General features: G+C 35.8%; 1 protein-coding gene, 2 long non-coding RNA genes and 1 other non-coding gene across 5 annotated transcripts; 2 read left to right on the forward strand and 2 right to left on the reverse strand.

Moving 5' to 3' along the window:
* Window positions 1-107,395: 107,395 nt before the first annotated feature.
* LOC117720306 (small nucleolar RNA SNORA48) lies at window positions 107,396-107,539 on the reverse strand. Its single transcript, XR_004608317.1, has one exon. It is a non-coding gene; the product is annotated as a small nucleolar RNA SNORA48 (small nucleolar RNA).
* Window positions 107,540-170,270: 62,731 nt separating this feature from the next.
* Prr16 (proline rich 16) lies at window positions 170,271-445,477 on the reverse strand. 2 transcript variants are annotated; one of them, XR_004608212.2, is made up of 3 exons: window positions 445,032-445,477; window positions 276,795-277,697; window positions 170,271-171,530 (listed from the first exon to the last, which is right to left on the reverse strand). XR_004608212.2 is itself a non-coding variant. In XM_034517635.2 (2 exons), exons 1-2 carry the CDS (start codon window positions 445,188-445,190, stop codon window positions 276,942-276,944), a joined length of 915 nt encoding a protein of 304 aa, XP_034373526.1. In that variant the 5' UTR covers window positions 445,191-445,426; the 3' UTR covers window positions 275,244-276,941. The 2 variants fall into 2 exon arrangements, 1 of the variants encoding a protein (XP_034373526.1); XM_034517635.2 differs by lacking the exon at window positions 170,271-171,530 and having other exon boundaries at window positions 275,244-277,697; window positions 445,032-445,426.
* Window positions 399,680-406,535, forward strand: LOC143434399 (uncharacterized). The gene is made up of 3 exons (XR_013103870.1): window positions 399,680-399,904; window positions 401,357-401,409; window positions 406,216-406,535. It is a non-coding gene; the product is annotated as an uncharacterized LOC143434399 (long non-coding RNA).
* A 33,287-nt stretch (window positions 445,478-478,764) lies between the features above and the next one.
* Window positions 478,765-481,679, forward strand: LOC143434312 (uncharacterized). Its single transcript, XR_013103721.1, has 2 exons — window positions 478,765-479,175; window positions 480,814-481,679. It is a non-coding gene; the product is annotated as an uncharacterized LOC143434312 (long non-coding RNA).
* The last annotated feature ends 95,037 nt before the right edge of the window (window positions 481,680-576,716 follow it).

Below are 576,716 nucleotides of genomic sequence, written 5' to 3' on the forward strand. Positions count from 1 at the left end.
TTTAGGTTTGCAATGCCTGCCTACCTATTCTACCTTGTTCACTCAGCCATTTCTCTGTCTGAATAAGCCAAGCTATAATAAGCTGGATACTGTCTTGAAAACCACTCCATAAATTAAATTCCACTTAAATCAACAGTTTAGTTCCTTTAAATTCTAAGCAGTCTTTCAACAGTGCAAATGACAGCACAGTTAAATAAATCTGCCCAAAGCAGAAAGTAAGAAAACTCGATTTTTTCCTAAGGAGTAGTGGTGTCAGCATCAAGCTTCTCTGTTTGTAATATTTCTTTGTTTGATTTTGTGCATGTGTGTACCTGCGTGAGTTTATATGTACCATCTGAAAGGAGTTCCCTGTGGAGGCTAAGAGGACAACAGAGCAGAGCTAGAATGTTGAGTCATGTGATACAGATTCTAGGAAAGGAGCCCAGGTTCTCTGCAATAGAAGCAGGTCTTCTTAATCTCTGAGCTCTCTGCCTCCAAACCCTCATATTTCTTTTCACTGAAACTGTAGAGGTATTTGGTGAGTAAAGCTGTGGATTAAAAAAGGGAAGAACACAAAGAATTAAAAAAAAATAGCAATTAGTATTTCTCCCCCTTTGCTATTCTGCCTGTCTTCAGATGATTCCCTTTCTTCTTGATTTTACTTTTTGTGCTTTATGGCTAGAATTCTAAGGAGATGTAACTCAAGGCAAGAGAGCAGGAGGAGCTGTCAAGAGAAGAATGGAACCTAATGACATGAGTTGAGACACGGTGAGTAGCAAAATGAACAATCCCTGAGGATATTTCCAGACTTCCTGTATACCACCATTAAGCCTTTTCACTAACAAGCTCTTTGAGTTTTCCTGTAGCCAGGCAACTCAACACCGACAAACCATGTTTCTAGAACTATGACCAACTGGCCAGTTTGCTTTGCTCATATCTATAATGTCTATACAAAACTCCCAATACCAATAAATAGAGTGAAAATGTTTTAAACAAACAAACAAACAAACAAAAAGACCAACTGACACATATTTTGTTATCTCTTAAAATTTTTAATAATTTTGCCGGTAACTATATTAATAAAATTCTAATATCAAATTCTCCGTACCTTTGTTGAGGAACAAAACAAACTGGAATTTCAGGTGATAATGACTTGAAGAGACAACTGACTAGATGAAAGAATGGGAACTGTTTTATAAATTTTATAATTATTTGCATTCATTTAAAAGTAAATATTCAGAGTAAATATTTGGAGACATGTGGGTGGCTAGGAAGGAGCTGCAATGCTCCTTCTGCAGAAGCAAATTAGGTATTCTCTTTCTAAACATTACAACTGTATAAATGGTGAAAAGTGTATTTCTTAACAACCTTTCAGATATATCATTAATATGTTATTGAGATCTAGTTGCACCCCACTCTTAGTTACTGTATCATGTATAAAACATTGGATACACATCCTGGACCTTGCCCTTGGTGAATTACAAGCAGATTTTAACTGTATTTTGAATACAAATGCAGAGTTATCTATGTGGTAATATAAAGTACTTCATCTGTCTATACCACTAATGAAGCAGACTGATAAGTAGCATCATAAAAATACTCCATTGAAGTAAAAAGGGCACCTACTGATAGATTTATCAAAGTAAATCAAGGTCATGTGAGCATATGGTATTCTAAAATATACTAGGCCTAAGAAATTACCAGGCATTCTAATATAAGGAAAGGAGACATCATCTACCTGGATCAGATAAAAGGAATAAAACAGAGTTGCATTGTCCATGAGCCCCACTGATCATCCAATGTATGTGTTAAGAAACTGGCATTTGAGGTACCCTATTTGAACTGTAATCTATCCATCCATAATTCATATATCTCCAGTTATTAGATTTTACTTGTACTTTAGCTAGAAAATGAGTTACAAATAATGTTATTACATACCCATTTCTGTGGGGCATGGATGTGTTTCATGTGGAGGGAGCAGGTTCGGGAAGAAGAGAGGACTCTACTAAAGTGAGAAAAAGAAGCTGAATCTTCAGAGTTGACTACTTCCAAAGTTGATTGAAAACATAAGTAGTATTCATAATTAAACTACAAAATCATCTCTTCATGTAAAAACTGACAAGTTGAAGTTACAAAAATACTTCATTGAAAAAAATTAATATGTCAGTATCTTAGATCTCTAGCTGTGAAGAGATGCCATGACCAAGGCAACTTTTATAAAGGACATCCTTTAACTGGGGAGGTTGCTTACAGTTTTAGAGAGCTAGCTTGTGATTATCATAGTAGGAAGCAGGCAGGCACCATGCTCATTCGGTAGCTGAAGGTTTTACATGCTGATATGGAATCAGCAGGCAGACAGAATGACAGAAGCCCTGATGTAAGGCCCATACCCAGTGACATAGATATCCCAACAAGAACAAAGCTCCTAGTCCTTTCCAAACAGTTCACTAACTGGAGAATAAGCATGCAAATACAGGAGCCTATGGAGGCCACTCTCATTTGACAATCAACTACTTGAAATTTCACATGAATGGGAGTAGTAGAAAAGTATAATATATTGTGCATGTTTAGGGAATTTAAAGATTTTGAGTGCTATGAACATATGTTTGCAATAATCTTGAAGTCATTTTTTCCATAAAGGTGATAGGTTTACTTTTAAAATTGTGGTACTATAGTCTGTTATTTCCATTGTCCTTTAGGCCAGATGGCACACACCTTACAAGCATTGTTTTATATTTTTACAAGATTTTGGTCTCAGTGTTTAGCTTACAGGAAATTTGTAATTTGAATAGCTTTCCAAATGTAAGATGTTATTTAAGCAGAAAAGTGTATGACAGTCTGAATCATTCACCGATTATTTTGAAGTCCTTTATGTTTAAATGAGCAAGCTGTCAAACAAAACCTTTACTTGCAGCTGTGAGGTCAATTCTGCTCTGTTTCTGCAACACAAGACAGGATTTTAGAGACTGAGTTGCCTTCATCTCAAAGCTTTTCTAATTTTTCATTAAAATCCCAGGAGTTATTCCTTCCCTTACATTGTGTTGAGTTTATTATTAAAAATAAAATAAGTAAGGGAATTTGTCTACTCACACTCCTCTGTCTTTTTTTTTTGTTTGTTTGATCTTTGTACATGTAATATATTTTAATACTAAGGTGCATAGAGATTTAGCTAAGAAACTTAGAGGTCATTAAAATCACACACTGAAGGGAAGCAAAACTTGGGCTGTGTGAAAACCATTAAAAATGTGTTTCATTGCCTTGCTTATTTTATTAATTTTTATTTTTTATTGTGTTGATGCTGAAACACATTATAATTTATTTGTTTGTTTGTTTGTTTTAATTAATTATGTTACAACCAAATATCAGCCTTTCATTTCCTCCCAGTACCCCTTCACACAGGTCTCCCCACTCTGGGTGTTACCCCTACTACCTACACACACGCCTCGTATATCAAATCACTGGAGGACTAGGCACATCCTTTTCCATTGAGGCCAGATAAGGTGGTCCATTTAGGGGTACATGATCCACAGATAGGCAGGCAACAGGCTCAGGAACAGTTCTTGCTCCAGTTGTTGAGGACCCACGGGAAGACCAAGCTGTTCATCTGTTACATATGTGCAGAGGCGTAGGTCCAATTCACTCTTTGGTTGGTGATTCAGCCCCTAAGGGTCCAGGTTAGTTGGGTGTGAGTATCTGTATCTCTTTCCATTGGCTGCTGGGGAAATCTCTCAGAGGACAGTTATGCTAGCTTCTTGTCTGCAAGCATAACATTAAAAGTGTCAGGGATTGGTGCTTGCCCATCGAATAGGTATCAAAGTTAGGCCAGTTATTAGTTGGCCATTCCCTAAGTCTCTGCTCTGTCTTTGACCCTGCATATCTTGTATGCAGCCTACATTTTGGGCCAAAGGTTTTGTTGGTGGGTTGCTGTGCTTATCCCTACACTGAGAGTCCTGCCTGGCTACAGAAAGTGGCCATTTCAGGATCCATATCCCCTACTACTTAGAGTCTTAGCTAGAGTTGCCCCCATAGGTCCTTTTGGGTCTCCCCACATCCCTGGTCTCTAGCAAGTCCTAGAGATTGCCGACCCCCAAGCCCACACCACCAATCTCCATCAATTCTCCCTAAATATGATCTACCTCCATCCCCATCCCCTCTTCCACCCAGTTCTCTCCTTCCATTGGGCTCTGATATCTACTTCATTTTCCCTTCTGAGAAAGATTCAACCATCCTGCCTTGGGACCTCCCTGTTTTATATAATCACAGTAGATCTGTTGAGGTAAAGACATGACATTCATGTGCTAAGAACCAGGTGTGACATTCATTTACTTATGCTCTTTTTATTGAATTCCCTGATCTTTTCACATAATTATATGACCATAGTCCTTAGTGCTAGGCAATTAAAAATGACCAAGGTTAAACATCATTACACAGGAATATCAAAATGTTTCAGCTTTACTTCCTGTGTCTTTGTTAACACACTAAATTTGTAAGTAAAAAGGTGTTACTGGGATTCCTTTCATGAGTTCTTAGTCTCCTTAATTAAAAAATAAATCAGAGGTAAGTTTGAAGACAATTTTATTAAAACTTGAGAGAAACCAATAGAGCAGGTAAGCTGTAAATTTTGGAAGAGAAGGAGAGAAGAAGCCATGCCTTGTACAATGGAAGGTTGGTGAGCAGCACAAGGTGGAAGATGGGAGACTGAACTTCAGAGCAGGAGAAGGCCCAGCATGTAAAGGAAAGCATGCCCAGATTTGTTAGTATCTTAAAGAAAAAGAAATAAAAGGAAGCTGAAGAAGGGGCTCCGCAGCTTGAAATTCTTGATGCTTCTGACGATGGTAAATAGTGAACCTTAAAAAAGAAAAGAAGGAGGACGAGGAGGAGGAGAGGAAGGGAGGAAAGAGAGAAACAGATGGAGGAAGAAAGGAAGGAAGAAAGGAAGCAAAGAAGGAAGGAAGGATATGAAATACTTAGAAATCAGAAAAAAACTGCTAGTCTGTATTTTGCAGTCTTTGCCCCACTTCCTTTAGAAATTTGCAAACTGCTGCAAGGAAGGGAGGGGCTTCTCAGAGGCAAACTAAATCATCTCATCAAGTAATGGGTAATACCTTTCCCATCTACCCGTAAATGTTTAAAGGTGAATCATTCTCCTGAAGGAGGGGGCTCAAAATGTACTACTGGTAAGGCTATTGACAAGCTCAGACTGAGTAACATTTAAAAGCAGACAACAGTATATAAACTTCTATGTATGTTGGAATTCAGATCCATGGGCAGAGCACAGATTCTTTTCTTTTGATCTTGAGTAAATACATTTACCTTAATAATCCTAAGCCAAGGCCAGCAACTTCTTGCTATTCAGATGGTCATTTAAATCCTAAGCAGAAATTTATCTTTCCAGGCAATCAAAGAAAAGGTACGTAGGGTCCCAAATTCAGGAGGGAGAAAAATGTCCTCAATTTTCACCAACCTTGATAGCAGGCATGAAAGGCAGGAACTAAAGGAAGGGGAAAATGGTGCAACTGACCTAACTTAGAGTTTATAATACCATGTGATAAATGAAAGTATCTCAATTTACTTTCCTTAAAATATAATATACTACATGAAAATATAGCTAATGAATAGAAGGAGGAGGAGGAAGAACAGGAGGAGGAGATGGAGGAAAAGGGGGATGAGGAGAGAAGAAGGAAGAAGAGGGAGAAGAAGAAGAAGAAGAAGAAGAAGAAGAAGAAGAAGAAGAAGAAGAAGAAGAAGAAGAAGAAGAAGAAGAAGGACATTTGAGATTACAGAATGAAGAAGTTTGAGGTTACAGAACTTTGTTAAAACCCAGAAAGAGAAAAATGCTTCCTTCTTGAAAATCATGGCTATTTGTATATATTTATGTGCTTATAAAAACATTTTATAACTTGCTGTTATATGATTTTTTAAGTTGAAAGGATGGATATCATGTTCACCTGGTCCTGATTTGCGTCATAACTTTCTATGGATTTCTGACTAACCAAGAAGATACTATAATAAGAATTTTTTTGTGTGTGGAAAATTATCTAGGAATTGAAGAGAAGTCCTAGTGGTTACGGCTACTTGCTGCTCTTACAGGGGAATTGGGTTCAATTCCCAGCAATCATATATCGGCTCATAATTGTTCATAACTCATGCTCCTGAGAACCCTCCTAAAAGTGTCAGGCACACATATGATAGTATCACATACACACATGCAGGCAAAAGACTCAAATGCATTTTAAAAAGAAAAAGCAGTTTTTTTTTTTTTAATAAAGGAAACATTTAGGTAAACAATAAAGACACATCATTAGCCTATTCAGTAAGGGTTAATTCAAAGGACATTTCAGTCACTTTGATGGGAAAAACAGCCCAGAAAAGCAATGTGTTCTAGAAACTAAGATTACTATAAAACCTATGTAAACATGTAGGTTGGCATTAGAGTCTCTTGGGACACTTTTAGAGTCTCCCTCCTGTGCACTGCGTTTGGATCTATTTGTGGTATTCACACCAGGAAACAAAAACTTGCTTCACATCTGTCTTTTCATTTCTTTCTCCGTAAACTACTTCCCATTGCAGGTGCCTCAGAAAATTTCTTCTCTCACCTGGGTCCCTTACTCCTTCCTTATGTTCATGATAAACATCACTTTTCCATAACAGTGTTTCCTAATGTCCATAATTACTTGAGATACTTGTTTTATGCTTCAATTGAAAATTATGATTTTATTATTTAATACTTATGGTAACGATAATTAATTATTGTTATAATAATATATTTTAATGTCATTTCACAATCTAATTTACTAGGAGTTCATAATTATGACCCTCATTTCTTATGACACATATTACTGGATAAGTTTACCACACTCTCTTCTCATTCTTCTTGTTCTTGTACTTGTTCTTCTTGTTCTTCTTGTTCTTGTTCTTCTTCTTCTTGTTCTTCTTCTTCTTGTTCTTCTTGTTCTTCTTGTTCTTCTTCTTCTTGTTGTTCTTGTTCTTCTTCTTGTTCTTGTTCTTCTTGTTCTTGTTCTTCTTGTTCTTGTTTCTTGTTCTTGTTCTTGTTCTTCTTGTTCTTGTTCTTCTTGTTCTTGTTCTTCTTGTTCTTGTTCTTCTTCTTGTTCTTCTTCTTCTTCTTCTTCTTCTTCTTCTTCTTCTTCTTCTTCTTCTTCTTCTTCTTCTTGTTCTTGTTCTTCTTGTTCTTCTTGTTCTTCTTGTTCTTCTTGTTCTTCTTGTTTTTGTTCTTGTTCTTCTTCTTGTTCTTCTTCTTGTCCTTCTTCTTCTTGTCCTTCTTGTTGTTCTTCTTGTTGTTCTTCTTGTTGTTCTTCTTGTTGTTCTTCTTCTTGTTGTTGTTGTTGTTGTTCTTCTTCTTCTTCTTCTTCTTCTTCTTCTTCTTCTTCTTCTTCTTCTTCTTCTTCTTCTTCTTCTTCTTCATTTTCAATTCTCTTATTATTATTGTCATCATTATCATCCTACTAATACTACTTCTTCTTGCTGTACTTGAAAAATACTGAGTTCATACCAGACATAAATTCTTAAAGGTCAAACTTCTATGTTGTCCATGATTTATATAAATACTTGAATAAATCTAAAAATATATATTTATATGTGTGTAATCAATAGCATTGGTATACCTTTAACCAGAAGAAACATACATACAAGGGATAAAATAGTTCTTATAGCTTCTTAGCTAATACTTATGAGGTATCAGGCAGTGAGTTTACATACATTTGGTTTAGAAAAGAGGCCCCTTGAAGAAGAAAATAAATTCAAAGTTAAGGAAAAGACTACCCAAAGAGAGAGCTCTAGAATTAAGATCCTACAGCTAAACTTATACATCTGTGAGATTTTGCTTTTAGCCAAGATTGACAAATACAATAGATACACAAACAAACTTTGACTATTCATGGTTGTGGGACCAACTGTTTCCACATGAAAATAAAAAGTAAAACAATATGTTTATCATTTGTCATATAAGTGGATCAGAATTAAAATAATAAATCACATCAGTTCATATTCATGCCTTAAAATAGATTCTTATATATGACATTGAAAATAGTTATTAAAATAGGTAATTTAAACTTCACAAAAATTAAAACTCTCTGTAGTTTAAAGACATCATGATGAAATTTAAAAATTCCATTTGCAAGATAGGAGACTATGTTTACAAACTACACACCTGATGATGACTTAATATATAGGATATAAAAATACATATAAAATCAAAATTAAATGAGAATTCAATGTATATGAATGGAGAGCAGGCTTTAATAAATATTTCTCAAAACCAAATAACCAATGAACAATCACAGAATGCCTCTACATTATCAGTCAAAACAACAACAGCAAAACCAATACAATAACAGAGGCCATGAAAATAAAGCAGAAGAAAATAGAACACCACCTAGAAAATTAAAAACAGCAAAACAAAGCAACAACAACAAAAATGCCACCAAATTGTAACCAAATAAAAGCACACAGAAACTATGAACTTGGTTATATATTGACCAACTACACCTGAACATGTTATACCCAGAAATACCATAATACTATTAAACTCAAAATGCTAACAAGGACAGAAAAGTCAGTGCTGACCTGTGCAGGCACTACTGGGCATGTTGCTTTAGTCTCTGTGAGTTCATATACACTTTGCTCTTGTTGATTTAAAGGACCTTGTTTTCTGGGTTTTCTCAGTCTCCTTAGGGTCTTACATCTTTTCCTTCTCCTCTTCTACAGAGTTCACAGAGGTTTGAGGAAAGATGTTTAATGGAAACAACCCATTTAGGGTTGAGTATTCCAAGGTCTTGCACTCTCCAATTATAACTAATGGAATATATAACGGCATTGTAACTATTAAATAGTTAAAAGGGAAAAAAACGAAGGCTGGAGCTCTAGCTTTCTGACAGAACCTTTTCCTAGCATTTGATTTCCCAGTTTGAAAGAAAAGAGAAAAATGATTCAAGAACACAGTCACATATGAAAAGAGTGAAAATCACAACTACACACATACATATACAGACACAAAACACAAAAACAAAACAAACATACAAACAAACAAAAATATCATTCATTAGTCCTATAAAAGACTAATAATGTATACTACAACATAAATTAACCTTGTAAGCACTTTGCTAAGTTGAATAATATGGAAAAATAACCACACCAGTTCACATGCATAAAATATTGCAAAGAAATGAAATTATAGACACAGAGTTACGTTAAAGGTTAGGATGGAGAGGGTGAGATCTTCCTTAGTGTGTACAGACTTTCTCTTTTACTGAGGAGAAACTTGAGAATGGACCCTGATGGTGGCCAAACAATTTTGTGAATGTGATTACTATTATTGCACACCAGCAATCCCTAAAATGTTGCTGTTTTTGCTACATATTTTGCAAAAGCAAATGTGTGAAAAGATAGACAAACATTTAACATTGTATCAAAGTATTAATAACAGAGATTCATTAAAATGTTTCTCCTGGCTGGAAAAAGCCAGATAGGAAGAAATGCCATTGCTTACACTTCATCTCAGGAAAAGTAACTGGCTTCCTTATTCTGAGCCCATAGCCTCATAGAGTTTGAACAACTAGTTATATTCATAATTTTCTTTCCCAAAAAAGCCAAGTAGTAGAGGGTATATATTAACTCAAAATGAGGTAATACATAAAATTTATTATAATTTGATAACATAAAAATTATCAAAATACCTTAAAAGTAGATATATTTTTATTGATTGACTAATACACCTACTGTGTGCTTTATCCACATTTGTTTTTTATTTCCTGAAAGTCAATTGATAAACTACCATTTATGGAAAAAATAACTAGATGATTTAGCATTTTGTTTGACATAATTTTGGCTGAAAAGCTAATTCTGTTACCACTTCTCAAGAGCCTCAAAATCATGTCAATGACTCTTCATCAGTTGCCATTGTTCATTTTAACACAACTTGAAAACTTGAGTCTACTTGCCTTGCTGAAGTTCATATGTGTCCTAAGAGTCACATTTATGATTCCAGGGGACTTAATTGCATGTTAGGAAAAGTTCTGAACCTTCTTAGTTGTTCTTACTGGAGATTTTGTGGCCATGCTTTGCCTCTGTGCATGCTCTCTGGGGTTTAAATTTCTCCCAAGAGGATGGAGAATGTAAAAGCATTTTACGGTGGAAACAGAAATGAGAGGACCAACAGCATACATGTGTACAGGATTTATAAGCATCAGTGTTTGGATATCACTGTTATGGTTTGTATATGATCACCCCAGGGAGTGGCACTATTAGAAGGTGTAGCCCTTTTGGAATAGATGTGGCCTTGTTGGAGTAGGTCACTCTGGGTCTGGGCTTTAAGATCCTCATCCTAGCTGCCTGGAAGTTAGGATTCTGCTAGCAGCCTTCAGATGACAATGTAGAACTCTCAGCTCAGCCTGTACCAAGTCTACCTGGACGCTGCCATGTTTCCACCTTAATGAAAATGGATTGAACATTGGAACCTGTAAGCCAGCACCAATTAAATGTTGTCCTTATAAGAGTTGCCTTGGTCATGGTGTCTGTTCACAGCAGCAAAACCCTAACTAAAACATTCACGTTCAAAGCTTTGCCATTTTCATATACTCCTTGTTGATATTGCTCATTTCAGGTTGTGTATTTAGTACACATTATTCTATGTACTTGACACAGTTTTATTTATCAGATAACATCTTAAATTGCCACTCATTTTTCTTCCTGATATACATTAACATTAGCTAGAAAAATAATGCCCAAGGCTTCATCTTCAACTGTCTCATGTGCTGCAAGCTACTGCAGGAAATGCTGAGCACAGTAAATACCAGCAACTGAGGAAGAATGTTGTACCAGCAGAGTTAGTGATACAGGTACAAGAGGTCACCATGATAAAAACTACATGGAAGTTCCATTGTTTTCAAGGACCAAATCAATCATAATTTTATATCAAAGGGAAATGCTTAAACAGCTATGAATGCATTTGGTGTTTTTTGTTTGTACCCAGAAGTCTCTTAAAACCAGCAAAAAAGAATGACGCTGTTCCCTGGAATACAGCCATGCTTAGTACATCCAAAGTCATTTTAGTTGAATGAGGATAAAAGAGTAAAATTGAGTAATAAAGAAACAGTGGAGCTATGGCTGGGGTTAATGAGGAGCAAAATAAGATGTGGTTTTGGTCATTTCCTCTATCAATCTGTGAAAACTTTCTCGTGCCTCTCTATAGCTAAATTCTGCTTCATATGCAAGCCTGCCTGTATGCCTTTCCAATTTACTATTTACCGTCACCCCACCCTAGAGTCGACAAGTTCCTGAGACCACAGAATAGGTTTTAGTCTAATGAATTTTCCTCACCTGGGATTGTATTTAGTACCTGGGAGATGTTAATGTCTATTGAAAAAGTGACTTAAATGTATTAAAAACATGATCCTACATGCAAATCATTTTATGACTTAGTATTGATGATGTGGATAAATAATAATAGCAATGGAATACACAGAATTTCTTATATAATAGACATGAGACACCTGAATTAATAAAGATTTAAGAAAGGGCAGAGAAAATACTCTATAAACATATATAAGACTATAGTTCTTTTTGCTAAAGTGCTTTTAATAATAAAAACCTCACTAAACATATCTAACTCTGAGGTACTGCATACCTCAGAGACCTGATACAAGGAAATAATCACCTAATCTATCCCTAGAAATAAGCTTTTATCTTCTCATCAGTGAGGGTTTCTTTACAGTGTGATATTTTGTCCAATGGGATTTTTCCTGATACAAGATTTCTAAAAGGATACACATAGTCAGTTTCTTTTAATAAAACCCTACTTGTCTTGGTGCTTTAATCATATTTGAAACAATGACTTGTTATCCCGATTAATCACAATTAATTGAAAATTAATTAATTAATTGTTATCACAATTAATAAGAAAAGCTAGTTTAGTCCTGTTACTATGTTTGTTTTGGCTAATAGAAGACATAGTAAACAAAAAATCTTAACGTACACAGGTAAATGTTTTTGGTAAGTACCCAAAACGAAGCAGGCACTGATGGAAAATATCTGGGGAAATATCTCAGACAGAAAAGCCAAGGAAAGGATTTTTGAGACTAAAGATAAACCCCAGGGCTAAAAAACAATACATGTAGTAAGTCAATTCTAGGCAAAATAAAAAGTAGTTTAAAAGCCTTTGGATTGAAAAACTCCTTAAATTTGTCTAAAATGTTGCAGAAGACCAGAAAAACTGCAGGCTTATGGTAATAATTGCTGTCTGCTCTCTCTGCTGATTTGTTTTGTTGTTGTTTGAGGCTGTTTGTTCTGTTTATGACTCTCAAAGGAAGACAAAAGATATTTGAGATGAGTTTAGAGAAGGAATTCAGGGCCAGACTTTTCAGGGTTATTATAGGAAGTAAGAAGTTTGGCTTTCACAGTAGCTCTAATACACAACACTGAAATGATCAGTGATCACAACAGAAGCATGCAGGTGTAGTCTGGATAAAGCCCTGTGCTCTAAGGCACAGCATGATGCTTACAGTTAAGATTATTTAACACTGAAAATATTCTGAGGGGATTGAGTTTCTATGTTATTCACACATGCATAACAGACAGTGAGATGATCATTAAAAATCATTCTCCAACATATTCCTGTGTCTTTACTGAAGCTTTATATTGCATAGCTTAAATAAATAAAGATTTCATCTGTCGATTACACCATGGTAATGGGGGGAAAAGAAAGGAAGGAAAGGCAACCAGAGACGTTGTTAATTAAAACTGTGTCAGGTACTGGAAATGAATGGGTTGAAAAAGAGATAAAAGGGGCAGTATAAATTCATTAAATTAGGAAAGTAATGGCATTCTATACAAGGATGAAAGCAGAAGTAGCACTGCTTTAAAAACTAGACATATTTATGAAGTCAAAATTAGATAAAGTTGATGTTGACAATAACGTCAGGTTTCTGGCTTAATTAGTTCCATATGCATCACATACTAAAAAAAGAGAAAAATAAAAAAGAACAGGGATATTTTCTGGATAAACAAAGCTTATTTTTGCCCATATTAAGACAAAGATGTTCCTAAAATCTTCATGTTGTAGATGAGATGTGGTACTTGGGTGTAGATTCAAAATTTAAAAGAAAAATGGGACACAAATGCAGATAATGTGAATCACAATCACTTGAAAGGATGAGAAGTGGTTGATATAGTAGTGACTCATAACACAAAGGAGAGAGTCTGCAGAGGAGGACATGTCATGTTACAGCTAGTGTTATATCAGGGTGATTAAGCAATACAAACTACAAAACACAAGTCTGGGAAATTGAACAGAACATGGAACCATGCTGGTCATTCTAGTATTCAGACTATTGACAGAAGCAGATCCTACAATAGAAAAACACATTTGGGAAACAGGAAGATATTGTATTTCAGGTGATCTGAATAAAAAGGATGCTATGTGAGTTACATTCTACTTTAAGAATATGAGGAGTCCAGAAGGAAAACACTGGGTTATTGAGGTGCATGAAATTAGACATCTCAGTACGAGTAATTCTAGAGAATTCCTTTGTAATAGTCAAAGTCTAGAGAAAAAAAAATGCTTGGTCTGGAGGTTTAGTATTTGCAAGGAAGAGTGTTCTGTTCTGTTTGGAGTGTCTGTTTGAAAGACACTAGTGCCATGTGGAGAGGGGAATTCAATGATATAGGAAAGAATTGGGGGCAGTGATATAAAGTAAAATATTCTTAGGAGAACAATAGCAATTTTGTTTCCAAATAAACTATTCCCAGATGGAAGTTCATCATTTTGCCTCTTTGAAAACTAATAAATAAGTAGCAAGTTATTATAAAATATATGGCTCATCATTATAAAGATTTCTGCTTGGATGTTCAGTGATGCGTCAAGCCTGTTTTTGTTTGTTTGTTTGTTTAAATTTGGGGGTTTGTTTGCTTGTTTTGTTTTCATGATATGGATAATTCTTTAACTGAGGTTTTTTTGGCCCAGGCGGGTCAATATGGTAACCAGGATAAGTCATTACACATGAAAACCTCCAAGTACAGGTTTTACATAGTGAAAACAGAAGAGAATTTGCAGGTAGGGTTTTAGTGAATGGGTATGGGAGTATTAACAAATAACTGAGATAAAGGAAAACTGTATCCATATGTTAATGAAGGTTTGCTTTACATGGATATGTATATTTGTCTGATCCAATAGTCACTGTATTTCATTCTTACTATTGTCAGACACTATTTGTTAAACTTATTTTAAGAAGGGTGTATTTAGACTTTTAAAAGGCTTTTATAGCTTTGTAATACATGCAAGTATTTGGGTCAGTTCTAGGTTGAGGGTCTAGCAAAAAAAAGCCAGACAATAAACAAAGTTCCGTGATCACTCCCATGATCAATATTTCTAAGGGCTTATCAGGATGACCAAAATATCTGAGCCTACTTCTCCATCCTAGCCCAAAGTCATTTTCATGTCTTTATTATATTAATAGTACCTAAATACATAACTTAAAGTTTGTAATTAGAGATTATTAGACAAAAGCCAAAAATTTGCTTCTAGCAATAAATTTAACAAATTATTTCTTTTAAAATGACAACTACTTTTGTAATTAACATTAAAAATAAATATCACATTATAAATTATACAATCTAGGAATGTTTTTTTTCACATTTATCCATCAAAATATTTAAATCTCATTGGTCTGGTGAGATGACTCAGTGGATAAAGGCACTTGCTAGGAAGCCTGGAGGCTTGAGTCTAGACCGCATACAGGTGACAAGAAAGTTTCTATTTGTGCAAATTTTGCTCTGATTGACATATGTACACCACAGTAAGTATGTACATATACACAGAACATACACTAAATAAATGTAATAGAAATTAAAAATTAAGAAACATAAATCACAATGAGTATTTACAAAACCAGTAGAGAATACATTGTACACTGAACATATAAGCTACACAAAGATTGCTAAGGAAGTTGATAGTGAGCTGTTCACCTCTTCTTACCTATGAACAATAGTCAGGATGAATGGGAACTATAAATAACTTCATAAAAAAGAACAATCAAATTATTAAATCATTCTTGATTCTAGTTTTTTGTTCTTTTTGATTTTCACCTGCATAATAAATATCAAATTTGAATATATTTTGCACTATTTTGATACATCTGATCTGTCAGTCAATAAGGCATAGCTTGTTACTAACATTTCCTCCTTGTAAAAGATGCTTTGACATTGTCCACACTAGCAGTTGACATTCACAATAGGATGGTTATGACAGGAAGAAATATGCTAAAGTTTACTTAAGCTCAAATGTTTTACTTTGCAGGAGGGGCTTAGAACATCAACAGCACTGTGGGCATGTTTTGCCATCTTACACTGCCTATCCTCGAACTTTCATTTTTATGCAGAAAACACATAGTTAAGTTAGGACATTGTTTCCAAGTTCTGCATAGGCATTCACAAAGTCCAATGTCAGATTCAGGAAACTTTCATTTACCTGGAAGAACACAGAATGTATTAGGATCTGCATTTTGATCATTTAAAAGGTAAACAATAATATAAGCATCCAAATACCATCAGCAACCAGAGAATAGTTCTCTGTCATGCTGTTCCTCTGTGCCTTGGTACTCTTTGAAAGCGTGCATTCAGTGTGCAATGGTTCTGCTCTACCACTTCTTTCCCATAACCACGAAACATAACTCAGACATCTTCTTCTCATTATGGCAAACCTCTATTCATACTATTCATACTAAGTGCTTCAGGCTCTTCATCTCTCTTTAATTGTATTTTCCTGCATTTTCTTAAAGGATTTATTTGTTTCCACTTTAAAGGGCTCTACCTGTTTGAATTTATTTCCTGCATTTCTTTAGTGGATTTATTCACTTCATCTTTAAAGGCCTCTATCATCATTGCAAGATTAGATTAAAGAACAAGCATTTTTCTTATGCTTTAGTAGTGTAAGGATATCCAGAGCTGGTTGTAGTAGGTTAGCTGTGCTATGAAGGTATCATATAGCCCTCACTTTTGTTGACTGTGTTCTTTTGAAGTCTCTTAGCCCTCTGGATGGCTTTAGTCCCTGGATGTTTCTATTGTAGTAGGTATTGGGAGAGGCCTAACCTCTATTATGGTGGTGTAGCAGACCTCTGATGGGTAACCTTAGGTTGTATGGTTCCGGATCAGCAGGATTAATGAAGGTGGGCTGAGAGGTGAAAGAAAGATGGGGGTCCAGCATGAATAGAAGATTGCTCAGGGCAGCTGAGGATGTCCCACCTTCCCAGTGAGTAGGGAAGATGGATGTGGAAAGGAAATTTCGGCTCTTCATGTCTGAGTCATTCATATTGCCTTTCTCTCGTTCTTTGAAGAGTGGCACAACCTCTTTTCATGCACACAATTATTGCTAAGTGTACACTTAATCATTACGCTAAGGCCCTAAGTGGAAGGCAATTGTCAGAGAAACTCAAATTTATATTAGTTGTATGGATGATGGCTAATATTACTGAGTGAGGATAAATATGGAATCCTCAATATTACAGATCTTACATATGAAATAGTTCCTTTAATCCTACAGATACATTGATTAATTCAATATTATAAGCATCCTTAATAGATACATATATTAGGGCAGTAATATTATAAAAATATATGTTCCAAGTTAATAAAATTACTCTCTCTTTCCATTACCATGAATTACAGATAGTTGTACTGATCAGGTCTTTGCAGAAACATTGGACTCTTTTCTTCACATTCAAAGTTGTCTCTGACTGCTACACCATTGGTTTCTGAAAAACTTAGGCTGCCAAAAGATCATGTGTCTCTTTGTAGTCCTATGAACCACATTGTCACTAGGCTTCTATTTAATTCGTCATGTAAATGTTTTAAATGGTATGTCACAAACTGCTATGCCATTCCTCTGCCTTTCTAATCATTGTATCTGTAACTGAGGGGCCCTATTTATCTTTGCAGAAGGCTTAAGAGTTATCCAGCACAAAAGTTCTTCATAGATTGATTGCCTCACTAATGCCTTAATGAGTACTTTCTCAATCCATTTGAACAACATCCACCTTTCAAGAGATCCAGTTTTATACCTAACGGCATTACTTTTCAGTTTAGCTACAATGTATTACCAAGTTATTTCTGTCTTAGGTGTATTGGGGCTACTGGTTTTCTTTCAGCTCATAACTGCTCAACAACTTTAAGGTAGGTATCATACCTAACAATTTCTGCTCTTTGTTTAGCCAATATACTGCTGTTTTGTAATCATTCTTCAGATGGCTCTTACTTGCCATTGAAGAAACTGTAAAATGTTCTGTGGCCAATATCATACTTCCATTTTCACCTGCCTTGCTTGATCATGTCTTCCACCTGTTGACTCTGGGTATTTACATTAACCTTCCTCCATATGTGGTCTGCAGAGACACACCTAGCATGTATCAGGCACTGCACAAATAACTGTATCTACTATTATGATAAATTAGTGAAATTAGGAATGAAAAGTCCCTGCAGGAAATGTAAACCACAACCAGTGAATTGATTTGACAGCATTAAACTAATTACAAGGTAGATTATACTTTTAAGATCAATTTATTTGTAAGGCTCACCATGGTTTCTAAAGAACTGATTTAGTCTGTATTGTTAGTTTGTTTAAGGAGACAAGTAATTAAAGGATCTGAACTTCAGTGTGCTGCTAGAGGTTTCTCACTAACAACTTCTCAGACAGTATTATTTATGTTTACATCAGATTGTGAAGGGAATGCTCAAGAGCTTTCAATGAATCTAAAGATGTGAAGAAATGGCTCAGTGTTTAAGTGTATTTGCCACATTTTCAGAAGACCCAAGCTTGGTTGCCAGCACCTAATGGAATCATTTTTTGTTTGGTTGGTTTGGTTTGTTATTTGTTTTTGTTTTATGTTACTTTGTTGGTTTGTTTGCTTTCTGACACAGGGTATTTCTGTATAACCCTGGCTGTCCTGGAACTTACTCTGTAGACCAGGCTGGCCTCAAACTCAGAAATCTGCCTGTCTCTGCCTCCCAAGTACTGGAATTAAAGGCATGCACCACCACTGCCTGGCTAATGGGATCATTTAACAACTGCTTATAATTCTATCTATATAGGATCGGACATATTTTTCAGGCTGCTACAGGTATCCATTCACATACAAATAAATAAAAATACATATAAAGAATGTTTTTAAAGGAACACAGACAAAGATCATGATTAACTATTAGTGAATCTCATTCAATTCATTCAAAAGTAAGTTTTACTGAGAATGGGAAATTAATTTAGACATAATTGATACATTGTTACTTATTCCATGTTAGATGACAGTCTTATGTGTAAAACTTAAAGTGGAATGTTTGTATATTTTTGGTTAAACTAACCATTAAATGCGTTGTGATTTTGTTTTATCAGTTTTAAGGCTGCTTTATTATCATTTATAGTTATTTCTTACTGGTATAAAATGGACAGTACTGATAAGTTCATATGTTAATCTTCTTTAGTCACAATTTTACTGTTTATGATTCAGTCCTTACTTTTTGTTTGCTTGGTCTTGGGAAGCATCAGTATATGATGAAGCAGTTCTGATCATGCACTTCCTAACCTTGGCACTGTCTGAGAGGGATTATCTCCACAGGTTTAATAAATTCATTGTATATTATTAGATATCATTTTTCTTGTGGGTATAGGATCATGTTTTTTAAAATGTTATTTAGCTCTTGCATTATTTCATAGTTTTATCCAAGGCTGAAGAGACCAGAACTTTTGACATTTTTTGAAATGTAAATTGTGCTTGCTTCTGGAAATGTGTTTGGGCATTTGTCTTTACCAGTCTCTGTCAGTAGTTTACTTGTTATTAAAAAATATTTTTGCTTTATTATATCTGTTCTTATTGAATTCCCAACTTGTCCCTATATAAACTATATATGAAAGCCAACTCATTCTGGACATTTTGAATTTTTACTATGGCTTTTGTTATTATACTTCTAATCATATCACATTGTGATTGAAAATTTACTGTATAAGTTATTGATTCTATGGACTCACTTGTGCATTTTAGTATACAAATCTGTGGTCATGTTTATAAGAACTCTGTTTATTAATTGGAGATACTTTTTTATCAATTGTAGCTGAAATTTTATCCATTATCTTATTTGTTTCTCAGGAACATGAAGATTATTTCTCTGCACTTCACAGTCTTTGAGAAGCGCACATCAACACAGCTGATTCCTCATCTGTTCTCTGCCATCTGCCTTTTGTTTCATAAAGTGTGTGAGGTTCTCTGTTTACATGCATGCATGCATTTCACAGCTACTCTGCCATTTTGTGTTTCTCCTTTTTGGCATATGACAGAATTATAACTACTTGTTCTTTAGACAAATTAATTGCTATGGCATGAACAGCAGGTAGTAGAAATTTGGCCTTGATCGTACTGAGGTTTGAGGCTAGGTCCTTGAACATTCTGGGCAAGCATTCTACTACAGGACTAAATCCTTGGACTCCTTTTTACTTTTTATTTGAGATAAATTATCATTAAATTTCCAGGCTATCAATGAAGTCACTCGGTGGCCTGATGTGTCCTTAAATTTTCAGTCACATGTCTCAGTCTCTCAAGTGGCAGGGGAAAAATTATGGGCCTATATGTCAACTTGGAATAAAATATCTCTAGTGACACCAAGAAACAGTTAAGTTAGATAATACATAGTTCTGTGTTGTTTACATTTTTGCTTATTTCATATATGCAATCAGTATATTTTGATAAAATCCACCTCTGATTCCCTCCTTTCTAATATCTCTCCAAATTTATATGTTTTCCTTAAGTACCAGTTTGATTTTTAACAAGGCCAAAAATCTAGACATATTCCCATTATACAACTCAGTTTTATTTCCAAATAATACTTAATAATACTATAAAAATGCCAGTTTATTTATGTTCATAGGTGCTGTATTCACAATAACCTGTAAATGGAAACAGACCTCATGATGTAGTCCATCACCTGATGAGAAGACACAGAAACATGGCTATGCACATGTTATAACACAATTCAGCTATAAAGAAAAAATGAAATTCATAGGGAGACTGATAGATCTGGAAATTTTTATTCTGGATGGGGTAGCCAGGTCCAGGAGTACAAATGTTTTATGCTTTCACACATATGAGTGCTAGAGAACCTTTAGATAATTCTGTTTAAATCAGAGTGTCATTTGAAGTCAGTCAGAAAATTAGTTAAGGATCCATGGAGGAAATTCAAAGGGAATGAGCTAGACTGGATAAGATGGGAGGGAAAGGACAATAAAGCAGGAAGGATTAAATTAAATAGAGTTGGGAGGGAGATGGCCAGTTAGAAGAGGGAGGATTGGGAGTGCTAATACTAAAGACCTTTGAAAACACCACAAGGAAGCCTACCACTGTAGTAGTTCCTTAACGTTTACATGTAAAAGGGGTACAAAAGTGTTACCCTATAACAGATGGAAAAGAAGAAAAGAAGATTGTGAAATTAAAAAGTTCAGTAATAGGTTTATATTATCTTTTCTGAGTTGTTGAACAATGGGAATCCATAGACCCCCCTCCATGAAACTGTACAGGCCATTGCAAGTGTTCCTGGTTACCTCTTGGAACTCATTGCTAAGATCTTGTTGCTGATTACCTACTTGAGCAATGGAACATGGAGAAACATATATTGTTGCTAAGAGCAGAAAAACAGAGAAAGCTTAAAGTTATACATATGAACTGAAATTATTGATACTACTGTACTCTGCATTCAAGCTTACTCCCAAACTGAATTTCTAAAAGAGTTTGAAAAGCTAATTTATGTTGAGGAGCAGCTTAACTTGTTTCTGTACATTGAACATGGGTCTTTGACATTTACTTTGAAAGGCAGGAAAATAAAGAAGAACATTACACTCCTAGGGACACATGAGAAATGAAGAGTGGTGGGGGCATGAGCAAAGAAGAGAGAAAGAGAAAATACCAGAGCAGTTATTTGAGTAATACTTATGTTAAGCCCTGTGGTATATACTTTTTTATGAAAAATTTTCTTAAAGTAAAAGTGTACACACCTTCCACAGAATGGTGTTCCAGTGTACCGTACCTGTTACCAAAGTCTCACTGCAAATGCTCATAAGTTTTGATAGTCAACTTAAAATAAAAATGGGGAGTTGATTTTCTGTAACTGACAAGCTATGTTCATTTAAAGCTGATTTCATCAGAATCCTTCAACACATTTTAGGAGGCATAATGAAACCAAAATGGGTCATAGAGTAGCGTGTATTAAAAGCTGTGCCAGTCAGATAATTTCTCCAAATCTCATTGCTCGATCATCTCTAAGTATGTAACTAATGACTACATCTGCAAGAATTGCATTGTGGCAGCAGAATTCATATCCAACTATTGTCTTAGGATTTCTATTGATGTGATAAAAAGCCATGTCTATTTCCATGACAAAAAGATACTCAGGGAAGAAAGAGTTTATTTTGTCTTACACTTCCAAGTAACACTCCATTACTGGGGGAAGTCGGGGCAGAAAATCAATGAACAAGGAGGCAGTGGCTGAAGCAGAAACTAGGAAGAAACTATGCTTACTGTCTTGATTGCTTGACTTGCTCTGCCTGCCCTCCCAAACAACCCAGAAACACGAGCCACAGGGTGGACCCACCTCCATCTGATCATTCCACATCATTCATAATCATGCAAATGCCCTAGAGTTACTGACAAGCATTATGAGAAAGGCATTCTCTTAACTGATGTTCCTCTTTCCAAATAACTCACCAAAAGCTACCTTCCACAACTGAAAATAAAATAAGGTTTGACATTTTATAATATGATAGTCTATGATAGGAGTCATAGAATAATGGCTACATAAGACATAAATGATGCTGAGAATGTATTCAATATTTTCCACTTTCTTTGATCCCCAGGGTCTTATGTAAGAGCAGTGGCTCTTGGTCTTAATACCAGTTTTGTCTGTCACTGTCACCAACTCCCATAAGTTATTTTTCTGGTGCCAGCTCAACTTTCCATTCATATGGCACATATTTCTCTACCCTCATTGACTCTAAGAATGGATCAATAACTTGCACTTGAACAGCAGAACATCCCATACTACCTGATTACAGTAATAGCAGTGAAGATATTAACACCTGAGTTGAACAACTTTAATAAGACAAATTTTCCTATGAAAGAGAAGCACTGTATCTAAGAGCATAGTACAGGTAAAAGAGAAGTCAAAAATAACAAAAAGACATTTTGAAAGTCCAGGAGAATAAAATGTATGCACAGGTGGCATTGGCAGCAAATTCCACAAGATAATATTTGCTATGAGATATAAGCTAGACAAAACTTTACTTCTAATACATATTTAAATTATTTAGAGATTAATATTTTCAAATGTTTGTTGTCTATAAATTAATTCACAAATTTTGTATGAAGATGAAGGTTGGGAAATTTGGTTCTTTAGCAGTCAGTATTCATAGGTGAATAGAAATATTACTATTGCTTTATTTTTATTGTAGGGAGTATATTGCAACCTTAAAATTTTAATCTGTGGTAGTCAAATATGTCTTAGTTTCAAGTAGTTTATGGGATAAAAAGAAATTCCACCAAAGTAATCTTAAAATTATGGATTTGTTTATAAAACTTGTTCTGATAGTTTGTAAATTGGACTCATTTTCTAAGATTTTCTGTAAAAAAAAAGAAATTATTAGCACTGTTAAGAAAAATAAATTGTTCTAATTATTTCTCAAGAAGTTGGCTTACAAAAGGTACTCAATAAAACTTAATTGCATTGCTTACTGGAATTTCAACTAATTATTGTATGCACAAGAGATATATATTGAAGTAAGCATTGTATCTTGAAGAATAATTGTTTAAAACTTTTCAGGACTTTGAAAAATCTATGAAGTAATTTGTTTATATGAAATCATAGATATGAATTATATGTCATGAGAATTTGGCTTGCTGTTGTTTGTTACTCAAGACACAAAGATCACTTAGTTTTAAATCATTTATTTTATGAATTTTATAATAAGGTATGAATAAAACTTTCATTTGTAGCCTAAATTGATAATTTTGAGAATGAAAGGTAGTATATACCACAGTCATTCTAGGATTAGTGTACAGGTACCCAAGCAGTAAAAACTTTGAATACTTCATATTTACCATTTAAAATTTTCATAGTAACCTATTTCAGTTTTGAGAATATCTTCTAAGCTTAGTGTGGCAGATTTTCCCATGATTGTTGGCAATGGTACTGAGTTAAGTGAGAAGCCTTGTTGGTCTAAGGGGGGAGTCGCTTCACGATTAATTTTTTATGGGAGAGAGTATTTCATGTGTGTAATAATTTGATGGAGGGTATGTATTTGTTTTATTTTTCATATTTATCCTGCTTCTCGCTGTTTCTTAATTAAAACAATAATAAAATGCACTAATCAGTTGTCCCCATGATAAACATTATCATCCAATCTTCAGACTTGCTCTGTCTGATGGACTATGATGATTATTTCCACTTATCAGTATGACAACTCAGATACCATTACTTTTAGAAGCTATCTGAGGTTGCACATAGCTAATGATAAGAGATGGGATTTGAACCCAGGTTGTCTTATTCCAGATTTTTGAACTTAAGGTGAGAACTAGATAATTTTTGAATTGTGCTTAAGATGTCTCAACCTCTGGTTTATTAAAACCCTTAAGAAATAAAAACTTTAAACTGAATGTTACAGTACTGTAATATACAAATATATTGCTTTAAAAGTTATAGCACCTATGACCATAAAAAATAGAAATATTTAATTATGGATAAGAACAAATTTTAAATTTATATAGAAAGAGGGATTTAAAATTTTTATAGTGTTTTCGGTTTTTTTTTTTTTCATTTTTACTATTCTATCTCATAAATTACATGTTTCAAGCTGAAGAAATAGTTGTAATATTAGCACATGTTATATATTTTCATAGCTAAGCATCTGGTATTATTAAACTTTTTTCCAAGAAACACCTTAATCAATGATACAGGCAACCTTAGAACAGGTGAAAAAGATGTATTCAGAGTGAATGGAAATATATGGGTATAATTGTCTAAAAACATAGCTCTCAAACCCAACTAATCAGAGGATATAAAGAAAGTCGCTGTATACTGACTGAAGGAATCATAGTGAAGAGGACATTACCATTCAGAACAGACACTAACTGAACCTAGGGACACTCAATTTTATAAAACAACTACTACTAGATATAATCACAGGTTAACTTTTGCACAATGAAGTTGTGAAACTCAATACCAAATTCTCTCTTTATGTTCACCAATGCCATAAAAAGCAAAAGAATTAGGTGTAAAAATGGATAGTAATGTTCCACAAGCCATTGAAAATCAAAGCTTGTTTATGAGTTTGCTATTTTATATCCATTATATCAAAGCATAAGAAATGTTTTAATAAGTAGAAATATGGCGCCTACTATATATTACTAATAATTGTCAGAGTAATGAATGGGAAATATATAGATGAACCTCTTAGCCATTTTTTCTTTTAAAATTATTTCCCATAATCGAACATTCCTATATATTTTTGTTTGAAGATTTTTTGACAATTTGCCAAAAAATAAAAATTAAACTCATTCTTGAATATATAACCCATACCCTGGAGTTATTCATGATATTTATACATATGCATTATAAATTATTTTATTCTTACCAAATCCAAAGGTAAAAACAAACTCTGATTCTTCAAAGCTCCATTTTATTTATTTTATTTTTATTGAGGCTCAAAATGTCTTCAAGTGTCTCTTGGCTATTCATAATTTATTCTGAAGCAACAATTTCAAAGGAAAATAGCACAAAAGGACAAAGATAAAGGCAGAATTTTAAAATTTGACAGTGATGAATTTATCTTTGTGACTGTGTTGTTTGCTAACAGAATAGAGTGAAATTTCATAATTGACCTGGGAATTATATTACTAAAACATAACACCTACACATTTTAGTTATTATTGTTGGCTGTGGGAAGTTAACTGAAACTTGAAAACAAAAATTGCCTTAATTAAATTTGTACATTTCAGTGCAAATACATACATTTTAACTTTCATTAAGAAACCAGCAAAGAAAGAATATCTTGACTCTCTATTTTTCTCTAACTTTTCTAATACTTAAGTTTAGATTCTAATCCCATCTCTGGAGAATTCTCACTGTGGGAAAGTTACTTAACTGTCAGTGGCTGAATCTTCTCATTTACAGATCAGAGTAAGCATACTACCTATTTTCTGTGACTGAAATTACAGAGGAAGATAATGCTTTCAAAATGTGTGTCACATTAAATATTCTTAATAGAACTGATATGAATAAATTAGACCAACCAATTTACGTCTACAGAAGAATATAATGAATCACTTATATGCAGATAAACATATGAGAGCCAGAATCTATTGAAATTGAAAGAAACATAATTTGAATTTACATGCAAATGTAGTATAATGTTTCTCTTGAAATCATCTTTACTCATTTTAGGCCAAGCACTGTGTCTGAATCAAAGATTAGATCGGAATGAAAAATCCCGTGAACAATGTATTTCCACTTTTTCTGAGGCAGAGTTTGACAAGTTTGACCTATATGATTGATTTGGAACTTGAAGTGACATTTCCTCCATTGCTTCCCAAATGGGTTATGATTGTAGGAATGCAGCAATATGCATGGCTTTGAAGGATGTTTTTCATCTTTTAGTGAAGTATTATAGTACAAGATAAATTAATTAGAGGCAAGAAAGAAATTAGGAGCTAGAGATGTGGTAAAGTGGTTAAACACACACCATACACTGCTCTTGCAGGTTGCCTAAGTTGAGTTTCCATTATCCACACTGGATGGCTGACAACTGCCTATAGCTTGGGCTTCAGAGGATCTGATGTCCCCTTCTATATTACACACACACACACACACACACACACACACACACACACACACACAAGTTCATGAATTTAACAGAAGGGCACTTGAGGAGCTAGAGTGAGAAAGGGCAGGAGTAATATAGATATAGCACGTGTGTATAAAACGTCCTCAAACAAAACCTCTAGAAAATCCCAGAGACCTGAGATGGGAAAGGCTCCCAGGACTTAAGGGAGATGACCTTAGCCAAAATGTCCAACAGTAGGGAGATGCAACCTGAAGAGACTACTTCCCTTGGTTAGACAGGCATTTGAGTGGAGGGATAGAGACACCAACCCACCTTTAAATTTTTTGACCCAGCAATGTTCCCATCTAAAGTAATGCAGGTACAAAAATGGAGCAGAGTTTGAAAGACAGGCTGACCAATGACAAACCCAACTTGGGCAGCTACCAAACCCCGACACTATTACTGATGCTATGTTGTGCTTGAAGATGAGAGCCTAGTATAGCTGTCTTCTAAGATGACTGAGATAAATACAGATATGCGCAGCCAACCATTGGATGGAGGTCGGAGACCCCTAAGCAAGAGTCAGGGGAAGAACTAAAGGTGCTGAAGGAAATGGTCACCCCAGAGGAAGACCAACAGTGTTAACTAACCTGGATCCCTTGAAGTTCCCAGGGACTAAGCCACCAACTAAAGAGTATGCCTGGACTGTTCCAAGTCCCCAGGCACATATGTAGTAGATGACTACTGCCTTGTCTGACATCAGTGGGAAGGATGAGCCTAATCCTGTAGAGACTTGGTGCCTTAGGGAAGAGGGTCGGGGAAGTACCCTCTCAGAGGAAAGGAGAAGAGGAATAGGTGGAAGAATTCTGGGAGAAGGAACTTGGAGGGCCAGAACATTTGAGATGTATATAAATGAAAAAATTAAATACAAAATTCTCAAACAAAATTTCAAAAAATTGACATCTCACCAGTAATATTTTAAATCTATTACATTTCTATGCTTTCATGTAAACATATTGCTAGTTTTAATGATCCCTTTAATATTAGCATAATTGATCATGTGTGATTCAATACCAGGTGTCTCAGTTAGGATTTCACTGCTGTGAAGAGACACCATGACCAAGGCAACTCTTACAAATGGACAACATTTAATTAGAGCTGGCTTACAGATTCAGAGGTTCAGTCCAGTATCATCATTGGAGAAAGCATTGCAGCATACAGATAGACATGATGCTGGAGAAGGAGCTAAGAGTTCTACATCCAAAGGCAACCAGAAGGAGATTCCATTCTGAAGGCAGCCAAGAGGGAACTCTTCCACTCTTGGCAGACCTTGAGAATTAGAAAACCTCAAAACCTGCCTACACAGTGAAACACTTCCTTCAACCTGCCCACAGCTACTCCAATAAGGACCTACATCTTAATAGTGCTACTTCCCATGGGTCAAGTATGTCTAAACCACCAAATTCCACTCACTGGCCCCCATAGACTTTTGTTCATTCACTTGAGTCTATGGGAGCCATACTTATTTATAACATAATACAAAATTTACTTAGTTCGACTTCAAAATTCCCCATAGTATATCACAATCTTAACAATGTTTAAAAGTTCAAAGTCTCTTCTGAGATTCATGAAATCTCTTAACTGTAATCCCCTATAAAAATCACAAAACAGACCACATACTTCCAACATCACAAGATATACATAACCATTCCAAAAATGTCATAGTATGGAAATACTGTACCAAAATAACACAGAAAACCAGCTGGGCAAAATCTAAACTGAATCTCCATGTCTGATGATAACACACTCTTCAGATCTCTAACTTCTTTCATCTTTGCTGAATGCAACACAATTCTTTCTCTCTGGCTGGTTCCACACCCTTTTAACAGCTTTCCTCAGCTCTGGTATTTCTAACATCTTGAAGTACCCAATGTCTAGTATCCACAAATGATGTTCTGGATCCTCCAAAGGGCTTACGTTGGTTCTCCATCTCTGACTCTCTAGCACTGTAGATATTGGCTGACCTAACTCCACTGATTCTGCTTCTCTTGTTGGTGATCCCATGGTACTGGAATTTCTAAAATGCTGGGGTCTTCCACTGCAACTAGGCTTTACCAATAGCCTCTCATAGACTCTCTTCATGGTCCTAAGCCTCAACTTCTTTGCATGACCCCTTTAGTTCTGAACTGTCAACTGCAATTGAGGCTACACCTTCACCAATAACTATTCCTGATCTCCCATATTGCCAAGCCTTATTTGCACTCTTTCACCCATTAATGCTTTCAAAACCAGTACAACCTGGGTGATTCTTATATATTACCAGGTCTGACTGCCAGCACGATATTTATCTTCTTTGTTTTCTCATAAACACTTCACAGAAGATTTCAGCTCATTGATTCTGGTTTCTTATTAATCACCTTAATTTCCGAGTTCCAAATAACTAGCATCATTTGTCTCATTAACCATTTCTACTCTTGACTCTAAATCCAGAGCCACATGACTGAAGCTGCTGATGTCTGCTGCTTACTGGGGCTGGAGCATGGCCCACCTGTTCTATTACCTCTTTACCAGCTTTCTGTTTTTAATCACTTCATTCACTGTCTAAGCTTGGCTGTCCAGCAACTTGCCCTGTAGACTAACCTTAAAATCAGAGATCTGCATTGCTCTGTTTCCTGAATGCTAACATTAAAAACATGGACTGCCATGTCTGGACCTAAGACTTTCTTTTTCCTTTTCACAAGATTTTTATAAGCTCTGGAGTGTAGTCGATTCCAGATAGAGTGAAGTTGACAATGGAGACAATAGCTATCAGAACTGATCTTTTGTCAATTTGGCACATAATCCTTTCTCCTTATATCCAAATGAAAACAATAACCAGGTCATAATAACTCCTAACATGATATAAGTATCTCTTGTTCAACTGCAAGCAATTAACTTAGCTGAGTGGGACCTTGCATGGAGGTCAACACTTCCTCAATTCCATTTAATATCCTAAAGCACTGAATTTAGCTTCATTCCACTTCCAGGTGCTGCTTTACTCTCGGAACCATACATTTTGTGTTTTTGCTTTTTAAGCTTGTTGTGCTTGATCAAAAGTCTCCTCATAAATGTGAACTATAGAACATTTTGTCTTAGTTACTTTTTTCTTGTTATGTTAAAACACTGAGACCAAATCAAATTATAAACTAATGCATTCAATTTTGGGTTTCTAGTTGCAGAGGATTAAGTCTATGACCTCATGGCAGGGAGCATGGGTAGTGGACAGGCATGTAGTGTGATGCTAAAACAGTATCTGAGAGCTGAAATCTTCATCCACAAACAACAGGGAGAAAGAGCTAACTGGCAATTGAGTGGCTTTTAAATCCTAAAAACAGGCCCCAGTGACAGAACTCCTCCAACAAGGCAATACCACTTAATCCTTACCAAATAGTTTACACTGGGGACCAAGTATTTAAACATATAAGCCTATGGGAGCCATTTTCTCCATTTATACAGATTTCCAGTAATTAAAACTTACTAACAGCCATAGTCCTGCCAGGCAGCCCATTTCCTTGTCCTATGCTCATGTTAGATTCTTGCAGCCCCAAAGGCTCTCTGCTTCTCCCCCTTTTATTATTTCATTAACAAGACTAAGCCTATCTTAGGTCTTTCTGGCAGGAATGCCTTCCTTACCTGTCATGGAATATGCATTATCAAAAGCAATGCACTTCTGAGACAGAGAGTTTTAAATGGATGATGAGCAAAACAAAACACTCTGAGATTAATGGTAACATTCAGGGACTGGAGACGTGGATCAATGGTTATGAATACTTACTGGTCTTCTAGAAGTCTAGGTTCTATCCATGTACACACACTGGCTTACTACCTGCAGTGATACAGCTCATCCTTCTTACATTTTCATATAAAATGTGCTGTGTTTACAGATCGCAGTATTAGGATGATGTTTCACAGGCTTATCATGTTGACTATTGAGTATATTTTTGGAGCTTGTAACATTTATAATGTTCCTCTCCATGTGCTTTGTTTCTCACCATGTTGCTATTGGGTGTGGAAATATGAAATCAATAATATGATGGAGATGATAAGGGTCAACACACAAACAAAGCTCACATATCAATGGAAGTAAATGACAGTTTCCCTGAAGCCAAAAATGAGTGATCATGGATCAGTAAGCAAGATTTAGATTACCAAAATTCTGTGTTTCAAGGCATTAATAGTTTTGGGAGAGATTGTAGTAAGAGAACGAATAAAATAATAACTAAAGGAATTTACATTGGTAAAACATTAGGTAGTTAGAGGCAATCAAAGAAATCCTTGTTAATTTGGATCTGGACTTGTAATATCTTAAATTCTTATCTTAGCCTTTTTAACAGTAACACCTTAATGGTAACTATAACCATAACTGTAACCCTAACCCTAATCTTACCTCTAACCCTAAAACTAACCATAACATTAACCATAATCCTAACCCTGAACATTCCTGAACCTGTCCTAACCCTAACCCTAGCCCTAGCCCCAGCCCCAGCCCCAGCCCCAGCCCCAGCCCCAGCCCCAGCCCCAGCCCCAGCCCCAGCCCCAGCCCCAGCCCTAGTTCTAGCCCTAACACTAACACTAACACTAACTCTTACAATGAGGTGATTTTTTTCCATATTTTTTTGCTCAGAAAAACAATATATAAATATTTCAGAGGAAATCACATGTACTTTGCTTCTTCCTATCAAATAAATGTTAACTATTTCTGCTGATGGAAAAAAAAAAACATATCATGTATGAAATTATAGGGTCTATAGGGTCTGGACTGTTTGAAACTTTAAATGTTTCCAATAGACCCATAATTTAAAATTTACCACAATTTAAAAATGAGAAATACAATAATAATAGAATAAAGCATATTTAGCTAGATTTTTCTCTCCTTTAACTTCTAGACAGCATGTTCTATTATGTTATTACATTTAATCTTAATTACATTTAATGTCAATTACATTTAATCTTAACTGCTGTCTTAAAATAGAACACACACACACACAATGCTAAAACATAATTTCCAAATCAAATAAATACACTTTTCTCCATTGACATGTCTATGATGGTTTAATAAATGGTGTACAGAATATAGTTAAATGTCGACTCCTTATTTACTAGTTATGAACAACAGACTATTTTGAGATGGTAACAACCCCTGACAAGCATTGACTTCACAATTGTTAATACTAATTTTAAGAACTGTAGAATAAGCTGGGATCTGTTAATGAAACTGAAAAATCTTGGCAAGAAAAATACACTACTATAAGTGAGAGTATACATATTTATAAACATACCTGGTACACAGCATCATTGATCTCCCTTATTACCAGTGTTCTAAATCTATTTTTCAGGGTCTCTTGACTATGTAAACAGAAAGTAATATACTGTCCACTTATGGTATGTATTATCTGTGTGGTTTTTTATAAGCTGATTTTGAAACTTTAAATCTTTGATTTTCTCCTATTATACACAAGGCTGCCTGCAAGACTTTCTATTTATAATTATCATATTTGATACACATAAAACACATTTTTCATTTATTTCTGAATATAGCTCAAAGTCTTTATTGTAAGTAATGTGAATCACTGAGTGCATATTGAACAGATACCACTGACTATATATGTATATGTAATATATATATATATATATATATATATATATATATATATATATATATAAATTATTGGCTTTCATGTATATGTGAACACTTGTGGATATAGTATATAAACATGGTTTCAGGTGTATATGAGGTCCACATACCCAACGTCTTATAAAAACTCAAGGCCAATGGCTACTGTCTAAATTCTATAGGGTACTGTTTTGAGACAGAGTTTTTTTTATGAAAGACGTCATTTATATGGATCCCCATGTTTTGGCTAGACTAGCTGTCTTATGCACATTGAGGATCTCTTTTTCTCTATCTCCAAACACCTTTGTTACATGGATACACCAAATTTTTCACATGAGTCTGGAAATCTGAATTCAAGTCCTGATACCTTTACCCACTGAGTTAACTTCCCTTTATTTTATTTAAGACAAAAATAAGCCCCTTTTAATGGGAGAAATATATAGCTAGGAATTAACAAATACATAGATGATATTGATCATCGACCTGCTTTGTTAAGACTTAAGAAGGTGCTTAATTTTAATTTCTACACATTTGATTTTAGGTATTATTCCTTAAATATTTCCTATTATAAATTTTTGTATCACTCAGAGATTTTTAGCAAAACAGTCTGCAGTATATGGCCAGATCATCCTTAAGTAAGCCAGAGGGACAGATTTTTAACATCTATCTAGGCATACTTTAGTCTAGTCAAGTAGTAACACAAAATCAATAGAAAATCACTGTTGTGATGAGAAATGAAATAGATAAAATGCATTAAGCATCTGTAAATTGTTGTTAGACTTCCTTCAGCTTTTACATTCATCTCCAGCTTTCCATATTCTCATCTACCCATAAAGCTAAGTTTGGGCTCATTTTCTGGTTTTCAATTTGGAAGATTCAGTGCTTTAGGTGAGACTATTCAAAGTATTCCAGTTAATATCCTCAGAATACATATTTTTGGACATTATGCATCTCCTGGATATATATGAATGCAACTGAGTAAATAAATTAAAAAGTCCAGATTTGGGAAAAATGTTCAGTCTAATATGTGAAAATATTCTTAATGGCAAAAATTATTTGTTTAAAATGATTGGCAAACATCATCTGTAATCTATACAAATACATAAAAGGAAAGGAATTGACAGAGGGTGAGAGGAAAGATTACTTCCTCTTCAGAAGACATAATGAGTGAACTGACTAGCTCTGTTGTACAGACTAATGAAGTTTCACCAAAGGATTATGAGAAAAAAACAGAATATTAGGGGAAAATGAAGCTTAAAATGACATACCTTGTTTCTTACTTTCCAAGGGAGACAGATCATCTCCTTAGCTCCTTCCGTGCCTCCTGTACTCATGGTCACATTTCGGTCACCAGTTCCCTGAAAGAGAATGTAAAAGAAGCAGAAATTTCACACTTGAAATTACTGTCTTCCTGTTTAGAATGAAAGAAATATTAAATGTTAAATATTAAAATGACAAAATGTCCCATGAAAAGGTACACCTCATCAACATCATCTTCATCATCGTCACTGTCACTTTCCGAGTAGGAGATTCCTTGGAGTTTGATAGACATATGGAGAATTCTTAAAGAAAAAAATAAAAACCTCATTCATAAACTCTGCTTTATGTAATACCAAGTATGGAGAAAGTGGATTTTTTAAAAGAGGTACCACGGAGGGTCATTTAAATGTATACTTACTAAAAAGTATGAGAATAATCTCAACCTAGTTAAATACAGTGGTTGCCTTTAGATAAAGGCATAATAAAGAATTATCTAAAAGTAAAAACACACTCAAATTAAAGAAGTAAAGCAGATTATAAGTATAATAAACTCCACACAAAATTAAAACTGTAAAAATAAACATCCCAGTAACCAGTAAATTACTAGTTCTGTAAGCTGATCAGATGGACTGCACAGCCTGCACACAGAGAGAAACTTGATTCAACTTGTTAAATGACTAAATATAAGACCAGCAGTATAAAAAGAACCCATATCCTACAGGTGTCTTTCCTTAATTGCACTGAGAAACATACATACACAAATAAACGTAAAATACTCAAAAAGTGAGTATTTTCCTTCCAAATTGTCACCATTCCAAGGGAAATAACTGTACTGGTACCATCATTAAAATGTCAAGAGTGAAGAATGCAAGTCTCACCTGTGCCTTCTGGCTGCAATGGTATCAGTCGCACTTTGGTCTTTATTGCTTTTTAGGAAGTGCTCCCTGCCTTATGCAAACACTGATGTCAGCAACACTAACAGTCTCAGAGCTTCCAATCAGCTGCTCTTTCGCCTAAGTAGGGAACATTTACTTTTGTTTCATTTTCACAGAATTTTATGTCAACACATGAAAACAACTCTAAGACAGTGGATCCTTTCCTCACTGATAGTAAATGCTCAGCTTTTCCTAGAAATCTCTAACTCCAGTGCAGAAATCTCTAACTCTATGTGCACTAGACATTCACAGTTCCTCTTTCATGCAGAGTTGATCTCAGCCATTTTCACCAAGTAACTGGGGAAGACAGAAGTTCTTTGCTCTTGCCTACCCATTACATCACAGGTACGTCTGTAGCTTTTTATATAACAAATGGTTGAGATCGCACATGGGTGTTTGTGAAACTGAGAGGCCTTAATGTGTCTTCTGAAACATGACACAGAGCTCACTTTTAGAGTGTAAAATGGGCACCTGTCCTATTGAAGATACACATTGAATCACACTGGCATATTTAACTTCTATGTTTATAGGATGAAATCTATAAGCAGACTCATACAGATAAAAGAAGACCCATTTCATTTACAGTCTTTCTTTGTGGTTGTATGGTCCTAATGTCCTTTATATGAAGTATGATGAATATGACACTTGTTTATTTTCTCAGCATTGGGCCCCCACAGTGAATATCCAGTCCATTTATTAGAACCCCTTTGAGTAAATGTGATAAGACAAACTACTACAGAGGCAAGCCTAACAAGTCACTGATCCAAACCCACATTTAAACCCTAAGACTAGTGGCAAAGAGGACTGTGCTTACACAGGGTTTGCTTAGGATAAGGTATACTCTACAACATCTTCCCTTTCATTCCAGACTTTCCCCAGTGGAGCCAACCTGGTAGCCTCCTTTGTCATTTAGTCTCTGACAGTCACGGTAAAGAAGAAGAACGATTTTGAGTTCCAACTGTAAGTTTTGTAGTATATTACACTAGTGTATTGCAGAGCAAAGTGCACAAGTTCATAGGCTTGCATGCTTCTAAAGAATCAATAATATTTCTCAACATATCCTTTGTTCCTTGGGGTCTCCAAGATGGAATCAAGCAGAGAAACAAGGAGCAACATGATTTTGCAGAGAAGTCATCTATGAAACTATGAGTGGGGTCGGCGGAGAAAATTCAAAGTGTGGGGTTTTGCTTGGACAGTTTCTTTATCAAACTGATGCACCATGCTCTGAAAAGTGGAATTTCCTCACTCTCTACACTGGAATGACCATGTCTACTGAAGTCATTATTCCTTCTAAAGGCTGCTGAATCTTTCAGGATTGTTCTCAAAGTTCTAAAGAGTTTAAAACTGTTATTAAAATTTCTCTACTTTTCTCTCTCTTTTTTTTATTCACTTCTAGGTGCAATTGCAATTCCTTTCTTGTTGTTCTTTGTTATGATTGGTAAAGATAATTCAGAAATCTCTGTAAAACTTGCAATTTGAAGTAAAAGTAAACTATGTAAATGTTTCACACATTTCTTTCCTTGGTGGCAGGTACAGAAGGGGTTAAAGGGGCCAAATGATTTCACTTGTGTGGAAACTACTGCTTTCTAGAGCTTCCTTCTTCTAAGCCACACCCTCACTACCAACTGTGCTCACTCTCTTATATGTGGCAGAGCTGGCTATTGAGAATGTGCTTCAGGGTCTTCAACTTGTATATTTTTCTTTTGAGCAGTCCTAAGCCCTAACTCACCCTCTTCCATCTACTATCCACATCTATTCCCTCACCTTATACTGTGGCTTTCCTGATAAGTATTTCTCTGGAATGGGATACTGATATCAGATCTCTTTTTTATTCTTCGGCTTCCCAGGGATTCCCCTCATACTCCTCACTCCCTGAGCAGTGAAACCTAAGCCATAACTACTTCCTCTCATGCCTTCTTTATTCACTTTCCTAGTCTCTACTCTACCTGGTTGTGACAGGTCTAAGCATATTTTCAGAGTTGTATGGATCCTTTCAAAGCCTTAGTGCAGACAATTATTGGCTTCTTTATTTCCTCATTCTCTTTCTAGGAGGAAAATTACCAACTACCTATGTCTGATAAAAGGAGAATTTTTCTTAGTAATAATCTTGCTTTGTCAAAAGGTTTAAGAAATCTTACTTAATCTCTTTCCTCTACACACCAAGTCCTCTCCTCTTACAGAATAGCAGAATGGACAGACTAGCATTCAAGAAAACTTTCTACCGTCCTCAGTAACCAGCCCGTTTTCTAGCTACAGTGAGTTTAAAATGAAAGCAGGCATATTTCCTATGAAATTCTTTGTAAATAAATAAAGATATGTAGAGAAAATCCAGGTGCCTAGATCATAGATGTGGGAATATTTCCCCCCTTTGGCTGCATCCTCTAATTAATTTCAACAATGATTATAGCTGCTCTGCCCTCTGTCTTCATGAGTGAGCAACATGTAAAGATTCCCAAACCAGTTTTGAATGAAAATGTGTGTCAATGGAAGTAATTCGTGTTTTTCTGCTTAATTAAAACCCCTATTAAAATATTTTCTGGCTTGTTAAAAATCTGTTCTTCATCCTTTGAGAGTGATAGCCAGTGGGATCATTATGACACAGAATATCAGGCTTGAGTTTGGACATCAAGCTATGAATCGTGGCACTTGGTTTCTACTTGGAAAGCAAATTATCTTGCTGTGTTTTAGTATTATACAATGGATTACAATGGCCACCATTTGATGTGTTGGACTGACCCCTTGTCCCTATTATATCAGAAAGGAATACAGTCTTAAGTGCCATCATTCATCTCAAATGGTACAAACAAGACCACTCAAAGTATATTCAGGGGCTCTTTATAATAAATACAATCTTAGAACTGAATAAAACTTGCCCTTGGCATGAGTAAGTTTTCCTAATAAGCATAATAAACACTCTAAAAATAGAAAGCACTTATATTTTCAAGTATCATTAAGTCGAATTCTGTTAGAGACAAAATACTGATGGAAAACATAGTGTTGCTGAGTAGACACCGTGTGGGGAAACTGAGTTCAAGCATACTAATGAAGGGGAGGCTCATATGTCTCCAACCATCTACCTATATTACCACTTTGTCCAGAATCCTATATCTCAAAGAAAGTAGCGGTGTGTCTTTCGAATTTTGTAAAATTTATGTGTGTGTGTCGGGGGGGGGGGTGCACTACACACAAACACACACACATGGAGGGAGAGATAAAGAGAGAGAGACATAGAGGGAGGGAAGGAGAGAGGGAGGGAGGGAGAGTGAGACAGAGAGATGTAGAGAGCTGCTGTTTCAGTGGCTACACGTTTGCATTTCCAAGATTGGCCCTGGCCGCATGTTTCGCCAGATGTAAACATTTAGCTGCGCAGTTGCTAGGCAGATAGGCGTGCCTTAGCCACTGCCAATCCCGAGGCATATTGGGTGGTGAGCGAACAGCCAATCAAAAGTGAATACGTCACTCTAGACTGCACTTAAGCGGGGACCCCTTCCTCAGCTCAGTCTCTCTCTCTCTCTCTCTCTCTCTCTCTCTCTCTCTCTCTCTCTCTCTCTCTCTCTCTCCCTTCCGCCCTTCCGCCCTTCCGCGTCTCTCCACGTGGGTGATAAAGATTAAAAGCCTCGTTTACAGTAACTACCTGTTCTCTGCGTCTCGTGATTTCTCCGCGGACGCAAAAGCGCCAGGGGGGCGCGTTAGAGAGAGAGAGGGAGGCATTTTGTAGGAGTCCTTGCCACATCTCAGTCTTCACTGAGAAAAGGAAAGGATCTCAGCTTCCTTTGAGGAAATAACAATAGAAGAAACGTTCTAACAGTGACTGTTTCTTTGTTGTTCATTTTTCTTGTTGTTCATGTTTGAAGTTATTGTTATTTTTACCACCTAATTATTTTTTAATTTTATTTTTGTTTTCCTGTCATTTCATTTTATCTATTTATTTACACAAGCTTTCTTGTGAAGCTCATACCATCTTCCACCTCATTTACACTTCTGAGTGCTGGGGTTACAAACACATGCAACCAAAGCCTGGCTAGATTTTTCTCACCAGCTAAATAGTTTGCACAACTATTTTGTAAAAATAGTAGACCTCATTATAAAATCTCACAAATTAAAATATTTACTATTATACAGTATGAGCTATATTGTGGAGTATCTGAATTGACCTGATTGATAGATGTATTATTTCTCATGCTTACAGCTTAGTGCTGTGAAAAATCATGAAATCTGTCCTTAATATTTTCAGCAAAATATCTTTCTTACCTATTGTTAACATTCTGTATTTTAATAGATTGTTCAAACTTGTGTGACCTGCACAATTAAAATTTTATGTCCTATTACTGACATCCTCTTGGCACTCTCAAAATCCCAACACCTACAAACTACTTGAACCCTTGATAACCACTACACCATTCTTTATGTCCATTTGATCCAATTTAGATTCTATTTTGTCTTAGTTAGGGTTTTATTGCTGTGAACATACAACATGACCAAGGCAACTCCTATTAAGGACAACATTTATTTGGTGATGGTTTATGGGTTTAGAAGTTCAGTCTACTATAATCATGTAGGGAGCATGGCAGCATCTGTGCAGGCATGGTGATGGAGGAGCTCAGATTTCTACATCTTAATCCAAGACAGTGAGGAGAAGACTGACTTCTAGGCAGCTTGAAGGAGGGTCTCAGAGCCCACCCAACAGGAATACACTTCCTCCAACAAGGCCACACCTACTCCAATAAGGCTACACCTCCTAATAATGCCACTCCCTGGATCAAGCATATTCAAACCACTATGTATGTGTAAGTTAATTATATGGAAGTTAGCTTTTGAAAAGGCTTGTTTTTGGTTGTCGGCAAACATTCTTCAGATTTGTTCACGTCTGTGCAAAGAAAGAAAAAAGTTGATAATATTGAACTTGAGAAAGGTTTAAGGAAATTGAAAGAGTAAAATATTTCCCACTTGTCAAGGAACTAAATTGTTAGTGCTCCCAACACCACCTCTGCTCTTTCCTATTATTTATTTATCTGTTTGCTTGTTCATTTATTAGCAGAGTGTACAGAGGAGTTACCTGGAACTTATACTCCTACTAATCTCAGCCTCCAAAGAGCTAGGATTAGAAGAGTGTGCCAGATATCTCCCAACTCATTATTCTTGTTTACATGGCTCTTGCATGCAAAGTCATCGCATTCCTTAAAAACAAACAAGTTATGCATTAAGCAATATTATGGGTTACTGTGTATTCTAAGGGAAGACAGAGGAAGAGGTAAGGCCGTTTCTAGCCAGTAGGCTGACCCATCCTGTAAGACAATACTTACCTTTAAGGAGCATCTCTCACCATCCAATACAAATCTGGAGAACTCTGATGTTTACCACCAGCACTGACTCTGGGAAAATAAGGTCAGGCTTTGACACCTTCACTAAATTCATATATTAGTAAATATATGAATGATGAAAGAGAAGCACATATTGTTTGATTTTAAAATACTAAATAGAATAAATGAACCACAGGCTTTCAGCATGGAGTCCTTCTGGACCATAAGACCAACCCTCCCTGCATCTTCTTCATCCTCATTGTCACTAATTTTTCTTATTCTTGTGTGGGTCATTTCCTCTCACAGGAAGTTCAGACCTCTCCCACATTTCTCTACTTGTTATGATTCTGCTCCTCCTGTTTTTCTCCTCTTCCTGTTTTTCTTAAAAGATTCATTCCTATCCTATACTGATGTCCTTCTCTTCTGCATTTGAAAAACAACTACAGTTTGACATGCTTCCTTTTCTTGGCAAAGTCATCACTCATTTCAATATCAGTAAAATCTATGAATACTTTAAAAGTCTTGTCTATGCTGTCTACTATCATCAAGTTTTCTTAGCCCTGACTTTCCCAAATTGTCCCTGCTTCCCATTATTTTTGTGTTTTCTATGTTCACATAGAGAACAAAGACTTAGGACAGTGACAATTCTTCTTAGCTCCACAACTTGACTGAGGATAGGGGCTTAACCTATGATACCTATTTACAAGAGACTCTTCTTGGGCCTCACCATTAGGCTCATCAATTGGAGATGTGCCAAAATGCTACACATCAATCTGTCCATGTTTAAATTTATCACTCTCCATCACAATCTTACATTATTAATATTCTTATTCAGTTTTTCATTTACTCCTTAAATCTCAATACTGGCTATAAATATTTCAACAGATGAATTTCTAATGTTTAATGGGAATCAGTAATAGCACACATAAATTAATCATATGAACTAAAGTAATACATAATTTCACTCAAAATAGTCATGTTGGCTGATTGCATAATTAAAGTGATAAAACCCAATCTCAAGTGTGAAAGCTTCTTTGCTGGAAACTTTTTATGGCTTTGTGATTCTTTGTCACCTCTCTCTTATTGTCTACATGTATCTAGGAAAATGATGACTGTGTACTATCAATATAGTGCATAGAAAAGAGGAAGAGCTGACCATAGCATAAGTTTGCAGTATATATGTAGTTTTTACAATAATTTGGTCACCCTAACTTCTTCAAAATTCTAACCCATTTAGTTTCATTTGTGCCTGATATAGTTAAGCTTTAATATTTTGATAAGCAATGTGATATAGAAAATATTTTAAATGTAAGATTTAGTTTTCATTTTAAATAACTTTGTTAAGTTTTATCCAGTGATAATAACCTGGCCCTTTAAGCATGTTATTCATAGTTACTAAACTATTTTAATAGAAGACAGAAAGTGTAATAGTAGCTATTTAAGGATAACATCATGACTGATGAACAGAAGACTAATACATGTTGACATAAATGTTGAGACTGAGAAAGAAATTCACAAACGTTTAGATGTTTTATTGAATTTAACAGAGGAAGATGGCTGTGGTTATAATCAAAGTGTCATTGTCAGGAGGATGACACTTCATGAGGGAACATGTCCTCTCAGATGAATTACAGTCAAATTTATCAAAAGGAAAGAAGTGATATTCATTATGGAATATTGTTTTTATGGTCTCTTAAACAGGAAAAAATATGTTAGCTGTTATATAGAAATATCTCAAAAACCAATGTGATTAGTATTACTTTGATAGTATATAAAGATGTTGCACAAAGTAAAACTATTAGACAATATTTCAAATGAACAAAATTACTGGTCCAGTTTCAGACCCATGCCATGAGAAGAAACTCAACTCTGACACTGCCTGAAGAACCAAAATCCAGAGACTGGATGGCCCTAGGTTTGTTTGGTTGGTTGTTTTGTTTGTTTGTTTGATTGATTGATTGTTTTGCCTGACATACCTGGCCAAAGCAAATAAATAAAAATTTAAAAAGTGAAGAAAGTGATTCTTCCTTTCCTAATGAAATTTTGCTATACTCATAGATATGTGCCTGACACAATCACCATCACAGAAGCTCCATCCAGCAACTGATGAAAAGAGAACCCACAGGCAAATATTAGGCAGAACTCCGTGAATCCTGCAGAAGAGGAGGAAGGATTTTAGGAGTCAGAAGAGTCAAGATTAGCAATCCTGGACTCAACAGGGGCTAACTGAGACTAAACTGACACTCAGGAAACCTGCATGGGGCTAATCTAGGCCCTGTGCATATATGTTATAGTTATATAGCTTGGTAATTATGTGGGGCACAAAACAGTGAGCAGGGTTGTTTCTGATGCTTTTGTCTACTTTGAGGACCCTTGTCCTCCTGTGTTACTTGTCCATCCTCCTACTGGGTGGCTAGTCTTAATGCAACTTGATATGCCATGTTTGGTTGAGATCCTTGAGAGAACTACCTTTTTCTGACATGGAGGAGGCATGGACAGGGAGGGAGAAGGTGAGGAGAGGAAGCAGGAGGAGAGGATGGAGGGGAAACTGCAATGGTATGTATATGTGAGAAGATAAATTAATTTAAAAAGATTAAGAAGGTATCTAATTCAACAATGTTTCTTAAATAGATTCATATCCTGAAATTTTTAATTGTATCAAATTTCTGTTTGATTATTGATACCGGTAACTAGAATATTTCTGGCCATTTGTGTAATTTCATAGTCAAATCACAACTTAAATACATTTCAGGAATATACAGATTTATTGAACAGTTAGGCATACATTACCTGTTATATGTACAAAAAGAAAAAACTATATGATGATCAGTAAATAAAGATAAAATTTCATTATTTAAAAAAATGTTAACAGTATACTGTTAACAATCTTTATATTCCCCAGTCAAAATGATGATTGTTCATTTTTTTCAGAATGTTTCACTAGATTACACTAGCTAGGCCAAGTTACATTGAAGTCAAACCTATTTTATAAATATACATTTTCAGGCTGAGGATTAAGCAGTGGACTACCAAATGATGTGTTCTCCTCTAGGGAGAATAGCCTCTTCTGCTCCCTGGTCCCTTTAGTTGCCAGAAGTTCTTTGTGTAAGGATGAAGCCTTGTGGGCTTCTCTCTGTCATCATTGGCATGTCTGTTGGTGCTGTCCTTGTTCAGCTAATGTGTTGGGCAGCCATCTTTGTGAGATGTTATGGGTGTTGTTTGACATTACTAGGAGACACAGTCTCATAGCAAACTCCTTGATCCTCAGTGTTTTACATTCATTCTGCCCCTTCTTTCATAATGCTCCCTGAACTTTTAGGTGTGGTAGTATTTTATATATGCATCAATAAATACAAGTAACATTATATAGACTAAGCAGGTTTTATTCAGGAATATATATATATATATATATATATATATATATATACACACATATATATATACACAGACATTATATATTATATATGTATACATATATAATATATATAATATATATTATATAAAATACAAATATATATTATATATAATATATATTATATATAATACAAATAAATACAATATGTGTAAATATATGATATAGTATATATTAGTTTACATATAATATATATGTATTATATATAATATAACAATATTATATATAAATATATTTAATATATATTTGTATAATATATAATATTATATATATATTATAATATATATATTTAATATATATTATATAATGTTATATATAATATATATTATGTATTATATGTATACATATATATTATATGTAAACTAATATATACTATATTATATATTTACACATATTGTATTTTATTTGTATTTAAAATATATTATATACTATATATCACATTTATTATATAATGTATATGCATGCAAGAACAAGTAATAAAAGAAAAATAGATAAATTTGACGAAGAGTGGGGAGCCTTAGAAGAAAGAACCAGAAGAAAGAAGTGGTATAACTATATTTTAATCTAAAAAATTTTTAAAAAGAAACATTTCTGAAACTAAAAGTACTTGACAATCAATAATAAATATGTATATTTATGTATGTTCTATTTCTAAAAACAAGAGAAGAAAATAAATGTTTCTGGTGGATATGTTTGATAACATATTTAGTCCCTGTGTAAAGCTTTCACAAAATAAGCATTTATAATATGGGATATGGGACACACTTGCCATTCTATACGTTAGATATATGCAAAAATGGGAGTCACCCCTGCAAAGAAAGAACGCACTACATCTATCTTAGCTTTCATAGAGACTTTCACTGGATATAACTGCACCATTACCCAGTATGCATAAACAGTCTATTACCCAGCTGTGTCTGCCAAATTTTCATTTCCTACTGTCTAGACAGCCAGTCTAAACATGACTTTGTGGTCCCCACTGGGCATAATTCCCCCAAAGACTTCTTTAAATCCTTGGTAATATTAAGGCCACTACAATCTCAGTTTAATACCTTCCAATGCATTAGTTTATGTCCAGAAAAAAACAGAATGTGGGTTTCCTTTGAAGCAAAAAAGTAAAAAGAAGGAACGGTTATTCTTTAGCCTTTAAAAATCAATGATGTCTTAATGACCAATCACCTACTCTCAGACAATTCTCTTGGTGGCTTTTGAGCTGTTCTCGCAGTCAGGCTGAGTAAAGATTATCAGGAAGTACTGTGTTTTCACAAAAGGTACAGTGGTAAAATGCTTGCTGAAAAGGAAATCCGCAGTATTAGGAGGGAGGACTGCTCTTTTTATACAACTTCATATTCAATTTATTGAAAAGACTAAGCATGTGAGTTTTTAATAAAAATTGAATGAAATAAACCTTGTGTTCAGTCTTACCACCACAGGGATCAGTGAGTCTGAGTCAGTTTATACTCACAGTATTAGACATGGGTTAATGAAGTATGTAAATTCCACAAGATGATCTACAAGTTTCCACCGAATTCAAGTAGGGATTCCAAGAAGTGCCTTATATGAATATAACTTAGTAATTATATATATAAAATAACTTATTTGGATAAAAACTCAAAGAAATGTAATGTGTCAGTACAGATTTCAAGTAATGAGCACTATCCAGAAGAATTATTCACAGAAGAATAGGAGATGGATAAACAGGAAATCAGTTAGCCTGATACCACAATGACTTGCAATGATGCACTAAAAATGTTATGAATTAGTTTTGTTATGGGTTCCCAGTGAAACTATGGGTATTTTGTTTTTATATTGTTTGTTTTGTACTGGACTGGCTTGAACCATCCTGTAGAGCCAAGGATGACATAGAACTTCCCTTCTTCCAGTCTTCCCCTCCCAGATGCTTACATTGTATGTATACAACTATGTCTGATCTTGGAGTGCTGATGATGCACTGGACATCACCTATACTAGGCAAGCACCCTACAAATTGACTACATCCTCAGGCTAAAACCAATATGCTAGCACAGATTTCCCACCCCCTAAATTGTTATTAATTTCTTTGATATGTTCAAAAAAGTGTTGGTTTTATTAAAAGGAAGTTAAAGTGGGCAAAAATCAGATATGTAAGTGCCAAAAATGTTTTTGATTTATAAGTGATTCATCTGTCTTTTGAAAGGTATAGCTTACAAATAAATCTTAATTATAAGAAAGAGAATTAGGGATGTAGGCACTTGAGGCAAAGGGGAAAAGAAACATCAACTATTCACCAACAAATCCTGACAAAGTTGTTGTGAAAATGTAAGACAAACCACGTTTCTAACTTGCATTATCGCCACCATATTATCCCCAGCAATCACTGCATAGATTTAAATTTAATCCCCTATAGACTCTTCTTGTTGAAAGCTTCTGCATTCTGGTAGTGCTTATTTAATTTCACATTGAATTCTACTTTCTCATTAAAATATAAGCACAACGCCCTGCATTTAAAAATATTAATACAATGAGATGCGAAGTTAGCTCAGCAGTTAAGAGCACTGGATGCTCTCCCAGAGGGCTAAGATCTGATTCCTAGCAGCCACAAGAAGCTTATAACTGTTTGTAACTCCAGTCCCATGTAACTTGCCCTATTCTGGCCTCCATGGGCACCAGGCACATATATAATGACATACATACATGCAAGAAACACATATCTACATAAAATAAAACTAAATCTTATCAAATTGACATGAAGTTAGATTAACCTGATTCAAAGATTGTATATTTTTCTTAGAAACATACTTACACTTAGACTTTTATTCATGTTTATTTTTATTTTATTCAATTATTTAATCTGCACCACTTATATTTATAATATATACTAATATGGAAAATTTAAAGCTGCCATCTTACCATTAATTTTCTATACTTTTGTTCACAGCTTGCTCCATTTTGGTTTTTGGATTATTTGCATCTTTCTCTTCATTTTGATTTTTGATTATTTTGTGCCATTTGGTATTTCATCTAATAAATGTCTTTGGTTTATGAGATATGCTTACGTTAGATTTGTACCTAGAATACAGAACAGTAATATTTATTTATTATGCTGAGGGATTAAATTATGTTTATCAACATGACTATTTATGATTTCATAATACACATACTAAGTTACTAAAGTATATATTTTAAAATATTTCTCAATAAATTTCTTTTCAAAAAAAACAGAATGAATAGAATTAGAAAACCAGTACCAGTAATCTAAATATACAAGACCATTGTACATCGCAACAATGACCATATTATGTATTATGTACCAAGTAGTATTTACGATCTATTGAATAGTACCCTTGTTTTAAAACTCAAGCTAAATATTTGAAATGTCATGAGACATTTTGGAAGCTGTAGTTCCCTAGCTATATTAATCATATATACAATTTGAAATGAAGAAAAAAACACCAAAACTTCACCAAATAGATGGTTATGATTGTACAAGGGAAGTGAGAGGTGGGATAAAACAGAAATGTGAGGTTCAAATAGAGAAAAGGAGAAAGAAAGAAAGAAAGAAAGAAAGAAAGAAAGAAAGAAAGAAAGAAAGAAAGGAAGGAAGGAAGGAAGGAAGGAAGAGAGAGAGGCAGTTAACTAACTGCCATTTGAGAGGTTGTATGCAAATCTAATATAGTAGAAGTTTCCTGAAATCTATACATCTTTGAAGGTGATCTAAATAGAATTGCCAAATAACACGGGAGATGGGGGAGGAATAAAAACTCAATGTCATAACCTGTGAGTATCCTAAGTGCATCTTCTGATAACATAAATATTATCTGTTCTATATTTTCCTCAGCTTTTCTCAGTGGAACCTTAGAACACAGATTCTCAGACACTTTTCTATACAGAACCAAAGAATAAATATTTTAGGAATCATATCACAGAGTTTTCAGCTTATCTACCCCATCCCTCTCCCTTGCCCTCTCCTTTACCCACCACCTCTCTCTTTCTCTGTCTCTCTTGTCTATGCCTCTGTCTCTCTGTTTCTCTGTCTCTCTCTCTCTGCCTGTGTGTACATTAATAAACTGTCTCTTATGTTTTTACCTTTATACACATAAAGAGTGAATCTCATATCATAGAAACATCTTTTTCCAGTAAATAGTGATTATTATGGAAACCCACAATGGGTCATTTTGTAAATAATAAGAAACTGCAGGATGCTTATCTCTAAATGGGATATTTATATTTTATTCCCTCTTAGAGCTCTGGAACCAGTGCAGACGAGAAGACAAAACAAACAAACAAAACAAAACAAAACAACAACAAAAACCTAAGCAATGAATGTAGTGGATGTCTGGAGCAAAACACTATTTGCCTAACATGAGAGGGTGGTTATATCCTTGAGGGCTTGGTCATTAGCTTCTGAAACAATTTGCACATGCCATGAAACTTGAGAAGTTGCAAACTAGTTGAATAAAGTAGGTAATAAGGAGTTATCCTTGGTTTGTGGCCCTGCCCTTTGGATACCTTTCTGCCAACCAACATGAAAGCAGCCTCTGACACATGCTTCTGTTGCCATGATGCTCCTTTTTATGCTGGGCCCACAATCAAAGCAAACCAAGGACTAAAGACAGAATTCTCTGAACTATGAGCACCAATAAACCTGTCTTCTTTTATGTTTTCCTTATAAAGTATTTGCTCTGGGAACAGAAAGTCACTAATATGTGTCATTTTCAGTAGTAAATGAAAATGAGCATCAATTAATAAATGCATAATTGAACATTGAATTTGGAATGGTAAAACATCCATTTATCCTGCCCTGGCCAAAGTTGCATAAACTATAATTGATAATGAATAAAACTCAGAAACACTCAAATTATAAACATCATAGAAGAGAGGAAATGCCAGATACACGGGGGGGCGGGGGGGGCTGGCATGGCCTGTGATATGTTTAAAAACCAAAGTCAATAGAAGTAAAAGAAATGCTTTAAAATGCTTCCAAACTGAATTTGACCAACAAAATAATACAATTCACTGCAATGCTTGAGTCTGAATTAGAACCTCTCAATGATAAGAGGTTTCCATAGAAACCATTGGTGTAGCTTGAATAGGATTTGAGGATTAAATGTAGTAATGAATCAATATAAAATGTATTTATTTGGGTAGGTCATTGTGCTTACATGGATGTATTCTAAGATATTTGGAACTTTAACTCAGCAATTACTTCCAAGAGATGCAAAAATCAAATATTTTCTCATATGTATGTACATGCATGTATGCATGCTTTTATGTGTTAGGGTCACATGCATGAGCATATATTTAGTAGTCCTAGGATGATGTCATGTGTTTTCCCCAATTTCCACCTTATTTACTGAAGCCAGAGCTTACAATTTCAGCAAAGACTGATAGCCAGCTTGTTAAAAAGACTCTGCCTCTGTCTACCTCATGCTAGAATTGTAGGTGAGTAACCACACCCCATTCCTTTTACATGGGTTCTGGAGATACAAAACCTGGTCCTCATACTTGAGCAGCAAGAACTTTCCTATTGGCCTTCAGCAGCCCAAGAGAAAATACATGTATTCAAGTCATACTTTTTTCCTGGAGATGTGGGACTGAGATAAACTATAGAAATAAACTGTTGGTTTGCTTTTGGGTACTGATGCTACATGACCTTCAGCAAAGCAAATGTACTACTTTTTTTTTAATTTTTAAATTTAAAATAAAAGGTTATTTACTATGTTACTCATTGAATGAGTTTTTTTATTCATATATTCTTAACTCATGAAGCGATCTTAAAACCATGCAATGCGCAGTGTAAAATTTGGGACACTTTATACATTTTAGAGTTAATGATTGTGTCATCCCAGTGGAGCATCATTAACTTTTATTCTCATTTGAACATGGAAATAATCTTCACATGGTAATTAATCAAAGCTACATGAAGTGAAAGTCAGCCTGACTTGAAACCCAAATGTTATAGACGACACCAAGTAGATTACAATTTACCTAAGGACAGATATGTACACTAGGTGATGTATATTTTCTATTAAGTAGATAATTTATTAAAAAATAATGGTATTTAAGACACACAAAAAACTAGAGCAAATTGTACAGCCTAAAGGAAGATAAAAATTTGGAGACCACCCTTTTATGGTGAATCAATCTTGAAACAGTATCACACTGTTAGTCTTATTTAACTAGAGGTATTTGTTTCATGATAACTTTTAACAAAGGAAAGACAGGTCGCAGATAAAATGTGATTAGAAAAGACATACATGGAATTTTAATGCACAAGAATAGAAAGATTGGTAAAGCCCCAGACTGAGTGAAATATGTGCCATTCCAGAGAAGGTCCCATTACTAAGACAATGGAAAGATTATAATTTAAGGAATAGATGAAGAGGTAGAGCATCAGATATTTTCTAAGTGTCACACAACTGTTCTGTGGTTCTGTAATGGTGATGATGTATCATAGTGTATTTGTGAACACCCACAGGCTGTACAACATAAGAATCATCTCTGATACAGACTGTAAACTCTAGGTAGTAGATTATCCTTACAGATTCATCTTCCATAACTCATGTAGCACTTTACTAAAAGGTCCTAATATTAGACAAGCTACATTTGTAACACAGCAGGAGTTATGAGGCATCTCTGTACCTTCTGTTTAGTATTCCTGCAATCCTAATTTAGTTTTCTGCAAATTGTCTCTCTACCTGTCTCTGTCTGTCTGTTTCTCTCTCTCTCTCTCTCTCTCTCTCTCTCTCTCTCTCTCTCTCTCTCTCTCTCTCTCTCTCTCTCTCTGTGTGTATGTGTGAGCTGCTTAAAAGTATCTTCCATGATTGAAATATTCCATCCCATATGGAAGCTCCTTAAATATGAAGATAAACAACTCAAGAATCCTCAGGAAGTTCCAGATACTGATGAGATTCACGATGCTCCTCCATGCCATAGTGAGTAATAAAAAGCTGAAAGTCTCAGACAAAACAAGCTACAAAGAAGACTCCAAGACCAAACTAGCTGCCTGGGAAGAAGCAGAAACTAGCAGAGCTTCCTGGAACAGGTTTAAACCAGATTCACTTTAAAGGGGCAGTCTCAAAATTTTTATCTGCTTTTAGGCTGTACAATTTGCTCTAGTTTCCCAGATTTTGTGAGCTGTCACAAATGCAACTCTCTATGAGTTATTTTTGCCTCTGTAAATAACCACTTAACTGATAGTAACCTCCTAAAAACTATACAGCCAACTAAATTGGATTTTGATGATATCAATACTTTGTGCTGTATGGGCTCTTAATCTAGGATGACAGGACACATGTATAACTTCTCTCCATTTTTTCACCTACCTGTATATGATAGGGCACCAAGCACAAAAAGACTCCCAAGTGATATCAACTATGCCTAATGGAATATCCTTTAATTATTATAAAAAAAAAGCATTAATATTATGAAGGCTGAGGAGATGGCTCATTGGTTAACAGTACTTGCTACTCTTGCAAAGGCCCAGAATTCAATTCTCAACATCCACATCAGGCAGCTCACAACCACTTGTGACTCCATCTTCAGGGGCTATAAAACCCTCTGCTGGCTTCTAACAGCACCTCCATGCACATGTACATACAGGTACACACAGACAAATAGAACAAAATAAAATAATTTTTAAAAAATAAACAAAAATAGAGCTATAGGCCTAACTACTCTCAAGCAAAGCATAGAGTGTGAAATAAGTGATCTAGACCTGTGCAGCTCTAAGAGAGAAGGGATGTATGTGAGACCAGGCATCCCAGTGAAGTGTTGTGTGGAGTATTAAGGGTTTAGTCCATTGTTATTCATTAACATTCAGCAAAAAGACCAGAAGAGGCATGATTTAGATGTGTCTTTAGAGTTCATACTGAAGCGTGTAAAACACACACGCACATATATATATATACACACACATAGAACAGACATACATATATGTATATATATATATATAACAGATATATATATCAGATATATATATATCTGATATATATATAACAGATTTATATAACAGATATATATATATACATATACATATATATACATATATATACATATATATATATCTGTTCTATGTGAAAAGTCTGTAGGAAAATGTTAAGGCTACATAGTGCAGGGAGTTGCAGTTTCAGGTGAAGTCTCCCTACATTTCCAAAGGTTAGATGATCCTTAAGATGACTGGAAGGGGGTGAATAAAATCTGGAGTGTAAAAATTAATAAATAAATAAATGGTAAAAAAAAAAAGGATATATTTGCTTCTAGAAATGAATGTCCACTCACAAGTACCAGCATGTTATGTTATCGCATCAACACATCTATATGAAACAGGGGTAGGGAAGGAGCTTAGGATAATGTTTTAGCATTTCACTCTTTTAAAATATGTTTGAAATATTTGTGAATTTTCTTTCCCATTCAATTTGTATGATGAACTGAGCATAGCTGCAAATATCAATATAACCCCATGTTTAATCTATACAAACGTATATGTCACCATAAATATACTCTTGATTGTTTCCTTTGCATATAGTCATGAATAGCAATCTACTGAAAAAAAAGTCTTGTGAGGTTTTTGTTGTTGTTTTGTTAGTAATTACATACTTCACTACAAACCAAAGAGTTTTCAAAATACTAAAAATGGACACATTTAAACTACATACCTACATAATTTATTTTATATTAGAAATTAAGTGGTTGGCTACCTAGAGCCTTCACCACTAATGATTAGTGTTCAAGGTATCAGAAAGTTCTCTGCACACTACTAAGTGAGGAATGTGAACACCAGCCCAGATATAAGCCTTCAGTCTACAATAGTGACAACACTATCAGGTGTCTAGGTTAGTAATGGCACAAAGCTTATGAGAGTATCTAAATTCAATATCTAATTGGATTTAAGGTCCACTCTATGAGATGAAATCCATCCATGACACTGCTTGCATGACCAAGAACCTGAGACTATATAGACCTAGAACCTACACTAAAACTAAATAGTACTGTTCTGTTAAAGAATATAGCCATAAAATGACTCACAACCCCATTCTGTTGTATGAAGTTAGTACCTCACTTAGCCATCATCAGAGAAACTTCCTTCTGTATTTGATGGAAACAAAGAGCCTCACAGGCAGACAATGTGCAATGAATGAGAGACCTTGGAATAGTCCATCCTATCTGATATGCCTCTGTCAAATCATACCCTTCAGGGCTCAAAGAACTATGAAGAAAGATTCTTAGAGTAATAGAGGGAAGAGGATACAAAGATAAGGTCTTCTGGATACAGAGGACCAAAGCATGTATGAAATCACAGAGACGATGGCAGCATGCACAGGGACTACAAAGGCCTGGGCAAGATAGATCTCAGGAGTGGACACAGCCCATATCACTTACCCAAAAATTATCTCCAACTGATGCCCACTCACAAATGAAATTCGTTCTTTCCAAGAGAGTCTCACTGGGTATACAAGCCACTTAACACCAGGCTCTATACCTAGCAGTAGATGGCCAAAACCAACTAACTCTATTCCATTTTCAAGTATTTTTGGTTTGTTTGTTTTCTCCCAATGGGTTTTTGTCAGCAATTTTTTTTTCTTATAGGTCTTTTGTGTATATTTTATGGTCTCCAACTTTGACTTTTAATGAGATTTGTATAAGCATGATGTGTATGTGTCTGCATCCATGTGTATCTCGTGTAACTTTAGGCTTTTTTTTTTCCTTGTTTGTTAGTTTCTATCATACTTTTATTTATTTACTATTATTAGTGTAGTAGCAGTTTTGGTTCTTGTTTGTAGTCTAATGAGAGAGAAAGAGTATGGATTTTTTTGAAGAAGTTTAATTTAATCTTGTTCTTTAATGATTTTAAATTTTAAACATATTATTGCTAATAATTCTTTTTTTATTTTATATTTTATTTACATTTAAGATGCCATCCCCTTTCCCCATTTCCCCTCCCTAGAAAACCCCTGTCCCACACCCCCCCTTTCTTTTTTGCTTTTATAAAATTTTTTAAATGTTAATCAAAGGATTTATAAGTCTGGTACTGCTCAATCAGAAGCGTAACCCAATACCCAACCTAGATATAAAAACTATCTTTGACTGGTGGAGACCCGTGAACATCTGCCTCCATGTCCCCTCTCTCTTTCTCTCTCTCATCACCTAGCTTCTCCTCTCCTTCATCTTCTCTCCTTACTCCATCTCTTCCTCTCAGTACTCCTTCCCACTTAGCTCCTCCTACATATCACTCTTCCTGTTAAAGTAAAACTTTTCTCTCAAAATACAATTAGAGCATACTTATTCCTAATTGTACCAGTGAGGTACAAGATAGTCCTAATACCCAGTCCATCATTTTGTTGACTAACCAGAACCTCTGTCATCTCTTCTAATTAAAACACTTACTTTTGATCCTGGCTTTTTTGTTTTTGTTTTTTGGCTTTAGAATGAATGTCAGCTGAAAACTATCTACTCAGATCTTTTCTCTCAAAGTAAATAGCCAGGATTGGCTATGAGACTATGGGTCTTCAACCCCGTCAGAAATCCAGAATGACTGAGTTAACTGAAGTTATAGGAAGCACTAAACATAGATTCTAATGGATTTTTGTAGATGGAAAAGAGCAGGAGATTCAGGAGTGGTCAGAAAAGAGGAGGCCGTTATTAAAATATATTATACTTTTAAAAGCCTATTTTCAATAAAAAAAAAAAAACAACTAATTATTTGACAATTCACCTCCTCCTATTTCAATAGCTCCTTAAGTCTTCAACTGAGAACCACGTAATACTGGCCAACATTTTTGTGCATTTCAGTGAAAAAATTACAGGTTACATCCTGAGTTCACACTGAGCAATGTCTCAGGTGTGATATAGAAGTGTTGTGTTGGCCTGTGGTAGAGCAGCCCTCTGATTCGCAGGCCACAACCACATCCACACTGGGAAGGGAACAAGTTTATTATGTAAATTATAATATATTTTGTGGAAAGTCTGTTTAAATATAAATTCATGTAAGTTTAATATATACAACAATGCTATACTCCAGAGCTGTGTGCTTATGCCTGTGGCTTCTGACATATCACAGAGAGAAGGCTATAAAAATTAATAATAAAGGGAAATCCAGTGGACAAAAAATTGGCAACACAAGCAACTTCACCATGCCATTCACTTCAGCAAAGAGTCATCTCCTGCCAGCTCGACACCACATGCCAAGTGGTATGAAACATCTCTGCCTTGAGGGAGTATTGTTTGAGAACTATGTAAAAAAAAAAATAGTAGTACAGAAAGGAAACTAACCAAATGGTGGGAGCTCTACTTCATAATAAACCACCAAATAAACCTTAACTTTGCTTTATAAGAATAATAGATATTAGTACCTTTTAAGATCATAGAGTATTTCTGAATTCAGCAGTTTAGAAATGCTGTAAGATTATTAGGCATTGACAGGTACTAAAACTCTAGTTATCCAGAGTACATACTGTGGATTAAGTGGAATTGGGCTCCGCATCCCTGAACTTAGAGGTGAGAAGCAATAAAGGATCATTACGAATAGTGTGTGTGTGTGTGTGTTATGAATGTGACTAACACAGTATATAGTCTTGGTTGCTGGGGAACTATGATGTTCTCCAATTATAGAAACAAAAGCTTTGGACTCTATCAGAAAATAGACCACAAAAGCAAAAACAAACAAATAAGCATATCAAAAACAAAACAAAACAAAAAAAAAACACCCTGCAATTCTTTCTGAAATCTAATCTATTTCACTTTCCTTCTCTTTCAGACTGACAAAGCAATTCCCCTGACATTTAAGTCCATCGCTGATGTACATAGCAGCAGGTAACATTAGAGAATCACATAATTCTCCTGGGGCCAGATGGATGGCCATTAAATCACTGCTGAGTTACATCTATGTTCATTTTATAGAGATGCAGAGACAAGGCTTATAGCCAGTAACTGTGTATGTTGCTGGCTCTGGTTCAGTAATTCAAGCCTACCCTGTTCCCTGCACAGACTATTCCAAGAGCACACTATTCTGCAGTAGTTGTGTACACATATGTGTCACCTAACAGTACTTTGGAGCCCTTTCGGCTTTCAGAAATAAAATAAGATTCATGTGCAGAAAATAACAAGGCTCACCAATTTCTGCTAAACCCAGAGAATTGCCTTCTATATCTAATTTTAATTGTTTTACAGGTTTTGGTCTTTATATTATGTTCTGTCTTCTTCAGTCTAATGTCAGTATTCGTGAAGTTCTCACAAAACATATTGTGAGCTTTACTAATTATTTGTGTCAATGAAAAATACATAGAGAGTATGGGCTTATATCTACTTGTCCTCAAAGTTGCATATATTCTTCTGTTGTCGCTTTAATCCTTATCCTGTCTTGTATCCTAAACAAACTTTTCATTACCCAGACAGATTGATTCCCTGTTTTCATGGAGATTAGTGTCATTTGTCACATGTCTACCATAATTCAATCTTTTATCCAAGAACTTAGTCCTGACAACATGGTCAGGACTATGGCAGGAATTGTGGTAAATAGAGTGTTCGCAGAGTTATCACCTGCACATAAAGGCATAAAGTATAAAATGCTCACCTCATTCATGAAAAAAAAAAAAAAAAAAAAAAAAAACCCCTAGGTCAGTTCCAACCACAGGCATTTTCTGCAAACTGAGTGATATTTCAAGGAAATGAAGAGAGTTAAAGAAGTGTACACTTGTGATGTAGCTCAGTGGGAGTAAATTTTCCTAGCAGGATGGAAACTCTGAGATAACGCAGCAAAAGCATACAAATGTATAACACGCAGTTTCTATTCTCAAAGAATTTCATAATACATTTGTGAGATATCTGGCACATTTGGCTCTCATCTCTCTCCTCTCTCTCTCTCTCTCTCTCTCTCTCTCTCTCTCTCTCTCTCTCTCTCTCTCTGTGTGTGTGTGTATGTGTGTATGTGTGTGTGTTTGTGTGTTTGTGTGTGTATATATATATATTAGATAAATGAATAGATAGATTTATAGATAGGTACATAAATACAGATGTAGATATTTGTATTTAGCTTCTGAATAGTATTTACTTATAAATATGGTTCAAGAAAATAAACATCCATTTTATACACACAAGGTTAATATTATCTGTTTTATGCCATAAATATTGATAAATTCTAAACTCTCAATACAAAAGTAAAATATGTGACTAGAAATGCTTATTATTTTCCCTTTATTGGCAATGTGATATAGTAAAAGGTATTTGCTTTACTGTGGCATTGAACTTTTTGATAACTGATTTGAAGCATCACAGAATTTCCTGAAGCCACAGACTTGTAAATATTCTTTATTCACCACCAATTCTAATATTATAAAATATACTGCTGAAAACTACTTCTCTCAAAGGAAACTGCCATGTTTTACATGGTTATAGAATATATGAGGTCCTGTTTATCCTTTAAAGAGTCCTGAATGTCTAAGGTGTGATCTTGACAGGTGCTTCTGTAGTGAATCAATGTTAGCAGCATCTAACCTGACTCTTCTATCTTCCTAAAATACCATTCCTTTCTCTAATACCCTGTAAGTGAGTCTTGCTAGTTTAACGCCATTGGATCCCATGAAATATAGGCACAAGCCTGAACAAATCCCCCACATATCTTCCAGATACATTTATCCAGAACTACTGTATTTATCACTCATCCATCCCATTAAAACAGCCTTTACTAACATGTGGCTTTGCTCCATATGCTACCGTTAACTTCACCAGATGGGGCTTTAACAAGATCTATTATAAATTAAATATTATTTTGCATTTAAAGTTTAAGGAAGTCTTGAAATCTTCAAAGCATTTTTTTCAATGTAAAAAGATTTCTTACAAACTTATAAGGTTTATCTGTTCTTTGGAATCTGAAAATGCCAACTCTGTAGCCCATGCTGCTTTATTTCTGAACCCAAACTGATTTCCCAGTGGGACACAACAAACTAATGCACTGACATGTATATTGGCTGATGTAATGCTAGATGCTTTATGCCATTGTGTCACATCTCTTTGTTAAAAATATAAGAACATCATGAGTTTCCTATTTTATATTACAGAAGAAAGAAAAGCTCACAGGACTCTGTGATTTACACTCATCTATTGAGGACTCATTTCTCTAATCCTGGGTATTCTTTTTCACTCTATGGTGCAACATAGACTTCATTTTTAGATCTAACTTATAAGATATAACTTATAAAATATTGGAGACCATGTCAAATAGAATGCCTTAAGACCCAATGGCTCCTATAGAAACATGAACCAGCAATGGGGAAAGAATTAAAGCTAGCATGGGTATGTCAGGTAGTACTTAGCTCCTGGCTTTAAAGTGAACTTTTTGTTACATTATGGCCTCATTCCTAGGCAAGAATGGTTTGTAGTTATTTAGTTATGGCCAATAGAGCACTTTCTAACCTGGAAGGGATTAAAACCAAAATGAAATATGCTTATGAGCTGTAACTGGACCACAGTTGTTCAACCATTAAGCAATTTTGGACTGATGTGCATATCAGCCATTACCAGGAACTGAGATATACTAATTTGATTCTGTGCATATCTGGCACTGGTGAAAAGGTTCAACCAATCATTCTTGTCATCATGATTGAAAAAAAACGTAAAAATGGGAGTGAAAACATACTGCAAACCCATGGTAGGTCTTAGGTATAATAAAAGTGTGACGTGGGCAAAGATAGAATGCAACCGGAAATGCATTGCTAAGGCCAGTAGTCACACTATGGTCACCAGATTCTGAGCACTGATCTATATTTTCGGGAATTTTAATAATAGAATCCATTAACTGAGATACATATGCTTAGACGTTTAAATTAACTTTTCCATTAGCTTACAAAAAAAAACAGGCCTCATTGTATAGTTTTTGTTAACATGTACCCAATAGCACTTCCCTTCTATTCTCCCTATCATTGCTTTGGATTGCAAATTATTCGAAAATCTCAAATTAAAGAAAAAATGCATAATACTTTGCATTTTAAAGTAATCTTTTTGATTTTCATAGATTATAATAAATTGTATCATTTCTCCTTCTACTTTCTCTAAACTGTCCCTTATGCCTCCTTCTTTTTTACCAAACAAGCATGTTAATGTCTGTACTGCTGGAGTTATAATCGTCCTAATAGTTAGTCTTCTCTCTCTCTCTCTCTCTCTCTCTCTCTCTCTCTCTCTCTCTCTCTCTCTCTCCTCTTTCTCTCTCTCTTTCTTTCTATCATTCTTTCTTCCTTTCTGTCTTCCTTTCTGTCTTCCTTTCTATCTTTCTTTCTTCCTTCCTTTCTTCTTTCTTTCTTTCTTTCTTTCTTTCTTTCTTTCTTTCTTTCTTCCTTTCCTTCTTTATTTTTCTTCTTTCTTTTATATCCCAATCATAGCTTTCCCTCCCACTTCTCCTCCTAGTCCTTCCCTTTCACCTCTCTTCCTCTATCCCTCTTTCTCCTCAGAGACTGGGAGGTCTCAGATGAATAGTGACCTTCCTTGGCATGTCAAGTTTCAGTAGGACTAGGCACAGCATATCCTACTGAGCCTATACAAGATCGCCCAGTTAGGGGGAAGGATCCAAAGGCAGACAACAAAGTCAAAGACAGTCCCTGCTCAGGTTGTTAGGAATCCTATATAATGATCAAACTGCATATCTATTACATATATGTAAGGGACCAAGGTTCATCCCATGCATGATTTTTGGTTGATACTTAAGTCTCTGTGAGATCCTATAGGTCCAGGTTAGTTATTTCTGTAGGTTTCCTTGTAGTATTCTTGACCTTTCTGGCTCCTTTAATTCTCCTCCAGGATAACCATGCTGCTATCCATAGACCAAAAGAAGTTAAGTAATAAGGAGGACAAAAGGAAGGATGCTTGAATTCCATCAAGAAGGAGAAATAAAATAGACATCTTGGTAGATGGAGAGAGGGAACTGAGTGGTAAAGAGGTTGGAAAGAAGAAGAGGCATCAAGGATGCAGAAGATGGAGGAAGAACTTGGAGAAAGAACTGGAATTGGTAAGAAGGACATCTCAGGGATAAACTAGAAACTTAGGACAAGGGAAACTCCCAGGCACATGTAAGAGTGACCCTATCTAATAGTCCTAGCAATAGAAGATATGAAACCTGAAGTGGCCATGTCCTGTAACCAGGCACGACTTGCAATGGAGGGATAGGGACATCAACCCACCCACAAAACCTTTGACCCACAATTTGTCCTGCCTATAAGATTTACAGGTATAAAGGTGAAGCAAAATTTAAAGAAATGACCAACCAATGAGTGGCCTAAGTTGAGACCTCCGCCCTGAAAGAGGGTTCACCCCTGACATTATTAATGATGTTCTCCTATACTTGCAGAGAGGAGCCAAGCATAACTGTCTTCTGAGAGGTTTTACCTAGGCTGATAGAAACAAATGCATCTGCAGACAAATATGTGGAGGAGCTGGGGGGGGGAAGCATATGCCCTTTGTTGTTCTTTTTCAAATATATGAACTCTCAATACATAAGTACAACTGGCTAAATATGCACAGTATTATTTGTATGTGTATTTTCATGGGTGAGCATTTGGTATTGAATAGTCAGTCAATTTCTGTTCTCTTCTCTGGGGAAAACTGTTTTGGTATCTCTCAACATTTTTGAGTTTCCTGAAATTCTTAATGATTTTTTCTTATGATATTTTCATAAGTTTTCACCTACCTTATTGTCATTGTAAATGACATTGCCCATGTGACTATAATGTAGACTAAATACTACAGTGTTTCATTCTGCATTTAACTATGTCACCATTAATACCAAGTTGACACCAAATCAAACATAGTAACATTATTATATTAAGGTTTTTAATTTGATCTGTTATATTGATAGAGAAAAGCAATTATTTCATTTTAACTATTTTGAGTTTCACATTTCAAATTGATCCTAATGTCCAAATAATGATTGATTATCAATATGTGAGTAATCTCTTAAACAAAAATCATATTATCTGTTTTTTAAATATAAACATGTACAGTTATTAATAAATTTGAAATGATTGTTAATAGACCAATGGATAATGTATTTTAATGCACCCCCAGCCTTTTGTATTGTCTATGTATCCACCAAATTACCACCCAGACAGAATATCCACTCAGTCATTCATCATCTGTCAAGTTATTGATACTTTTCTCCAGTAAGTTTCTTTTGCTGTTATAATCCAGTTCTTCTGCTCCTTATGCACACAGCTCACACCATAGATCTCCTGTTGTTCTTTTCAAAATTTAATTTGTGTATGTGAGCATGTGTGTTTGTATGTATGTGTGTATATGTGTATATGTGTATATGTGTGTGTGAGAGAGAGAGACAGAGAAAGAGAGAGACAGAGAGAAAGAGAGAGAGAAAGCAAGATGGAAGTAAATGCATTTGCATATTGGGGATTTAATCCCAATCCCTTTGCTTTCATAGCAGATATTCTTACCCAATGAGCTATCTTCCAACCAAAATAACCAAACATCTTCTAAGAAGGTCACATAATAAGCTTATTAGATTGTGTAACATGCAGTAAATGTCATAACTACTATGTTTTGTGAATAAGTACTCTTAAATACTAATTAAATTAGTGCACCTGTGCTCCATCAAAATATATTTACTTATCCTTATGAGAAGATGCCCTATTAATGTGTAGTGGCTTGCTAATCTTTGATTTCACATTTTCTAAAAGAATACTGCAGTCTATTACCAACCAATATTATAAATATAGAATTTTTTGTCAGAGCTCAAAGATTGAACTCAACATACAATTAATTATTCTATCCCTATAAAGTGACTATGATAATTGGATTAATAACCATTAATATTGATTCTTAATTAATAAATGATAATTTAAAATTCATATCTTCTCTTCTATTTTCCCTCATAATCCCACATCTCATACACATCTAATACAAATGTAGAAAAAATTACTTAATACACAAGCAAATCTTTAAAAAACAGAAATATGTGGATTTATTGCTTTTCTTTATATAGTAAGCTAATCACAGTCAATAACCAGAGATAATAGCTATGAAGAAACATAGTAACTTCATTTCCTGCATAAATAAAGCGTAACATATAGACTACTGAATTCTGTCTTCATGCAACCATTGGAATGCAGTTGGTCACAGAGAGCTATCTCTTAAAGCACTTGGCTCATAAAACTTGTATATATGTATATGTGTATATATATATATATATATATATATATATATATATATATATGTAAAATACATATCTCTATGTCTGCTCTATACATTTCTAAAGAATTAAAATCCATGAGAAAGGCTAGGCTGTAAGAAAAAAGATGCAGTTATTATTTTCTTGTAAAGAAATTCTATTTCAATGCTCAAAATCATCCCATAAAGTTCTACATATTTCATGAAGTAGCATAAGCATAGGCATATGTAACAGGCACTTGACCATACCTAGGAATATCAAACTCCAGGTTATTGAGTAAACATTATACTGGAGAGTGTCTCGGGACATGTACCATTGGTGTTACTGAAGGAATAATAACCACTAGTTCTTGGGGAAGCGCTCATTACAAAATGACTCACAAAAACTGAACACTTCTGCCAAAAAATTATATGTGTATCTCATATGATTGTTGAATTGGAAAATTTTGGTTTACCAACAGAAGATAGACTCAAAGGTGTCATTTTTCTATAATGCTTGTTAAACTATAGCTCTGGTAACAGCTAAAAGCTATTAAGTGTCTATCATAGCTGATAATATCTTCTTCCTTAAAAAAAAATCGTCAGAAATATAGCACCAGCCTATTTTGGTGGGTAAGAAGAGTTTGCATTTAAATTGACTTGAAATAAAGCAGTTTTACTATTTTGTGAAACTTATTTAACTGACTGGTATAGATTATGAATCATAAAGATAGTTGTTACACATTCATACAATCATTAAAAGCTGTGAGAAGAAAAAAAGGTTTTGTTCAAAATGCCTAAAAACAAAAAAAAATCATTTTTTCATATTCAACACACAAAATCAAATTTTAACCTGCAGAAAGATGTTTAATTTACCCAGAACATTCAAATAATGACAATATAACTTAAGCTATATCATGAAAAGGTAGGTCTCTAGCCATTCTGGCAAGTTCCACTGTATGATCTAAAAATTAAACACATGACAGTGACGCATAGTGTATTTGAACTCTAGTGTGTTCCTTCAAGAAGAGGAGGAAATGGTGGTTGTATGTTTGTTGTAAACATTTACCATAAATTCTAGAATACCCATGATTGAATTTTGTTAAACTATATGCAAGTACCATCTCACTTTCAGTAGACAAGGAGCAATTTCTGGATGTTGATGTGTATGAACAGGTATTGAATTCCAAAGTATAATATTCACTTGATATCACCAGGTACAAAAATGTTGAGCATACCAATAAAAACCTTAAATTTGAAATCAAAGTAAATTTGTACCATTTAAGAAATTATAACTTTGTCTTAATAACAATTATACATATTTTTACCAATAGGTTACGGCTGTGCAATAAATCCTAGCTAATCCTCCCTGTTCCAACAAAGCCACTATTTTTCCCTAGAAAGACAGCCCAATATTAACCACCTTAGTCCCCAAGCCCAGGAAATAGGGCACCGACTCTTCATTAACTTCTTCAAGCTGATTATGGGTGGTGAGATATTAGAAGAGGGGCAGGGGGGAGAGTAAATTGATAAGCCTCTAACACTGTGTCTTCACTGCATCCAGCTGAAATCCCAGGACATCAGAGGTTCGAGCAGGTCTGCTCAGCTTGCTTGATGAGTAGATATACCTAGGTTGTATACTCCGCAATATACAATTCTCAAAACAAATTTTAGTATCAAGAGAATTTTTTTCTTTGAATTCTGGAATCTAGTCTTCTGGTGGCCTGCCTCTGTCATGTCTAATATATATAATTCTGGGAGTTTCTATGAGGGTGTGCTCCCACCATCCTCCCATTCCAGCCTCCCTGCTCTCAAATTCCCCAACACTAGGGAATCGAAACTTTCAGGCACCAAGGCCCTCCACTTCCACTGATGCCTAACCCCTTACCCCATGCCCCCTCCTTTGATTTTATATTTAAGGTTTTCATTGATAAGAGCTTCTTACTGATATAAAAGTGAGATTAATATTATTACTCTCATAGGCATTGTGCCTATATAACACATTTAGGATACAAGGATTAAACCCAGTTTTTCTTTAATTTTCTAACTGATTTGAGATGATTAGCCTATGAGTTAAGAGCTTATAGCAAATTCATGGCTCTGAGTTTATTGCTATGGTGTTTTCTGTATTTTATTTAGAAATAGCTGAGAGGAGTTAACAGACAACAGTTCAGATTGCCTTATATGGACAGTTCGTTTTTAGACCGACAGAAGTCCACAGAATTGACATTACAAACATTTCTGTATTAATTAATGTTCATTTTGATTACAGACCTGTTTGTTCCTGACAACTTCCTGTCTTGGATTCTAAGAAGAAATTGAGCATTTTTGGAGTTAATCCAGTTGTGGTGAAATAGCCACTAGGCAAGAATTGCCTCTTTTCATCTACAGACAAATTACTGTCCAGAAAAAGACACACTTTTATATTATTATAAGACTGATTATATCTGCCAAGACAGACTAATCAGCCCTTAATAATTCTGCATTACTAGGTCTGTCAGATGATCCTGAGCCAAAAGAGTGAAGATCAGATGCTCCAACATTTTGTAGTATAGGAACTGTCCAGGTGTTCAGCAGTCTCTATAAATTGGCTAAGTTTTAGAAGCTATGCTTTGTGCTTCCCATAATTTCAGTTAACTCAGTCATTCTGGATTTCTGACAGGGTTGAAGATTTATAGTCTCATAGCCAATCCCAGGTATTTACTTTGAGAGAAAAGATTTGAGAGGATGGTTTTCATCTGGCATTCATTCTAAAGCCAAGAAAAAAGCCAGGTTCAGAACTAAGTCTCTTAGGAGAGTTAACAGAGGTTCTGGTTAGTCAACACAATGATGGACTGGGTATTAGGTTTATCTTGTACCTTACTGACACAAATTGGTATAGTTATGCTCTAATTATATTTTGAGAGAAAAGTTTTATTTTTAACAGGAAGGGTGATATGTAGGAGGAGTTAAGGTGGGAGGAGTAAGGAGAAGGAGAGGAGGAGTTAGGAGAGGAGGAGGAGCTGGAGAAAAGGAGGAGGAGAGGAAGAGCTAGGTGACAAGGGGGTGGGGGGGGAACACAGAGGCAGATGTTTGTGTGTCTCTGCCAGTCAAAGATAGTTGATGTATCTAGGTTGGGTATTGGGTTACACTTCTGATTGTATGGGTATCTTGATATTGAGCATTACCAAACTTATAAAGCCTTTGATTAACATTTTAAAAAATGTATAAAAGCAAAAAGAAGAAGTGGGGATGGAATAGGGGTTTTCTAGGGAGGGGAAATGGGGAAAGGGGATGGCATCTGAAATGTAAATAAAATATCCAATAAAAAATAAATTAAAAAAGAAAAAAACAAAAAAATGTTGAGCATATTAAAGCATTTCATTTATTTATTCTTAGCTAAATTACAATGAAATGTTTCCAGCCACACTGGACTCATTTACTCCACCTGAAGAACTTTAAGTAACATGACTATTAAATACCTTTTATCACAAATTTTCTTTGCTTACCAACACTTCTTTCACAAACATTACTACTTCTAAATATTGTAATTCATTGCACTTGAAACATAACATTCTAATTACACATTGCATGATTTTGTGACATTTTTTCCATTAGTTAAGTAAATAATTTTAATGTAAAATGGTATTCTGAAGCATCTGGAAAAAACAAGTATATTATAACCTCAGAGTTAGATGGAAATGCTGTTACATATTTTATAAAGCCCACAATAAGAATTAATATTATGGAGTTATTTGTGCACAGATATAAAATGGTAGCTAGGGCATCAATATAGAACAATAACATATCGAGTGATAGATCACTGCCTTCTGAATATTTGGCCAAGGCATGTAGATAAACAAAAACATTTTAACTATAAATGCATATTTTGTATGACATATAATCATTGTAATAATAACTGAGTAGATATCAAACCATTACATACATGTTTTATTGTGATAAATGTAACAATGGAAATAGGTTTCAATGATAGAAAAAGATGTCAAGTTCATTTCTTCTTTTTTCTTTTCTGTTTCTTTGAATACAGAAAACATAATTTCTAAAGCAATCATTTTGTTAGAATAGAGACAAATTAAGCTGAATTGCTTAAAGAGTAAGTCAACTAGAAGCAAGCTTGTAATAGGAGAATAGTTTAGAGATGTGAAAACTGAGTATTGCTCAATAAATGGTGATAATAATATCTGATAATAGAAGAATTTTCTGAAACCTTACATAGGGAGTAATAGCACAAGATAGTACCCTAATGCTATCTAGCCTAACACCCTTAAAATGTTGAATTTTGTAGATACAGGAATAGTAGACATAGCTGAGTACACGTTTGCTACATAAAAATATGGTGGTTGAATATAATTCTAGATTGTGAGAAGTGAATTACCGTGGGTGGAAAATGAAGAATATGATTATAAGATAATTTGTCTAAAATGAGAGAAAAAATAGCTAGTGTTAAAATCATTAGGAAGTGATGATTACTGGTGCCTAAGTTTGTAATTCTATGTTAGGATACATACACTTTATTATGGGGTTTGTGTGAACTGAGATGAGTATTGTCAGAACTATCTTGCATTGCACAGCAGGAATGACACACATGTAAATTCAGAAAGACTGTACCAACATTCACAGGGCCTCTGTGTTCATGTTCCAGATGGGATCCCAACACTGAAAAGAGAAGCATACACAAACCCCATCCCTAACCCAGAAACTACCTCCACTAGCAAATGAAAAATTAGAATTTTTCTAATGGAGTGTTTCTCCTAGGATACAAAACACTCCTAATGCCAGTTCCTATTCCCAGTACAGATGCCAACAAAAAACTAACTCAGTGACATCATTACAATTCTTTGTCTCAAAATGATTGTTTGTTTTTTTCTCTTTTTTTTTTCCTTTTAAAAGATTTGTTTATTCATTTTATATGAGTACACTGTCATTCTCTTCAGATACAACAGAAAAGGGCATCAGATCCCATTACAGATGGTTGTGAGCCACCATGTGGTTGCTTCTAATTGAACTCAGGACCTCTGGAAGAGCAGACAGTGCTCTTCACTACTAAGCTATCTCTCCAGTGGCTTTGTTTTGTTAAGGTGTTGTTTTGTTTGTTTGTTTGCTTGCTTCCTTGCTTGGTTAGTTAGTTGGTTGGTTTGTTCTGTTTTGGATTTTTGCTTGTTTCTTTTATCTCACATATCTTTTCTGTTTGTATTAAGGCTTCCAGTCTTATATTTTAAGGAATTCCTGTGTGGATGAGCATGCATGTCTCTTCACCTATATACATTTCTTGTGCTTTTTCTTTTGATCTTTTTCTTCTTTTTATTGTTTTGTCATAGTCTGACACATTTGTTTTTGTTTTATATAGATGCCTATTTTGTTTTTTTCTCCTGAGAATAGACATTAAAGGTATGGATGGCATAGATTCTGGAGGAGAGGTGGGGAAGATTTTGAATAAGATGGGGGAGAGAAATATGTAATCAAAATATCTTGTCTGAAAATTATATTTTTAATAAAAGTAAAATAGAGGAAGGAAAATAAATCTTATTCAACCTAATTAAACCCTAAATTATAGAGAATTAAAAATATGATGTATTTTGGGTCTCACTAGTAAAGTAGCAATCATAAAACAAACATAAAATGTTAACAACCCTAAATATAATTAAATATCTTTCAAATCAAAGTAGCAAAGATTGATTTGATAGGAAAAAAATTTATCTGCACCTGAGATCTTATTTAGTAAGTTGATATGTCTTATCTAACATTGGACAAAATTGTATAAAACATAATTTAGTAATAGAAGATATAGAAAAAAGAGGGATTGGTCAGTAGTCAAGAACATGTACTTTTCTTGTAAAGAACAAAAATTTGGTTCTCAACATCTACTATAGGTGTCTTACAGCACTTTGTATCTACAGTTCCAGAGTATGTGATGCCCTATTCTGGCCTCTTCAGACACATGAACTCACATGAATATACCCACCTACAGAACCACACATATGTATAATTTTTAAAAGTCTAAATGCTTAAAACAGAAATAAGAGATATAAACAATAAATAGCAAGTAAAAATATTGAACATACAGTTGCATGGCAATGAAATCTAAAGAAACGATCTACCAACTACAACCTAATTCTTCAGTGATTCAAAATGCAAGATTCTGAAATTTTCCTTAAAGGAAATGTGATATAAAATAATGAGTTAGTTAAGATTTCTAATGAAGTTTAGGCAGCACCATTTATGTAATTTATTCATGCTTCTAATATGAAACACCGAGTGCTTGCAGCTCAAAGATTACAAAAAAATTAGAATAATGTAACTTAGGTAAAGTTTTGCTGCCAAATTAGTTTTTGCTCAATATTTATCTTCCTAAATATTTTGAAATTTAAAAGGTAAATCAAGATTTTTTTAATGTATATGTTTTTAAAACCATCTACATACCATTCTTGGTAAAACACAAATCTATTTATAAAATATAAGTAGATAAAGAAGAAAACCATGGTACAGTTGAGAAAAAAAATGAAAGGGCTTTCTTAGCCATTTTCAGACAAACCTGCATGGTTATAAATATCAAAGGAGAAGAAATGCAAAATAAGGCAAAAGATGCCCTGGGTTTTACAACCTTCACGCTAAAGTAACCTAAAGCTGAGCAGCTGGCATGAAAAGTGAATAAATAAATATGCAAATCTGAATGTGTGAAAGTACATTTTACAATGTTTTAATAAAAACCAATTTATAATAAAAAGAAATGCTTAATTAAATTACGTGTTAGTGTAATAACCTTATAATAAGAGTCACCATAATGAAAATATTGAGAATATTTTATTAACTGCCAAAAAATCTCAACACATTTTTTTTCTCCACTTAATGGATTGGAGATGTTATACTGTGGCTAGTGCCGTAACTTTGCAGTACCAGTTGGCTCAAAATTTGAACATTGTCAAGAAAGATGATTTTTTTTTTTTTAAAGATTTAGTCAGGTCCAACTTCTGGAAGTTAACCCCTAGATTACTGGAAAGTTTTGTGTATCAATGCTTTTCTATACATGCAGGCTTGAACCATGGTCAACTATTGTGATGTTTAGTATTGGTTATCACCTTGAAATAATCTAGCACTACCAAGAAGACAAATTTCTGGGCCTGCATGTGAAGGGCTATCTTGATTAGGCTAATAGAGGTGGGATGATCTACCATGAAAGTGGGCAGCTTCATTCCCTAGGCTTGGATCCCAGAGAACATAGAAAGGGCAAACCTAGTTGAGCATGAGCATTCATCCCTCTTAGTTTCTTGACTGTGGATGAGATATGAGCACCTTCATTCCTGCCTCTGTGACTTCCACACCACAATGGACAATATCTTCACATTGTAATATAAAAGCAAACTCTACATGCCAACATGGGTTTCCCAAGACATTTTAACATAGTGACAAGAAAAGTAATTACAACATAAAATTGATATGAAGATTAGGACCATTGTTGTGATAAATATGACTATTTGTTCTTAGGCCATTGGGATTGCTTTGTGAAAGATGAAAAATTTGGAACTTTGAACTAGAAATGCCCTTGAATGTTTCAAGCAGAGCTTAATGCACGATCCTTGTCAGAGCTTGGAAGACAAGAATGCAGAGAGAAATGCAGAGAGTGGAACCCCAGCTCAGAAAATGTCAATGTGGAACAATGACTCTATCAGGAGCTGAGCTAGGGGCAATCCAGGTTACATTCTAAAAACTAATCTGCTTTTATTTTGTCCACATTTTGAAAACTGTTAAGACCAAACTTCAAACCAGTGACCTAACTTGTTTGACATAGAAGTTCAAAGCAGGACAAGAGTCAGTCTCTTATATGAGCTACTTTTCAGTGCTTAAATTTAGATTTACAATGAGAGGGGCCAAAAGATAAGAACACTGTGAAAATCAGCATAGAAATCTTCGTGAAGTCTAAAATTCCATACAAGGAGAGTCAAGAGGAAAAAGCATCTGCAGCTGTTAAAAAGAAACCTGATGATTTTCAGTGGGAGCATCATCAAAGCACCCACTCGTAGAAATGACTACGTAAAATGGCTACCCAGGAAAGGGAAGCTGCATATTTAGCTACCAAAGTGTATACAAACCTTTATAACATGATTCACTGGGACTAGGCCCCATATAAAGATGGAAGTAAAATCTCATGGTATCATACACACAGCACTGATTTGTAGGCATTAAAGGCATTGCAATGAACAAGTCACAGAGTCCTGCTTCATGGGTTCAGAGAGCCATTGGAGCATGCATGATAGCATCAGCGTAGCTCCAAGGAGACATTAAGAGGCCATTGAGTAAAGCTATGAAGTTAAAGCAGTAGAGAACTCTGGATGTTGGAGATGCCAGTACTGAGGGATATCCACTGAGGATAGTTATACGTCCATGGTAGAACTTCCCAAAAATATCAGCTATGTATACTTATGCTATAGGCAGCAGAGGTGGGAAAGTGCCTATCTTAGCCATCTGAGTTCAGATAATTCTATTAGGAGCTCCAGATGCCAACATGGAGAAGCAGAATTGAGGTTCTGCCCTTCTGCATTTTAGTCTTTCATTAATCAGACAATTCCTTGCGACACTCTGAATCTTTCCATTCAAAATGGGGGCATTTACTCTTTGCCTTTATATATTGGAAATACTCTTTTAATGGGTGAGACATGCTGTTGCCAGGACAAAGAATGATACTGACCTACCACTATTGCTTACCTACACTCTTGATGGGGCAAGCTGCCTTGCCTTGAGTTTTTAGACCTTGTGGAATACAGAATCAAAAAGAGAAGTTATAATGACTCTTGTATTGTTCTTAAATGTGACCAGTTATTCAGACTTAATCATGGACTGGTCTAGAAATCAATTCAATATTAGAAATAACAGTCTTCATTTGAAAGTCTGGTTCTGGACATTTTCAGAGACATATTGGGAGAATAGCTGCAGTTCTCTATGAAGTTATGTTAGAAAGATATAAAGTTAGGGCAGGATCTGGATTTGAAAAGGTTGTTAGCACATGTGTTAAGGCTCTTTTAATTGTCAAGTTACAATTACTTTAGTTTCTTCTATAGCATTTAGTATAAGTTGTGTGATTGTAGACCTTCTAATTGTGTTTGTGTTTTGAAATCCAACATGTCAGTTATGGAGGTCTATCAATCAGCTTTTGTTTTGATGCCCTGAGCATCACAGAACCTTGGAATTCTAAAAATAGCTTGCAAGTACTAGAAGAAATGAAGCAGGCTTTAAGCAGAAGCAAGAGGATAGTGGGCTTGTTTATCACTAGTATAACAGCTTCAATTGCATTAATTGTTAACACCATTGCTTCTGCAATTGCTTTGACACAAGAAGTTAAGACAGCTACTTTTGTTACATCATTTAGCAAAAAAAAATGTTACTAATGTGTTGAGTGTACAAGAAGATTTAAATAAGCATTTAAAAGAATGGATTGATGTTCTTTATCCTATTCTAATTATGGGAAGGAGGTTGAGAGTTTAAGAATAAGGAGCCACCTTGAGTGTCATGCCAAATACCATTGGATTCATGTAAGTTCTAAAATTTACAATGGTAGTCATAATTAGGAAAAAGTTTAAAGATATTTGCAGTGTATTTGGCATAATTTTAATACCTCTCTGGATGTTTTAACTTTACATAGTGAGCTTATGAATTTCAAGAATGCTGCTCTGCTGAGCATTGGTGAAGTAGATACTGCAGATAAGATTACCCATGGCCTGAGGTCAGTATTTCTATTTTGGTCAAGCTTCAAGAATGGCATATATAGCTTGATCATGCTAGCCCCTTTTTGTCCTGGGATTACTTTTATTCCTGCCCATCATGTTAATGCTTATCTTTAACAACATCAACATGTTGGCATCCAAAGTTACATGGCTTGAACCTGAAAATGGACCCCCAGACAGAATTATTAGATTAGCAGGCTAGCAAGCCAAGGACAAGAAAGATTCTGCACAGAGCCTTACCAAACTAAGACAGAAGTGCATTGCTTTGGATAATGAATATTCTATTATGGGTAAGGAAGGCATTCTTGTCAGAATGGCCTAAAAGAGGTTCAGTCTCAATAATGAAATAAGAAAAGGGGAGAAGTGAAGAGTCTTTGGGGCTGCTTGGCAAGAATCTGACATGGGCCAAGGACAAGGAAATGGGCTGTTTGGCAGGAATATGACATTGGCCAAGGACAAGGAAGTAGGCTTCAGGCAGGAATCTGACATTAGGCTCGAACAAAGAAGTAATTTCAGGCAGGAATCTAAATCTTAGGCTAAAACAAAAAAGTGATTTCAGACAGGAATCTAAATTTTAGGCTAGAACAAAGAAGTAGGCTTCAGCCATGAAAAAGACTTTGGGCTAAGACAGGGAAGTTAGCTCAGATATTTTGGTCATCGTGATAAGCCCTTAGAAACAGTGATCATGAGAGTGTTCATGGAATTGTATTTAATGCCTTGCTTGTTCTTTGTATTGCTAGACCCTCAACTTAGAACTGACCTTAATACATGCATGTAATTAAAATGGTATAAAAACAAAAAGGAGGAGAAGATGGGATAGGAGGTTCTAGGGAGGGGAAATGGGGAAAGGGAATGACTTCTGAAATGTAAATAAATAAAATATCCAATATAAAAAGAGATTGTTTGAGTCTCAGAAGAGATCTTGAACTTTTAAATAATTTTTGAATAGTTACAGATTAAAGAGTCTTTTTTTTTTTTTCTGTTTTTTCCAGACAGGGTTTCTCTGTGTAGCCCTGGCTGTCCTAGAACTCACTCTGTAGACCAGGCTGGCCTCGAACTCAGAAATCTACCTGCCTCTGCCTCCCAAGTGCTGGGATTAAAGGCGTGCGCCACCACAGCCAGGTCAGATTAAAGAGTCTTAAGTCTGGAAACTGCTCTTGACCTATTTTCTTTGCCTCAAGCTAGGTGGCTGGGCAGCTTCTGAGGCTTGGACTTGTCTGGACTTGCCCAGTTCTTGTAAGCGGATTTAGGCCCAGTCTCCTGAACTGTCAATTTGAACCCTGTCATGGAGTCAGACTGTCTGTCTCAATATGCAACTACAGAAGTCCTGAGAGTCTGAACCCAGCAGGAAGGCTGGCAGTATCCCTTGCAATGACAGGGAGGAAAGCAATGGTATATCCGAGAATATGAAAAGCAGCTGAGTCTGAGTTTGACCTCCTTCCTCTTTCTCTACTTTCTACATCATTCTTTTTCATGTGCTGTTTTAACCATCAGAACTTTATTTTAAAATTAAAGGTACTTTTGTGAAGAGATGGAGAGTGTGATTAGTACACACTAAATGACTGAATATTATGGCAATTATCAAAAACAATACTGCTCAAATTTAAAAAAAAAAAAAAAAAAAAAGAGTAAGAGTAAAGAGATGACCATAGTCAGGTTCACATAAAAAGTAAAAGGGCCAATGTTAAAAAAAAAAAACTGTCATTAACTTCTTTTTTTATGCTAAAAACAGGAATCATAACAGGAATGCATTTTGTTTCCTAAATAAATTACCTTCTCTTATTTTATATCATATCCATGTCTTGAAATACAATGACAATCATATTCATTATGAAACAGACACACTTAGCAAAATAGAATAAAATCTCTCTCATGACAGAATTCACATTTTATTCAGAAGCACATGTTAAATAAACACATGGACAGTTTTCTGGAAAGTACTAAGTATTTAGGAGGAAAGGGAATGTGGTTGTGGTGGCGGGACAGTGTGGAGTACTAGAGACACTAGGATGACCTCAGAGTGGGCCTGCAAGGCATCATGCTGATGCTAGCTCTCTGTCTGAATAGAGTTGGGTGATGCTGGGTTGTTAATAAGATGTGTTACAGCAGCTTCATTAAGCATTACTAAACAATTACTGTGGCATGAAATCATAAAATGAAAGAAAATCATTTGCAACCTCCATTTTTTTTTCTTTCTCTGAATAGCCTAAGGGAATTACATTGTTTATGTTGTTAAGCAGAAAATGATGGAATAGGTTAGCAGGCTAAATTTGCAATCCTTGGAAGCAAAGAATAACTTCAAATATGAGACTATTAGGTGAGGTAATCAATTAGAAAACATGTCACAGGGGCATCAAGGAATTGTGTGAGGAGATAGAACTTGTGTGGAGAGAGTCCACTTTCTGCTTATTTCTGTTAAAGAGCCCTTCTTTGTAGTCACCTCTGAGTCCCATGTCCCTTGTCACCCTGAGGGCTGCTGTTATGAGAAGTGGGAATGCATCAGACTTCAGAAACATCTTGTGAACAGGCCACTTCACAAACATGTCATGTCCTGCCTCACGACTCAGCCCAGCCCACTCCATTTACTGCAGAACTCGTTGCTGTGAAGTTTCTAAACTGCTCTTTCAAACGCTTTGCTCTCATTTCCAAAAGCACTCCGGAGTAAGTACTGTATTGTGACATCTTCACAGACATCTTCAATGTTGAAGAGTTCTGATGTGGTCTGGTGAGGAAAAAGTGAGCAGGTGAGTGTCTGCTAGTCAAGAGGAGAGGCCGACAGAAAGATTCAACTGGCTGGCCTATTGATTGCCTTATCTTGAAGAGTAATAAAAAGAAATTTCTTCTGTCCCAGAAATACTAGTGCAGTGTAATTGCTTACAGCAACCGAAGCTGACTAATTCACAGAGATTGAAAATAGCAATCGTGTCAGTAAATACATCTAGTCCACAGAATGAGCAAGTGATTAGAGAAAGGGTATTAGCTGGTCCTCCCTACAGAAAGATTAATAGTTGTTAGATCGGGAAATAATATGAAACCTTACATGGTCTGGACTTGAGCAAGTTTAAGAACATGTTCAATAACGTGCAGCTTGTAAAGAGCAGGTTCTTTAAAATTCATATGTCCACCCAGATTCCCCAGGCCTAACTCCTCTGGAGTGGGATGAGATTAGATGGTGGGAATTTAAGAGGTAATTCAGATTAATAAGAACACAAGGAAGGAGACTCAGTATAGGATTCTTTCTTCCTAGCAACGGAAAAAAAAATCTACAGGTTATGTGTGACCCATGAATTATAAGGATATAATGAGGATGCCCATGGGGTAATGTGAGTCCTCACCAGCTGCCAGGTCATCCAAGCCTGAGCTTACACTTTGCCTCTCCACAACTGTGTTGTCTAAGCTACCAGTACAGACTCTTCTGTCACAGCAACATGAGCTAAGACAAACTATTTCTGGAAATGCTATAAAAGAAGTACACTTATTTTAGATAACACATTTCTGCATGAATTGTGTCCCAGGATAAGGGACAATGCATTCCATAGGAACTTAAACCTGAGTGAGAAGCTTACACTCTCATTGACTTATGAAGTAAGAATAATCTTCTCAAATTTTAATTTTCCATCTATTCTGAGTCTAATTCGTGTCACATTTTTAATCATTGTTATTATTTCCATGGCAACTAAGTAAAGGAATCCATCTAGCATGTAGCAAATAGTTAATAATTGATGGAGTTACAAAATAGATACAAAAATAAAGAACACTCAAGCAAGGGAAAAACAGTGGGATCATTAGGTTGACCTCTCTCATATTTTACAGAAATGAAAGCAGAGTCTATGCAGGCAAAAGGTACAGTGGCATTCAGGACAATGTCAGGATAGGACAGTTGTTAGAACTCAAAGCCAATCTCTCACCGTCATTGTCAGGCTAACCAGCAAACAGGAGCTGTGAAAACACACATAGCACTGCATTTTAGGCCTCGATATCCAGGAACCAATCATTCTTCTTGTCTTTGTTATACAAATGAATGGATCTAGGAGCATATGTTAGATTAATGAGACAGATCACCCTTCAGTATATGTATATACCTACCTATAATATTTAGTTATGTATTTGCATGCATGCCGCGGAGGAGGGGCAGAGACAGAGAGAGAGAGAGAGAGAGAGAGAAAGAGAGAGAGAGAGAAACTACCACTGGAGTTGGTTGACTCACAGTTAACAAGCACAATGCCTGTGTCCTTAGTTATACTATATGCAGGGTTGTCTGAAAAGGCAGCAAGAGAGGGCAACAATAAAAAGCAAACTATCTTTGTCTTGCCCAAAGCCATGTAGGAAAGACTAAAGAAAACAAGTAAGATTTTCCAGAGATGGCCCACTATTTTGCACTGTCTGTGATGGGTGAGCTCTGAGGCAAGGCCCCAAGAGACTTCATCCCGTGATTGCTTCTTTTGTTGTTATATCTTTACTGTCATTATTACATAGCCTAATTGATTACTAGTATTTGCCCACCCTTCTGGGTAGATTTTCTGCAGATGAGTGAAGATGTTGTCTTCTGTAGTAACGCTACAAATTGATGGTTTCATAACTCTTAATAGTGATTCTATAGAATTCCTAAATTTATACAAGTAATTTTGAGCCCTCTATAGCATGAAATCTGCAAATAGGGCTCTGTAAACCTTCATGTGTCACCGGCTAATTGCACTATGATTATGAAGTAGGCTTGGAACAAATTTATGATCAGGGGACACAGTCTCTCTAAGTTAGCTGTGAAACCATTATCTGATAAATAAAGGTCATAAACTGGGAATGAACAATTTATTGTAGCTGAAAGGATAAAAAATAAAATATTGGCTGGTTTAAATATACAAAACTTTAAAACTAATGAATCACAAGGCAGATGATTTGCCTCCTAGCAAAACCAAGCTAAACTATGAAATGAGAATTATTGTTTTAAACTTTTAATGAACATATAGAGTTAGAGAATTGATAATGAATGTTAGTTAGGTGATGGAAACACATGCAAACCTGTCTGCTATAACTCCTTATCATTTATAACTTGAACTAGTGTCGTAAACTTGCTATGAATTTTTGGAATGTAAATATTCTTGGAATACCATATGATCATTTATCCTAAGAATGGTATAAAAACTAAGAAAGATGACAAGGGAGAGCCTTTTTCTTATATGGAGCTTTTTTCTTTTTCTTTCACCAATAGAGAGACGAGGCTTTTTTTTTTTTTCTTTCAGAAATAAAAAGGTAAAGGGCTTATTTCCTTCCATAAGTAATAAAGGTTGGAGCTTCTTTTTCATCCAACATGAATGAGGTTTTTCTGCTTTGGTACTTCCTCATTGGAATTCGCTCCTGGGAGCTTTTGTTCCATTCATCAAATGTATACATGCACATATAAATATAGGTATGTATACCTAAGTATGCATGAACACATAGAGATGATGAGACAGGTGGTTGGGCCAGACCAAAGTTTGTGTATGTTTAAATGTGTGAGCGTGTGTGTGTGTCTGTGTGTGCAGCATGTATGTGTGTATGTGTGTGCATGTGTGTGTATGTGTATGTGCATGTTTGTGTGTGTGTGCAGCATGATTGTGTGTGTGTGTATGTGTGTGCATGTATGTGTATGTGCATGTTTGTGTGTGTGTGTGTGTGTGTGTTTGAGTGTGTGTTTGTGTATTCTTCTTGCTTGCATAAAATATTTTCTTTCTGTGTGCATGATTTTCTCTTCCTTTTCTCTGTCTTACAAAGAGTTAAGGAAACTCTGAGGCTTTTTCTGATCAGTGAGAAAGCTTCATTTTGACCCATAGTTTGAGAGTACAGTTGCAGAAGGGGTTTGAGGCAACCGATCACACAGAACACCCTCCCACTCCCAGTCAGCAAGCAGGAAGTATGCGTGCTGATTTTAACTTATCCTTGTTTTTTTCTGCCTGAGGTCTCAGTCCATGTGACATTGCTACCCAATTCAAGGTGTGTTTTCCCACCTCAGTTAAACCTGTCTGAACATGCCCCCACAAACATACACAGAAATGGGTCTACTGGGTGATTATAAACCTAGTCATGTTAGGAATGACAATTTCTCATCATGCCATATGCTAAATAGTTGCTAAGGGTGCTACCCAACTTTAATAATACATTTTCTTCACATTAGTCCGTATTGTGTATTCACACTGCTGTGGGTGGATCTCAGGGCCTTGTATACTCTAGGTGAGCACCCCACCACTAAGCTACATCCTAGCTCTGAAATTAACATATTTTATTTATACTTTCTCTACATTATATTCTGCATACAAGTTGGTTTGGAGAATTCTTGGATATAGGGTAGTACATTAAATGTAAGTTATACTTGAACACATTTTATACATCAAAAACAATTTATACCATGTTAAGCTATTAGGATAGTAAAAGCACCACTCTCGCTATAGAGAACTTGAGCAAATTCAACACAGCTTTCAAATTGGCCTCTACTGTATAACAGTTCATACTGGGAAAGGCAAATTCAGCTGGCCATTCAGCATATGGTTTGTTGAATAAAATTGTTGTTATATAATATTATTTAAAAGCTTAATAGACTCTATTAGAAATATTTTTTTATTTTTCTGTATGTATCCATAGATGCTTAGTACAGGTATTAATATGAATTATTCAAGTTGAGCATGCTGGAAGAATTACTATTATTAGCCACATTTCTCCTCTTTTTTATTCACCATGCTCACTCATAAAAGAACTTGAAATCATTCTATAAGGATACACACACTCACACACACACGTGATCTTACACACACACACAAGCATGCACATTCTCAAACACACACATGTTCACACATACACAGAATGAGTGAGTGGGTGAGTGAGTGAGTGAGTGAGTGAGTAACTGAGTGACTCAGTGAATAAGAGGGAAAAAGAAAAAGAGAGAAACTAAGTGTTTCTCAATACTTGGAAAATTTGGAGACATGTACTTTAGTACGAATAACTATTGTTCAAAGAATGTTTTTTTAACTATCTCACTTCTTTAAAAATTCCTCAAATTTTGAAACTTGATTTTTAAGTTAGTTCAGAAGCCATGTGCTTTTAAAATCATGTAATTTCTTTTAAACATTTATATAATGGAAACAAAATTTTATTTATAGTGGATAACATAGATGGACATTTTGTTTCTGAACTTGAACTCTGAAGATTCCAAAGACTCTTCCACAGTGGCTATATATATTATTTGTAGGGTATATAATTTTATCCTTATGGAAATTTTTGAGACAAAACCCTCAGCTTTTATTAGGTTTCCATGGAGACGGGTGGTCTAGATGATTTGAGCGTCCCAAGCCTCATAAGCATCACTAATGCTGTATCTGAGTAAAGAAAGTTATATTTATTAAATATAGGTGATAGATGAATTTTTTGCTATATGCTTAAAATGAGCCATAGCCAGGTATAATATAATAAAATTAGAATATCCTAAAAACAAAATAAATAAATACAATTTTCTTTGAGTCAGTGCATTCTGTCAATGCTTCTGGGTGAGAAGATATTAATAACCTGAGATAATTAGCCAGGTATACCTGAGTGCAAAAGTGTGTTATAAAATAATGCAGATTTAGCTCTAACCTCTCCCAGGTTACTGCAGACACTTGGAGAAGTGAACTATATTTGTCATACACATTCTGTCAGTAACCCTCTGACAATTGTTCAGAAGGGAGTGCCACTTGAGTCCCAGCACTCTGTGTGATGTGAGCCTGGGATACTGAAACTTTACTTTTCCATTGCCCTCCTTTTTTTGCTAAATTTTCTGTTAATCAGGCCCTTGGAAGCTTCTTGGACCCAACTTAATCTGAAGCAAGAAGGAAGCCTGTGCCTTTCACTTCTATTCTGTTTTTCTCCTTAGCAGCCTGTGCCTTTCACTTCTGTTCTGTTTTTCTCCTTTACTTTCCTCCACACTGTAGCTTAACTCTCCCTACATCACATACCTTATTCCCTTGCAAGGCTGAATGAACATTTAAGTCACTGTTTTAAATATGCAGTCACCTGGAATTATAGGAACAGCAAAACCTCACAAGCAGACTGCTTCACATATGAGAGCATTACCTAGGAGGGCAATGATGCTTCCCGGATCATCTCCTGAGAATCAACGCAAGTAATCAGACTTCTTCAGGCCAACCTGCAGGACCAAAGCTGATCCAAATGCCACCACATCCAGAGTTGCTTACTTCTGAAGCTTTCCCCACTGCTCATTTTGATGAGCTTTGTCACTAGACATCTTTATGTCTTCCTCTCCCTAATGTGTCCTCATCAGGTATGTCTCCTTTCTCTGCTTTTCAGCAATATTCACCTCTTCCTGTGACAGATAACTTGAGTCCATCCTATTGGTGTTAACAAGAGCCAGAGATTTCCCCTAAAATACTCCATTTACACTATTACTTTCTGATTTCTAAGCTGTTGCTTTTCATTGGAAAGGATGAAAAACAAAAGGGAGGACACAAGCATTATCACTGCCATTATTTCTTTAAGGAGAAAAAAAACTCCCACTAGAGCCAATGAGTCAACTCAACTCAGTGAATAAGGGTGGTTGCTACCAAGCCTTATGATCTGAGTTCAATCCCCAAAGCCCATTTGATAGAAGGAAAGAGTCAACTTCAAAACAAGTTGTCCTCTGATATTTGCATGCATACGGTGGTGCATGTGTACACTCACATACATATATACATGAACACACATAAATATAAGTAAATACATGTATTTGTTGCTAATGACATACATGTTGTGGTCCACCTTACATTGTTGATTTGAGCTGCATTTGTCAGAACTTCATAGAAATGAAGAAAAAAAAAAAAAAAAAAAAACAACCCTTCTAGTGGCATGCTGCGGTTTCTCACAACTTTGAGGACTCAGGCTGACTGGCAGAGTGATGTCAGCTGAGACAGATGCATGTGCTGAGGCAAGACCTATGGAGGACACAAGATTTTTAGAGGGGATAAATAGGACTCTACAGTGACAGGGGTGGAGCTAGGCTTGTTAATAGAGCTAGCTATGCAAAGCTTGAGAGTGATCTTCAATTCCCTGAGAGAGGCACAGCTGAGAACTCCTGGCATTCCTCCTTTTCCTTCCTGCTAATTTCTGCCAAGGCTGAGGCCTTGCTGTCTCTGTTGGGTAGTGCCATCCCTGCTGGTTCAGTGTTTGCTATCCCACTACTACTGAACTGGACTGGTGATATATCTGTGAAATGTTTGTGAGTCAATCGAGTTGCCTCCACCAACCTATGAACTGAACTGCCAATTTCCAGACAAGACAGACTGGAGTTGCTCCAAAGAACCATTCCTAAACAGGTCCACTTCCACTGTATCCTTTCTTTTCCACTATCTCTGGTAGGTGGTGGGCTAAAAGGGAGGTTAAAATATTTAAGAACCGTCATTAAAAATAGATTTTGAAAAATTTACAATCTGTATCTAAGATGCTTTTTTCAGGCATATTGAAAGAGCTCAAATGTACAGGTAGTCCTCATAGCAACTGTGTTTGAATATATAGACATATATATTTAGGTATATATTTATGCATGTTGAGAATTAAACTCAAACTCTTGAGCATGCCTCCCTTTATCATCATTTTTTGTATTCATTTTTTTTTAGGATTTCTGTAACATTTTTAAGATATTTAAAATAATTTTTGAGAATTTCATTTTCAATATTTTGTAATCTATTGAAATTAGTCTATTGTAATGTAATTGTGCTGATACATGTAAACATTTTCCTAAGTAGTCTGTTATATCTTCAGTCAATTTTCCTAAGATAGATATTCTATACTGTAGTCTAGGCTAGCTTTAAGCTAAAGATCTCCATGCCTTAACATCTCTGCTACAGGGATTGTATTATTATGCTGACTGTAATTTATTGTCACACTCCAGGAATATATAATTACTTTTCCTTTTTTCTAATATTTTAATAACAAATCTTCTCCATTGTTGCTATAAATTCTAGAAAGGTGCCAAGCCCTGTAAGGGTGCACAGGGCTGTCTCTACAGCATTCCTGAAACTGAGTCTGGTCAGGAAGAATCATAATTTTATAATCTGACTGGGTCACATCAGGAGTTAAAAACAGCCTGAGATATATAGAGATTTTATATCTAATAAAATAAATAAACAAGCAAAAACCACCCAGAAATATTAATAAGGCATTTGGTAGTATGACCATTTAATAATTTAACCATAACAGGTTCTATCCTAGCATATGACTTCCTAACCATGAGCTTCTGTCCATGATTCCGGTACCAAGGAATAAATTTCCTATCATGAATTATTACTCAAATTTTATTAGAAAATGGTTAGTTACCAAATAATAATGAACATGCCACTATTGTAGCAGTGAGAATATCTGTTCTGTTCAGCCCTATATCATGCAGAATCCAGAATGGTAAGTTCAATTTCATTGTATGTAATTGTGAATGTAGGTATTTATGTATGTCTGTATTTATGAAATTTTTATGAATAAAGAAAAAACTTAAATGTGATGGAATTCTGGTTGAGAGTAATCGTAGGATTCAAGGATGTTTGCCTGTGATGATGACTAGATCCATCAAGTTGCTGCTTCTCTGCAGCTCATGTGAACCAACTCAAAATAAAGCAATGTATTTGTCTAGAAAGAAATAAAGATGACACCTCAAAGTAGGTGGAGATTCCATATCTGGACCACCTCTCAAATAAGGAGAAGATGATGCTCTAGAAAAAGACCCTCTCCAGAACAATGGTTTCTCATCTATGCTCTCACCGTAACCAGGAGTATCCACCAAAGCATTCATACTCTCCAACTGTCTTCCCAACTCAGGAAAAAATTAGAGATAGAAAGTTTCCTTCACTTACCTTAGGGTGGACCTTGAGGAAATTTACTTTTCTCACTACTTTCTGTCTCCTGTTGTCACAGAGTGACAATTCATATGAACTTCAGGTTCCAGTAGCATTGTGACTAGTATAATTTCAGAGACAGTTAAGTATCTTGAAGTAAATACCCTTTAATTAGCTTCCACATTTATTTTAATTTGTAATCATATTTCATTGTTTTTGTATCTTCAGATAATAGTACAGTTAAATTACAAGGAAAAACAGTTTTCTTATATGAGTTTGAAATAAGAATGCTTATGCAATCTCCCATTCATTGGTAAATAATTTCAGGAAATTTAATGTTGTAAAATAACAAGATGGCTTAAAATCACATAACTTTATTAAATTTTATTCAGAGTTCTCACTGACATGAAATTGCTGACCTAATTCATTTTATAATTTTTATTTTTTTATCAAAACTTGTAACCTATTTAATCATGTTATCCTTAAGACCCACAGAATTTCATTAAAATGTAACTATCCAAGAAGACTGAACATAGAATATCTCTATATTCTAGTATCTCTGAGAACATGGGAATCTAACTTGGGTTACCTTTTGCTCCCATTATTATAAAATTTTACAACTTTGCTTGTTTGGTAACGCATTTAACAAGACCCTCATATTCACACTCAGTTCTTCAAAACACTCTAGGCTTTTTTTCAAGAAGTTTGATCTTTCTCTTCTTATATGAATCTTATTAAGAATTCTGAATCAAGTCTTTTATGATTGTGTTAGCTGCTACAGTTTTTCTTGAGACAATATTTTGTCTTATACATGCTCAGAACCATGAATAATTACAGAACAAATCCCGGTTATCTATAATTTCCAGAATTTCAAAAAATTGCCAACTTGTAAGAGTCTATTACTTATTTTAAAAAGAAAATCAACAAACTTAGAAGTTACCATATACTTTTGGCTGACATATTTAGTACTTATCCTTAAGAAACTAGTTATAGTCCTACAGAAGACTGCTCCTGCAGTATTGTCTTTCCCCTTACCCCCATCTCCAGTTGAATACACATATCTTCATCTCCAACATTCTCTTTCCAACTCATTGGTTTATTCTAGTCTCTAACTTCAGCGGGTATTACCTGGAAAGACACTAGCCATTTGGGGAAAAAAAAACCAGGTAGACTAACTGTAGCTCTTCAATTCTACCTACAAATAGACCTAACAGATATTTACAGAATATTTCAGCAAAACACAAAAAATATACCTTCTTCTCATAGCTCATGGCATTCTCTCGAAAATTGGCCATATATTCTAAGCATATACTCTCAACGGATATGAGAAATTTGAAAGACGCCCTGAATTTATCTGAGCACCAGTAGATTAAAGCTGAATATCAACAACAAAAACAACAGAAATCTTACAAATTCATAAAAACTGAAAAACTCATTACTGAATAAAAAACAGGACAAGACAGAAATACAGAAAGAAATTAAAAAGTTTCTGGAACTGTATTAAAATAAATATACATAAATTCCAATTTAAGGAAAACAAGAAGGCAGTTATAAAAGAAAAGTTCATAGCACAAAGTTGCTTCATTAAGAAAAACAATTGGACCTGGAATACTTTTAATCCTGCACATCCATTGTATTAAAGCTTGTCTCTAACTACATCAACAGGCTGGCAACCAAAGTACATGACTTGAAACTGAAAATGGACCCCCAGACAGGGTTATTTATTTAACAGGCTAGCAAAGCCAAAGACGGGTAAGATTCTGCAGAGCCTTACCAACCTAAGACAGAAATTGATTGCTTATGATAATGCATACTCCATGATGGGTAAGGAAGGCTTTCTTTCAGAATGACCTAAGACAGGCTCAGTCTGGTTTATGCAATTAAAAGGGATAGATGTGGAGAGCTTTTGTGGCTACCTCGCAGGAATCTGTCATTGGCCAAGGACAAGAAAATGGGCTGCTTAGAAGGAATCTGACATAGGCCAAGGACAAGGAAATGGACTGCAGGCAGGAATTTGACATTGGGCTGAAACAAAGAAGTAATTTCAGTCAGAAATCTAAAACTAGGCTAGAACAAAGAAGAAATTTCAGGCAGGAATCTAAGTCTTAGGCTATAACAAAGAAGTGGGCTTCAGGCATGAAAATTACTTTGGATGTGTCTTTAATTTTATCTTATTATTTTTAATTTTATTTTGTTTCATTTATACATAATTTATTTTTATGCTCTCATTTTTAAACCTTACAGGATATATATATATATATTGGCTTCCAGCTTAGTGTTTCTATGGTGTTGGAACCCGAGCAAAATGTTGAGAACTGCACTAGTCCCTGTTTGGGTGGCCAAAAAATGTCGCAGCCCGAGCAAAATGTTGAGGCCCGGGCTGCCCTGCGTTTGGCGGCCACTGTATCCCGGCCCAAGCTGCCGCTCTGGTCCGCGGGTCTGGGTTCAGCAAGACAGAGAGTGAGGACGGACTCGAAGAATGGAGACCAGACAGTGTGATTCAATCCCGTTTATTCTTCAGTCTCTCTTCTTAGTCCAAATCCCAAGTCCTACGTTCCTAGTCCCTAGTTGTACTTAGTAATGTGTCTAGTTCCTAGCTGTACTCTCTTAAGAGTCTCCCTAAAGAGTATATTTCCTCTAAGCGTCTGATTCTCTCATTTCTCTTCTGTCTGCCTCTCGCCTTTATATGTCTCACTTCTAAGCCATGCCTTTTGGTCACACCTTTAATCATGCCCTTATGTCTTGTCTCTAAATCTGATCTCTACACTTCTAAGTCACACTCTTAAGTTACACACTTTTAATCTCACACACCTTTAATCTCACACACCCAAGGTATCTAAACCAAGATTATCAGAGTGTGCTCAGCTGTTGTAGGCTATTGTAATCCAAGTCTCATGTCAGGGTATATGGCTCAAGATGGCTGCAAAGCTGATAGCTGCTTGCTGCTAAAAGTCGGCCCTCAACACTATGGGATTCCTAAGTATGGGAATGAGAGGGTCTCTGAGTCTCTATCTCTTTCTTGTGCCTTTTCTTAAGCTCTCTTACTTCTGTTGTTTTGTTTTGTGTGTGTCTGCTTTTTGATTCAAATGTGTTTTGTTTTGTTTTTAATATTTTAATTTGTTATTATCCCTTACAAGGCTGTTTGTTTTCTAATGAGAGACAGAAAGACAATGAATCTGGATGAGAAGGAAGGTTGGAAGGAACTCAGCAAAGTAGATGAAGGAGAAACTGTATTCAGAATACAATACAGGAGACAAATTTTATATCAATAAAGGAAAATATCTCTAAAAAGAGGTGTGTTGTATTTTTATTATTTACATTGCAATATTCCATTAAGAATAAAAGCATTTCTGTTTCTGCAATGCCTAATGCAATACAGAAAAATTAATTGAAAAGGTGGGGAGCTCATGGGCCGAACTACTCTGATATACATGATGAGTTGCCATAAACATTCAACATTCAATCAACTAGAAGACAAAGTTTGGTGCTCTACCTTGTCCTCTGAAAAGTATAAAATATACATATGCATCCCCCTGTGCTCACACACAAACACATGCTGACACACATACACCAGTTTATTTTAATTGCTTTAGTTTAATGCTGGATGGTGGGGGGTGCACCTTTAATCCCAGCACTTGAGAAGTAGAAGAAAATGGATCACTGAGTTCAAGATCAGCCTGTTCTACAGAGTTCCAGGACAGCCAGGACTACACAGAGAAACCCTGTCTTAAATAAATATATAAGCAAATAAATAAACAAAATAAATTTATAAAAAAACTTTTATATGTATATATATATATATAAGCTTTAGTTTTAATATATTTAATTCAATAAAGTATTTCATAGTGTTGGTTTTTATTTAATAAAGCTCTATTTTTCCACATATATAGCTGATTAAATCTGTTCATGCATCCTTACCACCAGCTGGGACATCTGTACCCTTTGATGTAAGTTACTTGGGCTCTGTTCTTTGAAACCAGCTTGATAAGTCTATTGTTAAGTATCTCCTGAAGGGCACTCCGGCCAATGAACCATGAATCTTTAGTTTCTCAGGAACCACACCTGGAGTAAATAAACTCATGGTTGAGAACTTCTTCGTTACAGTTTGTTGCAAGAGGCATTGCCAAACAGGAATAGATTGTTAAACTTTTCCTTTTAACCACATCTTGTTGGCCTTGCATGTGGATTTGATTACTGGGTCTTTGTGATTCTTGGGCAACATTAGAGCATCTTTCCTTCTTGTAATACTGGGGTGGTATGACAAAGCTAGGAGATTGGCAAAGACCTCTGTAGCCTTGATGAGATGTTGGACAACAGCAACAGCAACAGCAACAGCAACAATCCAGCAAAACCAAACACCCATGAGATTATAAGAAAAAATATCTGAATATTTTCAGTAGGTATACAGAAACGTGTAGCACATGATGTGCATTTTGATTATTCTTTAAAATTTGTGCCAGAGAATAATAGGGCAAGAAGGTGAAAGAGGAGGTAAGTGAGCCAAGAGGAGCCTGAAAAGTAACAAAAGTAGGAGGAAACATTATGACTCTTTCATTTTTATAAATAATCTGCACTTTATAACAAATATTCTATACATTTTATATTTACTGAAAGTAGACCATAAACTTTTTAACAGAAGTGTTTGTGATAAATATGTAGAAATATATAACTATATTATGGCATTAGCTGTGTATATCTCCTAATTAAGCTATTGTGAATAACTATTCTGTTTTTTTTTCTTTATTTATTTATGTTTTATAGCTAGTCTACAGGGTGAATGCATTACTGGAATAAATAGAGGTTTTCAGAAGAAAATGAGACGAACCAGCTGCATATATTTATAGCATCTATTGCTCAGTAGAAGATTAAATAGCACATACAGGACATACTTTTTTTGAACCAGGAGCTCTGTGTACATTTCACAGAATCCTTGTGGTAATCTCTTAGATTTGTACAGTTATCTCCATAAGCCAAAACCCTCAGCGGGATGTGAATATGGAAGAATGAAATAATGAGTTGGGATTTAAATCTTTTATCTCCCTGATTTTAAAACCAATTGATTTTGATTTGGAAATGCCTTAGCAACCCTATACTATGTGCCCTAGCCTTTACATAAGCAGTCTAATTCAGACATTTACCAGAAAGCCTGCAAATCTCCTGCTCCAGCTGTTTCTTGTTCTGGAAACTGGGTCATCACCTTTGCGTCCAACTTGTACCATGGTTCATAGTGAGCACAACTGCCGTCCACCTGGTATCAATGTACCCATATTCCTATAGTTGATCCCACTATTCTCACGTGCCTGTGGTTTTGGAACTATATTCTGTGCTCTTATCTCAGCATTAAATCTGTGGCTTCATTCTTCATGGCAGTAGGCTCCAGGTGAGGCAGAGGCATGCACGCACACAGAAAAAATCTCTCTTGTCTTTGAAAAGCTGATAGTGAATGATGTCCTTGTTTGTCATCTCTGTGTTGAGTGGACTTTTGTCATTTGCTTATCTAAAGAAAAGTGACCCACGAATGAGGAAAGCAGAACTGTTGATAGAATTAGAAGACAATGTACCTATTATTTTTAGTGCAATTGGTCCCCAATTTGAATGCACCACCCATTCAAGATTTGTCCCATTAGCCCTTTCAAAGAAAAATTGCTTTCCTAAAGTCAGTGTATCAAAATAAAAGCATGGACTGAAGAGAACAAATTCACTTTCAACCTCTTTCCTTTTCTGCCATAAAAGAAAAATTTTAAAAATAAGTGCTATAAAGGTGTATGTGTCTTCTAGTCTGAGGACTTGCAAGAACACTGATTTGTCACTGGTATCTTAGGGTATAATGGATTTATTCCATTTGAAAGAGAAAAGCATGGTGCCTTTCTCTTTCATTCTACAAAAATAATAAAACACATGCTTAGCCAGGGTCTTGCTCAGCATATGCATAAATTTACAATCCATTGTGTTGTCACCTCTACCTTTGCTAATATTGTCTCTAAGTCACAAAATTTCCTTTATGTATTTTAGTCCTTCAAAATCAGATTTCATGTCTGATCATTTATGATTAAGGTTACCAAACAAGACCCCAGCTATGTCCACCCATATCATATTTAATTCAGATTAAACTAGAGTGTGCATCTAAAAGCATACATGTATAAAGTTTATAATAAACATCAGATATGGTCCCATCCCAGATATTTGCCATAAATTTATATGGTAATACAATTTTAACCTAGACAGCTTTTAAGCTTCATTTATTTCCTATGATAGTTTGAAATAATCTGTCTTCAAATAGTCTAAATTCAGTGCATTTTCCTAAAAGAAAACAACCAAATTAGATTATATATCAAATATTTTAAGTGGTCATTTTTCATCTTTTCTTTTCTATTTGCTTTCCTACACCAACCCCTAACACCATATGTTTCTATTCAGCACTCCCTAAAGGGACTTTGCAGCTTGCACATTCTGGTTTTTCACCTGAACTACCCTCTTTGTGAGTGTAAAACAAACTTCGGAGTTCAATCTACCTTTTCTTCATTCTATTATTTCTGTCCAAATGAATCTCTGGCTTACTTCCAAATTTAACACTATTCATATTTAACTCATACTGTGCCGTCCCACAAGCCCTCAGAAGCTCATGCCTATTTTGCATTGTAAGATCCATTTAGTGCATCTCTGAGAGTCCCCAAGTGATTCCATAGTAGTTTAACAGTCCAAGTTTAACATTTTCTATGAGATAAGAAAGAAAGAAAGAAAGAGAGAGAGAGAGAGAGAGAGAGAGAGAGAGAGAGAGAGAGAGAGAAAGGAAGAAAGAAAGAGAGAGAAAGAAAGAGGGAGAGAAGGGAGGGAGAAAGAGGGAAGGAGAGAGGGAGGAATAGAGGAAAAGAGGGAAGAAAGAAAGAAAGAAAGAAAGAAAGAAAGAAAGAAAGAAAGAGAGAGAGAGAGAAAGGAAGGAAGAAAGAAAGAAAGGACAAGAAAAAAAGGAAAATTATTGGTTTGTATCCATGTAAAATTCAAAAGAAATTGCACTACTCCAACACACACTAACACAGCATAAACATTTCTATTCCCAAAAAGTGAAATGACAGCATAGAAGGAGAAAAGGAACCAAATGACCAAAACACAGCAGGCATTAACACTAGTTCCATAGCCAAAACTTTAGGCAATTAGAAGAATGATTTGTAATTCAAGAGGTTCAAACTACTTCATCCCTGTAGTCTTGATGGCTACAACCTAAAATGGTTTATTCTGTGAATTTCCTGAGCAAACTGTCCAGTGACCTAACATCTCTAATTTTCAGTGCTTATTTTCTCTGCATCTATGGCTTCACACATATCTTCATAATCTGTCCTCTCAGTTGCTTGCTAAAGGTTATGTGACCTGGCTTTATGTGACATCCTTTGGTTTCCATTCTTTCCACTGAAATTATGGGGAACATCTACACAATCCTCCAACTCTTGGGTTCTATATCTTGGAGCATTGGCATCACCTAGGCAACCAAGGCCTGTTGCCAGTTTGAATAGTACCGTACCCCGCCCAACTTAGACCATAATTTTCAGTGGTTTCTGAGTTTATAGATGTGTGAAAATCCACAGCAATCTATGGAGCCCTATTCCAAAAGGGAAGCCTGCCTCTCCTTTCTCCCAGCAGTATTTTAGTGTGACTCTTTTATATCCTAGATCCCAAAATTGTAAATGTTACATTTATTTCTTCAGATGAAGCGATGAGATGAGAGCTTTACCCAAGCTGGGTGAATACACAGCTTGAACTGAGCCCAGAGCATTTTCTTCTCTGTATTAACTATGCCTGGGCCTAAGCCTGGAAGCTTTTAGTTTCTGTACAATCTAATTTTCCAAGCTGACTGCTTCAATATGGTTTTTCTCAGTTCGGGACTAAATTGCTCTGCCTGGCCTCGTACTGTGCTCTAATCGTCTGGATTCTCATTCTCTGCCTCATTCAGTCTTCCCCTTTGTCTGGCTTGTTCTCTTTGTAAACTGTCTATGTAAAACTGTCCCAGTAAGACTGAAACACACAAACACATGCACACAACATGCACACACACAGATGCACGCACGCACAAACACACACATCACCTACCACACCACCTTTTTCTCTCTGCTTTTAAGTAGCCTTTCTTCCTCTGCTGTTCTCCTGTGAATTGAGCATATCCTATCTCTGAATCATTCTATTCTGTCTAATCTTTGTCTGATTCATCACTCTGTCTGCTCATGGTTGCTTCCTTCTAACCTTACATTCATTGTTAGGGATTAAAGATGTATATTAAAAACATGTCTAATTCTAGCCATATCACACTGTAATCCAGGGCAAGTTTACATCTGGACTGGATCATATCTTTGGTTGTGATCTCCTGTCAAGGCAGCCATGTTTCTGAATTAGACATGCTCTGTACAGAATGGCTATGTCTCCTTCCTGCTATCTTTTGTATTGTCCTACTTCAAGGAGCAGTAGCTCGTTTTCCTGGGATGCATCTAAACAATTAGTGCTTCATTGCAACAATTTTGTCCAAACTTTAGTACTTAAAGATCTTCTGACCTATTTTTTTCTCAAATGTCTCACTGTAAACATGAATGGGAGCTTGCTTTAAAATCCTCTCCAACGTATTTGCTTTTCTGTATTCCTAACCATAACGCATCATGCTATCAACAAAATACAGTCGAGTTCTTTGCCACAGTACAATATAGTAACTTCTAGTCTACTTCTCAGTAGGTTGTTGCCTAACATCTGAAACCACCTGAGCCTGGCCATCGCTGTCTGCATCCTAACTTGCCATCTTCTGCCCTCCTCCCCTAGAGTCAGTCCTTACACAATGTGTGTCTTGCCTGATTTTCCAAATCCTCACAGAATGAGAAAAACCTGTGTGCTGTATGAAAGCATCACTTGTCAATAAAAATCTGGTTGGCCAGTGAGTTGAGGAGGAAATAAGAGGTGGAAATTCTTTATAGAAAGAGAAACTCTAGATAGTGTCAGGTTCTAGAAGAGATTCCAACTGAACTCTGATGAGTCAGAGGCATAAAACTGAGGAGAGGTAACCAGCCATGTGGCACTTATAGAATAGAACAAATGGGCTAATAATTCAGTTATAAGCCCCTTGGGGAACAACCACCAGCTTTGCCCTAGGCATTTATTCATATATAATTTAGTATCAAAGGCATTATTTTAGAAACTGGGATGTGGCTGGAAAAGTCTGCTTTTACAGAAGTTTCAAAGACTTAGGTAGTTGCAACAGGCACTTCACTTCTCCAGAACCAATATTCTGGGGTACAGGTGTTCAACATGTGCAGCTCTGAAAAACATCCCAGAATAAATAACGATAAGTCTCCAGAATGACAGCATGACTGTATATTGGTTAGTGTTTCTATTGCTGGGACAATACTTCTTGACCAAAAAGCAAGTTGGGGAGAAAAGGCTTATTCGATTAACACTTCCAAATCATAGTTCATCATTGGGGAAAATCAGGATGGAATTGCAAGCAGATCTGGACCTGCAGAGGCAATAACTGATGAAGAGGCCATGGAGGAGTACTGCTTACTGTTTGCATTCCATGGCTTGCTCAGCCTACTTTCTTATAGAACCCAGGACCACCATCCCAGGCATGGCAACACTCCCAATGGGCTGGACTCTTCTCCACTAGTCACTAATAGAGAAACTACTTTACAGCTGGATTTCATAGAGACATTTACTTAACTGAGGTTCCTTCCTTTCTGATGACTCTAACTTGTGATAAGTTGACACAAAATCGGCCAGTTAAACTGGTGTTTTCTAAAACTGTTGAATTATTATAAAAACAAAAAACTAACCTTCTTCTAACTCACCATACCTTCCTCTGAAGCTTTGGTAGGAGCACAGGTTCTGGGATGGGAATATAAGCTTGAATGCTAAGATAAGTGTAAAATAAGCCTGTTGACTCTAATGGGAACATGAGGCAGAGTCAATATTTGTTTTATATACCCTAGACTGCCTCTGTAATTTATGTATGCATTAAAATGTTATGTAAGCATATGCGACAATTGCTTATTGAATTATATGAAAAATGTTTCAAGCATTTGGCTACAAGACTGGAATATATGAAGCACAAAACTACACACAACTATCTGAATGCTGCAGAAGTAGAGTTCTGTGATGTACAGATCAAGAACTCTGAGCCAATGCATAGCACTATTTGCATAATACATTCTCCCAACCTGTACAAATGCTACCTCTTTGAAATGTATTCACTGGTAACCTGAGAAACAAATAGTGGTCACATTAAGTAAACGTTTGTTATCAAAGGAAATTGCAAATTAAAGTTCATCTTTTATCAAAAGAAAAAACATGCAATCAAATGCCCATATCACAGAACTAACCATAGATGGTGAGAGATTTAGAAATATGTATTCCATCTTTATTTGTTGCTATTTTATATTCTAAACAGAGTAATGTAGACTTTATTAGAATTCTGGAATATAAATGGTTTAAATTGAGATTTCAACACTAGCTTTGGAATCAATAAAATGTATGATTCCTGAATCAAAAATAGCTAAGCTAATACACTAAGTTGTTAAAATATTTCCTAACATTTAATAAGTTGAAGGTCATTGAAAAGAATAGGGAAGGTTTTTTTTTCACCATTCTTCCTAAAAGTTTAAAATTGTTTTTATATATGTGTGTGTGTGATAAAGATATAATACATTGCTTTCACTCTGCGCTGAAGTAGAAGTTGCCCATGGTTTTCAGATAACAGTCCTTTCTTCTCTTCATTTTATCTCCCTTCACCATTATGCTAATATAATGTACAATGTATATTTCTCAGAAACCCATCTAATAGCACAGAAGTCTTCATCAGGAATAAAGACACACATACACATATGAGCACACATTCCTGTGTGCACCCATGGACACACATACAAAGCCACACACATGCACGCAAACATAGACAAACATATAATAACTGAAATTACATATTTTTCCAATATTTATTTTAACAAATAGTTCAGAAAACAAGAAAGAATTGGAAATTTCACATCAATAATTTTTAATGCAATTTTATTTGCTATTAAAATATATTTAATTTAATATACAGACTTATACTTTTGCATGCGAATAAACTTAGAAATGAACACAGGTATTATTCATACTTTTATAATTTACATTAAAGTTGATTTAAGCCAAATAAATCAATTTTGCATGATTCTTTAAGGGAAAAAAGAAAATTTCTCACTACTCTTTAGACATCTTTTGAAAAGAACTAGTGAATTGGTTTGAGTACCTTATGACAATGACATTATTGATCAATTAATTTTATGTCATAGTGCTAATAATAATATGGATGTTTGTGATATATTAGTGCACTAATCGGTATTTTTATAATATATACATCAACATAAGTTTTGTATGATTTATTTAAAAATTGTGTTCAGAATAAAAGGCTTCACAAATCAATGAAACAATGACAGCAAATAACGGACAGGATTTTCAAGTACAGCCTTGTCTAAACTCATGCAGAGGATTGCTGATAAATTTTCCAGAGGTTTTAGATCAACCCTCACTCCTCCCTTTCTTCCTTGGTATTCTCAAAAGCAAATAGAAATAGTACATGGTGAACTAACTCTTGCTGACAGTCAGGCTGATGGTGAAGGTTGTATTTCAGTGTCCCCCTCAAAAGGCTAATGTATTGGAGTATTGGTCCTCAGATCGAAGGACCTATTTCCGTTTCTGTTCCTCCTTGTTCCTCTCTGTTTCCCACCTCTATCCCTCCTTCCTTTCTTCCCTTTCTCCTTCCCCTTCCCTCCCTCCCTCCCTCCTTCTCTCTCTCTCTCTCTCTCTCTTCTTATCCAGTGATGTAAATACTATTTCTTGGCATGTTTATACCAGTGATACTGTGTCTTTACACAAGAAGTCAGGAGTCAATGGACATAAACAACCTCTGAATTTTGAAGCCCCTAAAAGCCTTACCACTTTTAAGTAGATTTTCTTCTGTTTTTTTTTTGTTACATCACAATAGGAAAAATTACACAATAATGATTGAATTAATAATACTGGATTTAAAGATTGACATATTTGAGCTGTAATATTTATTTCAACAACATTACAAGAAACTATGGTGTTGAAAATAACAAAAGTAGATTGGACACTTTGGAACATGCTAATCCCAGCACTTGAGAGGCACTTGGCAGATCTCCGTGAGTTCAAGTTCTGCCTGGTATACTAAGAGACCACATGACATCCAGGGCTTGTTACTCAAAGAAACTGTCTTAAACAAACAAACAAACAAACAAACAAAAGCAAAACAAAAAGAAGTAGAAGTTATACACTACTAAGTTACATTGGCCATATTAATTCAAGATTAATTATGACTAAAAACGAAAAAAAAACCAGTATAGGTAAAAATTACATTCTTAGCCACAAGATGCACAGAAATATACATTTACTCATTCATACTAAAGGACTAGTAAAAATATTTTTGTGACAAATTATTTATAACAGATGTGCACTAGAAATAATGCGATAACTGTCAGCAGTAAAATATGCAAGTCAGGCAATACTCATTGAATAAATTACTCTGAAACAAAGAAAACTAACACAAAAAGACCTCAGAAACAAAGAACTAAGAAAAAAGCCATATGTAGAAGTGTATATAATGTGGCTCATGACTGTAATACCAGCACTTCGTAGTCTGAGGCGTGAGGATCATGAATTCTAGGTCAGCCGGGGCTGCATACCAAGACCCTATATCAACAGAAAGCATGTAATGCATAGGTTTATTTAGTTTAAAATGTGTCAGAAGTTAGTAGATGACTTTAAAACCAGGAGACTAGTTAACACTGAGAAAGATAGAGGGCTATTAATAGAGAAGGCATCATGGGTTGTTTGTTTTTAGTGTTAGTAATATATTTTGACCTGAACAGTGGCCTTGCTGAAAATCTCTTGAGTTATACGATTGTAATTTTGGCTACTACCTGTGACAAATAAATTCATTTGTTAGGGTACGTAGATTAGTGACATCTTAAAAGGGGAGATTTGGAGAAGTATTGGGCTCTGCTGACAAAGGTCGAAATCTGGGGCACCTGGACACCACAAGGGAAAAAGTAGAAACATGGAACCACAATGGTTTATTTGTCTAGGAAACCATGTACAAAAACAGTCAATAAACTTTATGCTAGGTTTTCCTCAGTTGTGACATCACCTTTAAAAATCAAAAAGTTTGGTAATCAAAGTTTGGAAGTAAAATTCAAACTTTCGTTTCTGTACTTTAAACATGTGTTACTAGAGCATATATCATGAGTCATCCTGTTAATAATATTTGAGAAGGACAAATCAAGCCAAAACAATATGAGTTAAAGCAAACTGCCAGGAAAATTTTTCTAGAGCACTCTTCAAGAATGACTTTTTTTTTTTTTTTTTTTTTTTGTGGTAAACATCATAGGCTAATTGTGGGTTTAAGTTCAAAGCTAATATCCAGGTGACTATTTTCTGAAAGCCTAAAGCCTCTCGAAGATGACCTGGAATAAGCAAGGTTACCCCTAGTGCACATCTTATAATTCAAAAGATCGCAAGAATACAGGTATTTGACCCACTGCTGATAAAGAGAAAGATATGGGTGTCCCATCTATATAGATTTTAAGATCATCTTTTCCCATTGATGAGTCTAGAGCTGCTGTTCCATCTGCTGTTGGTTCCCAAAATTATACAATGTGCTCTATTTCATAGTACATAAGCACTATGGGATTGCAGAGGAGTGACTATGCTGGGCTCAATATCAAAAGCTGTGAGAAACCTACTGAAAACTCTCAGCAAACAGTAGGAAACCTTAAGGGATTCAGAAACCATGATGCAGAAGTCTCCATTCCATGACACTGATTGAAATAAAATAGATTTAAAGGTAAGATTGCATATTGATCAGGAAGACAAAACTTCTCCCCCCCACCCAAAAAAAAAGATAGAGCAAACCATAACAACAAAAATTTTAATGCAGTCATTATCTTGAATCAGTCACTGTGGCAAGTGTTAAAATAAATCGTGTCACTTAGTTTTCATAAAATTCTTTCATTTGAAATACAGACACTGTGTTGAAGAGCTGGCTCAGAAGTAGTTAAGAGCATTTTCTGCTCTTGCAGAAGATTTGGGTTTAGGTCCCAACATGTATATGATGGTTCAAAACCATTTGAGCCTCAAATTTCAAGAGATCTGGTGCACTCTGCCAGATTCTGTAGAAGCCAGGCTTACATATGTAGCACATAAATACATACACACAGGAAAAACATTCATATCCACACAATAAATACAAAATAAATACACATACATATACATATTTGTGAGTATATTTGCATACACACTATGTGTGTGATATATACATGCACACTATGTGTGTGTGTGTGTGTTTGAGTGTGTGTGAATGGACTAAAACAGATCATAAAATCTAACATGATCATTAAGTTGTCAAAATACAAACTCAGGGAAGATGCAGGATACCTGGGTCTATCTGTTGACTAACCATGCTTCTAAGTTGTTTGTATAGTCCTAAAACAATCTGTGTGGTGTTCCATTAAGTCCAGGAAGGTTTACATCCCAAACATTAAAATATCCGGCTATTAAAGTGGCTTGTCACCATTTCTGTGACTGTGAGCAAGTATTAATCTTAGTATCATATTTTTTTTCATGAAAATAACGTGAGGATATTTCAAGAAATACAATTAGAATTAGTTAAGAGAGACATTCTCAATAAACTTATTAAGCTGTCACAGTTCATACTCTGGGGTTTTTCAGGTTATAATATCCAGAGAAATGATTCCTTGTTCTGTTTTATGGTTGGAGCTGAAAACACTGGTTACTTGCGATTTCCAGTTTTAATTACTCAGCCTTGTTGTTGGTACCAAACACTTACTGCTTTACAGCATGCTATCTATTCCTGCTCCCTCTGCCTGCTGTGCTCTAGATTTCAGTGTGTAGAAGAGCTCTGTACCTTTACTCTCCCTGTTGCTGCTCAGTCATCAATGGGACTGGTGTTATTATAACTGCAAATCTATTTATCACATAAACAAATTTTAAAAGGTCACATGTAGCATGAATTGCTCTGCCACTCTACAGTAAAGGCTTAGAGCCTTCCACAAAATTAGACTGTGTGCCTAGTGTCAGGGGAGTTTTAAATTATTGTTTTTTTAACATTTAAAATCACAGATATGTGTATATACAAACACATAAAGCTATTTTTTGCCACTGCACATCTGGTAGAGTCTGAGTCACGGCTCATTCTTTCTCGGTCAGGCTGGAAGTGTTCTCTAAAACAATGTTAGGCAACATCTTTAAGAATCTGTTCCAAACATAATATCAAAATTGCATAGATAACTAATATACACCAAAGATTAAAGGAAATTTTATAACACAATTAATTATAAGAAAGATAAGATCAGCTACATTTTGTCTATGCTGTTTCTTTTAAAAGAAATATCTGATTTAAGTTTTCTTCAAATTCTAGGAATAACCAAACTTTTTTCTTAGCAAAATGAACATCCAGTGTTTAATGCTGATGTACCATACATCTGGTACAGCTTTTTCTACTGTATGTAAACTAAACATATCTACTTTTTAAAAATCATAGGCTGCAACGAAACATCAAGTTGAAAATACACATTAAGTATTTGACTAACTTTATTTCCAAAATATTCCATCGAGATAAATATAGTACTTAAATAATTGGAATAAATCCAGGCTTGGATAATCATAGGCATGATATCAGAGACACATAAAAATCCTCTCTATCCTCTCTCACCTCTTGTATAAAACTCATGTAACATATTGAGTTCAGAAGAATTGTATTAGACTTACAATGTATGACCAGATACTATCAAATTATTTCAGTTCATTTTTACCCAAAACAGAATAAAATTGGCTTATAAGAATTATTTTTTTTTTAAATTTACTCCTATCACATTGAAAACTCCAGTCATTCCAATAAGATTACTGACATGCTATCTTTTTTGTTACTGTTTTACTTTTTATTTTATTTATGTTCATATTTTATTTTGGGTCAAAACTTGTAATCCAACACCATAATCCTCTTCAATTTGGAAGAGATGTGTATTTCAGTTGACACTTGATCAGATGGGCAGAGAATTTAATGCCATAAATCTTTTCTGTTCAGCTTTTGCTGCTATGCAATGCAACTAACATTTTTTTTCCCCTGACAAATTCTAGACATAACAGCTTTGGATCTAAAGGTATGTATTTTCAAGAAATTTTCTTTCATTGATTGGAAGTAGCAAGAAAAAAAGATACTATTTTAAAGCAAAGCCCCAAGTTTTATCCCCATCCTATTTGCACCAAAGCACAGAAAGAATTATGTGTGCAGATAATTAGATTTTATCTCCATCATTTGGAACTGTAGGAAACGTTCAGGAGACATTGGGTCTGCCTGAGAACCACAACTATAATGAGCAAAACTTTTGCCAGGCAGTGTGATCAGAAGAGTAGTCTCTCTTCTGCTTTGCTGTACAAAACCCAGACAACATTCACTACTTGCACCTTTCACTCAACCCTAATTTGTCTGTATATATAATTATTTGATAAAGAGTTGAAGAAAGATATTTGTAGGAAGCCTGAGTGGATGAATAGTGAGAAGATGAAGTCTTCAATTAATGTGTACTCCTTGATGTGAACATGGTCATGTCAAGGATCTTAATGGATCAGACCTATGGAAGTGGTAAATCCTTCCCCAGGAGACTCTCAGTGCAATGGCAAAGCCTTTCTTCTGATTTGAATCTGAATGTTGACAGTGTTTACTGATGACTGACCAAGTGCATCCAAAAACTGGCAACTGCAACTTCCTCCAGCTGTGTGATGGCAGCCTGTGTCTGCTTCCCTACAGAGACCTCCTACCAAGACTAGCTAGCCCTCCTCCTGTGCTGTACATAATAAACATATTGAGGTTTCAGGCTGTTGCTTAGATGGTGTCACTGTCTCAGAGAAAGCACAACCCACTTGATCCCAGCTTTTGCTCCTCTGTGTCTTTTCTCATTACTCCACTACCCCATCAAGTCAGGTAATGTCCAAACAGACAGAACATGGCAAAGACTATTCTAAATTATTCAATGATGAAAGAGGAAATCAAAGCATATTATTCCACTTTAACAAATGGTAAACCATTTTGTATTGGCACATAAGAGCACTTTGTCCTGAGTATTTAGGAACTTTGGGAGAAAAGCAACTAGAAAAGACTTAAACAACTGAGAATTTTTCTCATCCCAAACCTTATATGCTCTGACCATTCTTGCATTCCACTAGATGACTGAAAAAGCCTACTCTTTTTCAGGTTCACTAAACACATTTTGAACTTAGGGAATATCAGGTGAAGCTAAAAGAAAATGAAATTTATCCTGGAAAAAGGTTTGTGCTTCTTTATACTAAGCCAGGAAAAGTGAATCTTGCAGAATATACTTGTGTATAATATATAAACTTACTTGCTTATATTTTCCCATTAGTATTACTATTATTGATTGTCAATATAGGAAATACTTAAATAAACTCATTGTGGCCTTTGGTTGACTTTATGACACATAAAAACAGTTTTGCATATGGTTTTCATTTTTTAAGGCAAATTTTCTTAGAGTTTATTCTTATTGAATATACTGTACTTACAAATCCACAAAGAAGTTTTTAATTTTAAACAAAATTTCATCAGCCAAAATGTATATGGTGGAAACCTCACATTGACAAATACAATATATATTTCTAAGATGAAAATTTTAATGGTATATATTCCCCCATCAAAGCATATCAGTTCTAAATATAGTGTTTTAAACAAGCTGTTATAATATGAGGATAATTCCATTATAACTGTATTACTGGAAATTTTTAGAGGCTGAAGGCATGCTTAAAACCTTTAATTTGTTCTCAATTAAAACCACATTGTTTGTTCTTGTTTCATTTTGTAAAATACACCTGTAAAAATGAAGGTATTAAAATTTCACTCCTTTAAAATTAGAATAAACCCAGGTCCAGAAATATGCTACTTAAACCACAGAATATGGAATGTTCCAAAGCAATTTGTAAAACTATTGTCCTTATCATAAACCACTTGCTTATTCAGGATATCTGACACTGCCTTTGTAACTTTCCAACAGGCCAGTATTCATCTCACTTCAGAAAAGTTTATGTTTCAAGCAGGTATGGTAGTTATTCAACAGTATTAATCTTCAGAACCTTCTAATAAAGTCACAATTAGAGGAAAAATAAATTCACATTGGTCTGAGTATACTTTAGCTATCACTAGGATGTGCTAAAAACAAAAAAAAAAAAAAAAAAACAAAAACAAAAAAAAAAACCCACCTATGGCTTCTTTTCATAGATGCTTACTTTAGAAGTAATAATTGCTCTCTGAATTAAAGCACTTAGATAAACATACACCAGAAAATGCATGTGCAACACATCCTTTGTCCTTTGTGAAGCACAGATGCTACTTTATAGTTCTGGAAATAACTGGGTGATAAGTTTTATCCACTACTCCATAGTTTATACTTCCTCTCTTTAAAATATTCTGGAAAAAAAAACTTGGCGACAGCACTGTTCACTGTCTGGGACACCCTTCCAATTATGTAAGGTCAATAGCTTGCAAACAGGCAACAGAGCAAGCAACTGCTTTTTGTTTGTATGTCTACAGAAGGAGCCTCTGCAGCTCCATGCTTTGAGACAGCTTGAAAAATGAGAAATGGCCACTCACTTTGGGAGAGTTTGCCTTCTCATACATCAACTCCTGAGACATGAACTGATAATCACATATGGCAACAAAAAAGTGCTGAAAGAACAGAGTCCCACTCTGGGTATCTCCTCTCTGAGATGGTGACAAACACAAAATTCCGATGTAAACTCATCGTGCTTCATGTGGAACTGACTCGTGTGATTTGATTTTTAATATTTGAAAAGCATTTTTTCCTCTCTCCTCCCCGACAGTTTTCTAAAAGACCTAAGAAAAATGGGGCCGAGTTTGTGTGAAGATACACAGGGTGTGTTCTGTCAGCAGTTCATTCTTGTGCTCTGGTAAATTATCAGCTATCTCTTAAATCTTTGTGTGGTTCAGTTAAAGGAATAACAGATGGTTCAGATTTTATGTTTGCTGTTGTTGCAGTCTAACATAACTTTCTTTAAAAACAGACACTGTAGTCGTATATTTGGGATAGTATGTGAGTGTTTAAACAAGAAAATATTGTCTTTACATATTTTTGATGTAACAGAAATAAACTGAACAAGCATCACCTACAAACATCTAGCAAGCTTCCTCCATGAATTTCTGATTGAGGAAAGTATGTGTCATGAAATATGAAACTACACCACGAAGAGGTATGTGGCAGGCAAATTGATAACACCTCCAGAGTTAACCTTCCTGATCGAGGAATAGAAGGAACCCAGAAATAGACACTGCAGTTGATGCTACAAGCGATGCTGCAGGATGAAATTATTGCAGAGAACTGCAGAGGTTTCCTCATTGTAAGTGAGGATGCTATCTAAAGACACTGCATAGAGAGAAAGGAGTACAATTTAAAAGAAATAACTTTGTGGCTGTGGAGTATTAGATATCACTTTAAAACATGGCTGTTTCCTTCTACAAACTAAACTTACCTTTGTTAGATATTAAAGGTGTGTACTAAGATTGTGTCTGTATTCCAGCCAGATAGTACTGTAATCTGCATGGTATATCTGCATATCTTCAGATGTGATCTCTTGCCAGAGCAGCCATGTTGCTGGATTAAAATTCTTCTACTCATTTTCTTTCAAATGTGGCAAGCCTTATCTATCTCTTTCCTGTAGTCAATGAAAACATTGACTGGAATTTACTTTTACATAAGTAACATGATTTTCAAAATCTCTACTCATACCTGGATATTTTTCTTCATTTTATTCCATTTATGTTTAACAGAAGCTTTAAAACTTATTGTCATTAGGGATGGCAGTATCTTAGTGAAGACATGAAGTTAGCTCATTCAAAGTATAGGTGATTATGGGGATGAGATGGCTTAGCAGGTAAAGGTGCTTGCCACCAAGTCTAGCAGCCTGAGTGTGACACACTGGATCCACATGGTGGAGAGAGAACAATGGTTTCTATAAGCTGTCCTGTGATCTGTACACATGTATACATGTCTTCCCCCAAACAAAAAATGATAAATAATAAATGTAATAATATACTTAATAACAAAAGTGTGTTTGATTAAAGATTAGATAAGAAAACTAATATGTTTCCTGCAATGGAAGAAAGAAGAAAATTAGAACATATTTTTTTTGTGGTAATACTTGGAAAGCAAAAATGGGGCAAGGAGTAGAAAAAAAAAAGCAAAGCAGGAAAGGCACTGGGGAAAGATCTGAGATAAGATAACTAGGGGGGAGCAGTACAGAAGACCAGTAAAGGAAGGGACATCTTTCAACTTTCAGGGGAGTAAGTGATGCTTCATATCTACATGGTACTTCATTAATGACTGCATTTATTCCTGCTATCTCAGTGAAATCTTGAATAGCCCCTCCACTCCCCCCCAAAAAAAACCCCACTAATGATTTAAGAGCAGGGTGTATGAGAAAACGTTAATTGATTTTAAGTTGAGGATTGGATATATAGAGAATGGAACAGTAAGATAAAAGAAAAAAAAAATTGCCAAGACCCAGAATATGTGCTTCACACTAATGTTTAGAAAACTCTGCCCTAAATCAATCTGAATTTACTGTAGTATAACAGAGGGACTGTAAAAAGGAAACTGGGCTATTTCAATGCATTGTCAACACTTTGAAATAACATGCATTCTTTCTGTAGACATTCATCAAAGTAAAACTGCATAAAACAAATTCCTGGATTTGATCAGTTTACTTCATTTAGTTTACTGTGCTCAGAAGACAGGGAGTCAAATCCTTTCATTACATCTGCCTGCTATTAATCACTTAAGGTTTATGCTAGATATTTTTGTATTCAGCTGGTGTTCTGGAGGAAGAATGAGACTCAAATCTAATTAGTTTATGTTACATTAGAATTTGCCAGCCTGGGGCTGGAGCGGTTGCTCAGTGGTTATGATCCATTGCTGTATAATCATGAGGACAGGATGCCAGATTCCAGCACCCACTTGTGTCACCAAAGCGCCTGATGCTTCAGCACTGATGGATTCAATGGCCTTTTTCCTGTGAGTGCACATGCAGGTACAACAGTGTACATTTGTAAACATACATGTGTATGTTCACACAAACACACATATACACATAAACACACACAAAGTTCAAAACTAAATTTGTGTGACTGTGGATTTGAAACATTTTAATATTATCTTAAAATGTAAAGAAAAACCTTACTTAATTTTGGAATTATGGAAATTTTGGATTACAGTCGCTTTCAAAATAGGATAAAATTCTTTGTGGTTGTCATCCTATATCTTACTGATAATACTGATCCCTATCTACCCTACTCATATTACTGTCCTCTGTCCACTAGAAATCAGGAACACTTCCAAGTTTGGGCAACAAGAAATTTTTGTAGACATTGCTAAACCTCCCCAGAATAAAGGAAAAATAATATCTGGTTAAGGACAGTTGGATTGCACTAAAGGCATTAAGCCTAAAAATTTACCGTTTTTAAACAGTAATTAACACCCTAATAATAGGCAGTAGAAAGAACACATTTCAAATAGGCACAGTGTCATATTATCAAGTGTTCAATTCTATTAGTGGTGTTCTCATCTACCTTAGAATGACATTCATTCTAATTTCCATGCACCGGCCCATGAGCCAGAATTTGAGGCAGAGTAAGATTAAAACTGGACATTTGAGTTAGAAGCTACCTTCTGTTCTTCACACTTTCAGTAGATTACAATATGTGCTCAAAGACATAGATACGATAAACTTAATAGAATATAGAGAAGAGAAAAATCATAACCACAAAGCTAGGATTGAGGCTAGAGATAACTAAGTGTGTAGAAACTTGTTGTGAAACCATGGTGACCTGAGTTCTAAGCCGTAGCATGTATGTAAAAGATGCGTGAAGTTCCACATACCTGTATCACCTATCCTGGGGTGCGAGCCAGTTGAATCTTGAGGAACTACAAGGCAATCAATACAGGCAAAGGGCAAGTTGCATATTTAATGAAAGTCTCTGTCTCTAAAAACATAAGGTGGAGAAGTGACTGACAGACATTCTGAAGTCTGTCTTTGGCTCACACAGGCAATCTCATCTACACAAACATACAGTGCTTGGGCTCGGGCTTGTGTGCTTGCGCGCGCGCGCACACACACACACACACAAACACACACACAGCGTGCGCGCGCAAACAAAGAAGTAAGGGTAGAATTAAGTATAAGAATAAAACCCTTTCAAAACACAGAAGAGAAACTCAAAGCAGGGAGCACAGTTATACTCAAAGGCCCATGCTGGAGATTGTTAGAATCCAGGTGCAGAATTCTAACAAGAGGCTGTAAGGTGAAAATGAGAAGGGAGATTGGGACTTGGCTCATCCAGAGAAATCAGCAGTGAGATTATTGTCCTCCTGTTCAACAGAGGTTAAAAAATTGCTACTGTGAACCTCTGCCTGTGGCTTCACTCTAAAAATAGAATAAAGGATTTTTCTTTGCAGCTCAGATGTTCCTTGGGAGACTTTTTTTTCCCCTGAAGTTTATCCTTTATAAAAGTGTGTCCTCTCTGTGGTGCTGTGAATGGATTGCAGATGTGCGACAGGCATTTATATCCTTAGCTCTAGTGTCACTGATGGATACCAAAATGGCTTGAGCCTCTGGGCCGATTTCTGGCCATAAACATACCCATTTTATTACATATGTTACCATGTGAAACTTGTTCTAAATGTACACATGCTAAAAGTATCTTTTCATTAAAGCACTAATGCTTCCTTCTCTGAAGTTCTATATTGGAGACTGAGAAGCTCTACAACAAAAATCATATACTGGGAAACTTAAAAAATATTTAGGTCCTGAAAACTTTAGAGGCTAACTGTTCAAGATCAAATGTCAGTAAGCTTGATTTATCCTTAGGCTTCTAACCTGGGTTTACAGTGCCATATTTTCCCCCCAGGGGTGTTTTCGGTAGGCATCTAACTCTGGTGTTTCTTCATGTGGTGCAGTGTATCCATTTCCTTCTTTTCAAAGACACCAGTCCAACTGAAGCACAGCCCACTCTAATAGCCTCCCTTTCCCTCAATCATTTGTTTGAAAGTCCTGCCTCCAAATATGTTCACACCCTGAGGTGCTGGGGTTAGAACTTAAATACCAGGATTTCAAGGTGAGGGGAATAATTTGGTTCTACGGGACCTATTTTCCTGTTTTAACTCTCTGAGTACTTCATACATGTATTCGACAATATATGAATATCTACGCCCCTTATTTCCTTCCTACTACTTCTGCATATCTTCATCAACACCTCTGCCTCCTAACTTCATGCTACCTTATTTTTTTTTCAACTAGACATAAAAATAAAGTTTCTGCCTCTGCTAGTAATAGGCTAAGAAATTGCCGTAGACCTTTACACACATCACAGTGTTTTAAAAGCATGAAAGTAAAACTTGTATATGAAGTAAACACTGATTTGTTGGTAGGTTTTAAGGAATCCATCATGGAAATATATTTACTAAAGAAAGTATGCATTTCCCTGTAAACATTTGGCAAATCAAAAAGGAACATTTGGGGTGTGGGATAGATGGCCTGAGAGTTCTGAAGAGATGGCTGTTCTCTAACTCATTCTATAAACCAGGGTAGCCTCGGACTCAGACATCTACTTACCTCTGCCTCTTCAGTGCTGGGGTTAAAGGTGTGTACAAACAAGCTCAGCTTCCAGTACTTTTTATATATGAACTTAATGCTGTGAACTTGCCTCTTAGAACTGCCCTCACTGTCTCACATTAAGTATGGGTTTTCATATATTGTTTTTATTTTCCTTTAGTTAAAAAGGTTTTAATTTCTTTCTTGAACCATTTTTCATTCCACAGAGAGTTACTCAGTTTACATGAATCGGTAGCTTTCTGTCAGTGGTATTCAGTTTTTATCTTTAATGGTCAGATATCAATTATATCATCGAGTCATTTTATTTTTCTTGTATCTTTAAAACTTGCTTTGTTTGCAAGTCTATGGTCAATTTTTGGAAAGTTTCAGGAGCTGCAAAGAAGATATATTCTTCTGTGTTTGGGTAAAATGTTTCATAAATATGTTTGGTCTATTTGGTTTATGGCATCAGTTAGCTCCAACATTTCTTTGTTTAGTTTTTGTCTGAATTACCTGGCTATTAGAGAGAGTGGGGTACTGAAATCTCCAGCTATTCTGGTGTGAGGATGAATATCTGATTTAAGCTGTAGTCGTGTTTTGCTTTAGTTGTTGTTTGTTTGCTGGTATGTTTTGAACTTAGGTAGCCTTCAATTTGGTGCATAAGTGTTTAGAACGGCAGTATCTTCTTGGTGGATATTTTTTCATATGGCGAGTATATAGTGTCCTCTATGATTGTGACTTAGTTTTGGTTTGAAGTCTATTTTGTCAGATAGTAAAATGGCTTGTTTCTTGGGTCCATTTGCTTGGGAGATCATTTGCCATCATTTTACCCTGAGATAATGTCTATCTTTGATGTCAGTTAAGGTGTATCTCTTCTGTGCAACAAAAGAATGTCCTCTACTTAAATACAATCTATTAGTCTCTGTCTTTTTATTAGAAAATTGAATAGTTAATTTCAAGCATTATCAATCAGTGAACAGTGTTTGTTGATTCTCATTATTTTGTTGTGGTGGTATGGTTTTCTTTCCATTTGTTCATATTGTAGATTCCATTTATTCATTTTTATATATTGAACTACCTGTGCATTTCTAGATAAAGCCCACTTGATCATGGTGAATGATCCTTTTGATGTATTTTTGGATTAGTTTTGCAAGTACTTTGTTGTGACTTTTTGCACCCATGTTTACAAGAGAAATTAGTCTATAACTTTTGTTGTTGAATTTTTTTGTAGTTTAGGTATCAAGGTATCTGTAGCCTCATAGAATAAATTAGATAATGTTACTTTTGTTTCTATTTTATGGAATAATTTGAAAAATTTTGGCAGTAACACTTCTTTAAAATTGTGCTAGAATTCTGTGTTAAAGCCATATTTTCCTGGGCTTTTTTGGTTGGAAGACGTTTAATGACTTTGGTTATTTCACTAGGGAATATAAATCTATTTAAATTGGTTATCCAATCTTAATTTAACTTGGTAAGTGATATCTATTGAGAAAATTCACCCTTTTTTGGTATTTTCCAATTTGATAAAATACAAGTTTTTAAAGTATATCCTTAACATTCTCTAGATTTTCTCAGTGTCTGTTGTTATGTGCCCTCTTTTATTTCTGATTTTGTTAACTTGAATATTCTTTCTCTTCTTTTAGTTAATTTGGATAAAGTCTTGCTGATCTTATTGGTTTTTTCAACAAACCAACTCTAGTGTCATTTATTTTTTTGTATTGTTAGAGCAAAGAAGGTTCAAGGAGATCTTTGTGACCCCTTGAGGAAAGGAGCAAAGATGAAAGAGAGACCATAGATTTTCTGCTACAGAGCTGGGAATGAGACTGGGTAGATTGGATCTGAAAGAAGAAAAGGAATAGTGTAGAGCCACTGTCAGCCTAGTCCTTGCCCTTACAGGAAAGGCCCTTGGGGTATCATGGTAGGCCTGTTGTAGGTTGAAGCTAGAACAAAGCAATGCTATAGAGAGGATATTGGGAGGAAAAGATCTGAGATGGAAAACATGGCAGTAGGGGCAGGGCATGCCAGTTAGCACAGGAGTGGTGGGACCAGTGGCTCTCCCTGGTTCACATCCTCAGGCAGGGTCGCCTGTGCTCCCCTACTACCACTGCTACCACCACCAGGGTGAGCTCTACAGTGCTGCTCAGGTGAGGTGTAGGCCCTGCTCTCCTGAGTGCTGCAGCTGGTGAGAGGCAGAGCTAGCTCTTTCATGCACATGATCTTGTGGGTTGCTCTTTCATGCTTATAACCCTGTGGACAGCTTTTCTGACTATCAAAGGTGGCAAGGAGTAGGGCATCACCTCTATGCTCATATGATTCCCACTGGTCAGGCAGCTGATGGGTGAAATCTTCTGAGAAGCAGGTATCTAATGGCCTGCCTATGCTATGCACTGGAATGTAAAACTGTGAGGATGTGGCATGGCAGTGTGCAGGTCTCTGTCTTCCTCATCCCATGTTGTGCTGTGTAGTGTAGGCTGCGCTCTGTGTATCTATGGCCTGCATATGCTATGGGGCAGAGGGCAGGTCTGTGGGCCTGTTTTTCTGCCCCTCACCACAAATGATGAAGAGATGAAGGTCTCTGTCTACCATCTTCCTCCCACACTATGCTGCCTGGATTTGATTTGATTTGACTCTTATGAGTCTTGGGCAAAAAACAGCTTTGGTCACCAAGTAAGATATAAAACTAGGATGAACAAAGGACTTTTAACTGTTCTGGCCTTGATTGATCTAAGAACAACACCACCAATAAGGTGTCTCTTTGTCCATTGCCAGGGGAATCAATAACTAATTTTTTAATTGTGTTGTTTGATTCCTTGAATTTTTTTTCTATTTTTTGTTTATATCTATTCTAGATACAAACCCTATATCAAATGTTTATGCTAGACCTTTCTTGATTAGTACCACAATCTTGGTCTGAGAAGAGTTACACAAAACACTGATGCGGTACACTTTTCTAAGTTTAGATGCCTAAGATGACAAAAGATCACAAGCAATGCTTGCCCACAAAAAAAAAGTTCTGAAGAGAATTCAGTTTATTCCAACTGATGTCTCAAGACAGGGGCTCTGGTTCTCGGTGTCTCCTTAGTAGGGAAAAGCCAGTCTCTCCTCAGCTCTGAGGAGAACTTGAAAGAGCTCTGCAGCCACAGTCTAGTATAAAAGTCCTGAAGTTCCTTGGAAAGATGCTGCTCTGGAGCTACATTCAAAGGCTTATGAATCTCTACCAAGGTCCTCGAGTGGGTGCAGTGGAAAACGTAACTCAAGAAAAAGTGTGTGTGTGTGCAAACATGATTTTCCTTTTGCTTTGTTCTGTCCTCCAGGTTCTTAATATTGAAGTCATGTTTTTCATCTATGGATAAAAACTTTTTTGGTACTTAAACCGTGTCTGGTAAGACATAGAACATAGCAACAGGTGACTCATTCTCGGTTCTTCTCAGATCATCTCATTGTGTCATTAATTTTGGTCAATCAAGCACTGGAAATGAAAACCCAGATCACAAATCATTAGTTACTTATCAACTTCTGAATCATTTACTCTTATAAAGATAGGAAAAAAATAATGTCCTAATTAACCTATCACCCCTTTCTATTTTTAAAAGTATTTGGGAAGGCAAATAAATCAGTGTATTATCATCTTCATCACTTCAAATGTGCAAATTAAAGTTATTAGATTTAAGAGAAGGTACAATACAGTAATCTTTCTAGAAACCAGTCACAGTATACATTAACTACTGTTTGTAGGTATTTCAGTTACTGTCTCTTAGATACAAGTAAGATAGTATGAATTAACTAGTATATTAATTTTTGTAGTCTAAACAATGAATATAAGTTGTTTTTCCACATAAATGTTGTGTCCAAAGTAGTCATTTCTCTAAGATTTCTGAGAAAGGGTAGAAATTAGATATGAGTTAACCAAGGTAAATACAGATTAATCTTTGTAGCTTTATCTCAGATGATCAAAATGTAGCCAAGCATACTTAAAGTGTAAGTTAAACTCTTCCCACTGTATAGCAAACTCAAACATCACAGAGCTTTTCTCAGTTGCCAAACATGCACACTAACAAAGGATCTGCAGTGTCAAGAGACATTCATTATAGTATCACGTACATTGTAGTTTTGACATTCCCCACTCCTTTTCTGGGCTTTTCAAGGAAGAAGAAATGAGAACAAAAATCTTAAGAGACAGATCTACTCACCACTATTTATAAAGGGAAAAGCCATCATTACTCCAATAAATATGACATACACCTCATAAGTACCCATAAAAAACTCTAAAAATGCCAAACTGTAGAACTGAAGGAGATTCTGCCTCCCTTCAGGTTATCCATCCCAATCTAAGTGGAATGTGTCCTCTACTGTGCTTTACTATGTAAACTTTACCTTAAACTCTCTATGTCTATTAATTGAAGTTCTTTCTTTGAGACAAGAAGTAAGGAGATACATGGAACCTATATTTTCCCCAAGAACTGTGATTTGAATAGGAAAGCCCCCAGTGGGCTCACAGATTTGAATGTGTGGTGTTAACGAAGTGGTGCTACTTGACAGGGATCAGGAGTTGTGGCCTTCTTTGGAGAAAATGAGTCACTAGAGTTTGAGTTTAGGTTTTCAAACGGTCAAGCCAGACCTGGTGTCTCTTTTGTATTTTCCTGCTGCCTGCCAATGCAGATGTAGAACTCTCAACTACCTCTCCAGCAGCATGTCTGCCAGAGTGTCACTGTGCTTCCCAACATAAAGATAACGGACTAAACCTCTGAAAATGTAAGCAAGCCACAATTAAATGCTTTCTTTTACAAAAAGTTGCCATGGTCATGGTATATTTTCACAGCAATAGAACACAGACTAAGATACCAGGTTTCCTTCTGCTCTACTTATTTTTCACTCTTACACCTGGCAAATAGATAATACACTGATTCTGTGAATAGCAGTGTTTGGTGATGATTTAAAATAAGAAACAAGAATGGCAACTGTCTACCATGAGGAAATGCTGGGACTTAAAGGAAGTTTCTACTTACAAAGAAGAAGAGAGGACCATTGGTTCCATGGAACTTGGATTGGAAAGAGTCCTCGGACACACACACACAAACCCAAAACAAAAATAAATAAACAATAAATAAATAAATAAATAAATACTGGGTAACTGAGCTGATTTGTTTTCTTCAAATCCAAAGCAGAAACTAATAATCATTTTCAACTATAATTTGGGCTTTTCTTCAACTTCTCTCATTCTTTCTCTTTCTCTTTCAAAGCATACTATCTCTTTTACCTAGTCTGATACAGCCCTACCACTTTTCCTTCTAAAATCAAGCCGAGACTTGTTGTTTCTGCTTACTCTATAAAGAATTCCAAGTATTTTGGACTTTACAAAATCAAAGGGGCTCAGAACCATCACCATTCTCTCAATGGGCCATCCCTTTAGTATCTCAATGTAACAGTGCCAATGACCCCAGAAGTCACACTTGGTGACAGAGAGATTCTTTTTGAGATCATGTTAGGACTGGTAGGGAGAAACATCCACAAGTGTTTCAACAGTGATAAGCAAAGTAACAACTGTCTCTTTTGTCCCAAGGCAGTGCTGGCATTAGTAATGACACTAACCTATACTGCAGATGCTTTCTTAGTCAGTTGATATTATTACAGTAGAATAACTGGAACTTGGTGGTATATAAAATATTTTTGTTTTGCCAAAGATTGGGGTGGCTGAAAAGTTCACACAGCATGATTCTTATGTCTGAGGGTGGCTCATTAACTTTATTTACAACATGGTACATAATATAGGCCAGACTATCGAGTGGAGTATGTATGCACAAGTTCAGAACCAAGAGAGAAAGCCAAGAAACTTAAACTTACTTTATTACAACTCACTCTCTTGGTAAACAAACCAGTTCCAGAAGACAGATCTACCCCAGAGAGAGTCATTAATCTCTTCTGAGCTACCTTGACAGCTCCATGTTTAAACTTACTCTCTTATGATCCCAATCACTATAATAAAGTTGCACTGGTTCAATCTTGTTACACTGAGCTCTAAGCTTCCAGCGCATGGAACTCTGTGCAGATAAAACCCATTCACAGTGTACCAGATGTTGATGGCCATGTTATGGCTACAAGTATCACATTTCAGGACTTAATTTTCATACAAAAGCCAATGACTATGTGTTCTGCTTGTTTCTATGCAAATCTGACAAATTCTTTCAAAGAATTAAGTTCTAACCATTTTTAGTTCTTGTTATCCCTCCTCAGCTGCCTGATTTAAAGATTTTTGTCATATCGAATAGAAACACAGAGTCAGGTGCATTGTGCTATAACTATGATATAATTTCTTTGTACCAATGACCTAGTTGTTTCAATTATCTTATTGTATAGTTAATTCTAATTCTTTATTAGAAGTGCCTTAATTCTTTTATATAAAAGAAAAATCTATGCCACAAACTATTGATTTTCTAGATCCATTTTAACACTAGGATAAGCATAATTCAAGATCAAGCTGATTACCTCCCTCTACTCCCAGCAGTAGAAGAAGGGAGAATGTTCTTTCCCAGAATTTGTTATTTTAATCTGACCCCCCATACGGATGGTCAGCAAAAATTCTTAAAAGTAAGAAAGTTTAAGTGACAAATTTTAAAAATAATGACTTCAAGAATTTCCCCTGTGCATTTTCTGCATTGCTTCAAGTTGTTAAAGAACACTTCTCATTTTTTACAGTTTTAAAAAATATAAAAAATAAATAAAAGTGAAAAGATAAAATAGCTAGACATAGAAAAAGAAAAAAACATCTTCAAAAGATACGTGTTTGATGACTTCTCCTGAGAGAAAAGGAAAGGATGCTGAAGGCTGGAAATAAACAGAGATTCATGTGGGGTTTTCATAGAGATTTATAGACACTGACAGAATGTCTCTATGCATTGCCTAGCCACTTGCTGTCCACTCACCATAGCCTCTTCATATTCGTGGTGACACACAGGTCCCTACACTACAGGTATAGTGTTTTTCATTCTCTCCCTCTGTTCTTTTCAAGCAAAGTTGTGTCTTTTCTGGACCTGGAATTATATTTACACTGAAGAGAATGTCATATTCCAACCTCTTAGGAGATTTTACATTAACATTGCCCTCTAGGACAGTATGTTCAAGGAAGGAAAAGATTAGCACACACATAATGATAACAAAAAGGCGAATTGACCTGAGCTTTCTGTTCTTCACTAAAATCCCTGGTGCTCTGGGCAATTTGAAAAGCATTAAGAAATAAAATGAGGAATAGAGGTTCTACCAGAGAGATGTAAATTGGAAGCAAATCACAATGGTGGGGAGCTAAAAGGAATCTTAGCCTTTAAGTACTTTGCAGTAATGTCCCCAGCTTTTCAGAGGACTCACATTCTTTGCTTTGTGACTTGGCAATTCCTTGACCCATAAAGGAAACCCAAACTATTAGACCTCTCTTGCTTTTACACTAATTCTGCTTTGGTAATTGAATGCTAATAGAAGTGGCAGGATCAAGGTTTTGGAAACTTTATTTTTCTATTGTCCTTACCATCTTTTTCATCCAATATTATCAGAATATTCCTGGAGAGCATTCCCCCACAGGACCCTAGATGAAGAGAGCTATCCCTCAGATGACCTGAAGGTTGGTCATCTGGGACGATGTAAAATATCATGTACCACTGAGACCTTGCTCTGGACACCTACATGCCTCACTTTGTGAACTTAAGTCAGGTGACACTTGCCAAGTCTGGCCTGGCCATGCAAGGGACAGAATGGCATGGTTCTACTCCTGGAACAGAGCCAACAGGGTGTGGACCTCCAGGACGTGTTGATGTTTGCTGTGGGAATGAGGCTTGTTTGTATAATAATGTACATATTTTCATGTTCCTTCTTCAGAGAACATCCTCTTTGTCAAGGTTAATGACTCCATGATAATCATAGTCCTGGGAGGCAAGGGTGTGGCTAATGTCTCAGCAAAATGGTAGGAGGCTGTGATCTTCAGGACATCCCTTAAGGCTGTGGAAAAGAACACTGAAAAATCAGTCTGGCAGTTCCTCAGAAAATTGGACACAGCACTACCCAAGGACCCAGCTATATCACTCCTGGGCACATAACCAGAAGATGCTCCAACATATAACAAGGACACATGTTCTACTATGTTCATAGCAGCCTTATTTATAATAGCCAGAAGTTGGAAAGAACCCAGATGTCCTTCAACAGAGCAATGGATACAGAAAATGTGGTACATTTACACAATGGAGTATTACTCAGCTATTAAAAACAATGAATTTATGAAATTTTTAGGCAAATGGATAGAACTAGAAAATATCATCCTGTCTGAGGTAACCCAATCACAAAAGAACACATATGGTGCGTACTAACTGATAATTGGATATTAGCCCAAAAGCTCGAAATACCCAAAATACAATTCACAGACCACATGAAGCTCATGAAGAAGGAAGACCAAGGTGTGGGTGCTTTGGTCCTTCTTAAAAGGAGTAGCAAAAGACTCAGGGGAAACAAAGTGTGGGACAGAAACTGAATAAGGGGCCATCCCATGTGCAATCACCAAAGGCAAACGCTGTTGTGGATTCCAGGAAGTGCATGCTGATAGGAGCCTGATCTAGCTGTCTTCTTAGAGGTCTGTCAGAGCCTGACATATTACAGAGGCATATACTCATGGCTAACCATTGAACTGTTCATGGGGTTCCCAATGGAGGAGTGAGAGAAAATACTGAAGGAGCTAAAAGGGTTTGCGGCCCCATGGGGAGAGCAACGCTAAAAACATGGGTTAAAAAATATATAATTTCTCAACTATACAAAACATAAGGATGCAAAATGAACTTTATGTGGGGTAGGTAGATACAAGGGCATGTGAATTCCTGAGTTCCATATCAGCTTGGGATATTGGGAGTTTAGGTCTAAGCCCTAAATGGGGAATGGAAATTTCAGGGTGTGGTCCAACCCAATTAGCTTATTATCTCTGCTTAACCACCAGGACAGGCAGATATATAACTTCTTTTGCAATGTTAACAAAACGTGTGTATTTGCTGTCTCTTTCTAAGAATCAAGGGACTGGAGTCATAGGATGCTGATTCATGGGATAATCAAAAGAGAACTTTGAGTAATGACTGAATTGATATGTAAATTTAAAAACTGGGCTTTTGATCTGAAAGAGATGAGCTAGCTAGAAAGTTTTTGAATAGCAAGAAAAAACTGTCTCAAGCAGAATACACACACACACACTCACACACACACTCACACACACACTCACACAGAGGTCAATCTGGAAAGCTGTCTTGAGCAGAACATAGGTCATCTTATATAACCTATGATTTGACTTTGAGTCATTTGTTTCCCTGTTCCCAGACACCCCTTCTCTTAGAAACCTCTCTCCAAGTTGAAGCTGGTCCTTGGCAGACACCGAGCCCAGTAATCTTAAATCTTTCAACTTATGGAGGAGAAAATTGGTCTCCTGAAGTAGTGGCAGGACATCTAAATCTGAAAAAAAAAAAAAACTTTGAAGATAAGGATTTTATTCTAGGTTCAGATACTTTTTGTCTAAAAAGCTTTTGATAAACCATGGCATTTCTCTGAATCTATGCTTAATTTTTGAATGAATGCTTAATTTTTAATGTTATATATGTATATAACATATATATTAACTATTATAATTCATAAACAACCATAAGGTACCTAGCTAAGGTAAAATGACCAAAGTAAATACTTCCTGAAAAATGCATAAAGAAGTTAACATATGACAAATAGATGATTAAGACTTATTGACATGATGTCTTTGTAGCCTTTTAAATTATATTAATATCTATCAGTTAATAGTGCCCATTCATTTGTTAATAAGTTGCTAATTTTTGATGAGCTCAATCAGAGCCAGAGCCACACTATAGGTGCATTTAGAGGCTAAGTAAATTCAAGCTGAAGGAACTTCAGTAATTACTGAGGTAGCTGAACCCCACAGCAGTTTTTCTTTTTATTAGTCAATAAATAAGCTACCTATGGTTTCTCAGAAAAAACTGTCAACCATTGATAAATAAATTAGTTTTTGCTTCTGGTCACTGAGAAACACTACAGGATGATTCACATCAAAATGTGTCTTTATATCTTTTGATTTGCAACTTGATGAGAAGTTAATTTGTTTGCAGTCTAAGGTGTCTTGGTCCATGCACTGCACCAAACATAATTAACAGTCAGCTGGGTCTCTTATAACAATCAATTTGACCTCAGCTGAAAGGTAAGTAGCCTTCCTGTAAAATCTTTACAAAAAAATCTTAAACATGCCCTGTGGCCTATATTTTGACTCAAACTAATAAACATAGCTTCCAAGATCATAAGAAAGAAATGTATTTGGCTTTAACTTCTCTAAAGGAGGATTGCCTATTTCTGAAATACTTTCTGTCATTAAATACATCAAAATATATACCTTCAATGGTGAGGGAAACAATAAAAGTTTGAAGTTATACCATTGAGAGTCATTTCAGGAAAAAGTAGGTCAGTGTTTTAAATAAGTGAAACCATCCATTAGTCAAATTAAAAAAAAAAATCTGTATTAACAAGACGTGAGAGAAACCAAGAAAACATTGACAACTGTATGAGGCAAAAACACTCTTACCAAAACTCAGCTTCAAGAGTATTGAATTTACTACAAAAGCAGCTCTCTTAAGGTGGTTTCTGTTTACCAGAAACTTCCCTTAATCTGATCCGAAAGCCGTGGGCACAGACATCTAGTTCACTAGTTCCTGGTCAGTTCCAACTTTCTGCATAAGCCTGAAGACCTCGTCCTGCTGACATAAAATCTTTTTCATTTTCACCATTTTGCTCTTCTCTCTGTTGCCCAGGCAGTAGCCTTGGCAGTCTGAGCCCCAATAAACCTTTCTTTTTATTCATAGAGTGGTCTATTTCTGTTTTTACTGTGCCCTTCCTTGTATTGATTCCTTACCCCAAGAGAACAATGAGTTGCCTTTCCTATGGGCCTTGTCCTCCCTAACCAAAACAAACTACCACTTTTTGACCTTTCTGGCTGTGTCATTTGCTTCTTTTGGCTTTTGCCACTCACCACACTCTACTCCAAAATCTTACAGTTTGTTTCTCCAGCCATTTCTTGCCTCCACATACTCTTTCCACTTATCTCTCCTTGACTACTTGGTAAGTTTCACGTCAGAGCTTCCTGTTCTGTTTCTGTTTCTGTTTCTATCATTGGCTCACTGGAGTCTTTCTTCTCTGGCTCCTAGAACCTTCATAAAAAAAAACTTACTCTGGTGACTCAGTCAGCTTCTCCTTTTTATGTCCTCTATGAAGCAGCTAAGGGCCCCCCAACTGGGCCTCTAGGTCCTACTAACCCTGTCATATCTGCTTTCTTTCCAACTTCTAAGAAGCACTCTTACAGGACCCCTGGCTCTGGCTCTCCACACCTTGACTTACCCTTTATCCTGTGGGGCGCTGAGCTATGAGAGACAACCAGGCACCTGGTCGAATAAGCTTTTGAACCCCGGAGACCCCTTAGGACAGAAGACGTTCAGCTCTGTTCCTGGGCCCCTGGCTCTCTCAGCTTCTGCCCTTCACAACCCCTCCCACAGAGAGAGGTTTATGGCCATCGGGTCACAGTAAGAATAGGTAGGAATAGTGCCCCAGGCTCTCCTCATACATATGAGGCATCCCCAAAACCTCAGACCAAGCCAATGGGATCACCTGCTGCTAAAACCTTCACCCACCCAAAACTGTATATCTTGAGCTTAATTGAGAAGTGAAGGCGTGTGCAAGAATCATCCTTGTTGTCCGATAGCTTCTGTTGTGGATCCTCCCCTCTCCTGCAGCGCCTTCAGGGTTCTCCTCTCTCTGCTGCAGAGCGGCAGCAGGGGACCTTCCCTGCTGACACTCTAACCTGAACCACTAGAGGGCAAGGGCAGCAGCAGAGACAATGGCTGTTTGCACCCTGTCCTCTGCCAAGCCGGATATTTTGTGGGACCCCATCAGGAGCTGATTCCCACATTATCCTATATTCTATTGAAAAAAAAAAAAAATGGTGCACTGGGGAGTTTGGGGACAAATGAAAGGACACACCTTTACTCCTGATGTTTATCTTTCCAAATAGCCAGATACAACAGATAGCAGAGGACAACCTTGCCTACAGCTTCTAGCAGAACACTACCTATTAAGCCAGGAGGCCTCTAAGTTCACCTTTAGCCACCTTATCTCTGTCCTCTGATCATACTGGGTCCAGGGCCTCTCAACTTTGTCCCCTCCTAAGTATCAATCAACTATGTTTCAAATCACTCAATATTTAATGATTTCTGCCCTCTTCTCAACTCTGCTACACTACTTCCCAGAGCCATTGTTTCTGGTAAAACCCTTACAGACAAAAGTCCACAACTTTCTATTTCCCCTCTGTCATATTTTGACTATATGTGGTTCATAAATGGAAGCTGAATTATCAGCCCCACTGGCTCTCACCTAGTAGGTTATGCCATAGTCTTGTCTGACCAGGTTAGAGAGTCTACTTCTTCACCACTAGGCCTCTACTAGTGATATGGCTTTTGAAGGTGCTCTCCACTGAGGGAACTGCTAAAAAAGAATTAACAAATGGGACCTCATAAAATTGCAAAATTTCTGTAAGGCAAAGGACACTGTCAATAGGAAACCAACAAATTGAGAAAAGATCTTTACCAATTCCACATCCAATAGAGGGCTAATATCCAATATATACAAAGAACTCAAGAAATTAGACTCCCAACAACCAAATAACCCTATTAAAAATTGGGTATAGAGCTAAACAAAGAATTTTCAACTGAGGAAACTCAAATGGCTGAAAAGCACCTAAAGAAATTTTCAACATCCTTAGGGAAATGCAAATCTAAACAGCCCTGAGATTCCACCTCACACAAGTCAGAATGGCTAAGATCAAAAACTCAGGTGACAGCAGATGCTCATGAAGAAGGAAGATTAAGTGTGGGTGCTTTGGTCCTTCTTAGAAGGAGTAACAAAATACTCAGGGGACCAAATATGGAGACAAAGTGTGGGACAGAAAGTGAAGGAGGGGCCATCCAAAGACCATTCCACCTGGGTATCTATCCCATGTGCAGTCACCAAAGGTAAACGTTGATGTGGATGTCAGGAAGTGCATGCTGACAGGAACCTGATATAGCTGTCTTCTTAGAGGTCTGCCAGAGTCTGACATATTTAGAGGCAGATGCTCACAGCTAACCATTGAACTGATCATGGGCTTCCCAATGGAGGAGTGAGAGAGAAAACTGAAGGAGCTGAAAGGGTTTTCGGGCCCCATGAGGAGAGCAACAATACCAACCAACCAGAGCTCCCAGGATTTAAACCACCAGCCTGGGAGCACATAGGGAGGGACTCATGGCTCCAGCTGTAAATGTAGGGGACGATGGCATTTTCAGGCATAGGTGGGAGAGGAGATTTTTGGTCCCATGAAGGCTGGGCTCTGAGTGTGAGAAATTAGAGGATGGGCAGGTGGGAGTGCGGTGGGTGGGTGGGGGCACATCCTCATAGAAGCAGGAGGAGGGGGGACTGGATAGGGAGTTCCTGGATGGGGGTGAGAATGTGGCAAGGGGATAACATCTGAAATGTAAATAAAATATAAAGAAGAAGAAGAGAGCTAATAACGCTCATCCTTATTCCTGCAGTTTCCTCTTGGCTCCTTCAAGCTTGACTTGTACCAAGTTTCAGCTCCAACAGCTGGTCCTATCTTCATCTGATAATTTAGCAGCTCTGTTACTTGTTGCTAAAGCCACAGGCAGGCTTTTGTAAGCTCCTCCCAGAAGGTTGCCTAGTCATTCCACTCATAACTAGAAAGCCTGCCTTTTCCTTTAAAACATTCTGGCTTTGGCATAACTTTCACTGCAAAAGAGGTACATGGTGCTTGCTTATGATACAGATTTAAGAGCATTAAAAGACAGTTTAAGTTACCTGAATTTCTTACATCAAAGGGCTTTAAAACTTTGTTCTCTCCCCTTTGTTCACTTTTCTGTTACAGAATTTCTGTCTCACTACAGATAAATGTTCATATTTCTATCAGGTTGATAACTTTTCAAGCTGTACATTTGCTGTGTCTCAAAAGCAGGAAACTGCTGGATCTGGTTACAGACACTTGTTAACAACTTTCTCCACAGTGAGGCTCTTCAGTCCAGTATTTCCTATAATATAAATACAACATTTATTTCTTTATCAACTTAAAAAAATTATGTAGGCTTTAAGGAGGATGTGTTCCATCTTTTTGGATATATTCTTCCTTGTATTCTTGACCTCTTAGGCTTTGAGACAGGCCTGGAAATTTAAAGTAAAGAACCCCTAAGCTCTTTGACGTGTTTTCCTAGTCTATATCTGTCCCATCAGATTTCCACTCAGCTGACAGATACAATCCAGGAACCAACTTCAGCCCTGCAACTGCTCCAAAACCAGACAACTCTTCTGGCCTTGATGGTCCTTATGAAACCTGTGAAGCTGTCAATTTGCTGATAGCCATTATGAACTAGTTCATCCAAGTGAAAGAGGATTAAAGCTGGCTCACCAACTTCAGCCACCAGGGGCTGACTCCAAGACTCTCCTATGGTCCCTCTCAGGCCTCTAGCCCTTCTCGACCCTCGGATCTCAGACCTTCTCATAATAATGTGGTTGCTCCCTGTCTTTTAATGTTATTTCAAATAAAAGTAGTTAAATCAGATGCTTTGGTGAAATTTCTCCAGGTATCCTGCCATTGCTTGTCTGTCAGATGGTTCTCCACCTTTAAACAGCATTGCAGCCTTCCTGGGCTCCCATGGTGTCCTGCTTTCAGTTCAGCAGGAAGTAGCCATAACACTTTAACACCCTTGTCATAAACAAAAGGCCACACACTCTCACGTGCACAGGCACACACAATCACTTTTTCTGAAAGCTCAACTATCTTGGGATAGGGTTCCTATTTCCCTACCTAGCTCCTGGTCATCCGAACAGCCTGTATCAGCTCAAAGACCTCATCCTGCTGACATACAAAATCTGCTTGATTTTCTACCAATTTGCTCTTTTTTCTGTACCCCCAGCCCCAGGTAGCTTTGACAGTTTGATCCCCAATAAACGTCTCTACCTGTAGAGTAATCTAGTTTGGTGGCTGGCCTCACTTATAGACTACAGTTTTAGTCTCAACCCCATAATAGCTTCTCTGAGGGAGGTACTTATCAGAAAAGACAAGAAAGCAAATCTCCAAGGACTACTTTGGGTCCCATGACCAACTGCCTGGCTGGTTTCTGTCACCAGTTCTCACCAGCAGGCCACGGTTCCATTTTACAAAGGAGATTGTAAATTCAAGGCCTTGAACAAGCAAGTCTTAAATACTTTCACTAGAACAAATTGGAGGAACGCTGTGGGAGATGGCAGTTTCCTTAAATTAATTCTAGGTACATTCTACTCAGGAGTAATTTAGAGGGTGCTTGCTTAAATTTACATTCACAAATACTGTGGGGAAAAAATAATTCAAATAGAATTCATTGGTGTTAATAAAGTCTCTGCTTTTCACTCCTCACATCAAGTTCCTTCTAGTTTTGCGTTTAGAAATGAAAATGGGTAATGTACAGATTTGTATCTTTTGACATTCTGTTTAAAGATAATAAAGAATAAGATCAACACCAGACACCTTCTCCAGTAAAGAAAATGCTTATGTCAATCTGCATTGCTAAAACAGTGTTTTCAAAGTAAGATGAAAGACTCCTAATTTCCCTTAAGGCCTTGGTCTTCTTCCCTTTTAAAACCTGATTTGTTTATTGCTTTAGGGAAATAAATTTGTCCTCCATAATATGACACTCCTGAGGAAAAACCTAGAAGACTTGAATGGATTTGAGCAATGGTGCCATCAGCCCTGGAGAAAGTCAACTAAGGGGTGGAACTAAGGTCTGAAAAGTTCCAACAATTTACCAAGGAGAACTGTGAGTTTAAACTCCAGACAAAGAGCTGCCCCTGGCTGTGAATGAAACTCCAGAAAGGAATCTGTCTGAAGAGACTGATTGGCTGATTAGAATTTCAGTACAGTAGAGAGATTGCAATACTGCAGGTCCAGAGGCTAATTACCTTATCTTGGGCTAAGTTCTTCCCTCAGGAACAGCCATTCCTTCCCCACCTCTGTATCAGAACGAGCATGGCAATAGATAAACATTTTAGAATCTATTGCCTTAGCAGGCAACTACCATCTACCAATGGAAAAGCTAAGACTGTCATCAGATTGCATCCTGAGCCTTTAGAAAACCATCCCCCATCTCCAAGTGCCTGCTGCTCTGGTGTACCCATCAATTTATTTTAAACTTACCTGTTTGTGACTTCCTCTGTTCTGTAAAACCAGAAAAATGTTCTGAAACTGCTTCCATTTTGAAACATGAAAGTTAGGATCAACTAAATCTGTGCTCCCAGGGCCATGGTCACTTAAAATGACTCCAGAATAAACTATCCCTTATTCAATTAAGATGAGCGCTATGATTTTTGCACCGACAAGTCCCTACAGTTTACCGAGAGAGGTGGGTTCTGTCCCTAGCTACAGCATGCTGATTAATTGCCCGGCCCTTGAAACCCAAAAGGGTTAGGGCTTGGTTATAGATGTTCTTAGAGGTAATTAAATCTGTATAGAATTTCCTTTTCAAGCAGGTGCTCCTGATGTTAAGAAGTGAAAGCCACACCCAGCTCTGCTGTCAGTTTCCAGAAGCAGTTTCCAAAGTAGGCCACAGTAAAACTGAAGTAAAAGTGCGGGAGAAAGTAAGCCAGCTGCTGCTCCGTGCAAGCTCCCTGGCAACAGGTCTGAGACGGAGAGTCCCACCTTGGTGTGGATGTGAAGGGAACTTAATGAAATGGAAGAAGGTGGCCTGCATCTTCAGACATTAAGGAGGACATTTGCATGCTAATGTGAAGACTGGGCAGGAAGAACACAGCTGAAGTGCTGTGAAGCCCTACCAGGCCAGTCTGTGTTATGCTTCCCTGGAGAGCGATATGGAGGTGTAAAGATGCCTGGCAACCTGGAAAGAGCTGCGTTTACTTATGCTAATTATCAGTGAGAGGCCCGAGTTCACTGCTCTTGAGAAGGCGTGGAATGACTATGGCTGGTTGCCTCTCATAAAGCACTGCTGTGTGAGTCGACCCTCCCGACCTGATAAAAGTTCGGGGAACTGAAAAGTAACTTAAGCTTTGTCTTCTTCAATCTGTATTTTACTAGTATAGTAATCCTCTTTTACCTGCATGGGATGGATCACTGGAACTAAGCATCGGACCAGACATGCACATTACACAGCATTGTACATTATACACCACCACACATCATAACACTGTTGGGGATAACATTAAATGAGGGCTGGGGGGAGGACTGTAAATAACTGCTACCACAGTTTGTCTGATAACTCTTGAGAACCACGTGCTTCCTGAGCTGGAAGGAAAGGCATGCGTGGTAGATGTCTTGGCAAATTGGATAACTTAAAGACAGGAGAGGTGGGGAAAAAAGCATAGACTTAATCGTGTTACTTAAAATGTCGTGTCATTTAAAACTTATGAAGTGTTTCATTCTGGAGTTTTCGATTAAATATTGTTGGCATTGTTGACTTTAAATAAGACCAATTTAAAAAATCCTTAACACACATTTCTCAAAATGTTAGTTATCTTGTCTTCTCTGTCATAGAGACATAGCCGGCTGAGCAGAATTTAGAGAAAATGGTCAGAGTTTGGCAGGTCAGAATCACATGTTCTTGGAAGTGGTGTAGGGAAACCACCTTAGGCCTCATTTGCTTACAGTCTGATGTTGTTAAGAAACTTCGAATAAAGAAGTTGCCAACAGCAAGACTTGACTCAATAGCTTTGAGGTAAGAGGAAGAGATCATATTCCCTTCTGCTTGAAACAGACACTGTAGAGAAATTTCACAGCCCTGCAATGGGCTAGTGAAGTATGACATGGCCCAGGTGTTGGTCTAGGTGAAGCCAGCAATGATGGTTGCCTGTGAAAGTTAGGAATTTACCCTTCTTCTGAGACAAGGACATAAAGTAGAACATTTGTGATGATTCCTTTCCCGAGGACCAGCCAAATTACAAGAGACTTACCTGTATTAAAATCTCAACAGCCGGGGAGATTTTCTCACACAGAGAGAGAAAATATCTAGGGCAGATTTTTTTAAAGTAAAAGCTTCTAGGAAGTTGGGTGTGGCTTATAGTGAGGGGCAAGTCTGTCCAGAGTATACTGAAGCTGAAGAGACATTAAGGTTGCCTTTGTCAGAGGACAGATTTGGATGAGGTAAGATGATGTCAAAGGAGACTGCCATGTGGAAACAGGAACTCTAGGCCTTTATCAATTTACTCAGTGACTTGGGAACCCAGGAACCAGGCTTATGTCTCAGTATTTGCCTGCCTCTGTTCAGCCTTTGCTTACTGATCTTGATTGAGCAGTTTTTGTCTCTAGGTAAACTCAAGGCATTGTTGTTTCGGTAATGTTCACAGAGTAAATAGTTCAGGCAGTCCGTCAGGTTCCCAGTCAGGATCACACGGACACATGAAATTGGAAAGCATACTCCTAATTGGCTCCCTGTAATCAGCCAGGTCAAGCCCTCTTGCTGTTATTTAGCCAAACATAATTAGCAGAGACAAGAAGGGCCTGACTCCTGGCAATAATATCTATAGATGTTCAAACTGTACCTCTTAATTAATAAAACTTTAAAGTATAAATTGTTGAAGAACTATTACAGAAGTGCTTTCTTTTTCTTTTTTTCTTTTTACTTTTTATTGCTTTCTGAATCACCAAAAGCATTCTCAGACTCTGGCCAGCATCAGGAAGAAGACAGAAAAGGAGAAAAAGGAACAAGATATACCTTTCTGAATCAGACATGAAGACAAACGCATGGCAGCGCATGGGGCTGCACTAGCAGACAGAACTTCTAGGAAAGAAAAGAACATTATTTTATAAAGGGGTTAGTTATGTCTTTCTGTCTCCATAATGTGGCATAGATGATACAGTCTTCCTAGGATTGCTCTCGCCTTTCTGAGAGGTAATCCCTTAGCCAAGGTATTGTTAGGTCTCCAAGGCCAGGAAATTCCTTCTATTGACAAGAAGGACATTCTCCTTAATGAGTCTTTACTGCTACTGCTACATCCTTCCCCACTGTGCTGGTTAGGGACTCACAATCCTTTACCAAAGCCTTCAGTCCCCATCAATATTCTCTATTATTTTACTAAAAAGATCAGATTCCTGTAGCTTAATATGTCCTTTAAAGGTAAACACTTGGCTCAGCAAGTTGAAAGTTATCTGAGTATCCCTTTGTGTGGAATATTAGTCTCTTTGCAGCGTGTGCACACTAGTGTGTATTGGTATGGTATGATTGATTAAATAGTACAAGAGGAGAAAATGTGCTTTTAATTTGCAGGCTGTGGCCGAGCTATAGTCAGTGGTAGAACGTGTATGTCCAAATTCCGTCCTAGCAGTCAGACAAGCAAAATAATAAATAAATAAATAAATAAATAAATAAATAAATAAGAAAACTAGCCGGGCGGTGGTGGCACATGCCTTTAATCCCAGCACTTGGGAGGCAGAGGCAGGCGGATTTCTGAGTTCGAGGCCAGCCTGGTCTACAGAGTGAGTTCCAGGACAGCCAGGGCTATACAGAGAAACCCTGTCTCGAAAAACCAAAACAAAAAATAAATAAATAAATAAATAAATAAATAAATAAATAAATAAATAAGAAAACTAAATGGATTTGGAAAGTATAAGAAATTCAATAGGTAAAATATAATTTATAACTTGTATGGGGAAATGGAATTTAAAGTAGGAAGAGCCCAGCACATTGTCTTTGGTTTAACTTTCGGTTTATTTCTAAAATGGTGGTTTTCTAAATGAATTTTTTATATTTTGAAATTAAAATATTATTACATCTTTTCCTTTTCCTCCCTCCAAACCATCCTATGAACTATCTCTTCCTTTGCTCACTCTCTCTCACTTTACAGTCTCTAGTTCTTGAATTTTTGTTACTGTTAGTATTCTGTCTAAATTCCACCTCCACAGTTACCTGGCAATAGCCAGGTATGCTCCTCCTCACAATTACCTGGCAACCACCAGGTAGGCCTGGCCTACTATAAAAGAGGCTGCTTGCCCCCCTCCTCACACTCTTAATCTCTTACTCTCTTACTCTCTCTCTCTCTTTTACCCTCTTGCCTCTCTGTCCCCTCCCCCCCTTCCTCTCTCTCCACGTGGTCATGGCCGGCCTCTACTTCCCTTCTCTCTTTTCCTTCCACCTTCTTCTCTCCACCTTTGCCCTATCTCCTGAATAAACCTCCTCCCCCTTGGAACCATGTGGTCTGGAGTGGTCTGTTCTGAACCGCAGTTGGACTTCTAACAACTAACAGTTACTTTGCCATGCAATCTTCTAAAGGAGGGAAGTGTTTAACAGTAGTACCCAGCTTTGAGACCTGTGAACTGAAATAATGACCAGCTTGGCAAGGACATAGTAGTGATGTGCATACCTGCATGGGATGTGATAGCTCTCCAATTGCACACCTTTAATCCCAGCACTTGGGAGGCAGAGGCAGGTGGATTTCTGAGTTTGAGGCCAGCCTGGTCTACAGAGTGAGTTCCAGGACAGCCAGGGCTACACAGAGAAAGATGCCATACTTTATATTTTTATATTAGTCAGCAATGTGCATATGTTTGTAGAATAAATTGCATATATATTATATGTGGGTTAAGTAAGTGTGATTGTTTTACTCAACAACAACAAACAAACAAAAAAACAAAAAAAAATTCTAGTTTGAAGGAAGGAGAGAGAATTAGAAGAAGAAATATACTGAAGAAGGATGGTAGGGGGAAAAAAAGACTGTAAGAGAAGAGGAAGAGAAAGCAGTGTAAGGGGAAGAGGGCAGGTCACAAGAGAAGGAGGAAAAAGTTGGAGGGAGCACCAACCCATTGCGGGTTGTAGTTTTCCAAGGCTGAAGAGCACTGGAGAGGAAAACAAACAGGACACTACAGCATCAACAATGATAGCATCAGCAGATCTACTAAAATTAAGTAAATTTTATAAATAATATTCAATTATGACAAAACAAGTTTCTATAGTCATATCCATTAATTGGGCATACATGTTGTGCAGTGTACTAGACAGAGTTGGGAGTCTGATGCCATACTTTATATTTTTATATTAGTCAGCAATGTGCATATATTTGTAGAATAAATTGCATATATATTATATGTGGGTTAAGTAAATGTGATTGTTTTACTCAAAGCCCACAGCTATAATGAATAAACAAAAGTGTTGGTAACTGTTCTTTCATTATTCAATGGAGTCAAGGACCTCACTGTGGCTAAGGAGTGGCAGAGAGCTGATGCAATCACTATTGAGAGGGTCATATCTTCTGAATTTTGTAAAATACTGTTTCTTCTTAGATCTGCCAATTAAATTATTTTATTTTTTGCATTCTTTTCATTCACTCTTCAGATAATAAAACCCTTGGAAGTACATTCAATTAAAGGTATAGGCTGGATTATTAATGGGTTTTTGTTATAGTTGTATTTAAACTAAATACTTTATTGACTCATGTTAGATACCATTACATATTTTATTTGTTAATAAATACTTATTGATGACAGCCCCCCTACCCCCACCAAAATTTCCTGCACAACTTAATGCTACTGACTGGTAACCTTCTGGGACCCTTCCCTTGATACAGAAACTTTGCCCCACTACAGTTCTTATCAGGCCCGGCGGCTCATCACAATCCAAAAATGTGTCTGAAGAAGTCAATCTGCCTGTGATTGTTAAAGAGCAAACTCTCCCTTGTCTCTTGACCAAAAATCAGTAAATTGATCTTACTTTCATTTTTTAAAAAAATTATCTTCTTTCATCCATTTAGAAGAAAATGAGTATTGTCAGTAGGCACTACACACCTCAGGAAAAACAGGAGCCCTTGGCAGATTGTGCTTTGGAGGATAAGGAAAGATAACAGACTAGAGTCATTTTAGGCCTAAGTTTAAAAATAAACTGGAGAAAAACACCAGTATCTATCAGGTGAATGGCCACCAAGATAAGGCTATCCCTGTGCTCTAGATGAATAAGACTCATAAAAGCAGACAGTACATTTTGAAAATTTTATCAACTCTCTTACCTTAGGCTCCCCAAATATACTAATACAAATTCTAAAATTTTATGTATAATAAAATGCAATAATATTGCTGACATTTCTGCTGCATTCAAGGAGAAATAACAGTTCAACATCCAGTCATGTCATATGAGATGGTCAGCAAATACTCCACAAAATGGTCACTTTGAGTCACTGGGATGTATAAGTTTTAGGAGACTTCTGTACCTGTTAGTCCCTTTCAGTTCTGAGTCCTGTGGACTGGGGAGATACCATGTAAATGCCATAGGTAGGTAGAGGTCCCTCCATGTAAATGACCGTGTTAAAATTTCTTTCGAGCCTCACAGTTCACTTCTTCCAGTTCTGGACGCTGAGAAGTCTAGTTTTAAGGTGTCCATAGACTGAGTTTCTGATGACAGCTTGCTTCCTTGTTCTGGGATGGTATAGAAAATGCAAGATAGTTTTGTGAGGCCTGTTTTGCAAGATCACTAATACAGTTTATCAGCACTCTACCTTCATGGCTCAATCTCCTCCTGGGGACCTCCTCTCAGAATCATATCAGACTATTGCCCGAGTTTCGACATAGAAGTGCTAAGGTAACACAAATATTTAGTCCACAGTAACATCTACAAAATTTAGTATATCCTCAGTATCATGTGTGTGTGTGTGGGGGGGGTGGGGGGGTGGAGGAGTCAGAAGAAAGTTTAGGTCCCTTGGAGTTAGTGACAGTGGCTGTGAACCACATACTGAATTTCAGGGCCTTAGTAGAGAAGTAAGGCAGACACTGTTATAAACTGCCATGGTACCTCTCCTGCCCCAGTTCGTTTTAACTTAAAAAACAAAACAAAGCCTCTCATGGTTAATTGTATGGGTATATATTTATTTATTCTCTCATAGGTACTGCTTCAGGTTTTTAAATTAATACTAATTTTTCTTGCCCTCTGAACCTTGATATTTTCAATTATGCAATATTTTATTCTGGTATTCAGTATTTTTTAATTTTAGTTTGTGGGAGGTTTTTTTTTTATAAGTTCTGTATATATGATTTGAAAATTTCATACAATATATTTTATTATAGTCTGTCCAGATCCTCTTCCTTCTCACCTGTTCACCAAAGAATTTAACATTCTCTCTTTCTTTCTTAAACAAAGGAAAGAAAAATCAAAACAACAACAAAAACATGGAGTCCAATCTGTGTTGGTCAACAGGCCCTGCCCTGCAGTGTCCATATACTCAGTGTCACACAATTGAGGAAAACTGATTTTTCTTTCCCCTAGTCATGCTTTTTAAATAGCTTGCCTTTGTGTTTTTCTCTCAGTTCATATTGGAGAACTGGCTGCATCATGAAATGTCAAGAGAATAAAACTTGGAGGCAGGGAATGTTGCTTTTCTCTACACTTGTTTCTTCACACTAAGCTCACTAATTACTATGTGGTTTGTTCTGCAAAGGGTAACTTCTAACCCAATGGAGTACTTCTTGTTCTCGAAGAATATGCCTTGTCATACGAAATTATAAGCAATAGTTATAAAAAAAATGTATTCCACCATAAATATTTACATCCCCTTCCTCCCTCACATGTGATCTTATTTGCATTATAATTTTACTCTTGTTTGCTTACTATATGATTAAATTAATAGAAAGATGATATCTTGTACGGTAGAAGAAAACAAAGATATGAGCATATTAAATGTTGTGATTCTTTTCGTATGCACATGAACACACACATACACATTTTGAACATATTGTTCTTACTAGATTGAGATAGCAAAACACTAAGGCTCATTATAAGGGTTGAATGGATTTAAAGGAACAAACAAGTGACCTCCAAACCAAATTGCTTTAATTAGGAAGGTTCATTTGTCTATTAATTATCACAAACAGCTCACAGTTTTGTCAGCCATGGATCAGAGCAAATAGAAGAGGTTAAACAGAATTTGTAATGAACCTGTAAAGGTAAGTTTTATTCACCATATGTAATTGTTTTAGTGGCTTACTGATAGATAGAGCCTTTTCTAGTCCTATCTGAACTCAACTCAGCTGTTCAGGCTCGAAACTCCTCTCCAAGCTGACTGCTTCAAATTGGCTTCTCTCAGTTTCTCACTGACTTGCTCTGCTTGGACAAACTGGCTCTGAACTCCATGAACTGAACTATACTGATGGCACCGACTACACAAACGGAAAGGAGCTGAACGAACACAACTGAACTCAATTGCACTCAACTGAACAGCACCGAACTGCACCGAACTGAACTCATCTGAACTCCACAGCACTGCCTGAACTCAAATGAACTGCATTTACTGCCCTTGGACTCCTGACTCACCCTGTACTGCTCTTAAGCAGCCTCTTTCCTGTCTGTTCCTCTGAGAGTTGAGTAGATCCTATGTCTGACCCATTCTCTCAAATTTTTCTCTGACTAGTCATTTTGTCTGCCCCTCAATTAGATGTCACTTTCAAACATGGCTGCTTCCTTCTACAAACTAACTTTACGTCATTGTTTGAGATTAAAGGTGTGCATTAAATGTGAGTCTGTATTCCAGCCAGAGGGATTAAAGGTATATCATTCTAGATAGATTACACAGACCTGGGTTTTTTGGATGTGATCCCTTGTCAGAGCAGCCATGTTGCTAGATTAAAATTCCTCCCCAGGAACCACATTCTTTAAGCATGGAGGTTCATTGCACAAATTCCGTTGGTATTTCTGTCAAATCCTGTTTTTCTTGGACTGGTACAGTATATATAAATTTAGAGTTGAAGAAATAATAAGAACAACATAATTTTCTAAATACTATTAGTAATCAATACTTGCTAATATTGAGTCACATAAAATTCTATTTTACTATAAAAGAGATAGACATAAATCTGAAGCTTCTGTAGATTTTAGAAGATTTCAGGTCACTAGGGGATGCTGGAGAAATAAACGGAATCATAGTGCAATAATAAGTATCATGTTGTGGATAAAAATGAATAGTTTAGCTTTATGAATAACCCAGATGCTAGCCCATGGAAAGGCACTAATAACTATGTATGAGTGCCAGTGAGTATCTCAAAGGGTGTCTCAGGCAGTGACTGTTTAGCATAATTAGAAAGGAGCCAGTGATGAAATTGTAAATGGTTCAGCATGGTATAATGTAAGTTCTATGGTTTAATATCAACAGGGCCTTGGCAGATGGCTTTTCTCCTAAGCACATATCTATAGAAGAGCTGAAGGGAAAGCACTTTGCAGCATCTAAACAATCAATAAATTTTATTTTCATCTAAACAATTATAGTGACAAATTGAGGGAACGTGACTATTAGTGACTATTTCTGTTTGTCTGTAATAGAAATTCCAAATGAGGTGATCATAATGGAGGCATAAAAGATATCAAGATTCAAAGAATTTCTGGGGAGACCCTATCTTTATAAAAAAAAATTGAAAGAAAAAGACCAAAGTGAGGCAATAACCAATGAGGAATTTATGATAAAATTAATAGCTGGGCATTGATTTATTGAGCAGACACTGAGAGAGCACTGCTGTAAAATATTTACACAGGCATTGAATTAAATTAAAGGGGCAGAACACAGAACAGAACACTGAAATGAGTTGACCTGCATAATAGACTTGATTGCCTGTGCCTCAGAACCTCACCCTCATGGGCAGGAGGGGAAGGCTCATTGCAGGGGCAGCTGAAAAAGTCTGCTATCCCCAACTCAGCCTTCAAGTAAGGGTGCCTCAAGAGGAACATATCCTAGATCAAGGAAGCTCTCTGCAGTTGAAAGAATTCTATACACCTAGAATTTTTGTGCCAAAACAACTGCTCAGAAGGTGAATCAGATATGCTTGCATCACTTTGCCTGCTACATGAGTAACGGTCATCAGAAGTCCACCTGCCAGCAAGGGAGAATGCAGAACTTCTCAGTTCACCTAGACAATGGCTCAGTTATTTTATAGACCATTATCAATGGAATTAATGGAATTTGCATTAAAAAAAAGTCAGCTTGGCAAAATAATGCAATCATTTCGAGAGTGTAGAAGAATAGGGACAGTTCCCTAACAGAGAATGAAAGATTTAGGGAGAAGAAAATTAATTAAGGCTGTAGTGAAAATTTTGTTGTTTATTGAAGTAAGGATATATCTATATCTATATCTCTCTCTATATATAGAGAGATATAGATATAGATACATAGACTATGTGTGTATATATATACACACATAGTCTATGATACATATACAAGTGGTGAATGGCTTTTCAAGAATGTTTCCTTTCAGAATGGCCCTGAAAATGCTAATAGCATCTTCCAGTGTTTATTAAGTATTTATGTGTACTATCTACTATGCTAATCATGTTGTATGTTTTGACACGTCTTACCCACGAATCACTTTCTGCTCTGCTGAGTGTATCAAGGCTTTATACAGAAATGACTTTCTCATATATCTTTGACTTCCTGGTCCTCAGGTAAAGATTGTTATTCATTTATACTGTTCAATACTGTTCTGCTTCCAATATCAGATTCTTAGACATAATCATATGCCAGAGAAGACAGAAAAGTCAAGGCCTTGTGGGATTATTTTTTGTCATAATTTAAAATGATAGCAGAGGCAGGGGTTGCAAAGGTAAGGTCATAGATGCCTCCATGATTGGACATGAACGTGTGATGTTTGTCTATATATTTTCTTTTAGTGTATATTAATTAATTAAAATTAATATTGAATTTTAGGAAATATAGTGCGTAAAATGCCTTCTAGCATATTAATGCCATGCTGAATGCTTAAATTTAGCTAATTAATATGACCCTTATTTTGTAATGAGTATATATAGCATCAATCCTTTTGCTGTCACCTACATGCAGTAATTCATCAATTACTACAGTTCTCTAACATTACACTCTTTGGTTACCAAGAAGAAGAGAGCCAAAAATCCTCCCAGATACTTCCTGAGCACCCTCAGAGTGTGAAGCCTCAGAGTAAACAGAATCTTTAGCTTACACAAAACAATCTCTCATATTTTAAAGCCATTTTTAGCTTTTATATTTACTTTTAGATTAAAAAAAATAAACCGGACATCAATGTCAATTTTTAAATACAGACAACATTATTAGTTATCAATTTTCAAATACAGATAACATTATTAGTTATCTGTATTTGAAAGAGAGAGGGAGGAATGAGGGAAAGAAGCAGAGAATTCCAAATATCTCAGGGAAGGCCAAAGTTCATCTTCATGATCTAGATGCCATGATAGCAATAAAATAAAGAACCTTATGTGTTGGTAAATGCTATACCAAGAACATCCCAAATATTTGAGAAAAATAACCAGCTTCATTTTTCACAGTCTCATAGCTTGAAACCTGAGCTTGGGCTCTCAGGATCCCAGTTTCTTCTCACACGTAAGATGTCTTTCGACATACGAGGTTTCAATTCCTTAGTTTTTCCCCGAAGTACTCTCTGTATATCTCTGGCTCCACTATATTCAGTAGATGTAGAATGTTTCATCTCATAATGGGGATTATTAGCTTGTTAAAGAAATGACAGAAATTTAGCCTCTTATCGGTAGCTCGTGTGCCAAGTTGTAACATCCGATAGGGCCCTGTTGTCTGCTAATCAAAGGACTAGAAATGGTGCTTTGTGGACCTTTACATGACTATTTTCTTTTGACCAGAGAATTCTGTTCATTTCTCAGAGGATGCCGTTAGTTTCTGTGGTCTCATTAGTGGCTCCCGTGAAACCTCTTCGCAACAGGATTAAATAGCATCAATATTTTTCTCCTTCAATCAAAACATCATGTTGCAATTATGTTTACAAGACATATTCCTTTTTATTTTAATATTAATGTCATTATCAACTAAAACCTGATAATCTTTAAATAAGTAAGTAAATAAATAAATAAAATCAGAAAAAAATGTGTTACAAATATTGTTTTATAAAAAGAATCAGATATTTTTAATCAAATCATAACTTTACTTAAATGTTACCATTCTGAGTTTTCTTTCTTAAGAAGAGGTTCACTTAGTGTTTGCAGTTTGACCTCTGTAATTGTCCACCTCTGTTGGCTGCCAATGAAAGAAAGGCTTCTTTTATGAGATGTGTGAGCTGCTCTTATTGATTGGTATAATGAAGCATTCAGAGGAGAATAAAACCTGATAATTTGTAAATAAGTAAATTAATAAATAAATAAAATCAGAAATATGTGTTACAAATATTGTTTTGTAAAAGGAGTCAGATAATTTTAATTGAATGTTACCATTCTGAGTTTTCTTTCTTAATTCTTAATGTAGTCTTGGAGAGCAAGGCCATCAATATCCCCTCCTACATATTAACATGGTTGCCACAGTGATGCCTGTCATTAAATGTCGATTTCTTTACTTGAGTTTTTAGACTCCATGTTATTTTCCCTTTTCTAGGATTTTCCTTAAACTCTGTTTCTTCTCAAGTAAACAACTACACATTTTTTATGAGATCACTACCAGCCTACTTATTATGACTTTCTGCTCAAAAATAAAAGAAATTAATTTCCCTTGACCCCTCCCAAGGTCCCATGTCTTTCTTCACTAATTGTACCCATTCTCAGCAAGGCTGAGGACCCCTGATAAATCCTTCATGATTTACTCCAACTGGGTTTTCACTTTGAGAAATATTTTTATTTTCAAGTTAATTTAATTCCATTTAATATATATGAACGATTTGCTTTCGTATGTATATGTGAACCACATGCTTACCTGGAGGGATGTAGAGGCCTGAAGAGGGCATCAAACCATCTGGAACTGGAGTTGCAGATGGCTTCCAGCTGGGAAATGAACACTTATGCTAAGGAAAGGCTCTTTGTGCTCTTAACCATCTAGCTGTCTTTCCAACTCCCAGTGAAAAATCTTGCTAAGGTCACAAAATGGTTTTCTAAGTGGTCACTGCTCTTATTTATTTTAAGTTGGATTTTGAAACTTTCTTCCTAAAGCTCCCTAGTCATACTTCTAACCACGTAACCTGCGTGGTTAGACCACATCTGGGTCTCAGTTGTTGGTCACTTTCCCTTGTGAAACCACTGAATGGCCTGGCCTTGCCTACCTTAAAGCTATATGATTCTATCTTTAAGTCATTAAGGTAATGGATCTGGCTGATGCTCACACAATGTTTGAAGAAATGACTAGATCCAGCTATGTATTAACAACAGTAACATATTTTTGTTTGCAAACTTTTCATGTCTAGCTTTTTTAATCTCCCTAGACAAGAATTCAATTTCTTGTGATTTCTCAGGGTCATTTGAGGTAGAAGATGTAGAAAATTTAATATATATTAGTAGTATTTTTTTAAACCATTAAGCCATAACAAAACTAAGCACTGGTTAAGTCAATATATATTTGCAAGACCAATCTCGAAATGAGAAGCTGTTGCAGTTAATTAAGAGAATATTGTTGGTTTTTTAGAAAATGGGTTACATAATCTAAAGCAGTTGTACATTAGAAGTTAGCATAAATATAAGATAAAATTCTTGGGTAACTTAAAATTCTCACATAATATGACAAGCAATCAAACACGTCAGTATTAGAGAAACTTTCTTTCTACTCAAGAAAAGGAATATATTTAGTGCTAGTATAACATCAGAAGAGTAAGAAGCCTTGCCTTTAGTCTAGGAGACTAAAATTGCTCCTCCAAACTTCAGTATTTGCATGAACACCTTTGAGTGTAGATAACCACTTCGGATCATTTCACATTGAGCCTCCCGTCATTGTAAACTCAGGTGGAATGTGTTATACACAAAATTATTTTATACAATGGTTCATGTATTGATGGTTATATTAGAAAGTGGTATATTTTCTTGCTTGGTAAATTATCCTGAAGGTCTTCATGATTATATATATATATATATATATATATATATATATATATATATGATATTTTATTTATATCATGAATCTTATACTTGCGGATTTCATAGATACAGAATTCCTGTCATGTATAGAAGGCACTGTTCAGCAGTGGATAGTCCTTCTATCCCCTTTTCTGAGATGTTCCATTACTGATGATATAAGTACAACAGTGTTGTAGGTACACCAGTGTTGATGTTTGGCACCACATGTTCACTAAGCCTTTGCTAAATGACCTCTGTATTGGTCCACCTCTGTTGGCTGCCAATTAAATGAAAGCTTCATTTATAAGATGTGTGAGCTGCTCTTATTGATGGGTATAATGATAAGCATTCAGAGGAGAATTAGACATGATTTTTGTTTAGGAAAACAGCAGTAGTAGTTTCTGCTCACATGTCAGTGACCTCTCTAGTCACAAATAGTTGCCTAGGTTTGCATTTTCAGGTATAAATTCCTTCACATTGAGTGGGCCTTCAGTTCAATAAGACATCTCTTGGCTACTTCAACGTTAAAAGTGCCACTATTACACTGGTTTATAATAATTGTCTTCATCTTCCTTCTAATGGCTAAGCACCAGTGCCTTTGTCTTTATGGTAGTTTGAGGTCCCATCATTCTAGTGACTATAAGGATGCCAAGATCTCTGACAAACTTTCTGTTACTTTTTATCCCCTGCAAACAGCCATGCCTGTACTTAATTTTTATTTTATTCTTCTTTCATTAGCTCTTCCATTGATTCAGTGCTGACAGAAACAGCTCTTGGACTTCCAGAGAATACCCAGTATGATGCAGCAAAGTCCAGTTCATATGTCCTCTTCTCTGATCTTGCTTTTCTGTTGTCATTTTAGTTTCATAGACTTTTTTGATTTGTTAGGGTTTTTGTTGGTGGTGGTGGTGCTTTTTTTTTTTTTGTTTTTTTTTTGTTTTGTTTTTTTTGTTTTTTTTTTTTTATTTTTTTTATTTTCTGAAAACCCTGGTATTTCACCTTAACTTATTTTGGATAATATTTTTCCTTATTTATGGGATCTGTCCTAACAGATAAGAAAATAAATTTTTCATGGTATTATAGTCTGTTACTGATAAAATATATCTGCCCTATCTTCTGATTTGCCCATCACCCCTAGTTCAGTGCACAGTATCTGATTCATGTATCTGTTATTCTTTCTTGATGCTACATTGGTATTTATCAGCCAGATTCTACAACAACCTCAACATATATCTTTGCTCATGCCTTGGCAAACATCATACCACTCTATGTATGATAGCGACTCAGGCTGAAACTCTCTTTGACAGAGATCCCCAGATCTAAGAAGAGGGTTGCAGGATGGTAAAAATACTGGTCTGTAATAGTATGAGAAGGGCAGGTTTAGTCTAAAGAGTTGGCTCCATAGGGCACTGGCCAGTCCAGTGACCCTTCAGGTAATTCCAAAGGAAGTCTGGAGTTGGGAGTTATCTCCATATCACTTAAAAATGCTGAGTTTCAAAATTTGCAATTCCAAGGTAGTATCCACAGTTTCATTCCTGTCTAGATGTTAGACCCACTCCCAAAACATAATTTTGAATAAATGCAACTTTTTGTTGAATGAATATCCACAAAATAAATTAACATTTTTCTATTCTACCAGCAGTGGGAAAGAGATGCATTGTTGAAGAATAGATAACTAGGGTAGAAAACATAGTATCTATTACTCTTCCTCTTCCTCTCTCCTTCCCTCCCCTTCTCTCTTCTGTAGGTAAAATGGCTGGAGAAATTGCAGGGCGGGTTCCTCATGCCAGGCTGTGTGTAGTTGGCTGGGAACACTCTGGGTTCCTCCAGCTAGAAGTTAGGCCCGGCTGCTCACTAAAGGCCTCTCCACGGTTCCTCACGGCGTGGACCCAAACACGAGAAAGTCTTTGGGTTTCCAAAAGGAGTTTATTGGCATGCCATATCATGAATGGATCTGGATACACCCCCCCCCCAAAAAAAAAAAAAAAAAAAAAAAAAAAAAAAAAACAGGGCAGACCTGAGTTAAATAGGTAGGGAAAGAGGGGGAAGGGGTTGGGGAGGAATGCTTAATTGACTCCACCCTTTGGCCTTCAGGTACCTCATTAGTATGTAAATTTCTCTAGGGCCTGAGGCCTGTTTATCATGCCCTCCACCTGTGTCCTGTGACTGAAGGGTATAGGTTGAATGGAGATTAGACCTCATGTCAGGCCTGACACTCTTCCTTCCTTCTTTTCTTAGATTCTTTCTCTCTTTTTTCTTTATCTTCTCTGTTCTATACATTTGCAATTGATTAGTGTTAAATTGTATAGTTATTTTAATTTTGTATTGTGTGATTTTGAAGACCCCCATACTCGGGAGACCCTTTCTCAAGTCTCAGGAGATCACGACCACCCTAAGATCACAAGAAACCATATCTGGATGCAATCAGCAGAGGCTTTATTGAAGAAATTGGCCTGCGGTCAAACCACAAGCTCTCTCTCTGAAGAGCAAGGTTTGTTTGGCCTATAGTGACCGGTTAAGGGGTCTTTTAAAGAGGAAAACTACAAACCAGGGGAGTGGGGAGGGGGTGAGGGGTTGCCAAGGATACATAACATAAGAATAGCGAAACATTCCATAGAAACCCACCCTGAAAGGTTAATAGCCATGGAAATTACTTAGTACAATCATTTTTCTCAAAAATGTAGTCTTACCAAGTCACTGTCCCCTATACTGTCATTACAAAATATTTCTCACTTCCTCCAGACACAGCCCCACCTAGATGGCTTGTATTTTTTATGGTCAGGAATGTATCTTCCTGCTTCGGGGCTCCCCCACACCCACAGGTAGGCCTGCTGCCCAAGGCTTGAGGAATGTAATCCAGCAAGTGTCCTCTGATTCAGGGGCAATGTCCTTCACCTGGAATGTGTCCTGGGGTAGTGAAAATCTTACATGCAGTTCCGCTTTCTGGAACTTACATTTTTCTGTCCAGTTCTAAGGGCAAAGAAATCTACACATATTTCATAAAATGGCCTTTATAATTTTTCACTCTACAATTTCATGCTATTTTGTACATTATTCTTATTTTTCTTTGTTGGTTAATGACATTCTTCTTAATTTCATTTTACAAGACAAGAAGTTCTTCTGTACTATATGGTTGATCTTAATTTTTCTCTATTTGTCATGGTCCCCCCCCCATAATATACTTTTTTTTTTAATTCTTTTTGTGAATGAGTTAAAAAATCACGTTCCTTTTGAAGCCTTTTTAATATGAACTCTGTAACACAGTGAACTACAAATGCAGTTTGTTCATTCAGTTAATTAACTCCAGCCATCATAACAAAGTGTTAGAGCCTAGGTGACTTAAAAAAATAAAAACAGATTTCAAAGCACTGGAGACTCAAGTTTCAGATCAGGGTACCACTATGGTGAGGTCCTGGTGAGACTTGTCTTTCTGGACTGTGCACAGCCACTTTATTGCTCTGTGCCTAGGGCTCAGTGAGTTCTTTCTTACAAAGGTACTAATCCTGTTTGGAGGGTGTCACTTTCATGACCTGATCACATCTAACCTAATTATCCCCCAAAGGTGCAATCTCCAAAATAACTGTAGTGTTCTGGGTTGTGCATTAACAACAAAATTCTGTGGGGATAGAATTTAGCTTGTGGAAAACATTATTTAGAAAAGAACTTACCACATTGTGTCAGTGTGCAGATTATCAGGATGTAAACCATGAGCTTTTGAAATGATGGTGTAAACTTATTTACTTTCCAGTGACTAGCACAGAGACATACATTGGGGTATACTAAAGTCCGAATGATTCTATATGCTATATTTTCCACAATTTATATGAAATGGCCAGTTAAGGTCTAGAATAATATATTCTTAGTAGGATATTGGTAACTTTCAAGGATCAAAGCTGTGATAATGATGAATTAGAAAAAAATGTGTGCTTGAATTTAATAGAATGCTCCACAAAATTGTGAATTAGATGAATAGTGAATATTTTAGTATTTCTTTTTACTTTACTTCCACAAGGAGAGAGATTATCTATGGAGTTTTAATGTATATCTTCTGCTCTGAGCAATTTATCACACTGATATAAAACTGAAGATGAAATTGAATATGATGATAATTTTCTACAATAAATAGCTACCTGGTTCAGCCTGAAAACAAATGACAAAGACCTCTGAGGAAGATCTCAGGGAGTATACTTTGGATAAATGTATTTCTGAATTGCTCACCAGCCAATTACTGAGTGCATAAGATGGTAAATGGGGTGTAGGTTAGAAAGTGGTAGTGATGATCACTTTTATGAATGTGCTCTGTTATATATTTTACAATACATATAATTTAGATATATATGACATACAATTTAATGACATACAATTTAAATATATAAGTGATCTATAATATTTTCACATTATGATAGAAATTCATTTATTGATAAATTATGATAGCAATAAGTAGCAAGTAAATACGTGACATTTTTGTTTTGCTTTGTTTTATTTTGTTTTTGTTTTGTGTTGTTGGGACACAGGGTCTCTCTATGTGACTCTGACTCCTGGAAATCATTATGTAGATTAGAATAGACACAAATTCACAGAAGATCCACTTGTGTCTGTCTCCCAAGTGCTGGGATTAAAGGCGTGTACTGCCACAGTTGGCTATCACATTTTTTAAACGAAATGAATTTCAGACTTCTTGTTAGTAATGAGCACAGAATTCCAAGTCTGTCAGAACTTCTTTCTGTCCATCTAACTCTTGTGTAGCTTCTTGATTGAATTTCTCCTTCAGCTGGCTATGACTGACACTGTAATACTAGTTCCTGTGAAAAGCATACTTGGAAAAACCTGGGCTTAGAGATTAAAATTGATGTTTGGCTTAAACTATCATCTGAACCCAAGTTTCCATTAGCCAGAGACAGTGATAAATACAGGCAGCATATCAACGCTTTTGAAAATTAATGGCACAATAGTCCTTTAAATAAGGATGACTCACATTCCAGTAAATCCACATTACTCTGAGCCAAATTGTAACCTTTGAGTGTCCTTAGAAGAAATTGGTTATTGATCATAAACAATAGTCATCATATTGATACAAATGTAAAGAAATAAGAAATAGAGAAATATCCTTCAGATTAAAAGCAGTTAACACTATCATGGGCCTTATTTCGAAGGAATTCAGAAGTGCTTTAACTGCACGTACTTCCACATGAAATATGTTTTCCATGCCTTTAAATTCACTTTGTTTGTTCCCTGTAATAGATGGCAGGGTTTCATTTGTAGCTAATGGTAGTCAGCCCACAGTGCTTTTTATAGTTTTAGACTTACAACCTCTGTGCGCAAATCTCTTTCTCAGTTTGTGGTTAAATAGAATAGCAAATACACTCACAATTAATCACTAATTTCTTGCAATCATTTTTTCCTCAGCAGTCTCTCAAAGTTATCTTCAAACATGAAGTTTTAGATGAATCAGCAACTTGACTTTTAAGAACACTTAGTAAAACATTATTCTTAACTGTATCCATTTTTTCTCTTTTATATACTTCTATTTACACTAGATGTCATTTGATAAATAAATGCTTTATTATAAAAACTGGTAGTTCTATTTAATAATTATAAATATGCTGCATATAATTTATATGACACTTAAATTTATTTAATAATGATTATACAAATGACTTAATTTAACTTGAACTGTAGATAGGGCTCACTGTTGTACTAATATAAAATAAAGACTGTGCATAATAGAGAACCCTAAATAAATAGCAGTACAGGATAATTGTAACTAATTATCAATGAATTTCTTTGTAATTAAGTCTAATTAGAAACACTAATATTTAAAATAATTTAATTTAGTCAGAGATGCATACATATTTCATAAGTAGAACTGAAAATTTTGTTGTTAAATTGAAACGTAGAATTACTATCATATTACTTAATTAGAAATCATTATAGTGACTAATTGCAAGAATGGGTAAACAATTATCCATTGCTTTTCAAGACTTCTGAACTATAAATTTTAGAATAATTAGTCTTTTATTTCTGATGATTCATAGAGCATCTATAATTTATCCTATATCTTTACATTAAATTTATTAATTTAATGTAAATTTGTCTTTACATTAAATTTATTATTTGAATATTTAAACATATCACCTAATAATATGATCTGGAATTCTATAGCTACTGCTTTTTCCAAACTAGAAGCAACTATAATGAAAATTTGACTGCAATGAAAATTATATAACCCTAGTAAACTAATCAATAAAAGTGAGAGAAATACAACCTAACATTATTAAGAATGATGGGTTAAGGAGAATTATAAGGGAGAACTCCAAGTTCAGTGAGAGGCTCTCAAAAAATAAAACAAAACCACAGCAGAAGACATACTGTTTACTACATATGCACACATGAGCACATGTTCCTAAACACACACACACACACACACACACATACAAATGAACAAACACACACAGTGTGCACACACAGATACATGCAATACACATTTTAAAAAAGGAATATAATTTTTAAAAAATCATATGTGCTTAAAGTATCTAAGAGAGTAATCATGAAACAACTCTATTCTAATAAGCTTTAACAATTTAGAAAGAACAGGAAAATTATTAGAAAACACAGCTTGCCAAAATTGTTGTAATAAGATACAAAATAGTTTAATATTCCTTTACATATCATATAGTAATTAAATTTGTTCACAATTTTATAACAAACTCTAATAATCAGTGAAACATTTATGGATAAATAACATGGCTTTAAAAACAGCACTTTCAAAGTGAATATTTTCCCCATTTGAAGTATGACACTAACTATAATATCAAAAATTGACAGGGGCACAGAAAAGAAAAATGATAGAAAGAAAAACTTTTTTAGATGAGTTGAATCCAACAACATAGAGGAAAAAACATGTCATTCAAGCAAGAGAATAGGAGAGGTCTCAAAGGCCTTATATAGTTTTATGAAATTAACATATGAAAGAAACAAGTTGGCTGAAAAAGAGTCTGGGAAACATCCAGGCTGTAACTCACTAAATCTTTCCACTAGAGCAACTAGACACTCCTCAGTGTTTGAAGTTGGTCTGTTGAAAGGCCAACGAGAAGGAAAAATAACCACAAGATGAAGAGACTTAAAACAGTATATGCCTTTATTTGGGTGAAAAACCTGCAGCGGATGGTCTCCCTAAAAAAATCAGAGGCAAACTTGGGAAGTGATAGGAAGGAGCAAGGCATGGAAAGAAGTTGAAATCATCATCATCATCATCTTGTTCTTGTTTTTCTTGTTCTTGTTGTTGTTGTTGTTGTTGTTGTTGTTGTTGTTGTTGTTCTTCTTCTTCTTCTTCTTCTTCTTCTTCTTCTTCTTCTTCTTCTTCTTCTTCTTCTTCTTCTTCTTCTTCTTCTTCTTCTTCTTGTTCTTCTTCTTCTTCTTCTTTCTTCTTTTTTCTTTTTTCTTCCTCTTCATCTTCCTCCTCCCTCTTCCCCTCCTCTGTCGAGAACCACACTACCCCATGTTTGGGGGCCAAAATGTTGCGGACCACTTTGTCAATGTTGGAACCTGCACTGCCAAAAGCCTTGGGGGCTAAATTGTTAGAGCCCGCACTGCCCCAAGCTGCTCTAGTCTGACGGTCAGGGTTCAGCAAGAGAGAGAGTGAGGACGAATGAGAAGAATGAAGATCAGAGTATAATTCAATCCCGTTTATTCTTCAGTCTCTCTTCTTCTTTCCAAGTCCCTAGTTCCTAGTCCAACGTTCCTAGTCCTTAGTTTCTAGCACCAAGTCTCAAGTCCTAATCCTAGTTCCAACTTTTTAGTCTCTTTCCCAGTTCCAAGTTCCAAGTTATCTGTCTCAAGTCTCAAGTACATAGTATCTAATAATTTCTTCTCTCTGCCTCTCGCCTTTTATATGTCTCACTTCTAAATCATGCCTTTAAGTCATGCCCTTAAATCACGCCTTTAAGTCTTGTCTCTAAACCATACCTTTAAGTCACGCCTTTAAGTCACACGCACCCAAGGGAAGATCCTGGGTATCTAAAACACAATGTTATCAGAGTGTGCTCAGCTGTTGTGGGCTGTTGTAAACAAGTCTCTTGTCAGGGTATATGGCTCAATATGGCTGCAAGGATGATAGCCGCCTTCTGTTGGATCCCTACACTCTTCCCCTTTTTTTCCTTCTTCTCTACCTTCTTCTCCTTCTCCTCCATCTTTTGGCCTGCATTTGGCCATTGTTGGGAGTAGTCAGTAAGTAATTGGTTAAAAAATGGCAGGTGATCAAACTAGGTGAATGACCAGCTCAAGGCTGGTCATCACTGGACATCTCTGTGGAGGAGAAGTCAAAAATTTGTAGTAACAAGTTACTTTACTTCAAGATCAAATTACTGGAGATATTGTAATTATCACAGTCTAACTAAGAGAGAAGTTTTACAAAATGGTGTGATTCTGGTTTGATCCTATGGGTCATTATAAGGCTAAAGCACAATCCCTAGGCTGGAGATTTAAGCTGCTAATAAAGCATGCAATAAAATGTTGCAGGACTTCCACCAGAGAGGACTACTTAGACCTGCATTTAAGCTGATATAAAGTCTCAGATGTTATGGATCCCAGTTTAGCCTGGCCTTTCTGAACTTAAGCTTTTAAGTATAAAACCATAGTCTGAGTTGACATAGTTCAGTTAACATGAACAATTAGCCAGAAACAGAACTATACAAGCCACAAAAGCAAGGTTAGTTAGTATATCAAGAACTATAGTTCTGGAACCTACCATCTCTGATAAGAAACAAAACAAGACAATTTTCTCTTAACAGTTTATTGAAGAAAATAATAAGCTACACGAATATAGACAAAACTATAAAAAAAAAAAAACTTTACAATTCCTCCAGTGATGGACATTACAACATGACTGAAATAAATAATTGTTAACAGATGCTAAAATTTAACCAAATGTTTGACTGATTCTTTTGGGAAACACATGCACAAACTGATTTTTAAAAATAAGTAAAATCAACAGGACAGTGAAAAAGCATATCTGTTACCACTTTAAGTAGTCAGAGTTAATTTTACCAAAATTTGTATGAAGCAGTCTTGTTGGCCTCATGATAAAATTTGTTAAGTGTTGGCATCATTGTTTCTGTGAAGTTCCTGACACAGATGCTTAAGGCCCAAACACTTGTTACCAAAAAACACTAGAACCCAAATTAGCCACCTTTCATATCATCAATGACACCTGCTCTTTGAAAATGTAAGTCACATGAGGAAAGATAGTGACACTTTTAGGTTAAAGTTGATCAAAGAAATAAGACACACAAATGCAATACACACTAGGCTCTGGTATGGGAAAATGAAGATATTTTGAGATATTTGATGAACTTTAACACACTGAGATTCAATCAGATAGTGTTTAGTGATGCAAAGCTTCTTTGATATTTGCTAATAGTGCTCTTGTGTAAAGATGTATTAGCATTCAGAAATATTTCTTGAAATATTTAGAGGTCCAGGATGCTGTTTTGTGCTGTCCTCACTTCTACTGACTGAGAAAAGGACAGCTGGAAACTCAGGTGTCATTAAGTGTGACCAGAGCAGCATGTATAAACCTGATCTTAGAAAAGTGTGTGTATGTAGGTCATACTGCTCTAGACAAAATGATAAGTCTCATCAAATTTGTTCCATCTGAACATTCTCATATTCATTTTATAGTCTATAAAGAAAAGTTATATGTAATCTTAAATTGACAAACTCAAAATTGTCAGCATTTAAAGCCAGGATCTCCTTCCAAGGCTCCATGAACCATGGATTTAATATATACTCTCTCCACACAAAGCAGAAAAGATACAATACACTTGTCTCCATAGAGCTCAATTTTCACATGTTAGACCCTCACTGGGAAAAATTCAAAGCCAGGACAATGAAATGAGAAAGTAACATTTATCTATTTCAATTCTTAGCTTTTTTATCGAATTTATCACATTTCATGATAAAAAAAAAAACTATGTCTAGAAGATTGGATTAGTTCCTCTTTGTGGATTCCAGCCATTTAACTCTTTCAATCATTCACTTTTATCTTTTAATTATAGTTATTAAACACAGATAGAGATTCTTTCAATCCTAACTATTTTTGGTGACAGGAAATTTTCTTAAGCCATTTCTTGCTTTTAATTGTAGCACAATCATCAAAAATGAATACAGCATAGAAGTAACCACCTAAGTAGACAAAAGTATCTAATAGATAATTTAATAATAATTTAAGAAGTGAGGCAATAGAGCAGTTGATTATTTTGCATGACTCTATTAAACAAGAGAAGTCTATCATGGCTTCCATGCCCCAGCCTTGCATCTGGCATTTAGGGTGATGAATGTGCTGAAACACTTTACACAGCAGCCAGATGGATGCTCAGATTATATATGTGGGCTCTAAGCAGTTGATTATGTAATAGCCCTTGCACTTAACAGATCCTTACAGTACCATCTATCAGGCTCTAATTTATGAACAACCAATCAGTAACCATCAAGCCAAACGAAACATTGACATTGATCAGTACTTTCTGTAAGTTAAATGCTACTTTTCAAATTTATCTAATATAAATACAAATCTCTAATTTTATGAATTTCAAACTTGACCTGTTATTTTGGGTTGATAAACAGGGGCCAAGTGATACATACCTACTCCCCCACTTTAGTCAAAGTTCACATTTCCTTTCTATGCCTTATTACTGAGTTTACTTTTCTCATCAGGAATGGAACACAAATAATCAAAATCTCTTCTGTGGTCTTTGAATAAAACTTCACTGGAAAAATGATGTAATAATAAAGAAAACTAATTAACTAATGAAGCCGTTTTAATAAGAAATATTCCCGATAGGCTAAGGTATTTGGAAACTTGATTCCCAGTTGTGGTGCTGCTTGGGGAGATGAGCACCCTAGATGGAGTAAGTAAATCATTGGGGTGGAACTGGCTCTGTCTTCACTGTGCTTGAGGTGGAAGCTCTGTGACCCGGCTTCCATGTCTTTGCCACCATTATGAACTCTTCTAGAACTATAACCCAAAATAAACTCTTTCTTTCTTAAGTTGTTTTAGTTGTGGTATTTTATCACCACAACAGAAAATAACTAACACACTAATGTTTACATACCATTGGGAATATTTTTTTAAATACATATTTTAAAAAATATATTTAGAAATCCTTAATTATGCCAGTTTTATTTACTTTGTTCTTCTAGAAACTCATTATTCTATAGTCTCTTTGAATAATTATTCACATATTGGAGATAACTTTTCAATTAATCCCAATATGTCCCATTTTAGGAATCAAGGGAGACCTGGCAGGTATCCAGGCAGGAATGTGAACCAACAAATTGATGAGAATGAAAATCCAGTTCAGATTGACTTTGCCAATCTGGATCAGGCTTCAGAGAGTCTAATGCCAGCTGTTTATTTTCAGCATTTTTCATTAATTAATTAATTTTTAAACATTTTAAAATTATTTTATTTACATTCCAGCCATTGCTCCTCTCCCGGTCCCTCCTCCCATAGCACCTCATCCCATTGCTCCTCCCCCTTGCCTCCAAGAGGGTGCATCCCCACTCCCCCCAACCCCCAGTCATCTACCTGGTCTCCTGTCTCCAGGATTAGGCACATCTTCTCCCACTGAGGCCAAACCAGGCCCCTGCTACATATGTGCCAGAGGCTTCAGACCAGCCCTTGTAGCTGCCTGTTTGGTGGCCTAGTCTCTTCCAGCTCCCAGTAGTCTTGGTTAGTTAAGAATGCTGGTCTTCCTATGGGGTCATTCTCCCATTCAGCTTCTTCAATTTTTATCCATGGGTCCCTGACTTCAGCCCAGTGGTAGGGCTTTGTCTGTCTCAGTCAGCTGCTAGTAGGGACTCTCAGAGGACAACTTCTGACTGTGAGCACATCATAGTATCAGTAATAGTGTCAGGCCTTGGTCCTCCCCCAGTAGATGGATTTCAAGTTGAGCCGGTCAGGAACCCCTTTCCTTCAGTCTCCTCTCTATTTTTGTCCCTGTAGTTCTTTTGGACAGGAACAACTCTGGGTCAGAAATTTTGACAGTAGGTTGGTAACCCTGTCCCTCCACTTGAAGCCCTGTCTGTGTATTGGAGGTGGACTCTTCCAATTCCCTCTCCTCACTATTGGGTATTTTGACTAAGGTCACCCTCATTGAGTCCTGAGAGCCTCTAATCTCCTGGGTCTCTGGTACTTTCTAGAGGGTCCACCCACCTCCCACCATCATAGAATGCATATTTCCATTCATTTTTCTGGCCCTCTGGGATTCTCTCCTGTTTCTCACACTCCCATCCCTGATCCTGTTTCCATTTTACCCTCCTTCTCCTCTCTCCCACCCAGATCTCTCCCTCCTTCCACCTTCTGTGATTACTTTGTTCCCCCTTCTAAGTGGGATTGAAGTATCCTCACTTGGGGCTTCCTTCTTGTTTGTTAAACTTATAGTCTGTGGGTTGTGAATCCTAGATATTTTGTACTTTTTAGATAATATCCTCTTAACATCAGTGAGTACATACAATGAATACCCTTTTTGGGTCTGGGTTACCTCACTCAGGATATTTTCTAGTTTCATTTTTTGACTAAAAAATTTATGATTTCCTCATTTTTAATAGTTGAATATTATTCCATTTTGTAAATGAATCACATTTTCTGTATCTATTCTTCAGTTGAGGGACATCTGGGCTGTTTCCAGCTTCTGGCTATTATAATTAAAGCTGTTATGAACATAGTGAAACATGTATCCTTGTGTATGTTGGAGCATCTTTTGTGTATATGCTCAGGAGTGGTATAGCTGGGTCTTTATGGAAAACTATTTCCAATTTTCTGAGGAATCACCAGATTGATTTCCAGAGTGGCTGTACCAGTTTGCAATCCCAGAAGCAATGGAAGAGTGTTCCTTTTTCTCCACATCCTCACCAGCATCTGCTGTTGCCTGAGTTTTTTATCTTAGCCATTTTGATTGATGTAAGGTGGAATTTCAAGGTTGTTTCAATTTGCATTTCTCTTATGACTAAGGCTGTTGAACATTTCTTTAGGTGCTTCTCAGCCATTAGAGATTCCTCAGTTGAGAAATCCCTATTTAGTTCTGCAGCCAATTTTTAAATTAGGTTATTTGGGCTTTTCAGAGTCTAACTTATGAAATTCTTTGTCTATTTTTAGCTATCAGTCCTTTGTCAGATATAGAGTTAGTAAAAATCTTTTCCCAATCAGTAGGTTGCCATTTTGTTCTATTGACAGTGTCCTTTGCCTTACAGAAGCTTTGCAATTTCATGAGATCCCATTTGTCAATTGTTGATCATAGAGCCTGAGCCATTGGTGTTCTGTTCAGAAAATTTTTCTCTGTGTAAAAATGTTCAAGGCTTTCTCTTCTGTTAGATTCAATGTATCTGGTTTTAGAGTTAGGTCCTTGATCCATTGGTGTGTGGGTTCATTTCTGGGTCTTCAATTTTATTCCATTCGTTTACCTGCCTGTATCTGTACCAATACCATGCAGTATTTATCACTATTGCTCTGTATTACAGGTTGAGGTCAAGGATGATAATTCCCCCAGAAGTTCTTTTATTTTTGAGTATAGTTTTTGCTATCCTGAGTTTTTTGTTATTCCAAATGAATTTGCAAATTGCTCTTTCTAACTCTAAGAAGAAGTGAGTTGGAATTTTGATGAAATCTGTATTGAATCTGTAGATTACTTTTGGCAAGATGACCATTTTTGCTATTTTAATCCTGCCAATTCATGAGCATGGGAGCTCTTTCCATTTTCTGAGATCTTTGATTTCTTTCTTCAGAGACTTGAAGTTCTTGTCACACAGTTTTTTCACTTTTTTGGGCAGAGTCACATCAATGTATTTTATATTATTTATGAATATTGCGAAGGGTGTCATTTCCCTAATTTATTTTTGAGAATTTCTGTTTATCCTTTGAGTATAGAAAGGCTACTGATTTGTTTGAGTCAATTTTATATCCAGCCACATTGTTTATTAGGTTTAGGAGTTCTCTGGTAAAAGTTCAGGGGTCACTTAAGTATACTATCATTTCATCTGCAAATGATATTTTGACTTCTTCCTTTCCAATTTGTATCCCTTTGACCTCCTTTTGTTCTCTAATTTCTCTGGGAAGAACATTGAGTACTATATTGAATCGATAGGGAGAGAGTGGACAGCCTTGTCTAGTCCCTGATTTTAGTGGGATTGCTTCAAGTTTCTCTCCATTTAATTTGATGTTGGCTACTGGTTTGCTGTATATTGCTTTTACTATGTTTATATATGGGCCCTGAATTTATGATCTTCCCAAGACTTTTAACATGAAGGGCTGTTGAATTTTGTCAAATTCTTTCTCTTCTCAGCATCTAATGAGATGATCATGTGTTTTGTTTTTCTTTTTTCCTTTGAGTTTGTTTACAATTCATACTTTGAATTTGTTGTAGTGAATTACATTGAACCCTATATTGAACCATCTCACCATTCCTGGGATGAAGCCTACTTGATCATGATGGATGATTCTTTTGATGTGTTCTTAGATTTGGTTTGCAAGAATTTTATTGAGTACTTTTGCATCAATATTAATAAGTGAAATTGGTCTGAAGTTCTCTTTCTTTGTTAGGTCTTTGTGTGGTTTAGGTATAAGTGTAATGATGGCTTCATAGAATGAATTGGGTAGGGTTTCTTCTTTTTCTATTTTATGCAATAGTTTGAAGAATATTGGTATTAGATTTTCTTTGAAGGTCTGATAGAATTCTGTACTAAATCCAGCTGGTCCTGGTTTTGTTTGTTTGTTTGTTTTGTTTTTTGTTTGTTTGTTTTTGGTTGGAAGACATTTAATGACTGCTTCTATTTTTTAGGGGTTATGGGACTGTACAGATAGTTTATCAGATCCTGATTTAACCCAGGTGCCTGGTATTTGCCTAGAAAATTGCCCATTTCATCCATATTTTCCAGTTTTGTTGAGTATATATTTTTGTTGTAGGATCTAATGACTTTTTTAATTTCCTCAGTTTCTGTTGTTATGTCTTTCTTTTCATTTCTGATTTTGTTCATTTGGATACTCTCTCTGTACCCTCTGGTTAGTCTGCTTAAGAGTTTATCTATCCTGTTAACTTTCTTAAAGAACCAGCTCCTGGTTTTGTTGATTATTTGTATATTTCTCTTTGTTTCTATTAGATTGTTTTTAGTCCTGAGTTAGAATATTTCCTGCCTTCTACTCTTCTTGGGTGTATTTCCTTCTTTTTGTGCTACAACTTTCAGATGAGCTGTTAAGCTGCTAGTGCATGCTCTCTCCAGTTTCTTTTTGGAGGCACTCAGAGCTATGAGTTTTCCTCTTAGCACTGCTTTCATTGTGTCCTATAAGTTTGGGTACGTTGTGCCTTCATTTTCATTAAATTCTAAAAAAAAATTAATTTTTGTCTTTATTTCTTTTCTGACCAAGTTATCATTGAGTAGAGTGTTGTTTAGCTTTCATATATATGTGGACATTCTATTGTTTTTGTTATTATTGAAGACCAGCCTTAGTCCATGGTGATCTGATAGGATACATGGCATTATTTCAATCTTCTTGTATATGTTGAAGCCTGTTTTTGACCAATTATATGGTCTAATTTGTAAAAGGTACCATGAGGTGCTGAGAAGAAGGTATATTTTTGATTGTTTTAGGATGAAATGTTCTATAAATATTTGTTAAATTCATTTAGTTCATAAGTTTTGTTAGTTTCACTGAGTCTCTCAGTTTAATTTCTGTTTCCACGATCTGTCCATTGCTGACAGTGAGGTGTTGAAATCTCCCACTTGTATGAGGTGCAATGTGTGCTTTGAGCTTTAATAAAGTTTCTTTTATGAATGTGGGTGCCCTTGTGTTTGGAGCACAAATGTTCAGAATTGAGACTTCATCTTGGTAGATTTTTCTTTGATGAGTATGAAGTATCCTTTGATAACTTTTGGCTGAAAGTTGATTTTATTCAATATTAGAATGGCTACTCCAGCTTGTTTCCAGGTAATGTCTGTCCTTTTCACTGACGTGCATTTCCTGTGTGCATCATTTTCTGTTTACATATCCAGTCTGTTAGTATATGTCTTTTTATGGAGGAATTGAGTCTATTGATGTTAACTGATATCAAGGACCTGTGATTGTTGCTTCCTGTTATTTTTGTTGTTAGAGGTGGAATTATGTTTGTGTGGCTATCTTCTTTTGGGTTTGTTGAAAGAAGATTACTTTCTTGCTTTTTCTAAGGTGTAGTTTTCCTCTTTGTGTTGCATTTTTCATCTATTATCCTTTGTTGGGCTGGATTTGTGGAAAGATATTGTATAAATTTGTTTTTGTCATAGAATATTTTGTTTTCTCCATCTATGTTGATTTAGAGTTTTGCGGGTGTAGTAGCCTGGGCTGGCATTTGTTTTCTCTTAGGGTCTGTATGACATCTGTCCTGGATCTTCTGGCTTTTATAGTCTCTGGTGAGAAGTTTGATGTAATTTTTATAGGTCTGCCTTTACATGTTTTTTGGTCTTTTTCCTTTACTATTTTTACTATTTACTTTTACTTTTCTTTTCTTTTACTATTCTTCCTTTATTCTGTTTTCATTAGTATGTGATGGAAGAAATTTTGTTTCTGGTCAAATCTACTTGGTGTTCTGTCAGCAACTTGTATATTTATGGCCATCTCTTTCTTTAGGTTAGTGATATTTTCTTTTATGATTTTGTTGAAGATTTTTTTGGCCTTTGAGCTAGGAATCTTCACTGTCTTCTATTCCTATTATTCTTAGGTTTGGTCTTTTCATTGTGTCCTGTATATCCTGGATGTTTTGGGCTAGAAGTTTTTTGCACTTTGTATTTTCTTTAACTGTTGTGTCAATATCTTCTATGGTATATTCTATGCCCGAGATTCTCTTTTATATCTCTTGTATTCTCTTGGTGATGCTTAAATCTGTAGCTCCTGATCTCTTTCCTAAATTATCTATTTCTATGGTTGCCTCCATTTGTGTTTTCTCTGTTATTTCTATTTCCACTTTTAAGTCTTGGACTGTTTTGTTCAATTTCTTCACCTGCTTGATTGTATTTTCCTCTATTTCTTTAAGGATTTTTTTTTCTCTTGAATGGCTTCTATCTGTCTGCCAGTGTTTTTCTATATTTCTTTAAGAGAGTTATTATATACTCCTTATGTCCTCTATTATCTTCATGTGATGGGATTTTAGATCAGAATTTTGCTTTTCAGGTGTGTCAGGGTATCCAGGGCTTGCTGTGGTAGGAAACCTGCTTTTGTTGGTACCAAATTTCATTGGCTTCTATCATTTACGTTTTTGTGCTCGCCTCTTGCCATCTGTTTATTTCTGGTGTTAACTGGCCTGGGTGTCTCTGAGTAGAGCTGATTTTCTATAAGGCAGGCAGTACTGGGTCTGGTTATGGGGCAGGTCTGCTGTTGTCTCCGGTTAGAGCAGGCTACCTGTGTCCCTGTTTAGAACAGACCACCTGTGTTCCTGGTTAGGGCAAACCAGGGAGATAGGAAGGCTTTGGGTTTCAAGGTCAGGATCTGCCCCAGTTGCAGACGAAAATACAGATGGGAAGAATTGTGCCCCTGGTTACTGCAGACCTCCTGGGAGACAAGCAGGCTGTGGGGTGTGAGAGGGAATTGGGCCAGGTGGAGAAGACCAGAAGGAAGATGAGGCTTGGGCAATGAGGGTAGGTCTTGAGTTAGCTAGGCTCTGTTGGTGTCTTAGCTGATGTGGGTATTTTGGGCAGGAGTCTCATCTGTGTTGCTGGTTACTGCAAACCTCCTGGGAAACAAGCAGGCTATGGGGTGTAGGAAGGTATCAGGAATGCCAGTCTCCATTGTCAGCATATTTAAAACACAGTATAATTTGGGAAAAAGTTTCCAGGCAACAAGTCTTTTAATTCTAGGGTTGCAATAAAACTTAAGGTGTGACTACTTTAAAACTTTTTTTTTTTAAACAAAGTACGTGTGACCATAAAAGGCCTAGAATCTAGTGTGGTTTATGACTGATTGCATCGAGGTGGGCAGGCTATCAAATACATGTTACATCTCCCCTTAAGAATGGGTTTAACTGAGAGCTAAAGATAATGGTCTAGGGAGAGAAACATCTGGGCTAATCATTCTGGAGGATCTGAATGAGGTCTGACTCCATAGAAAAATGTGGGTAAGTTCTGCCAACATAGATAGAGAAAATATCATTAGGTCATTAATAATACTTACTCTCAGCCTTCTGGGCATAAAAACAGGTATATTATTTAATCCATTGTGGAGAAGCCCCATTGTCTTTAACATGTCTAGTTTCCCTAGTTGTCTGTGAGCACAAGAACCTTTGTGCTTCCAACAAAGATTAAAATGTGTCTAATTCCATTTGTGTTGGTATTATTGCTTCCTCTGGTTTTTTGTTCTATATAATTAGCATGATTTTTGAAGCCCTTGGTTTGAAAACTTAGCATGTGAAAACATCAAGTATTATTATTTTTTTTTTCTAAAAGGTGAAAATCGCATCAAACTCTCCTGTTATTCATTATCCTTCTGATGGGCCTAGGACAATCACCCTATTCTTAAATTACAGTCAATGCCAGATGCTTGTTCCATATGGCTATGATTTCTTACTACTTAGAATTCAGTATTTGTTTTGCTGTTTAACAGCATTTATGGGAAAGTTAAATCTAGTAAAACATTGGCTTGTTGTTTTCTTGTTGACCTCTGTTAAACATTGCTCAGAGAGCTTGAAAATCATCTAGATCATGGACTCTTCCATTCTGAACTGTCCATTCACCTTCAGATTTATTCAGGATGTTCTTCCACTTGTCTACCAGTTATTAGTCCCATGTACATTAGAAAAGGGTAGTATCATAAGACCCTTCTAAGTTCATTATGGGAACAGATGCTGGAGGAAGAGATAACCACATCTAATCAGTTGAGCATGAAGAGAGTCTATGTCATACCAGGGGATTTTATATAGAATAGTGGTACTGGAATCTAATATTAGACTAAGGTGATGAGGTACAGAATAAGATGTCTGGAAGAAGAAAGGGCACTATAGCAACATTATTGAGTTACTCAGCATAAAGAGATTACTAGATGCTTTCCATTGGTGCCAGCAGGATAAAGAAGTCATAATCACCTATCCCGGTCATAGAGTGTTTGTTTCTAAAGGTTTCCCCAAATAAATCAGACTGTCTTTCTTCTGAACGTCTAAGCAGGAAGCCTAGCACACCAACACCAACTGTTCCTTAAGTTGATATCACAGTGTCCAGTTAAGCATCACAAATATCACAACAGTGCCTGGGTCACAATGTCCCTAAGTCTTAATCACTCCAAGCTTGCCATTCCTCTTCTCTCCTTTGACTTTCACAGTAAATCAGCATTGGTTGCTTCTTTGTAGCAGAGCAATACAATTTCTGCTTCAGTTTTAATAGCTTTCTGGGCTCTTCCATATCTAGTCTGTCTCCTCAAAGCAGCTACAATATAATTCATCCCAGAATCATAAAAAGTTAACATCTGTTGAACTGTCTGTGGGTAGTTGGTGTGGAGGTTTGGATGAAAAATACTGCTCCATAATCATGCATATATGAATGCTTGGTCTCGAGTTGGTGGCCATTTAGGTGTTACAGCTTTCTTGGAAGAATTACAGCACTGGAAGACAATTTGCAAAAATGTTATGACATTTCCAGTTTGCTCTCTTTGCTTCATGCGTGTTGAGAATGTGAACTCTTAGCTTTCAGCTCTGGCCTCTGTGTCCACTGTCATGACTTCACTGTCATGACAGACAGTTCTCTGCAAACATAAGCCCACTTAAACTCTTTGTTCTATACATTGTCTTGGTCATCTTATTTTATCAAGGCAATATAAAAATAAACAGTACAGTTGGAGAGAGACCAGGAAGCTTGTAAGTGATTTTTTTGTGAAATCTTTGATATCTTTATTATAGAATATGAACCATTGTTATGATCATTACATGGAGTATACCCTGGCCCACATACATCTCTGTGCATAAACTAAGAAGTTTGCCTTTAGTTTAACCACTATGCTTTTTCATTTTTTATTAAAATAGTGGTAGCCATTCTCATCCCATTTTGGGTTTTGACATCTTAAGTTATATTTCATTTTTCTTAGTTTTTCTTTTATTTAACATCCCAGTCTTCATTTATCTCTTTGTTTTCTCCTCACATCCATAACTTGTAAATAATATAGTATCCAAAGAGTCTATCTCTATGTTCCTTTCTAGATAATCTCACCAAATACTATGTATCTGCTGTGAATTCTTATCCTGATAATCAACACATGTATTTCTAAATCTTGGATCATGCTTCAAAACTATCTACCTCCTCAATACAATTCATGTCTATATTCAATATTCGTATCAGCCTTAGGATGTCCTAAACTGAACCTCAATTCCCTTTCTCAAAATTGTTGCTTTTTTAGACACCAGTCTTGACAATCCATATCTCTGTGTCTCCTGCAACCTATAATCCATCAATCTATAAGAAAATACTGATTCTTAAACTTTCAAAACACAGTATCTCTCAATGCCTCCACTGTGACTAATACTGGTAAGAACATCATATAACTCTTTGGGATTATTAAAATACTATTCCAACTTTTCTTTTAACTTCCAATTTTGTGCTATGTGTTGCTTAGACTGAGCTTTTTAAAGAAAATTTTCTCTCTCTCTCTCTCTCTCTCTCTCTCTCTCTCTCTCTCTCTCTCTCTTCCTCTGTGTGTGTGTGTGTCTATGTGTGCCAAAATGTATGTATGACAATATGGGGACAGTTTGCAATAATCAGTTCTTTCCTTCCATCACATGGGTTCCAGATATTTAGCTTAGGTCATCAGGCTTACTGGGATGAGCCTTTATACATTGAGATACCTCACCAGTTCCTAGACTGGTGTGTTTAAAAGGTAAATTAGCTTATTCTTAGATCTTGCTGTATCTCAGACATAATCAGTATGACAACATTGACTCATTTAGTCATAGTGAAATTTAAACATACTTATCATCATAGAATTTTCCAAAGTATTCCCCTCCTTCGCCCACCCAGTCTACTTCATAACCTCAGCCATACCTTCCCTCACTGCATCCTAATTGAAATGGTATCCCCAGGCATCAGGTGTATTCCCCTAGCCCAAGCAGTATCTCTTGTTCCCTCCCTGAATTCTCTTCTAATTGATTACATAGTCTCAATTGCAAAAGTCCTCTGGCTGTCTACTGAAATGTCACCTTATCAAAAATGTCTTGTGAAAATGCTTTACATGAGTTAAAAATTTAAAACATCTCCATTATCTGCTTCCTACCATTTTTGTTCCTCTTACACTTTTATAGTACCTTTAAACTTCTTACTATCACCTTGTGAGGCCTCCATATGCTAAATTTATGTCTTATCACTTGTCTTTGCTCATTGGAATGTCATGATATGCACTGTCTATCAGAGTTTGTAGAATGCTGTTATAGCTCAGAAAAAAAAATAAAATATTTTTAGAATCCATTAATTAAATATGTGGAAGTGTCACCATCAATATTCATAATTACCACAGATTTTTACATGATAAATACTATTCAGCAAACTGTATTCACTCTTCTCCATCTAATTAACTGTACTGTATAAACATTTGATTGTGTACTTTGTTTCATAAGTGCCATATTTGAGTCAATTAACATAATAGAATACAGGTCTCTAAATATATTGATTTATTTTCTAATATAAAACATAGTAAGAAAAACAAGGTGAATGGTCAAGTCTTACATAAGCTTATTTATAAATGATTAGACTGCTGCTGATACCACTGGATATAACAGAGACATGGAGCAAAACATCAATTCCCGAGTCATCCTACATTTGCCCATATCTCCTCCGGAATGTCTCTGTCAGAGTAGAAACAAATATTCCTACTGGAACCCTGCATGCTGCTTCAGAATTTTATTGACTTAATAAGCCATCTCTTAATTTCAAAGGTCTGGTGCCGAGCATGCTACAAACTGGGACTTTAGCAGGCATACTTCAAGGAATATTAGCATTAGCAGAGGAAACGCTAATGCTAAGTTGCAATATGCTGTAGAGTGATGGTAGCTAGGAGCTAACAATTGATAAAGGAGAGCTACTCTAAGATAGGGCTGGCTGAGTACACTGGTGTGATTTGGAAAATGAAGGAAGAGGAGAAGTAGCATGTGAACAAAGAAAAGTACTGTCTTGTGCAATACAAAATGTGGGATCTTCTTTGCAAGTCTTGGATGTAGTCATTAAAATTAGTGCTGAAATTTGTGCCAGGCTAGAGCCCTGGTCTATTTGTCAATATTTAAGTGAAATATGCAGGGAAATCTTGGGTGATTCATGTTTTGTTGAGAGAGTAGGTATGGTATTCAATCTAGAGAAAGTCAGCCTGGAGGAGGACATTGGGGCAGTCAGATACAAACTTGAGAGGCCAGAGGAGACAGACAGGTTGAGCAATTGATAATGGGCAGAGAGAGATACTTCACAGACACTGGGGAGGGACTGATTCATCCTGCAATGCGGATGAGAATACAAGTAAGTTCACTTCGGGTGAAAAAGCAAATTGGTAGACTTTTGAAAGTCTAAAATTGGGGGAAAAAAGATCATCTAATAGAAGACTAATAAGCAGTCATTTAGTTGTTTCATGTAAAATTAACATTTATTCTCCATTTGTAACTGTCATCTCGGAGGTTTATTGGTGAATAAGCTCACCCTTTCCAGTTCTTGTGAACTCTGGCTGGTTCCACTCAGCTGTTTTGGCTCAAACTCCTCTCCAAGCTAAAAGATTCAAACTGGTTTCTCTAGGCTTTTCACTGAATTGCTCTGCTTGGCCTTAAACTAACTCTGGTCATTTGTTCTAATTTTCTGGCTCCTTCTTATTCTCCTGCTTCAACTGCCTCTGCTGACCTGCACTGAACTGCATGAACTCAAGAACAAATGCAACTCCACTGCACTGCACTCACCGCACTGGCTCGCAACTCACTGACTCTCTCTTCCTTCACTACACTTTAATAGCCTGCCTTTCATGTCTGTTCTTGTGAGAGTTGGGCATATCCTGTCTTTGACTCATTCTGTCAGATGTTTCTCTGATTCATCACTTCATCTGCCTCTCAGTTAGATTTCATATTCAAATATGGCTGTTTCCTTCTACAAACTAGTTTTACCTACATTGTTTGGGATTAAATGTAGGTACTAAAGGTGTGTTTTTATTCTTGCCACAGTAGCCATATTGCTGGTTTAAAATTGCTCTACAGTTTTAAATATCATCTTACTAAAACAAGAAATAACAACCAACCTGCTTTGCTCTACTAGCCCTCAAAATTCTTCATGCAAAGTCCTCCGTTATTAAGTTCTTGCTTCTTATTCAGTTTGTTGGTGTTTTGTTTTCCACTTTCTTTTGAACTATATATACAGCTCAATAGTTTACAGTTTATTCTCTGACTTATGAGGAGACATAAGCTAAATTGTATATTTAGCAAATAAAATCTATGACCCTGTCAGTAAATACTTTCCACCCTGTCATATTATCTAATTGTGTCTGATTGTATATCATGCCTTTGTTATAAATGTTTGTTCTGGAAGAAAATTTCATAAATATAAGTAAAATGCTGTCTATGTTTGGACAGGAAACATATGACTTGAAGAACAAAGTAAATTTAAATATGTATATCAATTAGTAAAGAATTAACAGGAGGGTTTTTCATTGGTGAGATCCCAGTACAAGTGATGATACTAGATTGAACGGATAAGAAATCCTGTTTTAAAAGTGTATTAATTAAATTAAAAATGGTGTGTGTGTGTGTGTGTGTGTGTGTGTGTGTGTAGAAGTTGGGTACACACAATCCATGGTAGGCACATAGAAGGTAGAGGATAGATTTGGGGTATTGCTTTTCTCTTTTTACCATATGGGTCCTGGGGATCAAACTAGGTCATCAGAATTTAACAAAGTGTATGTAGTTGCAGCTAAATGCAAGTTTCACCAGAATTTAGCTTGAAATTCTGAGTGTGAGGGGGCACTGTCAGTTCTGCACAGATCTTGTTTTTCTAAAATTTTACTTCCAACTGCATTGTTTTCCTGAATATACTCTAGATTTTCTGAGTTCAAAACAATCATCTTATTCTTTGTTGAATCTCTGTTCAATAGCCATATTTTAGAACATATTATTTACTTAATAGTTTTCAAAACAGAAAAGGAGTCAAGAGGTAGATTACCAAACATATGTCCTAAACCTATAAGCTGTGACTTTTTAGAACGATGAGCTACCTATGTGAAGCTTACACTGGAGAAACTCTCAGAAGCTGACATTTCCAAAAAGTTGGAAGCAGATGACTCCAGAACATAGTAAGGAGGTTATACCTTGGTCCTTACCGAAGTAACTTAATAATCTAGTTATCTCACCTAGGGTTCCTGGCCATAACATTGCCAGGTCTTTTTGATTTGAAAATAAGACATTTAAAAGTGCTTACTCACCTAAAAGGGTGATGTATTGCTCCTTAAAATATTGACATAAAGAACTGAATAAGGATGTAGTTCAGTGGTGCACGTCTACCATGTCCATGACCCTGAGTTCAATCTTCAACACCATACAGACATATAATCTAGTGGAAGCAATTCTTTGTTTTCCTTCTTGCTAGTTCTTTTATACAGTCATCCTAATTTTCTTTCTGCTTTTATACTATTGAACAAAGTAATAGCTTCATTGTGGTATTTCATACACAACATTTGTTTGTTCCCATCCTCCCATATTCTTCCTCAACCTCCTGCTCCATTTTTTGCCCTAACAATCCTACAGTTTCCCTTTTTACTTTCACATTTCATGTGTTTTAGTAACCCCTCCTCTTCTTCAAAGTCATTTTCTCACAGTCATCTATTAAGATTCATGACCTGTATCTCTACATACACACCTACCCTCACATACAATGTATATGTGGAAATTGAAATTCAAGACTCACTTACATGAGGTAACATGAGGTATTTGACTTTCTGACAGCAGATCATTTCAATTAATAGTTCCCATACCTACCCATTTTCCTGAAAAAGTCATAACTTTATTTTTCCTATGGGTAAATAAATTTCCATTGTATATATTTCATTTTCCATTCATCAGTTGGTGGATATCTGGGTTGACTCCTTTTCTTGTTATTGTGAATAGAGTATCAATAAACAGATAAGCAAGGATTTCTGTGGGAACATTTGGAGTCCTTTGGCTATATGCCTAGGAATAAAATAAACAGGACAAATTAGTGCTGCTTTGGGATTCCATTTCATCCAGGTCAAAAGATCAATCAGGAAAGCAAATGACAGGAAGTGCTGACAAGGATATGGGGAAGGAGAGATTCTTACTCAGTGCTGGGTTATCAACTGTTGCTTCTACCATGGAAATCAGTGTAGAGTTTTCTAAAAACCAAAACAAAAGCAGAGCCACCAACATTACCACCCTCCCCCACCATCATCACCACCACTACCACCACCACCAAAAGAGTGCCTAAAATAGTTATAGAGTTATACTACTTTTCTTAATGTAATTGTATTGTTTATTCAGGAAGCATATGAGAAGCCAATTTACATCACAGATCCTGAAAGAAAGTCTATAAATTGTAAGCATTTCTCTTGGCTTGCTCACAAATAGCATTTGTCTAAAAGATGCAGTATAGATCTTCCCATTTTGGGTGAAATTTAAGGATATATTTTTGTCTGAAAGAATGGGCTTTAATTTCATAAACATGTGTTTATTAAATATGCTAATATACTTTTAATACCTAAATATGGAGACACTATTTGGGAGATTATTTATAATTTAAATGTGTAATGTGACTCTTCTGATAGTTGAAATTTAAATAGGATGGTGCTTTCCTTACCAGGATTGCCAGGCTACTTGAGTGGGAATCCTTATCTGTGTTGTATTAATTATCTCCAAGGGAGACAATTTTGTGTTCAAAACACAGTGGTTATAAAGTACCACATGGAAGAATACAGCTTACAGTTTACATTCTAATTGAATAACCATTTGATTTCAAAAACATGATTTCCTCCCAGAGAGAAAGAACTTTAATAGCTTCTTTAAAAATAAGGCTTGTCATTAGCAGAAATCACAAGCAAGTATTATTTGAAAACATGATAATTTCTAAAGGCCAATAAGCATATTTAAAAAGCACGGTTTTTATTTAAACTATCCATATAATTATCTTCCTTCCTCAAGTTTCCTAAACTAATGGTTAATTCTGAGCTTTGGTGAAATAATGATTTCTGTATTCATATTTATTGGAGAATTTTCATGCTAGTTTCTAATACAGGCCTTTTGTATTTTGCTTTTGAGTTTTATTTCTAAGTTCTAAGTAAAATGTTCTCATAAAGAAAAACAAAGAAACAAAGGAAAAAAGCCCAGACTTTTCATACAGCATCTCATTACTACCAAGTAACTGAAATAAAAGTTTCAATTTGGAGCATTTGTAAACTTTGTAACAATGTCCACGAGTATTTTTCAAGAAGAAACTGACCTCAGCTTCCCTATTGTATTGGAAATCTATACCAGAATCAACCGCAGGAGTAAAATGTACCTTAATTCCTAGCTGAGGTTTGAATAATTAAACTCTAAAAGAGTATAATCAGGAGTTGCAAATGACAGTTAGAAAGACATAATAAGAAAGTCATATATTTTTACATTTTTGTCTGCTCAACGTTTTGATAGAAAAATATACAAATAGTAGTAATACTTTCTGGGATTATTTCTAGAGTCTGAGAGATGATAGTTAAATAAACAATACATATAAAAATAAACGATCGAGAGATAGGTAGGGAAGAAAGACAGGTGACAGAGTGGTAATAAACAGATAAGTAGATGAATGGAACAGTTTTGTTTCTATTTTCAAAAACCAAATTCCTGTGACAAAATATCATCACATAAGATAGAAAGACAGACAGACAGACAGACACATACACACACACACACACACCAAAACATTGTACAATCTCATGTGAAATTTGAAAATTGTAATTGTAAACATTGATAGTCAAATGTGATTTTCAGAGTCTAGAGTAAATAGAGAGAATGTACCACGAGAGAACCAGGACCATATATTCAATATTATAGGTTGCCCATAGGAATACCTCCTGATGTTTTGTTGTACATTTAGATGAATATAATTAACAAGAGAAAACATAATTAACAATTGTACATTTCAGAGAAAGAAGAGACATTATACTGATCACATGAAAATTATGAGGTTTTAGTGCTGGACAGGCTATAATTATCCTGTTACAATTATTACCCAGTGTACAATGAATCAACATGGTGTATATTATACATCACAAATGTCTACCAATATTATAGGTAAAAATAGAAAAATTTAATTGGAATGATGATTAAAGAGACAAAAACAGAGATAGCACTAAAATGTTATTTGAGTTTGCCTACATGGTCAGAAAATGAGAAACGAGTCAGAAACAAAATGATTTCAATGTGATTTATTACCAGAAAAGAGACTCATATATGTATATGATTCTCACTACTAGACATTCAACCTAGAGCCTTGTACAGAGAAATGACTTATCACAGGGGTGTTTTCTTATGTCAGAAATGGTCTTTAAGTTAAGCAGGTAAATGTGTGTTATATACCTAATTTGTAAGTTAGTGCTGTTTCCATAGGTGTTTTTAAAAATTTAGTTATTTATTTACTGTATAACCCTATCTTCCTTTTCCTAGTACCCTCCCCTCCCCCTACCTCCCTCTCCCTTTCTTCTCAGAGAAGGGAAGCCCTGCCATGGATATCAACCAGCCTTGGCATATCAAGTTGCAGTAGGACTAGGGGCTTCTCATTTTGAGCCTACACAAGGCAGCTCAGTTAGCAGAAAGCGATCCAAAGGCAGGTAACAGAATCAGAGACAGGTCCTGTGAAAAAGACCAAGCTGCACATCTGTTACATATGTGTAGGAAACATAGGTCCACCATATGTACACTCTGAGTGAGGTAACCCAGACCAAGAAAGACATACACTGTATATACCCACTTATAAGTGGCTATTAGTTATGAAGTAGGGATAACCATGCTACAATCCATGGGAGGATGCTTGAATCTCACTCCTACAGGGAAATAGGATAGACACTGGAGCTGAATGGAGGGAGAGAATTGGGTTGGAGAGTTTGTGGGGAGGGTAACAAGAGGCATCAAGTGTGGAGAAGAGGGAGGTAGAGAGAATTAGGGAGGGTGAACCAAGAAAGAGAACTGGGAAGGGGGTGGTGCATCTCTGAGACAAACTAGAAACCTAGGACAAGGGAAATTCCCAGGAACATATGAGACTGACTCTAGCTAAGACTCCTAGCAACAGGGAATGTGGAACCTGAAATAGCCACCTCCCATAACCAGGCAAAACTTCCAATGGAGGGTTGGGGACACCAACCCACCCACAAAACTTTCAACCCATAATTTGTCCTGCCTACAAGATGTTCAGGGATAGAGATGGAGCAGAAATTGTAGGAATTGCCAACCAATGACTGGTAAAACTTGAGACTTGTGCCATGAGAGGCACATGCCATAATAGTGCTCGACTATTAATGATATTCTCCTATACTTGCACACAGGAACCTAACATAACTGTCCTCTGAGGGGCTTCACTGAGTAGCTATAGAAACAGATGCAGAGACCCACGGTGAAACATTAGGTGCACAGAGAATCTTATGGTAGAGGGGGAGAAAGGCTTAGGGGAGCTGGGTTGTCAGGGACACTTCAAAAACTCACAGAATCGACTAACCTGGGCCCATAGGGGCTCATAGAGACTGACCCATAAGCCAGTGGTATTTCTATAAGGGTCAAAGAATAAAACAGCTCTATCTGTAGAAAGGACGACCTATTGGATGATAAATGGAGGTTTTACTCTTATTTGTGTTAGTTTTATTTTCAAATGATTAATGATTTTAAGGGAGCCAAAGCGATGGCTTGGCTGCTAACAGCTCCTGATGCTTTTGCAGGGATGTGGAGTATATATAGCTAATGGCCTCCAACTGCCTAGAAATTCAGCTCTAGGCAGAGCTGACAACTCTGGCCCTGATAGGCAAATGAACTCACAGATACTTATCCCCTCCCAACACACATGTAGTTAAAAATAAAGAATAAAAATATCTTAAAAATATTTTCAAAACCAAATGCAAACATGAAACCAAAGAAGATACATATTATTTTATTTTTACTTTTAAAATTAATTAACTAATTTTAAATTTATGTATTTATTTATTTATTTACACAAAATGCTGCCCTCTCCTCGTTCCTGGCTACACAGACTCTACCCTACTCTCCCTTTCTATCTTCTCTGAGAGAGTCCCTACCATCCCCCAACCCTGGCACATCAAGTCTGCCAGACAAGGCAGCCCTACTGTGAAACAATACCACAGCCAGGCTACAGCTTTCGGGAGAGCCTCTGCTCCAGTGGATGGGGAGCCTAGATGGAGACTGAGGTGCTACATATGGGCCTGGGCCTCATTCCAACCTGTGTGTGTTCTTTGGTTGGTGGGTCAGTCTCTGAGAGCTCCCAGACTCTCTGAGACTCCAGGTTATTTGACCCTGTTGGTCTTCTTGTAGGATTCCTATCTTCTTCAGGGCCTAAAATCCTTCCCCTAACTCTTCCATGAGAGTCCCCAACCTTTATCCAGTGTTTGACTGTGGATATCTGCATCTGTTTCAGTCAGCTGCTGGGTGGAGTCTTTCAGAAGACAGTTATGCTAGGCTCCTGTCTGCAAGCATAACAGAGTGTCATTAATGTTAGGGCTTGGTATTTGCCCATCAGATGGGTTTCAAGTTGGGGCCGTTATTGGTTGGCCGTTGCTTTACTTTGCTCTGCCTTGGTCCCTGTATTTCTTTTAGACAGGAAAACTTTTGGGTAGAAAGTTTTGTGGGTGGGTTGGTGTCCTTATCCCTCCTCTGAGAATCCTGCCTGGCTAAAGAAGGTGTCCTTTTCAGGTTCCATGTCCCCACTTTTAGGCATCTCGGCTAAGGTCTCCTGCATTGACTCGTGAAAGATTTCTGCCAGCCCCTCAGCCCCAGCAACCACAGATGTCCACTCATTCTCTTGTCCTTCTGTGTATCTCTCCTGTCTTTCTGTACACCTGTTCCTGTTCCCCTTTCCCCTCCCCCTCCCCTCTTCCATCAACTTCCCTCCCTCCTTCTGTCTCTTATGACCATTTTGTTCAAGCATCCTTACTGGGGCCTTCCTTCTTGTTTAACTTCTTTGAGTTTGTGGGACACAAAATGAGTATTCTGTACTGTATGGCTAATGACATACTTTCCTGAACAGAACACCAGTGGCTCACACTCTAAGATCAACAATTGATAAATAAGACCTCATGAAAAGAAGATTGTCAACAGGAAAACCCAGCAGCCTACTACAGGTTGTGAAAAGATCTTATTGTTACCTTAAAAAAAAATTAATTGTTTTAAATTTGTTTCTATGTGTGCTTTGCCTGCATGTATGTCTATGCAACACATGTATGCCTGATGCCCTCAGAAGTCATAAAAAGATGCTGGATTATCTGGAATTAGAATTATGGGTGACTGTGAGTTACCAAGTGGTAATAAGAATCTAATCTGCAGCCGAGTAGTGGTGGCGTACACCTTTAATCCCAGCTCTTGGGAGGCAGAGGCAGGTGAATTTCTGAGTTCAAGGCCAGCCTGGTCTACAGAGTGAGTTCCAGGACAGCCTGGGCTATACAGAGAAACGCTATCTAGAAAAAAAAAATCTAATTTGCTCCTCTACAAGAACAAGTGCCCGAGTTCCTTTCCATAAATATCTATGAATTTCTATGTACTTCCATTGAAAGTATTTGATTTTTCCTTTGGGATGTGGGAAGATAATTCACAATTTGCTGTTACTCATCTTCTAAAGGAAGTGCTTTTGATATATTGCTAATATTTGTTTTTTTCAGTCTCAGTTTGGTTTCAAAGTTTATATTTTATTTCCATCCAAATTCAAAACAAATTATTTAGAAATATATGCCATGTCAGCAAATTGTGGTTTTAATTTGCTCATTGGGATGCATAAATATTTTTGAGATATTTAGACATATTACTTCACGCTATATAGAACAAGCATCCTCTGAATTAGGGCTGAAATGGGGAACAGTATGTGTTCCAGGGTTTGAAAGCTTGCTTTCACCATTGTGATGGGTTATGTTTTCAAGGACGCCTTTAATTTATGTGGTGAGACCGCGTCTTGAATTCTGTGCATTTCCTTCTTTTAACAGACTACACTGTAGGCTATAATCTATCACTTTTCATATCCATATCATAGATAATTTCAAAGTCCTGCACATTTGACTATAGGCACCTGCAACTGACACACACTAAAGAACGTATAGTTAAAAATGTAAATGTAATTCTGAAAAATGTTTTTCTGAAAACCCATGAATCTCCATAATGTGTGTGTGATTGTGTGTGTGTGTTGTATATATGTGTGATCCTGCACACACACACACACACACACACACACACACACACACACGAAAGAAAGAAAGAAAAAGAGACACTGACACAGACACAGAGTAGGTGTCCATTTTCCATCAGGAGCATATGGAGAACAAAAGCCCACATAGAGTATCTTTCTCTTTCACTTCTTTTGTGCTCAGGGTCACTCTATTCCAATGCTCACCAGTTGGTTAAGTTAGGAGACCACTGAGCACTGGAGAGCCATCTTAACCTCCTCACCCCTGCTTGGCTTAATATTTTCCATAAGTTTTGTATGGTATTTAGTTTTTCAATCAAAGCCTCTGGAATATCTGGGTCTCATTGCCATCCCACAATCCCGCCTTTCATTGTGCCCAATCCATGTGGCTGAGGCATTCGGACACTCTGCACAAAATGTGTCTTCAACTTTAAATGTTTACTGATGAGAGAAAGAAAAAAGGAAAGAAGGAAGGAAGGAAGGAAGGAAGGAAGGAAGGAAGGAAGGAAGGAAGGAAGGAAGGAAAGAAAGAAAGAAAGAAAGAAAAGATAGATTAGGTTCTCTCTCTCTCTCTTTCTCTCTCTTTCTTTCTCTCTCTCTCTCTCTCTCTCTCTCTCTCTCTCTCTCTCTCTCTCTCCCTCTCCCTCCCTCCCTCCCCCTCTCTCTCACTCCCAAAATACTGTTGTTAATGCTGGCAACACCTTTATTCCCAGAAACAGAGTCACAGAGATGGGTGAATCTCTGTGAGTTTGAGGCCAGCTTGGTCCACATAGGGAGTTTTAGGCCACCTAGGGCTACACAATGAGACCTTGTATCAAGAAATTTATCAAAATAAATAAATAATAAAAAGACAAAGAAATCACCAACGATTAAAAACAGTGTACTAAAGTGTATCCCAGTCATATTTCTGGAGTCAAAAGACCGTAAACTAACAATTTCCATCAGCAATGCCTTGGATCATCTCTATGGTACACTTCCTGTGCAGTGAGAATCACTGTCACTGGTCATAGCAGGAACCACAGATGTGCCTCCTCAGGTGCATGCCCTCAGCAGGGATTACAGTGAGGGAAACGAATCCACCAAAAATCATTATGCACACTACCTGACTCATTTACATTATTTTTCTTTTAAAAACAGTTGAAAATGTTCTTCCCTCATATTTTTACATAATTTAATGTGATAAAATTCTGTGTTTACATGATAAATGGCTGCCATACTATCAGTGGGCTATAGAAGCTTAGATTGTCCTGTATATCATTCTTCATGTTCTCAGCTTTGACACTCAGAGTGTGAAGTTTATCCATTATATCTGTGCCCAAAGTCCTATCATGTTCCACGCTGAATATTGAATATAATACATGTAAGTAAATGCTCTTAAACTACACTCCAGCCCACAAAGGCTATTCTCTGGTACTCCTAATTTCAGTCCAACTATTTTGAACCATAAAAATTTAACAAAGTATTGTCTGAATATTTCACATAGCTTCATTTATAAGAAAGAATAAAGTCTCCTCACCACCTATGACTTGGAACAAGTCTGTAACATATTAGGTTCCTAGAAACTATTTTGTACAATGAGGAAAATATTTACATTTTAACAATTTCAGAGCAGAGACTTAGAAGAAGCCTAGTTCCTGAATATCTTAAGTGTTACATGCCAGTCAGAAGTTGTGGCACACACCTTCAATCCTAGCACTTGGGAGGCAGAAGCAAGTGGGTTTCTGAGAGTTTGAGGCCAGCCTGGTCTACAAAATCAGATCCAAAATCAGGTCCAGGGCAGCCAGGGATGTTCTGTTATACAGAGAAACCTTGTCTTGAGAAAAATTTAAAAAGTAAAATGAAATAAAATAATTATATTCCAGAGTTAAACAGACTTGCGCCAGTTTGTTACTGATTCCCTTATGTAAAAGTAGATCAAGATAGTTTTTTTGTAAGGTTTTTATCTGTTTACCTGTATTTCTCATGTCTCTATAATCCATATCTACTGAATGAATTTTTAGATCTTTATTAACAAGTGTAGGATAAACATATTTCTAAAGCCATTTCGAATACTTTAGCTGAAATTGCCCCTCACTGTCTCTTTTCTTATGATTCCCCTTGCTTGTGGCTTGTGTCCATTCAGGAATCTTTTTCTTCTTGTTGGATAACTTTGCACTACTTATTTGGGAATCAAGTAAAGCCTTCGTTCATGTGGGTGGGGAGGTAGTGAAAGGGAATCAGGGTACTGCTATGATTTATGGATTTCTGTATGATCACTATTTGTGATGCTTAAATAGTATGCCTTGTTCTGTTTTTACTGTGGATACAGATAGAAAGGGTCTGGCTTCCTTGTAACTGATTTTTCTTTGTGTTACTTGCTGTTCTCTTTCCTCCACACGATTTAGCCCATTTCAGGTCTTCTGACCACTATGTTCATCCTCTTTCTGCTTCTGTGTGCCTAGTTTGTGTGTGTGTGTGTGTGTGTGTGTGTGTGTGTGTGTGTTAATTTAGTCAATCATCCTTCAGATCTCTGATCACTATCCACTTCTCCTATTGGATATATTGCCCCTGAAAAACATATATATTTCATCATGAAACTTACACAGTTACAATTTTTTTTTGTTAACCAGTGAAACTAAATGTTTGATGAAATTATTACCCACCTGTTAAATCCCATACAAATAATATTTTTATATTTTTTCCTCATTTTCTTGTCCTTGAATCTCAATAGACTACATATAAGAAACACCTAGGAAATAAAGGAATTGTCTTCTACAAAGAGCAGAATTTGGACCAATAAAGATTTGTTTCTTTTTTTCCTCTATGTACTTGTCTCTAAAAACAAAGGCTGAAGAGGAGGTGAATATTATCCATTTGGTTCTTTGTGATTTGAAAATAATCTATTACCAATACTTCCATGTGGGCACCAAAGGTGGCTTCATATATTTTATTAAAAAAATGTACAAAATTATGAATTATAATCTAAGAAAAGTTTAAAATTTGAATATGAGGAGAGAAAGAGGGGGTATTTATAGAGGAAACTAGAATAGAAAATAAACTATCCAAAGGGAAAAACTGAAATAAAAACTTTTACACATACCCGCCCCTGGTTTGGCCAACCATACTCTGCCTCATTGTAATTTACTTTATAAATTCCTACGAGAATTACTCTGTTGATGAGGAAAATGATCATTTCATGTCACAGCAAATCTTTCAAGAGTTTCTAGAGAGTGCATTATAGACAGTGCTGCTAATGGCAGATCGTGTTTACAAACAAAGAACTATGATTTCAACTACTCATTATTGACGAAATTTACTGGTAGATGGGGAAAGCTGACTTCCTGTATACAATTTCAGATAATTACAGCTTGAAGCAATCACCGTGATTTTAAAGGATGGGAATGAATCCAGACTCTCATCCATTAGTGCTTAACAACCCACAGGCAATTTGATTTCCAGATGTATTATTTTTTAGCTTCGGTGTCTTAATTTTCAGAGGTTCAAATGTTGTATTGAAAACATTTTTTTTAATTTATTTTTTTTATTATGCTACAGGATATTTGAAGTACCAATATAGATCATAGAAAAATCAGCCAATCTTTGTGCACAGGACATTATGACACGACTTCGGTATCAGAATGAATTTTATGAATAAAGCCAGGAACCCATTCTTTTAATTGTTAAAAACAGTATACTTGAATATCTCCTCACACCATTTACTGCTGTTAGTGGCATTCTCCAACACTGGCGAGCAGAGAAGACGTAAGTGTAGAAGAGCATTTGTAAGTGCTTGGTAAACCTTCGTTGACTGAGAGGTTCACACTTCCTCCCGTCTCATTTCTTAATCAATTTTAAGTATAATTGTGGATGTTGTAAACAGATCTCTGTTGGAAGGGGTAATAAGGGCTCATTAACTATGATTAATGACCTAAGTGTTTAAATCCAATTTTATTCTCTAGGAGAAAGACAAGAAAAAATCTTTAAAGTTATAAGATCTGAATTTAGTTTTCCAGCAACATTGTTGTATGGATGATAATTTCTGATACAGTCACAATGATGTTAAATAGCCCTTTACAAGAAAGAGATGGTGCAAAAAAATGTATCATCTCCTTGGGTTTTAGAAAACACAGCATAATTTTATACTATAAACAGATTCAAAATCTCACTCTATCTTTAATTCCTAATTGAGCAAAAAGCCTCTTAGTCAAACAAAAGAAAAAAAACTTTCAGGTAACAAAATCCAAATTAAATAAACGACTACAGCTTCTACAAACAACACATTTATTTAGAAAAATAAACTGAAAATGTTTGTCTGTCCGGTACATTTTCCCATGAAACAGAGAGAGAAATGGGTATAAAAATTGTCATATGTCAAATACAAATTACAAATGACTTTTTAAATTAACAGACTAGAATTAAGCATCAATGTTTAATCTGCAGTTTACCATGTTCAACTTCTTAATATTAATGTAATGATATAAAAACCCTTTTGATATCATTCTCATTCATTTGACCACCATGATGGTTTCTTTGTACAGTCTGGTTCAGAAACAAATCCATTTCTTTGAAGAACTGGCTTGTTTGTTTTAGTTTTTGTTTTTTAATCAGAAAAAGAGAAATCACTATCTTGAGAATTCTCAAGTAATCTTTTTTTGGATGCCTGCAAGAAACTGTTTCTTGTGGTCACAACTGGGGGGAATCATCTGTGCAAATAACAAAACACTTCATTACCCTGAATGGAAGCGACTGCGCAAATATCGGAAGTGCACGGAGAAGTGATCAGTGCAAACCGACTTCCTCTCTCAACAAATATGAGGCGAAGAATGTAACACTGGAACTTTCAAGCAGTTGGTGCCAATGCTGCTGTCCATTATGGCTTTGAGGGCGCACGCGCGGCAGACATCTACCTCTCTGCAAACAGCAATGTTCTTTCTAATCCCGGTCATGCAATGTTCTGGCCGGTTCAGTTTTTGGTTTTGTCTAAATGTGTTGAAGTGTGGAGTAATTCTGACTTGAGATACCTCTTGTCCTTAAATTTCCACGTTTTAAAATGATAAATCAATGTATAATTTAGCAACTTCTTGATGAGGTGTTTTCCTTTTGTTTTGTTTTGTTGTTGTTGTTGTTTTGTTTTGTTTTTGTGTGTTTTCTGGACAGGCTGATATCTGGGAATACTGATTTTCCATAGTGAAATAAGATTGATTTTGTTTACGTGTTGACTTTTAAAAACTTAGTCCTTTTCATCTGTTTGTTATATCTTCTTGGTAATTTGTTAGGGAAGATATTTAAGGCTGTGGCATTTTCTGCCTCCATGGCTCTGCGCATGGCTGTCAGGCTAGGTGATTTTATGGGATCATTTCATTGGTCATTTGTGCTCCGAAGGAAGGGTTAGCTTCTTTGACAGGGTCAGGCTCCTGGTTCCATTAAAATTAGATCTGCCCTCACGAGGTCAAGGAACAATTTGATGTAAGAAAAATGAATCCACATGCCTCTAAATAAAGGTATTCCTTCCAACGCGATAAAGCTGTTAGAAAGAAGAAAACAAAAGACATGTAATCATTACAAAATCATTTCAAACAGTAACTATAATTTAATAGAAGCACATTATAAATGCATTAGGAATTAGAAATATGTATTACTTTAGTAGACTATGTAATTATAAATTCTTTGAATTATCAATCATTTAAGCATTATATACATTAAAATTACTGTTTAAAAGCATTTAAAACTTTATTATCACGTCAATACTAGAATATTTAACAGATGAATGAAATAAGTTTTTATTCAACCCACCCCTGACTCATTCATCTTATTTTTCAAGTAAAAATTTCTTATTTTTTTTGAATTTTATGTAACTTTACTCACTCATAAATGCTTCACATTCTGAACATATTTCTCAAAGGCACTGAAGAGAAATACTTTTAATGTATTGCCTTGAAATATTTAAAAAAGTAACTCCATTTACACTGATATTTTATTTTGAGTATATCGACTGATATTTTATTTTGAGCAATAAGCAAATTTATACTTCTAAAACTCCTAATGATATAAAAATAATGTACTATTTCACTGTAATCTGTGTACAGATTGGCCAAAATATGTATAACTTTTTCTTCTATGAAGGAGAACTGCCTAAGAAATAACTTTGTTTTCTTCACAGGTACATACAGTGCTTAAATATAAACATTTTGAAAGAACTTATATTCATCTTTAATTTATAATTATGTTTGTGGGGAAGCAAATTTAAATGAAGCATGGTCACAATTTTCAACCTCCAGCACATTAATGTTACTTGATACGGAAGGGTCTGTTTTCTTCTGTCACAGCTATGACATAGTAGAAAGTACTCGAAACATTAGATGCAGAAAAATGTGGCTAAACTGGACATGGTTAATTGATTTTAACAGAGATGAGGTACTGTTTTCAAGTTGAATTTTAAAAATAGAATTATAATTTATTCTTTGAGAACTTCGTAAAATCTATCACTTTTCTCCAACTCCTTCCAGACCCTCCTCAGCCTTCATTCTAACCTGTGGTGGTTTGAATGAGAATAGCCTTCAGAGGTTCATATGAATGCTCAGTCCCCAGTTGATGGAACTGTTTGGGAAGGATTAGGAGTTATGGCCTTGTTGGAGGAGATGAGAGTCTAGGTGTGGCTCTTTTAGGTTACAAAGTCTGACACCATTTCCAATTAGCTCTCTCCACCTTATATTGTGAATGGACATGTAAGCTTTCACTTACTGCTCTAGAACCATATCTGCCTGTTCCCATTCTGCTCACCATGATGGTCATGGGCTCACCCTCTGAAATTGTAACTTCCTCAACAGACTCTGTTGTTTGATCACAGCAGAAGAAAAATAGAATACCACCCAGTCAAATGTATTTTAGATCTTTTTAGCCCATCTGAGAGGCTTTTGCTTTAAAACATTTCACTCAAAAGCAGGGTAACTCAAGAGTGTACTGAAGGCTGTAGTCTATGCACACATAAACAACAGATGGAATCATTTGCGCTTCTGTAGAAAGATAGTTTTTATGCTATTAGATTGATAATTCCGTGATATTATTCTATTACTAGAAAAAAAGCTTTTGAAATCAAAATTCATAGAAATAAAAATAAACAACCCAAATAATATTTTTTTTACAACTTGGAGATTAAATTTCAAATACCAACTAATACAATCTGATGGAGTGTTGCAACTTTTCTTAGACTCTTCATTAAAGACATCCTATACAAGAAACAAAAAGCATGAAGAAGACAGTTTAATCAAAGAGCTGTTTTAGAAAGAAGGGTACATCTGTGTGAAAGTGAGAACACTACTCAATATCATGTAGATCTGCCTATCTGTTTCATTTTTATATCATCTGGGTATTTAAGCTTCCATGTATGCAAAAAAAAAAACCATCACTAGCTGTTAAAAATTTGTAATAGTTCTACAGTAATTAATAATTTAATTTTCTGTGAAATTAAAATTACATGAAATGTACTCAAATTTGAATTTCTGTAAAAATATGGATATAAAATTCTTGTATTTTGAAAAAGAAACAAATCAAATGTTCCTGTTATATTTTCATGGATCCCTAATTTAGAAGAGTTTAAACCTTTTAGGATTACTTATTACCAATTTATGAAATAGTTTAGTCAGTTAAATCATTAACTTTAAACTCATTCACAACATTTATTTTCCTCTATTACATACCATATACAGATTAAAAACAATGAATAATGCAGAAGAAATTTCTGTGCCCACTACCCCCAAGAAGATAATTATTTGAAGGTAAAAAGACTCTCAGTAAGATTTGTGCCACTCAAATACACCAGAGGACTGCCTGTCTGGCCTCAGTGAGAGAAGACACACCTAACTCTCCAGAGATGTGAGGCTCCAGGGAGTGGGGTAGGGGAGTCAGGAGAACATCCTCTTAGAGACAGGGAAGAGGAATGTGATGAGGAAATGTCAAAGAGTGGATTTGGAAGGTGATAATGCCTGCACTGTAATAAAAGATCAAAGAATTAAAAAAAAAAAGATAAAAACATATATTTGTCTGATATTGATTCAAAATTTTATATAATCAAAAATGGTCTTTTCTAATAGTATCTAATAAATGAATTAAAAAATTACAAAACAAAAAGGGTTTGTGCCACTATGTGAAATGAAGGACAAAGCCAGCATCATGAGCCACTAAAAAGAATTTGATATACTGTTTATTATAACATAATTTAATGTAATTATTATAATTTATTACATTATTAATATGACATTGCTTCATTAGTGGTATTTGTATATGTGATGTCAGAATTTGATATGGGATGCTGCAGGGAAGACTGGCATGCTAGGAAGGAAAGATGCTGCGTGAAGTGTGGGAGGAGTCGGCAGGGAGGGAGTCAGAGGTGGGTTGAATAAAAACTTATTTCATTCATCTGTTAAATATTCCATTAATAAAGCAAAATTTAAAAATAAAGGAGAAAGGCATGTGAACTGAGATTGAGAAATCTGTCAGAATATATAAAAACAATAAATAGTTGGGAAATAAAGATGTAAAAGTAAGGCCAAAGGCACAGAAGGAAGATTTTTGGGATATTCAACATTTTGTAGAAATAAGTAGGGCTTTTCCCCTTAAATCATGCTAATACAGGTGTAAGGGGAAAAAGAAAAGAATGTTTGGAGAATTAGCCAAGCCCAGGCTGTGCCTTTTTAAACTACATTTAAAACTCTCTCTCTCTCTCTCTCTCTCTCTCTCTCTCTCTCTCTCTCTCTCTCTCTGTGTGTGTGTGTGTGTGTGTGTGTGTGTGTGTGTGTGTGTGATCAGCAGTAATAGGACATGTTGAAGAATCGTTGTTAAGGAGAGAATGGCTGGCAGAGGTGTGGCAAGATTGAAGAGATGGAGGAGGCAAAGTATGTGTTGCAGATGTTTTAGCCAAAGAAGCAAAGAAGCCTCAGAGACTCCAGTTAAAGGCACTCAGAAATCACTACAGTCACAGGTGTTTTCCTGATGAGAAATTGAGAAGAGGAAAACAACCCACACTTTCCACTGAATTAAGAGGTATTTCATTCAGTTGCCACCCACTGAAGAGAAGAGCTAACATGGTTCGAGACTTTCATAGTTCCACCACTTGGGAGGACGCTTACGGACGCTGATGTATGCTTTTCAGTTCTCACAAGCCATGAACTGAAAACCACAAACTGAAAGAAACAAAACAAAGTAAAATAAAATAAAATAAAATAAAATAAAATAAAATGCCAAACTACCAAACCCATCACATTTTGCATTTGCTGATTGAATTCTAAGGTAGGCCATTAAAAGGATATATTTTTGTTGTCCTAAATTCTGAGTTAGATATCCACACGCTGGCTTGGAGGGATTAGGCACTCTGCTGCCGTGTTCAACTCATTAATATCAGGCGCGAGCATTTGTCTCACTGAGAAAAGCCCCAAACACCTTGGATGGCTAATTTTTCAATTCATTTATGTCATAGACCTTCATTATGATAGATTTTTTTCATTTTTATTGGATATTTTCTTTACAGTTCAGATGCCATCCCCTTTCCCCATCCCCCCTCCCTTAGAAAAAACCCTATCCCATGCCCCCTTTTCCTTTTTGCATTTATACACTTTAAAAAAATGTTAATCAAAGGCTTTATAAGTTTGGTAATGCTCAATCAGAGGTGTAACCCACTACCCAACCTAGATATATCAACTATCTTTGACTGGTGGAGACACGTGAACACCTGCCTCCCTGTCTCTCCCCTCTTTCTCTCTCTTTCTCTCTCTCCCTCTTTTTTTTATTGGATATTTTATTTACACTTCAGATTTTTAAGATATACAATTTTTAAAATTTTTTGTACTACACATATTTGGATGTTTACTTCAAATATGAAGGCATGTAATGATGGATTTTTGCATGGTGACATGTAAAATAAGTTTGTTGAGGTTTGAAATAATGAAAAAAAAATATGCATCGAAATGTGTTGGAAACAAAACTGAGCCAAAGCCCCCATGTTCTTTGACCCATTCTTAAACTCAGAGGGTTAATCGCTACATTCTTTTTAGAAAGTTTGCCTAAAAAACAATTAAGGTTTTATTCACTTTTCAGATGAAATTGATTCAAGTTTTTAAGTGCTTCAAAGCTTTCTCACGCTTGCAGTTATTTTTTTCCCCCACAGATCCAAATAAAAGATGCAAAGTCTGAACTGTACTAGATAATTGAGTCTTTGGGTCATTCGATGCCAAATTAATTAATGTATGCAAGTAGTGTTTTAAGTGGCTGAGAGTACTTTAATGCATAAGTGTAGCACAGTTTTAATAAGGTCTAAGAAAACAAGAATATGAAGTGAGAATGTAAAGTACATAAAGAGATTATCTAAACAGAAATGCCTCAGAGTTTCACATCTTCCTGGAACTTACCAAGTTCTTACAAATTTCTTCACAATCTGTAGACATTCGGAAATTATTTAAATTTTATCTACTATTTTTTTGTGTAAAATAGATCTTAAAGTTGATAAACATTGTAATAAATGCTAATATATGTATGTACAATATACAATATATCTAACTGTAGGTCAACATGTTATTTATCTAATGTCATAAAACACAGAAAGATAAAAACACTAAGCTCTTTTCCCTTACAGGAAATGTCTTCTACAGCCTGTAACTGCTAAACTAACTGAGTCAAGTTGTCAATGAATTCAAATTAGAAAACAAAAAAAGCCTACCTAAGAGCTACAGACTGGGCTGTAGAAATTATAATGACAAAACAAAAACAAAACCCAAAGTTCTGATTGATTGTATCCTAAATGGACTGAAACCTGAAACGTTTGACCCTTTGCTGTCAGCTCCATTATTAACCTATGAATCAGATTTCCTTTTCTTTTGTCTTTTTTATTGGATATTTTATTTATTTACAATACAGATGTCATCCCCTTTCTCCATTTCCCCTCCCTAGAACACCCTATCCTATACCCCCTCTTCCTTTATGCTTTTATACCATTTTGATTACATGCATGTATTAAGGTCAGTTCTAGGTTGAAGGTCTAGCAATAAAATAGATGCAAATAGTCAAAGAATGGGAGGATGGTGGGAGCACACCCTCATAGAAATAGGAAGAGGAGGATGGGATAAGAGGTTTTTGTGGGTAATGGGAGAGGAGATAACATTGAAAGGTAAATAAATAAAATATCCAATAAAAAACAGATAATGGGTCTGGCAATTGTAGTTGAGCAGTTGAGACATTTTGTCAACAATTTATTACTGGGATTTTGTATAATCCTCAAGGACAAGGTATTGTGGAAGAGGCCCATGAAACTTTAAAAAGATTGGTAATACATACTGTTGCTGAGGCAAAGAATGATGCCGACCTGTGAGCTTGCTGAATGCCTGACAAGGGTGACTGGGGAGCTGTATTGGACATGTTCCTGACCCATATTTGCTTAACTATATTCCAGATGGAATAAGCTTCCTTGCCTCAAGTTTTTAGACCTTGTGGGATAGAGAATCAAAAAGAAAAATTATGTCTTTTGTATTCTTCTTAAAGGTGCCCAGCTATTAGGACTCAATCATGTACTGGTCTAGAAACCAATCCAATATGGGAAATAACAGTCTACTTTTGGAAGATTGGATCTGGACTTTGTCAGAGACATATTTGCAAATAAGCTGTAGCTCACTATGGTGTTACGATAACAAGAGACAAAGTTGGGGCAGGATCTGGATTTCAAACAAGGGTTAATGCATGTTTTAAGGCTCTTTTAATTGTCAAGCTAAAATTGATTTTGTCTCATCTACAGTATCTACTGTAAGTTGCATTGACTATATAATTTCTAATTGTGTTAGTGTGTTGAAACCTGGCATGTCTGTTACGGGGTCTATCAACCAGCTTCCATCTTACTGCCCTGAGTATTAGAAAACCTTGATTCACTGAAGAAAGCTTGATAGTGCTGGAAGAAGTGAGTTAGGCTTTAAGCAGAAGCAAGAGGGTAGCAGGCTTGATTATTGCTGGTATAACAGCTTTAATTGCTAGCACCACTGCTTCTGCAATAGCATTGACACAAGGAATTAAGACAACTATTTTTGTTAACCATCTAGCAAAAAATGTTACTAATGTATTGAGTATACAAAAGGATTTATATAAATATCTGGAACAACGAATGATGCTCTATAACCCATTCAAATTATCTGAAGGTGGTTCAGGGTTCAAGAGTTAGGAGCCATTGCAAGTGTTATGACAAATATCATTGGAGTAGAGTTACTTTTGAAATTCAAAATGATTGTCATTATAATCTGAAAAAAGTTTAAAAACACCTGTAGGATATTTGGCATAATCCTAACACCTCTCTGGGTGTGTTAACTTTGAATCAGATTTCTTAAGTTTTTCTTTTTTTTTAATTTATTTTTTATTGGATATTTTCTTTATTTACATTTCAAATACTATCTCCTTTCTTGGTCCCTCCCAAAACCTCCTATCCCATTCCCCCTCCCTCTGCTTCTATGAGGGTGTTCACCCACCCACCTACCCTGTCCTGCCTCCCCCGCCCTTGAATTCTCCTACACTGGGTTTTTCAAGTAGAGAAATTCTGACCATAAGAGATTAAATCCAAGTCTGCCCTACAGTTTACCAAGTTTATGACTCCTACCCAATTCACCTGCTCTTGATACTACACACATGTACAGTTAGGACAGAGATAAAGTATATCAATATATAAAGAAATATGTATAAAGATTAAAATAGTAATTCTAAAATACTGATTGCATAAAGCATTTGTCAATTTATAGTTTGATTTCTTAAGAACATATTTATTATATTTGTTATCTAAGTATTTTCACAAATAGATGGCCATGGCTTTGAAAATCGCTGAATGAATGGTCTGTATTTTGCTGTATAAAAAGCCTTTTTGCATATTTACAGACTGTCTTTTCACTGACAGTCTGTTACTGTAATTATTATTTCCTAGGCTATTATAATAATTCTCTAAAGCATGCCTCACTTGAGCATGCATTTAGCTCTTAATATGTACTCTGACTTTGAAAAAGAAAAATTTAAAAATTATATACATCGAATGTACAGAATAACCAGAAAACAATAAGCATATTATGATACTAAGTAGCCATACCATAGACATGTTTTTTTATTATTTAGACTTTCTTTAATTTTATTAGTTACTAGGTAGACATAATTAAAGTGTTCTGTTATATTTATTTCATGTTCATAGCTTTCACAATAATTAAAACATGTTTTGTAAATGTTTAATGGTATTATAAATTTCCATTGAATTTCCAATTATTCTAATGCATAGCCTTAGTGTTTTTCTTTCTTACTGGTTTAAAAGATTTGAATCGTTTATGTTAATAATATCTTATTTTATTTTCAGTAAGGAGACCTTTTTACTCTTGTCATATGTCATTGTTTAATGTTTCTAGTACATTGTGGAATAGCATAAATAATTTAAAAATTCTTATATAATCATCTCATGCTTACTTTAGTTAGTGAAAAATTTTAACTAATTCTATTTAATTATTAATATACTAGCTCAAATGTTTCTTGAAACAAGTTTGGTAATTTTAATTTTTAAGATGTATTCTATCTATTCAAATTAGGGTTATATTCTGATTTTAATTACTATTGTTTTAACCCTTTATTTTTATTAATTCCATGAGAATAGCATAAATGTTTTGATCAAATTCACTTCTTAATTTCTCCTAGATCCAACCCCCTACCTCCATACTCACCAAATTATAAATTATCATTTTTCCCTTTCATTTTTTAAGTCCATGGAGTCTAGTCTATGACTACCACTAGGGACAAGTTTGACTTGGACTGTAGTCACACCATTATAGATAACTACTCTTCCTCCCTAAAGACAAGATCAAATGCCAATAGCTTCTCAGTTAGTGCTATAACTTTATGCCCATTCCCCCCCCCCCCTTCATGTTGAGAACTTGTCTGGCTTATTCTTGTATGAGACTTTTGCATGATGTCATAACTGCTTCAAGTTAATATGTGCAAGTGTCTTTTATCTAGTAATTATGGTTTTCTTCAAATGTTCACTGCCTCTAACACATTGTTTCCAGACCTTCTTCTTTGAAGATCTTTAAATCTTTGGTAATGGAGTATGATACAGATGTTGCATTTAGGGCCAAGCATTTCCCAGTCTCTTATACTTTGTACATTGGCCAGTTGACAAACTTTCTATTACTTGCCATCTAATCCAAGATAAAATTTCTCTGATAAAGGCTGAGAGATATCTATCTATCTATCTATAAAGGCAATTGATATCTGTCTGTATGTATGTCCTCTAGATACAGATAGATAGGTATATGTACATTTATAGTTTGAGTGAAGTTATACCCAGTGGAGTGACAATGTTTCCTCAAGAGTCATAGACTGTCTAACAAAAGCCTGGGTGTCCGACATGTGGGACATCTTTTTGAGCTATGGCCAGGGAAGTGAAGACGACCACCCTGCATCATGGCTACAGTATTTGGTTAACCGTTTTGATGACCTTAGCCATTCTAATTTGAAACTTTTCCTAGCTTTTCTCTGTTTCTTCTTTTGAGAACTATTTTTTCAGATCTATATTCTATTTTGAAAATTGGGCTGTTTGTTTTCTTGATAGATTGAAACCATTACACAAAGCCACAGCAGATCAAAATGCACAGTGCCACTGACTATAGGCTGACCAACCCAAACTGGTGCATCCACAACACAACCCCTATATCTAAGGCTTAGGTAATATTGTGGAAGAGGTGGAGAAAGCTTGGAAGAACCAGAGGACTAAAATAGGACATCTCTGAGAAGTATCTTCTTATGTGACAAAAATGTGACATTCAGGAAGTTTCAACAATATGGTTGCTTAAATAGGTGCTAATAATGACAATACCAATATATGAAAGAATTCTCATAGGACATTTAAAAAAGAGCTACCACAGTCAACCATTGGACTGAACATGGGGACCTCAAGGGAAGAGTTAGGGGAAGGACTGAAGGATCTGAAGGGGATTGTAACTCCATAGGAAGAACAACACCAACTAACCAGATCCCCCAGAGCTCCCAGGGAATAAACCACCAGCCGAAGAGTACACATATAGGGTACCCACGGCTTCAGCTGCATGTGTAGCAAAGGATGACCTTGTCTGGCATCAGTGGGAGGAGAAAGGCACTTGGACCTGTGGAGGCTCAATGCCCAAGTATAGGGGTTTGCTAGGGCAGGGAGACAGGAGTTGGTGGGTGGGTGGGGGAGCACCTTAACAGAGGCAGCGGAAGGGCAGATGGGATAGAAGATTTCAGAGGAGAAACCCGGAAGGGGAACAAAATTTGGAATGTAGATAAATAAAATAACCAATAAAAAGTAAAATAAATAAAAGGAGCTACATGCAATTAATTATGACTGAGAAAATGAATTTTTCTCTCTATAGCTCTCTCTCTCACACACACACTCACAAACACACACACACACACTTCTCTCTTTTTCTGAGGAAAAAAATGACACAATTCAAGCTCTCTTCCATAGAAAGTTGATACATGAAATAATCTCCCAGGCAACACTGCATACTGTAAAACTAAATACTGATTTGCAAGATGGATTGCTCTGGAGAGACTCTCGATGATCACAAATTTTGATGAATTTCTTGAATATAGTACTGATACAGTGCAGAATAACTCAATAACCCATAGTGCTTTTTGATTATATTATAATAAACATTGATTCCCATTAGTAGTAGGAAGATTAAATGAGTGTAACTTGAAACCACTCATGATTTCCATTTTGTCAATTAGTTGCTTAATGGAGAGCTAGCGAGTCTCTAGAAGAGAGTTGCAGCATTTGATCATAGAAATCCCAATACTATTTAGTTGCATGCATTGTTTATTGTTTTACAGTTTTAAAAAAAAAAAAAAAAACAGGGAGACACTGTAAAGTATAGTACTTGTAATATACTTAAACTTTATTGGTCATTTGAACACACATTCTGAACTTTTAAATATAAACATTTATCCATGCATTTTGGGGCTTACATTGTTAGGTACATGGGGTACCTCCAGGTTGAGCATAAAAAAGATAGCTTTAAGGTAGAACTATTGTGCCTGTGTATGTCAGGATGCATCCACTGACTTCACTGTATTATTTTACTGTGACTGAAATGAAAGAGTTTGATAAGAGAGAGGAGTTAAAAATAATTGCAGCAGTGCAACCTCTTAGGAAAAATTAATAAAGATATGTAAACCTTTTGACAGAGTAAATTGGGCAGAAGCTGCTTGATTGCAGTAATCCCATCTTTCTACAATATGAATGTTTAATCTGATCATTGAAAAGAAAATATCACCAGTTGAAAAACAAAAATGTATACAGTGAGTATTCCACTAAAGAAATAAAGGGATCCCTGCACAATTTTTATATATTATATGCCATTCCATATTTATCATGCTTTATATTTTGCCCTTGCACCTGTTCTATTCTATGCCAAGTTAAGTTTGCTTTGGGTATCATGTGAACATTGCATCTCAAACAATAGTAAATTAGGAAATTTCATTTTGAATGACCTCCTTCGTAGTATTCATTTCTGTTAAGTATTTACTTTAGAAAAGCGTTTCATTTTATGTTCCATCTCCCAGGGATATGAGAAAAACACCTTATTGTGTTTACTTTAAATTGAACAAAATTATACTGCTAATTCTAGCACCATGTTCTTGGTTGACACAATTAATATCTTCTTAGGAATTAAGGGTGTCATTTAAATAGCATTTGATGCTCTGATGGACATTTTGCTTTCTTGTTCCCAGGAGCAATGTCACAGTATTCCCTTAGGATGTCTCACTCATTAGCAAGTCAAGCTAATAAATTTTGAGTTAGTGTTCCTTGTATTGATTGTATATAATAAGTGATAAAATATAAGTTTAAAGAGATGCCTAAGGCTAGAAGAAATAAAGTAATATGTAAGATCCTGAAATTCCATGATCCTTAAACGTATCTCTTGTCTTAGTGCTAGTGCACAGAGATCAGCATTTGAAATCATTGAGCATTCACGCCCATGTTTTAGCATCTTTGGTACAGGAAGGTACTCTGCATGCTACCGAAAGAACACAAACACCAAAACAACTAAAACTCCTCAATCTACATTGGTGTCCTGCCTGTAAGATATGCTAATGCCATGATTGTCCAAACCTTGTGGGACACCCAACCAATATCTGGTTTGACTTAAGCCCACTCCAAGAGATGGAACCTATTCCCAACACTTCTTGAGTGACCAGGAACCTGAGACTAGATATCCCAGAGACCTAGGTTAAACTAAATTCTATTGTTCTAAAAAAAAAAATGTAGCAGTAAAATGACTCCTAAAGATATTCTTCTAGACCAATAGATCATTTCCTTGCTCAGCTGTCATCAAGAAAGCTTCTTCAGGCAGCAGACTGGAACAAAGAGATCCACAGCCAGAGTAGGCAGAGAGTGAGAGACCTTAGAACACAGAGCTTTAAATGGGATAGATCCATCAAATGCCTGCATCTCATGGCTTGGGGAACACTGTGGAAGAGGAGTCAGAAAGAGTGTAAGAGCCAGAGGGATGGAGGAGAGCACAGAATCCACAGGATCTAGACACATCTGAATTTACATAGACCGGGGCAGCATGCACAGGGCCAGTGCGTGTCTGCACCAAATGGGGTATGAGAGCCAAATGAAGAAGTAGACACATTCCTCAGTCCCTAACCAAACCTCGACTCTAATCAATAACCACTCGAAAATGACAATTTAGTTTCCTCCAAGATAGTCTCACTGGGTAAACAATGTATTTCCTTTCCTTTTCTTTTCTTTTTTCTTTTCTTTCCTTTCCTTTTCTTTTCCTTTCCTTTCCTTTCCTTTCCTTTCCTTTCCTTTCCTTTCCTTTCCTTTCCTTTCCTTTCCTTTCCTTTCTTCTTTCTTTCTTTCTTTCTTTCTTTCTTTCTTTCTTTCTTTCTTTCTTTCTTTCTTTCTTTCTTTCTTTCTTTTTTTGTCTTAGAATTTTAATGGTAGACCAGAGTCTCAGGACAGACAGACCAAAGAGGTAAAAGATTGTTGATCAGCTGGTACTGAGTTATAGTTAGAAACTCTGCTGTGCACTGCTGATATGTAAAGAAGTTTTTAAAGTTTTCACCTTAAATAGCATTCATATTATCTACATGACACCCTGGTAGCGTGTAAAATTCTATTTTTTATTGGATATTTTCTTTATTTACATTTCAAATGTTATCCCGTTTCTCGGTCCCCACCCCCAGAAACTGCTATTCCATTCTTCTCCCCATGCTTCTTCCAGTATGCGCCTCCACTCACCCACCCACTCTCACCTCCTCACTCTCGAATTCCCTACTCTGGGGCATCGAGCCTTCACAGGACCAAGGGCCTCTCCTCGAACTGATGCCCAACAAGGCCATCCTCTGCTACATATGCAGCTGGAGCCATGGGTCCCTCTACGTCTAGTCCCAGCAATAGGTGGACAACAGAAAAGGAACTCAAAGGCATCCTTGGTGGTTTCTTATCCTAGTATGTCTTGTCAGGGCTTTTTAGCATTTTTAAATTATATATATATATATAATTTATATGTATTATATACCTGTAGATTGAACAGAAAATGTGTTAGAAACTGGTTCTTTGGTTCTTTTTTTTCTTTTCTTTTTTTTTTTTTTGTTTGTTTTGTTTTGTTTTGTTTTTTGAGACAGGGTTTCTCTGTATAGCCCTGGCTGTCCTGGAACTCACTTTGTAGACCAGGCTGGCCTCGAACTCAGAAATCCACCTGCCTCTGCCTCTGCCTCCCAAGTGCTGGGATTAAAGGCGTGTGCCACCACCGCCCGGCTTTGGTTCTTTTCCTTTTGTTTTCGGGTCTTTTGGTTTTGTTTTTTTGTCCTATTCCAATGTGTTAGTCTTTTTAAAATCTTATCTTACTTTATTTTACTATTATATATGAGAAGCCTGTTTTATCTCTAATGAGAGACAGAAAAAGGTAGACCCAGATGGGAGAGAAAGTAGGTAGGAACCAGGAGGAGTGAAAGGAGGAGAAACCAAATATAATATATAATCCAAATATAATATGTGGGAAGTCTTTTTTCAATAAAAGAAAAAAATTTTTTTTAAAAAGATATCATTTCCAAGTAGCAAAAGCAACTCCAGAATTTTCAAGAGCTCCTGAAATTGAGAAGTGGGAACACTGTACAAGAGAAAGATGATTTTTCACAAAAGTGTTCATCAGCCTCAGCAATTAAGGAAATACAAATTCAAACTACTTTGAGATGTCATCTCACCCCAGTCAGAAGAGTTAGGATGAACAAAGCAACTGACAAGCTATGCTGGCAAGGATGTGGGAGAGAGCAAACTGAGGACTGTGTCTGAGAAACAGAAAAGCTAGAATCATGCCCAGGAGAGACTAGCTTCTCTCAGTGCCCTCCCGATGGCCCTGGCAGTCTTCATGTGAAATGAAAATTCAAAGCGAAAATTATTAAACACATTGAGATAGTAAATAGCGCTGGGGGCAAAGCAAAGCATGCTTTGAAAGACAAGAGCCTCTGAGACAGTGGTCACATGCTTGCATGAATGGGTGTGAGTTGACATTGCAAGTGTAGCCAAGTGAATTATTTTATGTTCCCCACTTCAATTCTTTGCTTTAAAATAAAAGATAACATCAAATCCCTAGTGTAGCCTATTATTATTATTATTATTATTATTATTATTATTATTATTATTTTGGTTTTCTATTCAAGACTAACCATAGAAAACAACATGTAAGATAGGCATAAGAATTTCTCTACATATTGTATATCAAATCAATATTTTCATTGATTTTTATAAAAGTAAAAATGACCATATATTGGAAAAATCTCACAAATTAAAATACCATCTATCTTGCATTATATAATTTAAATGTTCTAGTTTAAAGATAGAGTTGCCTGTCTTTGATATTTAAATGTCTGAAAAAATAAAAGCATTAGCAAACTCCCTTGAGAAGATTAGCTCTAGATATAAAAGAAGGAATAGAAGTCGAGTGATCTGTGGGAAAAAATTCTATTATTTATATCAGTATCTGAAACAGTTTGAAATACCTTAGTTGCCCTGAATCTTGAAATCTTGGCCTACTGCATATATTAATGTGAAAAATATTGAGATCATTGCAGCAGAAAGTCCCTCAGAGCTCCAAATCTATCACCCTACCCTCAGCTTCTCTTGGCTATCATGGCTCAGAAGACACTTCCATGAGAGGGGATCTGCCAGGCTCAGAGGAAAAAGACATTTATCTCCAAAGACAAAGGACCACAGAGAAGACTCTGAGCAAACAGATCCTGAATCTTCCTTCAAATGTATCCCAATGAGACATTTATTTGTTCACAAAGTGTTACCCACTTCTTCATTCTGTAGAAATAGAAACCTGTACCTATTTCTCTAGGTCTTCATTTCCTTATGTAGTTTTCTAAGTCACATATATTAAATGTATCTCTACACATTTTTCTTTTTAACCCACTTGTTATAGAAGTCTAAGCCCTGAACATCTGAGAAGGCCAAGGAAAAATATTTTCACTCATCTGAAATATGTCCTATAGAAAAAAAATCACTTTGAAAAACAAATGCTTATCAGTTATTTTGACAGTAAATTTAATTTAGTTGGGATTAGTGATGTGTGTGATATGATGAAAAATTATGTTTGATGTTAAGTTGCCATTTATGATACCAAGTTTATTATTCTATAATAACTTCTCAAGGTATTAATAATTGCTTTTTCATTATTTTTCTGTGTCTATCATTTGTTTCTTTTTAAAATTATGTGCATGTGAGTCAGGGGCCTCTGGAGGCCAGAGGTGTTTGATCATCCTAAAACTGGACATGCAGGTGGTTATGAGCCAGCAAACCTAGGTGCTAGGTTCAAAACTCATGTTTGCCTAAGTTGAATGTGCTTTACTGTTAGCTCCTTCTTTCACCCTTGTCAATAACTTTTAAAATGATTTAAAACATATCTGAGAACTACAGAGATAATTCAAAAACAGTTATTCTTAGTCCCTGGAGCTGTTCTCAAGAGCTACATTTTAAAAACAAACAAAACCTTTAAGACTCTTATCTATGACCTATCTAGGGATATATTGTCACATACTTGAAAAGTTGTTCATAAATGGCTTGACTAAATAAGAGACCAATTCCTCTGTAAACTAGAGTAAACAGTTTTGACAAACATCATCTATTTTCTTCCTTTTAAAACCCTCATAGGAAATGTTACTTTGAAAGATAATTTCTGGAAATACTTGGTTTTTGTTAGAGGCATTATTTATTAAATATTCCAATGTCTTAAGATGATTAACTGAAAATTCCAATTGCTTAATATTTTTTCCCTGCATTACATGGGATATTTGTGTGTTTGACTTATGTATTATTCGGTAGTATTTTATTATTCATAGGCTAGTACTGAGCAGGTTATATAAATTAATTCATTTTTAAGTACTTGCAAATGATAAAAACAACACCTGGATTTCTGTAATGCTTTTGGAGTCTGGGACACAAAATTAAGGTCTATCACAAGGCAGTCACTTGACTTGTCAATTTCATTTTGAGATTCCATTTTCTCCTCAACAAAATTAAAATAGTACTTGTATTAACTTCAACTTCCCAGAGATGATTTAGAAAGAAACTGCAGACATCATAAAAACACATTTGCAGTGTTCATGTGTTTCCTTCTAAAAAGGAAATGTTGAACAGGTATAGTTTTGCAGACAATTCTCTACTGGAGCTCCCTAGAAACTTGTTTCTTACAGAGTGTCCCAGGCTCCCTTACTGTCCCCAAGGTTTTGCTGTGTCTAAGTCCTGCACGTGAAGCTGGCCACAGCAGCGGAGTAAGCAGAACCAGGATTAGCAACCCTGGCATCTTTGTTCTGATGCGATTCAATGTTACATTATCCCCATGTGCTCTACACTTGCAATCAATCGTAAGTACTTTCTAATAGCTTATACATTTACAGAACACAATGAGGGAAATGCTCCAGGAGGCAACTGAGATTCTATCACCTAAATGAGCTATGATTATTTTTCCCTTAAGCATAGAAAAACAAAAACAAAAACAAAAAACAAAAAAAACAAATGAGACTACTTACGTCATCATCAGAAGTCAGGGAGTCAGCTATAAAAATGAAAGCATTTATCCTGACATCCAAGTAGGCTTCATAGGGCACATGTTTTTGCATTACCATTTTATCTGAGAAAGCTTTTGGAATGTTTTTGTTATCATAAATGAAACAAGAATTTCACCCATGCTGTAAATTTTGCCCCAAAGCAACAATTTAGTAAATCTAATTTTTTTCTGTCCCACTATTTTATCTCCTTTGTATTCAATCATGTGTTTCTTAGCAAAACAGTTGCAACCAGATTAGCTCTGTGAAATGGATGACTGAGTATTTTTCCTTTTGGCAAAGTACTGTGAAGCTGAGTTAAATCCTGGTAATCAAATGTTAGCATGTGTGTATTAAACTAAATTCCATTGGAATTAAATGCGGCATGCCATAAGAATGGTATTATTTTCCTATGGAGAGTACCTTCAACAAAAACAAAATTAAAATTCTAATCATACTTTTCTCTTCTTGTTTACTAATTCATGTCAGAATTCATCCACCTTCCATTTTAATGATTATATTGCATAAATAATAAACATAATCTAATGTCCACTCATGTTCCAAAAATTAACTACATTAGATAAACAATTAAATGTTTCCTTTTATCTTTATGAAAGCTATCCCTCCCTTCTGGCTTTTAACGATGCCTTAGGGAATCAGAAATCTGGATTTCATGGGCTATCAAGTCATTATCATACTGTAGTCAAATTTCATGGCGTATCCCTTCCTCAGCATAGGTAAGGTCATAAGGCAACTACAGTTTTATTCCAACTATGATTACCTGCTAAATAAAGCTACATTACAGTGTATAAAGAAATCATGGGGTTTCTTGTGTTATTAAGTTCTCTGAAGATGAAAGATTAAAAAGAAACAAATCTATTTTTCTTTGCCAGATCTAGTCTCCATTCACAATACATAATATTGTGTAAATATATAATATTGAAAGGATTTTTAGAATACAGTCAAATAAAATACATTGTACTTACTTTTGCTTTTCTTTTGCTAAAATCTTTGCTCTTTGGCACACATTTCTGAATGATGTGAGTTCATGCATAGGACAGAAAACTTCTATTCAACAAACATTCTGGAAACCTCTTGTGAAATGAATATGAAGTTTGTAAATTGGCTGGTTTCTCTGGGAAGTGTGAGATATGCTGCTACAAGTTTACTAGCTAGGGATAGTGTAGACTCATTTTTACTTAGCCTGTGTGGGTCAGTCTATACCACTCATCCATCCTTCAATCTTGCCACTGCTGGAAACTAGAACATTTATGATGATGTTGCCAAGATCAGACTACACATATAAATCAGCTGAGTAACAAAAGGTGAGCAGACATTTTTCCTATCATACTTGCAGTAATTGCAGGTCTTTGTGTTCTCACACTTGTAAGAACGCTTCTCCAATGTAATCTGATGCCACAGCTTTTTGACTACTGCACTATTAAAGAGATGATGTCAAATCTATACCTAAATGATCCCAACATTCAAAGAAACTGATAATACATTGTGCTTGACTTTCTGAACACTTTTGCCTCAAAATTAATTCTAATATATTTAAATGTCTCTTTTTCATTTAAATTTATTTACAAGGTCTCTGGATGTGGTCCTTTCTGATCTAGTGCTCACAAGGTAATCCAGGCTTGCCTCAGACTTGGATCCATCAATTTCAGCCACCTTGGTGCTGGGATTGTAGCTATGTGTCTTCAAATGCAGCTTGGTTCTTTCTTATTTCTAAGCCAATAAACTACATACAACACATCTTATTTCTTTTTATTAACTTGGAAAGGAAAGAATTTATTTATCTTACATATTCCAAGTCACAATCCTTTGAAGGAAGCCATGGCAGGAGGAACTCTACATAGGAGACTGAAGTAGGAACTGAGGCCAGAACTGAAGGTAGGAGCCAAGAAAGGGGCCATGGAGGAATGCTTTTTACTGGCTTGCTCCTTATGGTTTGCTCATCTTTCTCTTTCAATCTATCTATCTTTCTTTCTTTCTTTCTTTCTTTCTTTCTTTCTTTCTTTCTTTCCTTCATATTTATTATGTAATCTCTTTTTCATAGTCCAGTCTTTATCTCCCCTCCTGGTCTACCCTCTGACAGTTTCTCATTCCATATCTCTTCTCCTCCACCATGACTTCTATACTCACATTTTGCTTCATCAATATACTTCTGATCATTAGACTCCCAGAGCTCAGAGCACTCCAGATATGGAGTCTTGTGAACAGAAAACTTAATCTAGATTGAGATATAAAATGACAGATGACAGAAAACCTGTATTCTACTCTTTATTTTTATTCCCTAGGCATGCAACAAGTATAATTACTAAGCCTTTCTTTTTCTCAGAATCTCACCTTTAAAATGGAGATCCAGGTAATAGCACATAGAGATATTGTCCGTGATAATCAAGAAAGCAGGAGAGCAACATATGCAAATTAAATGGGTCTTGCCTGATTGCTCATAATTGCTTTAAAATGTCAAATTTGAATTTATTAAAATACATTTTAGATATGTATATAAAGTAAAAACTGCAAGTTTTTAAATTGCATTGTTTTGATAAATGTGGATAGTATCTAACATGCAACAGTCAATAAATACATTGAGTTAATACTGACCAGTGATTTTTTCATTTCTGTAATTTCATTGTAAGAAAGTGTTGATGTTGATAAAAGACCACTAAAGTCTTTTGCTTTAATCCATGTTTTATACAGTAATTCCCCCAGATTCCTGCATTTTATGGACCAAAATTAAGAAATACCATATCTTAAAATAAGATCTTTTGGGTAGCATTATTTATTCATTGATATGATTTGAGATGAACAAACACTGGTCCTCTATAACTACATTTAATACTGCTATATATTTTTAAATTTTATTGTATGTCTCTGTGTGGTTACACATACATGCCATGACATGGATTTGAAGGGAAGGTCAGGGAAGAACTGGTATAAATCAGATCCCTTCCTCCACAATGTTCCAGACATTGAACTCAGGTTGTTAAGCTTGACAACAGTCACCTTTATCTTCTGATAAGGTAGCTTCTACTTTCTGCCTTTTTTTCTGGCTTCTACTGATGTATTATGTAAAAAAATCTTTGACATATAATAGTGAAGCATAAATATACCCAAAAGAATTGTCACTATATCTCTTATTTCTAAGTCTTGAGATATCTTAAAATAGGAAAACTAACAGATGACATATTATTCAGTACATAAAATGAAGAATCGTGTGATGTTATCATCTTTTTCTATCTATTTTAAAATTTTATTAATTTTTACTTAACAGCAATAACTTAGTAACCAAAAATGCAATCTTTAGAGCTAATAATGAGCATGTTCACTTCTTCCCTTCCAGGAATTTGTAGTTTCTATTAATTATTCTAATCTACACATACATGCACACACATGTGACAAAACTGAGCAAATTTTTTATTTGTATTGTTTTTCATCATTTTTAGAAATATTTCTTGAACCAATACATGTGCTATGAACTGCTTAATGTATATAGAAAAATAAGATTCAGAATTAGACAAAACTCTAAAACTGGGCTGGAGAGATGACACAGTGTATTAAGTATTTGTTGTGTCAAAACGAAGACCTTTATTCACAGTCCCAGAAAACATGTAACAACATACACGTTACATATGGGATATTACACTGTGTGCTTGTCATCCCAGAGATGGGAGGTGGTAATAAGCTGGTCCTGGAGACTTCTTAGTTCACTGTTATAAGCTAATTGGTAAATTCAAGGTTAAAAGTGTATCCCTGTGTAAAAAGTTAGGTGAGAAGTGATAAGAAGACACATAAGGTTGACCTCTATTTTTCACAAGTTCACACACAGACAAGAATATTCATAGCTTTACAATGTGAGCACACAAACACAAACACTAAAAGAAAGGAGGAAAGGAGGGAGAGAGGAAGAGAATGAATAAAGAAGATGGAGAAGTGGGGAAAAAGGACGGAAAGCAGAAAACCTCAAAGCCCAGTTTTCATGTAAAGAGAGAACAGCATTTTAACAAGAGAATATAACATTAAAGCCAGGTAGAGACAGACTACTCGCAGGACAAACAGCCAAAGAGGGCTGTCAGAGCCAGCATCTAATAGAATAGCATCTGCAAGAGGCAAGGAATATGGGAGTCATTTATAGTTCTGGCTGCTTTATTTGAACTGCAGCATCACCCTGTATAAGAAAGAGACAGACTTCTGGGCATTTACCTGGAAATGGATCTAGTCAGATACGCAATCTAGAAAGATAACTGAAGAGTTGTAAAAAACACAGTGCAAAAAAGCAGCTTCTGAGTGAGTAGGAGGGAAGCTGTTTGGAGAATACAATAGATGTAGCACAGACCTGAGAAAGAGGCAGCAGGGAATCAGAAGAGGGATGAGAGAAGAAAGTATAAAAAGTCTTTCTAGTTAAGAACAAAGGAGTGGGAAATCTCTCTCCCCACACCATTTTATTGGTTACCTGTCTGGATATAGAGTAATGACATTTCCCTAAATACACAAGAGAAAAAGGCAGTGAAGACATTTTGGAGAAATACATTGACAGCTACACAGATGTTTTGACAAAAAACTAAGAAACATGTATGAAAATGAATATTTAACACATACAAGTATAAACACTAGAAGTATTAATTAAAGTAGAAAATTTGACATTATAAATCAGCAGGTCTCCAAAATCACGTCTACTTGCCATTATTAATAACAGATAATTCAATTGAGGATTACCTCTTCCAAATAAAGTTATAAAAGTCAGGGTTTTATAAATATTACCTCTGATGTTTAAATAAGATGATTCTTTTGTGTGTGTGTGATGAGTGTAGAAAAACTGACCTTTTTTGGTAGAATAGTTAACAGTATTTTATGCACTTGATGCCTTTGGTTATTTACAATAGAAACAATTAAGAATATTAGGAAATAAATGGCAAATTTCTCCTTAGACTTCAGATCACTTTATACTGTCAGGTGCCACCTAGAAAAGGCTAAGGCTAGCACTGTATGATGGGTAAACTCTGAGAGGCAAGGTCCCAAGAGACTTTGTTCTAGGATTGCTTCTTGCAGCTGATATGCCTTTCCTGTCACTATTACATACCCTAAGTGTTCCTGAGCATTTTTCTACCTTATTAAGCAGACTTTCTGCAGATCAACATAAATATGAACCTTCATGAATTAATGCTGTTTAGATGAACTAATGATTTTATAAAATTTCTTATTTGATTCAAATACTATTACAAAGAAAGCTTTAGGAGATGGTTTTAGTTGTTGTGCTAGAAGAATGTAACAAAGTTAGAATCAAGAATAGAATGTACCCATTCCTTTTAATAGTAAGTAAAGGCTACATAATAAGAAATATAATAAGGTTTCATATTACACTAAAAGAAAATATAAGCTTGGGAAAAATTTGTGTTTAATAAAAAAAATTCAAGTCCAAGGATGAAGCTACAAATGTGCACTATGATAAGGCAAGGCCATGTAAAAACTTCTGCTTTGAACTTATAATGAGCTTACAGTATGAAACAATGTGTTGAACTTATTATTGATGCTTTTCTGTGACTCTGCTTTTATGTATCATTTTATCTATGAGGTAATTCTTTCTTACATAAAGAACATTTTGTCTAAATGCTATAAAAAGGCTGGAAGTAATAGAGAAAAGCAATGTAGCCATTTTCTGCTTCATCATTTGGTGTGTGTGTGTGTGTGTGTGTGTGTGTGTGTGTGTGTGTTGTATGAGTGACTTCTTCCTTTCCTTCCTTTTTTCTCTGGTTCAGAAGAGTTAATGAGCTCTGAGACTCTCATCAGGTCAGTAAGAGGCTTCTGGCTATTCGCCAGAGAAGGAGCACTAGCAATAAACCCCTTTCATATTTCCCCAATGCTTATTTAAGCACAAACAGTTAAGTTTTCCCAGTGCTTATGTAAGCACAAAGTTAAAAAGAAACATACCCAGTTGATTTCTGCCACAGAATAAGCAAGAGAATGTTACATTACCAAAGGCCACCAGCTTCCAGCCCCCAATACAGTTAAGAGAGTTACGAGACCAGAGATCATCAGTTCTGGCCTTCATCCATGCTGTGTTCAGCCTCAGCTACAAATGACTGGGGTTCCAAATGACTGAGGCAGGCCCACAGCACCAGCTGAGAATCATTTATATAAGAAATGATTTTACTTTTTAAAACTTTAAGGCTAAAGTTAGGTATTATCTTGATAAAGAATATGACAATAGTGAACAGAACATTAGTAAACTAATAATAACATAACTTAGGTAACCTCAAATAGGTAAACTAATACTAAAGGTCATACAATTCTGGATTCAAATTATCCTGCAGACCCATAGTAACAAAAGAGTATACTACTAGAGAAAACTCAGCACACCCATCAAGATAGTAGAGGACTTAGAAAACAGTACACATAGTTAGAGTAATCTGATTTTGACAAAGGTTCCAAAACAGACGTTGAAGGAAAAAGCAAATCTTGTTTAACAAGTTGGTACTAAGGAAACTATATACCCAACATGAAAGAATTACACAGAATCTTCCAACTCTTAACCTGTATGAAATTAAAGTAAGAATTAAAACTACTAAAAGAAACTATACAATAAACACATCCATATATAATATTTTAAATAGCTTTGAAAATAACAGTAAGATTTTGCAAATGGAACCGTGTGAAATTTAAAAGCTTTCTCATGCAAAGGAGAATACATTGAACAGAGTCAGGAGTCAACCTGTAGCTGATAGAAAAGTTTCTCAGATCTTCATCCCAGAGAAAATCCATTTCTAAAACATACTAAAAATTTATAGGAAAATGAAGCATCAACTCCCTGCCATAAGCTAATCAATAAATGGATGAAGCTACTGAACAGACAGCTATCAAATGATATAAAATGGTCCAACAAATATATGAATGAGTGTGCAACATCTTCAGTCATTTAAAAAATGCAAAACAAAGTTGTGCTGAGATTTGATCTCAAACAAGTCAGAACGCAATTTATGTGAAACACAGAAAGTGCTGAAAATGGGTGTGGGAAAGAAAAAAGAATCCGTATGTAATACCAATGGGAATGGAAAGCTGTCAATCACATGTAGGTTCCTTACAAAACCAATGGAATTATCAGTGGTCTCCTGTAGCACTTTTGTATAGACACATAAAAGATCTGTTCGTAGGCTTTTGTTCTTCAGGAGAAGGTGTAAACACTTGGAATGTCCGAGTAGAGGAGCCTTAGAATGAACGAAATAGTTTATGGGCTATCTTGGTGAGAAGTCTAAATAGTAGAATATTGCAAAAGATGCAGACTGTACAGGTCTGGCTCATGAGGTTGCAGAAGGGAGTAAATACTCTATCAGGAGCTGAGCTAGAAATCACTCATGTTAGACGTTGTCAAAGAATTTTCTGTACTTTTTCCAAGACTTCATAGCATGAGTAAGGCTGAATGTAAAAAATAAATAAATATATTAGTAATTTCTTCAACAGTGGCAGTCTCAAGACAGGATAATAGAGTGGCATTGTCAAGTATTTACTGTTCTCTTTCTGGTACAAAGCATCAGAGAGCAGCAAGTTGGGCAGGATATGAAGAAATGTGCCATTTGAAAGGGAAGAGTGGAATTGTAACATTGTATTCATGGTACATTCTGAGAAAGCAGGCACCAGAATCCTGAAAGAGAACCCTCATACTCTGTATTAACAGAGTGTCCTTGAGGTTAGATCTCACCTATTAAAGGTTCCATCTTGCAACAATATGAATTCTTTTGTAAAGAAACTGCCTAAAAGGAGAACATTATTTAATGAGTTTTAAGGTACCAAACAACAGCTTAGAGGCAGCATACAAAACATACAGCCCAGAGAGAGGCAATGGCAGTAAAAAGGAACCAAGTTATAGCTTGCAGTGTTCATAGCTTGGAGGCAGCATCTAGCCACTGTTAAGTTTACAGACATAGGTGATGAAGCACTGAGGGGGTGTGGAAGCCAAAATCAAAGTTCCAGAGTAACTGTAATCAGAACATCTGTGCTGTGATCCAGAGTCATGAGATTAGCTTCTGGGACACCATTACACAAAGCTGTAGAGGTGAAGTCGAAGTTGCAAATGAGATCCCATTATGTTGGAGAGTCAATATCATGGGTGGCCACTGAGTAAACATTGATTCATCCAGTGGAGCTGGCAGAAGAGAGACTGGTGGTATCTACAGGCAGCAAAACTGGAGGAACGGGGCTATCTGTGCCCTTTGGAGCCAGATGACTCCTACAAGAATCCAATGTGCAGGAGATAGATCTATGTGATCTGCTGTTTGTCTTATTGGTTTGTATTTCTTCCTTTGCTACATTTACATTGCCGTCTTTGGAAAGGGAATGTTCAATTTGTGGTAGTTTTAGACTGGGAAGATGTAATTTGGTTTTAATATTATAGTAGCTCACAGTTAAGAAAACCTTTAGGAAGACTGGCATTTTGAATAGTTTTGAGACAGTCATAAACTATAGGGACTCTTGAGGTTGGACTAAGTTCATTTTGTATTAAGGGATGGGTGTAAGCCTATAAAGAGTACATGGTTATGACTAAAAAGTCAGGTGGTGGTATGTCAAGTTGACAATAATTGGGCTTGTGATGCTTAATATTGATGGCTAACTTGGTGATATTAACAATCATCACAAAAACATAGGTCTTGGCATGTCTCTGCAGGTGTTTTTAGATGAATTAATCGATGGGAAAAAAATCCGATTGTGGATTTGGCAACATTTGCCTGGCTAGGATCTCAGAGTTAAAGAAAATGAGAAAGATGCAATCAGAACACCACCATTTCTCAGGTTCTTTAATGCATAAGTAATGTGACCAGCCCCCTCACATTCATTTTTATAACTCTAACCCAGAACCCATAAGCCTAACTAAGTCTTTCACCATTTAAGATGTTTTGTCTGTTATTTGATCACAACAATAATAGAAGTGGATACTACACTGTTACTTTACTTTATGCCTATACTGACAGTGTCATATTTTTAAAATTAATGTCAAATTCACTGTCAAGTAGCTTTCCCCTGGTACTTATGGTGGTAATCATTTAGTTTTATTATATTTCTATTGTTGTTTGGTAAGCATTCATGGCTGCACCAACAAAGAGGGTGTGAGATCTCTTGGAACTGAATTTATTTATTAGTAACCGATGAGGAATGAGAAAGAACCAAGGTCCTCTGTAAGAGTAGCCAGTCTTCTTAACTATTGAATTACCTCCCCATTCCCTGTTTTTATGTTTTAAATATTGTTTGTATAATATTTGGTTTATTAATGTTTGTAAATTGTCATTATTTTAGAGAATTTCATGCATGATCACTGCAAGTACATCACCACCAACCCTCCCTTTCTCCCTTTAAACTCCTTCCATGCTCTCTTCCAAATTCAAGATCTATGTAATTATTATTGTTGTATGAATATGTTTGAATATATATGCATATATATGCACACATGTATATTTAACCAGCTGAGTCATTTAGATTGGCAAGTGTGTGTGTGTTTGAAAGTGTGTGCGTGCGTGTGCTTGTGTGTGTGTGTGCGTGTTCTCAGAGCTTACTATTTGGGACTGGACAAACTGTGTCAGAGTTTATTCCTATAGGAGGTTGACTCTCCATCTCTCAACAGGCTCTTCATCTAGGGGTGAGTCCATGAAGAATTTCTCCAGTCAACACTGGGATATGCAATGATGTCATTGTGTTAATACTGTCAAGGAAACCATATTAATTAGAATAATGAGTAGAATAATTTTGTTTGTCATAGATAGATACCATTTCACAGCAGATACCCTGTCTTTCTGGATCTTAGAAACTTTCTATCCCATTTTCTGTGATTTTCCTGTAACTTGGTGTAAGGGTGGCATTTAATATCTGTAATCAGTTGGGGTTGACCCCATATATGTTCATTCTCTGTCTTTTGAAAGGTTGTGGATATTTTAGTTGTCTCTATCTGTTACAGAAAGAAGCTTCATGATGAAGATTGAGAGCTACTCTCTTATGTAAGTAGAAGGAAGAGTATTTAGAATATAGTGAGAAATTATATTGGTTAGGAAAATGGCAGTAGACTATTCTCTCAGATATATGACTTCTCCACTTGCAAGCTGACACGTGCATGTGTGTGTGATTGTGTGTGTGTGTGTGTGTGTGTGCATGTTTACTGAGTCCATTTATTGTTTCTTGTATGTACATCATTGGGATTGGACAACCTATCAGAGGTCATCACTAGGGAAAAATGAATATATATATATATATATATATATATATATATATATATCTTTACCTTTTATTCTTTTAGCAACAATTGACTTCCTTCAACTCTTCATCAAGAAGTATGGGTTTGTGATAATTTCCCTGCCTACATTAATAATTTACCTGGCATTGCCATTATGTGAGCCTTGTGTAGGCAATGATAATGCTGAAAAAAGCCATCACCTATCAGCAGATGATTTGGTGCTCTGCCTGGCAGATTCTTTTTTCCCGTTCATTGGCAATCTTCCCAGAGCCTAAGATGTAGGAATTCCATTGCAGATGTACCCACTGGTGTACCTCATAATCATAAACTCTCTGCATCTGTACCTATTGTGTGTTTTTAAGATTGCCTATATCTTTTACAAGAAGAAGGTGCTCTGATAAAGGGTGGGAGTTATGCTTATCTGTGTTTTTAAAGATAAGTATTTAAAATATAGTAAGTTTATTGAGTTGAAAAAATGGCAGTAGTAGTTTCCCCTTTATGGTCCATCACCTCTCCTGCCATGGGTTTACAGTACATGATATGAATTATGTTCTATTGAACCAGTAGATAGTAGTATGCTATTCTCTAGATAATAATAGTATAACCACTGCACTTTGAGGATACATTGCTAGGTTGGCCCTGGGCATTGTTGTTGTTTGTAGGCTTTAAAGCTGCATAGCACTATTGATATTTTTCTGTTTTGATAGATTGCATGGCATCTTTGATAGTGTGAAAACTTGTCCTCAGGGGGAAGCTTGAGATCAGTTCCAGTAAAATCCTTCTAAGTATTGTATATATGTCTACAGCAATAAAGTTTTACCTTAAAATTCTGAGAGTTAACAGATGTTAATGACAGCCTGTATTATTCAGGGAGTGTGTTGGACATTCTTGATTAACAACTAAAAGGGAGGTTTTGCATTCCTAGTATTAAGAAAATACTAGAAATCAAGAAAATACTAAGAATCAAGAAAACGAATGATGTAATTTTAAAAATAGGCTACAGAGCAGAACGAAGAGCCCTGAGAAGAAAAAATAAAACTAGCTAATAAATATCTAAAAAGATGTTCAGCATCTCTGATAATCATGGACATACAGACCAAAACTACTTTGAGTTTCCATCTTACTACAGTTAGAATGACTAGGATCAAGAAACTACCTGGATACATCCTGGCAAAGATAGAAAATAAGGGAAGTCTCATTCACCTTATTTAAAATCTATATATATTATTTTCATATCTATACTTGGATTTATAGTGTGATTAGCTATGCTGGGTGATAAGGTTCTCCCCAATGGCCATATACTAATTTATTTTTTTATTTTTTATATTAGCACTATGCTATTTTAATCACTAAAATTGCATGGCATATTTTGAAATGACAAAGTATGATACATTTATGTTCTTTATTCTTTCTAGACAGCACAAACTATCTGAGATATTTTTATTTAGTATGGATTATGTAATTGTTCTTTTCTAGTTCTTAAAAAGAAAAAAATCAGTTAAAAACAAGCAGTAATCTTGAACAAATACATTTAGGAAATGTACTTAATATTAGAATTTTGAGGCAGCATACATCAAGACTATGATGAAATACCATTTAAAACCTTTTAGTGTGGGCATAATAAAAAACAAAAACAAATAAACAAGAAGTAGAAGCATTGGTGTGGACATGAGAAGGATTATCTTTGAACACCATTTGTAACAATTTAAATCGATACCAATTTAGTCATAACAAAAAGTAGCGTGCATGTTAAAACAGATTGTGTGCATTATTTAACAACTCTACTACTGGATATATATCTTGGTGAATTAAAAACATTGTGAGAGAAAGATGTACCCCAATCTTTATTGAGCCATTGATTACTAGAGCCTATAATGGATGAAGTGGCCTATGACGAAGGTTACATGAATAATTCTTTAAAAATAAAGAATGCTTGCAATTTGTGATAAACATGGTGGGCATTATTTTGTGTTCAGGAGGATAGAAAGTCAAATAGTTTGCTATTATATTTAATAGGCATAGATAAAGTATAGCTCTAAGAAACACAGACTATAATAAAGCTGGTTAATCATTGGGATTGAGAAGTGGGATCTGATCACTGACTGAAATTAGATGAATGGCGTCTAGACATCTATGCATGTACTATGGCCAGTATTTAACAATATAGCACCATGCATGCACCTCACAGATAAACTTTGACAGATATCAGGTATGTCCACTGCCCTGATTATTGTGGTGACTTGATCAAGTCCCAGCAGACTAAACTGTGTAGAAAACATCACTGCAGTTATCTGTATGTCTATTGTATCTCTGCAAACCAATTTAGGAAATCATGTAAGGAGGAAGGTGCATGACCAAAAAATGAAGAAAAGCAGGAAGGTGCTGAGGAAGGAAGTGAGGAAATAAGAAACAAAAGAATGTAGGAAGAAGATAAACAAAAAAAAGAAATAACTAGACACAGGTATGTTGATGCACATTTTAAATCCAGCACTCTTAACGTTAAGACAAAAAGTTCTCCATAAGTTCAAGGTCATCTTGAAATACATAGTGATTTCACAGGCAGCCTTTTCTGAAGAGTGAGATCATGGTGGAGGAAAGAGGGAGTGGAGAGGGAAAGAAGAAAGAGAACTGGGAAAGAGAAGAGAGGACATAAAACATTGTCCTGTGTTTGAGAGCAGTAACTAGTGTTTTGTATTTGCAACATAGGCTGCATTAGGAGGAATCAAAGGTGAATTTTGAGATAGAGGTTTTGTTAAGATTGTAAAAGTCTTTGATTTTAATCACAATTTAATGACTATGGAATTTTAAAGAGTGAATATAAATAATGGAAGAAATAGTTGAGGGTATCAAGTAACTGTGTATTATAAAGCTGACCTCAATTTTAAGAACAAGTCACTGCTAATTGTTCAGATTTTTTGTTTGTTCCATTATATCATTACAGCTTGAAGTGCATCCTATTAAGCAGAGTTTAAGAAGAACCTTGTTTCATCTCTTAGCTAGGTCTATTCTCAGATAACACAATAGAAAAGGAGTTCAGTTGCATTCACAGCAAGATATGAACAAGTTAGATACATCCATTCAAGGCCACAGTGGTAGGCACTCTCTGAACAGTAAGGAAAAAAAAAGCCCCCAAATCAAAACTTTCATTGAATTAATTTATTGTTCTTAACTTCTACATGTACAGTATGTGTGGCTTTTAAATATCCTTTAAATTTTTAACAGAAGTTTAAAGAAGTGCAATATGCCATAGGGTCAGCTCAGTACATTTTATACACAGACATAAATATATGTAGCAATAACAACAGAAAAAGAGGCCACAATTTGAGAAGGAGTGAGGGAAACACAGGAGAAAGTGGAGGTGGATAGAAAGGGTGGAAATAATGTAAATAATGTACTCTTATTAATTTCTCAAAAATAATAAGGAACAAAGAAATGCACTATATAGTGTATTAATTGTCCCCATTTTATTTCAAAATAACACATGAAATGTTTGTTTGTAATATTCTGTTTGCAAGTCCTTAACAAATTTTTTTCTTTCTTCCTTTTTTTCCATGCATATCAGTTACTAGGCCACAATATTAGGGGTTTGAGAGGTAGGTTTTCATTGCTGCTTCTCTTCTTGTTGAGTTAGAGGAAAAGCCATAAAGATAGTAAGCTTCATTTATTCTATTTACCTAGTAGCTGACTCTTTAAGGAGTGAACCCAGAAGAACAGAACCAAAACCCTAGAGAAGAATCCTGACACAAGAAAAATATTACACACACACACACACACACACACACACACACACACACACACATTATATCAACAGATACTAAGAAAATAATTTACTAATTATAATACCTAATTCTGATTTTTTTATTACATTTTCTAGAATTGTATTATGGAATGATATAATTCTACAGAGACATCTGGGCTCACAGGGAAAATATATAGGGGAAATTAGCTGCTTTAAGATTACATAGAGACTTTGTATATTTTCATTTATATTAAGTTATTATTTAAGTCAAATCCATAGGGACCAAAAGTAAATTGTAAGATCAATCAGTCCAGGAAGGGAACTGATTTATCAGTATCAGTTTTTGGTTGTGCCTTTGTATAATTTGAAGAATTTAAAAAACACTGTATTTTAACGCCTTTAATCCCAGCACTTGGGAGGCAGAGTCAAAGGGATTTCTGAGTTCAAGGTCAGCCTGGTCTACAGAGTGAGTTCCAGGACAGCCAGAACTACACAGAGAAACCCTGTCTCAAATAAATAAATAAATAAAATAAATAAATAAATAAATAAAACAAAAAACCCACTGTATTTTAAAATGTTATTTTGGCATAATCTACATTACATTTTAGTAAGATGTTTATCTAAATTGTGTAGCAATAACTCAGTCAATTTATATTATGATTTTTATGCAAAATGTATTAATGATATATTCTGGTTTAAAGATAAAATGTCTTTCAGAACTCAAAGAACCAAGAATACTTTGTTCCCAGGTGGTGGTACTGTTACGTAAGAATGTGTAACCTTTTGTGGGTACATCTTTGCCAGAGGAAATCAGTCACTGGGTGCAGGCTTTGAGATGTTGTAGCCTGGTCTCATTTTCTGTTCTTTCTTATTTCCTGAGTACAGAAGCAATGTGGTCATTTATCCTTCTGCTCATAATAGCATGTCGTCTGAACCTGCTGCTGTATCTTCCCCACCACGACAGGCTAGATACCCCTGCAGGCATAAGCAGAGGTAAACTCTTCCTTAAAAAGCTTTGTCACAACAACTGTAAAGGACACTAAAGCAAACCAGGTACTAGGTTGATCTAGGATGAGCGACAGTGAAAATATCTCAATTCCAGGACACCATACTAACTATTAACTCTTCAATTCCAATGCTGTTTCTTCTATAAATGGCGTCTTTGGGGTGGTTTATTTTATACTGTGATGTCAAAGTCTTACTGCTGCTTTCAATCTCCTTTAAGTTTTAGTTGCAACAAAATGACACATTTAGCTTCATGAAATTGAAGTAGTTTCTGGCTTTTTAAACAGGTAAGGCTGATAAATTTAGAGATGAGTCAACAAACACAATCAGGTGTTCAAATTAGACTTCCACATCCTGCCCTGCCCTGCCACCCAGGCTCATTTTTGGTACTCTTCTCTAGTGATGTCTTGTGTTGACTGATGAAGTATTTGATGGGCCTGGAAATGTACCATTGGACTAAAAAGTTTAACTGTCATGAAACAAGATAAACATCTGTATTGTGACTTAAGCTTGATTAAGCAATGATATTGAATGAAATCATTTTACTTTGCATATTAAGAGTAGTCCGCTTCTACACATAATTTCAAAAATCCTCTTTTAAAAAACACTTCATTGGGAGTAAAGATTCATACATTAAAAGAGCTGGATGTTCATAGATAATGAGTTGAAATTCTTTCCCAGTACAGAATCTTTTACTGAGGAAAAAAACTACAAAGAATGGAATAAAAATATCCAAGTTTCCCAGAACAAGCACAACAGGAATTTGGAGAAGAGAAAGTACGGTTAAAAGTGAATATGAAAAATGAGTACAGAAGATTTAATAGAGTTATAATGCAATCCACTCCTAGAATTCCACCAAGTAAGAGCCACATGGGCTTAATATTATCTCTGTGCTCTCCCTTTCTTCTAAAATTCAGTGAAACTAATTTCTCACCAAAAGAGAGAACTCAAATAGAAAGTCATTAGGAATAAAATGAATCATAAGACATAAAATTATATCTGGGAGTAAAAGCCCAGTAGAGAAGGCTGTGCTATTGATGAAAACTCAACTCCATTCAAAGCAAAAAAATATCTCACAAAATGACAGAGTGATGAATAATTCCACACAGATCAGAAGTAGAAGCATTTGAAATGACTTGATAGGAACTGAGAATAAACTGTAATTTCAACTAAAAATTAATACTGAAGAACAAAAGAATCACAAATTTACAATGTATAAGGAAATATATCTTAAAACTTGGCATTCTGAGAACTAAAAAGAAAGAAAAAGCCAGACCACTACCCAATGTAAGAAATATATAGATTACAACAAAAAGCTATGACACAAGACATCCATCACTGGAAAGTAAAAGAACATGCTGCATTCAGCACAGCTTATTCCTGGAAACCTCCCTAAGGCAGCAAGCAAATGAAGAAAGGACAGACTCACTGACACACATCCAGAAAATAACTGGTCAGGTGGGCTGTGTGCAGGCTGATGATGGGGCACCAACTACTGCAACAAACCAGAGCCTTGGGGTCTATTTTGTATGACACAGAGAGGAGGGGTTAGCTAGCCTCAGAAAGTTTTGGTGGTTTGAATGTGCTTGGTCCAAGGAGTGTCACTTGGTGTGTGGCCTTGGAGGAAATGTGTCACTTTGGGGGTGGGCTTTGAGATCCTCCTCTTAGCTGTCCTAGGATTTCAGTCCTCTCCTGGCTGCGGTTGGATACAGATGTTGAACTCTCAGTTCCTTCTCCAGCACCATGTCTGCCTGGATGCTGCCATGCTTCTTTCCTTGTCTGTAATGGACTGAAACTCAGAAACTGTAAGCCAGTCTCAATTAAATGTAGTCCTTTATAAGAGTTAATTTGGTCATATTGTCTCTTCACAGCAATGGAAACCCCAAGACAGTCCCATAGATGAGCTATCTCTGCTGTAAATATCCCGGATGATGAGGCTGTAGTTGATAACTTTTGTATACACTAGTCAGTCATTAATACACACTTGTATTTGAACAGAAGACAGGCTTGGCATTCTGAGCCTGACCCAATCTGGGAAAGTTTTGTGAATTTCCTATGGAACTGAAGTATTGGTCCTTTACATGGTCATGCCATGACAACAATACAGATTTGCTCAGGGTTTCAACTTCTCTTTACATATTCCCTCAGAGCTTTTTCACTGCTCACATCAATGGTACCAAACCATTTTTAAAAATAATTAGTTCCTGTTTAAGAAGAAGAAAATTTCTCTCTCTCATATATATAAATATATATACTCATATATATACTCATATATATACTCATATACATATATATATATATATATATATATGAGAGTATATCACAGAGTATGTCACAGAATGCATCAATCTAGAGAACTGAAACAGACTTGTTTTATATTAAAAAATACCCAAATAATGAGTATCTTTTCATGAAATGAAATAGTCACTGAAGAGAAAGAAAATCAAAGCGTCATTAAGCATTTGACTTTATACCAGAAAATAGAGACACAATAAATTAAACAAGGAAACAAGTGACAACCAGGAAAAGAGCTTTACCTCCAGTCACATCAACTCTCAACTATTCAGCCTGTACAGTAACTATTAATAGCATTAAATCACTCAGAGAATATGTCTGCATGATCACATCATAAGGAGTGAGCTTCATGAATCAAAATGATTGGGGAACGAGTGACATAAGAATTCATGTCACATATTAATATAGAGTAGGCAAAGAACCAAGAATGCACAGTGCTGAGTCACAGAGTTTGAAATGACAGGAAAAATGCTCTGACATGGAGATGCAGTGCAACTATTTACACTGGGGCATGATGAAATAAAATATGCTTCCTGCTTGCTTCATGAGTAAAATTATTAAAAAAGAGAGTTGTGTCAGGATTTTCCTTGTCCAATTACATTAAAATATTAGTGCAGCAGGAGGCCCGTGATTGGCCAGGGAAAAGGGAGGTGGAGCTAAGAGTTGAAGAGACAGAGCATCAGGACAGAGAGGAGAACAAGATGGAAGGCGGTGAGCAGGATGATTCAGAACCAGCATGGCTTTAAATAGCCACAGGTAGATATGTTTTTACTATAGGGATAGAATAATTGAGATAACTTGTCTAATCTAGGTGGGCAACTTGTATTATTATCATCTGACTCTGAAATTATTGTGTGGGCATCTTGAAAATTGAGAATTTATTGTTATGTAAAGCTGACTAGTTAACTATAAGCTTCTAGAATTTTGTTTTACTGGGTTACTAGAAGGTGGGACTGCCGATCTCAGGCAGATTATGGCTGTGAAGGAACTAGCGGCTCCAGAGACAAGCGAACTGGAGCTGGGAATACTGTGACCAGTTGATGCAGGAGCTAGAGACAGAGGTGGCAGGACCACTCTGGGGCAAAGAGTTGCTGGCAGTACCACCGCAGGAAGACTGCAGTCTCATCTTTTTACATTTCCTGCAACAGAGAGTATAAGTTTTAGTTCTGGCATCAAGGAAGTTAGAGAGAGTTGCAAGCTAAAGTCAGTGGTGCTTGTAGGAGAGAATTAAAAAAAGTAAACAAAACACCTATGAGGAGGAAGACCTAAGAGTAAATTGTATAAATATTCTGATTTTAATTATGACTTTTCTGGGAAGTAATAGCAAGAATACTTAATAAATAAGAGGATATTGTATAAAATATATTATAATATAATGAACATTTTGTAAGATATATATATATATATATATATATATATATATATATATATATATCTTACAAAATTGTAAACTATTTAGTGATGCTAGTCTGTCTCATAATAACACCAAAACAAAACAAAACAAAGCAGAAAAAAAAAAAAAACAAATGGATGTCAGATTCCAAGCCAAAGAGTTGATCATATAAATCAGAACAATTTTTTAAAGGAATGAGTCCAGTTCCTTTGATTATAAAAGCAAAACTGCACACAATTATAGTCAATATAAGTACAACTAAAAGGGTAATTCCCAATAAAAACATTTAAAAAGGTGAAATTAAAAGAATAAAACAGAAAAATAAGTAAATCAAGTGTCATAATTATATTTTATAAAGAGACTAATTCTTATGAATGGGGAGATGGCTCATTCAGTAAAGTGCTTGTCTTGCCTGTGTATGGCCTTGCTTATGTGTACCTTACACAGACTTGAGTTGAAGCCCTGGAACCCAAATAACAATGCCAGTTATTGGGTTGTTAGACACCTAGAGGCAGAGAGTCTCTAGAGCTCACTGGCCAGTCAGCCTTGTGTAATTGTAAGCCAAAGAAGAGACTATCTCAAAGGAGGCTGGTGGTATGCCTGAGGATGACACCTGAGGCTGCCCTCTGACCTTCACACGAGAGAGAGAGAGAGAGAGAGAGAGAGAGAGAGAGAGAGAGGAAGCAGAGGGCAGGAGGGAGAGAGAGATGGAAAGGGAGAGAGAGACAGAGAGAGAGAGAGGAGGCAGAGGGCAGGAGGGAGAGGGAGAGAGGGAGATGGAAAGGAGAGAGAGAATATAAAAGGTGGCATTAATTTTGTCAATACTATAATTTTCAGAGCAGATAATAACAGCGTTGTTAATATTTATTCACTCAATATAACAACCGGAACCTCTACAAGATAGTCCCAAGATACAAGGAGAAACAAACACATGGCCAATAGAGTAAGTCTTTAATATACCTTACTCTGTCTAATGATGAGGTTGAGGTAGTAAAAACCATACTTACAAAGCTCTTATAGGTATTCCCTAACTCCAAACCCTCAGAGTGGACAGAATATCTTATTTTCAAGCACACATTCACAAAAACGCAAGGTATCCACAAACACATCAAACACAGAGCAAATCCAGATACAAACATGGAAATAATAATTGTTAAAAACAGCGAAACAATACCAGAAGTGAACAGCAACTACAAATCCTAAATATCTATTTTTAATTTGGAGGTTAAAACATATTATAACCTTTGGTTCAAGAGAAACATAAAATAGAGAATGAAAAAAAAATCCAATATCTATCCTATAAACAAAGCCTATGTAGTTATTAGTGAAAAGTATTGCCCTTACATACTTGTTTCAAAATGGATTAAAAATAAACCAATAAATGAGGCCAGTGACCGATACATAAATCTTAAACATAATGAAAAACACAATAGAGCAGAAGCAGGAAACACAGCATCAATAAAATTAATAAATTTTAAAGCTGGTTCAAAATCCACAGGCAATTGAAAACCTACCAGCTAAACTACTCTACACACAACAGGAAAGCTCAAACACCTGGAATAAAAATAATGAAAACAAGCCAGCCAACCAGAGGAGTATTTTCAGATCCTCATGCTTTGCATACCTTAGTGCAGATATACAAAAACCACATAAGCCGAGCCCTTTTAAAAGTCACCTACACAAGTAGCAGAAACCTTAATCATACTGATTTTCATATGGAGAACAAAGTGCCAATACGATTTCTAACAGAGGTGAATCAAATTCTAATATTTTATATGGTTATTATGTGAACCTGTGAAATACCAGAGGCTCCATGTACTCACCATATTTCAGAATGCAAACAGAGGTAGCTTTTTCCAGAGTGTTTCACCAAGTGGCAACCAAAGATATCTTTAGATTGTCAACATGATCTAAATTTGTTCTGAGAAATGCTCACAACAAGTAATTTTAAAACTATACAAACAATTTTCAGGCATGGATCAATAATAGGAAATTCACTAATGTAATTTACATATTTACAGAACAAAGCAAATCTTTGGATTTTTCTATAGTTGCAGAAATGTAATTTGACATTATAATTATTTTCTTAAAAATAAATTAATAGATGATTTATGCCTAATGTAGAAATTCAAAAGTCAGCATCAGTGTAACAAAACACTAGGAGATTTTAAAATAGTCATAAGAATACTCATTCTTTTTACTTGACCTTTATGAACATAAATATTAAATAATGTTATCAAATCACTGGAGCCATATGAGATAGCCAGCCATTCAACTATTTACAGACAGCACCATGCATTAGAAGACCAACAAGAATAAATTGAGTTATATTATCCACAAACATTAATTCATATTATAGCATAAACATATGGAGAACAAAGTGCCAACATTAGAAGTCCAACAGAATAAATTGAGTTATATTATCCACAAACATTAATTCATATTATAGAATAAACATTGGAAAGATGAAAGTATAGAAAATAGTTTGGGGAAAAAAGAAAATATATGAGACATATATTTAATGTATATTATATTTTATATAATTTATAATATATAATATGTATTTATTATATATAATAAAAAGTATAAAATAACCTAAAAGCAAAAGTATCAAATTTAGCATTATAAAAATAGGTGGTACAAAAAATGGAGAAGAGAAATTTGCTTAAATGTACCTTAACCACCAGCCTGGGAATACATAGGGAGGGACCCATGACTCTATCTGTATATAGGAGAGGATGGCCTTGTCAGGCATAGGTGGGAGAGAAGATCCTTGGTCCCATGAAGGCTGAACACCTAGTGGGGGGGGATTTGAGGGTGGGTAGGTGGGAGTGGGGAGTAGGTAGGGGCACATCCTCATAGAAGCAGGAGGAGGGGGGATGGGATAGGGGGTTCCTGAGTGTTGAGGGTAATGGGGTAAGGGAATAAAATCTAAAATGTAAATATAATATCCAATAAAAAGATGCTAAAATACTTCCAGTAGCAATTTCTTAAAGTAAATACAAAAAATAACCTATTCTAATGATTCTTGCAATTATTTGGGAGTTTGAGTGTTGAAATATACAGGCAAAAAAATCCCAACATAAAAGCATTTTAGAATTCAGTCTTTTATTTTCTTAAAACAAAATAGCCTAGCATTGTCAAGTTAAAAAACAAACAACCCCAAAACCAACAAAACAAAACAAAACATATCTAAGATCAGTATCAAAGCCAACAGCTAAATGTACCTTAGTTGATAGACTTTCTCTTTCAAATGCTATCATTAAATGAAGATCAAAACCTTCAGCCTGGGCAGACCAACAGTATGCCAGCTCCTCTGCAGATCCAACAGTTTGAAGGCACCCGAGGAGGTCTGCTACAGCCAGGGCTACAGAGAAGGGACACTCTCAAATAACTGCAGCAGCTGGGAACCACTAGGAGCCTAGCAGACTTGGGACCCATCTCTACTCCCATACCCACACCCAATCCTTTGCGTGACCTCTGCCCACTATTCTGCCTGTTCCTTCCACCTGGGCAAACTATCAGTGTTTCTGTTCCTCTGAAGACCCAACTGTCTGAAGGCTGCCCAGGAGTTCTGCTATAGCCAGGGCCACAGGCCTCCTAGGAGACCTGCAGTAATTCAGGGATGCAGGATTCCAGACAGAGACACCCAGGCCAGTTAACACCAGAGATAATCAGAAGGCAAGAGGCAAGCACAAGGCCATAAACAGCAGAAGTCAATATACTATGGCACAATAAGAACCCAATTCTCCCACCACAGCAGACTCTCAATATACCAGCACATCTGAAAACTAGGACGCTGACCTAAAATTCTATCTCATGAATATAATAGAGTCCATTGAGGAGGCTATAAATAACTCACTGAAAGAAAACACAGGTAAGCAGGTAGAAGCCCTTAAAGAAGAAACAAATAAATCCCTCAAAGAAATACAGGAAAACACAATAGAGCAGATGAAGGAATTGAACAAAGCAGAATCAAGACCTAAAAATGGAAGTAGAGACAATAAAGAAAACACAAACAGAGGTAACTCTGGAAATAGAAAACCTAGAAAGAAGTAAGGCACCAACAACAGAATAAGAGATGATAGAAGAGAGAATCCCAGGTGTAGAAGATATCTTAGAAGATGTCAACACAATGGTAAAGAAAATTCAAATTAGAAAAAGTTCTAACCAAAACATCCAGAAAATCCAGGACATAATGAAAAGACCAAATCTAAGAATAATAGGAATAGAAGAGAGTGAAGATTCCCAGCTCAAAGGACCTGAAAGGTCTTCAACAAATCATAGAAGAAAGCTTCCTCAACCTAAAGAAAGAAATGGTCATAAATGTACAAGAAGCCTATAGCACACCAAATAGATTGCACAGAAAAGAAAATCCTCTTGTCACATAATAATCATGCACAGAACAAAGAATATTAAAAGCTGTAAGAGAAAAAGGTCAAGTATCCTATAAAGGCAGACCTACCATAATTATACCAGACTTCTCAACAGAGACCTTAAAATCTAGAAGAGCCTGGACAGAGGTCATGTAGACACTAAGAGAACACCAGTGTCAACCCAGGCAACTATACCCTGCAAAACTCAATCATCATAGATGGAGAAAACAAAATATTCCATGACAAAACCAAATTTAAACAATATATATCTACTAATCTAGCCCTGCAGAGGATTCTAGAAAGAAAACTCCAATACAAGGAGGGTACCTACACCAAGGAAAAACAAAAACAACTGGAGAGGATCATATATAAGTAATGCCATCTACAACAACAAATGAAGAGCAAAGAACAAGTTCCTAGGTAAATGGACGATTCCAGATCGAACACAGAAATATACCAAATGAGCACAGGACATCTTGTCACACCAGATACTGAAAGAACTAGGTATAAAGTAATCCTAGAATTATGTTAAAATGATTCACTCTATGGAAGCCCACAAGTGAAACCTGATCAAGCAACTGGGCCACTGGAAAACTGGCAAAAGCCATCTGCAATGAGACCTATTGACCACTGCCATGGAGAGAATTGAGCTCTCATTGCTTTTGCAAAGTGGTTAATCAGAGAAGTAAAACAACAGTTTATGCTGTTTATATATCAAGTTTACCTTCAAGTACTTAAGGACTAATACAGGAAGGGATGTTTGTTTTATTATATTTCACCAAGTTAAGAAAAGTAAATCTTATTATGTCACATTATCAATATATTTGTGATCCCTAAGTAGCAGATGCATCTAAGGTCTTATTTATGACTGCTAACAGCACAGGAAAACAAGGAATAGCCATTTTCGTGACACATCTCTTGATATATGCAGTCTGTGAAATACAGATTGAGTAGCTTTTTAGGAAAATGAAAAGTAAAATCTGAGTCCAATCAAGTTTTGATTTATAATACTCATCAATCAGGGATCAGATTTCATTAAACTGTGACTTGAGGTATAATCAGTAAAATAACATGTGAAAAACAACTCGGTTTAAACAATAATGATAATAATAAATTACAGGAGATACAATGAGATATGAAAGGAATTTCACATGTAAAGTTTCTTTAAAAATGAGTTCAAATACATTTAACCATCTTAACTCAAAGGTTAAGACAGTCCCAATAACAGCATTAGATCTCATTAGAAAAATTATCATTAAAAATGTCTTCAGAGAGTGTGATTTTCTTTCTTCCTTTAATGTAGATTCTGAAAGAAGGGTTCTAAGTCTTCAGCTTCAATGAGACATGATTAGAGGATGCCAGTAGGCCAATGAGGTAGTGATACAGAGCGAGGAGGGTTTATCCCTTCAATACTTCTGCTTTGTTTTATACACAGCCTAAATATAATCCTGGGGCCAGAAAATAAAATTAGCATGCAAAGTCTTAGGTGATGAAACAGAAGGCTTACAGATAAATACTGAGGAGATATACAGAGGTTCCATAAGCTATCCCATGGTGCCTTAAGATGTAGTGATTATTGTGAGCCAAACAAAGGGTTCCATGCTTAAATTTACTTGACTAAAATCTTCCAGATGACCTGATATAATATCTGGAATGGGCCTAAATATTAGGTGATGGTATGAGAGTAGATTCAAGTACAGATGAAATGGTAGTGACAGGAATATGAAGTATATGACATTTGTTCAATGTGTGTGTGTGTGTGTGTGTGTGTATGTGTGTATGAATATATAATGCTAAACTCATCACACAACAATTTTAAAGACTGTTAAATACAATTAAGAGTTGAATAAGAAAACTGATGCACTAGAAACAAAACTTCAATGCTTAGCTTGTCCACATACACTAAGAAATTTAAGTTCATAGAAGTGAATAATATAAGGGAATGTTAAAACTAGCAAAACAAAAGTTTTAGAACAGGAGCTAGAGGTTTAAAGTTCATCTCTCTAAGAATATAGTAAGACATGTGAATTTTTATATATTTCTATCCAAAAGCGAATTATTCTTATGTGGTAGCTTATTTACCAGGAAATACATATCAAATTGCCCAACTCTTTTCACCAGACACCACCTAAATAATTATCAGAGCCAAAAGCAGCTGTACATCTGTTCTTGTACATGCCTGGGGTCTGGTTAAGGGGTGTCACAATTAGCCGGTAATTGTTGCTGGCTCTGAGGAAGGAACTTTAGAGCATGCGTCTTTGCTTCAGTGTCACGTAACATTCTTCTCCTAACCAATGGTCATGGAAATCATGCCTTTGGAGGGTCTTTCTACTGTGGACCCCTAAGGGGAACATCTGCAGTTTCCATACTGCAGAAACATTTGAAATGAGAAGTTATTTCTGTGTATAAAGTTGTGGCAAAGAGAAAAGGCAGTCACTAAATATATGCAAGGAAGAAAACCTTTGATATTCTGTGCTTTTATAGCCACTGCCTAAGAAATGTTGCTTGTGTTTTTTTTTTCCCTTTCTATCCATTTCAGGTTTTATTTTAGATTTTTGATCCATTTCAGTATGTTTTATAAGCAGTGAGACAGAGCACATTTCACAGCGTCAGTAATAGCAGAATAATTAATAATAATAATAATAATATTATTATTAAAAGTTGTGTGATCATTTCAAGAGACATACAAATAATTTGATAAATTAAATATCTTTTTATAGCCACAAAAGAAAACCACTCAACTAATTATGCAACAAAAGTCACCCCTGAAGATAATGAGTTGGATATAGACAAAATCATAGTCGACATCAAACTGGATTGGAAAGAGCTGAAATCATTCCCTCTAAGATGTGGAGTAAGACAAAGATATCCACTCTTACTCATATAACAAAGGAAACCTTAGCTAGAGCAGTTAGTCAGAAAAAGAAATATAAAACATTTGAATTTGAAAGGCAGAAGTCCAAATATCCCTGTTTGTGAATCATGCATGAGTCCATAATTCGTTGCTTCCTAATGCCCCCCCCCCGCTTTTTATTTTTTGCTCAGGAGCCTGTATTATAGCCATTTTGTCTTCCTATGCCTATTGTAGCTCTGAGAGCACAGAAGATCCTCACATTGCTTATAAGCGTAGGGTGGGACTCTACATTTTGCATGTGCTACACAAGTTCTCAGTGCTGCATCCCCAACTATCTTTGTTTTTTGATAACTTTACCTGTCTACAGTCATGGTTAGATATTGTTAAGATGTTCTACTACTAACATCTATCAAGTGTATATCTCAAAACTAGATTGTGGTTATCTGATTTGGGGAAGAGAAGTAACATTTGATTTTTAAAGAGGAAGCAAGTAAATGCTGATAATAAATAATATCAAAGAGCTATTGCAGGAAGCCTGTGGTAAAAGGCTTAGATATATGATTATGATAAATAATAATTATTATTTTATTTTATTATTGAAATAAATATCCATGGGAAAATAATTCGATTTGAGGTTACAAAATATTGCAGTTTACTTTTTATAATAAATATTCATGTGAACAATTACAAATGTCCATAGTAAAAATGGAAGTTATGAGAGTAACATGTCAGTGAATTTTCTATTAATGATAATGTTACTAACAACGTGAACACATTAAAACAGTTTCATGGTGCTTGTTGGATGACCCGACAAGTAAAGTAGCATGCTATCAGGCATAGCGACCTGACTTTGACACACATGATAGGCAGGAACAAATTTAGGCTGTTGCAAGAATGCAGGCTCTGCCATGAATAAATGTATAAATGAACATAGCTTCACATTTTATCTTAGATATGTCTTATTCTCTTTCTGTTCATGTGATAAAACACTGACCAAAAGCAACCCAAATGCATTATTTTATAATTATTGTTTCATTATGTAATCTTTAATGAGAAATAGCATGGCATTATATGATGATAATATTCCTGTTAAAAAAGTTTATATGGTTTTTCACAATGACAACCAACAAAATAAAAATAAGTTGTTCATTTCACCAGTACTTCTTTTTTAACTATGCATAAAAACAAAGAAAAAAAACCCTAACAAATCTAGTTTTCACCTCCAGTTAATTTTATCCATTTTTATTTCAAGTGTAATTAACTGTGAGGAAATTGAAATTCAATTGATAGTATAAAAAGTGCTGGCTTATATTTTTAGGATAAATTACTTTTCAGCTGCCAATGTTAGAAAAAAAAAGAGACACAGGCTTACAATAGATAATTGACTTCCTTATTAACACAAACTTCCATATATATATTACTGTATGTAACTAACTTTTCTAAAAGTATGGGAAAAAATGAGAATGGTAATAGACTCTAGTGGTAGTTTGAAAGTCAAACAAGGTAATTCATGAGAATGTTTTCAGCACAATTGCTGGCACAATCAGAAATGAGAATGCTTTCTAGTTTTTGTTCATCGCCATCAGCCGTGTCATTTACAATCCACTCAAGATTTCAGAACACTCTAATTTTATTTTAAATATCATATATAATATATTTTATGTATATTATGTGATATATTATGTATAATATACAGGATATTATATATTATATCATACATCTATTTTAATTTTTATCAATGTATTCTAATAAAGTACTATTATATGTCATCTCTTATATATTATATATCATATATATGTTACATGTTTTTAAACATATACATATATACATGAATATATGTTTAAAATATTACTCAGCATTTTTTTATTCAGTACTTCTCACCCCATATTTAATAAAACAACTCCATCTAAGTAAAGCTGATATCTTTCAACACATGTGAATATTTTCTTTCTGTTGGTGACATTGAATCTTACTCTTAATTGTAATGTTACTGTATCATGTTGGGTCTATAGCGAGGAATTTAAACCTCACAGAGACTTATTTCCAGCTATAAACATGTAGAAATCATAATTTCATGGTTGAATGATTGATTCATTGGCAGTTAAAAGATCATCTCTTGCTCCCTCTGCTCCTACACCACTGTATAGAATTTCATTCCTTGGACAATATTTTTCCCTTTAAATTTCTTGGTTTCAATCCCTTTGAAATCTGCCTTGCACAGAAGAGTGAACTCTTAGGAAGATGCCTTTAACAGATTACTCTTCTGTTGAAAGCTCTTAATGCTTCTTCATTTATTCATGGGAAAGAATTTTTAAGGCCACAGTCTAGCATTTCATCTTTGTAGGAACCTTTTCTTCATTAATCGTTGTAACAGGTAAGGATGGTTTGGTCCTTTTGCCAACATTTTGTTTGTTCCTTATTGCCAGAAAATATTTTCTTAAAAGAAAAATCATCCCTAGTTGTTGGAATTTGCATTTTACTTTTTGATTATTTCCCTTTTTTTCCTGTTTCCAAATGAAAATTTTGAGCTATGCTTAGTATTTATATGATGACTACTTTATTCATGGAGAATAATTTTACCTCAAATTCATGAATAGATTAAAACATGTAAGTCTTTGGACTGGATTAACAAGGACTCCTGTCATACCACTGGTTGGCTCACTTGGCTCTGTCATATTTGAAACGAATTCTGGGTACCTATAACTTGTTAAATTATGATATCATAAATAGTTACCACTTCCTGTAGAAAGTCTTTTTTTAAAGTTTAATTATGTTTTTCCTGATGTATAAATGTACCAGGAACAACTTCCTGGTACTCCAAAGCTAAGATAGGTTAGAAAGCCAGATTTCTTTCGATTGTGGGATTTCCAGTCTTTGATCAGAGGCTGTTATCTTTATTGCCATCTGTTCTCTATCCCTTCTCATCTCTTCAGATTGAATCTGGAATTAATATGTTTAGAGCTTATTTCAAATGGGCCTTATGCTATGTAATAACAAAACCACTAAAGTTTGCAATGTGTTTCCCTTCAGAGTGGGCAGTTGTTCATTGAAAAGATTCATTCCTTCTTTGGATTAGTTTACCATCATTCTTGTGATAACCGACTTCCAAATGATAAATGAAGACAAAAACGAATGGTATCCTGTAATCTCATGAAACTGGCACTCATATCCATATGTGTTTAGAGAAACAACATAAAATGGAAGAATTTTTCAAAGATGGTTGTTCTCTCTATTATTGTGATTTAGAAAATGAAGGGCATAATGCTTGTTATCCTCCCTTCTACAATAAAGGGCTAGGGTTAGGTTATAGGAGTTATAATCATAATTATTATATGAGTAAACTAAAAATCAGCCTTTGTATTAATGAAAGAGACCAGTGCACTTCTATTATTAGTTCAATTTCTGCTGGTATTCAATCCTGACTGCTTATTCACTGAAGTGAATGTTAGTACTAGCAATGTTAGATTTCATCAATAGACTCTCTTAGGTAATTTGATCATTATTGTAAATCTGATGTCACAGACCTGATCCAGAACAACTATAATGAAAAAAAAAGATGAAGAAAATTCAAAAGCATAATAACCTGTGTAACAACAAACCCTGATTAATTCTATAAAATATTATAGTCACTAAAAATATAACATGACTATTTATAGTTCACTAAAATTCCAGCTTTATTGGTCTGCCTTAGCTATATGAACAGTGGAGAGTCAAGGGGATTGCTCAGTGGGTAAAGGCTTGTGCCACCCATCCTCTCAGCCTACGTTTGATTCCTAGAACTCACATGGTGAGAACAAACTCTTGTTAAGTTGTTCTTTGACCTACTAAATATGCCATGGTTCATGCTATGCACAAACAAAAAAAAAAAAAAAGAAAGGAAGGAAGGAAGGGAGAAAAAAGAAAGATGAAAATAAGAAGCAAAGAAGGAGGAGGAAGATGAAGAAGATGAACAAGAAGGGGAAAAAGAAGGAGGAGGAGGAAGATAAGGAAGAGGAAAGCAAGGGAGAAGGAAGAAAAAAGAAAGAACATACCTAGTTAGTTACATTGTATTATGAATAAGTGTACTAATTAGAAAAAGAAGCATGTCTTAGGGCAATTGCTGAAACTCCATACTCCAATGAGATCAGAAACTAAAGCAACTTTGAGTTCCAGCTGTTGAAACTAGTGTCCTTCTGAATAAATTGAGTTTGTCTCTCTAGGAATGAATGAGTTCCCACCTTCTGGAGTTCAAATTCCCCAAATTAGATTCTGATTAATTTGAAATAAGTTTCTAACTTAGCCCTGAGAGGAGATTGCATTAACTGCTGTCATGGACTTTAACCAGTTTAGCTAGACTAATTTCTCAAACCAAAGCTTGACTACTGTGACAAATATGCAGAGAATTAGGTTCCAGGGAGGCAACGACTGATGTCCATGCGACACTCTCCATGAAAAGGGCAAATCCATACTACTCTGACAACCACCCTGGGGAATCTTTGGCCTCCTAAGATCTTTTATTTCATGGCTGGATAGGTCCATAGTGTGTTCATCTTAAATTGAGCTATGTTCCTTTCTTATAGCTTTCATCTTCCACTCTGAATTTTCCCCTGTGGCATCCTTTAAATCAATATTCCCCCACAAACACTTCCATAACACACATTTGAAGGTAATTTCAAACAGTCCAACCACATATTGATCAGCTTGTAGACGATATATTCAATTATGTACCTGTACCTTGACTACAAGGAATTCAGAGAGACTTTGCAAACTTATCTTGGATCTGTATTACTCTTGCAGTTTTAATACGAGATTGTAATGAATACAACTTTCTTTAAATACATTCTAGGTGCTAGCACTTACAAATTTCTTTTCTATTTTTGTATTCATAATTCATTTATCTAGTGATGTTGTGTACATTTTAATGGAAGTTTCAGTTCCTTTTTCAGTGTTAAGAGTAAAACTTGCCCAGCTTCTTCTCATGAAAATTGTCATTTCTTTTACTAGATCTTTTTTGTCTTAGTATTTCTTAACTGAACTGTGCATTAAACAGGAGCTATAAGAGTCAGCACTCTCAGAGAAACTCCTATACAAAATATAAAACAAATGTCTAGAGTTGTGAGATAGGCAGTTATTGTGCTTAATATTGCCAAGCAATTCTAATGCAGAATGAAGCATGGAAACTATTAATGCTTTAACAATCAAAAGTCAAAAAAGGTACAAAAATAAAGAAATAGAGTTAGTAGACTGCATAGTGAAGCTCTTGTTTTTTTCTTTAGAAGCATAAGTATCTTTCAGAAAACCTTTGTAACTTTGGAGGATATCTGAATCCCAAATTAGGGTCATCCATCAACAATGCACAGAGACAGAAACTGCAAGGATCTTTTGCCTTACCAACCCTACTTGCGGCTTGATCAAGCAAAGCTTGACTATCTGACTATTAAATTACAAACTGTTTGCCATAACAGTTTGTAATGGCTTGTATGCTAAAATGAGTTGCGTAGGCACAATGCCCATCCAAGAGTAACAAAATTAATTGTAAATTTTCTATCAATATTCAAAGACTTATAACAATTCAACCTTAAACCTTTATCAATGTATAAATTCTGTTCCAATGTTTAAGAAAATACAATGTTAATTCTGCACCAAAATATAAACATTTCTACCAAAGTAAGATTATGACTTTAAAATACTTTCTTTAAGGGCAAATTTAATAATCCAATCTCATTTATCTAATTTCCTGTATTACTCTATTCAGTAATACCTTTCAAACTCCTCTTTACATAAAAAGAGAGAATAGAGAAGAGTAAAGAAAGATAGAAATCCCTGAGTCTAAGCTCTCTATTTAGTTTCTTCCCTTTCCAAAACTATAATTATTTGTAAAATATTCTTTAAAATGACAATATATCTATAATTTATAAAATAACCCAATTACATTTTTAATAGCATACATTAAACCAACTTTTCCTCTTTGGAATGAATCTGAGTTGATGGTGGTGAATGCTGTTTTTGATACTATATTGAAATCTTTCTGAAAAAAATTTTACTAGTAATTTTTGTATTTATGTACATCAGAAAGTTATTGGTCTTTAATTCTGTTGTTCTTTCTTTACCATTAGTATTTGTGAATATGTGCTTCACAGAAGGAGTTAATAATATTTCTTCGCATTCTGTTTATGATTAAAGAACATTGTTTAATTCTTTAAAGGTCCATCAGATTTCAACAGTGATTTGATGGAGGCTTAAACTTGTGTCAGTTGGGAGGTTTTTTTCTTATTATGGATTCAATCTAATTACTCATAATAATTATTTATATCATCTTGGTTTAAATTTGGTAGGCAATACATACCTATAAATTCATTTATTTATTGCATTTATTTATTTTCAAATTTCCAATTTGAAGAACTTTAGTTTTAAAAAATTTGCTGTCCCTTTTTCATATCTAATTTTGTATATTTAGGATTCTATCTCTACTCTGTCCCTCTCTTTCTCTCTCTCTGTTTGTCTCTTACACACACACACACACACACACACACACACACACACATAATCACACAACTATGAGTTTGGCATACCTGAGCCATAGAGACCACACAAACCAACACATTTATATACCAATTGCATTTCAGAAATGTTCAGAGACATACATACTTAACTAGAAGACAAATGATTTTGGATTAAAAATTGAACACATACACATATATTTGTATAACACAACTGTGTCAAAATAAAAATGTCTAATGCCTGTATATACACGGAAATCTATTAAGAATAAAACAAAGCTAGCAATCAAAGAACCTTACAAGCTATTATATATCTCCATACAATCTCTAAGAGATCAATTAGAAGCATGTGAGGAGAGGGGTGATTAGAGATATCTTGAAACTTTCAAACTAAAACCATGGTTAAAAATAGCAAAATGAGAGAATATAGAGGCAGATCAAAGGCAATCAAGGTTTAAACAATTCAGAAAAGTAGAAACTTTTTACTTATGAATGCATAGACACTAAGGACACACACCCAATTTATTGGTGTTATTCCTAGCCTTGGCATTTTCTGGAATGGACTAGAATGAACTTTTATTTGTGAGATATTAGTAATTAAAACAAAATCATATCCTATAATTGGGTTTATGCTTAATTCAGACTGACTCCTACTTTACTCTCCATTCAAATACAGAAAAAATTATGCAAACTGTCAAGCTGAGGCTTTGAAGGTAAAGTATGTGCCACATCAGGGAAGAAAACAAGCATGTGCTAAAGTTAAGTAAATAATAGTGGCTGAAACTGAAAGTTTAAGCCACCTTGTTTCTAATACATAGACCAGGCAGAAGTCATTATCAACTCTTATTTTGCAAGAAAATGAATATGTGATTTATGTTTAGAGCATGATTCTAATACAGCTATATTTTAAAGATGAAATCACAAAACAGCAGGTTAAAAATGGGCAGAAAATTGAGCAGTGAAGAAATAAGCCCAGAACCAATATTCTACTGTTAATGAATTAGTAAATATATTTGATGGAGTATAGACCAGTGAGAAGTAACTTTTTGACAAATAAGAAAAACTATTCTTAAAGGTGAATGCTGTAAGGCTGCTCTATCTGTCTTATAAATCACAGAAGCTACGCAAAGAAGAAAGCATGTGGTTAAAGTAAACAAGGACATTCATTCTAAAGCCAAGAAAAAAAGCCAGGTTCAGAACTTAGTGTTTTAGTTAGGAGAGATGACAGAGGTTCTGGTTAGTCAACAAAATGATGGACTGGGTATTAGGACTATCTTTTACCTCACTAGTACAAATAGGCATAATTATGCTCTAAATGTATTTTGAGAGAAAAGTTTCATTTTAACAGGAAGGGTGATATGTAGGAGAAGCTAAGGTGGGAGGAGTACTGAGAGGAAGAGGAGGAGCAAGGAGAGGAGAAGAAGAAGGAGAGGAGAAGCTAGGTGATAAGAGAGAGAAAGAGGAGGGGGCATGGAGGCAGATGTTCATGTGTCTCCACCAGTCAAAGATAGTTGATATATCTAGGTTGAGTATTGGGTTACACTTCTGATTGAGCATTACCAAACTTATAAAGCCTTTGATTAACATTTTAAAAAATTATATAAAAGCAAAAAGGAAAAGGGGGCATGGGATAGAGGTTTTCTAGAGAGAGGAAAGGGGGAAAGGGGATGGCATCTGAAATGTAAATAAAATATCCAAAAAAAGTAAACAAGAAAAATAGATATAGATGTTGGGCAAACCTGACCAAACCATGGGTAAACAGAAGCTTCTGAATATACAAATTCAAAGAATGATATTTATATGTTCTTAGAGACATGAAGAACACTTTCAGAAGTATAGGAAAATGATGAAGATGGTGGTGATGATGGTGATGGTGGTGGTGGTGATGGGTGGTGGTGGTTGTGGTGGAGGAGGTGGTGGTAACAACAACGATGGCAAGCTTGAAAACATAAACTAATCAGCAACAAAACATTTTGAATAAGTAATTAAAGTTCAAAAATGAAATTTGGGGAAATGGCAAGCTCTCTTCAGAGAACTCTGTTAGAATATCAGAATGTAGGAGTCATTAATGCAATCACCTGGGGGGAAAGTGTTTGACCTGACATTGTTATTAGTACAACTAATTAGACATTTACAAAATGAGCTTTAACTCATGTCCTCACACCTTAAAAATATAACAACTAGAACACAAAACATACTCATAAACAAACCAGAGAGACAGAGGCGTATTTAGGGGAAAACAATCGGCAATTTTTTCCCAAAACTGAATTGCACTAACCAAGAAACATTAGAATCCCTGGCTTTACTTAAATATGAATGGAAATCGAAAAGGTAGAAAATCGTATTATAGGGGATAAATGTCTCAAAGTAAACTACATAAAATATGTGAAAGGAAGAGAAAGAGCTGCCAACTGTGGTAGATAGACTAATGACATCAAAGGTACCAAAGTTCCAATCTTAGGAGCCAGTGAGTTTGCTTCATTGTTAGACATTAGGCTGAGCAGGGACTTTGCATAGGAGATGGCATAAAGCTTCTGACACATGGAGCCTTTCAGGGATGGGGTCAGTGTCATCATAATCTGATAAAAGTCAGAGAGGAGTGAGAGTAAGGAAGGCCAACATTGAAAGAATGCATTGACCTATATGTTGTCCATGAGCCTGACAATGTTTGCAACTTGTAGATGCCACAAAGGCAGTGGCAGGAGAATTTTCTCTTAGGTGAAGACAGAAACAATCTTGGTCACATTTTGAACTTATTTCAAGGAGACTAGTTGTGGAATAATAGAATTAAGTGCCCTATCATAATATATCTACATTGTTTTAAGCCCCTAAATCAGTGGTTCTCAACCTTCTTAACACTGCGAACCTTTAATAGAGTCTCTCATGTTGTAGTGACCCCCAGCCACAAAATCATTTCATTGCTACTCTAATTTTGTAAATCATAATGCAAATATATGATATGCAGGGTATCTGATATATGACCCAAAGGTTAACAACCACTGCTCTCAATTTATGGTAATTTGAAACAGCATAATCAAAAAAACTAATACAGGAGTTGGGATTTAGTTCTGCAGGAAACGCACCTGCCTTGAGAGAGTGAGAACTTGAGTTTGGCAAACCAAAGCTACGTAAAAGTCAGAGGCTGAGAGGAAAAATCTGTGATTAAGTGCTTTTACTTGGAGATAGGAAACTAGACAGTCAGGGGCCAGGTAGCCTAGAACACAGTGGGAAAACACCAAAAGACATACCATTTCAAACAAGGTGAGAGGTGAGGATTGGCTCATGAGGTTGACTCTGAATGTCATAGGAACTCTATGGTACTTGAGTGTCGGCATTCACACACACAGAAATGCTCAACCTCTCTCCTTATCTCTCACCCCCCCACACACACATGCGTGTATATATAATATATGTATGTATGAATGTATATATATGTATGTAATGTATATATGTATGTATGAATGTGTGTGTGAATTATGTATGCATGTAAGTATGTTATCTGTGATGGTTTCAATATGCTTGGCCCAGGGAGTGTTACTATTAGAAGGTATGGCCATGTTGCAGTCGGTGTGGCTTTGTTGGAGGAATTGAGTCACTGTGGGTTTTGAGACCCTCCTTCTAACCACATGGCAATATTCTCCTGTTTGCCTTTGGAACAAGATGTAGAATGCTTACCTTCTCCAGGGCCATGCCTAGATACTGCCATGCTCCCATCTTGATGATCATGGACTGAACTTCTAAACTTTTATATTTTATAAGAGTTGCCTTGGACATGGTGTCTCTTCATAGCAATAAAACCCTAACTAAGACAGTATGTATGTATGTATGTATGTATGTATGTATGCGATTTTCCAGAACTTTCTTTGAAAAAAAAATCATTAAATACAATTGTTTCAATCCATTTATAAAACTAAATGCCAGTACAGGTGCAGTCACTTATGTTAATTGATCATGAAAAATGAAACAGAACAAGGGAATGTTATTAGAGAAATCATAATGAGCACATGTCCTTTCATGCGATAGAAGAGGCCTGGGAAGGTTTATAGGGATGAGACTGGATCAACTAAAACTAAGGATCTAGGTAAGGGCAAACAGGAACCCTCTTCTTCAAAAGTTTACTAAAAGGTATCACTATTTTGGTTTTATGTTTAAATTGAGCTATTCATCGAGTCCTAAAGTAATAATATAGTCTTTTAATGTGTGAGCAGACTTGCTAAAGTGTTTCTTTATATAGAGTCTGCCATTCTCAACTGAATTCAGTTTTTATACAGACTTTAAAATATATTTTTTTCCTAATAAAACATTTGAGTCGTACTGTAATGTATCATACTGCCTTCAAAGACACAGGAGTTCCAAAAGGCTATGAAGACAAAACATCCGATGACTTCCTACATATTTAAGGCACTACTGTCTCCTTGGGCTGGCAACCTCTCATAATGAATACATTTTTTTTCTGAGATATAAAGCAAAACTTTTATATTCAAATAGAAGAGAATAAAAACTCTGTAAATAGTCGTTCTGTTGGAAAGTTTAAGATTGTGGTTATCGGTATCATATATGCAATATAAAATAGAGAATTCTGGTAGTAAAATTTAAGTAAGTTTTTAGTTACTTCTTAATTTCACTTGTCTCTAACTTTACAACTTAATATTGTATCCACCATCTCCTCTTGACCCTCTCCTATCTCATATATAGCAATAGATTTTTAAAATAAATTAATTGATACATAGTAATTGTATGTACTTTTTGGGTACCATGGGATATGTATTTTAATATACATATACAACGTTCATTGGCCAGATAAAGAAGGGCCTTATCACTTCTTTGTTTAGGGAATGTTTATAATAGATATTTTGATTACTTAGTTGTTGCCAACCATAATTAATCTGTGGTATTTTGGAAATTTTTCAGCTATTCTTTCCATCTGACTATACTCATGTTCCTCTCACTTCTCTCTACCCCTTATCCCCTATTACTCTCCCAGATTTGGTAACCAGTGTTTTACAACTTTCTTTTTTTTGAGACAGGGTTTCTCTGTGTAGTCCTGGCTATCCTAGAACTCACTCTGTAGACCAGGGTGGCCTTGAATTCAGAAATCCGCCTGCCTCTGCCTCCCAAGTGCTGGGATTAAAGGCGTGTGCCACCACCACCGGGCGTTTTACAACTTTTAACTCATGTATAATTAAAGGAACAGAATATTTTTCTTCCTGTGCTTATTTCACTTTGCCTGAAAAAAAATGTCTATGCACCATTGATGAATGGTTACATTAACTGCATTGAATAAATATTGTAAATAGTGCTGCAATCAGCATGGCAATGCATACAATTCTTTCATATATATATTTCAATTAATTTGGATGCAAACACAGTAAGAGGATTGCTGGGCCATATGTTAGTTCTGGTTTTGAAATTAGAGTCTTGTTATATAGCCCAAAGTATCTTGGAATAGCCCAAGTAGACCTTAAACTTATGAACAACCTCTTGTCTATACTAGCATACTGAACACAACATTTCTTGATTTCTCTTAAAGCAATACTTAAAACTCTACATATTAGTTAATGATCTATGTCTATGTACAAACACCACTTTGGAAGATTCTGATTTATTTACATTTCAACACTAGTTCTAAAAAGGTGTAAATGTAACATAACATAGGAGATATACTTCAGATAAAAATGTTTTGTGAATTATTGCTTTTCTGAATAATCAATTTTGAGACATTAATTTATTATCTTTTGCTAGTTTTTTTTTTTTTTTTTCTGTAAAGGTGGCTCACCCAAACTACTTCTGTCTCATCAGACTCAGAGATAGGTCTTAGCTCTATTTATTTCTATTTCTATTGTTTGTTAGTTTTGTCCTTTTTGCCAGTGCCAGAAGAGTGTTCAGTCTACATAAGCAACAGCTTTATACACAAGAATAAGTAAAGTTAGAAGTAATTCCAGAAATCAGGTTTTCTTGGAAGAAAATGTAGTATTTGACCCAGTGCAGGCCTTTTGCTTGATCTTGGCTCATCACAGTAGGTGGTCCTGCCACTTAGTAACTGCTATTTGCTGAGGAGCCAACTGCTGAAGGAAGTGTCTGCTCACATCTATAATTACAGATACTGAACACAGATCGTTCAGTCATTCAGTCTCTGATAAGATCAAATCAAGCCGGGGCACAGATGGAGCTTCTAAAAGCACAGGCCACATATTGAGCTCTGTGCTTAAGACATGAAAGGTGAAATCAGCCGTGACTCTGTATATTTTTAAGGAGCTTTGGTTTACAGTATGTTATAAAAGGTCCTAACCTTGTAATATGTTCAAAATCACCACTTTGCTCTGGGTCTTCAAACTGGGACAACTCCCCCATGGTTTGTGCACTTGATCAATTTGACGTCATCATTATGACTGGAAGGGAGAGAGTCAATTTTTTCGAAATATAATAAGGCTGCTTTATCTTCTTTGTAAATCACAGAAACTAAGCTCATAAGTTCATCATTTTGGGCTTGTATTTTTATTTTTATTTTACAGAAATTCACTCTGTAAATTTGCTATCCTGAACAGGTCTTCTCTCACCTTTCACCAAGTGCTGGAATTATGGCATACACTGTGATGTGAGCTCATTGTCTCTTGAAAATATGACTGCATACCTAGATCCAAAGACGTAGGTATAGGGGCTAGAGAAATGTCTCGGTGGTTAAGAACACTGGCTGCTCTTCCAAAGGTCCTGAGTTCAATTCTCAGCAATCACATGGTGGCTCACCACCATCTGTAATGGGATCCAATGTCCTCTTCTGATATGTCTGAAGACAGTGACAGTGTACTCATATACATTAAATAAATAAATTTTCTAAAAAAATTATAAAGGACATGAATCTGAAGGATCAACAATTGATTACTTGACAGATAATAGTCCATGCTCTTTCAACTAATTCAAAGTCAACCTACTTTAATAACAGTAAACTAGTTAGAAATGGAAGGACTTTATTCTAACACAATAAAGGCTGCACATGAATTAGCAAGTCTCCAGCACAATAGCGAGAAACATAGAAATTTCTGTGTATCCAAGAGAGAGGCAAAGCTATCTACTGTCATTTATATTTAACTATGTAGTCCTACAAGTCTGAATTGGTTAAACTAGACAATAAATAAAATAAAAGTATTTCAAACAAGAGGAAAAGCAAAGGTGTCTTTCTTCTTGTATGATGTGCTTTTAAATGTAGGATTCATGAAAGATTCCATTTAAAAACATTTTAGTAATAACTGGGTTTCAGCAAAATAAATAAATACAGAAACAAGACACAAGACATAAATATAAATTGTGTTTCTGTACACAGACAATGAGCAGTCTATGTGAATTAAAGTTTCCCATTTCTTTCAAAATTTATTTTAATGTTATTTAAGTGTGTGTGCAGATGTGTATACTTGCCTATAGAAGCAAGAAGAGGGCATTGTGTTCCCTGAAGCAGAGTTATAGCTTTCAACCATTCAACATGGGTCTGGAAACTAAACTCTAATATTGTACAAGAACCAAGTGGTTCGTTTGTTGTTTTGTTTTTTGTTTTTATTAATTTACCTATTTATTCACTTTAATATCAATATCATCTTCCCTTCTCTCAGCCCCTTCCCCCGCCCCCCCCACCTTACATAGCTCCTCTCCTTATTCTTCCCTTCCTTTCTCCTCTGAGAAGGGGAAGTCCTCCTCTACCAGTATCATCTGACACTGGCACATCAAGTCACTGCAGGACTAGGTACATCTTCTCTCACTGAGACTAGATAAGGTTTCCCAGTTACGGGAACAGGATCCACAAGCAACAGATTCATAATTGTTGAAAGACTACCCTGCTGCAGTTGTTGGGAGACCTACACAAAGACCAAGATACATATCTGTTACATATGTGCAGGAGGACTAGGTCCAGCCCATGCTTGATCTTTGGTTGGTGGATCAGTCTTTGAAAGTCCCCAAGGATCCAGATTAGTTGAGTCTGTTGGTTTTCTGGTAGAGTCCCTATCCTCTTTGCATCCTACAATCCTTCTACCAATTCGTCCACAAGACTCCCTGAGGTCCATCTGTTTGGCTGTGAGTCTCTCTATCTGTTTCAATCAGCTGATAGGTAAATCCTCTCAGAGAACAGTTGTGGAAAATTCCTGTCTGCAGCCATAACAGACTGTAATTAATAGTGTCTGGGATTGGTGCTTGCCCATGTGATGGTCTCAGTTTGGGCCAGTAATTGTTTGGTAAGTCACTCAAACTTGGGAAACAAGTGGCTTTAACTGTTAGGCCACATCTCTCACCCAAGGCAAACTTATTTATGCCAAAAGAGAAATACAAGTAAACTAAAGGGACTACAAGATACATATCCTAAAAACTGTAAAACATTACTAAAGGAAATTAAAGGCACGGTGATGGAAAGACATTCTATGGCCATAGATTGAAACAGAAATTATTTTTTGAAACATATTAGGTTTCATGTGTGTTAATGTTTTACCTGCATGTATGTCTATGTACCATATGGATGAAGGGCCCATAAAGGTCAAAAGAAGTGTCAAGTTTCCCTGGGACTGGAGTTTTTAATGGCTGTGAGGTACAATATGGGTACTTGGAATTAAATGCAGGTCATCTGGAAGGCTATCCTGTGTTCTTAACTGCTGAGCCATCTCTCCATTTCTACAAATGGTAATCAATTGTCTTTATTATCAAAAGTAAACTATGGATTTAGATTTAATGCAATAGATCTCACAATCCTAATAGCACTCTTTTTAGGAGACAGTCCTAAGTTTTATATGTAGTCTCAAGAAATGCAAAGCAGCCCAAATAATCTTTCAAATAGAAGGATAAAATTGGAAGTCTCCTATGTTTTGCTTTAAACACACATTACAACATTTTAGTAGTAAAAATTATGGTAATGAAATGAGAGAAAGAGACAGAGAAACAGAGACAGAGAGACATAGCCCAAAACAGGAACACAGAAAGGGGAAGGAGAAGGAAGAGGAAGAAGAAGAGGGGAGGGAATGAGAAGAGAGAATGCATTAAGGTGAAATTAATTCCTCCAAAGGAGAGTCTTTACTCTTAGTTTGTGTATCTACTGTGATGTGAGAAATGGAACCCAGAGCTTTGCATTTTTTAAGCAAATATGATCTTACTGTCTACATCTCCAATCGCTAAATATAAAAATAATATTTTAAAATTCCTTACAATGAAGAGAAGTGGCAACTGTCTTAAAGCTATTAAACTCCATCTTAGTGTTATTTACAATTGTCACCAGGCATTATTGTCATGCTTTTAGTCATTTAACATCCTTTCCATTTACTTTTTAAACACTCAATTATCTTATTATCAGAATTTATGTAGTAATTATTATAGAAAATATTATTTTCAACATACATAGTACAGTGTATATAACCCACTTAGCCTTCATAAGTAACCATTATCGAGTTGTTGTCATTGTTCATATTTTATAAATGAGGAAACAGGGTATTTATATATAATTTATTACAGTCTTCAACTCTGTACAAAAACTAATGGTTAATATCCATTTAGAAAAACGTATCTTTTTAAAGATTGCTTAAACTACAGTAAATGTTTTACATAACAAAATGCTGTGTAAGTCTCATTTTGGAAAATATGGTAAAAATAGTAAAAAGAAAGCAAAAGAAATAAAATTAAAAAGTAAGGGTACAGAAAAAATGATTTCACAGAACTTCTTTTAGCTAGCTGAGGCAAACTGGAAATTCTGGGTAACTGGCCTGGCTAGAAGGGTTCTGTGGTGATTATAGCTTGAAAGCTCATATGCTTCTCAGTTGCACAAGAGAAAAGTTCCCAAGGAGATAATTGGGAGTGAGCTGTACACAGTGCTAATGTTCGTGATTACAACCTTTCTCAAGCTGCTGCATGAGAAGTTTCAACAGTTTTCAGCAGTCCAGGTAGGTGTTTAGCATAAGCTTATAATGAAAAGGAGAGTGAATAGATCAGGAGCAGCAAAGTCGGTGTGAACTGCTATGTTAGTAGTATGCAGTCCTCATAAAGGAGATCACCAGAGTAGAGTGGTCTCCAGCTACTTTTACAATTATGTGTATTCATTCCTATCCTTGCCATAACATGGAAATTAAGACCTTGATGTGTCTCAATGCACTAGGGCCCAGTGGATGCCTACTAAACAGAATGATACATCCAGCCTGCAATTGCCTGCCTCTATTGCCAATGTTGCAACTCAAGAATTTCACTGGGATAGCATTAACAGCTAACTGTGAAAAGGGAAAAACAAAACAATAGAGGTTTGTAGCTTTTGACAGATTTCATAGTTGTAAATATTCCCACAACAGCTGCTTGCAAGACACACTGACATGAGCATACTGAACACGCAGTTGAGTAAAATTGCACTTAATTAGCTTGTGAGCTGATCCTGCACAGTGCCAGAACACAATCAAATACTAAATTTAGTCTTTCCTTTTTTAGCATCTCTATTAAAGTAGTACATAGACAATATAAGAAGTGTAGACATACTTACACTGACATGAAACAAGCGTGTCAATGAAGGCAGTACGTAGATAAATCTTTACCTCAGAAAGTTTTGAGTATCCTTATATTTTTTTATTGTTAAATAACTTTATAAGTGAAAAGAGCCCAGCCATTTGCAGGGTGTCTTTGCATAGTAGAAACTTTGGAAGAACAATTATGAAAATCCCTAACACAACCATTCCAGAATGTATAACATATCTGAGTCAAATACAAAATTTTAGATGCACATTAAATATTTTTAAAATACCTTCGGTCTTTAAAAAACTATATGTATTTCTCCCTCTTTTTCTTTCTTTCTCCCTCCATCCCTTCCTCCCTCCCTTCTTCCTTCCTTCCTTCCTTCCTTCCTCTCTGTTAGGGTCCAGGTTGGGCTTGAACTCACATCTTTTGCCTTCATACCAACAGTTCTAGTAAATATATCACTATATCTAGCTGATATCCTTCTCAATGTTTTGAAGGGAAATATTCCATTAGATTCAGATCCTTGACTTCAGTGTAGATTCAAATACCTGTAGATTTACAAAGTATTTCTTTTAGCTCGACTTTCTTGCAAATGTTAAGAAACATGTTAAATATTCCGACACATTTCCCATATTCAAGGTCATATCATTTACTATCATTTATGCTTTAATCATGCTTCCAAGCCCTTATTGAAAATATAGACATTAACCATAATCCTCACATGAACAATTTTCAGACTGAGTAAGGCATGGGTAAGTAAGTGTGGAGGCAATGAAAGAGCCAAGTGTCCTCAGCTAAGCTGAATAAGAGATGCCATTTAAATGATCTAGTAGCACTAGAAATAGTGTTCTTATTTCTTATTAATATGAAGTATAATTTTGTCTGTACTTCATAAATATAATCAGCATAAACTTCATACCTACCCTCGTGCCTTCTTTTGTAAAACGTTCATGACATTTAATAGTTTATGTTTGTGGTGTGTGTGTGTGTGTGTGTGTTTACACATGTGTTATAGTGTACATGTGAAGGTCAGAGAAGAGCTTACAGGAGTCAGTTCAATCCTTCCACCATGTGAGCCCCAGGGATCAAACTCAGGTTGTCAGTGTCTGAGAGAGGGTGCTTCTACCTGCTAAGCCAATTTATCTCCATTACCCTTCTTAATCTCAAGATTTTTGTATTACATAAAGACCTCTAGCTCCTAAACTATCTTAGTTTTCTTTGACTAACTTTGTCTTTATCTCCTTCTTGAATTTCTTATGTTGGTATTTCAAAGCCCAGTGGTTCTCAAAGGTTTTTAGTCTAGTGTCCTTCTCCTACTAATACTTGTTAAATTTGATCAAGCATAGTAATTTGTTCTCTTTGTAGAGAATACCTAAACCCATGACTTTAACCCAGAAATTTCCTCCAGCTTCAGATTTCTTTATAGTGGGTTTAGTTTGAGAGTATGATAATTAACCATGATTGTAAACTGGTTGAGACTTAGAATCACCATGGGAACAATCCTATGGGCATATCTGTGATAGCTTTAGAGTAAGTTAATTAAGGTAGAAAGACATGCCCTAAATGTGTTCAGTACCTTTGTATGGCTTTAGAGTTTTAGACTAAAAGAAAAGAAAAAGCCACCTGAGTGCCTCATTCATCATTTTCTGCTTTCTGACTGTAGATAATTTGTGACACACAGCCTTGAACTAGGACCATTATTATGGACATTATCCCCTTAAATTTTAAACGAAAAAAAACCAGCCTTTAAGTTGCTTCATGGCTAGTATTTCATCACAGGAACAAAGAAACTAACCTTTAAGTTGCTTCATGGCTAGTATTTCATCACAAGAACAAAGAAACTAACTAACATAGACATCAACTTTCCATGTTTGTTATGCAAGCTCATTTTTGATGTAAAATTATCGAATATCTTCAGACTAAGATTGATTTGTGTCTCTTGTGATATCCACATCAGTTGTACCATGATTAAATTTTTTAAAAAATATTGTGTTGAGTAAGCACACACATGCATGTGTGTTTGTGTGTGTGCGTGTGTGTGTGCGTGTGCGTGTGCGTGTATGGTGCTGATTTTGGGTGTCTAAGTCCTGGTAGTGACAAAAATCCAGAAGAGGCAGTCAAATTCTTTGGAGCTTATAAATGGCTGTGTGTCTACTATTGTGGGTACTGAGAATTAAAGTTGAGTTCTGTGGAAGAGCAGGAAGTACTCTTATATTAAGCCCAAACATGTATACCACAGACAGCTACCAGAATTACCTATTAAAAGTGTGCTATTATTCTTCTTCCATAAAAGGTTTTGTTATTACTATTAACATAGAATGTTAATATATATTTATAGCAATAAAATAATTCCTAACAATAAAATATTATTTAGAGGTAAATAAACATGATTTAAAATATGGGAAAGGAATTTAGCATTTCTTGGTTGTTAATCTGATTTGGGGATTATACAATAAATCCTTATCAATGGCTTTGGCATTTTGAGGTAAACTGAGAAAACATTGGACTTACTTGGGTCTATGTAACAGAGTATGAAACTGATTAATTCTGTGACAACATTCACTGCTTAGCAAGGCAAACCCTTCATGAGCTACTTTCCACTTTACTCTCTGATCCCAGAAAACATGAAATGATTTGCCAGCTCCCTTAGACCCTGTGTTGCAATCGTTTCCCTGTCCTTTGGAAATTCATCTTCCTTATGCAAAATTTACTTACCTCTCCTTTCTTAGGACCACTTGGACTTTGTGATCAGTAAAATAAAATCAGTATCACTCATGCTTACTCTCGTGAAGAATATGTTCTTGGGATAATCAGACAGTCAGTAACACATACACAGATTCCAGGAAAAGCAAAATGGTCTAAAGCATCTTTTAGTACCATACTGGCCATGTAATATATTCACACACGTGCACAAGCACACACACACACACACACACACACACACACACACAAATGTACAGTGTCATGTACACTGCAAGATGTTTCCATGCATCTTCTTACTTTTAATCACAAAACTACAGTAATAGATAGATGTTAGTCTGCCACCTTTGCATTCAAGAAGACAAAGGTTAGGACAAAAGTTACCTGTAAACACACAAATAGTATAATCTGAATACAAATCCAAAAATGTCCAGTTTCCAATGTAAGCCACATTTGTTTATGATGATGTTGCACTTCAAAACCATTTTGGAGTCTGGGCATGATGCTACATGCCAATAATCTGAGCTCTCCCAAGACAGAAGAAAATGGTGGGATGGATCTGAATGCAGTTCACTAAGTTAAATTTCTTAGTCTAACCCGATTCAGCTAAGCTTTAGCAAACTGAGGAAATTTCTACATGTACATAAAATTCACAGGACTTGATAAAAAGTAGTGAATCTGAAACATACACCATCAGATCCCTGTTGCTGTCAACAATTGAACAGTATAACGTCCGAAAGTATGTGTTTTTTAAAAAATGGCTCAAGAAGGTTGTGGTAAACTTGAAAATTTCTCCAAGTACCTGGTGTTGAAGGCCTTTGTTGCTGTATAAACATCAAATTAAGGCTTCAGGTATTCATTTTGAAAATGCTTCCAGCTTTACAGTAAGAGTTTCAAATGATAGATGTGAAGTTCAAATATAATCACTAACACATGCTTTCACAGAATTATGTGGTGACTACAAGAATATAGTCAAAATAAATAAACAACATCAAACTCAGGGCATTTGTGAGCTGGAACTGTAGGTTACTGCTGCCCAGATGCAGAAAGCACTCCATCTATTTTGACAGACAGAAAAATCATTCCTCCATAGAGTCCAAATAAATGCCCTCTTCGAAACTACCAACATAAATTCCCAGGACAGAACAAAACCCATCACAGCTCAGCTGATATTTGGATTCCCAATCAGTTGCTCCAACTCATGACATTACTAAAAGAGACAAGAGGTAATTTCACATGATTTAGGTGGGCATAATTTGATACCCGAAGAGAAATAGTTCAAAAACATTCCTAATTTTAAGAAAACTGAATATATTAAAGATTATGTCTTTCTTGGAAGGTAAAGGATAAGCTTATCTGTGTGCCTTGTTTTCAGTTTAGGGTATTTATTTGTTCTATTATGCAAAATAATTTCAGAATGCTACATACAAAATGCAATTGAATTAAATTATTAAATTATTGCAATTGAATTAAATTATTGTGAATGTTTAAAATTTTACTGTAGTGTTTTGAGAAAAAGAAAAATATTTTGATTGTGTAATTTGATAGTCTAACTTTTAAGAACTAATATTGAAAATGTTATCTTGCTATACCTATTTAGAAATTTATTGTTTTAAGTAAGTTAACCTACCATACATATAACTCTATATCATAATCTTATGTAAATTTTATTATTGCTGACCCAGCATTTCAATAGATGTCTAATATTCTTTCTAACTAATAACCTATAATTACATGATCTTGCTTCTAGATAATTAAAAATTAACTTTAGAATTTCTAATATATTATAACTTTTGTTTGTCTGATTTTACAGAGACTTCTAGCATGATTTTTCTTTTTCATTATAAAATAAGATTACGAAGGACCCTCAAAGAAAAAAATAATCCTTTCCTCATTTTCATATCTACATATTTTAATCAGATCCCTGATGTCTTAGTTTTAGGTAGATCCACAAAAGAGATAACAATCATGATTTTTTTTTAAATTCATGTTTCAATTTCACAGATCACTAAGAATCTAGTGTTTGAGAAATGTTACTCTAAACTTTAATAGTGCTGCAGGACCAGACATCCCGAGGAGAGGGGACAAGTTTGTGAAGGGTAGACTAGTGTCTGTCCTGAGTGAACTGGGTTTGTGCAAACTACCTCTATAAACATGGACGCGCATGATAGACAGGCTGAGTGCACAGTGCTGGAAGTTGGAGTTAAATGCTCTTTTTAAAAATTGATTATTTTATTTATTTACATTTTAAATGTTGTCTCTCTTCCTGGTCTCCCCTCTGCAAACTCTCTCCCCTTTACCTCTAAGAGGGTGTTCCCCCAACTACCCACCCACCCACCTATTTCCACCTCACCCCTCTAACATCCACCTTTGCCGGGGCAACAAGCCTCCACAGAAACAAGCACTAGAAAGTTCCAGATGCCAGGGATGCAAGAGACTCCAAGGACTCAGGGTGGATGACACTAGTCGAAACACTCAATAGAGGGGAGATAGAACCTGAGGAGACCACCCCCAGTAGATCGGCATGGCCCCAGTTGTGGGAAGGGGCCACACACCCATCTCAAAATTTTTAACCCAGAATTGTTCCTGGCTAAAGGAAACTCAAGGAAAAGAGAGAGAGAGAGAGGGAGAGAGAGAGAGAGAGAGAGAGAGAGAGAGAGAGAGAGAGAGAGAGAGAGAGAGAGAGAGAGAGAGAGAGAGAGAGAGAGAGAGAGAGAGAGAGAGAGAGAGAGAGAGACTACTCTCTAAAGGGGCCGAGTCTGCCCCACCTTGGGATCCATCCCATCCGTAGATGCCAAAACCAGATACTATTGCTGATGCTAAGAACTGTTTGCAGACAGGGGCCCAGTAGGGCTGTTCTCTGAGAGGCTATGCCAGAACCTGGCTAACACAAATGCAGATAGCCAACCATCGAACTGAGCCCAGGGACCCCAGTGAAAGAGTTAGTGGAAGGACTGAAGGAGCTGAAGGGGATTGCAACGCCATAGGAAGAACAGTATCAACTAACTGGACCTCTCAGAGCTCCCAGGGATTAAATGCTCTTTCAAAGACAGCATCTTTAGAGTTTCAGGTTACAAATGGAATTGAGATCATGAAACTAAAAGATATCATCTCAGTTAAGTTCTCAGCCTGTGAAGAAGCGACAGAATGCAGGTTTCTGGCAGGATGAAAGATGTACTTGGCAAGACGAAGAAAGAAAGCCAGAGAACAAAGGAAAACAGATTAAAAAAATTTGAGTGGAAAGTTTGAAATCAGAAAAGGGTGCAATCTGAGTGATAGGACATCAGTCATTCGGTAAGATGGTTGCTATTGGGAACTTGGTTAGGAGAGGTTTTGATGATGTTTCCAAACTCCAGGGGAGCTTTAGAGGTTTGAAAGCTATGTTTGACTTCATAGGAATAACTGTTTCAGAAGACTAATGTGGCAAGTGGGAAAGATACTTTGAAGTTCTTTTGTAGACAGTAGTAACCAATCTCCTGACTACTTGGATAGAGGCTCAAGACATTCAGAGATAACTATTTGGTCTTTTTCTGTATCTATAGCCCTTAATTCAGAATAAATACTTGGAAACGTGACACAGATTTTTTTCTCCCCATCACAATAGATTCATCCATCAGAAAAGGCAACAATGCAACCAGTCTGTTAGCCTGCAATCCAAATGGATTAAACCACTGCAAATTATCTTTTGTTGTCCTCCCTCCAAGACACTGTCAATAATCAGATATAGTAGATGATAAGATAATTAACAAACTAAACTGAGAAATGTTAAAGTGTATATGAATCAAATATAGTAAACCACAATGATGACAGCTGCATTTTCCAATCTGCCTGCTGTTTCTGTTTGTCAAGAACCAGGAGAACTCAGTGGGATTCTTGTGGGTTTGGGAAGAACGCAGTTTCTTAACAAATGATTCATCTGTAGTTTCCTTACAAAAGCAAACAAATTGTAAGGCACTGAGGAGAGTCATGTAGGCACCCCCTTCCTCACCCATCCCAGATACATGACCTTTAAGCAGCACAGCCCTAATTGGGAGTTCCAGCTGTACTGTCTCCAAAGGATTAGAAAGAAAAAAGTTCCATGGTGACCTCCCACATCCTCATATAATTATCATGACCTGCTTTTGCAACTGAAAAAGATAGTCTTTTGTTCTAGTTTTCTTTTGTTTAGTAGAAAATTTTAACCCCCCCCAAAGCAAAACAAAGCAAAAAAGTCAAACAAACAAAACAAAGCACAAAACCCAAACAAACAAAACAATAAAAACAAGCAAGCAAACAAACAAAACCCCTTATTTATATGTGTTCTTTTCCTGTGCTTTATATTCAGTGCATGAGCTGAACTACCTAAGTCACTCTAAATCCATAGAATTTTATGATTGATTACACTTATTCCTGAATTGTGCAACTATAACTTTAATTGCATATACTGAACAAATTTACTGCTAAATACAAAGGCATATTCTAAACAATAATCTCTTCCTCTCAAGCTAGTCCCAAAATTTTGCTAAATCTTATCAACAGAGAGTATCTCAAAAACGATGGTTTAAGAATGTGCTTCAGGTAACATTTATTGACTTCCTCTCACAGATAATAAGAATTGCTCTGCATTGCAAAAGTTATAATAGCAAAGAAAAAAAAAACACATTAAAAATCAATGTTATCCATTATTTATTTCTGAAGACCTTGAACATTTAACAATTAAAAAAAGCAATTTCTGCACTGAAGGTGTTCACGGTGCTGAGAAAAGAGTATGTCAATGGAGGGGGAGGGGAGGGGGAGAGTTAAAAACAGCCTGTGAATACCACAGGAAAAAAAAAAAAGGATTATATGCCACCCAGGATGTTGGTAGTCAGTGTGAGGATAGAGTAGATGACCAAGAGTACTGAAGAGAAGGTATGTAGCAGACTGAGGGACAGCACGAGCATATTGTTTTGGCACCTAGTGTCATGGAATATTTTTGAACTACCCATATACCTTTCTGCCATTGAGATATAAGTTCTGTCAAACGATAAAACATTTAAAATTTTTTTTTTCAAAAGCCACAAACTGAAACAGCTAACATTCTATAGATCAACAAGGAGCAGTAGTCTGCATGACACTATCACATTTATAACTATATAAAAAAGTCAGGGAAGATAACAAAATAAATTGATATTAAATATTAATGTATTATTACTATGTATGAAGTAGGTAAAATTTTAAGCTAATCTAATTAATTCCTGAGTTAAAACTCATGGGATAGATAGAATTAGTAGAAGTCTCAGGTAATTAAATGTCCAATGTTTGTATATTTAATTACTTCACTACAAACTGTATAATTACTTTAGTTAAATGGTAGAAGGCAAACATCAAAACATTATGTCTTTAGGAATGAGGTGTTGTATATACACACTAAGTACATGTTGCTAATAAAGGGGATGGCACTGACAATTTTAACAGCACAACTCCTTTTTTTTTTTTCTTTTGAAAGCTTCAGAAACAGAACACCATAACATCATAATGTTGGTGAGATTACTTAGAAGTTAACACAAATTTCCCTGAAGGGAGGCATTTGGCACAAGTAGCAGAGATTTACTGAACACAGCAGTCAGAATAAGTGTGACCAAGGCTCAGTACAGTTATTAGAGATGCCTGGGGAATCACATGATGTTTTAGTAGGAGTTTCAGGAGGAAAATCATCCTCTATACCCAAATGAAATCATTTAGTCCTGTTGACACATGTTTAAAAATAGGTAACACTGCATTGGAATGTTGGTATTGTTTTTATTAATGTAAAATGACTCAATTCTGATTTTCTTTTAAACTTGGAACAATAACCATTGAGTCAACATGGGGACTTTGGTATTATCTTGTCTCGCAGGCAATATAACAAAGATGATCATTAATTCTGTACACCTCTACAGGAAAAGACATTTCACTGTAATCAAGAACTTAATTCCATGTACTGTTCTTTCTTCTGATCTTACTCTTTAAAAGTGCCTGTAATAAAATGAGCTGCTAAGTAAAATCCTAAATAGATATTTAATGAAGCATCTTATATATACGTCAGTGTATAGTGGGACATGAATGATAGCGTAATGTACAACAGGTTTTATCTCTATGTGTGATGTTAAGTTGTTTCACCAGATATACAAGAAATAGCAATAAATGATATTGTTCCAGACATGAAGTTACATTCATCTCTCTGTTGTCCTTGTTAAGGACTGGCCCATAGTCATAGAGTCCTTTAGCAGGAAACCAGGTGCCAAAAGACTTCTTCCACATTGTAGCTCCAATCAAACATTCTAGAAAGTTCTATTGGTTGATCTGTACTCATGGATCTCTTGTCAAATTTGTCTTTTATTTGTATCTTTATTTTCATCTTGTATCACCTGCAGACTGATTTTAAAGGTGATCCCCCTTTAGGAACTAATCTTGCTAATAACTGCATTTAGCAGTCTGACTTCCAATGCTGAGTCCAAATCAAGAGTCTTATTTCTGTCTGATGTGTGTATTAGTATAAATGACTTGTAATGGTTGATACAAGTACAGTTGTGTTTACCTCACTGTAACTATAATACAATTTGTAATCAGTACATAACTTTTATTTTTTAAACTTTTGTATTTAATCTGATCATAATGGGACCAAACAAGATTTTGATTAAGTTCATATATAGCTATGTGTATAATTAAGAAGTTATATATCTCCTAATCCATGAATATAACATATCCAATTTAAGTTTTCTCCCAAAACCTTTCTTTTTATTGGTTATTTTATTTATTTACATCTCAAATGTTATCCCTCTCCCTGGTTTCCTCTCTTCAAAGCCGCTTATCCTAACCTTTTTCCTCCCTGCTCATATGAGGGTGCTCCCCCACCCATCCGCCCATTCATCTGCCCATTCCCACCTCACTGCCCTAGCATTCTCCTATGCTAGGGCAATCGAGCCTTCACAGGACTAAGGGTTTCCAATCTCATTGATGTCAGATAAAGCAATCCTCTACTACTATGTGGCTAGAGTCATATAGGTTCCTCCATGTATGTACTCTTTGTTTGGTGGTTTAGTCCTTAGAAAGTCTAGTGGGTCTGGATGGTTGATATTATTGTTCTTCTTATGAGGTTGCAAACCCCTTCAGCTCCTTCAGTCCTTCCCCTAACTCTTCCATTGGGGTCCCAGTGCTCAGTCTGATAGTTGGCTGCAAGCATCCACATCTGTATTGGTCAGACTCTGACAGAGCCTCTCAGTATGTAATTCTTAGTGATTATACTACTAATGTTACTAAATTACTTACTTTTAAATTATATTCTTTAAAATAACTGTTAACTTATTAACTCACTTATGTAATCAGTTACAGTAGAATACATTAATTTTCTTTTACTCGCTTACTTATTAATGAGACAAAAATTATTCTGACTTATACTTCATAAACTGGCTCACTGGTGTCATATTACACATCAGGTATAACAAAGTTACTCAGAGGAAAACAAGAGAAATCTATTATCTACAATGTTTAAGGAACTAGAAATGTGTACTATTACCAGAGAATAATATGCTTTGACTTTTATGTTAAATGTTCCATTTCATTTAATATTACAGATTATTTGTAGATTCATAGCCTTTGTTGTTACTGTACATGAATCATTGTAGATTGAAATATAATGATGGTACTGTTGTTACAATAATGTGGCAATGTAAGGTTTTTAGTTAAAATGTTACATTTAACTCCCTTATTTTAAAATATTTGGGAATTTTTGTTTGTTTTTTTGTTTGTTTTTCTGTTTTGTTCTTTGACTTTTGCCTTTTGCTTTTTGTTTTGGTTTTCTTTGTTTTTTAGACAGGGTTTCTTGTGTAGCCTTGCCTGTACTGTAACTCAGTTTGTAGACCAGGCTGGCCTCAAACTCTTAGAAATCCCTGTGCCTCTGCATCCCAAGTACTGGGAGTAAAGGCATGCACCACCATCACCCAGCTTATTTAATGTTTTAAATATCATTTTTAGAAAAATGTTAACGGCTGATAAAACCATCAGGGTTTTGTACTAGGCACTATTCTCAGTGAAAGAGGCATGCATACACAACATATATACAGGCTTTGCTCTTAGTAAAATAAATGCATCTATATTTTTTATGTGTACATATAAAGAATATATATAACATGCATATTCACATATACATATGTGAATATAGAAAAAATATAATATACATATAAACATGTATGTCACTCAATATATAAATATTTGAATATATAGGAGACTTTTCTACTCTTTCTTAGAGTGTCTACATTTATGAACTAGCCACTAAAAATAAAAATGTCAAAACTGTGAGTACTGTTAATACCAGCCGGATCATGTATGTTTATATATGTTTCTTTTGAGATAAAAGCCTTCCATCTCAGACTCAAGCTCATTAAGACACGGACATGAAAGAAGAAAGAACACAACTGGGGAGTTTAACGTAGGATGTTTACAGGGAGGTAAAACAACAAGGATATTCTAAGAGGAAGTGAAACTTTCCTCCCTGCAAGGAAGCTCATTAAGCTAAACAAGTGAACAACTCAAAGGGTTAGGAACTCCCTGAAACTGGCCATGTTCTTCTTCCCCACTCATAGATAAGCCATAAAGACTTCTAAGAGACACTTTCAGACAAGATGAGCTTACTAGGAAAGGCTTAGAGCAATTGAACAACTTGGAAACTATTCTGTCACTTGCTAATCTGCAGACTGTTCTTTGCTGTCCAGGTGCACACACTTCCCGAGATGTCATGCTTTTGGTGATGCAGCTGCCTTTGTGTCCTTTCTGCTGGTGTAAGAAAACTTCAACCATATTCCTATCAGGAACCCCAAGAAAACTCATTGATGTAATACTACATTGGACTTGGGCAATATGCTTATTTTGGCCGGCTGTTAATTCTTTATCTGAGGTGAGTAGTCATTTGTTCACATCTGTAGGAATCGTGGAATACTGTTACATTTCCTTCTCTGCAGTGAATAACCTTCCACTCACTTAATAGTGACTGGCAGGCAACTCTAACTGAACTCAGTGGGTCACACACAGAAAGAATTCATCAAAGCAGAGTAAGGACTTGTTAGAAATAAGAGGAGGTGAGTGCAAGAGGGAAGGGGGTAAAAAGGAGAGCTGGCATTCATGTCACACATCTAATAAACTATTAAAGATCTTGTAAAAGGAAAATAAAAAAGGAAATCTAATGTAATGTACCGCACTACAATGTTGGCACACTCTAAATTCCTATTTTGCTCAAAAGGAGCATGCTTATCTCCATCCTATAAAAACAATCTTTTCAGAGACTTTTATTTGTAGATCCGAGGGTTATTGACTACAAAAACTACTAGTATTTTCATCTCCTCCAAAGCAATAACTTGATCCATGTGCTACCGTTTTTTTTATCTTGTCTGAATTACTACAACAGTCATCTCACTGTTCTTCCATCTTGTGTCCTTATTCTGTACAGCACATTCTCAACACACTAGTGTTGGTAATGACTTCAAATACAAGTCAATCTATGCCAGTCCTCTGTTTACACAAGAGGTGAGAAAGTCCTGCATCATCAGGCTAATTGCACAACTTGCGTTTATCACTTTAGTCTTCCTGAGCTGTTTCTTCCTTAAGGCTCAGGCAAGCTTTCTCTTCAGAAATTCTTGTTTCTTTGATTTCTAATTCAGAGTCTCTTGACATACATAATAACACCATGACTTATTTTTTTTATCTGTGTTTGCATTTTAACTTTAAAATGTCTTCCTATTTTATACCTGTTAGTTCTGCTTAAAACTACAAACCAGATCCCCTATATCCTTAATGTGTTATTTGAGATTTGGCGTATGTTGGATACCTCTTTATTCATTATTATCTTCTGTTTGTGGTAGTTAAAATAGAAGACAGAGCCTCATGCTGGTTAGAGCTAGATCTCCATTCATATTATCTTACAACATGAAACATAATTATTTAATATGATTATCATATAATTATATCAGTTGCCCCTCTGGAACAAAAATATTCATCAATGCTCTGTGTGTTCACTGCAATACCTTTTACGATCTGAAAAACTGCAATCCATCATAGTCACTCAATCAAAGCACATTTAATAAGTGGGTGGAAACATAATTCTAAACTTTGTAATTCAACTACTGTTTACTGAAAACCACCTTATATACATAGCATAGATAAACAATTAATATATTATGAAGTAGTGTTCAGACAAAATGTTTCTATAATGTTTTTTGTTCAGATATGGTAGGTAATAAGGTTAAAAGAATAGGGATTTTGACTATTCAATATTTTTATAAAATAAAACTACTTATTGTTCACTTAAAATAAAACATGATATGGCAAAACATTCTAAATATATCACAGAATGGTTCAAGGCATTATTTGAGAAAACACTTTTATTTAACAAGAAAGAAAAAGCATAAAATTATGAAAAAGGCATTGTCCTATCATTTGGAGTCAATTATTTCAAAATTATTGCTGTTATTTTTTTATTGCTTGATAATTTCCCAAACATAGGACATACAAATGAAGAAACATAAGAAGAGTACTATGTATTTCTTCTGTCGATAGTTGAGTCCAGAATATAATTTCACATAGAATAAGACTGAGACTGTGTATGTTAGGACATTTGCTAATCTGTTTACATATAAGATGTAAATTATTTTACAATAAATCAAATAATAGAAGCGGTTTAGGAGGGATTTAATTTCCTATGTGTGGAGAATGAAGATGTATATGGTTTTATTTGGATAGGCAATGGCAACAGATCAAAGAAATTTAACCAACTACATATTCAGTGGGGCAGATGTCGAATAAATATCAAAAATCATGAAAAGAAGAACAGTCAGAGAATAAATGAGAACAAAGTAATACAAAACCTGAAGAAATCATCACGAGTGGGCATGCCAAATACTAAGTCTATTATTGTTTTCTCAGAATCTAAGTTCCTGCCAGAAGACAATGAACAGGAAGGTCATTTATGGGTCTTATTTCTAAGGCTGTGGATAATTGTTTTTAGGCTGCTTGACAAATGTAATATCACTAAGATAAAATAAAATATATAAATAACTGTTTTTCCCAATTTGGATTTCTAAAGTAAATAACTGTTAAAATCTCCAACAATATAGAAATGTTATAAAAGTTTCACTACCAATTAGAAGATTTGTAGACCTCTTTTTACTTTGTAACATTTTTAAAAATAAAAAGTGAACTTGACAAATATTTTATTATAAATGAATTTAGATTTAAATCCAACCAGGGAGCATATATGATGTTTTCATGTTAACATATATGACATCTTACCTCCTATGGAAGATCAAGTAAGTTTTAAAGGAACTTAACTGAATATAAAACATGCTGAAGACACGATTCATTAAAGCTGCATTATTAGTTGCTAGAATATCTGTTGTTTCAAGTTGTTTGTATGTAATTGTATTTATTAGTTTTTAATTATATTTATTAGTGTTTTTTATCTTATGTGTATTGGTGTTTCCTGATGTGTGTGAGTTTGTGTGTGTGTGTGTGTATTGTGTGTCTACCTGTTGCTCTGAAATTCAGAAAAAGACATCAGATTTACTGAAAATTAAATTATGGAGAACTGTGAGCAGCCCCGAGAATGCTGAAGATTAAACCCAGGACTTCAGAAAAGCCACAAGTACTCTTAACTACTGAGCCATCTCTGCAGCCCACTGTTAATTTTTTTATGAATAAAATCATTGAAATTTCTTTTCTTATATATGCTGTGATAGTTTTATAGATTTTCCTTGGATTGAATCATACATTTCAAACAGAAAAATTGGATTTTTTGCTACTTCCACAATATAGCTTAAATATAGTCATATTTTAAAAAAGGATTTAATGATAATGAAAATGTTCACGTCAACTAGAAATACAAAACATCTCTCTTCTTTTGTAATTAAATAAAAAATGACAACCTATTTTCTGACAAATTTAGTGAAAATTACCTTTATGAAATTAATGTGTCAGATAATGTTTTAGTGATGTTTGCTATTTTGATACCAAGGTTCAGAGTAAAATATAGGCTGAAATGTAATATCACACACAGTCAAATGAAAAGCATTGTCACTAAAGTTATGACTATGATATCAGTGTCATAATTATGGCATATCAAACTCATCAATTCCAAAATTACTACATGGACTTTAAAGCTTTTTTTTTTTTAAATGCATTTCCTAAGCAAAAAAAATGGCAACAGTATGCTGCTTCAAAACTTAAATCATGTGAATTTATGATGTTCTATATAGTTTTATCAAAACTTTCACTAAAAATTGAAATGACAAATTCCCTAAATGGTGTTAATCATATAGAATATTTGTTCCCTGGTCCTCTTCTCATCTCAAGACTACTGTCAGAATGCCAGTAACCGATGTAAACACATGTACATTAGTGTAACACATTTTATTGCTATTTTCAGTTCTTTATTATCAAATACATTTTCCAGACTTTATTATAACGTCCTTCAAAGTTTGACTCTATTTTTCAGGTAATATTTGCTGCCTAGCAAAAGCTGAACCCCTGTAATTCCTTGATGATGAGTCCACCCCTCTGCATGAAATCCTGAAAAAACATGTGGCTTCTCTCTTGGTCCAGATGAAACAAGAATTCTAACTACATTGCAATTTTTTATTCACATGCTTGACTTAGGAATAAATGTTAGATACAATGCTACTTAAGGAGAGGCCAGAGGAAGCCTTTAGGGTGATGGCAGGAGATGTTTATTAAACCTTAGGAAAATAAGACACAGGAAAGGATGAATGCTTACCTCCTTTGAAGACTTTGGAGTCTCCATTGATCTGCATGTATAACAAACACCGCACAATCATATGGGAGATTTCTAGACCTACCAAGTACAGAAAGAGAAACTTCTCTCTTCCCTCTACTAGCTTCTTTCTTCCACTGTTAGCTGCTGTAGCCTTGCGATTTTTGGGCAAGTAGGATGCTTGATTTCTTTATATGTAAGTCTAATTAATTGGAGTTGTCTGGTGTCTGAAGTCATAGTCATCCTAAATAGCATAGGTTTTTGTACTATATCATGCTAGACTTCAAATACGTCAAATGAAGAGTAAATTGAATTTCACTATGGAATGTGAACATTAGACAGTAATATTTGGTAAATATATCATCTATGCAACAGTAAACCATATTATATATTTTGAAATAGCTTCTGCAAAGTAAATGTCCAATAACTGAAACTCAAACAAGCAAAATGTCTTATAATGATAATGCATAGCTTCCAAAAATAATTTATCTTTTGTTTAATGAAGAATGCCTTTCTAGATAGAGAAGAAGCAAAGACATAATAACTCATTGTTATTTTAAACTTAAACTACTTAATGGAAAGCACAATTGGCCCACAAAGAAAATCTCATGCAGTTTTAATTCGGATATGAAGCGATATAGCCTTAAAGTTGTCCATAAAGGTCCTTTCTGATATTGAGATTTAATTAACACTCTTGGGTCTGACCACTGTGGTTCATCTCTGAACACTGGTTTTTAAAGAGCAGAGTTATTGAGGGTACCAGGTAGATATTACACTGATCATTTCATAGCAAAAATATACCACAATGTTTATATCAGGCCATTTTCTTTATAAGTCAAATGTCATCATCTCTCTTGATTGTTACCAGGATGGAAGACAGAACATATATATGCGATAGGTAGCCTTGACATTTGGTTTGTGGTCAGTAGCAAAGTGGGAAATTAAGAATAGACACATAGGAGAGAAAGCTTTGAATTTCTGTGTAATTTTTTTGAGCATTTATTAGCTAAATCGCTATATTTAATTTTTAATTTTAATGTTTATTAGTTTTGTTGGCAATTTTAAAAATGAATATGGAGAGTCAGAAAAATTAAAAAATAATGGCTTCAATAAAAGTAAGATATAGTAAACGCTAATATTTAATTTCAGAAATACTTTCGTGTGTGTGTATGTGTGTGTGTGTGTGTGTAGTTATAGCTCCTACCTTTGCAGGAAATGTAAAAGGGCTAATAAAAACTTTGAAGCCATTTGAATCATTAATTCCGAGTCAGAACTAATATTCTCCATTGTTAGTATAGGAACTTATTTTTTTTTTTAGTAACATGTTCATCACATTATAATACAATCTTTCAACTTAAAATAATCATCAAATAATGAGTAAAATGGTTACTACAATTACTGTTAGAGTAAAAATTATGAATAAATTAATCATTTCCATCATCTTTTTCTTTAGCTGTCTGCAGTGCTTGGTGTACAGACATTATGATTTGTTCACTCATTTGTGAGGTCTGTTTACTCGCTCCACTGCTTATTAACTTTTACCCACTCAAGAGTTATACCAGCCACAGATGGGGCAGAAGCAAGAAGATGGCAGTTGTAACTGATGGAGCATATAACATCAATTCAGTTTGTGATATAAGGAAGAAAGAAAAACAGAAACATAGGATTATGAAACCCAGATGTTCTACAGATGTCTAGGGGTGACTAATTGATTAGATAGAAAACATGCAACGTCACCACGGGAAACATACTGGAAAACAAATAGAATTAAAGGAAGAAAACTAGAATTGACTGCATTTCATAAAATAGGAACTCAGTGACACTATGGGGAAAATAATCACATGGTTGAGAAGACAGCACTCTGTTATGAGGTCAAGGGAGATGAAGGGATGGGGAAAGGACTGAGCAAAGATGAAAGATATTTTTGATGAATTAAAGTAAAAGACTTGAAAAATAATGTCAGTCCTTTTTTTGCATTTACAATTTTTGTGTTTGAATTTTTCTTTTGTTGAAATATTTTTGCAGGTGCTTTTAAATAGATATTCTAATTTATTGGAAATTTATGATGAGCACACCTGGAGTGCACATTATAATTGAGCCACTTCTTGCTACTATTATATCCAAAACGCCAGTCAGAGTCCTATGCAGGGAAAAACTTTATGGTGCACAGCCAGCTGGAAGAGAACATAGATGACCTCAGCCTCCACCCTCTAGAGAGAAGACCTGCACAGATGAATTGGCAGCGTTTGGAACAACTTCCTCTGTTCTTCCTACTGAAAAGGATTAGAAGGAGGTAGAGCAGCCAACTTCAAAAGATAAAGTGTTTTCTGCGATTTTCAAACATGAAGAGTAACAAAAGAAAACAAGTCAGGCACTTGCTTATTTGACTTCAGACACACCACTCTTGTCATGGCTGCTTCTTTTCTGTGAGCTCTTAATACAATTCAGGCAAATGACTTGGTATTAGCTTAGACATCAACTTGCAGTTCATGTTGACAAGCATACAGTTTTCCAAACTGTAACATTAGCACATAGTTTGAGAAATTAATATAAATAAATATATTCTAATTTAATTTTGTGATTGCATATGGGAAATATCTGTTTACAGTTTACAGGATACCTAATTATTCCATGAGTAGTTTGCCTGAATGTCAATGTTCCTTTATTTTATGAAGTAGTAATCAATCCAACTGTGAAACATGGACCTCGGAGCTTCCAAAACATGGACTTCCAAAACCTCCTTCATGGAGACTGTGTTATAAAGTATAGGCTTTAGTCATAAGAAATTGTATGAATACTTTAAAAATATAACAAAGCTATAGCATTGGACAAAGGTAAAACAGCACTGATAGCCCAGTTTATAAGTGTCTGGCTTATGACCATGAGGGCCCAAGTTTGATCTCATGAACCCACATGGATAGCAAGAATTAGAGACATGGGATTAGATGGGTAACATTAGATAGCCAGTCTGGAATGATCAATGAGTTCTAGTCTAAAGGGAGAACATGTCTCCAAAAATCAAGACAGACAACACCTCTAATGTGACAGATATTTTTGTTCTCTGGCCTATCCAAACATTTACACATAAGTGTACTCATATACACTTATGAAAACACACACACACACAGACACAATGACAGATAAAAACAAATACAGTTCTATACACTCTACACTAAATTACTTCTGATCAAAACTAATATTGATAGTAACGAGATATGCTGTGAAAAGATTGGGTTTTAGGCCAAGTATACTCCAATTTCTTCATAGCACTCACTCATCTGTGTTTATCATAGTAGTTAATATGTGAATATCACAGCTTCATATGCCTCTCAGTTTACATGGTGCATTTTACAGTTATAACACATATGGAAAACATGCACAAAGGCTCAGCAATAGCTGAAGCATCAAACTACAACAGAGGTCCTAGGTTCTGACTCTCAGCCCCTTCCGATCTTTGGGCTCTCAGAGAAACTCTTGACTATATTTTGTACTCACAGTTCCTCACTATAATATGAATGGTTAATTACACACCAATTAACATCAAATCTTCAAACAACTGTCTATGACATTTAATTTATTTAATTTAATGTATCTCATTCAGAAGGGAAAATAAAATAGATATTGGAGGTCAATTGAGGGAAGGAACTGGGTGAGAGAAGGGATGAGGAGAGGCACAGATGAGGGGAGAATCAGTTTGGGGATTCGGGAGTGGGAGAGGGCTGGGAGGGAGAGCAGAATTTGGTGGAGTGCATCTCTGGGACTTGCCAAAGACCTGGGATGAAAGAGGCCCTGGAAGACTATGGGGTGACCATAACTGAGACTCATAACAGTAGGGCATATGGAGACTGAAGTAGCCACCTCCTGTAGCCAGGACAGACCTCAAGTAGAGGAAGAGAAACATCAGTTTACCCACAAAACCTTCCACCCAAAATCTGTACTGCCTATAAGATACGGAGAGATAAAGATGGAGCAGAGATTGAGGGAATGGACAATCAATGACTGGTCTAACTTTAGAGAGAAATAAGCCCTGACATATTAATGATACTCTGCTATACTTGTAGATTGGAGCATTACCTGTCTCCCAAGAAAATTCATCCAGCTGCATATGGAAACAGAGGCAGAGACCCACAGTCAAACATTAGGAGGGGTCATCTGGAAAGTAGGGGGATAGGTTTGAGTGGGGCAGAAGAATCAAGAACAACACAAGAAGACCGAGATAGTTAAATAACCTGGGCACATGGGGGCTCACAGGAACTGAACCATCAACCAAAGAGCCCACAGGAACTGAACCTTGATATCCTACACGTTTGTATCAGATGTGGAGCTTAGTCTTAACAGTTGGAGCAACAGCTTGGGGTGGCTGTTCCTGATTCTGTTGCCTTCCATTGGTCCTCTTCCCCAGCAGGACTGATAGGTTTGGCCTCAGTGGGAGAGGATGTGCTTATTCTTGCTGGGACTTGATGTCCCAGGGCTGGCCAGTACCCAGAAACGGGGGGCACCCCTTTTCTAAGGAGAAGAGGAGGGGTGTTGAGGGAAGGAAGTTCTGAGGGTAGAACTGGGAGGAGAGGAAAGAGGTGGGCTGATATCTGGAAGTAAAGTGAATAAATAAATTAATGAAAGCAAAACCAAAAAAAAATGACTAAGATATTTAAATTGTATTTTTACACAAAGTACTGATTTTACACTTTAAAAATTGGTAATACTATTATTTTATTTTTAATAGTTTTATTTATATTAGAAAAAAACTAATTTCCCAGTGTACTTGAAAATTTTCCAGCTAGAAAAGCGTATATATATATTTTTTCTAGCCCGTGAAAGAAATGTTAAGTCTTGGGCTTGCAGGGACTGAAGACATTGTGTGCCACAGTGACTTAACAAAGTTTTAAAAATAAATTTTAAAGTCTGAAAAATCCTTCCCTTTGTGTGTACATGTGTGAATGCGTTCTTTTTTTTTTTTTTTTTTTTTTTTTTTTTTTTTTTTTTTTTTTTTTTTTTTATAATGCCCTAACTCAATCACCTACCTACCAACACAGCCTATTGTCACATCTGGAATAATGATGAAATGAGGTGGGATGTACCTGTCACACTATTTTTAACTTTTCTAGAACAATGATAGTACTTCCCAGAATATCTTTACCACTTTACATTCCCACCATCATTATACAAACTGCTCATTTTCCCTGTGTCCTTACAAACACTTTTCAGTTGATGGCCTGACAATGAGATCCTAATAGGTGAGAAGTTAGAACACCCTGTAGTTTTGATTTGCATTTCTCTGTTCACTTAATGATAACTAGTTATGCTGGATATTTTAAATTTTTTCAATTTATGTTATCTTTAAAAAAATGTTTGCTAATACCTTTTGCCAATTTTTAATCTGGATATTTGTGGGTTTTATTTTATATTTCATTCACAGACTTTTTTATTCTAATTATTTTAGATATTAATCGTGTGTGTGTGTGTGTGTGTGTGTGTGTGTGTATCCAGTAATAAGCAATTTGGGTAGGTTATTTCCTACTTACCTGGCTTTATACCTGATAGCCTGGTGTGCTGTTTTTACAAGTCTACAAAAATCCAATTTCTTTCTAGTTCTTATTCCCATAAAGCTAGTAAGCCAGTATTCTTTATTTGACTTTTCCATAAACCTCAAACTGTTCTCAGCCTAATCAACATAGAGGACTAGACCACTGGTAGCTGAAAGCCATGGCAGTCAGCATTTTAGACACATTTTCGTGCATTTATTTCTCATCCCACTAATAAAACACTTTTTAAAAGACAGACATGATTATGGTTCTGCATTAGTTTACACAAAATATGTCAAAAATAAACAATGATTTGTAGTTTTGATGAACAGAATCATGGTTTTCAAAGATGTCCATAACCATCCTCAGAATGTGTCTTTCATATGTTAAGCAGGAATTTAGAGTGTAGATGTGAAAGTATTGTTAACCACTTACTTGGGGATTTGTAAACTGCTCTGGATTATCCATGCAGGCCATTGTGGTCACAAGAATTCATTAAATATTGACAGGGAAATGGAAAGGCCAAACTGAGGTTGATTCAATATAGATTCCCTTGCTACATTGCTTGCTTTGAATGAAGGAAGCAGCCTTTGCTGCCAAGGTTAGTTGTCTGACTAGAGGCTGAAAGAAAGTAAGAAAGTGGGTTGCCATCTGAGGTCTCTAGACGCCTAGATTTTAGAGCGGTTACTCATCAGCACTTCTGTTGTTACAACTATAAGGTAATATAATATAATATAATATAATATAATATAAGGTTGCTTCATATCACTATTTTTTAAAAAATTTGCAAAGGCAACAGTAGATTACAGTAGTGATCAGAATTATAAAGACAAATGTATCTAATAAGATGCAATGTGTTTGCAGTAAGCTGGGTAGATGACCATGCACACAGGCCAGGAAGGGTGTCTGGGAGGTTTAATATTTTTAATCCTTCTGCTTTTAGGTGACTCTTACAATTTGTTGATTTCCACATACCACATTATCAGTACATTTTGCAGTGGAAATTTTTGTCAAAATAATTAGAGCCTTTAGATGAGTCAGTAATCAACAGTTATACAGAGATCCTGTTCCTTGCTGGTCAGCCAAGATATTTTAAAACATTTAATATTCATTTTTCAAAATGAATACGCTCAGTAATATGCTTACAGGATAGAGAATATTCGATGGTTAAGAGCACTTGTTGCACTTCCAGAGGGCCCTACTTCAACTCCCAGCTTATAGCCTTTTGTAACTTTAGTTCCTGGGAATCTGACAATCTGACCCACTTTTGTAGCTTCTGTGGGCAGTAGGCATACACATGCGACACAGACATCCATGCAAGAAAAGCATCTATCATCTGTCTGTCTGTCTGTCTGTCTGTCTGTCTGTCTATCTATCTATCTATCTATCTGAATGAGAATCTTTTACATTACTGTTTTTATTGAAAACCGACTCTTCTCATATACAATATATTCTGCTTCCCCTCCCTCCCTCCTCTTAGTCCCTCCCCATCTCACCTTTCCTACAGATCCATACCAGTTCTGCCTCTCATTAGAATAGAATAACTTTCTAAGCGATAACAATCAAACATGACAAAATAAAATACAATCATATGAAGCAAAATCTACCATACTGAAATTAGACAAGGCAAACCAACAGGAGAAAAAGAGTCCCAAGAGCAGGCATGAGTGTCAGAGGCCCACTTCTTACAGTCAGGATTCCCATAAAAATATTTTGTTAATAGCTATAATACATATGCAAAATACCCATGTACAGACCCATGTACAGACCCATGTAGGTCTTTTGCTTGCTGCTTCAGTCTCATGTGTGCTTTGTTTGATTCAGAGAGCCTTGTTCTCTTGGTGTCCTCCATCAATCTAACTCTTCCACAGGATTCTCTGAGCACTGAGAGGATGGATTTAGATGGAGGCCTTCAATTTAAATTCTCTCTCCACATAATGTCTGTGGGTTTCTGTATCATTTGCTCCTAGAAGAAGCTTCTCTGATGATGATTGGATAAAGCAGTGGTCTATGAGTATAGCAGAATATCTTTAGGAGTCATTTTGTTGAATATTTTTAGACCAGTAGTGTTTGACGTTAGCCTATGTGTCTAAGCCCTTTAGTCTTTGGTTCTCGGTCATTCAAGCAGTGTTGGGTATGGGTTCCTTCTCACGAAGTGGGCGTTAGGTAAAATCAGACATTGGTTGTGCTACCACTGTCCTAGCCTATTTTCCAGGCAGGACAGATTGTAGATCAAAAGTTTGGTGGCTGGGTTTATGACCTAGTTTCTCTGTTAGTAGTGTACAGAATACCTTCCTGCACCAGAGATGACGATGTAGGCATAAGTGCTCTATGTAGGTACCAGCTTAACTTCTCCAGTTTCAATGAGTTTTGTGGGGATATGCTTACAAGGAATATCATTATTCACTTCATTTTCATTTAATAGTCACATACAAGGTATCACATCTAAATATTCTCACTTGGAAAATATTCCTATGCACTTCTACTTCCAAACTATGCAAAATGATAAAGATATATCTAGCTATGAATCCAACTAGTCTGTTTTAGGAAAACAAGTTTAAAATCTTGTCCAAAGCTTCTAGGAGTACCAATATCTTATTTGACTTAAGGCCCACTCCACATGATGGAATCCATACCCAACACTGCCATTGGAACTAAACAGCCTGTTCTACAAACAACAAAAATGACTACTAATGACATTCTGCCATACTCATAGATCATGGCCTTGCTCAGCCATAATCAGAGAACGTTGCTCCTGAAGAGTATGCAAACAAATACAGAGACCCGCAGACAATATTCAGAGAATAAGAGACCATGAATCACTCAGTCTAAATGGGATGTCTCCATTAAATCCCTCTCAGTGCTTAGGGAATTATACAGAAGGGGAGGCAAAAAAGAATTTAAGAGCCAGAGGGGATGGAGGGCATTACAAAAACAAGGCTCCTTAAATCAACATGATCAATGCTCAGTTGAACTCACAGAGACTCAGGCATGTATATACAGGACCTGAATGGGTCCAAACTAGATGGGGTCCTAGAGCTGAGAGAAGTGGACACAAGCCCTAATCCCTAACTCAGAAGCTGTTTCCAGTTGATAACCACTTGCAAGTGAAAATTTAGTTTCTTCTAAGAGAGACTCACTGGGGAAACACTACTAGTAAGAGTAGACTGCATGTTCTTCATCTGTTGGTTCAGATGATCAACAGAAAATGAATTCAATAGCATTATTGAAGGTTCCTTGTCTCATAAGGTCATGGAAGGACTCTTTTTGTTTATCTAGTTGTATCTTTTTAAAATAATTTTTTCTCACCTTACTTTTCCTTATGTATATATTATGGCTTCCAATTTAATATTTTTTGTGGAATTCCTAAATGTGCAAATAAGTAAATAAGTATATCTCTCTGTGTGTCTCTCTGTGTGTCTCTCTGTGTGTGCATTCCATTTCTTATCTGGTCCAGAGTTCAAGCTAAAAAGGCATTTTTTTTCCTTTTCTTTCTTTTGTCAGGGAAGAATAATTTATACAAAGTTTTTTTTTTTGTTTTGTTTTGTTTTGTTTTCCCTCCTCTCTCTCTCTCTCTCTCTCTCTCTCTCTCTCTCTCTCTCTCTCTCTCTCTGTGTGTGTGTGTGTGTGTGTGTATCTTGTGCCTTCTCTTGGGCTATTTCCTTCTGTTTGATTTGTCATATTCTGGTGTTGTTGATTTTGTTTTATCTTACCTTATTTTATTAATATTTGTTAAAAGTCTTATTTTCTAATGAGAAACAAATTATCTATATGGGTGAGTAGGTGTGGAGGAACTAGGAGGAGTAGAGGGAAGGGAAACATTTTACCAGGTTATATTATATGAAAAATAATTTTCAATAAAAGAAAAATAAATCTACAGGAAGAAATGAAATTCTAAAATTTCAATGAATCCCATGGATTTTGACTCCTAACTCTCACACAACATTAATAACAATATATTGTGAATAATTTACCTTGGCATTCCATTTCTTATCTGGTCCAGAGTTCAAGCTAAAAAGGCATTTTTTTCCTTTTCTTTCTTTTGTCAGGGAAGAATAATTTATACAAAGTTTTTTTTTTGTTTGTTTTTGTTTTTTTGTTTTTTTTTTTTTTTGTTTTTTGTTTTTTGTTTTTTTTTGCTTCTTGGTTTAAGAAAGGGAATTCCATTACAAATAAAAAAATACATAGTTGCAAAACTCATCAAATACTCTAACATGCTGAACAAGGCCACACACCAATTCTTGGCATAACATCCAAGTGACTTGGAGCTGGGGCTTACTCTTAGTGCCCACTAATCCCAAGACTGAAAACATCTTAAGTCAGGGCTGGTTATATCTAAATGTCTTGAGCAAAGTCTTTAAATTTTAAGACATACTTAACATTCATAACATATTACATAAGCATTTTTTTTCTGAAATCTGAGATCACAGTTTTTAAATATTTTATCTGACTTCCAATATTTAATAATAAGCACAGAGATAGTTTTGTAGATTTTAGCATTTTGTAGAAGTTCATCTCAATGTGTCTAATCAAGTTAACGTAAAAACAGTTTCCATAAATAAGCAGAAACAGAATAACACTTGACTTTAGGGACTTAAGGGGTTTTCAGTATGTATGTAAGTTAAAGTGGGAATGTTCACCTTATTATGAGTTTTAAGATTCTATTAAAATAGTGATGAGTCCTTATTCTTTAAAAAAATGAATCAAAATTCCATCTAAATTTGTAACTGCAAACTAATTCTATTTAATACAGAGTATGGACATAATCTCCCACTTTGCTCTGTGTAAAATGACAAGGGTCCATCAAAGTAAGACTGTATTGTCCATTTCAGGAATCACCTGAAAATGATACTGAGTAGGGAAGTTCAGTTGGAAACCTTATTTAAGACATAAATTGAAAGAACGTTAGCAGCAAGACTGCAGAATATGTGGTACTATATGTGAAGAGGGAGCTACATTCCAGGTTCCAGGGACAAAGGAAAAACTCAAGACCCACATACTATACTAATTTGAAACTGCATCTGAAAGTTCAAATGTTCTATGAATGAATATATAAACATGTAACAGAGTCTTGATATTTAAATACAGGCTTTCATACACAGACACAGAGACATACATATACTGCACATACACACCTACACATACACTCACATACAATTCTGCATATTTGAGGCCTTTGGCTGGCTTTGAAAACCTATGCTGAAATAAGATCTTTCTCTCTCTCTCTGTCTCTCTCTCTCTCTCTTTCTCTGTGTGTCTGTCTCTCTTTCTGTCTCTGTCTCTCTGTTTCTCTCTCTCTCTCTCTCTCTCTCTCTCTCTCTCTCACGTACACACACACACACACACACACACACACACACACACACACACACACACACGTAATTGGTTTTATTTTAGTATATGCTTCCTGGACAAAATCATTAAATGTACCAGTATGTGCAATTTTAAATATATATTTTTTCATGAACCAAAAAAGAAAAAAAAACCTAAATTTAAAAGGTCTGGTAAGATTTTATCTCTTCAAAATCTCTGTGAAAGTCCTGGAACAATTTGCAGATGATCAGTTTAGGTTCGTGTTAGAAGAGTTCACTTTAATAAAATGCCACTTTAAACTAAGTATGACAAATTCAGTCATTGTCTTAAATTCTATACCTTCAAATTTTTAAAACAAAGACAAAAAGCAAGCAAAAGCAAAACTGAACATTTGTCACACACACGTTTAATTTACTTCTGACACAGTCAGTTTAATTTTTCATCTGGGGTAGTGCTCTGAAACATGTTGATTTAATGAACTCAATCTACAACTCTATTTCTTACATTGCCTACACCTCTAGATCCTCTCTCATTAAAAAAACAGATGTCTCCTTTATGTTTCCTTTTAATTCCTTTAGTAATATAGACATTTTCCACTTTTGATGCCTGAAATTTACTGGCACATTGACATTTTCAAGTAATGACATTTGATATAATTTCATCTTAGGTATCATAAGAAAAGTGTTTTCATCTACTTAAAACCCAACTTAGGGCTCATTACATGGCAACTGTTCTAAGGGAGCAAGCCTTCAGTCAGAGAAAAGCAAGCAAACACTGTTCTTCTGAAAACTTGAGATAAATAACTGACAGCTATATTGAAAACTCTTGATTGGAATTCTCTAAGCTTTTGATGAGTTCATTAGCAAAACCTTTTTGTTGTTGTCTTTTGTCTTTCATGCATCCTAAGATTAGAGGCAAGAAATTATGAGTAACACTGACTACATTAAAAAGAAGTTCTCGCAAATGATGGAATGGGAAAGGCGAAGTTATGAACCATATTGATACTAAATTCAAAATTTGCATGAGTTCTGTGATTGCTTTACTTTTATTAGAAATGCTGAGAAATGAAAATGAAATGAATGATTATCATTTAGTAATTCAAAAATCAACAAGTTATTAAAGTGAAAACATGTCAGTTTTCTGGTGGTACCTGATTCTGTGCCAGGCTTCAGAGCCATTGTTTGCAGCCTCATATAGGGAACTGAGACATGTCAAGTTTATCCCAGATGCCATGCATTTATGTCTCTGTGGGCAATACAGCATGCCCTAGCCTTCAGATTCCCAGGCAGCTCTTTTCTACCTTATTTCTCTTCCAGTTTAAAGAAACATGAAACTGCGTTTTCTACTCATTACTTTCTTTACTACAATTACTATTGAACTATTTCACAAAATCCTAAGAGAAACTTTTATATTTACCTCTTTAAAAAAAAACTTATTTTTATTTCATAAGTGCCTGTGTTTTGCCCAATCATATGCATGTATATACCACATGCATTCTCAGGGCAGTCAGGACAGACGAAGGCATTTGATCTCCTGGAACTGTTATGACAGACAATGGCGAGCCGTGTGTGTGTGTGTGTGTGTGTGTGTGTGTGTGTGTGTGTGTGTGTGTGTGACACTGTGTGACCTAACCTGAGTTCTCTGTGAAAGCAGCAAGTGCTCTGAGCTGATGAACTATCTCTAAGCAAGCTTTCATATTTTTAATAAACCTTTAATACAAACAAGAAAAATGAAGAAACAGATAGTCAGGTTAGCTAATTTAGAACAGTATTTCCTGTTCTAAAGTTTCATCTGTCCATGAGATGGTCTTGTCTGGGGCAGATTATGTGCATAACAGGAGTCTTCTTTATTTAAGTTGCTGACAGCTTTGAGAAAAGACTCCAGACTCACTGTTATAATCACTCTTATATGAACCAGCAATCTCCTCTAGTCTTGGACGTTTTATGCAAAACTGAAGTTCAGTGGAAAAGACATGGGTGTTACACCAGATGAGTTTTGTAATTAAATTCTGACTCTATCCTTTAATTGCTGGGGAAAGTAGAAAAAGCTACCTTAAATGATCCAGGATCAGGTCATTAGAAGGTTACAAGGGGAATGAATGACACTCAACATCAGAGTGATCAACAGGTCATTAGGTTTTACATGCTTTACATGTTTACAGGGCTTGTTCTACATCTGGCAGATTCATCCTTTCTTATGCACTTACTTTAGGAAACTTCAACTGTAAACTTCTGTTCCTTGGAAATATATGCTCTTTTTTTTCACATTGGGGTCCCCCTTTTTAAGTGAAATAATAGAAAAGTAGTGTTCACTTTTAGTTTCTCTATAACTTAGCAACTTAAAGGCTAATAAGCAGTTAGAATACAAAGATGCCTAAGCACACTGACTTCCACAGGCATCCTTCCCATCAGCTTGCCTAGAAGCTGACACTCCTCTTGCCTTTTATCTCAGTAGAGTTGATCTTTGTCCTTCTTCCTTACTGAAATAATCTCACCCTATGCCTTAACTATGCATAAAATCTCCCTCAGGCAGTTCAAAGGATTACATGAGAAAAGTTGTTATAAACAGTAGAGTAACATGAAATACTCAACATATACTGATGTCTCAGGAAAAGTTATCCCTTTTTTTACTCCCTTTACAAATCACAGACCTCTTCTTTGTACTGACAGCCTCAGGGATTCTAAAATTCCCATTTCATAATCAGGTGTTATTTCTGCTATGATATTTTTTGAAAATTAAATAAATAAGTTCCTTTATAATTTCCTTATTATGTGGTGTTATGTTTAAAAGAACAATAAATAAGCAAGGAACATTATAGCAAATCTGCTTCTGTTATTGCTTGAGCTAACTTAGGGGTCTGTATGCCACTCAATAGAAGGGCTGGAAATTTAACAGCCACACCATGGCCAGACACCTGAAGTCCAGAATCTCAGATGCACAGTCATAAGGGCACACCCCACAGGGACAGTAAGAAGACTGTGTTCCATAAAGCAAACCTGCGGATCTCCTCCTGAAACCAATGAAAGCGTGAAGCAAGACTCTGAAGGTCATCACATCAGAAACCTGAGGATGACACTTCCTGCAAGCATTAAATGTAAAATCTTACACCTCGTAGTCTAAGTGTTCTCTGTAGTTGAAGCACAGTTACCAGGCTCTTTGAGTAAAAAAGGATACAATGCAAGTGATTGTCCTTTCCATAGCATAAATAGAAAAATATGTCTTCTACCCCTCTTTACTTTTGTTGGATCCTTTTTTTTTTTTTTTGGAGCATTTGGCTGCATTTTTATGTCCATTTTAATTAGAGTACATTTTTCTGAACTTTGCCCAATAGCTACTAAAGAAGTGTGGTGAAAGAAAAATGTAAAATGTATCTAAAGAGCTTTGTTCAAAAGTGACACTTTCTGATATGCAGCAAGTAATCAGTAGGACACTGGCATCTTTCAGAAAACATGTTTTAAATTTATGGTGTGCTAGGCTTTCTCTCCATTCACATTATCCCATTCCAGTTGCTACCCACTTGCTATCTGGAAATATCTCATTGCTAAGGAAGTAGTACAATGGTAGTTTCTTATCTTGAATAAGCTGGAAGTCCATCACCAGCACTGGGAAATCACATCAGTAAAACAATTATCACAGTGTCAGAGGAGAGCATTGTGAATTGTTCACAGTACGACTGACTACCTGTAGTGTTTAGAATATAATTTGAATCTTTTAAATGATCATTTTTCTTAATAGTTTCTCAGAATCATCAAAATATGACCTTGACTACCTTAGTCAGAGCATTAAAATAAAAGAATAAAGAAAAGATTGAAGTTTGTTAAAAGTAGTGTGAAAAAAAAAAAAAAAAAAAACACCAGGCAGTCACAAAAGACCATAATTAGTAAAAAAGTTTCATTTAGAAAATACCAAAAAGAATGTAATATTTTCTTACACAGAAAACTGATTTCCTCTGCCTTAGAATAAAAATGAAAAGGATAAGGAGATAGTTAATATTTTTTAAAGCATATAAAACATACCAAGATATAAAACCTTATTGTAAATAACCATTGCTACTGAAGGGCACTGTCATCTCAGGAGGTTATACAGAATGTCAGATTTCTAACAATGTCAAGATATTATATGCTGTATCTTAACTACAACATCAGCAAATGTGCATAAAGCAAATGTAAATTAATAATGACAGGTATGGTGGTACTTGGCAGTAATTCCCAACCTAGAGGCAGAGGCAGGAAGTGTATTGCAAGTTCCTGTCTAGTCTGGTCTATCTAGCAAGATCCAGGTTAGTCAGGGAGACAGAAGATTATCTTGTCTCAAAAAATAAAAAATAAAAACAAACAAACAGACAGACAAAAAACCCCACCACACACAATACATCACAACACAAAACAAAACCAAGACTACATGGATTTTTTTTTTATACAATTAGAAAGAAATTGTTTAGAATTACAAATATCAGAGCATATTGTTGATAGCTAGAAAATATTCCTGAAGTGCACACAATTCAAATTTTGCTTTTGGTAATAAATTTTACTGTCATATTTTGGGGACCAAAAGTGAACTAGAAATGAGAGTGTCAATGTCATATCTAGAAGTTGTGTAGTTTTTACTTCTTAACTCAGAGATTCTGCATTAACTAAAATAAGGAATTAGTCAACACTTTAACTTTTGAAAACATAGATTCCTAAGTCAAATTCGTATCTTGTAAATAAAATGAAATAAACTACTAACAGGCTTTGTGCATACTGATTTTATACTATTGTAGTTAGGATGAAATCATGTCATATTTACTAATCTTGTGAAGTGAGAATAAGCTGTTCATATACTAGTATTATCTGAAAATATTTAGACAGACTGATGCCCAGGCCCACTATAAATATAATGTGATTTAAATAATTGGTAATGGGGCTACTAAGTGAATCAAATGTTTAGGCAGGAATGAGAATCACATTGGCACAGAAGGAAAACCAGAAATGAAGGGTAGTGGCGACAAAGTGGCTCTGAGTGTACATTGGCTGATATCTACCGAAAAACGTGCAGCATTGTCAGATTTTTCTTAGTTTTGCTAATCTTTTTATATGGAAAATAAAATTGTGTTTTCTTTGATCCAATTAGCAGAATATTTTTATCCAAATCCTGTATCTTTCAAATGACTAATGGTGTCAGATTTTCTATACCCAGAAGCCCCAGGCCTCCTATTCATGTATTTCTAAGATCTAACACTGCTGAGGAATTTCACTCTACATAGCATTTCAACTCAGAGTCGAGCAGTGGCCATATCATTTCCCACCTCCTTCAATATATATATTTTATATTGTTGACTGTCTACATGTCCATTAGTCTGCCTCTACCCCTTGTCCAGGTCCTCACTCCCCTCTCTTCCACAAATTACACCCATTTATACATGCCATGCATCTCCGTAAATATCAAGACTGAAGTGTTCAATGACTTGAGAAGTCAGTCATGACTTGTGTTTCTAAGGAAGTTTCAGGCTTTCTAAAACATTCTCTGATCTGGTAAGATAGTGGCTGTGCACTATTCTGCATAGAAGCTTGATTTATGGAAAAAATATATATATATATATATTTTATAATATATATATAAAATATATATATATTTTTTATTTTTTATATATATATGCTTCTGTATGAGGCTGATTCTTTGGTGGAGAACAGAAAGGAATCTAGGACCCTGTATTGTCTTCAGTGATATGATTTTGATATTAGTTGCTTTCTGTGTTTGAACTATGACAGCAGATAAGGAAAAACACACATGCTTCTATTTGCTCACCTAAGCTCCACTGCATCAAGGGGACCCAACTCATTTCAGAAAAGCCTTCAAATACCTGTAGGTAGTATTACAGAATCTAATCCCATATCCTTTTTCTTTAAAGGATTACTGTGTATCAAGCCATCAGGCACTATTTGTGTCTACCTTGGCTTACCAGAAATCCAAAACAAACTTCCCTTATTGCATGAACTAGGAAATGCATGAGAACTAACCTTTATAACTTTGAGCTAGGTAAATGTCACACCTTTAAACTATTAATAGGAAATCTTTCATGCAGGAAGTCTAAGACACCAAAATCTTTCAAAATTGTATCCCCAAATGTTGCAAGGAACAATACATTAAATAAAGCAAATAAAAAGTCACAAGAGCAGGAAATGGCAACCAATAAATCACTTTACACCTGATTGTGCATTCTGTGACCTCAGTCAACAAGTATATATATCCATGTAGTTGCTGGATCCTCACCAACGTGGTTCATTGAAAATAATAATAGAAAGAAGGTTCTGGGTTCACTGCCCTGGAGAACATGATTTGCACCATATAAGAAACAAAGCATAAGGTCACTAGGTTTACAAAATGAGCATGATAAAATTGTTAATTATAACTGTGCAAAAGCAACACATTTTTTCCCAGAGAGGAAAAAATATGTATAGCTTTGTGTGCTTTATTCCAGTGTGTGAATGGTTTAAGAATACCATTGGTACAATTCCAGTTTTAAATTATATTTGTATATCTTATTTTATGCTTGAATTTGACACTGAGGGTGTCCCATCTTCATTACCATAGAGATTCAGATGGAGCTGAGGATGAGCCAGGTCCCAATGCATGCAATGAAAATGAATTATTGTAAGTCTAACTGGAAGCATAATTTATGTAGCAAAGCAGACCGTCTCTCAATAATCTCTCTTATCAGCTAAACGCATCCCTTAAAAATCTATGTTAGTTCAGTCAAAGTAGATTTAAAACCTTCAAACTTTTGAAAAGGATAAAGAATGTTTTTAATGTAAATCTCAGTGGTAAATGTATGGTCAACTCATACACATTGGATTCAGGATCATCATTTTACTACAGGGTATCCGGGACAACTTTTACTAATGATTTTAATTTTAAAATGTATTTTTTTAAATAAAAGTGTTGTTGCAGCATTTTCCCCTTTTTCTCCCTCAACTCCTCCCATATTCCTCACTTGCTTTCTATCATATTCACGGCCCCTTGTACTTTAATTATTATGCATTTATGCCTAAATATATAAAGACAACCTGCTCAGTCCATCTAGTGTTACTTGTATGCATATAATTTCAGGGATTATTTTTTAAATATGTCTGAGTACTGTAAAAAGTTTTATTTTAGTATTTATCTGTGTGTGTGCACGCATGTGCATGTGTGTGTGTGTATGTGTGTGCATATGCATTCAAGTACATGTGCATATGCATATGACTGTGTATGCATGTGTTCTTGTGTGTGTGTAGGTATGCACATACACATGTAGGAACCTATGGAGCTGAAAAGACTGTCAGACCCCTAGAGAGGTCTAGGGAGTTAGAAACAGTTGTAAGTCAACCTACATGGTTGGTTGTAAGTCAACCTACATGAGAGGATTGTGAGTCTTCTACAATATCAGTTTGTACTTGTAACTGCTGAGCCATCTATGCACTCCTTATTTATTTTTTAAATTGATAGCTATATCTTATGTATTTCAGAGTACATATGCATTATACAAAGACAACCTAATTGGAGCTGACCTCACATTTTTAATATATTTTTTGTCCTGATATTTCATTTTAAATAATTCATGCAGCTTCTTTCTGTATTGTTAGAGAATTCTTTCTCTCTTTCTATCTCTTTCTCTTTTTGAGTGTGTGTGTCTGTGTATTCATGTATATTCGAGCATTTGTATCTACAAACACATCACATATGTTGGTCAGGATATGGTAGTCAGAAGATAATTGGAGGGAATAAGATTTTTTTCAATGCTGTGTATCCTATGACTCGAAGGAAGCATCTTTATTTGATGTGATGGTTTGTTTTGTTGGTTTGACATAATTTAAAATAATCTGGGAAAGAATCTAAGGGAGGAATTGTACACAACTGACTATCCTGTGACATATATGTCAGGAACTATCTTGAGTATGCTAATCAAGATGGAAAGACCTACCTGCTGTGGCTGGCACCATTCTAAGAGTAAGAAATACATGATATAAATACATTGTTTATGTGTATGAAAGGACCAAACAATAATGTTTTCTAAATGTAGAAAGTGAACTGACCAAGAACAGGCATACATTTATTGCTCTCTGCTCTGACTATGGATGTAACATGATAAACTATCCTAAGCTCCTGTCACTATGAAAACTCAACTCTGCAGGAATCTAAACTGGAGTTGTGAATTAACATAAATGTTTATCTTCAATCTTGATTTTGTCAGCGTATTTATTGCAACAACAGAAAAAGAAACTAGTACACCATCTTTCCAGACCAAGAAATAAATTTCTAACAAACAAACAATACTTTTTCATAGACAGCTTTAATTATTTATTTACTCGTCATTTAATGAGTATGAATGTTTTGCCTACATCTGTGTTTGTGTCCCGTGCATGGTTGTTACACACGAAGGCCAGAAAAGAGTACTGAATACCTAGATACTGAAGTAACAGATGTCTGTGATCTATATATGGGAACTGGATTCAAACCTGTCTACCCGAGGAGCAACCAGCAGTGTTAACTGGCCAGCAATCTTTCCAGGCCCCTTTCCATAAACTCTTTTATGTTTACTTTTTCATGAAATTGTACCTGTTACATATTGATTTTCATAGGCATTTTTTATTCTTTTTCAGTGAGTAAGGTAAACTAAATTAATGCTGAAGTTATACCGAGCAGGATCTACAGAACAAGATCCTCATTCTATGTTGAGGCCACATGGCAGTGGAGGATGTCACAATGGAAAATAAGTAAGATATGAAAGAAGAGAGAATAAACAAGATCCCCAGTGGAATGATATCAGCATCACCCACTTCAGTTAATTCCTTTTTTGTTCCAGTATTTTCAATTCTCTTTTTATATTATCTGAATTCTGTATACTGTTTCTTGAGAGCCTCTTCTGTCCATGACCTGTTACTGGTTTCGTGGCTTCTATAGGTACTCTCATTTACATAGCATATTTAGAGATACAAAGCTAACATGAACTTATGAGGAAGAATGTACATCAGTTGGAATTGCTCTTACTAAGCCTGGGTTTCTTCATTCTCTAATGACTATTTCTAGTTCTATCCACTTACCCAAATATTTTATAATTTAGTTTTTAAAGAACAGTTGAATAGTATTTAATCATGTAAATATGCCATATTTTCATTATCTAGTCACCATTTAATGGGAATCTAATCTGTTGCAATTTGCAATTTCTTGCTATTGTGAATAAAGCAGCTATGAATGTAGATTCATATCTGTGAATACAAGTAGTATGTAGAATCTTTTGAGCATATGCCCAAGAGTTGTATAGCTAGATAACAGGATAGATCTATTTCTAGACTTTTTAATGTGAGAGGAACAACAATGTGTGTGAGAGGAATAACTAGCATTGAAGTCCTTTGAAAAAGTCATGTGAAACATACCAATGAAGAACTTTTAAAAGAATATACATGTGCATATATAACAAGTGTTTCAATGAAGTTATATTATAACAAAAGGATAATATCATTCCTAAACATCATAGACTATCAAATATAAAACTCAATGTCAAGAAACAGTTACCTATTTTGTAATTGTTAGTCATTGGATTCCCAGATTCCCTCAAATGTTATGTACTATTGCTATTGCTCTTGCTTCCCAAAACCTGGTTAAACCTTGATGAAAATAACACATACTTGAGTCATAGAACATGGAGAAATCAAGTTACTTCTGCCCAGGAAACTTCAATCTTATTGGCTGGCTTTCATGGTTCTGAAAGGTGTTATATACACTATCAGAGGAGAAAAATCATTATCAATCTTGTTAAAGTATGAACCCTTCAAAACTACAATCATGTCTGACCTAGCAAGATATGTTTACTGGTTCAACAAGGACCAGAGTGTTGTGGGAATAAACAGCCACTCTTGGGTTAGATTTAAGGACATCTACATAAGACAGAACTCATACTTTGCACTGATAAAAGAGCTAAGGCTCTGTGTCTAGGTAGGTAGACCTTAGTGAAAAGCCTACTACTATTATTCTGCTATGAAGGCATAGTATTAAACCAACTCCTTAGGACTTATCCTTACTCTCATACATAAATGCATCTCCTAGCAATCATCATAGAGGCTTTTTTTTTTTGCAGAATTTTGTGATTACTGAGCCCACGACTGGTCAACATGAAGAGTAGAAGACACTACAGAGTGTTCAGCCCTATTTGAGACATCTAGATAGAACCCCTCTCTCTAAAGGTCAGGGATCAGTATGGAAGACATGGTGCAAACATTATAAGAACAAGAAGCAGTGGTTGAATGCATCAAACAATGTTTGCTGGATGCAACAGGGAAAATACACTTATTGACTCACAGAAGCTGTGACAGCAAGTATAAGACATATGTAAATCAAGCAAAAAGAATGCTGTCATGGAAGACCAAGGTGGACAGAAAGACAAACCTGACATTAGGAGCTATTGACAACTGATGACTTCTGGGACAGTAAAGATCAAATATTTTCAAGGATATGGCTCCTGAGAGGCTACCCATGATGCAGTAGATGACCTTTCCCCATACACATATTTGCATCACTTGGTGAGGTGTTTTTTTCCCCACATAGAACTGTAGATGATGAAGAAATTGAAAATGAGGGAACAGTGGGTGGACTTTATCAAAGCACATTATATGCATACGTGAAATTCTCAAAGAAACAAAATGTTGGCCTGGAAAGTCTTTTGTTAGAACTAGCAAACCGAGTGAAGAATCTTAGAGTAGATAATCCTATCCTATAAACATTTCACTATTATAATTAATGGTGAAAGAAAAATTTCGCTTTTAGAGATTGAAAGAATAGACTGGAAATGAGTGACCAGGGAGGTTGCAAAGGTAATGGTCTAAAGGGAAAAGAATAAAGAAGGAAACATCCTTGGGAGTTACTTATATTGTGAATTTACAAAGGAAAAGTCAGCTAGAATTAAAGAGACTTGGATACATGGAAAAAGGGAGATGGAGAGATCACTGCAGCCAGAATGTGAAAGGGGGTTATCAGGTAACTTACTGAGAAATCACAAAAAGCACTGTCCTAAAACTGTAGACCCTCTATGGTGGGCATAGTAGGTTGGGCATGACTGTTACCCTAGCACTCAGGTAGAAGAGGCTGGAGAACTGCAAGTTGGAGGCCAGCCTTGTCTACCCATAAAAAAGGACTTCGTTTTGTGTATTTTAAATATTAGGCAAAATAGTCATTGTGAGACAGAACATCGAAGGTTTTAAAAGGCATAAATTGAAGTAGATAATATTCTCTATTTTTTATGAATGGTGATTTGAGTTAGGAGGAAATCATCATAGTGTGGGAATACATTATGACCTATTTTGGCATAGTTTCCAGTCGTTAAGAAGGTATGTCACTGAAATGGTCATTCCCATTGAAAAGCAATTATGAGAAAACAAGCTAATATTTTATATCATGTCAGATTTGTATATGTCTCTAATAAATAATGTTTGTAAAACAAAGATAGACTGTTTATTTTAAATGAACATTCTATGATTTCATCTCTTATTTGAACAAACATGTTTAGAAGATGCCTTATGATGTTAGGTTTTAATTACTTTGGATGCCCTATGCTAAATGGTTTTGCTTATGTTAATATTAGATACTTTCTTGTTAAACCAGTTACAATTTGTTTTATTACTGTATTTTCTCAGATATCTATCATATTCATTTTCTGACTTGTTAATTTAAAAAGTATAATAAATTAAAATTTAGACTTTTATATATGATCTGCTAATGTCTGAAGAAAATAATTAGGGATAGTTAGTAATAATGACAACTAGAAAAATATTTAAGTTAAATCATCACTTCATAAATGAGATGATAAAATGTCACTAGCATTTACCTTAGTAAACACAAATACATTTACCAGATTAGTATAGAACATGAGTAATTTGACATGTATCACAGATTAATGGTAATGATTTATGTTTATTTGTTGTTTTACTACTACTAAAGAGATTTTATACATATTACATAATTAGGGCCTAATATAAAATGTTAGCAGATGGTGCATTCAGAGATGCAGAAAATTATTAAGGCATAGTGTTGGAGGATGGATGTATTTATAACCTATGGAATAAAATGTGTGAAAGGATATAACACAGAGTGCAAGTGCAGTTTCACGATGTTGGGGAAGGATGGGTAAAGCAAGAGAATAGACATCGCTACTGTGCTATGACCACAAGAGAGACATCAGCTGAAAAAGAATGGGAGCTGAGCGAGTAAGTAAAATGGAAGAAGATGTATCTGAGCTGAGTGGCGTGTATAATCTATTTTTATCAGTTCCGGGGCTTCTACTCCATGCAAGTTAACATAACACTGTTTGAAAGACTACTGTGTAGATACAGCATTTAGCAGTGTTGCCATCCATAGTCTAGTCAGCTGTGACCTAGAAGATGCTATGAAAGCTTGGAACGTGCAGAAAAGTAACTCAAGGCTGGAACTGGGTAGCATGATTAAGTACCAGGTTTCATTTATAAGACTTATTTCGAAACCTCTTTAATGAAATAAAAAAAAGGAAGGAAGAGAAGGGAGAAAGAAAAAGAGAAGGAAATAAAAAAGAAAGGAAAAGAAAGAAAGGAAGGAAGGAAGGAAGGAAGGAAGGAAGGAAGGAAGGAAGGAAGGAAGGAAAAAAAGGCAGGCAGTTGGGAGATGTTTCTTACATATTCAGAGAGAGAGAGAGAGAGAGAGAGAGAGAGAGAGAGAGAGAGAGAGAGAGAGAGAGAGAGAAATTTGGTGATTTTGTGTTCAACAGCCCTGAAGTTTCCAGCCTTGCTGAACCTTGAAGCTGCCTCATTCATTTTTTATTTCAACAACAATGCCAATGAAATTACTGAAGCTTGCACCTTAGCATGTGTTGATGCAATTACAGCTTCCTTCTGCTGCCATCGTCCCTTTGCTTTATAACACAGAATGAAATGAGTACAGTCTGGAATAAAAAGTAGCACCATTATTTTCATTTCATTTTGTTTATTTATGCGTTTTCCAGGGTGTTTATTAGTCAGGATCAAACCATGGGTCCTTGTATTATGGGCACGCATCAGTGAGCTATATTCCCAGCCTCACATGTCTTCATTCCAAAACCTCTGACCTGGTTAAATGATTTGATCCAGAATGCTTTTAGGTGTTGAGGAAAAAATGTTACTAAAATTTATACATTCTCTTTTCAAATTGATGTTTTATAATAACACAGTATCATTCTGAATCATATAAAAGAGGACATATACATGTCACAATTTACATTACCAGTAACATATTTCTGGAGTAGCATTGCATGCTTCTCCGACAATTTATATTCATGAGTATATGTGGTCAAACTAGGTTATGCATCTTTTAGAGTAAAGTTACGTGTATAGGGACCTAATATACAAAATAGTTCATTATTTATACATTTTAAACCTGAATCATGTTATCCCTGTACTCAGGACTCTGAAGCAGGAGGACTGGTACAAGTTCAAGGTCAACCTAGGCTATCTGATAAGTTCTGGGTTTCTGGAATAAAAACATTAACACTCTATTATAGGGGGTTTGTAGAATTTATTAAGCAATTCTGAAATGTTTCCTTAAAAAAATTACAGGTTGTTGAGTAGCCTCAGAAAGAATTATAATGTATAATTATTTGGATGCTAAAATAAAATCTAAATCTCAGCACACACATGTACAAAATGATGTAAATTTCTCTTACTGAGTGTTTAACATTGCTGTTGTCAGGTATATTGTTTTTCTCTTCACCACTTATGAAAATAACAAAACACCTTCACTGTGATGCAATTAAAGCAGCATTACATCATATAAAAAGGAGAAGAGTCTATGACTGTCTGTATAACATTCAGGTTATACACATTGCAAACCCATCAGTCTTTGGAAATGATGACAGGCATGATGAGTTCACAGGACTAGTGCTACTAATGATGCATGCAGGTCTGACATAGTGTCTTCAGTTCCATCTACTTTGGTTGTTGCTGCCCTAGAAGATGAATTTGGATGCTCACAGTCTATTTTCTAAATGGCTGCTGTGGGCCTCAGAAGGCACAGATACAAGAGCAGTGATTCTCAACCTTCCTCAGGCTGTGGCCATTTAATACAGATCCTCATGTTGTGGTGATCCCCCCGTGAAATTATTTTCTTTGCTACTTCATAACTGTAATTCTCTACTGTTATGAACCATAATGTATCTGATACACAGGATGTTCAATATATTACTCCTGTAAAGGGTTGTCTGACTTTGAAAGGGGTTGCAACCCACAGGTTGAGAACCACTGTATTAGAGTTATTTGCTCTGAGGTAGTGTGGAGACATAAGTACCCTTGACCAATGCAGATATGCACTATTTTTTTTTCTGTGTATATGACTCAACAGCTTTCTAAGCAAATTCTAGAACAGAATGAAATTCAACAGTCTATATACAAACAATGCATGACCAATGCTGTCATGCTAGAGGTGGGAGTGGATGTGGGGTGTGGGGGAAATTTACCTGTGTTACAATTTTTGTATTTTTCCACACACGACTTTAACATCTTAGGCAGCAGGTTTCCAGCACTACAGTTGGCTCCTCTGTAAAATTTAGCTAATGACATCGTCTAAGGTCTCAAGATGTTATGGAGACAAAAAGATCTGATGAAAGAAAAGTAATGCATACAAAACAATTTTGAAGCATATTTAGCACTAAATAAACTCCTTAGAGGATTTTGTATCATATGTGTTGCTGTTGTGAACCAGCACCTATTACACACACACACACACACACACACACACACACACACACACACACACACAATTTTACTCACTTTATTTATCTGGTACAAAAATCCCCTTTGATGTTATGAGAATTGACAGTTTATGTTTTTAAATTATAAAAAATTACTTCTGTTGTCTTCTAAGAAAAGATTGGTGACTCTTATTAGAGAGGGGTCTATTGCTCTGGTTTCTTAAAGGATCCATTGTAAACCAGCCCAATTTTAGTTTTCCGGGTCCAAATGAAAGAGAGGAAATTCATAAAGGAAACACTAGTGAAGAGAGTAACACATGGGGGGTCATCATCATAAATATCATGGAATCAGACTGTCTTAGGGGAAAGAATTGTAATATTAGTATTTGAATTTACAGGAAGAACTGAGAGGTGACACTGTATTATTATACATGAGAAAATGAAGCTTGCATTTTTAGGGACTCATTCCATTTAGATGGTCACCAAATTGTCTGAAATCCCTTATTATATCCTGTAAAGATCAAACACATTAAGAATATCAAAATAACATTAGGTAACTCTTTTTGAGTGTTTAATAACTCCTAAGAATAAAGAAAAGTTGTGCTTTTCACAGAAGTTGTGGAGTTCAGGGCTTGAAGAACAAAATTAATGATGATATTTGGGAATGAAAAAGCTTGAGGACTCATGCTGACATAAAAGTGCGCAGAAAAAAAGATCTCCCCCTTTAAGAGACAGGGACAGTAAATTGAAGTTATCCAAATGGCAATGCCACCCACATAGTCACAGCTTCATAAGAGTAAAGCTAACTGCAGTGTATGCTAAACACCACCATGCGCCTTAACTGTTGCATCATGCCTGTCATTACTTCAGAATTATCAAAATTGAATGACTCTAAGACTCTGAAATGTTTACTCTGAAAACTTAATTGTAGTGCGACAGCTACACATTGACCCAGGAAAGGCCATGTGATTTTATGGTAATGCCTGGTAATTGTCATAGTCCAAGCACTTTACCTAATTATGTGATATGACTTTTTAAAAACTCCATGGCTCATAAATCATTTTCTCACTTAGAAATCAGCAGCAAAGGAAATGGCAGTGCAATCTTTTTGCTCTGATTTTAACAGTACATGATAGGAAAACATGTTACCCAAGAATGAATAAGGAGAAATAAAACCCAGAATTTTCAGGACCATTATGAGTCTTAGCTACGTATAGTATACAAAAATTTATCCAGGCAAGAAATGGCTTCTGACTTGATTACAAGCAATTAAGTATATAACCACTCAGAATGTGTTCACATAATGCACACACATCAACAAACAAACAAACAAAAAGCAATAACAGCAAAAACAGAGCCTTGAACTATATAGACAGAAACCTGAATAGCGTCATAATCTCTGTAGGTAAGTGGTTCTCAACCATCCTAATGATGTAACCCTTTAATAAAGTTCCTCATGTTGTAGTGAACCCCAGCCATAAATTATCTTGTTGCCACTTCATGGATGTCATTTTGCTACTGTTATGAATCATAATGTAAATGTCTTAGATGTAGGATATTTGGCTCCACAGATGGACTGCGACATACAAGTTGAAAACCAGTACCATAGGTAGTCATCGAAGTCTGATCTGTCCAAAGAAAGCCAAAAACAATTGTGTCTCTGTTCTTTACTTTTTGAACAATAGCAATGCAGTGGAGATTATGTTTCACATGTAAGTGCTTTCTTAGGTCAATTAAACCACCTCTCCTAACACATTCATTTTTCCCAGCATATTAGTAAATTAATGAGGAAACATAAAAAATCATAACAAATTGCGAGAGGGGAAAGTTTTATGGATTAGAATATCTTTGTGTTTTCTGAAAATATTTTAATACTTGGCTTAAGAATGATTTAAAAAATAGATTTACTCCTTTTAAAAATGATTAAAAGTATTGGGAGGTTAAAGGAATTCCCCTTAATTCTTGTTGTTGTTATTATTATATGGAATTATTATAATAGTAATATGAAAGCTTTTAAAATTTGAAAAGCTAGTCTATATTGAAAAGCCAGAAGCCATTCACACTCCGTTTAATTAACAATGACCATGTCAATGGAAATAAATTTTGGCACAGAGCCATGAGGGGATATTGCCATAAGCAGTGTCTGGCATGGTACACACAGCAGGAACCACACCTGCAATAAAGCACAGACATAGACTCTGTGATAAACTCTATATAAATAAAAGTTCACAAGTGAATATCATAACAAGAAGCTGCGTTTACAAAGATAAGTAAAGTTTTTCCATCTGTGAAAATTCCTCTTTTAGAACGAGGAATGGTATATTATGTTTCATATATATGGAATGGTATATTATGTTTCCTAATGCTATAATCCATATTAAGCAGGGTGAGTACTACAAGTTTTCAATTTTGCCAACAATGTTGGCTGGTTACAAAAAACTATTCCCCATTGGTGACATTTTAATTGTAAGTTTCCTGGAAAATATTATGATGTTATATCTTAATCTCATTACATTGTTTATGGGTTTCTATGGGTTCAAAGTATAGGTTCAAGTAAATATGGTGAATTTATTATTTTGCAAATATTTTTGTGATACAGTATATTCCATATTAAAGAAAACTGAAATAACCTGGGTTTAAAATACACTTAGTCTTGATACTACTTTACTGTTTATTTTGGTTCATACATAAATTATTATGTTTTATAAAAGATAAAGTATAGGTTACTGACCAAGACATTTTCATTTGAAATATGACAACACATTTTAGTTATTTTCTTATAAATATTTCTATTTAGAGATATGTGTAGTCACTGAGTAAACCGAAAAAGATGTCATTTTATGAGAAAACGTGGTCTATATTTTGAAAAAAAAGAGATGGGTTTGGTTCTCTATGGATTTTTACCTAGACATATAAGCCAATGTCCTCATTCAAGCAATTTCAAAAGTTTAGTTCATTCAATTTGTTTTATTTCAAGAATATTGTCTGTTTTGTGAACTATTTGTGACACCAGGAGACACAAGGTAGTTCCCAGATAGCAGCATGGGTGAAAATCAGAATCTATATGGTACTTTCTAGATTTTAGTATCTTGCTGAAAAAAGAAAGATGAACTAAAGAAAGAAAATAAAATTGAATCATCTAGCACTAAGTTGGAGTATACAGGGCACTAATATATTCAATTTAAAAGAGTTATTTTGCTGTAGTAATTATTATTTCAAGATAATGAATGGAGTAAAAAGTTAAGAACACATAGTTTTAGTATTAAAGATTTCAATCATTTATTTTCCTGTGTGGTATCTCTTAAATACACTAATCATACAGTTAATAAATACTAGATTATGGTCTTTATTCATTACTATCTTATATCTTTCCAAAATATTGGATTATTAAGCTTACATTACCCTCATGTACAATACAAAAAGATAAAATAGCACACCAAGCAAATTTTTAACAGGACAGTCTCTGTCTTTCATTTATTTTGTTCATTCAGTCATTCATTAAATAATAAATGTTATATTCTTTGTATAGTCTTTCCCAAAATACATTGTCATAGTTCAACAGAATGCTGTTTCAAAGAATATTCATAGTCTAAATCATAAGACTACCTTTTTTAGCAGCAAAAGTTAAAGTTTTAAAATTTAAAGTAATGTATTTGAGAAGCTTACTCATGTTTTCAGATCACACAGTCCACTAATTTCACCAACACTTGCCCTCCACTATTACCTTGTAAGTAATCCCCCTCCCTCCCCCCTCCCCCTTGCAGGCACTGTACCGCATAATGATTTTTGAGAGACAAATAATTTTTATCTCCAAGGCAAAACATCACATCAGTCCAAATCAGTGCAACTGGGTTCTGACTGATCTATGAATTTGTTAAATTTCTTAAGTTGACAAATACTACTCAGGAGAAAGACTTGGGCTAAAAGGTAGAAAGAAGAGATTCTTATATGGGACATCAAAAACCCCTGACACCCTTCAACTTAGAAGAGAAAAGGGGAAAGGCCATTGCTGAACATACCCTGTGACTAGAGATATCTCCAACTTCCTTCCTATAATTCTGTGTTCTTTCATGGAATTTGAGCTTGCTCTGGTAGACAGAAGGCAAAAATTCCAACCTTTTAATGTACTTATGTAAAATGTTTCCTGGGAGAAGGCTTGACAACATCAAAGGCATTTAATGGCAGGTTCTAGACGGACCATAATGGAGGTGTATAATAGGAAACTGTTGTAAGAATATACTTACCAAACAGGTTGTGACATTTACTCTACAAATTGTGATATCCAATCAGTGTCACCTTGTTCAAACTCTTGGGGACTCGCTTCCCATTTCAGTGAATGTTAACAGGGAGTTAAAGTAACCTCTACTTCTTTTTAATCCTAAGGAACATTAGGCTTTCTCATTATTTACTATTATTTATTGACATATTTCCAAAGCTCAAAATATTTTATTACACATATAGTTGAACACATGATTCAAATTGTATAGTATAGAAAATAAACTTTTTGGTAGTGTCCTCAGCATTTCATGATGCAAAACTATTGACAAAGATCTTTAGAAAAAATAATAAAATAGTCCTTCGGTATTAAAATTCTTATTAAAAAGCATTAGATCAAAGGGAGGATTATGACAGCATCAATGCATAGATGAGTTAGGCATGAATGGAATGAATTGCCCTGGCTTTATCAACAAATCAAAATATCTGACATCTCAGCTCTTATAATAAATCAAAATACTTGAAATCTGAAGGTCACAGTTTGTCTTAGGTCAATCACAAAAAATAAAATGCATTCATACATTCTCAATTTTCTGCAGTTTCTGATGATGGAACATAGAAAGCAATGTACGTCCAGGACAGAAGCGTCATTCTGCATACTTACCACGTGATTTTTATGCCACTTTGTTGAATGCAGATTAATATATTTGGGCTTTTTATTGCTTGAGTAGAAAGTGCTCATTACTTATTATTTTATGTTTATCATATAGAAAATTAAAAACAAACAGAACGTTTTCTTAAATGGCAGATATCACACTGTGGTGGTGGTGGATTTCCTCAGGATGGTCTTCTGTGGTTTTGGTGCAGTGGGAGGAGGCACGGTTGCAGGTGTGGGAGGGGGGAAGCTGTTACTGTGGCTTATTCCCAGTCCCCCATTTTCTAATGGGAAAGTGGGGAGATGAGGTGGAGGAGGGAGCAGAGGTCCTTGGTGAGAGATCTTTCCAGGTGGATGGACTGGTTCACTGTGTAAATGGACCTCCCTATTCTTTATGTTATACCGAGTCTCACAGTCAGGACAATAGCCATGATATTGTACTTTTTCATTGAACCGTACTCGTTCCCGAGGCCCTGCCTGAGGACTCCTGTCCTTTTCAGGTCTGTGCATCAGAGACTGCAATGGAGCCTTGTCCAAGTTACTATTGGGTATGCAGCAGATGTCTCCATTTGGAATTTTGTTGGGTCTACCGGGTAATCCTCCATTCCGTAGAAGGGTGCCATTGGTCTTTACAGGATTGGCAGTTGGCACCACTCTTTGAGGCTCTTCACACCTCACAGGTGTCAACCTTGGAGGAGGGGGTGGAGGGTTTGGCTTTCTCAGGACAGTCAGGATAGCAGATGGGTGTGCTGGAGGTTTAATGAGAGGGGCATTGGCCTGTTCTTTGATCTTCTCTATGCTGGAGGCTGTTGTCCCACTGGAGCTGCTGTTCAGAGTATCTGTTTTGGAGCTGTCGGTCATCTCATCCTCCAGCTGTAGGTCAGAGGTCAGGGTGTCAATCTGGTCAACCACCTGGTGGAAAGGACAAGGTAATTGTGTTGAAGACCAACCTGAAGTAAAGTTCACATAAATCAAACCTTTTCTGGTCAGCTTTGAGCTTTTACAGAAGCTCTGACTGATCCTGACCAGGTAACTCCATTGCTCCCTCAAGATTTCAGTCAAGAAATATAGACATGGAGACCATTGAATGTTTGGTATCCTAATCTCATAAGCCTACAATCTAATATGCAATTTATTCTATTTGGCTCTGCTATTATTTTCTGCTGAAAAATAATCTAAACAATTTGGATAATGGTTATACTTTTAATAAGATGACTGTCCTTTGTTGGCCTCTGTGGTGTTTTGAATAAAAGTGGCCCCCATAGACCCATTGTTAATGGCACTATTAGGAGATGTGGCCTGGTTGAAGTAGGTGCAGCTTTGTTGGATGATATGTGTAACTAATTGTGGGCTTTGAGGTCTCAGATACACAAGCCATGTCCAGTGTCTCTCTCTCTCTTCCTGATTTCTATAGATCTAGATGTACTCTTGGCTACCTCTCCAGCACCATGTCTGCCTGTGTGCCTCCTGGCTTCCCCCCATGATGACAATAGACTAAACCTTTGCACTGTAAGCTACCCCCAATTAAACCTTTCCTTATTAGACTTGCTGTGGTAATGATATCTTTTCATATCAATAGAAACCCAAAGTAAGACATCCTCCCCAGCAAGAAATCATAAGTTTACTTAAAACATTTTGTGCTTTTTGTGATATGTTTTTTGATACTCCATCCTGTAGTTTTTGAGGGTGATCTTGGTAGATGTCAAAGTTTTGTTTTAATTCAAAAGGTTCTACTGTAAAACTGTACTTGTAAGTCTAAAAAAATCCTCCAGACCCTTCAAATATTTTCTCTTTTGTTTTCCTTTTAACCATGTCTTTTAGACCTTCTTTTAAATTCTCATAACTACAAACTTACTTTCTACCACAGAACATTTGTACAGAGCAATAGTCCTTCATGAAATGCTCCCCCCACCAAACCAATGTCCACAAATCTAAAAAAAAAAAAAAAAAAAAAAAAAAAAAAGTATGTCAGGAGTCAATCTTTAAGAGTTTCTACTTCTCCTGCAACTCTATGTCAAGTTAATTTATTAAATAGTCACTGAAAGCTTTTTTTAAATGTAAAGTATTCACATAATTTTGAATTACATTTTGAATAGCAACATAAGTATTAAAATACTTTTTTTTTTTCATTTAGATCCTGTCTACTTTCAATAGCCAAAGGGTATTTGACTGCTTTTTCCTATAGAATTGTAAAGTAGTGATAGCACTGACAGGGCTCAGGAAACATTTATTAATAAATGCCTCGAGGATTGTTTCTTTTGGTCAAATGTGAGCAAAAGCATTTCCTCCTCTGATAGCTACATGACATGATTTTAGAACTTGCTCAATTATTCTAAAATAAATATTTAAAAAAACCTTACTCATAGAGAACCATATGGTTCTTGACACATTTTTTAGTTCTTAGTCACACATGTAGCAATTGCTGTCATGAGATGGGTAATAGATGCAAGAGGTAAGAAATCAACTTGGCTCATTGAGGCTGGGCTCTATTTCCCTTGTGGGGGTAGGGTGGGGGGTAACTACCTCTAGCATTTAGTCTGTTAAATTTCTACAGCAAAGAAAACAAAAGCCTCATCTATTATGAAAAAAAAAAACAAACCATGAACCTGATAAAAAATTACTGCCTCAAGCCTGATGTGATAATTCCTGGCTGCTCTCTGTCTCAGTATTCTCATTTCCTCCATGACTATTAATGCAGATTAAAAAATGCAGAAACTAACACTGCTTCTATGGAGCACGGAACCTAGTGGGATCGCCTGTCATTGACACATACTTAGAGATTGTAGACTACAAATAGTGAAAGTGTGACTTCCAAGTGATCAACAGCATGTTAGATATTACAAAGGTTCTGAGACCCCATGAGATACGGTGGGTGGGTGCAGCCTTCCTGAGACTTCAGACAGATCTAATTGGCAGGAGAGCAATGATTCAAGGATGCTTTCAGAAACAGCCTGAGAAAGATCCTCTGATAAAGAGAATTGAGTATGGGAACTCTAATGGAGACCTTGCTGCTGAAGGGCACAATGAGACAAGAGATGGAGCATTAGCTAAACAGCTCCATTGTGGAGAGTGTCACAATAGAGTGCCACACACTTCGAAATCAGCCCCAGTAGTGAGAGAAATGGAACTCAAAGGAAAAATGTGTTAATATATATTTTTATAACAGAAATACAAAATAAATTCAGATAAATCACATAGTTTCAAAACAAAAGAAGTATAAATCCTTTCTCAATATTCAACAGTAAAACTATAGGACACACACACACACACACACACACACACAAAGAGAGACATGTATGAGAAACAAAAAGGCATCAAGTATTATAGAACATAAAAATTAAGCAATTATAACATGAAAGGACTATGTTGAGAGATCATGAGACCCAGTAACAGAGAAGAGAGAATTCAGAGATAGTAATAAAGAGTACATATCTTTATTTCCAATCGGAGGAAACAATAAGGGGTAACTACCATCATTAGTCACAATTTGGGGGTGGGTGTGCTTCTCTATCCTCAGAAGATCTATATGGACACATTGCTGGCCTGCTTTCTTCCTTCACCTACATTGAAGCCTCAGGCTTCAAGGCTATATTTGTATCTGTCAACCTGGATTCACAGACAGGAGCCTAACATAACTGTCCTCTGAGATTCTCCACCCAGTAGGTGTCAAAAACAGATTGAGAGACCCACAGCCAAACTTTAGAAGGAACTTTAGAAGTCGTGTGGACAATTTGGGGGAGGGAATGGGGAATCCGGAACAAATAGGGACTCCACAAGATGACCAACAAAATTAACTAACCTGGAGTCTTGGGGACTCCCTGAGACTGAACCACCAACCAACCTTGTATACAAGGGCTGGACCTATGGCCCCTCAGCACATATGTTGCAGACATGCAACTTGGTCTTATGTAGATCTCACAACAACTGGAGTGGGAGCTGACCCTGACGCCTTCCTGTGGATCTTGCTCACCTGACAGGGCTGTCTTGTCTGGCTTTAGTGGGAGAGGTTGTACCAAGTCTTGCAGTAACTTGAGTTGCCAGGGTAGGTTGGGTCTCCTGGAGGTTTCACTGTTGTATATTGAGAAAGAATTCATATTTTTTTGTGATAGAAATGTTTGAGAGATATAGCTTAGTTGGAAATGTACTTCTCACCCAAGCATTATGCTCTGAGTTCAATCCCTTAGTGACCGATCCACATACAGAGCTCTGGCCACCCAGTCTAGCTGTGTTATTTGAGATACTGTCTCAAGGAATGAGATAAGGAATTATTGAGGAGAAACCTGACATTAACCTTTGGCTTTAACACCCACATATGTGCATACATACATGAACATGTATGCACACACTATCAGCCAAGTGATGGGAAATCTAAACAGTGTTGAGAATACCAAAGATAGCATGATGTCCTCCCATGGTTTAGCATCAGGACAAATAATGTTGTTAGAATTCCCATACTATAAAAAGACTGCCCACAAATTTAAAGCAACCTCTCATCTAATTACCAATAACACTGTTAACAGATCTAGAAAAAAAATCTCATAACTCATGTGAAAACACAAACATCTCTGATTATCCAAGGAAATGATAAGCAAAGGGAACAATGCTGAAGGTACAAAACTCCTTATGTCAAAGTGCACTACAGAGTCGTGGCAAAACACACAGTAGAATATTGTTCTAAAGCATACACAGAGAGTACTAGAATGAGGTTAAGTACCCAGAAAATAAATCTGTATATTTCTTCTTTCCCAAAGTTGCCAAGAACATACCTTAGAGAAATACAAAGTCTTCATCAAATTGGTCTTAGGAAAACTGAGTATTAACATGTAGAGGAGTAAAAGAAAAACTTTAAATCCCTCCTTCTATATAAATCAACTCAGATTAAAGAGTTTAACATGGCCAGATACTCATAGTGGCTGTACACATAGGAGAAACACATCAGGTATTTGCACAAGCAATGACTTCTTGGTAAGAGACTAACAGCTCAGGAAATTGAATTAATAATCGGCATGGGATTACATCCACTTTACAAAACTTCTGGGTAGCCATAAGTAGTAATACCACTCAACACAGTGAAGAGCCAGTGTATATAATGAAAGTTATATGACCAGTTATTCAGCTAATCGAGAATAGACAGATACAATACAAAAAGAAAAAAATAATAAAATCAAGTATTCCAACCAAAAGTAGAAAATGATCAGAAAAGATACCTTTCAAAGAAGCACAAGCAGATAATAAACACACACACACAAATACTGTGCATCTTTTGTCATTATGGAAATGAACTCTAAACTATACTGAGATTCTATTTCACTCTACTCAGAGCAGTTATTGTTGAAAATTCCAAACCAACCAACCAACAAATAGATAAATGACAAGGCCTCTCTCTAGTGTGAGAATCGATGTTAAGAAGGATTGCTCTCCAGGTAATACTAGCACACAGGAAATATCAACTACAGTCTCTACCTTCTGATGACCGCAATCAGAAACTGCTTCCTACTGAGATCTCCTACAGAGATTAGCTAACTGGCTTCCTTCTACTTCAACTATATGCAATAAACCTGCCTCCTAGCACAGCAATATTCAAGTTCACCTCTTTGCTCAGTGTTATATAATAAATAGCCTGAGTGTCAGGATGTTAATGAGTCTCCATCAGAGCACACAGTATACCCATTCCCAGCTAGTTGCTATGTGTGTCTCTCCTTTCTTCATTCTTTTATTGTCTGACACAGGCCAAGTTTAAAGCTCTGCAAAGGATAGCAGTAAACACTGACAGCAAAACCTACATAAAAATACTCATATCAAGGAGATTGAATCACAAACTACTGGATGATGAATGGGTTACTTAAAATAGGAAAAATAGTAGACTTGAATGAAAAATAAAAACAACATGCAAGAAGCTATAGGATATAATAAAAATTGAGAGAAAAATTTATAACTAGAAATTCTATATTTTTAAATAAATCTAAAAATAATCACACAATATACTTCAATGTATTAGAGAAACAATAGTAATATGTAGACAAAATGGTCAGGGAAGAAGTTAATAAAATAGATACAAAGGAATAATATGTAGGCTCAATGAAGCCAGAAAGTGGCTCAAAAAAAAAAAAAAAATCAAGACGGAAAATTTAGTTAGAATAACTACAAGACAATGAGAGAAGACTCAAATTAATAACATTGGGAATAGGTAGACATACCACAGCTAGTTTCAAAGGATCATTAGGGTACATATGGAAAATCTATGGTCCAATAAATTGTAAGAAGTAAGTGATATACTTAGAGAAAATTAAGACATATCAAAATTAAGCTAGAAATGAAGATATAATGCATCATGTTAATAGATTCCAGGCCTCTTGATAATCTCAACAGATGGCAAAAAGTCACACAACAAAGTATGGTATCTTTAGTCATAGAAGCTCTGAAGAAACTAGGAACATAAGTACATCACTCAAACAGTAAAGCTACAAATGAGAAGCCTATAGCCAATACTATACAACTAGGGGAAAGCCTTAAAGCATTTCCATTGAAACCAGGAACTAGACAAGGAAACCAGATGCAAATTAAAAATAGATTGAGATTGTATTTCACTAAAATCAGAATAGTTATCATTAAATAAACATGCAAGAGGTGCTGGTGAGGTTGTGGACAAAAGGAACTTTCATAAACTCCTTGAGGGAACAAAAACTGGTCTAGTCACTATGTAAATCAGTATGGAGTTAAAAACTAAAACTCCCAGATGCTGCAGGTATATGACTTCTTGTGTTTCTGCAGGACTCTGAGTCAACAAGTCACAGAGATATAACATACCCATGCTTACCATGGAGCTCTTTGTAACAGTCAGGATATGGTGCCACCCTTAATGCCCTCCAATAGATAATGGTTATAACCATTAACTGCATATTCAAAATAGATTCTTATTTAGTTATACTGAAGAACAATCATGTCCTTCGCTAAAAATATATGTCAGAGGACACCATTACATTAAACAAAATAAGTCAGATCCACAAAGACAAATGTGTCCTTTAATTCTTTTATTAATATTTTGCTGTGTAAAGATACATAAATATGTGTGTATATGAATTATATAAGATAATTAGGGAGGAGTGGGAGAATAAGGGATAGAGTCAAGGAATGTGTGTATACAGATGATGAATATGCTCAAAGTAATAGAAAGAAATCATCTTTATAAAATATATCACCAGGTAAAATACATCAATAAAACAAAAGATATCCTGTGTATATTACTCACACAGCTGTTAAATACTAAGTTCAAAATAAGGCCTTAATGGAAGCCACAGAAGTAAAAATAGATAAACCCAAAACACAAAATTTTGGAATTTCTTTCCCACACATCAAGCCCAATCCCTTCAAATGCTCATCTTTTATACTGGAACTACTTTTTTTTTTCTAATTGGATATTTTATTTATTTACATTTAAAACGTTATCCCCTTTTCCCAGTTTCCCCTCCACAAACCACCTATCCAGGCCCCCCCAACCCCTGCTCCTCTACATTTTCATGTGCTGTCTTCAGGCTAACTTCCTGTTGTGCCTGGCACAGTGCAGTGACTTTAAACTGAGATATTAAATAAAAATTTACTTAGCAAAGAAATGGAAAAGAGACCCAGACTTATTCTATCTTATCTTGATTTCAGGGTTTATGTCTCATTTTTTAGTTTATCAGACCCACTAATCCCATATGGCTCAGAAAAAACAGATATGGAACAGGAAGGGAAGAGAAGACATTGATCAGACATGGGGAACTCTCTCCCTGGTCATTGAAGCATAGACTTGTCCCAAAGCTTCTAATAAAGATAGTTCCAGTCCAACTCCCAAAACACTGAGAGAACTGAAACATGTGGTTGTCACTAAATATAGCTCTGAACATATCCAGACTTTTTCTGAATACTACTCATCTTAGTTAATTAAAGTCATGAAGCATTGAGGTTAATTATCTTTTTAATTATTTTTAATCTTTTATTTACATTCCAATTGTTATCTCCCTCCTGGTCTGCCCTCTGGCTGTTCCTCATCCCATACCTCCTCCCTGTCTCCAAGAGGATGTCCCCACCTCCCCACCCCCACCCCACTGGACCTCCCCACTCCCTGGGGCCTCAAATCTCTTGAGGGTTAGGTGCATCTTCTAATTATCTTAAATTTTTAATTTGTATGAATCTTCCTCTGGGGTCACTTATCAACAGTTCTCAGCCACAAAAATTTGCACTACAAATTTCATAAAGGAAAAGACAGTTTATTTCTAATTGAGACTTTTACAAAAATTTATTGATTCTGAAAAACTTACGATTGTCCTATAAAAACAGCTACCTTAAGCTGTTACTGTCTATAGTAAAATCCAAAAGAAAAAATGAGTAAGAGCCAAAGGAAATATTACTAAAAGAATCTAGGTAAGAATAAGAATAGTCATATGCTACCAGCCCAGATACTCTTACTACTGAGCTCAAACACTAACTGACACAGCACTTGGTTCATCTTCTGTTGGATGGAATGTAAGCCTGAGAAAGAAGCAAGAAGGAAGCAGCCTTGAGTGTACTCCATCACCACTACAGAGAGCTAATCTGCCTTCCATTTATAGGCGGAACTCACATGATCTATTTCTATTTGCCCAAATGATCTACTGTAGGGATTAAAGTAAATAGTTCTTCATCACAACTTTATATTTTGCTGTTAGATGACAGCGCGTTTGAGAAAGGGCATGGGAATTCTTATGCATGAGCAAACCCAGTAATTATAGTGTGAATGGTCAAATTACACTAAATTGGTCTTAGAAAAAAATGTAGCAAATGGAAACATTTAATTTCTTCCACAATTTGGTCTAGCTTTTACATTTATTTATGTGAAAGGATCTGTAAGACATTTAAAAGGCAAGAATTATTTGAGCCTCTCTCTCTCATGGTCTCTGAAATACCTCAGTTGCAAGCATGAAAACGATGCTGAAGTGGCTCAAAATAGACTAGCCTTGGAATATACAGAGCTATCTTCAGATTTCTAGACTAACATGTATTCCATAACCATCCTATTGTTAGTTAGGTACCAATTGGTCACAGAGTATTTCCACTGAGCTATGACATCATTGTCCAGAGCAACAGAGTGTGTCTCTTTCCCACTGTAAAACACCACAAATCTCATAGTAATATAATGATATTACATAGTGCTTATCCTTTTCCTTATTTCTTATATTTGATACCACACATTGTATAGATAATGGAATCCATTCAATAGTGTATATTTGAAACAGGGTCTCGTGATATAATCTCAGCTTGTCTGGAACTCATTGAATAGACCAGGGTAGCCTCAAACTTGCAAGAGATTCAGCTGCTGTGGTTTTCAGAGTCCTAGTATTAAAGGCATGCACTGCCATATCATGCTTCATACAATGTATTTTAATCATATCCACTCCCCACTTCTCCCACTAACTCCTTTCAACTCCATTTCTATCTCCTCCTACACTTTGTGTTTTCTTTAAAAATTGCTAATAATAATAATATATAGAAACTAATGTGCAGTGCCAATATATTGCTGGTATGAGGTCAATTACTGGAGTCTGGTTAATTTACCAGGGGCCTCATGGTTAAAGCAAATTGATTTTCATTGCTCCAAAACTATCAACTGTTCTCTTCCTGGTGTCTTTTACTAATTAGACCCCATATTATTTGCCCTTACAAACAATCCTCCTGAGCACATTCAGTCACTCTACACAGCACTAGAACTCACGTGTTTTCCTCCCTCATATATACCATTGTGTGATATAGTAATTAATTGCTTAATTAGCCTTCATTTTTTTCTTGTGAAAGTCTACTATCTTAAAAATAAATCTCATGTTTTAGAGAGGGAACAAGGAATATATACTAAATACATAAGTGTTAAAAATAAATGAAACAGAACAAAATACTGCAACAAAGTATGGTGTTCACAAAATAGCTTCATTTTTTTTCTTTTCAGTTCTGAATACATCTATAAATTTCAGAAAAATAAATTTGGGCTGTAAAATCATGCTTCTGATCTTTGTAATCTCTCACAATTTTTTGTTTTTTTTTCTTATACATAGAGAATAGAAGTTACATATACACCTTTAAAACATATAATACATTCAGCAATGAATCTGCAAGAGAGATATTGAAATGAAATATTAAAGTAACTCTGCATGATTTTTACAACATTAATACATTTATGATTAAGATAATGTTTATAAAAGGGTAAAATGGTTCTACAGGTAAAAGTGAATGGTGGTTTGAATGACTAGGAGGGGCAATCCTGTTGGAGAGGTCTGTCAGTATTAAGATTTGAGGTTTCAAAAGCCCACTCCAGGCCCAGTCTCTCTCTCACTCCCTTCCCCCACCCCTCAACCCCCCACCCCACCTTCTGCCTATTGATCAGGATGCGAACTCGAACTCCCTTTTGCTGCTGCAACACCCTGCCTTCCTGTCTGCTTTCAAGCTACCACCATGGTATAACTGTGAGCAAGAGCCCAATTAAATGCTTTCTTTTATGAGAGTTGCCTTGGTCATGGTGTGTCATGAGAACAACAGAACAGTAACTAAAGCAAGGCACATGCCCCAAGTCTGATGACACAAATTCAGTTCCCAGAAACTGACTCCTAGAAGTGCTCTGTCCTCTATACGTACACCCATAAATATGTAAGTAAGTGCATAGGCAGATAAATACATGAATTGATAGATGAATATATAGATGCAAAAGAATAATAGCTTGAATTACATTAAAATTACTATATGATGATATTATTTTGAATATTCTAGTGAGACAAATGTTTAGTGGCTATTATAAAGAAAAAATACTAAATTGTACAAGTATGTGTTTGATTTTCTTAGACTCTATTTGTAGAATATTAAATTTCTTCTCAAGGTAATAAAATATCATAGTTTTGATTTCTCAAGTACATAATTACATGGCAGAAATAATAGAATTAGCCAAAATTTCAAATACTATTTTTAGTATTGTTGATATTAATAGCAGTGTTATTCAACTTGATGCTGGAACGTTGGGGCATGGCTAGAATTAAGATTTTCAACGGTTGTGTAATGATAAAATAAGGTCATTTTATAGTGCTACTTTCCAGGTTTATTCATTTTAAACATAAGAAAAGATGCAGGAGAAGAATATCTGGGTCATCTAGACTTCAGTACATGTAAAGGAAAGACTGAAAGATTACCCTGAAGCATATATATCTATAAGCGCGTGCACGCGTGCACACACACACACACACACACAAACACACACACACAGAGACAGAGAGAGACAGAGAGACAGAGAGAGAGGAGGTGAGGGATGGAAAAGGAGAGAAAGAGGGATAGGGAGGGGTAGGGGATGGGAGAGGGAGAACAACAGGGAGAGAAGGAGAGAGAGGAGAGGGAGAGAAAGACAAGACAACTAGAGTTCCAGAAGTAAAACCTAATGTTGTAGAGTGTAACTGGGATAGGGAGGGTGTACATATGAATATTTGAAAATGTTTAGTTAATAAAATGGAACAAAAAGTAAAAACAAATGAAGAACCATTAAGACAAAAGATAGAGAAATGCAGACAACAACACTCAGAAGTGACCAGGGATCATCAGACAACTCCAAAGAGTTTTGCCTTTGCCAGAGGTAACAGGATGACACTAAGTATGTGTGCATCTGCACAGCTGATGTGAGCATCTAGGATTAGCAGAACATGAAGGAAAAGAAAGCATCTATTTAGGGTGTTATTAAAAATGTGATAAGCAAAAACCCAATGAAAATAATGAAAAATGATGCAAGTGGGAAAGGTTTGTTGCTTTTTTTTTTTTTTTTTTTTTTTTTTTTTTTTTTTTTTTTTTGCATGAGTGAAAACATTTGAGAAGCTCTAAGGCTCATCTTTAGCATGTCTTTCTCAACTTGACCTGCTTATGCTCAGTTATAATGGGATTGTGCTTCATGTGGAGGCACGTGGGGACATTACCCTTGACTAATAAGGACTTGCAAGAATTGTGACAGTCCTTCCTGCACCTCAGTTCTAGCATTCATAATAGAGAATTGGGAGTTTCATTTTAAAATATAACTTCATGTTGAATTTAATGAACCAGAATATATGAGATGAAAGAGAAAGAGGAAATTTAGAATGTGAGCTCTCATAAAGTGGGCTTTCTGGGCATCTGTCTAAACTGTCAGAGGACTCCAGATATAGTTTATAAAAATAAATTAAACATAATTTGAGAAACAATGAAAGTCTTCATCACAGAGAGCCAAGAGCCATTTAAATCTGCTAAAGGGTTTTGAAAATTAATCTTTTATGACCAATACTCTGTTGCTAAATCCCTGAAAGGCTTCAACATGTGACATTTTTTTTTCTGAGAGCATAGTTTTTATAGTAAAACCTATGCTTGTTTTGCTTTCACAAAACTGTGTTGGAAATAATTATAAATGCATACAATCTCCATAAGGTAATAAAAGAAGAGAAATGTAAATTATGTTTTGTAACCCTTTTTAAATGTTAACACAGTTAATGTACAAAAACTCTAAAATGTTTCTGATTTGTAATTCCACCTTATACTTTCCACATTGTAAAATATAGAGTGCTACCATCCCACTGAAACTGTGTCAGCTCAGTATTCCTGTGGTGCATGTTAAGCAATGTCATGCTCTTGACTTGACAGCCCTCAGTTTTATACTTTACCTTCAACATCTCTGCCAGTGATTCCTTTTGTAATCACAGTTTCAGTTATTTATAAAAGTCAAAGTCCCTCTGTGCCCAACAATTTAAATAACTTGTGGTAGTTTTCCAAAGTATTTATTTTTTAAATAAGTTAACACATGATTGTGTTTTTAACATAACATACAAGAATATTGTTCTATTTTTTAAACAAGACTGGCTTTATTAAAAAATCAAGGTATAATTTTGAAGAAAATTGACAGGAATGGCATTTAAGATCATTGCTGAGATAAAAATTATAAAAATATTCCATGTTGTGAAATAGTCAATGGGAAATATATATTTAAATTTCAAAAAATGTAATATATGGGTTGTTAGCTACATGGTTCTTAGTGGTGAGAGAAACAAGAGTTATGTAATGTGATTAACAGCACAGGTTACTGCTAAAATCTACTCATTTGCATTTTTCTAGAAGGCTCCAGTTAATTAAAAATTCACTCAATATCTCTTTAAAGTTCTATATAAGGATTTAATACAAATTGACAAAGCAATTCCTAATACTTCAGGATGCATAACTGACAAACAGAAGCAGTAGGTATGGGACCATACTGGCAGAAAGTGATGGATGAGAAGAATGCTAGGCCAGGCAGTGAAACCATGAGAGGTGGTCCTTTTCACATCCTTTTGGAAATGGTTAAGATTAGATAGAAAGGCTTATTTTGAAATATAAGTTTTCAAATAACTGCACACTGAGAAATGATTGGACAGATGAAATTAAGTCACATGTTGGGAGTTAATCAAGGGGGGTTCCCATTGTGGCACCTATGGCTTAATGGACAAGACTCATGATGGGAAGTAACCACAGAATTATCCTCTTCTGGAACGTTTAAAAAGAACACTTGAATAAAATTTAAAAGTCAACATTCAAAATCAGCACACCCCATCACCCCCAGTCCTCCCCAAACAGTGAATTAATACAGTGTCTGTCATTTGTCAGTATGTCAGTTGATATCTTTTCCTGACTTTTTTCATGAGCACCTGTGTTGTAAACATGTGTGGATTTGTATTTACTGCATGTGTGTGTGTGCATGCATGTGAAGGTCTGAGGTTGATTTTGGAATCATCCTCAGCTACTCCTCCACATTAGTCACTGACACAGGGTCTCTCAATCACACATTATATTACAAGCCAGCTTGCTCTGGTGACCTTCTGTGTCTGCTTTCCAAGGCTTGCATTACAAGTGGGCTACCACATTTGGCTTATCTCCCGAGAGTTCCTTGTATGCAAGACAATGAACCCAGCAGCCATTATTTTCCAGTCTTGTAGCATGAGTGACTTATGACAGTTGAGAAGTAGTGTAAATCTTGTCACAGCTTTCTCCCTTACATACCACTGAGTATGTGCCACTGAACATAATGAATTTTGATCATTCAATAAATAATAATATGATAAATAATAAAATTGAAAAAATGATTAATTTGCGAAAGCAAACTAACTTGACTTAAATATTTACCATTAGTAAACAAAAATTAGCTTCCTACCTATCTCAGTAGTTTGGAACAAACAGAATATAAAAGCAAATTAGTGAGAGACTCTTCATTATAACCATTTGAAAGAATTGCTTAACACAGAATGCAAAGATGCCGAGAGACAGCTCAGATTCACTTGTCAAAAGCAAGAGAATAATAAATGCAGCTCTCAACAGCATGTGCAGAAGGAACTCCATGGCATCGGTGGGTATATGTACATCAGAGGCAGGAGAGTTTGAGGAGAGACGTCAACTTTAACAGTGAAAAGCCAGAATGCCTGATTTTCTAATCAAAGCTTTTCATCCTCCGCCATGTTTCCTCAACTTCCAGTGCTTTAGCACAAGAGATAGCCAATAAACAAATTTTACTAAATAGAGCAAGGTGAAGACTAGAATCCCTCAGGCCCATGATAAAAGATAGTTCCCTAGGTCACCAGAGCTAGGAGTCATGGTAGGAAGTATGCCCTCAAGAGGACTGGCAAGGACATTACTTTTGTTTTTAACTTGTAAGGTTTTAACCTCTCCAGCCTTCCAATGACATGCATGTAAGACTTCCACTTCTAAGAGATTGTGACATGTTAAAAAAAATATTAGGAAATAGATGATGGAGAACACTACAATTTTCTTTCTTAGAAACAAAATAACAAACAACACAGGCATTAAATAGCAAACATAAAAATATTTAAAAAGTTACTATTGGATATCGCAAATTTGAAACTTTTTTTTTTACTTTTTAATTGGGTATTCTATTTATTTACATTTCAGATATCATCCCCTTTCCCCATCCCCCCAGAAGCCCCCTATTTCCCCTTCTCTTTTTTCTTTTATACCATTTTAATTACATGCAAATATTAAGGTCAGTTCTAGTTTGAGGAACTACCAATACAATAGATGCAAATAGGGAAGGAACAAGTAAGACAATAAACACAAATAGTCAAAGGACAAGCAAGATAATAAACAAAGTCCTGTGATGACTCCCATACTCCATGATCACTATTTCTAAGGGCTTGTCAGGATGACCAAATGAGCCCACTTCCCTGTTCTAGCCCTAGCCATTTTCTTGTCTGAAGGATACTTCTTTGTTCTAGACTAAGATTTAGATTCCTGCCTGAAATTACTTCTTTGTTCTAGCCGAATGTCAGATTCCTGCCTCAAGCCCACTTCATTGTCCTTGGCCAATGTCATATTACTGCCAAGCAGCCTATTCTTATCCCATGTCAGATTCTTGCCAAGAAGCCCCAAAAGCTCTTTGCCTCTCCCCCTTTTTTTATTTCATAAATGAGACTAAGCTTGTCTTAGGTCATTATGACAAGAATGCCTTCCTTACCTGTTATGGAATATGCATTATCAAAAGTAATGGACTTATGTCTTAGATTGGTAAGGCTCTGTGCAGAATCTTACCCATCCTTGGTTTGCCAGCTTGTTAATTTAATAATTTTGTCTGGGGGTCCATTTTCAGGTGCAAGCCATGTATTTTGTTGATGTTGTTATACACAAGCTTTAATATGATGAGCAGGATGAAAAGTATTCCCAGGATGAAAGAGGCTAGTATGATCAAGCTACATATGCCATTTTTGAAGCTTGACCAAAATAGAAACACTGACCTAAGGCCATGTGTAATTTTTATCAGCAGTATCTGCCGCATCAGGAAAAGTGGCTCTTAGTTCAGTATAGATACTTCTCAGAATGACATTAGTGAGAAAACAGAAACCTGAGCATTTATTTTGAAAAATGTTCTATATGAACAATGAAATATAAGCTATGGATGAGCAGACTTGCAAGGAGTGGCAGATGAAAGGCTAGAATGCAGAAACCAATCAATGTAAAAAAATATGGGCCTACATAGACCCACAGCCCGTCATATGCCCTGCATGTGTAGAAGAAAGACCAGGAAAGCCACATTATCCTGATTTACAAAGGACCCCTCTGCCACCTGCTACACAACCTCCTCACAGGCTTCTAAGATACAGAAATGTGAGGATGTATAAAGCAAGGTTATTTTCATGCTGGGTTCACTTTGAAGACAGTCTTACATACGACAGGGACATGCTAAGTAAAAGCCATGCCTGTAGCTCCTGTAAGTTCCCAGGAGAGTTATTCACCTAACAAGTAAAAAGAAAAATAAATGGGAAGATGACTAGATCGCCACAACTCTAACAAGTGGAAAAGAAAAAGAATGAAGAAAAGAGTGCACTGGGTGCCTGAAGAGTTCAGCTTGGAAGAAAAGGCAAAAAAAGGTCCTGAAGGGGTTTATGCTCGAGAAATATTAATACCATATAAAAGGCCAGAGGAAAGGAAAAGAGATTGAGGAGTCAAAGAATAGGACTGAGATCTAAGAATGCCACTATTTCCAAACTAACAAATAAAATACCAGCCATAGAATGGAGAATAGACACGATCTGAAATTTAATTACAGACATAAAAAGGGGGCTGGATATAATCACTATAACCACAGAAGAAAAGGCAGAGATTTCAGAAATGGCTGCCCTTAGCACTTTCAGAGCTTAGTCTGGGAGTAAAGTACAATATACATAAAGAGTAAGTAAAGATCATTTTAGCCTAATACGACGATTTAAAATACCTTCATTATTTATGTCCTGTCTAAAAAATATATTTAGATTTCAAAGAAAACAATCATGTAAATCAAGCTTTGAGCATAGATGTCACTTAACAAGGACTAGCTACAAAGTCCTGACCATTGCTTAGCACCTCTGTCTCTCTACCTGGGTCTGCACCACAGTAGGGAAGATTCAGATGTACATGTGTGCTTTCAACGGTCAATCTATGGACATAGCAGAATTTTCCATATTTTGGTGTTTTGATCTCTCTCTCTCTCTCTCTCTCTCTCTCTCTCTCTCTCTCTCTGTATGTGTGTATGTATGTGTGTTTACATGTGTTTACTTGTATTATCTGTGTGCCAAGTGTGCAGTGTGTAGAGGCTCCAGAAGAGGGCATCAGAATCTCCCCTGCAAATGGAGTTACAAATAGTTCTGAGACTTCATTTGAGTGCTAACAGTTCAGTCCTCTGAAAGAAAATCCAGTTCCCTTGACTGATAAATCATCTTTTCAGCACCACTTCAATATGCTTCAATAAATTAAATTTATAATAAAAACTCACTATAAGACATTGAAATATGTTTGAAATCAATGGTTGGAGCACATAGAACCTCAACTGCAATATTATGTTCTCCATGGTGAATAACTTTTCAGATAGGTATGGCCACTTGGCTTCACACTGCACCTAGAAGGGACACTATATGGCAATCTTTAGCACAAATTTCAAAGCCTACTGTCTTCCTTAGGTTTAAAGTTAGCACAAATTACAGACACTGGACAGACTCATAGTATCATGGTATATACTATGTTTTGTAAAGTTAACTTCACTGTTATGAGATGAAAATGCATTCAAGGGGTAAATTTTTCAAAAAGAAGGAAGCACCTGCACTTTGCCCTTTATATTGTGAATTTTATTTCAACAGAGTTTGTCAGAGAATGGTTGACACCAACAAACATGATGCCAAGAAACATGATGCACTTCAAGGGCAAGCATCAAAGCAGAAAGCAAAAGAGTATGAGACAGAATAGTGATGTTAGTGAAGGATTTTCCCAGGGCAACATCAAATAACAAAAGACTTACGGCAATGAAAACAATGTTCTGAAATTGTGACCCAAGGATATCAGATGCTATGAAGAAGAGAGAGAGAGAGAGAGAGAGAGAGAGAGAGAGAGAGAGAGAGAGAGAGAGAGAGAGAAAGAGAGAGAAAGAGAGAGGCAGGGGGAGGGAGGGAGGGAGGGAGGGAGGGAGGAAGGAAGGAAGGAAGGAAGAAAGAAAGAAAGAAAGAAAGAAAGAAAGAAAGAAAGAAAGAAAGAAAGAAAGAGGGAATAATAGCAGCAGCGTTAAGATGTAAGTCCCAAAAAAGAAAACAAATCCTAAATTTACCAACACAGAAGATGAAAGAGAAAGCTATGAAGAAAAGATGAGAGAGGTATCCAATGTCCAGATATACACACAATTTGGACAGTGTGTTGTTTTGGACAACTTTAAAATTGATGATTCCTCCAAATGTGGAGATAACTGACTACGGGAATGCATATGGTGTACAAAGACTTTTGAGGATTCTTTTAGACAGCGATACAAAGAAAAATTACTTAAAAACATGCTTGGGTGGCATTGGGGAAGGTCATATTATAAATGGAAAAGAATTTCCAATCCTTTTTCAATCAATGAAAACAACACCATAATTTCAAATAAATTTAGACATTATGGTGGTTATGTAAATTCCAAAAGCAAGCGTGTTTTCATAAAATCTTTATGGTAGAGTTCAAAGCAATGGGAAGGATGAGAAGCAATTGAAAGAGATGAGGGGGATCCGGCTGAAATCCAGGAGATGCAGAGCTTAGCTTAATTTGCATGGCTTAATTGGGAAAGGAAAGTCCCTAGGCAAATGTGCAAAACAAGAACATAGTTAAATGTAGATCAATGGTACCATGTGCCTGTTATATTTTCTGAGAAATTCTATGTGCTTAAAGCATTCTCAATTAAATATGTTAAAAATACAAAGCCTACAAAATATATTCACTTGCTTGACAATGTAAAATCTTTGAACATCTTAAGTGTGTAATATGTGAAGTTATTCAAATGCAGCTTCTTTATTAAGAAAATGTAACAGAAAGGGCACAAAGTGGGTTTTTTTTTTTTTTTTTTTTTTTTTTTTTGCAGAGATATCTGTAAAAAAAAATAAAAAGAAATCATTAAATGAATGCCTTTCTAGTGATATTACTTTATTTGAAATGTGTTAATAACAACATGAACTGTTCGTAAGAAACAATTTTAAATGTAAGAATAACAGTAATAATTTTGTTTGGAGATAAGAGATAGAACATTTATATGTTTAATAAATGCTTTTTATGTAAAAAATGACAAAGGTATACTGTCCTTAAGCTAGTTTAGTAATGAAACAGTCGTCTGTATCTGAGATTCCACTAAATACAAGTAAGCAAGCCAAGACAAGCAGAGCATCCAGAGCATCCAGAGGCCTCCCATGTGCAGAAAGAAACCCCGAGGCTCAGCTTGGAGAGCATGGATTTCTTTTCAGATGTCAAAGAGTCAGCTCAACATCCAGAATGCAAAGCATTTTCTTCTATGATATGTGTCATCTTAAAAAGAAAGTGAGTGAGGTATGGCTCTACCCATCTGTAATCCTATACTTGGAAGGCAAAGACAAGAGCACTATGTGTTTGAGGACTCCTATGTTACACAGTAAGAACTAGTCCCAACCAATAAGGATCAAGTTATCCATACCAGTGGTACATTCTCAAACATCAAGCAAAACCATCCTTCCCTCCATTAAAATTGTCTCATTTGGCCTATGAATGTCAACTCATTTGTTACTTTTAAATATATGTATTTAAAATATTAAATTATATATACTTATTTGAGAATTTCATACATACGATGCATTTTCATCATAGCAACTCTTCATTCTTTTTAACACTCCTCAAGCATTTTCTGACACATCATACTCTCAATTCATATCATTTTTTCATAGTCCACTGAAAACAGGCAGTGTTGGTTGGCATGTAGGAGCATTGACTGAATCAGCATATCAATGGCTACTTCCTTGAAGTATTGAGTTTCCCTTTCCAGAAGATATTAACTGCCAATGTTCCTCACTTAGGGCTGAGTTTTGTGAGGACTCCTCCCACCCGCATCTCTGTTAGAGATTTTTGCAGTAATTATTTACAAATATTGATGATATTTCATCATACTCTCAATTCATATTATTTTTTCATAGTCCACTGAAAACAGGCAGTGTTGGCATGTAGGAGCATTGATTGAATCAGCATATCTTTGGTCCCTGAGCCACATGGTAAGGAGATATGATACAGATCTCTCATTTCATTTTGATGTAAATTGTTCCCATAAGCTGATGTGTTTGAAGAGTTGGCCCACAGCTTTTGATGTGAACTTTGATCAATTTTTCTCTAGTGGACTTTTATTTTTAAATTCATAGCCTGTATGAGCATCATATCCCATTTCTTCTTTTGGTTCTCTGGGATGTAAAGAAGCCTCTTGTTGCCTGGCACCAAGCTCATTCCAGTTGTCATGTTTTCTATATGATGATCAACTGGAGCACCTAGAATTATGAACCCAAATAAGTATTTTATCCCGTATGAAACTTCTTGTTTGGAAGTTAGCCACAAGGACCAGAGGAAATTATTGTACCAGACAAACTGATGTTTGAATATAAAAATATAAGGGAACTCAGTTTCTTCTCCATGTCTGTAAGAAACATTAGAATCCACAACCCAGAAGGTGAAAATGAAAATAGTCCTACAAAGTTTAGATCACTATTTTATGGGAAGGGCTACTATTCTGTCAAATAACATTTACTACCAGGACATTTTAATACTGCCATTTATCCATCAGATATAAAGACAAATGACAGAACTTTCAAAGAACTAAGAAAACCTAGACTAATATCTACAAAGTATTATTAAAAATAACCTACTGGATAATAAAATTTAATATACGAAGACAATAAAATCAAATAGCCACTGGTTTTGAAAAATTGTTGCCTCAAGTCCTGGAATCACTCTGGCTCATTTACAGATTTAGACTTTCTGAAATCAGTGAATATGTTCTCTTTCTCTCTCAGTGTGTGTGTGTGTGTGTGTGTGTGTGTGTGTGTGTGTGTACATGCACGTGTGCGCATGCACACACACACACACACACACACACACAGGGAAGGTGTATAATTAACACTTTGGTGTCTTGTGACTCATGAAAGACTTTTTACTAAACTAATATAACTCTAAAAACTGTTAGAAAAAATATTAATTAAATTTTCATACTGGAATGAATATGGCCTTTAGAATTCATTTATTCATTATATTCATTTAAATATTACCATTCTTTTCTGAGGATTCAGGATACAAATATGTTTCCTGCTTGTTTCCTTTTCAACTTCTATCATTAACTGTACATTCATTGGCTCAGTGGGGGACATCATGATGAATATCTTTGCCAACTCATGGGAAATTCTTACAAAGCTACAGAAACACTCAAATTCTATTAACATAATTACATGTTTGAATTGATATGTAACATACACTCACAAACATGAACACAAACACACTCATGTATCTTGTTGGAGAGATGCTTATCTGTTACCAAGGACTTCTCAGAACAATGTGCTTACCATTGTGAAATTATATATAATTACAGGCAAACTATGCACAAGTAAATCCTGGTGCTGAAGCCACAGACAGAATATTGGAATTAAACATATCAATATCTAATTTTAGATAATATGTGAAAGCAGCAAAGTTTTCTAGAAATATCACCAAGTATCATTATACACAAGACATACTCAGCAATAGAAAAAGGCTGTCCAATGGAAAGTTAATTTCCTTCCCATGTGAAAGAAAAACTCATACCCTTAATAATATCCAGTTCTCAATAATTAAATTCAGTGGGCAAAAGAACACAAAGTAACAGTAGAGACAATGATTTCAGAAAAGTAATTCTCATTATTAACGCTTGCTTCAAAGTCACATCTTATCTTTTTACTCTCACTTCTCATAAGAAATCATTCTGTACAGTTTCAAAAGAGCTCCAATTAAGTTCTTGCTGTTTTCCCTCTTCTATGAATAAGCTTTGTGGATAAGATACTTGCTCAGCTCCAAATTCAAAGAATGAATCTCACAGCATTCACTTGGTAGATCTGAATAAGCAACCCTGGGAGCCAATATTTAGTCTCTAACAGTGCTATTGTGTTAAGTGTTCAGCAACTAGCTCCCCAGGGAACAAAATCTCTCACTGTGTCATTTACCAATTTTCATGGTGTAATTACTCCCACTATGGAAGGGTTTACAGTACCAACAAGATGAAGTCACTGAACACCAAGTTGGAATAATCTGAACCATCAGCTTTCACAGCCTCTGTGAGCTCACTCAGTGGCTCAGGAGATCCATTGCTCAACCTGCAATGAAGGTTTTTATAAGAAACTTTAATGTTACTTTAGCTTTAGTCTGATTACTCAGGTATTTATTTATAATGGCTCTGATATTGTATCCCAGGGAGAGGACTATTGATTGTTTTTCTTCATCAAAGAGCTAAGTAAATGTGGACCAGTTGAGTTTGCATTTACAGCTCTGTGATTAAAACAGTAACAGAATCTCACTAAAGACTTAGCAAAGGAGAGTGATAAAGCTTTATTTAATGGCTTTATGAAGATATTTTGACATACATAAAATACTTCATACAGTCTCCAGTCAAACAATCTAGGTCCTAAAAAATAATTTGGCTACTTCAAAGATAAAGGTAAGCATTTTTTTTAGTCAAAAGCTTTGCTGAACAAAATGATTAAACTATTAACTAACCTCAAATATTTTACCATGAGCATTTGTATGCATTTTCTCCTTGAAAGTTTCAGAAACAGGGACTATAAATAGATAGTAATCTCATAATAAATGTAGGTTGAATAAAATTAATTCCTAAAAAGTTTTATGTAGAGAGATTTATCATGAAACACCAATGATATATGATAATAGGTCAATCACTAGCTACTTAAATGCATATATGTGTTTAATATAAACTCAAAAATAAAGAAGTTATTTTAAAATTAGCCAGAAGCTGCTTTGATGGGGCATATGTAAACTAGTCAAATGAAATGTATCATTTGTAAAGCTTATTTGTAGCCACATATAATTACACTGGACTTCAGATATCGCTATTTATAACCACAGCAATTATCCTTGTTTTGATAGGCTTTGATCATAATTAATCTCTTTCCTGGAGAATGGTGTTACCATGAGAAAGTTTACATTCTTATGGCTACATAAACAAGACTGGAACTATGGCAATATACATGGACTCAATAACATGAAAGAGAAATGTTTTATAGGGTTCACTCTCAATAAAGGACCATGGGTAACTACTGACTGCTGGATGAAGGAGAATTAGTCTCTCCCAGGTATGAGACCCTTTATTGGGTTTTGAAGTAGCAGTTTCTGGTTGTGTCATGTGATACAGATTCATATAATGTTTTGTTGAGGCAAGACCTGTGGGAGGACAAGTAATGTTTGGAGAAAGTATAAATAAATAGGACTCAAGGGACAATGGACAGTGATGGAGCATTTGCATAGCTGGCTTTGCAATGCGTCTTTGGTTTCCCATCTTAGCTGATGAGAGAGTCATCTTCATTGAGAGAGTCATGGCAGAGAATGTCTCCTGGCCTTTCAGCTGGTTCTGGTCACTTCAATTGACTAATGACCATTTCTCCCGGATCATGCCTCTACTAACGATTCATGTTTGGATAGTCTTTACTGACTGGATTAAATGTTTTTTTTTTTTTTTTTTTTTTTTTTTTTTTTTTAGATATCTATTAGTTCCATTGCATTTATGATGTCACTTAGCTCAAGAATTACTTTATTTAGGGTTTGTATGCATGACATGTCTGTTGTGGTGAGAGTGGAATATTTAACAGCCACTCTAGCACTCCGTTGAGGTCAATCTGATTTTTAGATTTAATATTGTTTGTTTTATAAACTAGGTGTCCCTGTGCTTACTCCACAAATATTTAGAATTGTAGCATTCCATTGCTGAATTTTTTTCCTTTTGTGTTTGAAATGTCCTTCCAAATATCCTCGAACTTGTTTTGGTTTAATTCTATTTTATCAGATATTAGAAAAAAATAAATATGCATTTCTTTTATTGTTGCATTTGCTAGGAATGTCTTTTTCCATTGCTTTACCCTAAAGTCATATCTGTCCTTGATGGTAAGGTTCCTTGGGGCAAGCAGAAAGATGAATTTCAACTCCAATATGTTAATATATTCCCTTTTAAGGATGAATTTAGAATACTAATGTTGAGATTTAATAAAGAATATATATTAATTCCTGTCATTTTGCTGTTATGATGTTATTTTCTAATACTTATTTGCATAAGTGTTCTGGGATCATATACTATTTGTGCAGTCTTGTGTACATTTAAACAATATTTCATACTAATATTTCTATATCATTGCTTACATAGCTTTGACTTCAAATAATTATTTGAGTCTATAACATGTTTTAGTATTTATTGAATTATTGAGAATAGAGAATAAAACTCTCAGCCTATTTCTTTTGCTTTTCACATCTTATAATAGTAATGATTCATTTATAAAAATTATCAAGTCAATATGATATAATAAGTTAATGCCTATTCTTTACTGGTATTTACTCAGCTTTCACTAAATATCTTCTTGCTACTCCACCATTCTATCTAAAACAATGAGAGAGAGGGAGGAGGAGGTTGACACTTTTGCATGCATGGATATTCTAGGCTGTAATAATGTCATATCTTTCTCTTGTTATTTTTTTATTTGGGAGCATTGTTTGTTGGGGGGGTAACACTGAGGATTACAGACTTGTTCTGTGTAATGTCACTCAGTTAAGAGTTAGTGTCTAACTAAGGAAATACGAAGTAGAAAGATTCATAGAGGATATATGTACATCGTAGAAATGTAGAAAAAATTCTCAACACATATCAAAGGCACTTACTATCAATTTGACTTATGTTTGATAATCTGGATTCACTTACCATCAGGCACTTAGCCTCTTCAATTTTAAGTTACATTCCATCCACCCCCCATTTTTGTGCTATAAAAATATTAGAAGAAAGTAGTAAATACTGGAAAATAGCAAGCTTACATTACTCCAAAGTATAATATCACAATTACTACATTCTATCTATATCTATATATAGGATATAAGTTAAGAAAACAAGCAACATCATTAAAAATAGACTTTGTTAAAGAACTATGTAAATTGGCTCTCAGCTCGTTAACCTGGCACTTGATTCAACCTACATGCATAGAAGTAGGCACATACGATACCCACACAATGCAAAGTGACACACTAAAAAAAAGAATGAAGTTACTCAAGTGTAAAACTCAGTAGAAATGTAGATTGGCCTGAATTTGGATGATTTAATTCTTTCCTTTATACTAGAATATCAAGACCTACATTCAGAGTTTCTCAGGACAATCTCTACCAATAAGTATGATGCAATAATAAGAGTGATATCACAAACAAAGTAGGCTGACAGCATCTTGGCTCATAAAGTTACACAGATTATATTACTTAAACTATCATACAGTGTCTTCTAAAAAAGAATCAATAAGCAAATAATAACTATCATTTTAACTCATAACAAAATAAATATTTATAAATACATTGTGAAATATGAATAAAAATATTACTTATTTTTTTATCTCATTTATTATGTAAAATACTTTCAATTTGGCAGCCAAGAAATATTTTATATTTTCAATATATTACATTTCAAATTACAAAATGTGCTTTCATTTTAAACTGCTTTCTAAATGACTACAAGCAAAGGTTATCATGTTCACTTTATGCTTAATATTAGTTGCCTATCTTAGTAAGAACTGTAGTAAACACAAGAAGCTAGCTAAGTCATAAATCCTGTGCAGGCAGAAGCCATGGAAATGACAGTAATCATCAGAAGCGTATTCTGCTATCTTCATTCATCCCTGAAGCAAAATGACTCTTGATCTTTATGCTAAGAATGAATCACACAGGCTGCTCTGAGTGTCATAAACCACAAGTCTGGAGGAAAATGTAAATTAGCATGAATTCCAGTTGAACCTTTGTAGAAAATCCCATACCACTAAAGTTCCATTACCTTAGAGCATAGACTAACACTATTCAGAGTGTAGGTTCACTGCACTGAAATTGAATTAAATGTTCCTCTCATTGTTTCTTACCTACATGACATAAATTGTTTGTTTGACTCCAATTGAGTCATGTACAGAAAAATCCTTATATTAGGTCTCAGGAACTATTGGTTTAACTTTTTCAATTTGGTAATCCATTATTTATATTATAGCCATTATTAAAAAATAAAGTCTATAAACATAATCATACTAAAATTGTTAATAGGTATATTAAAACCTTATCTCTTTCATTTAGTTTTGAGGGACTGGGGCTCACTCTTACACTGTAGCCCATGTTGGTATGGAACTAACCATGTTACCCAGACTGACCTCAAATTCAACAGTCTCCTGTATCTCGCCCTCCTTGATTTCTGGGAATACAGGCATGAAAAACTGTGACCAGTAATGTCCAGCCCAAGATGGTTTAGTGATCGTAAGCATTCTACCTCCTTCTCTTTAGACAATATAACTCACTATTTCTTAATTCTTCTTCTTTATGCTGCTGAAGATGCACCTATGTTAAAATTTATTATAGTGCTGGTATTGCAGCCTTAGGCATCTCCTTTAAATTCACATTGGACAACACAAGTCAATTGCTTAAAATTAGCAATGTATAAAGTATTTTACCTTAAAAATGGCAAATATTATAAAACAGGGCTCTTCTTTCCAATTCTCACTCTTCCAAAATCCAGCTATTAGACATTTCCCAGCACACCAGTGACCAATTTCATATTTTCCCCACCTTGCTAATTTATACTCTAGGGTTGTTTGGAAAACAACTATCTTTCACCACATAGAAGAACTTCTGAATACAATAGAAGACAGAACATATTCATGCTAGAATAAAATAAGTTTGATCTTGATTATGTTCCTTCTACACTGGTAACAAATCCCATCAAAGACATGATCATTATTTATACTTTATGTGGTCATAGTCTACATTACAGAGCTGCTTGAAGTATTGGTGTTCTTATTTGGGGATGGACTTTGCATACCATAATACTGAACTACTAGACACAACAGTGGAATGACCAAAATCACACATTATAATGAATTTGATGCCCTCTTTATGGGGAGGCATTTCATGTCTGGGACTGTGATATCGGTGAGACATCTATGACTGGAGTGATTTTAGCCCCCACAGTTGAACTTGACATTTTAATTTTGCTAAATGGTCATGTTTTCAAACTGACTTATAAATATTAATGTTTATATCCATTTACCTGGGCTGCTCCCAAGCTAGGTCACAGAAATGTTTTTTAGCATTGACTGTGGTCAATGAACAGATGCAAAAACTATAAATAGTGCTGAGAATAGGAGACGGAGTGCTCAGACCTAAATGGTACTTATCCTGAAATGGAACACCTTTCTTAGCTACCCATCTTCCTCACCGCCACAGAGCATGAATCATTGTAGAAGAGATACCAAAAAGAATTTAAGAATCATAGAATAAGGCATGTGTGGAAATCTATCTTCTAGAAATATCATGGCTATAACACTTATGAACTTATGGCATCTGTGCTTACTTTCACAGAACCTATGCAAAATCAAGCCAATAAAATTTCCTGTAGATGTAAAAGGTGCTATCTAGGCTATTTCACTTCTGAAAATCTATTGGTAGCTACTAAAACAGAAACGGAGAGAAAATCATTCCTTTTGTGTGGATAGAACCACTGGTATATTTCTATGTTCTAGTGAATGGCCTGACACACATTCTTATATGAGAAGCACTAATTGGACAAGAAGAGGAAGTAGAGGAGGTGGAGTAGGTGGAGGAGGATGGGGACAAGAAGGAGGAGAAAGAAGAGGAGGAGAAGGAAGAAGTTGTAGAAGATGAGGAGTAGAAGGAAAAGAAGAAGAGGAGGGGGAAGAACAATTTTAAAAGGGAGGAGAATGAGGAGGAGGAGAAGAAGAAGAATGCAGCTGCACCAATAAGAAGTTGATAGGAAGATAATAAGGAGATGTTTTGGGACAATTATGGAGGGAGTTGGGAGAGAAAATGGGTATAGATATGATCACATTTGGTCAATTTTCTTGAGAATAAAATGATTAGATTTTTTTATAAAGAAAATTAAGAAGAAAGTTATTTGTACAAATGTGAGAAAATCATATAACTATTGGTAAATAAACATAAGAGATTATATATATATATATATATATATATATATATAGAGAGAGAGAGAGAGAGAGAGAGAGAGTATGAATTTGCTATATATGTTAGATATATGTATAGTATGTAATTGTATTTACAATATGGCACCATTATGAAAATAGAAATTATGAATGAAAATCTCCTAATGAGTTTAGTTGCAGATCAAAGTTTTCCTTAGCTCTATTTGTAGATTTACTTTTAGTATTAGCACATTAAAACCTCTCAAAAGTTCCTCATACAAAGAAACTAAATAAATATATTTAGTATTTATCCTTAAAACTTGTATTTTCCTTGATTATTCAATTGCAGTTAAATAACTCATTTCTCTCAACACTATCAGTATGGGTTAAACTCAATGGTAAGACACTTGCTGAGCAGGTTGACAGCCTTTTGGTCAATTGCCAATACTGAAAAAAATATCATAAAAAATTTGAAGATAAGTGTAGCACTCACCCCTCATAAAAGAAGTTTCTTTTACAACAGAGAGACACCATTGCAGAAAACCACAACAGGCCGTAATATAAAAATCAATGAATCTTGCAGGACTCAGCTCTACAGATATACTTATAGCTCAAATCCTGCACCTCAGGGAATACTGAAGAAGATGGGTTGGAAAGATTGTAAGAGTCAGAGGAGTAGTAATCTACTTTACCAATGACATTGCAACAACATTGCTGCCCAAACAAGGCATTAGCAATGATAATACCAATAGATGTATTTACACAGAAGAGAAGACTCTCATGGACTCCATTCCCTAGATGAAGAATAATAGGCAATTTAATGATTTCTACAAGAGGGAAATGCCTCTCCCAGGAATAACCCTACTGACTACTCAACACAAAGAGGCTAGCCCTAAAATAATATACACACAAGCCACACTAAAAGGATTCAGTGCATTGTATTTATATATTTATGCATCTGCATATATGTTTAATACAAAGAAGCCATCAATTTGAGAGACAGAGAGGGGAGGGACATGGAAGGGGATTAAGATGGGGCTTGCCTCATCTTAGTCGGTCTATGTGCAAATTTTTGATGTGTATACATGTTGAATAACATATATACACGTATTACAGCTTGATTCCTCTTTGCAGTTCATAGATTATGGATTAGAGAGAGAGAGAGAGTATGAATTTGCTATATATGTTAGATATATGTATAGTATGTAACTGTATTTACAATATGGCACCATTATGAAAATAGAAATTATGAATGAAAATCTCCTAATATCACTTCTCACATAACCAGTCCAATTTATTGTAGTATGCACACTGGGTAATGAAACATAGATTATCTTTCATGTTAAGAAACATAACTACATGAGTATGCCATATGTGTTTACTTTCTTGTTGCCATTGATATTTAATACACTGTATTTATAAGCACTGTAGGTAATTAGATACTAGGGTGAGCATAATATTAAACCCAACAATGACACAATGCAGCAAAAGAACAATGAACCTGCTGCAGTACTAATTACTGCAAGTCACACCTGCACATAATGCTAACATACTTATTAATGCCTTTAATTCATTCATTTGTGATAAAATTACTAATTTGCAGGAAGTACATGCTTGTGTTCTACCTTAATTGTAAACACTATGAGGGTGAAGGGTAGGTCTTTTCCTGTTCATTCTATCCATAACATCTGGAATGAGCTTTGTTCATATTAGGTGCAAAAGAAATAGTAGTTAGGGAAAAGTAAGCATCGAATTTGCACTTGTAACAAAATAATATTCTGTCTATCATACTCATGATGTAGTTGTAAATGAGCTTACAGCCTCTGTTCTGTGGGAATATGTCCCTTTATGAGACTGTAACACAAAGGATGAACATTTAAGATGACATAAAGGAGAAATTGATTTCTTTTTTCTAATCATTAATAATATAATAAATATTTATATATTGTCTCTGTAACTCTGCCCAAATAGAACCCAGTCATCTGTAGTTTTGAGAATGAAGAAACTACAGGTGTCAGAGAGGTTGTAAAATATCTAATTCTTCTCAGGGATGATAAAAACATAAACATTGGCATAACACCTTCTGGAAAGAGAGTCATGGGTATTTGATTGACTCCATATTTAGCTTTGGATAAAGTAAGTAGTTACACACATGAATCCCTCTACTGAAAGTGAAAGTTGGGTAAGAACATTTTTCATTTGTGATCCCATTTCCCATTATTTAAATTACCATGTGATTTGTGACCTCATAGTATAAACCACCTGACCTACATAAAGCAGTGTATTTAATTTATTGTATTAAATACACTCACTGTCAATTCTCAGTCTGAGAAATGAAGGTGTCATACAGAGATTTACAAGTTTAAAGCCATACATCAGGTACAACCTTTAATAGGTTTGGTATTTGATGACCAGAATAAAGGCTTCTGGCCATCCTCTATGATTCTTTTTCTAAAGTATATATATATATATATATATATATATATATATATATATATATATATATACATACATATATATATGTATATATATATATGTGTGTGTGTGTGTATTTACAAATATATATACAAATATATATATATATATATATATATATATATATATATATGCCTGTACAAGTGTCCATGGCTGCTGTGGGCATAAGGCTTGTTTATGTAATTATGTACATATTTTCTGGACCCACTAGCTGGGGAGAACGCTTTCCTTCTGAAGAAAGTCCTCCTTGTTAACTTTAATGAGTCCATGATAATTAGATAGTTGAGGTTGATGGCTATGTTTCAGCAAAATGGTAAACACTGGGACCTTCAGTATAGCACTTAAGGTTATGGGAAAGAGCTCTAAATACATAAGTTCAAATATATATACTTTCTCAGCTACGCAAAAAATAAGGATGCAAGATGAATTGTAAGAGGGGCTCCATGAATCTAAAGAAACAAAAGCAGCCCCATAGTAAGCCAACTTGTTGGAAAAATACTAAGAACGGAGATAAAGAGATTTAGGGTCTGGTGATTACAGGAGGTCCCACCCAGCTGAGGTTTTGTTTGCTTGTTTGTTGTTTTGGGTTTTGTTGTTTGTTCATGCTTACAAAGCTAGATATATTTGTAAGTTCAGGATCAACTTAACACAGAGAAAGGTCAGGTCCAGGTGCGATAGAAATGGTAATTTCAAGGCAGGGTCTCACCCAACTAGCTTATCATCCGTGCTTAAGAAAGGCAGGCAGATCTCTGGATTCTTTTGTTATAATGTGTATGCTAGCTGTCTCCTAAGAATCCAAGAGCTGAGGATCATAGGATACTGATTCATAAGATAATCAAAAGGAAAATCTGAAGTAAATGACTGGCTTGATATGTAAAATAAAAGGCTGGACCTGTGTTCTACAAGAGATGAACTATACTGATACTTTTTCAGAATAGCAAGGAAGCAGAATGTAGAGAAATCTGTAGAGAGAAAGCAGAACATAGAAAGAAGCAGTCTGGAAAAGCTGAATCAAGCAGAATATAGGTCGTCAACTTGGGTCCAGTATTTGATTTCAAGTCATTCCTTTCGGTGCTCCCAGATACCCCTTCACTCTGATCTTCTCTCCATACTGAGGCTGGTCATTATTGGTGGATATATATATATCCCATATATATTTCCCATATATACAGATACATATATATACATATACATGTATATGTATATATGGGAAAGAGCTCTAAATACATAAGTACATATATACATATATACACATACACACAAACATATATATATATATATATATATATATATATATATATATATATATAAAACAAGCACTGTCTAGTAACTTTACAACTAGAGCAAGCATCCCATTTGTACCATATTTTTATTTCTTCCGTATTACTAATTTCTAAGACTGCTACTTGAGTGTCTCCCAAATGTAAGGTGTTTGTGGGTTGTGGTTAGGTGATCACAGCAGACTCTTATACAGAACACAAATTGTGAGTTGGCTCAAGATTCATCAAGTTCTTTTCAAATAGTTCAGAGTTATTAAGAACCAAAGAAGAAAAGCAGTTGGAAATTATAGAGTCAAATGATGGGCCTCAAGTTGTTAGAAGTTGCCTATAAACTTAAAAACAGAATATGTATCTTGCTGCTTTCAATTTTAAGGGTCTGAAAATCACTGAAGAAAGACCTCAGACTCAGTAAGTAAAATCGATGACCATTTATTCTGCACAAACAACCAGTATGAAAGGATTCTCTAAAATGGTGACCCCAGACAAAGGCCCACAGGCCTTCTTATAGGGAACCAGGGAACTCTGTAAAAGGATTAGGTAAGCTAAAATTTCATTGGTGGGTGCTAGGAAGGGTCACAGGAGATCAGTGTTCTGCATTCTTACATTATGAATGTTCAAGCATGTGATGAATAGGGATGTCCATCAGGAATGGCCCATTTTGAGATAAGGTATTTCCCCATTTTTGTTGTTACTCTCAGCTCTTCTTTGGGAGGGTGTTTTCTGATCTTGTTCTGGTTTTATGGTCTGTTCCTAGAGCTGGTGTCTTATTACCTAGTTTCTGAGACTTATTATCTATTCCTGAAGCTGGTGCCTTAGGGACCCTTCTGAAATCAGGCCTGGTCCTTAAATGGATGAAATATCATTAGTTGGAGGTTTCTAACTAGACCTGGTCATAGAGGATGATGAGATTAGCTAGACAGGAGGTTAAGGCAAGAAGATTGCAAAAGCAAGTTCAAGAGGAGTCTGGGCACCTTAACACAGCACTATCCTAAGTAAAATGAAACACACACTGGGCAGAAGGTAGAGGGTGCTAGAGAGATGGCTCTTCATGAGAAAGACCCATGATTAAATTCCCAACACCAACAAATAAAAATAAATGATTGATTAATTATATTTAATTAAATGACTATTAGCAAAATTAGGGAGAATTTAGGATCTTCTAAAGGGGAAATTATATGATCAGACCTGCAGGTGACAATTCTTGAAAGCCTCCTTGTTCTCTGATGGGGCTGACAATAATTTGTAAAGTCCGTGACCCCATCATGCAGGTGAGAAATAATAGTCTCTTGAAAAGAATAAAGAATAAAGGATTGAAGAAATAGTAGACAAATTAGAAAAGAAGATGGATTGGCTTGGTAATACTTAATGTGTGCTATGCATGAGATGGAGGAGGTTGGGGAGGTGTGTACTTCTGACTTGAGGAATCAGGTGGACAGTGTAATATACACCATTCTGTTAGATGAACTGTGCTAGTTTGGAGGTTGCAGAAAAGGATGAGGAAAATAATGGACTAAGTTTTGAGCACTGGTTTTAAAATTCCAGGGACATCCAAATATTTGTAGTCAATATGGAAATGCTGTTAACCTTGAGATTTGGAATAAAATCTAACCTGCACCCCTGCACCTTCAGCTTGACACTTCAGCTCAACATCAGAAGGGACAGCTGCACATGAATGATTTGTCTCAGCCATGTTACTTTAGGCAAACAGTGTCTTATACTAGCTGTTTTTTGAATAGAAGGGTATAAGATAGAACAGAAGAAAGCCCAGAACATTGTATATAACCCAGGGCATGTGAACCAATATTTGTTCTACTCTTTGTAGGCATGGATAGCAAACTCTACCCGAGGAACCTTTTGTGTTAGCTCTAATTCTGGAAGAAAACTGTGACAACGTCACTGGGCTACCAGAATGTACTCTAGAAAGCTGGATATCTTAAAGAAAAGGGAGAATACAACAACAAACAATAGTATTTGTTCCTCTCCCCCTCTTTCTCTGTCTTTAGAAACTGCATAATACTTATGTGTCTGATTTGTTGCTGATGCTTAATAAAATGTCATTTCTTACATTTTTATTTGTTATTTGTTGGCTATGGCCACCAGACCAGGTAGTATGATTTCTGACTTGTTGATGCTACAATAATTTCACACTGACACAAGCGCTGACTATGTGAATTGAGAACCCCGCCCCTACCCCATGTGTGTTCCCAGAAAGCAGATGATATTGATATTCTGCCTTTGTCTCAGCCTCATGCTGAGAAAGATTAAGTTTTGCTTGGTCCCTCATCCTATCCATGTCTGTTTGCATAGCTCTTTGTCCTTTGCTCTTACCCTGAAAGTTCTATTGCCACAGCCTATGCCTTACAATGGCAGCTGAGAAAGTCAGTTTTTCTTTTCATTTTTCTTTGTAACATTTAAAGTAAGGAGTTCATCTATCCTCACTTAAGTTTGAAAGCATTGGAAGATATTATCCTTTGAATAAAATAGCAGTGTATTCATATTCCAATGTGGGCTCCATATCTAGATCTCCACTCATTATCATGTGCAACTATACAGTTGTAGAAAATGAATTCCAATTCCTCAACATAGCTAATTACCGTGTATATACACTGTCTTTACTGGGTTCATTACATCTTAAAGGCAGCTACCTCACTGGTTGTGAATTAAACATTTACTCTGAGGATGTCTTCCTGTTAAAGCTTTCACAAGTGTTTGGTTTATCTGTACACAGTTCCAAGCACACCAATGCCAACAATATAAAAGACCTTGTCGAGTTTAAAGACATGAATGCATTGACACTGATGGCAACAGGCCATGGGAATGTCTTAAGGCAAGAAAGGAACAGAGAAACTACTATCATTTGTGGCAGCTTTAGACTATGAGCAGATACATGGCATTTCTATAGCATGTTTCCTCTGCCTGGTCTAATGAGCTAAATTACAGAAAACATAAAACAGATGAATGCGTCATGAAAGTGAGCTGAAATGCTTCCCATTTACTGGAATATCCCATCTTCCTTAACTCTCTGAGTAGTCAATTGACTATAACTAAGATTTTTTTCTTCCTGAAAATTAGAGTTTTAGAAGTCTGTAATAAATAAAAGACAAATATTAGACAATAAAAATGTATTACTTAGCTCTGAAATTATCATCAAATATCTAATGTTAGTTAATAAGTAGTCATTATGTATCATTTGGCTAAAGACCCAAAAGTAATTTACTTAAAATGGGTAAATGTCATTTATTTCATGTTTCTGAGTTAGTGAAAGGCACAGATGCTCAATTAAGCCACCAAATACTGGTATTTAAGAGAAATCTGTTGTTTTCTGATAATAGAAACTATAAGTTGTAGTGATTTCAAAACTCCTATAAGTTAACTGCATAGTTGAGACCAGACGTTCAGTTCCATCTATGAGCTATGAGCCTCGAAGTCTCACAAATCACATCTTTCCTCAGGACTGTGATTGGTCAGATTATTCATTATGTTCAAACCATTATTATAAGCCGAATGACCATGTTTGACCCTTTTCTCCCTTTGTTTCAGATTAAAAGAAAATTTGTGCAAAACTCTTTCTAAGATAAAAGTTACACCTCAGGCCACATGGGTATGTTTGGTCATATATTGGTGTGTGCATGCCAAGGTGTGTGTGTACATAGGATATGTGTTTGTGAATGTGTGTGGATTTGTGTGCATTTAAAAAAGAGAGAGTAGGGAGATGGATCTGTCAGAGACTTGGGAAGAAAGTGAAAGAAGGAAGAAACAGAAAACTGGTCAGATTGCCTGTGGAGCCATCCTGAAGAGCCAAGTTGTAAATCTCAGGATAATATTGAAAAAGAGTGAAGCCTTCCAAATGACCTGATATGTAAGTGGTACTATAATTAACTCTCATGATATCTTTGAGTTCATTTCAGAAAATTTCAGAGCAGTGCCTGGTTCAGAAAACTATTATTCTTTGGTATTATACACATCCTAAAGAATGATTGACCACACACAGGTTCGAGAACTTTGAGAGAATCTAGCATTTTAAAATCCCACATTACTGGCAATCCCATGAACAATGCTGGTGAGACAACCTGTGCACAAGATGATCCATATGTTTGCATATATCACTGTGATGCCTTCAACAGCAATAGGTTCAAGGAGAACCAATGACTCTGGTAAACTCTCAAGAATGTCGACAAGCATCTGGAACATTTATAAGTTTCTCTGATTTTACATGATCCCTTGCAAACCAGGACTAGACACATGCCTTTCAAAGCAAACCTGCAATGAAACTGCCAACCGAGGGCCCCCTTTGTAAGAGGGTTATTTTTTTTTTAGGTTGGGTAAAAATGCCTTTATCCAGTATAAACATCATATTTTCCATATTTGTAGAATCAATCATAAAATATATAAGCAGTTATCTGCATAATTTATATTGAATAACAAATACTTAAACTAGCTCATAAGATGAAGCAAAATAAAACGAAGAAACTAGAAATCTAGACTATATTGTATCTCTCAAGGAAAAATCAGTAACAATTTAACCTTAGGATGAGAGAAGATAATATTTAAAATTGATGATAGGAGGAAATGTATGAAAATATCTAATTTAACCAGAAAACACATCCCTGAATGTATGTCTGTAGTGATTAAGATCAGTTTTCTAAATAGCATTCCAATTAAGTTGCTTTACAGATGCATTAATATAAGAGGAATAACAAGTTAATAAATGAGATTAACATAGTAGCATAAGATCATAACATATTGACATAGGAGAATGCATATTAGCAAAAGAGAATAAAATTAACATTAGAAAATAATATATTAACATGAGAGAACAACATAATAAGAAAAGAGAATATAAGGAGTTCTGCACAACCTTATACTTGCAGAGCCTTGATGTACATTAATTTAATGTACTTTCTAATAGAGTCTTGTCTGTGTATGTATGCATGCTTATATAGGGGTGTGTGTATGTATACATGTGTGTATATGTGTGTGTGTGCCTAAATGTGCCTCTGTGTGGGGAGCATCCAATGTTTCAGTGTGCACCCATGTGTGTATGTATGAATGTATTTTTCTTTTTTTATTAGATATTTTATTTACACTTCAGATGGCATCCCCTATCCCTATTCCCCCTTACCCCCGTTAGGAAACCCCTATCCCATGCCCCCTTTTCCTTTTTGCATTTATACATTTTTTAAAATAATGTTAATCATAGGCTTTATAAGTTTGGAATTGTTCAATCAGAGGTGTAACCCACTGACCAACCTAGATATAACAACTATCTTTGACTGGTGTAGATACATGAATATCTGCCTCCCTGTCTCCCCCCCTCTTTCTCATAAGAGGGTTATTTTAAAAGCATGCAGCAGAATGAGTTGAAAAGCAGCAGAATCTAGGAAGACACAGAGACAGAAGAAATAGATACAGAAGAAAAAGGAAGCAAGGCTCAGATGTTAAATGACATTTTTTCCAACATATTTTTCACTAAGCCCTGTAGAAATGGAAGCTCTTATTTCCAGCAATCATCAGTTTTAAATCATCAATGCATTTGATTGTACTGGTATAAGGATAAGCTGTCTGTTTTTAGAGTCAGCAAGTGTTCTCTGAAGCTTTGTGTCTTAGATATATCTTCATTGTCTGCTCATTTTACTGTCACTTGTTTCATGCTATGAATCAATGAAAAATACTGAAAATCTGTTTATTAGTGTGTTGGTGCTGAATTAGAGAAACCATATCTAAATTACAACAGAACATGAGAAAGTTGAGCTTCTCAATATTTACCAGACTAGAAAGATTAGATAAGCTGAAAGTTCTCTCAAGATGTGTTTCTAGGTTTGTTCAGAAAGGAAACAGATGGTGCAGACATAGTGAGGAGGTGGAGACACCTGCATGGAACACTAAGCCTACAACAGCTGCACCCTAGGAAAGCAAGGCAGGGAGAATGAGTATATAAACAGTTTCCGGTACTCTGGCGGGAGAGTAAAAGTAGCATCTCTCTCTGTCTTATTTTAATATAAAAATTGTTCAAGATTCTAATTATAAAGCTTATATATCTTAGCAAGTCTAAACCAGAAAACCATGAACTTGTGGAGCAGAGAACTGTCAACAGCATAGAAGCACCTGGCAAAGTGAGAATATTTAAAACTTCAAAAGGGTAAGACAATCTTATACTAAGAATGACCAAATGCATAAATGAACAAGCTAATGGGGCTGGGAGTTTACAAAACGCAAACAGTAATTATAGGAATTGAAGGATTTAGGATAATCAAGTGGAGAAATGTCAAAATAGTATGCTTAACACAACTAAAGGAATTCATTCCCCAAAGAATAAGATCTTACACATGAATATAAATAAAATATGTCATTAAATATAAACTGAGGTTTATATCTGAAGAGGAAAAGACTAAGGACTTAGATAAGAGGAAAGAGGGTAGGAAAACAGAGACAATGGAAGTAAAAAAAGTTAGTTAGGTAATGTGCTTGCCATCTGTTTGTGTCTGGAACAAGCACCTGGACTATCAACTTGAAAGAATAAATTCATTTCCATTTATAGCATTAGAAATTTCAGCCCATGGATTATTGTTCATTATTTTGGGGTCTCAGAAGCAGCAGGATTTGAATAGTCCATTCAGAAACACCCATATTGACGTAACTACCTCCCATGTGAAGATTCTTCATCCTCTCAGTAGTCCAGGGAAAAGTGGTCACATTCCAACATATGGGTCTCATGAGATAATTATTCAAACCTAACAGAGGTGCACATGGCCTGACAGTAAGCGATGATGTTTCATAGATGTAGGAATATGGAGAGCAAGAGAGGACAAATGAAATAAGAAAATAGAAGGAAAATGGAAACTCATTAATGTCTGAAGAAAGGAAGCTGAGAACTTTCTAAATTAAATGAAAATCTTTAGAGAGGCAGAATGATGTGAATTAGAAAATAAATAAGCCCATAGTCATAATTGCAATGACCAAAGAAAAGAAAAATCAATCTTGAGAACAAAGTCCAACAACTTGCTAAAGGATAGATTTATGCTGACAGCTGATATCAGACTACTTAAAAGGAATGGTGGAAACCGGAAAGTAATGTATTCATATTTTTAAACATGGAGAGGAAACAACTGGCTGCCCTCTTATGCCCATTGGCAAATTGTTTCCTAGACTGGAGTGAAATAAATATATCTGAAGCAGCAACTGATCCTAACTGGAAACAAAGAAAGTGGGAGATCCCTAGGTGTGCATTAAGAATATAGACGTGGGGCCATTAGGCTATGTGGAGGAAAGGTCAGTAAAGAGTCTGGAGAACACATCACTAAATCTAAATCAGCATCCTTAGTTTGAAACAGTAATAGCTTCAACTACTACTTTATGACACATAAAATAGTACAAGTCTAAGACAGTACAACAGAGAAAAGAATGACAACATTCTAATGCTTATTGTTGTTTTTCTGGTAAATTACCCGTAGAAACACTTACTGCGAAGGTTAAATTTTGAATTTAGAAATAAGTATATATAGAAACCCCATGAGAATCTCTCCAGCCGACTTATTCCTGAGGTAAACAAGAGTTTACTTCAAACAAGTCAGGGGAACTCAACTATGAAAATGGCAGGTTCTTACCTCCAGGATTGTGAATGGAGGGTTTGAAAGACACACCACCAATCCATTAGCAACACAAAGGAAAAAGATCTGCTTTATTTGAGGGAAATCTAATCTCTTCTTGTTCATAACTTTTATTGTTTCTTTTAAAAAGCTTTGGAGGGAAAAGTAATTCCCACCCAATGATTGCTTCCCAGACTTCTGGACATGCAATGTAGAGTTCTGGCAAAGAACCAGAACACAAACAGAATCTATTGTTAAGCGTGGGCTCGGAGAAGTGTGGCCCGTGTCTGCAGGCTAGCCAGTACATGTGCTTTACATTAAGTCTGCCCAACTCTGCCTCATATCTAAAAAAAAACTGTCCTAAAAACAAAATAAATAGAACCAGAAAAATGTTTACATAGTTCCTGTGCACAGCCCTTTCTGAAACACCCATCTTTCTTCCCTGGCTGTCAGTGTATCAGTGTCTGAATTCAAAAGTGAAAACAGAGGAATGGCAGGTGAAAAAAAAATCAAAGAAGCCAAGCTTGGTGTTCAACCATCCGGGAAGCAATCCATCCTCACATTCAAGAAACATAAATTCACAAGGCAATGAAAGCAATTGAAGAAGTGGTTGTAGTGTGCATATGGCTGTTAAAGGAAAAAAATTACCCCCCACCCGGGATGAAGACTACAGCGGGTGAATACAGTAGAGATGGATAATTATTCCAAGAACAGGTAAAATACATTGGTTAAAATGAAAAAAAAAAAAAGGTAGAATTCCTTTCAAAATGGAATAAAAATGGAGAATGTGTGAGCCTTTGATTTGGTTGGTCTCTCTTATTTTGAACAGTGACTTCTGCCTGTAAGGAATGGCCTGAATTCTAAGTTTGTTAAGCATCAGTGTGATTCAGAATATTCCTGGAAGAGAAGCCTGAAACAACACCAGTGTCCAGTGATACCTTCTGAACAGAAGAATCAGTAAGGCTCTCTCCTGGCACTTTCATGTGTGACAAGGCAGCATGATGGTCACATCCTATTTGATGGTCTTTGAGTCCTATTTGAAAACTTGGCTGCTTGCAGTTCCAACTTATTATAGTAAAGGCATCTCATATGGTATCAGAAAAAGTGCTTCAGAACACAGCTATGATTTTCAACCCCAGATTGACAGAATTCAGCAATGATTGGCAGACAGCTGTTGCTGGAACCAATGATGGCAAAGCGGGAACATTTGTAACTAGTATTAAGAAACACTAAGTACCAGCCATGTTTCAAGTATGTAAAAACTACATGATTTGGACTTAATTCCAATGAGACTTGGTTGCCTGGTCTGTAAATGAAGAAAATGATAAAGTGCCCTGTGTAGAATTATGCGGAAAATAAAAAATAGAACCTCATGAAACTGAGTTATTGACTTTAAAGAGATGCATTATCTCCTTGGGGTACAGATTAGGATTTTTATTTTTTTTATAACTTGCAGGCTCTCTGTCCATAAATCTAATAACACAATGCAGTTTTCAGTTAAACATTTTTATTAAAAAGATAAACTGAATGAAGTTCAGATATTTATTTGCAAAATTAGGTATTGTAATTCTACATAAATAACCTTTCCTATTGAAGCATCAATATATTTTTTATGTCAAATGGCCAGAAATAACCTTTTACTTTTTGTAATGTTTATTATAGTCAAAAGACAATTAATCTTAAAATGTATATATCTGTTTAGTTGAGTTTTATCTTTTCCTCTTTTTTTTTTTTTTTTTTTTGCTTTTTTTTAAAACAGCTTTATTATGGCACAGTCAGCATGTGGTAAAAGTCACACAAACACAGATGATTCTTCTCTGGTCAATAACTTTTAATACATTTGTGAATGTGATGCAGACATTGACTACTTGAGAAAGCTGATGTCACCTCAAAAGATTTTTATGGCCACATTATTGTAACTCCGAGTCTTAAACACTGATAATATAAATTCTGATGTCATAGATTTACTTTTCATATAGTTTACATAGATGGAATGGTATAACAATGTTATATGGTCTCTTTGGCATCTTTTATAAGTGCAAATATTTTTAGGTTGATCTATATAGCATGTGTCAGTATTTGATTCTTTGTGACATTAAATGTTTTTTCATTGAATAAGTACATCATATTTTATCATAAAATCAGCTGATGAACATTTAGATTGTTTCCATATTCAGGTATAGTGAATAATTCTGTTAATATATATTATATATATGATATATATATATACTATATATCATATATATATGATATATATGAAAACACATCCAAATTGAATATCCCTAATCTGAAAACATGATAACCAAATGCTCAAAAGTATGAAATCTTTTGAAGCCAATATAATGCTTAATATATCTGGATTCAAGATAAATGTGTAGCTCACATTTTAAGACCAAAATTGCTGAATTATTAAGGTTTGTGCAAATATTCCAAAATCTGAAAAGCTGGAAACACTTAGGTTCCCAAGCATTCTGGGTAATTGACCTGAAGTAATTAATATCCAGTATGCATAAAGCTAGAGCTTCTAGGTGCTTAGGAGTTGTTCGACAAGGACCAGTAAAAGAGAGACTTGACTGTTGGTCAATGCATGTTGGAGTTGTGTCCCGTGAGCCTCCAATATTATGTTTATTAAATTAGGTAAGTTTGTATTTGTGATGGTTTTTATATGCTTGGCCCAGGGATTAGCATTATTTGAAGGTGTGGACTTGTTGGAATAGGTGTGCCCTTGTGGGATTAGCTTTTAATACCCGTGTCCTTGCTGCCTGGAAATCAGATTTCTCCTAGTAGTCTTTAGATGAAGTAGAACTCTCAGCTCCTCCTGAACCATGCCTGCTTAGATGCCACTATGGTTCCGCCATGATGATAATGGACTGAATCTCTGAACCTGTAAGCCAGTCCCAATTAAATGTTGTCCTTATAAGAGATGCCTTGGTCATGGTGTCTGTTCACAGCAGAAAAACCCTAACTAAGACAGCATCTTTCATGATTTCTTCCACTGTAGAATAGAAACAATGTAGAATAGGCAGTGACTGTCCTATAAGCTTGCCATGAGGGGTATGTAAATCAGAAGTAACACAGTACTAGCAGTATGGGACTATTGTGTCTATGCACAGTTCATGTTGGAAATAAGTGACTAGAATTGTTAACAAACACAACGCTTAGATTCTGAGTTTGTCTTCCCATTCAGAGATGCAAACCTCCTTTGTGATTGATGTAGAATGCTTTTAAGCAGCTTGTGCTTTTCTATATAAGGGAAAAATATTTATTTTTCAATCAAGTTACTACCACAAAGCAACTAGGGATGCAGAAACTCAAAGAGACAAAAGACAGCATCTTATTGGACCTAAAGACAGAGGATTACTAAGTTCCTATCATCAAAAACTCTTGATAATGTGATGTTAAATGAACAACATAAGAAATAGAATAAAAATAAATTAAAAGAGTGCTATGATGTTTCCACTTAATTGATTTGACAAATATAGACTGTGCATTATAAACAGAAGAAATAGCTAATTCTCAAAAACAAACAATTCTATTATTGTATTGCTTCTATGGAGTCAAATCTACTATCTCTATCTGCAGACAAGATGATGAAGACACAGAGACACTGAGGCTTTGGACCAGCATCACACAGTTACTAAGTGTGAAGCTGAGCTTCTAACCTGGCACCCCGGCTTTCTGGTTTATAGTGTTATAGGATGGTAAGTCACTTAGTTTATTCAGAGTAAAAACAGCTGATGGAAATGGAAATGAAATATTCCTAGATGCTCTTGAAAAGCAAGTTGAAGCATGATCAGTTTGTGCTAGACACAACCTTTTGTTACCTAGCCTAGATTGCTATTGGCCATACAAAAAGTAATAAGTATGTTTTCCTCTAACCCTCACTTTAAAATCATAATCTAATCTAATATTTGGAGAAACCATGACATGAGAAAATAAGGAGAAATAGGAAATAAAAGCAGAGGTAAATATTAAACTGATAACAAAGTATTGTTAGTCCAATTATCTTACTTGTTGCTTAAAATAGCACAAGTTCCATATTTACAGACAGATAAACTGAGTGATGTGCCCAAAGCATGCAGCTAATGAGAGGTCAAGCGGGGTTCTGAATGCAAGCGCTGGCAACACAGAATCCATTAGACAGCCAACTGCTTTCCAGTGTATCCTAGGAAATCAGATCCGGGGACACATAGATGTTATAACATGAATGAGTTGGAACATGGGCAGTAATTGCCTAAAACTGCAATAGAAAATCTGGGAAGAGCAGATACAGTTCATTCGCCACCTTGGTTCTTGTTGATTCCCGATACCTTTCTATTCTCAACCTTCCCAATGTTCATACCTCTTTGATTCGCTATTGAGGATTATGATGATGGTTCCTTTATTTTCTCCTCTCTCCCCTCATATAACTGCAGTGCCAGCACCTTTTCAAATACCAGAATGTTCTGTAAACACGAGGGGAAAAAAAGCCAAGTATTTGTGCAGCCAAAGCACTATTTCATATTATCATTCATTTTTATGTGAAAGATTTTGCCCGCATGAACTCCAAGCTACAAAGTATTCAGTGTCCATAAGTGAACAGTACTCACGTTTATTGTTTTCTTCACACTGTACTCTTTAGAAACATTGCCATCAAGTTGCTGCAAATCAAATTTTATTCTGACACTCAACTTTAAAGAACAAAAAAGAAATGCAAAGAGCACATTGAAACAGTGAGAAGTTGCTAACATATGGAGAGCTGACTTTTAAAGAATTGCAGTCTTGTCAGGCTTTGCTCTCAGAAGACAATATCAGAGTGACAAATGAGACTTTTTTGGGTAGTTTTCTGTTTCTGGGTAATGAAACTAAAGTTATTTAAAGTGGAATAAAGAGAAAATCCAGAGGTACAGACTCTACTTCCTTCCTTCCATATACACTCACTACCCGGTTACTTTTGTAGACTTTGATGTTTCAGGTACCCAAGGACTGATGAGGCCCAGACTCTTCAGATCTTGCATTTGTTAGGAGCCATACAACAAGGAAGCAGGTAAACATATGACCAAGGTGTTTCCTGGCAGCTAGGTAAGTATCAATGAGAAATACAGACAGTAAAGTGAGTAGTGTTACACCAGGCATCTCTGTTTCTGAGGAGATACACATGAACCACTGAAGGTTGGATAAGACGGTCAGGTCAATCCTTATATGGGCATCTTAGAATCACGTGGCACATGAAACAAGACTCAAAGAATAGAAATGATGAGCCATTTACTTAGTAAGTTCAAGGTTGGGCAGTGAGAATGAGCTTGAGAAGCTTAGCAAGATAGAAAAGAGATCAGTTCTGCATAGTAGGGTGTTGGGCAAGGGCAGCACAGCTTGCTATGAGATGCTTTCTGTGGCCACAGAAATTCACAGCACATCAGTCACAATATAGTCAAGGTTGGGAGACTGACAAGCCCTAGCGACAGAAGGAAATCATCAAAGTCCCTTATGTAGCCTGGCATAGATCCTTTCATATCACAACCATTGTCAGTTACTCATCGTGTTAGGGAAAATTATTCAGGGAGAGGCAGGAGAAGGAGCAGAATCTAGCTTTAGAGTCCCATTAGGGCAGCTGAATTTGAAGATGTGATGGTTAGGGTTGGGTAATAAATGTGACAAGGAGGAGACAGAGCATAGCTCAAAGCAAACATCACAAAACCTTGTTAAGCGTGAGATGTGAAGTCAAGTAAATGAGATGAAGCAAGAAGAATGTGCAGCATTTTGGATGAAGCCGCTTTTAAGGCAATGGAATGGTTGACTGACAAGTAGAGATGGAAGAAGAAAGCAGCCTTGCCTTAGGTATAGGTAGAGCCCAGTAAACATCCGATTTGTTTCCTGAGCTACTTCAAATTCCCATGTTCAAGTGATGCTGATGATACCTCAGCTTATCATTGCTGGGATACAGGCTGTGGTGTCCACACCAAAACCACAAAACTTATGAAGTGTTCGAGATGTCCATTAAGCAATAAGGTGAGTAGGGCTGAGCTCAGGAAGAGGCAGGGACTAATTCAGATAATTAAGAGTTCATCATATATCTCAGACAAAAAGTTAGACCAGTAAGAAGTACAGTAGAAGTATAGAAAGAAAACAGAGGGAGGATCAAGGGGAGAAAAGGAGTATGGCTCTTTTGTCTTTAAAAGCTGAGAAAAAACAAGCAGGATTCAGCAAAATATACAAATGCGGGTGGTCACTTAGCCACCAGAGATTGCAGCTAGTTTGCTGGCCTGTATCATAGATCCTTGCTTGATGATTAAAGGGGCCGTATACAGTGATCTCTGACATCACTCCTCTAGTTGTTTTGACTTGACAACAAAACTAAGCAACCCCACCTCATAAGCACATTTTCTACAGGTGATCAATCACCTTCCCCATCTGCGAGAACAGCAACATAATCACAAAACTGATCTGCTCCTTTAGCTGCTGCAGCCGCTGGCCTTGCTGTCACCAAGCTCATAATTTGTCACTGTTATCATATTCAAGGTCACTCTTGGTGACAAATGCATTTAAGATAAATTTCATTTTCTGTTTTATCGTGGAATTGTACAATATTTCAAATTTGTTATCCATTTTTCATGACCTCTTCAGTTCACAAAACAGCCTGTTTACCAAGCTCGCCAATTTGTCTGGCTTTCTTTCCTTTGAGAGTCAGATAATTATTCAGGATTACTTATTTCAGTTTTGATATAATACAATTTTATCTTCTCCCTACTATTATCTGACATTCTTATTTTATAAAATAGGTTATTGACTTTGAGCTTTCCTCCAGTTTGGTCCAAACTATAACAGAACAAAGACTTGCTCTCTATTTTTACACTCATAAACTGAATATATTTTTTTAACCGTTGCCTATCTTATTTCTAACACAGAACCTTTGTGTACTTAATAAACTTAATGTTTATTAAGTATGAACTAAAATAATTATAAGATTTTTGATATTTCCTGAAACTGTTAAATTTCTGCTTAACTAAGAATGATAAAGCTACCAGAAGACTATGTTTTTGTATTTTGACCTGGACATTTGGAAAATTACTTCTGTTACAAAGATTCAGTATAGTCTCTTGAATTAATTTCATTAGAATCCAAACATATGAATAAACCATTTTGTGTGATAATTGCTATTAAATTTATCTGTGAACTTTTTGATCTTCTGAAACTTCCAATGTGATTAAAATCAATACCATATTATACAATAGTTTCTCTCCGGCTCACCACAGCAAATATTTCATATATTGTAGCAAAACTGATAGTCCTCATAATTGTGACAGGACACTGGAGGGCTTTCCTGTCAATAATTCTCACAAAGTCCTAGTTCAGTTAAATATTGCCTGTCAGCATTATGTCAGCAGTGAATTTATCTTTCCTATCCCACTGAACTAAATTTATAGTTAAATATTGAGCTCTGAATGGTTTACTATAGAATTATAGTTTAGTTTAAGGGCTACTTCATTACTTAATTAAGGACATGAACTATTTAAGCTATACGAAATGTTGAGTTTGGAAACTGCTCTTTTTGTCTCCATATAACATCTTTGTGAGGTCATTTCTGAATACATTTACTAATGTAGTGCCAATTTTTCACCTTCAAATATTAGTTACTTTAATCAAGTGTTTTCTGTGTCAGAGAAAACTTTATTGTATTATATATAGTAAAACTTACAGTAGAATAAAAAAAGGTAAGCATCAACTTTTTATTGTCGTTCTGCTTTCTCCATAAGATCCATTTGAAATTGACAGGAGATATTCATCCTAGTTTGCTTTCTATAAAGTCTATCATGATGGGAAGTTAAAGACAGGAACTCATGGCATGAAGGTGGAAGTAAGAACTGTTGCTTACTGGCTTACTCCCCTTGACTTCCTCAGCCTTCTTCCTTATATCCCCCAGGACCAGGTACCCAAGAGTGGTATCACTCTATGGGCTGGAATGTTCCACATCAATCATCCATCAAGAAAGCTTACCTATAGGTTAATTTTAATGATATATACTCTGTTGAGAGTCCCTCTTTCCAGACGATTCTTTCTTGTGTCAAGTTGGAAAGTAAAACAAGAAAACTAAACAACAGAACACAGAAATGGTATCTTAAAGTTTTGGTTCACTAAATCAACTATGGGTTCTTTGGAACTTAGTTTAAATGGGCCATAGAAATTTGAGTTAAACAATTGACTTGCCAAATATTAATTGACAAGTTAATTTTAGTGCTAAAATTTGAAATTCAAAATTGGAAAACTTCATGGTGAATTCACACTATTGATTTTAGAAGAGTAGGCAGACCACAGTAATTCCAATTGTATTTCCATAGCTGTTGCTTAACAATAATACAAAGAGGTATAGATCAAATTGTATCCATATAATATCCTTAAACAGTTTTCATTGAATCTGGTCTATAAAGTCTTTTTGTAGTTACCTCCAAAGAAGAATATTGGCACAGATAAATTCCAAATTTCATCTCTTCATATTCTACACTAACTAGAACATGTTAAAATGAATGTTAGATTCACAACACAGCTCCCAACTAACTGTTAGAAAGTGCAACTAATGAACAGGCAGGTGAGCTCCGTGGGTCAAAGAGAACCCTGATGACCTGAAAGCTGGATCCCTTGGAACCCTTCATGGACAGACATTACTAACTACTCAGGTTTGTCTGCTTGCCTCCATATGTGCACCACTTCTTGCATGTGCTCACATTTCCACTCATTTAATACACACACTATGAAGAAATAAGAACATTTGATGCATAATTACTATCATTTCACAGACAAATTTTTTTTATCAATTATATCGTCACATTTTTATACACTAATATAGAGAAACTGTCTAAAGGGAACTTAACCAAAAGTTATTATTCACAGGAATCCATTCTATGTCATGCTGTCAAATGCAGGACAAGAGCTGTAACTGGTCACAGTCACGGCAAACCTGCTCACATGCCCACAGTGCTTGAGATTACCCAGGTATCTTTTGTCTTTTAGAGCTGATAAACTTACTCTTCTAGTACAATAGTTGACTACTCATGGCATCCTTTAGCTTTTACTAAAATGGAGATATTTAGTCTCTACAATAAGCACAGTCTCAAATGATTACCTCAGAAGCATTGACACTTCATTACTCAATCTATAGTCTCTTTTATACAGAAAAATACTAAAACTAATAAATGCCTTGCAGGCAGCTTGCTTGTGATGAGAAAACAAAAATGTCGTTGAACTTTGCTGTGCATGCTCTCAGTTCAAAAGGAGTTCTTAATGATAAGGATCCTCATAATGACCTGTGCTGCAACAAAGACCTTGCCCTGGTAACAACAAATCCTTTGCAAAAATCAATATTTAACCATCAATGGGCACTTAGTTTTAAGTGATCATATATTTTAATATTATAAAGGCTAAATTAATATCTCATCATTAATATGTAAGAAGACAATTATGAAAATGTAGAAGTTTTGTTCATAAATGTAATTTTCTAAGGGGAATTAACTAATCTGGCCACTACAAAATTTTAATATTGTTATTTAATAAATATCATAAATGGTCCTTAAAATATTTTAGGTCTTTTAAGTAAATATTGATGTAACTCATGATATTACTATAGCTACCTCCTCCCATAGAATATAAACATAAGAAGAGTAAAATATATAGTGATTTACATAATGGTAATTAGTATGATTGTTAATTATGATAGTCATGTTTCTTAGTGATTTGAATATTCAAAGAGATCTTGTTAGTAGCACCTATTTTGCAAATTAAGAGCAGAAATATTATTTGTATTTGCATTTTCTTAGGAGTATCATCATGGGCTATTGAAATTTCTGAAAGCATGTCAAAGGTGGGACAGTACTTCACAGGCATTTTCTGGTGTCCTGTTGTCAGTACCCACCTTCAACTCTGTTTCCTTATTTGATCATATGATGAAAGAGGTTGGGGGCAAATTATTGGGCTTCTGTTAAGAAAATTAAACAAGTATTGAAAATACTAATATTTATTTCAGAGTTTCCAAATCATGATAAAAGAAGATGTTGAAGTTATGAAGTCATGTGTGAAATAGTTGGTGATCATGAAGCATAGGTGATCAAAGCATATATACATATATATATATACATATATATACATATATATATATATACATATATATACATATATATATATATACATATATATTCATATATTTTCATCTTTAGACCCTATTTCTTTTTCTGTAATATATATAATATATGAGAAATATATATGTATATATATATATAATAACATATATTAGAGAAAAAGGAATAGCATCTAAAGATGAAAGTGTCTATGAAGGAAATAAATGTTATATGTCACATACTGTGAAAGCACGGAAACTCTGTGTATGGGTCATTTAATCAAATATTACAGAATACTATAGCAAGCATTGTAAATTTTCTTACAATTAACACTGAGTTCTGACTCAGTAGTGTTGAGTGTTTCTATCCAATTTTCATGTAAATTTTAGTGCCAGCTCTGGGTATGGTAATCCAGAAGAGAAAAGGCAGAAGCGACATATATAGATGTAGATGTAGATGTAGATGTAGATGTAGATGTAGATGTAGATGTAGATGTAGATGTAGATGTAGATAGATAGATATTGATATATATTTACATACATACATACATACATACATACACATCCCATTCTGCATGGTAGAGTGCAATTGCCTCTAAATAGAAGATAATAATCCTCAAACAAGAGAAGAAATCTGATTTCCCAGACACTCCTACTTGGTATTTCAGGTACCAGTGGGATGATCAGCTCATATGAATCAAAGACTCCTCTATCGGAGTGATTAAATATTGAGGCAGAGGCTAGGTGAACACTTGGTTGAGAAGATTTTGAAGATTCTAAGTTCCAAATGGCCACTGGAATTTATATGCTGTGGAGTTGTGCTCAATCCAGAGATGTTAGAATGCTACCCCTGGAAGATGCAGATTCCCTACCATACACCTTAGGTAACAGTTCTGAGTTCCAAACGCTGTTGCTGTTGAACATAATCATTCAAGCTAGTTACAGAAAAAATAGAGAAGAGTTATTCGGTTAGTCACTCATTTATTCATTAACTGCTCATAGAGCAATTAGATGGATCAACTCTGAGCAGGCAGAGACAGAGAGAGAAGGAGAGGGAGAGAGGGAGGGGGAGAGGAAGAGGAGAAAACCCCGATCATTTTTAGAATTAGCAAATTCTTGTTTAGTACTATGGGCTAATACTTTCAAATGTAGAAATTATGGAGATAAATAAAACACACACATAAACTCTGCCAAATATTTATTGTGCACTCCTGGATTATAGGAAACATCCCTGTTAATAATTAATTATAAGTTTGATTATAAATTTCTAATTGTAAATAATAACCTGGATAATAACATTGTACAGACACTCATTACTCAGTATTAATTCTGTAGTTAAACCATTTAACAGAATCAAGATTCAAAAATAAGGAGAGCAGGAGCTAGCAATATGGCTCAGTGGGTAAAGGTGATTGCTGCCAAGCCTGATGATTTGAATAGAATCCTCAGGAACTACATCACAGAAGTAGTGAACGGACTCTAAAAATTGTCCATCTGACACCTGTATATATACCATGGCAACATGTGTATACACACACACACAAAAACACAAATATGCAACAGAGAGAGAGAGAGAGAGAGAGAGAGAGAGAGAGAGAGAGAGAGAGAGATAAATAAAAAATTTAACTAAAGTCCAACTAAAATTTCCAAACTTTTTTATACTAATCTACAGTGAGTACTCCTGGTAATATTGGTAGAATTTGGAGAGTTATGAAGCTATCCTACTGGGATGAGAAAGCAAAGCTCTAGAGAAAGAAGCAGCATAGAAGGTGAGTTTGCTGTGAAGGAGCTAACACATAAATACCCTATAGGAATTCTTTATTTGGAGAAAGAATCTAGAGACCCTGTCAGGACTTGAGGTGGGAGGTCACTGACAGGGAACATCAGAGATAACATAAATGTGGTCTTAAAAAGAAAGAGAAGCTTCCCTTGAATATTTTGAAAGAAGGAGAGCTTAAGTCTACAGTACCAGAGAGGCAACCATTATACATACAGTAACATGGTGGGGTCAGGGTTATGAGGAGCCTTCTGGGGAAATAGGCCCATAAAGAAAAGAACTAATTCTTACATCCTTTTGGGGATGGTGAGACCTTCCACACCATGTGATTTAGTTCAAAATAGCTTACACAACAGAGAGCTCGGAGGAGCCACGTGCAATAGGCTGGTCAGTTTCAGTCTCATCTTACTTGTTGCAACAACAACAGACTGACCAAGAGCATCTTTAGAGGAGGAAAGGATTTATTTGGTTTAGATGTCCAGGTCACAGACTATCAGGGACTCAAGGCTGGAGCTTGAAGGCAGGAGGAATGCAGGAGAAACACTCACATGTTCCTGCCCAGCTAACTTTCTTATATCCCCTCAGGACCAACTACCCACGGATGTCACTACCCACATTGATCTAGGCCTTTCTACAGCTGTTACAGTTCGAGTCAATGGCCCACAGACTTACTTACAGGTCAGTCTAATCTAGGCAACCCCACAATTGAGACTGTTCTTTTCCACATGATTTTTGGCTGTGTCAAATCAACAGTCAAAGCTAACTTTGACGGCATGTTACCATAAGTCAAGAGCTGTTAGGCCACCACACAGCATGGCTTCTTCACTTTGTGTCTCAGAGAGAGATCTATAGAGAATTGTAGCCTGATTTTTTTTCAGGCTAAAAAGTCTAGCCTCTTGGAGTGACCAGTTTCTTAATGGGATAGTCCCATGACCTAAAACAAATGAATTAACTTTTAAGAGATTGTAGCCTGTAGTTAATATGTTAGAAAGAATTCACATACTTTTGCTCTCCTCTCTCTCTGAAAATAGTCACTTAAAAATAACATTAAACATAAAGACCTGATGGCCTATGGAATTGTAGAAGAAAATAAGAATTCTTCTCTCGATCTTTCTCTCATTCTTCATAACACTACAATGGTAAATGGTTTTCAGGCTAAGAAAGAACTGGCTTCACAGGCTCTCTGTAACAATGAAATGAGCTATACAGAAGAGGCCCGAACAGGTTTAAGGCTCTGCTAAGGGCTTTTGTTGCTGAGATTGAGTTGGAAGATCTAGGAAAAATGACACATATCCAATCTGTGTAGACCGAGGTTCTCAAAACACTGAGTATAAGATTCTGAACCGAGCCCTCAAGGCTGGACTATGAATTCTCTTTGGAGGGCAGCAGTGTAACAGGCTGCAGTAGTTGGTGAGCATAAGGTCCTCCTCACAACCAAGTACAAGAGCCAAAATTTAAGCACACCTCCAGGATCCTCAGCCTTACAATTACCAGCATTTTCTTTTTCCGTTTTGACACTGTATACTCTGTTCCGATGCTTGGCTGAGGTGTCTGGCTTTGTGCAGTGGAAAAACCTATTACCAAATCATTCCAACCAAAACGTGTGATCTTATTCTGCACTAGTACTTCCCTGCCAACTATAAGCTGAACAATTCCTTCCTTCATTCTCCTCTCTGAACATACCTTAGGAGGTTTTAGACAAAGCTAAGCTGACTAAGATGGAAAAAGTTTCAAGTGAGTAATCAAACTGCATTTCAATTATCAGAGAACTGGTGCCTACTTAACTCATGCTTGGCACTGGTTATCGGGAAACAGGAGAACCTGGATTTGTTCAAGGGGAGAATACCAACTTATGTTCCTAACAAATGTACATTGTGCATTTGCATTTTTGGCCCTCGCAGAATGAATCAACATCACAATCTGGTTTGATAACTCCACCCAAAATGTTTGCTTTTTTCTCCAAAGGCAATATACAGAAATCCCACAGTTCGAGAACAGAATATTGAGTAGATTTCTCAGGAATCGTGGCTAAGTTCCATACAGATTTTACCACCCTATCTTGTCTCCTTTATGATCAATGACACATGTTTTTAAAATGTGTCATATGAGCAGGGGTCACAGACAAGTTATGGAAGAAAAATAAAATTTTCAGCATTAAGCCATCAGATTTATCTAGAAAAAAAATGCCCATAACCCATAAGCTACAAATATCTATCAATTGAATCCATGTGTGTGGAAATGCTTTGGTAAAGAACTCTCTTTGCAAATGCTAATCCTGATCCCACTGGCAAGATGGAAAGTTCCTTCAAAGAATGAGTAACTTCTACCCATCCCTATAGCACAGGTTTCTGAGGCAGGTCTGTTTACTGGCTAAGCACACTTAATTAAAGCTCAGTTAGGCTAAGCAGAGAGGACAGTGGGAGTCTCAACCTGATTTCTTCAATAAGCCACATACCTTAAGCTCATGAGAAAGAGTTGTGTCCCATTTTCAATGATCACTATCTAAAAGTTGTTACAGCCTTAAAGAAAATGATCTTAATTATAGTTTAATTACATTACTCCATTCCACTTTGTAAGCTGAACTAAGAAGGCACCAACGAACACACCAAACTGGACAACGGAAATGTATTTTTATCAAGTATCAACCATGAAACAACAATCAACCTCAGGGAGCTAGAAAATAAATGTCTGTCATTTTAAAAATTAATTTGACATAAAAAAACCATACACATGAAGAAACAATGTGAACTAAATTCCATATTGAAAGCTTATATTGATTTTTTCCAAATTAGAAATCTATATGCATGTTATATTAATGCCTTTAAGGGAATTTAGTCATGAATTTTAGTAATATGTCTAAAAATTGTTGTAAAACACAAAAAGTATCCCCTATTTAAGAACAGAATAAGACTCGAGTTTTAAGAAACAGAACAAAAAAGAATATTGACAGTGCTCAATTTTAAACTAATTTCAGCTTAAGGATTACCAAAAGGCATGCTAAAGTCTGGTCACAAAGGGCATTTATCATTAAAAAGGCTCATACCATTTAAGTGTACATTGTAAGATTATTGAGAATATCAGTGATCGAATACAGAACTGCCTACTGCTTTAAAGTGTGTATGCTTTACTGAATTATTTCCTAAACTTTTAGAGCACACACTTACCAGACTCCAGAAGTAAACACATGCACACTCAACTCGTCTGCATTAGCAGCTGTAGGCCTTAGGTGTGATCATAAAGTATGCACAAATGCCCAACAAGAGTCAGAGTTGCAGAAAACAGTTACAATAAAACCCTAACCACTTGATCACACCAGTAAAATACATATCATGGATTTCCAGGATCAGAATCTGATCACATTCATGTGAGCTATTGTGAAGGAAAGTATGAGTTAGTAATCAGTAACAGATAAGTGGAAGTAGTGCCACATACACATTTTACTCAGTACAGCTAAAGTAACTGCTTTTGTAGCATTTTTAAAAAACAAAACATTTAAAACAGAATCAAAATATAATAATATATATTTTGAAAATATCTTTCTTGAAAGTATATTTAACAGTTACAAATTACATGAGAATTAAAATATTATGCTGCCAAATTAAGTACACTGCATTTAATATTTTATATAGAATATTTCAAAGCAGTATTTCAACTAATGGGTCAGTGTCTCATTCTTTTATAGAATTTATTCAACAATCTGTATCAACTACATAGCAATGGAGGAAACTTTCCTATAACAAAGTACATTAAATGCTAAGAAAGCAGTTTTCCATCTGTCTTTGAAACACAGTGTTCCGGAATGCTAAAACAGGCATGTGGCGGGAGTCACACACATGACTGTTGGACTGCACAGTCCGCCTGAATTAAATGTGCCTGTTTATGTCAGGCAGGCAGAGCAGAAGCTGCACATAAAGAAGAGAGGAAGGTCTGAGAGTCTGAACAGCTGAGCACAGTGTAAGTAACTCTGTACCCGTGGGGACAGAAAGTCAACTGTGGAAGCTTTTCCCAAAATGTAAACCACTGGTTTCTCGGGGACTAGAAATGAAACTGGAGAAAAGTCTCCCAGGCAATAAAAACACCACTGTTAATTTTACGTCCTAATCATTTAATTGAAAAACTGTATACATGGTGTTCATAGATAACTAAGTCTCAAAAACAAAACAAAAACCCACCCCTAAACAACAACAACAAAACAAAACAAAAATCATACAGTCAAAAGGAAACAACATTATTCCTACCTTCATATTTCTGACATAAAAAGGGGTGTATGTGAGTGTGTGTTTGTGTGTCTGTGTTTACACATCTGTTGCATTTCTGAATGTATGTGAGTGTATCTGTGTATTAGACTGTACACAGTGTGTATCTCTGAGTGTCTTTGCTTGTTTTGTATGTGAGTGTATGTGAGTGTGTGTGTGTGTGTGTGTGTGTGTGTGTGTGCACATGTTCATGAACAGACATGATATGGTAACATCTGAATGTCTGTGTATACATCTGGTGTGTGTGTGTGAGTGAGGGACGGAGGGAGGGAGGGAGGGAGGAAAACAGAGAGAGACACACACACACAGAGACTATGATGCATAGGTGATGATGCAAGGTGTCAGGTGTCCTTCTCTATTACCTTTTGTCTAGTTTTTGAGAGAGTCTCTCTCCAAACTGGGGGTTCATATTATCCAACCAAGCTGGAAGCCAGCAAGTCCTAGCAATCCTTCTGTCAACTCACTATTAGGTGCCAGCATTATAGGAATTTGCTAGATAATCAGTTTAAATGGATAGTGTTAGCCAAGACCAGGCCTCATGGCTGTCCAGGAAATACTCTTACCTGCTAAACCATCTCAAGCTGTTTGTGTGTGCGTGCGTGCGTGCGTGCGTGCGTGCGTGTGTGTGTGTGTGTGTTTGTGTTGGGGTGGGTGCTCTTACTTATATTAAAACTTTTCATTGCTTCATCTTGCCTGAATTTGATTTTCCTTCTGAGATTATCATAATTTGACAAGCATCCTTAGTATTTGGAAAGAGAAGCCGAGTGAATCAATCTGCAAAAGAATATCCTTATTCTGTTTTTAAGAATGTAGATTAGAGATTACCAGGAAATAGGAGAGTGAGCCTTACTAGTTATGACCATTTTCCTTCTTCCTGCCTTCTTTGCTTCCTTCCTTCCTTCCTTCCTTCCTTCCTTCCTTCCTTCCTTCCTTCCTTCCTTCTTACTTACTCTTTGTTTTTGAAACAGGTTTTTTCTCTATAGCCTTGGGTGTCCTGAAACATGCTCTGTAGACCCAACTGGCCTCAAACTCACATATGTTCATTCGCCTGCTGAAATTAAAATTGTGTCCCTCAACCACCTGGCAACCATAGAGTTTTTATTTGCAGTAATAAATAAAATTGAAAACAAAAAGTGATGTTGATTGCATAATACTGTAAATATAATTAATATCCTTAATCTGTGCACCTCAATGAATAGTGAAAGTTTCATTTCTATATATTTATTTAACCACATTTTTAACATTAATTGCTTGCTCTACTAAATTCATTGATTTGTATAAATTTGCAGAAAACACCTATACCTTTTCCTAGTAGCTAGAGCTGTCAACATGAATCTGTTGAGGCAGTTTCAAATCAGTGATTGAATTACATATAAGCCTGACTCCAATTAACCCATGGCTATGTCTCTGAGGAACTGTACTGATTGCTAATTAACATAAAAGAGACTGGGACACTACTGGTGGTGCCTTCCCTGGGCATCTACTCCTGAGCTTCATCATCAGGCTAGGTGAAAGTGATACTGAGAGACAGCCAGTTAGCAGCTTTCCTCCATAGTCCTAAAAACAAACAAGCAAGCAAACAAACAAAAACATAGATGTAGGAGGCTGTGTGGGCTTATGCATGTGGGCGGGTCTGCCCATGAAGTCTAGAAGAGGGTGTCGGATTCCCTGTAATTGCTTTTCCAAGTGATCATAAGCCACTGAATATGGGAGCTGGAAGCTTAACCTGTCCTTGCAAGAGCAGTGAATACCCATCATCACTGGGCATCTCTCCAAGCATTCTCCATGATTCTTGTTTCTAGCTTCCTGCCTTGAGTTCCGGCCTTGGCTTACCTCAATTGTGACCTGAAAGTATAAACCAAATAAATTCTTTTCTCCCCCACATTGCTGTTAGGTAATATTTTATTTCTAGGAGAAAAAACAACTGGAATATACCTAAAGTGAGTAATTTTTAAGACCCAATATCCTCTCTTATGGAAAAGTAGCTAATGAAAAGACCAGATCTTTATTGGATGAATCATCAGTTTCTTCCACAGATGGAGGATTTCTAGGACTAATTTTTTTCACAGAATACTGAGGTCAGCACCAGAAACCTTCCTTTGAATTCCTTTCTGATGTTAAAGAAACATGACAGGGACTAAGGGCCTACTTTATACTCCAGAATTTACAGTGACAAGGTTACTCACAGCTTTCCCGTCAAGTATAAAACAGAACCTGCATCATGGCCAGAAGGAACGGAGCCATTACAGGCTCTCTGAAAGTTCGTAGATCATCAAAACCTTCACATTAAAGCAACCCAGATTGCAACTGAAAAGCTATCATTAAAACAGCACAATAGAAATACTTCATTTAATTAGCTGGATTTATACTAATTTATTCAAAATATTAGAACACTAAGTCATAACTTTAAAAAATGTTGATTATAAAATTAGGGCTCTTATTAGCAGTCACTTTGAAAACAGAACTGCAACATGCTTTGTTTTGCTTTTTTGCATAAATGGGATACTTTTTATTAACGATCTTCACCTCTGTCTTCTATGTGAAATACTAATTTATCACTGAGTCCAAATCCAGTGCTGTTTTTTGGTAATAAGAGACATCTGGTCTAAGTGCAAAGGCAGAATCGGGACCTTGTCAAGAAACCTGTTTTGCATAAAAAGAATGCATTTCCTCTAACATAGGTTCATTTGGAGAAGCTAACTATGAAAAAAACAGGGAATGTTAAATAGTATTCCCCTCTTAGGTTACAGAAACATTTGCATTTGTCTAATCAACTGCTGTCAAGGATGAGACACTAGACATGTTTTCAGGCAACAAAAAGAAACACAGGCCTCTGGGAGGAGTAAGAAAAGTCCAGTTTAAAACATACCTTATTGAATCTAAAATTCATTTAGCTGATATATAATAGGCACCCTGATAATTACATCCAGGCTAACAAATCAAGGGGCAAGATCATTGCAATAAAAATCCTACTATGATTTAAAATAGTTACAAGCAAGCAAACACAGACTTCCTTAACATGCCTGGAGAGTTGGTAAATGCTGGTCTGAGATGGGTTTCTTTCTTAATGTGACTATCAAAGAGTGAACACTGAGAAGTCTCAGCAATTTGTAATTATTTGTGTGTGTCTGTGTGTGTGTGCATGTGTATGTATGCGTGCATGCACACATGTGTACTGCACGTGCGTGTGTAAATAAGAATGAAAGGGAAGAAGCCATCAATAGGAAAAGGGGGCACTCATGGAAGGGATAAGGGTCATGTAAAGGAAGATATGATGTAATCATACTTCATTAAACCTTTTTAAAAAATACTTCTCCATTTCTAAGGGAAATAAATAAATCCAGATAGATATTACAGATGCTAAAAGCCCAAGGAGGCACAGCACACCCACTCTTTGTGAATAGCAACCTCCTGGGCTGTACCCCTGTTACTATATATACATAATGCATGCCTTTAAATTTTAAACAGAATTAGTGAAATATTCATTTCTCTAATGCACCTTAAATTACCCAGTGATTTATTCTAAGACAGAACATATTAGCACTCTTGGGGCTGGTGAATTTAGACATTTAATAGCTTAATGCTAGAGTTCTTGTCTCCCTAGGTTTAGTCCCATACTTGGATGAGGTATACTTGAGCACACTCGATTGTATTTGCTGTTTATCTATTTTATGATTTGTATGAATATCAGATGTATGTTTGTGGTGTAGCTACATTTTGAGTGCATGGACTCCAGAGGAACAGATGCAAGGTGAAACATTAACACTCTTCACCTTAGTCCCTTGAGACAAACTCTCTCACTGAATATGGAGATAAGCTGGTGGCCAGTAAACCCCGGTGATCTTCTTATTTTTGTCCTCTCATTGCATTGGTAGTATATCAAATGCTTATTGTCACCCATAGCTTTTTACCTGGATACTGGGGATTTGAACTCTGGTCTTCATGCTTGTACAATAAGCAGTATTTACTCACTAAGGCATTTTTCTAGCAATATGCATTTTATTTTTATATAGCAATCTTATATTCTTTTCTAAAGACTGTTTGCCTTCCGCAATCTCTTTAAACACAGTATATTTTAAGGTCTTTATCACAATGTTCAAAAGCATCTCATGTTCTTTTTAGTGTCGGTTGCTGATGCTGTTGTCTAGATTGACATCAGACTTCTTCATCAGAGTTATCATTTTGTGAGCTTCTTTTGCTGGAGTTTTTCCTTTCACTCTGCATCTATTTTTCTCAATTACTTGCTTCATAGCCAGGACATCTTCAGTCTTATAACCATGGCTTTACCCCACATCAACTGTTTGTTCATTTTGGCCTGGATTTTCTTTCTTCTTATTTGCAGTATAGTCTTATACATCTTATTGTTCATTGCAGAGGTTCCCAGTTGTTTGATAGGGAGTCAGTTCCCAAGATACTCTAAGGTAGTGGTTCTCAACCTATGGATTACAACCTCTTTGACAAGCTTCTATTTCCAAAAATATTTACATTACAATTCATAACAGTAGCAAAATTACAGTTATGAAGTAGCAAAGTAGTTTTATGGTTGGGGGTCACCACAATATGAGGAACTGTATTAAAGAATTGCATCATGAAGAAGATTGAAAACCAGTGCCTAAGATCTGATAGCTGCTTGATCACGGGGCCACAGAACACTCATTTAGTTCTGTTACAGTTGTTTCAGCCTTGACCATTTAGTCTGATTCAGACCCTCAGTAGAGTTTCTAGTCCTGGATGTTTCTGTTAGCTCAGAGTGGTATGCACATCCTGTCTTCACGTTAGTAGCATTCATTGTTGGCCTTGCTGTGTTCCAGGTCAGAACCCTCATTTCTATTGATCAGGATCTCAAAGCCATGGGATATGAATATACCTAATCTGGCAGAAGATGTCAACATTCAGACATGGATGGAGAGGAGCTCTAGAACCCTACCTACACTGTCACTGCTGAATTATTGGCAACTGACAGGTTCTCAGAAAGCTGTCAATTACTTCACTTGTTTACACACTGATGGATCCAGCAGGATTTAAGGAATATCCCCAAAGTTGCGGTCATGCAGATTGCCTTGGTTAAATTCAATGAGTCAAAAATCAAAGCACAAAGAGATAACTCTTGAGGGGAGAGAGGAAGTGATGTCGATTGAAATGGGTAGAATATAGAGAATATAGGAAAAAAGCAATCACATAGCATTATCTGTATATATACAGTTTTCAAAGAACAAACAGTAGATTAAAAAATAAAAGATATTACTTGAAAAGTTGCAATTTGAAAGTTGAAACTAGAATATATGGAAATAGGTTTAAAGAATATTTAAGGAAAAAATCAAGTAAAATTTTAAGCAAGGAAATTAAGCTAAGGCATGGAGATGTCATAATGAAATTTCACTGTATAACAGAATAGTTCTACATGTTCTACCAGAAAATGAAAAGTTTCGTAGAGCCCACATGATTAGGTAAGACATGGGAACAAAGTATTTCAACTTAAACCTTGAAGCATGGTTCTCCTCAGGATAGGCTACAGACAATACAGTCACCAAAGAAACCAGAACAATAAGTGTTGAAAATTTACATTTCTAATTACTTTGTAAACTTCTGCAAAAGTGTGCAGTTTTGTTAGTGGCTACATGTCATTGTTCTTTTTGGTTTTGTTTTAAGTACTTTGTTTTTGATTTATGTGTATGTGTGTGTACATATGTTTATATGTGTATGTGCATTTACCTGTGGGTACCCACAGAAGACAAAGAAGGTATTGGATCCACTAGAGACAAATCATCAGGTATTGTGAGCCACCCAATGTGGGAACTGGAAACTCCACTCCAAATCTGTGAAAGTCCAGTAAGTTCTTTTTAACACTTGAGCCATCCCCTTAGCCTCATTTATTTTATCATGTTGTCATTAGAATAAATATTAGAAATATTATAAAACAGTTTCTTAGCTTGTAAGTAGTTAGTCCATTTTCTATTTTCATGCCCTTAAAAAGTATTGAAATTCTGCACATGAAAAAGAAAGAAACAGACAGACAGAGAGTAACTGTTTTCTGATTGTGGCCATGTTCTTAAATCACATTTTTTTTAATAAAAAATCTTCTTTTTAAAGATTCATATAGTCATAGAAAGGTGTTGTGTTAAATGATTCATCTATGAAAGTAGAACAGTAAGAAATTACCCAGTCCTACAATGCTCATGACTTCCTCATCAATTCCAACAAGAGCATTTACCTACACACCCATTGATTACAGTATGTTTCCTCTAAACATACTTGAAACTTTGTTCTCTGAACTGGTAAATAATTTATATAGAGTATTAATATTTTCCCTCTGAAATGCATATTTGAACAGGGATACTGTGGAAGTTGTATATTGACTTCAACTAAGATAACTTAGCAAAATTTATGGGAGAATGAGATGAGGTGACACCTTCATTATCATGTGTGACAAAATTATAACTGCATAAAATGGTGGGTTTTAGAGTTTATCATTTCCAACAATTTGCTGACAGAAGTGATAGACAGCCACATAAACATTCAAGCTGTTGGGTTGCACAAGAAATAAAGAATATGACAGAGATGCTAGCCTTCTCTTCTCATCTGGAGCAAGTGAACACATAAATGACTCCAGCAAAGCTGTCATATTAGCAGGTTTCAGAACAGAACCAAAACATTTTAATATGCATCTTCAATTCAAAATAAGGAATTCTGAATTCTTTATATATTTATTTAAACTGTTAATCTCTTTGAGCTTACTGTCTTAAAATTACTCTTAACATGATATTATAAACAGTTTCCATAATCACAAACATTGCATCCACCAGAATTATTTCCATACCCTAGTTCTTTTGACAGACAATGCATGCTAATATGGAAAAAGGGAAATGAATTACTCATGTAATTCACAAAAGGAAACAATTAAACACCCCATAGAACAACTTTTTAAATTTACTGAATCAACTGAATAAAAAAATTCCAGTTCATATTTGACTTTATAATGTCTAGCTAATTTGCAATGTGAAACATTTAAATAAATGCATCATAAGTTAATTTGGATGCATGCATTTATGAAATAGTATATGTAGCCTTCTGTGTGATCATTGGTGCTTATATGTGACACATGTATGTTCATATAAATCTGTATGCCTGCACATGGTGTATATGTAATTATGTGTACTTGATAGAATTGTGTCTGCTTGTTAGAGGTTGACATCAGATGTCTTCCCTAATTCTCTGTGATTTTGTTTCAGTTTGCCTTGTTTTCGTTTGTTCATATTTATTGTTTAGGCAGGCTAACTAAACTCGAAGCTTGTCAACAAGTTAGCCTGTCTGGGCTTTACACACCAGGGATCCTGTCTCTGTTTTCCCAGCATAGGCATTACAAACATGAGCATCTAAGTTTAGATTTTAATGTGATTGCTGGGTTGTCAAATTCAAGCCTTTGTTGCTTTATGACAAGCACTTTACTGAGCGTCTTTCCAGCCCCTATAGAGTCATTAAAGCAGTGACTGTGGCAGGAAAGCATAAAGAATTAGATGAGTGTGTGTGTGTGTGTGTGTGTGTGTGTGTGTGTGTACATGAGTGTGTATGTATTATGTGTGTGCATATTCATATAAATAATTTTCCCAGAAAATTCTTGCAATTCAAGGAAGTACTATAAAATGTATAAAACAGTATTGTAATTTAATGTTTGCAGAAATGTCTAGAATAATACTGCATTAAATCGAAACAATACACCATGTAACAAAGAACAAGATTTTTCTTCATTGTGCATAAGTATATCCCAAAACTGTCATGGATAATCATTGACCACATATAGTTGCAACAATATTAATATTATTGTTGCTAATAACAGCAAATTTTAGTGCAATCTTTTATGAGTCAGGCACTGACTTTTCACCTTGACATTTTGCTTTCTATTCTTACTTCTTTAAAAAAAATACTTAACTTTTATAATTTGTGTGGGTGATTTGACTGTACGTATGTCTGTGTACCATGTGTGTTCCTGGAGACCAATAGAGGACATGAGATCCTTTGGGATAACAAATGACTGTGAGCTGCCCTGTGAGTATTGGGAATCAAATCAAAACCCTCTGGAAGAACAGCCAGTGCGCTAAAACTCTGAGCTTCTCTACTCACCTTTAATCATAGAACTTGGAACTTGAGAAAGTCTGACATGCAGAAATGTCCTCATAGAGAACAAACATTACTCAAAAAGAACTCCTTTAGAATATGAAGTAAATACAAAATCAAACATATACTTATGAATAGAGAAAAATGGTATGGATAATATTATCATAAATATGAAAATTATTCTTGATTGTAAGCTATTTTTTGAGAAGAAAGTCTATTTATTTTTCTATTGTGGCTTTTGCTCACCTGGCCAAAGTGTGTTAAATTCATAGCTGTAGATGAAGTTTATGAGAAAAGACATCAAAACCTGCATCAGATTGACTATCCCGTTTTACAGAAATGATAAATTGATCATGATAAATTACATAGAAACCATTTTAGTGTGTTTGAGTGGCATCAGTGAAAGTAAAAAATTAAAAGTTGATAGGAAACATTTAGAAATTAAGCACAATTTTTGCTAACTTGATGACACTTTTTAAATATATTTAAAAATATATTTCGGGAAGTATCTCCAAATTAGACAGTAAAAAGCCTTCAAATAAGGTCAGTGATCATAGTTTTTATTATTTATTGAAATATACGTACTCATTTCAACTAAGCAAACCCATAAATTGGGTTGGTATTGTATTTATTTCACACTAGTAAAAGCGAATCAGAGAGATAGTAGTTTAAAGTTAGAGAAGAAATTGAAGATAAATATTCTGAGCCAAGAAGTTTACTAGGACTCTTTGCCCTTTAAAAGAAGCTTATTAGAATTTAAATAGTTTAAATCTTATTTTAGATAGAGGAAGATGAAAACACCAGTTGTATTACAATTTTACTTCTGCACAGTTGTGTGTGTGTGTGTGTGTGTGTGTGTGTGTGTGTGTACGTGCGCGTGCGTTTTGTCTAGAGATAGAGTGTCACGGAGCATTCCTCCAGGCTAGCCATGAATTCTTGAGCTTCATACCCCAGCTTCCTAAGTATTAGGATTAAAGATATAGGCGGTCATGACTGATAGTGTCTGATTTTAAGTAAAGAAATGAGAAGGGATAAATAAGGGTGACATCAGATAAGGAGTCCTGTGTCAGAATATTAATTGTGAATTACTGAAAGTCACAGTTTAAAAAAGTAATCAAGACGTATAGTTTTCAAATAACATTTTATAAAACTATTTACTATTAGAGCTGAAACAAAGATAATCCTACAGTATTCTTCTTAGTAGATTATCTATTCTTAAGACAGAGGTACCTAGTTAACTATGTCTTACAACAGATATGCATACTACTTTTAAGATGAAAAATTTCACACCGAGTCTGTTGAAAGTATTTTGTCCATTATTTCCTACAGAGTAAGCCATGTGACAACAAAAATCCTAAAAAATGTACAATGCTTACATGTATCTGAAACACACAGTTTTCCTGAAACATTAACTTCAAATGTTGATATAGATGAAGCTCTTAATCAATTATGCATTATAGGAAGCAAAAATTAATGTTCAGTATGGACAAGGCTAGAGCATAGTAAGAGAGGAGAACTGTAAATAAATATTAACCCAGTTGTGATATGCTTTCCTTCACGTGTCACACCACTGATGCTATGTGCAGGCAGATGTTCCTGTTCTACCACTAGTGAGCAGTGGGCCCATTTTAATTAGAACATCCATGCACTTTGGTAGACTGACATAGCTTTTTTAGTTTCTTGTACTACTGCAAAGTCGGTTAATCTCTTACATTTTTTTTTAACAATTGAGCCTTTCCTTTCATATGGAGGAGGAACGAGTACTTTGCTGTACTTTTGAGAAATGCATTTTTTTCTCTCTGAATTCCACTTAAAAAAAAAAAAAAGAATTTCACTTCCTTCTCAATTGGAATAGAATTGGATAACTTTTCAAGTTCCTTGCTCCAGCTCTTCCTAGCTACTATTCTGAGAAAAAGTTCCTTTGAGAGTCAGAAAACCCTTCTTAGTCTGTCCAGAAAGAATGTGTCTCTGCTGTGTGGAATGGGATTTGTGCTGTGTCTAAGGTCTTGGTTGCTCCATTGCAGCAGTACTGTACATGGAACAGATGAAAAGAAGAGATGGGAGAGCACACAGAAGTGGCTTCTTAAGCTTTTCTCACTTGCAACCCTTTTTCTTTGAGAAAATTTTACATATGCCTATGAATTAGCTAGTTTTCTGTCGTTCTGATAAAACACCATGACCATGACAACTTATAAAACAGACTTTTGCGGGGCTTACAGTTTCAAAAGGTGACAGTCCAGTGGGTGACCAATACAACATGACAGCAGACAGACAGGCAGGCATGGCGCTGAAGCAATTGTTGAGAGCTTACTTCTTGAAACACAACCCAGAGGCAGAGAGATATATCTAACTGTGAAGAGTGCTGGCTTTCAAAACATCAAAAGTCACCCACAGTAACATATCTCCACTTATTAGGCCACACCTTGTAATCCTGTCCAAACAATTCTAAGAATTGGGGACCAAGTATTTAAATATATATACCCATGGGACCTGTTCTCACTAAAACTACCAAAACATGCATGTATGTATGTATATGTGTATATGTGTATATGTGTATATGTGTATATGTGTATATGTGTATATGTGTATATGTGTATATGTGTATATGTGTATATGTGTATATGTGTATATGTGTATATATGTGTGTATATGTATATATGTATATGTATATGTGTATATATGTGTATATGTGTATACATGTACATGTATATATGTGTATATATGTATACATGTACATGTATATATGTGTATATGTGTATACATGTATATATGTATATAAAATTTAAGAGGAATCTTTAATATTAATATAATTTTACTGTTTAAAGATGAAAGTAAGCATGTATACCAATATGATAGATATTATTTATTTTATGTAAGAATTAACGCTTGACTAAATAGGTTTTAAAGAGTCTAGTTAGGGGTCCTCTGCTGTGAGGAACAACTATGACCAAAAAGCAAGTTTAAGAACAAAGGGTTTATTTGGCTTACACTTTCTGAGCAGTATAATCATTATCAGATAGGAACTTAAGCAAGGCCAGAACCTGGAATTGGCAGCTGATGCAAAGGCCATAAAGGGGTGCTGCTTACTGGCTTGTTCCTCATAGCTTGTTTAGCCTGTTTTCTTATAGAACACAGAACCATCAGGCCAGGAGTGACACCATCCAAAATGTGCTAGGTGCCTCATGTCAATCATTAAGAAAACACCTTAAGCCAGATCTTATGAAGACATTTTCTCACTTAATTTTCTTTTCCTTTCAGATACCTCTAACTTGTGAGTCAAGGTGGCACAAAACTAGCCAGCACACAAGGTTTCTCAATTGTTTGTTTTATATTAATAAGTGCTGGAAACTCTTCTGGATTGGCAGTTTATAAGCCATAGCGAAGAACTTACTACCATTATTTTGCTACTCCTAATAATTTACTATAATACCTATAGATAAATCATTTCTCAATCTTCATCTAAGAAACTTCTATTTGCAGCAGATGGTGATTAGCACAGAGATCAAGAACTGTCAATTTGTAGAGAATATGAGACTGTAGAATAACTTTAAATGAAATGTATATGTCTCACTTCTTCCTCTCAAGGCTCAGGAATCATTTTAGAAAAGGGCCAGATAGAGTGTAAGAAAAAGAGGTGGTGGGGAACTATCAGGAAATGGTGTCTTTGGGACACATCTAAGAAGCTGCACATATGAACTCACATGTTTAATCTCCATACACAAAACATATGCAAAGTTAAGCTATGTCAAATTTCAGCATGGAGATGAGAGTTGGGTATTGGCAATTGTTAACTGAGAAACAGTTTCCTTTAAGAATACACACCCTGTTAAGTCAATCATGCTGCAGTAGAAGACCACACCTCCAAAAATATTTGGGCAGCACAAATTTGACTTAATGGGAAAAAAGAAAAAGAACAACACAAAGTTGGGAAACTAAGGAGAGACATCATTCTGGGAAGAGATGGGGATTGGGTAAGTATGATGAAAACATACTGTATGAAACTCAAAGAACTAACGTGTGTGTGTGTGTGTGTGTGTGTGTGTGTGTGTGTGTGTGTGTGTGTACATACATCATGGAGGCAAAATGGCAGAGGCATGTTTAGGGCCAATTAAGATATTGCTGGAAATGTTGTCCTAAACCCTAGCCAAATTCATTTTAATCATTCATGAAATCCAGGTCAGGAACTCAAAGAGTAATTTCAAAATCAAATACTCTAAAATGATGCAGCCCAAGGTCTTATTAATTCATTACATGTTGAGCAATTACAAGAGGCAGATGTCACAAGACCTTATTTGAACTCTGCAATTGGTAAATACTCAGAACTGAGATGTTTCAGGTAGAACCTATGCTTCCTGGCATGGTGGTATGTTCAGGGCTAAGAATGTATGTAGTCTGTGTTCAGACCTGAGGTTGCTGTGAGGTTATATGATCCAATAAAGTCACAGACTTGCAGAAATTCATTACACATTTGATTCTGAATCGATTTTTAGTCCTGTGTGTCAGGAACTTTCTACTGTTGCCAAGTTCCTCATGGCCTTCACATTCAGTGAAGGACTCCTGGGAGGTCATAGCCTACAATTTAAAAAGCTGGGTTTTAAAGGGAATGGGATACAGGTGACAGGAACCGGAGATTACGATTTAAGAAGCAAGTTACTTGATTTTAAAGATGAGATTTCAAATCAGAAACTAGAAAGTTTATTTCTGCTTTTGGAACTTGCTAAACGTTCCATCCTGGGCTACGCAGAGCTCATCTAAAACACTCACGGTCCATTATAAACAATCTACTTTGTAAATATTTAAAAACATTGCTTCAACATCAACTTGCATATTATCTAGTTAGCAACGAACAATAAATGCAGTATAATAAATTCAGATAGCATTCATAAAAAGGTTTTAAAATTCAAGAATAAAGGGAAAAATAACAATGAAGTTCAGTCTGTTGCTCAAGTGTGATTTTATTTTATAGTACTTTTATTTCATAGACTACTTTATTGCCCTGTGCTTAACTAAAGTTGTATAATAATGACCTGATCTTGAAATTCTTTTCTAGTCCTAGATTTTATAAATTTTGATGTCTTTTTGTAAAGTATGCTTTGTCAGACTCTAAACCAGAATGCAGGAAAATGAAGACATTGAGCTTTGTATCACTGCAGCTAAAACTTTTGCAGCTGAGGATGCAAAAGGGAAAGAAGCATATGGTTGTCTCTCCCTTTGCATTATTCCCATGAGTGCAAGTTTCATGCTTTCTGTATGCTTTTAGTACTTGGAATATGTAATTTCATTTTTTTTATTAAATTAAAAACTTCCATCTGCTCACTTAATTAAAGTATTATATATCTTTTCTTTGACATTTCCAAACTGCCAGCATGACTACTCTTGTGTTTTGAAACCATTATTAAGTAAAATGAAGTTTACTCTTACACAACATTGCAGTACTGTTGTAGTTAGGGTTACTATGGCGTTGATGAAACACCATGACCACGGCAATGCTTATAAAAGAAAATCATTTAGTTGGGGCTTGTTCACAGGTTCAGAGGTAAAGTCCATTAGCATCCTGGCAGGAGGTATGACAGTACACAGGTAGCCATGGTGCTGGAGAGGTAGCTGAGAATTTGACATTTGAAAACGGATGCAAAAGAAAGAGAGATACTGGGTCTGGGTCGAGCAGCTGACACCTCAAAGCCCACCACACTTCCTCCAATAAGGTACCACCTACCCTAGCAAGGCCGCACATCCTAATAGTTCCAATCCCCTGTGACCAAGCTTTCAAATGGAGGCCATTTTTATTTCAACTGCCACAGATATTATGAATGAAACTGTTATAGGCAAAATGGCTTTAAATAACAACAGCACCAAGAGCATATATAATGTGGATGCTGGACAAAGATGATTCCTATATAGAGATGGGACTAACAGAAGAAACAAAATTATGCCATGTTATTCAGAACAGCATAATTTTTAAGTCCAATAGGTTCTTCATCTCTAGAATTTTCTGTCCTGGTTCAGATACAAAATGTCTCACACAAAGTCTCAGATGATAAGGATTATTTGCCTCCCGTGGGTCTTGGAAAAGTAATGGGATCCCGAAGACTCTAGCGTAATAATTGGCCTAATCATTTGAATGTCATTATTGTCAAGATATTAAAAAGTATCTAATTTCTTTTTGTTTCTTATCCCTTTACAAAACTGCCTATCTATGTGTCTCTTTTCCTTACTAGATACATTACTAGAGAGATAGGATGTTTGTTGATCATTGCATTTTGATAACATCATTAACAAGTATTTAATAAGTATTAAACAAATTAGTAAAAGTGGGGGCATCTTTGAAGTGCCTAAATATCTCCAGAACACAATCTTCACTTGCCTAAATGATGCCAGCTGTTATGCAGGTGCTCTGAGAGCCTTCATAGTGTTACACAGCTGGTGGACAGCCCACAGCTTGGGTAGTGAGCACTCAGGAGATGGTATTTTCTACATATGTACCAATTTAGGAAGTTGTCCTTGTATCAGGCAACTAAGCTTAGACTTCCAATCTAGTTCATCAAAATGTCATAAGGCTTTGCAATACAAATATTCAGCAGTGTTAAGAGAGCTAAGATAAAGTCTCCCCTTGTGCTAGCCCCTGATGTGCTTAATAAGATACCTCCAGGAGGTTAATGTGACTCATTGCTTCCTACATTGTGGCCAGGACTTGGTAATTTTTAGAACTCTCAGGTGGAATGACAGATTGTATTTTTCAAGCATGGTGACATCTCTCTCTCTCTCTCTCTCTCTCTCTCTCTCTCTCTCTCTCTCTCTCTCTCTCTCACACACACACACACACACACACAGTCATATGCCAGGTGTATTCCTTTCAGTATTCAATTAAAATACAGCATTATAAATCCTACAGTAAAACGTTAGATTCATTGGTCTTCTTTTCTCCTGAAACATCAGTAGAAATTCTAACTTTCTCTACCAACAAAACGCAGAGGAAGTGTTGCTGAATGGCATCCCACGTTAACATGTAAAAGGCCACATAAGTTCATGGCTTAGTCTCTTAGACTATTTGCCTTTAGAACCCAGCCATGTTTTAAGCAAGTACAAGCTACATGGAGATGCCCCATATAGATATTTCAATCCAGATCTACAATAGTTCTTGCAATTTTGTGATGGAATAAGAACATATGTCATTCTAAACTTTTAACATTTGAGTTTTCTGGAAATTCTGATAATAATGGGAGCAAGAGATTGTTATTGCTGTGTTTAAACAAAGATTATGAGATGACTTGTTAGGTATCAGTTAGACAACCTATGGATCTGGAAGACTGCTTGGACTTTGGAATATCAGTTTGCAACTAGAATTAAGGAAGTCTGACATGTTCTATACATCATGAATATATTAATTGGCAGAAAATATCAACTTGGATTTTATATTCCTTCAGTTAACATTACCATCATTGAGGATATATAAAATCATTTTTAAAAGAATATATAAAATTTCAAATTCCTAATGATGAAATCTCCCAGGCCATCTCTGAAACCCTCTGCAATATTTGTGTGTGTGTGTGTGTGTGTGTGTGTGTGTGTGTGTGTTTCAACTATATCTTTGTGCAGGCTTTGAAGTGCACAGGTACTGTTACTATTATTATTTTGTTTTGGTTAAAAAATTTATCTTTTCTGTTTAATAAATATAAATTATTTTCATTAAAAAATGCAGAGGTATATAAAATCCAAACTCAGGTCCATTCAAATAACCTGAGTTAGGAATTCATTTCTCTGAAATACGACTTTGCTCCATCACCCTATAATTCTCTTCTAATCTCTTTTTAAACCTGTGGCTTATCACTGTACTCTTTATTTCTTTTTTTTTTTTTTTTATTTAAGCTCAAAGCTTTGAACATAGAGCCTATGGATGTTTGCTATGAAAACACTCCATCACCCAGGTCCAATGGCTCAGCCTAAGATCCACAGTTCATTTCCTCACCAACAAATACATCCACAGATGCTCCCTTAACCTTCCTGAAACATGCTGTTCCAATTTGCTAAATAGTATAGACCCGAGGCCTATATAACTCAAATTCTTTTCCTGCTTAGAATTTATATTTAAATCTATGTTTCAATTCTCCTATCTCTAAATACAACTCATCGCACCTTGTTACTAAGGTTGTCATGGGAATGAAGGAAAAATATCAACTGAAGTGTTTCTATAAAATATATTGAATTAAGTCTACTATTGTGAAGATGAGTAGTAAAGATGAATTCTGAAAAGGTCTCTTATTCTACCTTACCACTGTGTCCAGGGCAGTCACTTAATGCTAATTATATATGACTATACACTGATAAAGTGAGAACATTAAACTCGTAAGTTATTTATTTGAAGGGCAAAAAGGAGATATTCAAATTCAAGAGACTACTGTGAATTACAATTAAACAAGGAATTACGATTAAACCAGCACCTGTGCAGAATATATTTTGACAAAATATATCGAAAATTGAAAAGGCACATTATAATGGCTTTCTAGAAAAATAATTTTATGAACCAGAACTACATCTGCGAGAAGCTCACAGAACAAACTCCTCCCTGAAAAAAAGTGCAGTTTACAGCTCATTTCAAGGTGCTGAGAGAATAAAAAAAAAACAAAGCCACTTTTGTCAGTCTCTGATGATGATCCTAACACCCTGGAGAGGAAGAAAATTTGCATCAAGGAAGGAGATAATGGAAGCCTTGGATGTGCAGGTGAGGAGATTATACACAATGAGAGGTTTGTAAACATAATGCTTACTTTGTGAAAAGTGGATCTCCATCTGAATGGTCCTAATCAGTGTCATTACAGGACTGTCTTGAAAAGATAGAGAAGCATGAGAAAAAAAAAAACCTAACTACTTGCAAACACATGCACGGTGGCTAAAGAGCATCCCCAATGATCTGAGCTCCTAGTATGAGAGTTCTCCAGTAAATAACAGATATATTCTATTGTAAAAACCAATGTAGGCAATTTTTATCGCGTTAAAGAATGAATGATTATAATTATAATTATAATTATTATTTTTTTTTTTTTTTTACTTTTTGTTTGGTTTTGTGATAGCAAAGACTGAGCCCAGAGAATACCAAGCAAGTTGAACCGCTGAGTCACATTCCTGGACAGAGTTGATATTTTTTGATCATGTATAAATGGATACATTAATATACAGTCTCTAAAACTAAAACTTCTGTGTTAGAAACAGCACAAACGTTTCATATAAAATAGATTGACTCAAAGATTAGAAAAAGTACTCCACTGGTATGTCTGTCTGTCCTGTGTATCACAGTGACAGACACATGCCTACAGTGATGATAATGTTCCTGTAATTACAGCTCATTTACTAAGTATAATTTTGTATAATAGTAAAGTATTTACACTGAGTCATAGTACCAGATAATTTTTAATGTATTATGCTTAGTGAGGACAACAATTTTAAAATAACATGATTGTATTGCTGCATAATAAGAGAGGGAGGGGGAAGAGTCTTTAGATTTGGTGTTTATAGTTGACTTTTCCCTCTTAATATTTTGATAGTTTTCAAAGTACTTTTGGTGGTGTGTCTAGCTGCATATTGAGTAGCTTTTAATTTAATTCCCTCCTCTTGGTTTCTTCATTCTTCTCTCTTCTGTTTCTTCCCTGTGTTTGTAAGTTACCACACTAATTAAAAGTCTGATCTAAATAGTTCAAAATGATTGGGTTTATGTAACATTTTAATCATTTTCTTACAGTATGAACTTCATTCTAGTCTGTAAGACTCACATAATTTTTATCATTTCCAACTCTGATTTTCAGGGAAATCAACTGGTTTTGCAGAAATAAAGGTCTTCTTATTACACCTGACTGGTAGCCATCATTCAAAAGATAATAGGCTTTGTCATCTTCCACTTCTCATCTGACCCACTATAAACAGGCAGAAGGCAAACATCCCATAACAAAAGCACTCATCTGTATATCCTTTCATGCCTTATTGGCTAGTGTGAAAAGATGCTTAAAGGTACTCTGGGGAACAGCATTCATAACACGGTGTTTCCCCAAATATCAGAAAGGTATCTACTTCTAAAAAGATGAGTCCTTAAAATATATTAGAAACCGAAAGTGTAAAATTTGATGTGAAGTTCCACAGCCTCTCTTCCAAATGCCTATTCTTTTTTATTCTTCTCTTCATATTTCATCTAACTAGAGTATCCTCTCTCTCTCCTCTCCTCCCAGCCCCTCATTCTAACACACCCTAGATCCCCTCCTCATCTCTTTCCCTTCAGAAAAGGGCAGGGCTCCCAGGGATATCAACAAAACATGTTATAACAAGTTTCAATAAGACTAGGCGCATACCTTCATATCAAGGATGGACAAGGCAACCCAGTAGGAGAAAAAAACGTCCCAAAAATATTCTAATTGTATGAAAGTTCACTAAGTTGAAAATTATATATTTGGGGCCTGGTTGATTTTATGGTGTAATATTTCTATTTATCTGCAAGTCATTTTATATAAATTTATAAAATCTAAAAGATAATCAGAGCACAAAACCCTGTGAAATGGGAAGCTGTCTTGAATTAAACATTGGTATTATTTCTTTGTTACTTTATTTTCTGAAAACTGAACTAATTTATTTGCAACCACGTTATAATCTACGAAGACAAAGGCTTACCAAGCTCACCACCTAGACATCAGTGAACCCCACCCCCAAACCCATCTACGTTTGTTGTTGTTCTTGTTGTTTTGGGATTTTTGTTTGTTTTGTTTTGTTATGTTCTTATTTGATTTTAATCGCTCAGAGATTAAATCTCCTTGGTAAATGAGATATCATGTTAGTGACTCCTTAACATGGATATAGCAGGACTGCAAACAAGGACACTTAGATAAAAATACAAAAACTCTTTCTGCTTCAATTTCTTTGTCAAAATTTCAAAGAGCATCTTTGGAATACAGTTTTCTTTTATCTGTATACATGGCTATATATAATTTCAGATGAATCACATTTATGTGAGTTCACAAGATTACATAATCATTTGTTCCCACTTAACCATTTCCTGGAATTTATCCATGTCTTTCTTTCTTCCTTTCTTCCTTTCTTCCTTTCTTCCTTTCTTCCTTTCTTCCTTTCTTCCTTTCTTCCTTTCTTCCTTTCTTTCTTTCTTTCTTTCTTTCTTTCTTTCTTTCATCATAAAAAATTAGATTGGCTTATAAGATTTCTCCAGTCGGGAAAAGTGAAAAAATATAAATATACATATATTTAAGTTTATGTGTTCACAAACACAATAAGTATGGTATGGCTCTACAGAGTCTGAAGACTTGAAAACCAAGAGAATTAAGAATGTTGAATTCCAATAAAAAATAATAGAGTCAAACTCAAGAGTGTCTGTTATTCCCATTTGATTCTAAAGGCAGAATAGAAAGGTTCTGTGGGACAGTTAGGCAGGCATTTACAATTATTTACGTGAGGTCAAACATTTTATTCTATTAGTGATTTTAACATTAAGAATGAAGGCTTGGAAATTAGAATGAGTAATATGCTTTACTCAGTCCACCAGCTCAAATGGGTTGGGAAAGGACCTATGGGAGATGGACTGGGGTGACCAATGAGTTTTACAGAATACTGGAAAGAAGTAAGAAACTCTGAATTATTACTATCAAACATTTTGACTCTAAAAAAATATTAAGAATGCACACTACATTCTAAAATGCTAGGAGAAAGAACGTTGAAAGTCTTACCAGTCAAAAATGATAATCTTTTAAGGATATTTTAAAAAGTTATGCTGGATTGAAGCCTTATACAGTGCATATATGGCTCTTAATTAATATATACAAGGTAAGTTTTCATGAACAGTAGATATTTAAAAGTAAAATAAATTGATAAAAATTAAAATACCCTATTCTGCTCTTTCTTTATAAAATAAACAAATCAAGGCAGACACACAATATATAAAAATTCATAGTTACTTTACACATGAGAATTGAAGAACTACATACGCCCAAAACAATTATAACCATTTTAGTAGTGTATCTTAGGGAATTTTTTTCTTATCTTTGAGACACTGTGTGGCTTAGAGAGAAATATAGTAATATGCCCATATTTTCCAGATTCAACAAGAACTTATTTTTATAAATGTAAGTTTATGGGTGAGCAGGCTGTTATGAGAAACTTATACCAAAGTGGTTTGAACATTGTGCACTGATTTAACTTTGATGGATAAATGAAAAGGAAACAGACAGAAGGACACTCCTAGATGCAAGAGGCAGAAAAGAGGTGGCTTGCAGAGAAGTGTGTCTCAAGTTAACACTGTTATTGTTCTGGTAAGCTTTGAACTCTTCCTGATACATGCACATGATTTAGGCCCATCTTTCCAGTTCTCTGTTCCTGTGTCTGTCTTAGGACCTGCTTATTTATGTATTTACTGGGTTAAAGATACAAAATAAACCTTTTTAAGAAAGGGCCCTTGATTTTTAAATGATGACATTTTTTTCATATTTCAAAGTTGTTAAACCCAATATTAACATAGTGTCTATATTTAACTTTTATACATTAGACCTTCAAATTAATATTTAAAAGGTACCTGCTATTTGTGATATGAAATATGGTGCTGGTGGCATAAAGCTAACAAATTAAAATGAAAACTGAATGAAATCCCTCAAGGAAAGGCAAAAAGAATTATGCTAATCAACAAATCTGACTAGGCAAGTTGACTTAGAACTATCACATTACCCAAGAAAATGTTTCCAGTAAACTTTAATAAGAAAAATGATTTTAGATATTCATTTTTAGCCATTATTTTTGCATCAATAATTTCCTATTTCCTGGATAAAAATGGAAGAACGAGGCAGTGGTATGGTCAAAGTTCCTTGCAGGGTGAAAACTGCCCTGTGAAGGAACACTGCATAAAAGTAAGCTTCTTTATTTTAATTAATTAATTAATTAATTAATTTTTATTCAAAGAAATAATTACAGGCAGGAATATAAATCTTAGGCTAGAACAAAGAAGTGGGCTTCAGGCATGAAAATGACTTTGGGCTAGGACAGGGAAGTAGGCTCAGATATTTTGGTCATCCTGATGAGCCTTTAGAAATAGTGATCATGGGAGTGATCACTGGACTCTGTTTATTGTCTTGCTTGTTCCTTGACTATTTGCAGCTATTATATTGCTAGTTCTTCAACCTAGAATTGACCTTAGTACTTGCATGAAATTAAAATAGTATAAAAGCAAAAATGAGGAGGAGGGGTGGGATAGGGGGTTTATGGGAAGGGATGGGGAAAGAGGATGACATCTGAAATGTAAATAAATAAAATATCCAAGAATAAAAGTGGACTTCTTAAGACTTGAGAAGGACTTTATTATTTAAAAACCTTTTCTTCTCTCAAGGAAGAGCTAGCGTAATATATTAGCTCCAAATAGTCTTACTTAATTTTTTAAAAACAATATTCTTATTGTATGCCATGAATACCCAAATAGGCACAACACGTTTACATTTGCAAAGTGAATTCAGCCATGAAACTTGCAGGTAGCTCAAGAAACAGATTATGAACAAAACTCCAGGGGTCCCCATAGGTCTCACTGTTTCTATTTCTCTAGAAATATTACCAGGCTTCTCTCCTCCAACAGAAGGCAAGATGCTTTGGAACACACCTAGAAGTTTGACTTAATGTGTGCATTATTTTTCAAATTTTATATAAATTAATTTACCTTTTATTTCTGACTTTTGTTTGATAAGCATATGAAACATTAAGATTGATGTGTAATGAAGCATAGGATTTGTTCCTTTGTCACAAAACATTGCATTTATCATACACGATCCACTGTACTATTCCTCTGGGTTACTCCCAGTTTTGGACTATTTTAAGTAATCCTTCTATAAATAATCATTTGCACACTGTTGCATAACTATTTCCTCCAAATTAAAACAATGTTTACAAAAAGAGAGGGAAGGTTCATAAGACAAGGAAGCTAATGAAATTTACAAGACTTAAGAAACTGTGGCTCTCACAAGGCTTACTAGGATGTTCCTAAAGTTGTACAGGGAGCAAACAATTAGTAAGGAAATAGAAACCATGAGGAAGCTGCCTGCTGATTGGCCAGGAATACAGCTCCATTGATACAGCTTTCATGAGTCCTCACCCATACTATTCTGACTTTGAGTTCCCTTTGAATCACCCATGCTCCCTCTAAGTAACTCCAACAAGTTCACTGGTCCCCCAAGCTATATGAGTGGAATTGCTACCTCTTAGTGCTTTATCTGGGTGAGCAAAGAAGTGTTCACATGTCTCCATGAATACTCAAGCAACAGACTAATGACATGAACAAGGTGTACTGGTATCACTTAGAGGTAGCGTTCAGTGTATCATTATTTGTGTTTCAGTGGATGCTAAAACATACTTTTCAAGGGACCTAAAAGCTTATATTTTCACCAACAGTATATGGTAGTTCTAATTACCCCTTTCCCTTACTATTTCATACCATCTATTTCCCAGTCTTAATCATTCTGGCAAATGTGTAAAAATACTATAAAAACTAGGTGTGGTGACTCACAGTGACTATACTTCCAATACTTCTGAAACTGAGGTAGAAATCCTATGTGATTTAAAAGCCAGCCACATGCCTGGACTGCACAGTGTGTTTCAAACCAGCTCAAAAGAAATTGATGCAATTTGTAAAACAGAAAGAGGAAGGAAATAAGGGAATGGAAAGAAAAGGAAATAAAGTGATTTTAATTTTGTTTGTGTACCTCTTTGAATAATGAACTTGAGTAGTCTCTCACATTTTGTGGTCATCTGAATGTCCCTTGTTGGAACATGACCATTCACACCATTTGTACACTTGGAATGGTTTATCTTTTTCAGCTGGCATTATTATTGATTTTTAGATTATTATATTCTGGAAATAAGCCCTTTCTCAAATAGCCACCTGTCGCATGCCTCTCCCACTTTGTACATTGTTCTACCATTCTATTATGTTTTCAGTAAGCAGTGACTCAGCTCCATCTAGCCCTGTTTATTAAAGCTTTTCCAACACAGTTATGGCTATCTTTTTTTTTAATTAGATTTTAAAATTACAAAGTCATGAAAATGTTGTATTTTGTCAAACATTTATAGTTTTACCTTTCTGTTTTAGAACTATAATTATAATTATTATTACTTCATAACATTCTAAGGACTTATCTTTTGTTATTTCTAGTCTCTATCCACTTGATATAGCTCAGTTATAGACAGTATAGTTAATGTACAAATGAAGAAAAAATATTAAAGATAGTTCTGCTACTTTTTAAAAAGTACTTAGAAGATGATTGGAATTCCTACAAATTGACAGTTTATTCCAATTACTTTTCTAATTGTATAATTTCAATGATAATTTAGAAAAAAAGTTTGAAATCTCTTAGTATCTACCACACACACACACACACACACACACACACACACACACACACATATATAAACACACACAAAATCCTTTCTATAGATTCTCAAAATGTATTCTCAATGGACTGTTTTTAAAAATAATTTAATAGTACAGGATTATTACTTTATAATAAATATTTAATAATAATAAACTATTAGTATTGAATATATATAAAATTCAAAATAATTATGCACATGGATTACATTGACTTAAAAAGCTAACTGCCGTATATTCATAGAAGAACTAAGACTTTTTTAATTAGTTGATTGATTTTTATGTATATGGGTGTTTAATCTGTATGTATGTCTATGCACTACATGCATGCTTGGTACAAGAGGAGCTAGGTGATTTTGTCACATTCTCTGAAACTGGAGTTACACACAGTTGTACGCTGTCATGTAGGTGCTGAGAATTAAACCCAGGTTCTCTGGAAGAACAAATAGTGGTTGTAACCATTGAATCATCTCTCTGGACTTTAAGTATATACATTTTAAAAGTGAGAAGTAGTAACAATCTTTTAACACAACAGTAACCTCAATATGTAAGAAAAGTTTCACTTAGAAAAGAGTACATTGGTAATTCAAGTATTTCTACTTACAGGCATTAAGTCTTGATCTGGGATTATCTGATGTATATTCTGTATCTCCCTTATGCTTTGCTATTTTTAGTATAAAAACAAATAATTAAAAAACTATCAAAAATTCCACAAGTTTTTAAAAATCCTAAATATTTCTATTTTCTAATTAAAATATGTTTTCCTTCTTTTATACCAAAGAGAGTTCAGAAAGCATTCCTTGTCGGCATAGAACCCTAAAAGGCAAGCTACTGAATTATAACTCTATTCTACCACCATTAGATGAGCAGGAACGTTCAAGAAAAAATCCAAATAATATAACAACTAGATTTTAGAGAGATCACAAAATGATATAAAGTTTTATGCATTCAAAAGCGTGTTTGCTTCTGATCTCATTCCTCAATTTTTTTTTTTTTTGGTTTTTTTGGTTTTTTGTTTTTTCGAGACAGGGTTTCTCTGTGTAGCCCTGGCTGTCCTGGAGCTCACTCTGTAGACCAGGCTAGCCTCGAACTCAGAAATCCTCCTGCCTCTGCCTCCCAAGTGCTGGGATTAAAGGCGTGCGCCACCACCGCCCGGCTGATCTCATTCCTCAAAATAAGTCAATGTGAGGTAAGTTATAAACTTTACTTCACTAAAATGCAGTGAACCCTAACTAGGGAGAAGAAAAGCTGGTACTCAAAGTCCCCAAGGTGTAGACCCTGCCAGGCTTCCACAGTGACTCTTAACAAATGATCTATGGAACATTAGGCAATTGCACAAACACACAATGTCTCAGTTCCACATGAGTTAAAACCCAGTGCTAGTGGTGTTTATTTCAGTTTTTAGGAAGTGTGCTATCATCATTTACATTTTGGGCTTTTCCTTTCCATCACTGTCACTCTAGTCACCCATGTGGCATTTGCATGGATGGTTCTCAGTTATCCTATCTGCCAGTTGAATATCTTTTTTTTGTTCACTCTGTTCCTTATAATGTTCTACTTTATCAGTCCCAGAAAAGTTTGAGCCCTTTCACTACAAAATCAGCTGCTGAAATGCAAATGCCTTCACAGTCAAGGCAGAAAATATTCAAACAGAAAATTATGCAAGCTGTGGCCATTTGAGAAATATAAGTCTGAGGGCTTTCAAATTCAACCATTTCTAATAGACTTGATATAGGGAGTTATTCCTTTTGGTAATATTAACGTAATAGTAAGAGAATGCTTCCAACTGAGAGTTTAATTCGAAATGATAAAATCTCCTGAATTAGGGAGGAAGACAAGCAGAAATGCACTCAATATTCAGAAATAATTCCTGTCAATATTTTTTTGTAATTCACAGGCATTCACTTTAGCAGTTGTAGGCAAGCTGATGTCAAGGAAGAAAGCATTCTATGTACCCTCGCATTGGAGAGTTAGCCAGGACAGAAGAGTGACATTTCACTCTTTGGCAGACTGCAGGCACACTGGAAAATGTATCATGGACTTTGTGCACACTAGCTCTGCTCATACGCTCTCCTCACATTACATCTGAGATCATGTCCCATAGACTACCTTTTTCATCCTAACTGAAGCAAAGTAGTCCCTAAAAAAAGTCATTGGGTTCTAGCCCACAAATGGCTATTCCATTTTCAGTTTTTACCTAACAACAACAAAACACACAAATTAGATCATGCCCATTTCTTCAGATATTTCACTAGGTTCCTGGACATCATGTTCCTCTTCTTCTAAAACATGACCTACTTTTTCTTAGTTCCCTTTATTAGTTCCTTCTCATTTCTGCAATCATTAGCATTTGAACTTCTCAGAGGCTCAGTAATTATACCCTCCCCTCATCCCTAAGTGAAATCAATCTAGTCTAATTAGCTCAATGAGTATCTTTAAATAAACAGCTCTCTCTGTTCTGACTACTTTCTGGAACTTTCCTTCATATATCTCATAGGCTACTTCTATGTCTGCTTAGGACTCTAACAAGCAACACAGATTTATACAATCAAAATGTAGCTGCTGATTTTCTTTTCTACAATGTTTCCACCCAGAAAATCCCAAACTCTTTTCTCTTAGTTGCTTGTCACAGCACCATTTATTTTTGTTGTCTTATATTCAAGCAAATAGCAAATAGTTACTTATAGTGAGTGATGAGGTACACCAACACAAAGAATAGTGAGTGTCCAAGAAGATGAAAATGGTAATCGCTTAGCTTTGACTATTAAGCATTAGATTAAGCTGTTATACTTCACCTATAAATATAAAATTCTTATGTGTCAGAAATAAACCTAAATAATATGCTTTTAAAAATAGCAATATCACAAGCTGCCTTGTGCAGCCTGCTATCCCAGGGGACCCTTATTCTCCTATTGCCTCTCTACCTACCTTCATCAGACCTGAGGCTGCTGAACCATATACAACTACAGGTCTGGAAACACACAGCCTGAGGAAACCCATCAGAGGTCTGCCATGCCAGGACCATAGCAGTTTAACCCCTCACAATACCCACTACCACAAGAACAGATCAAAATAATCCAGATGGCTAAAGGCCCTCAAAAAAACACAATCAACTAAAGCTATGGTAATATGACACCTCCAAAGCACAGCTACCTACTACAACAAGCCCTGGATATCCTAATATAACCAAACACACACACACACACACATACACACACACACACACACACACACACACACGTTCTTAAATCCATTCTTATAAAGATAATAGAATCCTTTAAAAAGGAAATAAATAAATTCCTTTCAAATACATACAAGAAAATAGTATTAAACTGGTAAAGGAAATAAATAAAATTGTGCAAGAACTGAAAGTAGAAATAGAAGCAATAAAAAAAACACAAACTGAGGAAATCCTGAAGATGGAAAACCTAGGGAAGAGAACAGGAACAACAGATGCAAGCATCCCCAACAGAATATAGGAAATGAAATGTAGCAGGATATTTTTCCTGAACATTGGGAGGAACTAAAGTGGGAGGAGTAAGCAGAGGAAGAGGAGCAGTAAGGAGAGGAGGAGGAAAAGGAAAAGGAAGAGCTAGGGAGAGAGAGATGTAGGAGGATGAAGAGCAGGTATGGAGAGCAATCCTGAGTAACAACTTTTATTTATGTTAGCTAACTGGGAAACACCTTTAATTGTATGGGTATATTGTTATTGAGCATTACCAAACATATAAAGCCTTTGATTAATATTTGGTGGAGAGTCTCATTTTCTTACTGGCCCCACATGGATGGCAGGGTAGTCTGGGCACTGCCCAGCCTTGTAGAGACAGTGTGGAACATTTGCAGACCCATATCCCATACTGGCATTTTGTGGGTGGCAGGGCTGGTGTTTCTGGCTGGCCATTTTTAGGTGCGGTGCTCACGTGGCCTCTGGCCACGGAACATGGCGGCTGAGCTAGGCAGAGTCACCACAGCTTAGATAGTCAGTTTGAATAGCGGCCATTTTTAAATAATTACTTCAATAATGCAAGAAAGAATATAAGGCATAAGAGACACAATAAAAGAAGTTGACACATCAATCAAAGAAAATGTTAAATCTAAAAAATTCCTGACACAAAACATCCAGGGAATCTGGGATACCTCAAAAAGTTTTAATCTAATAGTAATAGAAATAGACCAGCTCCAAGGCCCAAAAAATAGTCTAAACAAAATTTAGTAGAAAACCTTGCCAACCTAATGAAAGAGATGCCTATAAACATACAGAAGCTTATAGAACACCAATTAGTCTGGAAAAGAAAAGAAAATTCTCCCAGCATACAATAATCAAAACAAAACGTCTACAGAATTACAAAAGAATATTAAACATGGCAATGGAAAAATGCCAGACAGGAGCCTCTAAGAGGCTCCACATAGCAGCTGACTCAGACAGATACAAACACCCACAGCCAAACAGTGGATGGAGCTTGGAGATACTATAGATGAATGCGAGGAAGAAGTTTGGGCCCGAGGGGATAGGAACTCTTCAGAAAGACCAACAGCATCAACTAACCTGGACCCTTGTGGGTCTCAGAGTCTGAACCACCAACCAGAGAGCATACATGGGCTGAATCTAGTCCTCCCTGCACGTATGTACCAGTTGTGTAGCTTGGTCTTCATGTGGGTCCTGAACAACTGGAATGAGGGCTATCCCAAAAGCTGCTCCCTATATGTGGAATATGTTCTTCTAGCTGGGTTGCCTTATCTGGCCTCAATGGTAGAGGAAGCACCTAGTCTTGCAGAGACTTGAAGTGCTAGGGTAGGGGGATACTCAGTGGGGGCCCCACAGACTCAGAAGAGAAGGGGATGGAGGAATGGGGGAAGGATTTTGGGAAGGGGTGACAGGAAGCAGGGCAGTGGGCAGGACATAAAGTGAATAAGTAAAAATGAATAAATATTGAAGAATAACCATATCTATACACACCATGAATGTCTTTTTCTAAACAGAAAAAGACCATAAATATGATACGTTTGAATGCCATTACTGTTTACAATGTTCACTTATAATCTTATAATCTTCTTTCCTGAAAGAAAACTGTATTATGACAGTTTTCTTTATTCTGTCAATTTTCATCTATTTTTGACATGTATATCCTTAAAGTATAGAAAAGGAAAGAAAATGGCATGCTGTTGCTACATGGATAGCCTGCAGATTTTAAAGAATAACAAGAAAAATGCTTTAAAATACTCTAAAATTATGTAAAACACTGTAATTTTATTTGATCTAAAATAAAAATTAGAAGCATGAAAATGGAAAAAAAAAGCTAGAATGCATCAAATAGTGTTAATGTGAAAAACAAGTGACTTCATCAATGATAACAATATATACAAAAACAACAACCCAAACAGTGAGTTACCAGCTGCTCCCAAAGTATCTGATAGAACTATGGAAGGTGTAGACATACACCACCCAATTTCGTGAACAAACAATGTACTAAAAATGTTTTTTTTCCCAAATTTCAAAAAAGATATAAGAAACACTATATTACACTTTATATATTACAAATATGTTAAAATGGTAGGAAGAGAGTGGAGTGAATGAAAGATGAAAGGGAAGAGAGAGACTGAAGACTCTGTAATGATATCAATTAATGGAACATGAAAGAAGTGATATATACCTAGCTTTTAGATCCAGGGTGTAAGGCACTGGTCAGTACCACTCTGATCCATGGTGAACTGGATTAATGTTTGGTAAATTATCTGAACAACATGATGGATAAACCACATGAGAGACCATGGGACTACATGGAAGAAAGGAAGGACTCAATGAGATCTTTCTTGATGTTCCTATAAGTATGTGGGCAAATCTGGCTTCAGTTGGATTTCATGAAACAGAAATGTCCATAAGAGAGCTCTTCCCACATCCTTTAAATATAACTAAAATACTTCATAGAATAGCTGTTATAAATATCATTCTTTGTAGTATAAGGTAGATAACCAGATTGTGATGATTGAATAAGATGTCTCCTAGAGTCTTGGGTATTTGAACACTTAGGCCAAGTTGGTATAGCTGTTTGGAAAGATTTAGTGGGTGAGTCCTTGCTAGAGGATGTATATCACTTGGGGCTGGCTTTGAGATGAAAAGACCTTACATAATTCTAGTTTCCTCTCTCTACTTCCTGCTTGCAGTTCAAGGTGCGTGTTTCCTGTTTTTGGTACCACAACTTCTACCTACTGCCATACTCTTTCAGCCATTATGGATATCCAGCTGCTAAAGCTGAAAGTGAAATAAATTCTTCCTTCTATAAGTTGTCCTGATTATGAGGTTCTGTCACAGCAACAGAAAAGAAACTATTATACACATTATCCTCTCTTAAGGTATGGTCAGGCCTGGTTTTAGCTGAGTTTAAAGATGCTGGAAGGGTGGGGTAGGAGGGGGCATCAGTAAGGGAGCAACTTCATAAAAGCAAGGGGAGGGAGGAGAGGGAGGTTGTAGGAATGAGGGCCTTGTGGAAATGGGATATCATTTTCAGATGTAAGGGAAAAGAATGATTAATTAATAAAATTTAATAAATTAAAATAAACAAATAAACAAAATCTTTTTAAAAAGTAAATTAAGTAAGCTCTGATTCCTTCAATTCCAGTCTTCATTTTTTTCTCTTCAACATGTCCTGCCAATCTGTTAAAATGCGATTGGTTTCTGATCTCAACCTTGTAGAACAATTTCATCTCATTATGTTAACAGCTGGATCTTTAAATGATAACCTTGTATGATGTCAGACTTTTCTAATAATCTGATCCTTCCTACACTACACATTCCCAAATCTATATTCTTACTTTCATTTTGTTATTAAAACAAATATAAAAGAAAAAGAAGAGGAAGAGGAGGGAGGGGAAGGAGGAGGAGAAGGAGGAGGAGGAGGAGGAGGAAGGAACAAGAACAATAAAAACCCTGAAAAGACTCTAATATACAAACAGAAAAATAAGGATGCAAAGAATCACGAGAAGACATATACACACAGAGACCCACACTTTGGCAAACACAGAAATCCCATCAAAACACAAAATCAGAAACCATAATATTTAAACAAAAGGAAAATGGAAAAAAGAAAACCTCCAAAAATACTGTCTAGTTCATTTTGTGTTGGCCATACAATGCTAGACATGGGGCATATCCTAAGAGGGGTTTGTATATCCGTGGAGACTCTTTTGGAGATAACTGTTCTGTTTGTTCTTTGATTTTTGGTTTTGGTGTTTTTTTATTTTTGTTTGTTTGTTTGTGAGTAGTTTCAGTTGGAGATAGCTTCAAGAGATTGGGCTTGTGTTCACTTCCATTCTCAGCACTGGTACCCCATCTGGCCCAGCCCTGGCATGCCCTATGCATGCTGCCACAGTTGTAAGTTCAGATGTAACCTGACCCTGTTGTGTTTAGAAGGCCTTGTTTCCTTGGTGCCCCCCATCCCCTCTTGCTCCTACAATCTTTCTGCCTTCTCTTCACGGGGTTCCTTGAGCTATAGTGGGAGGAACCTAGTAGAGATATCAGTGGCTGCCTTTTCAATGTGTTCTTTGTTTTTTTTTTTTTTTTCCATTGGAATTTGAAGAGTTACTTATAATAATTCTACTCCATCTCCATTTTAAGCACTTTAGGAAGCAAAGGATTAGAACTGTGTTGCAAAAGATATTCCCATAAGTTCTATTTTCTCTGTCTATAGCTGCTGATTGGGGTTATGCAAGGAACCCAATTAGGTGTATATGCCTGGACTTCTGAGCGGAAGAGTTTTATTTTCATAACAGAAAAATGTTCTTTCTTTGCAGTTGATAATTAGCAGTATGAATTACACTTAAGGTGAATCCAACTCTTACAGCTGAGATGTTTTTCTGAGATAGGAATCACATTTTATGGTAGGTAGCCTTTAAACATCATCTTGCTTCTACCTTCCATGAATTTCTCAGGCAGGTATCACATCAGATGTCTCTGAAAGCTTAAACTGTCATGATTCCATACACACATCGGTAATTTTCTTCACCTGAAATTCCCATTACTTCTCTCAAAGCAGGAATATGGCCACCCCCGGTTAATTTCTAATTGCTTCCTTATATTTGCCCTTACCTGCTGTTCACAGGCAGACCCTCTGCTATCCCAACACTGTCCTGACATCTCTTACCTTCTGCCAAGCCAACGCCTGACCACATTGCCTCTCTCATGATGATATCACCATACTTTTCTGCTGTTCCTTGTGGAGTAATGTCATGCTTGTATCACTCTTTGGAGACTTCTATTTCACTGGATAATTCCTCAAGTCTTGTAGTATGCTTGTCCCCTTTGTAAAATGTGTAGGCTTTCAGAGATCATGAATTTTATTTTGCTATTTCTTCCAAGGCAGTAAATACTTATTAAGTAAACACACTGTGTCTACACTTACTCCACGGAGCAGGAGAATTTCTGATTCCAGCTTCTGTGTCTACAACAGAGAAGTGCATGTTGTGTACAAAACCCATATGTTCCTGTCACTGTTAAAATGAAACTAGCAGTCCTAGTGATGGTTTCTCCCCCAGAGAATTTGTCCAGATGTTCTCACAATGTGTCCATCACTGTTGTGAATCTACACAGGCATATAAATCGCTAGACTAGAAAATAAATCATTTTAAATATAAATCTTCTTGATGATTATAAAAGATAAAACACATAATTTATTTTTGAAAACTGTTTTCTGAGTGGCCAAGCACAATGGCAGGTGACTGTAATTTCAGCATCTGGCTTCTCCCAGACTGAGTAAGGGGAAGAGGAAATCTGAAGTTAGCCTGGGCAGCATGGCAAAACACTGCCTCAAAAAAATGTTTGTAAGTATGCAAATAGAAACACATTGTTTAATTGAAAAATGTTTATTAATATTTATTGACCAAAAGTAAACAGATAACCCTAGAAAACAGATTATGGTGGGAACAAGAAGTAAAATGGGAAACGTGTGACTAAAAGAATTGATCCTCCTACAACCAAGGATAAGTCTCTGCGATTTGAAACATCAAATGGGAATTACATCTTGCAGAGATAGTTTGATAATCTATCATGTCTCCCAAGACCTTGCAACAACGACATTCCAAAAATACCTGACAGCTTTCCTAAAATGTGCTGAATTTATTTTACAAAACTCCTTCTGAGATGGTCGGCTCTGACAAGGTAATCTCATCTACCAGAGAGTTAGTGTCAGCTACAAAGAAACAATATCACATTTAAGAAAATATATTTTCCAGTTTGATATAATCTATCATTCCCAAAGAATGTGTAATTCTCTACTTTGTATAATATTTTCACTACATATAATAAAAATGTGGTAGAGATGAATCAACAAAATATTGAACAACATTTCCTACTTACAGGTGTTTTTCTTTCATTGGTGGTGGGGAATGTAGAAACAGAGGATGAAGAGTCAAGTCTTTATATGGTGATTGTATAAATCACCATATAAATAGCCATAAAATAGCATTTTCCCAAATGCCTTTCTTTTGCTGTCTTTCTGAAATGCTGTTTCCCACAAATACTGTCCACTTTCATCGCAGTCACAGAAAGTTCACCCCTTGCCCCGTAGCACACTTAATCCTCACCAGCTTCACAGCCTTGTTTACCTATGAAGATTGTAATATATATATATATATATATATATATATATATATATATATATATATATATATATATTTTGGGGGTTCTGTTTCAGCCCTGTTTGTTGATCTGCAATCTCACTGGGTGGAACATGGAGATGTATATTAAAAACAAACAAACAAAACAAAACAAAGCAAAACAAAAACACCCTGGGAAGAGCATATGTTGGCTTTTTCAGTCCCTGCTATTGCTATACCCTGCTTGCTTATGTGCCTCAGTTTTTCTGGACTTTATAGACCTTAGATGATAAAGTATAGGCAAATAAGGAACTGCATCATGGTGCATTTAATTAACAACAACTGAAACAATGGGGTGGTCAAGTATATCCATTTAATTGTATTAAGACTTTCTATCTTAAAAATTTGAAAATGTACCTTCTATTGAAGCCTCATTCATGGATATAGCTGTGGATGGTTGAGTGGAGAATGGAGTGGATATTGATGAAAATGACCTTGCACCAAAGGGATTGATCATTTGTTACAAAAGGCTGATCCATAAAAGGTAGTAATATCTATTTCTGAAAGCCTGGCCTCTGTGAACTCAATTCCAGGTAAGCATTCACATTCAGTGACTAGAGCTGATGACAGGCAGGAATGCAAAATGAAGAACTATGTAAGGTCCACTCCTCTGGCCAATAAGTCCTGAGAGATCGGTGAGATGCCCAGACTGTAGGCGAGCATAAAGACAAAAGCACAAACTCAGCCACACAGGTAGGGTATGTTTTTTTTTTCATCCAAGTTTCTCAAACTGACTCTTAGTAGATCTGCAAGTATCACTTCAGGATTAAAAGGTCAGTGTGAGATATTGGACTTTGGACAATAGTTTTAATCTTCTATATGCATTTATAAGATTTGATAACTTAAGACTTTAATGTGGTATGTCTTTTTAACAAGAAAGGCCAGACCAAAATGCAGAAAAACTATATACTTTGAATTTGTACTGGAATTGAATATGCCTTAAAATGAAGACAAATAGTTCAGAAAAATTCAAGAGCATGTAGGAAAATAACTCTTTTTGTTTTGTCAACTTAAGAGCGCTATAACAAAGATCAGAGTTAAATCCAAAATAGAACAACACTGGCTAGATTGGAGTAAAATACCTCACTGACTGAATTCACAGAGAATTACTTGTAGACTACAGGAAACCTTTGGCAGGCACTATTGCTCAGGGGAAGGAAAGCATGATTGTTAACATTGGAAAAGTTGTAACACAAAGTTCACACCATTTTGAAACTTCTAAATTTTAAAGTAAGTGCATGAACTCACTGTTTAAAATGAAACACTGTTAAGATAAAAAGTAGCTATTTCTCCTTCTGTATAGTAAGTGCGCTGTTGATGAATGTGTACAGGTGTGTGCTAATATCCTCATATGCAAAGCCTCATACGGAAGCCAGAGGCTCACATCAGCTGTCTGCCTCTAGTGTTCCCCACATTATTTTACGAGACAGAGTTTTTCACAAAACCTGGAACTCTGTGTTTCTTCCAAACTGGTTGTCCCTTAGCCTCTGGGTCACCTGTCTCTGATTCCTGACACTGCTCTGTAATATGCAATTGGTTGCATGGCTGCTACCAATCCAGACTGAGGGCCTCATATGTGTACAGACAAATATTTACTACTACTCTCTGTTCAATGTTTCTCCTGGTCTTGTTTTGTCATCCATTTATATAACTATATCTTAAACCATGTCAAAAAGATTTTAATTGATGAAATACACTCCGATTTTAAAGATACTATCAAAGATTATAAGGCCAAAAGGTTCCAGAATTTTCTTTAAAATAAATACCAACATAATATATAACAATCAGGAAAATGAGGCAATCAAATGTTTTTATAATATCCTGGGGTGGGTAATAAGGGATACATCCTAGTCTGCCTTGCTATGTTCTCACAAAATAGAATTCTCTGTGATCCAAGTGCTATGTGCAATTCAACCTTGTCAAAATTCAAGGGAGAATGGGACCATTTGAAATAAATTGAAATGTCAAAATACTGTAAAAGAAATCCATGCATGATATAATTGTAAGTTTAATTGCAAGTATAATAAGCCCAATGCTCAAAACAATGAAATAGAATGAGGTTTTTAGCAGGATTGGGCTTTGAGAAGGTAAGTACTAGGTCTTGAAATGTGTGGTGGAATTAATAAAGCAATTTTATACAAAGGGGTCTACTTTCTTGTATCAGAGAATGCTTTATGCCATAGGTACAAGTTTTACTTCTTATATAAAAGAAAGATTAATGAGAAATCGCCCAGCCAGCAAGTGTTAGAGACGGTTCTAAAGCAGTAGCTCTCACCTTGAGTGTTGCAGTGCTACTGGGGGCCACATATCCTGCATATTAGACATTTACATTACAATTCATAATAGCAAAATGACAGTTATGAAGTAGCAATTTTATGGTTGGGGTCACCATAACATTAGAACTGTTTCAAAGGGTCACAGCTCTAGGGAGATTGAAAACCAAAGGCTCTCCCAGGTTTCTCCTCCAAGACTTATTTTTCATATGTGTGTCTGTACATGTGTGCATGTGTACATGTATATGTGTAGAAAACCACTATTTTTTAACTTAGTGTAAAACTGACAAATTTAACCAATGATAATGCTTTAATTCAAATATCTCATTTTCCCATATTTCATTTTAATCAGTTAGAAATAAAATATGGTAGAGACAGGTTTTTTTTTATATCATTAGGTCTGCATTTTTCTCCATATTTATGCAAGGTTAATCATTTGAACTACTTTGATAACCTGATTTCCACACAGAGAACATGCCATCTTATCCCAATGGAATGTATAATTAATTATAGTAGTCCCCACTTTATAAACAAGGTTACCCAGACTTTCTACATTAAAAGTTTTTCTTGTTCTAGTTAACTTATAACAGGTCACACATGAAGACCTGGAGCACCTCAACACAAGGCTGAAACACACGTAATTGAATGGCTCAATAGACTCTAACTGTTCAAGAAATTTTCTCATCCATCATGCCCTTCTACAGATCAAACCTTTCCTTTCCTAATGTGGAGAGAACTGTTTATTAGGGAGAATTAAGTTTTTTTTGAAAGATTGATTTATTTTATTTATATGAGTACACTATAGCTGTCTTCAGACACAGGAGAAGGGGGTATTGGATCCCATTACAGATGGTTGTGAGCCACCATGTTGTTGCTGGGAATTGAACTCAGGACCTCTGGAAGAGAAGTCAGTGCTCTTAACTGTTCAGCCATCTCTCCAGCCTGGGAGAATTAATTTTAAGTTCAATTTGAAATGTAAAAATATTTACTTTCTCTTACTTGAAAAGTCATATAGTTTGGATAAGAAAAATTCCTCAGAGCCTTGTGCTTGTGAACACTTAGACCTCAGCAGGTGGTGCACTGGGAGGTTACTGAACCTGTAGGCATGGACTGCTTGTCTAATGGCTACGCTTATGTGATACGGTCTTTAGCTACATCTACACACATAAATATATGTAGTTCTAACTCTATACATATTCATTCATATATTAATAATGTGTGAATGCATACGTGGTTGTATCTACATTATCCTCCACTCTGTGTGTTTTATGTACATGGATAGAAAATGAATTTTAATTTTGTTCCCTTTCCAAATCACTTCAAATTGTCACTACTGACACAATTAACTGAATATGCACTTATGTGATGACAAGGTAAATGGGTTAAATTTAAAGAAACCTGGGTAAAAAAAATTAATTCAAATAATTATCATTAGTTAACTTCGTGAACTTAGGAAAACCTCTAGTACTTACAGGTATTAATTTCTTCGTGCAAATGAAAAGTTTAATTATATGTGGACTAACGGAACTAAAACTGTAATTTTAAACCATAAATACTTAATGTAATAAATGCTAATCACACATAAGTAATACATGAATGAAAAATTTAAACTATTTATTATATCTTAAAATAATTTTTTTTCAAAGTTAGATTTTCTGTTCATGGATATGCATTATGAAGACTTCCTTCATTTGTAACTCCTATTTGGAACCTGAAATACTTAGAAATTATTTCAAACTTTGGGGTGATCTACTTCCCAGTGGATTATAATTCCCATTGGAAATTGTAAAAGCACCTTCATATTTACAAGCATAAGTAAATATCCTTAAGATTTCTTAATTCACAATTTTCTTATATATATATAAAATTTCAGTATACTTGTTTTATTGAAAATGAATACATGAATGAATACATCAATGAAAATGTTATTTCAAACATGATTGGTTTAATATGGAGAATTAAAACAATACTAACCAGAGTGTGGTAGGAACAAAAGACAATGGTGAATAAGCAGATTCAGGTGTTGGTCTGGGTTTGAACTGAAATTTTCAGTGTAAATAAAATATCTAATAAAAAAATTAAAAAAATAAATAAATTAAAAAAAGAAAGTCAATTAAAAGAACTTGATGTTCAAATAACTCTTCAATACATTATGAAGTATGTCATATTTACCTATAAACATTAAATTAATTTTGAAAACATGTTTTAAAAAGGCAAGAGAAAGCATAGGAAGAAAACCAAAAAAAAGAAACTGTTGTTTACACTGTAGAAAACACCTGAGGAAAACATCCACTGAAGGCAGGAAAGATTGGTTCTGGCTCATGGGTTCCAGAATTTCACTCCACTTGTGTGGTTCACGTCATTAGTTCAGGTAGACAGGAAGCAGATAAAGAGACCTACATGAACTGTTTTTTTCCCAAACCCCGTTTTAGTCCCCTCAGCTCCCTAGCTATGGGATGGTTCATCAATATTATCTCTATGGTAAGTTTTCCATTTTTTAAAAAAATTGAATTCATTCTGGAAATGGCCTGCAGACACACTCGAATCTCTGTGTTAGTAATATAAGTATCATTCAAGCCAATTATTACCAGACAGTAAATGAAAAAGCTCCAGTTTGTATATGTAATTTTTAGAATGAACAAACTGTTGATAAAGTGAGTTAAAGTTCAAAAGAAACACTTTTTCCTGAATTTGGGGATAGTTTCAGTGTGTAACAAACAAATTACAACCCACTCTAATCTAATGTGTGGTGCAAAGGATGCAATTGTTACTAGTATTGAATTGAAACATTACATGAGAGTAATATTTATTGTTCCTGGGGCAACAACCTAGAGCCTAGTCATCATTACCTTCTTTGGCATCACATTGGGGTATAATAATGGGTTTATAAAAGTTTATAAGGGCATTCACCTCTTCACATACATAATAATTTATGATTATAACATAGAAAGATGAGCTATGATTCAGTACTCTGTGGTATGTGTCAACTGCTGAGGTATGGAAACAGGACTAAAGCCAAGGTCAGACCACTTAGATTAGAGTCATGGGCCCACTGCTCAGATAAATGTGTTTTTGAACAAGCTAGTGAAATCATCAGGGCTTTCTATTGAATATTAGAAGTTGTCTGAGTTTTCTGAGCTGTTCTCTGCACCGTGATTGTGGAAAGTTAAAAGCCTTTAGTCACGATCAGGAAACTGGCTAGCTGTACAGATGAGATCAAAGCTCAGGTCTTTTAGCGTGTATTCTAACAACCCTATAACTAGAAGCATGCCCTGTACATCTCTAAAAATTAACAAGAAGTGAATGTTGAAAGCTTTGTAAAGAATGACATTTTATAGATGGAAAAAACCACATATCTTCTACAAAAAACATCAAAGAACTAAATACAATTTTATACAAATAACCAAAGACAAGTACAAGATTTGTCTCAACTTAGAGAGTTACAAAAGAAAGTTTTATATTAATTAATATCCTAGCAATTTTCTAAATTATGAACCAGGTTATACTTGAAAAATACTAGTTTCCAAAATGACAAAAAAAATTGCAAAACTGTTATTAGCTAAAAATCCTCCAAAACTACATTTATTTTTCTATCAACAATAGTTCATTCAATTAGAAAATACACTCCTTATTAGTTTATATTAAATAGAATACAAATATAATCAATTCTGAATTATAAAAGAATAATAAATAAATATTATGTTTTATTAACTGCTTTACAGTTTGTGACTTTATATGCTACATTTCAGCATCATAGCCAGCAAATATGCTTACCATACTGTTATTATGTTTATGATAAAATGTAAGGACTTGAGGTGATAATATTTACTACTAAAATCAATGTCATTAGCCATGCTGACTTCAGAAGCCATTAGAAGCTTTTGAGAGAAACAAATTGATTGTAGAATCAGTATAAACTGCAGAGATTCACTAAATCCTGTATACTTGTAGTGGGGCAAGTGCTATACACATCTGTGGACACAGCAGTCAGGAGGCTGAGGTAATTAGATTCTAAGTTTCAGGAAAGCCTGGGCTACACTGTAACTTCCATGTAAGTCTGGACTAAAATGGTGGGCCTTTTTTGTTTCAGATAAATAAAGCTTACAGTATGCTATGAAGTAGGAGTGGGGGCACCTGTCTAAAATCTTAGCAATAAGAAAGGCCTGAGATTGATTAGTTACAGGACCAGCCTTTGCCAATTAGCAACACATTATCTCAAGTAAGCAAACATAACCTTCTTCTTCACCATCCTTCTATTACTATGATGATTACTGTGTCTCCAAAATGTCCCAGGAGATTTGGAATTGGAAGCTGAAAGGTTGTGAGAAACCAGTTCCTAACAGTCAGTAGAAAGATCTTGTGTAATGCTAAATGAGTGAGTCCTCAGATGTTCTGTACATCCTAGGCTGGGTTCCTGGTGAATTTCTCATTCTCCCAATCACACAGTCACATTTTCAAGTGACGGTATTAAGTGCATTTTAAGTGCGTATGGTGCCAATACTAGAGGATTCTCTGACTTGGTCAGAGAAGCCTATGTCTTCCCGATGCTTCGCCAAGAAATCCCCTGATGATGTCTCTACACTCATTCATTTGCTAGTTCTGCAACAACTGCAAGTCCTCTAACATGATTTCCTTTTCTGCCTGTTGCATGTTCATCCAAGGATTCACTGGCATTTGTTCGCAAACATTCAGATTTGAACATAGTGACTCTTGAGGAAGCAGGATTTTAAACTTGACTGTTCTGCAACATTCAAGAGAAACTAACATGATTTATCACGCATCGCTTGCATGTCCTGCACTATGCCAACAGAACAGCAACTTGATGAGAGAGCTCCTATTATCCACCCTTAATAAATAATTAATCTAAATCTAAAACTAAATATGTGAACTATAGTCCCACAGTTAGTTAATAAAGTAAGCAAGTGGCAAAACTGGACTGCTTGTTCTCACATGTGGGATTTTTTTTTTTTTTTAAACACCAAACTCAGAGAAACAGAGCAGAGTGGCTACCAAGAACTGAGGGTGGAGGTGAAGGTGAGATGTTAGCCAAACAACTTATATACTGCAAAACTGCACACATTGAAGGTATAAAGTGCATTGTTTGTATGTATATATGTATGTATGTATGTATGTATGCATCTATGAATACATAGAAAGTACTTTACTTTATGAATATATATTCATATATATGAATATTTTGAATTATGAATATATTATACATTCATCCATATATGAATTAATGAATATTAATATATGTATATGAATATATAAAAGTATTATGCTTTATATATGGATCCAGAGTCCATGTATTACAGTTAAATACCAAAGGCAAGCAAGTAATCTGATAAATAGGTAAGTAAGGCTGTTGGAGGCAATCATGTCACAATGCATCCATACATAGAGACAGTGCACTTAATACCTTCACTATACACAATTTGCATTGTTCAAGTATCTTCATCAACTGAAAAAGAGAAAGTGAACAGTGGTGAGGGCAGCTAAAAGCTACAAGAGGCTAACATTATGAGTCACTTCCTGAGCTCTTATCCTTCTCATATGGTTACACTGTACAAAAGGGTGTCAACAATGAGGAAGCAAGGAATTAAAAAAGAGAAAATTAAGTAGAAAGTTTCTGTTTAAGGTATTAAACAGAATTAGGATTTACACTAATAATATCTGAGTTGTCTACCTTGTTTCTGTTTCACAGATGGAGAAGTTACCTCTGAATAGTCCCAGGAGTAGGATGTAGGCCTGTCTGACTGAGAGACAACACATTCTCAGACACACTTGTTTGTCCTGTGCTGGGCCTGCTTAATGCCTTCTATCAGTACCGGTCCACATAAGAGCCAGAGGAAATGTTCTTGCTCAGACAGAGAGGGATGCACACCTACTTTCTGGAACATTATTGTATTTCTCCTTATCACCAAACCCACGAAGTTCCTAGCGAGCATGCTTCTAAGTTTATTATTTGTCCTGTACCTCTCAACTCTGTTTTGCCTTTGACCTGAGTCAAATTACTTCTTCTCTGCCCACTCTCTGAAAAACTAAAGCAAATTATTCAAACTCAAACAACAGGACCATTATTTCTCTGAAACTAAAGTATAATGCCTTGAAGTACACACTTAGACTTGTTATTAAGCAAAAATAAAGGAACATGTGTCTCAAGATGTTTGAAGTAACAATGGGAATAGATATTATGAAATGTCCTGTGGAATTCCTCTGCTTCCTGATGATGTGCTGCTGGTGTTTTCTGCCGAACATAGATGTTGTTCCTCTTGTTATTTGCTGAATTTCAGTCCTCTCCTTTTTTCCCCTCTGAGTAAGATTTGTTCTCACTAAAGTGTTTCTGACTCAGTAAATCCCTTTATGCATCCTAACTGTAGTCCTGGCAGAGACAATCAAACAGTTCGCTAAGTGATTATATAATTTTAGTCCTCTGGAGTAAAATATAAGTTCTTAGCGGCAAGGATCTAACTAGCTCTACTTAGTACTGTATCTTTAGTTGCCTAGCAACAACCCTGTGTACTGTGGCTTCCCAATGAGTATATGTTGAATTAATTAACTTACACATGTCACTGTCACTAGTATGTTCATGGAATGATTAGCAACTCATTTGAATTGAAGCAGTGTCCCACTCCATGCCCATTAGCCCTGACTTGGCTGCTTCCTATATCTCTATGACTGTGTGTCAGTTTTCTCAAAACCAACAACACAAATGTTCATTTTAAGGAACCAACAAGAATATGCTCAAAACCTTCACACACATGACAGTATTCAAAAGTATAAGAAATATAGTTCTCATATCTTTGTCTCAGAGCATAATTAATAACAAATGTACTGAGATGCTCAGAGCAAGGTGAAGACATAAGTGCATGACAGCACTAGATAAGGAGTAATAAAGAGAGAGCTCCCTAAGGGGCAGGTGTGGGGTCCTCAGACAGTGACACAGAGAGAAGGGAGTGTGCCATGCTAGAGGATTGTAGAAAACACATGTGAAGAAAGGAAAGGAGACCTGTTTGGTTCCTGTGTAGGTCAAAATACTGTGAAAATATTCCACACAAAAACAAAATACTATGCAATAATGTCTCTACTGCTCACCCCATGATCTCAGCTAATGAGGAAAACCACAAAGAACTACTTCCAATCTTCAAGTACTTCCAGTCTAGGAAGACTATTGTAGTACATTTCTCTTTGTTAAAGGCAAAAAAAAAAAAAAAAAAAAAAAAAAAGCAAGCTTAGGAGACATGGAATTATGGAGTCAAGCAGCTGTGATTTTTTTTTCCAATAAAGATAACCAGGCTCTATTATAGAAAAAAAAAGAAACAAGATTGTATAAGTCTCTCTCTCTCTCCCTCCCTCTCTCTCTCTTTCTGTGTGTGTGTGGGGGGTGAGTGAGAGAGAGAGAGAGAGAGAGAGAGAGAGAGAGAGAGAGAGAGAGAGAGAGAGAGAGAGAGAATCCATATACGGCAGGAGATTAGATAGGCTGTTGTGCTTCTAAGACCATACAGGTAAAGACTGCAGGTTTCCAGTTGTGAAAAGTCAGGGATCAAACTCAGTTCAATGCATAAAAATAGCCCAAAGCAGAGAGTGTGGCCGTCATGTACCCTTTACATCACTGTCAGTTTCCTAACTCCATTGTCACCTCTTGATCAGCAGCAAGCCAGATGCCATTAGGATGTTGCACCACAATCAATCCATGAAAAGATTGCCCCATCCTGTTTCCAACAGAACTGAAAAATATAACTCCAGGACAACAACAGAGGAAAGAACCATGACTTGAGGGTTAATTATAACATTTTGATCCCTGTCAACTAGGAAAAGCAGGGGCATTTTAAAATGACTTATTGCCTCCCATCCTGTACTGAGACCTGATTTTCTTTGGGAAAAAAAATGTAACAACCCTGATTTAAATAAGCACAATATCTTCCTTTTACCTGTAACAAAACATGGACAATATTTACAGACATATTTTATCATTAAACATTTGCCAAACTGTAATTGAAGGCTGTCTAAAACTTGGGGAGGAATTTATGAAAGAATATGAATGATGTAAGCAAATGAACATGAATATCAATTTCTCCACCTCTGAAAAAGAAGTTGCCATTTAAAGAGTTGGACCAGGGAAGCAAAACAGAAAGGACTGCCTACAATATTGTTCAGCTTGGTAAATAAGGTGAATTGCAATATTGGTTATGGTGACTCCACTTATAATATTATTTTATTGTTTAGGGTATTCATAATTCATATGATACATTTGGATTAATTCATCCCACCATCCATCTCCTTTACTACTTCCACTCTTTGTCTCTATTTCTACTATCCCCCACCCCAGGTTCAAATAATGTTAGGATTGGTTTGGTTTGGTTTTATCCACTGAGCCTCTTTAGTGTTGTCAATATATGCAATAGGTATAGGGCCACCTACTGGAGCATGGGTAGCCTCCCAGGGATTGCACCCTGAAAAAAACTGACTCTTTCACCCCAGAAGTCAAATTACTGTCAGCTCCTTAATTTGGGGTGGAACTTCATGAGACCCTTTCCCGCACAAGCCAGGATTCTGTGTGATTGAACTTTGGCCTGCAGTCACAACTGCTGTGAGCTCAAAAGTACAAACTCTTGTGGGTTTCTTTCCTTTACAAATTTAATTTTTATATATTATTATCTTTTATTCATTCACCTTCAGCCTGCTCACTGTGTCCCTTCCAATCTTCCACTCCCCAAATCCTTTTCCATCCCCCTCCCCTTCTCCTTTGATCATGTAGGAACCCCCTGGGTATCCCCCAACCCTGGCACATCAAGTCTCTACAAGGCTAGAAGCATCCTCTCCCACTGAGGCCAGACAAGGCAGCCCAGTTAGAAGAACATATCCCACATACAAGCAACAGTTTTGAGATAGCTCCCACTCCACTTATTCAGGACCCACGTGGACTCCAAGCTGCATATCTGCTACATATGTGTGGGGAGACCTAGGTCCATCTTGTATATGTTCTTCAGTTGGTGGTTCAGTCTCTGAGAGTCCCAAGAGTCCAGATTAGTTGATTCTGTGTCCAGATTAGTTGTTTGGTATTCCTGTGGAATTCCTATCCCCTTAGAAGTACAATTCTTCCTCCTATGGAAGAGGCAGATGGAGGGAGAGAACCGGTTGATAGAGGGAATGTGGAGGGGTATGGGGGATTCAGGATGAGTTGTGGTTAGGGACAGGAGGGATGGCCAGATGGCCATGAGAATTAATGAAAATTTGTAAATGACTGGGTGGAGAGGTAGGGGGCATCTTCAAGAAAATACAGAGACCTGGGATAAGGGAGGTACCCAAGAATCAATGGAGGTGATTCATAGCTATGATGCATAGCACTGGGGATATAGAACCTGAAGAGGCCACCTCCTCATGCCAGGCAGAAAGCCCAGTGGATCAATAAGGACACTAACCTACCCATAAAACTCTTGACCCCAAAGTTATTCTGTCTGTAAGAAATGCAGGGATGGAGGATGGAGTAGAGACTGAGGGAATGGCCAAACAATGAGTAGCCTAACTTGGGACTGATCCCAAGCACCAATCACTGACACTATTAATGATACTCTGTTATGCTTGCAGACTGGAGTCAAATATGGCTGCCCTCTGAGAGACTCCACCAGGCAGCTGACTCAGAAAGAGGCAGACACCCAAACAGTGGGTGGAGCTTGGGGACTTTTATGGAAAAATAAGAGGAAGAATGGAGGCCCTTAAGTGGATAAGAACTCCACAGGAAGACCAAGAGAACCAACTAACCTTTTGTTGTTTTGGTGGCTTTTTAACCAAGGCTTTCAACTTACATCATCATCCATTGTCTCTCTCTTTAAACATCATTTATTATCTTTGCCACAGAGAAACTGAGAAACTTTGCTAAGTCCACAACTCATCAAATTTACTCAAAAGTTGTTTTTCATCATCATTACCCAACACAACAATTTTTAATTTTCCTATAAAATTAGATAAATAAAAACATACCTACTGCCTTGACATATATCTACATACCATATATCTATGTCAAGTATGTGGATATATAAAAATGTCATGTATATTAGCATAAAACTTGAAGCTGCAATACTATTATTTCTATGTAGACACAAAGATAGTTCCATGTGTTCTTTTTGAATGTTTGTGCAGCTCACAGACTGACAGGATGAAAATTTGGAACAGGGAATTTTATCTAATTTCAAAAATGGCTCACTGTATTTAGTGTAGTGACTGACATTCTGTTCTTCTAACATCTTGTGACAGGTACAACATTTTCAACTCCATGTTCTTGTGGAAAATGACAAGAAATCATTCAATGTAAGAAGAAAGCTGCAGCCTAATGAAGATAGTTTATCTTTCAAGGAAACCATAGGTCTAGGGATGTTGGTTAAGGACCCAGGATGAGAATTACAAACAGAGTCAACAGATCTTTCAATTCCCCTCAATGACGAGGCAAATTCTTGGTTTAGGACTCTTACATTGCATCCCTCCAGTTACCCCATAAGGAGATATTGTTGAAGAAGTATCTTTCTGCTTTCTGCCTAACTTTGCAACTAAGATTATGTTGCAATGATTTACAAATTTATCCCTCATAATTTTATTTACCTGTGTGTGTGTGTGTGTGTGTGTGTGTTGTATGTGTCCTATGTGTCCTGCTCATGTGTTTAGAGATAAGGAGACAAACTTGGCTATCATTCATCCCTAGGAACAATCTATTTTGTTTTATGATAATAAAGTCTTTTGGTGAGATGCAGGACTTAAGAAAAAGCTGTCTGGCCAATGAACTCCAAGGATTCTCCTGTATCATCATCCCCAGCACTAGAGTTACAAAGGTAGCACATCACAACTGGTGGATTATGTGGGTGATGAAAATGGTACTCAAATATTTTTGCTTGTGTGACAAGCACTTCATTGAGTGATCCATCTCCCCGTCTCCCCAGTCTCTACTTCTTCTACCTCTTTGGTAATTTCTTAGGAGTAAATAAATATCCAAGTATATAACTTTCTAATCAAATAATTGTAGAAAGACAGAACCTAATCCTAAAAGTTTTTCTGTGATCTCCACATGTGCATCCACACAAGTGCACACATACACACACACACACACACACACACACACACACATGCACACACACACTCAAATAAGTGTAAAAGCCAAGACTTTTCAATGGGATGACTTCATTGACATTCATACTCACTTTCTTCTTTCTTTTTTTTTTGACATATTTTTTAATGGGATATTTTATTTACATTTCAGATGCCATCCCCTTTCCCTACTTCCCCTCCCTAGAAAACCCCTATCCAATGCCCCCTTTTCCTTTTTGCTTTTATACAATTTTTTTAAAAAAATGTTAATCAAAGGTTTTATAAGTTTGGTAATGCTCAATCAGAAGTGTGACCCAATACCATACCTAGATATATCAACTATCTTTGACTGGTGGAGACACATGAACATCTGCCTCCATGCCCCACCCTCTCTCTCTCTCTGATCACCTAGCTTCTCCTCTCCTTCTTCTTCTCTTCTCCTTACTCCTTCTCTTCCTCTCGGTACTCCTTCCCCCTTAGCTCCTCCTACATATCACCCTTCCAGTTAAAATAAAACTTTTCTCTCAAAATACAATTAGAGCATAATTATGCCAATTTGTACCAGTGAGGTACAAGATAGTCCTAATACCCAGTCCATCATTTTGTTGACTAACAAGAACCTCTGTCATCTCGCATGTTCACTTTCAAGAGCAGAGAATTCTAGCTAAACCCTTAGCTACCACTCCGTAAGTGATTTTGGTCCATCACACAAGACTGCCTGAAAGCACCGCATTAAACTCTATTACTCAAGCATGAGTGCAAGCCTTTAAACAACCAGTGGCTACCTGACAGCTGATCATAGCCTAATCCAACAGCTCTAGCACCAAAGTATAAGGTAATAATCATTTAGCTAATAAATCCTAGAAAACTCATTGAGGGTCTTAAGATAAACTGGCTGGTGGTGAGGTGGTCTGGCCAACAACATCTTTTATACTCTACAGAAACATTTCTTTATTTTCACAAGATATATAAATTTACTGATGTGCAGCAACTAAATATTAACCATATTCACAGGGAAAGACCCCTCCAGACTCACGGAGATCTGCTGATTTGATTACTATCTGGCACATAAATGTCAGTTAAGCTAAACACAGAGACATATCACAGTGGTTTAAAATGTGGGCTATGCCACCAACTGTGTGAAACTGTTACTAACTCCAGCTTCTGCATTCATAAAATGGCAATGATAAAACATTCTCAAATAATGAGAATTAATAAAGTAATATATGAAAAACACGTTGAGTGGTGAGGGCTCAATAAATCTGGTACATGTCTACCTTAACCGTATTTTTATCTAACTATACTGTCAAAATTATGGAAATTTAGAGTCAAAGAAATTTAGAGCCTTTGGGTGTATGTTAAATTACTGTAAAAAGAAATTGGGAAGAAGAGAGCTTACTTATAACATACTCCTTCAATTTAAGTCAGAATTGAGAAACAAGTTGATCAGAAAGTAGGTTTAAACCATGAGGTTAAATACGTGGCTAGCCAGTGTTTAACTCTGTTTTTAATGATACAAATGATTCCTTAGAAGTAAAATAATGTTTTAGTGTTCTATTGCTGTGAAGAAACACCATGACCATGGCAACTCTTATAAAGGAAAGCATTTAATTGGGGCTTGCTGATCGTTTCAGAGCTTTAGTCCATTATCATCATGATGGGAAGCATGGCAGCATGCAGGCACACAGGGTGCTATAGAAGAAGCTTGAAAATTCTACATCCAGATCCACAGACAGCAGTAAGAATGAATGACACTGGGCCTGGCTTGAGTACCAGAAACCCCAAAGCCAACTCCCAAGACACATTTTCTTCAACAAAGCTATAACTTCTCCAACAAGGCCACACCTCCTAATCCCTGTCATGTAGAGCCACTCCCTAATGACCAAGCATTCAAATTTACGAGCCTATTGGGGCCATTTCTATTTAAAATACCCCAAATAACACAGTCTTCATATGTAGTAATTTACTGAGAATATATATATATATATGATTTTAGGATATTACTATATATATATATATATATATATATATATATATATATATATATATCAAAATATATAAAAAAACACATCATGTGGTATTGCATGAGTCATTTAATTTTGAAATGTTAATTGATATATTTATAATTACAAAAGTTTAATAATTTTTCTTTGCTATCATTTTCCCTAATAGTAAATTCCATGAACTATAAATTAGTTTATTATGAAGTTTTCATATCTTTTTGTTATATCTGGAAGCTATTGTCATACACAGACTTGTTAATAATAAAATACATTAATAGGAAAAAAGTTTACAAACAAATGTGACATTATGCAGAGAAAATTGATCAATTCCATATTACATATCTGAAAAATTATAAATTATATGAACAGAACCAACACACAAAGACACCTATATTTACATTCTGGTGAAACCCACATTTATTTGTCGGGAAACAACACATGGAAACTGAGATGCATATCATGCATTACCGACCATTGAATAAATACCTACAGAAGCTACCTGTTTTGACTAAAGGAAAAAAAATGATCTCCTTTATTAAAATGAGGTATCATGCTCATTTATATGTTCCTACATATTACCAAATATTTTCTCATGCCTTTCTTTCAGCTTTGTCTTCTTAGAACTATTACTTCTAAGTTATATGGTTATATAGATAACATAGAATTCACAATTTCTTATGTCGCATTACTTAATTTCCTGCAAACATACTAATAAATATTCACTTAACTCATGTTCGGTACCAATGACAGACCAGAGAAATAGATTCTTTACAAGTGTAGCTTGGTGAACAAATGAGTTTGTTGTGCTTAATTATAGGACCATAAGTGAGTGGATATCCATTGGAACATTGATGAGCAAATCACAGCTGCATCACTGAGAAGTCCTACAATACCTAGTGACCTAGTGAAGCTCCATGATGGTGTCCTGACATAAGTGAAGCATCTCTATCCTGTCTACAGCATTATCTTATAAGACAATGTGGAGCTGGAAGGTAATAGAAAGTAGTGGTGGACAGAATCTCAAGTCGGTGTTACATTGTACTGTCTCCCATTGGACAGTAATAACAGAATGTTACCATTATTATAAGCCTAACAACCACTGTACTATTTTGTTTATTTTGTTGTCATGATTACAGGGTCAAATCCATCTCTGTTTCATGCTGGCAAGTGGTAGCTCAGGTCTAGAGGCAGAGGCTTTACACCCAACTCAGAAAGCAATATGTTCAGAGCAGGTATGAAGTGTTTCTTAAGATTATAAGCTAAAGAAGTTGACTGCAAAAATTACTTTAGAAGTCTAGATTCTAGGCAGGAATTCCCAAAAATGTTTTGTATGTATTTTTATGATAATTATTTTTATTTTTGAAATGACGACATAATGACATCCCCAGATTAACAATGCTGCCATCTAGGTGTTTTTCTTCACAAAAATTAATGTAGATAATAATACACTGGTGCATAATTTGTAAAATAATTTGTAAATAATTTGTAAAAATTATTTAATAACTATGTGAGGAGTTCTTTTGAGAGAAATTTAATATTAGATTAAAAATGCACAATAGAATAGATAATTTTCCTAGAAAAAAATACCCTGCACATCTGCAAAAGATTCTAAGAGGCTGTTGGACTGATTAGAAATTCATGACTGTGAGAAGTGGGAATGTTGAAAGTACATAGCTAACTTATCTTGTGCTATTCTGATGATTAGCATTACTTATCAAGTGGATAGGACCATAAATCACCAAGAGACAAGCCTCTGGGATTGCCTGTGAAGAATTATCCAGATCAGGTTAATTGAGGTGAAAACACACTCTGAATGTGTGGGGCACCCCTCCAGGGACTGCATGAAAATGAGAAAGCAAGCTGAACAACAGCGTTCATCTCTCTGTACTTCCTGGCTGCATTCCTGTGCACATAGCCCTATAAAAGCACACATAATTAGAAAATAATCTTGTAACAAAAAATAAAACCTGTGAAAGTGGGTCTGGGGGAACCATATTTTATTTAGCCAGAATTGGAAGAATACTACACACCACTAACCTTCACAAAAGGGAAGTAGATGACAACATGATAAAATCTTTCCTTCCAGAATACCATTTATATTTGTGATTATGAAACACAGAATTGGATTTTGCTACACCCACAACATCTATGGAACTCTAACTTCTTAAGATTCTGACTGCTTATTTCTGTGTCAACCACTATTTTTTGATGCATGAGGAAAGGACAGTTTAGAGAGAAGGGTTTAAAAATGATACTTAAATGTTGTCTGATTTACTCTGAAATGTGACTGTGCTTTTTCACTTGTCTAAACTGTAATTTGGTGTAGTATCCAAATAATAAGACAAGTAAAAGTACCACCTGAAACTAAGTTGTAATGATCTGGACATAAAACCTGAGCCTTTTCTAAATTTAAAGCCAACCAAATTCTGTATGGGGTTATAGTTATAAAATCAATATAGTTAAAACTAATAATCTAGAATAAAAATGGTCAGTTGACCTACTAGGTTATATATACATGTATATGTGAGGGAAACAGAATAGTAATTAAAGGAGAAAACATTGAATATGGGAGGAGAGAAAAGAATGTAGAAAAATATAGATTCAATGCTCATGCATGAAGTTCTGTAAGAACAATAATAAACCATTGCAAATAGAGCAAACATCACATAAAATATTTCACAAACTATGAATAACTAGGCATGGGAGATACTATATGTAGTTAGCTTGCTTAAATTTTTTGTGTGTAAGATAAAAAATGCTGGTTTCTTTAATCTACTGCCTTTACTTGTAGAAGTATTCTGTATTCTTGATTATTTTAACTTACTCTTACTACTGTAAGTGGCATGTAGATGTTAAGACAGATGCATGGGCAGAAACAGAGAGAACATCATGTCTAGGCTGTGATGACTACAGATATTCATGGGATCTGGGATTCTTTTTTAATGTATTTTTTTTTAACAATTTAGCAACCATACTTGCCACTAAAGACTGCTTTCTGACCCACACTAACTTAATCTTTCTGTAATCCCATGAATGAGTCTTCCCAGCACTACCAGACTTAAAGTACTTGGCCTGTTTGTACATAAAATGTGATGTTCGACCAACAGGGAACCTATGAACAGAACTGCCCAGACAATGCAATACCTACAAAATTGATGAATACAAATGTATGATGAGAAGAGATGGAATGTTGTAGAAGCCAATGAACTGATCCAATATAGAAAAGGAAACAATCCCACATTGCAAATCCAGAATCAAATAATCTTGGGCTATCTTTAGTTCACATAGTCATACAATGCCTACCTCTATACCTAACATCCCAGGTAAAACTTTTAAAATATATTTTTAGCTGGCCAATTACTCTTAATAACCCAAAAGATAATCTCGGGTAGCATCTGAGATTTATGTAGTATAGTTTCCCCCTTTTTTGTTGTAGCTCACTCACTAGCAGATCCATCAACATATTTAGTAAATGCATTGACTTACAACTTTCTTTTGATATATCACTACAAAATGTTCAGCTGTTTCCACATTAGAGCATGTTATGTGAGGCACCCTGAAACCATATCCCATGACACGGTCACTTGCATTTGGCTCAGAATAAACTGTTTTTATTTTCTTTGAAGTTGTATCTGTATTTAGCATCAACAAAATCTGCTATATAGAGTAAAATAGAAAATCCATTGCGTTAGATATACTGCTTTAGAAATCTGTTTCACATATAAACATAAAGAATCATGGGATTACTAGATTATGATGGGGGAATGCATAGTATTATGAGAAAATATTTGAAAACCACTGAAATGAAGCAGAATTCCAAAGTAGTGACTAGTGCATATGTTCCAAACTACAGAATATTTAATTTAATACACATTGCATTAGTTGTTAACATTTAACAGTTGGAGAGTTCATACAAAAGGCCATTTATATAGCTTTCCCTTAAAGGTCAGAAGATTTGACATTGATCTGTGAAGTCAACAGGTGTACCCTCAGAAAAAACACATACTGACTGGGTTACAAGGTTTCTTACTCTCTCTTTCTTTACTCAATTTTGTAGCTGATACGTAATCCAGACATTTGAACTTGTCACATTTAGTCTAGATCTCAGCTTTCATGATGACCAAAAAGCATTATAGAAACCTATCAATTATCCCAGATATCTCCACAGTTTGACAGACACAAAATTGAAACTATACAAGATTATGAAAAAAATCCAAGCTATTGACTTGTAAGGCCAATACATTCCTTAGTGTTACTCTAGTAAAAGTTCTTGTCTCAATTTCTCATGTCACATACAAGCCAACTGAGACCCACAGAGAACAAATATGCTGCTAAAAGTCTCACCATGAATATAGAACTAAGCTCTGCTTCCCCTCATACTGACACCCTTTCAATCATGTGTTGCTAATGTTAGTCAAATATTCTAAAAAAATACACAAGGCAGTTGACTCACGTCATAAAGGCACTCAAGCCAGGCAAGTCTGTCATGTGGACAGTGTTGATAAAAACAATGTTTCACTAATCATTTCTCCACTCTGGCATCTTATCTTGCAAATGTAGACAAACTGTAAAATATTTATCTATGATTGCCAGAAGTGCATCCTGCTATAAAGTGATTACTACAGAGGCAGATTCCAACATCATAGCATTTTGTTGATATGGCAGCATCTGAGGGTAAATGAATGACTTCTGAATGACTACTAAGTGCACAGTAAAACAAGCATGCCCTTGATCTACTTTGTTCCAACAGCCCCTGAGTAAACACCAACAGCACGCCTATAACACTACTTCACTCAGAAAAATAAAAAGAGAAAATAAACTGGGTATTTAAAAAATCATAAGAAGAAATCCTTAGTTTGAAAATAAGAAAGTGAGCCAGGAAGATCCCAGCACTTGGGAGGCAGAGGCAGATGGATTTCTGAGTTCAAGGCCAGCCTGGTCTACAGAGTGAGTTCCAGGACAGCCAGAGCTACACAGAGAAACCCTGTCTTGAAAAACCAAAAAGAAAGAAAGAAAGAAAGAAAGAAAGAAAGAAAGAAAGAAAGAAAGAAAGAAAGAAAGAAAGAAAGAAAGAAAGAAAGAAAATAAGAAAGTGAAATCGTTAAGGAAAGAGTTAGTTTTTAAAAATATTTTTTCTGTGAATGTAAAAATGCAATGACATTCTACATCTGGATCCCATATAATTTTGTTTCACCTATCAGCATACAAATAGTTATTTTTTGGTAACAATTACAATTTTATGTATTGTCTTTAAGAGAAATTAGAATAAAGATACTTCAGAAGAATTCAATCTAGAACAGCAAATGGTTCCAGATAAGAAAAATCCACAAAGGCTTGAGGAATTAAATGTGTCAACCCAAAGAGAGGCAATATATTGAAATCAGAGTACAGATTATGTTTGATGCTACCTTAGAACTATGTCATACAATAGATATATGGTATATTTTGTAGAATTTGGACAATTAAGATATGTGAACATGTTGATACACAATACTATTGATACATATTCAGAATTCCAATTTTTTTGTCTTAAGTTCTGAAGACATCATTTAACATGACAAGCAGTTGTAGAGAAATCTAATCATATTTTAAAGGACATGCTTAACAAACAAAATGAGGTAACAAAGACCCCCAAAGATAGATCACATATCTTATTAACTTTAAAGTTGGTGAATGCCAATAAACAGAATACAACACCTGCTGAGAGACATTGGATTATGTAAAATCTGCTGAACTAAACCAGACTGGATATCTTAACTTCAAAACAGAGGAGAGGCTGGGGAGAGGCTCTGACACAGGAAAAGAAAAACTGTGACTTCCTTCCAAATTGATAAAAATAAGATTTGACAAGGAAAGTTCCCCTAAAGGTCTTGGCTGTAGACATGAAAGAAAAAAAAAAACAAAAAACGGGGAGATATAGGAATAACAGGATAAAAAGTTAGATTACTGAATCTACTTTTAGACCAAAGAATAAAAAGACAGATTTTTTACTTTGGTACAGACTTTGTATATTGATAAAGAATAGGATTATATTTTGTTAAAACATACTATATATCAACTCTTTTTAAGGCATTGTACTTATGTAATTCTTAAAAATGTAATAGTAAGTTCTAGTCCTTTTAAAACATGCTATTACACAATTTTTAGAATAATTAAGAAATGCAAATTAATAGTTAGACAACTAAACTTATGATCATGTTAGGTACTAGAAAATTAATTACATGAATATGCTTCCTAGGTTGAACAGATAGTAAATAGCTAGAAACAAATAATGTTTGCCTATTCAGGTATACCATAGATAAATAAACAGTCTTCAAAAACCTAAAACATCCATACAAAATGGCATTTAAGCATGTTTTATTAACAAAAGGCTTTTTGAAAATGAGATATGTCAGCTCCTAGCAGCACTCTATTCTGCTTCAAAGAAGATTATTAACATCAAGGAACATTTTTATGGAGTTTGCTTCATATGTGGCAAGCTAGTCAATGGGCAAGAAACTTCCCTTGCTTCAATTGTTGGTAGTATGCTGTCCAAACTGGACAAACAATGGGCAGGGAAGTCAACTGCTGATCTTTGCCAAGACAGGATAAGCAGTTTTTCACATTGCCTGCTTCACAGAAAATATTTTCAGATATACTGGCCCAGAGGCCAATTATGATGTTCCTAAGGCAAAAAAGAAAATCTGAGGGACTTTCCAGGCAACCAACTATCCCTTATATTTCTTGAACTTTGGAAGCTGCTTGAGTACACTTCCTGTATGCTCAGGTTATAGTTATTGCTCCTCAGGTTCTGATGCTTTAGATTTTGAGAAAGTATTTTAATTTTTTAAATTTTTTATTGGATATTTTATTTACATTTCAGATGTTATCCCCTTTCCCCATTTCCCAACCCACCCAGGAAACCCCTATTGCATCCCCCTATTCCTACTTCTATGAGAATGTGCTCCCACCCACCCTCCCACTTCTACCTCCCCACCCACGAATTCCCCCACACTAGGCATCCAGCCTTCATGGGTGTTGGGGGCCGACTTTTAGCAGAAAGCGGCTATCAGCTTTGCAGCCATCTTGAGCCATATACCCTGATATGAGACTTGAATTACAATAGCCTACAACAGCTGAGAACACTCCGATAATCTTGGTTTAGATACCTTGAGATTAAAGGTGCATGAGATTAAAGGTGTGTGACTTAAGAGTATGGCTTAGAAGTATAGAGATCAGAGTTAGAGACAAGACCTAAGGGCATGATTAAAGGTGTAACTTAGAGGCGTGGCTTAGAATCAGACTATAGAAGACAGAACCAGACATCAGACTAGAGAGAGAGATTCATACACATCAGACATTAGGTAGAATCTGCCCTCACCCTCGCTCTTGCTGAAACCCGACCTGCAGACCAGAGCAGCAGCTTGGGCCGGGATACAGTGGCCACCCAAACATGGGTCGGCCAGGGCCTCAACATTTTGCCTGGGCTGCAACATTTATTTTGGCCGCCCCAACGTGGGGCTAGTGTGGACCCCAACATTATTTTGGCGCCTGAACAGGGACTCGAGCTTGGGCCCCAGCATTATTTTGGCGCCCAACGTGGGGCTAGTGTGGACCCCAACACATGGGACCAAGGTTCTCCTCTCCCAGCTATGTCCAACAAGGCCATCCTCCCATACATATACAGCTGGAGACATGGGTCCATCCCTATGTGCTCCCAGGCTAGTGGTTTAGACCCTGGGGAGCTCTGGTTGGTTGGTATTGTTCTCCTTATGGGGCCACAAATCCTTTCAGCTCCTTTAGTCTTCTCTTTGACTCCTCCATTGGGAATCCCATGATCAATTCAGCTGGCAGCATCGGCCTCTGAATATGTCAGCCTCTGGCAGACCTCTAAGAAGACAGCTATACCCTGTCAGCATGCACTTCCTGGCATCCACATCAGTGTCTACCTTTGGTGACTGCACATGGGATGGATCCCCAGGTGGAATGGTCTCCAAATGACCGCTCCTTCAGCTTCTGTCCCACACTTTGTCTCCATATTTGCTCCCCTGAGTATTTCGTTACTCCTTTTAAGAACAACCAAAGCACTCACACTTTGGTCTTTCTTCTTCATGAGCGTCATGTGGTCTGTGAGTAGCATTATGGGTATTGCCAGCTTTTGGGCTAATATCCAATTATCAGTGAGTGCATAACATGTGTGTTCTTTTGTTACCTAATTCAGGATTATATTTTCTAGCTCCATCCATTTGCCTAAAAATTTCATGAATTCATTGTTTTTAATAGCTGAGTAATACTCCATTGTGCAAATGTACCACATTTTCAGTATCCATTCCTCTGTTGAAGGACATCTGGGTTCTTTCCAGCTTCTGGCTAATATAAATAAGGCTGCTATAAACATGGTGGAGCATATGTCCTTGTTGTATGTTGGAGCATCTTCTGGGTATATGTCCAGGAGTGGTATACCTGGGTCCTCAGGTAATGCTGTGCCCAATTTTCTGAGGAACAACCAGACTGATTTCCAGAGTGGTTGTACCAGCTTGCAATCTCACCAACAATGAAAGAGTGTTCCTCTTTCTCCACATCCTCACCAGCATCTGCTATCACCTGAGTTTTGATTTTAGCCATTCTGACTGGTGTGAGGTGGAATCTCAGGGTTGTTTTGATTTGCATTTCCCTGATGACTAAGGATGTTGAGAATTTCTTAAGGTGCTTCTCGGCCATTTGAGTTTGCTCATTTGAGAATTCTTTGTTTAGCTCTGTACCCCATTTTTAATAGGGTTATTTGGTTGTCTGTAGTCTAATTTCTTGAGTTTTTTGTATATATTGGATATTAGCCCTTTATTGGATGTAGGATTGGTAAAGATCTTTTCCCAGTCTGTGGTTGCCGGTTTTGTCTTATTGACAGTGTCCTTTGCCTTACAGAAGCTTTGCAATTTGATGAGGTCCCATTTGTCAATTCTTAATCTTAGAGCATAAGCCATTGGTGTTCTGTTCAGGAACTTTTCCCCTGTGTCCAGGTATTCAAGGGTCTTCCCCAACTTCTCTACTATCAGTTTCTGTATATCTGGTTTTATATGAAGGTCCTTTATCCACTTCGACTTGAGCTTTATACAAGGATGTAAGAATTGGTTGATTTGCATTCTTCACATGTTGACCTCCAGTTCAACCAGCACCATTTGTTGAAAATGGTGTCTTTTTTCCACTGGACAATTTTACCTCCTTTGTCAAAGATCAAGTGGCCATAGGTGTGTGGGTTCATTTCTGGATCTTCAATTCTATTCCATTGATCTTCCTGCCTGTCTCTGTACCAATACCATGCAGTTTTTATCACTGTTGCTCTGTAGTACAGCCAGAGGTCAGGGATCGTAATTTCCATAGAAGTTCTATTATCATTGAGAATAGTTCTCACTGTCCTGGGTATTTTGATATTCCAAATGAGTTTACAAATTGCTCTTTCTATCTCTATGAAAAATTGATTTGGAATTTTGATGGGGATTGCATTGAATATGTAGATTTCTTTTGGCAAGATGTCCATTTTTACTACATTAATCCTGTGAATCTATGAGCATGAGAGATCTTTCCATCTTCTGAGATCTTCTTCGATTTCTTTCTTCAGTGACTTGAAGTTCTTGTCATACAGATCTTTCACTTGCTTGGTTAGATTCACAACAAGGTATTTTATATTATTTGTGACTATTGTGTAGGGTGTTATTTCTCTAATTTCTTTCTCAACTTGTTTATCTTTCAAATAGACGAAGGCTACTGACTTTTTTGAGTTGATTTTTTTTTATCCAGACACTTCGCTGAAGTTGTTTATCAGGTTTAGGAATTCTCTGGTGGAAGTTTTAGGGTCACTTAAGTATACTATCATATCATTGGCAAATAGTGAAATTTTAACTTATTTCTTTCCTATTTGTATCTCTTTGACTTCCATTTCTTGTCTAATTGCTCTGGCTAGGACTTCCAGTACTATATTGAATAGGTATGAAAAAAGTGGGCAGCTTTGTCTAGTCCCTGATTTTAGTGGGATTCCTTCAAGTGTCTCTCCATTTAGTTTGGTGTTGGCTAATGGTTTGCTGTATATTGTTTTTACTATGTTTAAGTATGGACCTTGAATTCCTGATCTTTCCAAGACTTTTAAGATGAAGGAATGTTGAATTTTGTCAAATGCTTTCTCAACATCTAGTGAGATGATCATGTGGTTCTTCTCTTTGAATTTGTTTATATAGTGGATTGCATTGTTGGATTTCTGAATATGGAACCATCCCTGCATTCCTGCGATAAAGCTTACTTAATCATGATGGATGATTGTTTTGATGTGTTTTTTTTGATTCAGTTTGCAAGAATTTTATTGAGAATTTTTGCATCAATATTCATAAAGGAGATTGGTCTGAAGTTTTCTTTCTTTGTTGGGTTTTTGTATGGTTTAGGTATGAGTGTAATTGTGGCTTCCTAGAATGAATTGGGTAGTATTTCTTCTGTTTCTATTTTCTAGACTGGTTTGAAGAGAATTGTTATTAAGCTTTCTTGTAAGGTCTGATAGAATTCTTCACTAAAACCATCCAGTCTTGGGCTTTTTTTGGTGGGGAGACTTTTAATGACTGCTATTTCTTTAGAGATAATAAGACTGTTCAGATGGTTTATCTGCTCCTGATTTAACTTTGGTATCTGGTATCTGTCTAGAAAATTGTCCATTTCATCCAGATTTTCCAGTTTTGTTGAGTATAGGCTTTTTTAGTAGGATCTGATGATTTTTTTAATTTCTTCAGTTTCTGTCGTTATGTTGTTTTTGGTTGTTAATACAAGTTATGATAGAAATTGATTTAGATACAGAACTCTGAACTCACTAAAACAGGAGAGATAGTAAAATTCTTTCTCCAATACTGTCAAATACATAAGGACTGGAAATCGTGAATGTAGTCTTACCTGATAGTTTTCATAATTTTTATTATTGTTTATAATTTATTGTCCAAAGATAAAGATACTTTTATTAGACTAAGAGAGAAAATTGTAGAAAGAATCTCTTGTGTACTATATGGAAGCAACATTTGTCAATAAAATTCTGAATGGCCACTTGCTGAAGCAAAAAATAGAAATAGAATGTGTTCTGGAAGGAAGAGAGAAACTGTGGGATCGAGTCAGGCACAGAAAAAAATGTTATTCTAACTGCAAGGAGACATAGAATAGAATAGATGAGTTAATTAAGTTATGAGCTAGTCAGAGAACAAGGCCAAGATTATGGTATAGACATTTATTAATATGTAATGAAGTCTCAGAGTCATTATATCCAGAACTGGGATGTGGGTGGAAGGGCCAGCAGTTACAGTTTATTGAAGTAATTTTTTAAAACTGTTGCTATAGATGATATGAGATGTCCTATTTGTTATCAGTATTAAAAATGACATAAATTTAACTTGTTGAAATGTATCTATTTTTTCCCAAAGAGTTCCCTCTAGAATAAATAATAATTCTGACTCTTATAATTGATTAACCTGGGGCCATCACCATGTCCAAGGACTACTTTACAACTGAAGCAGTGCCCAGTAATACATGTAACACAGGGGAAAAGATAGGAAGAAATGTAACTGATAGGATTTCAGTAGTCTCAAGAAATCACAGAATTCACTCTTAATCTATGGTTGCAAAGAACATTCAGGAAAAGGGGAAAATGATCCACAAATACAGGTTTGAAAAAGATAAAAAGAGAGCCATCAGAATGATTTCTTAGAGATCCTGTAAAGTCAGCATGGGTTATAGAATGAGACCCATTCTAAAAACATGCAGGGAAACAAAAACCAAAACTGGGCTGGAGAGTATAGCCCAGTGGTACTGTGTTTGTCTAGAATGTACAAGGAGATATATATATATATATATATATATATATATATATATATATATATATATATAGAGAGAGAGAGAGAGAGAGAGAGAGAGAGTCAGTTTAAATAATGACATAAGTTTAACTTGGAGAAAAATGTCTATATTTTTCAAAAAGTTTCTCTCTAGCCTAAATTACATTCTTTGTTAGCCTTAAAACAGGCTTACCTGGACCTGTCACCAGATCCAAAGTCATCATCATCATCATCATCATCATTATATATATATATATATATATATATATATATATATATATATATAAATAAATTTTGTTGCATATATATGCATATATAATATCAGCAAAAAATTTAAAAAATCAAAAATAACAAAGAAGGAAATAAATATAAGGAGAGCATAACTTGACTTGTCCAGGGCTGCATAAAGGAAAACTTTTTTTAGTTAATGAACACATTTATTTCCAGAAGTTCTGCTTTGCCTTGAAGATTCATGACACCTGTTATTATGGAATGTACACTCTATGTCTAAGAACACAATTTTAACCAAAGGCTAAATATGTTATAGAATAAACCATTAATATAAAAAGTAGTTCAGTTTCAAAATCTTAGGAAACAAATAAGTTGTCAAAATACCCTTAAGCTATAATTTATACCCTCAAGGCTTCGATGGCAGAATGTATTCTTTAATTGCTTGTCATTAGTTCTCAAGGATGGAATGCACAATCTAATGCATATTTTGGTTCAGTTTTCTCCAAGAAAATGCTAACCTCAAAACTAGAATTGAATGTGTGTATATGCTATAGAAATGAAATATATATAAAACATTTTTAAAAACTCATGAAATATATATATATATATATATATATATATATATATATATATATATTCCTTGATGATACCAATGTGAAGATGTCTCTTTGCTCCAAAATACTACATATTTGGAGTTGTTTTCTTTCCTCCCCTAATAGTGTTTTTTTGAGGATAATTATGAAGTTTCTTTGTAGTATGTCAATGTCTACTGGTCTAGAGCAAAAGCCACTCTTGCATAGATAAATTAAGGAAAGCCATGTACACAGGAAATATGTACCAAATGCATTCAGAATCACAGGTAATAATATATAATTTTTCTATATGTGTTTCTATCAATCTGATCTTTGGAGTTACTTACTTCTAAGCCTTAAAACAGTCTAACCTTGGACCATCACCAGGTTCAAGGCCATCACAAATATATATATATATATATATATATATATATATATATATATATATATGTGTGTGTGTGTGTGTGTGTGTGTGTGTGTGTGTGTGTGTGTGATACACATATAGAATCAGAATCTACACACAAAATATTTCACCAACATGTCCACCCACAGTGAGCTGAACACAACTGACACTAGTGGTCATGCTGTACTTAAAAGAAAAAAGATCACATGGCTTCAACTATACACCAATAGGTAATCCGATACCAAATGGCCAGCTGTGGAAACATACATACAAGTAACAACATATAGGCTGAAATGGTTACACTTAGGAATATACATGTGCATACAAATATGTATGCAACAACAATAAATGAGAAAAGGCTATGATATTGTAATCTCAAAAAAATAAAAATATTTTAAAAAATGATTTGAAAATAGACAGATCAACCTGGCTCTATGCACAGACAAGAAGATCAAATTCTCTGGGACCCCATGTGCCCTGCAGAGAATCTGTGTGTTGTCCTAAAGAGCAGCTGCTGAGAAGTAAAAACATGCATTTGAATGAGTGCTCTTCCTCCCAGAAAACAGGATTCTGACAAGAGTCTTTTCAGTCTACTGATCTTCCACAATAACAAGGTGTGTGAGACTCATCAACATTGCATTCACTTCTAAGAAAACTCACAGGTTGATGTTCACAGGTCTCAGCCTCTGGGAAGTCACACAGACCTTCAGAATTCAGTTTGAAAAGTCTAAAAATGGACCAAGCACCTTTCTCACTCAATGTGTTAGCTGCTCATTGAGAAGCCAAAAAGCCTTGCATAAGAGAAATTTACTGTACATATGCACACATACATATGTATGTGTCAGTTACCTGCCTTAAGCTGGCTTATTAGTTACTGTTAAAATTAAATATGTAATTTCATTACACTAAAATGATTACTTTAACACTCACAAATAGTCAATATCAAAACCGCTGGGCTCATAATGATTTTTCAGACAATATTTGCTAGTGGAATGCTTGATAAAAATTTCATTTCAATCCACAAGCAGTTCACCATACTCTTTGATTTTAATTTTCCAAATTTACATTAAAATCTACACTAAAATTATTTCAAATATGTATAGTCTCTCTACCTTTCATCTTTTTCTTCTTTTTAAAAACTTTGTTCTTGCTTTAAATTTAAATAATTGGTTCACCTCAGAATATGTTTAATCTCATAGGAAAATACTATCTTGCAATAATGCTAATATTTTGTTTTGATTATTAGTGTTGTGATTCCTGAAATCCCTTGTTCTTCAGAAGGAAATTCCTTAAGAACCTGCAGTTGTTCTTCTATGTACATCCCCAGAGCTGTTGGACGCAAATCTCACTGAGACTCATTCTGAGTTCCTCTTTGCAGTTTTCTTGGGAGCAAAGGTATTAAAACAACAACAACAAAAAAGCCTATAAAAATTTCAAACAGCATTCTTTTCCCTTTGGGTCTCCCATTTGCTCCTGGATTCGCCATGTTTCTTCATATTAGCCTTCTTTTCTGTATTTCTCTTTACCCATTTGCTGTTTTTTTATTAACAATCTTCTTCCAAGAGACAAAAGTCAAAATGCCATCAAGCTACTCTGGGCAAACCCTTTCTTCCCTAAACAGTTCCCAAACAGTCTGCAATGCTCATCCCTTCCTAACCCAGATGAACATGGAAGAGAGAATAGGAACTTATTCAGATGACTGATTCTTTGAAGGGCCGAATTACTCGGGAGCATTTAGCAAGGACAACATTCTTCTCCACCTGCCGTTGTAACACTGCAATGGCTGGTGACATTCTCTTTTCAAAGTTATGTTACTGATTGTCATTTTCTCTGACAATCTCAAACCACCAAGTACACTACTGTTTTAGCAGCAGGCATATCTACCCAACCCCCTAGCTCTCCACTGAATGCTGCATTTTGAATGAGTACATTCATATTTATTAGTTCAAAATTGTAATGTACATTAAGTTGAAATGAAGTATGTTTTGACAACACAAAATTTTGTATACAAGCTTACAGATGACAGTAGTTTCCTTGAATAAATTATCTATATATTTCATTTTGTTTCACAAGAAGTGACAATACGGACTCATGTAGAAATAAACTGACACCTCAGGTTTTCTTAAGCGCACCTTAAAAATCTAATGACACTCCTAGTACTTGGAGAACAGAAGTGGTTGGTTCTCCATAAATATGAGGCCTCCTTGTTTACACAGTGAGTTCTAGGCCAGTGCAATTGGAGTGCATATCAAAGAAAGCCAAGAAGAAACATTATATCTGGTAGAGAGTAAAAGCTGTCAAAATTCTGCTTTTGTTCTTCAATAACTGTGTGTTTATGCTTCTCATTTCTGCTGTGCTAAGGCGTGCTCTTTATGGACTGATGTGGCTGTAGTTCTAAAGAAGATTCTACCATCACTATCACAGCCTCTTGCTAAACCCTCCTACAATTCTGACTGCAGGAATTCCACATCCACATCAAACACATCAAGCTTGATGGCTTCACTAAGAAAACACAAACATCCACTCTGAGTGCTCACAGGAAGACTCTTCATTATAAATCCTTCTCCTTCTGCCTGCAACCAAATTCTATCCTGCTATTGCCTTCCATGACTGTTCTCCTCTATTGCTTTCCCTTTGCTCAATCCCAAATATAAGGCTACCTGGTCGTGTTGTTCCAACAATATATTACGTCAGTCACAGTCTTTGCTTATCTAGCCAACATTATCCTATTTTCACATTCTAGCTCCACATTTTGTTCTTGTTGTTGCTTTAAAAAAATTCACAGAGAAGAGGGCATTAAAGCAAGGGAGATGGAAAGTAGGATCTGTCTTAGTTACTTTTCAATTGCCGTGACAAATCACTATGACAAAAAAGCAACTGACAAAATAAAGCATTTAATTTGACATTCATGATTACAGAGGGTTAGAGTCCATGACCATTATGACAGAGAGCGTGGCAGCAGACAAAAGGCATGTTGCCGGAGTAGCAGCTGATCTATAAGGGTGAAGCATAGAGAACTAACTTGGGAAAATGTCAGCCTGTGATATCTCAAAGGCAAGCCCAGTGACACACCTTTACCAGGATCACACCTCCTAATCCTTCCCAAATAGTTCTACCAACTGGGAGCTAAACATTCATGGGGGCTTGTGACAACCATTTTCATCCAGACCACCACAAAATCCAACACAGAATGTCACAAAACATGTTATATAGACAGACATGTTGAAAGTCAAAGAAGGAAGAACTAAAGGAAAGGAAGTCAGGAAACAGGGACTAACTATTAGACAACCATTCAAGCACACACAAATGTGTTCTTTGATAAGTACTGAGTTAAATGTTTTATGTTCAGTGTTTATGTGTGTATGTGCGTGTGTGTGTGTGTATGTGTGCCAGTATATTTTTATATTCATGCATAAAGGCATGTATATGTATGCATATATGGGTATATATACATATGTATGTTTTAATTTGTGTACTTGTGTATCTGTGTATGTATCTTTGTATGTGTGTGTATGGATGTACATAACTGTATATGTGCATATTTGTACATGTATGTGAATGTGTTTGTGTGTAAATGAATGAGTATATATGTGTATGTGTCTGTATGTATATGCATATTGTGAAAATGCATGCATGCTATCATGTGTGTATTTATATGTATGTATGTATGTATGTATTTGTTATTATACACATATGTACCAATGTTGGTTTATATATGTGTGTGTGCACACATGAAGGGAGTATATATATATATATATGTGTGTGTGTGTGTGTGTGTGTGTGTGTATTTATATCTATGTGTGTACCTGTGTGAATGTGTAATCTATGTGTATATGTATGATGTGTCTGTGCAAGTGTATGTATTATGTATTTTGTGTGTATGTGTTTTTCACATAGTGTCTAAGTGTGTACATGCATGTCTGTGCATGTGTTTTTGTATAAATGTTTATATGTATGTGCATACATAATCTGTATGTTTTTACACATGAGTATATATTTGTTTGTATTCACCTGAATTTGTGTAAGTATATGTGTATATGTATATAGAATACTTACAGGAAAAATATTTTTCCATAGTAACTGTCTTTCTTGATTCTCAAATGGTCAGATTGTGTTATTTTTTAGTTTAATTTTTTATTGGATATTTTATTTACATTTCAGATGTTATCCCCTTTCCACATTTCCCCCACCCAGAAACCCCCTATTTCATACCCCCTTCTCCTGCTTCTATGAAGATGTGCCCCCACCTACCCACACACTCCCTCCTCCCCACTCTCAAATTCCCACACACTGGGGCATCCAACCTTCATGGGACCAAGGACTTCCTCTCCCACCTATGCTCGACAAGGCCAGATTGTGTTATATTTTGTACAACAGGAAAACAATAATTTTACAGAGATATATGCTTTTGTCAATCTGTAATGAATCATTCATATTGCAATATTTTCTTATCATTTGGTTCTAGCACCTAAAACATATTTTTATAGTATTCTTATGTAATTAAAAAAGTTAATGCTGAAAGCAAAGAGAAAAATCATGTAGATTGTATTCAATATTTTCTGGTATTATAATTGAGTGATTTTAGTTACCTACTCTTAAAAGATATTATCACCATGGTAACTAGATCTTTTGACAATTATTCTATTTTAGTGAGATTCAATACAATGGGGTTAAGATGTCTTCTAGAGTTCTAATATTCATAATCACTGAGTCTATCCTTACCTAGTCCTTTCCATATTCATCACAATGATGTTTAAGAAGTGTATCTATTATGTCCTGTTTTACCCCTCATCTAGCTAATTTGGGTAGGAGCAGTTCATACAGCTAAAATCTGATATATTCTATGATGCTTAATACCCAAGCAGGAAATTCTATATCTGATTCAAATAGAGAAATACCACAGTAATTTTTAGATAATCCAGATATTATTTATTGTGCTTGTGATTTTATAGGAGAGAATTTTGATTTGGGGGTTAGATATAGACAGTTCTTAAAACTAAGTCTCTGTCCTACATTTTAGTAGCTATATTGTCTGAAAACCAGCTCATGTGGTGAATAAAACATTCTTCCACATTTAAAAGGGAAAACGAAATGTTAGTTATTGCCTTCATTACATTTCTGCAGCAAGACCATCTCTCTCTCTTCATTAGCAGTAAACCATTATGCCATAAGTAGTACAACTACTCAATCCATTCTCTCAAGAATTCATGTCAAGTTCATTCTTAACTTGTTACGGAGCACTTACTGGGTCCTCAGTATTCAATGAAAAGAGAGAAATCAATCATAATGAATGCGGATTGGTTTGATGCCCATCAGTGGCATGCACTGCTTTAATATTCAATAAGAACTGAAGTCTGCTGAGTTGAAATGGAACTTATTTTCCAGAGAGGAAATAAAAATTAAATCACCAAACTTGACAGTCAAAAGCTCTGCAAAGCACATGATTTTCCTTTCAAGTTCACTGTCCTCCAAAGAACTTGCCCTGTTCCACAGACCACATTGCTTTAGATACATAAGTGCTAAGTCAGTGTACTGAATTCAACAGAATCCAGACAGTTTTCTAAACCTGAGTCCCAGTATGATTGTGTATGTGTGTGTGTTTGCATGTGTGTGTAACTTTCCCAGCTTGTGAGGAAAGCACTTGGCCTGGCCTTATGCTCACACCAATCTGCATTATCACCTGAGGACTTGCTGACTCTGTCATCTCTTCTTTGTTCTCTTAACAGGCTCCTATTCTTATCCCATTCTGCACTGAGGTCTTAGAGTTCTGGTAGAAATGCTCATGCCTTTCCTAAACCCAAATTCATAACTGATTTATGGTCTGTAGTTCCCCAGAAGTACAACTTTCCTTCCCTCTCTTCTTTTCCCTGGGCTCTTTGCCACATCTCTTCCCTTGAATAAGCAATGTTGACACAGCTGGCCAGTGTCCTGATTCCTACAAAAAAGTGTGGCAATCACCATTCAAGTTTACCCAAGCAATGGTTATTTTAGGACAATGTCAATTTTATCATGCTTGAACTAAGTTTCTGGTGGTTCCTCTCTGTTGCTTTCTCTACTTCTCATGATGCTAAATTAGTTTACAACCTTCAAGTGGGAGCTGGAGAACTGGCTTAGCAGGTAAGAACACTTGATTTTCCAGAGATGCCAACTTCCATCCCCAGCACTCACGTGGTGGCTCACAGCCATTGGTAAATCTAGTTAGAGCATCCAATGCCTTTTACTGGACGCTGTGAGTCCTGCAAACACAGGGTGTCTAGACATGTCTGCAGGCAAAATACCCATACGTGTAAAATAAAAATGAAGAAAATTTCAATTTAAAAATGTAATAAAATATTCTTCAAGTATTTGTGTTCCTATGAAGGCTCATTTTGGATTCTCTCTCTTGACACTGACTCTCCAATTGTCTCAATAGTCAGAATTTTCAGAAACAGCAGCAGCAGCAGGGAAGACACACTTTCTCTGTTAATCTCATAGCTATAGATTGATTCTTCTGCTTTCTCCATCTCAAGACACAGCCAGCAAACTGCAGGGCAGTCCTGGGTCAAATTAAGTCTGCAATGGCTTCAGCATGCAAACTAAGAATATTTGTGGAATAAAATGTTTGAAATTGATTTGATGATAGGTAACACTAATTTGAAACACAATTAAGGAGAAAATTACTCCCACTTTCAATCCTGTACACAAAACCAGCCTTTTTAATTAGTCTCTTCAGTAGTTTTCTTTTGGGAATACTTGAATGCAATTATTTTGAATTTATCAATAAAATGTGGAAATGTGTTATATTGTTATATAAATATCTACATTTTATCCTTGATTTTCTTTCATCCTATGTAGTTTAAGATAGTTACTATGAAACTTTATAAAACTTTTGGAGGCTGGAGATATGGCTCTGTCAGTGAAGTGCATGATACATGTGCATAAGGTATTTTGTCCAATTCCCAGCACCCAGGCTAAAAGCACCATACATAGTCCATGTCTATAAACCCAGTGGTGAGGTGGGAGGAAATTGGAGGATTCCTGAGGTTTACATGGGTGAATCTGGGACATAAAGGGAAAAGAATGGTTGAAGCAGTTGGTAGCCAGTCTAGAGTTCAATGAGCTCCAAGTTAACTGACAGATCCTATCTATAAAAATTTTCTGGCTTTCACAGGTGTACACACACACACACACACACACACACACACACAGAGAGAGAGAGAGAGAGAGAGAGAGAGAGAGAGAGAGAGAGAGCTTTACCAATACTTGCCTTTCAGATATTCTTATTATGATAAAAGAAAATAAGAATGAGAACAGGCAAGGAATAAGGCATTACTCAGGAAAAATGATCCATCGTGAAATGCAAAGGAACATTTGCACACCATTAAAATGAAGGCAAGAACTCCGAGTTCCACATTATGTTTTCCCATATTATTCTATGTGCTAATAACTATATGAAAACACTGTAACACCTTTAACTTCTTTTCCATAAGTGTTGTCATTTTAAAATTATTAATAGTGCTTGTTTCTGGCACTGAATGTTTATTTAATATCTTTTTTTATGCATTACATAAACTTTATGCAAACTTATAGAGTCTTCTGCAAATGAAAACTTGGGAAAGCAAACTGGTTCGTGCCTGCTATAGGTGAGTTTGATACAAATTACTAAGATGCATTGTATCCCTTGCTGTTTAGCCCATGTAACTCAGAGATTCTTTAACTGTCTCCATCCTAAAGGTAGTAATTCTTCACTGTAGTTCACGCTCTTCTTTAATTTCCCAATGAGAATTGCAGAAATAGCCTTTCTGTATGTAGATTTAGGAGTGTAGCAATAGCTGTGTCCCAATGCTAATCAGAACCTCTGGTACCCTGACCTTGTTTGAATTGCAAAGTCCAGCATAGATCTCTCTACACAGGCAAAGATCAGAACAGCACTGAAGAACTCTAAGTGGGTTGAGTCATATTCAAATCTGAAATTGGAAAATTCAGTAGAGGAGTCTGGGTCAGTGGGAGTTAGACAGGAAGCTCTTATGATGGACTGCTACTTTTACTTGGGTGTGAGATTAAATAGGTTTTAACTGAAGAAACATTACCTATGAAGGCATCATCTATACTGATTATAGGAAATAAAAATCAACAGGAAAGGTCTTACCTTCATAGTTGGCATATGACACTCCAGTTGCCTCAGCTGTTAACCCACATGTGACATTGGCAACATTTTTATGACTAATAATACTTGACATGCTTACTGCATTTGTTATGATGGTTGCTAGTGATTTTTTTCAATCTCACCTTTCTATGATTCTAAAGCCCCCAAGTCCACATAGTGAAATGATCTAGAGAAGAATGTTATGTTAGAAATTGTCCCAAATGGCCAATCGAAGCACAATCTAGTGAATCATTTCAAGGATCTCAAATCATTAAGGTAGTTCTGCTCACTGAAAACAAATTTAGTAACATCCTGGATATCCAAATTAATAAATATTTATTATTTTGATAAGTAATAAATAACTACATAATTTCATTTGTTACATTGCTAATTTTACTGTTCTTTCAAAACTTTAAGAAATGCAGTTTAACCAATAATTGCACTTATAGATGCTCTATATCCACTTTATGGTAACAAGTTTCTAGTAAAAAACGAGGTTGATACAGTCAGCAGTGATCGTATTGACTAGCTATGTCTCACATAGGCATGGATAAAAAGGACCACAGTAATTGTATTATACTATGGATGGGTAAAGAAGGAAGTGAATTATTGAATATTATTGCTGTGGTTTGTTGCATGAAATGAAAATGGCACAAAGAAGGGTAAAACAGCACATAGATATAATTAAATACATCAAAGTTTCTCCAAAATGTACACATCTTAGAGTACTGAAAGTATAGAAATCTTTTGTTTGTATTCACATTGGGAAGGATGAGACAGGTGGGACCTAGTGAATGAACTGGGAAAATGCCTCTTAAGTTCATAAGACTGAAAATAAAGTTAGCACACAGTTAGACCTTCATTAACCTGAAGCACAAACACTCTGGGAGTTATATAGCATAGAGTGTCCTTAACACATCATACTATGGATGAAATTTCTTTAAAGACAGGAAGAGTGATTTTTATATTGCATAAATCTTTGTTGCAAGGCTTCTTTTCCCAGCCAAGAATAGACTAAATCTGACTTCACTTCAAATCTAGTTTCCCCTATTGCTTTTTTTGAATAGAAAAGACCTGGCCCAAAATAATCCTTAAAATAGTTGACTCAGAGGGCAAGCATTATCATTGTCTAGTAAGCCTGCCATTGCTTCATTTAAAAAGATAAATGTGCTTAACACCAAATTGCACCAACTTGGCCATTTAACTGATGATTTTTCATTAAGGCCCACTGCTGAAAAGTGCATTTGTGGCTTATTAGTAGTGACATGCTCTATAACTGCATTGTGTATGTATGCTCATGCAATAATCAATAATTATCTCTGGGGGTGACCTTCCTAAGACTTTGGTCTTTACAACAGCTTCAGAGTTTCCTACCTACGACTTTAAAACCACCAATATGGGGTTGCCAGTGAAGAAAACTAGTGTTATTAAATTAAGTCAATATTAACGACATATCAAGGTTTGTTAATCTATTATCTTGACATGAAACTTATAGTTAATGCATGAATTTGAAAAGAGGAGGATGAAGAGAATCAAATAATACAGTTGTAATTTGTATATAGACTATTAGTGTCATTACTGGACGTAGAAGAACTGGAAGTACAAAGATCAACACATAAAGCACAAACTTAATTGTTAAGCATGAATGGAGAACACAGTATGGCAAAACTAAAAACTAGATGACTTAGTACACTGAAAGAAATCATAAGGCTCTTTTCATTTTCATACCACTTTATATGACTACATTAATACTATTTCCCCTGGTTTTCAGTTATTATTTCCAAATAGCTAAATATCATTTTTGTACACCACTTTTATTACAGTGTATCTATTATATTGTTCCAAACTTTTGAGACATAATTCAAGTTAAGTATGTATGATTCTAAATAAATATAATTGTGTAATCAATGTACATATACATATAATTGTGATATATATATATATATATATATATATATATATTCACTCTGAAAATACTGACAGAAGGTGAGTTCCACCAGAAAACAGAGAAACAGATGTTCTGTTGAATTAACATATGTATAAAATCAAGCATGACAAATCATTGAATGTAAGAACTAGAGTATAGTTAAAAAGCCCTGAGAAAAAACTATATTTTATTTAAAAATAAAAGTAGTAGAATTACAATATGTTTTGGAATTTTAATAAAAAAATGTGACATCTTAAAGATTAAAGAATCTCAATACTATAAGAATAAACCATAATTGTTGATATTAGTACTAAATGTTGTTTAGTATAATAGTCACACATTCAAGAAAATTTAACAAGATTGTTGTAAGATAACCAAGTGTTCATAAGTTCATATATATGCAAATCTCCATGTTCGAAAGATGAAAAGACACATGATGCTATGAGAACCAAAGGGGAAGAAGAAGAAGAAGAAGAAGGAGGAGGAGGAGGAGGAGGAGGAGGAGGAGGAGGAGGAGGAGGAGGAGCAATGTTTGTCACAGTTCAATTTATAAGAATTAAATGTATCAGATGAACACTGTAGTAAAGAACAGGTTATAGTATGCATATGATTTTCCTTTGACATATATGTGACAACCAGATAAGATTCTCATTTGATAAGAATAAAGTACAAAGGAATAGAAACTTCATGTGAACCCAAATAGATGTTGATGGCCTATAGCTGGCAAGAGAAGCATGAGCTTCGGGTGCCCTTAGAGTGCTAACTCTCAAGCAGGGTCTGTTTTAAATAAAGATGACATCTCCGTGCCAAGTCCCTTTGTCTTGCTTTGCTTTATAGTGACTAACCTATAATTTCAGGAATGGAATTGAACCCCATGGTAAAAATTCTAATAAAAAAATTTTAAGAGCAAAAATGATCAGGTCTAACAATAAGTAGAGAAGGTCCAGAAAAGAACAAGTAAAGGTTAATTTAATCAATTCAAAGCTAGACGTATAGAAGAACAAATTTAAAAAGCTAAATCTCTTTGAAAAAGAAAAGATCAAAAAGTGCCATAACCAAGTGCTTAAAAAAAAAGAAAGATCAATACAATTTATTTTATAGAGAAGGATCTTACATGTGTGTGTTTTTTCTTAACCTAAAATCTTAAGAGCCCAGCAAAATATTTTAGATGTTTTCTCTTATCAAAAATTTGTCAGAGTTTAAAACATCAGTCCCATTTCATTGTTAGTGCAAGGTATGTTTTATTTGAGAACTGGGGCAAGTTCTTAGACATCGAAGTTAACAATGAGAAATGCATAATTAACTTGACTTGAGATAATGTTACAATACACAGTGGTGTCTTTTACCACCCCATCCTGTGAAATCTGAGCTAAGTGAAAAGACACTGGAATACTCTCCAAGTTTCCAAGTTTTCCAAACTTGGAGAGGACTAAATCTTTCTCCTAAAAGGCTTGCTCGTATTAATTTTCCTTCATGTTCTGAGCTCAAGATTCACTCTGTACCCTCCAAATTCTATGTTCTGCTAGGAAACAGTAGGGACTATTTACTTGTGCTTAAATACACTAATGAACAGCAATAGTACTGTGTATTGATGAACAGATAATAGTCCAGTAACAAGTGGTCTATAAGAAGTATTACTACTGCTTGCCAGAATTTCTTGTTTCTTTAAGATTGTTGCTGAGACATCCATGCAGAGACTCCATGATGACTACGCTAGCACAAACTGTTTCCATTATAAAATGTAAAAGGCAAGATAAAGTAACTTTTATTGTTTCAGAACAGAATATAAAAATGATAGGCATTGCCTCTATTCATATCCACTATGCAAAATGTTCTAACTTTATAAACCACAGTAAAGAAAAGAAACTAGAAATTCACTTTTTATGCAAAAGGATGCAAAAAAGGCCACTTCTCCAGGAAAAAAAAAATTGATGTTAACAATGAGAGGCAAATACCAGACTCAACTCCCAGCCTCTGCACAAAGAGTTTAATGGGAAAGTGGTTTTAGTTCGCCATTCGTTTGCTATACAGACTGAGAAAGCTCTCTAAGGGTGATGGCGTTAAGATGCTTTTTAGTAAAATCAATGCCAGTGACATTATTGAATCCCATAGGAAAGGTGAATTATGGTCCACTTTCTCAAGGGCCCCAGAGCTCTCACAATTTTAAGGCTTGTAGTCATGTATTGATAATACCCATCTACACTTTAATTAAATAAAATTAGTAATTATTAAAGTTGAGCACACCAGAGAGCAAAGAAGATGACTACAGTCGTGAAAAATCATATATACTAGTGTAACTTCAAACTTAGTAAAAATTTCCATACATTAATCACTCACTTGTCAAGTTTCATAAATATCTTCTCATTTCATCCTTAGGCTGCCTATGAAGTGTGAATCCTCGCTCCCTTTCTGTATGTAACTTTAAAACCAAGAAAATAAGGCTGCATGAACATGTCTGAACTGGATCTTCTGCATGTATGTTATCGTTGTGTAGCTTGGTGATCTTGTAGGGCTCCTAGCAGTGGAAGTGGCAGCTGTTTCTGACCCTTTGCCTGCTTTTGAGACCCTTTTCCTCCTACTGCGTTGCCTCATTCAGCCTTGATATAAGGATATGACCCTAGTCCTATTGCAACTTGATGTGTCATGTCTGGTTGATGTCCTTGGGAGGCCTGCTCTTTTATGAAGGAGTGGAGAAGGAGTGGATCTCTGAGGGGGGGGGGCGGGTGGCTGGAAGGAGGGGCAACTGAACTGGGACGTAGTGTATGAGAGAAGAATAAATTAAAAATTTAAATAAATAAATAGATAAATCAATACATATTTTAAAGATCAAAAACAACAAAGTAAGAAAAAGAAGGCTGCAAACAAGACATGTAACTTCTTATAGTCCTTATATACCAGAGAGCAAAGAGAGATGCTTCCCAGTAGGCAGTTGAACTGCAAATCCTTCAGCTTTAAAGATATGCATCCCTCACCACAATGAGACGTACCTGTTTGCAAACCACGTTTATTTATTCAACATGTAAACAAACTAAAACATTGTACATATTCCCAGCTTCTTAGAGACTAGGGGCTCTTTATTGCTGTCCTGGAGGTTGGATGTGGAATGCCACACCAAGAGCAATGACTGAAACTTAACCCCACATCACCTGGTTCTTGGTTCTTGATAGTTTCTAGTCAGGCAGGCATCCCCAGAACTTTCTCTCTGTAGACCCCAGCATAAAAAGAATGACAGGGACAAAGAAGCAGCAATAGGCTTGGGAATTCTATGCTGAGTATTCACAGCAGACATCATGGAGTGTGTTTCTTGCCAGACAGCAATCTCTGAATACCCTAGCTAAGTTTTGAGAAGGCTACCTAAGAACTTATTGTTTTTTTTTAATCCTAGATATTGTATGCAGATTTTTTTTACTATCAAATCTTGTGATATATATATATATATATATATATATATATATATATATATATATGTATATTCCACTTGTGTACATGAAATATGCTCTAAATGTATCTGGAAGAATGTAGGCAAAAACTATTTATCGAACTTAAATTTACTGAGGGTGGGGATAGGGCCAGCAAAGGAGAGAGCTCCATTGTTCATGGTTTGGTATATGGTCAGAGCAGATTTATCCCCCTGACTATAATATTTGTAAGGGTTATACTTTGCATTCTGTATTGGTTGCATAATAAAATAGACAAAACATTGACATTAACATTACAATGAGGAAGAAGAGGTTTGTCAAAAGGATGCATGTCAAGCAAACGTGTCTCACTAGGGTTTCCATCATAACATCACACTCCCCACCAGCTCCCACAATCCAAGCACAGCACTGTGAAGCTCACACTGCCAAGTATTTCTTTGCACCAATTTTTAACTCTGACTCAGGGAAATCCCAGAGCAGCCTTCTCTTTGGCCTGTATTTACCTTGTGGGTATTTCTCTCAGAGCAGGCTAACAATAGAAATTGTTCTTGGTTGGGATACAGGCACAGCAGGATATTCAAAATGCCACAGGCAATGCAGTTGGCCTGCCTGGCAAAGCCCACTGGTAGGTACCACAGGAGCCATATGGAAATTGCTAAAACAGGAAATAAAGCAGCAGGTTCTGAAGCCACCAGCTTTCCTTGCCACAGAAGAATTATCATTAGTCTAGTGGAAAACACCCCTGCCTTCTGAAGGCCCATAATCCTTGGAATACCACTCACTCACACCAACAGAGTTTACAAACTATGCAGCTGGAGGTCACCATTACATACTGATCAGCAATTGCACAGAAAAAGCAAAGCATCCATGAGGGCCTGGTTTGCTTTCAGACTTAATATTCTACAGATAATAAAGTTGTGAGGAATCTAAACAAAATTTAAACATGCTAAAATTGCTAATATATGTTTGCTTCTCTCCTGAGTATAAAATAAAAAGGGTTTTATTTAATTTTTAACAGAAATTAGGCATGGGGACACTCTAGAGAAGCAGCTGCCCTGTGCAAAGAATTCTTAGAAAAGTAAAATTTATCCAGTCCAAATTCTTGACAGAAAAATAGCAGATGTTAATCTGAGAAGGATACATTGCCACTACATTGTTCAAGAAAGAGATTACTGACTGAATACAAGATATGCCATCTAATAAGCCACAAAGGCCCAAATCCCAGTTCACACAATGCATTTTATACCTTTCTATTTCATAACGTATGTTAAAATCAATAATAACAAACATGCTATGAGCTGGGTGCTGGTAGCACACACCTTCAATCCAAGAACTTGGGAGATAGAGGCAGGCAAATCTCTGTGAGTTCAAGGCCACCCTGGTCTACAGAGTGAGTTCTAGGACATGGAGGGCCACACAGAGAAATCCTGTAAGGAAGAAAAGAGGTAATGATAATTACATTATTAACGTAATTAAGAACATATCAAAACTTGAGTGATTTATAAAATGCATTCATTTAGAAAGGGACCTCTATGGAAAATGAGATGAAAAAATCTAATATGTTTTGTTAATTAAAACCACAAGGTCAACAAATGCATGATAATTATTTCTAGGAAACATATGACATATATGAATTTTTAAACATCTAAAGAAAATACATTAATATTTCTTTACATCATGTTTAAAAAGAGCCATAACCTGACACAACCTAGAATGAAACACTTTGATTTGCTTAGTGTGCAAACATCACACATACCAATCATTAGCACCTGCACAGTGAAAAGGGTCCAGTGAAAAAGGAATCATAGGTCATTCATCACTGTTCATTCATGAGTAACATATTTTGGTGCTTACTATATACCAAAAAAAGGAAGAAAAAAGAAAAAGAATGATGCTAAGTGATAGACATAGGATATAAAATGTGCGATCCCTAAATTTATGAGTTCTGTTATCAAATGGAATGCTAAGTAAAACTAGGAATATGTAGGTTAATCTAAATGATGGCAGGCATATGAAAAATGAGGACACAGGGATGAAATTGTGGATGTTGTGGGTAGAACTGGTGATAGAATCAGAAAGGAGTGTGTAATGGTAACAAAGCCAGGCCCAAGTGACAAAGACACAATCCCAAGCAGACTGTTGAGGCCTCCTATGAAATCTCTGAGAAGTGGCAGGAAGTGAGTGTGTCTACAGACTACTGAGCAAGGAGAGTTGGAAGAACATAAAGACGAGCAGTGAGAGACTGTGATCATAAGTTTAAAGTAATCAGAAAGTCCTTGAAGGCATACAAGACCAAGAACTGAGTTACCTATAGTCCAAAGGGGTGTTTGAAGCAAAGCCAAGCAGCAAACATTTTAACAGGGGATGGTACTTTTGACTGAGAACAGGCATTCCAAATGCCATGTCCCTGGCACAAGAAATAAATTTGATTCTACATCCAGATTAAGTTGTGTTTATAACTTGATTTTTTCATTTGTTACTCTGTTTCTGAAGACAGAAAACAATTCCTCCCACCCCATAACATTCAAATCTTCTTTCTCTTACAAATGTCCCAGAAGAATAAACAGAAGAGTGTCTCCTACAGCAAGAGACTCCCATCTAGAGGTTCTGTGTGAGATACCTTGGCTTTACTCTCAATCTCTCTCTTTGCTATGGTTACTGGCACTTTTTTAGCTCGGAGCAGAACCACAGCCAGGCCACTGTGATCCTTTATGTATTTAACCAGCAGGAGCCAGCCCTCAAAACCTTATGTTTAAAGCTAGAGGGAAATGGAAAGTTATGCCTCATAAACAAGTTAAGGGCAGTAGACGGAGGATGGATGCCCTCCATGTAGCTAGAGGGAAATGTGGTAAAGGAAACAGGCTTCCATGAACCACAGGGAAGCCAGCAAATCTGGTCAGCAGATGCCTGAACGTCAGGTAGTACTCAGTCAGCATAGTGGTGGTAGAAATGATTGTGAAATGTCATTAATTGCTTTCCAAAGTCTTGCTGTTCTTAACTATGCTAATAAAACATTACCTAACTGCTGGACTGAGTCATAAGTCTGAGCATATTCACAGTGAAGTTTAAAGACACAAACAGGTTCCCCTCACAACAGGACAAGAGCTTTCTATTCTGAGAATGCTTCAAGGAAGGGAAAGTGTGCTCAGTTTTCTACGTCGACAGGAACGCCTTACCTGGAACCATTCCTCTAGAGCTGTGCATATGCATCTTGTCACTTCACTGTATTAGAAAGATGCTATGCCAGGGAGGGGGTAAGATGGTAAATGTGTTTATGAAAAAGATTAACAACTGGAGTGTAATATCCAGGACCCACTTCTAAAATTTGTTCTATGGTATACATAAAATAGCTGACACATATATGCAAACATGTACACACACACACACACACACACACACACACACACACACACGTCAGTGTTAACACACACCTAAAATAAATGTCATTTCACCTCTGTGGCTTTCAGAAGAATTAAGTTTTTTTTCCTCCAGATGAGACTGAAATGAGAAGTATAATTGCCTCCAAAACATTAAGTCCCAATATAAATAAATTCAGTAGAATCCTGAATCCGAGCCCTGTAGATATTGAAATTAACCTACTACATGCAGTGAGGGGAAGAGAAGGGTATATTGATTTTTTTTGCCAGTGACTTAGAAATGAAAGAGATAAAAATTTCCTTCTGAAAATTAAATTATAATTTCACTGTATATAGGTCAGAGAGAAAGATAAGGGAAACCCTTTCAGATAGATACAACATGGCTGCCAGACATGCAAAGCTGACCATACAAAGATGACAACCAATAACCACAAATCGGAAGAAGAGTTGGAAACAGAAGCATTCAAAGGTATCAGAAAGGGAAGACTTTCAGAAATAGAGTTCAAAAGAAGGCTGTGGATGAGCTCTCTTTGTTTCTAGTTATAAGAACTTTATCTAGACAGATTCATGTGTATAAGATGGATGTCATTCAACTTAGGCTTCCCATGAAAGCTATACAAGCTATTAATTACACTTGGGTTTTCCAAGTACCTTGTCAACAGGAAGATAGTCAGCTAGCCCAAAGCAGCTGCTCCTCTTGGTAATTCCAGATCTCACAATCCAACCATTCAACCTCCTATCCATTATCCTCTTAGGCTATGTTCCTAGAAACATGTGTTTCTGGTGCTTCAAGACGGGTCTGCATTTAATATTCAGTAGGTCAGGTTTTAAGATAGTAAAACTGAAAACCAGACTATACAATACAAGAATTCCCTGCCTTCCCAACCTCAGTACCCATTTTACTAGATGATTAAACAGAGACTCACAGATTTTCCATATAAGCTTATCACAGTCATGTGGTCAGTGTATACTAGGTCTGAACCATAATCTGAGCTTCTTCTTTCTTAGTCCACCACTCCTTTCAGAACAACCTTACCATATCATTGGAAAATACAACACAACGTGATTGCTTCATTTTTGACTTATGCACTAAGCAGGGATTAATTGGGTAGTTCAATCTGGGAACTCTGCTGAGTCAACTTCACTCATTGAGTGTCTTATTTCCTAACTTCTCCATACCCTCATCTACTACTGCATTCCATCTCTTAAATTTGATATGTGCAAAGCTGCTTCTTAAAAAATGGTAACATCATGTCTCACATCCAATATGTGGATACAGATGGCATTTCACGGGACATCAGCATCCTTTCCTACAAATGATAGGAAGTGCAAAATAAACCTCCACAGATAACAGGCTCTGTTGCAGAATGATAAGCATGCCAGACAGTAATTTTTCATTTTAGCAATTTCCACCGGGGAACAGTTCCAACTGTTAAGACCTATCTATCAGATTTCCATTGTGAACTGTATTCTAGCGTACATTAGCAAGCTCCTACGAAACACACCAAATGCTATTATTTGTTACTTAAATGGCTTTTAAGAACACAGAGTGTTCTGCCATTCATAAATATTTTGCTCATAAATATCACCTCTTTAGAGGCAAATCATCCTTGCCTCTTTGCAGGTAAGAAATTAACAGTAAGTCAGCGTAAGAATTAATGACAAAAGTCAGGCCAGTCTTTAGTGACAAGCTCAATTACACTACAACTGGTGTCTACCCGGTTCTGTCTGTGTTACCATGAAGGCTGTTTGACTTTTATAGATTAGTTCCAATTGCGATGTCTTTGAAGCTGTTAGGCCTACCTGCTGCAGTACTCCAAACATGTGCACTTAGAAAACAGTATGACGAGAAGTAATCAGTTCTCCTGCATACCTGAAAGCCAGCATGTCCACCTGGAAGACTGTACCTGTGAAACAACTTCAAAACCTGATACACTGCTAAGGATGAAAAGTTACATGACACTGTTTTATCAGCATGCAAAGTTCCAAGTCCATGCTCTCTCTCACATATGGATCACAGTTTATAATCTTTCTACATATACATATGCATATATTATACATATACACATATACATATGGAAATGCTATAAACACCAGTAAAGGCTCAAATCACTAGAATGGAATCAAGAGAGGGTAACAAGTATTGCCAAGGGGGAGGGGTAGCAAAGGACACCAGCTAGACAAGAGAAGGAAAAAATAAACATGAAATTCGGATGTGAGTGGGAGGCAAGAGGAAGGACAAAGAAGGGGTGATTATTTAGAAATTAGTTTTTGAAAATGTCAAGATACCTAATACTTTGTAGGCTAATTTTAAAAATAAAATAAAAATTACTTGCTCTCTGTTAGTGAAATTGTCTGATTGAATTTGTACAATACACGCTGAGCTGCTTGCTATTCACCTGACAAACTGCAGCCCACATTACTCTCTTGCTATTTCTGGAGCAGCAGAGCATAACACCCCAGTTACACCAAAAGACACTGAAAATGCACCAGCCATCAGAAGCCTAAAGTGGATGATAGGCTGCTCTTTCCAATGTAAACCTTCAGGCTAAGTCATGTTAAATGTCACTGTGTTTAACACTGGGGAATGGAAGGAATTATCAATAGAGAAATCCTCAATGAGGAAGCATTTGTCACCCACTCTTTCTTGTGTCATGTCAGACACAAACCAAACCAGACTCACCAACATCACAGACTTCCAACTATGCAACTGTATCCCAGTGGGATATGTGAGTAGCCCAAGATGACAGGCCATCTTTCCTCTGGTGGCCTCCATCTGTCATTTGATCCTTACATATCACCAAAAGCAGAAGGTTGTAACAGTGCTATACATGGATGAAAATAACTCCACAGAAACCAGGTGGGGGGAAGCTTGTTGTACAGATGTAGATTATAGAATCCTAGGTCTGTGGTCACTTACAAACTGTAAGAGTAGAAGTATTTACAAGATGAACACAAGAAATACAAAACATGTGTGATTGTGTAGCATAAAGATTTACTGTGCTACTGCAAGTCCCCTGTTAATTAGAGGTCCACCATTTAGTATTTCGAGGATGCACATTAGGCAGACCTATATAATGTAAACCCGTCTGTTATAGAAAGGTAGACCCATCTCTATAAAATCTCAATCTACCAATTTTTGATTAACTAACTAAATTGTCAACATTATGCCCCCAAACACAACTAAATCTGTACAAACAACACAACCTGTCATGTTCAGTTATATCCAGATAAGTATAACCTCTGAACTTTTACTACTTATGACAATATATTTTAAGATATTAAATGGTGGATAAAACAGTTTATAACATAAGAAGTTTGCCTTTAGATGAAGATTTTAAACTGTGTAATTATCCCTACAAATGAGAAGGAGACCCGTAAATGGCAAGTATAAAGTATTTGCTAGAGATACAATCCAAACCAGGCTCTACTAGACAAACATACATCTATGAAGTTCATTCCACTTATATTGAAGTCACATGTCTTCTCTCCACAAATGAGGGAAAAATATTGACTACATCATGCTATAGAGATTGCTGTGAAGAGGTGGAATAGAAGGATCTTCACATTCTTTAAATTTTAACAGTTGAAAATGTGTTAAATTGCACACATGCACAGAGGCACACAGGCACAGACATAGACATATACACATACAGAGACACACAGACACAGGCACTCACAGAGATATACATGCAGACAGGCAGACACACACATGCACACACATATACACACACATGCACAAACATACACGCACATACACAGACACACAGACACAGAAACACACACTCATAGAGACATAGCACACATAAAGACATACACACATATACAAAGGCACACACACAGAGTGAAGAGAGGGGAGAGAGAGAAAGAGAGAGAGAGAGAGAGAGAGAGAGAGAGAGAGAGAGAGAGAGAACCAAGTAACACTGCTGTCAGCACAGAGGGTTTTACATAAAGGGAAGCCAAAATTTAAGCCATCCAGGAATGATGCAACAACTCCAAGAAGTCTGAAACGAATGCCTATTCCAGATTCCAACCAATTCCATTCACAGCTGTCTTCATCTAGATTTGAATACGGAGGCATGCTAGACATTGTTATCCCTAAGCCAGGCAGGGGAAAAATGCATAAAGGAAGGTCAGACAGAAGAGGAATATGTAGCTCCATCTACTCCCTTTAAGAACTTCCCAAAAGTTTCACCAATGACTTCTACGGAGATACAAATGTCCTGATTGTGATACATTATACTGAGAAACAGAGAAATAAGTAATTTTGCACGCACATTAGTGCCTCAATAAATGAGAGAAGTAAACAACAAAAATAATGAGCTACCACTGCTCTGCTCTAGCGCCCAGTTGTTTCTGTGTACAAAGCCAGTGAGTCACAGTTTGTAAAGTTTCTGACAAAATGTACAGGGATTTGTTCATCAAATAATAATTACTACCCCGATGAGAACCAAAACACTTTACATTGACCTTACAAAGTAATTAACTGAGGCTGGGGAATAAAGAACTCAATAAGCATACAAGAGGAGCTTGGATTCCCAGAACGTTTGAAAATGCTAAGTGTTGGTGTGTCTCCTTAAATTACAGCCTCAAAAGGAAGAGGCAGGTGATCTCCTGAACAATCTGAAACTAGCCACATCTATGAGATCTAGGTTTGATATGAGACCCTGAAAAAAAAAAGCAAGGAAGGAAGGAAGGAAGGGAGGAAGGGAGGAAGGGAGGGAGGGAGGGAGGAAGGAAGGAAGGAAGGAAGGAAGGAAGGAAGGAAGGAAGGAAGGAAGGAAGAGGAGTAATTTAAAACATTTCTAACATTAAATCTCAGGCCTCCATCTTCACACAAACATATGTTACACAAGTGAGAACATGCATACACACATGCATACATAAATATTCAAGAAAATAAATAAAATAACAAAAACGTGATCAACTAGCATATTTGTATAGTTGGTTCTAATGAGAAAAAGAACATTATTAACTTAACGTGTGAAACAAATAAACAAATATCCAGTATATTAAATTACACTCTTCACTTTTGAGTTAAGGTTGATGCCTGAAACATGTCAGGCCAATATTTTAACACTGCTGTCTTCACACCAGTAAAACATTGTCATGTTAAACAGTAAAGAAATGAGGCTTTCTATTAGTCAAAGCAAATTGGTGAGGTGTCATCTGTCCTGGAGAGGGTGGCACACTTGTCCTTTTTGCCAACTCCTACTCACAGACTAAGATTGATTAGCACTGAAGTTTGTTGTTTTCAATTTAATATTTTATAAACATAGATAAGTAGAAATAAATGTTAATGCCATTTTATCTTTGAAAGCATTAGTATATGCGTAAGTATATGCACTATATACTTATGTATATGATGAAAATGTTTTGAGTTGGAACCCTTACATTTAATACTATTCAGGATTAATTGTAGGGTATTAACTATCATAAACAGTCTGTTCTAAAGTCTTATGGTTTGAGAGTACATGTGGTAGGAAGCTCAGTCATCACTGAAACCTTAGGAAGGATGAGAAGAAACTTAAGAGGTATTGTTCATTTTGACTTGTTCCTTAATGTAGTCCACCAAGGCCAGGAAAACATGGAAAAAGAAGTGGCTCGTGGCTTTGACATCAAGAATGTGATACTGATCATTCACATCAAGTGAATCTGAAAACAGAGGAGGGAAATTCTGGCACTCATTATAGTTTTTCCTTCCCCCACTTTGATACAGTATGAACCCTCATCACACAGGATAGTACGAATAGGTTTAGGAAGAATCTTCCTCCTCAGGTTAACTTTCCTGGAAAGGCCTTCGCCATATCTTGCCGTGATTGCAGTGAAATATAAATATGTCTAGTATACCTAGTACCCCTTGTCAACTTGACCCCCAATCACATCACTCTGAGGTCAAATAGTCACTGTTGGAACACAAAGATGCATGGTATTCTCATGGTGCATAATTCATTTAGCTTACCTTTATGCATTCCCAAAGTATTAATGTTCAATATTGCTCTAAAGTTCAAAGTTTCTTCTAAGATTTAAGTCAATGTCTTAACTATATTCCCATATAAATATCAAAACCCAAGGTACATACATAGGATATGCCATGGCATGACATGTAAATGGGAAGAATGAGAATATAGAAATTTAAGATGAGGCCTAGCAAAGCCAGAGGAATCATCCAATCCTGCAGGTTCCTGACCAGCACCCGGGGCTGCTACTGGCATCATTTGAGTTCTGCCAGGATTAAGTTTCCCTACACAGCAAGCTGTGTTGCCTCTGGTGCTTATAGGTCTGTCTCTACTCCATCCCTCCAACTATTCCTGATGAACACCCCCATGTTCCTGGCATCTACAATACACTGGAGTTTGATTATCTGTGCACAGATAGCATGAGCAGAGTACTCGGAGGGTACATGCAGGGACTCTAACCCTTTAGCATATTGCCTTTCCTCAACTGTTGTCTGGAACTTTGATTCTTCCAATGACCTGACATCACTCTTTCATTTTGCCTGCCTGCAAAGATGCTGGAAAAGCAGAACAGCATGGAGGATGTCAACATAAGCTGCCAACTCCAGAGGAAGTCTAGCTCCTGATGTAATGTTTCTGTGTGCCTGTTTCTCTGTGTGCCTTAGCTACGTGTGCCTAGCATCTGGGAAACACTTCTGTAGATGGTTGTCTATGAGCAGGGAACTCCTTCAGCATCAGTCTGAGTCAGGTTCTTTCTTTTCAGATAAATATACATGTTCTGAGCTAGAGCTTTAATGCACTCATCCTCAAATACCTTTCCTAACATCTCAGCACAAAGTGTAAGGTTTTCACTCAATCAAGTTAATATCTTCAATAATTATATCTTACCTGCTTTTGCCTGCCCTGTTCACAATAGAAACTGTTTTCAAGGTCCTTTCCTCACCAACCCGCACATTTTACATCTTTTGTTCTTATTTTTATAAATCTAACCAAGAGCAGAAATAACTGTGCCAAAGCTCAGACATTATGCCATCCCTAAACAGAACTTACTCCATTGCATCAAATTTCTACAGCAAGAGTAGAACAACCATTCACCAGAGTGTATTACCAATGGCTTTTGGTCCAACTTCCAACAGAACTCTTTTCCCCCTTGTAAACTTAATGAGCCTTGAAATCTTGATTCCTTATGGACTCCCTCCTAAAATTATCTATTAAGCTCCAGTCTGGGAGTTTTAACTTCAGCTACCCAAGTTCGCTTTACCTGCTCTGTGGAATACAGGGCTACAATTTAGGAAGTATTTTCATTTGGAAGATTACAACTTTTAAAACATTTTATTGTGTCTATATTAAAATAATTGAGCTGTTTCCAGAACTAGTGTCTACTGAAACTCTTATGTCATTAATATTCTCTTTTTTATTATTATTGTTGTTTTACACTCCAGATTTTATTCCCCTCCTCACCCACACTCTGCCTGTTCCACATCCCATACCTCCAACCCACCCTATGTCTCCACAAGGCTGTCCCCACCCCAATCCCCCACCCCACCTGACCTCTAAACTCCCTGGGGCCTCCCGACTCTTGAGGGTTAGATTCATCATCTCAGATTGAACATAGACCTGGAATTCCTCTGCTGTATATGTGCTGAGGGCCTCTTATCAGCTGGTGTATGCTGCCTTTTTGGTGGTCCAGTGTTTGAGAGATCTCTGGGATCCAGATTGAGACTACTGGTCCTTCTACAAGGTCTCCCTTCTCCTCAGCTTCTTTCAGCCTTTCCCTAATTCAACCATCTGGGTCAGCAGCTTCTGTCTATTGGTTGGGTTCAAATATAGGTCTGTACACCAGAAGCAAGGCCCTGTTCAACATAGTCAATGCATTGTTCAAGAATATTTCAGTGACCAAATGACAGAGACTGTTTCTTCATTAAAAACTCTATCAACAGCTACTAACCTCAAGATGGTTCATCCTGCAAAAAGAATAGACCCTTAAAACCCAAGGATGGTTCATCCTTGCCTTAAAAGAATAGACCCTTAAAACCCAAGAAAATGTGGAAGGAGAGGACTGACTTCACAAAATTGTCCTCTATCACAAGCATGCCATGTTTCAACACACACATATACACACACACTTATACACACACATAGTGGGAGGTGGTGAGTTACTTTTTTAATGAAAAAAAACTCTATTGGCCTCCTATTGGACTTTAACCTTTTCCATTCAAATACTTAGAAAAAGGCTCAGTAAATTAGTATAATCTTGAATCTCTTAGAGTGGTTAAAAGAGGACAAAGGAAAAAGAAAACAGAGAAATGAGAGAATGAAATTAATTAGGTGCAATCATTTATTTTTTATTATTTTTGAAATGATTGCCATACAGCTTTATTTTCAGATTATATTCCAAAGTTGTTTAGGGAAAAAACTATTGGAAAAATTCCTAAGAACATGGAAGAGAGGATACAACAAACCTTCCTACTTTATGAATCCTCCATATGTTCCCATGTTTGCTGGAATTACTAAAGACACAGTATTTCATTTCCTATAGATTTCTGACTATGGGCCTTGGAATTTTTCATTTAGATAATGCAGGTGATCTCTGAGTGTGTGATTCTCTGACAACTAAGAACTAACATGGGGAGTGAATGTGTTACAGGGCTTCCAGGTCCCTAAGGATCTAGGCTTCAGAGAAGATTGCTTTTGAAGGGAACTGGTCATCTGTGTAGTAAATACCAGCTTCATGGCCTCCTGTGAATCCCCACTTGACACCCCCTGGCAGTCACATCATCATTTTCTCTCCAAAACTCTGCCCATCTTGGATCAAATGGTTGTCATTCATGTGAAAGCCATGAAGGGTGGGAGACCACTTTCTTTTAAGTTGAAAATCTGTCTCAAAAATCAGAGCAAGCCATTTCATTTTAATTTATCATCACAGTGCATGACAGCCTTCTTCAAAGCGAGCAGCCCCAACATAAGTAAGATTAGATACAGCACCATGATCATTCCGAATGTTATTAACTGCATGCTTCAAGAGAACCTGGTAGAGATTCAAGGCTCTTATCATCCCTTTGGCTTCATTTGTGCTACAGCTGAATGTAGAATAAGTGTTGCAATCTCCCAATGACAGATTTTTAGAACTTGAGAGGATATGACACAGCTACTGATCCAATTCCAGTAGCATCAGTAGCAAGAGGTGGGGGGTGGTGAAGAAAGCCATGGGGAGCTGAAAGCTGTCTGCCAAATGTGTTTGCAACAACTGGGTTATTTTACTGGCAAGTTTTTTCCCAAAGAGATGAGACTCTTACTTAAGAGACAGTCCTCAGCTTTGAAGACTATGTGAAGCTCACTGTTTGCTTCTAATGTGCTTTCCTACACCCATTTGCTTTCATATGCTCCCAGGAATGATTCTGCATTACTTTGATAAGGCCACACACAGTTGGTGAGTAAACACGTTTTCCTACCCCTTCTTAAGTAAGAGCAGGTACAGAATTTCATGTGAGTAGAAATGACTAAAACAGGATCTTTAAAATAATACGATCTTTGGAATTTGCATGGTCTGTTGAGGAAATACTTTTTCTATTGCCTTTTGCCCCCTTTTATCTAAAGAAAATGTAGGCATTCCAGTCTAAGAATAATACAATACTTTATATTTTAATGGCCTCATAAAACTTTCAGTGGTGAAATATGGTGTCTTTTACTTAAGATGAACTGGGTACATAATATTTTTAACCCAGAGTTCCATCTTATATTTCATATGTTTCAATGTGTACCATAAGGTTATCAACTCCCCAAAGTATTTCTTAAATGAAGGAACATGTTTTTGGTTTGCAACATAATGATGTCACTGATAAATATAAGAAAGTTTTGATTAATCACAAACATTCCTTCACCTCCTAAGACCAGCAAACATAGAAACAAAAAAAAAATTACTTGTTCTTTTAAACACAATTGTGTTAACTTCAAGTTTATTTTTGTTTTATTAGGATGAACTCAAAATTGATGGTGTGGAACAGTTAGATCTAAAAAGACAAAACTGTGTAGTGCCCATACTCTAAGTTTTAAAAAGAAAACTGTTACCACAAGGAGTAAGACTCGCTTAGGGTTTCATCAGAGCTGGACCTAAACAAAGGCTTCCAGATTCACACCCAGGCTGGGCTGGATTTTAAGCATGCACAGTCCCTTCCTGTTATTTGCCCTTGTATAAAAATTTTGTTTTGTATAACAGAAAACTTTTCTGTCATAGCCACAGGAATAATTAAAGGAGTTTCCTGCTTAAAACATTATGGTGACAATAAAAATATTTACCCCTAGACTATTTATTATATGTTGCTTACTTGAACTAAAAATTCCACATCAAGAATATTTCAGTGAGGGCCACACATCCAAGAGTTTATGAGTAATACAAACTAAATTTGACAAATTTGCATCTACTAGATGTGTTCTGTACAGTGAGAACACAAGGTTGAGTGGGTGGAGAAGAGGAATGATGCAGGAGCAGTGGAGATGGGGTAAATATGACCAAAATATAGTTCAAAAAAATTCTCAAAGAATTACTAAAAACGAAATATTTTTTAAAATATATGCTTTAGAAAACAATATATGTTATAGTTATTCACTGATTAAGAATTAATGTATGGGCTGGAGAGATGGCTCAGCAGTGTAGCACTGGCTGTTTTTTGAAAAGTCCTGAGTTCAATTCCTAGCAAACACAGGGTGACTCACAACCATCTGTAATGAGATCCAATGCCCTTTTCTGGTGTGGATGAAGATAGCATATTCATATACATAAAATAAGTAAATAAACCTTAAAAGGAATTAATCCCTTTTTCTAATATAAAAATAATGAAAAATTAAAATTAAAAATGAAATTAAATTAAAGCATTAAATTGTTTAAGGATTGTTGTAAAATTAACGAGTATTGACATGTTGCTCTACATTTATCTATTCTTTTAAAGTAATTACTTCAAGTAGAGTTAACCATACAAAGGTTGAGAAAGGTTCTGATTTGTCCTGACAAATTTCCCTCCAGGAGTGTTGTTTCAGTTCACAATGAATCACTAAGACATTTCATTCTGAGAGTACTGTATGTTAATATTTTTTCTCTTTAATGAGACAGTAGATAACATTATATCCCAATTTTTCAACTTGGGTAGTTCTACTCATTTCTATAAATGGAGATATATAGATACATACAAACATACATACATACATACATACATACATACATACATACAAATAAGATTTTGATTCAACAGCTCTTTACATAATAAACATAAAATGTTTTAATAAAAATATTCCATTGGATGAATAAGGTCAAGAAAGGATAGCATATAATGACTCCTTCATAATAATTTCATAGGCTATAATTTTTTCAAGAATTAATCATTCTCACATTCAGTTTAAAGCAGGGGGCATGTGTTTAAGCATCACCAAGTCACCTTTTCTTGGAGAAGTTAAATAGCTAGGACCTAGCTAAACTTATGAGAGATGTTTTATTCCTTCATAATTTTCTCTGTGGGTGATTAAGCCTAACCCTACTTTATAAATTTAGTCCTCCTATATATTTTGATAATATTCATACCATCGATAACTCCCAAATACCCCTATTTCCCTATCACCCATATTTATGTCCTCTGCTTTCTCACCCATTGAATCCGATTTTATTCTTAGACCTATGGCCTTTCACTGGAGCATGGTTGACTTACCAGGCACAACTTTCTTAAAGAAAACTGACCCTTTATCCCATGAGTTGTCATTTAGTTGTTACATCTCACCATGATTATACAAGCCCCAAAGGAACCAAGACCATACTAAATATCAGCATGGAAATTGGAGGTAAAAAAGAAGTCCCACCAGAGCCAAGGAAATATTTTCAACTGACTTTGTTCTTTTACAGCTTCACACACACATGCACATGCACACACACACACGTACATATATGTATATATACATGTATGCTTGTGTGTGTGTGTGTGTGTGTGTGTGTGTGTGTATGAGCTGCAATCTGATCCTATCTGATTTCTTTCATGCCTCTATTACTTCCTTTCTTCTCTATAGGCTCCTTTCTAAACTCAAGACCTTTTGTTCTTTTGGTGGTGGTGGTTGTTTTGAGAGGCATGTTTAATTACAGGGGTGACACTGGTTTTGAACTATCTGCTGAAGCCTTATGAGCTCTTCAGGGTATGCATAACAAAAGGTAATGAATGCCCCACCCCCCCAGAGTCCATTTGTCAGCAGTCATTCCACAGAAAGGCTCCATAAGTTAGTCCCCCCCCCATCCATGTTTGATTTTTGAAAGAAGTTTCCTGTAGTCTCAGCTTCTGTGAGTTTATGGCTGTATTAGACATGCCATACCCAGAGGCAGTATTTCATAGCCCATCTCCACATTCACTAGCTCTTATATTATGTCTGTCCCCCTTTCTGAATCACACCCTGGGGTTTCAGTGAGGTAGTAGCCATATTCTGTTTCGGGCTAAGCAGTCTATCATCACATATTCTTAGCATCTTAGGCATTAATGTGTCTGTGGATTTCTTGCTTTTCATTAAAAAGAAGGCATCCTCTGATTAAAGCTGGAAGTACCATTTTCTGTGGATATAAACATAAGTACTTAGAAGACAGCTTACACCCACAGCGGTTTAGCCAAACAACAGAATTAAATTCCCTCTAGAATCTGAGAATTCCTCAGCCTTCTTTTGACTGGATTAACAGTACCAGACATGCATTCTCGTGAAGCAGGCCTCAAATACAATTAAAGTAGTTGGTTAATCCCATAACAGTTGTGCCACTATTATACAAGTAGGTACATCTTTTCTGGACAGATGGTATTATAGATTTTAATGACATTTTTGAGAATTTTGAAATTTTGTTTCCTTTAGAAGACACAGAAATATTATACGAATGTGCTTTGATTTAAATCCCAGATGTAGGCATGTGGGGTGGCTTTGGACTGTCCCCAGCTGACATGACTACCCTCATGCCCTTGCAGAGGCATGGTTTTGCCAGCTGTAGATTTTTTTTTGTGATTGTGTAACATTTGGAATTCTGGGGAGTTTTCACAGTGTCTGAATGCTAGAATTCTGATAGGTGGAGTGGGTGGTTGTTGGTCATTTGGGGAGGTTGGTTGTAGATTGTTAGTAGCTATGGTCAAAGTAGAAACAAAAGGGAATAATTACAATTGGCTCTCTCTCTCTCTCTCTCTCTCTCTCTCTCTCTCTCTCTCTCTCTCTCTGTGTGTGTATGTGTCTTTTCTCTATCCTTGTTTCTCTCCTAACTAGTGTAGGAAAAGGACTGAAGAATAAAGGGTGAAAAAAGAACAACTCACAATGTAGCAAAGACCAGCTACAATAGATTATAGAGCTCACAACTGAGTAAGGTTACTGGATTCTTTCCCCACCTAACAATCTATATCCACCAGGGAGAAAGCTTCCAGTTCAGTTCTAGATAGATTTTTCTATACCTTGCTATCAAGGTGTGTGCTGTCCTAAAATAGGGTCTTATCAACTAGCTCTAATGAGTAACCAAGAAGTGGGGCAAGAAATTGTATTGTTGGAGAAGGGGGAGTCCTGGGGCCTCCCTTACAGAACTATATTTTTATGCATATATAAGATGATCCTACCATTGGATCCTATTGTTGGAATTAAATAAATTAGAATAGCAAAAATATTTGGAAAAGACTAAAGTAGGAAGAGCTAGTCTATACAATTTCAAGACTAATATAAGTACACTAATTTATACCCTATGCAGTGTCATTGAATAGATGGACATATATAGTGATGGGATTTGTAAATAGCAAATTCACAGTCCAATGAAACATCTCTAAATAATTTTCCATAAAAGTCAAAAAGCAAGTGATTGAAGAATGAGAAGGTATTTCTTAGTAGTAGACTGAGTATTCTGTGTGCACAAGGACCTAGTTTTGACCTCAGCACTGTAAATGTAAGATAAAATGTTCAATATACGGGGCAAAGCAGAGAAATACTACACTTGATACCTATAGCATTATGCCTAATGTAAGAAACAATAAGTTTAACTTCATAAAATTGTACATTTGAATCACCAAAGATTCTGTAAAGAAAAAACTGAAACTGATGCTATATTAGAGTTGATATATTAGAAAACTTGATGCTTGATATGGAAACTAGTAGTCAAAATAGGTAAAGAACTGTCTAAATTCAACAGTAAGAAACAAAAACAAAAAAATTTCAAAACAGACAGAAAGACATGAACGTCAAAAAGACAGTCCATCAATGAAGACTTGGGTTCAGCATCATTGCTACCAACCACTGTGGACTAAACCCATCACTCTTCTCAGGATGCCCAAGACAAATAGCAGCATTCAATGCTGGGGAAGAGAGACAGCGACTGAAACTGTAGCACATGCAGAGCAAGTCAGACTGAAAAATGATACAACCCCAGCAGAACACAGTTGACAGTTTCTAATGAATCTACATAGGGAACTACAGCATGATCTAGAAACTACATGTTCAGGCAGTATTTCCAACAAAAGAGATGACTTATGCTTGTGCATACATATTCTCTCCAGCTTTGTTCATCAGAATTCCCAAACTGTTGACAACACAAATGTCCTTCAACATTCAAATGTTCAACACTGGATGGTGCATCTGTACCTTGACAGACTAGTCAGCACCAAAAAGAAATAAATTGTTGGGACATGTTGATCCATAGATAATTATATAAGGTGAACTAGGGTTCAAAATAGTACATATAATTTGATTTCATAACTATAACTATCTTACAAAAGAAAATTTACAGAAAAAGGTTGTGAGGCTGAATGGACATGGTAGAGACATTGGGCGAATTGAAAAAGACCCCCTAGAAAAATGCTTTTAATTCATTGGACGTTTTGAATCCCAACTTCACTGATGCCAATATCCCGATTATTAGATTTTGCTGTAGATTTGAAAGATATTTCCATGGAAGGGGCTGAAGAAGATCAAAGAGATCTCCATACATTCTTCTTTACAGATACACGTGATTCTATAATTATCGCAGACTTAATGCTAAAATTTAAATATCAAATAGCATCAACTCGTCAAGACTCATTAAATAACACAAAGAAATTTACATTTTGGCATAAAATCGTCTGTCACAATGAAAACTACTTTTATGTTGAGTTTTAACTGAAGATAAAACACATAAGCAAAAATCTAGTTACAAAACTGTAATTTTTAAATGTACAGTATGTGTTGTATATGTGAATTCAAAATAAAAGTAAACGAAACTGAATATTAATTTTTAATTCTATTTACCATTATGAGACTCATTTATGCTTGTGATTGTAGAATTCTAAATCCACTGACTTATCAAATACGCATAACGAAGTTTCTTACCAAGGTTTTCTGTTTTAGACAGTAAGCCATTCCCTACAAATTGTAGTTTCAAAACAGAAATAACACTAAAAATGTTTTTGTGTACCCGCTCAATCTCCTGTCTAAGCTCATACAGAGCAAAGACAAGAGGTGGTGATCTATATAGCATTTGTAAGGCATTGTCAATGCTATGTTAACAGATTGCCAAGAAAATAAATTGAGGAACCTCATTATTTTCCTTACTTCTGAAGTCACTTCAGGATACTTAATGTGCTAGCAGAGAAACATGTGGAAGAAAGCCTACTCATAACTCAACCAACCTCTGCAAGTGTCATAGCCACTCATAATGAGTGATGCTATATGACTAATAATGCTATATGACTGCCTCCATGTAGAAGGACCCTAGCACATCTACAAGTACAAACAGATGTTATAAGCCAAAAGCTGACCATGATGATCGCTACGTGCCAACAAATGTTCTAGACACTGATCTGATAGTTTGCATTGCTAATATTCTTAAAATTAAAGAGAGCAATATTGGGGTGGTCTGGGGCACTATCTGCTCTTCCAGAGGTCCTGAGTTCAATTCCCAGCAACTACACTGTGGCTCACAATTATCTGTAATGGACACTGATGCCCTCTTCTGGTGTGTCTGAAGAGAGCTACAATGCACTCACATGCATAAAATAAATAAATAAATAAATCTTACAAAATAAGATAGCCAATATTTATAATTTTGCTTATATATAGTATAATTTTAAAATGTCTTCAAATGTTTTTAAATGCCAGTTATTATACAAGAAAAAAGGAAAATGTTTTAAAATCAACTTGACAAGATAAAACTAATAAAATATATACATTTTTAGAATTTTATTTAAATTGCATACCAAATAATTTAAAGTATATAAAATATATGTAATTGATAGAATTCAGAATTCCATAGAAGGACAAGTGCTGTTAAAAATTTTCTAAAGATTCTATCATCTTATTAAAAAAAATGAACTAAAATTAACATTGCAGATTTCATTCTATAAATTGAAGACAGCATTCTGCAATTGTATTCAAAATTCTGGTGGAAAGAAGATATCTTCGGTAAACATGTTTTTGAAGTTTACAGCTTTTGTGATGGAAGTTTCTTTGATCTTTTAGTGTTTTACAAGATAGTCACAATGCCTTAGTCATAATTTTATGCTTCAAGCAGAATATGCATGTTAATTTGGATAAATGGAGTAGCTAGGAACTTATTTTATTAAAAGCCACCCTTGTTGGTACACATGCTTCTTTCATAGACGTTATTCTCAAATTGTTTGCTTGCTTTTTCTGTTTCACACTAGGGTCAGAATACAAATCTCAAAGGAGGTTGGTTGCCCATTCTGATTTTGTGTCTGTAGCTTACTATAGAGAAATAAGATTGGAAATGTCCTGAGCTGGCTAAGAATAGGCTGTAACTCAAAAACTGTACTAATTTTATTTTGTGTTTCTTGCCCACATGAGTTAAGAATTGCTGAGAGGACAGTAGATACCTAATTTTGCCTGTGATTTTGTGTTCTGAGCTCCACTTTGACATTGAAACATTCAGAAATGTTTGCCATTGTAAACTAAAGGGCACATTTCTTTTTTTCTCTTTATAATTTTACTGACAAGTACAGTCAAAGTGATGTATCCTTGACTTGCTATAGACAAAAGGTTCCACAAGAGATGAGTTTTTGACACATCCTGACATGCATTCAATTTGCAAGAACATGAACAGTTCTTTATAAAATCAATAACACTGACTCAGAACCTTAGGACAAACATTCTTTTAAAAGATTTATGTATTATTAATTTAATTTATGTGTATGTGTGCAAGATCTATGTGAGAGAATGCCAACTGTATGCAGATGCCTAGAAATGGAAGACAGAATAAAGCTTGAGATCCTTGGAACTGGAGTTACAGGTGATTGTAAACCACCTGATACCACTTGTACAAACTGAATTCAGGTCCTCTGAAAGGATAGAAAGTGCTCTTAACCACTGAGCAATTTTTCCAGCATCCCGAACACCATCACCAAAAAGCAGAATCTTTATCCTCAAGCATGTGGAAAATAATACCAATACATTGAGTTTGTCACCGTCTCTGTATATGTATGAAACTCTTAGGGTGTACACATGTGAATGTGTGTGTGTGTGTGTGTGTGTGTGTGCTTATATGTGAAATCCTACAAAGCTAATATCACATAAACCTCATTTCAAAAACTATAATCCAGTAAAGTTGTGGTTAGGATTCTACTGAGCCTTCAAGTTCTAACATATTTCATTTCCATTGTGGGTTTATAAAGCTTTAATCCTGGAACACACTAATGTATGCAAAGAAAATCTATTTTATCTGAAGATTAAAACATTCATTTGGATATTGGTTTTCCTTGCATTTCTTCTCTGAAACCATAATGGCAGCAAAGAAGCATGGGAGTCCCAGAATGACCCACTAGAGCATAAGTCCTCACTCACTGGCTTTAAAGAGTGCTTTTATACTGGACAAAATGAACTACTGATGAATTGAATTACATAACAGACATTTGAGGGTAGTTTATGATTATGGCATAGTGCATCATGCTGCAAGCCTATACAATAACTGGATTCTCATTCTCTCTCTCTCTGTCTCTCTGTCTCTCTGTCTCTCTCTGTCTCTCTCTCTCTCTCTCTCTCTCTCTGTCTCTCTCTCTCTGTCTCTCTGTCTCTCTGTCTCTCTCTCTCTCTCTGTGTGTGTGCGTGTGTGTGTGTATGTGTGTGTGTGTGTGTGTTGGTCTAGAAATAAAAGAGATCCTCCTGCCTCTGCCACCTACGTGCTGGGATTATTGTCATAACAGATAAGTTCTGAAATAAGAAAAGTAGTAAAAGTAGATGTAAAAGTAGATACAGAACTTTATGTGCAAATTTCATTTATTCAAATTCCTCATTCACTCCAGACCTGCTAAATATCCTTGTCAAGGAAAAAAAAATCTTGAAGATTTGTGTGTACAGAACTTCAATAACTATATTTTAACATTTTATAGTACTATGATAGGGTAGGCACTACTTACTGTAAGAAAATGCCTATACATATATATATATATATATATATATATATATATATATATATATATATATATATGTATTGATTAATCTGAATTGTCAAATGGATGTGATATATATTCACCAGGATCATGGGTCTGTATATGCCTTGTGAAATCTCTTAAGTAAACTGAGGTGAAAGAATATGCTCCCTGTGGGAGGCACCATTCTCTAGGCTGCATACAATGGAGATGATTGAGAACAAGAATTTTTCAGTATGATTCTTTACTCTGGTTGCGATGTAGCAAGCTACCTCAGGCTCTTGTAGCTACCTGTGACTTTCCCTCCTGTAATTTTCCTGCTGGGTTGGAAGCCAAAAAATAAAAATCTGAAACAAAAATCCCAAAGAAACCCTTAAGTTGCTTTTATTTTAATCATAGCAACAGGATAAGAAACTAAGAAAAAAATTAACAAGAGTCAATTTCTCTATTTTAATATGAAATATTTGTATTTGAAATTTTTATTTCCATGTCAAACTTTGTTTATAAATATTATAATTGTGGCATACTTAGTAACAACAACCAAATAGAAGAATCACAAGCCATTTTGTATCAGAATGATAGATGAGATATTAAAACAGATTGGATATTTCTTGGTTTAATTGAAGATTGAAAATCAATTTGACTATAATGATTGAATTATTTCTTAATTACATTTATAATTTTTGCAAACAATATCATTCTAGAAATGTTATGTAAATTTTACTTAACTTTATTTAAGTGCTACAATCAGTTTTTTATCATTAGCAAACATTTTGTAAGACACTGTAAATACAGCACGTTGAAGAAAGCTTTTCTTAAATTCAAAACAAATCTGATTTTAAAATTATGACCTTATTTGCATGAATGTATTGTATTCTGAGTATACTAATAATTGTAATATCCTTCCTATAATTTACAGTAAATAAGAAAATAATTTATCTTTATTTTCATCTTTACTTTTTACAAAAACAAAAACTCTCGCAGAGGCTTCTAGGAGAAGTTACAAAACCCTACATGTGCTAGACTCCTTTCCTGCTAATAGGGAAAGCAAATATCTGCAGTGGTGTATGTGTTAATTTTCTCATTGCTCTGACAAGTTTCAGGCAGAAACAACTTCAGGAAAAAAGGAATCATTTTAACTTTCCATTTCATACAGTTCTCTCTATATTTGCTTGTACCATGGCCTGGGGAAGAAACTCTTCTCATTGAGAGGCTATGGTAAAGGGTATTCTCACTGTTTGCCAGGCAGAAAGAAATAAAAACAGGAGAGGGGCAGAGATAACAGACCTACCTACCGCAATGACCTACTTCAGGGTTTCCCAAACCAACCAAAATAGTCCCGCCTCCTTCACCATCCAACCATCCAATGACAATGCTTTGTGTTTTGTTTTGTTTCCTTTCTGCAACTCTGATCTAATGGCAGGCCTGATCTCTTCAAAAACAACAACAAAAAAAAAAAAAAAAAAAAAAAAAAAAAAAAAAAAAAAAAAACCCTTAAAGACATTAAATCTTTTTTTTCCCTAGTATTTAGGGAAAAAAAGAAACATTTTCATAATCCAATAAGAGCATTAGCATAGCCAGAAACATTTCAAATCTCTGAAAGCTAGACTGTATAGCATTAAAACTGACTCTATTAAGTAACACATAACTGCTAGTGCACAAGTTAGAACTTCTTTACTTTTTTTTTTTTTTTTTTTTTTTTTTTTTTTTTTTTTTTGGTACCTTGAGGAAAGAAGCACATTATGAATGAAGATTCTCCTGGACAGTTTCCTGAAAGCCCTCTCTCTACCTCTCCTGGAAGATGCTAGGACATCACTGGTCAGCAAAGTTCTCACTTAGCTGTATGGCTCCAGTAAGCCAAGAGACTACTGACAATATAATCCATTGGTGAGTGAGTATTACTAACTTCAGGAGGCAGATGGAGAAATCTCAAGGTTTGTAATTCATGAACCAATCACAAATGCACACACTGTACCAATTTATTCTCTGTATTAAAAATTTGTTTCCAACAAAGTATGCAATGTAACAGCTATAAACAATTATTATGCACTCAAAATAAATTTAGAAGAATTCCAAAGAGTGCCTTTTAAGTTTTAAATTCTATTTTAAAGTGTATCAATCTTTATAATACACTACTAGGTAACAAATAGAAATTTGAAGCAGTATCTCTAATGATTGTTGAAACTAATTGTATTCTATTTTTTTTTTTTTTTGCCTTTGATTACTTATGGCAGTTTGTACACATATATAATGTTGCTTGATTTTATTCACCCCTTTCCCTCTCCCTTCTCCTTCCAATTTCTGCTAATCCTCATCCTTTCCTTAATGACTACCGTCTCCTTCCACATCCTTTCCTTTCTGGTCTCAGGTTTGCTTGCAGGAACACAATGGGGGTTCTCTCCAGGAGCATACACAAGTTTCCAGTGACTATACTACTACATTTAAAAAAAAAAAAAAGAATGTCCCATTTCCCCTCAACAATCATTAACTGCATGCAAATCTTCAGAGAGTGGCTCTTGATCTCCTTCCTGCTTCATGACAGAATGTCAGTAGGTCCAATCTTGAGGACCTTGTGTGGTGAACTCAAAAGTACCAAAGCTTTGTCATGCTCAGAAGCCAGAAGGAGGGTAGTGGTGCTGCATACTCTCTTCTAATAATAAGAATAACTGAATTTTAATAGTAAATATTAAAGTGGCTTAAAAGCTATAGGTCACATTGTGTTTTTTTTTAATATTGTCAGTTAACTTAGAAAAGAAATTTCTACACTAGGCCCTAATTTTTAAAAACCAGCAATAGCAAAGGAGTTAATGATAGAAAATAATCGTTTACATATGATAAAATTACTATTAGTCTATGTTGAATAAGCATATATTTTTCACTTTTCTTCTGCAGATTTTGTGGTTATATCATAAGAAAGTTTGAAAGCAAAATTCCATCATTAATGTTTTCCTATTCACATTCAATTCATATAGCAAACATTGTTGTTCACTTGCATATCTTTTGAAAATAAAAAGATACCTGATCAAATTCATGTTGCAAATCAAAACTCTTGACAGGTGGAAAAATGTAGAAATCGATATCCAGTTGTATCCCTGACAGAAGTACACAGATTCTACACATAGGCCTGGGAGAGCCAGGCCTGTCAGCATCCTCAGAGAACGGGAGATGGTGAGGTCTGAGAGCTTAGGACCATAACAACAATATTTAAGGAAAACAAAACAATATTAGGGGAAAACCCTATTTCCAAATAACCATCTGTGCTAAATTGGCAATAGGCTCATTGTAAGTGTCCATATTTCCCAACACTAGAGGGAGTACATTGGAGAACAAAACTGGAAGCTTCTCCAGTCCCTCAGACTTGAATGTGTTAGGTCTCACCAAGCTGTTCATGCTTGCTTCTCTAAAGTTCTAAAGTTTTATTCAAAAAGGACCCGTTGCCAATTTTTAAATGTCTTTTCCACTTTGTTTAAAATTTGCTAAAGTTAATTAGAAGAAGACAAACAATATTCAAGCAGAAAGAAAGGTAAATGGTACTTTTTTTAGAAAGTAAATATATACTCTCTCCATCCAATTTACATATTATACTGGAAAAATAGAATTATAACTGATGGATTGATCATGCTATTGTTTGAAATATCTTAATGTGTTAAGAATATATTAAATTCAAATATATAATATATAATATATATTATATATATATTTGATATCAAATATATATAATTCATGTATTAAAAAGCAAATGAGACTTCTCAGTTGTATTCCATACCAAATTCATGGCTTATGCTGAAAGAATTTGTTGAGAATTTCAATATTGAAGGGGCACTTTAAGAACCACTGGACTAAAGATGAGAAAACTGAAGATTTGATAAGGTTTGTTTGCTTCATCTTATGTAATTTAGAGTTCTGGCCTACAAAGCATCATTCAGTATGACAGCATTCCCCAGGAAAACCTTTGGCCATTTCAAAGAAGAGAATGTTGTTCTATTGTGAAATCAAAGAGGGGAAAACAAGAACTCATTCAAACAATGTCTGTAAATAGATAAGAGTGCAAAGAATTCATACAGACTGTTTCTATAGGTATTGTGTATGTGCATTTTCAGAACGTATAGCAAAGTGCTGGAAAGTAAATGGTGATGGCTTTGAACTGGAAGAGGACAAGTTTGAGAGAATACATTTAGAGTTAGAAAAATGAAATCATTTATTTGTATTTTTATATGATTCGAGGGATTGTCATATACTTACTTTTCTCTCTTCCCTCTCCTTCCTCCAAAATTTCCACATACCTCTCATTGCTCTTTTTTAAATGAATGGCCTCTTTTACATGAATTATATATATTTGATATCAAATATATATATCATATATATATTTGATATCAAATATATATATCATATATATATTTGATCTATATAAATGATATATATATATATATATATATATATTTGATATACATTCCTAAGTACAATCTGCTCAATCTGTAGAATGTGTTTTCAGGGCTGACATTTGGGATTAGAAAACCAGTTGGTGTCCTCTTTCCTGGGAAAGACAATCCTCCTGTTTCCTAGTTACCTGTAGGTTTTTGTGTAAGCTTAAGGTCTCACAGGCATTTCCCCGTTCACTTTAGCATGTCGACTTGTTAAGTTCATGTCTGGGCAGTCACGTTGGTGAGACTTTATAAGTGAAAGTTCCTATGTTATAAGGAGTCACAACCTCACAGAAAACTCCCTGGTTCCTACAATTTTTCTCTTCCCTCTTGATGAGCATCTACTGCAAGTCAGCTGAAGAATTTGAGACATACAAAAAGACAATACAGATGTCACTAACCTCTAAGAGCCAGCATTATAGAGACAAGAAAAAGACAACAAAAAGAAAATGTTGTTCAAACTATCCAAAACTCATGAATATCAACAGAAGTAGAAGTAAAACAGCTGGACACGGTAGCATGTTACTGTATTCCCAGCTCTGGGGAGGCAAAGACAGTAGGGTCTTCTTGGGGTTCTCTGGCCAGGTAGTCTATCTGAATTGGTGACATATGCTTTAGGGTGAAAAGTGATTGAATAACCATCTAACCTCTGGCTGGCACATGGATATTATCCAATATATACACTACGTATAACTACATGTGGAGGTGCCAGAATTGGCCTCAAAGAGATAGCAGTTGAAGTCACCTTGATTATACCTATCACATTCACTCACGGAATAGCAAGATTACTGCTGCTTAAGCAATGGCAACCAGTTAGCAGTTAGTAAAAGTGAAGGTCAGAAAAGTTGCAGGGAGTTAGAGCCAAGGGGAATGAGGATGACAGGGAATGGATAGCAAGTGCCAAACCAAGTGAGACAGGATGTTGGCTGGATGCAAGCAGCAGACCAGTAAAGACCTAGTCAAACCTTGAACATAAATTCAATCAGGCTTTCACATGACTTGGAGAGAACTGATAATGGCCCCCAAATATAGTTGAGAGACATCTCCAAGTGAGATGGAAAAGGTGACAGAGAACAATGTCTACAATGAAGAAAGATGATAGAAATTTAATTTAAATTTGCTGAACTAGTATTTACCTTCTTCCAGCTGGATTTTAAGAGTCAGGGACCTATGAATAGATTTTATCCACTGATTAAATTTTTTTAAAAAAGAAGAAAAAGGAAAATTACAAACAAAATATAGCAATTTGAGTTCAAACATCTCCAAGGAAGAATAACTGTAGGTGGCATGGATGGGGATTATCAGTAGGTTGAGAAAATACAGCACCTTTAAACACATGAGAAAAAAATTACCAGAGACTTCAAGTGTTACTAATATATAACACTAGCACCTAATATATTACAGAATCCTGGCACTGAAAACTGACTGTTAGATTAAATAACTGGGCCAGTAGCAACCTGGGCAGAAACAGCTTTGCTATAGTGATGAGAAGAGACCTGGTTGTAATGGATTTAAGAAAGATAAGAAGAAACAGGTGTTAACACAATAGCCCACTGACTCAAGTTTATTTCAAAGGAAAGCTAAGACATGGTATGTCAATATTTAGGAAACTATGTCAAAAATAGTTGTATTTTATTTCATTTATATCTTGAGAGGAATCCTCAAACAGTTAAAAAAAAATTACAAGGGGAAATTTATTGATTTCCTTAAGTAAATTAGCAACAATAATATAACCCTCCAGTGACTGATGGGCTTAAAGCCCTTAATATGTTTACTAGATATTCTTTAAATTGGCTCTTCAAATTTTCCATCAAATAAGAGTGAGACTTATTATGTGGGACATGCATTAGAACAGGAGTGGGTGGTGATCCATGCCCATTATATCACAATTATATTAGGATGCAGAAACAAGAACATGAAATTTGAGGACAGTCTGAGGTGCTTAGTAAGGGTCCCACCTCCACCCCTATGGAATAAAATTGCATTGAAAAATGCTTGCTCAGTTTGTTGATGTATTTTATCTGTTTATGCTGGTAACAATGGGGTTATTTTTGTCTATAGCCAGTTTATGCAGTTCTGGTCATGACTAACACATGCTTCCCCCCCCCCCCAAAGTAACATCCACTCTATTGCATGCTACTCGATCCTCAACCCAGCAAACTCTGGTATCTATACATCTTGAGGAATTATTATGATCAGAAAATCTCTCTTTTCAGTAATTTTGTCAAAATTGTTCACAACTTATACAAAGGAACTCACCTAAAAAGCTCATTCCAATGTGTGTAAACATTAATAATTTGACAAAGAGTAAAAGGAACAATAATAGCTGATGGGTGTAATGTAATAATTCTTTGACAACAGAAATTCTCACTGGGAGAGCTGTTTCATAAATGTGTGTTCTAGTCTTTGTAACCACTGGAAAATGTTGAATATACCAATATGATTCACTACCATAAAATTAAAAAATAAATATGTATGATTCTGAGTTTCAAAGGTTTACCATCACACTGGAAATCATGACGTAATGCAGGAGTTTCTGTTGATGTTATTCAAAGAGGTTTACAAAGCATTAACTCAGAATTCAATATAAAGAGTGAGATGGGTTTGTCTTGTACTGTCTGGTCACTCCATAATTTAGCTTGGTCTTTGCACTTTCTATATGTCTCTAACCACTGACCTAGAGCTGAAGCTCTCCCTCCTACAAGTACAGTCCCCTACAGGTAGGTCCTTAAGTTTATTCATGCATGTATCTTTCAGGGTCTACAGAACAACAACTTACATATATCAGAAATTCAATATATGCTTCATAATTCACCAATATACACTGCAGTATATTAAAAATAAAACTACTTATTAAAAATAAAACTAAGAACAACAAAGAACAATGCCATCCTATGGCAAGTTTTAAGAACATGCTTAAAAGTGAGCTTGGGGAATATTTTATCTCATAGTAAAATGCTATGCTGTGTTTCTTGTGGTAAGAAACAACAAAGTGGATGAGCCATGGGTCACATGTGATTTTGATAATTTCAGAGAGCAGTGGACTTACAGACATGCACACTAGAAACTTCAAAAATAAATGAATTCCTCATAAATGACTCACATGCTCCTCCCCCCCCAAAAAGCCATATTTTCTAATTTCAATCTCAGTTGCTCTGGTAAAACACATTCCAAAACCAACTTGGGAACAAAATGGTTCATTTTTATTTCATTCTACAAATCATGAGACATGAACTATCACTGAAGGAAGTCAGGGCAGGAATTGAAGGCAGGAACCAAGAAGCAGGAACTGAAGTAAAGACCATGAAGGAAGGCTGCTCTCTTGCTTGCTTTCAGGTTCACATTCAGATCCCTGTTTATACAATCTAGGACCCACTGCCCTGGGTGGCACCACCCACAGTAAAGTGGACATTCCTCTCTAAATTGGAAATCAAGAAAATACCCACAGACATGGCCACAGGCAGCTTCTCAGCCTAGGGGCCTTCTCGCATGTCTCTACTTTGTATCAAGGTGACAAAAACTAACAGTGTACCATCTGATTTCAGCCACTAGTATGCTGAATTTTTTTCCATTTTCATAAATATAGACTGTTAGTCTTTAAATGTTAAAGACAGAGTTCAAACTACAGAGTGAAAACATGTGTGTTCAGCCAGTGGCTGTTTTACTGCTTTCCTTGCTTTCCCCTCATTCGTAGAAAGTTTTCAGAATATGTGTAGACACTTAACAATAGCCCAAGTTTGATTCCAGGAAAAATATCCCCTATTTTATATCCCCTATTTGTTCAGAGTATGATGCGTAGCAAAGACTAAGAACCACTGACATTGAAGGAAAATTGACTTGGTCAGTGCTATTGAACTTGGCATTTTTCTGTCAAACACATTGTAGTTTGAGAGCTTGTGATATGATATCAATGTTGTGAAAAAGGAAAGTTGCACAGCAGTGTGTCTGTTAACCTTCGTTATGGAGCTAGAGGAAGAAAAACTTGTTAGGAATCATTAAATTTTCTTGTTGCAGATAAGAATCTTCTTATGCTGTGATGAATATCATAACAGTGCAATTGAAAATACACGTATAAGCTGAGCCATTCCAATTATTCTACACATAAAAAATGTCCTTAAACAGTTCCAGAGTAGCGTTTGCACAATTCAGAAAGAGTGACAAGGATCATCAGTAAATGTTCTGTGCTTACATTATTCCTATTTTTTACCTGAAAGTGGGATCTTGGAGTTTAATTACTTTGAGACCTCCTATCTTTCCATCTTCAGACAATAAACACATAAATACACAGACTAACTCATGCAGAGTCAGGCAACATTTATCTTCAGTTGACAGACCCCCTCGTGAGTGTATTCTGATTTGGGCATTAATTAGATAAGGTTTTATCTTTTCGTTTTGGTAAATATTAGATTCTGGCTCTTCTGTAGAGATAATGTTACTGACTTTAGCCTTCTAGATCATACAGGAAATTTTCATTTAGAGCAGTCTTTCCTAATGACCTTTCAATCTAATAAAATCTGTTTCCTCATACCACACCAGAAAGGAAACAATCAGGATTTAAAAGTAAGGTTATTTCTTGAGTTTTCTTTTTTTCAATGTGCTATGAAAAGTGAATGGCTCACATCTATGAAAACAAAAATTCATGAACCAACTTAATACTTTTTTTTTGCTTAAGAATTCAACAAATTCTCTAACTCATCAAATACAGCATAAAGTAAAAACAACTGTCAAATCTCAGCCATCAAAATAGACTCTTGCTTCAAATGCAATACAATAAGAAAAGATGAGTACTTCCCAAATTATTTTTTCTTCATTGGAAAAACCTGGACAGGAATGGAGTTGTAGATTACTGGTAATGTGCTTACCTAACATGTACATTCCCTTGGTTGAATACCCAGCACTTAAACACACACACACACACACACACACACACGAACATAACATGAAATTCTGAAATCATGTTTCTTGGCTTTTCCCTTTATTTTCTACACCATGATAGTGAAAATCTGCATACCATTCACAATTTACTGAAACACTTACTTATTTAAAAATTTAAAACAGCAGAATCTAATTTATTCACTATTAATGTTGCCTCAATCCAGGTACCTAAATCTAAGCATGCCTTCCAAAAATCAGGAAAGATAATAAAAAAGACTGTTACCAGTAAGATATTAATCCACACAGAAAGGCTTAAATACTTTCTTCAGTATCATTCTAAATCAAAAAAGGAGTGTGTGTGTGTGTGTGTGTGTGTGTGTGTGTGTGTGTGTGTGTGTATTCTGATTTGGGCATAAATTAGATAAGGTTTTATCTTTTCATTGTAATAAATATTAGATTCTGACTCTTGTTTAGAAATGGTAGCACTGACTTCAGGCTCCTAGATCACATACACACACACACACACACACACACACACACACACACACACACACACATATATATAGGGTGGCAGGAAAAGCCTCTGATATAAATTAAAGAATTTAAAACTTCCATTTTTCAATTAAGAAAATGTCAGTGAGCAAGAAATGTAACACATATCATCTTAGTTTTCGTATCTGTAAAATGAGAAATAAAACTTACAAAAAATAGATAGGTTGGTATTTTTTTTAAGGATTTAGAACTCAACCTGGTGGAATGTAACACGTTTCTTTAGCCTTGCTGCTCCTGTTAATACTTACCAAAAAAAATTAGAAATAAGTTGTATATGTAATATTATCTATCTCTATCGCTTACCATATAATAGTTATACACTAGAGTTTTTAAAGAGGACAATAGCATTGTATATAATTCATATTTCTCTTACTGCATCCTCATTAACATATCCATACCAAAAGACTAAAAGTAAATATAAAACATGTTCAATATTATCTATAATCTAGTCCTGAGCAACTTTTTATCTTCTTATTTGAGGCATCTTCTTAGATGTCTTGCAAGATGGCAAACTTTCTCAAATAAGGAAATTATGTTCTATAAAATAATCGTAGCCTTCGTTGTGTAATGATTTTACATTGGCAGCTTGATATCTTGATATCATTTATCAGCCTTTCAAGGAGAACGTAATCATCAGTCTGTTTCTATTTTCATCACCTACTTTTCAATAATTGCCTATAACTGTTTTATGAACTAGCTCCATAAGAAGACCCTGACATCTCGTTTGGGAAGAAAGTATGTGTAGCTTATATTTGTTTTCCTTTCTCTTTCCCTAATACTTAGACCTAAATATTTGAAATCCCCAGAACAGCAGGGTGGAAAAACACAATCCAGGTAACAATGAAACTATTACATCAATTCTGTTATCTTTGACTTTACTGTTGCCTGAAGCACATTAGTACTTTAAGGCTGCTTCAGTTTCTCACCAAATGATTGCCTATGTTTTAAATGATTGAACTCATTAAAAGACAGAGAGAGATGGTAAGGGCTTATTATCAGTTATCTGTATGTTCACAGAATCATTTTTTTCGTCAGCGTTCTAAGGCACCATATTTTAGAAGAAAAATGGTAATTGGTGTATTTTAACATTTAGTAAGTACATCTCTGTTTTGGTAAGGCAAACTGTAGAGTAGTAAGGATACAGTGCTTCCTACTATTTAGTGCACTGTTGGCTTCCATTCAGTCATAATTTTAGAACTCAGATAATACTGCAGAGATCATTTCCTATAATTTGTTCTAATAATGCCTTTTATATGCATGGATTCATTAGCTAAAATACTGTAGGACTTTCCAGAGCAATAAAATACAGAACTTCAAGTGGATAAGTGAATAAGAAAGACCATTAAGTGGTTCACGAGATGGCTCAGTGGTTAAAGGCACTGACTGCTCCCCCAGTTGACATGGGTTCAATTCCCAGCATCAGCATGTTAGCTCACAACCATCTGTAAGTCCAAGTCCAAGGGATCCTATGCCCTCTGCTGGCCTCCAAGGTGCACAAATACATTTATAGCCAAAACACAATACACATAAATTAATAACAAAATACTTTTTAAAAAGAAAGAACATTCCAAAGCAGGAATATCTGACAATTGTTAATTTTGTTTTTAATCAATTTAAGTTGTACTCTTTTTATCTACAGAATATAAGAAAAATTATGGGTACTTTCCATTCACAGATTCGCCTGCTTAGTTGTGAAATCCAGTCAAGAAATCATTCTAGCTCACTAACAACAGAAGCATTTCTATTTTGTCTCCAGGACACCTACTCACCAGCACACATCTTATCTGATATAAACATAAATGTTACCTATTGCAGGTTAAAGCTTGTCTCATCCATATGATAGTACTGTTACAAAATTTAAAGCCATGAGATGTTACAAGAAAAGTTCAAGGTTGTAAATAGTCTGAACCAAAAGTTAGTACAGCTAAACCACTCAAGACTGATCATTAGAGACTCTGTAAACAAACATTTAATGTAAACTATTTCACAATTCCCATCTTCTAAAGTAACACACAGACTATTACCAGCAGTTTGAATTATTTGAGAAATTTTTTTAAGTAGATTTGGTTCTACATTTCTTAATAAAAATTTGACCACTATCATCTGTTAGACCAACATATTTAATTTTATTCCTTAAACTCTAGAATCTCACCAACACTTTTTTTTCAATTAGTAGAAATCATGACAGGAATTAAATATCTACCCTAATGATACATTTTCTTATGTGTTCTTCTGCCTGCCTCTTCAAATCTGATACCTATTTCAAAGGGAAAGTCCTATTTTGGGTTTATATTTCTACAAAGCTAACTCTTCATGGAGGTCTTAAATATTTATTTACAATACATGAATATGTGACATCTTTTACACCAGTCCATTTATGTCCACCATAAAAATCTGGATAATTTTTAAGTTTCTTAAAGTTCTTACTTTCATGCCTTCTTACATCACACTTTCTTCACTCACAGAATGCCATATGCCTGAGTACGCAGACAGTACAGATTTATAAGTGAACCTGTATGAATTGGTACTCAACTTCAATTTCTTCTTTACATCAACAGTCAGAGTAACCAGTGAAAGCAGAGATGACTTTTATACTGCTGATGTTTAATGGTAGATTAAACATATCGTACGTAAAGTTTTGAGCATGAACAAAAGTCACTCATTTTAGTAACAATCACACTTGTAACTTGGTAGGAGTGGAAAAAACACTCCATAGAGTGCCATATTTTAGTTTGTTTTTCATGATAGCACAGAAATCTAAAAGATTCACAATATTTATTAAAGTCTTAAGTTGTACTGAGGTTTTAGTCAATTGTGAAGTCAAGTGAACTGCATTTGGGAGTCCTAGAAATCCCACCTCTCTCTTAATAAAAATCAATTCAATTATAAAGGATTAAATAACTATCACTAAACAATAAATCAGAAAAAGATACAAGAACTCCTTTTACTGAACAGACTGGAATTTTCTTACTAATTATTAAGTGTTTCAAACAATTAGTAAAGGGATCAGATTTAACCTGCCTACCTGAATTCAAAAAGCTACTACTAAAATAATCAATCATGAATCTAAGAGAGAGAAAAGGAGGGACTGAACGAGAGAAATAGGAAGGAAGAGAGGGATGGGGGAAAATAATGTAATTATACCTTAATATCACAAATATTAAAGTAATGAAACAAAAAGTAAGTCTTATTGGTGAGGCTTGTACAAAAGTAAAAGGCAGAATGTTTAAATTTTAAGTTGTAATTAAAATAAAAACTAAAGGGGTTAAAAAGTACCATGCAGTGATTGACAGCTCTTTAGTCAAAATTATGCTATTACGTTAGTTTTTATTCCAAGTTAATAAAAGTTCACTATTAATTTATAAAAGTATGTATTATAGTTTAAAAAGCATAGTGTTATCAATAAGTGAATTTGAATTTTGAAAATAATAATTTATATAAAGTATAACTGCACATTATTATGAACTGCCAAAATATTAAATGTCACAACTGATATATTAATTGCAATATTTATACGTACAAGTCTTGGGTAGAGGAATGAACATGAGTAGAGTAACTTTTGTAGAGTTTACAAAAGTTATCAGTAATATCTTTCACTTCATGAAAGACATGCTTAGTCCGGTATGCTCTATTGTTCAAAACAGATCAAGACTGCACAAGTGCAAGACGTCACAGGTTAAACATGCCCTATAAATATTTTGTCCTGGAAATAACTCCCATTCTTCTTATATAAATAGCCTGTTTTGAAACTTAAGTTTTAGGATATGCACTCCCATATGCAAGCCTAGAATGATGAGGGCCACAGCAAAGTTAGTGACAGTGATATCACACTATAAATACTCATTTATCACTCATAAAATTCAGGTTTGTGCTGAGTTTTTACCCAAATAGGCCTTGGTACTGAATGAAATCTTGCAAGGCATCAAACGAAGATGTTACCGCTACCTCTGTCAGGACTTTCCACTTGTTCTGTTGCATTTCTAGTCCTTTAAGAAGTACCTGGTTTTTTTTCTCATAAATATATACATATATACATATATATATATATATATATATATATATATATATATATATATAGTTCTAAAAATGAGTTCACTGAAAGACTATCAGACTCCTCTATTTACATCTCCAATTCTAGCCAAGAACCGGACAGAGGTTAGACATTTTCCTATATATTTTCATGGCCTTAAATTTCAATACTAATACTAATTCTAATGCTAATAATAATAAACGAGATCGTGAGTAGTGACTTCTGGGTTATTCTGTCTAAAACAGTAAGTGTCCTGACACATGACTATGGCCCACAGAAGCAGAATTTGCTTGGCTACTTTTCTTAGTCTCACCCTGTTAAAAAAAACCAGTCTATACCCTTTGGTGCTGATGGTTTCCTATATCCACTGTCTTTACACACACACACACACACACACACACACACACACACACATATATATATATATATATATATATATATATATATATATATATATATGCATAATATCCAGGGGTGTACTCAGAGGAACTCATCTAAATTGTTCATTTTTAAAATCATGATAATGTTGTAAATGAAAACACAAACTGCCAAATATAGAAAGTAAAAGCATTACAAAGAAAGAAACATCTCTGGCCTTGGATTGCAGACCATAGCCCTTCCATCTGCCAATGAGTTGTGAAACAAGCCTAGGAAAACCCTGCAAACACAAACAAGTTTCCTGACCCATCACTACCCACCACCATTCTCAGGATCTTGGCTGTAATCCTATTCTGTTTGCAGAGAAACATACAGGGATGAATTCCTCACTGGCAAAGGCACTCTGGCCAGCGATGGATCTTCTTAACAAGCTTTGAATTTGATCACAAACTCAGGGCTTTTGGTCATAGAGGTAATTCCAGGGAGAGTCTTCACATTGGGGCTGGAAATGACAGGAGGATAATCTCCAGAGGCTAGTCATCCAAACAGCCCCAAATCTCCTTCCTCCTGGCTCCGGAAACAGAGTTACAATTTCAGATTTAGTCTATTGATTTCTGGTCCCCTTATCTTTTCAGGGAGACCACCACCTCCTAAGAAGTTTGCTTTCTTGAAGCTGGAACTGCAGACACCAAGATCCACTCCAGGAGCCCTCTCGGTAGTGAAACAGGGCTCTGGGCACTGCCACTAGCTCCCCCAGCCACAAGAGGCAGCCAGGTTGATAGTGAGACCTACCTCAAGCATGCAAGCCCTCATTGGGGCCCTGGGCCACTGAGGCTGCCTGAGTTACACAGTCTCAACCGGACACCTCACCTCTTCCAATCCAGTTCACCGGGGTGGGGAGGGGCGGATTACAGAGGGGGTCGGATCCTAAGGGGGGGAGGGGAAAACAATTCCAATTCTAAAGAGCCAGGATGCTAGAGGGGAGACCACAAAACACAAGCAACACAGGCACACACATACACACTCCCCTGTAAGCACTACTGCTCAGGTTCAATGCCAAGTGATGACAGAATTAAAGGAAGGAAGTGAAGAATGGCGACACTCCGGGTGGCGCGAAGGCCCAGAGTTGCTGGAAACATTTGAGAAAAGATGAGGAATGCTTCAGGAATTGCGAAAGTGAGAAAGTCCCAGACATTTCTCCATCCCTAAAGCTCAATTCTCCTTCCAACACCCAGAGTCGCCTTCTTTATGGTGGGGATTGAGAATAGGGGAGGAGAGCCAGAACTGAGCTTCCCCCTCCCAATCCCCTCCCTGGCCTGGCCCTGGGCCCAGAAGCAGCCCCCCTTCAGCTCAGCTTCCAGGGGCTGCCAGGCCAGGAGCGGACTTGCCAAAGGACTCTGGGGGAGCAGCAGGGCAGGCAAAGAGCATCTAACTGGCTCTGGCCAGCCCGTGCTCACGTCTTTTCTGGACGACACACCCCCAGTTAACCCCTTCCCCTGACTCCCCTGACTTCACTGTCCGTGAAGACAGTAGCTTGCCTCCATCCCTCCCACCATCCTATCGAGTCCATCAATTAAAACACTAGTTGATTTCTGTCTGATTAAAAACGAGAGAGAGAAAGTGTTCCAACTCTTCTCACGAGTAGCCGGAGCAAAGAAAGTCGGTCTTCAGGCATCCCTCCACAGTTACCAGGAGTTTGGAAATGCTGTAGTCCCAAGCCAAAAGGGGGACCGGAACCCACCCGAGGGGCGCAGGGAGACCCACTCCCTCCCCCACCCCCACGCCTCTCACCTCCTTAAGTTCTTTGGCCACGTCCTTCAGGTCGCCCAGGACTAATTCCAGATCCTCCACTATGATCTTGATCTGCTCCTTCACCTTGGTTTTGGAGGCTGCCGGAGGTCCCTCGGCTGCGGAGGACGAGGAGGGGTTCCCCTTGGACTTGGCTGACATTCTTCGGTGGGGCGAGCAAGCCAGGTCAGGACAGGCGAGCGAGCGGAGGCTGCTGCGCGCCCCGGTCCCTGGCGCTGCTCCGGCCGCTCCCACCCCAGTCCCCCCACATGTCGAGTGCTCGGCGGGCAGCCGCGGGTGGCTGCGCGGTGCGCTCGGCCGGGCGGCCGCACTGTGGTTCTGCCATCAACTCCCCGAGACGAGGCGCTCGGCGCGGGGCTGCAGACGGGCGAGCAGCGCGCCTGCGCCTCCTCCCGCCGCCGCCCGCCGCTCGCGCGCACACTCGCGGGTGGAGAGGGGCCGCACGGCGGCGCCGGGGGGCTGTCAGCTGCACCGCCCTGGGTACATCCTGCTGGGGTCTCTCCCAGATCTCCTGGGAGGCGTCATGGTGCCTGGGGACAAGTTCGCAAGTTCTCCACCCTTACATCCTCATTCCGAGATGTCCCTATCACCGCAGCCTGCAGCTGCGTGTCTTCTCCTAACCAGCCAGGACTCCTTCAGCTTTGCCCTCCGGCCAAGACCTGGCTTCATTTTTAAGGAACTATACTATGTGATCAGGAGCTGGAGTCCCAGTCTGTAAAGTAACCCTTAATGTTTATCCGGGACCAGGGAATATCCAGAGACCTCCAATCACTCTCCTGGTGACCCAGTGACTTCTGCAGCGGGTCAGGATTCAGGGAGGAAGTGGGCAGAGCTAGGACAGCACAACACCTGAAATCCTCAAGATATACTACTGTGATTGGAAGAGGTAGGCTAGCATTGCTGAGTCTACAAAGCCAAAGCAGATTTATTAATGCCCTCGCACCAGAAATCCCCCTTGAGACTGCCTGAGTCATTCTGGTTGTGTTCTTATCTATGCAGACTCTTTCCCCCCCTCCCGCCCCTTTTTTCTCTCTTGTGACCTATGCTAGGGTATGTATTTGATGGGGAACATCTCCAGGGAGAGTGTAATAAGAGTTTGCCTCCAACTTCTCTTCTATAAAATGCTTCTGTCTTCCAAGTCTTGTGCTTCTAAACAAATAGAAAACAACTTTGAGCTTGTTTAGGGAAAGATACCTAGAAAAGAGAATTAATAGGATTGCGACAGCTCATCTCAGGAGGGGCCTGCCATCTCATTACCTCAAGTTTTAATTTCCTTAGTAGCAAGCACATGGGTTGCTAGCTACTGACCCAGCAGGCTGGCTCTACTCTGACTCTTAGGAACATTCCTTTCAGAGGCTTGCTCCTCTCCTGCCTTAGCTGGACTCCAGCTCTTGATTCTCTCACTTCAAGTCTGGAGAGCTGAGGGCATGCTTTATACATGAAAAATACCTGACAGCTCCCCTCTTGCCAGTTCGTGGGTTCCTAATAACCAATCTTCAAGTGAATAGTCCCTCGGCAGAGTTATATATGAATTGTGATTGGAGGAAATAAAGAACACATTTAAGCATAGACATTACAAGATGGTGTCAAATTGATGGGAAACCATTAAACAAACAAACAGTGAACACAGAAGGAAGGTAGAAAGCTGTTAGCAGTATCCAAGAAACATAGCCGTAAAATAATAAAAGAACTATTTTGAAAACTAAGGGGGGGGGAAAAAAATATTTGGAAGCATTAGATGATTCACACGCTGGAGATCCCTAAGGAGAGGGAAGGTGGGGTGCCCCCTCTTCTTTCATTTCTTTCGATTCTTTATGAAGCTATAGCAGTAAAACCAGTTGCGTCTGCTTTTTAGACACCAACCCTGGGTATTCCAAGTCACCAATGTTCTTCTGACTTCTCTGTGAGGAAAATAGGTGCTAGAGATAGCAGGAGCTAAAGGGAGAAGAAAGAGAAAATACTGATCGCCCAGATTCAAATCTTGAGTCTTGGTCATGAGTAAGGAAGCCTAAAAATTCGAAGCAAAATGAACTCGGAGAAGGGTAATTGAGAAGAGAAGAAGTGATTTCTCCTGCACATTAGGAAATGATTTTCCCTTGCAGATTGAATATAAATAATCCCAATCCAGCATCACAATATCCATTGCTGCTGTGATTGAACCAGGCCGTTGATCTCAAGATCAAATCCCGATCGCTCTACAGCGTAGCCTCAAACTTCCCATCACTTCTTTTCTCAAATCGTGACCCTGTCAACATCCATCTATAATATCCAGTAACCGAAAGTGAAAAGTCAGAACTTTCTTCCAGGTCCATGTTTAACTATAATAGACTTCCTCAGACATCAGGGTGCATGATGTTTGAAGAGTCAAACTACAGGGCCAAAAGTACACACACCTAATACGCTTTCTGATTAATGTTTCCAATAAATGGGCTTGGAAAATACTGCTAGCTGTGCATGAGAGCATTATCCCAGATCATGCTGTAAACTTAGAGAGGATAACAGATTTAAAAAGAGAGAGGAGTTACCTTCAGTTGATGAAGTGATTTTGTGCCCAGAATTTTATGTAGATACTTCTCATTTATATAGACAGTTCTCATTTGTATGCTTTGCATTGTAGCTGAAAGAGCTGGATAAGTATGGAAGGTCACTTAGTTGCTGTTTCTAAAGTTACAACCCTGTGAAATGGGTTTGTGATTATAACCCATTACAGCTCATGTCTAAAGATTGGCCCTCAAGAGAAAAATCCTGCAACAACTCAATTTTTAACAATAGACACAAAATGGCACCAAGATGCTTCCCCCTGCTTATTTACATACAAGCTTGTATTGGTGCTATTAATTCTACTCTACTATCTAACACTGATTTTCAAAAAATTCATCAAGATTACTCTTTAAAAATTTATTGTTTATTTTATGTGTCTGCATATTTTGACTGCATATAAGTCCACCATGTGTATGCAACTGCCAAAAGGGCCAGAAAATAGTGTCATCTCTATGGCACTGAACTTACACATGGCTATGACCAGCCATGTGAGTGCTGCAAACTGAGTTTTATAAGAACAGCAAGCTTACTAACCACTGAGCAATCGCTACAGACCCAAGAGGTTAATTTTAATATATTTTTCTTTTATATGGTCTCATTTTGTTTGTAAGATCCCATATATTCATTAAGAATATCTGAAGGCTTGAAGCATAAAGAAAAGTTTTATCTTTATCAAAATACTTTTCCCTGGGAGATGGTAAGTGAAAGTTTTAGAGGAGTAGAAATTAAGAGAAGACATTATTGATGATACATGTATGAATACATTGATTATCAGATGCATCGTGTATTTGCAGGCTGCAATTATCACACTCTACTCCTCATAATAACTTGCTAAAGACACAGATTAGTGAACTTAATCTGCAGGAGACCTGACTTAGTAGGTCTGCAAGTGGATCAGGGAATTTAATTTAAAGACAGATCTGTAGGCTTGTATGTGGTCACACGTTGCAAAACATTGTTGGAAAGGTTAAAATTTAGGTTTCTTTTAGCTACACTAAGTCTTGTAGACCAGTTATAGTTATTATTTTTATCTCTTTAATTTATAAATGAGTAAAGTAAAACTTAGGGGTAGGTTAAAGGGTGTCTTCAATTTTCACTTACCAAACAAAACAAAACAAAAACCACCACCACCTAAAAAAAAAAAAAAGTTATATCCCTTTTGTGTAGCCCTGGGTGTCACAGAACCCATTATGTAGATCAGTCTGGCCTCAGACTCACACAGATACACCTCCCCAGTTCCAGGGTTAAAAATATATGCCACCACACACAGTAATGCCTTCTTTTTATTAATCAGCTGTTTAGCATAGTTATGTAATACTATACTGTATTGCTTTAAAGGTGTTTCTTATATTATATTCTGTTTAATAAACTGAACTATTGAAAAATAGCTTCTTTATAAATATTTGAGAACTAAATGGTTGAATGAGGATGTTTTTCTATAGTCTTTAAATTAATTCAACTGAACAAAAATTTTAAGCGGTTATTCTGGACAGGAATCTATTCTGAGAACTAGACATTTGCTACATTGAATAAAAAAAAAAAATGCCGCCATAAAAACAAATAGGTAATTTCACATGTGAGCCTAATATAAAGAGGAGATATCTCCAGATGCCTCTCCCTGCTTACTCTTCTAACTGTGGTCAGGCCATTTTCTTAGATTTCTGTTAGGGTCAGAGTATTTGTGCCTCCCATCCCCCTCCCCATCTCATGAGTTGAAATCTTAACAAAAAAGGAGATAGTATTAGAAAGTGGGGCTTTTGAGGAATGATCAGGTCATTAAAGAATAATCTTTACAAATGGCATTAGAGCATTTGTAAGGGTTCCCCCCAGAGGGCTGCATTCCCACCACCATAATCTGAAGCTACCTTGAGAAGAATCCATTTCTATAAAACTAGACCTTCACTAGAGACTACATTCTCCATAACCTTGATTTTGATCTTCCACCCCTCATTATTGTCAAAACATTTTTTGTTTATATAACCATGGTTGGTTATAGAAAAATAATTCTAAAAAAATGTCTTATGTTTGTTAGTAGGACAATAATTTACTTATATGACAAGAAATAAAACTTTTGCTCAGCAAAAAACTTATGTGTAAATATAGAACTTTCTTCAGGCTGGGGATATATGGCTCATAGAAGAGGACTTGCCTAGTAGGCAGGAAACCTTGGTTCAAGCAGGACACACACACATTTCAAGTAGTTCTTTTACCCACTTTCATTCATTTATATAGTGGGCAATACACACACACACACACACACACACACACACACACACACACATTCTACTCTTTCTGCACACACATATACATAATACATACATATTTGGGCATAGAAAATATAATCATAATAATGCCTACTTTGTTAATGAGGCAATAATTTATAGAAAAGCAGATATAAAATGAGAGAAAATGGAAGAGGAGAGAAAGGGGAAGGGAATGGAGAGGAGGAGAGGACTAGAGAGAAGAAGAAAGGAGAGTAGAGGAAAGAGGGGGGAGGGGGGGAAAGGTAGAGAAGGGAAGGGAGGGGAGGGGAGGGGAGGAGAGAGCAGGAGAGGGAAGGAGAAGAGAAGAGGTGAGAAGAGGAGAGGAGAGGAGAGGAGAGGAGAGGAGAGGAGAGGAGAGGAGAGGAGAGGAGAGGAGAGAAGAGAAGAGAAGAGAAGAGAAGAGAAGAGAAGAGAAGAGAAGAGAAGAGAAGAGAAGAGAAGAGAAGAGAAATTTCTTTAGGAAAGATTATAGCCAGAAATCTTAAATTATTTTTCCTCAATCTCTTATAAAGTTTCTCCACAAAACTGAACCTTGGTCACTGAAAAGTACAAACTTCTTCATCACCCTGCATCTATAAACAGAAGAGATCATTACAGCAAGTTCTGGACACAGACACTTCAGTGGGCCACTGGGATCAGGATGTTTGCAGTACACAAACTATTATGGCTGAGCTTTTCTTACCATGTCACATATTTGACATGATTCTCCAGTAGGTGGCAGTAAAAGGAATTTTGTTTTTTTCCCCATCAAGTTTTATATGTAATAATTTCTGATAGATGGAAATAACAGGTTTCTAGAAAGCAACGTTGTTTTCAAATTTCACACAGAGAGATATACCACATTATTACTGATCATCCGATTTGGATCAGAAGCAATGTTAAAGCTGTATAATGATTCATTATGCAGTTGCTTACCCATGCAACTAATTACTCCTCTAAAGAGGATACATATCACTGGAAAACAAACTCAGTATGTATTAGCCAAATATTCTGTAAGAAGAATCATCCATTTTAATCTTACAGTTATGAATTGGCATTTTAAAGGTGTGTGTGTGTGTGTGTGTGTGTGTGTGTGTGTTAGTTTCGTCAAACTAGCATTACTCACTTTTGTTTTGACATTTAATTTGCTCATGCTTCCAAATATCACATCTGTTTAACCTCAGTGTTGGGTCCCAGATATCAAATCCTTATCACATACTCAAGCCTTGTTTGTTACTCCCTCTCTTTCGCTCAAATTATCAGCAATTTCTAATCACCCCGAAACCATAGGAAATATACATGACTTTTGGTTCTCATCATATTACCTTTTGACACCAAACTGCTTGAGTACACGATGGCAGAGCCTAAGCCTTGAATTGAAGACTCTTATCCAGGAGCCCGTCTGGTATTCCTAAGATATAAGTTGTCTGTAACTACAGGAAACCAAGTTGTTGACATTTTCATCTTAATTATTCTGGTCTCTAAGCCTGTGAGAACAGATAACAGCTTTACAGTGGTTAAAGCCACCTATTCTGTGAGGGAAAAAAAAAGAGATATTTTTAATTGTATGTTAACTGAAACTACTCAAGCCAGACTTGGTTCATTCCTGAATAATTTTAGAATTCCAGAGGTAAGACTTGAAGGCCAGCTATTGGCCAGTGTGTTCGAGAATGAAGACAAACAGAGTTTGTAATTTACAACCAATATTGTTGACTTTGAGGTTCTGTGTGAGGATGAGAAGCTTGTCGGATCAAGGTCGTAGCTATGAATGGGCAGTAAATAGATCCATATCCCCTGGGAATAAACCAGATAGATACAGGGCTGCTACATTGGAACAGCCTTAGATTTGTGGGGGAATAAGATGAAACCATCAAGCCCATGCTCAAATATATCCAATTGAAGTCTTTGTTATCTGCAAGTGTTTGCTCTAATACATTTAGAAAGATACAAAATATCACCTATAATCCGGTAGTGCTGTAGATCTATGAAAAACCTTAAACAGAACACACATTGCATAGTGTGAAATCAAATGAAAATAAACTGTGCTCTTTGTAGGCCTTCAAATGTGTATATAAATGATAAGTTATTCAGAGATTGAGTACTACTCAGAAAAGTACAGTAGAAAATATTCTAACATTACAAATGCATGCTCTCCGGTATACAACAATAGCTGTACAACATTTATTTAGGATCTTAGAACTCCTAAGCTAGAAACACTGTCAGATCTCAGATAGTACAAATCCATTATCTCTACTAATATATAGAAACTTATTTAATAGAAATTGCATCATTAATTTAAAGACACAGAATATCAAAGTGACCAAAAACAGAAATGCTAATGTTTGGTCAGGCAGTGGTCTCACACTGATACAAATAGGTAAAGAAGACAGAAAATTTCATCAACTAAATCTTTACAAGACAGTGTTTGATGACAGTAGGTATCAGAAGAAAAAAATTCCATCTTAAATACTCCCTACATCTCTAGTACTTTAAAGTCTTAAGTAAAAAATTAGACTAAAACCCCTAGGTAGAGTATCTAGAAAGCTATACAGAAGACCTCCAAACCCAATCACCTGTGAGTGTGTATGTGTGTGTGAGTTTGTGCATTTGTGTACTGCACCCTTACAATTTTTGTAAATACTTGGAGGTATATATAGTTCATATATGTATTTGAATGTTTCTCCAAGCATAGAATTGTCACCATAGTGTTTCAAAATCACAATATATATATATATATATATATATGTATGTATATGATATACATCTCATATATATGGGAAAATGTAAAGTATCATGATAGCAACCACTTATTTGACTTCAATATTTCCACTCTTTTCATAGCATTTGTTCTGTCAGATTGCTACACAATATCCCTTTGTATACTTAAAGATGGTTTGCCATTCTTGCCATATGTATTTTGATTAAAATCATTTTTAACCTAGCCTGTGTTTGTAAATGCACTATTAGAGGTGACAGAAGTGTTGCTAAGTTACAAGGCAATGTCTGTGTTCCACAGAGAATTCCTCTCAAAATGACCATCACCTATATTAGTTAGTATTTCATTAAAGATTTATGAAACTTATTAAGTTTTAACACACACACAGAGTCCTAGCACGCTGCATTTTCAGAACATTTCACAGTTCTTAAACTGCCAATTTAGTATGTCATTTGAAAGTGGTGCAAGCGTTTCCCACAGATAACTGGTATGTAGCACCCCTGGCTTGCCAAACCCCATTTCATGCCATAAACTGTCAGGACTTGAAAAGCCCCCTACAGAGTGCTTCTGTTCTTTTAGGGGAAACAAAATCTCATGAAAAGTAAGGCATATATGTGAGAGGAAAGTTCTTCAACACAAAAGATCTTCCCTTTCCAATCATTATCATTGAACACTTCAGCAGCAGGAGTGGTTTTTCCTTCCGTTTATTATCTGCAGTAAAAGTGGTGGACTGGAAGCTGGAGAATTTTGCATTTGAAATGAACAGTCTGTTGCTAATGTTGTGATCTTAAAGGCCACAACTCCACTGGCATCAACTGCTTTATTTGTGTGTGTAGATGTAATACTTACTTTGAAAAATATGTATTGAGAATCAAAGGAGATAATTACCTGAGGAATATTTCTAATCTGTGAATTATTGGATTAACGCTCACCAGAATTATATGGCTTTGGCTCTGTTTTGATAGATACTCTCTGTGCATCCAGCAATGTGGGACCAGTACTATTCCAGGATTTGGATACATTCCAGAATTGCTTGATTTCTTAAAAATATCATTTAATAAAACATCATTCTACAGCAGCATTTTTCAAAGTGTTTTTCAGCCATTTCAGTGGTCAAATTCAGTGGTCACTACAAACCACATACTGCTCTCATAAGTACAAATACACAGATAATAAAGTCTGAATATTTTATCTACTTATTTTTAGTTTCAAACCTTACTTTATTTGACTATAAACTCCTCTTTATGGTTTTGTTTTTCAGTTTTCCTTCTTTATTTTTCTTCCTCCCTCCTGTGCTCCTGCCTTTCTTTCTTCTTCCCCTCTCCCCCTTCTCTGCCTTTGTGACTTCCTCCCTCCCTCCTCCTCTCTACCCTGGTGACTTCCTACCCTCGATTACTCCAAATCTCTTTCCTTTTCTTCTTTTACTCAGCTTGAAAATAACCCTCAGACAGTTTTTATGAAATGCACCTTGGTAAGGACTAGTCTAGAAGTTTCTTTTGATTGTTTTTCCTTGTATTTTGCTTTTTCAAATGATTGATTCTTTAAGCTTAAGTTACCAAACTTGGAAGGTTTTTGTCCATAAATGTGGTATGGTGCTGAGTAGAGATACTAATTTTAGTAGTATTTTCTATAAATCAAATCTTATTCAACTGTGCTCATTCATTCTGAGTTTCTTCTTAAAAAAAAAAAAAAAAAAAAAAAAAAAAAAAAAACTGAATCCCTACTGTTTTCCAAGTCTTTTTCTAATGTTAAATCATCTCCTGTTATTCTCAACATAACCACATAGAGTGCTGACCTTAAGTGTTTCAAAAAGCTGCATCTTCCTCCTCTTACTACAAACATGAAGGATAAAATTTATTTACTTTTATCTATCTGGCATCTGATCTTGTATGTATAAATGAACAGGATATTTGGAACAGGAAAAGACCATTGGGATGCTGCTAACTGGTTTGAATTACAAAAGGAAAATAAAATAAAACATCCCAATTCTCAACTTCAGACTCAAAACTACTCAAGTAATTTCAAAGAAGCTGGCTATTTCAAATAATCTGAAGAACAGAAATTTCTGAAGCCTTGAGGTTTAAGATAGTTTTATACAGAATATACTTGATAATGAATATTTTCCTGATGTAAGGGCATGCCAACACTTTATGAAAGAAAGAACAGTTGTTCAAATATCCATCGGGAGATATTAAAAAGCTCCCACATATTCATATTTTTCTTTTATTGGATATTTTCTTTATTTACATTTCAAATCTTATCCCCTTTCCAGGTCTCCCCTCCAGAACCCTCTATACCATTGCTCCTCCCCCTGCCTCTCCACTACTCACCAACCCACTCTGCCCTGGCATTCCCCTACACTGGGGCATCGAACTCCCTTAGGCCCAAGGGCCACTCCTCCTACTTATGTCCAACAAGGTCTTCCTCTGCCACATATGCAGCTGGAGCTGTGGGTCCCTCCATGTGTTCTCTTTGGTTGGTGGTCCACTCCCTGGAGCTCCTGGGGGTCTGGCTTGTTGACACTGTTGCTCCCTTCATGTGGCTGAAACCCCCTCAGTTCCTTCAGTCCCTTCTCCAACTCCTCCATTAAGGACCCTGCACTCAATCCAGTGGTTGGCTGTGACCATCTGCCTCTGTATTTGTCAGGCTCTGGCAGACCTCTGAGAAGACAGCCATATCAGGCTCCTGTCAGCAAGGACTTCCCGGCATCCCCAATAGCATCTGGTTTTGACTGTATATGGGACTGGATCCCCAGGTGGGGCCTTTCTTTCAGTCTCTGCTCCACACTTTGTCTCCATATTTTTCCCATGAGTATTTTGTTCCCCCTTCTGAGAAGGACCAAAGCATCATATTCATACAATCAAAAAAACCCAAGGGCAAGATTTGGATCCTGTAATTTGGGCATACATTGGACACATTGTCAGTAGAGTTCCTGAGATTTCTAGACTTCTCAGGACTGTGAAACATAGGATTTACTAAACTGAGAGAGTACTAATCACAGAATTCTTCTCCTCCATAGCTCACCTAGGTGACTTACCACTAAGGGAATTGTACATTATCAAAGGTACACCTTTGACCAAATACATTAATAATGTGGTCATTTGCTTTAATTTTCTCCTGATTTGATATTGGTTATAAAGTTACTAGATTCATATCAATAAATTATTCAGTCCCAATTTCTATAATGATATAAACTGTTTCTTATTTGTCTGACAATATGAATATTTTTAAGGATAAGAATTGTTGAAATGTTAATTGGTGCAATTTGGTCATACAACAAGGGAGCTCAGGCAAAACACTTCTTGGACAACCGAGTACTAGAGGCTAAACAGTTCAGAGACCTAGGATTAAAAAAAAATTCAATAAAATGATTTCTAATGATACTCTGCTATACTTACAGATTGGTACCCAATTCAATGGTCATCAGAGGAATATTCCAGCAGCAGATGGAAGCAGATGCTGAGACATACAGCCAAACATTAGATGAAGTGGTAGTTCAAATTAGACATCTCAGAGCTTAGGTGAACTCCACAGAAGAGGGAGAAGGAAGAATTGTAAGAGCCAAAGTGGTCAAGGACACCAGAAGAACATAGTCCACAGAGTCACCTAATCAGGGGTCACAGGTGCTCACATAGAGTGAAACAGCAATCCTGGTGTCTTCATGGGTCTGCAATAGATCATCTGCAACTAGTATGGTCTTTAGCTTGGTGACTCTGGGGGACTCCTACCAGACAGAGTGGGAGTATCTCTGATTCTTTTGTCTGCTTTGGGACCCTTTTCCTCCTAGAGTTCTAGATTGCCTCAGTACAGGTTGTCCTGGTATGAGCGTGTGTGCCTAGGCTGATTTTCACTTGTTCTGCCATGTTCAGTTGATACCTTTTAGAGGTCTGCTAGTCTTTTTTATTTGTTTGTCTGTCTGTCTGTCTGTTTGTTTGTTTGTTTGTTTTGGAAGGAAAGTGGAGCTGTGGGAGATGGGGAGGTTAGGAGAGACTGGGAGAGGGAGGAGAAACGACAGTAAGAATGTATTGTATAAGAGAAGAATTAAAGAAAGTCAAAAAGTATTGTATAGTATTTCACTAAAATGCAGTGCAAATTGGGAATTATAAAATTAATTTAATTATTTTGATATCCAGAAAATATATAACAAAAAAATTTTTAATGAAAATTTGTAAAATTACAGAATTATGAGACAAAAAATGAGAATAAAAAAAAACCTTATTCCTAAAATTTATTCTGTTTTCAAATTCTGGATCCTTGGCACTAAGACCACGGTAAGAGTTGATGAACTGAAATTGTAGGAAAGTCATCAGAAGAGAAATTTTAATCTATAAATCCATGTATGCTGTCTGCTTTCATATGCAGTTATCTGGGTACAGAAAATTCCCTGTGCCAACTCCATGATTTCTTTTGTTTCTCAGCCTCCAGATTGGTTTAGGAAACCAGGACTAAAGAGAGATATTTATTTGCCTAGCATATTTCCTTTAAGAAGTCTCTGGTTTGGCATGAGACACTTGGTAAGGCTGTGAGTTTAATCTTCTACAAACATTCATTTTAAGCATTTTGCCAATAAGTCTTGTCTCTGCGTCTCAGGAAAACCACCTTTTTTTTACAACAAGACATAGAAGATAAGAATACACAAACACAACAGACAAGGGCTAAGTCTCACTTTAAGTCAATTGTTAATCTTATGGAGCCTTTACATTTCTCTCCCCAGTGCATCAATGATGCTAAGCAGGTGCCACTGATCATAGGCAATTCAGCCATCAGCTATCAGTGAAGCTGCCACTGTGCTCTGCTACTTATTGTTCCTTATGGCCTCTACCTAACATACCTTTTGCTCATTGCTGTGAGTTCTTTCCTCACACTTCGTTAAGCCAATCAAATAACACCTTCATAGTCAGGCAGTCTTGCTCCACCTCACTTTTGTCTTTAAGGCAGCTACTGTTTTGTGTGTGTGTGTGTGTGTGTGTGTGTGTATGTATGTATGTATGTATGCATACACACGCACACACACACTTTTTCTGATTAAATGTTGAGCACTTGATGTGCTTAACATGATCTTCTGGACAAAGATTCAGTTCTGAAACTGATCCCAATGCTGATACAATATTATGTCCTAACTCTTAATTATTCTGAAGGAAGGTGCATATGTGTGTGGGGGCAGGGGGAACAGGTTTGCTCTCTATATGAACAATATTCTGGGATAAATGTTGCTCTTCTTTTGATCTCCGTGTCTTGAACATCTTTTGTTTTAATTTCCAAGCAATTTTCCACTCATAATACTCCAAATATTCCATCAGTCATTTACTTAACAAACTTGCTTCATGTACTTAGAAATTTTAAAGTCTATCACTAACTAATCTGAGCAATCTAAGTTCAAAGAATTCACATTTTGGGGGGGAGTTACTTTTACTTGGGTGTTTGCACCAGCAGGAAAACAAACAAACACAAAAGCCAACCACAGCAATAAGCCAAAGACTGTATTGTTTGTTTTGCTTCCTTCCATGGATATCCCCCAAATTGTTGTAGACAAAACCACTATATATCAATGGTTCTCTGCTGTTAATAACTCTGCTCAAATAACATTTTAACTCTAGATACATAGCTTACACTCTGGAAACTCTCAATATTTATGTAATTGACACAGCTTTTTTGAGTAATGAAAAAAAAAAACTTAAAAAAATAAAGGTCTGGAATGTTTTCTCTGATGGCCAAAATGTATTACTTGAACCACAAAGTTGCTACCAGAAAACAAAGAATATTTTATGCTCATACTTTGTTTTTATATCTCAAAACTATAAATGCTTCTCATTTATGGAAAAGCAAATTTTCTTGTTATTTTATACTTTCTGTTTATAGTTGTCTGACATACACTTTTGCCAGAAATAACCATTGTCTTAGTTAGGGTTTCATCGCTGTGAAGACAAACCATGACCACAACAACTCTGAAAAATGACAACATTTAATTGGTGCTTGCTTATATGTTCAGAGGTTCAGTCCATTATCATTAAGGCCAGTAGCATGGCAGTGTCTAGGAAGGCATGGTGCTGGAGGAGCTGAGAGTTCTAGCTCTTGTTCTGAAGCTAGGAGAATACTGGCTCCCACGCAGTTAGAAGGGTATCATTGCCCACCCCCACAGTAACACTTCCTCTAGCAAGGCCACACCCCTAACAGTACCACTCCCAGGGCCAATCATATTCAAAATCATTTTTTTTTACAATATTTCTCTTCAGTCTATAGATACATTCTCAGAGTTTGCGTGGGATTTTTTTTGAGTAGCTAGAGAATTAATACCTATATAGTACACTGATTTTGAGATAGCAAAATTTTAATTTATCTTCTTTTAATGTAATATTTCCTGGATGGCATTTTTTTTTTTTTAGTAGAAACCTTACATCAAGGTCTCTACACATATCAACCTTGTGTAAGATAATGAGATTAAGGGTGTACTCATAAGATCCATGCATTTTCTTGCCTGTTTTGAAAATTATATTTATATCTAATATACATATATCATGTAAAAATTCTAGGAGTGATTTGATAACGGAGAAAAACCTAACACCATGAGTTCATATAACAGATGAGAGTTGAACACAGTGAGGAAGCCAAGAGGTTCTCTGCATCATAGAAATATATTCTGCTTAAGTCAAGCCCTCATTGTGGAAATTATCTTTGGATCCTTCAATGTCTCCCATAAGCACATGGAGGTCTGTTACTGGGTCACATGGAAATAATGGAGAATTTCACTATTATGCACATTCCTTTACAATCTTTGAATAATGTACTTATTTAATGTATTGTGTATTCAAAGCATTATGTCAAATTAGTTGTAATCGCTGAACTTTCTAACTTTCTAAGATAGAATTAGGTAGGTAATTCTTTTCTAATTTAAAAAAAAGTATTCAAAGAAATAATTATAAAAATTCACTGTGGTCCAGACTTTTTGGCTACTAAGTTTTTATTTTCTTAATGAAGATGAAGGTTATATGAAATATTTCATATATTCAAATAATTTTACTATGAATGACAGAACACAGGATCCTAATTACTTTAATAAATGATAAAGAATCATAATTTTGACTGTCTCTTCAATTATTATATTAAAATATCCTGGAGCCACATAGTAAAGATCTACTTGTACTTATAAATGTAAGTTTTGAACATCCCACTGTGTGTTAATCTGTCCCACCCAAAATTAAAAACATTCACTGTTTCTTTAATATTTGAATATTTATTTAATTTCATCAAAAACGTTTACTAGTTGCATGGCATGTTCCAGGTCCTGTGTCTGGCCTGGTCTGTATGATAATGCAATACATGCGTATCTTTATCTTCGGAAAATTGTTGTCTGAGGAATGCAAATAAGCAAATAGTTATGCCTCCATCTTTTGACATATTTTGAAGCAGCAGTTGGCAAATGTTGCATGGAACCCAACAAAGAAAGGCATCTAGCAAGTTTCGAGAAGTCAAGGAAAGCTCACTGGAGAAGTTGCAGCTGACTGAAAGATGAGAGTTTTTCATGGAGGGAATACACTCTCAGGTGATATTTTTAACATGGAGTCTCATGTATCTTAAACTGGACATGTAGCTAAAATGACCTTTGATAGACTCTGGAACCTCAAAGAAAGATGTCTCTGACCCTTTTGCCTACCATTGGATTCTCTTCCTCTAACTGGACTGCCTGGGCAGGCCTTAGTACTGCTGCAAACTGATGTCATGAGGCAGGCTGGTACCCAAGGAGGGAGGGCTTCACCTTCTCTGAAAAGAATGGGAGGAGGGAATGGGGGGACTTATGAGGGTGAGACAGGGGGCATAGAAAAGAATACACAAATAAATTAATGAAAAACAAACTCTTGCCTCTGCCTATTGAGGACTGGGACTATAGATGTGTCGCCACATCAGGTGTATTCAGTACTGTAAATTAAATCCACAGCTTAGTACATTCTAGACAAGCACTCTAGGAAGCAAACTATCCTATGCCAGGTTAGCAATTTTTAAAAAATGATATTCTACTACATGCATATGCTATCTTCTGCTTTTCCATTCTCCTGCTGTTGGACTATAGTTAAAAATATCCCTTTGAAAGTGAGGGTAAAACATTTTTCTAAGATCCTGTTTTCGGTTACTCAGAATCACAAGTGCTAAATTACATAATTTTAACTCTTTTTTATTATTTACACATTTCTTATGTAAAATGACTTGTTTCATTGCAGCATTAAAAAATTAGTTCTGCGTGTGTGAGAAAGTGTGCTTCATTATAGCATTTTTAAATAGAAATTGGTTCTGCATATGTGAGAAAACACAGTATTTGTACATCTGAGTCTAACTCATTTCAATTAATATAGTGCCTTCAGTTCCACTTGTTTTCCTGTACGTGACAAAACCACATTCTTCTTCATAACCAAATAAAACTATGTTGTACATGTAAGGAATATTTTTTTCTTTAATTTTTGTTTAATTTTTCCTTATATTTGATCATGTTCTTTCTTCTCCCTCAACTCCCATCTCCTTTCTGACCAAACGTCATATTTTTCTGTCTCAAACAAAACAAAACAAAATGATAAAACTGAGAAAACAACAATGAGAAAAACAAAATCAAGATAAACTGAAAAAAGAAGAAAAAAAAACCAAGAAAACAAAAATATTAAAAGAAACAAAAAGCTCATTAAAGTCAGACAAAACAAACCATGTAATCCATGTTGTATTGGTGAACTCCTCCAGGGCACAGAGTCTGTTCTAAAGTACCCCAGTGAAAGTCCACTGGAGAAAAGTGATGTTGCCTTTCTTAGCAGATACTTCTTGGGTAGGAAAGTATACATCTTTGTGTCCACTTCCCCTTCTCAGTGCTGGGATTTTTGACTGTGTTTAAATCTGTGTAGGCCTTGTGTGGGCTGTCATAGTCTCTTTCAGTTCATTTGTGCATAAGTCCTATTTTTTGGAAACACTGTATTTCCTTGGCTCTTAAAACCCACAAACTATGGCTCTTAAAGTCTTTCTGGTTTTACTGTGTAGATCCTGAGCCTTGAGAGAATGGGTTTGACCAAAATATCCTATTAAGGACTGAATGTTCCCAAGTCTTTACTATGTGCACATTGTCTTGCTGTGAATCTCTGGTAAGTCCCATCTACTGCAAGAAGAAGCTTCTTTAATGAGAGTTGAATGATTCTCTGATGTATAGATTTAGCAATATGTCATTAGGAACTATTTTATTTCTATGTTCCTACAATAGCCTATAACAGAAGTGAGATTTTTTCCTGGACCTGAGAACTATATTGTCTCAGGTTCTTTGCCACTTTAGCAGTGCCATGCATTAGTTCCATGCCATGGAGTGGGCTTTAAATCCTGTTGAGGTCAAGAAATTGCCCCACAAACCATAGGGACACAATCTCAGTCAGACAGAGATAGTTTATTGAGCATTTGCCCCAGGAATGGTTGACTATGACCGTGGTCCAGATTCAAAAACTAAACTGAACGATGACATTGAGTTAAGATTCTCTGTGGTTTTTTAAGTCCAAAATCCACAAACATCTGTGGCAAATTATTTTACCAATCAGGATTTAGGGATAGGGATATTTCCTTAGGAACATGTCTCTATTGTACACTTATCCTGTTTCCATTGGTTGGAGTATTCAACTCTGGCAGGGGACTTGCCTTATCTAACATCCATGTTTTAACTTGCCAACCAGTATATCAGTTACCCATGTACATGTCTCTTTCTGGCAAGTAGGGTATTAGTTTTCAGGGAGGTCTTGGGAACTTAAAATTTACTGGAACACTATTCAAATTGGAAGTTTTATTCCAAATAATTTCTTATATTGATGCAAGTGTCTTTCTTATGTTGGGGTCCATCCCAGGGGCAGCTTATACCATAAAAGCTTATATATAGGTATAAATGGTTAGGTGGTTAGTTTGGATCCAAGCTTATTGTGGTAACTGTACAAAACAGTTCTATTGACTTCTATCATGATTGGCTTCCAAGGGTATAGAACATAATAGAATATGTAATAAATCTTGACATTATAAAGTTTTCTAATAACAGAAGCATGTGAGAAAGTTTTTTTATAATGAGAAGCCATCCAGGTAACAGTGATCTGGGCCTTAACATTCCATCTAGGCCTTAATATTTTACGAAGGTCTTAACAAATTCAATCAAAAATGGTTGTTTTCACACAATATTTATGACGCTTTTTATTTTTTATTTATTTATTTTTTTTTACCGGTATATCTTGCAGGAAAGTCAGTGTAGTAGCTTGTAGGATTTGTAGATTTGTAGACGGGTGACATTGGTGGTGATTACCACAAATGCTTGAAGGTATTTTAAAGTATGAATGTCAGTAGGGCTGAGGCTTTCAGTTGGGAACCAGCTCAAATTCTCCATGTGTGATAAAATAAGTAAGTTGTGTCTTCAACAATACAACATTGCCATCAGATTGCAGAAAGTGACAGCCTTGGAATAATCTGTTGTGTTTGGAGGGATCTGTAAGACCTCTTTGAACAGTGATTCAACAAGTTATAACTCATTCCAAATAGTATATTTTCTTTATACATTCATCTTTTAATTAGCGTTTGGCTGACTCTATCGCCTGGCTGTTATAAACAATGCTGCAATAAAAATGGGTACAGGTACCTTGATGCTGAACTAGGTAGAATTCTTTGCAGCAGCAATATTCCAAGTAACAAGATGAACACTAAACTTGAGTTTCACTTCAAAACAAGCAAAAACAAAGCTGGCTAGAAGGCCAAGATAGAAAATGTGCTTGATGTCTAACTTGATAATTTCAGTTTGATCCATGGGATGCACCTGGTAAAAGCTGGACACAATCCACAAGTTATCCTCTTCTTAAGGTGCCTTTTATTCTTAATGGTTTATCATTCCAGCAGGAAGACATTCAACAAGTCTTGTGAAATAAAAAAAAAATAAGGCTTTCTGAAGGAGTCAACAGACCATAAAGGCTTCCCATGGTGGAAATAAACCATGTCTTTGGTTATCATTTAATTATTATTTCTTAAAACAAAGTTTCAAGTGTAAGAGACTGGCCTGGAACTCACTATGTATCCAAGAACAACCTTGCTTTAACTTCTTATCTTCCTGCCTCTATCTGTCTAGGGATGAGATTATAGATGTATCCCACCACACACTAAATGGCCGACCATACACATGAACGCATTCACAGGCAAAAACACTAAACAATTAAATGTGGAAAAAAAGAGATAGCAAAGCAAGTACAGTATGCCAATACATTGTGAGATAAAGTTTATAGATATTATCAAAAGCTATATTTTACATTAACATTTCTGCTGTCATCAATGCACTTTGAGGCTTGTGGTGGCTATTTTTATGGGATCACATAAGATACATGCACCTGCTTATGTCTTTGGGCGACATTTCAAATAGGGTTTCACAGAAGAGGGGAGCCCCACCTTGAATGTGAGTAAATAGGGAAAAAGTGATAGCAAAATAAGCACTGATGTCCTCATGTCTGCTTTCCAACTAGCACTGTGGACTGCGCCTCCTCAGCCACCATCATCCCCTAGCATTATGGACCATATCGACTCAAACAAAGAGTCGCAACAAATCCTTCTTTTTATACGCTGTTTTTATCAAGAATCTCTCATAGCAATGTGAGAAAGGGAGCTAATATGAGGGCAACTGCTGATAAAAGGATCCCCATGATGCCAGGCTTGACGATTTTCTATGGTTAGGCCAGAAGGTATATTTTACCCCAAGGTCTCCTTGTCCTTCATAAAAGAATTATGTTTATAGTTATAATTAGTAAAGTTGCTTAATTAAGTTAGGCATTTGCCAGACATCAAAGATTATAACATAAACCAATTGTTTGCCAGTGTAAGTTATTAGCCTAATTTACTTGATATTAAATAGACAATTAAATGTGCCAAGTAAAGAAAACAAACCTCTTTTTCAACACTCCCCAAAATCCCTTGAGTGCCAAAGCTGCTTACTAACTCTGTACTAGCATTGAACTGCATAGTCTGAGTAAGTTGCTCTGTTTTATATTATGCAGATAGACAGACCTTATTCAGAGGAGTGCTAATAAAGTTCTGAGCTACATACCATGGCCATCCCCTCTCTGGTTTACAGCAAATCCTCTCAATTTGTCTCTGTTTTATAGCAAAGCCTAAGGACCACAGAGGCCAGGTTGGAAAATTACCCTTCTCTTCTCTCTTATATGTTTCCTCTACAATGGTGGGGAATAGCATCTTTTTAAACATCGTTTCTCATTATCTGAATCTACTTAAGCCAAAATAAGCATGTGCTTTATAAGCCATAGACTTCTATTTCAAAGAGTTAAAAGACTGGGTGATGGTGGAGTTAGTGAATGATGACTTCTGCTTCCCTTGTCCCATTCTAGCTTACTTGGTGGAAGGAGCTACAAGTTTCTCTTGGGTCCTTTTATAAGAACACTAATCTCTTTGATTGGTGCTTCAATCTCTGAGACGTACCACGAGTCCAGTTTAGTTGACTCTATTGGTATTCTTGTGGATTCCTTATCCTCCCTGGGTCCCTCAATTCTTCTGTAACTCCTCCACTATACTCCCTGAGTTCCATCTAATATTTGGCTGTGGGTCTCTCCATCTGTTTTGGTCAGCTGCTGGGTAGAACCTCTCAGAATACAGTTATATTAAGCTCATGTCTGCCAGCATAACAGAATAGTATTAATAGTGTCAGGAATGGGCTCTTGCCTAAGGGATGGGTCTTAAATTGGTCATTCATTGGTTGGTGATTTCCTCAGTCTCTGCTCCATCTTCATCTCTGCACTTTTTGTTGGCAGAACTTAACCAGCAACCAAAGAGCACACATGGGCTGGATCTACATCCCAGTCCCATATCTAGCATATGTGCAACTTGGTATTTATGTAGGTCCTCCCCACAACTGAAAGAGAACTGACCGACTCTGTTGCTCACCTAGGATCCCATTCCTTTGTTTGGGCTACTTTGTCTGCCCTCAGTGGGAAAGAATGTGCCCAGTCTTGTAGTGACTTAATGTGCCAGAGTGGGTTTTTGCCTAGGGGGCCCTCCTTTCCAGAGGAGAAGAGGAGGGAGGAGGGGCTGGATTAGTGAGGGACTGGGAGGAGGAGGGAGGGCTGAAATCAGTATGTAAGATCAATCAATAAATAAAGAAATGGGAATAAGATAACACTAAGCAGAGACCTCATGACTTAATCACCTTCCAATATTGCTACCCAAGGACTAGAATTTCAACACAAATTTTGAGCAAACCACATTTGGAGGATCACTTTATGTCTCTTAGTTTTCATTTCATCTGTGTTGTTTTTAACCAACACACACACTCAATGTTGTTAGAATATAAAATGCACTCTCACTTATCTCTATTTTTATGTTATCTTTTTTCTTATGCATTCTTAAAATATGACAAATATTCTTCTATCCTTCATGTTGTACAATTCTTTCCTCTTAAAATGCATTTATTATTGGCAATCTAACACACATACACAATGAGTTTAAAGCATTCTTGTCCCTCTATCCCCCTTCCAACTCCTTTCTGATCTCCACTCATATCTGCCTTCCAAACTCATGTCCTCTTATTTTTTACCCCACTGAACTCACTGAGTTCAATAAGTGTTGTGGATATGAGCAGAGGTGTAGGGGCATCCATGGATCATGTGCAACCTACCATGAGTTTCACCACTGGAGAAAGTGGTTTCTCAATCCTTCAGTAGCCATCAACTGTCAATGGGTCCTAAGCTAGAGATAAAACCGCCTGAGACCCTCTTCCATCAATGCTGGAAAATTTACCATTTTGGTCTTATGTAGTCAACCATAGTTGCTGTGGGTTCTATCACAACCAGAAGAGGTTGTTTTCCAGCAATATTTCTAAATGAATGCCTCTTAGAATCTTTCTGGCCTCGCTTTTGATATTTTTTGAGCCTTGTATAAGAAGGGGTATGAAATACATATTATTAAATAGCCTTTGTTTATGTGGATTCTAATATTGTATATATAATGTAAACACTAAAAATTAAGGCACACATTTATAAGATATCTAATTAATTCATTTACAAGTAATTTTATGCCAGTAAAAATATGTTTTTATAGGAAGATCAACCTATTTAGAAGTGTGAAAAGTGTATTGTTTTGCAATTGTACAAATCTCTTTGACATCTTAATACTGTTACTTTCTTTGTATACTCTGTACTACCACTACTGTTCTTGTAGTGCAATCCTATTTGTATATGTATGAGATTTCTACCTCATACAGATGTATAATTGAACAGTGGCAATTATTCCAATAACCTTTTTATATAAATGAAAATAGTATTTTTGACAAGCTGTAGAGTCTTGCAAGTGAGCTGTGCTGTGCATTGTGAAACTATATCAGCCCTTCTGTTCCTGTGTTTCATTAAAATTCATGGATCTGTCTGGATATTTAACTCATGAATCACTGTGAATTGATCACTTGGGGAATACTTTCATTGCCTTTGTCAGTCTTACAAAATTTTATCTACTTTACTTACATAATATATTTAACCAATAACATCATCAATATTTTGACCTTGACAAAAAAATAAGCTTTAAAGTTTGAATTGCGATTAAAGCTGCAATTTTATCTGTAATGATGTAGTGATGATTGAAATTTAATAAAATTATTTTTATAGATTATTTTTATATTAAATCTAGCTTTCATTTTTAATGATTACTTCTATGTTTTTTTAGTCTCAATAAAATTAGTAATTATATTGCCTCATTAAAATATTCTCCAATAAAATTGGCTATTTTAAAATACAAGTGCTTGGTAATAAAGAATGCAATTAAGGTTTACTTAGTGTGTTATCACTCTTGTGATTGGGAGTGTGTCTTTAAAATTGGCACAAATGTCAGCACAGAATGAAAAGTCAAATATACTAATTATACATTTTTGAGTATGTATTTTCACCTACTGGATTACCAGTAAGAATCCTGAGAACATCCAAGATTCTATAAACTAAACTGTAGGAAGTGCATGCTCCAAATAGAAGCATTTGGGACATGCCCAATACTTGCTTCCCAAGCATAACCAACTCTGTTCAGCCTTTGGGCTATTGGCCCTCTAGAGTAGTATAAATGATAATAAGGATACAAAGACAAGTTGGTAGGCATCCAATGCTATCAACATTAGGCTTAGCCACATACTGATTTACATGTGTGCCTTCCCAAATCTGTAGGACATTAATGTGTAAAACAATAGACGTTGGCAAAATATGGTTACATTAAAATTAGGTAAAAATCAGATAAGTTCTAAATTTTAATTTCTTGGTTATTCTAATCATTTTCAAGTGCTCAAGTCATATATGGCTAATCACTATTATTTTATAAAATGACTATATAAGACATTGCCACAACATCAGAAAGCTCATTACTAATTTTACTATGAGATGCCCTGTTCTTTATATACCATGGTAATTTATTTCATCGCATGTTGTCTACTTAGTATCTGTCATTCATAGTTCTTTCATATGTTTCTGTTTGTTTGTTTAAGATAAAGTCCACAGCAATGCCCTGCACATTATTCCATCTTTCTTTCACTTGCATCTCACCCTTACATAATCTAGAGGGTCTCCATGTATGAAATTGTATTGGCTCATTCTCAGTCCATATATGCATTTTTTTTTTACTTTTTCTTATTTTTTTTTCAACTCATTAAAGGCAAAGTAAAGCCATAGACCTATATTCTATTATGAAACAATGATTCTCTACCAGTATAGACTGAACTCTTGAAGAGACTGGTCTCAGAGAGACAGTTGGATTCTTGGCACAAGCCTGACTATTTTTAGCCTGGTGAATAAATGTTGCCAACCTTTCCACAGTTTCTTTGTAGCCAGTTTCCTGACCAATCCAAACTTTGTATGACCAACTTTGTATGGCATACTGCCAACACAGGGTCTGCTTAGAAAAGCAGTTGGTGAACTCTATCTACAGTTCTCTCTCTCTCTCTCTCTCTCTCTCTCTCTCTCTCTCTCTCTCTCTCTCTCTCTCTCTCTCCCTCCCTCCCCCTTCCCCCTTTTTCTTCCCCCTCCTCCTCCTTTCTCCTCCCTCTCCCTCTCCTGACAGAGCAACGAGGAGCAAGATAAAGTAGTAATAATCATCAAAGAAGGAATTCTCTTGCCTCTCAATTTCTACAATAATTTTCTCAGGACAAAAGCAATTGAGTGGGGTAGCTATGGCTCTAGCTTCATCCTGCCACTAGCCCTAGAATGATGGTGTATATATAAATATTACATGATTATTTCCACAGTTATTTTATTTTTCTATTTTTAACCAGGATAAAACCTTACTGAAGCTAATTATAATTTCACTCATAGATAGTGCAGGGAATTTGTAGATTCTTGCTCTTTGTGATTTACAGTGAATATTCAAGTATCCCTCATCTAGGAATCATACAGAAAACAAAGTTGGGATTTAGTTCTTCTATATAATGCATGTCACATTTTAGTTTTTTAAAAGTAACTTTTAAAAGTTACTTTCTGGACAATAAAGTCGGACATTTACAATACTTTAACTCTGATAATAGCTGATAAGATTTATAAGAATTTTAAGCTCTCTCTCACTTTCTCTTAATTTCCATTCATATACAGAGAAAGTATTATCATAAGGAAAAACAAAACTGGAAGTAAACTAAGAGTCACTTAATTTGTTTCACAATTTTCAGATACACTTGAGATTAAAAGCAGAGAAGTAATCCTTACAATAAACATTGCTGTGGACATATGCCCTCCATAAACATATATTGTCAAGGTCCAAATGAGTTGGTACTTTGTTTTTGTTTGGTTGGTTTGGTTTGCTGTTTTGCTAGGGTGGAATGGGATGGTGGTCTTTACATGTGTCAGTTCAGATCACTTTCCAACCTTAATTTGATTTTTTTCCTTAATGGTGCTTATTATTTCCTGAGATTACTTTGTACTATTATTTGCTTGTTATACATTTTTATCACCAGGAAATATGCCTTTTAAGGCAGATCTTTGGTCTGGTTAAAATTCCCACAATTTGGAACTGTACACACAACTGGCATTCAAAAAATATTTCCTGTGTGTGTGATTAGAAGGTGGGTTTGATCCTATATTACAACAGCCATTCTTTACACACATGCCTTTTATATTAAATATATGTGGATTGCTCTGTAATTATAAGTTTGGAAAGCGAGGTAGTACAATCATCACTTTAAAGGAAAGATTTTCAAATGTCTAAGATGTGTTGTTGACATAAAATCAAAAGCTAATTTTAAAGGAGCCATTTCTGAAAAGAAAATGCAAGGAAATGACAAGCATAAACATTAACTTCTAAAAGCAGGAGTGCAATTCTTTAGAAATGGCTTTAAGAGAAATAAGTAAGTACATAAACATTTTAACTGTTTTATTAATTCTTCAAGAATTTCATATAATGTATTTTGAACATATTCACCTGCCTCCCCCAAGTCTACTGATAACTACCATCTCTCTTGTCACCCAACTTTGAAATCTCTTCTTTTGTTTTCTTTCTCCATTGATTCCAGTTTCTGTTATACAGCTAGTACTGATAATGGGGACTGTTCAGTATGTCTTCTACCTAGCAGGGATCACATCACTAAAGAAAACAGGATCTCTCTCCCAGCATCTATCATATATCAATAAATCCCCAGCTAATGATGAGAAAGTGGGTCCACATTCCCATTCTATTCTGTGATTTTTCCTTAATGGAAATTGCACAGGTTTTATGCATGTTATTGCAATCACCATGAGCTCATATGTGCAAGTGCCCTGCTGTGTCTGGTAAAATAATATTTACTTGAAGTTATCCACCACTTCTGGCTTTTAAAATCTTTCTCTCAACTCTTGTCAGAAGATCCTGGTTTTTGTGGCTATGAATGTTCCATTTAGAGCTGAGCATAGTCTCTTATTTTCTGAACATTGGCTAGGTGATGATCTCTGTGCCAGTTGCTATGATAAGAAGCTTCTCTGTTGAAGGTCGAAAGATGTGTGAATCCATTGGCATAGCAGTAAGTCATTAGAAGCCATTTTAATATTATGTCCACTCAGCAAATACAATAGTATTGGGTTCTCCACCAGGACCTGTAACCTATACAGTCACATGTTCTGGTATCTATAACAGTTTTAGGTATGTGTTCTATTTTATATCTCTGGAACCCAACCTTAGATCCAATAACAAAGTGATTGATGACACTCTTAACCCTCATAGCACTTATATAAATGTGCATATATTGCCAGGACAGTCATTATTACAATTTGTATAGTTTATATCTTAGTGAGATTAAAGATTAGTTATTTCCCACGATAGTTCTCCTATGAAAGCCTACCAGTAGGGTCAAAATCTACAGGTCTTCATCTACCTTCTTGATTTCTCAGTATTCTGTGACTCAGGTGTATGGTACCTTCAACAACAAGATTTTACCATCATATTGTAGAAGGTACCCCAAATTATCCGCACTAAACTATAACACTTGTATGTCTATGCATGCCCTTGGGCTAAGAATTCAAAAAGAAGAAACTCATTCCTGGTACTGGAGTTTTGATTTGTTAGAATGACATGTCTAGTTGGTGAATTGTTCCCTATTGGAGACTGTAGTGGTTTGAATATGCTTGGCCTTGTCAGAGGAATTGTGTCACTTGGGGGTGGGCAATGAGCCCCTCCTCCTAATATGTGGGATTCAGTCTTCTTCCAGCTGCCTTCAGATGAAGATGTAGAAATCTCACCTCCTACAGTGCTATGCCTGCCTGGATGCTGCCATGTTTTCTGCTTTGATGATAATGGACTGAACCTCTGAACCTGTGAAACAGCCCCAATTAAATATTGTCCCTTATAAGAGCTGCCTTGGCTATGGTGTCTCTTCACAGCAATGGAAACCCTAACTAAGACAGAAGGTAAGTCCATTAAAGCAAATTTCCTGTATGTATGTATATATATTTTAAGAAACTCATATAGTAGTATGACTAACCAATAGCACAAAAGACCTAAAGACCTATATGCTCAGTAAAAATGGTATAATATTTGGACTAAATCCTGCTTTCCCTATCCTTTTATTCTACTCTACTGGAGAGTAATTGTGCTGTAGCTGCTGGGGCCAAGCACAGTGCATCTCTCCATACAGTTCTTAAGCAATTAACAGTATATTCTCTAGGCTGTCTATAACTCTCATATTCCTCCTAGCCATTGAGTCTATCCAAGGATGGAGGCCAATGATCTTTCTTCTGCCTAACACTGAAAATTGGTATGTAATTGAAGCAGCACAGCTGAAAATGACAAGATGGTGCTCTGTATGCCCAAGCTCAGAAATTGATGCTGGTGATGATGAGGAGGATGAGGATGAAGATGACAATGACAACAATGACAATGACAACAAGGACTAATAAAAAATAAGTTTTTTCTCCAGATGTAATTTGTAATTGTTGTCTTTACTGCTGAAGAAGCTTCTCTCTCTCTCTCTCTCTCTCTCCTCTCTCTCTCTCTCTCTCTCTCTCTCTCTGAAGAAGCTTCTCTCTCTCTCTCTCTCTCTCTCTCTCTCTCTCTCTCTCTCTCTCTCTCTCTCTCTCTCTCTTTCTGAACTCTGACTGGCTGGTACAGCTCAGATTTCTGGCTCATACTCCTTTCTAAGATTGCTAAATTAAACTGGCTTCTCTCTACTTCTCACTGAGTTGCTCTGCTCAGCCTCAAACTAACTCTGTCAATTTGTTCTAATCTGGCTACTTCTCCCTCTATGGATTATTCTGTCTTTACCTGCAACCTGTCTCTGTAAAACTTTCCCACTAAAACTCTCTCTCTCTCTCTCTCTCTCTCTTTCTCTCTCTCTCCCTTGAAAGTTGTACATATCATATCTCTGACTCATTCTGTCAATATCTTTTACTAATTCAATGTTTTGACTTCTCCTCAACTACATGTCACTTTCAAACATGGATGTTTTCTTCTATAAACTAACCCTATCTTACCTACATGGTTTGGTATTAGAGGAGTGTGCTAAGGGTATGTCTATATCACACAGATTTAGATGGTCTTTGGATAGGATCCCTTGCCAGAGCAACCATGTTGCTGGATTAAAATTTCTTTACAGACTGTTTATTTTTACATTAATTATAATCCCAAAAAGTATACCAGTAAACCAAAAGAGTTGAAAGAATTGAACACATAGGTCTTAAAATATTAACATTGAGAACAAAAGGAATATATCATATTTTATATTTAGTTTTAATGGCTAAAAATAACAAACATTAATTTTCCTAATTTTGTTCATGACATTTACCTCTGCATTTATAATTAATCAGTTTCTACTGTTATTTCTGAATTTTATTAGTTTTAAGGCTTATCTATTTACTTCTGAGAAGGATGGGTAACAATTTTATTTTTTAAATACTACTTAATATTTTAGTTTTTAAAACTATAAGTTTTCTTTAATTTTTTCACTTATTGTAAGTTATATGACAAGACATTGCATAATCAAGATTATGAATGTGTGATCTATTGTTAAAATATGTAAGCTACTAAAAGTGATTATTTTTCTTCCTGTGAGAGATCTAACTCATGTCATTGCAGTTGGTATGCACATGTTTTGTACTAGTTGTCAGCATGTCAAGATTTGGAATCATCAAGAGTCAAGCCCCAGACAAACATATGGGGGATTTTCTGGATTAGGTTAGTCAGTAGCTATTCCTAACAGGGATTATCTTGATTAAGTTGAGAAGTGTAAAGATCCTTAAGAAGGGCAACAACACATATTAAAAATGTGTCATAGACTGAACAAAGTTCAGCATGAAAGGTCATTGCTCTTTGCTTCCTTTTGCAGATGAGATGTGAGCAGTCTCCTTAAGCTACTGTAACTATGACGTCTTTACCATGATGGTTTGTACTCTTGAACTGTGAGACAAAACAAACCACTAATTACTGAAGTTGTTTTTCTCAGTATATTTTATCATAGCATCAGGAATAGTAAATAAGACAGAAAAGAAATACTATGTTACTAAGCTACATCTGCAGACCTTATGAACATAAAAGACTAAAAATATCTACATCCATAATCTTACACAAAACTCAACTCCAAATGAATCAAGGACCTCAATATGAGAACAGATATCCTGAGTATAATTGAAATCATTGTCACAGAAAAGGACTTTCTGAACAGGAAACAGATAGCACAGATATTAAGTCCAAAACTTAAGAAATAAATGAGACCTCATAAGGCCAAAAATTCAACCAAGGTCACCACCATTTGAGCCAAGTAGCAGCCTACAGAATGTGAATGGATTTTAAAAATCAATAATGAATCTGACAAAAATTAAAATGAAATGAACATTGAGAAAGCAACACAATTTTAAACAGGGTATTGAACTGTGGAGATTTGAATAAGCCCCGCCCCCCCAGGCTAGCATATTTGGGTTTTTTTCATTTTTCTTTTTTTATTGGATATTTTCTTTATTTACATTTGAAATATCCACTTTCCTGGAATGCAATCTAACACAACCCCTATGAAAATCAATGTAGATGTCCCTAAAATTGGAAAATCAATCTACTACAAAATCCAGCTATAACATTCTTGGGAGTATGCCTATAAGGTGTCTACCTCTTTCTAGTTAGATACTTGCTCAGGAATGTTCATTACAGATGTAGTCATAATAAAATGTTTGAATAACTATTTATTTAACAATTTTATACATGAATGCAATGTATTTTGGTCATATTCATCCCACATTACCATCTTTTATCACCTTTCTTCATCTCAATAAATCTTTTAATACATACATACATGCATACATGCATACACAGATATACACACACACATACACACAATGATCCACTAAGTTTAATAATGGTTGCTTCTATGACCATGTATGTGAAGTTATTTACTAGGGCATGCTAAACTCCAGTGTTTATATTATTGGACAAAGAAAAAGATTACTTACTCACCAGAAACCATTAGTTTCCTATAGTTTTTTGAGGAGAGAGAGGGGTTCATGAATTCCTCTCCCTACCATGCTGTAATATTTCTTAGTTTGTTCTTTTGAAGAGTTTTATGCAAATAACAATGGCTGCTGGGAGCTCATGAGTACAATTCTCATGTCAGCTCTGGAAGACAACGTTTCACTATTCTTCTCCCTACCTTTTGGTTTATACATTCTTTTAGCTTTGTTTTCTATGACTTTCCTGAGCACTGAATAGGGGAAGTGATTTAGATGACCCATTTAGAGCTAAACATTCAACCATTACTTATTCTCCACACTTAGGCAGCAATGACTCTCTACAATAACCACTGGCCACTGCAAAAATAAGTATATTTGACCAATGCTGAGTGTTGTACAGATGTATAGAAATAGATAATATAGAGACAAAATATATACAAGTATGTTTCACAACACAACAGTATGTATTTAACAAGAAAATGATGGTAAGTTCCACTAGAGCTTATAAACTTCCATAGCCATGAGTACTTGACCAAGCTTACAGTAGCAGGCATGAATTGCCTCCTATATAATGAACCAAAAATTCAATTAAGAAGTAGTTGCATACTGTCAAGATAGTTATATTATGGCACCAGTGGTTACATCTTGCCTGGCACGTTCATACCTAATAAGAAGAAACACCCACTGCTTCAAGTCTTTTCTCCCCTAGCCTCCTACATAAAAACTATGGATGCTATTCAGCAGAGAATATAAATTAGTTCCAAACTTATTTCTTCATACCTTACACTAGGAAAGTATTGTTGATTTCAGCAATAGAGTTTTATCATCTAATTCTGATGATCACCCATGAGCAATGATACAGGCCTATAATATTTAAGGGACTCTTGGGACCTTACTGATGAAAGACTCATAAGATAGTGTCCCAAACTTGGTACTGGGATTTTGTCTAATAATCTATAATTTTTAACAGCAGTATTATCCACCCATACAAGTTCCTCTGAACTCCTTTTGTATTTGCAATTATAACTTTAAGTAACATGCTACATAGTGGATTTCTATAAGATATTGAATTATCTTTCATCTGGGTTCTAAATCATTCTTTCAGTTGATTTAACTTATTTAGATTTCTGAAAAGTCTTTGGGATGATGAATGAATGTCACATCCTTTCTTTGCCTTAGAGTTTATATCTAAATAGATTCTTATTTTGCCATAGTAATTCCTAAATACAACCTCATAAGATATTTATTGAAAATATTTTACATTGGATCTTTGTTTACTGTTACCTGAACTTGTTAGGTTGTTGGTGAGCTAAATTTGCTGGATGTTCAATCTTAGGACCATTGAGTTTTGCTGTGAAAGTAGATGTGTTGTAAATGGTTATCAGTTCACCTAGGGGGTTGGTACAACTTCTGAGCTTAGGCAAAAAAATCTATATGCTGCTGATTTTCAGTAATCTATAAAGGAATTGTTAGATTCTGCAGATAGTTATTGTGTGAAAAGGACAGGTATCATAATGGGAATGAATGGTAATCTGTGTAGGTAGGGGACAGGATTGAACACTATTCTCATGTGGAAGATATATGGTGGATACATGCTGAGTTTCTCTAACTAGGGTAGTAGTCAAAGAACTATTATGAAGTCTCCAGGCTTATCTTATGAGTAGAGCTGATGATGCATGGGAAAACTTGGTTGTTAAGTTCCTTCCTGAAGTCGAGGTTATAGTACACATAGTTGTCTTGGAGCATAACAGTAACTGGGATAGCTGATAAGCATAAGAGTGACTAGTTAGGTTCTGGGGCATCCCTACTTAGGATTCCTGGCCAGACTTCATGTGGTCCCAAAGCAAAATGTGTGTATGGCATCTCTAAAGGGCTCATTAGCACTCCTATTTTCTAAAGAGTTCTTAAATTAGAGAACTCTGAAAAAAACACATCAGGACTATGAATACAGAAGATAGTGTGAGAAAGTGTTGAATTATTCTTTAATAAACACAATGACAGATGTGGTAAGTGTGGTCAATATGAAGTTCCATAAGTTTGTTTTGTGCAATGTTACTTCAGTAGATGATGTCTGAAAGTGAGTTCTGGGGAGATTCTATCACAGACATTTAGGACTTCAAAATAATAAATAAATAAATAAATAAATAAATCTTCATATGTACTATGTCTGCACAATAACTACATCAGTTCATGGAATAAAGTAGATTTTCTAATAAAATTATGTTATCGTAAGTATCATCTTACTTGGTGCTTGAAGCAAATATTCATTCCCATATAAAATACTTCCTTAGTTTCTTGATCACAAACATGTATTTTATTTCTCTAGTGGTTAATGGTTATTCTGACACAAGGTCTATAGTTAAATAGTTTGGAGAAGTGATGAATTTTTCCGAAGAATACCTATAACATGTTAGAGAATAGTAAATATCTGGTATTTCATTGAAGGGAAAGATGAACAGTTTTAACAAAAGTTGTAAGATCTTATTTTGCTATAGAACCCAGTTGTAATAGAATTTATATTAGTAACCTCCAGAAATAATGGTGTTTAGGAGACACTTGGGAGGACAAAGTTTAGTGGAATCAAGTTAGACAAAGTAGTAATCTGGCTGAAGCAAGAGACACTCTGTCCAATATTATACACAAATAGACATGGTGGCACCAGAGATTAATCTTTCAGAACATCTGGTCTTTTCATGTGGAATATAAATCCCAACCATCCAAATATAATTCTTGCTTTTACCACATAAAATATTTTCTGTACCTCCCTGTAGAGTAACATTACTGTTGCTATTTTAATTGCCACTTGATACTGTCTCTGAAACAGCTGGCCATGTTTTGACTGTGACAGAAATGACAGGGTGTGCATATATGCAATACAATTTGCAATGCTCTTTTCTATTTATCTTTTAAAAAAGAGTGTCATATGCCTCTGTAAGTGACATTTGACTTTCTCTCAACATAACATTTATTAGGTAAAAAGAAAATCATTTTTATATTAGTTGTAAATGGCAAGGCAAACAAAAAGCAAAAATCAAAAGCTTGTTTTTTTTTAAATAATATCCAGTGAAATACTAAATGCTTTTTATGAATTACAATTTTAGATTAAGCCCAGGAAGACCTAATGTGCATATTTGATGCTTTTAAACAGGTAACTGGACGATGCATATAAATATACATACATATATGTTATATATATATATATATATATATATATATATATATATAACAGCTAAATTGAGGGATAGGCTTGAGGGCAAAACATAGTAAGCATATGTCAAAAAGAGAATTTGGATGGAACAACACTGAACTTAGGGATTTTAAACTATATTTTCTCATAATAATTTATGCCATTTTGTTGATTTTTTTAATCATTCTTTTTCTTCTTGATACCAACTGACTGAATACAAAGGTGGATTGAGATTCAGAGAATGAGTTATAACTATAAAATAATCCCATCCACTAGATAAACTGCTTAAGGGAGCATATGATATCATTAGTTTGCATAAATATTTACTCAGATGTGCTAATGAAGAACACTATGTGGTTTCATAGTGCATATGCTTCAGAAGCTTTGTTTGAACGTTGGATGTAAAGAGATTATTTGAAAGGAAACTCACAAACTATTCCACTGACTGGAAGATATCAATTCAGATACTGTTAAGATAAATTGAGGCTATGGTTATTATTTACTATATAAAATCATGTGAGGCAAGCATAATTTATTTTAAATAAATTATGTTAGAGCGATGTTAGGTCTATGAATGACTTAAAGGAACAGAAGTTCAAGACCAGCAAGATTGGGTATAGACACTTGCTGTCAAGCCTGATCATATGTATTTGATTCCCTATGAACCACATGATGGAGGAAGAAAAACAACCCATGCCTACAAGTCCTCTGGCTTCCATATGTGCTCTTGCAGTGCTCACAAACTATTAGAAATATAATTTTTACAATGTTTGCAGCAAAACTGAGCAGAATGTAGAAATATCTGTGTATATATATATATATCCTCTTCTGATGGCAAGGAATCCATTACTGTTGGTAGCTTTGTTATAATAGATGAACCAACAATAACATAACATCATCACCCAAAAATCAATGGTTCATACTTCACTCTTGATGCTGTACAATCTGTGCAAGAGGACATACAAATGACAGCTTGTGTTCTCTAGAGAGTGTCATTTATATTATTGTCACAGCCTTAGAATCCCACATAATTTGTCTTTCCTTTACTCTCACTCACTGGCGACCACTACTCTTTTCAACAATGTTTACTTATTTCAATTGATTGATCTTATTTTTTTTTTTAGATAGTGTGAGGAGCCGTATTTGCCAAAAGATGGCGCAGGCTTCTGCTTCCTGGTTCTTCACGGAAGCTTTACTTGAGAATGCGCCTGCGCATGGCGCGAAAACAGAGTATGACAATTGGATGAAAGATTTGAGCCAATGAGGGATCTGCACGTCTCACAAAGCTCTATTTAAGCAGCGGGCTTTCTGAGCTAGGGGTCCTTCCTCCACCTCACTATTAAGAGAGCTGTTTAATAAATGCTGTCAGAAGAATCCTGAAGTGTGGCGTGCTCCTTATCGGCGAGGCTGCGTGCTACATTTGGTGCAGAAACCCGGGGTTGAAGCCGAAAGTCTCGGAGTTTTGACCAGTAACGAAGGACCCTGTAAGCTCGCAGAGGATTCAGAACTGGCAGCGCGGAGAGTCTAGACGCTTTTCTGCAAGGTATGGTGGATCTTGTTTGGCTTACCATTGCTCTTTCTGTTTGGGTGGCGATAGTCCTTGCTTGTTGTTTGTGTCTTAATGATTATCAAGAGGGGAAAGAGTGCACTTACCCCCTTCCCCCCCCCCCCCCCGTGTTTACAGGAACTGTAAGTCACAGGTAGATAACTGTGCTAGTTCGTCCACTCCTGTAGATAAAGGAAGCATGGGGAAACAGCAAATAAAGCTGCTTCTCGCAGTGATACAGGCGTTGCTGCAGGAAAATGGTTTGAAGATTCCGGGGAGGGTTTTGATTAATTTTTTAAAGGAAGTGGAACGAGTTGCTCCGTGGTTTATTACTACCACCGGATCCTTATCTAAGGACACCTGGGATAAACTCGGAGCTGACTTGATTAGTGAAAAGGAAAAAGGGAAGTTAAGACCAAGGACATGGCAAATATATAAAATGGTTAGAGCTTGCATAGAAGACGCTAATTGCCAAGAAAAAGTGAAAGAGAGACAGAAAGTTTTGGTGGAACAACAAGATAGCCTATCAGAAGCAGAAAAGGGAGAGAGCGCTAATAAGAATGAGAAGTGGAAAATTGGAAGCTGCTGTGAGAAGGAACCAGTTGTTGGGTTCCAGAACTCTCAGCGGAAAATTGGAAACTGCTGTGAGAAGGAACCAGTTGTTGGGTTCCAGAACTCTCAGCGGAAAATTGGAAACTGCTGTGAGAAGGAACAAGTTGTTGGGTTCCAGAACTCTCAGCGGAAAATTGGAAACTGCTGTGAGAAGGAACCAGTTGTTGGGTTCCAGAACTCTCAGCGGAAAATTGGAAGCTGCTGTGAGAAGGAACCAGTTGTTGGGTTCCAGAACTCTCAGCGGAAAATTGGAAGCTGCTGTGAGAAGGAACCAGTTGTTGGGTTCCAGAACTCTCAGCGGAAAATTGGAAACTGCTGTGAGAAGGAACCAGTTGTTGGGTTCCAGAACTCTCAGTGGAAAATTGGAAACTGCTGTGAGAAGGAACCGGTTGTTACAAGGGACGTTAAAGTCTTGGGGTTCCAGAACTCTCAGCGGATAGGGCGGTCAACCGCAAGCAGAGAAAAGGAGGATACCCCAAAAAGGGATCCTCATAATAAAGTGAAATTTAGCAAATTGAGAATAGATTCGTCCTATTCCTCATCTTCAGAGGAGACGTCCTCGGGGGAGGAGGAGGAGGACACATCATTAACTTCCTCATTGGAGGGGAGTTCCCCTGAGCCTTTCAATTCGGAGGAGCAGAGGGAACTAGAAGAGGAGGTGGCTCGTTATGAGTCCGAGAGATATGGGCGGGATCCGCCTTATGCGCCAGGGTATGTCCCGTCTGCAGAGCTAAGCAGAATGATGATGTTAATTGATTTAACTTTCAAAATGGGTGTGATTCTGAGTTATATAGTTATATTTTTCTGGATAAAAACTCAATGTAAAGGTTTTTCTGGTTACTGGCTTAAGGAAAGGCTAATTTGGAAAAAAAGGTTTTTCTATGTGTTTTCTGATGAGGTCATTAAGGTAGTAGTTATGTCTTCCAGAATTATATGGATCAGACATGACAGAGGTAGGCCTCCAGAACACTAGATTTCAGAGAAACAAAATAATTTATCTAGATACTAAAATTTGTTTTTGAGATTTGTATATTGCAGAATACACAGCTTTGGAGAATGAATCTTATCACCTGCATGTTCACTGATGCCCTGGACTTCCAGCTGGATGCAGTTAAGACAGACTTCAGATGCTTTCAATTTACCCTTCCCCTCATTCCTCTTCTAAAAGTCAACGCCCATGTTCAGCTTGAAGAAGTTAATGAGGAGTCAGCACCCCAATTCCCTGGACTTGGGGACTGAGGTGGGGGTAGCGTTATTTGGCTGCATGATCTTTGGGGGAGTGCTGCTTACCCTCTGGTTGCTCTGTAAATTCAAACAACAACATCAAAAAGATAAAGTGATGATCACGCAAGCATTGCTTGTCGTGGAGCAGGAATATCCCCTCAAACCTGGTTGAATCTGCTTAAACAATGAGACACCATCACTTAATAGGATATCCTGAGGGCTCGTGTTCCCATTGCACCAGGTATCCTAGTGGTGGTCCTCCACACTTCCCAGGGCTCAGGTTCCCATTGCACGGGATAAAAGGTGTGGAGGGTCTCGTACTGTTTAACTGCCTTGAACGCCTACTGGTAGAACGGTGGGTTAGATCGGCGACCTAACAGACCTTGATTGTTGTTGCAGTTTAATAAGGAAGGGGGAGATGTGAGGAGCCGTATTTGCCAAAAGATGGCGCAGGCTTCTGCTTCCTGGTTCTTCACGGAAGCTTTACTTGAGAATGCGCCTGCGCATGGCGCGAAAACAGAGTATGACAATTGGATGAAAGATTTGAGCCAATGAGGGATCTGCACGTCTCACAAAGCTCTATTTAAGCAGCGGGCTTTCTGAGCTAGGGGTCCTTCCTCCACCTCACTATTAAGAGAGCTGTTTAATAAATGCTGTCAGAAGAATCCTGAAGTGTGGCGTGCTCCTTATCGGCGAGGCTGCGCGCTACAAGATAGAATCTTTTTTATTGAATATTTTATTTACACTTCAGATGCCATCCCCTATCCCTATTCCCCCTTTAGAAAACCCCTATCCCATGCCCTCTTTTCCCTTTTTGCATGTATACACTTTTTAAATATGTTAATCAAAGGCTTTATAAGTTTGGTAATGCTCAATCAGAAGTGTAACCCACTACCCCACCTAGATATATCAACTATCTTTGACTGGTGGAGACACATGAACATCTGCCTCCCTGTCTCCTCCCTCTTTCTCTCTCTTTCTCTCTCTCATCACCTAGCTTCTCCTCTCCTTCTCCTCCTCTCCTTACTCCTTCTCTTCCTCTCAGTACTCCTCCCACCTTAGCTCCTCCTACATATTACCCTTCCTGTTAAAATAAAACTTTTCTCTCAAAATACAATTAGAGCATAATTATGCCAATTTGTACCAGTGAGGTACAAGATAGTCCTAATACCCAGTCCATCATTTTGTTGACTAACCAGAACCTCTGTCATCTACCATAACTAAAACACTTAGTTCTGAACCTGGTTTTTTCCTTGGCTTTAGAATGAATGTCAGCTGAAAACCATCTGCTCAAATCTTTTCTCTCAAGGTAAATAGCCAGGTTGGCTATGAGACTATAAGTTTTCAACCCCATCAGAAATCCAGAATGACTGAGTTAACTATAATTGTGGAAAGCACAAAGCATAGCTTCTAAAACTTAGCCAATTTATAGAGACCTCTGAACACCTGGACACTCCCTAGTCTACAAAATGTTGGAGCATCTGATCTTCAGCCTTCTGGCCTAGGATCATCTGACAGACCTTAGTGCTGCAGAATTATTAAGGGCTGATTACTCTGTCTAGGCAGATATAAACAGTCGACTATTCTGCAAGTGTGTCCTTTTCTGGACAGTAATTTGTCTATAGATGGAAAGAGGCAATTCTTGCCTAGTGGCTGTCTCACCACAACTGGAGTAACTCCAAAGATGCTCAATTTCTTCTTAGAATTCAATACAGGAAGCTGTCAGGAGAAGACAGGTCTCTAATCAAAATGAACATTAATACAGAAATGTTTGTAATGTCAATTATGTCGACTTCTGATGTTTTGAAAACCAACTATCCTTGATTGATCTTATACTCATGTCTGTGGTTTTCTTTTCCAGAGTCATTGTTTCAGAAAAAAAAAAAAAAAAAAAAAACTGCTGAATTTCCTCCACAGTTGTCAGCAGCCCTCTGCAATTTTCTGTAGGGCTGATGAACATTCTGTCACTCTAAGTCCTGGCCAACATTTGGTATTGTCAGCATTCTGGACTCTGGCTGCCCTAATGGGTGTGTAACTATTTTAATTTGTATTTCCTTGTTGACACATGATGTGCAGAATCTTTCCCTTTGCTGACTTACCATCTGTCTGTCTTCTGTTGTGAGAGTCTGTTCAGGCCTGCTGGGGCTCATTTTTCAGTAAACTCATAGTATAGTCAGAGTTGTAGGAATGAAAAAACGACTCTGTGGATGAATCATCTTATATTTAGTGAAGTACCATTTATTAATACTTTCTAAATATTTCTATATCAACTTCCATCACCTTTTTTCTCATCTTTTAAAGCCACCTTAAAACATACAGAAGATGTTTTCCTCTAAAGGTCATGCCAACTAGCATTAATCCTTCAGAGTCTCCTGGGCTATGACTGTTGGGGGCCGACTTTTAGCAGAAAGCGGCTATCAGCTTTGCAGCCATCTTGAGACATATACCCTGACATGAGATTTAAATTACAATAGCCTACAACAGCTGAGAACACTCCGATAATCTTGGTTTAGATACCTTGAGATTAAAGGTGCGTGAGATTAAAGGTGTGTGAAATTAAAGGTGTGTGACTTAAGAAGCATAGAGATCAGGGTTAGAGACAAGACCTAAAGGCATGATTAAAGGTGTAACTTAGAGGCGTGGCTTAGAAGTGAGACATATAAAAGGCAGAGACAGAACAGATCAGAATTGAGACATTTGGGAGACACAGCAGAGAGAAGACATTATTGAGACGATAGAAGACAGAACCAGAGATCAGAGAATATAGACGGAGATCAGAGACTATAGAGGGATCATCAGAGACGAATCTCAGACATTAGGTAGAATCTGCCGTCACCCTCGCTCTTGCTGAACCCCCGACCTGAAGACCGGAGTGGCAGCTTGGGCCGGGATACAGTGGCCGCCCAAATGTGGGTCGGCCCGGGCCTCAACATTTTGCCTGGGCTGCAACATTTATTTTGGCCACCCCAACTTGAGGCTAGTGCTGTCCCCAACATATGACAGTTCACTGAAGTGGTCTAAAATTAAGAGTATTCTGTTCCAGCTATGATGGGTTGATTCAGCTCTAACATTACTAAAAAGAACTTTTACATTTACTAGGGATATTTGGGTAGATAGGAAGTAAGATTGGATTTTCTGTTATGAATATGTAAAAAAAAAAACAAAACCATGTTTTGTTAAACCTCTAAAGTATTACCTAACCTTGTAACATTGTTTTAGCCAAGAGACATAGAGTGTTTTCGATTACCTTAAAAATAAGTACTGAGTTTCTATAAGACAGTGGGAAGAATACGGGCTTTATATTATGCAGTCTTTCTTACCAAATGTCTAATTTTCAGAAAAAAATATTTTCCATATTAAGACAACATTGCTGTTTTTGAAGGTAGCTATCTTTTAACACGCTATACATGATACCAAGTGTATCTTAAATATTTGATATGAGAAAATGGACAAATCTCTGAGTTATTTAAAATGATTTTATTAAAGGTGATTTTTATAATTATATTCTATAAGTAGCTATACTTTTTAAAGACATTTTCCGCAGTGAACTGATTTTCTGTGACCTTGTGTTACATTGACCTGAGTTTTATCAGTTCCACGGTCCTTGTCTAAATTGTTCTTAAATGTTCTTCACAAACACTTTGTACTGTAGCATGCCCATCTCCTTCCTGTACCTACCACACTAGTGTCCCCTTGAGGCATTCCTCAAGCCTGACACAGTTTTTCTGGGTTCTGGAAACAGTTGCTTTTTTTTTTTTCATTTGCTAGATCTATATACATATGTCCAGTTTAAAGCTTAACTTTCTTAACTGTACATTTGATCACAATCTACAAAACACTTGAATTCTTCCTCAGCTATTCTTATGATGAAGTTGTGAATAGTGTCTGTAGTGCTTGATCTAGCATCTTTTAGCCTGTCACATGTTGTCTTTGAAGCCCCATGCCAGGCAGCTAATGTAAGAGACCCTATGCAGGCATCTCATCCTTCTAGGCTGCTTCAAGACTGCCTAATTATTCCTGCTCAGTGTGTGAGCTGATTTCAGCATGGCCATCGAAAAAGGACCTAATAAGGCACTCCTTCTCAGAAGGTATCTTTAGCTACTCTCCTTTCAGAACGTGAGCCCTTCACCTTGGGGAAATCCATTTATGGTTTACTGTAATAAACTTTATTTAATGTCCTTTGGTGCCAATGTGCCATTTCTCTTGGCTTCCATTATAAGTTGTTAGAGGGGATTTATAGCAAGATGTATTAGTCATCCAAATAAAACGATTCTTATACACCACTTATACTCATAAATCTCATCATGGTCACTCAGATTTTTCACTTCAAATATTAAAAACAGGCCTTATTTTTTTTGTGTCTAATGCAGATATATTTACTGTATGTAAAACGTAATATACCATAAATTATCTGTATACACAAGTCTTCTCTGTCTTTGTGTAAAATCTATTAATAGCCACTATTCTCTGTGATTGGTATGTTTGAGCATATGTAATCAATTCAGCTATTTTGAGTGTATAAATATAACTAAAATGGAAATAATGTGTAATATTCTTTGTGACAATATCTAAACGTATTATAGTCTAAACAATATTGTGTTTCATATTTAGCTGTCTGATACAATATGTTGATAATATAACATTGAGTTTTGTTCAAATCTGTTTGATGTTTAATATTGTATTGAGCTTATTTTTTTCAAGTTCTCTCTTCTTAGTTTGTCCTCCTGATATGTTTACATAGTGAGACACCTGTTTACATGGTAAGACAATACGTGGGGGTACTGTATTGAAGTAGTAGTTATACTTTCATTGACTCTATAAAAAAACATTCCAACCTCTTCTTTTTGTGCTATGCTAATGTAACTTGCAAACTATTTCTTATTACAAACTGTTTTCCATTGTTAGAATGTATACTAGCCACCTATTGTTGCAAACATCTGTAATACAGCAGATAGTTGGACTCCTCCTCTTAAATGTCTCAAAAAACAATCTGTTTATATGACTGTATTATACAGTCAAATGAACACTATTAATATGCAATGGAGAAAGATTTGGAAACCATTTAACATATTTTTAAATGTGTTGTACAATTTAGTGTTCAATTTCATGTGATTCCCATACCCATCATTCAGGATACTTTCATTTAAGGTTCAAAAAATAATTTTTATTCTAAAATTTACAAGTGTTTTTTTTTACAATTACACAATCTTAAATTTATTTGAAAATTCCAATAAACAAATCAAATTATGTTTAAAAGATCCTGGCTTGAAGAAAAGCATTCTGCAAGCAAAACTAAATGGTATCAATGATATTGGATATCTTTGTTCTGAAGCCTTTACTACTTACATTTTATTTTATGCAGGTGTATACTGTATGTGCATCATATTTCTCTCATAGCCTTCTCTTCTTCCCATGTTTAATTCTCTTAACTTCCTTTGATATATATATCTGATGATGCCATGCGTCTAAATTAAACTACAGAACTGCAAATGAGAGAAAACAGCATGTTTATGTTTCTGAGAGTGAAATTGCTGAAGATGGGTTATTTTCTGTTGGGCTTTCTTTCCTTGAAAATGACAATATATATATATATATATATATATATGTATATATGTATATATGTATATATGTATATATGTATATATGTATATATGTATATATGTATATATGTATATATGTATATATGTATATATGTATATATGTATATATGTATATATGTATATATGTCATATATATGTATATATATGACAATATATATGTATATATATGACAATATATATGTATATATATGACAATATATATGTATATATATATATATTGTTGTTCTTTATGGTTGAGAAAAATCCATTGTGTATCCATACTGTATTTTCTTTATTTACTGTTTGACTCCTGTTGTAGTTAACATTTCTAATATGGTGATAAAACACCATGACCAAAAGCAACTTGGGGAGGAAAGAGTTTATATGGCTTCTATATCCCAAGTCACAGTCCATTATGAAAAGCCAAGGCTTGAACCTAGTCAGCAACCTGAAGGCCGAAGTGAGGCAAAAAACCATAAAACAATGTTGCGTATTGATTTGCTCCCCATGGCTTGCTTAACCTGCTTTCTTATACAACCGAGGACCACCTGTCCAGGAATGGCACTGCTCCCAGTGAGCAAGGCCTCACACATTCATTATTAATCAAGAAAATGTCCTAAACACTTGCCTACAGGCCAATTTTATGAGGTCATTTTCTCAACTAAGATTCCTTCTTCCCAGATATGGCTATGTTTGTGTCAAGTTGGTAAACAACCAAAAGCACAGACCAAATACATGGATTGCACATAGTGTTACAGTAATTATTGGGTGTGCAAATATCTCTGTTTTATGCAGATTTTGATCCCTGTGAATGAATATCCAGGAATGTATGGCTGGGTCATATGGTAGATACACTGTTAGATACTGAGAACTTTCATCATGCTTACTGATAATATCTTACATTACATTAGTAATGTGTAAGAGATCTCAATTGCTTACATCTTTACAAGCATTTCTAGGACTTTTCTTTTTTTTTTAAGATGGAGTCTTACTGTGTAGACTTACTCAGTGCTGGAAATTCTTATATAGACTGAGCTAGCCTCTGACACATAGAGATCAACCTGCCTCTGCCCTTCAGGTGTTGGATTAAAGGCATGTGCCCCCATACCAGGCCTTGGATTTTCTTGATTGCTGCCAGGTTTATTTAAACAAGATGGCTTCTTAATGCTTTTGTTTTCTCCCTAAGGATGGGCTGGCAAGGTTAAACTTTTTCACATTTTTAATACCATCTGTACTTCATCTTTTGAGAACTGTCTGCTTCTTTCCTAAGCACACTCACTAATTGGGTTGCTGGTTTTGGTGTTTGGTTTTCTGAATTCCTTGTATATTTTAGATATTAGTCCTGTGAGATATGTAGTTAATAGAGTTTCTCCAATCTTTTAGGCTATGACTTCAATCTATTAAGCATTTGTATTTTTGAACAATGACTTTAAACATTCATTAGTTTTTGTTTATTGATTTTTTGCATTATTTTGTTGCTAGCTAGGATTCTACATAGAAAGTCCTTAATTGTGCCTATATCTGGAAGTTTTCCCTACTTTTTCTCCTACCAACCTCAGAGCTTCAGGTCATTAGTAGCGTTGATCCTCTTGAGGTAGGTTTTTCTGTAGCATGGAAGACAGGAACCTAGTCCCATTCATCTCTGAGCAGACACCCAGTTTTCCAGTGCTATTTCTTGAGCAAGTTATCTTTCTTCTAGCTTTTGTTTTATCACCTTTCTCAAAAATTACATGGCTATAGTGAGATGGGTTCATACCTGTGTATTCCATTCTATTCTCTTCTATACTATGTTATCTTACCCTAGCCTAGCCTATCCCATACCATTCTAGTCTTCTATTCTATTCTATTCTATTCTATTCTATTCTATTCTATTCTATTCTATTCTATTCTATTCTAACCTATTCTAATCTATTTCATTCTATTCTACTGATCATCATGTCTGTCTCTTTGCAAGTAGTATAACAATCAACTTTCATTTGACACTTTCTTTTTAATTTTATTGAATGCTTCTTATATAAGCCAAATAAACATAAGACTAAATAAATATCCGGATTACTAAAGAAGTATTTGTTATCTGCATTATCTAGAAGAAGCATGCAACAGCCACTGCTAAATTGTATCATCAGTGGAAAGTCTGATATGAAGGATGGAGAAAAGAGTAGAGACTGGAGATATGGAGAAAGGCATTCAGAATGTTTTCCCAGCTTGAATATAGCTCTGTGACTATTTAACAAGTGAAGCCCTGAAGAAGACAAATAGTCTGAACAGGATATAGATGACTCGATATTTGAAAGTTTTTTTTTCCATTTTATCATGCAGTGTGTGTGTGTGTGTGTGTGTGTGTGTGTTGACATTTAGTCTAGGCTCTGCCCCATAGTTACCTGGCAATAGCCAGGTGTGCCTGACTCATTGTAAAATGGGCTTCTTCTTCTTCTTCTTCTTCTTCTTCTTCTTCTTCTTCTTCTTCTTCTTCTTCTTCTTCTTCTTCTTCTTCTTCTTCTTCTTCCTCTCTCTCTCTCTCTCTCTCTCTCTCTCTCTCTCTCTCTCTCCCTCCCTCTATATCTCTCTCTGTTTTTCTCTTAATTCCACTCACCATGCCCTGAATAAACTCTATTTTATACTATACCTTCATATGGCTGGTCCCTTAGGGGAAATGGATATCTCAGCATGGGCCTCCAGAGGTACCCCCTTACCTTACACCATGCCTCGCCTCCACCAGAAATATTCCTAGAAGCCTATCTTATCAATGAATACACACATTTAAAGTTAACTATTGTTTTCATGTATTCTACTAACCAAAGATTATGTAAGAAAGAAAATACCCAATACAAGTTTTCACATTTCAGTTAAATGAATGTTGAAGATATTTGAGTTTATATTCAACTCACTGGATATTTCCTCTGTTTCTACCTCTGGCATTTCTTTGGCTTGATGTTTAATTGTTCAGATAAGGAACATTTTCAGCAAGTATGTTTTACACTGTCAATGTTCAATGCTGCCTTTGAACCACTTTTTAGAACAGGAGATTGGAAAATAAGAAATCCTGGGTCCAGACAGCCTTATATCTAATGCTCAATACATGATTTCTGTTAATCCAATTTATGCAGAGTTTGCTTTTGTGGGTTGTTTTTATCTTATTAGATTGTGACAGATTCAGAAACTTCACTTGGATCACCATCTATCAACAACCTTTCTATGTTGAGAGAGCCTGACTAGTACAGAAACAGAAGTGTCTTTGGAAATCCCCACCAAAGGTTTTGTTAGATGAGCCCTACCACGAGTTTGGAAAACATGTTCATGAAAGCTCTCTACTGAGAGGTATCAAAGCAGAACTCACTTTTAACTAATGACCTTGAGTGACAAGGTTTCAAAGCTAAAGTTGTCATTTGATCATTGTGGATCATTAGTGACATTATTTGAACAGCCTAAGAGTAAGGTTATGAAATGGAGTCTCCTGGCTAACACAGAAAATTAAACAGTCTGATAAATAATTTAGGACCATATTTACAATTATAAATCTTATCAGAAAGACCTACAAATGACTTATACACTCAAAATAAAAGTTAAAGCCAATCTATCTAGTAAACTTTGTAAAGGGTGTTATGAAAGAGAGGAGTGAGGGAAAGGAAATGGCTGAGAGTATAATGGTAAGATAAGGGTCACATGGTACACGGTCTCATGCAGTGAGGTGTATAAATAAGACTTGCATGTATTTGTTTATGTTTCTCCACCTTGAAAAATACTGATTGTTACTTTGAATTTCCCTTTTTGTCATACCTGAGAATAGAATTTTCAAAATGAAACTGAATGTGTATTCATTAAGGATTCTTATGAGGCTATGTATTTTATTTTTAGAACTTGACTTCTGTAGTATTAAATTAGCTCAATGTAAAAGAAGACAAATGTTAAATGATAGAAATAGCAATAGTAACAATAATTACAGATTCATCTATTCTGAAGATGAATGTGCCAATCTTGAAAGATGGGAGAAAAGTATGGAAGATGTGTGTATTTCAACCTAAGCCTTCCTTAACGAACTAGGAGGATGCTCTGCCTAAAAGAAAGATTGTATGACACCTACATCATTTTTCATGAGTTAATAAATTCCTCCTTTCATTTGAGAAAAAGCTTATTTCTTGGTTTTCTCTACTCAGGTAAATGTAGGCTTTGAAGGTTTCACCTGAGTGGTTGCTCTTGAATTGCTGACTTCCTACCATGGCACCATGCCTGGGAATCTACTCAGTAGATTTTGCTATATATCTCTTTATGCTAGCTAGTCCTCTCACTCCAGAAAAGGGTATGTAGATAGTAATTGTTTTGGGATAATATTTTCATCTAACTTGCACTTTTACTCATAATATTAGAGAGTAACATGAAATATGAGAAAACATGCAAGAATACAGGCTGCAAACTGGAAAAATAATCATTTGTAAAAAAAAAAAATTATTCTTTCTCTACTTTAAAGCACAGTGATTATTCTCCAGGAGGTCTGGTTTCACTAATGAATTATATCTACTTACAAGAAAGAAATATCAATCATATGCAAAATTCCATGCAAAGATACTGAGAACTAGAGCTCAAACTCCATCATATAGCAAGGCAAAAATTCTCATAAAATATTTTAAAATAACACTATGCAGTATATAAAAATGAGTAATGTATTGTAACCAAATGATGATTTGTTTCCTGAGGCAAACCTCAGGAAAAAAGGATTCCTCTAAAACTCAAAAGTCAACTGATTTTATTTACTATATATACAGAATAAGGCAGAAGAGTATTTTCATATCAATAAAATTAAATCTCATTGTTATTAAGTATGACATTCTCAGCACAATAGTTACAAGATAAACTTTTCAACTTGATAAAGTGTATCAGTGAACAACGCACAGCTATAAGCATAGAAAGCTGATAGTATCAAGGAAAATGATTAGATTACTGAAGTCAAGAAGAAATGGAGGGAATAAAATTATCTTCTCAACACGAGCATATGAAAGCTCTAAGGAATGGACAAAGTCATAAAAATTGAAGAGTTAACATCCTAAGTGTCTGCTTACCCCATCAGATCAAGAAACCTATCTTATTGATGAGCAGTCAGGAATAATGAAAAATGTTAAAAACTATTTATAATGGCACTAAAGAGGAAAAAGATACACATCAGAAGTACAGCATTTGTCTCCTAAGCCTCAGAGCTCTAAATTCAGTTCTGTAAACTACATGTTAAAAGTTTTCATTTATGAAATACTGATGTTTAACCTGAGGCATAGAGGAGCATTATACTGAAACTTGTAGAACACAAGATTGTTCCATAGAAATTCACAATGGAGAACTCTATGATCATAATGGGATGGACTACAATGACATATTAAGATGTCAATTACTATGAAAATAACATAGAGATGTGAAGAAATTTTAATAAATAGACCAGTAGATAGGTCAGTGGGACAGAAGTCAAAGTCAGAAATAAACCTATCAATATAGAGTGAAGAAATAAAAGTGACTTTATCGGATTGTGCTGGAATTATACATAAAAAGACATTTATTTATTAAAAATATTATTGATAATTTATTTCTGTTAAATTGATTTTAGATAGAATGTCATGTAGCTTAAGCTGGTATTAAACTCACTTTGTAGGCCAGGCTGTCCTTGATTCATGATCCTTATGCTTGGATTTATTGAATTTGTTAATAACAGAAACAAACTACCCTATCCACCTTAGTGCCTATTCTTAATCCTATGTTGTTGATTTACATTAAGATAGAACAGAGATTAGAAAATTAGCGGATAATAGCCACTGAAATGTTCCTAGATATTATGACCAAGTCATCAGTCAGGTATATGGCTTGTGTTGAATTGAGTATTGTTACCTAATATTTGCTTCATATATTTCCTGCTTAACATATTTATTTCTATTATAAAGAATTATATATTTAGTATAATTATTAATGTATTATAAGTAATATATTATGTACCTTGTCTCAAGCAAATGATGGTCATAGCAAACATGCCCTTGTTTTCAAAGGTTTTTAAACTTCTATCCCTTAAATTAAAGGACAGACAATCCAATAAATATTGCTTTATTATAAATACAAAAATGTCCCTGTAAAATTCATGATGTGCTCATTTCTAATAGCTGAATAATATTCTATTGTGTAAATAAACTACATTTTCTGTATCCATTGTTTGGTTGAAGCACATCTGGGTTGTTTCTAGTTTCTGGCTATTAAAAATAAGGGTGCTATGAATATAGTGGAACATGTGTCCTTGCGGTATGGTGAAGCATCTTTTGGGTATATGCCCAGGAACACTATAGCTGGGACTTCAAGTAGAACTATTTCTAATTTTCTAAGGAAGTGCCAGATTGATTTCCAAAGTGGTTGTACCAGTTTGCAGTCCTATCAGAAATGGAGGAGTGTTTTGCACGCAAATGGGTGAAACTAGAAGATATCATCCTGAGTGAGGTAACTGAGACCCAAAAGGACATGTATGGTATGTCCCAAGTACGGATACTTCAGTCTCACTTAGAAGGAGGAACAAAATAATCACTGGAGGCAGATGGAGGAAGGAACCTCAGTAGGAAATGGGAGAGGGAGGAGAAAGGGAAAACAGGATCAGGTATGGAGGGAAACAGGAGAGAAGACCAGAAGGCCAGGAAAATAAATGGAAATATGCAGCTTCTTGAGGTGAGAGGCTGAGGAGAACCTCTAGAAAGTCCCTGAGACCTGGAATGTGAGAGGCTTCCAGGACTCAATGGGGATGACCTTAGCTGAAATGCCCAACAATAAGAAGATGGAACATAAAAAGACCACCTCCAGTAGACAGACAGAGCCCCCAGTGGTAGGATAGTGTTACCAGTCCACCTTCAATTTTTCTTTGACCCAGAATATTCTTAGCTAAAAGAAATGTAAGGACAAAAATGGAGCAGAGACTGAAGGTAAAGCCACCCAGTCCAATTTGGGATCAATCCCATGGGCAGGCACCAAATGCTGACACTATTACTGATGCTATGTTGTGCTTGCAGACAGAAGCCTAGTGTGGCTGTCCTCTGAGAGTTTCTGCCAGCAGCTGAGAGAGATACAGATACATAACAGCCAACCATTGAACTGACATCGGAGACCCCTATTGAAAAGTTAGGAGAAGGGTTGAAGGAGCTGAAGCTGGTGGTAACTCCACAGGAAGACCAACAGTGTCAACTAACCCAGACCCCTGGGAGCTCCCAGAGACTAAGCCACCAACCAAAGAGCAAACATGGGCTGGTTCGTTGCCTGAACACATATGTAACAGATGACTGCCTTGTGTGGCCTCAGTGGGAGAGGATGTGCATAATCCTGTAGTAACTTGATGTCCCAGGGAAGAGGGATGCTTGGTAATGTGTAATGGTCACCCAGATGGTATTGGTTTTGAAGACATGAAGGGGTCATGAAGAGCAGCTGAGGCTTGACACTGTGAGAGGCCAGGGAAAGCCATTGGTGAAGGTGCAGCTTTAGTTGCAATTAATGGCTCAGGACTGAAGGTGTCATGCAAAGGAGTTGAGGCTTGACACCATGAAGAAAGCCTATGAGAAGCTATTGGTGAAGCCTAGTGCAGCAGAAGATGTATTAGAAATGCCAGTACCATGGGATGATCAGCAAGAACATCAACAGCAGTAGAGTGGATTGACCTGAACTTAGAGTGCTACAGAAGACAGAGCTGGAGAAGTGACACCAGCCATTTTGAACATCCCAGAAGATCATACATTGGAACAAAATCTGTAACATGGAAGCTTCCTTGACGACCCTAAGATTTTTGAAGATACCAGAGCCGTAGGATATCTTCTGAGGAATGCTGCTAACAGGGAGCTGACCAGCCCAAGAAAAGAAGTCAACAACAATAAAAAAAAAAAAGGAGTTGGAGATCTAAAAACTGATTTGACATCAGATATGGAGACGCAAAGTTTGGAGTTTACCGAGCTATTTTCCTGTCTTCTTTCAGAGATTACAGTTAATAATTGTATGGATCTCAGAAGAGGTTTTGAATTTTTAACATTGGTGGTACTGCTATAGTATGCTATATATATGGGGTGTTTGGAAGTTGGTCTAAATATACTTTTTAAATTATGCAATGACTAGATATGCCCCCCCCCCCAGACTTTTATGTGTTTGAACAAGCCCATGGGAGCAAGAAAATGTCATGGTTTGAAATATGCTCTGCTCAGGGAGTGGAACTATTTGAAGGTGTGGCCTCATTTTAGTAAGTGTGTCATTGTGGACATGGGTTTTAAGACCCTCATTCTAGCTGCCTGAAAGTCATTATTCTGTTAGCAGCCTTCAGACAAAGATGTAGAACTCTCAGCTCTGCCTGCAACATGCCTGCCTGGATGCAGCCATGCTCCTGCCTTGATGTTAATGACTGAACTTCTGAACCTGTAAGCTAGCCCCAGTTAAATGATGTCCTTTATAAGAGTTGCCTTGGTTATGGTGTTTGTTCACAGCAGCAAAACCCTAACTAAGATATTGGTAGATATCAATATTATTGGATAATGATTATTGGCATTCTCAAAAAGTTAAGAAGTCAACCTCTGACTGAGCTCTGATGTGTGGTAGACATAGTTAAATGGTGGGTCAAGACATTTAGGCTCTGGAAACATGGAGAAATTCTGAAGTGGATGAGAGTTTTTGAGTATTGGAGGAACACTCACACTGTGTGTGTGTGTGCCTGCATGCATGTGGTTGTGGAACTATGTTAGGCGCCATAAGAACCTTGCCCCAAGATGGCGATGGCCACCTGAGAGCCAAGTGATAAACAAGTCCTTATTAGGTGTGAAGGCTGTGCTTCAAGGTGGCCTGAAGGGATCGGGGGGGGGGGGGGGGGGGGGGGGGGCTCACCATCTTGACTACCAACTGCTAAGCATCCTGAGTAAACTGCTGTGAGAAGGAACCGGTTGTTTCCTGTCTTAATTCCTGCTGGTCAGGGTTGGCGCTGCACAGAACTAGTCAGTTTTTCTAATGGAAATTTTGTCTTAGTGTAAGCATCTAGCCAGATCATGCATAGCTCTGGAGCTACGATTTTGAATCTGGCCAGCATCCCAATAAAACACCAAGCTGTCAAAGGTTAAAAGAGAGGAGTTAGTATTTGATGTAATTTACATTTTAAAGAGACTACCCCATCTAATCTGAGAAGATTGAAAGGAAAGCAATCCTCAGATTTTAGGCACCAGATGGATGCTCAGGGGACATGCTTGTAATCTAGAGTTAAGCATATGGACAGATGGCATCCTGACCTTGCAGAAGTTTAATTTATCAAAGGGCACACTCACTCCAAAGTATCTGCACACTATTTCAATCACTGCTTGTAGAAGCCTTACTCATACACATAGGTAACTAATTCATCATGACTGTATAGCTTATAATAGGGCATTGCTTATTTTGATTTAGTATTAAATGTAAATCATGGGTCTTCTAGCCAAAATCATGTTGAATAGTTGACTTAGAGCAATTTGGCACATTCAGGTTTCTGTTTAGGGCAAACTAATATCTTTTCAATAGTTGAAAGAAATACAGTGTCTTCTCTATATGTCTAAATTTGTCTCCAAAGCAGTAATGTCAACTGCTTTAGAACTGTTGTAGAACTGATGCCTAGTAATTTTATCTTAGAGTTATTAGAAGGTAAAATAGACAAGAAATGTGTTTTAGCTCCCATAAAGACTGGAATTTAATCTACCTCACTATTCTTCCAAACATTCAAGACTATTTCACATATACACTTTGAAGAAGTGTGAACGTTGTCAATGTATTCAAAGCTTATACTATTTACCTGCAGAAACAATTTTCAAGAGATGAAATGTATTACAAACACTGAACAAAAAGGTATGTGTTGTTTGCTCTTTTTTATACCTAATGATGCTACAATGTATAATAAAAACTTAACTGAATAGTTTTTTTCTAAACCTGATTCAAGCAACTTCATCTTTTAACTAGTGCTAAAGAATCAGAGAGACGTGCCATGCATTTATCTTGAATTAAGCCATTTTAAATTTCACATATAATTGTGAATATTTAATACATCCTCTTGAGTTCTTTATTTATTCTTCCTCAATGACAGGAACAATTTGTAAAAATGTTAAGACACAGCTTTTCTCGTACTCATAGATAATCTGCGTTGTTTCTAACATTCTTAATGTAACCAAAACAAAACTCTGTTTCATCTATTTTCTTTATTCCTTTGTTCTCATCTTTCCCTGCAGAGTAGGTAAAATTGCAGATTTTGTTTTGTACTACTGTATACAAGCTATTTAGCCTGTGAAATGGTGTGTCAGTAGCAGCAATCAAGTACTATACAGTGAAGTGTGTGTGTGTTGCTTTGTTGTTCCTCCCATGTACATACATCTATGGCTGACTCCATAAGGGATTGGATAGCCTATCAAGGTACTCATCCCTGAAGAGGACTAATATTTTTCCCTCAGCACCTATACATTATGTAGCTCTTTATCTATTGGTGGAACCTTGCAAAATTACTCCCATATGCATTGACATGTCAACTGATACTGTCAGTGTTCAGATTTGTTTAGACAGCCATATGGTTGATATTCCATGAATACAGCTTTCCTGTAACACATAGAATTTACAATCTTGAAGCAGATGTCCTGGTATTCTGGCTCTCCAACCCCATTCTTCTTTTTCTTGTTGTTCCTTGAGCCTTAGATGTAAGGATTTTAATGTAGCTGTATTAGTTATGGCTGAGCAACCCAAAGTCAGTAGTTCTCTGCATTTTGACCAGTTGTAAGGTTTTGTGATGGTCTCTGTCTACTACAAAAAGAAGCTTCTATGACACGGGGTGAGAGCCTTGTTTATCTCGGTATATAAGTATACATATTTAGAATGCAGTTGAAAATAACTAGTTTTAGGAAATTGAGAATAGTAGATTCTCCCCTAAGAGACTTTTCTACCCATAGACTCACACTGCCAGGTCATATTCAGTTAACCCCTCCAAGTCCTGTGTCTGAAGGGTGTGGTGTTTTCAGCCATAGTGTCTTACCTACAAGTTATTGGTGGCAACCAAGGGCAATAGCTTATAATGTTTCAAGAGTCTCTTGAATTTCCTTCACCAACAACTGAAAAAGAGGTTTCTCATGCCTGGAACTTGGACTTTTCCATAGTTATGAGTTGGAGGGTGAGCGCTATTACATAAGCTGAAAAACATCAATATGTATACACACACACACACACACACACACATATATATATATGTATATATATATATGTGTGTGTGTGTATATATATATGTGTGTGTGTGTGTTGTGTATCTGTTTAGTTACATAAGTGTGTATACACATATATATATATATATGTGTATATCATGTAATTTTAAGTAAACATAAAATGATTCTTTGAGGTTTTTCCAAGCATTTTTAGTTTTATTTATTTCTCCTTCCTCTTTCTTCCTCTACACTGACCACATTCTACGGGAAGAAGCTTTTGAGTAACACTTGCAACTAGAGCTGAATGCGTACCAGGTAAATACTGTACCACTGAACTATGTTGACAGCACATATTTATTTCTGAACTAAGTTATCAATTAACAGAACAAACTGCCATTGACGTTGTTTTCTAGTTTATGAATTGTGATCCCTCTGTCTCAGACTCTCAAATACTTGGGATGACAGACCAAAGCTACGAGCCCTAACTGGCTTTCTATGGAAAACACTATTGACAATTGAGAGCCATTACTTTTATATTTTATAAAATTTATTTGTAACATCAACTGCATGTTTTGTTTTGTAAGAAGTTATATTAATCAAGAGACTCAAATTTATAATTACAATAAGAACATTGACATTTCTAATTTTTTAAAATTAATTTTGATACATATTCTGTCAGAGTTTAAATTATGTTTTCATTTTGGTTCATGGATACTGATTTTTTTATATGCATTCCTATAACATACATGAGTCTTTTCAATTAATGTTCTATTTAAAAATAACGAGTCTTAATCAAACTATCTAAAATTTTGCTATTTTATTAACCCTTCCCAATAAATCCTCAAATTCTGAAACTGTTGAAACTGTATTTAAATTGTATTCTTATTATTTTTTTTAACTTATTTTGTTGCTTTTAATAATTTTTATGTTCAATACATTGAACATTAATTTGCTTCTAAGACAAACATTCAAAGTAAGCAAACTTCCTGTCTGTGCATGTCATTTAGCTTGCAGCACATAAAATTATCTACATTTGCCAATTATCTGTTTAATGCATACTTTAAAAATCCAGATTCAGAGACTGGAGCTATGTTTCAGTAGTAAAGACTTGTTTTTCTTATAGAACACCTAAGTTTGGTTCCCAGCATCCTCACAGGGACTGAGAAGTACTGTTTCTAATCCTGGCTTCCAGAGATTGAACTATCTCTTCTGGCCCATAGAGACAGTAAGCACTCACATGGTGCACAGATTTCATGAGCAAAATATCAATGAACATAAAATAAATCGTTAAAAATGTAAATATTTGATATGTTAGTAACTGTTGAATAAAATTAAAATCTATTAAACATAATTAGTACATAATTTAATTTTTTTTAGTTTCAAACTTGGTAATCAATTGGTAATATGCTCTGTATGGATTTGAAAACATATATGTTATAATTGAACAGTAGTAAAATTTGGTAAATATGCCCAAAGTGTAAATTTGTACAGAACAATGTTGACATTTATATATATATATATATATATATATATATATATATATATATTATTTAACTTCAATTTCCTTATGAATTTTTTGTCTGCTTAATAAATATTTTTCTGATATTTATTGATTTTCATTCAGAGTTTTGAATTTGTGTTGTACTAGGCAAATCAAATCTAAACAGTATGAATAGCTAATTCACTAATGTTTTATTCATTATAATTTTATATTTTAATAATTTTATTCTGACTATTTTTTTCCAAGGATGATTTTGTGTCTTTATAATATTTTCTTAACATTTACTTCCTTTTATTTTTCTCTATATCTTTATGATAATGTTCATATATAGCATATAACAAGGTGGTATTCAGTTTGAACAACACAATGTTTTATTTGATATGTGCAAATAGCATGGAAATATTTTGATTTTCTGGTTTGGACTATTTTATTCTCTTGGTTAAGATTTTTATTTTCATATTTATTTAGGATTTCTTTTTCTCTCTTTATTTCAAATCATCTTGTGAATTACCACCTAATTTTTAATCATATATTCATAAAATTCAAGATTTAACATTCATCTTTTCTACAAAATGTTCCTATTTCCTTCTAGGTAGGGAATTCTCTCCTTGAGATTTAATATATTCTGAAAAACAATTCCTATGTAAATGGAGAATCTAGAATGCAAGAGATGGTTACTGCCACCAAACTTGATCACTTGAGTTCAACCCCTAAAATCTCCATGTGGGAGGGAGAGAATCAACCCCTACAACCCTCATTCATGTAACGATACATTTACAGATAACATAAATAAATAAGTAATTTTAAATAAACAGAGTGGAGAACTGGCAAAAAATTGGAAAGTTTTCCCCTTGGACTGAGTTCAGAGTATAGAAGGAACTTTGTCCTCTGTAGCTCCCATCTGGCTGATGAACTTGTTCTCAGTGGCTGAATGGGTAAGATAATATAAACTACTATAAAGATATCAATCAGCTGTTTTCCACAATGACCTTACAGCTTGCTTCATGAGCTCATTAACCAAGTTGACAGTAGAATAAATGGAGGTCATACATGGCACTAAGACACAAATCGGCCATCACTGAAGCTGACTTTTCATACCAGTTTCTGCCTGGTGAACTAGCAACAGTATCTTGCTCCAAGCCCTCCATAGGGCTATATAATTGAGTAACAAATCTTCTTGTGGCAGCTAGAGCACTTCTTAATAGGTAGACATTTGTCCTTACTGAAACAAACACGTATTCTGTCTATAGTTTTGATTTTATTTCCCTCCACACTTCAAAGAGCAGTAATAACTGTACTCATATCTTCTGAAATTTCTTATTTAGCACTGTACCTACCCGCCTAGTATTTCTTCTGATCTAGTAATTTATATCCCTGTAAATACACTTAAGCTGTGAGGTTTATGGTCACAAAATTCATGGTCTTTATTAAGTTCTTCATCACTTTAAAGCTACCTGAATTATAAACCAGAAGAAAGAAACATTGCAAACAATTCAACATTTGAGGTATTTAAGAAGAGTCCTTCAAGACATTTTATGTATAATACATGGTTGATTACTATGTTGTATGTTTACATGTTTTCAAAAACACGAAATCATGGATCTCAAAATCTCCTGAGACCTCATAGTATGTGGCATTTCTGACTAGAATACATACACATGCATACACATGCACATACACAGATACACAAACCAAGACCAAATCAACAACAACCCCCACAATGTCAATATCTCTTGAACAAAGTCTTTTTTATTCAAAGTAGCTAGAATATATTATATTTTATCCTATAAAATCCAATAAATAGTAAGACATCTGAAAAACATAGAAGTAAGTGTTACCAATATGTCCTAATGATTAAATATATGTACCTCACTAACAAATGAAATTACAAAATGAATGTTTCACATGTATATTATTTATTTATAATATTATGTTCAGTGTTTGGAGATATTTTAATAATATTCATCCATGAATTTGTAAATGTTTAGGGGATGCATAACATATTTTCTGTTTACAATGACCAATTTTACTGAGGTGGAGCCATAGTAAACTTCCTGAAGGTTGAATGTCCAGGGCTGGGGGCCAGGAAGAACTTCACTATCTGTGAGAAGCTCAAAAAATTCTATGGATAGAGAAACTGGGAAAATTGGGTGAGGTGGAAAAGGGAAATTAAGGAGTAGTAGGAAAATGTATGAGAGAAACAACAGGTGAGCTTATGACACAAATGAATAAATGTGAGTATTTATTAAAATAGTTTCAAGTAGAATTTGTCACAAACCCTTTTCCCCTTCCTCTTGAATGTCAACCTACCCTTCAAAAATCCAGAAAACCAATTAATGGATTTCTTATGCTTTTTTTTTTTCTCTTATCCAAGGAACTATTATGAAAAGAGTTCCAAGGAGTTGTCACCTATGCTGGGGTGGGCTCTGTGGCAAAACAGCCACTTTTGTTTCACTTCTGTTCTTTGTAAGTGTCCCCTTAACCATGTTCTTGTCAGTATCCCTAATAAAAAATTGTTAGTTTACCAGTCTGGAGATTATTCCAGTTGTTAGTTGAGTGTATCCTGAGTTTCCATTCTGGAGTGAGTAGAAGTCTGTGCTGTTTCCTTAGGAAAAACCCACCATACAATATGGTTTGTACTTGTCCCTGGTGTGTGTGTGTGTGTGTGTGTGTGTGTGTGTGTGTGTGTGTGTGTGTGTGTGTGTAATTGACAAAAGCTAGGCTCTTCTGTGAAGATGGAACCTCAGTTGAGAAAATATTTCCATCAGACTCCCTGTACTCAAGACTGGAGGATATTTTTTTTAAATTAATGATTAATGCAAAAGTGCTCAGATCACTGTGGGTTGTGGCATCCCCAGAAGTTGTTGTCGGTTGTATATGAGCAAGAAGAGACAAAAGGAAAAGCCATCCAGAGACTGCACCACCTGGGGATCCATTCCATCTGCAGACACCAAACCCAGACACTATTACTGATGCCAAGGAGCACTTGCTGACAGGAGCCTGGTATAGCTGTCCCCTACCAGAGCCTGACCAATACAGATGCGGATGTTTGCAGCCAACTATTGGACTGAGCATGGGGACCTCAATGGAGGAGTTAGGGGAAGGACTGAAAGAGCTGAAGGAGTTTGCAACCCCATAGGAAGAACAATCAACCAGACCTTCAAGAGCTCCCAAGGACTAAACCACCAACCAAAAAGTACACATGGAGGGACCTGTGGCTCCAGCTGCATATGTAGCAGAGGATGGCTTTGTCAGGCATCAATGGGAGGGAGGCACTTGGTCCTGTAAAGGCTCGATGCCCCAGCATAGGGGAATGCTAGGGCAGTGAGGCAGGAGTGGATGGGTAAGTGGGGAAGCACCCTCGGGATAGAGGGTTTCTGGAGGAAAAACTGGGAAGGGTAAAAAATAAAAATAAAATAAGTAATAAATAAAAATAAATAAAAGGGTAATAATAATAATAATAATAATAATAATAATAATAATAATAATAGCAGGCCAATAAGCAATGGTCCTCTATAACTTCTGATTCTGTTCTGCCTCCAGATTTGTGCCTTGAGTTTCTGCCTATCTTTCTTCAGTGATTGACTGATTGGAATATGTAAGTCATATAAGCCTCTTCCACTCCAAGCTGCTTATGGTCATGTTGTTAATCATATCACCAGAAATCTAACTAGAACAGTGTGTGTGCACCTTTATTGTTCCTGATCATCACTGAAAGCATTTGGTGGTTATTTGTACGTTGTGTCCTCACAGGTTCATCTCAGGTGGTCTTTCTCAGGTTGAGGAATTAGCTCTATATATTGGTGTCTAAATTATTTCAGATCATTGTGATGTTTGTGTGCTTTATACTATTTTATAATAGTTACATTATTTAACTTTTTTATATTAAAACCAACTTGTCACTCCTGAAACGTGTCCCATTTGGTCATGGTACAGAGACCTTTTAATCTTTGGTTGAAGTCAGCTTTATTTTATCTTTTGATTTAAACCATGATTCTATCTCATAAAGAATGGCAGACGTTCTGCCAGAATGCGAAAGATAACATTGGGCTTGAAGTCACACATCCTATTTTTCTCTGTGAACACCAAGGTTAGTGATAAAAATATAAATGATTACTAATCTGTAAGTGAAACAGAAGCAGATCTCATAAAAATGAAAACAATGCTCATTGTGAGACTATAATGAGAAATAATCTAAGGATGAATTGCAATGTGCTTTATTCGATTATGTGAAGTTTTTTGGGTTTTATTGGTTTCTTTTTTTTATCACTATCTTGAAAATGAAAGACCAACAATGCATTCTGTGAGGGTGGATATGATAACTTGAAATGTGTAAGAAAAATATCTACTGAGAAGGTTATTTTTGAGCATGGTGATTAGAAAACTATGTTTCTAAACTACATTAATAATTTTCAATTTTAAACTCAGAGTGCTTTGTGAAAAAAATATTGAAGGGAGTATATAATGGTTGTCAGAAACATAATCGAGGAAGTCAGACTAATACTTTACTAAGTGGTAGCTGTGTGTTAGCATGAGCTGACTGCAGAAAAATTCTGTCAAACAAACTGCATAATTCAGATGGAAATGTATTTCTGTGTCTTGTTGGTCTTGCTGCAATTATTAAGTGTAATAACTCAAAGCTTCAAATCTTATTCTGTGGACTACTAAGAAATTTACAATGTGCTTGTGAAATACTTGGAGCAAATTATTCAGATTTTAGAAGCTTATAGCACATAGAAATAATCTTAGATAGTAAGGCGGAAATGGGGCTCACTACTTCTGAGCACCAGGGCTCTCTGGCAAGTTTCCATGCATGCGCATTTAAAATGTGTAGTAAGGTAATAAAGAGTGGAAGACTTCTTCCTTTCCATCTAATAAAGAAAATGTCCTTAATATAATCTAACATTTCCTAAAGCACACATGTAGCATTAAGATAACGGAGTTTTTATTCTTCTGCTCTTACAATATTGTGTGTTTTATTTTTTAATGTTAATAAACCAGTTAAGATTTTTATTCTTTTGGAAATTAAGCTTTTAAAAAAAATCTAGGATGATATAAATTTTAATGAAGTAAAACGGTTTTTTTCTTTCAGAAATTCTGGCTTCTAATGTTTTGTTTTACATATCACACATACCATGATGAAAACTCTAATTTGTACAAAAGAGCAATGGAAAATTAATTTTAAAAACATTCCGTTGCACATATGTTTGGAATAAAAATTGTTGTTGTAACTGCTTTAATTAGAGCAGCTTGTCATCATTACTGAAAATGCGAACAAGAGCAGGGCTCTACCCACCCAGTTTCAGGAGAAGCCAAAAGAAGAGAAGGCTAGAAACATTTAGAAACCTCTTTCTTTTATGTCTTTCATAATAGTTTTATCTGGCCTATTATCTTCAAGTTATTATAAATCTGAAAGACTCAATGCTTTGAGCATAAACTGCTATCATTCTACTCAGTAAATATCAATGATTCAACATACGAGGCATATGGATCCCTTTTAGCCTCTGAGTGTGGAATTAATTTGAAGAGAATATAATTTCTAATAGTTGGATAGCAATGGTCTTATTAAAATGTAGTGAGTTAAATTCCCAGGACATTTTAGGATGATTACCCTGTCCTCAAAACAACAAACAAACAAACCCACAAAGAACAGCTTACCACTAATCATGGGTCACATTTTTGCTTTGGAAATTCTCCAAACTTTCTCTACAGCTGTTTGCCCAGGGACTACACAACCTGCATTTGCTGGGTCTCAATGTATGATTCTACACACACAAGTAGTTTGATCATTAGCTCTTTCTCAGGTAGAACCATTTTTCTTATGTCAATCCCTATAGAATACTTCAAAACCTTGCTTCTACATAGCTAAGTCACTTCTACACTCTAAGTCTTACTACTGTTGGTCCATTCTCTTCTGGAGATAATTTGCCACTTCATGTTCCCATAGCGATTTTTAGTCTTCTTCATTATGCTATTGTACTGCAGTTGTTTATAACCTTGCCTAGTTTGTGCACTTGATAAACTCCCCTGAGGCCAATGCCTTCTTATCTGCACATTTGGCCTCTTTCTTGGTTCTTGTTCATGGTATAGTATTGTCAGAATGAATTGCCCTCAGAGGCTCACCTCATGAAGCATATAGACAGTGAGTGACTCACAGAATGAGCAGGGAGAACCCACTGCCCTCCTCTTTTAATGGTGCCCTGGGGAAGCATCTGGAAAATGATGTCTTACAGAAAAGTTTCCTATGCATCAAAAGACAAAAAAAGGGAAAAGGAGAAATCCCAAAGCTAAGGGATTTGACCTAGAAAAAATTTACATGGACATGGAAAAGATACAAAAAGAAACAAGCAAGAATGAATCAGTGCAACTCTTCAACTAAAGCCCAGTCTTCCAATCAAGTACCTTTCTTATGAGAAACTGCAAAGTGGAATATGGTCCTGGAAATTAATACAATGTTCCTTTTTCATTTCTCTCTCTCTCTCTCTCTCTCTCTCTCTCTCTCTCTCTCTCTCTCTCTCTCTCTCTGTGTGTGTGTGTACGTAGATGTATTCACACAATTGCAGAATGGTACACATGGGCCTATGTACATATATATAAAGGCTTCAGGTGACCTATATTATTCTAGATTTTTCTCTCAGACCTGAACTCACTGATATAGCTAGTATTAGATTGCTATGGGGAGCACCTACCAAGCTGCTATGAATTCCCTCATTCATGTGGATACTGGGGGTTCCAAGCTCAGAATGGCAAGTATTTTAACCAGTGAGATATTTCTCTATTCTCCAGTATAAAAAAATAAAACTTTGTTATATGTTGGAGCATCTTCTGGGTATATGCCCAGGAGTGGTATAGCTGTATCCTCAGGTAATGCTATGTCCAATTTTCTGAGGAACCGCCAGACTGATTTCCAGAGTGGTTGTACCAGCTTGCAATCCCACCAACAATGGAGGAGTGTTCCTCTTTCTCCACATCCTCGCCAGCATCTACCATCACTTGAATTTTTTATCTTAGCCATTCTGACTGGTGAGAGGTGGTATCTCAGGGTTGTTTTGATTTGCATTTCCCTGATGACTAAGGATGTTGAGCATTTCTTAAGGTGTTTCTCGGCCATTCGAGTTTCCTCTGTTGAGAAGTTAGAGGACTGAAGGAGCTGAAAGGGTTGGTGGCTCCAAGAGGAGAGCAACAGTGCCAGCCAACCAGAGCTTCCCAGAGTCTAAACCACCACCAGCCTGGGAGCACAAAGGGAGGCACCCATGAGCTGTATACTTAGGGGAGGATAGCCTTGTCGGGCATGGGTGGGAGAGGAGATCCCTGCTCCCATGAAGGCTGAAAACCAACGGGGGAGGAATTCGAGGGTGGGGAGGAGGGAGTGGGGGCACACCCTTGTGGAGGCAGGAGGGGGAACAGGATAGGGGGTTCCTGGGTGGTGGGGGGAATGGAGTGAGGGGATAAAATTTGAAATGTATTTTAAAGAAATAAAAAATTAAAACTTTGGATCATAAAATATTAGATAAGCATTGGAGACTTTTATTTCCTTTTTAAAATTTGTTTGTTTGTTTTACTTATTCACTTTATATCCTGCTCAATGCCTCCCCCTAGTCCCTATCTCCCACAATCCCTTCCCATTCCCCCTTCCCCTTCTCCTAGGAGCCGGTGAGGAGGCGGGGGGGGTTTCTAAATCAGTGTCTTAATAACTGTTTTGATATTTTATTTTTATCCATTCATGCTCACAAAATGACTTTTCAAAGTTTATACATTTTGATGGGATTCTTTTAAGGATTTTTTAAAATTGGAATATCGGGCATTCTTTTTCATCTCTTATAGAAGCTAAAGTCACAAAACTCATCCTCATTTTCTCCCTCGCAGCTAGTTGGGTGTCAATAAGCCACAAAAGCTTTGCAAGTGGATAAAACTGAGCAGCATATGGATGCTTGGAGAGAAAAAAATGGATCAAAGAACCTCTGAAACATGGGCAACTACAGCAGGCCTCAATGCCCAAAGCAACTGAGGCAAAAGTTCTAATGCAGACTCCATGTGCTCAGGCTGACTGTGAAGGGGAAAGTGGCCTATATTGCTTTCTGGCAGTCCGTAAATCTTTTGTAGACCATTTAACTCTTGACTATGAGTTTATTGGCATCGCTCCCATCAATCCACTATGAGCTTTAATAGTCAAGGTGTGATGGCTCATTCCTGTAATTCCAGCACTTAGAAGGATGGGGCAAGAAGATACTCATGACTTCAATGTTTGCCTTTGCTGCTCTGTCACAGACAAGCAAATAACTGGATGTCTAATTATCTTAGCTTCTTCTAAACTACCTGCACAATATTAACAGAGCAGATTTCTAGAAGCAGACAGTGTGAATACTTAGAATTTTGTTCATACTAAATGCAAACTTCACTTTTCTTTTCCTCATCACATCTAACCATCATTCTACCCTCTCTTTTCTAAAAGGTTTATTTTAAAAGATTAAAGTAAACAGGATTGTTATTTTGTCTCTGCCTGTCTAGTTTGTTTATTTATCATATTTTTTCTATTTCTGTCTATGTGGCCATATGTAATATTGTCTTCTTGAAACTTCAGTAATACTCCATTGTAAGGATACGTTGCATTACCCTCACCTGTTTATGTCTACCCTAACCAATGTCAATATCGCTGCAATGATGGGGAGCAGAGTATCTTTTTGAGAGTCCAGATGACAGTATTAGAGATGTGTAAGAAAAATTATGATCTCTGAATCACACGCATTTCATTTTCACTTAAGAAAACTCTATCTGGTGTTCATTACCATTATATCAGTTTTCACCAGCAGTGGGCAAGAGCTTCAGTTTCTTCATATCTTTACCAATTTATCCTAATCCAACGTTTTCTGATTTTGCTAACAGCCATTTCAACAAATGTGAAATGACGTTGCATTATGTGTGTGGCCTCCATCTTCCTGCTAAATCATGCTTCTGAGCATCTTTCCTTGCATCCGTTGGCCATTTACAAGTCTTTCTTGAGGAAATATCTGTTTAAATCAGTATTCATATTACAGTTGAGTTATTTGTGTGTTGTTGATTATTATCATTGGTGGTTTGGTTTTCTTGATATTGTTTTGGGGTTCAGAATTTCTGCTTATTTATACAGAAATAGAGATTCATAACACTTTTAGATTTGGTTACTTTTATTTTTGTGTATGAGTGTCTGACTACATCTATAACTATCTGTAACATGTGTATATAATAGTCATGGAGATCATTAGAAGATGTCTGAACCCATGGAACTGGAGTTAAAGATGATTGTGAGCCATGTGGGTGCTGAGAACTCAACCCAGGTCCTCTACTAAAATGATAATTGTTCCTAAACACACAGCTGCTTCCTGGTCCTTAACTCTCATTGTGTGAGTGTACAAGCTATTTCAAGTTTGTATGCTGTAGTAGTAGTACAATAGTTGTCATACAGTGACATGTCTATTTGTCTTATTTATCACTCGCATTTTTAACATAATTTTCTCTTTAGATGTTATAACTCTTTAAAATTTTTATAAAATAATTTCAGTTGTACATATTCACCATTAACTCCCCCCACTTAATTCCCCCTAGATATACCCCCTATATCCCTACTCCCTCATAACCTACTGCCCTCTTTTATTTTTCATAATAATAACATTCCAAGTCTAGTTAGTGTTGCTCATGAACTCATGGATATGTGGTCATCCATTGGACGTGGTCGACCTACCTGGAGACACACCTTTAAGGATAACTTACCTTTCAACCCTCCTAAAACAATCAATTGTTCTGAGTATACCTCCTCATTTATTGGTAGTGGCTTGTGAATTTCCCCCAATGAGTATGATGATGAACACTTTTTATAAATGTCTTTTATCCATTCATATTTCTTCTGAAAACTTTTCCGATCCACAATCTATGTTTTGAGTTGTTCTGTTGGTATTACAATTTTTTTCTTGTTTAGCTGAGGTTTTTGTATATTCTAGACAACAATCCCCTTTCACATGGTAAGGGTAAGAAACTTCTTTAATATTCCATAGGCTGTCCCTTTTGCTGATAAGCAGATTTAATCTTTGCAGTACAGAACTTTGAAATTTATAGATACAAATATATATATATATATATATATATATATATATATAATTTGAAATGGGGGGGCATTAATTTAAAAAGGAGGTAGGAGGAAAAATGAGAGGGTTTGGAGGAAGAAAATAAAACTGATAAATGATGTAAATATAAACTCAGAAATTTTAAATTATTTCAACATTATTAAAAGAAATTGAAAAATATGAAAACAAAATAGACACTAATAACCAAAACAATATTCAACAACAAAAATATTGTTGAACGTATCACTATTCTCAATTTCAAGTTCTACTAAAAACCAATGGTAGTAAATGCAGAAGGGTAGTGGCAAGAAAGAAGAATTATTGATCAAAGAACAGAACCAAGGAGGACCTCACAAGTACATGAACCACCAGCCAGCTGATTTGGACAAAGATGCCAAAAACATACATTGGAGAAAATGAACAGCATCTTTAACAAATAGTATGATGACTGGATATCTATGTAGAGAAGAGAGAAATTTGAGTCTTCTTGCCTCCTCTGCACATGAGATAATTCCAAAAAAATCTCAATGTAAAACTGACAAATTTGAATATTTGAGAAGAAAGAATAGAGGCTAACACTTTCTGATTCAGACTCAAGTAAGAACTTTCAGAATAAAACCAGCTTCCCAGGAAATAAAAACAATAGTCAGCAAATGGGACTTCGTGAAATATTCTTTTTCTTATGTAATAAAGATTAAATATCCAAAATACCTAGGCGAATGTAGTTTTAGTGATGTAAATGGTTGTGTAAGTCACATAGGAAGCGTGAAGAAACATTTCCATCAAGGTAGTATCTTCCATTCTACAATTAGAACATTTTCACCAAATGAAAGGCCCAACTAATTAATACTCACTCATCAAACTTACACACCACATTTGCCTCTGGAACAGATATGGCTCACTCAACAGCTGTTCTCTGTGCCCACTGCTTTATGGCACATAGCACTTTGCTCCTTCTTACATATTCAGCACATTTACCACACATCCTCATCGTCCAAAATATTTCCCCTGACATTGCCTTCCACAGAGCCGCCAGCTCTGAGTGTTTTCTTTCACTTATTGCCCTCATCTCTGTCTATTTGAATATAAAAGACAGGGCTGGGCAAGTAGGCTAAGTAATCTGATAAAGCAATATCAGCTAAAATGTTCTTCCAGATAGCATTTGCATTTTTATTTGGGCTTTGAAATCTCCAAACAATTAATATAGTACATTGAGCACAGCAACAGAAGCTTTAAGGGAGATATACTTGGACAAGAGCACATGCTTTGCATTTTTCAAACCCTAGCCCACAAGTGACTTCTCATTCCAGAAAAATATAACACTGGCTATATATAGGATGTTTAGGCTATAAAAACTTCTATTTCCTCAGCGCTATTTCCTGCAATTATCAATTGTCATCCTGACAATACTGAATGTATCCCAACTTTGAAAAATAATTCTTTTTAATTATTCTGTCATCAAATTCTTCTTAGACACCACTATATTCACAGTACCATTGCAGGTGATACAATTTAGTCAATATCACTACATGCTAAAAGCTTCAGTATTTACATTAGTAAGTTCTGCCTGCTATAACAAGTTACCACAGAATGGGTGGCTTGTAAACAACAGAAATGTATTTTTTCACAATCTGGTAACTAGAAGTCCTAGACCAACATGCCAGCATGTTGAGGTTCTAGAAAGAATTGCCTTCCAGGTTGCAAGCTCTAGAATTAATGTTTTATTTTTCTAGCTCAGTCAGGGAACAGAAGCCATCCTCTTCAGATTCTTATAAGAACAATAAGAACACTAATCCCATTCCTCTGGTTTTATGACTTAATTGCCTCTTAAAGTTTCCCTTCTAGTACCAGTGCAGTGGGAGTAGGAACTCAATAGTGAAAAGCTAAGGACTCAACAACTCCCTCTATAACACTATTTTATTTGCAGACATCAGTGAACACACAACATATGTCATTATGTACAAATGTAAGATTGCAAATGGAATGAATCTTTATGCACAATGTATTTTATCATAAGCCCAGATTGTTAAGATATACAGTTGTTAGCATGATTAAGAAAAATGGCTCTGAGTATTTGAAAACTGGGTCAAGCTCTAAAGACAAGGCACCATTTAAATATGGAAACAGAATGGAAATGAGCATCTCAGCTGGGAAGAACAACAGAGGCTCAGAATAGAGTTCTAAAACAGCTCTAGAGAGAAGAAAAATGGCCAACTAGCTGAAGAAGTGTTCTAGCTAAAGAGTGAATACCTTGACTTTGAAGAGATAACCCAGGCTCAGATAAAGAGTTGTTATGTACACACACTCAGGAGAGATATTTATAACAATTATGTAAATCTACAGGGTTCACATGATCTAAAAGATTTGAAGAAATCATTTTTTATACCAAAGTGTTTCAATATATTTTCTGCTATAATATTCTATTTCTATTTTTCTAACAGACCTTTATTCTAATATGCTTTTAAGTTTGATATATTAAGATGTGTTATCATAATATATATTAGTCTATATTTTATATTGTTTCTTTGATACTGTAATTTCTAGTAAATATATGATTAAAGACGAATTTATACTAAAATTTTCCATGTGTAATATTTTACTGTAAACTTCCAAATGAATTATGATAGCTTCAAGAACAATTATTTGTAGGAACAAATTTCTTAGAATTGTATAATTCATTATGAATAAGAATACAAATGTTGGGAAAAAACAAAAAAAAATGTGATTATTGCTAATGGATCTGTCAGTGAGATGGATAGGAAGAACGGCTCTGATTAAAGAAGAGTCTTGACTAAAGGCATTAATTTCCCTTTGGCAGCTGGAATATTTGTAGCATGGAGAGAACAGAAATATCTCTCCACAAAAGTATCTCCCAAAAATGCCTGTGTGGAAGTCCAGACCACAGAAATCAGTTTCCTTTGTGACCCCCATTCACAGACACTCCTACAAGCTTCAAGTAGAAGTATTCAAGTTGAACTTCAGTTAAAGAACATTTCTAATTAGAAATCAGTACTCATCAATTCCTTTCTTCTTTTTCTATTTGTCCTACATAAGTTAGGAAAGAAAAATATATTTCTTTTAAACTTCAAAAATTCTATTTGAAAATAATGTATGTGTTCACACTCACCCATGTATGTGTGCGTGTGTGTGTGTGTGTGTGTGTGTGTGTGTGTGTGTGAAAGAGAGTGTGTCTGTCTGTCTCTCTGTCTCTCTGTCTGTCTCTCTGTCTGTCTGTAAGTGGGAATGTGCACATGAGTGAAGGTGCCTTAGGAGACCTGAATGTGGCATCAGACTCTCTGGCCTTGGAGTCTGAAGTGTGTCATTTGACATCATTGGCATTTAATAATCTAGGTCTTATGCAAGAAGCTGTTAACTTTTGAGCTACCTAACATGCCAACAAATTATTTTGTTCAATAAATTATCTGGCTTAAAATGTATGTATATATATATATACACACATATATATACATATATACATATGTATATATATACATGTATGTATGTATACGTATGTATGTGTATATATGTATATATGTATATATATATGTGTGTGTATATATATACATGTATGTATGTATGTATATATGTATGTGTGTATGTGTATATGTGTGTGTGTGTGTGTATATATATATATACATTTTTAGCCAGATAATTTATTGAACAAAATAATTTGTTCAATACATACATGCATATATATATATATATATATATATATATATATATATATATATAATTATTTTGTAAAATCATTTGTAAAGTGGCTTTTACTTTAGGAAAATAACCATAGGAGGGGTTGTATATTTTTCTACAACTTGAGCTCCTTGAGCTCCTTTCTTTACTTGAATAGTGCCATGACACTGCTATGAGCATTTTATTGACAAATTCATCATGTGTTCAGTAATAATGGGGATAGTCCAAAGAAGTTGGCATGAGTATTTACCAAGAGAATTCTGTTATAGTGATGCACTGGAAATCTTAGAGAATAGGAATGACAGCAGAGGTAGAAAGAGAAGGGAAACATGTCTTGACTGAGGATAAGGATGAGAAGTTTCATACATTATCTTCCTCATCAGGATGGACAACCGTATTGACTCCTATAGGGATAGGCAACAGTGTAGACTCCTATAAGGTTGGGCCACAGCAGTGGAGCCCAGTACAACTCACAAAAATTGTTGATGACAAATAGCCATTGATGTTAAAACATTGTGTTAAGACTTAGAAGGTCAGTGATCTCAACTGATCATCCATTGTCAAAATTGGTTTGTGACATAATTGACACAAACTACTTAAACTTGTCTACATTGGAAGACATCAAGACAGTAAAGAAAGAGACTCATAGTAACCTGCCATTGCTGACATTAGAGCTACTGTATCTATGTGGGTAAAATGAAAAAATAAAATCCAAGTATTAAAAATAAGGAGTTGAGCACACAAGGTATGAATCATATCCGGTTGTAAATTTTTTGTGGTTATATGGGATTTATAGAACTTAACCATGGAAAGCGCCCCCAAAAGTTTTTATAAATGTTTTTGTGAAAAACTAAAAAGGACAAACAGTTTCAAACAGAGAAAATTGCTACATCTCCAGAGTTTAAGTTTGGCATTTACTTAAACTTGTGTTCCAAATGTCAAATTCAACACAAGGCAAAGTTTAGTTCTACGAAACAGTCAGTTTAATTCTAATATAGTCTCAGCTTTGAGCCTGACCACTAATATAGGGTATTTAATGAATACACGGAATAATGAATGAATTCATCATTACTACCATCACTGGAAAGAATAATTAAAAATAAACTTCATGTAATAATCAAGACATGAAATATTGAGTTCTGCAAATGTCTGGCTTCTGTTAGAATAATTTTAGTAAAAAGGCTAAATCTCTGAGCATTGTAATTTAAATTTTTCTTTAACTGTATATTTCAGCATTCTTTTGCTTTGTCTTCATAAAAATAAGCTGTCTAAATTTCTTGCAAGTTGTTTTTCCCAACAGAGGCACTACTTACAATTTTATATTTAAAAGTCTTAGTTTGTAAAGGAAACTGAAACTGAAGAACTGAGATTTAAATTGATTAAATGAGTATTTAATTAATATAAAAACTGTTATGAACAATAGAGATAAAATTTATAAATTAAATAGAATCATATCTTCTGGGGCTATTTATTTCAAGTTTTATAAATCAAGATCTTTTAGAACATAAAAGCTGAAGTGGGATTAGATGTGAAAGAATTCTTAGTGAGAATACATTTGCTAAGGTAAGGGAATTATTACTGCAAATGACACAAAATAAAGAGGTCCACCACATGAAATGCTAGATAACAGGGTGAACTGCATGACAGAACTGTACTCAGGGATAGAATTTTAAGACACTTTGGCCAGATCATGGAGCCCTATATATCAATAACACACTTTTTATTAATGTTTGTGTCTGTCCAAATTCCATATAGCAAAATCTAATTCTCAGGATTAGGTTTTGAGGAAGGGATCAAGACGAGGAGGTAATGTTTTCATGAGCACCACCCATATCTTCATAGGAAATTGATTAGAGTTTATACCCAACTCCCTCCAGGTAAACTCAGAACAATGAGGTACTAGCTATAAACTAGAAAGTAGGCTCTGACCAGAAACCAAATCTGGCAATGTCTTGCCTTGACCTACTCATTTTAAATCACTGTGAGGAATATATTTTATCTTAGATATAAGTTATTCACATAACATTGTTTTATTTTAGCAGACAAATAAAACAAAGTTATACTCCCACCATGGTCACTGAGAAGAAAATGTGAGGATTCCAGTGGGTAGGATCTCTCTGGGGTCTTACAGAAAGCCTCTGAGGCAGCAGCCAAGACCCTTCCATTGTGCTATGTGTAGTTGGTGATAGTCAAGATTGCCCTGGATATAAGTGGAAATTAAAGTGTTATGTATTAACTATTTCTTAAATATTTCTCATGACAATTATCACCATCCCAGAGAACTTTTGCTTTTAAATGTATTCATGTTGCACTACAAATGTCATCACAGGGCACTGCTGTTATTTTTATTTGTATATTTTTTAATGGAAATGGGTCAACATAAGCTTTAATAGACCCTTGTGGTGTATACTTAAAAAATGAAGCATAAAACAAACCAAAAAATCCTATAAGAATCAAGTAACATATATGTAATGCCTCCAGTCATTGAACTAGTTTAATATGGGTATATTTTAAGGTTGAATACACTTTTTGTTTGTTATTTATTTTACTTCTTCTGATTCAATGATTGTTTAATTGTTTCTCTCCTAATTATTGGAAAGAGCTGAGCTATGTTTAATGTCATTTATGTGTATATCTATACATATAAGTACATACCTCTATATATACATACTTGTATGTGTGTGTGTGTGTGTGTAACACAGTGAATTTTTTCATAAATATTTTCTGAAACAAAATAAGGGATGAAATTAAATAAAGTTAAAAACAAATCTAATACTAACACACAGAAAGACTTGATCTCATATTTATAATAATACATTTCTAAATTTAGCTCAAATGTTTGTAGAACTTCCTATTGTTTGGAAAATCTGAAGTACAATTTATAGTGCCTGAGACTTGACCACTAAACCAAAACATTGGTAGCAATTATAGCAAACCTAAATAGCTAAATTAATTTAAAATCCCGATTTAAAATGTATACTTTTTAAGCACATGTCATCATATATGTACAAACATAGCATAGATTAGAGTCTAGAAATCTGAAAGCCTACATCTTAAAATTTGTGTCAAACATCAATGATTAAATGTTTGAAATATACACAAGAAATTATCCAGTATAATGGGAGAAACTTTACATTTTAAAACCCAGAAATAGATGATGATGTTTAATGACTATAAAATTATATTTTGCAGAAAGACTGGCATTTCTCATCCTGAATAAGAGATTCAAAACTGCACATTTTATTATCTGAGTTATATATACATTTCTGTAAGCTGATATGAGCTCTCTACTGTCATTGTTTATACTTCTTATTTTGGTTATTAGGGTATAAAAATAACCATCTGATAAATGATAAATATGATAAATAATCAGAGAGCAATAGTAAACTTGTTAAAAACATGAAGACAAAGAGGGGGGGTGGAGAGAGGTCATGAATTGAGAAAAAGCTACAGAGGTGCATGGAAAAAGTTAGACAAGGGAAAGGAAAGGGGGAAACAATTTAATTATATTTTAAATAAAAAACATTCATGCAAATAAAGTTAGAGGTATCTGAGATCATAAATCAATAAAAACAAAATAATGACTTTGACTACTGTTATTTCTTTGTTATTGATAAAACCTCAAATCTAGAGTAGTGAATAAATTGAATGAGTATTTTCTTCTCAATTTACTTTGAGGTATTTTACATCAAATGTAAGACTGAAGCAGTTATAAAATATCAAATGCTCTTATGCAATAATAAAAATTGATAAAATGAGCTAATCAAAAAAAGATTAAACATTAACAGTTCTAGAAACAACTTGAGTATTTCCCCTACTTGAAGAAAAATAAGGATGATATTTCAATCTTATATAGAAATTGAGAATTTTTAAAACTCCTTATACAATCATAAAAGAAAATGTGTATACTTCAAATTCATATAAAATGAGTTTGTAGCATATTACTTTTTATTAAAAAACTTGAATCAAATATTACCTGAATATTAAAAAAGAAATGAAGCAACTTGGTGTTTTCACCAATTTTAACTGTGTTCCTCGGCAGTCCTCCAGACTCACTCGTCAATTCTTCTATTTAACGTTTTCCTGTGGCTGTTGCACAGCTTCAGTTTCTTGATTTATTGGTGTTTGCATAATGTCTATAGCACAGTAATAGATTAAGGATCAACATTAGACCAGGCATTCTTATTGTAGCCATCATCTCCTTTCCATGTAAGAAAAACCTGTTAAAATCCGTCACTTACTTATGTTATTGCAAAATGGTTTTTTAAAGAGATGGGCAAATGATGTGTGATTTTTACTGCAACCTAAATGTGGTATTCAAAATTTATGCAAAAATTAATGTAATCAATATTAGCACATATTAGAATATGCCTGGAAGGTAGCCTTTAAAACATGATAGACACATGGATGGATGAATAGATAGATAGATAGATAGATAGATAGATAGATAGATAGATAGAAGAAGAGTTAGAGGTAGATATTTTTAAAGACTAAAATAAAATTTAAACATGAGCACACATTTAACAAATGTAAGATCTCATTTTAAGAAAGAGATATAAGAATAAAATAATTTAACAAGTAGAAACTACTCCACAAGAGGTATGAGTGTAAGCCCGGAAGCCAAAATTCATAGTTTCAAATCCTGACTTATAACTCATTTGTTATAGTATGAACAATAATACTACTGATTTCCTATCAATGTTTGTGAACGTATAATTAAATAGATGTACAGTACTGAGGAGCAACCTGTAAACATCCTAGTCATTTTTATTGTTATAAATATTTAGGATGTATTAATGGGAACGGAGCAAAAAGTATAAAATAGAAAACTCCTGAGTGATTGCAATGGTCAGTATTCATGATTAATAACAAAGGAAGCTATATTATTACCTGATTATCTGGCTGGAAACAAAATAACAAACAGTCTTAGGTAACAGTAAAGACCTCTGTGTTCTCACAGATTCTTCAAGAGATACTTTTACTATTTCAGCATTTCTACAGTGAAACTTTGGCATTATATAAAACTTTGAATGTGTATATACTTATATAAATGGCAAGTCTAAAAACAAGTCTTAGGAAAACAATCAGGGAAGCAGGAGAAATGGTTTAGTGATTAAAGGAATTTGCTACTAGTCCAGAAGACCAGGTTTCAATCCCCAGTTCCTACCTGGTGGCTCACAACTATCTGTCCATCCAGTTTCAGGAGCTACAACACCATTTTCTGGCTTCCACGGGCACCAGGCAAGTATGTGGTGACCAGATGTTTATTCACACAAAATACTTGTACACATGAAATAATTTAAAAACATTTAAAAAGAAGAATCAGGTAAGTGTCTCAACATTTATGTACACAATACAAATGCTACTTATACCAAATGAAAAAACTTAAGAAAATTGTGATACATCATATAACAGTGCTTCTAAAGATGAATTACATGGTCTGAAAAATAATAGAGATTAAATCTACCTTATATATAAAGGATCACATACATACAAGGATTCATGGTTAAGCAATTTTGGGTCCCAGTATTGGTTCATTAAAAAATAACATGTTGCCGGGCAGTGGTGGCACACGCCTTTGATCCCAGCACTTGGGAGGCAGAGGCAGGCGGATTTCTGAGTTCGAGGCCAGCCTGGTCTACAGAGTGAGTTCCAGGACAACCAGAGCTACACGGAGAAACCCTGTCTCCAAATCCAAACAAACAAACAAACAAAAACAAAAAAATAACATGTTAACTTATCATAGCTGGTATTTGGTGTTTAGTTATCTGGAATATAAAATAACATATAAATAATATCATTATTTTATATAAATCAGCATATTACAAATTAGAGAATTTGACTTATTGAGAAAAGTTGACTTATTCTTCCACAACATTCTAATAAAAATTTAAGACTAAAAGCAGTTAATTTACATAATTTACATATAATAATAGTGTATTATAATTACCTCCACTTAACATAATTTTTCTCAGTTTAGAGATATCAGAAGAGGTTTCAAGAACAACAATTAAAATTATTTACATTTTTAGTGATTTTTTAAAACTATTCATATTTATGGAGTTCTGTATGATAGCTAGGTGATTACAGAATTTAAATATGTATTTTATCGATTTTAGTTGGCTGAAGTTAAGAATTTACACAAGCTTGAACTTAAAGTGGAATATGATGTAGCTAAAAAAGGGAAGACAAACGAGACAGAAAACTTAAGGTATCTAAATCTATTCTAACATGAAAGTATCCATCACAAATATAACTCTTTATAATTGGAAACTTAAATTATTGTATCAAATACAAAAATGTGTGCTAAATCAACTTTGCTTCCAGAAATAGGTAAATATATACAGCATGCCAGTGATATGAATTTGTCCATCTTCTACATGATTAACTCATTCACTAATTAAACAAAATATTTTTAGCTTGTGGAATTTCTTATACAAACCTTAATCAGACAAAAGAATAACAGATTGGCAAAATATTCTTTCTAGATAAAGCATATATTTGGAGAAAGTGCAAGTATCCAAGCCTCTCAATATATCCTAATTAGTAATTTTTCAAAAAGTCTAAACATATGCTTCTAAAAGTTCTACAGAATATGTAATAGAATCTGTTATGAGCTGGTTGTCTCCCAATACACTCCCATTTGTACTTTGAAGTCCTTACCTCCAGTGCACCAGAAAGATATTTTATCTGGAGGCTAAATCTTTAAAATATGATTGAGGCAAAATGATCTCAGGAGAGTGATTCCCAAATCAATGTAACTAATTTCCTCATAGCAGAAGAGGAGACACACGAGCAATGACCTATAACCACATGGAGACCAAGCAAGAAGGATGCTATTTATGAGAACAAGAGAGATGTCAAGTGGGGGAGGAAAAAAAGCACCATTTATTTATTTATTTATTTATTTATTTATTTATTTATTTATTTATTTCAGCTGCTGGGTAGAGCCTCTCAGAGGACAACATGCTCCGGTCTGCAAGCATAACAGTATCATCAACAGTGTCAGGGATTGGTGCTTGCCCATGGGACAGGTCTCAAGTTTGGTTGATCATTTGTTGGCAGTTCCCTCAGTCTCTGTTCCATGCTCTGTCCCTGAATTTCTTACAGACAGGATGCGTTTTGGGTTGAAAGTTTTGTGGGTAGATTGGTGTCCCTATCTATTGACATCAGGTTCCTGCCTGGCTATAGGGGGTGACCTTTTTAGGCTTCATATCCTCTTGCCATTAATCTCAGCTCAGATCACCCTGATTGATTCCAATAGATCCTCCTCCCTCCAAGATCTCTGGTATGTCTTTGAGATGCCCACCACCCTCAACATCTACCAGCTGGAGATTTCCATTCATTTTCTTTCCCTCTGTTATTTTTTATTATCTCTCTCTACACCTGGTGATGAACCCCATTACCCTCTCTGTCTCCTCTAGCACTCAGTTCCCTCCTTCCATCTAGCTCTTGTGACTATTTTATTCCTCCTTAGTGAGATTCAAGAAGCCTTACTTGGGCCTTACATCTTGTAAGCTTCCTTGGGTCTGTGTAGTGTAGTGCAGGTATCCTATACGTTATGCCTAATATCTACTTGTAAGTGAGTGCATACTGTGCATGTCCTTTTAAGTTTGGGCTACCTCACTCAGGAGGACTTCAGTTCCATCCATTTGCCTGCAAAATTCATATCATTTTTATTTTTAATGGCTGAATAATATTCCTTTGTGTAGTTGTACCACATTCCACCCAGTAGCTGACTAAAATAGATGCAGAGACCAACAGCCAAACATTGGATGGAGCTTGGGGATTCCTATGGAAGAATAGGAGGAAAAACTGAGGGCCCTGAAGGGGATAGGAACTCCTTAGGAAAACCAACCAAGTCAACTAACCTGGCCCCTGAGGGCTCTGAGACTGAATCACCAATCAAAGAGGATACAAGGGCTGGACCTAGGGCCCCTGCACATAGGTAGCAGATGTGAACACAGTTTTCATATGGATTCCCCAACAACTGAAGCAGGGGTTATTTCTAAAGCTGTTGCCTGTTTGTGAAATATGCTTCACTAAGTGGAATGCCTTGTCTGGTCTCAGTGGGAGAAAATCAACCTAGCCCAGTGAAGACTTGATTTGCCAGGGTGAGGGGGATACAGAGGATAGGATTCTCCACCCTCTCAGAAGAGAAGAGGGAACAGACTGTATGAGGGGGAATCAGGAGGGGGTAGTAGTTGGGATGTGAAGTAGATAAATAAATTAATGTTTTAATTAATTTTTTAAAATAGAAAAGAAGCAACTTTTGAAGCAAGTTGATGTCACATTTCCAGTTTTTAAAACTCTGAGAAAGTAATCTGCTGGGATCTTGATGTGGACTAATATATTGCCTACTGGGTTTTTGATGAATGTAGAAAGTATGTTTTATTCATTCTTTTGATGTGTGAGTTACAGATATTAACATGTTATTAAGATGTATTAACTTCTAAATACATAAGTTCATAAATGCTGTTATCTTCCATCATATAATGAAATTGTTTGATATACAACACCAAATATTTCCCAAGCTAAAGCTTAAATTAATATTTTATTAAAATAGTTGAAAAACTGGAAGATTTGAATTAGAGTGTTTTGCTGAAATAGAGGGAAGTTCAGAGGAAATGGTCCACCATCAATTTTTTCAACTTTTCCTGAATTAATGAAGAGATTATAGATAATTCCAACAAAAAATTCTAAGTTTCTCTTTTACAACAAACTTGTTCCTAAATCTTATCTTGAAATATGACCAAGAGAAACTGTCTTAAAGCAATGTTAGAGCTTGCCTTGCATACAGTAAATAGAAGCTAATATTTTGTTTTTATTTGGTTTTTGGTTTTCTGAGACACAGTTTCTCTGTACGGCCTCGGCCGTCTTGGAACTTGCTCTGTTGATAAGTTTTTAATTGAGATGGTAATTTTAATGAATTAGAGTGATAAAAGCTGTGATTTCAAGATCTGTTGAAAAACCCTACAGAATATGTTTTACTATAATTTTATATAATAAAGAAAACTCAAAAATTGCTTTGGACAAAACATACATTAAACTATGCCTATAACATCATTTATTTGAAGAAACAAATTATCTAAACTCATAACAAACACAACTTTGCCAGCTTTCTTCATTGTGGCATTTGGTACGTCTTGTTTTTGTTCTTTTGTTAATTTCTTTGTGTACTTATTTTTTTTATTTTCGACAACATTCTTATTTAATTTGTTCCAGAAACAGTTTACCTGAAGAAGGAGGCAGGAGAGGGCTGGAGTGAGAACAGAAATCAGTGGAGGGCATCTCTGGGACTGACTGGAAATCTAGAGTGGGGGATCCAGGGAGTCTAGCTCCAGCTGAGATTCCTATCAGTCAGGGATATAATATAGACTGAAGTGGCCACCCCCTGTAGCCAGAAAGGATTTCCAGTGGAGGGCAGGGGACATCAACCCACCTACAAAACCTTCAACCCAAAATTTGTCCTGCCTACAAGATGCTCAGAGATAAAGATGGGACAGAAATTGAGGGAGTAGCCAAACAATGACTGGCTCAACTTGAATCCCATGCCATGGGAGAGAGCCAGTCCTTTGGAACTATTAATCATACTCTGCTGTTTGCAGACAGAGCTTAGCATAACTGTCTCCTCAGAGGCTTCATTCAATAGCAGATAGAAACAGATGCAGAAACCCACAGTCAAAAATGTGGAGTTTTAAGGAAGAGTGTGGGATAGAATTGAGCAAACCAGAGGGGTAAAGAACACCTATAGAGTCTACTAACCTGATCCCATGGGATTAACAGAGACTAAACCACCAACCAAAGAGCACACAGGGTACTGGGCTTAGCCCCCACTGCCACCCCCTCCACAAGTAGACTTGGAACTTGGTCTTCATGTGGGTTTCCAAACAATTGGAGCACAGGCTGGCTGTCTCTAACTACTGCCTGCCATTGGTTCCCCTTCACCTATCTGGACTTTCTGGTTTGGCTTCAGTATGGGAGGATGCACTTAGTACTTGTGAAACTGGATGTTGGCAGGCAGTGGTGGTGCACGCCTTTAATCCCAGAATTTGGGAGGCAGAGGCAGGCGGATTTCTGAGTTCGAGGCCAGCCTGCTCTACAGAGTGAGTTCCAGGACAGCAAAGGCTACACAGAGAAACCCTGTCTAGAAAAACAAAACAAAACAAAAACAAAAACAAAACAAAAAAACAAACAAAAAAAATAGAAAAGAAAAAAGAAACTGGATGTCCCAGGGTGAGTGAGAAGGTACCCAGGGGAGGATTCCCCTTTCTAGGACTAATGAGGAAAGGCATTTATAAGGGTGGGGCTGGAAGAAAGAGGGACTTCTTTGGTTTGCAAAGTAAATCAATAAATAAAATGTTGAAAAATAATGTACCTTTCTTTTTTATTTTATTTACATTTCAAATGTTGCCCCCCTTCCTGATCCCCCTCATAAGTTCTTCCCCCTCCCACGCCCCCATGCTTCTGAGAGGGTGCTCCCCCACCCATGCATCCACTCCCAACTCATCTCCCTAGCATCCTCCTTTCCTGGGGCATCAAGTTTATACAGGATTAAGCGCACCCTTTCCCACTGAGGCCAGTGCAACAATAACACTGTTAATGATGTGTTCAGGATGAGCAAAGCAAGATGAAAAGTGGGCAAAATGGTTGTAAATAATGATGTACTTTAAGCAATTCATTCTAAATGACATTTTATTTATTGCTTTAATGTGATTTTATTTTGGTTGCTTCTTATGGTTAGATTGAAGCAGTCAAGGAAGCTTATGTTCCACACTGCATTTCATAACAAAAAGATAACAATTGTATAATGATTTTCCCATTAATGTCATACATACTTGTATAAAGCAACTTAGGGAAGAAAGGTTTATTTTGGCTCATAGACTGAGAAAAGGAAGTGGAGAAGGTTGGCCCATGGTAGCAGGCTGAGACTCCTCATCATATTTCAGCAGAAAAGAAAGCAAAGAAACTAAACTGCTTAAGTTTATTTGCCTTTTTCCTTTTCCCCTATTGAGTATGGGTCCTAGCCCAGAATATGATGCTACCCACTGAGATTGTATCTTGTCCAGTCCATTAAGCATCTTTGGAAATGTCCTCACAGAAATATATGGAGGTGTATCTACTAGGTGGTTCTCGATGTAGTCAAGTTGATAACTTATATGCACTTCAGTGTTATTAATGTTATATAAAATATATATAATAAAACCATTCATCATATAATTCTGATATTACTTCTTTTCTTTTTAACAAAACCATTTATCATATAATTCTGATATTATTTCTTTTCTTTGTAAAATGGTGAAATATTATCACTTAATTTATTAACTAATAACAATTATTTATACAACTTTAAAAAGGGTACATCAGAAATAAGGGCAGTAGGCCCACACGCCGTCTTTACATAGATCATCTTCCAGAACTTTCAGAATTAACATTGAGCACTTCATATCACTACATCAAACTCATTTAAAAAACAAACAAAAAAACTCTGCCCAAGGATCTCCCAAAACCCTTTTTGTCCCTGTGAACTATGGGATTATGAAGAGGACTGGTTGTCATTAAGCTGGATGCTGCAAGGGTCTTACTCATACTATTACATAATACTGGGACTCCCTGACAAAATGCCCGAGACTCCTTTCCTCTTTGCTCTTATATTACCATACTCCTATGGTCTATGACTGGCCCCAATTCTTGGAGGAATTTAAAATAATACAAAGAAAGTGCTTCCCTATGGGATCTTAGGCATTTACTGATTCATATCACTATTTGATGACTCATGGGCCTAGTCTTACCTAGAAAAGAGAAAGGACCAGAAACCCACTCACTGACTCTCTTGTCTGATGATCTACAATGTGCAGATTAAAGTAGTTTACAGCCCATTTGGGGGCCAAGTTAAATTTACATCATACCAAAAACCTAAATGACCTTTTAAAAACATGCATCATAGACACCTGTCTAATACCTTCAGGGTATACTCACTGTTCATACAACACAGTCCAAACTTATTACCAGAGGCTTTCTACACATCCAGATCCATCTTCTCTACCTCCTTCAGTCAAATTTCGTGCCTCAGTACTAATCAAGAACATAAAATAAACTCATCAATTTAGAATTCTCTATAAACTGTTTCCTCTGCCTAAATCTTCCTTTCTCCCCCATATTTACCTGTGAAGGGATTGTAAGGACATATACATTTCCTCTGTACATATCCAATGCCATTTACCCCATGAATTGTTCATGAGTCCCTCATCAGTAGGCTTAGTTGAGCTTGCTGTTTTTATTCACAAACATGTTCCCTTGCTTTGATATTAAAATTCCCTATTTCTCATTTTCATCAATGGGACAAAAAGTCTCTTAAACATGGATGACAACTTTCTTCATTGTTGTATCACAAAACACAGAGTGCTCTTGGACACATGACAGAAACTCAGTAGATACCTAATGAATGAGCAGATACAACACATTAATGAATGGACAATTACCTGGACAATTTTATTAGACCAACTTCTCCTGTTTCACCCATCTCTAGACCTGCAATTTCTATCACATCCCAGCATACCTGACCGTCCCTGCAGGTGATGTTGTGTTCATCAAATTGCAGCAATGTCCTCCCCATTCCTGAGATGACTCCTGCTACCCTGTTGTTCTTCACTGTTGTAATACCAGTGTTAATAAACACAAATTTTCTTCTAATAAATAAAAAAATTCTCTGAGCCAGGAAAATAGCTTCAAAAGTTTTCTTTCTGATTTCATCAAAAACAACAAAACAGAGAACATCCCTTTGATCTCTTCAGGAAACAACACCATGTCTTCACAGGCAGAGTGACCAGTTGCAGTCCAGAAAAACTCATGTTTCTGTAGAATCACCCCAGATTTCTGTTTGGGGGAATGAAAGGTTTAAAGAGCACATAAGAGAAATTTTTGTAACTTCCAGGGTTGAAAACATCTCCGTCACTGAAATATCATCCAGATAGAAGCAAATATAAGTATCTCCACATTAGATGAAATGAGAGTCCAATCCACTACTTCCCTATTGGGGTTTGTGTGAACTCCAATGTTTCCCCTTTTGTAAAAAGAAATCTTGAAGCTCAGGACTTTGCCTGATGTTTTGTGATCCTATCTGCTCCTATTAAATCTCTCAAGAAAGCAATACTTACCTCAAGGAAAAAAAGCACTTTAATCTCAAGCCTCACATACCACCCCCCTTTATCAGACAGATGCAGCCATTTTTAAAAAGATTCCATCTTGAGCTGGTTAAGAGAGTGAGTCAGATGACATTTCCCTTGAATATGATCTATTGGACTTATTAAAATGTCCTTACATAGAAGGGAAGAAATTGGTACTTCAACTCATGGAAGTCCAAGAAAGTATTTGTACTTGAGACTTGACTGGAACTTCTAAAACATATATATACAGGATTACATAAAAGATCAGTGTGCACCTCTTTTGTTACTTACAGTATAGTCAATCAGTGAGTGGTAAAATGTTGCAAAAAAGCATAGCTTGCCCAATTACCTTTGAATTCCACATAAGTGAAATATAATAATTTTTCATATAAATGTATCTAATGCAATATATGGAACATAATATATTAAAACATTATTTTTTCTGACATTCAAATGTAAATAAATGTCCTGCATTTAAGTGTCAGTGTTACCTTATGAGGAATGATGAAATATTGTCAGGATTATACATAAGGCTCTCAGAGATGCCTCACATAATTCTTTATATTTTTTAATTTATACAGTTTGAACTATCAAGTATTAGCATTTTCTTCCAAATAATGGGCTCTAATGAGGTGTACCCTCAGACCTCGGCATTTATCCACTCTTCACTTTCACTATCTTATTTTTAAAGAGCTGTTTACTTTTTCTAAACTTAATAGCTCATCAAAAAGCATTTGAAACTTCATTAGACAAAAAGAAAACAAGATGTGCCCACAAAATAAAGGGAACCTCTTAGTGTTAAAAAAAAAAAGTACTAGGAAGATAAAAAGAACTAAACTTAATAAGCAAATCTCTTAATGGATATTTTCATAGCTTGATATCCTCCCACACTCTGGAAAATATTACTGCATCAAAGATATAGAGAACACATGCCAGTTTTAAGGCTTCCTTTAACTCCCTTAAATTAAGGATGCTGTTACCCTGATAAGGGAGACAGTAACTGCTCCTGGACCATTGCAATTGGTGTAGTTTCCCCAAAAGCTTGGACTAGAACCAGGAAATGCTTTCTGGGGGCTTTCATTCTGGCCTCAATAATACTGTCAGTACTGGCCAACTTTAAGTACTTTTCTGCATAAATTCTTCTTGTTGTAGTATTTCAACTACCACCAATAATTGACACTGCATAAATTGTATTTAAAATCTATAAAGCAAAAAGGGGGCAAGGCTCTTGACTTGTAGCATGTAGCCCTTGATTTGCATTCAAAATTTTATACAAAGCCCCATGCTTATCTTCAAAAAATTAAAAATCTAATATGATCTTAGAATCTTTAGATGGTTTGAACGACCTTCTAAATTGAATGTCTAGACAGAGCAGTACAGCCTAATGATTAAAGGCATTTTATTTAGTTTGTCCCAGACAATTAACTTGGTTTGCTATAGGCATGCACACCTATCAATCAAATAATGTTATTTTATATATGTAATTATGTATTATATAAATCTTATAAAAATTAAATTTAAGTATATATAAAGCAATTTCAAGAATCCTTACGTTATAAAGAATTTAGATACTACCAATAAATTTTATAAATATTATCCTTCCACCAAAACTTCCATGCTATCAGCAGCTGACTCAACAGGAGAGAGTGAATCATACAAAGACTACATTTCAAAGGTGACCTATTTTATATTCCATGTGGAAAAAAAAGAAAATTTTATTTGTATGTTTAGAAAAATAACTGATAATATTCATACCAAATGATTAATTTTAAATTTTAGCTTTAATGACTAAAATAAATTAAGAAATAAATAGGAGAACATTGTTTCAGTTACTAAATAATTTGTGTTTTTACAGTGAAATTTTAAAAAGTATGTGTGTATGTTTGTCTGTGTGTGTCTTTAATGTGTCAAGATAAATGCTTTGATATTTTGTTGATGTGTCTGCACTCTTATGTTGGAATGGCTTATGGTTATTTCTGTCTTTGGATTTATCCCCATTGAGGCAACAAGAGACATTTCTGGGAGGAGATTATAGACCAGAATTTCAATGAGGAGAGAGTAGAGATGGGAATTATTTATAATGATAATATTTTGGGTAAAGGACATGTTAATCAGGAATGAGGCAGAAGAGCTACAGTTATGATGAAAAGGATAAGCTTAGGATGGAATTGTGTCCAAGGTATCAGGACCAAAGAACTAACCAAAAGCTTGTATCCCCTGACAGCTCTGCCTGCCTCTCTAAGAGGATGTATCTCCAGACTCGTGTTTCATATATGACTGTCAACCCAGACTGACACACAGTGTTACCTCTAACATATTCTGGCTTTATGGCAGGATTTTCATAAGCTCTAGATGTGCATATTACCATAACTTGATGTCATGGATAGTAGTTTTGTATGGAAACAATCTCTGCTTTGCATTTTATGGGAACAAATAGAACAGTCTTAAAAATCTTCAAGGTCAGAATTTTTCTACACACAATTCAGACTGTCTTGGGCCAGGTAAACTTTAATGGTCTTGCAGTTTCTCAGTACTTGATTTTACTGAAGTGCATGGTGACCTTTGGAATAGAATATTCATCTATTTCCTCAAATTCTCCTAATTAGTTTAGTTCAGTTACAGCTGATATCAAGGCTACAGGCAAAGAACATATTTCCAAAATACTTCTGAAGACTTGAGCCTGCCCTCCCTTAGAACAGAGAGGGCTCAACTTATTCTATAAAAGATCAGTGGTGGCTGTAACACAGTCATTTTTCAAACTAATTTAATAATTCATACAAAAGCTTAGAAGAGGGCCATTTGGCTAATGATGAGTTCTTCATAGTAATTATATGTTTTAAAATAACATTTCTCTTTTTAAGACATTAAAGGATAAACTCTCATGGACCCTAAGAAAAGTGAACTATTTTGTAATCAATTATTATTTTGTCTCTAGATTTCATTAGCCACCCAAATCTACTATTTAAAATAATGAATGTTTCGCCCTTGAGGAAGAAGAGTGTCTTGAAGAAGGAAGAGTTTAGTCAAAAACAGAAAGAAACATTAACCAGGAATGAGAAGAGAGCATCCAGGAGAGCCAGAGTAGCAGAAAATTAAGTCAGGTTTTACATATGACTGTGGTAGCAAGGTGAAACAATACTTAAACACTAGAAAGGAAGATCAAAGATTCTGTAGTCCATGCTGCCTCAGAGAAAATCCTACAATGTGCTGCATCTTACTTTTTCATGTCAGAGTCCTTGTCATTCATGCAATTTCTTGGCCACCCAGGATGACAAGAAACTAGAATGTCTGAATCTCACAAAGATAAGAGCCCATAGATTTAAAAGGACATGCTGAAATCCCCATATGAGCCCTATACAAGTTCACTTCACTGGGATACAGGCCTTTGCTTAGTCTCAATTCCAACCTACAAGCATTGGGTTGGCCTGTCTTTGCTCCTCTAGGTTTGGGAACAGATCATGGATACAGTCTTTTGCCCATCTAATGCTGATGACAAGCGGAGTTGTGTGGAGTCTCATATCTGTAGGGAAGTGAATAGTTTTGGTTGGACTTTGGCTTCTTTCCCTGTCTCCCTGAATCCAGAATGATGCTAGTTGAAATTCAGCCTGTCCCATCTGGAAATACGTTCTCCTTGTATTTGTTAATTTGTACATTCCATTTGTGAGGTCAGGCCTGTATAAATAGTTTTTAGTTTTACCAGACACTATCACCACTGTGTACCTCAAATTCCTTTAAGATAAAGCCTGTGCTAACTCTTTGCCTTACTTCTTGACTCTTTCACTGGGATAGGAGAGAGGATAGTGGAGCCTGAACATTTCGTGGCCTAATGCAATTTCTAGGTTTGGTCTTCATGCATTAGCTTCAGGGTAGGAGTCACAGGGCTTTACCCAGGACTCATGTCTACTGTGATGATCACAGCACCTGGGTTCACGTTAAAGCCTAGATGTTCTTTCTCCCTTGCCTAACTGGAAGTCATCTCCTCTATGATGGACTGCTGGGGGCTGGTGAAGGAGTAAGGTGACCAACTGTCCTTCCTGTGATCTTTGTTGAATTTTCTGTTTTGTTACAAATGCCTAATACTATACTTTCTCACTTCGTCTCCTCAGACCTTAAGAAGGTGATTGATTCTCTTCCATGGTGCTAAGGAAACATTATTCAGCTAGATAGGTGTGCATTTATAATGTCATTTATGCTACAATGAGAACAATACACAGAAACTAGATAATAAACACACTGGATCTGAATAGTAACATTGTATGTGGAGCTTGTATGTATTGGCTGGTATGTTTCTGAATTACACACATTCAGCTCTCATTCTTAAAAGAACCTGTTATTAAATTACTGCTTTCGAGTTTAGCTCTCCTCTGATAGGAGGAGTGGAGCATACAAGTGAGACTACTTAGTAATGATTGATAAATTTTAAACTACTTGCATATATTGTTTTATTTTAATTATTACTACATTCATTTTGTGCATGTGTGTATATGGTCATGTGTAGGTGTGCACAGTAGGGTATGGGGAATCTATTCTGCTCTACTTTGTGGATCCTGGGATCAAACTCAGGTCATCAAACACAGCTCAGTAACAAATGGCATTACTTGCTGAACCATCTAACTAGCTCAGATGCAGGTATTGTTTTTAGCCTTTATTAACATACCTCTTTTTATATGAAGTCTGCATTTTAATTCTTTCATGTAAATATCAGAAATATTTTTATTATAGGCAAATTCTGATTTTAAATGCCACAAGATAGTAAAATACAAACTGGTACATCTTATAACCAAAGGTCCTATCTTATAGCCAAAGGTCCTATATACTGTGACATAAGAATTAACCATTGTTCACTAAGGAAAGGATCTAGAGATGGAAAACGATGAAAACATGCTTCATTTCCTGGGAAGTTACTTAAAGCAATGAGTGAGAACAATATAAGGTATTCTGTAGAATAATGAACACAATGGGAAACTCAGATAAGCTATGATTCTACGACTGCGGAAGCACAGAACCCTGGGTGTACCACCCAAGGAGGCTCACTCTTCCCCACAATCAGGGTCACCACTCAGTGTTAATGCCCTGGAACCTTTCATTAGGACCATAATCTGATGGCCAGTGCTCAGAGTCATGAGAACATAGAATCAATATGCAACTCTGTGAATAAAAGAAGGATGTGGAGTTGCAAAGCGCCTATTTCAGACAACTACCTCATATTTCTTTATCTTCATCTCTGCTATTCTTCTCTTCTCCCCTCTCTAAAAACAGACAATGTTGGCTTATCAAAGATGTAGGATGGGAGAGGGAATTTTTCTTGGAATCAGGAATAGGACAGAAGTAGAGTTATTTTCAAGCACTCCTTAAATTAAAATTTTACACACTACTTCAACTGTTTTCTAACAGATGTAGTGAATATAAAATGGCTACCTTACTCCAGTGGTTTCCCAATTTTGCTGTTCAATTTAAAGCACCACCTTGGTATCTTAGAAAATACTGATGCCAAGCTCCCATTCCAGAGACTCTCGCTTAATTGGTATTAGCTGTTATCTGGGCACTGGGAGTTTGAAAAGCTCCCTGGATGATTCTAATGTGCTGCCAATTTTGAGAAGCACTCTTTACCCTTCAAACTTAAGGTATATTTTTATTCTGGCTCTGTAGGCATCAATGATCCCTATAGAGAGATTTATTTTGTCAACATATTTCAGTTTCTCAGTGTACAAACTACTTTGGTGTTTATTTAGCTGTTATCTCTATATGAGCCCAATGTGACTCCTCAGAACCTTTATACAATTATGTAAGAGTTTTCTATTTTTTTAAACTGTTGGCATATTCCAGCAAATAATCTCAGAACTATGGAAGTCATCCACATTCTACATTCTTCTGAGATGTCACTTGACTAATACCAGCAATAACTTTAAAGAGATTTAAATTCTGAAATGATATTAATTCTCTTTCCCAGCTTGTGGAGTAGAGATAGTAATAAACACATGAACTTTTGCAGTATGGCAAATGTCATATTTAAATATAATTTGTATATATGTTAATTTCCAATAAAGATAAAAAGATTCATCATTTTCATGAAGACATGTACTTTTAAAGAAAATATTGTGGAGACTGTTTAACCATTGGATGATTTCTAGGGATGGATGGTATTTTTTACAGGAAAAGTCTCTGTACTCTATGAAATTGACTACCCCCACCATTTTCCTATCCTTATTCTATCAAGGACTAGCACTGGCTGAGCTCTCCTTAAATTTTTATTCAATTCAGCTCATATATCTGGGACAAAATATAGAAGTAAACACCCAGACAAACCGAAGCTCCTCCAAGCTCAGTTTTTCTAAATTGTGTAACTCTAATGAAGATGGTAATCTATTTTTTTCCTTCAAATAAGACAGGAACAGAGAAAAGTTGAGTGCCTCCTTCTAAATATTTTGTCTCTGAACATATCTAATTTAACAGGTAAGGTGATCTTGAAAACCAACATGTGAGATTTTCCTTCTCTTGACTAGAGCACCACGGGCCTCTTGTTCACTTGTCTAGATGTTGCAATTACTTGGAGATTTTATTAAGATTCTTTTCTGTGATACTCTAAGTCCTATTAGCATTGTTACTGTATCTGTGTCTCTGTATCATCAGTTATATATGCTCAGTATATGATTTTCTCACTAGACGTTACTTCTTCAAGATCACTTTTGTTTTCCTATTAATTGTTTACACTGCCACAATTCTAGTCAGGGAGGGGACCCTTGGTTACTGTTGGATCAGTTTTGTGGTCCCCCATTACAGGATTTGTTCAAAATCATTATCTAGAACAGAGTTTGTCTAAGTGCAATTCTAGACCAATACCATTATTCTGCTTGGGAAATATCAGAATGTAGATTCTCCCAGACAATTCCCAACCTACCAAATCAGAAACACTGGAGTTAAATCTCTAAAATCTACTTTAATAATTTCTCAAAATGGTGCTGACATATGATAATGTTTGTGAACCATTGATCTCAGGGAGTTTATTTGATCTGTGGACTAGAAAAAGGACCTAAAACCTTTTCTACATATCTTCAAATGCTGAAACACCATTACCAGATGTGAGTTCTAGCAATATTGCTTCCATGATATTCTCATTTAGCCATTTAGCCTTAATCTGTCTAAGTTTGATCAAAGGTAGGAGAGGAAACTACATGAATTATTAGGAATTCAGTTATTAGCTGAGCACATTCACTGTAATCATAGAATGATATGTGAAATGAAGGTTTGTGTGCTAGGTTCTAGATTTCCCAGTGCCCTCAACTTTTATCTATAGACAGTGCATTGCTTACATTGTTCTAACTGTTAGACTATACAATCGTGTGTGTGTGTGTGTGTGTGTGTGTGTGTGTGTGTGTGTGTGTGTGTCCAACTATGCATGTGTAATGATTTGTCAAATGAGAACATTCTGTTCTGGATGGGTTCTTTTTTTTTCATCATGTGCATCCCAAAAATGGTTATTAGGCTTGGTTGCAAACTCCTTTACCTAACTCTGAGCCATCTTACCAGTACATAGCAGTACAGTCTTAAAGCCGTGATTGTTGGGCCAAGGCACCTACTTTCTAACTCTCCTAAATAAACTTGACCAGATTTTTAGTATTTTCCTTTATACTGATTCCTTGAAAAATCAATTCTTGTGAGCATTGATTTGATTGCTTCTCTGATGTATGTTCATTTTCTTGTGTCTGTGGAAAATGTAATTTAGGGCCAACCATTTATCATACATTAGAGTATTTGTATTTGAACATGAAAGATATACATCTTAAGAAAATTTATCATGATTACAATGAAATGCAGACAAAAATGAAATGGTGTTAACATGATCAAAAATTTGGGAGTCATAAATTTTGAGATCAAATTTATTGTGTATGACTCTTCAGAAAGCTCCCTGGTCTACAAGCACTCCAGCTAATGAACAATTCTACCGTGATATTGTGCTGCATATACTTGTTTTCTTGGCACATCTATTCAAGGTGCCTAGGGACATCCTAACATTGCAAATACCACTTTTGCATATTGTACCTGTTCCCTTAACTATAAAAAGGATGAAAAATTAATGCATCTTCAGTTATTGTACCCAAATAATATTTTAAATACTATTTAATCTGTAATATCAAATATAATTGATATTATACATCACCAAGAACATATTTTTTTATTTTACCATCTCTGTTGTTTGCACTTAGCCTACAACACAGTTTAACTCTGTACATGATACTTTCCTTGTTACAGCCTCTCTGCTTATGAATATTTCTCATTGTCTATGTGATGTAAAGAGATAAGAGTTCCTTTACAGCAATTCCTTATTGCTGTCCTCAGGGATGATACTATGAGGTCCATGAGTTTGCAATGGCTTTTAAAGGATACCACTATCTGAGTAGCTTAATAAGAGTGATTTTCTATAGCAATATGACGAGATTTTGAAAGCTGAAATGAAATCTGAGCAGTTTAGAACATACAATTAATTGGGAGCAACTGTAAGCATCACCATTGCTTTTAGCCTTAAAGTTAGCAATGGAAATATGACAAACCATGTTCAATGGGATGTGAAAGTCGGAAAACAGAACAACATAACTAGAAAAAAAAGACAAGAATGGAGAGGTGTTGAGGTGGCAGGGAGGACAAAGAGTAAAGACTAACTTTGCAAAAATTTGATATAAAAATAGGTGTAAATTTAAAAACAAAGGTTTCTGGTTTGTTTGATAATGTGTGCTTGGTGGATGTTGCTTTAGGTTGAGAAAATATTAGTATTTTTTTTAAGTAAGGGCAATGAAATTTTTAACTGATAAAGTTTCTAAAAATGAAACAGAACAATAGGAGATTAAGTAATTTCCTTGAAAGGAGAGTTAATTATTATTTTTTTTTACATCTAGAAGTAAAAGATTAAAAGAAGTAAAAAAAATTAGATAAATTCTATTTACTAATTCTAGGGGTTACAAGTTAGAGATCAATGTATTCACAGAATTTGTCTCTTTGGAGGTGTTTCTTCTTGCCTTGCAAATGGTCATGCTTTCCCTGATTACTTGGTCTTCAGTGGTGCATGTCTATGTCCAAATCCTAATAGGAGGGCAGTCATATTAGAGAACAGTAAATTCCCTGTAACTTTATGACTATTTTAAAAGCATTAGTTCTAAACATAGACATCTCTTGATTTGAGGGGGTTATGATTTACTATGTGAATAATTTTAAACAACACAGTTCACTAACACTATACATATAGTTCTGTCACTAACTTACAAAATGTTTTATTCCAGTATATTAAACTCTCAACATGAACTAATTTTTTTATTTTACCACTAACTTGTTCAAAATATTTAGTATTGGAATTTTTGTTCTTTGAGTCTTTCTTCATTACATTATGTATTTGTCTTCCACCCAGATTTTGAGTATGATAGCTCCAATTGTATGTGTAAGTTTTTCTATTAAGTTTCACAGTACTTTCTGACCACATACTCCAAGAATCCTTTATTGAGCCACCAGCTGCCATGTAGAGAGTACCTATGATTATAACTAGTCACTGTGACTCCTTATAGAGAATTTCAGATAACTTGGGTTTTTGGGGTTAGCTGGTGATCTCTACAGTCATGAGGTCCCTATCTGTCTTATCTCAGGATTCTCTCTAAACTGTTATCTTAAAGACAGAATGGTTCCTGTTTTCAAATGTAAATTGAGCTGCTGGGATCCTTAACATTGTTCTTTCTTAGTAAGCAGACTTGATTGTTACATTTAACATCACTAAACAAAATTCATCCATTTTTCTCTTCTTTTATTTCATTCTTATAAATGCAAATAAACAATTAGCTTTCCTTTTCAAGAAAATTTTTAATCCACTAATGTTCTTTTTCATTTCTAGAAACTCTATCAGTTAAGCATTTCTTTGACCTTCCTTTAAAAAAAAAAAAAAGTATACTATATTTCTTTATCAGCCTAAAGGGGTACCCACAGGTACATGTTATCAAAGAAGCAAAAATTCTTCCATTTTAAATTTTCATTTATATTTGTATCAAATTTTTGTAAAGACAGTCTTTACTCTTTGTCCTCCTCCCACCAGCTCCTTTCTAGTCAAGTCATTCTGTTTTTCAGATTTATTTTCCAATTGGTAACTCTGAGGCTAAAAGCAGTGGTGATGCTTACAGTTGCTCCCTTTAACTGTCTTTCCTAAACTGCTTTGCTAAGACTTCATTTCAACATTTTGAATCTCATCATATGGGTACAGAAGACTGCACTTTCATCTTTTTGGATAATTTACTCTCAATTTGTTGGCCCAAATTCCCTATGGTCATTTATGTTACTGTCCTGTCTTCAAATTTGTAACTACTTTCTTTGAGTCTAAAAAACTTTCAGAGTTAGTTGTTAAGAATTGAGTAAATTTTGAATAAATGAATGAAAAATTAAAATTTCAGCCCAAGTGAGCTAAACTTATGCATGAAATAATCCATGTGTCTCATACACACACACACACACACACACACACAGACAGACACACACACAGACACACAAGATATGGCAGATTGTGTCTAATATTTTAACAATTTTATAATATACTAATGCAGCATATATTCATGGTCTTTTGCCATTCAGTGCCATGTCTAGAATGTTCAAAATTATAAAGTCAATTGGTCATTCTATTCATTTGTAACTCAATTTCATGCTATAAATAACTGAATAAAAGTAGTTCTTATACTGTTTTGTTTGTTTGTTTAGTTTGGTTGGGTTTTCTGTCCACTTAAGGCAGAGTTGACCTGAAAAACAATTGCAGTCATGGCAGAGTTAGCAGAGATTTGGCATTTTGGATAAGCAGTTTTCCTATTCTGAAACCTATCACATTATGAAAATGAGCATGACTAAGCAAGCTTAAAAAGACTGAGAATATTAGGTTATTTATCATAAAAGTCGGTCTTTATGACTTCTTTTCTTAGTGCAGTGTGTTTTTATGAAATATGCATAAACACAAAATGAATGCTTAATTTCAAAGAATGTCTATGGGACTCATGGGAATAATTTAACAGATAGATATAATTAATATGATAGCAACTGAATAGCTTAAACTTGGAACAGGATATAGTTGTTGGAGAAAGGTATTAACCTACTTGTGGTTGCTAATGAGGCTAGGAGAAATGAACATATACCAGCAAAATGTAGAAAACAGATTCTGATCATGATTATGTGGGAATAAATGTGAATAGATTCAACCAGCTATCTTCTGCACATAATACATATTTTAATGTTATAAAGAAATGCTAATATATTTTAAATTACCATCATTCTTTATTTTGTATGTGTGTAACTGGACTATAATTCCTTATTTCTTAAAATACTGTTTTCAATTAGCCATATCCTCTGCAATTCCAATTTTGCTTAATTTTCTTTAGGGCTCAACTTACATAACCTGAGAATTCAAGCTTATTTTAAATAGGAATGCAAGCCTACCACTGTTAAAGAGGAACACAAGACACAAACAGAAGAAGCAACCTCATTAGTACCTGCAGATTCTGGTGAAGTAGAAGATCACAGGAAGCACAATGTAAAGTAGGTAATGGAGAGATAAAACTTTGGAGGTTCCAGAAACACTCAAGCTTGCAGTGTGTGCTCAATGGCATTTCACTACTGACATGAGCAAATTTTCATCATTTAGATTAAACCTTACTGTTTCTTTTGTGGGACATTAGTCTTGTGGGAAGGTGGCATCCCCTCAGAAGTTAGCACCCTGTGAAATATAAACATATACATCATATACATCATATACATATACATACATATAATTTATTCAGCTCTATCATGCATTGCTCCTTTTTTTAACTTGGGCATAATGACTGCAGGTGGGAAAATGTGAAGCTCTGGGTTACTGAGGAATCTTTGTTACATGAGAAAGACTGAATTCTTTGTCTCATCCATCATCACTTTGATCTTATGAGGAGTCTTTTTATTGGTTTTAAAAGATCCAAAGATGTCGAAAGGCAGGGAGTAGTAAGAAAAAAATCTTTTTCTTTTCTAATTTTATTATAGATCTCTGTCTTTTAAAGGCTCTGATATACACCAAGGAAACAGGCTTTTTAAGCACAGCAGGACCAGTGCACATATGAACTCACAGAGATTGTGGGAGCATGCACGAGGCCTGTGTATGTCTAAGTCAGATGGGGTCCCAGTGCAGAGCAGGTATGTGGACATATGCCCCCATCCTTAACCCAAACGCTATCTCCAATTGACAACTGCTCACAGAGGAAAAAAATAGTTTTCTCTAACAGAGTCTTACTGTGTCCACAAGCTACTCTTAAAGATAAGCCTATGTCCATCAGTAGACGTCCAAAAAATGTATTCAGTAGCATTTTAAAAGATGTAGTTTTTTTGCATTTGTAAGATGATAATATAATCCATAGAAATAAAAAATTAAATAAAATATCTGGTTTTAAAAAATAATAAACCAATATTTAGAACATCAACTTCTTTTGGGAACTTACAAGAAGAAAGCATAATATAATTTCAAGAGTATACACTTAGTAGATTGCTGGTATGCTGGTGAACATGATCACCTTATCAATATTCAACACACTGCACAAAATCTTGGAGATCGTGCTAATGACAAGGTTCTCTGCTAAAACTGCTAAAACTGGAGCATGTCAGGCAAGCTTCCTTCATGGGAACTTTCTAAAGTTAGTTGACTTTTTTGACGCCCAAATTTAATACTTGTTTCTGTTGATTCCAATGTATGCATTTTAAGCTTGAACCCATCTGCCTTCCAAGCACAAGCTGAACTCTTACAAAGAGTGGTAAAATGTTATGCTTCGTCCATTTTTGAAACTGCTTCACTCAAACAATTCATCAAACCATGCTAGGAAAGACTTGCTGACATTAGGAAATGCCTTTCAGTATTTAACTTTTAGTTCATAATTCACGAAATGTTATGTGATTCTAATGCTTTAAGTATGAACACTTTCTTGAACCTGCTTGTATTCCTTCTCAAGATTTATGTTTCTACTTCGAATGACAAGCATGGGGTTCTGTGGGTTTACAATGTCATATGTGAATTAAAACTGTAAAAAAAAGGAAAAGTAGATGCTTAGAAAGGTATTTTCAGATCTCTAGACAGAGAAAGAATGTGCTCTATATTTTAATTTTAATTTTAATATAATACTTGATGGGTATTACATTTTGCCAAAGCATACATGCATCATATTATTTCATAACATTCTCTTAATGACAGATCACACACTGCTGAGCTCTTAGTGACAGCCTAGCGATCTTGATATGTAGGTATACTGTTTTGTCCTATAGTGGTGCATTCCCTAGTGATGCATCTTTTATAATTTATTGCTATTAACTGGTAGTACATTACAGCTTGTGTAGTAATGTGTTAATATGTGTGTAATTGAAAAGGAGGACTACAACTTTATCTATTTGCTAACATTATAGTAAATGATGTAATCTGCTTTATGTTCTATAAAAACACTCATAGTTTTGGTTATTAGAAATGTTTCTTAGGATCCACCCTTTTTCAGTAAAGAAATTTGAACTCACTCAAGTGAGTGCCAACTCAAGTAGACAATAGCTCACTTATCTGTTAATAGGTAACTTGCTTTCTAGGCCACAATAGAACATATTTAATGCACCTCTGCTTTTATGCAGTATATTTTAATCATCAACTTTATGCAGCTAATTTCATTTCATGGGCATGAATTATGCTACTCTGCTTGCTTCCTGCTCTTTGTCCTAGTACTAACTACATGGATGAGTATTTATTGAACGCCTGACCATGTACATTGGAGTGATTATAGAATGTGTTCTTTTCGTGAGCACATCCTTTATTTATAAAATAGTTCTCTTTTTATAAGACATGTGAAATTTCAGATTGTCCAAGACATTGTTTCATGCCTAGTCAAACTCTTCCTTCAGTCAATAAAGCTAACTTATCTATACCACAGAGGAGAGATGAAAAAATGTTCGACTATTAAATAAAGTCAAGCTTTGAATACAAAGTGCTAATACAAATTTCCTAATATGCCTGTGGTTGTTCCATATGAGCAGATTTTGTCATAAAATATATTTAAAGACAGAATAGAAAAATATCAAAATGTATACCTCTAACTTGTCCCACTGGTTATATCTGAGAAAAGGAATTACAGGAATATGTTGAGATAATCTTTTATTTTTCTCATTTCCCCTGTTAAGCTAATTCTGACTTTCAAAAGGCATTTTAATGTTCCATGACAAAATATTTTTAAAAAATATGACATCTGAAAACTTCAAGTGCTAAAAAATACAAAAAGGTAATGGAAAACATTACAGAAGACACTAATAAGTGAAAACATGCATGTGTTCATGGAGCAGAAAAATAAATATTGTCAAATTTTATCCTATTCAAAATGATCTGCAAGTCAGTTTGTGTAGTATCTCCCTAAATACCAGAGTAGGACTTTATAGGAAATATAAAAGACAATCCTGAAATTTACAATTGTACCATAAAATTCTGAAGTAGCAAAAGGTGTCTTAAGGTCAAAGCTGAAAGCATCATAGAACGTGATTTTGAAATATACTACAGATATTGATAAAACTAAATGATTCTTGTAAAAAAATAAAATGGGTTCCTCAACTAGTGCAGTGGAATAGTGCCCAGAAATGAGATAATAAGTATTTTATCATAGGTCAAGTGGTTTTCAACAAAGAATCAACAATGGAAAGTGTAAACATGGCATTTGTTTCAGTAAATGCTGTTGAGAAAATATCTACAGTTGCAGATGAATAAAATTTAACCATTATCTCACTCTGTGATGATTTGAATGAAAAGTGTCCCACACAGGCTCATGTATTCAAACGCATAATCCCCATTTGGGGGCGCTGTTTAGGGAGGATACAACACCTTTAGAGGGTTCAGACTTACTGATAGAATTTGTCTTTGGTAGTAGGTATTGCTGGTTTATAAGCTCACTCTGCTTGTTCTTCATTCTCTCTTGCTTTCTGGGTTTGGATAATGATATCATCAGCCCTCTATTTCATGTGCATGACTATTATTCTTGTATATAAATCTGTGTCCCATGTGTTTGCCTGGGGTGCACACAGGACAGAAGAAAATGTTAGGCCTCCTGGGTTTGGGAGTCACTGATAACTGTGAGTGGCCATGATGGTGTTGGAATGCAAGCAAATGCTATAAGTACTGAACTTCTCTCCAGCCCCAAACCTACGATTTTATACCTATACAATTTGTGGTTAACTCTTTACTTGTAAAGCTTGCTCTTCAGAGCCAGTTTGTTGGGACATTGGAACAAAATCATATTTCTGTTGAATCACACCTGGTCATTTGTCTTCCCAAGTGTTCCACATTTATCTGACCTCTATTGCCAATAGCTATACTTCACACTGAACTATACAATATCTTCACTGTTTTCCCTGGAGCCAGTAATGGAGGGAGTCACTGTTTTGCCACCTTAGTGGCTTCTCAGATTAAATAAAACTAGATTTTAACACAGACTATACTATGTATCTATATTGTGCTGAGGACTATAAAAGGCCCAACATGTAAATACCCAAAATAATGGGGGTGGGGGGTGGGGCAGGGACTTGAAGAATGGATGAATGTTTAATCCTATCTAACAAATACAAGAAAGTAATGTACTCTTAATGAATGAATCATTAGCAAAACTGAATTAGTATTCATCTTATGTTTGTGATTTTTGAGCTTTCAAATGGATGGAAGGTTAAAGAATATGATTATTACAAAACAGAAGGCAATGGATAATTTTGTGTCTAGACTGAGGAGGTTCACTAAGGAGGGAAATCCAACCCTAAATGCAGGTGGTACCATTCCATGACGGGGATCCCAAAACAAAACAACAAAAGAGAGTAGAGAAAGTGACCTTAACACCAACATTCATTTCCTTCTGTCTCCTGTCTATGGAACTCAGCTGCCTCAAGCAGCTGGTACCATGCCCAGGAATGCAATATCATCTGAAAGGATAAGAACAGTGATCTCTACCCTGGGACCATAAACCAAAACAAATTCTCCAGTTCTTGTTATTTTGTTAGGAATTAATCGTAAGAGTAAGAAGAGTAACAGTTACAGGATCTTTAGCAGTGGGTAGAATATCCACACCAGTTCTCCAACTTGTAAAGCAAGAGTAACAGAAAAACTTGTAATCCAATTTTTTTTACCATGAATTAATATATCATTCTATACTAGTTGTTCATTACGATTTTCATACTGCTGTGTAGCTACATGACATTTTTCTATATAATTTTTAAATATTTATAAAGTGTTTTATATTTATTTTTTCCTTTAATGTAACTATTTTTTTTCTCACAAACTATAGATTGATTATGGTTTCTCTTTCCACTACTACTCGTGATTCCTCCCACCTCCCCTAACTGGATCCCTCTCTATTGCTCATTAGAAAACAAACAAACTTCTATGGGATAATAATAAAATTAAATCAGATAAGAACAAACAATCTGTTCCAGATTTTTCTCAGTTTATGTTTTCTTTGTTGACTCTATTCTACTTGTTCAACTTTCAGGTCTTAAAACAATTTTATTCATTTCCTTTCACTGTTTGTGGTTTCATAGATTTCTTTAAATGATTTGTTTCCTTTCCAAAGACCACTATCATATTCACAAAGACTGACTTAAGGTCTTTTATTTATGTCTAAAATATGTTGGAAGAGTCAGTGCCTGCTGTGTCAGGGTCACTGGGCTCTAGTGGAGATATATTTTCCTGGCAGTTATTTGGTTATGTTTTTAGTCTGGCTTCTATGCCTCTGGAAGTGGAAAGATTGTAATTCTAGTTGCTAGTATCTGGTCTTATCTTTGTTGAGTTTGTGTTTTGCCCCTTGGTTTCTGTTTTCTTTCTAGTTCTTAGAAGAATGCAGTGGTAATGTGTTCCCTGTAGGAAAACCTTTGGTGATCTTGGTAGGTACACCACTGGTAGGTTTTGGCAAAATGTGTCTGGGTATTGGGACCTGAGACTAGGAATGGGGATGATCAGGGGTTTGAGGGAATTCAAAAGGGGGGATGTGGGTGTTTTATTGGAAGCTAGGCCAGACAAGGCAGACCAGTTAGGGGAACATATGCCACAGTCAACAGCCTTACAGATAGCCCCTGCTGCAGTTGTTGGGGGACCCACATGTAGACTAAGCTGGGCATATGCTACATATGTGCAATGAGCATAGATCCAGCCCAGGTATGTTCTTTGTTTGGTGGTTCTATCTCTGAGAGCCCCCAGGGGTTCAGATTAATTGACTCTGCTGGTCTTCCTGTGGAGTTCCTATCCCCCCTCAGGACCCTCAATATGTCCTCCAGCTCTTCTGTAGAAGTCCTCAAGCTCCATCCAATGTTTGTCTGTGGGTCTCTGCATCTGTTTCAGTCAGTTGTTGGGTAAAGCCTCTCAGAAGACAGTTCCTATCTGCAAGCATAACAAAGTATTCTTACTAGTGTCAGGGAATGGCGCTTGCCCATTGGGATGGGTCTCTGGTTGGATCAGTAATTGCTTGGCCATTTCCTCAATCTCTACTCCATCCCCCATCCCTGCATTTCTTGTAGATAGAACAAATATTGGGTTAAAAAGCTTTGTGGGTGGATTGGTGTCCCTATGGCTCCACTGGTGTTCTTGCCTGGCTACAGGAGGTGGCCTCTTCAGGTTTCATATCCGCATTCTATGAGTGTCAGCTAAGGTCACCCCAAAAGAATGCAAGCTCTGTGGCCTAATAGAAGCAAACACAAATAGCTAAAAATGTGTAAAAATGCAATGGATAATGGTGCTTTTTTCATTTCTGAGTTACAGGGAATAATGTTGAAATATTTAACAGCCTAAATAAGTGGACATATATTACTTTGTCCACTATATATAAAAAAAATCTCAAAATTGATTAAGTTGAATTAATTTATTATATATCATTTTTTACCCAATAAGCATATACAATGTTGACTCATTAATTCATATTTAAAATATAAAAATATAACTGTTGAATACATTGAAATTCCAATTAATGAATAATTAAGTTAAAATGTTTTAAATTAATATTCTTGAAGTGAGTCTTAAAATCATAGACATATGTAATATTATGTGGACTGAACAGGTTTTATTTATACATTTTGGGATATATATGTGTGTGGGGTGTGTGTGTGTGTGTGTGTGTGTGTGTGTTTGCATAGGTGGCAATAGTTAATGATAAAACAGGACATGAATTTGAAAGAGAGCAAGAAGAAGTATATGAGAGAAATATGAGAAGAAAGAAAAGGGTGAAATGATATATTTATATGGTAATCTCAAAAAATAAAACAAATAATTTAGTAAACATCAAAAAGCTAGTAAGGCTTATCAACAAAACTCATGGCAAGACTAGAACTTACTTTGATCCTACACTGACCTCAATATCATAAAGATTTGCCTCGTAAATGGTGGGATTAAAGGCAAGTACCACTGCGCTTGTAGCTTTTTTAAAGTTAAGAGCTAAGTATTTTACGCTTACAGCTTTTTATTTTACTTAAAATTTTCTTTTTTAACACAGCATTTAAAGTATGGAGTGACTCCTGATGAGCTATATAAAGAAAATAACATGATTACAGGGCTAGTAGGTACAAATAATTGCAAGGACACCTCTCTACTCTGTCTTTTATGGAGAAAACCCCAATTAAGCCGTGTCTCCTTTCTATTGCCATTCTCTTGCCAATTAAAGTCTGATCTACTTAGTCATTTTTATACAGACGACGCTTTTAGTCCTTAATAGACTGAAGAATTTACATTTTGGCAGGATTATAAAGGGTTCTGTCATTTAACTTTTGTATTCCCATAAAAGACTCCCTCAGATCATCCCACTTTGAGATGTCTTCCATTGTCACCAAAAAATGTCTTTTATTGTCACAAGTAATATGATGCTTGTTAACACTTAACATTTACATTTTCTCAGGATGCAATTATGCAAGAAAAAATAAATTCAGGATAGTTAAATGTAAAGTAGAGAGTGTTGAGATTGTTAATGTTTATAATATTTTAGGACCCACAATAATTACTGCTCAATATGAAACCTCCAGTGGAATAGATATTTACTACGCATTAGTGAAGCTGTTTGATATTTATCTGAATTTGTGGAATAATATGATGTGAACAAGATACAAACAGAGAGTTCTTTGGAATCACACGTAGCATCAGCTTAGTTACATGGAATTCGTCATAGACATGGAACACAAAAGAAACTTTGGAAAAAAGCATGTCATGGTATCATTGCTCTATTTTTCTTAAACTGGAGGAAACAAACAAATCATTTTTTTCTCTAAAGCAGCAAAATTTCCTTCTAGAGTTTCAGAAAATAATCTGTAATAAGGTCTCTGTGAACATTAGAAAGAGTGTTTGGAAAATACCAGTGAAAAGCAGATAGTTTGTGTGATTATTATTTTGGAATCACAGTTGACCATCCCACTGTGCTAATATATGAATTGTTCCTAGCTCCAGATGACTACAAATATTTTCTTCTTTCCAAAGGAAAAACATGTGGCCTCTCAAAAAGTCATTTTACTGACTTATATATCAAATGTTAACATCACAGACTATCCTGGGAAAATGAGACATTGTGAAGCTGACGCAAGAGATTACCTCTAGTTCATCATCCCTTAATCTCTTTTTTCTGCCCAAGTCATTGATGTTGATAATAAAATTCAGAATGAGAGGAAATAGATTACATCAGTTCCATTCTTCATTCCAGTTTAAAGAGAATGATAATAGTGAAATCTATGAACATATTCTTAAATTTAAAACTGAAATATTTAACCCATGTGTTAACAAACCATTTGCAAACCTTTGAAAGTACCTATAAGTCTGTGATCTGCTGCTGCTGCTGCTGCTGCTGCTGCTGCTGCTAATGAGGGTGATGAGGAGGAGGAGGATGAGGAGGAGGAGGAGGATGCTAATAACGACAATGGTGATTTTCTCATTTTTTACAAATAATATTCTTAGTACTTAAAAATTAGCCACAGATTATTATATTTGAAATATCACAAATCTTGGTAAAATGCTAAGTTTACATTGTAGTTACTAAATATTTATTTTATATTCACACTGGTGTAGTACCCATATTTTCCTCTAGCTATGTCCCTGTTTTTATGTCTCCACATTGTAAATTTTAAGAGATAAGTGAGCCAATGCCAAGTAACATGCTAAATGTCTCTCGGGTGCACTAGATTCAAACTTTCCTTTGGCTACCCTTTTTTAGAAGAGTATCTACAGGCTATCTGAAATGAAGTGCCTTCCCACCTATCTCTCTGGCCTTGCTTCGCTTACACTGTTGCAGTCTAGATAGCCTCCCAACTACTCCACATACCAAAAGTTTAAGCATTTCATAGCCTGAGAGCACAGGAGTGGGCTCTGCCCTTTCTATGAACTCACTCTTTCCCTGTGCTCATCCATCTCTCTTTGTTTCTGTCATCTCTATTCAAATGCTGCTCTCTCTCTCTCTCTCTCTCTCTCTCTCTCTCTCTCTCTCTCTCTCTCTCTACTAAATATCCTGTATGATAACATCACACCTAGCAGAGCCTACTCTATTTTCCTTATTTTCGTTTCTTAATTCTTTAAGACTTCTACTAACATCTATTTGCTTATTTATTAATTTTCTACCTGTTCCACTATAAATCCTTGGAGAGTTTGGACTTTGTTTCTGTGTCCTATAGCCTAGAACTTAGAAATTTAATACAAAGTTGTCTATGTTTTGAGCAGCGGAGAAGAAACAAAACACATATTTAGATGGTCGGGACTTCATCCCAATACTGATAATCTGGGAAGATATTTTTAAGGAATGCCTTCTAATCTAAGCCCTTAAAGCATTAATGAAATAAAGATGTTAGGAAAGAGAGTAGATGAAGGAAAGCAAATCTGCTAGGAAGAATGTCAATTTGAAGAGTTGAGCAATTTGTTCCAGCTGGTGTATAATCCTTTGTTTATGACAAGACATGGGAGTGCATTGGTGAGATGCAAGAACAGAACAACTTGCCATTCCAGTAATTTTGGAATCTTTGTAAATTCTGATTACAAATATTACAAAAATGCTGTCAATTTGAAATCTTACATGAAAGAAATAATAGAGAAACTGCATGTATTTTAGAAATATCACACCAGCTACCACATGTGCAATTGACAATTAATGCAAAATGGTAATAGGGAAAATAGGTAGGTGGGACCTCCTGGGAGCCAGTGGAGACTTCTAGGCAGCTGTATGTATATCTCTGTACAACTAAACTTCCAGTGAATTTATAGGAATAACTAAAAAAATTGTTCTTATAATAACATAATATTTTTTCTCTATAAAATTTAAAAGCTACAGTGAACCATGGCTTTATAGAGACCCATCAAAATATAAATTATTTGGAATAAATTTCCTCAATGTACAGTGTCTTTTTTGTTTTGTTTTATCATTATTACTTTTATATTTTTAGAATCTAGCCATTGACCCCATCCTGGTCTCCCTATCCACAGTTCCTCATCCCATTCCTCCTCCCCCATCTCCAAGAAGATGTCCCCCTAACCCTGCCAGGCCACCCTACTCTCTGGGGCTTTAAGACTCTCGTAGGTTAGGCACTACTTCTCCCACTGAGGCAAGACCAGACATTCACCTGCTGTATATGTGCCTGGGACCCTGGACCAGCTCTTGAACAGCTCTGGTTGGTGGCTGTCTTATTTGGAATACAAAACGAATGATAAATATTTTTATTTAATGAATGTTTTTATTACTAAATAATGATTAATAAACCATTAGTTGAGGCTGAACAATAGTTTTTTTGTGTATGCATATCAAAATTCATCCTCCATTCTCTCTTAGAGTCCTTCCTACATTTAAAAGATAAAAAGTGATACCTTGGGAGATTTGTGTCTTAAATATGTAAGTACAACGCAATATAAAAATAGATTTACAAACCCAGTCATTTTGCTTTGTTTAATCACACAGAATGTCTGCCATTCAGAAATGACATATGGGGTAAAAGGTCACACGCCCTAGAATTGGTATTGATGACAACTATGAGCCATTAAGTGAGTGCTAAGAAAGGAACCTGAATTGTCAGCAAAAACAGCAAGTGAGCTGTGTCTGAGCCCCAGCAACAATATAATCTTGATAAAAGCACATTATCTTCAGTTTATTATCTTACTTTATCATACCTAAATGTGTTGGGATTGAAAAGAGAGCCTTGTATAAGCCCAATACTTGCTGTACCACCAAGCTGCATCTCACAATGACACTTAGCCATAAGAAACAAACATTACATTCAATACTTTAGCCACATACCTTTTAATAATTGTAACAACCTTATAGGAGCACACTACTATTCTCATGTTGTTGTAGGTAAAGAAACCAAACCTCACAATTTAATGTCATACTCAAAATAATTGATCCGAGATAAAAGGACGTTTCTGGATAAAATGCCTGTGTTCCTTCATTGCAGCTTTTGCTATTCTAGACATGGGATTTCCAGACATTTTTACAAGCTTTAAAACCACACAGATTCGCTTATAGCCCTTAGATGTATCATTTTGAAAATAACCATCAGGTTGTGAAATAAGTAGTGTCCCAATGTTTATAATTAAAACTCATTTCACAATTGAACTCAACAATGTGTCTTACTGAGTTTTGTGCCCTTCCCAGATTTATGACTTCAATTCTATCTCCCCAGAAGCTGCATAGCTAAGCAATACTGGTTTTATTCATTTAATCTGAGGATCATGTCTCAAGGAAATCAGCTGAGACATGGGCGCTCTTAACTAACTGCCCATGTTCATTCTTTTAAGTCTTCATCTTTCACGTTTGCATTGCACTTAATCTACTTCAGACAAGTATCTCTGGCAAGGTCATTATATATGCATTCTGATTTCATTTAGATCCTTGGGAGTTGCTGTTAGGCATAGTGGGGATAATTAAGAACCAGGGTCTATGCTGACATTAGAGCAAAGAACAGCATATTCTCAAGAATCTGAATTACCAGGAAGCAGTTTTAGTAAGCCATATTCTATAGCAGTAGAGGCTACCAACAACTTCCACCCATGTAACTTACTTACTTTAGCCAAAGATACATGTATGTGCTTTCTATTTCAAGAAAGCCTAAGATATTTGCTGTCTCCATAAAATATAACAATAAATGTTTGATTTTAGACCTATTTTATGTATCTATATATCATGGATTCCATAAATGTTCTATGGGCAAAAATAACTTATGAGTAGAAAATATTTTGATTGTATTCCTAACATGAAACATATTGTTCATTGTATGTTGGCTTCTTATTATAAGTTGAATTCTGTTTCTTCCAGCTTTAAAATATTTTTAGCTATAAAATACATTGATTGGGGATGCTGGTTTTCAGTTTTCTTCTTTAAATGTAGCTTGAAGTTTCTATCCAGTGTTGCAATCTCAAATCCCTATTTGGAAAATAGCCTCTGCTTTTCAGCTACATTTGCATATTGGAATGGAATTAAGTATTCTTTCTTCCTCAAAAGTTTCAGAAAATTTGTCATTGACATTTTCTGGGAATACAAGTTTGTTTGGATTTTTTTGTTTGTTAATATTTCCCATTTGTTTCAATACTAGAAATTTTAAATAGACTTAAGTTTTTTTACTGTTGAGCTACATAATTCCTCATTACTAAATTTTGAAGTATAAACTCAATGCTATAAGAACAGGACTATTTAAATTCTACTTTTAAATGTAGACTCTTTGTGTTTTAGAGAAATGTTTTCCATACCTTCCTCTGTCCCCTCAATCTCCTTTCAGGCTCCCAACCACTTGATAGGAAGATGTATTTATGTGCCATATTTCCACTATCCATGCATCAGCTGAAGGAGTTCTAGGTTTTACCTATTTTTTACATATGTAAATGGAACAATAAACACAGCTGAGCAAGTGTCTCTGGAGTACTTTGTATATATGTCCACAAGTACTTTGTGTATATGTCCACAAATGGTAAAACTGAGTCATACAGTAGATCTGTTCTACATTTTTTTTTAGGAACTACCACACTGAATTAGATAGCAGCTGCCCCAGTTTATGCTTCTGATGTGTCAGGAAACATTTGTGAATCCCCAAAAGACCACCAAGAAGTCAATTTTGATGTAATCGTATCAAACTTTTTATTTAAGCTCAAGCCTGGGCCACACTCACACTGTCTCTGAGGCAGAAGAATGGGGGGGGGGGGGGGCGGGCAAGGCCAGTTTCAGGTAAACATTTATAGAAGCAAGAAGAAAGTATCTAGCCTGGCACACATCTGACTGGGGGACCATTATGGATTGGCTGGTGTTGGGAGTAAAACCATAATCTTAACTTTTTGTTTCTCTACTGATTAGTGGTTGTTAGCAAGTGAAGTGTCAGAGGCAGGCTTGTAACCTAGAGGTATAGATTTATTGGGGAATAACTTGGAAACTGGTGTTAGACACAAATTTTTTGGAGGGTAACCTGGAAACTGGTGCTAGACACAGGTCTTGTTAGCTACCTTGAGTTCATCTTTAGTTCAGATTCTCTAAGATAGAAACTGAACTCAAAAGACCTGGAATCTTTTTTTTTTCTTCATATTTTTTATTGGATATTATCTTTACATTTCAGATTTTATCCCCTCACCCCATTCCCCCCACCACCCAGAACCCCCTATCTCATCCCCCTCCCCCTGCCTCCACAAGGGTGTGCCCCCACCTACCCCCCCACTCCTACTTCCCCTCCCTCGAGTACCTCCCCACTGGATGTTCAGCCTTCATGGGACCGAGGATCTCCTCTCCCACCCATGCCCAACAAGGCCATCCTCCGCTAAGTATACAGCTGAAGTCATGGGTGCCTCCCTTTGTACTCTCAGGCTGGTGGTTTAGACCCTGGGGAGCTCTGGTTGGTTGGCACTGTTGCTCTCCTCTTGGGGTCACCAACCATTTCAGTTCCTTCAGTCCTCTAACTTCTCCATTGGGAACCTTTGATCAGATTAATGGGTTGCTGCGAGCATCTGCCTCTGGATATGTCAGACTCTGGCAGACCTCCGACGAAACAGCTACATCAGGATCCTGTCAGCATGCACTTCCTGACATCTATATCAGCGGCTATCTTTGGTGACTGCACATGGGATGGATACCAAGGTCGATGGTCTCCAGAACCTCCTTGAGTTTCTGTCCCACACTTTGTTTCCATATTTGCTCCCTTTAGCATTCTGTCACTCCTTCCAAGTAGGACCGAGGCATCCACACTTGGTCTTCCTTCTTCATGAGCTTCATGTGGTTGTTAGTTGAATCTTGGCTATTTCAAGCTTTCGGGCTAATATCCACTTATCAGTGAGTAAATACCATGTGTGTTCTTTTGTGATTGGGTTACCTCACTCAGGATGATATTTTCTAGTTCCATCCATTTACCTAAGAATTCCTCGAATTCATTATTTTTAATAGCTGGGTAGTACTCCATTGTGTAAATGTACCACAGTTTTTGTATCCATTCCTCTGTTGAAGGACATCTGGGTTCTTTCCAGCTTCTGGCTATTATAAATAAGACTGCTATGAACATAATGGAGCATATGATCTCAAACTATACTACAGAGCAGTAGTGATAAAAAAAAAAAAACTGCATGATATTGGTTCAGAGACAGACAGGAAGATCAATGGAATAGAATTGAAGATCCAGAAGTGAACCCACACACCTATGGTCACTTGATCTTTGACAAAGGAGCTAAAACCATCCAGTGGAAAAAAGACAGCATTTTCAACAAATGGTGCTGGCTCAACTGGAGGTCAGCATGTAGAAGAATACAAATCAATCCATTCTTATCCCCTTGTACAAAGCTCAAGTCCAAGTGGATAAAAGGACCTTCACATAAAACCAGACACACTGAAACTAATAGAAGATAAGGCGGAGAAGACCCTCAAATACCTAGGCACAGGGGAAAAGTTCCTGAACAGAACACCAATGGCTTATGCTCTAAGATCAAGAATTGACAAATGGGACCTCATAAAATGGCAAAGCTTCTGTAAGGCAAAAGACACTGTCAATAAGACAAAACAGCAACCCACAGATTGGGAAAAGATCATTACTGATCCTAGATCTGATAGAGGGCTAATATCCAATATATACAAGAACTCAAGAAATTAGACTCCAGACAATTGTATTAAAAATGGGGTACAGAGCTGAACAAAGAATTCTCAACTGAGGAAATTCGAATGGCCAAGAAGCACCTTAGGAAATGCTCAACATTCTTAGTTATCAGGGAAATGCAAATCAAAACAACCCTGAGATACCACCTCACACCAGTCAGAATGGCTAAGATAAAAAATTCAAGTGATGGTAGATGCTGGCGAGGATGTGGAGAAAGAGGAACATTCCCCATTGTTGGTGGGAATGCAAGCTGGTACAACCACTCTGGAAATCAGTCTGGCAGTTCCTCAGAAAATTGGACATAGCACTACCTGAGGGCCCAGCTACACCACTCCTGGACATATACCCAGAAGATGCTCCAACATATAACAAAGATCTGGAATCTTATTCCCCCCTGTCTCTGGCAACTAGAAGACCCAATCATGGGGCTTTTCATTGTCTAGATTTTGAAGGTACTAATAGTGACTCTTTATAACCATAAGTTGAATATTTTTAAGGCTCTCTAATGTTTAATAAGGCTCTCTTTAACTTTGGCTATTGATTTTCTGACTGACATTGCAATACTATTTTTTGAGGGCTGCATACAATCTTTTATTTTATCTAGGCTCTTCTGTTTTGTACCATCTCTGTTATGGAACCTAGAATCTCTTGGAGGTTGGAAATGTTATCTTATAACATAATCAGTCATATTTTAGAGGGGGTCAGGGTTGTCATCTTCTAGTCCTCATGGTGTCCCTGAGGCTTGGGTATGGGCCCATCAGCAGGAGACAGCAGGGAGTCTTGAGGCTGAGTTTTTTCCTGCTGCTTTAGGTCATCTTTCATTATAAACGTGTCTGTGATTTCATTCTGCAAATCTTGTCTACCTTCAGAGTGATGGGTTGGACCTTTTAAAGGAGGTTTTAATGACTCCTGGCTGGAGGGGGACCTGTTATATAGACACAAACTTTAGGCCAAACACGTTTATGAGACCAATGGATACCTTTGAGATCATCTAGTAATTGGCAATCTTCAAACTCAGTGATGACCTCTGCCTGTATGTTAAAAATAAAAGGGGATGGTATCTCAAACATAATTTTGAAAGGGCTGGGTCTCATCTGGTAAGGGGAGTTTCATACCCTGTAGAGAGCAAAGGGAAGGAGAGTTAGTCATTGTTAATCTCCTAGGTGAATTTAGTTAAGGCAACTTTTGGGGTTTGTTTATTGTCTTTACCTGTTTTGAACTCTAGGGTCCATATGTTCAATACAATTTTTAATCAATCTTAAGAATATTGGTTAGTCTCTGACTTACCTGGGACACAAAATCTGGTCCATTGTCTGACCCTATCATCTGTGGAAGTCTGTATCTTGGCAGTATGTCTTCTAAGAGCTTCTTTGTCACCATGTATGTATTTTTATGTTTGGTGGGGAAAGCCTCAGTCCAACCTGAAAAGATATCTATAAACATCAGTAAATAATTTATGTCTAAATTTTTGGTTTTAATTCTGTGAAGTCTGTCTCCTAGAAAACCCTAGGCTTTGGGCTTTGTGTCTCTGAATTTATTATCAGGGCTTTATTTTATTTTATTTTGGCAGACTGTATAGTTTTTGACAATATTAACTACCTTTGAGTTGGCATTTTTAATCCTGATATTGGCATGTCAAATCAAATACTTTATTCTCTGGACCTCCATGTGAGAAGAGTGGTGGATTTTCCTGAATGATGTTGTTGTCATTGGTTAACCATGTTACCTCCACATTCATCAAGAAGGTATCCTGAATATCTGGCCCATTGATGTGGGCCAAAATTTTCAAGCAGTCATGTAGAGGCCTTGTTACTTGAGTTTAACCTTAGGTTAGGCTCTCTAAGATGGAGTCTGAACCCAAAAGGTCTGGCCTCTCACTTCCACCACCAGCTTATGAGAGTTCCTGCCTACATGCCTACATTCATTGTTCTTTTTCCCCTTCTCTTCTTCTCCCTCTCCCTGTACCTCTTTTCCTCCCTTCATACTCTCTCTCTCTCTCTCTCTCTCTCTCTCTCTCTCTCTCTCTCTCTCTCTCTCTCTCCCATTCTAACTGGGATAAGATGACATCTCAAGGTAATTTTATTTTGCATTGATATGACAGCTTATAATATCAAACAACTATAAAATATTTCTTAGTTATATTTTTTCTGAGAATTCTCTGTTCTGTTTCATAGTACATTTCTAATGAAATGATTTCCTCAGCCCTATTTTAATGTACTTGATTGGTAATTAAGTTATGTTACTTCTGATTCTATTGCAATTGAATTATTTTTCTCTTAGCTTTATGTGTTTTCTTACTTTGCTTACTAATTTCTGATTTGATACCAGACACTTGTATGTTTGCACTCCATTGGTAGTTGAAAATGTTGTGTTCTTATAAATATAATTCTTTAGGCATTTGGAAAAATCACTCAGAAATCATTGACTCTTCTACATTTCTATTTAGGTGACAATGGTATAGTATTTTGTCTGGTGGAAATTCCTTTCCATATATGAGACAATGCTAATTTAAACAGTGGGAAGGAATAAGAGTACAAATACATTTCTTGCTTTTTGGTTTTTGCAGAATTGGAATTTGCAGAGCCATTGAAAATATGTAGTGAGCATCACATACTTTGTGCTTTGATTATACACAGGTTTGGCTGCTATTAGAGCAGAAATCATAATTCTAAACAGAAATGATATTTTTCACTATGGAAAAAATATTTGATAGGTTGTAGAAAATATTTTAAGATAATTGATTACTGCAGCTTCTGAATATATCTATATATTCACATCTCTCTGTGTGTGTGTGTGTGTGTGTATATATATATATATATATATATATATATAGCCATGCTGTCTTATGTTCTGTGACACATGTGGCTTTAAAGTTTACCTAAACAGAAGAAATGAAAGAATGACAAAAGGATGGAATAAAGACCCCTGTACAGAAAAGCTGAGGTCAGGTGAGCCGTGTATTCTGATGAAGATGAACCGGCAACCTAGAAACTTGGTGACTTTTATTGTGTGCCACTGAGCAAGGAAGAATGTTTATTGCCTAAAGGTAGAGGCAGTGGGTTAACTATTCTCAGTAAAAGTTCTATATAGAGGAGTAGTTTCAGATTGTAGTCATCAGTTATGGTTGATACTTACTGCATACACTAGTTTTAGCTAAAGGTCTACTACTCATAGCATATGTAATTGAACCACAAGAAGACTTTGGCATAACTCTGAGCCTGATCCAGGGACGATGTTGCCAATCCCATGGGTCTGATGCACTGGGACTCTCTACATAGCCATGCTCATGTCCATAATATGCATTCACTTAGGACTTCATTCATTCAGCACACTTATATCCCTAAAAGAAATTTTGACAAAAATAATACTTTCAGACATTTCAGTTTAAGTAATACACAGAAGCAAATATCTATTGTTTCAGTGTAGAGAACAAAAAACTAAAAAATTTAGCAAGAATTTTAGATATGCTTTTTTTGTAATACTTAGTGGTTACACTTAAATTCAAAATTCTAGCATGGTAATGTCACACTAAAAACATGTATCTGTTTTCAAAATGTTCAAAAATAATCTCTTCTTGATGTTAATGAACAATAGGCCACATCTTATGCAGCTCTACTATGTGACACTCAAGATGTTGGCATTTGTGTAACATTGCCAATGAATTAGTTGGTAAATAAATGTGATTTGCTCCTGTTTATCGTTGAGAGACTCTTTGCACTATTGTAGAAATAAACTTGTTTATGTCATCTTTGCCTGGTTTTATGCTGAAGGGCCAAAGAAAAACAGCCTTTCGGGTTTTAAAATCCTATGTTTTAAAATGTCAGTAAGTTTGACATTCATTTGGAAGAGTACAAATGTAATTATTAAAAATTCACAAAATATACTAATGTAGGTTTACTGATCATTCTAGAAGTAGCTCTACATGCAGGATATTGACAATAGCGGTGTTGTGGGTGCAGACATTTGGGAAACTTGCTGTGAATGTAAAACATCTGTAATGAACATTGTTTCTCTTTAAATAAAAGATAATAATAACTTACTTGTTCCTGATTCCACTGTATCACTGGGGGGAAGATACTGGAAATGAGACATTTTTTATCTTATGCTGTCAACCAGAAATAGGTGGTAACCTGAACTCATATGTTCTATTGAGTTCTATACTAATGTTCTATTTATCAATGAAAACTCACACTGTTCATTTAGACTGTCACAGTTCATAGTTCTAGAGTCAAGGAAGATTTCAATAAAAATAAATACTATTAAATGGAAGTGAAATTAATTTTTAAAAAATCATTTAAACATTTTATGAAACTTTACAAAGAGGTCACCATAAAGACTAAAACAGTTACACAAATAATGCATTCAACTTTGGTAATGTATTATAATGAAGCTGAGTAAAGTTATTCTTATGCCATTTAGCAATTTAAGAATGAACATTCAGGAGCTGGAGAGATAGCTAGTAATTGAAGGCACTTACTGTTCTTGCAGAGGACCTGGCTTTGGTTCCTCACAGTCTGATGGTGGCTCACAATCAACTCTAACTTCAGTTCCAGATGATCCAATCCATTGTCTGAACTCTGCAATCACATGGTATAGATACATGCTTTCAGGTTCACCACATACACTTAAAATATCCAGGGGGGACACCATCTACTAAGAGGAGAAAAGGATGAGGAGGGGGAAAGGATTGTAGGGGTGTTATTGGGAGGTGGTAGTGGGCAGGATATAAAGTGAGTATGGAAAATAAAACTCAATAAAAGAGTGAATTATGCAGGGCATATTACATTGTGATCTATAGAATGATTGTTATCTTTGCACAAATTGATGTCTTTCTAATATTGATATATGCTTTCTCATAATTATCTTTTAATTTATATTAGATAATATATTTTAAGACTTTAAATATCACATATAATATGCTAAAACCATATTTTAAAGGTGTTCTAGAATTTGGATTAATGATCTTTTGACAGCCAATTTTAAGTACTGGGTATTTTTTTTATTAAAAGAAGAACACCAAACATTAATCCTACTGTGATGAAAATGTAAAGGTTTCATGTGGTGCCGTGAACTAGAGACACAACACTAGAAATCAGACCTATTGACCTCTGATTTATTGTGCATAACTGAATCATCATAATTATTGAACAGAATTCCCACTTTTCTTCACTAACAAAAGAACAATAGCCATTTACTCACTATTTCTACAAATACAAGTGTTTCAGATAGCTCCTGTCAAGAGACTCATCCAGTATTCGTCTTATGACTGTCTTCTCTCAGTTATCCCAAAGTTCTGTCAGATTGTTAAAGTTCTCAAAATGTAAAGTAGACATGGCCAATCTATTGAAACTATGAAATCCATCAAACATTAGATGACAGATACATTTTGTTTCAGTTTTGTTTTGTCTTCAGATAACTTGTTTGCCAGCATGCATCAGCATACTTTATTTAAAAATATTTCTAATAGTTGGGATTTTCCTTTGCTTCTTATTAGAATCAGGAAAGAAATTGCCCTGTTAATATGTTGGAGAAATTTGGGGTTCTTGTAGTGGACATGTGATAACATATGAAGATAGTATAGCCAATTATAAATCCATCAGAGCATTACCAACTGCCTGGTGACCATGGATATTTGCTACAAATAAATAACTGGCCATGTCTTTTCCAGTCTTAGGGCTCATTGAAACATGCATAAGAGTATGTTACAGCAGGTTTCAGTATATATCTTAGATTTCAGAAGAAAATAGTTAGGAAAAAAAAAGTTCAAAAATTGATGGGTCAATAAATACCAAAGAAGAAACTATAGTGTGAGCATCTTCGAGTCGGTGTATAGAAAGGTAGATTTGCCTTGCAAAAGGAGAAAATTATGAGGGGTCTCTTTAGCTTCATGCTTCTCCTTTATGATTACACCAGTGCAAAGGCTAGACATCTTACACTCAGATTCACTGTACTCAGTAAAATTAAAGTAACAGTGAACTCTCTTTTTACCCCCATCAGATTGGCAGAGAGTTAAATTGGTGATAATTCCTCCCACTGGCAAAGATGTTCAGGGAAAAAAAAACATGCATTAATAATCGTGCTAGAAATATTAAGTGTTATAACATTTGGCAGGAATTTTAAATTTTAAATATATATCTAACCTTTGACTTGACAGTAAAACTCTTAGACTCTATCTTAGATAAATTATATCATTAGCTTATAAAGGTGTGTCTAGTACTATGTCATTGGTGACAGCAAGAAATTGGAAGAGAGATTAATGGCAATTATAGAGAATGATGGAGCATAATGTGGTAGACCCATTGCACAAGACGTTCTGCATCCACTGGAAAGAAGATATTAAAATCTTACCATCAACTTCAATAAATTTTCATGTCAACTGATATCCAAATCCAATGTATCACAAGGTGTGTTTTATGACATACAACTGCAATAAATACAAACAATATCAAAAATTCATTTGATATTCTTACAGAGAATCCTCTCTGCATAGACGATGTAAATAAGTACATGGTAGCCTTAGCTCCCATTATCCTTTTTGTGTTGCTCAGAAAAGGACAGTTAAATTTAAGACTAAAAGAAATGAAAAATTCCAAAACTTCAATCTGCAAAGTATGTATAATTCAGTTCCTGCAAAGTACAGAACTGTAATTCTGTATTTGTTTATGTGTATGACAATGTGAGTAGTGTTTTAGATTATGGTCAATGTTATGAATGAAATAATATGCCTTCAAAGCTCATGTGAGAAAGTCATAATCTCCAATGTGACTATATGTATGCCTTTAAAATTAATAATTAAAGTTCTATGAGCTCACAGGAAGAAGACCCGGTTCAATATGACTGGTGACAAGAGAAAGAAGGAAAAATTATCTAGTATCAAGAATGAACACACACAAAGAAGGACTTGAGAAAGTCTAAGAGAGAGCATGCAGCAAAAGCAAAACCAGTGATACCTTAATCTTGGATTTCAAGCCTCTGGAGTTGAGAAATACATCTCTGTTGTGTAAGCCATCTTATCTATGCTCTTTTGTTATAGAAGCCTTAATAAGCCACTCCTTCCATAATGATGTTAATATGGGTTACTTACACATTTCAGGTCAATTTGTGCTTTTTCTTTTAAAGTAGTCCCTGTTGTGTAATTTTTTATATTAAGAAGAAATTAGAGTTATTATTTTGAAAAATATTTTAGGAGGAAGAAAAAATGAAAGGAACAGAAGGTATGAACCAATAGAATAACAGGGTCATAAAATTTTGTAAGTAGGTTCAGCAGCATGAAAAACTACAAGTAAATGTTTTGTTGCTGCAGAGAGAATCAGAGGCACTACTGGAAGCTCACAAAACAGGTGTACCTTTAAGATGAGTGGAAGTGACCTATAGCTGCTCAGGGGATGGAGGCAGTACAATCCTGAAAGAAGCTGAAGGATAGTCTGAATATACTTTCCTTGAGAGTTGAGAGCTGTGTACTGCTTTTAGAATACTTGTGTCAGCTCCCAAGGTCTACTGAAAATATATTTGAGATTTACCTCTGTTTGGTTGCATAGACAACGTGTGGTTATTTTTATTTGAAATGTTAGGTCAGTTAAAGCAATTTTCCAGAGCACCACATATTGACCCTCCATCTCCTCCAGTTCCCTGTGCTTCTTTTATTTGAAAATATCCATGTATTGGTATTTATTTCCACTTTCTCCCTCTGAAAAGCCGCAGGGGATATTTTGTAAGTATTTAAAATTCACATAGGTATATACATACATATGTGCATACATACATACATAGTTTGGATTAATTTATATCACTTGGAGTGATTATTCTCCCCAAGAGTCTAACAAAAATTCAAGCGCAAAGTAAAGAAAATCCCACCTACAGTTGTTTGTCATGGGACTCCAAGAGACAACAAAATGTATAGATGATTATTGCCTTTTCTCATCTCCCTTCTTGAAGGTAAGACCATATTGCTGAAGACACCACAAGCTAGAACTGACTAGGAAGACTCCTTCTTTAGCACTGACTTTCATCACTATCTCAAGTTATTATGCAAGTTGCCAGGGAAGAGAACCAACAATCAACAGCCCTGCTCATCTGTAAAGCCCTAGGAGTTACAGTAATGACCAGCATGGAAAGATAGCTGCAAAGAATGCAAAAATGGCACTTACGTCTTGGGGATGATCAGCAGCCATGTAACTAGACTTAAGTTTTATTCATGAAGAAGTAATCCAGTACTATACACCTAGCTAATTATCCCTAGCTTTAAGGTCATAGACTCTAATGGACAATGTACTGTTGTCACTTTCCAAAACCAGTATAAAATTCTAACTACATTATAAATATTTAATAATATTTATTATTAAATAATAATATACATACATAAGTGCAGGTCTAATTCCTCACCAAAGAAGCTTAATTTTTGCAGTAAACACAGACATTTACAGAAACCCAATATTGAGCAAAATGCAAGAACCACTGACTGTGGGGTGCCTAGCCCAAATTTATATTTCTACAGTACAAGCCTTAAACCTAAAGCTTAGGAAACTGTCGGCTCCTTGCCAGCAGGTCCAGGTAAGAGGACAGAGGTCCGAATCCTGCCAGGTCTCTCCAGGGCGGGATGGTGTCGAAGGCCCAAAAGAAACACACCAGGCCTGGAGTTTTGTGGAAGCAGGAACTCAACTTTAATGTATCAGCCCCTTGCTTATATAAACTCAGAACATAGGAAGGAGGAGTTTTGATGGGGTGAGATGATGTAGGTGACTGTGAAGGGTGAAGGGTATGGGGTGACTGACAGGGCCAACGGCAAAGCTCTACATCAACAACAGCATGGCAGAGGTAGGGCCAAACGGATCTTATTGAGTCACCTTGGTATGGAAGTGACTGAGATAAGTCTCAAAACTCGAGCCAGGCTCGGGTTTGTCCTCAAGGCCCAAACTAGGGCCAAAATAGGGCCCAACAGAAACATTCCTGGATCAAAACAATTATGAGTCAGAGGTTCAGGAATCCTACTACAATAAAATGCCCTCAGTATAGGTAGGGGAGCTATTCTAATGAGATATCAACAACATGGTTACCTAAATAAGTCCCACACAATCAGAATAGCAGCTGTCATGCTAATATGGATGGTAAAGATTTTATAAGGCTTCACCCATAGATGAAGAACAATGGGCAAGTAACAGCTTCTGAGAGCAGGAGAATTAGTATAAGAAGGATAAACCCATTGATGGGCAACCTAATCCCATAAGACCAGTCTTTAAAACACACACATGCACACACATGCACACACATACACACACACACACACACACACAGAGAGAGAGAGAGAGAGAGAGAGAGAGAGAGAGAGAGAGAGAGAGAGATCACACTATGGACTCAGAAGACTGTTTTTGGTGGTGGTGGTGGTAGGTTTTGTTTTTTGCCTTGTTTTTGTTTTGGCATATGTGGGTAAATCAATAATTTTTAAAGAAGTCATAAATTTGAGAGCGAGTGGGGTAGTGACAAAGGAAGTACTGAAAGTGGCAGAGGGAAGGGTAGAAATGATGTAAATACAGTACTCACATATAAAATTCTTGAAAATGAACATTAAATAAAAATAAAATATACCACTTTCATACCAGCTTCACCTCTATACAAAACCAATCTTCAGTATCATCTATTTGGTACTAAATTGTGGCAGACTAAGGGCTGGGTGGACAACTCAACAATAAGCTGAAGTGAACATTTCCTTGAGGAAATCATGTGGTTGAAGAAATCCTTTCAGAGTAGGAGCTTCCCATTGCTTTCAGAACGAAAGCAAAGTTGGCATCATAGCCAACAATGGTACCAACATTTTGTTTCTTATTTTCTTTAGTAGGTTAAGTTGCTGATATCTCCAAGTTCTCAGATCTTGGCCTCTAACAAATATGAAGAATAATTGTGACGTAAAGCTAATTTTCCTGCTCCAGATCCACAAATGGCTCGTGACTTGCTGTAATAGAATTACATAAGTGGGGTTGTGGTCTGCTTTTCTCTTAGATGCTTGCCATCTTTCCTAGAATAATCTTTCTACTTAGGTGATCAATCCCAAGGGACCAGCCCTTAATGCACCACACACACAAACCACATATACCATACACATACACACTTACACATACCACCACTCACCCCAAACCCCAACCCCCAATTCCCTATTTACAGCACAAGACACACACACACACACACACAATCTCCTAAGTCCATTTGTGTGTGTGTGTGTGTGTGTGTGTGTGTATTCCTAGCATCATCTACCCAATGAGGTCTTGTTCAGAAAATTGCTTCAAGACATTTTTTTTTTTTTTTTTTTTTTTTTTTTTTTTTTTTTTTTTTTTGGTTTTTCGAGACAGGGTTTCTCTGTCTCTGTAGCCCTGGCTGTCCTGGAACTCACTCTGTAGACCAGGCTGGCCTTGAACTCAGAAATCTGCCTGCCTCTGCCTCCCAAGTGCTGGGATTAAAGGTGTGTGCCACCACAGCCCAGCAGCTTCAAGGCATTTAAAAGTTGATGTTCTAGAGTCCAACACTGTGGCTTCAATACGGTTGTTTTCACTCTTTGGCATGTAGATGATCACCTTCATCGTGTCCCTGTGCATATAAAAATTTTGTTTGTTTGTTTGTTATGTTTATATTATATTCACCCCTTCTCTTCTCCCTAACTCCTCCCAGGTCCAACTTTCCATATCATCACTCCCTTTCAACTTTGTATCTCTAAACAGAATAACTCAATGAGTCCACTGGATGCTTCCCATGTACTCATGAGTGTGGAGCCATCACAGGTACATGCTGTACCTACCAGAGGCCATAACAGAGAACTGACTCTATCTCCCCTAAAAGCAATAAACTGTCCTCCTCACACAGGGAATCAGACCTCAGGAGCTTCTCCTTCCTCTATTCTAAATTGTTGACTAACTTTTCCATGTATCTGTGTGTGTGTGTGTGTGTGTGTGTGTGTGTGTGTGTGTGTGCATGTTCAAGTGTACACTCAGGTGAGAATGTGCACAGGAGTGCAGATAAAGTAGGAGTTATCAGTGTCAGGTCCAAAGGATATTCCATTTCCTCAAATTCCAGAGGTTAGACCAGAACTTGTGAAGCTGGGTCCTTCTACACTAAAAGGAGTCATTGCTGTTATGTCAGAAGAATCAAATGGCTAGAGCTTGTGGCTATTAGCATTCCAAAGCCCTTAGAAATACATGCCTTTTGGTAATTGCAATTTTATTTGCTAATTCCATCATCAAGATTGTGCTAAATCTCCTTCTTACATAGTCTTTCTTTTGATAATGAATTTTGCATTGATTTGCTAGGGCAAAACATCTCCAGGCAACCTAAAATGTTTACCAAGCACCTCTCCTTTGGGAAGCTGATATTCTAAACACTGTCTCCCTTGTGGTTGGTAGCATATAAAATCCCCATAGAATTCTTTCAATTTGTCAATTATTCCATCTAACCCTCTGGGAGACTAAATTGTACTATCAGTGCAATTTGAATTGCAGATTTTAAAGTCTCCTCACTTTCTACTACCCTATTTCCACTTCAGGATCCATTTTCTGCCAACTCAAGCTTGAGTTCTAACCTCTGAAACAGAAGGCCTATTAAGTGTTTTTAGAAGCAAAGTCATATTGTTGACCTTGCTGTGGATCAAAGGTCAAACAGTCAATCCTATAAGCAGATAAACTAGTAAACTAAATTTGGGCAAAAGGAAAGATTTACTGGGGGGTCAAAATTCAAAGGCCATCTTGTGGGGGTTGACACAGAGAGGAGCAAATAGTAGAAAAGAAAGCAGAGTTTATTTGACAGGCAGCAGGGTGGAGGCAGAGCTAACTCAGGCTATCTGGATTGATCTGGAACTAGGTGCCCTTGGCAGAGGTAATTGACCTCAGAGGGAAAGTTGAGGGACTGGACTTTCCTGAAGGATTAAGAAAGGCTCCTGGTAAACAGACTTTGAAGGGACGGTGGCCAGCCTGAGCTTGATGGATCTAGCTCTGGCAGACTTGCTCTTCCTTCTAATTCCCTTCGCCTTGCTAAAACCCATTAGAGTACATCCCTACAGCTAGTCCCAATGTCTATTCCCTTATTTGGCAAATTTATCCTTCTGAGGCTGACGACCAAGGTCCAGCTGTATTGAATTCCAGCAATCAAAAACTCCCTTTGATTCGTCTAATTATCGTCCCCAATTAAAATGAAAGACCTCATCCTAACATTGAATTTCCCTTTTTACCTTTATAAACTGTCATTTGTCTATAGACCATGTCCCTCCCCTCTCTATTCAGAAGCAGTCATTTGTCCTATTCCTGGACAAATACCTGTCCTCCCTCTCTGTCTAAAACTCTGCTGAGCCTTAGCTTACCAGCGATCCCCTGAGTGAACCACGGCAGAGCCTGGAATGGATGCAAAAAGCAAGAGGAATTTATTGTTCCAAAGCCTTGGGGTCATCCTACACTGAAGTTGAAGTGGTGACCCCACATAGCTCTTTCAGTGAGCTTTTTATACAGTTTTCAGGGCAGCTGCCATTAGGCATAATGTGATTGGCAGAACAGTGTGACTTTTTAAATTTATTGGTCTTTAAGGAATGAGGTAGCAAGGACTTGCCTTGTCTATAGGTGACCAACAGTTAGTCCTGCGGAATGTGTCCCCACCCACAGGTCAGTTCCCCTCCCTGTGGTCTGAGGAATGTTAATTAGCCTCTCCCTTCCTCTCTTCCAGAGGGGCAAGTGTTCCATGACCTTTCCAGAGTTCCTGAGGTGACCTCTTCATCCCATATTTGCTTCCCCTTCTCCTTTGTCCTCTATCTCCTGTTTTTGTCTGTTATTCCTGTTCACTGTCCCTCTGAAGCAAATAAATCTCCTTTGTGCTGAGAACAAGGTCTTGGGGTGTCCTGGGCTGACTTTTCTTTTCAATAGACATCTCAACACTGAGTTTCTGTAGGTTTTTAAATATCGGTTTTCCTTTATCTGTGCAAGCATCTGTTTTTGCTTGAATGGTAATTATCCTTTGCACCTATAGCAACAATTGTTTTGTTCCTTCTTTTCTCTTTTAAAATGGAAAATTACCTCAACTGCTTCATTTACATTGAACCAAGCATTCATACCTGATATAACTGTAATTAGATTAGAAGACATCATGGTCAAGTTATTTTCATTATTATATTTTTAGGGATTTTGTGTTGATGTTTCCAAGTAGTAATATGCTATAATTTTCTTTTTAAGTCTCTGTGAGATTTTGTTACTAAGGTTCCAGTAGTCTCATACCATGAGTTATAAACTGCTTGATTTTGAAACATAGTCATACTGTGTATAAATACCTGATTACTTAGGGTTTGTTTCTAATCACCAACACAATCTGGGAAATTATTATAATATTAGTCCATTTATTCTAATATTTATGGTGTGTGGGTATTTCTACTTATTTCTGAACAAGTTTGGGGTAGTTAAGAAATTCTATAAATTGTCAATTTTATCTAAGTTTGTATAAAACTTAGATATATAAATGGATATAAACTAGTCCCAATACTTGTCTGTTTAATAGCTGTTTCATTTATGAAGGTTTCTTGGCCTGTTTTATTTCTGGAGTTGCTCATCTGTGCCTCTCTTACTGGATTCACTGAGTCTGCCTCTTAGAGGTAGCAGAGAACAGGGAATGGGTGTCACACAAAGTAAAGCTTATTTACAGCTGATAAAGAAACCATGGGAAATCACTTTCAAATGCACAACTCCCCAAAGTCAAGCAACCTGGAGAAAACCATCTGAATAGAAAATGCATACACAAAGGAGTATAGGTGCCATCAGGTTTGGGTGGAGATAAATTCAAGGAGGTGTAGTCTGAGGAAGTGTATCTACATTAATCTTATTTTATTCAGTTATAGCATCTGTTCTTCCCTAGGCAGAGATTTCACCATGAAGATGAGGCTGAGACATTTATGGGTACTAGCACATGCTCCCTGCTGTGTTCTTGTAGGGAGAGTAAGGCTAGGCAACACCTCTATTCTCAGTGCCTAATGCTGAGTTGGGGCAAAGCAGAACAATTCTATATTGGAAGTTCATAGCCCATGCAAGATCCGAGCAAGGAAAGAACAATGGACTTAGATATCCTGCAACTCCTTAATCTAAGCCTATGAAAACTCGTTCATGGGGATGTCTGCCTCCTGGACTATTCGATGACTGATCCTACCTGCCCTTGGGAAGGTGGCACCAAGTCAAGGATCCAGGAGCAGGTGAGAAACACAGCAGCAAGCTCATCTGAATGCTGCTGCAAGCTCCTTTAATACCCTCCACCCACACCCCATTGGTGCCAATATCTCTTTTAAATATCAGCTCCCAAATGGCTAGCATTGCCTGCTTCATCAATCCCTGATCTCTCAGACAGCCTTCAGTTAGGTCCTCCTGTAGGAGATGTCTTTACAGCTGAGCAGGCCTGCATTTCTGTAGAGGTGGCTGCTGTCGTTCCACCTAAAGATGTTTACAGTCTGTGCTGCCACTTGAAGCCATGTTGATGTCCATGTTCCATTCTTTTGCTGGGGGCTATGCCAGTGACAATGACCCTGCTGTAGATGAGGGACAGGTAAGTGTCTGTGATTTCTATTAACACTGAAGGCCATGGGGTTTTCTGTGGTCTATGCTGCCACCTGAATCCATGTAGATGTTCATAGTCTCTGCTACAATAATGGCTGTGAGGATGTCTGTTATCTGTTCTCCTGCTTGAGGCCATGTTGATGGCCAAGGTCCATGTTACCACCGGATATCATGTTGACTTCTGTGGCCTGTGTTACCTCCAAAGGCCATATTAATGTGTGTGACCTGTACTGCTACTGATGGCCATGTTGGTGTCCATGTTCCTGTTGTGGCCAGAGTCCATACTGCCACCAAAGACCACAAGAATGTCTGTGCTCTCTGCTGTCACCTGAGGCCATGTTGATGTCAGTGGTCCATGCTGCTGCTGATATAAATGGCAACCAAGCTCCTTCTGCAGTGGTATCAATGACTACAGAATCCCAACTGAGACTGAAACATGGAAGTCTTCCATGACTAACTCTCTCTCCCCGACCTCCATCCCATCTCACCTTCCCATGACCCCCAAAAGAAATAAACAGTCTGAACCATTTAAACAGGAAGCCATTGAAGAGAACTCTTTAAAATTGTAATAAGGATGCTACAGTGTAGCTCTTCCCAGTTGATGGATTCTAGGGGCTGGGTGTGGAGTGAATAAAGCACTCAAGGGCTGCTTGCCCCTGAGAGTTTGCCCATAATCTAGGAGGTATGTGAGGTATGTGTATACAGGCAACACAAATTGTACCTCCTCTTCCTCCTCCTCTTCCTCCTACTCCTCCTCTTTTTCCTTCTCCTTTTCCTCCTCCTCTTCCTCCTTCTCTTCCTTGTCCTTCTTCTTCTTTGAGTGATGTCACAAGGGTAGGGTGGTAGACCTTGAAAGACTGGGAAATGTAATTGCAGTGCATTATGTGAAGTTTACAAATAATCAATAAAAACATTATGTATTTTTTTAAAGCATCTGTCTAGGAGGCACTGGGGATGAGGAAGGGCAGGGAATGAGAGGAAAGAACAAAGAGCCATGCAAATAAACCCATGGAACATAGCATCTACAGTGCAGCTAATGTCTACCCTGCCAACATTAGTTTTGTGCCATTTAATTTTAATGATTTTTATTTACATAAGTTGTATTCTTTCCATTTATAACCAATTTCTTATGCTGAATGTTTGGCTCTTTATTACTTATGCTAACTTTTAGAGCTCTCTTATAGTTGGATATTTTACAGCTTGTATTTCAAAACATGTTTTCATGATACTTTCCATGTATCTGTTGCAAAATAAAATGTATGGCACACAGTTGTTCTGCAGTGAGGTCCTGTGCTAGCCTAGCCCCTTCCAGGCCCAAACAAAATGGAATCAATTGTGTTAAATGCTATCTAATTCAATAGAAACTTTAACACTAAAATCAAGAGAGATAGTTTTCCTTGTTAGTATTTTGTTGTTGATTGTTTTCTTGTTTTTGTTTTTATTTTTATTTTATTTTTTGTAAACACACTTCACTTGTTCCATACATTGAGTGTTAATTCATAAGCTTAGCACTGTTCAACAGCAATGTAACATGAGCAATATATACATGATATCAAAGACTAGAGTAGTATAAGTAAACGACAGGAGATGATAAAACTAATTTTGATATATATTTTACTTACTGGGGTAATCAATATAGAAATCATTGAAATATTTCTTCTTTTTATACTCTAGAGGTTTGAAATGCAGTTCTTCATACTTCTGCATCTTATTAAGATTCTCTAGAGAAACATAAGTAGTATTATGAATATAGAACAAGGTTATTCATTAGATTTGCTTCACAATAAGGGCTGCAATGTCCAACAGTAGCTGCTAGAATGCAAGAGAGGCTGAGGACCCCGCCATCTGTGTAGCTTCCCAGATCACAAGGGTGGATGCCTCAAGAGTTCCAACTTGCTGATGAAGGTGTGGGGTTTGGAAAACCATAGTATTCCAGTCTGTACTGGAAAACTGAAGAAGCTGGGTTCTGATAACAAAGGGATTGACAATGAGAAAGATGCATTCAAAGGAAGGAAGCGAGGTGGGCTCTCTTTATATGTGTGCTGCCCTGGAGAGTACCAGTTATCCCAGGGGAGGGCTCTCCCCTCAGTTTATCTTTCTTGGAGCCATCCTCACAGACCCACCCAGTAATCAATAATCTTAAATTGTATTCAGATCCAATACAGTGGCAATCTGGATGGACATTATAAACCCACGATGGTAAAGGGAGTGAATTTACACACATAAAAATATCTACATACATAATTTTAGAATTTCATACTTGAAAACGAAGATTGCAAAGCCCAAGTTAAAGTTAATGTCTATGAAATGAAACTAAACTGTATACCTCAGAATTTTGAGACATGTTTCAGGTACTCATCTTAACACTGTGGAAACTATGTTAGAAATTCCAGCTCTAAAGTCTCAGTATAGAGGGCTTCATGGGACAGATATCCACATCTTGAACATATGCTCGTTTCTCTTTTCTTTTCTCTTTACAAGATTAGGCTATCTACAGCCCCTGTGTATAGCAAACAGCCAGGATCACACTTTCTCTTTCCCATTTATGTTCAGCCTTTATCTGTGTTTATAGCTGTTATTTTGCCTTTGCTGTAAAATATATTAAAATTAAAATTAAATTAAATTACATATATTTATAAATAATTAAATGAATTTAATTAAAATTAGATTCTCTGGAAAGGAAGTTCCTTACAGTTTTGTTTTGGTTTTGGTTTCTAGTGTTATTGTTGTTTGGTTGGTTGGTTGGTTTTTTGGTTTTGTTTTTTTGTTTTATCCTGAAAAGAAATATGAACTTTTTTCCCTCAAAACCTGTAATTTTCAAGTCATTTGCTACTTATGGAAAAAAGAACAGAAAGAATTCATGTAAATAATAAAAATGAAAAAAAAATCCCACAGCATTTAAATTTAAATTCGGTTATTTCACACCAAATTTTGTTGTTAGTAAAATATCATAGTATTCTTCTTACTAGTATGTCTAACAATAGATGTTCTATTTCTGCTCTTCAAATATTGCACAAAATTACTAATGTTTCAAAATAAACACATCATCCACATCACTATATACTCTGGGAATCAGGGCAAAGCCTATCTTCAGGGAAAAATCTGGTAAACTTAATGATTCGTGGAAATGGTGAATGTGATTAAGTTTAGTTTTAAGGTTAAGTTTCTTAGACTCTCTCTCACTCTTCCTGTTCTGATTATTACTGCCCAGGATGCTTTAATGCTAATATTCTTTGCCTTCTGATTCCTACAAATCTTTTTAATTTGTGATTCACAGTGTACTAAGAAACATGCAAATCCATGATTTAAAATCAAATTAATTCTTTATTTACCTACATGAAGCCAAACTCAATAACTTTATTTTAAAATACTATGTAGCATAGGATACACAATGCCTGAGTTGCTGACTATAGATTTTTTTAACTACACATAAAATTTTTATGTATTGAGGGGATTACGTAAGAGAATCCCCCAAACAGCTAATAACTAGTTTATTTAACATGCATACATACATAGTATAAACACACCTGGACCTGCAATGAAAGCAGACAATTTCTAGGTACCTCTTGTACTATTTATTTATTTGGTAAATAAATATCCCATACAGAATATTTGCATTACATAATTTGTTAAATTAGCAGAGACTCAGTGGGCAAGAAGTGTATGGAAGGTGTAACATAAATATGAAGACTATGTTTCTTCTTTATGGAACATAGTGGAGCTATGCATTTTAAAGCCTGATTTTCTGAACAGGAGAGAAGACATTAACACATTCTATTAAGTGGAATATACCTCAAAAAATTGTCTCTCTGTGTGTGTTTGTGTGTATGTGTGTGTGTGTTTCCCAGTATTTGGTTGTCTTTGAATATAAAGTCCAGATTCTTCTTCAATGAAGACCATCTGTAGACTGACTTCTTATGTTCCTTCGGATTACCTCTTACCTCTAAGCCAGCAGTAATCACTATTTCTTCTCTACGTGTCCACCATGTGTACCCAAGTCCCTCAGGGGAGACATTTAATATTTTATATTGTAGATAACATTTAGTGTTCTTGTTTAGTATTCTAAGTAGCTTTTTAGGAGTGTAAATGAGAATCCAACCTTAGATGACATAGACCCTTAGCAATAACAAGTATTCCAATGGTGATAAAGAGAGAAAGGGATTCATACATTTTCCATTACATGTAGGCAAATGATATCACCCTTAAGGCTATATAGTAAAAGTTACTTTACTTTGTACTTTTAGCACCAGAATTGTTCTAAAAGCAAAAACTACGGTATGGCTCAGTGGTACCTTCCCATTTAGTAAGTGAGTTTATGAAGGTAGGAGAGATGTAAGTTTCCATCATCAGAATATTATTAACTATAAATGATGTCCTTAGTAAAATTAGCAATACCACCAAAATTAAAGAATAATTACAGGCATGCATAAGCATGCCTATAACACGTCTCTTTGGCCTCTTAATTATCTTTAAGAGGAAGCAAAAGTTCATTTGGAAAAGCAAACTAACTTGAGACTTAAAATAATTATGTCGGTAGAAAGCTAATACCAATGTTTCATTTAGATGGCTTGTTTTTTTACAAACACAACATTTTTATTGATCTGTGACTAATTAAAAATGCCATTTTTGTTGTGACTATAGATTTAAAAGATACTGCAAATCAATAGTTTCATAATATTTCAATTTGTTAGATTTATGGTTAGTTATAAATAAAATAAATTTGAAATGCTTTTAGAAATTTGGAGCATCATCAAAATATCCAAAGCTGTGAACTAATTTAGTATAAACAATACATATTTATACCTTCCAAATTGACATCTAAGTAAGCCTAAGTAATAAGATTTAGACTATGGGTGGAGTACAGTTTTCATTTGCAATATGTCATTATTTCATCTAAAGTTCTCTGCTTTTAGCCATAAAATATTGCCTAAAATCAGAAGATGTATTTGTATTTGCATATTCAAATTTTCTAATATTTGTCAGCTTAAGAAATATTGTGCAAACACTTTAGTTTTGCTTTAAGCAATTTGTCATTGCAAAAGCCATCTCTCTCTGATTATTGGAAGGTGTTTTCCATTAGTGTAATGACTAAGCTTTTCAAAAAATTCATGGGGAGGAGAAAAAATTTACATGTTGTTGATAATAGGCCTATTATTCAAAATGCCAAAGGAAGTTGTACTATCTGATGAACATTTTATTAAAACCTAGAGTGAGACAGAAATACAAGTGAGCTTTTCTCCCTAGCCTCAATTCTGTTTTCTCAGTTAGTCTGAAGGAAGAACTTACTCTGGATAACTTTTATCCCTGTCACTTTGCATCAGAAAAAATGGCAGTGTCTTAACTTTACACATACATGCAACTATATGCTCCCCAAGAGTTCGTAAATCTTAGCTATTATCTTAGCTTTCATGTACGATTTAGAAATTCAGACTCAACTTAAACATTTGGGGGCAGGTATCTCACCTGTTTTAGTAACAGCTTCTGATGCTGAGTTCTGACTGAAATAGGGACCTTCTTCCAAACAACTGTGGAGTATATGGGTTATGAAGAATGATTTTTGGTTCAGTTTCTGTTAACTATAATTATTTAAATATTTATCAAAAGATTTATTATTAAAATACATACATGTACTCCATAGATATTAATTAAAAATATTTGAAAAGAGAAAGTGACATAATATAGGACTAAAGAGAAATCACCTAAGTTGGATCTATTCTGTATCATGATTTCATATGATATGACACTCAGCGGTGTACATGTCTTATATATGTAAAAGAGTTACATAAAGTACAAAAAATACAAGTGTTTTAAATTATTTTAGTCTATATCTCATAATGCTTTTATCAACTGTATAACATATAAAATTAGATTGTCCATGTTTTTAGGATTTTCAATAATAATTTCATAAAATTTTGATATAACCTGTATTTTACTTATATTTTACTAAGTACAATTATTGATTTACTTATGCTGAAATACCATTGAATATATACATATTAAAAATAAGAAATAATTGCTATAAAGAAAAATGACTAATAATCTTTCAAAATGTTGATTTCTGTTTTTCAGAAAAGAATACATTTGGAATAAAAAAGGCAAGTATACATGAGGCAACATTATTCTTGAAAACTGAATCAAAATCTTTTTTTTTTCTATACTGATACTATTCAACACTGAAACAAGTCTGGAAAGCTTACTTCCAAACTGATTTTGACCTTGCCCTAACACAGGATCTGCAGGTAGTAATATGGAAACAGAGCTTAATTCTCAGCCAAATGCCCACTGAGGAATCGTTTAAAATAGAGCTTCACTTGACTTTTCTTTGACATTATTTTTTAAAGTCCAATTTTCTTCATTAAAAATGGTAGTTGAGGGGTAGTAAATGTATTCATTAACTATAAAGACTTAATTCCTCATTATTCACTAGTTTATTAATCTTCTCCTTTTCACAGGTTAAAATACTCCTTAACTTTTTGAGGTGTTATCTGCATCTTTATGTATTCTTTGCTTCACATAACCTTATTATGGATTGTTATTTTAATTTTGATATTAAATAAATGTTATATATTTGATATCAAATAATGAATGTTTAAAATAATGAATAATAAAATGTAAGAAGTTCTATGAATGTGAAGAGATTTATTTAATATATTATGTTTAAATGTAATCAAAATAACAGTGATTAAGCTCATGTACTACTCATGTAGAAGAAATAGGTTTGGTTCTCAGCACCTACACTGTGATGCTCAAAATTGGAAGGGGTGGGGAGAATAAAATCTGGAGAATAAATAAATAAATGACAAAAAAGGAAAAAAGAAATAGAAAATGCATGTATATACAATTCAGTCAAAGTAATTTCAAAATACCATTAAATTTAGTCATTTTAAAATTGTTAAAACAACAACAACAAAACAAACAAAGAACAACAACAACAAAAACCCTCTCACCAGCCTTCCTAGACACAGAGGCACTACTCTGTGAATTATGGTCACACTAGCTGCCTGATTTGCATGGTAGAGACTTGAAAGCTACTTTTGACAACAATATTGACTCTTCCCTTAGTCTCATAAATGTCTGATTGAGTGACTGGTATAAAAAGAAAGGACATAACATCTCTGTCTCAGAGTGTGTCTATCTCCACAATGATTTGGGGGTTAAAGCCACCCACAAGCTGATGTGACCAGAAACACCAGACTACTCAAAAACAAATGGAAATGCCACCTAATATGTTCTAATGTGTTTCCTTTAAGACATGACTCTCCCTCAACTTGTCAGCACATCTTGTTTTCTCACCCTGTCTCTGTAACTTGGGTTGGGGAGACTGATTTTCGGGCTCTCACTTCTCCAGCCCTTGCTTATTGAATCAAAATCAGTCTACTTCCATCTCATTAACTACTAGGCTTAACAAAAAGTAGCAGAATTGTGTCCTTTTCTGAGTAACATGCCAACTAAATATTGACTACACTGCCATGAAACATATTATTTGGTATGATTTATCTTATTTCAATATTTTTCTTCTTTTTATTCTTGATAAATCAGAGGATAAGGATGGCATATGGGGAAAGAACTACAAAAACTATGACCTTATAAAATTTCATAGTGTCTTATTAAAGAGAATTCTCTTCCTTTTCTTTCAGTCTATAAAAAACCACCAATATGACTTCTTATAGAGGAATCTTGAGAATATTTTTTTTTCAATTTATACAGTTAAAAATTCCAGTATCCAACTCGTAGGGCAATTGAATTAAATTGAGAACTACAGGACGCTACTATGAAAGACTATAGTTTTATATAACAATGCCTGATCCCACAGTAGTCCCACTTCACTAAGAAATTCTGTATTTAAAGGCAAACGGCCAAATATAATCTGTATTATTAACTTTGATATTTGACTGCTGAACTAGTTAGTTACTGCTGCATCAGTGCAACCAAAATGTCCAATAGAAACAATGGAAGAAAGCAAATACGTATCTGGGCTAACCACTTTAGAGTCTCTAGTGGCAGGGGAGGCATGATGGGAGGAGCATGGGGGTGCCAGTTTGTGCAGTGACCACAGACCAGGAAGCAGTGGCTGAAGCTGGAACCAAGAGCAGACAAGAGTTTCCACAGCCCATTCCCAGTGACCTACTTGTGAAGTGTATTCCAAATACTTTTATAAGTTTAAGGGGAAAAGAGTCAAACCTTGAGCCTGTAGGAGATAGTTTCAGGTTCCAATTACAGTAGTAAAATTTTACGTGAATTATATTTAATCAATTTATTTACCCTTACATTTTCTCCATTCCATATTAAGTATTTCAAATATAATAAGTTTATAAAATTATATTTGATATTTCGTTTTCAAAGTGGATAGTGATTTGTAATCTTGGGGCTTTCTCAACGGAAGGGCATGAATGTGTACACTCTGCAGACAGAACATTTACTGATGGATAGAATGGCTTGCAAATTTGATGGACACCTGGTAGTGCTGATGATGCATTTTTCATTTCTGACTTATTATCTCACTGTGAATGGTAAATCTTTCCTGAAACAAGTCTCCAAGAAAAGGCTAACCGCCCCAATGTCTTTTAAATTTCATCCCTTCAAAATTCCCCAGGAAATATTCCATACATATGTTTTGGCTGGATCTATAATTTAGGTAAAACTACAATATAGTAGAAAATAGGACATTTATTATATGAAAGTAGAGATGTAGCTCAGTATTGATGGATAACTCCTATTTACCCCTTGTCCTTATCAAATTCTGTGACATTTAAGTTCTTTATTTATATAAAATGGTAGAGTTTTTGTACAACTTTCTATATACTTGAAACCTTTTCTAAATTACACATAAAGCTTAATTTAAAGTAATTGCTGTGCAAATACTTCTTGTACTCTATTGTTTGAGATAATATAAAATGTCAGCAAATATTCAATATAGGCATACTTTTAAAAGTTTTATATTACCTCTATTAGGATGGGGGGAGTGGGTTTGCGTGTGTGCACACATACACAAACACTGTGTAGTACATGTAGACACTTGAAAAAAACTTAAGGGAGTTGGTTCTATGTTTTCACATAATTTTGGGGGGATTATACTCAGGTTCTAGTCTTCTTGTCAGGCTCCTCACCTGCTGAAAGATGTCACTATTTTCAGATGCAAATTTAAATTTTTTCCAACATAAATCAATCAACTCTAGAGATACATATTCTGCATATGCTGAGAGCCAAGCATAACTCTTTAGTGTATGTAAGATTCAAGGAAGTTAAAACAGACAACACTATTTTCAAAAGATATAGTTAATGGTAAAGTGTATGTGTTTATTATGCAAATAAACTGGTCTACTTAGGCCTCTTTTCAATGGCCCTGACACAGTGACAAAATCAGAGTAAACTTCAACTGCAGAGACTCAGAAAACAGTTCAAACTCTACAAACTATCCTTAGAAGTATTGAGAGCAGGCAACATCTCAGCCTTCTGCCTGAAGGCAATTTTGAGACTTTGGGCACAGAGGGAAAATCGAAATCGAGGCCTCGTTGAGTTAAAAAGTTGAGACTGGAGTTCAAAAGAAGCTAAAGCAGCTTAAAGTTGTGAGTCAGATTTCCAATGGAAGGAGCTATGCAGAAAAAGAACTTCAAATCTCCTTAAATCATTGCTAAGCATTCAACTCTGTGCAGTGAATGAAGTTCAACTGTCAAACTTGTAAATTGCATACTTAGAAGTCAGAGATGAGATGTTTGAGCTCTCTAACAGAATGAGACACTTCCATGATCATCCCATTAGAAGTAAGGCTGTTAGTATCAGCGGAGGACTCAGAAGGTTCCACTATTAGCAACGGGGCAAATTCGTTTCTGGAGTGAAAACTACTATTAA

This window comes from Arvicanthis niloticus, chromosome 14 (genome assembly GCF_011762505.2).
Source record: "Arvicanthis niloticus isolate mArvNil1 chromosome 14, mArvNil1.pat.X, whole genome shotgun sequence".
Lineage (NCBI taxonomy): Eukaryota > Metazoa > Chordata > Mammalia > Rodentia > Muridae > Arvicanthis > Arvicanthis niloticus.

Coding starts and splice junctions, on each gene's coding strand:
- Prr16 (XM_034517635.2), bottom strand. CDS start 445,190: ATGTCAGCCAAGTCCAAGGGGAACCCCTCCTCGTCCTCCGCAGCCGAG. Junction 277,698..445,031: donor TGGCCAAAGAACTTAAGGAG/GTGAGAGGCGTG, acceptor CCTTTCCACCAG/GTGGTTGACCAGATTGACAC.